The sequence below is a fragment of the Camelus bactrianus genome, chromosome 3 (assembly GCF_048773025.1).
Source record: "Camelus bactrianus isolate YW-2024 breed Bactrian camel chromosome 3, ASM4877302v1, whole genome shotgun sequence".
NCBI classification, from domain to species: domain Eukaryota; kingdom Metazoa; phylum Chordata; class Mammalia; order Artiodactyla; family Camelidae; genus Camelus; species Camelus bactrianus.
In genome coordinates, this window is record NC_133541.1 from 113261555 (window position 1) to 113838270 (window position 576716).

General features: G+C 43.0%; 9 protein-coding genes, 3 long non-coding RNA genes, 2 other non-coding genes and 1 pseudogene across 26 annotated transcripts in view; 6 read left to right on the plus strand and 9 right to left on the minus strand.

Annotated features, from left to right (window-relative positions):
• Window positions 1-209: 209 nt before the first annotated feature.
• Window positions 210-14505, minus strand: LOC141577114 (uncharacterized). The gene is made up of 2 exons (XR_012505711.1): window positions 14105-14505; window positions 210-2751 (listed from the first exon to the last, which is right to left on the minus strand). It is a non-coding gene; the product is annotated as an uncharacterized LOC141577114 (long non-coding RNA).
• On the plus strand, window positions 8346-66264 carry ITK (IL2 inducible T cell kinase). 2 transcript variants are annotated; one of them, XR_006720091.2, is made up of 18 exons: window positions 8346-8670; window positions 30374-30478; window positions 31961-32042; window positions 34244-34372; window positions 37929-37969; window positions 39724-39875; window positions 43514-43579; window positions 46558-46612; window positions 53639-53721; window positions 55470-55603; window positions 55998-56072; window positions 58029-58200; window positions 58591-58807; window positions 59852-59916; window positions 60007-60125; window positions 60890-61047; window positions 62789-64028; window positions 64125-66264. XR_006720091.2 is itself a non-coding variant. In XM_010970045.3 (17 exons), exons 1-17 carry the CDS (start codon window positions 8533-8535, stop codon window positions 62858-62860), a joined length of 1863 nt encoding a protein of 620 aa, XP_010968347.1. In that variant the 5' UTR covers window positions 8346-8532; the 3' UTR covers window positions 62861-66264. The 2 variants fall into 2 exon arrangements, 1 of the variants encoding a protein (XP_010968347.1); XM_010970045.3 differs by having other exon boundaries at window positions 62789-66264.
• On the minus strand, window positions 34381-73125 carry LOC141577113 (uncharacterized). Its single transcript, XR_012505710.1, has 4 exons — window positions 72304-73125; window positions 40513-40573; window positions 35569-35631; window positions 34381-34885 (listed from the first exon to the last, which is right to left on the minus strand). It is a non-coding gene; the product is annotated as an uncharacterized LOC141577113 (long non-coding RNA).
• Window positions 70397-70587, minus strand: LOC123612823 (U2 spliceosomal RNA). The gene has a single exon (XR_006720099.1). It is a non-coding gene; the product is annotated as a U2 spliceosomal RNA (small nuclear RNA).
• A 138-nt stretch (window positions 73126-73263) lies between the features above and the next one.
• CYFIP2 (cytoplasmic FMR1 interacting protein 2) lies at window positions 73264-181661 on the plus strand. Of its 2 annotated transcripts, none has more exons than XM_074360989.1 (31): window positions 73264-73399; window positions 85795-85934; window positions 87686-87775; window positions 92589-92666; window positions 94132-94233; window positions 96470-96651; window positions 98471-98567; window positions 100159-100287; window positions 102516-102620; window positions 104705-104796; window positions 106611-106728; window positions 109118-109237; window positions 110057-110182; window positions 114721-114887; window positions 115620-115767; window positions 118984-119137; window positions 120078-120234; window positions 120972-121068; window positions 121557-121633; window positions 124347-124455; window positions 126135-126254; window positions 131710-131909; window positions 132786-132873; window positions 147747-147890; window positions 149419-149509; window positions 150293-150423; window positions 169067-169139; window positions 169602-169696; window positions 174771-175009; window positions 176400-176547; window positions 178762-181661. In XM_074360989.1, the coding sequence occupies exons 2-31, from the start codon at window positions 85818-85820 to the stop codon at window positions 178927-178929; spliced, it is 3762 nt and encodes a 1253-aa protein (XP_074217090.1). In that variant the 5' UTR covers window positions 73264-73399; window positions 85795-85817; the 3' UTR covers window positions 178930-181661. The 2 variants fall into 2 exon arrangements, with proteins under 2 accessions (XP_074217090.1, XP_074217091.1); XM_074360990.1 differs by lacking the exon at window positions 73264-73399 and adding an exon at window positions 73552-73803.
• Window positions 125324-131696, minus strand: LOC123612817 (uncharacterized). Its single transcript, XR_006720092.2, has 3 exons — window positions 130125-131696; window positions 128020-128149; window positions 125324-125657 (listed from the first exon to the last, which is right to left on the minus strand). It is a non-coding gene; the product is annotated as an uncharacterized LOC123612817 (long non-coding RNA).
• Window positions 134550-135579, minus strand: FNDC9 (fibronectin type III domain containing 9). The gene has a single exon (XM_010970046.3). The coding sequence runs from the start codon at window positions 135577-135579 to the stop codon at window positions 134884-134886; it is 696 nt and encodes a 231-aa protein (XP_010968348.2). The 3' UTR covers window positions 134550-134883.
• Window positions 176411-217463, plus strand: NIPAL4 (NIPA like domain containing 4). Of its 3 annotated transcripts, none has more exons than XM_045506693.2 (6): window positions 176411-176547; window positions 205666-205905; window positions 209000-209056; window positions 210233-210323; window positions 212572-212732; window positions 215116-217463. In XM_045506693.2, exons 2-6 carry the CDS (start codon window positions 205737-205739, stop codon window positions 215742-215744), a joined length of 1107 nt encoding a protein of 368 aa, XP_045362649.1. In that variant the 5' UTR covers window positions 176411-176547; window positions 205666-205736; the 3' UTR covers window positions 215745-217463. The 3 variants fall into 3 exon arrangements, with proteins under 3 accessions (XP_045362649.1, XP_010968362.2, XP_074217092.1); XM_010970060.3 differs by lacking the exon at window positions 176411-176547 and adding an exon at window positions 191292-191482; XM_074360991.1 differs by lacking the exon at window positions 176411-176547 and adding an exon at window positions 202313-202498.
• A 528-nt stretch (window positions 217464-217991) lies between these two features.
• On the minus strand, window positions 217992-299512 carry ADAM19 (ADAM metallopeptidase domain 19). Of its 2 annotated transcripts, XM_010970049.3 has the most exons (23): window positions 299040-299512; window positions 296329-296414; window positions 291429-291499; window positions 268255-268333; window positions 263103-263179; window positions 254530-254722; window positions 253794-253859; window positions 249189-249260; window positions 246793-246959; window positions 244810-244894; window positions 243991-244130; window positions 242085-242262; window positions 239522-239611; window positions 236963-237158; window positions 235568-235676; window positions 234108-234312; window positions 233278-233355; window positions 233057-233165; window positions 231897-232041; window positions 230994-231078; window positions 230452-230676; window positions 222298-222450; window positions 217992-221540 (listed from the first exon to the last, which is right to left on the minus strand). In XM_010970049.3, exons 1-23 carry the CDS (start codon window positions 299104-299106, stop codon window positions 221487-221489), a joined length of 2730 nt encoding a protein of 909 aa, XP_010968351.1. In that variant the 5' UTR covers window positions 299107-299512; the 3' UTR covers window positions 217992-221486. The 2 variants fall into 2 exon arrangements, with proteins under 2 accessions (XP_010968351.1, XP_045362648.1); XM_045506692.2 differs by lacking the exons at window positions 254530-254722; window positions 268255-268333; window positions 291429-291499; window positions 296329-296414; window positions 299040-299512 and having other exon boundaries at window positions 263103-263162.
• Window positions 299513-305657: 6145 nt separating this feature from the next.
• On the minus strand, window positions 305658-305794 carry LOC123612825 (small nucleolar RNA SNORA70). Its single transcript, XR_006720100.1, has one exon. It is a non-coding gene; the product is annotated as a small nucleolar RNA SNORA70 (small nucleolar RNA).
• Window positions 305795-330914: 25120 nt separating this feature from the next.
• Window positions 330915-360116, minus strand: SOX30 (SRY-box transcription factor 30). 2 transcript variants are annotated; one of them, XM_074360993.1, is made up of 5 exons: window positions 358855-360116; window positions 356987-357226; window positions 355584-355763; window positions 349102-349588; window positions 330915-333080 (listed from the first exon to the last, which is right to left on the minus strand). In XM_074360993.1, the coding sequence occupies exons 1-5, from the start codon at window positions 359894-359896 to the stop codon at window positions 332699-332701; spliced, it is 2331 nt and encodes a 776-aa protein (XP_074217094.1). In that variant the 5' UTR covers window positions 359897-360116; the 3' UTR covers window positions 330915-332698. The 2 variants fall into 2 exon arrangements, with proteins under 2 accessions (XP_074217094.1, XP_074217095.1); XM_074360994.1 differs by lacking the exon at window positions 349102-349588 and having other exon boundaries at window positions 332823-333080.
• A 21597-nt stretch (window positions 360117-381713) lies between these two features.
• THG1L (tRNA-histidine guanylyltransferase 1 like) lies at window positions 381714-388721 on the plus strand. Its single transcript, XM_010970051.3, has 6 exons — window positions 381714-381941; window positions 382896-383072; window positions 383739-383908; window positions 384675-384763; window positions 385970-386077; window positions 387210-388721. Exons 1-6 carry the CDS (start codon window positions 381751-381753, stop codon window positions 387369-387371), a joined length of 897 nt encoding a protein of 298 aa, XP_010968353.2. The 5' UTR covers window positions 381714-381750; the 3' UTR covers window positions 387372-388721.
• Window positions 388722-390364: 1643 nt separating this feature from the next.
• Window positions 390365-576716, plus strand: part of LSM11 (LSM11, U7 small nuclear RNA associated) — a 770662-nt gene continuing 584310 nt past the window's right edge. The window contains exons 1-8 of one of the 6 annotated variants that reach the window (XR_012505714.1): window positions 390365-390860; window positions 396197-396336; window positions 398223-398306; window positions 398763-398971; window positions 420880-420992; window positions 426404-426594; window positions 426979-427054; window positions 465580-465738. Coding sequence is in view for 3 of the 6 variants with exons in the window: in XM_074361008.1 (XP_074217109.1) it covers window positions 390410-390860; window positions 396197-396336; window positions 398223-398306; window positions 398763-399173 (1086 nt within the window). In the remaining 3 variants the exon portion in view is untranslated. Of the gene's footprint in view, window positions 390861-396196; window positions 396337-398222; window positions 398307-398762; window positions 404018-404329; window positions 405822-416866; window positions 416943-420879; window positions 420993-426403; window positions 426595-426978; window positions 427055-465579 lie in introns of those variants that run through there. The other 5 variants (XR_012505713.1, XM_074361009.1, XM_074361010.1 and 2 more) reach the window with 5 other exon arrangements.
• Window positions 429172-483349, minus strand: CLINT1 (clathrin interactor 1). 2 transcript variants are annotated; one of them, XM_074360998.1, is made up of 12 exons: window positions 483121-483349; window positions 456335-456439; window positions 455681-455777; window positions 454139-454247; window positions 453021-453185; window positions 449998-450175; window positions 446267-446513; window positions 444094-444163; window positions 437231-437305; window positions 433634-433926; window positions 431825-431975; window positions 429172-430901 (listed from the first exon to the last, which is right to left on the minus strand). In XM_074360998.1, the coding sequence occupies exons 1-12, from the start codon at window positions 483159-483161 to the stop codon at window positions 430555-430557; spliced, it is 1878 nt and encodes a 625-aa protein (XP_074217099.1). In that variant the 5' UTR covers window positions 483162-483349; the 3' UTR covers window positions 429172-430554. The 2 variants fall into 2 exon arrangements, with proteins under 2 accessions (XP_074217099.1, XP_074217098.1); XM_074360997.1 differs by having other exon boundaries at window positions 431825-432029.
• LOC123612822 (large ribosomal subunit protein uL23 pseudogene) lies at window positions 546491-546951 on the plus strand (annotated as a pseudogene).

The following is a 576716-nucleotide window of genomic DNA, read 5'->3' on the forward strand; positions in this document are numbered from 1 at the left end:
CTAAGTTATTACGGAACTTCACAAAGCCTAGACTTTAATCAACAACAGATAGCCTTCCTGGGGTTCCAGAAGTGCTCCAAAATCACATTGTGATAGTCTCACAACTCTGTGAATATATGAAAAACCACTGAAGTGTACACTCGCGATGGGCGAATGTCTCGGTGTGGGAAGTGCATCTCAATAAAGCTGTTAAAAAAAACAGACAGCAATACTTCAGACTTGATTTATTAATCTAATCCCATTGTCTTCTTTCCTTCTCTTTGATAATCACATAATCCTCAGACAGGTACATGAACAATGCTTTAACACAACATTGAAAGTGTACGTTACATACTTTATAATTTTTTCTAGTTACAACTTTTTGGTAGTTGTTCTTAACAAGAACTATAGTGAAGCATGTATAAGTCACCACCAAAGAGATGGGGGACAATACAGGGGCACAACTAAATACATGAGAGCATAACAGTGAATGGGTTGAGTGTATGGACCTAAGAACACTCACCTCGATATTGAAAACCAACAATGTTTTGTAAGAAGAAACCTCCAAAACTACAATTCTAAGGATAGTTTTCCATATATTTGTATGTGACGTTCTGAGTATATATAGACGTGCAAGACTACAGACGGCTGAAGTCTGCACACTTACCATGGGAAGAGGTTTCAAGTCAATAACTTTTGCTCCCCATCTATCACTTGGAGAAGTGAGGCCAGCAGGCAGCTATATATAGCCTTTTCGATGAGTATGCCACCGGAGAGGGCACTGTCAGTGAGGCAGGATGTGAGGGTGGGGAGATTTCCATACTGTACGCAGCATGTATCTGCTGGGTAAATCCCCCGGCCCCAAATACAATCCACAGTGCTTTTATGTCAACACTGCTAAACCGAGCGGGCGTGGGATGAGCTGCGGTTAGCCTTAGGCACCTAGGACTTCAGGAAGCCAGCCTGATTTCTGCCTTACCTTCCGGCTGTCAAAAAGAGACCACAGTCACCTAGACTCTTTCCCTGAAGGCCAGTATGCAAATCAGTTTGCTTCCGCCTTAGGTTTACAAAGACGAGCTGGAGTACTTGAAAGAAGCCAGACGGGTGATCTAAATAATGTTATTTCTCAACACTACGATCCAACTACTGTCACCTCTCTTCCCCTCCTCCCCACTTTCTGCTCGCGACTTGCTTCTGTCCTCAGCCATCTTTAGCCCCACTCAGAGCTGACTTCCGCCCTATTCTTCAGTCTTAGAATGATTTCTGTCTCTTGGCTTCCAATTTGCCTATGTTTATAAGCCATGAGATGTTCCATCTCAATCTGTGTATTTATTTCTTTGATGTTATATTGAGGAAGCTTGCAATTAAATACACACACAAATATAAAACATTAAAGATAAAAGTAAAGATTAGGAACTGTATAGAGGTTGGGGGAGTAAATAATCCAGGAGCTTGGGTAAGATGGTTATTATGATTAAATATTAAATTTAACTCTGAAAAAAATACTAGAAGAAAGTAAGATAGATGGTAACGTTGATTTTCTCCATGGGGTGAGACTAGAAGTGATTATTATTTTTGTCTATTTGATAGCTGGCTTTTGCCAGCAAGAATTTATTTATATACAAATTTTATATATTTTACAAGAATTTATATATACATATACAAATGTACAAAAATATATATATGTAAGTACATATTTCAAAAAAAGAAAATGAGAAAGAAATATTTCAAAAAATTAGGTCTAAGCTTCCTGACCACCTTAGTTATCACTGTCTTCTACTAATCAAACCAACTATTTCTTGACAAAGGACATATTTTTTAAATTACAAACTGGAAAGTAAAAAGTTCTCCCATAATTTTATATTTTTTAATAAATTAAAAAGCAAAACGTCTCTCCACTTCTCCAGTTTCATTTGCTAGATGTCCGCTATGTACACTTTTTGACATTGCCTTATACAGTGTACACATATACATATATATTAATAAAAACACAAAATACCTTTATGTAAAAATGGGATTATGCCACACCTATTGGTCTGTACCTTTTCTATCTTAACAATATCTCTTGGACTGTTTTAGGGTGACACATCCTAGATATACTCGATTCATTTTCATCACCTTACAGTGTTCCACTGAATGGATACATCACAGATTATTTAACTAGTTCCTCACTGATGCACATATAAGCTGTTTCCATTACAAACAACACTGCAGTGAACACTCTACCCAAAAATGTCTATGTGCTCATGCCATGTTTTTCCTCGAGGACTAATAGTTCTACAAGGAATAAGGGTTTGTCATTGTTCATTTTTTTTTAAAATTTTCAGAAAGAAGAGGCTATGCAATTACCAAAATGTTCTGGGGATCACTCTGAAACAGATACAAACCAACCTGATCAAGTTTGGATGAGAACCACAAGAATCAACAAAGGCCTTGGAAGCCACATCCTAAGAGGACAGTTGAAGAATCTCTTTGTCCTGGACACCGAGGGGCTCTGAGGTAATGTAAGAAGCGTCTTCCTTTATCAAATGGCTGTTCTCTGGACCAGAGAAGAGGATTGGAAATGCAGGGCCTCAAACAATAGAGCAACAAAAATGAGCTTGAGGTTAGGCTAAGGGTGAGACCATTTATCGATGAGCCGGCATCCAGCCCACTTCCTCCAGAGACAACACGCTGGTGTTCCTCCGGAGGGTGCGCTCCTCCTCTTCTCAGTCCATGTGGCTGGGCAGGGCTGACTCCATCCCACCCCCAAATCCAGGAGAGGGTGCAGACCTAGAAACAGACAGCGGAATATTCTGCCTTGGTTGTAACAACCGACGTACATGTTATCATGTCACCCAAGCCAGGGCAATGATTCTCAGTTCAGGCACTTTGGCTGGAACTATTAGCAGAAAAAAATCCAGTTTCAGTGGTAAAAGATCAGCCTAGGACTCCTGGCAGCCATCCTGCCAGGAAAGCCTGCCTAAGGGTGAAGCCGACACAAAACTAAGAAACAGAAATCAAAATTTTGGATGTCACTATTTAAGTAGCTGGATTCAGGAGTGCCAGCCTGAATTGGTTGTTTCTTTGTTACGGGATGTTAAGCAAGCTTATGAAGCTCAGATTCAGTTAAGATCTTTTTGTTGTTGTTGGGGAAAGTGGTAACTAGGTTTATTTACTTATTTATTTTTAGAGGAGGTACTGGGGATTGAACCCAGGACCCTGTGCAGCCAAGCATGCACTCTACCACTTAAGCTGTATCCTCCCCCTTAAGGGTCTAAAGTAATGCCATTCAAGGAACCGGCGCCATCCTGTTCTAAAACGGAATACTCTATTATCCATGCTTGACAATAAGAAGCAAAACAAGTTTGCCAGTTAATAGTCTTCACCCACTTCCAGCCTTTAGAAAACAAAAGCTTGAAAAGTCAAAAGAGAGAGTTTTAGGGGCCCTATGTGTCACCCAGGGAGAAGGAGGGCAGGTGTTTGCATCCACCAGAAACCAAGTGACAGGCACTTTAAGGGAAATTTACCCAAGAGGATAACCAATAGGGCAAAGGGGTCCCAGCAGAGTTGGGGGGGGGGGACAGGAGAATGCTGGAGGTGGACCAGAAGAAGCCCAAGAGCTGAAGGTTGGGCTCACTGGGAGTCAGACTGGCATCTCCCGCATCAAGAGAACTACTGGCAGAGTTCTGAAAATAATGAAAACAATGACATGACAACACCTTCCCATGAAAGAAAAAGCAACTGGGTATTGACCACATTCAGAGGGCAGCAACCCCAGATGGCAGCTGTAACCTCACTGAATTCGGTGCTTCTTTCCCTTCTCCCCCACAAGCCTGCCCCTGAAGGGGTGAGTCTGGAGCAAGGCGAGTGTGCGGGGGAGGAGGAGGAGTTAGGACGTAGTAGAAAAGGCAATATGCTTCAAAGCCTGTAGCAGACTTCTGCTTAGGTTGAGGAAAAGCATTAAATTGAATACATGTTTGGAGTTTTGGTTATTAGACTGAAATGGACAGGCCTTTTTCTTTTCTTAACTGAAAAAATTATTAAAAATTTATTTTAAAACTTACTAAAATTTATAAAAACTTATTAAAATTTTGGAACATAGAGCAATGTAAGGAGACTAGAATAAAAAACCCCCAACCTACCCACCACCCAGCTTCGATTGTCAGCTCAACCGAACATTTGTGATCTCTTCCTCTACCTATTTCTGCCCCTCCCATGGATTATAACAAAGCAAATCTCACATTTCGTTATTTTATCAATAATTATTTCAGTCTGTTTTTGTGCAAAATGAGGACTCTTAAGATAAAGCACCATTTTCATGCCTTAAAATGTCAAAGTAATTAATCATCAAATATGCAGTCAGTATTCTGATTTCTCAGGTGTCTCATAATGTCTTTAAGCAATTGATCTGCTTGAATCTAAATCTGGATAAAATCAGCTCATGCTTGATATGTCTCTTAAAGTCTCTTTTAATCTATGGGTTCTCCCTATGATTTATTTGTTACAGACACAGGGTCATTTGTCTTTAGTGGTTTGAGTTCAATCATCCCACAGTAGATTTGTTCCCCCACCACCAATACCAAAACCTCAGGATGCTCAAGTCCCTTACAGAAAATGGTGTAGTATTTGCATATAACCTACACACATCCTCCTGTATACTTTAAATTATCTCTAGGTTACTTACAATACCTAATGCAATATAAGTGCTATAAAAATAGTTATAAATACATTGCAAATGCTATGTAAATAGTTGCTGATTCATGGTAAATTCAGGTTTTGCTTTTTGGAACTTCCCAGAAGTTTTTTTTTTTTTTTTTTTTGGATCCACAGTTGGTTGAATCCACAGATGCAGAACCCGCAAATTCGGAGGGTCAACTGCATTCTGGACTTATCCAACTGCATCTCTGTGCTGTCATTTGTCATGTTCCTTTATCTCTTGCATTTCCTGCAAACTCGAATTTAGATCTAGAGGTTTGATGAGATTAATGTTTGATTTTTTTTTCTTTTTTTGGCAAGACTTCTGCGTAGGTGGTTTTGTGTATTTCCTACTACATCACATCAGGAAATATATAATGTCTGGTTGTCTCTCTTTTTGTGCTGTGAAGATTGATCTGTGTGTTACAATGTTATCAGTCTAATAAATAAATTATAAATTTTCCTATTGGCTTTTCACATAATGATTTTTGCAGCAACTGAGGATCACTGCCTAAATCCATTACGTCATTAGGATTGCAAAAGGGTAATATTCTAGCACTCCTTAATTTATTCATTGGAATTCTTCTGTAAAGAAGGAGTTTTCCTCATTAAATATTTGATTATTGAACTGGGATACAGATCTTCAGGAATATAAGAAGTATGTTCCCTTCTTTCCCTTTGTTTTCTAGTTTTGAGAATAATAAATTGGTTCTCCAGCATCCTCTGAAAGTGATCGATAGGTTGGAATTTTTTTCAAGTATCTTATGAACTTGTGATTTTAACATTTTGACTGTTCTGCAATTCATTGCAAAGACTTATTTGATACCCGAGTTGTTCCATCTTTGACAAGTAGGAGCTTCTTGAATTTGGGTCCTGTGAATTGGACTTTTAAAACCAAAACAAAGGGATTATTCTTATGTATGTTTTCCTTAGAGTGGTGGGGAAATTATTCGGCTTCTTAAGTTTATGTTTAGGTAAGGACAAAGGCCAAACCTAGTGAGTGGGCTTGAGGGTGCTGAGAGAGAGAATAAAAGTACTTGTAATTACACTCTGTGGAGACTTGGCAAATGAAAGGCTCCTACTGATGACTTTTTGCTTTCCCACATGAGAATACTTTGTGAAGTCTGTAAATCTTTCAACATGAACAAACCAGGTATAAATCTGCCCTTCTCAAAGGACTTTACAGTCTAGTTTGGAATATACTCTGTATTAGTTAGACTTACGTTTGCTGTTTGTGGCAGAACCTCAAAATAGTAGGACCTTTGAAAATAAAATTTTCTTTTTATGTTAAAGAAAAAGTGCTCCCAGGCTGTGTGGAGGATCCAAGTTCATTACGATCTCAGGATCTTATGCTCCACTGTCCTCAACATGCAGTTTCTACCTCATGATATATTATGGCTGCTCCAGCTCCAACCATCACATCCACATTCTAGTCAGCAGGAATAAGGAAAAAGAGAATGAAAGGAGTATGATAATTGCCATTAAGGATATTTCCCAAAAGTAGTGCTCATAAATTCTGTTCTGTTCAATTAGCTAGAAAACAGTTAACATGATTGAAAAATGCAATCTTTATTCTGGCAGGCCAGATGCCCAGATAACCTTCAGAGAGTCAGTTACCTGGGAAGAAGGGGAGAATACATACTTGGAGAAAATGGCAATCCCTGTCTCAAGCCCATATTCACAAGAGTAAAAAAAAAAAAAAAAAAACTAACTCTTGGGCAGCGTATTTTCACACCTATGTCTTAAAACCTCAGAATGGAGGTGGAGAAATCATTTAAAGTATCCTTTCCCCCACAATCCTGAGTGTCTTGATTATGCTAGGGCACCCAATATATGAGACCAGATTAAGCTGTAGTCTGGTAATTTACATTAAAAAAATACATTTTAGATAACCACACTCCTACACAGTGATGATTGTTCTGTTTCATTACTTATCCCTGTCTGGTATGTGCCATCTCTGAAAGTTGGCCCTGAGATTTCTTGTTTTTTACTTCATGCTGGAAGTAGGACTCACATATGATATTTTATGTCCTAATGCTAAGGCAAGATACATGACTAACAGCCACCACTCAGAGTTTATGGGATTTAGTCCCCAAAAGAACTCTCTCTGGGGATCTAAGGATCATCAAGGGTAAGTAGCATCCTCAAAGAGAAACAGTTCAGTAAGAGACAGAGCTGGGACACCAACATAACTTAGGCATCTTCTGAGCCCACGTGTGCTTTGTTTATTATGCCATTCTGAAAGATTTACTTATTTTCTGCTCTTCTTTGGAACTCTGGGATGGAAAGGCAATCATTTTATCTGTCAGCCAGAGAAACTTCTATGGGCTTTCATTTATGTTTAAAAAAATAATAAGCTTTAATATATTCCCCTTCAGTATTTTATGCCCATTGTCTCTTATAACTGTCCAACCCAGTTTGGTGAGTATTCAACACATTTTTCTAAATATCCTTTTTATGTGTGAGGCACCATGATGGTTGCTGAGTATATAATGGTGAACAAAGCCACGTAAAGTCCTCACCATTAGGGAGCTTCTAGACTAGTAGGGGAGACAAACATTAATCCAAAAATCACCCTCCAAAAAGTGCAATTACAGCCGACACAGGGGTATATCATAAGGTGCCATCCACATATAATTGGTAGTTTTGACTTAGTAAATCCAGGAAGGCTTCCCTGGGGAGGTGACATGTAGGCTGAGACTAGCAGTGTAACTTAGAGTGAAAGCAGGCAAAGTAGGGGAGAGGAGAGGTTTTCAGGCAAAATGAGCCAATGTTCAAAGCCGCCTGTGGAGCATGCATGAGGGCTGGAGGGAGCATGTGTGAGCAAGGCATGAGGTGAGGAAGGAAGCCAGAGAGCGGCCCTGCAGTGCCTCATTAAGGCCACCATTTATCCCCTTCATGGGCAAAAATGCTGAGGCTCAAGAGCTCTTGAGTAATTTGCCTACAGTCTCACAGCTAGTTAGCTGATGAAGCCAAACTCTGGTAGATAAAGATATCCTTGTCCTAATGCCTAGAATCCGTGCATATGCTAGATTTCATGACAAAGAGGAATTAAGATAGAACATGGAATTCAGGTTGCTAATAAACAGACCTTGAAACAGGGGGCTTATTTTAGATGATCCAGGCAAACCAAGGTAATCTCAAGGATCCTTAAACATGGAAGAGGGAGAGAAGAGGATACAGGTGTATGAGATGAGAGGACTTGACCTGCTGTCGTGGGCTTTGGAGATGGAGGAGGAGCACTGCGAGTCAAGGGATGTAGGTGGTCCTAGAAGCTGGAAAGGGCAGAAAACAGATTCTACCTTACAGATCTTCCAGAAAGGACCATAACCCTGCTGACATCTTGATTTTAGCCTAGGGAGACCCATTTTGGACTTCTGACTACAGACTTACAACAAATTTGTGAAGCACCGAACTTGTGATAATTTGTTACAGCAGCCAACGGAAAACTAAGACACAAAGTACGTCCACTGGCTCCAAAGCCCGTGTCCCTACCCCTGCCACGACGTGCCTTCACTGCTGGAAGGGCTGAACCAGGAACGGTAAAGATTAAACCTGAATCTGTCATGTCATTTTGAGTCTAAGGTTCTTTCAACATCATTTCTAAACCGTACAGCAAAGGGTATGTATGATTTTTACATATGCCTCTTAGTTTTGTGAATTTCGAAAGGATGTGGTTATGGGCTTTGACATCAGAGGAGAAGCTCTACGATGTTGACTGAACATTGATAGAGCGATAACGTTGGAGGCAGGTTGTCTCTGAACAGCCCTCTGAAGATCAACTGCCTCTCCAGCACATTCCTGGCCCTGAAGCCGTCTTCTCTGGTTGTGCGGAGGGGTGATGCCCACGGTGCATCACTTTTCAAGAATTGGATCATGAACAACTCTATCCTCCTGGAAGAGCAGCTCATCAAGAAATCCCAGCAGAAGAGAAGAACGTCTCCTTCCAACTTTAAAGTTCGATTCTTTGTTTTAACCAAAACCAGCCTGGCATACTTTGAGGACCGTCATGGGGTATGTGAGCACTTTGTTTTGGTCTTTTTTAGGCAGTACTTTATATTTAGACTGGGCTGAATCATGAGGATACACATAGAACAAAATAAGAACACAGGGAACCCAGATGTGCTTGTTATAACAACCTAAAAAGTACAGGTGGAGTAAATGGAAGAGAATGTGGAGAAAAGTCAAGAGATGGGGTAATTGTATTAGGTGCTTTCAGCTCTAAAAACTGTAAAAGAGTAAGTTTATTATTCATTAGTTTATATTTCCCTTACAAGGTTAAGTTTAACTTTTAAATTGTAGTATTTTAAGTGGCAAAAGGAATGATTAAGTGACGCATCCAGTGTCAACATTTTTGCAAATTCAGTTTTAATTGTCTCAGTGGTCTTCACTCATCTGGCGTCTGGAATAATAGTCCCTGGGTATTTAATTGTCTAAGATTTGCAAGACCCAGCGGTAAACCTCTTCATTCCTTGGAGAACTTCCCAGGAGACTAAGGGTATCACGCACAAAATGCTTTGCAGGAAAGAGCAGCAGTTCTTACCCAGAAGTTTGCAGCTGCGTAGCTAGTCAGTCTTTATATATTTAAAGGTATTCTTATATTCCATAATACTAATAGTAACAAAAGCAACAGGAATATTCATAACAATGTAGTCCGGTACAAAAAGGAAGAGGGGTCAGGAGATCAAACTCTGCTTGTCTCTGGGTGACTTAGCTTAGGCAAATGTCTGTACCTTCCACGTCAGCTTTTTGAACAAAATGAAAGCGCTGGAAATACCACCTACAACATTCCTTTCTTCTTTAAAATCCTTTGTTTCTATGAAGTAGCATTTGTGTAGCCCTTCTTAGCAATTTTTCAAAGCAGGTTTGACTTCTTACTATATCGTAGTATTATTTTTCCATCGTCAGGGAGGTAGGGGAAGTAATGCTAGGTGCTTGATGGTCACTTAGAGACAAAGGCACTCTGATTCTGGGCTGGGATCAGACTCCATAGGTGGAGGCAAGGCTCTGGGGTCTTTTGAGAGCTGGGCTTTGGAGTGTTCAGTGAATGGAGCCCTGAAGGAGGCCGGGCTGGGTATGCAGCCTATGGGTGCCAGGACTTCTAAGTTGCAGGTGAAAGAATACTGCCTCTTCTTTAGAAGTAAAAAGACTTGCTCATCTTAAGTGGATTCTTACTGATAATAATCAACCGATCGGGAAGAATGTGGAATTACTTATGTGCAAGGCCCCTTTGGTGAGGACTGAATAACTGTTTGTTGACTAATTTAATAGATGGCCAATAGGCAAGTATTCAACTTGGAGATTTCATCATTTAGAGCTGATTAATCACATGGCGTCAGGCAATTTTTCTTTTTCTTATTGTGAATGGGACATTAGAAGTTCTCACTTCATATTTAAAGAGCAGTCATTTACCTTCAAATATTTTTTTTCAATGTCCATTGTACAGTTTTCACCAATTTCCCTCCCTCCCCGATTCAACACTCAACCTAGCATCATGTCAAGTATTTAGTACTAATTGTTTGTGAGCATAATTGTTATTTGTGAACTGTTTGCTTGTGATTCTGTACAATATTATGCCAATAGTCATACAACCAAATGGTCTTGGTTCAGAATTTTGCTGGTTATCATTTGCATGTAGACAATGTTGTAAAATAGCTCAGCTTCTTCATTCATGCATTATGAAAATTTTAGAACAATTCATTCATTCTGCGGAGTCCTGAGCTGTATGGTTCTAACATTTCTGGTGCCTATGCTTTATAGTCATAAATAACATTTTAAAAAGCATTTCTTTAAATATTATAGCAATGTGTTGCTTAGAAATTTTTCCAAGGTCACTGAGAAAGGCAAAAGATGAGTTATTATTGTTCATGCCCTAGGTATGTACCATTGCTTAGGGGCATCGATTTGACAAGAGTGCATTTGTTCATTGGCCATGAAGAAAACTAGCATTACACTGATGAGAAGAAAGTTTTTATTTTTAAATTAAAGCCTCTATCTTCCTGTCTATAAAATGGGTGTGATAATAGTATTCACTTCATGGAAAAAATTAAAAGAAAGAATGTGTTTAGACTGACCTATCTGAAATTACCATTTGGTAGATCAAAAAAGAACAAATATTGGTAATTTCATATAGTTAGTTCCACTTACCATACAAAGTACTTTGCATAAGCCCTGTCACCTAGTAAGCACCTAGTAAAGATTAACTATTATTTGTATCATCGTTGTATCTGTGAAGGAGATACAAAGTGGCATAACACACTCACTTGCAAATGAAGGGAAACATGAAAGGATACTTCAAAGGCAGGTAACCTCAGGGTCCTGGCTTCCCTCTATTCGTGTCCAAATACAAGTTTGTGGGAAGAGACATACATGCATCATGAGATGTGTGATGCTGGGCCAACATTTTCCCTCTCAGGGTCTCAGTTTCTTTTATCTTCTCATTTGTAAAATTATGCTCATAGTAGCTCTAAAATTCTGTAGATTTATGATTTCACACAAAAATAATCCTTCTTAATGTTTAGGAACAAATACTGTCGTTCTCCAAAATAAGTATCTTTTTAACTTCAACTATCCATGCCCATTGTCATTATAATGTGTACTGAGTGAGCCTTTGGTTTAACACAGATTTAGATCTGGTGTCAGACTTGCCATATTGAGAGGTGCAAGTGTTTTCAGTGGGGCTGGCAGGCTCCTTGTGGTGCTTGCAGCAGTGGGACAGAAAGAAGCAGGGTCGGCAGGTAGAGGCTCACCGGCAGGCATGACTTCACACACCAGCTTGTGCCTGCCAGTTCCTTAGCAAAGTGGTCCCTGATGTTGGACATTCTTTAACAGAGGACAAGAGAAGTTAGAGCCCAGAGTCCAGGGGTGTGCTGGTTTAACAATCACTGTAGTGGAGGTGGCACCAGAGAGTGCTGGAGAGCCTCTGTTTGCAGCGTTTGCCAACTTCTGTAGTGTAAATACTCCTATTATAACCAACGTGAAACTACTGATGTGAAGTCTACAGGATCACAGAATTCCTGAAAATTTAACCATCAGCTCTCATGGGCCAACACAAGCAGACTCCAGTACACCCTGGGCAGGCTTAAATAAAAATGATGTCTGCAGGGGTAGTTACCGACTGAACACTGTGCTTAGTTGCACATGACTGATATAAGACCCTTTTTAGGGGTAAAAGAAAGAAATGGGGGGTAGGGAGGCTCGGGCACTCTGAGTAAGCAAAGGATGGAAAAGGCAGCATAGGTGGGAGCAGGGCCACAGGTGGCTGAGGCCAGTATGGTCAGCTGGAGTCAGATTCCAACACTCCTTTCTATCACTTTCTGGATGTGGGATCTCAGGCAAGACACTCAATCTCTTTAAGCCTCTATTTCCTATTTGCAAAGTAAGGATCCAAATACTGCCTACCTCAAGCAATGCTGAGCATTTCATGAGAAAAGTATGTTATGAGCTTGGTACTGATAGGACCATCTTATCTTCTGAAAGGCCCCTGGGAGAAGTGGAAAGGTTTAATGACTCTTTGCACCTTAGGAATCAAGTTCACTCTGCTCACATGGTGTGGGTGCTATTACCATTTACATGGGGCAGGAGGAACAGTCAAGGTCACCCTTGTGGTCAGTGTTGGGATAAGGGCCACCACTCTGCTTCCCCTTAGCCCACAGTCTGAGCTAGCAGCTAAAACATCTCTTACAGCATGTACGCTTCCTAAATTAAAGATGGTGGGTGGGGAGATGGTCCCCTTTCCTTGTTTTTGGCAGCATTATTGCATAGTGGTCAAAAACATAGCTTTTGGTGTCAGAAAGATCTGGGTCAAAGACCAGCTCCACCACTTAAGAGCCTGTGGCTTTGCATAGGCTGCTTAACCCTGTAGGACCCTCTGTGAAGGTGTTTACGTGTTTTAAAATGATCAAACATTCCTTCTTGATCTTGTTTCCTTTACTGAGATGGAGGCCACCATGATTCTAATAATAATAGTAACTAATATTTACTGAGTACTTACTATGTGCTAGTCACTGTGCAAAATGAATTATTTCCTCTAATCCTTACAACCACCCTGTGAGTTAGGAAGTACTCTCACCCTAATTTACAGAGCATGTAACTGAGACAACGAGGACTTAGATAACTCCCATATGTCTCCGGAGCCCACACAGCCTCCCTGATGAATGGTTCTGATGACTATTAACAGTTGCTGCCCACAGGCAACTGGGGTTCCACTGGGTTATCACAAAGGGTGCAATGCCTTCTTGCTCTAGAGTCCTCCATGTAAAGGGCACTCCTGAAAATCAGCAACCCCTGTCACATGGGTCTTCTGCAAGGAAGTATGTTACGAGCCATATATTCCAGGACAAATCTTCGTCTTCATTCACTTCTGGGAGCCCCCATCTTGTGTCCAAAAAGAAATGGGGGCCTTGGCAAGCTTTGCCGCTCAAGTTCCTCTAGAATCTCCCCACTTCTCTCCATTTCCTAGAGTCCCCTTCCTCATGGAAGCTGCCAGCATCGCTACCACCTCCTGATGGTCCCCCTGCACCCACTCTACCCAGCACCCCTCAGAAGCCCATGTGAGCTTCTCACCCGGTGACTGTGATCACGGCCCAATGACCCTCATCAGAAGCGGGCATGTCCCTTCAGTGGTTCTCCCTTTACCCTGAGAGTGGACACCGGAATCCATCACATGGTCTCCCCATCTCAGTTCATGTTCCATTTTCTCCCATCTCACTGAGAAAGCTGAGACTTTCATCAACTTTAAGATCTCCATTTTAAATGTCACTTGCTTGGGGAAGCCTTCCTTGATCTCCCTACACTAGGTCACCACCTTTTCTTACACTCTGCCGCAACAGCACATACCCTTTCTTCAGAGTATAATTACCTATTTATTAATGTGATTAATATACTAACATTATTACCCCACTCCATCCTCCATTCAGTTATAGCCTTTACAAGGGCTGGTGCCCAGTTTGCTAAAGATGGCATCACCAGTGTCTACAACAGTGCCTGGTACATACTACTCATTCATTCTCTGTAGAAGAAAGAAAAGAAGGGAAAGTGGGAAGGAGGGAGGGAGGAAAGACATGAGGTACAGAAACAGATAGAGAGCTTAGAGTTACACAAATGGACCCTAACAGAACAAGGCTCAACGCCAAAAGAGCAGAGAACAAAGCAAGTGATGTAAGACTTCAAACAGGAGATTCCCGGGGGCAGGAGTAAGTAACTAAGACTCCGTGGAGGCAGCAGTTCATGGTGCAGCCTTGAAAGAGGAAGAGGAGGACCCAGGAGTTTGGAACGTTAAGATTTGGGTCAGAGAGGCACACGCAGAAACCAGCAGGTGCACTGCCCCCTCCCACCTGTTTTTAGGAGAAGCAAGCAACTCCGTTGTCTATTACCCTCCACCCTGTCTTACCCTCCCGTCCTTCCTTCACACAGATAAACCTTTTGTAGATAATATTCTCAAAGCTACCTGTGCATTTTTGCTTGAAACTTTCACCACAAGTTCTCTCCACTTCATTCCTATGGGACTGAGTTGCCTTCGAGCTGGGCTCCCGCCGACACTCAAGGCTCCATATGATCTACTGTCTATGAAACACCTAAAATAAAATTTTAAAATGAGAAATTAAACATTACACCCTACTATAAAGCCCTTCATAACTGTTTATAGAGTATTTAAATTAGTTCTCAACCATGGCATACTAGACTCTTCATCCGGGGTCCCTCTTTGACTTTCTGATTCGTTTATTCTGTTTCCTTTATCTGCCATGCTTCTATCACACCTGCCTTCTTTCTGAACCTCGAACACTCCAAGCCATGCTCCCTCTAGGGCTCTGGTACAGGGGCAGGTCTAGGGTGAGGCACACTCAGTGGGGCACTCACTTTTAGGTCCTGGAAGGGCAGGGTCTTTGATATCAGCTGCTCCCCTCGTCAAGAACACCCAAGGGTTTTGCAAGGTCAGTTCTTTATTGCTTCCCATCTCTGCAAATCTTTTCCCAGGACCCTTCCTTCCTTCCTTCTCTCTCTTTCTCCCTTTCTCTCTTTCTTTCTTTTTCTTCCTTCCTTCCTTCTTTTCCTTCCTTCCTTCCCTTTCTTTCTTTCCTTCCTCTCTTCCTTCCTTTCTTATACCATGGAGACTTCAGTACATCAGTATCTGCACTTACTTATTGGGCTTGCTGATGTGTTTCTCTGTTTATTTTCTCTCTCAATATGCACTGGAAGGTCACTTCCACGCGTGACTCCCTGGCTTATCCCTGTGTTACCAACATCTAGAACAGGGCTGGGCACATTGTAGGTGGTCAATACATAGCTAGTGAATGAACGAAGGTCACATAACTGAAACTGAATTCAGAAGAGCCTCTGGCAGCTAAAAATGTGGGCCTTGTCTAGCCAGGCAAAGAAAAGCAAGAATCCAAAGCAAAGTACTTCACAATTCAGGCCACTCAAAGCCCCAAAGTGTGCAGTTTTGATGTCTGCCTTAATGGGGTTTCTTTGTAAACCAAGTTTTGCTTGTCTGATGTGGTGGTGATGTTTTATGCAGATAGCCGTTACATAGGGAATTCTTGTTTTAGAGGCAAATGCTCCCAGGTTAAAATTAGATTCAATGCCTACTGTTCAGGGACCCGTATATCCATTAATCAGTCTCTGCAATAAAAATAGGACTCAGGGCAATTATGAATGTGAGGGCTTAGCTCCTGGCTCAGACTGGAAGAAAGGTTTAACTGGAACGCACAAGGGCTCAGTCTCTCGAACCACGAGGCTCATGTAATACACGACGTGTGTTTCAAACTCAGAAATGGACCCCAGAGAAAATCAGTTTAAAGTGCTCCTCAAATTTTCAAGGGCCAAGTAGTAATCCTCACGCCCTCATTTTCTTAACTACGTAGTCATAAATTCTTCCCCTCATCAGTTTAGTCCCACTGACAGAAGTAGATCTTTCGGGACCTAATTTTCATCGAGAGGTTAGTCCAGGTTTGCCATCACAACACTCGGGGACCTCCTTGGAGTGATCCAGAGGAGAAAACACAAGTTCTGACATGGTTTTCTATACGTATAAAACTCAGCTCCTTGAAATTCAGCAAAAATTGCATTTTAATAGAATAAGAACCTGATCCAAACCCTTATGTTGCTAACTCCCACTAACCTGAAGTTATTTATAAGTAGGCTTCTCTTTGTATTTTTCCTCTTGTTTTGATAGTTAAAGATCAAAGAAATCACACCTGTTTATCTTAAAACATTCCAATATAGGGCTTTTCTCTCCAAAATGACATATATTTGTGTCAAATCTTTATTATAATTATGACTTTTAACTTAACACTATATCAAGGAAATGTTTCTATTTTGGTATCTATAAATCTATTCATTTGTTTAGCAGACACCTCCTAAGCACCTACTATGTGCTGGGTGCTGTGCCAGGAGTACAGTAGTAAGTGATGGAGACAAGGTGTCTGCCCTCATGCTGACACACTAATCGGGGAAACAGACCACAAACAAGTATATACATGCACAGAGCAGATACAGACCAGGGCAGGTTCTATGGAGAGACTAAGCAGTTGCTGGGGCTGAGTGGGAAGAGTGCTCAGAGAAGAAATTTATATCTAGGCTGAAGTTTGAAGGACGAGAAAGAGCTAGTGAAGTGAAGAAATGGAGAAGAGCATTCCAGGCAGAGGGAACTGCCAGTGCGAAGACTCGAGGTAGGATAAGGCTTGGCAGGTGTGAGCGACAGAGACTTGAACATACTGTAGAGCTCAAGAAAGGGTGCTCAGTAATCTCTTATAGCATCCCTCTTCTGGGCACACTTTGTCTAGCGTCATCCTGCTCCATGCTGTGGTGGAAAAGTGCCTGGTGTATCAACACCGTGGACCTCAGATTCACACTGAGCTCAGGCACCCTGAGGCAGCAAAGACTGAAAACAAGGTACCAGGTTAAATCTGCTCCAGTTAATCTCAAGAGACACAGCAGCAAATATTCATATCCCCGTACTGTTAAAAAATTAATGAAACAATTACATAAATTGTTCTCCAAAACCCTTTTGTCTGAAGACATCCAATTACTGTCTCTGTGAGAATGATCTTTACTCTTATGCAGATACAAATTTCTTGTAGTTATAATCATAATACATGACAATTTTATATTTTTCCATTTATTCTTTTCCCATTATTCTTTTGTAGATACATTTCCATACGTGGACCCCAAAGTAATCATTTTCTCAAACACATGATTTTTAAAAAAAATGATCGAGTGGTTCATTTCAGAGACATACTTATCTATTTTCTGTACTGAGCAAATCGATGAACTTACCTATCATGTACTGTTTGACATTCAGGTTGCTTTCAGGTGTAGTAAAAACACTGAAAAATAATAGTATATCTAATGTAGAACTGCCTTCTTCTTAAAATCAGCTCCTTAGGACAGAGTTGCGTGGGGTAAGTGTGTCATGAGGTAACACTTTCTGGTCTCTCTCATTTGTTGCTACAACATCTTTCCAAGAGATTGAAGCAATGTCTAGGGCCACCCAAAGTTACCAGAACCATTAGAGAAGATTATGTTTCTAAGAAACTAATAAAAACAAAAGAATCCCATTATTGTGATAATCTTCAAATATACTATTTTTATAGGTTTGGAATGTTATGGTGAGAGAGGAAAATATATAATATTTTATACATGAGTAAGATGATTTGACTTAAAGTCAGTCTTATACATATGTATATGAACCTACCACCTACATAGCAGGATTTAAAGGGTACCAAAGAGCTTCTTACTCTGCAAAATATTAGTCTCCCTAGATGATCGTCTTAGGGGGTCTGAAAGGGCCACATGATTGAGCTCTTTGGGTTGAATCATCGAGCATCTTTATCAAGAAGGAAATGAAATACAGGAATGTATCACATAAGCCATTTTTGACACTCTGTAAAGGTCAGCTCTAATTTTAGGTAGGATCTAAGGGACTTTTAAAGTCTCAGACAGACTGTAATTCTGTAATTCGAGAAAAGCGGGATGAGGTGAGGAAGCAACAACACAGCAGCACAACAGAAGGGGGACCTGGCATTAACTAGCCTGGGTCACCTTGCCAGCTTAATTCCTTGTCCCATCTGGGAAACTCACCAATGAAGCCTGGCACGGGGACCAGCAGAGATGCTCCTGCTAGCCCAGCGGGCTTCCCTGAACGACAGCCCGACAACAGCATCAACAACTTAACTGGCAACCACCACCACCAGGAGGGGACCAAACATGTTCCTATGGACTTTCTCATCTACCCTCACAGTTCTCTGAAGGAGAGAGAAGTCAAATTCTGTTTTAGAGAGGAAGTGATCGAGACACACAAAAGCCAAGCAATTTGCTCAAAGTCACAATAAAGGCCATAAGTGTAAAAGGAACACCTTGCTTTAGGATTAACGCACAGGATTCCCTGCACTCTGATCCCACACTGCTTCCTTGCCTGAAAGCAGCCAACAGAATCAATTCCCTATCAGTTCTTCCAATGATACTTTGTGCATATATATGTAAATACAAAGCAACATTCTTATTCCCCTCCTTTTTGTACAATGGTAGCATATTCTGCACACGTTTCCTAGCCTTTCTTTTGGTTGGTTAACAACATTTCTTGAAGATCAATCCACACTGAAAAGCAAGGAGCTTCTCTAGTCTTTTTTTTTTTTTTGGTTGCATATTTTGTTGTATGGATAAAAAAACTATCTTGATGGACATTAGTCTTTTTCCAGTTTTTTCATTATTACAAACAGTGCGGAATGAATAACCTTGTAGGTATCACTGCCCATCACTGGCAATGTCTGGAGAAATTTTTGGTTGTCATTATTGGGGAACCGAGTGCTACTGGTTTTGGTGGGTGGAGCCAGGGGAGCTAAGTACCCTACAGTGCACAGGACAAACTCACAACAAAGAATTAGCCAGCCCCAAATGTTAATAGTGCCAAGATTCAGAAGCCCTGGTCTATAGAAAACGTTTCTAGAGGTGGCACTGCTCTGTCAAAGTTTATTTACATCTGTTGTTTTGCTGAACACGACCAAATTATTCCCCCCAGAGGTTGTACTCGTCCACATTCCCCAGGGCCACATGTGAAATGCTTGTTTTCTCAAAACCTCACCAACACTATTATTGTATGTTTTGATCTTTGCAAGCCTGATAAGACTTAAAAAACGATGTCTCAGTAAAATTTATTTGCTCTTCTGCTATAGTGAGTGAGCATCTTTTCCTATGTTTAAGAGCAATTTACATTCCTTTTGCACATTTTTCCATAATGTTGTTAGTATCTTCCATCTTCCTTAATCACTTGTAGGAGCTCTTTATCTATTAGCTAAACATTTTGTGAGACTAGTTTTTAAAATTATTTGGGGGGGGGGGTTGTATTTTATTTAATTATTTTTAATGGAGGTGCTGGGGATTGAACCCAGGACCTTGAGCATGCTACGCATACAATCTACTACTGAGCTATACCCTCCCCACTCAGACTAGATTTAACTTACCTTTTCATCGTCAAATTGTTACCCATTTGCCAATCAATCTGGAAATCTTACTCAAATCATTTCTATTAAGAGTTTTGTCCTAGAGTCCACAAATATTACTTTCTTTTGGACACTTGATCTTACTGCTGTTCCCCCAGTCAACTGAGAAATAAATATTAATTGAACATCACCTCTGTGCAAGGAGTTATTTCCTGAAATTCCATGAAGCTGCTATATACATTTACATACTTTGGCTACTGACTCTCCAGTGCTTGACAGAGAGATACAAAAAAATACACTCTTTCAGACTCATTAAAAATCTGATACGCCCTGTTCTGCAAAGGAGGGCTATGAAAGAGCATTCCCAGACCAGAGACACTGAGAGATAAAAAGTCCAGAACACTTTGAAGATCTACTCCATACCTTGCTCTTAATTTCCGCATTAAGTCCTTTTCTCTCTGCCCACTGTTGTAAGCAAATTTAAACAAACGTGTTTTTTTTTAAGGTTAGGGTCAGTAATATCTTTATCTCAGATGAATCAGGCTTGGAAATGATTCCTGAATTATTGCTTCACTTCTAAGATAAGTACACCCACATATAAAAACACACAGAGTAGCTTTATTCGACATCTATGAAGAAAATAGCTATCACTCAATAAGAGCATGACGGAACATGGCATGAACTGGAACCTCCAGGGATACAGAAATGCAGGTGCAGGTGCTGCCTGGCTGCCGCTGACTGCTAATGGGGGCAGGAGGTTACCAGGGCCAAGGGCTGCATCACTTTGAACAGCCAGCATTTGATGAGTACCAGCTGGTCTTCTCCCGTAGTCATTTGCCAAAACTATATTATGGTGCTGTGCTTTTCAAAGTTTATGACTGCTTTAAAACACTGTTTTTACTTTTCTGCTTAGTACATGCTCACTGCAAAAACATCAAATATTATAGGAAATACAACTTACACTGCAGAAGTCGGCCATGTTGTCCACAAGGTAGAACCAGTGTAGTAGTGGTCCTTCTTGTGTTATTTCTTTGAGTCTTGCACACACGAATATATATTTTATTATCTCTTTTCCCAAAAATGAGATGATACTCCATCTATTTAATATATATTTTGTTATATGTTAATGTATCCTATGTAATAAATATATAATAAATATTTTTATATATTAAGTATATAATAAATATATATTCTATACTTTTTGTCCCTTTACATAGACCAAGTTTACTCTTTGTTGGTGGCTACAGATGGCCACAGACTGGTCACAAGATGGATAAACTATAACTAATTTAACCATTTGTCTGTTGGTGGATATTTAGGCTTTTTAGTGTAATAAATAACGCCACACGAACATCCTTTTTCCTACATCCTCGTATGTTTCAAACATGTTTCCATAGGATAAATTTTATAAGGAAAATGTGTTTACTTATTTTAGTTAACGGCTTTTAAATACAATAAAGGAAATACATGTTCATGGTGAAAGAGCGAAACTATAGAAAGAGACGAGGTGAAGAGAAAAGCTCTCTTTCTGCTTCCTACCCTCAAACCCCAGAACCACTCCCACAACTATCTTCTCTTTAACAGCTTCTTGTGAGAGAAAAACATTCAAAATTTTAATAGAGGATCCCAGATTGCCTTCTGGAAACTGTATGAGCGTAAAGTCCTTTTCCTTTTCATGTCATGTCCTTCCTTTCTCTCCTCTTTTTTTTTTTTTGTGGGGGGGAGCAGTGAGGAGGTGGGCGGTGGGTAAAGTCCTTCCTTTTCCGCAGAGAGTCAGGGTGCTGCTACTGACAAGATGGCAGACTTCAAGGGAGGCTAGAGTGTTTTCCCTGCTCCACAACCAGCCTCATCGTAAACCACAGTGTGAAAAGCCGAGGTGAGGAAAGCCAGGCGGCTCTGGTTTAGCAATGACTAAAAGGTCTTGTGGAAAAAAGGAAAGGAAAGAAAAGAAGGCAGGTGTGGGATGGATCATAGTTTCCTGGCTTGAAGGTGGTCCAGGAGCCGCAAAATCTGCTACTTAGCTCCAGATCCTTCCTAACAAGTAGCTCAGGTCATTATAACCCTGAGTTGAAGCTGTCAGCATCCCCATTCCTCCCCAAGAACTAAACGATCAAGTTCAGTTAAGAAAACTGATCTCAGAGAACAGAGACAATTGGCCCAATACTACCCGTCCTCAGAGGGATTCAAACCACGACTTTTCCAAGTTCCCAATCTCTGCTTTTCTCCCCTGCAGCACGAGGGTTTCCTTCTCGTACAAGACAGAAAGCTGCATCAGGAGACTGTGGAGGGAACTCGCGGGTTACCTCCAGCACCTTTTACAGAAGGGATGCAACTAGAATCTGGGAAGCCCCTGGAAACCAATTTTAGAAGCGATACTCCACACTCTGTTAGCAGCGGGGAAAACAACCCCAAGTCAGTCATTGAAGTTTCATGTCACATGACATCAGTTTTAATTTCAATGGTATCACTGTGCCATGTCAGATGGGTGCAGCGGCTGTACCACACTCCAGAAGCGGCAATGAACAAAATATTCAAAATGCCTGGTTGAAGTCATCATCAGAAAGATTTCCTTATCTTAACGAAATTCTGATAAAGGCAGCATGTGTTTCCTTTTACAATGAGAGCCAGGGAAGTCTTAAACGCATTACTCCCCTTTGAAAAATACTGGTTCCCTTTGAAAAACACTCTTTCGGCTGATGCCTGAAATTCCATTATCAAAGCTCCCTCTTGGCTTAAGCCCCTAATATCCGTCCTAATCCAAACTCCTGTGAAACAAGCCGAGCCTTAAACTATCAGGGAGGTACATCTTGGGTGAATGACTATCTGCGGGAGGTTTTGCCAGGTGAGTGGGAGGGGGAGCAGAGAGCTAAGCCCTCCCATTTGCTAAAATGAGAGCAAATGGGACGCAGCTGGGAAGACCAAGAACTAGGTTTTGCCCTGATTTTACAAATAATTGTCAAAATAAACAAATGACTGCAGAAGGTCAAAATCACCAGTTAAATATTAATGTTGTCCTCCCAAATGGTGACTCCTGGTTACATATTTGCCCAGAAGAAAGCCCCCAAAGAAAACATGGACACATAAAGACAAGAGAGTGACGTCTTGTTTCATGGGCAGCATTTGGAGGAGGAAAGGAAGTAACACTTGGGTGGTAGGTTTATCATTTGAATGGTTTTCTTTTGCTAGTAGGTTGATGTCATTCTTTTAAATCTTCTAAATCACTCCAATGATTCAGGGACTGCTATTATTTCCACTTGAAAAAAAAAAAAGAGGCAACTGAGAAGTTGAGGCACTTGCCTGAGGTTGCACAGCTGGTCAGGCAGGCGTGGGTCTGCCTAATGTGCAAGTTCCGTTTCTGTCCCACGCAGCCTCCCTGGAGACGAAAGCTGAAGTGTTGCTGTTATTTGGAAGGGTGGAGATGCCCTCTTTCACAGGTAACAGACACAAAACTTCTCACTGATGTAGCTGCTGGACTCGCCAAGCCACCAGGGAGCCAACGTCGTAGGAGCAAAGAGGAGTTATTATTCTGTGCTCCCGCTTTGAAATCCAACATAAGCACTGCACGATCAGATAAGGCAGAAAATATCTCGAATCACAGCTTGGGGAAATCAGTCACACAACTGATGGTTCAGTGTTAGGCTCAGGGAATAAAAGTCTCCTGCATAAAGTCATGGCAGGTGCAAAGCCATGAAGCACAGTCGTTAAACACTCAGGCTCTTGAGTCTTAGAATTGAGCTTGTATGTGGCTCTTCCACTTATAAAGGGACTTGGCCCCTCTGAGCCACAATTTTCTCACCTGTAAAATGGGGGAAGAATACTTTGTAGGACCATGATTAAAGGAGATGTCCTGTTGAGTACCTGATGTGTAGGAAGTGCTCCAAGATGGTTATCATCTTTTGTTTTTTCCTGCCTCCTTCTTTGAAAGTCACGATCTAAAATTTTACTTCATACAATACATTAACATGAAAAGAAAGGTGGTATCAAAGCCACTGGCACGAGCCGGCCTCTGTACAAATACGTGGGCATCAGCATCTTGTCGTGTCGTGTTGGACACGCAGCCAGCGTCTGAAGTGAAGCTCTGGAATGTGAGGACAACTTTGAACATGGCCAAGGAAAGAGGCAAGGCCAAGTGAAGTTATGTGACTTTCACCCAGAGCGGTGCAGACGGAATAACCAAGAAGGATGAGGGCTTATTTCATTCGGTGTCATTCTCTGTTGTCTTTGGTGTGGTTTCCTGGGAAGGTTTTGCGCTGGCATTTTTCAGAAATAGCACAGTTGTTTGGGATGATTACAGGCAATTACCATTTCCCAGAGATGCAACTGTATTTAGCTCGCTGACCGGCTGTCCCGTGCCTGGCTCTGGTCCTACGTGGTAAATGTTGTTCACCACGTAGCAGATCTTCTGGGGGCTGAGGAGAACAGGGCTCAGGACTTTGAAAAGACTGAGACAGCAGGACGGAGTGTGAGGGGGGAGCTCGAGCACTCATTTTGGGAATGAATGAGCTTCCCTGGTGGGATATGAAGTCCATTCCAGCAAAAGATCAAACTGGAGAGCAGGCTTACCTGACGGACTGTTAAAGCGCAAATGTCTCTTATAATCCCTGTTTGAGCTCAGTGAATATTAAGAAGTCAAAAGAGATCATCTGTGTTTAGAGACATCTTTCTTGGAAATCCTGAACCACGTTGCCCAATAAGGTGGCCACCAGTCATGTGTGGTGACTGAGAACTTGCAGTGTGGAAAGTCCAAATTGAGATGGCCTGTAAACTACATGATGTCAAAGACTTATTACTTAAAAGTAATCTATCTCAATGTTTTATGTTGATTACATGTGGAAAGGATTGTATTTTAGATATATTGGGCTAAACAAAATGCTGTATTCTTTTTTTGTGTGTGTGATTTATCTCATGTTTACTTTAGAACCAAATAGGATATTGAGTTTATTATACCACCATATTACACTGCCATAGGGGACACATTAAGTCAAAGTTGATGGAACCCTAGAAATACACTTTTGAGATTTATAATACACCCTGATTTATCAATTTTTTACATGATCAGTTACTAAATAGCATTTTATGAATGATGTCACTCTCCCAATAGAGCTGTATCACTGTCTAGGACATAGATATAGTCACATACGTAGAAAATGATGTATAAAGTTACTCATTGCATAATGCTCTTAATAAGATCAGACAAAAACCTAAATGTCTAAAAAGAGAGGACTGATGAAATGATACATTATATGATGGAATATTATGCAGCCATGAAAAAAGTGTGAGGAAACATTATACATAATGACTACAGAACTTCTAAGATAAATGAAAAAAATAAGGTACATAAACTGTGCATAATATGTAACATTTATAAAAAAAAGAGAAATAAAATATATATACATACTTATTTGCTTGTATATACATACATTTTGGGGGTAAAATTTTACAGGAAACTGTTAGCACTGGTTGTTTCCTAGGCAAGGAACTGGGTGGCTGAGGGACAGGACTGGAAGGAAGGCTTTTCACTGTGTATTCTTTCTTTACCTTTTGAATTTTGAACCATGTGAACGTATTGCCTAACCCAAAAGAAAACACAGCATTAGGACTGGCAAGAAAGTAGTTTGCGATGAAACGGGATCACGTTCTTAATGGAAAACATTTATAAAAAGTAGGCGCCACTCTAAGGATAAATACCCACAGGTAGAATGCTGGAACTATAAGGGACCTTCCTTAAAAGCTCCATCTATCCCCAACTTCTCACTTTACCTGTGAGATCTGTAAACCGAGGCCTTCAAAATTTAGTGACTTTGTGTAAGCTCGCATGGCAGAAGAGTTAAGATTGGAAATCAGAAATTCCAACATCCATCCTAGGACTCTTCTTTATCATTTTGTCTTCTCATTTTGTGTGGGCAAAACAGAGCCAAGTGAGTTTAGGCTACACAGTCGGTTGTCATGTTCTGTCTAAATTTTGGAGTCTAAATTAACGAAATAACCTCAAACCCTTGGACTACTCACATCTTGCGTGGTCACTATATGGCTATACTTATAAATAGGCTGTGCACATCTCTATCACTGCACATATTGCAGTATGATAAATGTGCTTTTTTCCTACCCTTCGAACTCAACCAAATTCATTGAGGGCAAGAACTAAAATGTCTTTTAAGTTTTTTTTTAAAATATGTGAATGTTTAGCACAAGTGTACTGCAAAAAATATTAATAGAGGTCCACATTTCTGGGAATTTCTGGGAATTTAAAAGTGTTACAAGGTACACAGACCATTATGTAACACCTTACACATCAGTGGCCAAGGACGGCATTCCATAATCAAACATATTAATATTTTGTCAGCAAAACATATGGTATAAATAAATACGATACATGACTGCTCATTAGTTCAGGTCTGCAAAATGCATTTTGTCTCCAAGCTTAAAAAGCTTTTGGTTTTCAAAGTCTTCTGAATGTTGGAATTAGATAAGAAATTATAGACTGTACTCACAAAGGTGCTGTAGAAAATATGGTTAGTCACTTCTGCTCTCATCTTTTTGATGAAACCAATACAAGCAATCATAGCAAGCAGCTTTTATACCCCATGTTTGTGCAGACCTGTTCTGTCATTAAGGAATCCAATCTAGCATAGAGGGGCAAAAGCTGACGTGGGAAGAGGAGAAAAAAAATCCTAATTGAACAACACTGTACTCCCATTGTAGCTGCTCAGTAGTTATTACTTTAATTTTTTTAAAAAGGTTTCATTTGATTAGATCATGTTAGTTTTCAACTGAAAACAGGTAAATTAAACTCCTGTCCCACATTGCCAGCAAAGGTATGCAGGCAATAAGCTTGAATCCTACTAAAAGGTAATTGCACTTTTGGAGGGACCAGTGTTCACAGAAAGAGACATTCTAAATACATTGGTGAGGAATATGCAGAAATGTACACAATTTTCTCAACTTAGGACCATTACTCTAATATAAAAGAAAGGGGGACTTTTCTAGTCAACCTTTCCTGATTGATTGCTCTGTATTAGTACCCTTCTTATAAAGTTTTATACGCCTTTTTCTACTTTTTATAAGGGGAAAAGCTCTGGAATCAAAACACAGTACACACTAAAATCTACTTTTCTTTCCACATCCGAAGCCCCACCTCCATTTTGTTTGTTAACTTTCACATAGTATTTTCCTAGCAAAAAAATCAAATTTGCACTAAAAGACTATACATTAACTTTGCAGGCAACGATGTTTGATATGATTCAGTTTGGCGATATTGATTTTTCTATCTTAAAATTTTATTTACATTTTAACAGAATCAGTTATTCTGTTCAACGTATGAGGTTAACATTCAGCAAATGTTTATTACAAAAAAGTGTATTCCATTCCAAAAATGGAAAACAGCAATGGCGAAAAAGAAAAACCTTCTAAGTTTGGGCTACTATTTGGGGACAAAATACTGCCTTCTCATATTTTCATCATAATTCATTAAAATAAGAAAAAGAAAACCTAACTAGCTAGATCTCACAACAAATACACCAGCAAATTAGTAATCTAGCACAACAACAACAAAGGTAAACAAAAACTAACCAGCCTATCTTTCAGTTGGGCGAAAAAACAAAACAACAAACTCCTTGCTGGATTTCTTGGCCATTTGCATACAGAAGTACCGAAAACTAAAATCTTTTTCAGTGAAGAATTTCTCGGTACACGGGACTTACTTCCTCTCTACCACCTTAACAAAATTATCAGCATTATTCCAGAATATAATTATTTAGTTGGAAACCACCAAAAAAACAAAAAAAACCCTCAATCCAAAATGCCAGTGGTGGTTATTCTGTAAAGAAACAGAAACAACTGTTATTCTAAGACACAGAACCCATCGAGCGAAGGAAGGACTTCTGGAATACGCTGCCCCCAAGATTTAAAACGGAGACTCAGAAATAGCATCCGCGGCCACGAAGTCCCCTAAACCACGTGGCCTTCCTACGAAAGCAGAGCCTTAAACTTATAAACCACAGGAGAATTCCCCTCGGCTGCTGACTAGTAAGAATGGGTCCTGGAGAGCGAAGTCCCTGCGCTTTGGCTGCTGCCCTTACCGTTAGACGATGTGGGAGGGAGGGAAGACGGAGAAACACCCAGAATCCTGGTGGGAAGGCCCCTGGCCTCGCAGCTGCGGTGCAGGGAGACGGCGAGGAGCAGCTCCGCGTGCGGTGACCCTCTGTGAACACGCTCTGCGGCGGCGCGGCTCTCTCCGAGGCTTCGGGAGAGCGGGCTTTGCGGGCCTTGCGCGTCCGGCTGTCGCGGAGAGCGCGGCCCCACAGGGAGGCGCCGGCCAAGAGCTTCCCTTGCACCCCGGCCGGCTGGGGAGCCCGTCCCTCATCGCACGCACGCACACCCCCCGGGCCAAATCACTCGGGGGCGCGTCGCCTTCCGACCTGGGATCGCTCCACCAGGACGCAGCACGAAGCGCGCAGGACGGCGTGCGCGGCCACTCTCTTCCCACAGCGTAATCCCTCCGCGCACTAATTTTATTCACGCCCCACCCCCCTGGACGCTGGCGTCACTTCCGCCACTGGAGCGCTTTCCAGCAGCTTCCAGAAACGTCGCCTCCCCAAACCCAGCCACTCACAGATCCAAAATGCTGTATTTAACATTTCTTTTTGCTGTTTTTCGTGTGGCTACTAGAAATTTTTAAATTAGCGGACAGTTCACATTTGTTTCTTTTGGGCAAGGGCTGCTTTAGAACTTCACATAGGATTTGGACCCCTATTCACAACTCTGGATACTATTTACGTCCACTTTATGCCCTGATAATGTTGATCCTAGGCTACTAACAACTGATGCTCACCCAGAATGTTCCTACCCCAGGGCCTTTGCTCTTGCTGTCTATTCTACTAGGGGCTCCCTCTCCCTTCTCATCTCTGGTTCCTCTTTCAACTTTCGGATCTCTTCTCAGATGCCCTCTCTCCAGTGAGGTCTGCCCTGACCACCAGCTGATCACGTCAACCTGTTTTCATCTCCTTATAGCATCTGTTTATATTGTCTGCCTTCCCACGAGAAAGTCTACTGTGTTCGCCTCTCTATTTCCTGCACGCAGCACCTAGCTCACAGCTGGTCCTCAATAAATATTTCTGCAGGGCTAAATGCATTAGCCTTAAATCTGATGGAGATTACTTAAACCGTGTTCCAGCTTGGTGCCCTTCTTTCATAGCATCCTAACTGGGTGCCCTGTTGTGGACCAGCTACCGTGCTAGGCCTGGGGGAGATCGTAATAGATGTCCTGGTCTCAACTCTCAGGAATGCAGGACTTAGTGGGTCCCAGGGACAGAAATGTCTGCAAACGGAGTTGTCAGGTTACTGCCGTGAGCCTTCTGTTACATTTTACTATGTATATGACTAAGGAAATAACCCAACAGAGGTAAAAAAACAAAATCACCTCAAAGCTCAGACTCCCTGTTTATCACCAGTAGCTGCAGCTGGTTGTTGAAAAGGCAGTTCACTTGTCCTCTTCTGCTTTTGAAAAACATTTTTGAACCATTCCAAAGACTGTGATTATGGGCAGGATCAGGGCATGTATTTCTAGCTGTGGAAGACTCTAAATGAGAAGATAGTTTGAGTCCAAAGAGCACATGTTTTCAGAGGCTTTTAAGGGAAGACTGACCTCTTAATATATCCTTCGATTACAAAAGCACATTTTAAACCACTCTGTGGAGCAGACATTCATTTTTGTTTATATATACTCCATAAATATGTGTGGGAAAGATAAATACATTCCGAATGGTTAACCTTGGCTACCTCAGAGTTGTGGAGAAGGAGAGGATAATAAGACACTAGAAATATTTTCTTCACATATCTCCATATGGTTTTATTTGCTACAGTCATGGATAGATTTTGTACTTTCCCAAATGAATGAAAGCGTTTTCAGAAAGAAAATATTAAAAACAAAAAGAAATAGTATGAAATGTCCCTGTATTCACAGGGGGTACTTCTGACATCTTCCCTCTTTTCATCTCACTTCTGGGCCTCAGCTACTCAAACAAAAGCCAGCAACCAGGCTGGGTGTCCAAAACTAGTAAGTAAAGACTGAGCTCACTTCTGGAGAATTTGATGATGTCACAGCTCCCCAAATACCCAGCAAGTGCCCTCACATATCACAACTCTCTTGCCATAGTTGACTTCCCTAACCTCTTCCATTGGGAGGGTACCCTTTATTGAGGGCACCTATTATAAGCCAGGTAGCTTGTTTCCATATTTTATTCTCCAATCAACCCTTAAAGGGTAAGCATTATTATCCTCACTTATCAGATGTGGAAATTGAAGTTCGGGGAGGTTGGATGAATTCCCCAAGGTCACAAAGCTAGTTAGAGGCAGAGCCTAACTTTATATTTTCCAACTATGCCCAATTCACCACCATTTGCTACCTCTTTCTTAAGGATAAGCTATAATGAAGTGTTTTTCAACTGGTTCCACAGCCAAATTAAATTCTGTTCTCAATGGAAGCCTAATTCCAGGCACCCATGAAAGTCTCCTGCTCTCCAAAAGCTTTTCCCTAACTAGCCTTCCATGGAGCCTGATAGTCCACCAATAGAATGTGTCCCGTTGGGCAACATCCCCTGGGATCCACTCTCCAAGGACAAGGACCCTTAGAAATGGATAATGTGTAACATCATTATAAATCCTGAAGGCTATCATGTGAATGAGTTATCAAGGAATACATCTAGCAAGCGTCAAAGGAAATGAGACATGGGGCCAATAAAGCTTGACAGGGGCATGGAGAAGGGATGGTTAGAATCAGGAATGTCCTACAAGGGTGCCATTGGGGGACTGTGGACAACTGAGGGACACAGAGAAGGCAGATGTAGAAAAGAAAGTTTCCAAGCAAGGTATGTGTCACCAACCAGGTCAAGCCTGAGCCCACTTACTCTGCTAATAAGACCATGGATAGGTACAAAGTAGAGATACCTGGCCCAAGTGTGTGGTTGGTTTCTCATGGATTACACCACCCATCCCAGCTGTAAGTTCTGCAAATGCTGCTCTGTGTCACAAGGTCACTGGGATATGTCACGGAGGCTCTATGAATGGAGGTCAGTCACCCCATCAGGAAGACAGTTCAAGTGGCATGGTCTCTCAGGAGTCTGCTCAGAGTGTCCTTTTCAGGCACTGAGGGCCAAGCTTCTGGATATTTGAAGGATGGGTTTACAAAGACAACGGACGTCTTCTAGTAGCGGGTTTCTAGAAGCAACCTGGACAAAATATTGTCTCTTCCTTGAATGTAATGTGCTTTTTTCTTCCCACAGAAAAAGCGCACTTTGAAGGGCTCCATTGAACTGTCCCGAATCAAATGTGTCGAGATTGTGAAAAGTGACATTATCATCCCATGCCACTATAAGTATCCATTTCAGGTAAGTCCACCAGGGCAAGGGATGAGTTCCCCATTTCTTGGATGACGGGTGAAATGCTCAGTCATTGTATGGGAAGGTGGGACGCAGATGACTCTGGTCTAGGGTTAGGACTTAGACAAACCCCAGGAGAAATCTTGCTGTGTTCTTTCAATGACGCGTATTCACTCAACAGAGATTAATCACAAAATGTCGAAAACATTGTCATTTCTCATTGCCCTTTCCCTCGTGTCTTCCTACCTCAAGAAAAGTCCTAATTATTCTGTTCCTGAAGGGGGGGAGAAAACTATCAAGGGCCCCAAGCCTAACATTTCTTAAGGGCCATTTACTCATGATTTGGGACAACGGATTGCAATGCTTGGTTATAAATTGGTTGGAGGTTCTGGAGTAAAGGACTCAGATTTTATAATCTGAGAACTACCTGGAGTTGTGCTATCCAAAACAATAGCTACTAGCCACATATGGCTGTTTAAATTTAAATGTAATTTAACTTAAACAATATTAATTAACTCCTGAGTCTCACTAAACCACAATGAATGAATAAACATCCCATACCTTCAAGAGCCACCTGTGGCTAGTGGCTACCTTATTGGACAACATAAATTTTAGAACATTTCCATCCCTGCAGAAAGTTCTACTGGCGGAAAATATCTTTAGTCTTTAGGTCGTGGTGTCATCTATATCTTGTTACCACTCTTGACATTTATGGTTCTGAAGGAGAGGAAGGAGTGAATACTTTCTTGCACATCCTAGGATACCATTCTGGTTTGCCAATATAAGAGGAGTAAATATTCGATTTTTCAATGTGGCATAGAAAAGGACTTTTTTTCCTACCAGAAAGGTGACCTCCAAGAGATGGAATTTTTACTTCTGAACCTAAAAGGAGTAACATGTGTTTCCCATCGTTAAAATTCCAATTAAAAATGAGTGCAGGAAGGAGAAAAACTGGTGAAACCCAAAGATCTGTAGTTTAGTTAATCGCATTGGACAAATGTCAATTTCCTGCTTTTGGAAATGTACTGCGGTTATATGAGACATGATCACTGGGGAAATGTGGGAACTCTGTACTATCTTTGGAACATATTGGGTGTCTTACATTATTTCAACATAAGAAATTTTTAAAATCTCAATTATACATCATATCATACATACTCTTTCATATGCCAGAATTTTTTTAATCACTGAAAAATTAATGTGAGAAATAAATACTGTCTAGGTAGGTGGAGAGCCTGTTTCCCCAGCTATTTTAATTTAGTGATAGCCTAACGGTGACATAATCTAAGACGGGTAGCCTGGACTGTGGAGTTTCACCCTATATCTGTTCAGCATCCACACATCTGGATAACAAGGACACTAGTCCCCGAATCACCCAGATGTTTGCCTTTTTGTCAGCAACCTCACTCTCAGCCCAGTAAGCCAGGCGGGTCTGCTGTCAGTCATCCATCTCCGGGCGCACTGCTCACCTTGAACTCTATGTGTCTCCAGGTCGTGCACGACAACTACCTTCTGTATGTTTTTGCTCCAGACCGTGAGAGCCGGCAGCGCTGGGTGCTGGCCCTGAAAGAAGGTAATGCATCTCCTGGCCGATTGAGTCCCTGAGACGCCTTGGTCCCCTGGGAGGCTTGGGTCCCACAATAGGATAAAGAGCAGCTGATAGTCCAACATTTCTCCTCTTGGGTGTTGGTGGAGGGTCCCCCAAGTTTCCATGCTGGGCCCAAGACTCAACAACCAGTGCAGTACAGGGTCAGCCACATCCTGCCTGCCACTTGTTTTTGTAAGGCTCTGAGATGGGGATGTTTTTAAATTTTTTTTTTTAATGGTTCTATGTTAAAGGGTTATGTAACTACCTCCATAACATGCCAATTGTGCCTGCTGGTGATTAAAACCTAAAATATTTACTATCTGGCCCTTTAAGTAAAAGCCTGCTGACTCTTGATATCGTATGAAGAATAAGACCACGGGCCCATGCTTAGAGCACCTGGGATTGAATCCTGGCCCGGCCACTCACTAGCCACGTGTGCCTGGGCGACTTCCTTAACTGCTCTGTGCTTCGGTTTCCCCGTCTATTTCCAACAAAGGGCGGAGGAGGGAAGAGTAATTAATAATAATAGTACCTGCCTCCGGGTGTTACACTTAGTAAAACAAGTCAGACAGAGAAAAACAAATGCTGTGTGTTTTCACTTACATGTGGAATCTCAAAAATAAAGCCAATGAACAACTATAACAAAACAGAAACAGACTCACATACACAGAGAACAAGCTACATACAAGAGGAGAGAGGGGGAGGGAGGGGGAGGGGCAAAATAGATGAAGGGAATTAAGTACGAACTACCAGTTATAAAATAAATGAGTCACAGAGAGGCAGTGTACAGCCCAGGGGATATAGTCACTATTTTATAATAACTTCGTGGGGTATGTAATCTATAAAAGTACTGAATCACTAGGTTGTGCACCTGAAACTAATATAATATTGTAAGTCAACTATACTTTAATAAATATTTTTTTTAAAAAAGCACCTGTGTCCAGAGCTTCTAAGAGTAAGGCCTTGGAACTAGCCAGGTCTAAGGTCAATATCCAATAAATGTCAAGTAGCTTTAAATATTTTCAGATCATTGTGAGAGTACTCCTTAGGGCTCACCTTCCTGGCGGCATAATCAGAACCAGCACAGTGTTTACAGATGTAAAATGTAGAGCCAGGCTGCTAGGGAGAAAATTCCAACTCTCCCAATTATTAATGTATGACCTTGGGCAAATTCCTTGACTAATTTCAGTGTCCCCATTTCCTCAGCTATAAATTCTCCCTAGTAACAGGCAGTCATTGGATTACTGTGAGCAATGAAAGAGTTGGGATGCCTCCAACACTTGGTACCATACCCAAAGAAAGCAGTCAGTCCATATGACTATTATTGCCAGTTAGCCTGAAGCCCTGGATTTGTAGGAGAGCTGAGTTCAAACATTAATCTGTCTCTAAGCAGCTGTGGGGACTGAGGGTAAGCAAGCCATTTGAAACCTCAGGAACCACGATGCCTCTATCTGAAAAATGAGAATCAATATACAAGCCTTATCTTCTTCCAAGGTTGTTGTGAGTTTCAAATGTGATACGAACAGGCAAGTGCCAGGTCAACTCCAGTTTCCAGTATAACAGTCATGGGCACAAAACAAACACTCAGGTACAAAGTCATCAAAAGGACTCCAGCTATGCCCATTGGTGGTTTTACTCACGGGATGTTAAAGGAGGAAGGAGCATTAGAAATAATCCGTCTGGTTCTCCGTTTTTTATACTTTTTTTTTTTCAATCAGGAAAGCCTCTTCTTTTTTTTCCTGTACCAAAATCTGACTTTAAAGCCACAAATCTAGAAGGGATACAAGCCAAGTTGCTACTGTTTAATGTGGGAGAGATGGAGGAGTGGGAATCCTACCTACTCTGTCTTCCTGTTACCTCTGAGTCACTTTTGTGGGTCCCATGGATCCATGCTAACAACCTCATTACACAGTAGGAGCTGAGGCTCAGCTAAGGGTCTTGCCCAACCTAAGGACACACAGCTAACACAAGGCAGAGCCAGACAAGAACCCAGATCTGCTGATGTCTGAACACAGCATACACTCCTCCATAAACGTGTATGGGGGAAAAGCCATTTTTCTGACTCGTTCGGGTTCTATTTCACTCAAGTTCACACAGCAGGGTCCAATCTCAAGGAATTATAAAGCTGGTGGCCCTTGATAGACTGACCTGGAAATAACTCTTCTGCTGGTGCCAACCCCTTTCAGAAACGAGGAATAACAACAGTTTGGTGCCCAAGTATCATCCTAATTTCTGGTTGGACGGGAGATGGAGGTGCTGTGGTCAGGTGGAGAAGCTTGCAGTGGGCTGTGCCCAGTATGATCCAACCAAGAATGGTAAGAGACTATGAATTCCCTTTCTTTGTAAAATGACTGACCTCCCCACGAGTAAGAAGTAAAAGCTCTTTGCTTCCCACCATCGGGGGTGTCAGGGATTGAGGGCAGAATTGCACATTCTCAGAATTTTCAGAAAGGAATCAACCACCTGCACCACCAGTCTGTTGATGTTTTTTCATCTCAAAGCTGATGTGTTTATAACTCCTTGCTACTTAACATGTGGTTCTTGGACCAGCGGCACCAACATCACCTGTAAGCTAGTTAGAACTGCAAATTCTAGGCCGCCTCCTAGCTCTGCTGGAGCAGAATTTGTACTTTAACAAGATCCCCTGGAGATGTGTGTGCACAGTAAAGTTGGTGAAGCACCGCTATCCCTTCAAGTTAGGAAATTTGAATGGCACGGTCTACTTAGATCTGAAGTTGCAGAGACAGCCTTAGAGAGCTATAATACTGTTTATCACGGTGGCGTCACATCACGCATGTGTTTAATTGCGCGACTTCAACTCTAGACACCTAAAAGGGGAAGAAAGCAAAACCAAAATAAGCTGCTATTTTACCCTGTGGCTTCTCCCTGCCTCCACTTCAAGCTTGCCCTTCACCTCCACAGTCTTAGAGAAAAAGAGGGCACAGCTTCAATGCAAACTGAAAACAGAAGACATTGGTGTTTTTGGTCTTTAAGGTCAAAGACCCAGGTTCTAAGGAATGGACTGCGACTGGATTTTACCTTATGTGATGACTTTGGGACCCAAACCCCCAAAGAAGGGCAACTCCACTCTGATGCACTTTTTCGTGCGTCATGCCCCCATTCCTCACAACCGTCTGGGGTAGATGGTGTGATGTTAAAGAAAGAAGGCTGAGCAGTTCAGTAAGTTCAAGGTCACACAGCGAGGAAGAGCTCTCAAAGCCATGGCTGAGTAGGAATGAAGGATCATGTGAACTGTTTGCTCCCACCGCCCTCTCCTCTCAACCTCTCTTACCCTACTTAGCTTTTCTCTTCTGTCGGTTTCTTTTTGGCACTAGCCCCTCAGATTGACAGCCCAAGGTGGATGTGCTAAATGTAACACGTGGCTGGGTTTTCTGTGGCTTCCTGAGTTGCAGCCCCTACTACTGCCACTTTAACAACCACCACTTCTCGCCCTCCACCTTGGGAGAGAAAGCTCAAGGTTACCAGCCCCTTGGCCCAGAAGAATATTTACCTAGTTTAGAAGACAGTGATTCTCTGCATTAGCCCTGTGGTCCATACTCAGGAAGGCTGGTATCTAATGAAAAAAAAAAAAAAGGAAGGTTTTATGCGGGTGGGCTCCACCGCAAGTACAGGATGGCATGGGCTTGACTGAAAGCCCTTTCCAAAGCCAGAGATCTTGTCTCCAAATTCCTGCCAGCGCCTTGCTGTAGGCCCTTGGATGAGTTGTATGGCCGTCAAGGACCCCAATGTCGTCATCTCTGAAATGGAAAGGGAAATTTTAGGGGCCCTAAGATGAAATACTCTCTAAGTCCCCTTCCAATTCTGCAACTCTTTGAATCTATGTTTCCGTTTTGCAATTCTCACCAAGCATTTAGCAGCTATTGCTCTCCAGGGTGCACTGTATTTCCCTCCACTGAGTGTGGACACATGATTGAGGTGTGAGAACATCTGAATGACTCATGAGGGCAGGGCTGTGCAAGCTAAGCTCCCCGCCACGTGGAGCCAGGGTCTAGCCACTGCCTGGCCACTCTGCTGAAGGTCTTGCTTTTGTGTTGCAACCTACTGTCATCTCCTCATCTGAGCATGTCCTCATTGTACCTTCCTCTGAATTGGTTGAAATAACCTCATGCACCAAAGTTTCGACTGAATTAAGAGCAGAGTTTTCAAGAAGTGCACTGCACTGTGCACACCGCACATGACTGTCTGCTCTGGGCGAAGGCTCGTAGGATTCCCGGTGTTGGGCATGTGCTGGGCTGGGTCTAACAGCATGGGGCTTCGGGATGAAAAACACCTGCTGTGAGTCCCAGCCCCTTCACTTCCTTGGTCTGTGACTTCATTTATGTCACTTACGCTTTCTGAGTCCCTGTGCCACTGTCCTCATCTGTAAAATGAGGATGATGGTAATAATTAGCTACTTTGAGGGGCTGTCGGGAGACTCAGTGGGGTTGTGGAAAGCTCTCAGCACAGCTGCTGGCACTCAGTGAGCTCTCAATAAATGGTCATGGTGTCTACTAGTCTGTATTTGGGGACAGAAGAATCTGAAGCTGAGATAGCATGTGTGTATATGACCGGGAAGTGGCAGAGGTGGTTGAGTAAACATGGGCTCTGCTAAACTCTACTCACAGCAACACCCATTTCTGCAACCAGAACTGGCCCTGGTCTCACCACACACAGACTTCCCACGGAGGGAGGGGAAGAAAGGCAAGAGCAATGCCAGAGGAAGAAGAGAGACCAGGCCCAGCAGGTTCAGGGCTGGGAGGGGCCCACGGCCACAGAGCTTGTACGTGGTGGAGCTGGGGTTAGGACTCCAGTCTCCCAGCTCAAAGTTGAGCGCTTGAGGGGAACCATGTTTCCTATCATGTCTGTTTCCCTCTTCTCTGTTAATTGCATACCCAGTACCCCAGCCTGCCCTTGCCTAAGGAGTTAGCACAAGGCCTGGACTCCAGTGTCAATGTGTGAGTCTCCACTTACTACATCCCAACATGGGCTGCCCCGCTCCAAGCCAGCCTCCCGCAGAGGGGAGGGGCTCACTGCCTACTGACGCAGCCATTCCCTCCTTACCTCTAATTGTTAAAGAAGCCTGTGAGCCGAACGGGAGCCAAGGCACTGCCTCCCCTGCCACACATCCTCCCAGACACACAGACCCACAGCCTCTGTCCCTGGATTATGGACTTGAACTTTTTAATGCCTCAGAGGAGAAATACTAAGAGACACAAACAAAGAGATGAAAGGAAAGAGTGGGGGCAGGGGAAGGGAGAGAGAAAAGAGAAGAGAAAGGAGGAAAGGAAAAGAGACAGAGGCGAGAAAGGGAGGGAGACATGGAGACACAAAGAGAGAAACAGAGAGAAAGAGGAGTTGGGGTGTTGTCTGGGGGAGCCAGCAAGAACGGATACTCGGAGGCCTGAAGATGACTGAAAGTGGATTTCAGACCTCTCAAGGAGCAGCCCGGCAACCTCTCATCTTATCCCCCGCTCCTCAAGCCCACAAGGGCATCAGGAAGCCAGTGAGTCACGGTCCCCCTGAGTCACCAATTCCAAGTCCTGGCTTAGCAGGTGGAGGTGCCTTCGTGGGCGGCTCTGTGCCCACTGGGAAGGACACACCCCAAGACCCAGTGACAGCCCCTCTGGACTAGGCTTTCCCTGGGAATACAGGAGGAGGGGCCCGGGATATTGGCTTCTGGAAGTTTCTCGTGTCTCCTAGAAAACAAAATTGGGAACCCCAGGCTGAAAGAGATCAGACACAGGCACTGGGCCTCACCCTCTCCTGCTGCTGTTCTCTTTGAGGCCCCTTTTCTTTGAAAAGCCCCCGGCTGCTCACCTCCAGTCAGGCACATTTGGTTTCAGGCTTATTTCTCTGTTTTTCTCGTTTCAGCTTCAAAGAAGCCTCTTCCTCCTACCCCTGAAGACAACAGGGTGAGTGAGTGCTCAGGGGCCGGGCGCGGGTGGCCCACGGCGCCGCAGGCCAGCTGCTCTCCCAGGCGTGTTCCTGCCTGCGTTTCTCAAATATGGGGCAAATACAGCTGACTGCCATGGCGCATCTGAACGCCACACTGGGGGTTTCTTGGGCCTGAACTGTCTCACGGATCTGTCCACAGAAGAAGATGAGTCAGGTGCCAAATCCCACCTCTTGCCATCTTGTCTTCACTCAATAAACACTTATGGGTACCCAACTGTGTGTCCAGCCCCCTGACCAGATCGGGGCACATGACAGCTCACAGCTATATAACCCTTTGACATACCAGCATTTTGGAAGCATACATTTGAGAATACTTTATATTCTTCAAAGGATGTCTACACTTTTACTAGCTATATAGAAACTCACTGTCTGTTCTAGCTGCTTCCGAGGGTCATAGTTTTATTCTCATGTGAAAGCTTGGGAAAGGAAGTCCCATGAGAGGTTTGCAGGCCCAAGGCCATTCAGCAATTCAGTAGTCATGCTAGATGGCTGCAGAATTTCTTGGGTGGTAGTCTTTAACTTGAGGGATGGGTCTCAAAGTGTGGTCCAAGGACCAATGGCATCAGCGTCACCTGGGAGCTCATTAGACATGCAGAGTCCCAGGCCCAGTTACCTGGGCCTGTAACAAGATGAATACTGTGCCATTTCCCTCCTATCTTCCTTTGAACTCAGTCTTTGAACTCAGCTCTTTCCTCCATTAGCCCTTCAGGTGAAAACCTCAGGCTCATAGACTCCTATCTGTAGTACCCAATACACCACCACATAAGCGCCACAAATACCTAGACTTCAAATTCCAACCTGGGCTCAGCTGGGATGACATACTGTATCAGTATGACTACCCGTTTTTTTAATCTCCAGTATTTTTATGCCACCAAGTGCTTCAGTGTATTCAGAGAACTTTGGATTTCCCAGCACCAAGTCCCATTCTAGCCAGTAATGTCAATCTCTTCCCATATTTCCTCTCCCACAAAACCTCTAGCAGGTGTGCCCATCCTGAACCCTCGTGGTTGTTTGCTTTACTGTCTCTTTGTCACATCTTCAGTATCTCATCCTAAGGAAGGTACTCAAAACTAGAGACACAGGCAAAAGAGCCCACAAGAGGAACAGGGACCCCACACGACACAGGAGAGAAAGCCTGAGATTAATACAGTTGCTAAACTTGGCCACATCCATTTCCCCATCTGGTTCTCAGTTTCCCCATTCTAAACAAAAGAGTGGATTGATATCTCAGAGGCATCCCAGGTCTAATAGTCTATGATTCTATGGACCTGGGCAAACCCACAAATAAAATCGGACAAGCATGGACTGAATGATTTAGTGTTGACTATGTCACCTTAGCCAAGAACGTGGTGCTTCTGGCAGAGAGGCGATGAATTGTGGCATGGTTTGAGTAGAGAAGCCAGCAGACTTTTGTGAAAAGAATGGCTGCTTGGAATTCACCGTAGTCAGAATTGACCACATAGAACGGGCGAGGTGATGAATTCCAGGTACTGAATGTCTTTGTGTCATACAGAGCACCATAATCCTAGCTTCTAAAGAAAGCCAACTAGAGGAAGGCACGTGGTCTCAGCGAATTTCCCCAGTGGATTGTAGGAACTGGTGCCTGGTCTGGCATAGATCCAAGAGCAAATTACAGCTCAGGGACTCGCTGACCCTGTTCCACAGTTTACCTCCTTTCTATGTCTTTGATTTTGTTGTTTCCCGCCCCCAGCGATCACTTAGGGAACCTGAAGAAACTGTGGTCATCGCCTTGTACGACTATGAAACGAACGATCCCCAGGAACTCACGCTGCAGCGGGACGAGGAGTACTACCTGCTGGACAGCTCCGAGATTCACTGGTGGAGAGTTCAGGACAGGAACGGGTAAGGCAGCCTCTGCTTGCTGTCCCAACTTTTGAGTTGAGATGGGGACAAAGGAAACGCCGAGATGATTTCCCTACTTATCTCCGCATGATGACGGCACTGAGTTAGGAGAAGAGGGCAGAGGCAGAAGGAAGAGGAAGGAAGAAGTGGTGGAAATGGGTCTTTCCATTTCTCAGAAGTGGCTGGGAGGCAGTCACTTGCTCTGCTAGCTCACTGCACCCCATCAAGCTCTCCCAGCCCCCAAACTCATCTAAAAATCTCCTGGGGTTTTTCCACTGATGTCCACAGTTTGGGAGAATGGCAACCTGTTCCACAAAGCACTATTGTTCTCAAGTGCTTAAGTGAGGTTGGAGATACAACCCATTGTGGAGGGTTAGTTTAACCAACAATCTTTGAACTAGCCATCCAAATGATTCATGGAGAAAATAAAGTTGTGTAAATTCCGATTGCCCACTCTGGGACTTTTGAATGAAAAAAATCTTATGACCCAGTTTGAAATACAGCAAAGTTACTGTCATAGGCCTTCAGAATGTAGTGGGATATATGTGACTTAGATGCTAGTGCTTAATTTAAAAGTGTCAGATTCACATTGCTTTATAAGGCTTTATTTTTTCCTTTAAATATTGGAGGTCTTTACCTGTGCCCTGGAATAGTCTCCAGAATCATCTCCAGAAGGTGATTTCAGTGATTGCACAAATCTAAAATAAAAATATACCATAATTTAGCAAATTCCCTTCTTGGGCACTTAGGTTGTTTCCCATATTTTGCAAATATTCACAACACTGCATCCTTATAAATTAGTATTAAAGGTTTAAACACATTGAAAGTATGAGGTTATTATTAATTTAAAATATAAAAAAATACTCCATCATCACAACATGGATAGCCTATGTCAATGTTTTATTTAAAAAAAAACAAAAACCTAACAGTAGAGAGAAATATGCTTAAAAACAAACCACCCTCCACTTACCCACACATCAGTCCTAAAAGTATTCACTATTAACTTACTTGTGCGTCCTAGGCAAAAAAGCTATACATCTACAAATGCATCCTTTTTAATTTGCACTAAGGATTTCACCTTGCTTTTAACCTTTAATAATCTAAGAGATCTTTTCAGTTAACACATTACAAGTCTGTTATTTTAAAAAATGATTGTATAGTTTTGAAACGTATGCTTGTATTATAAATATTTAAATAAGATTTTATGATGGGACATTTAGTTTTCAGGTTGTTTTATCTGTTATTTCAAACAAGGCTGCAATGAAGATCTTTTGTTGCTTATGCTCATGTATCTTGGCAATCTTTTGAAATACATATATATTTTTTGAAAAATATATTTTTGAAAATAATTATTTTCTTCAGGAAAAAAATATGTATCTCATATTGCTCACTGTGGAACTGGTGAGTCAGACTATGTGACATCTTAATTTTGAAAGATAAATCCCTCAAAAAGTTTGCCAAATTTTACATTCCTACCAACAGGATATGGGAGTGCCAATACTGGGTATCATTTAAACTTAAAAAAAAAAAAAAAAAAAAAAGCCAATCTGATGGGTAAAAAAAGAGGTGCACAAATTTGTTGGGGTTAAGGCTTTACTTTTTGCATACACCAAAGCTTACATTTTCAAGGCACCTTCTCTTTAACCATCACCTCCACTGCAGGGGAAGTGAGGCAGGGGTGTAAAGTAAGATTAGATCAAGAACTGTGGTCTTGGGGGCGGTGCTGCTTGCTAGCTGAGGACAGACCCCAGGGCCCCTCACCTGGAACCTCTCTCTCTAGTCGGCTCGTGAGAGTGAACGAGGCCAGCCACGTCCCCTTCTCTCTGCCTGTTTTGAGGAGGCCCATATCCGAAACAGGTTCAAGACTCTACAACACCAGAGGAACGTACTCGGAAATTCATCCCTTCAATCAACTGACATTTACGGAGCACAACAAATGTGCCAGGAAATGTCTTCTCCTGGGTCTCAATTCCCCAAATGACAGTCTACCCTTTGTTCAATGGCCCGTGGAAAGGCTCAACTCTGCACTTCAAAGGGCATCGAAGAGGACACCCCAGAGGCCAATGGGTGTATGGGAATTTCCCCAGTTTGCTTTGTAATAGTGCGGTCTGGAGGAAAGTACACGAGAAGGGGAGACTTGGACTTGAGTGTCAGCTGCTCTTGTTGTGCAGGACTTAACCTCTGTGAATCCATTTCCTTCTCTGTAAAACACAGATGATAATATCCAATTGATATCTCAGAGTGTTGAGAAAATCAGTGAGATGAAGAAAGTGAAAGGGCTTTGTAAATTCTGTATCTGCACACAAGTGAAGAGAATGATCATCATTTTGTAGGTAACCCAGCTTTGGTTGGCATATTAAAACACAGTCATTCTATAGGAAAGCAAACATAGTATTTGACCTATTAATATAATTGTAAAACTATGATGTGGCAAAACCAGCCATAATTAAAAGTAATTCCAAAAGAAAGACATAAAAGAAATAGCAAATTTCAGAACAAGTTGATCCCCATCAGTTGGCACTGACTGCCTTGAGCACTGGGTTAAGAATGATTCTGAGGATGGGTATTCAGTTCTCCAAAGACAGCATGCCATGACTGACTAGCAGCTTCAGCCATGACAAGATATGAGATCTCCCATTTTGGTATCACCAAAAACCTCAAAACAATTCTGTGAAATAGATTACACACTCCCCATTAAACATAATCACTAGATTGAAAAATGACCTTATACAAAAAATTAAGACACTTGATAAAGAGCAAGAAATTATCAGACATTGTTTTGTAGATTGGCAGAGTCTGGAGGAGTCTGATGTGTGATCTAGTTGAGGTCCCCTCATTTTACAGGTACAGAGTCAGAGGCCTTGAGAGTGGAGGGAAAGCCATTCTCACCTTGTAGTGTTAAATAGGGTGATGAATGTGACAATGCTTTCAAAAGGACAAAGCTACACACAAGTGTAAATTATTTCGATTTTCTTATTGGTTTCTTGATCCATATGTTTTTGTTTATGCACAATTATTTATTCCTGCTCAAAAGAAAGTCCCAACCCCAATTCCAGCATAATTTTATCCTTTTTTCCTCATGTTTCACCGTTTATTTTAAGGAGCTCAATTAACAACAAATATTAGGGAGGCCTTAAATTAAAAGCTTACAAGGTCGACTGGCAGTATCTTTTGGGACCTGTGGTTGGAAAGTAATTTTTTATATTTTAATTGTTTTGGTTTCCTGACTATAAAATGCTAACACTAAAGTGGAAAAAAAATGCTGATTATCACACACACACACACACACACACACACACACACAAATGTTTCCTAATAGAAGACAGAGACTGAATATTAATCTTTTTTCCAGTAGGGGAAATTTCACAATGAGGAGATTAGCAAGCAGTTTTTAAAGTAAAGTAGCTACTTATTTATTATGGTTCATATTTTAGTGGTAAAATCTATAGCCTTTAACTTGAGGTTGTTATATTTTGCAATTCTCTTCTTCAAAAAATTTAAAATGTCTCCTGAATGCCAAATAACATGAGGCTTCCTCATCTTTAAAAGACTTTTAGTTGATTAAACCTATAAAATGGAGCTGTGAAAATTAGTTCTATAACACTAATTAGTCTAAACACGAATTTCTCTCTTAACAGGCATGAAGGATACGTGCCAAGCAGTTACCTGGTGGAAAAGTCTCCAAATAACCTGGAAACCTACGAGTAAGATGTTTTGTTTGCTTTCCAAACACATGGCGCTAAGGTCAGGAATGAATTATTGGTTGATTATTAAAGTACCAGGCATTTTCTCTTCTTGACCTGCATACTTTGATCTCTAAATAAACAATTGAAGGTCACTTTAAATGGGAGAAGAGGAAGGTATGCACACCCACCTCCCCTCTCATCTAAGGGATACTTCTCAGATGCCTGCACATATTGTAGTAAAAAGAAAACCTTCTTCCAGGAATCCTGGGAATATTGGTCTTAACTGAGAAGGAAAAAACACTATGAACATTGGATCAAATGAAAATTGATTTAAAACATGGTTTAATGCAATACATCCAATACCAAGATAGAGGACAAACAAATGAGTATTAAATATGTGCTTACCTTGTGTTATTTCAAGCTGTCATTTAAAAGAAGAGTTCCCATGGATATAATTTTAATGGAATGACTTAACGTTTAATAAAATCCAACTGTAGAGTGCAATGTACTCACCACGTACGTATATTTCCTAGTTCGGTTGCTGGAAAGCCCAGAAACAATCACACCACAGTAGCGATGTGCACACCCAGATCTTGGTTTCTAAATCATACTTCCCACTAAAGAGAACCAGGACTTCTTAGGGAAATGGCTTGGAGATTCAGAATCAGGGCAGGGAAAGAACAAAGATGAACTTGGAACACTTTATTGCACCAAAAAGTAAAGAGGTACACCTCAACATTTTTTTTGTGAAATAATGTAGACATATCAGATGAGTACAAAAGTCAGCTTTAAAATGCTCCTTCTGACCAAATCTGGGACAATTTGAGTGTCAAAATAAATAATGACAGTAATGGACTAAAATCCATTGAACAAAATAAGAACACATAATAATAGATGGCTTGATAAATAATTAAGTAAATAAGTATACAAGAGAAAAAAGCTCTTTCTTACAGTAAAATGCCAACTAATGAATGTAGAAGGAATGGTAAAGTTTAAAAATCACCATTTTATAAGTCAGTGTACCAGCTGATTCAGGTAAGAATCACCAGTGAATGTCACAAGTAGGGGGTGAAAGTTTGATATTTACATAGTGTCAAATCACTTATTAATAATAACAAAGAGGAAATACCTGGTGGACCCCATCTTAAGCAAGCGATCCCAGTTCACATTAGTAACGGGGCAAGCAGACACCGTGCACCTCCTGACGTGTCGTACTGAGAAGGACACAGCATCACTTCTGTGATGCTCCTGCCCAAACACACACAGCCTGAATCAGTCATGAGGAACTAGACAAATCCAAACCGATGTGATGGTGAGAGCATGGACTCTGGAGCCAGACTGCCTGGGTTCACATTCTGCCTACTTTTTACTAGTTCAGTGACCTTGGGCAAGTTTCATAACCTACTTATAACACTTTCTGACATGTGATAGGTGAGCCGCCCATTAACTTATTATTTTTGCAGTCTTGAAGTTCTCACCAGAGTATGGCTGGAGCTTTCCTCACAGCAAAGTCTGATGGAGTCCACTGGCCAGAGATGTGATTTCAGCCTAAGTACGGCCAATGCAAAAAAGAGACTAATCAGGATGTACTGAAGATGCCAAAGCTCATACCTGGGCAGTTCTAATGGAACCTTTATGAAAAGTCAGTTAGCGTCCTTGTATATATATAAACTTGTGTAATTCAAGTTCAGAGCCATCAGTCATTAAAATTCCAAGAGTGATACCACACTGCATCTATGTTACATGCCATCTGCTGTTGCTTGCTTGAGTATGATATTCCATACTTCCAAACTACTGGCCAGCCAGGCAAAGAGATGGACTTCTGGTTTCAAATGCCCTGACATGTATGAAGAAGAGCTTTTAGCAGTAAGCATGTTAATGAAAGCCAAACTATGAAAATGACATTGAACCAATGGTGTACTTAGATTCATTATTCCCCCTTAGCCAGATCATTCCTTCACACTGCATTGTTCCCAAGTGTCTGACTTATTATTCCAGGTTATTAAGATCTAGTCTTTGGTAGCTAAGTTCAGAGAGAAAGTTCAAAACCTAGTATCTTTTACTTTCTTTTTTATTTACATATTTAATCTATTATTGAAATTTCTTATAGAAAATCTGACTTTTAAAATTTCCCCAGAGAAGAAATGACACGCTTATCCTGAGAAAATTATCCTGAAATCTGGAGAAATACAAATAGTTGTACAATAAAATCAGAAACACAAAATGAAGCAATATGAAAATTAAATAATGAACCCCATGAGACAGTGTCCTTTTAAACTAACTTTGAAGTTTGCTTTGTAACACGTAGAACATATGTGAATATTTACCTTATTTTTAGCAGATTATATCCATTACATTTTTTTAGTTTATTCAGCAAATAAATTTAGCACTCCTTTGACAAGGAATGACAGCAATGTCTAAAGTTTTTCTACATTTGCATTTTTTACAAAGATAAACTTGTCTTATGAGACACTGTCAATGTCATTTGTGTAGGAGCCTTTGTGCAGCTGGGAAGAAAATACAATTACTTTGCAAAAGATCTTGAGAATCACTCTTACAGAGAAAAATACTGCAATTGTTTTAAAAGGATATATGCCACACTTTCAAAGTTATATTAAATTTTTATCGCTGTCCTAGCCTCAACCTACTTATAACCACCCACCGACCTGTGAAATAGAGCAGAAGAGAAATGCTTTCTAAAATTTTATCAAGGAAAATTTCCAACATGCACCAAAGTAGAAAGAAAAATATAATGAACCTCCATGTACCCAAAACCCAACTTCAACAATTATCAATAGTTTACCAATTCTGATTCATTTGTTCCCTTCCAGTTAAACATTTTATTACCTGGAAATGGTTCACATCTTTGCTTTTGAGTTTGAAAGCACTGGTAGGAAACAGGAAAAGAACAAAACGTTGTCTGGCATTGTCTCTTATAAGTAAATAATGAAATGTTTTAAAAATGTTATTGACCTATGGCTTTTTCCTGCTTTCAGGTGGTACAATAAGAGTATCAGCCGAGATAAAGCTGAAAAACTTCTTTTGGACACAGTAAGTCTCCCTAACCTGCCTTTTGACTTCCAATAAAATGAACTGTGGTTTGGTTTTGTTTTTTTCCCAGCCATGCTGTGGTTTGTGCTAATTCAATGAGTTGATGTATTAGATTAACAGTGGTGATCATGGCTGGGAAAAATATTCTGGGGGTTTATAGGGCTAGCATACAACAGAGTAAGAAAACTGGGGGAGTCAAAGGCCTCAGTCTGGACGTGCAGTATGTGAAATACACCACTTGTTTTAACTTGTTTTTCATGCACCTGTTCTCGAGAGCCACAGGGATGTCAGTATTCAGGGAGAGAGGGTTGAGAAGAGAGAAGGCATGGTGTGGTGGGGAAAGTACTGGGTCCTGGCCACTGCTCTGTCTCCAACTCAGTGTGTAACTTTGGGGACATCTCGTCTTCCTTCTGGGCCTCAGTTTCTCAGTGAGCACAGGGAAGCTTTGGATGAAGTCAGGGAGGACAATTTCCCAGGTTCATCCTGCCACTCTCTGCTCCTGGTCCTCTGGCCGAGGCAGGATCAGAGATTATGGCTGGGGACCCTTCAAAACAGTGCTCCAAGCACCTGCCATCAGTTGACTGGCATGCAAGGTAAACCCTCTCTTCCTGGATCAGAAAAGCATTTGTTATTTTAAGGCAGTGCCTCTCAAAGTATCTGTGGGGATGGATTCTTTTCTGTGGTTGGTTTTTAATTTCCAATTTGTCATAGACTTATGTTTGTAAAAGGCAATAAAAATGAATTCCTAGAAAAGATACTAAGAAAAATAAGAAGTGAAGACATAAAAAAATGCAAGTCCAATTTTTTCTTAGTATCAGATTCATTAGACATAAAATTACTCTGATTCCTATCAAAAGATTCTAAACGCTTACTCTCAATTTCTTTTTTTATCTGGTGGTGGACCAGTAACAACTTGCCAACTGGCACCCATCCACAGACCACTTAGAGTAGCACTGAAAATTGCACGTTTATGGCTCTTGAAGAGAAACCAAATGTGCGGAGGTATTGAGAGAAGGCTTTCCACAGAAAAATCAATCAATTTATCAGCTTATATGCTTACAGCAGTGCTTCTCAGGCCTGTCTGCACAGTAAAATCACCTGGGAAATATTTTAAAAATACCAATGCCCAGGTCCCACCCCAGATTCATTAAATCAGAATCTCTAGGTAGGATTCAAGCATTAGTAATTTAGAGAAAAATCTCTCCAGGGCTGTCTAATATTCAGGTAATGTTAATGACCCATAGCCAACACAAGCCTCACAAGTGAGACCAGTAAACAGTTAAGTAGGAGTTGATGGAGGCCTTAGTTTCCTTGTGCCAAAACGTCAACCCGATCCCTGCCATTTTACCATATACCATTTTCCAGTTATGGTTTGAAGGTATTTTCTGTCTTTAAGAATTTCGGAGGAGGGTGTAGCTCAGTGCTAGAGTGCATGCTTAGCATGCAGGAGGTCCTGGTTCAATCCTCAGTGCTTCCGATAAAGACAAAACAAAAACATGAATTCCCCCCCAATCAATCAATAAAAACCAATGCATTTAAATAGATTTGAAAAAAAGAATCTTTTCGTCCTTTTTCAGTTCTATTAGGTAGAATTATTAGTTTGACTGCACATATACATTATGTGCATGTAAATACGTATATACAGTATACTGCACTTTTTCTTTTTTAGTTTACATGTAGGTACTGATCATGGTTTCTAAGAACAGATTAGAGCTTTAGCTTTTTAAACTTACACAGTTATCAAAGGAATAAAGCCAACCACAAAATAAGAATCAACAGAATGCGGTGATCCAGTCATAAAGGACAGTCAAATCTCTCCTGGATAGAACGATGCTGGAGTGACCAAATCGTCCTGGTTTCCAGGGATTGTTCCAGTTTTAAAACTGAGTCCTGTGTCCCAGGAGCACCCCTACCTCAGTCCTGGACTAAATGAGGCAGTTGGTAACCCAAATCGGTAACCATTTTAAGTTTGGACACTGGGGAGGGGTGAGCTGAGAGACGGGGACCTGGGAAGGTATCAGGAAGGGAATGGGGAGGGATGACCAATGTTGTCAAAGAACAGTCTAAAGGCAGAGGGCTGGTTGCTAATGTACAGGGGAAACTGATGATAGATTGATTCATTCTATCAAAGGCCAAAGTATAATTTCTGAAAGAGGAAAGGGGAGAGGAGAAGGCGGGCTCACAGCCATATTTTGGGGCAGTGAACCTGGCTTTTCTCCTTTGGTTAAGTTGCCGGTGAGGAGGCAGCTAGCAAACAGGACAAGGTGAGATGGTCTGCCCTTGGGCTCCTTGTTCTCATCAAAGAGAGCAAGTTCAGGTGTTTGTGGATTCTCCAAAAGTCCTCGTGTGTTTACCAGTGACGGATAAGTAACAGGCAGTCTACACCATGTCAGCCGTCTCAGTTAGCGCCCGTCGTGATTATGACATGTCTGCACCATTTCCTTTATGAGGATTTCTCAGTAGAAACTCACGTACCTTGTCGTCTTGCTGAGCACAGAGCTAAGCGCTTAGAGATACTGGAGACAGGATCTTTGACCTCAGTAAGCTTTAGACTCCAGTGGGAAACAAGACAAACTGAAGAAAAGAGAGGGTAGTCTAAGATAAACTGAGAATATGCCGCAGGCTTTCAGTGGACTCAGGGTTTTGAGAAGATTCTAGAGGAATCAGAACTATTTCATGGAGGAAGAGAAATTGAACTAAGTCATTACTAGACTCTGGTTTCTACTTGGTTCCATACTGACTCATCACTTACTTCCTCTGGTTCCTAATAGGGAATATAAGAGTTAAGTTCTATTCTCCTATCCCTATATTTCCCATCCATGCATTTTACCTTCTTGGCATGATTTTTTTTCTATTGTTGCATCTTTATTTTTCTAGATAAAGTGATAAAAGGTAAACTGAGACCCTGACTACATCCCGTGGGAATGAGCCCCTTCCCCAGCCCACCCTGGCTGCGTTGCCCCGATCGGTGCCCCTTTGCATGGCGGTGATGGGAGCAAAGATCCTTTAGACTCCACCGTTCTTGGTGGCTGTAATTTCCGCTGAGGCCCTTGCAGGAAGTAGGTGGTGAGGCACATGACGGATGCTTCCTTTCCCTCAGAACTCTGGGCTGCCACAGCCCCAAACCAGAGTTTCCTGTCACCATCACTGAATGCCACCTAGAGCAGCCATTAATGGAGGAAGAGCCCTGACAGCCTCCCATGCTTGGCAGAGCTGGCTGCAAACCTTACCTCTCCTTCGTCTGATGCCTGTGGGTTACTTTGCTCTTGTTAACAGTTGGGCCCCTCTCTAATCCCAGACTTAACAAAATAATAATGGCTGCTTTGAAAGAATAACAACAACAGCAAAACATTCTTAAATAGAACAGACGTTCCCACTCCCTTCTTCACAGACACTTGAGAGACTTCTGGGTTTTTTTGGTCTATGCTGCTTCCCTTTAGAATAAGTTATACATGCAGATAACATCTGCCTTGGCTAAAGTTTTGTTTCTTCCTGCCTTGCATTTAACCCATCACATTTCAACGAGGCAAAAGCAAAAACTTCAATATTTGGCAAAAGGGGAGAAATCTTGAAGACAAGCAATGCTACATGTAGGACATGGATAAATATCACAAACATGATATTGAGTAAAAGAAGCCAGACACAGACTCACTATTCACAATGGCCAAAGGTTAAAAAACAACCCCAATGCCCAGCAGCTGATGAATAGATAAGCCAAATGTGGTGTAATCCATACAATGGAATATTATTCAGCCATGAAAAGGAATGGACTGATACATGTTACAACTTGATGAACCATGAAAACAATATGCTAAGTGTAAGAATCCAGTCACAAGAGACCACATATTATATGATTTCATTTATATGAAAATTTCTAGAATAGGCAAATCTATAGAAAGGCATATTAGTGTGGCAGGGGTACATATGATAGAGGTGTCCTTTGGGAATGATGGTAATGTTCTAAAATTAGATTGTGGTGATGGTTGCACAACTCTATAATTTTGCTAAAAATCACTGAATTGTACACTTGACACAGGAGAATTTCATGGTATCTAAATTATGCCTCAAAAGCTGTTTTAAAATCTAATGCACTAATCCGGGAGTTTTGGTGTCACATAAATCGCCTTCACTTCAGAAACTGAATAAACTACTGACCCCAAAGTGGGGAAAATCTAGTATTTGGAAAACCAAAGCTCTTTTTTAAAAGGATGATTTGTAAGGAAAATTAGAAGGGTCTTAACTAGATAAACAGTTTACATGTGTATTGGAGAAAAAGAAAGTAAGAATCTGGTTAGCTCTCCTCTGTCCTCACCTTGTTCCCGATTATGCACAGAGCACACAGTGGAGAAAGTGGGAAGCTAACTGTGGGCATATGATGGCACCATGGGTCCAGAAAGATTTACAACTCATTTTCTTGAATTTAAAAAAAAAAATTCATGAAAAGCAAAAAAGGAAAGAAGACAAAATAAATGAAAAAAGAAAAAGAAGGGGAAAAATTCACAAAATACAAAACCATTAAAGTAAATTCTGGGTGTACAAAGACAGTCCTACGACTGTCCTAGAATACTACGATATCTTAGGACAAGAAATCGTCTGTATTTCCCTCAATTCTTCCTTCGCTTTCCCGCAACAGCTAGGGCAGCCCTAGCGCATGACCTTGGGAAAGGATGGTCAAGGTCGAACAGCAGAGATCTGAAGATTCAGGTCTCAGCTTCAAATTTCTTTCTTTTTCCAGTTTTTGTGAGATATAATTGACTTATAACAACAAGTTCATACTGTACATAGCACAGGGGACTAGATTCAATATCTTGTAGTCACCTATGGTGAAAAAAAATATGAAAATAAATATCTGTCTGTTCATGTAAGACTGAAGCATTACGCTGCACACCAGAAATTGACACAACATTATAAACTGACTGTACTTCAAGAAAATTTTTTTTAAAAATGACTAAAATTTAAGGTGTGCAGCATAATGATTTGATTTATGAATATACTGCAAAATAATTAATACAATAAGTTGAGTTAACATCCATCTCTACACACAGTTCCAGTTTTTTCCTTGTGATGAGAACTTTCCAGAGCTCCTCTCTTAGCAACTTTCAAACATACAGTACAGTCTGGTTAACTGCAGTCACCAGGCTGTACGTTACATCCCCAGGGCTTATTTTATAACTGGAAGTCTGTACCTTTTGACCACCTTCATCTAATTCCCGCACCCTCCCCTTTTCTCAGATTTCAAAAGAGACTCTTGAGACTCTAAGCAGAGATAAGAATGAGTGTTGAGAGTCTCACGAAGTTTTTGTGGTTAAACGACAGGTTTGGCAAGGATGCACATTGATGTAAAGGCTGACTGTCCCCCACTCTGGCGCCCCTTTGCAAGTTTAGGGCCAAGTCAGAGGAAGCAGGTTATGTTTCTGTGCGGGGATGAGCTTTCTAACTATCAGTGTTCCTTCCAAAGACAGAGACTGCTCTCCAGGACTGTTATAAATAGGACCTGCACGTTTGGTTGGGTCAGTGGAGACCAACGCTGGACGGCCTTGAGAGTCACATGACAAGCCTTTTAAAAGTTCAGGTCCCAGGGTCCCAGTCCTGGAGATTCTAAGTGCGTTGGAGGGAGGAGGGGGCGAGGTCAACTGCTTGTGGTGGTTGTTTGGTTTTGTCTTCTGTTGTGCTTCAGCCTCTTCGTGTGGTTGTGATTATCAACAAAGGGTGGGACACGGGGGTGTAGGGAGTCAGGCCGGATCAGTGGTTCCCAACCAGGGGTGATTTTGTCCCCCGGGAACACGTGATGATGTCTGGCATCCAGTTGACAGGGGTCAGGGAGGCTGCTAAACATCCTATAATGTGCAGGACAGCCCCCCAGCAAAGAATTACTGGGCCCCCAGGTGTCCATAGTGCTGAGGTTGTGGTAACACTGGGCTAGAGAATCTTTCTAAAGTCTTTTCTAACCCCGAGCTTCTAGGATTCAAACAATTAGCATGGCCATCTGTCTGTATTATTTGCATGTGTAGATGACCTACCTTTGGGATTGGCAGGTGGAGGGGCTTATGTTGTTCTAACTGTGTATCCTTTGTTCCATACACTGCAAGTGTCTGCCCACCACATGAGGCTCCTGTCTCTCTCTGGCCTCCGCTTGTGGCCCTCACTATGTCTAAGTTAAATAAACCATAATAATAGGCTTTGCAAATTCCACCTGCACAGATTTACAGCTGGGGAGGAACAGACCATTAGACACAAAGTAGTTAAAACAGAGTTAAGGTTTTAAGGTTCCTACCAAGAGTGAGTAAACTGGCCTCTCTGCACATATTCATCAGCACTGGCAAAGTTATCAAAGGGGGCGAAGGGTCCATTCTGAGGGCTTTCCCTTCTCCCCACTTCCCTCACGAACCAACAGCAGCTGCCACCAGCAGCTTCGTGTTCTCTGCCCTGCAGCAAAGCCGGCACTCAGGAAAGGACCTGCAACATATATTCCCATTAAGGAACTGATGGAGCTTCCAGGGCAGAAAGCGTTGTGCCCTTGTGGGAGAACAGAGAAGCGGCTTCTAACATTGGTTGAATGGAGGTGCCATGGCCTGGTAGAAAGGGCATGGGTTTGGCTCACCTGCCACGTTCAAGGTTCAGATCCCAGGTCTGCCACTTGCATTTGCGGGGCATGAGAAGGTCACCTCAGCTCTGAGGCACTCGGCATCCTCACCAGGAAACTGAGGATAAAAATCCCTCGCGTGCAATGCTGTGGTGACGGTTGGACAACATCTGTAATGAGTCCCAAGAGGACAGAGATTCTCTCTGTTTGCCTTTGTTTACTGTCTAGGTCAGTCACCTCTAGAACAGTCTTGGCCCCTTGGTAGGAGCTCAAGAAATCTCTCTCGAACGAATCAATGACATGGCAGCCATTATTGCTGAAAATCTGCCCCGGGCCAAGCTGCCCTCCAGTATTGCCTCCTTGTACAGGCAAGGAGGTGCAGCTGCATGCACGAGCCTGGTTTCCGGGGATCACTAATTTTCCATTCTTTCTAATCATTCCAGGGAAAAGAAGGAGCCTTCATGGTACGAGACTCCAGGACTCCCGGAACATACACCGTGTCTGTTTTCACCAAGGCCATCGTAAGGTATGGTGCCAACTCAGCTCAGCAAAGTGGGGAGAGCCAGTCCTGGGGTGGGTGAGCCATGGACCACACAGTAGCATATCGGACAGTGCAAGAGGTGGGGGTGGGGGGTCACTAGAATTGGTGTGTTTCCCCTGGTCCCTCCGAGAAAACCAAGGTCAGGGAGATTAAAGCCATAACTAAAGTCACTCAGCTGGAAAGTGACAGAGCTGGGGCCGGGTGCCAGGTTCTCCTCCCAGCTAGCAGCCCTGAGTGCACACCTCTAAAGAAATAAAATACCTGGCCCTTGTTTGCTGAGTTTATAATTTAATACAAAGAAGAACAGAAAAGATACTTTTGACTGCAAGTGAGAAGACACGAAATCTGGGTCTAGCTCTGCTAATAAGGCTGCGTATACTTACTGAGTCGTGACTACGTGCCAGAATCTTGCAGAACATTGCCAACCCTCATAAGCCCGGAAGGCAGGGACTACCACGCTCCATTCGCACAGAGGGCTGCCGGCCCCTTCTGAGGCAACGGAACACGAGAAAGGGGAGAGGAGGGAGGAGAGAGGAGCTCCAGCCGGCTGACTGACCCTCACTGCTGCTCTGTCTTCTCCAGACCTCAGCTTCCTTCCCTGTAAAGCAATGTCTAAGAGCCTTTCCAGGTCTCAAATTCTCTTCTAACTAGAAAATCAGTAAGAGCTAAGCAGTTTGGCAATGACCAAAGTCCATTAAAATTAAGAGAAGAGAGAAAAATACTTTGTAAGGTGCCCTCAGGGAATACTTGTTAGAGGATTGAGGGCATCAGTAAGACTCGGAGCAAGAGCGGGACGTAGGCAGGTGGTGAAGAGCAGGGGCGCGGTCCAGGGCGGGGAAAGAAGACGGTGCCCATCACAGAGGCGCCGTGCCTCTGCCGGGCCTGGGACCGGCCGCTCCGTAAGATGGAGAAGAAACAAGAGATACAGGCTGTGTTGGCGGTCCCCAAGATCAGCCCATGGTCAACGACTCACTAGGAAGGCAGACGCCAACTCTCAAGAGCCCTCTCCTGGTGGATCAGGCCGGACGTGCTTCATTCCCCCGGCCCCGAGTGCAACAGCAGGGGTGAGATGGTGACCACTAGGGAAGCACAGGAGAGACTCAGCGCTCAAGGCTTTCGTGGGGGCTGGTCACGGAGCACCCTTTGCCTAGCACACAGCAGAACTCCAGACTCTCAGAAGAAAAGCAAGCGTTGAGCACAAGCCACATTGTTTATACAGTTTAGGCACAGGGTGCCATCCGCATCAGTTAGAGAATGGCGAGAGCCCTCCTGAAATCCAAGTTCTCAGATGCCAGCCAAGGGCCAACCTTGCAAGCACGCCTTTCTAAGAATAGCAGTCAGGGCGGCTATGTTAACTCTTCGCTACCCAAAGTCAAGTAAGTATGAAGGGGCCAGGATGCTTCCTTAACATTTGCTGATGATTAAGTCCAAACAGCAGGGAAGGCAAACATACAGCACTTACAAGACTACTCCCCCGTTCTGTGGTTGTGGAAGAAACATCACCAATCAATCTTGGTACCGATTCTAACTGGGTCCAGATACAACCTCAGCAGGTCCTTCTTAACCCAGCACCCGGGGCCAATCTGTCAAGACTGACACACAAGTTGAAATACATCTGCTGTCCTTGTGAGAGGGTGAAACACAGAGCGAATAGGAATCTGCTACCAGTAGACATTTTTGTGTCAAAACATTGTTTCTTAATAATCACCGCATTTATATTTCATTTGTTTAAGTGAGAACAACCCCTGCATAAAGCACTATCACATCAAAGAAACAAATGACAACCCCAAGCGATATTACGTGGCTGAAAAGTATGTGTTTGATTCCATTCCGCTCCTCGTCAATTATCACCAGCACAACGGAGGAGGTGAGTTCTAAGGGACGGGGCCAGAGGGGCACCCACACAGGCCACACTGGAGAAAACTGACAAACGCTCCACGGGGTTTCTTCATCTCAGACAAGCCGACCCTAAATAATAACTAAATATATAAATAGAAAAGGATGCCAAATATTTGACTACATTGTGTATTTTCCATTAGCAAATTCTCCTGCTAGAATCATGAGATTTCATTTCCTGCCCACCTGTGATATTACACCGCTTCTCCAGGAGGGTGTAACATCAGTGATGGGGCTTTGGAAATTTGTTTTCCAGAAATGAAAATAGCTTTTGCATTGGAGTATATTTTTTTTTTCTTGGTGATTTGACTTGAATGGTTGGTGCAGTAAAGCTCTGATGACGTTTCACTTTTTAATCAACCCAGGCCTGGTCACTAGACTCCGGTATCCAGTTTGTTCCTGGAGGCAGAGAGCCCCAGTCACCGCAGGGCTGAGATATGGTAAGCAATGCATTTGGGAATGTTATGCATTTGCACAAATTCACATCCCTAAAGTTCTGGGGCAAATTCTGAATGCACTTTCCATGAGCCCTCTTCACCAGACTTAAAATGATCATGAAAACAGGTACACTGTCTGGAGATGGTGTGCACAAATGAACATTTACAATGTGTGTGTGTTAAGATATACATAGATATATATATATAGGCACATTTATCTTGGTCAATATCCATTGGTTTCAGGTAACAGTTCATCAATGAAGTGTTTATTGAGGACCCACTTTGTACACAGCACTCTGCTAAATGCTATTAGAAAAAAAACATTGGAAATGAGTGCTGTAGCCCTGGGTTCCTGCCTATCTTCAGGAACGTCTGTAACATCTAGTTTTTTGGGGTATAAGTCCATGGCAAGGGCTATAAGCGAGCCGCATCCAGAAGTGTCTGCCTAGCACTGTATTAAAATATTTTTGAATGCTTTTAGGCAGGCATGCACCTCCAGTGCCATAGGGTCTGCTTGTCCTTCTTGTCCTGTGGAACGGTTTCATCCACTTGTGATGTTCTGCCTGGAATCTGAAGGCATTTGAGTTTGAATCCCCTGGTTCAAACTGTGCTGGCTGAGAAGGCTGGTGTAATTTTCATTTTATATCTTCTAGAATGGTGGTTCTCAAACTTCAGTGTACATCAAAGTGATCTATGATGCTTATTAAAAGTGTTGACTCCTGGCCGCAACCCAACACTTACCAAAACACAACCCCTGACAGTGGGGTCCTCGAGTTGCATTTTCAACAAGCACCCTAGGTGATTTTGACACGGGGGGGTAACACTTTGAGACACACTGCCACGGGTTCTCCGTCCTTGACCAGCAATGTATCTGTGCACAGGAAGTGCTCAGTACAGTTTTCTGTTGAGTCTCTGCCTCGAAGAGGCAGAAATTGAACTGTTTATGGTACTCGATCAAGAATCAGGAAAGAATAATGCCCCTTCGCCTCCTTTAATAAAATAATTCTAACACCTGAAGAATCCTAATGTGTCCAAGCTGGATGGAAGCCCAGAGAGTATCTTATGCACCCACTTACTTGGTTTGTGGGAAAGTTGAGATTTGGAGCCCTTTTATTCACTTATTGAACATTTATTGAGCACAGACCCTGTGCTGGCTTGTCCCTTTGTACTGGTCCTCTCGGAATCCACCACCTTACCACTACCCCTGCTAAGGCCTTGTGAGTGCGCTGTTCATCACGGATGCTCTTGATGGATAAATGAATGCAAGAATAATCAGTTCAAATTAAATTCACTCTATGTGAAAAATCACAATAAAAAATTTTCTATTCCTATTTTTTTAAGGCAGGGTCAGGCAATTAGGTTTATTTATTTATTTATTTTTGGAGAGGGTACTGGGGATTGAACCCAGGACCTTGTGCATGCTAAGCATGAGCTCTACCACTTGAGCTGTGCCCTTCCCCTGCCAAAATTTTTCGATCAGGTATAGGAAATGGTTGGGACCTTCCAAGGACCCTTTCCTTGACTTTTTTTTTAATTTAGAGGTGGGAGGGGGGTAATTAGGGTTTTTAAATTTTATTTATTTTTAATGGAGGTACTGGGGATTGAACCCAGGACCTTGTGCATGCTAAGCACGCACTCTACCACTGAGCTCTACCCTCCCCACTCCTTGACTTTCTTTCATATCTCAATTAGTGCTACCTTCCTTCCTCTTGCCATGTAATTGTCCCCACACACATTTTTCTTGGTTTTCAGTGCATAGTCTATGTTATTATCTGGGAAGAAAAGATAATAATTCTTATCTATCTATAGTTCTAAGTATAAGGGCTTATACCCTTTGCCATTTTGGAGTTGTATTAACAATAGGCTAACATTCTATATAGGGTTACATAATCTCCTGGTATTCCTATAGCTCATATCCACTGCTTACCAACTCTGGAAACCCCTCTCTTTCTCTTCCAGGGAAGTGGATGATTGATCCCTCGGAGCTCACTTTTGTGCAGGAGATTGGCAGCGGGCAGTTCGGGTTGGTGCATCTGGGCTACTGGCTCAACAAGGACAAGGTGGCCATCAAAACCATTCAGGAAGGGGCCATGTCGGAAGAGGACTTCATAGAGGAGGCTGAAGTTATGATGTGAGTAGGCAAATCAAGAGCACGCAGAGATGCCCTCGGGAGGATGTGCTGTGTCCTTTAAAGACCATTCTGAGGCCATCTTGTGCCCCTTCCCTGCTTGAGTCCAGCGATGGCTTCCTAAGGCAAGGAGAACGAAACCCAACTCCTCGCTGTGGCCTGCGAGGCCCTCCCTGGTCTGGCCTTGCCTGCTCCCCAGTCTCATTGCCTACGCATCACTCCTCTGGTTCACAGCATGCCAGCCACAATGGCCTGTGTTCGTCCTCACCCACACCAGCTGACCGCCTGCTGGCCTTTGGGTCTCAGCTCAATGACGTGTTTTTGTTTGAGGGGAGGGAGTGTATTCTTGGGAGACTGAATATAGACCATCTCCTCCCTTGCCATATTTTCCAGGAAACTCTCTCACCCCAAACTGGTCCAGCTCTATGGAGTGTGCCTGGAGCAATCCCCCCTCTGTCTGGTGTTTGAGTTCATGGAGCACGGCTGCCTGTCCGACTACCTACGCAGCCAGCGGGGGCTCTTTGCCGCAGAGACCCTGCTGGGCATGTGCCTGGACGTGTGTGAGGGCATGGCCTACCTGGAGAAGGAGTGTGTTATCCACAGAGACCTGGTAAGAGTGTGCCTGGCAAAGCCCCACAGGCCCAGGGTGAAGGGGTGTGTCCCACTGAAACAGAGAGCTACCAAGATGGGGGTGCTTGAATCAGTAACAAGGCACAGGCCATCCCTCCCCCTCTTAGCCTCCTCCTCCCTGCCCCAACTTTGGGATGTCCTCACGTTACCCCACTAAGTTGGAGTTTACACTCTTCCAAAAGGAAGCTAACAGCCTCTCCTTAACCTCTCTAGGTCTTGGTTTCCCCTTGGTAAAATGAGGGAAATTGACAAGCACCTGTTTTCTCCAAGTACCTTCCAGGAATCTATCAGAATCACATTGGGGTGATTGTAAATCCAGCCTCAGAATCTCTGGGGGTTGGGGCTCCAGACTATTCATTTTAACATGTCTTCCCCCTGACCCTGCATTGGGATTTGCAAGCAGATTAATATTTGAGACTCACTGGATCTTTTATCGCTAAGGGTTCTTCCCGTGCAACATTCTGTGATACGAATTAGGGACCAGATGCTCTTCCTACTGAAGAATAGTTTTAAGAGAATCAGCAACCTCAAAATATTCTTATTTTAGTCAAGTGGGTGACAGCTTCTCTGTACCGTCCCTAAGATTAACATCAGGTTACACTGGAGTTTATCGTTGGTTACACAACATCATGGATTTCTTTTCGGATTAGGATCCCAGGAATGAAGATAAAAGACCAGATTTACTCATCCTGATAAAGAATCTGTAGGGGGGAGGCTGTAGCTCAGTGGTAGAGCACATGCTTAGCATGCATGAGGTCCTAGGTTCAATGCCTAGTGCCTCCATTAAAAAATAAATAAATAAATAAACCTAATTACCACCCCCCCAAAAAAAAACTGATAAAGATCTTACACATACAACTTCCCATCAGGCACCAGTGAAGCTTAATTAACATTCATGAAGCTCCTCTTTGCCCCTATACAACAGTGCTTAGATAAGCAAAGGACTATGATTATAGGAGACTCCTTAATTACTGATTACCCACCAAGTTTTCCTTTCCCTTTTGTTTGCCTGTCTCCTCTCCAGGCTGCCCGGAATTGTTTAGTTGGAGAAAATCAAGTCATCAAGGTGTCCGACTTTGGAATGACAAGGTAATATGGGATGTGGTGCTGGCAGAGTCTCAGGAATAGGACACAAGGCCCCCAGGACACTGGGACATCCTGTCTCCACTCTCTTCCCAGGTTCGTCCTTGATGATCAGTACACCAGTTCCACAGGCACCAAATTCCCGGTGAAGTGGGCGTCCCCGGAAGTCTTCTCTTTCAGTCGCTACAGCAGCAAGTCGGATGTGTGGTCCTTCGGTGAGTGTCGTTCTGGCCCCACACCCACATGACCTGGGACTGTGGGCCAGCTGCTTTATTTGTCAAATTCAGGCAACCCTACTTTCCCTGAATGCTGGGTGGTGAGGGCATCCCACTGGGTATCTGTAAAAACAGCTCTGGAAAGAATGAAGGGGCCCTCACTGCCATATTTGTTCTTGGACATTTTTGAAGTGACGGGTAGTAATAAAAGAGAGAACAGGATTCTGGTGACAGCTATTTTTTAAAAATCAAATTGAGTTTATATTTTAAAACTCCCAATTTATGACTTCTCTTTAAAAATCAGAAAATGCTGCAATCCAGAGCTCTCATTCCCATGTGCCCTATGTTGGCTGGAGCTAAATCAGAGCTGTCCCCTTAAGACAGAAGTTTTGACCTCCAATTTTCCACAGTCCTCACTAGTCCCTATTCTAGCACACCTCATCCACTTCATTCATTTACATCACGTGTAGACATTTGAGTTTACACCCCCTGCAACTGTTAGTAGTAGCATTTGAGTTAGATATAACAAAGGGCTGAGCTTGAAAGTTCTTCACCACTAGGAAGGTTGGGAAATCTCTGTTCTTTGGAAATAGTGCCGGCTCAGTGGGCCTCAGGTGGCTTGATATTGTACTTTCTGGTGGTAGGGACTTGAATCCTAATGTCAAGGAGTCTGTGACTTCTAGATGTAAGTTTGTTTGTTTGTTTGTTTTCTGTGCTATTTATGAACTTTACCGTATCTGTGCTGCACTCACCATTTTTCATAGGTGTGCTGATGTGGGAAGTCTTCAGCGAGGGCAAAATCCCATATGAAAACCGAAGCAACTCAGAGGTGGTGGAAGACATCACCACTGGATTTCGGTTATACAAGCCCCGATTGGCCTCATCACATATCTACCAGATCATGAATCATTGCTGGAAAGAGGTCAGTAAAGGAAGTGGTTTCCCTCCGCATTGTAATCTGCAACTTCAAGCTCTGCTCCCATCCCTAAAGAAAGGAGCCCTCTTAGAGGATGAGGCAGTAGGGATGACAAAATAGATTAGCAGGAAAGCAACTCTGAGCATCAATTAACTAAAGAAGTTCTCCATCCCTAAACGAGCTGGCGGGGACCTTAAATATTATTTGATTTGCAATATAATGTTACAAGCCATCAACATACTGTCAGAAAGGACGAGAGGATAAGGCCTATGTCAATTTTCTGAGGAAAAAAAATCTGTAACATCATAAAACCATTAAGTCTACACGAAGTCAGTTCTATAAACTGGTGAACAGAGGTTCACTAGTGCTGTGAAAATATTAAAATGACTGAATTAAAACTAATTTTGTTCATATAACAATTCAGAATGGGAGCCAATTACTCTGCACCCTCCAGACAGCTCAGTTATCCTTGGCTGACAGGCTATGCCTCAAGTCACATCAGCATGAGTCTTAGATGTCCTTCGTTGAGTTAGGAAGTTTTAAATTTCAACCACAGTTGAAAGTTGCTAAACAGAGAGGTAGCACAAATTCAGATCATTGAAGGGTAACAAGGGAGGACTGGAAAAGTACAGGATACTTGGGTTTTATCTCAGCTTTATCATTTCTTAATCATTAATCTTGCACCATTCTCTGAACCTCCTTTTTCTTACTGGTAAGAGAATTAAATGAAGCCTGATCTGTTAAGTTCATAGAGCTTTTGTCATCAGAAACAATGAAATAAGCAATGAAGACATAAAAAAGGGCACAAAATAAATCTAGTCCACCTGACAAGAATTAAATATTATAACAATTATGATAGTCGACATTTACTTAGTACTTTTTTCTCTTTAACTTCTATTAATTTTTAAAAATTAATAGACCTTATTGTTTAGAAGTTTTAGGTGTATAGAAAATTGAGCAAATAGTGGAGAGAGTTCTCGTATGCCCTTCTCTACTATTAATAATATTAATTAGTATTAGTGTGGTACACTTGTTACAATTAATCAGCCACCACTGATACATTATTGTTAACTAAAGCCCATAATTTACATTAAGGTTCACTGTTTTTACTGCACAGTTCTATGAGTTTTGACAAATGTCCATTTGATAATATCTACAAAATAATTTGCTGGGATTCTTAATGTGATTGTGTCAAACCTATAGATCAAGTCGAAAAGAAATGTCATCTTAACAATACAAATTCTTCCTATCCATGAACATGGAATATTTCTCCATTTATTAAGATCTTCTTTGATTTCTTGTTTTAGAATTGTATTTTTCCTAATATAGATCCTATACAGGTTTTGTGAGATTTATATCTAAGTATTTTCTCTTTGGGGGTGTTATTTAGCCTTATTTTATGCTGTATTTTTATACATGATTTTACTTATTTCTGACAACAATCTTATGAGACAGATAATAGTATTATCCCCATTTTACAGATGACAAAGCTGAGGTTCAAAGAGGTTAAGTAACCTGCTCAAGGTCACACAGCTAATGAGTGGAAAAGCTGAGATTCAAAAGCAAGCTTTATGATTCTAAAATACCAGCTATTAACAACTAAGACATAATGGCCTCCAGTATAATATATATGGAAGCCTATTTAAAAATCAGCAGAGGGTACTGCTATTTAATTCTGGCTTGCTTTAGATTTAGCTATGCCACACAAGTACGAGGAACTCACAGAGTTCTTTTCTTCCCTTTCTAGAAACCAGAAAACCGGCCCCCTTTCTCCAGACTCTTGAGTCAACTGTCTGAAATCGCAGAATTGGGACTTTGAACAGAGACTCAGCGCTGGGCCCCAGGCTGCAGATCCTGAGTGGGGGAAGGGAGCCTTCCCTCCATAGAGCATTAAGAGCTGCCACCGGCACAGGACTCCCAGAGGCAGCTGGCCTGTGCGCCAGTCCCTAAGCTGCTGCAGAGGCAGCACCCTGACAGAGGCTGGCACTGGGTCACCGGGCGGGAGGCTCCGCCACTGAACTGGGGGCGGGGCCAGAGCAGCGGCGATGTCTCTCCCCTCCCCCCGGCCTCTGTCTCTGGCGGTGCGCAAACCTCAACTGACAGCTTTCAGGGCACATTTCTTGCACTTCTTAGAGAAAGGGAGAGATGGGGGAGGACCCCAGATTGTTACTTTCATTATTCTTTTAAATAGGGATCTAAAGTTTATGGGCAAGGGGCTTTTTATTTGACCCGACAACACAGAATCCGAGGATATGAGGCCAGAAGAAGGAGGAGCACGACTCTTTTTTTCCGAGAGAGCCAGTGAGTTAATTAAAGTCAGAAAGAGTAAGCTGTGCGCCAAGGTGCTGTCAGCCGCAGCTTCCTGCCTTAGAGGATGATGGAGCAGCTGCTTACATCAGAGGCCGGATGTTCTGAGAAGCAGATTTATTTTTCACCCATAGAGTACACTGCCACCTCTCTCCTTGGTGGGAGCATGATGCATTGGGGTGAACAACTCTGATCCCACTATTGGGTCGTTGGGTATCTGGTGTCTGGGCATCAGATGGTGGAACCGACTGGTACAGAGAAAGGCCTCGGATTGTTACCACTTGGACGCTTACCTTTACTGCCAAGCCAAGCGTGACTCTGCCTCCCCTTCTGCACAGGATGCTTGCGCAGGCATCCTAGGAGGAAGTAATGGCTTCTGAACACTGACTCTGACTGAGTCCTCCAAGAATCAGTCTCCTCTCTGAATTCTTCCACCCTCATCACCAGAGGGCAGCCCTGTGCTGGGTGGTGTGGCCTGGCAGAGAAATGGAAGCTTGTTTAAGCCCTAGAGATTTGCAACTTTAAGGTTGAGACTTCAAGTCTCCCCAAAATTCTAGGAGAGGAACAAAGGGTCTGTACTTGCTCGAACTATCTGGATGGAAACTGAGTCAGGAACTGAGTGGAGACCTTTGAAGATGCACAAGGATGCGTACTGTTGACTGAGCACTTGAATATGCAAGGTGAATGTGCACTGAGCTACAAGCCTTATCTGCAGAATCTCAGTTCACCGTGAGTTCACACTGACCCCATGAGATTTTATTATTCCCATTTTACAGAAAAGCCTGGACACCTGCCTGAAGTGACAGAGCTAGAAAGTATAGAGCTGGAACTCCGGCCCACGTCGGTCTGACTCAGGTGCAACTTCTCCGTTTTTATTCAGCACTGCCTCCTACTGAGGGTGAAAGGGATTACAGAGGAGATCAATACAGCTGAGGGGAAAGACAAAAAAAGCCCATGAAGAAGCCAACAACATAGCACCATCAGCGACTTAGGCTGCTCCTGCACAGCCCAGCGAGGTTGGCGGTGCAGCCCTTCAACTTGGAATAGGAGCTTTTTTCCCTCATCAGTATCCTCACCTCCATCAGAGTTAATAACTTCGGAGTTACTAAAGGAGTAATTAACCCTTTGATTCACCCAAGCCAGCAGAGTTACGTTGCATGAATCCATTTATAGCTGGGCTTCAAAGCAGCTTTAAGAGATTCTCCTACAGAAGCATAAATGCTTCCTTTAATTATCATTCCAACTTTGAGCCAGCTGTGGTTTTCCTGGACACTTTGTGGGGAAGGGTATTCCCCGATGTAAGAGAGATTTCATTTTCCTGAGGTGTTCAGATAAGACACTTAGATTATTGGGTGGTGTTGAAATCACCTCTTTCTAAATCATGTGATATTTTGACCGGCTGGAGATACAGATGCCCTGATTTCTGTGGTATGGTTTAGAAAATTCTCCCTTGCATGGTATTATCTCATCTAAGCTCAGGTTCATTGAGGCTTTAAGTGAACACAGGTCGAGAGTCCTATCCTGTAAAATGGGCTTCCTGCCTGTTTTTTTTTTTTTTTCTTTCCCTCTCACATTTTGAAAATGGTGCCATGTGTTCACAGGGAATTTCCCTATATAAAATTTTGGTTCTAGATGCATTTTATAGATTTTGCATTTTGTACCTTTTGAGACAATGTATTTATATTTTGATAGGTTGAATATTTATTAGTGTACAGTCATTGCTAATGTGCAGGATAAAAATGTTACAAATATCTCTTACCCTTTGTAAAGCTCACCAAGTTAAAAGCTACGTCTGTCAAATAAATTGTGTATTTTAGTAAATATGGTTTGAAAGACCTGTGTCCATATTTATCCAAATGTCAAACAACCAAAAGTTTTCCTTAGATAATAATGGTTATGTGGTTTTAAATTCCATAGGCAAGTAAAGACTATGTATCATTCAACATTTGCTCAACAAATAAACATCAAGTATTTCCTAGGTTCCTCTGATACACCGTGCTGAGTGCTACAGAAACAAAGATGAAAAAGAGACAGTCTTTACTTTAAAGAAACTCCAGGCATGGTTGGGAAGGCAGACATTTGAACAAGTAAAATTATAATACAGCAATTAGAGCACCAACAGAAATATGGTCAAAGAGCCCAGAAAAAGTGATGGAATCTATCCGGCATAAGGTGACATCAGCGGAAACTTCCTAGAACCTAAACCAGCAACAGCAATATGACCGGCTTGGGAGAAATGCAAATTCTCTGCCTCCACCCTGAGACCCACTGAATGAGAATCTGTATTTTAACAAGATCTGCAGGTGATCATACGCACATTAAAGTTTGGGAAGCACTGTCACAGGAGACAGCATGTCTGACTCAGGTTTGAAGATGAATTATGTTTTTATTAGGCAAGCCCCTGAGCAGAAATAAGAGAAATACTTTCCAGGTGGAGGGACAGAGGAAACAAAATGTCCTGGGAGGCTATTATCAGTTGACCATCGCTGGAGCATAAGGGGTGTGTGTGGTCTCAGCAAGGGTGAGGATAACAGAACGGAAAGACATTGAAACGGAGGCTATAAATCTAGGCAAGGACCTAGATTTTAAAACACAAAAAATGTTGCAACTCTAGTTGTAGAGAGAAAAGTGTCATTGAACATGGAGAGAAGGTCAAATCTGTGTTTAAAAATATACTCTGGCAGCAGTGTTGTGAGTGGATTTGGGAGAGGCAAAGCTGGTGGATGATAAACCGATTTGGAGATGATTTTTTGTCCTGCCCCTAGTACCAGTTATTGTTCATACTCATTCACTGTCATCTGTTATGTGGGTGACACGTGGAAATTGCAATTCGGAGTTCTTCAGTCACAGTTGGACAGCAATGCACAGCTATTCTCCCTCTTAAAATCCCAGTGAAATAAAAGCTGAGTTATTATAGTTTTGGTGTGTTGAGCTCTCCCTGTACCTTTCGGTTCACCAAATGCCCAGGTGCATGGCAGGAGTCAGCTCATGCATCAGAGGACCACTAGGTACAGGTTTAGAAAGCCTGTGGCTTCCACACGGTCCTTTGTGGGATTTACCTTTGGGCTTGACTCCCACTGGCAAATGATTCAGAGAGGAAACTTCTAAATCCGATTGGATGAACAGATCTGCTTCTCAGATCGTTTATCCTGCAGACCCTACTCAGCCTGGATTCTCCCCAAAAACGAGGCCTCCACTGAGGAATAGGCAGATCATACTCCATTCAGCAAAATGGGTAGTGTTTTCCGTGCACACGCGTGTGCATGTGCAGAAAAAAACTGCAGCTCCTCTTGTTAGAGGGGCTCTGGAAGGCAATCCAATCAGGAAGAGGAGGGTGGAGTTGAAGCTGCATTCACAAGGAGAGCCCGTGTTTTTACTTAGAGTAGATACTTATTTGCAGTGGCTTTGAGGGAGGTGCTGGAAATTTGGTGCAATAAAGCCCACTCCCCAGAGCCACCTCTTGGTGGCAGCAGTGTGTGTGTGTGTGTGTGTGTGTGTGTGTTTTATGACTCTGCGATTAAAGTTACCATTCACCTGCTGTGACTTGGCACTGTGTCAGATGCATAAGACAAATAAGCTATCTTATCAGTTTTGGACCAAACACATTACAGTTAAATTAAGATAATTCAAGGAGAGCTTATTTAAAAAGGACTATTTAACACAGTGCGTTTCAGGGTTAGAAAAGCCACAGGAAGTGGCACAGAGGGAAGTAACAGCCAAGAAGCAGTTACCACCCCGAGGGCCAAAGAAGTGAGGAATGGAAGTGGTCACTTGAATGTGGAGGCAGAGAGTCACCTGGAGAAGGTTCCCTCGAGAGGAGATGACCTTTAGTGAGGGACAGACGAAGCCCAAGGTGGCATCACAAGGAGGAAGCTGTGGAATAAACATGCTGACTCCACTCTCCTCCCTTCCCCAATCAACTACTGGGGCTTCTTGTTGGCCAGACCCATCTGGAGACCGGAGGACCAGGAAATCCTCGCAGAGGAGTTCACAGAGGTCAGTCTCCAGGGCAGAGGGCAGGGTGAGAAGAGTGGAGTGGGTCTGCAGGAACCAGAGAGGACACCTAGTATGGAAGCCAAGCTTCCTGCAAGAAGCCTCAGGCTAGCGGGAAAAAAAAAAGTCCAACACATAAATAAATACAGTTGATCCTCTCTATTTGCAGATTCTATACTTGCAAAGTCACCCGCTCACTAAAATGTATTTGTAACCCCAAATCAATTCTTGCAGCCCTTTCACAGTCACTCATGGCCTGCTTGTGCCCAGAGCAGCGAAAAATTTAAGTCACCCTACATGCACACTCCCTACCAAGGTCGAACAAGGCGAGATTTTACTTTTGCATTTCAGCTCATACTATCAACAAGTCTTTTCTGAGGTCTATCGAGTGCCATGTTTTTTGCACTTGTGTACTTTTTACTGGTCGTTTTGCTGTTTAAAATGGCCCTCAAGCATCCAGCTGAGGTGCTGTCTAGCGTTCCCAAGTGCAGGAAGGCTGAGACCCACCTTACAAGGAAAAGGTGTGTGTTAGGTGAGTCTTATTCAGCCTGAGTCATAGTGCTGTTGACTGTGAGTTTCATGTTAATGAAGCAACAATACGTATTAAATAAGCTGCTTTTGAATAGAAACGTGCCTAAAACAAGGTTGTGTGCAGATCAGGTGACTTTATAAAACCTAACTACCAAATGATGAGAGTCAACTGTGACTGTAAAGGGCTGTTGTAGGTGAGCTGATGGAGCAGCGGTCACAATCCAGGGAGACAGAATGAGTGAAAACACCCAAAGGATCCGGGAGGGCTTCCTAGAGGAAGTGATGTCTGAGCTGTGTCTTGGAGAGTAAATGGACGTTGCTGAGGAAGAGACGGTCTGCGAGGATGTTCCAGGCAGAGGAATCCAGCGTGCATAATAGGAACATATTTTGTTCCACCTTCCTCCCATGCATTATTTTTATGTTAGGAATGGAACTTTGGGGCCCAAAGCCAACACGTCCTGGAGAATCAGTTAAAGGAGCCTAGTGGATTCTGATTCCTCACCCTCCAGGTTCACATCTACCCACAACTCTCTCCACTCATCTAGGCTACTGAGGAGTTCCTGGTCCCTTTCCATCTTCTAATTTCGAGTACAGTGTCTATAAGCTGAGACAAGCCATACAAACATCTATTTATTTGCTTTTCTGTTGTGTATATCTCAAAGCATTTTCCTATCTAAGATGATATTCAATCTCCACAGTAGCTTTGAGATGAAGGGCAGGTGAGGGGACACTTGACAGAAAGGGAAAGAGATTCACAGAATGCCTGAGGTAGCAGAGCTACTTAACTCAAATGAGCCTAGAACTCAGAGCTTATTCCAAGTCCTGCACTCTTCCTAGAGATCACACTGAAATTTGAGCCATGGTAATAATAATAAAAACAATAAAGTCTCCCCTTTTGGAGCATTTATGAGGGCTTTGCTTAGTGGGTTACATTTATCCTTTCATTGAATCTTCCAAGAACCCAAGGGATAGGTACAATTACGATCTTCTCAATTTTACAGATGAGAACAGGGCTCAGTAATTTAGGAAAACCATTCATTGTCCCAGTTATTAAGGGGCAGAATGGGGGCTTGAAGCCAGACCTGTGTGTTCCCAAATTCCATGTTCCCAACCATTCTTTGGGACTGATTATAAGGTCACCTATGCCAGCCTTTGAGAAGCCAACCCCACTGTAGCTCAGCTATGCTGTTGCTTTCCAAGTCTGGTTTGGAATATGCTCAAACCCTCCTTATCAGTTCTTATCCAAAATTGTTGTAAATATATTTGTTTAAACAAGGATGAAAGGTTCTTTGCTGTCAAGTTATATGTGAAATATCTGACCTTCAAGGGAGGCCAGTTCTCTAGAAGTTGTGGGAAGGGAGCAAAGTGAAAGAAAGGCTGCAGAGAAGGGGGGGGGGGGGGGGAATGCATTTCCAAATAGCCCAGGACGGAGCTGCAGTGTTTCAATAGCAAAACAGCCCTCAATATTTCATCTGTAAAACAAGGCCACTTGTGAGGATTTTGTGAGGATAAAATTAGTCCATCTATACACAGTACTTGGCATAGAGACTGATTCCAAATAAACACCCAATAAATGTTAGTTTAAAATATACGTTTTACAGGGGAGGGTATAGCTCAAGTGGTAGAGTGCATGCTTAGCATGCATGAGGTCCTGGGTTCAATCCCCAGTACCTCCTTTAAGAATAAATAAGTAAATGCACTGAATTACCACTCCCCACCAAAAAATAAAATAAAATATATGCTTTAAGAAATTATTTCAGATTCAAAAAGGAAATAGGCAACCCAGTTTCCAATAGAAAGACCTAGGTCTGGGTCCAGTTGGTCTTGGTCAACTCTTCCCTTCCCTGGGCCCCAGTTCTTTCGTCTGTAAAATGAGGCAATTTTGAGCAAGTGGTCAGGTTTTATCTAATGGACAATGTAAATTGTGTAGCTGATCATCAAGTTGTTTCTTTTCCTGCTAACTACACGAATGCTTAACTTCACAAACCAAACGTGTGAGCCCACTGCAGCAAGCCCATAGCACGTGGAGATATTTTTTGTATTTTTCACATTTTCTCTCCATATCATACCCTTTTCCTCCTTTTTAAAAAATGTGTATTACTAATTTTAGAAAATTTTAATATAATACATCTCCATAACTTGCTTTAAAGGTGTTTTAGAATAAGGCAGCACGTGTATTGAAAACAAGGATTCAGGGAAAATGAAGCTGGATATAATTTTGGGTAAAAGTTAAGAGCGTGAGGTTTGGTTTCACTACCTCGGGCAAGTTATTTAGCCTGCCTTAGTTTCCTCAGTTATAAAAGGAGGCTCACAATTACAGTTTCCTCATAGGATAATTTTGAATACAAAATGAGATAATGCATTTGGTCAGTGTCAGCCATCACTGTTAATGGTAGTAGTTATATTTCTCTCCAATTCTCTCACCCATTCTAGATATTCCACTATCAGTTTCTATGAAGCAGGGTCTGTGATAGATTTCATTCAATTTATTAAAAAAATTTTTTGTAACAGCTTTATTTCCCCAAAGTGGTGCACCGTTCCTGGAAGTACTACAATACCAGGTCAATGTGTGGATTGGACAGAGCAAGATCCTATTCCAACTCCATGCTCCAAAAATCCATTTAACATACTGTTCTCAGATAGAGGATGTATCAGATATTAAACTGATGAAAACAGATACTACACTTGATCTTAGCCAAAAGGTCAAGAAGTGATGTGTGATGGATTTTAAATGGAGACCTAGATGTCCTAACTGACTTGGGGCTTTTCTAAAAACAAGATACTGTTGCCACACACAGAACCACAACGCATGGCCCACAGCTGTGCAAGTGGCAAAGCAATTCTTGCTTCATAGCTGTGGTCCTCACATTAGTGATGGTGCAGCCTGGGGTTGGACGGGAAGGATATCTGAAGGCAGTAGGCAGATGGCTACAAATTTCAACAGCAATGTGTAAGCTAAGATATCACTTGTAATTATTCATTTGACGTATTTTTACTATTGTTTCTATTATTTTACAGAATAGAATTCCCATTATGTACTAAGATCTGAGGATGCAATGGGGAGCAAGACATATCTCTGCTCTCTTAGATTTTATGCTCAAGTGATGGTATGCAGGTAAGTACGCGCACTGTTACAACACAGCGTAACAGGTGGTATGATGGAGGAAGCCCAGGGAGCTATGGGAGCCTGGACAGCTGACTCTAACCTAACCCAAACATGGAGGGGTCATGGAGAAAGTGACAGCTAAGTGGATACTAGAAGCATGAATGTAAGTTAGGCAGCATTGTGGGGGGAAAAGTTTAGAAGGGGCAGGGAAAGGAGAACAGATCATTCCAAGCCAAAAAGCTCAGCTTGTGCAAAGGCCACATTCAAGTGATAACACAGCACGTTTCGAGAACTAAAAGATTCCTTTTAGCTGAAGCACAGTGAGCTTGTTCACAGCAGAAGAGGCTGGAGAGGTAGACACCAGATCATGGAGACCCTGGGAGGTCATGGTAAGGAATTTTGGCTCCATCTTGAGGGCAGTGGGGAGCTAGTGAAGTGCTTTAAGCATGGCAGGGGCAGGTCCTTTGTTTTAACCCTTGCAATTTTCCACCTGCAGAAGGACCTGAAAGTATATCTAACCTACTTCATTGCATAGATGGAGAAACAGAGGTGAAGTGACTTATCTAAGATCCCTTGGTTGCAAAACCAGGACCAAAAGGCAAGCCTCTGGATTTCTGAAACAGTGGTTTCAACAAGACCATATTGCTTCCCCTTACAAGTAAATAGAATTAGGGGCCAGGGAATTATTTTTGCCTCAGATCTAATCAAATATACATGTAATCATCTTTGGTTTTTAAGCAATGTGCTCCTGCAAGGTGAAAAGGCAGGGAAGGAACCACAGGGAGAAATATGTCTTCCAGAAATCTGCAACATTCAAAATAATATGCCGTTTAGAATGAAAATCCAACCTCTTGTTACATATTTGTAATCACTGACACCCCGAATCCCAAGGATCACAGTGAAAAATGAAAAATTAAAACCAAGAAAGAAACCTCAGTTTCATTTTTAAAGCCGTCCTCCACAAACACCCCCACAGCTTTCTCATATGATATTAGGGACAGAAATGTGTGTGTATATATATATATATATAAATAAAAGTCATCCTTTCTGAAATAGCAATTTAAATTAGAATGAGTGATGTAACATCAAACCACAAAGGATCCTGAATGCTGAGGGAAATATGACATCACTGAAGGCAAAGACTTCCACGAGTTCTTTGCTGAGAGTTGAGTAATGTGGCTCCTCTATAAATAGTCCCTGATAGAAATAGCTAAGTGATTAACTATAAATTTGTGAGCCCGTTGGAAATATTTCAGAAAGTTTCCCCTGCAGCAAGACTTTCCCTCTTAACTTTAAAACATTTCAGATGCTTTTCAATTATTTACCTTGTGGAGTATGAAAGGCAACAATTATTCCACACATTAAGTATGTCGGCATCTTAGGAACAGAGCGGTGAAGGGTCCTGCTCAGGGATCCCAAAGCGAGAATTTGGTGCTTTCTGACTTCAGCCAGGTCTGAAGGCCCAACGTGGCTGCATCTCAAAGGGAAAACCATTTCTTCCGAGAGCCCTACCTAGCAGGTAAGTCTTGAAGAGAAAGATGCCTACTCTCTCAGTTCCTTCCCGGGCTTTGCCAGGAAACACTTCCTGTCACCATGTATTTGTCTTTTTGTCCACTAGGCAATTAATTTACCTTGAAAGAAACTGAGGCAGGTCCCTGCTTAAGAGATGGCAGCTTCAGGGGCTCGGCCCCAAGGAAGTGACAAGGAGGGCGAGAAGGTATTCTTGACCAGAGGAGCAGCATTTGGGCTCCAACTCCATTGCTGGAAGCCCCCTCTCCCCAGCCCTCAGGTTTATTTTCTATCACCTCACCCTGTCCGTCTCCTTCACAGAACGTCTCCCAGCTGGAACTGGACGTTTGCTAGGTAAATTTATGCCCATCTCTCCTGGTAGGTGATGAGCTCCGAAAGGGCAGGAACCCTGTCTTCTGTACACCAGTGAATACTCAGCTCCTGGCACCGGGCTTGGAACAAAATAGGTGCTCGACAAACATTAAGTAGATAAATGAGCACTTGGAGATAATGTGAGATCAATGAGATGCGAATGGAGCCCAAGGCTTCAATTCTCCCACGGCTGCAGGTGTAGTTCCCAGGCCTGGGGGGCCTTGGGGAGCCTGGGGACAAATGCTCCCTAAGCGGCGCGGCTGGTTCTCCTGGGGCGGGAGCCGGGGCTGCAGGTCCGGGACGCGTCGGCCGCGTAGAGGGGAGCACCCGGAGCCCCGGGCCGCAGCCATTTCCTGCTCTTTGTGCGACAGCCAGGGCGGCGAAGGGGCGGGGCCCCGGGGCGGAGGAGGAGCCGCGGCGGCTGGAGGGGCGGGGCCGAGCGCAGCAGCCGGGGAGCAGAGCCCCGCAGAGCATCCTGCGCCCCGGCGCGGGGCCCCGCCGAAGCTTCGGGCGGCTTCTCTAGACCTGCGGCACACTCAGGTAGGCGTCGCTCGCAGGCCTGGGGGCCGGCGTGGGGACCAGGATGCTGCTGGGGATGGCGACGCGGCCGTGAGGATGCGCTAGGCGCCGGCACCCCTCCTCCTAGCCCGCGGGGGGCGCTCGGCGTGGCGGCCGCGCTAGCGCGGCGTGGGGCCTCCGGAAGCCCCCGGAGGTTGGGCTCCAGGCCCGGCACGGCCCTCTACCCGCTCAAGCGCACCCTGGGCCCCGGGGCGCGGACCCCCGGTGGGGAGGCGCCGGCTCACGACGGAACTGGGGCGCCGCGGCGGTGGCTGCAGCAGCAGGTGCGCGGCCTGGACGCGAGCGATCCGCCCGGGAGAAAGCGGCGCTCCTCCCGAGCTCCGTAGCGGCCGCGAGCTCGGCCGCGGCGACCTCCTGGCGCCCAGGTACTGCAGAGCCTCTGTCGTTGCAGCCACCATCACCTCCCGTAGGGCCAGCGAGAGCCGCCTGGGCCCTCCTGGCAGCCTCCTCCGGTACACGGCTGCCTGCGGTGAACGTGAGATGGGTGGGGCGAGGGTCAAAGCAGCGATGTTTGCTGGTGGGGGCAAGCCTGAGAGAGGAGGCAAGCCTGACCCGCTTTGAAGCCTTCTGGCCTAGCATTGCTCTCTCTCCCGGCTGTCTGAGGGCGGGGAGGGAGGGGGGAAGGGGGTGGGAAGGGGATGAGTGGGCTGACTCCTGGAGAAAAGGTTGGGTTTTCATGGCTTCTGAAGAATCGGGAAGATGTCTACCTGTATGTAGTGGTTCTGCTCTGCAGGACATCGCCCTCCCCCGCCCCCGCCTTTTCACCATATGAAAAGGAAGAGAAGGGCGTGCTCTCTATGTGGCAGTGGGGCTAGGGGCGGGAAGCATGGTCCGACAGGAGTATGGTTCTCTGTGTGAGGAACCTCGCAGAAAAGTACACTGGGACTGCTCAGGTGCCCTCACCAGCCCAGGGAATCTGACTTAGACCTCTACTCGCCTAGTTTCCCCAGCACAGCAGAAAGACTCACCAAAGGCTGATGGACCATCAGCTCCCCTTACAGCCAGGCCAGGAAGGGGACAAGGATCTTTTCCTGCCAGCTTGTGCCTTCATGGCATGGTCAGGGAGTCCTGCGGGCATGAGGGGCAAATCAGGAGAGTGCTGATTTCCACACTCCCCTTTTCCGTCTCCTGCCTCTGTCTCCTTTAGGGCAGAGGGTGTTTTACCTTACTTTTAGGCACAGCCCTTGTTGCAAGCCATGCTGGCCACCATGGAGATCACAGATGTTGCCGGGCAAAAATCTGGGTCCATATCCCTGGGCAGGATTGTGAAGGCCTTGGAGGTTGTTTTCTCCACCATTAGACCTCTGTGGCCCTGAGACCTCCCACCTCCACTTCCATACAGTGCCCTGTGCTCCACCACCACCCACCATTCTCCTGTGTCAAAATAGTTTTCAAGAAAGGAACCAGTGAACACATTTATCCTCAAGAGCTAAATACAAAAGAATTTCCCATTAGATGCAGAGCAGGTGCCTGAGAAGTCATTTGACCAGAAAAGAAACAGAGGCATTTTGATGAACTTTTGGAAACAAAGCTTTAAATCAAAAAATATTTGGCATCTCTAATGATGTGATTTCAGGCATTGGGCTGAAAGTGGGAGTGGGCAGCTGGGTGGCAATTTTGGGGAACAGCTCGCTGAGATGACTATATCTAGCAGCTGTCAGCTCTGTTTGCTTACTGAGAGGGTAGCTTTAGCCCTAAGGGCAAAAATACCATAGGAGTGTGTGTGTGTGCACGTGCATATGTGTGTGTGTGTGTGTGTGTGTGTGTGTGTATGTGTAACTGGTCGGGGGTTACAGTCACTAGAAGGCATTGTTGAGCACCCAGTGTCCACTTGGAGGAGGTGAAACTTTCCTATAGAGAAGTGCTTGTTGGCTCTGGCTGCTGTCTACCAGGGCAGCTACTGGGCCATAAGAAGAGTGTGTTATTTCTCACAAAGCCAGTTCCTCTGGCGAGGCCTGCAGGCTGAGCCTCTGGCTGGGGGCATTAGCACTCTGCTCACTAAGCTTCTTTATTATATTTCCTGGCCGGTTCTAACTGGTTCTATAGGCACCCAAGCCTGCCTGGTTCAGTCCCTGCTGGAAATGGAAAAGGAAAAACTTGTTTTAGGCATAAGACCCAAGAGTGGGGTATAAAATCCAGCAGGACTGGAGAGGTTTAACTCAACTCAAATCAAATCAAAGGCTGGGCCGAAGAAGGAGGTAGACAAGAATTTAAAAACTGGAAAAGGGTCCTGGAGGAACAATTCCTTTCCCCCCTCATATATGGTGCCCTCTCTGGCATTCGGTGGGCCTCTGCTGCTGTCACTGACCAGCAAGCCGAATTAGGTGATGAATAGGCAACAAGCTAATTAACATTGGGAACAGCACTCCTGGAAAACAGTGCCAAGCTCCAGCCTCCACGTTTGAGGATCAGCCTACCCTGTCAAAGAGGTTTCTTTTGGCTGCTGTTGGCCCCAGGGTTCCACCAAGAGCTGCACAAAATCGCCTTTTGTAGCCTCCACGTGGCCACCATAACAATGAGTCCATTTCTTTCCTGGCAAGTATTAATTATTCACTTGTAGTTGACGAAACCAGACATCAGTCACCTCATAGGAGCCTTTGTAAAAGGCCTTTGGTCTTATTATTCTGAGGCACAAGCCCAAATCTAAGGATGGACTCTGTGTTAGTAGTGGAGGTGGGGCAAGGAGGTGGAGCATGCCTCTGGGCAGTGACGTGGCAGGCCCGCAGTGGCGGGGAAGGAGCTGGTCCTTCGTTGGAGGCTCTTATGAAACAAGGGATGCATCAAAGGGCTGCATAGAGTGTCTAGCACATAATACGTACTATTATATTTATATATATATGTTGTTACAGTTGTTATAGTGTAATTTAATTACATAATCATTAACAGTGTGGCTCATGCATGCAGTCGACCCAGAATTCTTACCAATCCTTCTACCTCCAGAGCCTTCCTGAATTTTGCTTTTCCTAGGTTGACCTGTAAAAGGTAACCAGAAGAAGGGATGCCCTTGATAAGACGTGGTGTCAGTGAGGACATGCTCTGGAGGAGCACAGGGAAGCCGGAGTATAACTTGAGTAGGCAGAGAAGGGGAGGGAGTGTGTATGCTGAGCAGAAGCCCAGAGGTAGTTCTCACATTTCAACACACACAGATCAGGAAGGACCTCTTCCTCTGTGTACATACATGGAGCATTTTGCAATCCAACTCAAAAATGTTGAGGGCATGCTTTGCTGCCCGGGCAGACAGAAGAGCACAGTGATCTTCGGACACAAGATTTATCCCTGACTTGCTGTGTGCCTTGCCATCAGCCACTACCTCCCTGGCTTTGAGAACGGGGAACTGAAAGCAGCCTGCCCCGCTTGTTACCTATAGGTAACACAGGAGCCCGCGGGTGAGATAATGTCTGTAAACCCTGTCTGAGAAGAAAAGGCCCTGGAAACAGACAAGAGAAGGAAGTTCCTGAACGTGTGGCTCCTTTGGATGGCTGCCCTCCATTCCTAAAGGAACAGTTTATTCATTATATATCATGTGTCAATTTAAGAAGACGAATCTGTGGCCTCTCTGTACCACGGAGCCAGCTGAAAGGAGACTGAAAGGCACTTTGTGATTCATAGATTCTGTCAAGGCCCGTGGCTGCCCTTGTCTGTACAAAGACCCTTCAGAATTCGGTCAGTGGGTGTGGAATGCCTCCCAGGATGCAAAGAGTTTTGGTCCTGGCTCCCTCACCACGGCCGCTCATGTGTGTGATGTGCCATTAAGGGCTACCACTCAGGCCATACTTCTTGGACCCTGGTAACAAAGGTGAAAAAAAATTGGGTGCAGGTTCTTGAAAGAAATTGTTTTGAGAAGGCGGAGCTTGGGTTCAACCAGAATTTCTTGCAGATGTCATTCTGGCTGAGTGGCATTTTGATAGACTTGGGGCAGCTCAGAAATGGTGCAAGGAGAGAGGAAAGTCAACATGCCCCTCGGGAGAGCTGCCCGAGAAAGACCCAGGGATGACTTCATCAATAGGCCTTCTGGGTTTGTGTCTGCATCATCCGTGGGCCGTCTGAGAGCAGCGATTCTCAGGCGGGCATCTCTTCGTGGAACGGAGGGATGTTTAGTCCGTCCGTGGTGTGTGGTCTCTGTCTCCTAAAAAAGGCAGGAGATGAGGTCCTCTGCAGAAACTAAAGGTGGTGGGCTGGTTCGGAAAGTGCAGGAGACGTCTGAAGGTTTGGAACAGCTGCCTCTGTGGGTGGAATAAGAAATCAGCTGGGCATGAATGAGAGGATTGTCTAACTTGACTAAAAGCCCAGCTAAGATCGGAGAGAATCTGCTGGCCTGACCCTCATGGGAGACACTCAGTAATTCAGTGTTAAGTGAAAGAATACCTGAGAATGACTTTCTGTTTGTGCTTTTGAAATGTGATGCCTTAAGACCGATTGTGGCAAGGGATGAGTGGAGAGACGAGATTCAAAACTAGGTGTCAGCCGTCAGCCTCCTAAGTGTGCTCTACCTTCATGCGGGAAAGAGAAGTGAGGTTCTGCTTTTTATGGTTTGAGGTGGAAACTGTATGGCAGAAGAATTTTCTAAAGATAATCTCTGATTTGTGTAGTAATAAGGATGACTTAGATATGGTGCCTTAAGGGACCATGATGTTTTAAATTTTGTGTTTTGTTTTTTTTTAACCAAAAGACTTGAATTTTGGCCACTAGCCTGTGCATTCAACAAACCACTCATGGAGTGTCAGTTAAGCAAGTAATGCCTAAGCTGTGGCCGGTTCTGTGCTAGTTGTTACAGGTCAAATCCCCTCCCCACTAAAGATGACTATCCTTGCCATTTTTGGTGATCCAAAGAATTAGTAAAATATAAAGCAGTTTATAATGAAGTGGGAAATTTTGGACTCCAGACTGTGAGTGCTATAGGAATCCAAGAAATGAAGGTGGTGGTGGAGTTCAGTTGGTCAGACCTTCGTGGAGGAGGCCTGTCTTGAATTGGGAGTTGACAGTGCTCAAGGGTAGGATATAAGAAGGCGAGAGAGAGGACTGTCCATGAGAGAGTGGAGAGAGTTTGAGCAAAGGCACAAGGTAAGAATGTCCATCAGCCGGTTTAAGGCCCCCTGAGCTCCCTGGCCACAGTGGAGAGTCCCACCTATGGTTACAGTCATTTGCTTTTTGAGTTGGAAGGACCCTGAGGGAGGCTCAAGTTCAGTGATTCCTAACTAGTTGCTTTTGGTTTTGTTTTTTGTTTTTTGTAAGTACATTTGATGGGAAATCTCAACACACTCAACACATCACCTCTGGCAGCCAATCCCCTCCCCGACTTTACCCCATCTTCTCCCACTCAAGGAAAGAGATGGACATTCTCTTGATACTCTGGGAGGACTCTGAACTCTCCCTCACGCATCGTAAACAGCACCTTGTTTGCAAACCTCACTAATCGGTTGTTAGGACAAGTTCCCACAATAACCTTCACAACAGAGGTGTTGCCGTCATGGTTGAAAACTACAGCCAGGTCAACCTTCATATTTTACAGACAGGGAAACTGCCCTTTTAGAGTGACTGAGAGCGTGGCTTGGGGGCCTCTGTCAGTCTTCGGACTGAGCCACATTCGAGTTGTACCTTCACATCCGTGAAGCTGAGTTTTGCGTGCTCCGAGCCGGGGGCCCAACTCCGGTCTTGCTCTTTGTTTCCACAGCAGATGTGCTGGCTTCCCTTTCTGAGTTTTAGCAGGTGCCTCCGAGAGGCAGCTTCTCTCCCCAGATGCAGGTCACGTTGGTGCCCGGCCTGGGGGGCCCCGTCACAGGCCCCAGCGGCAGCTAATCAGCAAGCTGCCTTCGGTGGCATGACCTCCCCTCCTGAGAGGATAGGATCCGCCTGGTTGGGTTGTCAACGGAAAGGTCCCCTCAACCCTGCAGCACAGGAAGCAGCTGAGTAAAAGGGCCGATGCGGCAGCAAGCCCTTTCGCCCCGCGGGATCTTCTTTGCATAAACGAGGAGGAGGGCAGGCCTTCTCCAGAGACCCAGGTGGAGGCTGGCTTGGACTTTTCTGCTGTGACCTCAGGTCCCCTGTGTGGAGAGAAGCGGCAGGTGCCCGGGCCTCTGGTCCCAGGAGGCCTGCAGGGAGGGACTTACATAGCCAGGCCGGTCTGAGACAGTTCTGTGGGCTGGCCAGATACCTGGCTGCCAGCAAGGAAGCCTTGGGTTGTTATCTTTTCAAGTAAATTTGAAATTTTGGTTCAAAGCCATACACGCACATGCTTAAAAGAAATCAAGTAATTCTGAAAGCCTCCTAGTGAAAAACAAGCACCCAGGGCCCACCTCCGCCAGGGGCTGCTGCTTTCAACTCGCAGTTTCCTCCAGTAGTTGTGTCCAAATCTCTGAACGATGTGCCTGTGCTGCTGTTTCCTAACTTATCTGTTCTACGAGTTGTCTCTTCACTTCCTGCTGTGATGGATGACGATTTCGCTTTCTGACACCAGCCCCTCCCCGCCCTCCCCTGCCCTCATCTCTCAATATAGTAAGAGCTCTGTTTTAACCTAAATCATGTTTAAAGTGTCTGCATCATTAAGATGTATAAATGATGACCACCAGAGAGCCAGCTAATGTCCTTGGATTGTATTTCCTTTTGTACATGGATTTTTGTCTTATTGCAGAATTGGAATCAATCCTTCCTTCCTTCCTTCCTTCCCTCCTTCCTTCCTCTCCCTCCCTCCCTGCTTCCTTCCTTCTGTCTAATATTCCTCATTTTCTTTTACAGCACTGTCATATCAGCTATTGTATCGGGTCCCCTTGCTGTCCCAGGAAGTTGCAGTGTTAGCCCAGCTCTGCCCCTAACTAGCCAAGTGACCTTACACAAGTCCTCTCATCTCTTGACCTCACTGTCCTTGTAGTAGAAAAAGCTCAGGTAGCGGGCAGGAGACCCATCTTGTCCTCATTCTAAACCTCAAAGCCCATCACCCCACCTAGGAGATTTCTGTGTCTGAGGAGTCTCCCTTCCTGGGTGGGGCAGCCCCAGGCCCTGACAGGTGGCAGTGCCACAGAAACGGGCAGGGGAGGGGCCTGGTTCGGGCGCTGCCTCGTGGTGGTCTGCTCACCCTGTGGTCTAGGGGCTGCTACCCGGGGTGGGGTGACTGTGTCCACTGCTCTATTTTTCCTACCGTGTGCATTTCCATTCAGCACAGTCTCTGAGCAAAGAGGCAGAGAGCTCCTCCCTGGGCTCTCTGGGCTCCTGCTCCAGCCCTCCAAACACCACTCCTGCTCCTGTTATAAACACCTCAATTTCTCCCAAAGTAGTCCTACAAATACTGACATTTTTTGGCAACAGCTTTATTGAGATAGAGTTCACATAGTCTGCAGTTCACCCACTTAAAGCCAGTAGTTCAATGATTTGCAGTATGTATTCACAGAGCTATACAGCCATCACCATGATTAATTTTATAACGTTTTTATCAACTCAGAAAGAGACCTTGTGCCATCTATTTCCCCCAATCTTTACCCCGAGTCTAGGCAATGACTAATCTCTTGTGTATCTGTATAGATCTGCCTATTCTGGACATTTCCTTAAAAAAAGCATATTATGCTTCTTTTACTTAGCATAGTATTTTCAAAGTTCATTTACATTGTAGCATGTATCCATAATCCATTCCTTTTTTTGTGGCTGAATAATATTCCATGGTATGGATATAACATATTTTAGCCATCCACTGATCAGTGGATGGACATTTGAGTTGTTTCCACTTTTTGCCTATTGTAAGTAATGCTGTGATGAACATTCATGTACAAGTTTTTGTGTGGATATGTATTTTCACTTCTCTTGGGAATATAATCATAATGCATTCCTTTTTTTGTAGGAGAATTGTTGCAATGTTTAATTCATCCATTTGCTCTGTTAAAAAGAGGCCATTCAACTAGCTAACATTTCCCAAGTGCTTGTTCTGTGCCTGCCATTGGGCTAAACGTGCCATGTGCCGTAACGTTATATAATCCTCAGAATAAATCACTGCGGGCAGGGACTATTAATATTTACCACCCTTCTACAGCTAAGGGAACAGAATCTTAGAAAGGTTAAGTAGCATGCCCATGGTTATATAGCCAGGAAATGGCAGATGACAGATTTGAACCCATAGCTCAAGCTTACACACCATACTCAGCCTGATTTTTCACTTCTGTAAAAATTCTTGCTTTTTTTCATTCTCCTTCTGAAAATGAGACAGAAAATGACAATACAAATCTTTTGCTCAGAGAGTAGCAGGGTTTAGGATGTGGGATTCAGAACCTGCATTCCCAGGCTCTCCTTGCACCCATCCTGCATTTGTGGGCCCCCACCCCTTTCTGCTCAGAGTCTAGCAAACATCTCAGAACCCCCCCCCCCCCCACCCCGGGAGTCCTACAGCCCTTCTCAGAAGCCAACTGCCTGGGAACCCAGCGTTATTACCTCTCGGTGAAACCAGGCCACTGAGTTTAAGTTTGTTATGAAGAAGAATTCTAATCTGCTGTGAATGCTCCATACTCAAATGCTTCCAGAACACAGTTAATTTTAAACTATTTTATTAATTTCTCTTCCAGAGTAACACAATTTAGCCACGTATTCACAGACTGAATATAAAGAATTCTCCTCTGGAAGATTACGTAACACTTGGGCTGGGAGAGAAATACTTGCTTTCATGTATACCTCTGTTAATTTCCGGAATATTTTTTCTTTCTGATTTGATGTGGTGTTGGCAGTGACTTCCAACACTTGGATTAAAAATGTCTGAGTTCCTTCTCCCGTGGGCAATGAATGATCTACAAACAAACAGAGAAATCCATTAGAGAAGCTGTATTTATGACGGAAATAAAGACTCCTAATTTACTGGCTCTGTAGGCTGTTTGTGTATTGATTCTCTTCAAGGGAAGTGCGGGGGGTGGGTATTATTATGTTAAAGGCGAAAATCTTAAGGGTTATCCTGGTAAATGAGTATTTTGGAGTCTGCGAAGCCCAGAGGAAACCCAGGTTACAGGAGAAAGGAGAGGGCAAAGATCATGGCAAGTAGGAGTCAGGAAAGATGAAGGAAGGGATGTTCGATTAGAGCCAGGAGTGTTTTACACTGAGCTGGGGGTTTTTACAGAAAATCTCCAACATATTTAAAACTGGATAGAAAAAAATATTATAAATCCCTGTGTGTAAGCATCACACAGCGTTAACAATCATTAATTCAGAGCTAATTTTGTTTCACCAATTTCTCACTCTTCCCTGCTCTGGTATTATTTGCAAGCAAACCCCTGTAGCCTTTGATCCATCTTTTAGTAGGTATTTCTAGAAGATAAGAACTCTTTTAAAACATAACCTCAATATTATTGTCACATCTAAAAATAATAACTGTTTCCTCAGTGTTATCAAATATCGAGTTGGTAACTAGCCAGAGAAATGTTCCTAGTTTCTCATAAATGTCGCAATTTAATTTTTGTGGTGATTTGTTTGACGTAAGAGTCAAACCAGGTAAACACACATGTGATGGTCTAAGTCTCTTATGTATAGCTCCCCCTCCGTCTCTTATGTATAGCTCCCCCTCCTTGCGCTTTCTTTGTTAAAGACACTGAGTCATTGGTCCAGCAGACTTTCGCATAGGTTGTAGTTTACTGATTACCTCGCTGTGGTGTATTTTACTGTGTTCTGTCTGTCCTCTGTATTTCCCCTCAGTTGGTATCAAAGGCTTGATTAGATTCAAGTGTTTTGTGTTGGGTCCAGCACTCTTCGTAAGTTGATGATGTGTTTTTCCACCAGGAGGCACGTGACGTCAGATTGTCCTCCTGTAGTGATGTTAGCAGCAGTCAGTGATCAGTGCCTACATCCATACGTTCATTAGAGGTTGGAAAATAGGGCTACATTAATTCTGGGGGCGAGAAAAATACTGTTATAAAGAAAAACATCCCTCTCTTCTACAGTTCACTTTTCCAGTGGTCCAGATTGTATAGGGAAGACAGGTTAAACATTTGCTTCTTTCCTTTTATTTATTATTTTCAGCATAAAAAGTTGGTTCACAGGCATCCTCCAGCAGTAACAGAGGCATAGAAACCAAGTTTTTATTAAGTGTCTTTATGGTCTCATGGATTTAAATATATGTGATCTTGTTTCAAGTCCTTTGAGTTGCACTAATTGTTGCTCAGATTGCCCCATCTTTGGCCAGTGGAAGCTGCCTCAAGTTGGCTCCTGGGTCCCTTGGACATAGATGGATAGATAGTTGCTTGTAGGCCTTTCTTTTAGGACAAACCTAGGTTCCAAGCCTAGCTTCACCACTTGCCAGCACTTGACCTTGTAAAATTACCTAAATCCTGAGCTTCTGTTTGCTCATCTGTAAAATGGGAATAATCATAGTACCTACCTTTATAGGGTTGATACAAGATTCAGATAGTGGAGTGAGGGCTAAAAAATGTTAGTTTTATTATTATTTGAGTTAATGAAGATAATCATTTGGGCTTTGGAGCTTGTAGATCAGTATGCCTTGTAAGATCACTAACCCCTCCTGCAAAATAAACTTAATATTAATGTGAGAAAGAAGACAGTCTTCTCTGTGGATTGGCAGATGGTTTTGCGGTAGAGCTGAATGCCACACTTAGCATTCAGGGCAGAGAAGAGAGCAGAGGAAGAAGCCTAGGTATGGAGAGGGCCTGAAACTATCTCGGTGAGGGCGTGCAGGGGCAGAGGAGGAAGTTACCTCTGAGATCCCCGTGCCCTCAATGGACGTGGCCTTCACTGTTGCCTGAGCGCGTGATGGGGAGGTGTGCTGAGAACTCAGTGAAGTGTGAAGCGGTCATCAGAAGCTCAGCCTCCTCTGCCCTCCCAGCAGGGCCTAAAAGAGTCACTGGGGCTGCCTGCGTGGGGTGCGCCCGGGAGCTGTGCCTGCCCTCCCCAGCCTGGGCCCAGTCTTCTGCCGCTGGTCCTTTTCTGCCCTGGTCTCTGACACATTCCCTAATGAGCCAGGCAGATTCTCTGGCACTCTGCAACTCCAGCCCTGAAGTGGGCCTCACATGTCCCTGGGGCTGGGGGTGTGGTGTGGGGGCGGGGGGGGGGCAGTGAGGGACGCTCTCAGGAGCACAGGCAACCATCTCTGTGTTCCCTTATTCAAAAGTGCTACAAGGTTAGCTTGTTATTACTATTATTTATCTTTTTATAAAACTCAGGTTTTTGACGTTTGTCTTGTTTTGCTTTATTTTTTTTGCATTTATTTCTGCTTTTGTAATTAGCCATCCCTGCACTCCCATTTCTTTGGGTTGATTTTTATCCTTTTTTAGATTTTTTGGGGGGGAAATTCAGTTTATTTAATTCTGCTTTCTTATTTTCTGCTAAATGCATTAAAATATTTATTCATGCTCTCTATGTTTCAGTTCTAAATATTTTATAATTTCTATTTGAATTTCTCTTTGTGAATAACATGGAAGCATGTTTTTACAAATTTTCATAGGTATGGGGTTTCTCCTTTGCTGTAATTTAGATGATTGATTTCTAATTTTAATGCACCGTAATTAGTGAATGTGATTTCTAGGAGGTCCTATTTGGGGGAACTTGTGAGAACCCTGAATCATGATCACTTTTAAAGTAATGTTTCACATATGCTTTAAAAAAAATGAGTATTCTGTTTGCTGGGTGCTGAGTTCTTAAAACAGTGATTAGCTCGAGTTAGGTAACTGCTGTTTAGAACCTCTTCATCCTCATTGCCTGGCAAAGTTCTCTTTGAAGCCTCTGCACTCTGCCAGCATCTGAAACACAGAACCGTCCAATTAGGGCTGATTTGTTTGTTGTGGCTCACAAAGCATACCATACTTCCAGATCAAGGAAGACAATGGCCCTGACGTTTTTGCAAGCAAGGTTAAGTTTGCTGGAGTCTGAATTCTCTTACTTCCAGCTTAATTTCAAGCTCTGGTTTCAGGTTAATAATCTTTGGCTCTCTCGATCACAGATATTTGTGCTGTGCAGTAATTTGAAAGTGGAACTGATAAGTGTCCTCGTGAATAGCAACTAAAGGCAGACTATGGCCCATGTCCTAGGATCCGGCATTATTTGAGGTTCTTTGCTCCTGGTCACTGTGGTTGCATGGACATCCTATAACTTCTCTGAGCCTTGTTTTTCCATCAGTTATGTGGATATGGTACCACCTGTCATCAGAGGGTTGTGATGAGGCTCGGTCGAGACAATAGACATAAAAAAGTACCTTGTAAACTGTGAAGAGATCGTCAGACATCACGTGTAGGTTGAGGGCACCGTGTGAAGGAGTAGCAAGTGGGGGTGGTCTCAATGCATGTTAATTCCCTGGGTTCTCTGGAAGAAGCCTGGACAGGGTGAGACTGGGAGAAATGTGTGGAGGCCCCTGAAACGCTCCGTTTCCTTCTCTTCCTTCCCCTCAGTGCGGACAACGGAAACTGCAGCCATGACCACCCACGTCACCCTGGAAGATGCCCTGTCCAACGTGGACCTGCTGGAAGAGCTGCCCCTCCCTGACCAGCAGCCATGCATCGAGCCGCCGCCTTCCTCCATCATGTACCAGGTAAGTCCTCCCACAGCACCAGGGCCGGCAAGCGGGTGGGGGTCAGGAACTCTGGGGATCCCTTGAGGGGGTTTGCCCTGAAGCAGAGGGAAAAGGGATATCTGCATCCTGAAGGCGAAAGGCCATGAGCTGATGGAGCCCCTTGCGCACTGGTGGAGCTGAGTGCAAGAAATAGATTAGCTGGTAAACGTTATACCAGGGCTGTTTCTCGTCCCTGGGGAAGGCTTGTTGATCTGTTCTGACCCCAGATACCTTCCCGGCTGTTCTCGCTGTGGCACCAGCCAAGGTTTTGGCAGCTCTGACCTCATGAATTAAATATCGCAATTTAGAAACCCCTAGAGCCTGCCTGGGTAATTACTTTTCCTTCATGTATGTGAGAAGAGATCTTCAGCTCCCCGCAGCTGATACTGGCTCAGGGAAGCCAGTCACAGTTGTTTGCTTTTGCTGTAGAGAGGCAAGCTTGTGATAAATCGTGATCAGATTGCTCAGAACCCTCATCTGACCCGGGTGTTGCGGGAAGGACGTCTGTGCAGCCGGAGGCGGCCTTGGAAATGCCCCTTGTCGGGGTGTGCTGAGCGAGTACACTCCGTTTAGAAAAATAAGTTAATTTGAAATTTTTAGCTGTATTTGACCTTTTGAACATTCTTGGACTGCTAAATGAGACTGCATATAAATGCATAATGTATTTTTAATTTCATTCAATGGCTAGATTTATTAAGCACATGCCTGAAGGTTCAATTCATAAACTTGGTTTATTCACATTTTCTAACCCAGATTAAATTTTTTTTCAGATTGAAATTTTAATTGTGTAAATATCTTTTTTATTACAAGCAAAGTATAGCAAATAAAAGTTTCCCTGTGACTGTGTCTATATTTATATATACAAATAAACACACACACCCTTTTCCCATATATACATATGTATATAATTTTTTTTACCAAAAGAGAATGACACTATATTATGTTGCTCTATGATTTGACTTTTTTAATTTAAAATTACGGGTATTTTCCTGACAGCACTTCAATGCAACCACATTATTTTTAACCACCACATTATACATATAAGTCCATTGAATGGATATACTATTATTGATTTAGCCTTTCGCTGTTAATGGATATTTGGATGGTTTCCAGTTTTTGTATTACCAAAAAAAAAATGCTGCAGTTATTATCCTTATACAGATGTATCTGCACCCTCAGGTGAGTATTTTTGCAACTGCTAGATGAAAGCAGTGCATCTCTTCAAAATTTTAATAACATTTTTATACAACTTTTAAAGGTAAGTTTCCATTAAGTTATTACAAAACATTGGCTGCATTCCCCGTGTTGTACAGTATGTCCTTGAGCCCAATTTACACCCAGTAGTTTGTACTTCCCACTCCTCTCCCCTAAATTGCTCCCCCACCCCGTAACCATTAGTTTGTTCTCTGCATCCATAAGTCTGCTTCTTTCTAAAAAACCCCATCTCCGCTTTTAACAGCTACTTAGGTTAGTACGGTTTAAGCCCTTGCTTCCGAGGCTCGCTGGGTGAACCTGACTGTGGCTGGGAAGCAGGTGCGGCCCTGTCTGCAGCTGGCTCCGGCCCAGTGGGACTCAGGGTGCTATTTCTTGGGGAGGATGCGAGGGTGATGTGGAGGTGGGCTTCCACTGGGGACTCGGGCATTTGTTGGCAGCAGTTGATTCCCTGGACAGCCAGCCACCATGGACCTGTTTTCCAACCGCCGAACATTCCTGTCCTCTGATTCCTGCAGGCTAACTTTGACACGAACTTTGAGGACAGGAATGCGTTTGTCACAGGCATCGCGAGATACATTGAGCAGGCCACGGTCCACTCCAGCATGGTAAGTCTCTGTGACCCTCGGGGACAGACATGCCCCCTGCCGGCGTGGGCGGGGCTGCGGGCAGCTTCTCTCACCAGGGGCATCAGCTCAGCTGTTCCGAGAACTCCCTGCCTCAGTCAGACCCCTCTCTGTGAGCCCATTCTCCTGCCCCGTCACCCCGCCCAGTGCCTAGGGGCACACTGTTCCCGTGTCTCCCAGCCTTGCACATCCTCCTCACCTTTGGGGCCAACTGTATCCCCAGTTCCCTTCCCTGAGTTTCTCTAGCTTTAGGGCTAACAGGTGATTGGATCCTGCCTTGTCTTATACTTCATAGATTACGGACTGCGTGGAGTTTTGGCTCTTGACCGAAACAAAATTTCTCAGAAAAGGTTTGGAGTAACACCTCACTGACTGGAGGAAGCTGGTGGCCTAAATCATTCACAAGTTGGGGCCAGTTGTCTGACGGGTCTGTGTCTGACCCATCTCTGAGGGTCCCCTTCCCTCTTGGGCTGTCATCGATTGCATCCTCACGCATCATTGAAATTCGAAGAGCCCCAGGTTTCTCGTTCACAGGCTCTGCCTGCGGCTCAGTGGACCTTTCTCACTATATCAGTGATATTCTTGAGCCTTGTCTCACCAGACCCTGCCCGTTCATTCAATAAGTATTATGTACCTGGTCCCTGCAGAGGCCATGCTGAACGCCAGAGAGGGAGGTGTGCAGGGACAAATAGGGCGCTTGATTCTCAGTGAGTCAAGTGGGAATGAGACAAGCCTGCTGTTTATGGACCACTTTCTGTGTGGATATTTTAAATGCATTGTCCTAGTTACTCCTCACCTCAGCCCTGTGAAGTTGGTTCTGTTGCAGTACCCATTTTATGGATGGGGAAAACAGAAGTCCAGAAAAGTTGAGTAACTTACTCAGGGTTCTGCCACTGACAAATGACAGAACTAAACCCAGGTCTGTTTGACTACAAAACCTGCACTCTGGATGACTCTGCAGTGAGATAAAAATGTACAAATTTAAAGGTAAAAGACATGGTGAAAGTTCAAAGGTTTTGAGGGGTCTTGAGAAGGTCAGAGAAAGCTTGATGAGAGAAGTGGCTTTGGGGTGCAGCCTTGTATATTACATACACACATCATAATCATATATATATATGGTGTTAAACAATACAAGGTATTCTCATACATCATAGCATTGGAACCTTATGACAGCCCTGTGACTTAGAAAGAGATCATTATACCTATTTTAGGGATGAGAAAACTGAGACCTGGAGAAGTTAATGAGCAGGTTGCTCATGAGCCCACAATTAGTAAAGCACAGGTTTGAACCCAGAATCCAGGACTTCCAGTTCCCAGCCCTGATCTCTTTTCTGTGACCCCTGCTTTCCCACACACTTAGAATTTCATCTGTCAAAGATGAGATGGGGAGGGCACACCAGCTGGTGGAAGCAGCATGAGCAAAGGCCCAGAGGCCAGCATTTTCAGAGACTCCCTGGGCTTGGGACGTAAAGTACATTAGGGAAATTCCCTGGGGTATTCATGAAAAACTAGGTAAGGGTCAGTGCATAGAGGGTGTATTGGTTTGATAGAGCTGCTGTAACGAATACCACAAACTGGGTGGCTTTTCCCATTCTGGAGATGAAAAATCCAAGATCCAGGTGTCAGCAAGATTGCTTTCCCCTGAGGCCTTTCCGCGGCTTGCAGACAGCCACCATCCGGCTGTATTCTCATGGGTCTCTTCTCTGTGCACACACGTGTGTGCTGTCTCCCTGTGTGTCCAAGTTCAGTTAGATTGGATTAGGATCCACCTTTATGGCCTGACTTTAACTTAATCACCTCTGTAAAGGCCTTGACTCCAAATATGATCACCTTGCGAGGTACTAGGGTTAGGATTTCAACATATGAATTTGGGGGGACACAAGTCAGCCCATAGCAGGCAGCTTTAATTCACTTAATCAAAATGGGAATTCTTCACTGATGGGAGAAATGTGAACAGAGCTCTGCTTGGAGAGTAAGTTCATTTGTCAATTATGTGCAGAAGGAGTTGTAAGGAGGAGTGAATGAGGTAAATAAATCATTTGAGATCATTCAAGTATCCACACTGGAAGCCTGGCTGAGGGGGTGTGGCTGTGAGAGACACTGGAGGTCAGCCCCGCCTGGCTGAACAGCCAGCTGGGTACCAGAGCAGGGGGGAGAGGGAACGACACGGATTCCCAGGGAGTCTGTTTTCCTTTTTTTCCAGCTTCCAGAGGCCCAGCCCTCTTCCAGCCAGCAGTCACACCACTCCAGTCTCTGGTTTATCCTCGCATCTCCTGCTCTGACTCTCTCACGTCCCTCTTTAATGTATTAAGACCCTTGCTATTACATTGGGTGCACGAGATAATCCACGATAACCTCCCCATCCCAAAGTCTCTAACTTAGTTACATCTGCAAAGTCCCTTGCGCCGTGTAAGGTATTGTTTTCACAGGTTCTAGGGAGTAGGATGCGGACATCTTTGTAGGGCCATTATTCTGCCAACAGAGGGATAGTGGTTTTGGGCAGGGTCAAAAATAGGGTGTATTGTTGACATTCATGGATAATGCCAAAACCTCACTTTTTCAACAATCTCCACCTCGTACCTTGCGAAATCTTTTTCTAGAGTAACTTACCGGCAGCAAGTGGCTTCATTAGATGTTCATCTTGTGTTTCTCCTACCCCAAACTTGGGCAAGGTGAATCTCTCAAAGGGCAGGAGAAAAGAGGAGGAGAAATTGTGCAAACCATGTAATTGACCAGCTACGTGGAACAGTCAAGGGTTCTTTGCTGGAGGTGAGATGGGGGCCGAGTGTCCAAAGTCAGTGCTGAGAGGTACAGCCTGTCACCATCCGAAATTTGAACTGAACTCACATTGAGTTTAAATCATGGACTTACAGAATCTTCAGTTGTAAAGGACCTGAGAGAGCCTTAGTCCTGCAGATGTCAACCTGGGCTGCACATTGGAATCACCTGGAAAGCATTAAAAAAAACCACCAATGCCTGGGTCCCTCCCCCAGGGATAATGATTTCATGTCCAGCCTGGGCATGAGGCATTTTCAAAGTTCCCCAGGTGTCTAATGGGCAGCCGGGGCTGAGAACCAGGGATTTAGGCCAAATCTTTGTCTCCAAATGAGAGAACCATGATATTTTCCAGGTAAAAGGTGGGTCCAAGCAGAGCCAGGGCCAGAACTCAAGTGTCCTGAGGCCCTGCCCAGGACTCATCCCGCCATCCTGATCTCTAGATTCCAGGCATAATTATACAGCACATCTGACTGATGGTCCCCTGAACTGTCCACGGGGCAGAGTCCATATCATTCTTGCTCACTGACCTGTTCGCAGCACATAGCAGCAGTCTGGGATCCGTGAGTGCTCGGTGAAATGCTCACTGGATGAATGATTTGGAATGTTCACACCTGCCCGTGGCTTGCTCTTAGTTCTTTCTGGTCTCGAGGACAACATGTTACTGATTTAAAAAGTACTCTAAATTGAGAACTGAATGTGTGACTCGTCAGTGACTTTGCTGTTGAAAACAAAGCTATAAAAAGTAATGAACTCCACATTAAACCTGATCTTATGCTAGGAAGATATTATGAAATAGAGATGTGGAATAAAAAGTAAGTTGGTAAAGGCCCACTTTTGTGCTGATACAGACATTTACAAAAGAGAAGATCTAGTAATACTCTTTATTTTTTGAGAGGTTCTTCTGTTGATGGAAATTTTGGTGAATTTCCACTTTTTGACTGTTAGAATAATTCTGCTATGAACAAGTGTGGAAGTTTCTGTATGGACATGTGTTTTCATTTCTCCTGGTTTTATACCACAGAGTGGCAATTGCTGGGTCATACGGTAACTCAGTGTTTAACTTTTTGAGGAACTACCAGACTTAGTAGCACTCTTAGCCCCCTTTACGGATTACCCAGTGTGTGTGTGTGTGTGTGTGTGTGTGTGTGTGTGTTCCATTTAATTTTCATAAAATTCTCTGAGGTTGTTATTGTCACCGTCGTTAGACAGATGACTAAATGGAGGATTTTCAGTTAAGTGATTTCCTGAAGGCCAAAGGGCTGAGAAGGGACGAGGCTGGGTTTCAGCCCAGGTAGCTGGACCCTGCCTTTCGGGCTCTTTCCACAGGAGTGCTGGCTATGTGAGGTGAGTCAGCAGCTTCGTGTTTCACGCTGTTGTTGGCTTTGCCATCTGCTCTGTATTATTTTTTAAAATTAAGCTGAATCATCTTCCCACTTAGGAAATAGTAGCATGGGCTCTTAGAAAAGTGCAAACATTACAGCATGATATGACATGAAAAGTGGAAGCCCCTGTTTATCCAGCACCACAGAGAACTTGCTCTTCATAGTTTCGGTGCAATCCCACCGATATATTTTTCAATGCACTTTCGCAATTACCACTCTTCGTTTTTGTAACCTATCTGCTGTTATAAACTGTTTTGCTATTTGCTTATCTTCTTGCTTAGTGTATATCTGGGACAACTTTTGCTGCTGGAACTAATAGGTCTGCCTCCTCCTTTCTAAGGGGGCCACCTGTCTTTGGAAAATGTGCCCTGCTCGGAGAGCCCTGGGGTGCCTGATGAGGATAATTTAGGCCAGAGCTTCTCACTGTGCACCTCGGAGTGTGAGTCACCTGGGAATTTTATTGAAATGCAGGTTCAGATTCCATGGGCCCCTTATTTCCAATAAGCCCCCCAAGGTGATGCCGTTGCTGGGAGTCTGCGGACCGCACTGTGAGGATTTAGGGGGTGGGGCACTGTTGAGAAATCTCGTGTGGCACCGGAGCAGTTTCTCCTTGCTGAGCACGTTTCTCTTTGCAGAACGAAATGCTGGAGGAAGGGCACGAGTACGCGGTCATGCTGTACACCTGGCGCAGCTGTTCCCGAGCCATCCCCCAGGTGAGACAGCCCTTGCCGGTGGCTCTCCTGCCCCCTCCACCCCTACCCGGATTGCTGAGCCTCTCCAGGTGGCCAGGAGTAAAGCAGGGCCTCTTATCCCCAGGGGTGCACAGAACACATTCTGAGAGCTTCCTGTAAAACGGATGCCAACTTAAAAAAAAAAACTCAGTATCATTTTGTTTTTGAAAGCAGCATATGCTAACCATATGACACACCCAAACCACTGCAGAAAGGTATAAAGTAAAATCCTCCCCCAGCCACCCAAACCAACCTCCCTCCAAAGTATGGTCACTGTAGACACTTGGCTGCGCCTTCATCTGGATCTCTGTCCTCAGACATCGTGAATATTCCTGTGGTTGTTGCTTTGTAAATTATTATCATTTAAAAAAGTGTGTTGTTTCTTATTTATATGGTTCTGCTACTTGCTTTTTTACACTTTATTACTGGCTTTTTTTCATGTCAACACACACAGATGTTATTTTTACCATTGTCATATTAGTCATGGGTCCCACTGGAACCAAATCAACAAGGCATGGGTGTAAAAACAGAAACCGTTCCTCTCCTGTCCTCCCACTCCTAGCCCCCGGGTAACTACTTATTAACAGCTTGGTTTGCACCTTTTCAGACTGTGCCTGTATATGTATGGTCACAACACACACTGGTTTGTGTTTCGTTGAACACACATGGGATTAGATTTCCCCTCCTGTCCCGCAGCCGTTTTCACCAGTCACTTTAGGGTAGCAACCTTTCCTTGTCAGGCCACACATCTGCCTCATCCCCACTAAAAGTTCTGTAACGATAGTATGTGAATGCAGCATGGTTGATCCATTTAATCACTGACTGGTGGTTATTTCGTGTGTTGCTACCATTTTAAGAATTTCTAAACCACAGTGTGAAGAATGTCCCTGTGCTTACCCTTTGCTCACTCTCCAGTTTTGGTGACATGTTAGCAGCCTTGGGTGTGCATGTTGTGCAAACACCTGCCACGCGATGCTGGTGTGCTGCAAACCCCTGGGCAGGGAAATGGGCTTCCTGATGGGGCCAAGTATGGCCAGGGGGTTCTGCCCCCCAGTGCATTCAGAACAGTGGACAGGACGTTTTTCTCTGCTCAGAATCCGGCAGGTTCCTCTGGGGTAAGGAGTCGGAGAAGGCGGAGGGAAGGAGATCAGCATGGCTGTGTGTGCGGCTTACAGTCCAGGCACAGAGCAGACTGAAGGGGAGGCAGGTTCTGTTCTTGGGACCAGCTGGTTTCTTTCCCGTAGCCAGTGTCTGGGGAGCAGCTCTGCCCCTGTCAGAGCCATCAAACAGGGCTACCATGGCCTCCCTCTCACTGGGTAACTGTGCCATTTATCATCCTCAATGAGGTAGATTTGACAGTGAAAAAGGGCCCTATTAATAAGACAGCAGGTGTGAACCAGGACTGCCTGAGCGAACCATGGTGTGTGAAACCCCCGTCTCCCCACAGGTGAAGTGCAACGAGCAGCCCAACCGAGTGGAGATCTATGAGAAGACGGTGGAGGTGCTGGAGCCAGAGGTCACCAAGCTCATGAAGTTCATGTACTTTCAGGTGAGGGGATCCAGGTGGCTCTGGACCAGGAGACTTGAGACGGCCCCCACGCTTCTAGACACTGGGGTCTGGATTTTTGTGCCATGTTATTTATTCGTTGGCCAATGCTTTCTAGTGCCCTAACCCCCCCTGGGTGAGCAAGACAGCCAAGCCCCCTCCCTGCATGTAATTTACATGCTAGTCAGCAGACCAGTGTGTCTGGGTAGGGCGAGAGGCTGACACCGAACATTGCGCCACATGATACGTGCTATGAATAAAATAAAAGCTGAAAAAACTCCGGGGTGGAGGGTGTTGGCGACATGACTCAGCTTTAGGGACGGGCTCTCAGAAAGCAGGTGGCATCTGAACTGAGACCTGTATGATTTGAGAGAGGTTGGCATGTGAGGACCCTGAGGCAGAGGGATGGAGGCAGAAGGAACTGCGAAGGCAAAAGTCCTGAAGCTTCAAAGAGCAGGACGTGTTTAAGAAATGGAACAAAGCCAGGGACGCTGCATGGCGAGGAGGAGGGGTGAGGAGAGGAGAGCTTGGAGATGTAGGCAGGGACTCGACCCTACGGGGCACCATGGGCCATGCAAAGAATACGTGGATTTTATTCAAGCCCCGTGGGAAGCCCCTAGAGGTTGCCAGTGATGGGATCTGATCCAGCTGTTGGACAACAAACATGCTGGCGGCTGTGTGGATCGTGGATAGGAGGTAGGGGCAGTACTGAGGTCGAGGGCGGGAGGGGAGAAGAGTGGCAGTGGGGCGACCAGCTGGGAGGCCAAGAAGAATGATCGTTTAAAGGAGGAAAAGGGAAAGGCGGGCCAGAAGCCCCTGGGAATGGAAGATAAGAGGGCAAGCTGGTTATTGTGGTTCTGTTGGAAGCCGTTCAGGAAGGCAGGCTGAGCACTTGAAGGCTACCCTGTACCCAGGTGGGAGTCATGCCACACACTGCCCTTCACGTGCTCCACGTGCACTTGTGAGCATCATAGGTAGACTGGCAGGCACCGGCCGGGTGTCTGCCCTGTGCCCAGCTCCTTGCTGGCCTCCTGGGGCAGGAGCTGGGAAGGAACACCTGGGGAAGGTGCAGGCGGAGCTGTGAGGCAGAGACACCCAGGCTCTGCCACAGCTTGCTGGGCCCTGGCAGCGATGTGACAGCTCTGATACCTTGGAAAGTGCCTATTTTGCAGGTTTTCAGTGAAGATAAATGAGGTCTACTTGTTTAAAATATTTATTTACTTACTCTGATGGAGGCACTGGGGACTGAACCCAGGACCTCGTGCCTACTAAGCACACGCTCTACCACTGAGCGACACCCTCCCCAACAAATGAGCTCTATTTGTCAAGAGCCCTGTTTGTAGATGCCTCGTTATACAGATGTAACAAATCACAGTTGCTGTTACTAGCATCCTAGACCTGCCTTCAAGGAGCCTAATATCTCTTCCGGAAGGCAGGTCCAAGAGAGAAAAACTAGCTGAGTAAGTGCTGAGCTGAGGGCCTGCTGACATAAATTGTGATTAAATAAAATGAACAGTGCAGCTCCTCCGTCGCATTAGCCATTTCAAGTGCTTAGTCTCCAGGTATGATGAGCGGCTACTGCCTGGACAGGGCAGATACGGAACATTTCTGTTATGGCAGAAAATTTCGTTGGACTTAGACTCTGGAAGGAGAAAGCGTGGCTGATCTCGTCTTTGAAGGCCTCCCTGTCTCCTTCCCTTGCTATATTTTCCTCCATAGCACATAGCACATTCTAATACAGAGAATTTATTTTGTTTTCTGTCATTTGTTACTTGAATACAAGCTCCTTAGGGTAGAGGTTTGTTTTGTTTTGTTTCTTGCCTTAACCCGGTGCCAAGAAGGGTGCCCGTCACACGGAAGATGCCCAGTAAACACCATTCATTGGATGCATGAACCTCTTCCCTTGAGTGTCTCTGTCTCTCTTCACCTCTACCCGCTGATCGCCTGGTGCCTGCTCTGCCCCAGGCGCAGGGATACAGAAATGAACAAGACATACAACCTTCAAAGCGAGGGCGCGGTGAATGATTGAATTCACTTGACTCACGTCGGGGTCGGCTTCTGGGCTCCCCTCCAGAAGTCAGCTTTGGATTTCAGGACTCCCCGGAGGAAGACCTGCAGGCAGACTGGCCTTCCTCTAGATGTCCAGGCTCTGAGCGGGGCCCGCGGGCGGCCTCGGCCCGCTCCCCACCGGGAAGCGCGGTGAGCCGCCCCGTCCTTACCGCCGCCCCTCTGCCCGCAGCGCAAGGCCATCGAGCGCTTCTGCAGCGAGGTGAAGCGGCTGTGCCATGCCGAGCGGAGGAAGGACTTCGTGTCCGAGGCCTACCTCCTGACCCTGGGCAAGTTCATCAACATGTTCGCTGTCCTGGACGAGCTGAAGAACATGAAATGCAGCGTCAAGAACGACCACTCTGCCTACAAGAGGTCAGCCCCGCCCCCGCCCCGCCCCCCACCTTCCTGGGCACCTGTCCTACAGGTGGGAGCGGAGGGGGTCCTTCTACCAGGTTCCTCCTTGAACCTAAACTTGCCATTCCCCGCCCCCAACACAGCGGTGGCGGGCTCTGTCTCTGTTTTTGCCCTTTAATAGTCCTTAAAGATGTAGAGCTGAGCTTTGGAGAACTGGATCTTTGCAGGGTTTTCTGTCTCAGGTTGGAATCAAATCCTCATTTGCCCCACCTGTGAGGCAGCAGCATTTCCTGTGCCCGGTGCAGTCCAAGACCAGTAAGATAATCATAAAAATGGTCACAGTCGTCATTCCTGGCAAGAATCAGAAAGCCAGGTCAAACTGCTTTTGTAAAAGAAGGAACTGGATTGGCTCCCAGGACGAAACAGTCCTGGTGTACGCGATCCAGGGACTCAGGTGATGTCGTTGGTCTGGTTCCCTCTGCCTCTCAGCTTAACTCCTCTCATTATGGGCCTCGTTGTCAGGCAGGCTTGTGCCCACTGTGGCCTCCAGAAGCTGTAAGCTTCCCTCCGGCCAGCGTAGCTACCCCAGCTTCCAAGGAAGGAAAGGTTGCTCCTCCTTGTAAATATTTTTGCAGAAGTCCCAAGGCCGGTTGTCATTGCCCCAGCTTAGGTCGTGTGCTAATCCCTCCACGGGTCACTGTGTGTGTGTGTTGGGCGGGGTGGGGGTGTGCTTGGCTGGGAGAGGTGCTTGCCCTTGGGGTCATTTGGGGGTCACTGTCAGCTCACAAGAAAGAAGGTCTGGAGCGGGGGAGGGATTACTCCCCTCTATAAATTTGGATACAGCCACCCAAAAGTGAGGGAGGCCAGTCAAAGACAACAGACAGTCCAAAGCTCAGATAAGCTCCAAGGTGTTGGGACCCATCTCTTGGGAAGGATTTTCTGGGTCACTAATGGAAAGGGCCACCTCCTTGAATCACATCCCCCTGGGGCTCCAGGGTAACTGGAGAAAGCAGACAGCAGACTGACCCTCACGGTTTTATCCCGAGTGAATTGAAACCAGGGAGCACCCAGAAGACAGAACCCCATTCAAGGCTGACTCAGAAATGGCAATTTCACAAAGATTTCTTTGACAGCTCATAGTACAGTATCTTCCTCTCAGAATCTCCCCAGATTTGGCCAACTCCTTCCATCCCAGCCGACATACTCTGAGGACCAGCTAGGGTTGTGAGCTAGGTGGGTGTCTTGTCCATGTTCCCAGGCCCTGGTGACACACGTGCACCGCCTCTAGGTCTGGCTGGAGAAGTCCGAGGGCTGTGGTTTTTCTCCCTTTAAATCCTGCTCTGTCCTCCACACCCATCTCCCTTCACCTGTAATCCTGTTGGGTTGCATAGACTTTTGTTTTGCATACAATGTTTTGCTTTATAAATTTGGGATTTTCCTGTGAGTAACATAATACACAGCAAAAACAAAGCGTCCTGCCCGTGACTCTTCTCCCTTCAGTGGAGGTCACTGCGAGGCACCGGATGCCTGCTTTGCTCTGTCCTCCAGCCTTGGGCTGGTTGATGTGATGCTAGCTGCCTTCAGTCTTTCCTAGTTTCAGCATCAGTACGTTCTTGCCTCCTAATTTCAGGTACCCTGATTACAAGGGTGCAGACAGCTCCAAATGAAACGACTCCAGAGCACACTCTCCTTTGATGTTAGAGTCCCTTGTGATGTTCAGAACTCCTCATCCTCGGGGACTGTGTAATACCAGTTAGGTGGGAGCTGGAGCCGGAGCTGGGGGGGCCTAGGTTAGGCTGGCTGGCTTGAGCCCTCTTCTCTGCAACACCGTGTCCAGGGCGGCGCAGTTCCTGAGGAAGATGGCAGACCCCCAGTCTATCCAGGAGTCCCAGAACCTTTCCATGTTCCTGGCCAACCACAACAGGATCACCCAGGTGATGGCAAACTCTGTGTCCCGGGACATACGTCGGGGCCAGGAAGTTGGGGGGGGCCATGAGCAGAGGAGCTGTGTCCAGATCCTCCGTCCCCACTGCCCTCCTCAAGCTTTAAGCTACAGACTTAAGTCTCAATGGTCCTTCACCCTCTCTGGAGTTTGTCCTCTGAAAATCTTCTAGCCAGTATTCGGCCCCTGCATTGGTATAGATTGAGAGCTTGGGTTCTGCAGTTAGACCGCCTTGTTTTCTCATCCTGGACCCTCCACTGACCCACAGTGAGGCCTTGGGCAAGATCCAAACCTCAGTTTACTCATCTGTAAAATGGGGCTGTTATTTTGCGACTCTGATGAGAATCCACTCCTAGGACTGTGGTGAGAAGTCCATGAGACAGTATATGAAAAGCCCTTAGCATGTGGAGCCTGGCAGACAGCAAGGACATGAGAAGATGTAGTTAGTTACTGCCACCGCTCTGCCGGGGCACCCCCACGCTCCACCTGACATAACGTAACCTGTCTTAGGCATCTGCCAGGTCAGCTTGAACTGACACCAGCAGGAATGTCAGCAGGACCCAGGCCAAAACCTGAGAGGGGCCCACTGTCTTTGAAGGGTTTCCGGGCTCAGATCTCTCTCAGGGTTGCTGGCTTCACGGGGTCTTCCCTGCTCTTTGTTGTCTGCAGAAGGCCACACTCAGTGTTGAGACCTCAGGTTTCTCTCCCGGGGACTCAGCTGCACGCCTGAGCCCCGTGCTGTCTGTAGAAAGCCAGCAGTGCCCTCCGCTGCACACCCGCAGGGCTGCCCCTTTGGAGAGAAGGGAAGGGGCTGAGAGGAGGCCTCAGGCCTTCTTGTAGGGGAAATGTGTTTGCACTGCTGTGTCCTGCCAGAAGGGAGACACCTGCTTGCCCAGCTCTTCTCCCCTGGGCTGGGTCTTCCTGCCACCCTCTGAGGAGACATCACGGCTCAGTCCACACCCTCAAAACTAAGCCAAGATGACCACAGACCTGTTACTGTGGAGTCAAACTCCTTTTCAGCTCACCCCAAGAAAGCACTTTTTTTTTATTGAAGTACCGTCAGTTACAGTGTGTCAATTTCTGGTGTACAGCACAATGTCCCAGGTATGCATATACATACATATATTTATTTTCCATTAAAGGTTTTTACGAGATATTGAACATAATTCCCTGTGCTGTACGGAAGAAATTTATTTTTGAATCTATTTTTATATATAGTGGTTAACCTTTGCAAATTTCAAAGTCCCAAATTTATCCCTTCCTGTCCCCTTTGCCCTGGTAACCATGAGATTGTTTCCTATGTCTGTTTCTGTTTCGTAGATGAGTTCATTAGAAAACACTTTCTAACCATCAGAACCACCAAGAAAGACAATGGAAAGCCCCAGGGGTCAGTGCCCGCCCTGAGAGATATACAGGCGCTCTAGCAACTGCTGTGGGGACGTTGAGGAGAGGCCACAGGCTCCCTTCCACCGGGGGCGGTCAGTGGGCGGGTCACTGTCCCAGGGCCCAGCTGGCGGCCTTCCAGGTGGTGTGTGAGGAGGGTGCAGGAGAGGGACTAACCAGGAGGGGGCGCTGCTGTTTAGTGTCTCCATCAGCAACTCGAAGTGATCCCAGGCTACGAGGAGCTCCTGGCGGACATCGTCAACATCTGTGTGGATTACTACGAGAATAAAATGTATCTGACCCCCAGCGAGAAGCATATGCTCCTCAAGGTACAGCGCCCTGCCACACACCCCGAGATCTGGGCTCGCCCTCTCACCGCCTTCTTATTTAAAAAATTGTTCTGTGTGCTTCAGCGTTGATACTGATCTTACTGCACATAATGTTTTGTAACCTTTTCTTCCCCCTTTAATATGTCACATACACCTTCCCAGACAGCATTAAGGCCATTTCTACAATGTGGTTTTTAATGGCTGATGAGCATTCCATTGCATGGGGTCGTTGTTTCTTAACAAATTCCCTGTTGTTGGATATTTGTTTGCTAAACTGCATTGAAACCCTTGGAGCACAGCCTTTGTGTACATACTCTTGTTAAGCCAAACACCCCGGAGGTAGAATTGCTGACTCAAAGGGAAGGTCAGACCATCCAACTTTTGCTATATTTTGCCAAAACGGTCACGTTTGTTTCATCAGTTTACAAGTTTCATTTTTAAATTATCAGGTAATATTTATTGTTATAGAAAATCTGGATTCTGTAGAAAAGCCCCCCCCTCCAAATAGAATCTCTTACAGTCTTTCCATCCAGAGATAACACTTTCAGCATTTTAGTGTATACCCACCTCAGTTTTTCTGTGCTGATATATGCAATATACATGAATTATATGTGTGTGTAATTTTTATCCTGTTTCATTAAATGCATATGGAATGTTGTGCAGCCCTTAAATAATGTCCTACAGATAGACTTTCATTTCTTTAGCTGTTACTCTGTTGCTAGGTGCTGAGATTGTTTCTAATTTCCCTCGGACAACAGTAGCACTGAAAGGAGTAACCTTCATAATCTTCAGACACACCACATAGTCCCTTTTGATTCTTTATTCCCCAGGACCTCACTTTTTAAAGTTCCCCTGCTGATCTGACTTTTTCCTCCACTCCTCCATGTCCCCTTTTGCTCTTTAAGAATCCCAGCCCTGCTGGCGTTCCCTTCTTTGCATTTCCATAGCACCTCGAAGAAGCTTGCAGGGCAGTGTGGCTTGGTGACTCATTCACTCTGGCTTCCGCTGCACAATCAAAAATCCAGAGAAGTCACCCAGAGTTCAGTGGCTTCTCTTACCCCGCAGTGCCATGCCCGGGCAGTCACCACAGCTCTGCCCAGAATTGCAGCTTCCACAGACTAGGTTACAAAATCCCAGTCTACCAGACATCCTCAGATGCTGCCATCACTTTCTGAGGCCCTTCTTTCATCTTGCCTGCTTTTCATCCACCCACGCACGACTCAGCTTCCCACTCTCATTCCCTCTCTGCCTCTTCAACCTGGTCTCCAGCCCTGTTGAGCTGTTTCCCGTCTCGGGTGCCACCAGGGGGCGCCTTTCACCTTAAATGGAAAGTCTGGTGCACACCCTGCAGAGCCACAAAATCCAAGTACCCCTCCTCTGGTCCACGCCCTTAGGTGCCAGATGCGACTTATCCCCGGTCACACAGCAACTGTGAGCCGAGGGAAGCTGCTTTCAGCTTAGTTGTTCAGGCGCCCTCAGGCTCGCTGTACATTTGACAAAAGGAGCAAAATAAGCCAGGAAATTATTATGTGGATGGGACGTCAGAAATCAGCCTGTCAGCCTCCTGATAGGGCACTGCCTGGCAAAAATGTGTTGTTTTTGTTAATGAAGTCACCAGTGGCTCCTCGGGAAACTGTTGTAGCTTCCTTGGGGAAAGGGGTGAATAGTTTCACATTCATTTAACGTCTAGTAAGTTTTCATCAAGTGCCGGGACGTGCTAGACCTCAGGGATGCAACATCAGTACCACCCCGTCCTTGCTCTCAGGAAGGATCCAAAGGTGCATACATGTTGTCAGATCCTGTCTCTGCAGCTTACTGGCTGTGTGACCTTGGCAAGCTGACTAACCTCTCTGTGTCTCCAGTTCCTCATCTGTAGAATAAGGTTATTGTGTAGACCTTGACGCATAAGGTTGTTGTGAGAATGAAGGGTAATGCCTGTTAAATCCCTAAGCACAGACTCTGGCCTTTGGGATAGACTCAAGAAGTGCCACCATAATGATACATTAAAGCGTCCCCTGCGTTTCTTCACAGAAATCAAATTTCTGGTTGAAATTAGACCTATGTGTCCTTTATTATTATTACTTTTTAAAGACACGTGGGTTTTTGTAATAGTGTCGCTACGGGGTTGGGGGAGGCTGTGTATACAGGCACAGATCTGCTTTTTCTTGACTTTTTGAACCTTTTCCGATGGCTGTGACTGACTTCCAGCTCTGCCTCTTCTTACTCAGGTAATGGGTTTTGGTCTCTACCTGATGGATGGAAATGTCAGTAACATTTACAAACTGGACACCAAGAAAAGAATCAACCTCAGCAAAATTGATAAGTTCTTCAAGGTCAGCACCTGGGGCAGGGACTGGGGCGGGGACTGGGGCAGGGGGCCAAGGCGCAGTCTCTCTCGGGAAAGGAATGAAATTAGCCAGCACGCAGTGGGGCTTGTTGGTTGAACTGTAGCTCTAAAGACCCCAAGAAGAGGAGGAGGCTAGAGCGACAGGGCCTCCAGCTGCCCAGGGTCAGGTGAGTCAGGCACGTGCTCGCGTCTTGGGGTTCAGCAGGGGTTCGGCTGGGAGGCCTCATGATCCTCTCCGTGTACTACTTTTTCCCTTTCCTGAACCCCCTGCTGTCTATAGAAAGACGGGCATCGGAGAAGATAGCACCTGCTGTAATTTTCAGTATAAATCAGAGCTCACAGAAGCAGGGGGATTAAAGACTGGATTTTAAATTGATTCACATTCGCAAACTCACAGCCCACCAGAGGCCCCCTCACTCTCCCCTGCCCTGGGCAGAATGCCTCGTCTGCGCTCAGTTCGTTCCAGGGCCTCGGAGATTTGATCTTTTGGCTCCAAATCTTCAACAATAAAACCTTGCGGTTTGCCTTTGAGGTTTTCTCAAAGGGGTTTCCTACTCTGGAATTGAATTCCATGTTGTCAGTTTATTCCGGCATCAGGCACTTCAGGTCTGGAGTGGAGCCTCTGAGGTCAGATGTGGGAAAACCAGCTTAAATTAAAAGCGGAACCCCTGCAAGGTGTGGCCGGGCCTCAGTCCCACCGACTCGTAGGAGCTGGGGGAGGAATACGCTGCCCAGTTTCACCCCGTGGCTCGGCTCAGCTTCTTTTCAAGGCTGGAACTCCCTTTTCTCTGGAGATGCCCCAGACGAGAACAGGGCTCCTCTCGGGAGAACTGGCAGAGTCTGCCCCTGCCTTAAGTCTGCGCAAATGAGGTGGGGGCGTAGGGAAGGCCGTAAGCTCGCCTCCCCGAGCCCTGGGTCCTAGTCTCACTCTCCACTTCATAGCTGCGTGACTTGGGGACAGTCACAGAACTTCTATGCATCTGAGCTACCCAGCCCGACAGATAGGGACGCTAAGGGGACCTACTTTATAGGGTTCCTTTGAGGATTCAGTGGGAGTGAATCAGAGCCCTGGGTTATAGTCCTGACTCCCTGGCTTCTAGCTGGTCTGACTTTGCGGGAAAAAAATCGCTTAAGCTGTTGAAGCTTCAGTTTCTCCATCTGTGAAATGGAAATGAGAATAGTGTTGCCCTCACAGGGTTCTTGTATGGACTGAGATACTGTTTTCTGTTTTGTTTAATGGACTATTCTTTAGAGTAGTTTTAGGTTCACAGCAGAAGTGAGCAGAATGAGCAGAGGTTTCCCAGATACCCCTGGTCCCCACTCACACACAACCTCCCGCATTATCAAAGCCTTCCAGTAAAAGGCTGCATTTGTTACAGTCCATGAACCTACATTGACACGTCGTTGCCACCCTAAGCCCATAGTTTGCAGTAGGGATAGCCCTGACCTTGTGTGTTCTATGACGTGTATCACGTCATTAGGGCAGCATAGGGAACAATTTCACTGCCCGAACACCCTCTGGTTTTGAAGTGCTTGGCACCGTGCCTAGCGTGTCAGAAGCAGGCAGTAAATACCTCCTCTGCATTTGTCCTGGTCTTCGCATGGCAGTCGCCTGCCCTCTGGTGTTAGGTTGTGTTTTTCAACACCTTCACTTGGTGGAGTTTCTTATGAGGGCCACCCCCCGCCAGTGACATGCAGATACCCACTTCTAGTCCACAGTTCTAAGCAGCAAGGATCCTCTAATCTCACAAAAATTAGAGCAGAAAAGATACTGCCCCGGGAGGCAGGCCGTCTGGTCCTTATCCTTCATCTGTTCTGTCTGCTGGGTGACCTTGGACAAGTCACTGCCTCTCTGGGCTCGGTTGCTGGAACATTGGGATGGTTGGAGTCAGGGGAGGACCTGTACGCTGGCTGGGGCTCTTTGTGGTTCCAGGGTCACACGGTAGCATCACTGGAAGCAGAAACTAGGGGTCGGCCCAGAGGCACACATGCAGGCCTGCCTCCCCCAGTGGAAGGCAGCCGCCTGGCCCTCCCTCCGTGTCTCACACGCTGTGTTTGCTTCCTTTGCAGCAGCTGCAGGTGGTGCCCCTTTTCGGCGACATGCAGATAGAGCTGGCCAGATACATTAAGACCAGTGCTCACTATGAAGAGAACAAGTCCAAGTGAGTGCCTGCCGTAATGTCTCTCGGCTCCCGCGAGGACGCCCGGCCCGGGCAGGGGGCCGAGGGGCCACTTCAGTCCCTCCCCCCTCCCCAGAGCCCTGGGCAGGTGGATTCCATCAGATCACTGGCGCCTGGCAGAGGGGAGCAGCGGAGGGTGCTCTGAGCCCTTTTGCACCTGCCCTTTGCTGCCGGGGTTCAACAGTGCTCAGAGCACAGCCACACCCCTTGCCTGTGTCCACGGTGGCCCAGGCCCCTGCAGTGGGCCAGCAGTGTCCTCCTCCCCGTGGGAACGGGGAGGAGCGGCCTGCCCTCAGCGGTCAGGTGGAGCCAGATGGCCCTGCCCTTCATCACTCTGGTTCTCTCCTCAGGTTCCGTGTCCACGCAGTAAGTGTGCCATGCAGGGCGTGGTTCCGACGGTCCCAACTGTGAAGTGGGTTGATGGCCTCAACTTAGCTTGTTTTATAAGCCACCATCCTAGGTGACCTGTGCTAAGATCCGGGGTGTCAGCACCTCATGGACCTTGGGGGGACATCCAGCTACAGCCTTGGCCGCCCCTGTGATCTCTGGCGTTGTTAAGGAGGCATCTTCTGCCTGCATTTCCATATACTGTGGGGTCAACCATCCTTTAGTCTCTGGAGTGAGGGGATTCAGGCCTTAAAAATATGTAAGTGGAGCATCCTTGAACTCCGCTAGCTTTGAGCCCCCGCAGCTGGTCTCACCAGGAAGAGCTTGTTTAGTCTCTTCATGATGCGCTGGCTGCGAGTGTGTGAGGTTTTCTCAGAAAAGCGTGGAGTCCAGGGTGCTGAGCTCATCTCCTCGCTTTCCCTGCATTGATTCTCGAGCCCCCAGAGTTGGCTGGGAGTGGTGATGTGAGCAGGGTCGGGGGCAGAAGTCTGAGTGATTGTGGCTCCATCCCCACACAGGGAGCTCCTCAGTGTAGGCGTGAGGAAGTCTGTCCCCAACCAGAGTGTTCTCTTGTGGGCCTTTTCAGAGCTCCTTCTGAAAAAATTGATTCTCTCTCCAATATTTATCTGCCTGTTTGGTGCCCATGCTTAGTCTGTCCACCGGGTCACCCAGCAGCGGACGGCAGAGGACAGTGAACGGGGTTGTCTTTTTTTCTGTCTGGCAGGAGAGGGGATTCTCATTCATTCATTTCCTCTCCAATTCGAGATGTGTTCCTCATGATCTCTTTCAAAACAGCTGAGGAAAGGGTTGAGGAGAAAGAAGGGAGGAAGAGGGAAGAAGAGGAGTGGGGGGAGAGAAAGAGGGAGAAAGAGAGAGGGAGAGCGGCGCCTCTCAGGGCGGTGCGGCTGCCCTCCCCGTGGAGAGCTCACTGTGGGAGACGGGGCACAGTCCCCTTCGGTTTCCCCAGTCCCGCCCAAGGACCCCTCCAAAGCCAGCTTCAACCACAGGACGGGGTGCTGTCAGGGTCAGGAGACAGGCTTGGAAGGTCACCCACTTTGCTGCTTCTGTGCTCAAATCCCTGCTCTTTGTAGCCCTAGACAGGCTCCAAGTCCCTTCTCGCTCTCATGACTGGTAAGTACTGTGGACTCTGGGTATCTGGAAAAGCCTGTGTTGGGGTCTTAGAGGAGGCCCGGCCTAGGAAGGAGAAGGAAAGGCTATTCCACTCAGCCTGCAATCCCCACGGCAGGATTTAGCGGGCTCTCTTGCTGGTGGCTGGGACACCTCTTGGTTCCACCCAGGGGAGCCGGCCACGTTGGCCGAGCACCGGGAGCATCTAGTGAATGGAAGGAGCCTACCCACCCAGGCACCTAAAGCCAGGACGCACTCCAACCCCTTGATTTTCTGCCCAGGTGGACGTGCACCCAGAGCAGCATCAGCCCCCAGTACAATATCTGCGAGCAGATGGTTCAGATCCGGGATGACCACATCCGCTTCATCTCCGAACTCGCTCGCTACAGCAACAGTGAGGTGAGCTCGCTCTGGCTGCTGGGATGGAGGCCCGAGTGGGTCCAGGGTGAGAAGGGCTAAGGACCAGCCCAGAAAGAAATGCTGATAGAGGTCATGGAGAACAGGAGTGAGGGACTGCACATTGGAGACTGGAGGGCAGAATGGCCAAGAGCTTGGATTTTAGAGCCAGGCAGAACTGGGTTTGATTGTGGTTCTGCTGCTGACCTTCACAAGTTATTCAACATCTCTGAGCCTCAGTTTCCTCCTCTGCGAAATGGGGTAATAGTATCCAGAAAGGTTCATTGAGAGGATTAAACAATATGATGCATGCGTAAATGCTTTGTGCCTAGGAGATAGTAAGAGCCCAGAAATTGTCAGTAGTCGGTACATGATCCAAACCATCTCCACCCTGGATGGCAAGAGAAACAAAATTCTGAACAATCGTGCTCATAACACCAACTAAGTATTTTGAAACTGTGCGATAATAAATCATCATTGTAACAAGCCAGAAAATGCAGTTAGGGCAGAAGAAGGTCAAAACAATCTCCTGTAATCCCACTAATTATATTTTTACTGGCACTGGATTTCTCTTTTCTTCTTGTTTTAAATAGGGAAACATGATGAGTGCATAAACCTCAGGAAAAAATACAGATAGGCAGAAGGAGGGAAAATCCATCATGAAAAATCTTACCACCCAGAACCAACTGTGATTAACATTTGGATGTATAGGTCCTTCTGGCTCTCTTTCTATATAAACCCTTGTAGTGAATATATATGTTGGTTTAGTAAATATGGATTTCTTTTTTTTCACCCCCGGCTCCTGGATGACTGCAGGACCCCACATTTGCTCTCTGGCTCCACCATGTGGCTGGAAGCCAGAGTTACACTTCCCAAACCCAAACCAGGGAAATGTCTTTGATCAAAGGGCAAACATATTTGAAATGAGGACGGTCAGACAAATAAATGCAGGCGGTGTGGTTATCACACGAGTGACCCACATTATCAGGAAGGTCCCTGGTGGGCATGGACCAGAGTCCAGCCCAGACTTTCGGCTTTCTTAACCATACGTGCCGATCAGTAGAACATCAGCTGTGGGAAGAGTTTAAGTACTGAGGACTCCTTCACTCAAGGAGTCAAGGGTGTGTGTGATCTAAGAATGAATCTGGCTCAGAGCTATTTTTTAAATTATGCACTTCACAGATGTGTATATACAGATAATTCTCGTTATTCACAGCAGTTGTATTAAAAGTGGCCGTGAACGCTGAATCAGCAAGTGCTAAACCCTTGCTCCTAGGGAAAGCACAGGGTAGGTTCCTGCGAGCCTCTGGTCACAACGTTTCCATCAGCTGATTTTTAGTATATAACCTTGTTTTACCTGCATTCCTGTTAAAGCTGCCTTGTGTAATATGTGTTGTTGGTTTGTTAACATTAGCTCACAGCCAAAGGCATTGTAACTCATGCCTGAACAAATCTTATCTAAAAGACGTATTTTCTCCATAAGGCTCATCACAGCCTTCTTTCTCACAGGCAGGGCTTCTGCGCTGTGCGTGGGGCCATTTTAAATAGTGAAATCACCAGTAAAAAGAATAAAACTGTGGGAAACATGGCAGTACGTAGACCAGGGAAGGGACAGCAGTATGGGCTGAAACAAGAGGGCAGAGCCTTGTTCAGTCCCAGCTGGCAACATGACTCAGATTTCTTTTTGCCACTCTGTGCATTTCTGCAAATGACGGAGCAAGCACAGCAAGGATTGATTCTGAGATTACAAGTAAGTTTGAGCGCGTGAGTAGGCAAATTCACAAATACAGAATTCACAGATGATGAGGACTGGCTCCATACGTCTGTATGTGCCTTGCCTGTTCCATACATAACACATGTACAGACACATATACCTCTGCACAGGCACGTGCTTACATATTTCACATCAAATTCATGTTTATCTTCACCAGTGCTTTTCGGTCAGTGAGTCATTTCTAATTAATGAGCTGTGAGATCAATTTAGTGGTTTCAGATTAGCATTTTGGTACGGGAACAGAAAGTCAGCATCTCGTGTATTAAGAAGAAAGTTGCTTCATGAAAAATGTCATTTCATGTCTATATTGAATACCTCTCAGTAGGTACGTTCCTGAGTTAGTACATACTTCCTACCATAAATTGCAGACAAAAAAGTTTAAAAGCCACTGCTCTGCAGTAAACCAGGGTGATCGTGAGTGGGGCTCTTGTGTCACGCCACCTGGATTTGAACCCTTCATCACTTACAAGCCAAGTGGCCTTCAGCAAGGCACTTGTCTGAGCCTCATTCTGTCGGTCAAGGGGTATAATAATAGCAGTGTTTTGGAGGCAATCCGTGAAATAAGGCTTGAAAGTGCCAAGTGCATGGAGGGTGAGGGTGACGGCTGATGTTCCCCAGGTGGTGACGGGCTCCGGGCTGGACAGCCAGAAGTCAGACGAGGAGTACCGCGAGCTCTTTGACCTGGCTCTGCGGGGCCTGCAGCTCCTGTCCAAGTGGAGTGCCCACGTCATGGAGGTGGTAGGTGTCCCAGAGCTGAGCCCCCCCAGTCCCCTCCGTCCTAACCTCTGCCCACTCAGCATCTATCTCTCCCCAGCACCCTTTTTTTAAACAGCTCTATTGAGATATAATTCACCACACCATTCATCAATTTAAAACGTAGATTAAGGGAATAGGGTATAGCTCAGTGGTAGAACAGGTGCTTAGCATGCACAAGGTCCTGGGATCAATCCTCAGTACCTCCATTAAAAATTAAAAAGAAAATTTTTAAAGAATATTTGCTATATATTATTTGCAATGCTGAAAAATGGCAAACCGTTTATGTGTCCTTCAGTAGGTAAAGAAACTGTAATACAGCTGTACAATCTGGAGTGAGTGTAGCCATTAAAGGAGGTGGGTGAAGCCTCTGCGTACTAACACAGAGAGAACTTCAGGGAACATTGTTAAGTAAAAAGAAAAAAAAAGTAAAATGTGGATTCATTGATTTTTAGTATATTCCCAGGGTTGTGCAGCCACAGTCAAACGTAGAACATTTTCATCACCTCAGAAGAAACCCTGTCCAGTCACCCCCCCGTTACCTATCCCCGCAGCCCTGGGCAGTGTCCTTTCTGGCTCTGTAGACTAGCCTGTTTTGGACATTTCCTATAAGTAGAATCGTATCGTATATAGTTATTTGTGTCTGGCTTCTTTTACTTCATGTTTTCAAGGTCTGTCCATTGTTGCTTAGCTCAGTACTTCCTTCCCTTTTATGACTGAGTGATATTCCACTGCGCGGACCCACCACGTTTGTTTGATGTGCTTACCTGCTGATGGCCATTTGGGTCTCTCCCCTCCCCGCAGTACTCCTGGAAGCTGGTTCACCCCACAGACAAGTTCTGCAACAAGGACTGCCCTGGCACGGCCGAGGAGTACGAGAGAGCCACGCGCTACAACTACACCAGCGAGGAGAAGTTCGCCTTCGTCGAGGTGGGTGCCCGCTCCCCGCACTGCTTCCCCGGCCCCGAGGCCGCCGCTCGGGCTCGGGCGTGGGGCTGCAGTTCCCTGCCCCCTCCTCCCACCTGCACTCGCCCCTGTCCATGGTTGTCATTCAGAGACAGTGAGAAACTCATTCTGTTCCTAAAAATCCGAAAGGAAGCATCAGTCCCCTAGAAATAGCAGAGGAAACAAAACAAATGGCCAAAAGAGATAAGAAAAATATACAAATGGATAAACAGCCGGAGAACTACAGACCGAAACCAAGATGAGATGTGGTGTTGACCAGTTAGGATGGAAAAGATGCAGAAGACAGGGGCCGTCTGTTGCTGGTTGAAGAGGGAAGCAGACCTTCTCAGATACTTTGCCTGTCCAGTCTACATTTTACAATCATTCTATGCGGACAGTCTGATCATACGCATTCAGATTTTTAATGTGCATACCCTTTGGCTCAAAAGTTCTTCTGGGGAGAATATCTCAGGGAAATAAGCCAACTATGCAGAGACATACAATATTTATTGCCTTATTGTTTACAATTCCAAAATATGTGAAGCAACAGAGATGTCCTTCAGTATGGACAAGGGAAAATAAATGAAGGTACAGTTCTATCGTTGAATACTATTCAGCCACTAAAATGATGTACTGACATGAAAAGGGATGCACAGTATATTGTTAGGATTAAAAAAGTTAAAAAACAGCATGTAAGATGATGCAATTTATACTAAAATTAATATACTTCTGCAAATTTTCTCAAACCTGAAGGACATAAGTATGTATATTTATGTATACCAAACCACTAACAGTCATTTCTGGAGGGAGGAGTCTTACTTCCTGCTTTAGAACCTTCTGATCTGCTTTTGTTGTTCACAAAAGGGTATTTCCATTGTGGGGATGCCGAGGGTGGTGGGGCTCATTCATACTAGGTTGTGAGTGGCTGCTCCCTCTCTCATGACCATCTGAAGCCTCGAAGTCAAAGACCCAGATGGCTAGCACAGGGCCCTTCTCTCAGAGCATCAGCTTCTTTGTAAAATGGAGTCAATAATCTCTTCCCCCTTCCCTCCCGGCATTGTTGAGAATCAAAGAGTAATTCCAGAGATAATGGCGTGGATGAGCTGTGAAGGCTATAAGCGTTAGACACGTGTTAGGGGCTGTGCTGCTCTTTAGCAGATCTCCAGGCTGCACATTAGAGGACTGAGGCTCAGGGGGGTGATGTCAGGCAGGAGGCAGGTTGTAATCATGCGTGACGTTGCGCTGAGTGGTCCTGACCCCCTGGCACTTCCATTGCCAATAGTCCGCCCAGGGGACAGTCTCCCAGGCACCGTCACTGGGGGAGAAAGTCCTCCTCAAGCCCACTTAAAGTGAGGCTTACAGTCAGAGAGGATGTGCAACTTTGTAAAACGGTTTACACCTTTCTTAGTAAAAGCAATCCGTAGGCACTGCAGGTAGTTTAAGAAAGACTCTTCCCAACCCCACACCGACCCTCACCTTCCCACAACCTCAGAAAGTTATCCACCAGTGACGTTTTTGCTTTATTTCCTTCTCGCCCTTACTTTACTATACATTGAGAGGTTTTATAATTTTTATTTTATTAGTAAAACGTGTGAAAATAAATTTAAGAAAAGTAATTCTATGTGGCACTTAACAACAGTAAAACAAAACCAAAATAGTAGTAACCTGCACCTCCCTCGTCCCTGAATCCCCAAACAGGAAACACCTCACCTCATTAAGCTGTTTCTTCCAGTATTTATTTATCTCTGTACTTCCCTTGACAGGTTCTTGGGTTTTTCAATTTGTGGCATTTTCTGTTGATTTCCTACTGTTGATTTCCTATTGATTTCCTATTTTGGGTAAAAAAGGATTTAGTTCTTTTGTCTCTACCTCCGACCCCAGCCTCAAGCACATCCCCTTCCCTTCTCCCATCTTCCCAAAGTGGTGATTTCACACTGTTTGATGAAGTTCGTATTTGCTCTGCATTATTATTGTAACTGAGTAACTGTTGTTCCAGGCTAAGTCATGTGGTCTCATGCGAACACATCTCTTGTCTGGTACAACTGTTGCTTTTCCTAGAGTTAACAATGACTTATTTTTTTTGTTAGGTTGTCTATGGTCCTATCGAAAAGGAACCCTCAAACATACATCGTGTAAAACTTCCTACAAAATAGCTGATCACAATAATTATTTTATGAATTTTATTACTCTTAAAAAATTTTTTTTGTTATTTATTTATTTAGATTTGGGGGGGAGGTAATTAGATTTACTTATTTTTTAATGGAGGTACTGGGGATTGAACCCAGGACCTTGTGCGTGCTAAGCACGTGCTCTACCACTGAGCTACACCCATCCGCCTTTACTCTTTTTCCCTTGGAGCCATTCCTGCCATTTTTTTAAAGCCAGCCTCTCGATCTGCTGTTCACCTCCTGATCTGAGACATCTCCTCATGCGTACGACGGGAATTCTGTCTGTCTCCCCCTGTGTTGGAGCCCAGGGCTGCCTCTCCCTTTACGTTCATGGAGAATATCCACCAACAGCTTTCTAAGAAAGGGGTCATGGGAGAAGATATTTTTGAGATCGTGAATGCCCGAAGTATTTTATTTCTGACTTCACTCATAGTGAGTGGCTAGATACAGAATTTTATGTACCTTATTTTATTAATTTTAGATAAAGAATTTTAGATTGTAAATAACTTTCCCCAGAATGTTGAAGGTATTCTCCCATTAGTGTTTAGCGTTGCTTCTAAAAAGCTGGTTCTAGTCTAATGCCCCGAAGAGGAACGATACTGCATGTCAGAGTGCTTACAGGCCATTCATATGTCCTCCTCTGTGAAGTGTGATTATCTGGTGAAATTTTTTGCCCGTTTTCAAAAATTCTGTCTTCTTACTATTGAATTGTGAGACTTCTTTATGTAGTCTAGATACAAGTCCATAGTCACATATAAGCTGCAAATCATTTTTCTGATCGGTGACTTTGCCCTTTTATTTTCTTAGGGGTGCTTTTTAAGAAGCAACTGTTTTTAATTTTGATTAAGCCAAACTTATCTATTACTCTATGGTTTATGATTTTTTTGTGTGTGTCCTAGCTAAGAAATCTCTGCCCAGCCCAAAGCGGAAAAGATTTTTCCCTCGAGTCTAACAGGTCTGCATGCTCTTCTGTGTTAGGGATTATTCTGAAACATCTCCATTATCTTGTCCTTTTGTCCCTTATTTCCTAGTTTCATTGCCAGCCAGGAGCCCAGATTCTTTTATGACCTAACGTTCCTTCAGAGCTTCTCTCTCGTTATTTTTGCACTAAAGGTTCTCTTCAGCAAAACCATTAGACTGTTGGTTCTACTGAAAATCCTCACCTTCTGAACTCTATTCTCACCATTTCCCCTGCCACAAATGTTCTATTTCTTCCTTTACATTTTAGAGGAAGATAAAGGCTTAGCATTGAAGCTCGTTGGTTCATTTGTTCATTGCTTTTCAACAAAAATCTCTTGTGGACCCACTAGGGACCCAAACCCCGGGGATGGGGGCATACACAGCCTGCCAGGCTTCGCCCCTGCAGTGCTTACAGTCTGGTGCAGAGGGAGGAAGTCGAACACGTCATGATGGGTGTGACAAGCGTGACGGTTGTCAGAAGGCTGGTCTGGCAAGGCTTTCCGCTCTGGATACTGAGCTAATCTAGAAGCTCACACTTGAGGCTGATGGTGGCCAAGGATCAAGTTTGTTGCTAGTAAAGCTGGACCAGAGAATAATATGGCTTCCATCCAAGGCCACACCAGGCTCCCTGTTCCTCTTTCATCCCATGAAACTTCCCACTGGGAAACAGGCAAAGCAGCTGCGTACATGTACGCCTCCCTTCCTCGGGATGAGGGGGTGGTAACTGCAAGGCACCCAGAGGAGAGGGCACACCCCACAGGCAGATAGATCTCAGACAGCACCAAGGTCCGTGTGATGCAACATGCATCGCAGACACCTGTCTCCCCACCTCTGCAGACAGATGAGGTCAGGGGCTAGGGAGGAGGCACCTAGAAGGACAGAGACCTACCCGGACAAGACTTCTATTCAATGCACTCAAGCAGCAATGGGCCAAATTATTTCAAAATCCAAGATTGTAAAAGTACTACAGGAAATTTTATGGTAAAAATAAAGTTCTATTCGATATAGTCATGGGTACATGGTACGTGGAGAGGCCTCTAAAAGTCAGAGTGCTGCCCAAAACCTGGTCCATGGACCAGCTGCCACTTGTCACCGGTCAGCGGCTAGATGGGGAGCGGGTACAAGAATGGAAGTCAGCTCGTGGTGAGGCGCACGCTTAGTGGGGCTGACACCTTTGCACTGCAGTAGGACTTCCTTGACAAAAGGAAGCGGACTGCTGATTTCTGCTCTGGCACCCGCTTCCACCCAGCGGTGAACTGGCGCTCTGAGTCGCACTGGCTGGCCTCATGCTCCTGTGTGTCCCCGCCAGCACCCCCTTCCCGAGGTGTGGTGAGGCTACCGGACAGACGGGTGTGCGGGGTTGGGTGAGCCTGACCATGATCTCTGCGCGGCCAGGTGATCGCCATGATCAAAGGCCTGCAGGTGCTCATGGGCAGGATGGAGAGTGTCTTCAACCAGGCCATCAGGAACACCATCTACGCGGCCCTGCAGGACTTCGCCCAGGTGACCCTGCGTGAACCCCTCAGGCAGGCAGTGCGGAAGAAGAAGAACGTCCTCATCAGGTGGGTGTTCAGACGGCCTTTCCGGGGGTGCTGGGTGCAGGCCGCCTGGGATGGTCCCAGCTCATTCAGCTTCCACACACAGGCCCTTCCAGCGAGTTCCAGCAAGGTCTAGGAGGCCCTTTTAGGAAATTGGACATTTGGAATGAATTAAGCCTTCATCTCTGCGTTTGAAGCCTGTATCCACCACTGTCTAGCTGTGTGAACTTAGTCGAGTCACTTACCTTCTCTGAACCGTAGTTTCCCTCATTTGTAAGATGTGGATGATAAATGGTACTTACTTCATAGGCTACTGGGATGATGAAATGAGATAACCCATGTGTAGACCTAAGCACACAGCATCATGGAGTGAGCATGCAACACCTGTAAGCTATTATTAAAGCTTTAAATATACAGAGACTTAAATGGACTAATGAGACTGTTCTATCACCAAAAAGAAGAATCTCCATCCTGCCTCACTCAGGTTCTCCCCCGCCTTATGGGCTCAGAGCTGAGTTCTCAGCCAGCCAGTGGGCTTCAGAATCAGAGGGGCATTGTAAAATGCAGACGTCTGGATTGTACCTCAGATCTGTTAAGCCAGCATCCCTGGGGGTGGGACCCTGGAATGAGCACGTTTTACAAGCACCCGGGAATTTTAAAGCACATGGTCTTGGACACTGTGGACTCAAGAAATAGGCTTGCAGTGCCTCCTTCCAATGGTAAAACCTTTTTGAGTCCTGGTTCTGTCTTTCCCAGTGTCCTACAGGCAATTCGGAAAACCATCTGTGACTGGGAAGGGGGCCGAGAGCCCCCCAATGACCCGTGCTTGAGAGGAGAGAAGGACCCCAAAGGTGGATTTGACATCAAGGTGCCCCGGCGTGCCGTGGGGCCCTCCAGCACACAGGTAAGCGGCTCCAGGCACAGGCCAGCTCTGCTGACTCAGAGGCCAGCCAGGCTATGGTAGGTCATCCTGGCTGGACCATGGGGCAGTGGGGCTGGGTGTCCTCAGGCAGGAGGGGGCAGGGTCAAGCAGCTTCTCTAGTCTTATTTTGCCATCTTATTTTGATATAAGAGGGAGGACCACTGGCTTAAGATTCAGGAGACCTGGATTCTAGTCCTAGATACCTGTGTGATCTCGGGCATGTTACACAATCTCTTTGTGCCTCAGTTGTCTGATCTGGCAAATGGGGGAAATAGCAGGACTGGTTATCCTAGCCCTGTGAAGTACAGGTTCCAATGTGTAGGAGTTGTTTAAAGTGGAAGCTGTATGCATTTATCCTGTCCCTCTTTAATGAAACCTGACTCCTTCCCCTCTAGTGACTTCCTAGCTTGGGAATTCCCAAGTTCTGCCTCTGACTTGCTGTGTGATCTTGGGCAAGTGTCTTGACCTCTCTGAGCTCTGATTATCTTCTCTGGTAAATGAAAACGTTGGATGAGATCATGTTACTGACAAAAGATCTCTTTTGTTATTCCCCACACCCTCCCCAAATCCCGAGTATCAAAGGCCGTTGCCCCCTTAGAGAAAGTCAGATAATCAGAAATACTCAGTTGCCAACCAGAGCTTTTTGAACAAGAGATTGCCCGTGGCTTACTCAAAGTGGTCGTAAAATTACAGGAAAACAAAAAACAAATAAAGGACCTAGGCATCTTAGTTAAATCCTTGCCACCTACTTAAGGATAAATGGTTTCTGGTAGGCTTTTTGAGGTATTGGGAAAAAGCATACAGACCCATTATAGCTTTTAAAGGTCTCACAGGCCACTGAAGCCCCAGGCTGGGAACTCTTACTTCATGTGACCTGTAAACCTCTCTCATCCCCAAAATCCCGAGTCCATGAACCATCTGAGATGAGCCATCTGAGGCTCACCCCTGACCCTCCTCACTGTGTGTATGTCTGTGTCTGGGCAGGGGGGCCGGGAGGCGGGACAGGGGCGAGCTGGGTTCTCGGCACTGTTGTCTTAGCTTCCCTTGGCCCGCCCCCTGCGGGCCGCTTGGCACTTATCTTGCCTGCTGGAGAGATACGGAACTTCTCAACGAAGCGTCTACAAAGAATTCTTTGCGATGTCAAAGGGCCAGGGAACTTTCCGGTCCAGAATGGCCTGGCAGGGCTAGGCAGGGCTGTTTCTTTCTGGACAAGGCGAAAGAGAAACTGGAAAGGAGAAGGTTGAGAGAGGGGCTAACAGAGAATGAGAGAGGAGTGAGGGGGCGGGGAGGGAGAAGTATTTATAAAGTTAATGTGAGAGGCAGTGTCACAAGTTAACACCCCCTCAGCCAACACCCCTAAGTCATGTTAGACGGCACAGACACACTTAACAGACTCATAGATAGTCGGCTTGGAATAGCCCTTGGAGACAAACTAGTCCCAGTCCCCTCCTCCTATTTTACAGATGGGGAAACTGAGGTCCAGAGAGGGGAAGTGACTTGTCCAAGTCACAGGGTGAGGCATAGGTGATGGTGGGACGAGAACCAGGTCTCCTGACTCCCACCCCGGGGCTCTGTTAGGGCCTTTGGAGCACGGTAGATGTGGTGCCTAGCAGAGCTGGGGTGTGACCGTTCCGGTGAATTAAATGCCTTGTTCAATAAAAGTAGGCGGGGAAACTCTTTCCCCTCTTAGGAATGGAATGGACTTTCAGACGGTTAGAATGTGATACAGGTCAGTTGATAGCTTCACAGATTGGATTGAAGAATCCTGTCTCGGAGGACTCCAAAGGCCAGCATTCGAGCAGTGCCTCTCGAGTCTCAGGGATGGTCAGCCGTGCCCGGCGACAGGGCTGCAGAGGGTGGACTGTCTGATAAACTGGCAGCCCCGGTGGTTCCTTTACCACGAAGGGACATGCTGTGGTGGGGACGGTGCATCACCCCTTCCCGTGGCTGCGCTGCCCAGCCCGGGCCGGGCGCACGGTGGGCGAGGTCCGAGAGGAGCCTGGAGGCGGCCAGGACGGACGTGGTGTCTGAGGGAGGTTGGAGCATCTCAGAGGTGGCCGGCAGGTGGCCCCTAGCAGTCGTGGCGGCTTTCCCACCGTATACAATACCTCTTGCTTTTCTCTCTCTCTCTCTTCTCTCTCTCCCTCTTCCCTGTCTCTCCTGCCCTCCCACTCCCTCCTCCTCTCTCCCATCTATGTCTTAGGCCTGCCAGTGGTCCCCGCGGGCTTTGTTTCACCCCACTGGTGGCACACAGGGCCGAAGAGGCTGCCGATCCCTGGTATCACACCGCCTGGCTGGGTTGGTTGGGTACACTTCTCCAGGAGGCAGCAGGAATGGACTAGCCTGGCTCCTCACGGCCCCTTCCAGCCCTAAGATTCAAAGACACATGGTGTGGAAAGATCTAGATTAGCACTTGCGCCCTTTGCATTAAGGCCCTCTGTAAGCAGGAGTTAATTGTCTAGTAGGCCTCCTGTGTAAGTACCGACCTTCACCTGCTCTCCGCCCAGCGATTCGGCAGGCTGTGCCATGCAGCTTGCGCCCCCAGAGGGCGCCATCCCTCAGCAATGAGGGTCAGAAACTTGAGGGGGGGTGGGGCTTGTTCTGATCCTACTGCCCCATTTCATGGTTCCTCAGAATGTTAGAGCTGAAAGGGATTGGTTGGAGAAAGCCTCTGGTGCAACCTCCTCATGTTAACAGATAAGAAAATTGAGGCCCAGAGTGGGACTTTGTTGCCCAAGGTCACACAGCAAATCAGTGGCCGTGCCTGGCCTTGAACCCCAGTCTTTTGACCCTGAGTCCAGTGCTCCACCCATGGTGCCAGCGCAACTGTCCAATCAAGCAGGGAGTGACTCCAGAGTGACATGGAATGAAATTGTCCTCTGATGCCCATGCCCTTGGCCGAGCAGAGCAGGCGGGAACCTGGGCCTTGAAAGACCTGGTATTAGCAGGTCCTCCTACCCAGGGATGCCAGGGGACCCAGGGATGCGGGCCCCAGGCAGAACTTCCTTCCCCGCTGGCCGGTCTCCCTCTTGAAGGTTACACATTCCAAATTTACACCCTAAATTGGTGCTTCCGTAAGACAGTGCTTTTTAAGGACAGATAATGCAGGAAAAAAGCATAGAAATACAGCACAAAGCAGCCTTTTCCCCTGGATGGAGGGCCAGCCCCTGACCTTCCCGTGTTACTCTCTTTTTCAAGCTGTACATGGTGCGGACCATGCTTGAATCGCTCATTGCAGACAAAAGCGGCTCCAAGAAGACCCTGCGGAGCAGCCTGGACGGACCCATCGTCCTTGCCATCGAGGACTTCCACAAACAGTCCTTCTTCTTCACGCACCTGCTCAACATCAGTGGTGAGCCACCGTGCTGGGGAGATGATGGGGGCTTCTGGGAACCAGAGCGGCTAAGGCTACCGAGCTGGAAGTTCCAAAGAGACGTGATGATTGACCCAGAGGAAGAAAGGCATACTTCCCTGTGGGCTCTGAGAAAGGCCAGGCTTGGTCCAGCTATTCTGACTTGGCTAAATTTAGTAGATATTTGTGGCTAATTTGTTACGAAGTCCTTAGTAAAGGGGGATCAAAAACAGGTGACCCCGCAGGGACTGAGTCAGCCTTTTGCTGTAAAGCAGCAGCTCTGAGCTGATTAATGTTCGTTGCTCCTAGCAAAGGAGGCTCCCAGGCTGCACCCCGATCCCGTGTCCCCCATTCCACCTGTCCTGTCGCGATGCCTGTGCAGGTGGGCCGGGGGAGTGGAGGGAGAGCGGCCTCCCAGGGTCCTGGGAGGGGTGATGTGTCTGTCAGTATTACAGTCCAAACTTGTCCCTGGAGAGCAGCCTAGGAGGGGCCTTCAAGGTCTCTGGGCAGTAAGGAATCAGAATCACCACGTGTGACGGATCAGGGAGCTGCAGACCCGGTAGAAGCAGGCACACGTGGATCTGTCTTGACCCTGACAGCAAACAGACTTTGACACTTAGATAGGCGTGTTTTCAGGATGGCTTTGTGAGAGCATGATGGAAGTTGTAGGGGCATCTAGAACTCTGAAACATCACTGCCGCTCCCTCCTCCGTGCACTACCGCTGTCTCTAAAGCTTAACAAACACTGTCCTTCACACAGACATTAGGCTGGCCTTCAGGTGTAGGACAGCAGGTCTCCTGATTAAGTCTTATTCACGAGGGCCTGCTCTGTGCCTCGCACAGCGGAAGAAGAATAATGAAAGTCAAAAAAAACAGGAAGAACTTAGGTCTTCTGGTGCTTCCGATGTGTAACCCAAGGCTCTTTCCCCCACGCCTCCAGAAGCCCTGCAGCAGTGTTGCGACCTCTCCCAGCTCTGGTTCCGAGAATTCTTCCTGGAGTTAACCATGGGCCGGCGCATCCAGTTCCCCATTGAGATGTCCATGCCCTGGATTCTAACAGACCACATCCTGGAAACCAAAGAACCTTCCATGATGGAGTAAGAGGCAGGACTGGGCCAGCAAGGAGGTTCCCGAGGTGCAGGTGGAGGGCAGTTTGCCGGCCAGCGAGCCTGGTTCTTTCCAGAACTTTCCAGATGGGGCTGTGAGCCCCATCCAGGATGGAGTCACACCAGCTGTGACTCAGCCTTGCAGCTAGGTTCAGAAGCCCACCAGCCCAACTGGCCTTCCTGTGTGTTGTCAGTCTCATAAGAGCCATACTGGGACGAGGATCCTCCCCCGGGGTCAGGGAACTAATGTCCTTAATGACCGCCCAATTGCTTTTCATCTCAGACTGATTTTTTCAGGCCTGGCATTGATTAACATTCGGGGACTTTGTGTGTGTGTGTGTGTGTGTGTGTGTGTGTGTGTGTGTGTGTGTGTGTGTGTGTGTGTGTGTGTGTGTAGGGTTTTTTTGGGGGGAGGGCAGTAATTAGGTTTATTTATTTATTTTTTAGAGGCAGTGCTGGGGATTGAACCCGGGACCCTACGCTTGCTAAGCATGCGCTCTACCACTTGAGCTATACCCTCCCCCCGGCATTCATGGACTTTGGCTTCTGTGGGCAGACTGTAAAGGGAATCATTCCTGAGTGGAGGCTGGAAACACCTTAGCGGAAAGGGTCTCTTTCCCTGACCCTGCGCTGGTTCACCCGGCTTTTCTGATTTCCCGAGCGAGTGCAAACCAGCCTGCCGTAAGAGCGATGGTTAGCGAGCTGCCGCGCATTGGTTTCCCCTGCAGGTACGTCCTCTATCCGTTGGATCTGTACAATGACAGCGCCTACTACGCTCTGACCAAGTTTAAAAAGCAGTTCCTGTACGATGAGATCGAAGCCGAGGCAAGTCACCCCTCCTCCTTTGGTTCTCGCCACCTTGTCCCAGAGTTGGGCTTCTCCGACCTCTGGCTGTGGGGACACGGTGGGCTGCCTTGGTCTGTTTGTGCCGCTATAACAAAATAAGACCGTGTGGCTTACCAACGGCAGAAGTGTGTTTCTCCCAGCTCAGGTGCCAGCGTGGTCAGGTGAGGGGCCCCCTCTGGGTCCCAGACAGGCACCTTGTAGCAGCGAGGAGGGGACCAGTGAGGAGGGCAGTTCCTTAACAGCTTTTTGAATTTTGCCTTCTTTGTGCCTACCTGCGGATCTTGAGAGTGGGGGATCACACTCCCGAAACTTACTTGGCCACAAGGTCTTCCTTTCTTTTTCCTTCAAAGCATCTTGGTCCACAATACGCTTCAGGCATTCCTACCCAACTGCCCTCTTGAATTGGCCCAGTTTCTGTAATAAGGCCAGACAGACCCCACTGACATTTCCTGCTTTCTGTCCACCAGGTGAACTTGTGTTTTGATCAATTTGTCTACAAGCTGGCGGACCAGATCTTTGCTTACTACAAGGCCATGGCTGGCAGGTAGGAGAGCCCCGGGCACTGCATCAAACTGTCCTAAGATTGCCACCTGGAAGACGAGGTTCTGTCTTGCAAAACCTCCCTTCTTCTTTAGCACCTACGGAAATCTGAGTGATTCCATGGGCCTGGACTGGCTGCTAGAATATAGGAGAAAGGAAAACAGGCAGAGATGGTGCTAGACATCCTGGTGCTTACAGCCTAGTGAGGAAAACAGGCAGTGGAAACTAGCAAATGCACGGTGACAGGGGAGGTTCCTATGAAGGAACAGTTAATGGGAATATGTGCCAGTTAAACCTGAATTATTCTTTGGAGTGAGTAACTGGAAAGGCTGTCCTGAGAAAGTAACATTTGAGCTCATTTCTGAAGTTGGTAGGAGTTGAATAAGTAAAACTAGGTAACGAGTAGGACAGGAAATGGCCGGCAAAAGAAACTACATGTGCAAAGTCCCTGGGGCAGAAGCAAAATCATTAATAATAGCACGCCTACCTCGTGGGCTGTTGAGGGGACTTCACGTGAGTCAGTACAGGTAACCATGTCATTCACAGACCGCAGAGGGGGCGGGCTGCATGATGAGGCTGGGCGGGTTGGCAGGGCCCAGGTCCCACGGCCTTGTAGACGTTTATCCCAGGAGGAATGGGACACCGTAGGATGTTTCCAAAGTACGATGGTGACCTGATTAGATTTTTATTTTTAAAAGTCTGGTCTCTTAAAACATAAAAATGTCGAGAATGGATTGGAGGTGAGCAAGAATGGGAGTGGGAAGGCCAGACAGGAGGCCAGGGAAGAAGTCTGGGTAAGAGGTGTGTCAGTTGTGCAGGCTTATTGGTGGTGTCAGTGTGTGTTGATTTAGACCCCTGGGAATTCCAACCAATAATAATACTGATCAAGAAAAACCTTAATCTGTATATATATTAGGCATTTCCCTTCTCATTGGAAATCCAAATATACAAACCAATCATTTCAAAGATAGTTACTAATTTTTTTCTTTCTACAGTAAGGTTTTGTTTCGCGTTGCTTTCAGCAACTGGAGTTGCTCTGATAACATTTCAGACAGGAGGTGGTGTATAAATGCACAAGTTTCCGTTAACACAGAATGTGCATTAAATGAAGTGAATGGCTCTTAATGATGGAAAGTGTAGAAAGCATCTAGTTAGGATTTCAGGGAAAGCACAGTGAACACAGCCTTTGACCAGGAGGTCACTTTGTAATTGTCCGGATTGAATTGCGTGTGGTTGTAACAGTGAGCTGGGCTTCCAGCTTCTCTGAGGCAATTCTCATTTCAAATACGCTGATTCATTGTCTGTATAACAAACTCTGACTTGTCAAACCCTGGGTCCTCGGTATATTAGTTTACAAAACACTTGTTCTGAAATAAGACTCTTAGTCTATGTCCCTCCCTGTAAGACCTGTGGTTTTCAAAAATATGGGAAGTTGAGGGAGACTGAGAGAGGCTGGGAGAGTCAGAGAAAGCCTGAGAGGGAAAGAATGGTCTAGATCAGCGCTGTCCATCAGAAACACAATGCAGCCACAAATGTGAGCTGCAGAGGTGACTGTAAATGTTTTAGTGGCATATTAAAAAAAAAAACCGAAAAATGAACAGGTGAAGTTAATTTTAATAATATATTTTATATAATCCAGTTACATCTAAAACCGAATTTCAGCATGTAATCACATGTGAACAGTTCTTAAACAGATGGTTTCCATTGTCTTTTTTCCTAAGTCTTTAAAAGCTAGTGTGCATTTTATACTAAAAGCACATCTCAGCCCGGGTCCGCCACATTCCCAGTGCCCAGTGGGCTCAGGTGGTGGGCGGCTGCTGTATTGGACAGTGTAGATGTAGGAGATGCCACCTTCCTGCTTAAAACCTTGCGGTGGCTTCAGTTACATCTAGCAAACACCTTACCTCTTTACTGTCGCTTCCACAGTCCCAAGTGATCTGGCCCCTAGACTGACTTCATAAAGTCGTTTTTGCACCATGCTCTCCGGCATGCCCTGCCCTTGACCTACACTGGCCAGCTTTCCTTTTCTCCACGGACCAGGCTAATTGTGCCTGAAAGATTCTTCACCCGAATCGTCCCTGTGTTAACATTTAGGTGTCTGTCCAACAAAACCTCTTTAGAGAGGCTTTCCCTGACCTCCTTGTACCAAATGATCCTGTTGGATTATTTTCAGAGCACTCATGACTCTGCAATCCGTGACTCAGATGGAAGATGGTAATAGCACATCTAGTCCATAGGGTTGTTTTCAGATTAAAAAGTGACTGTGTACACGTGTGTGTGTGTGTGTGTGTGTGCGCACGCCTCATGAAGGGTAGACACTATGCAGATATTGACTATTGTCTGAAATTATTTCATTCCTCTGCTTTATTTATCATCAGTCTGTCTTCACCAGAGTGTAAGCTCCATGAGGGTACAAACCCTGGTGCCTAGAGTGTTTCCTGGGATGTACCAGGAATGCTCTTGGTTGCTTTTCTGGTAAATGAATAAAAGGGGGAAAAAGAAGCTCAACTTTTGTGTAGCCTGTCTTAAACTTAAAAATTCTACTTCACCTACTGAGCTTTTTTGGCTGAAAAAAATTTGAAGACCTTTGCTCTAGAGCAGAAAAAAATAACATTTAAACTATAGAAGGGGGCGCTTCGTGAGTTGATGCTCTGATCTGAAGTAGATGTGAGTGGTGGTCATGTTCACTGGCCTTGTCTCACTCTCACCCCTTGCAGCGTCCTGCTGGACAAACGTTTTAGGGCCGAATGTAAGAATTACGGAGTCATCATTCCGTACCCGCCGTCCAACCGCTACGAAACGCTGCTGAAACAGAGGCATGTCCAGGTATGGTGACGAAAGCCACAGTGGAGGTGGGATGGGCAGGAGAGAAGAGCTGTGAAGTTCTGTCTGCCTCTCACCTCTGATGAGTGTGGCCCCCCCAAGCCTTTGTCCTCCCATCATAAGCTTCAGCCCACCTCCTTCAGGTGGGACCGACGTTCAGAAATGGGTAAATCTACCCCTAATGGGGCCCAGTGCTGGCCTGAGTGAGGAGGACCCTGGGTTCTCTGAAATGAAGCATGGCAGGCTAAACCCAGGGTTATCGTTTGTTTTCATGGAGTCTCTGTTAACATTTGACCCCAGATGTAGAGGAAATGCTGCCAGGAGCTCAGAAACATACCCCAGCTGTAAACCGTTGATGTGAGCCAGGCAGAGAAAATAGCAGATCCTCCAGCAGACCTCGCGCCCTCCTCCCAAGCCCTGCTGTCGGCCACGCGGCGGTGAAATGGCCCGTGTGCTGTGACCCCGTGTGCTTATTGTGTGTGTTTGTGGGGACAGCTCAGGTGACGGAGAGCAGGGCTGAGGCTGAGAAGATGCCCTGGGTAAAGAGGAGAGGGTTTACCCTGTAAACCCCGGGTTTTCCCGTCTCTATGAGAAATCCAAGAGAAGCGGAGAATCCTAAGAGGAAAAACATTTTCACCTCTGCCAACAGCAGGGGCTCATGAGAGAGCTCCCACGAGCCTCTCAGAAGATTACGGCAGTCAGTCACCAGTGCAGCTAGAATCAGCCACGTTAATCCTGAGGGCTTTGTGTGTGCGCGAGATGGCTCTAAGGGGCTTTAGTCAGTTGGTAGGAAATCTCTTCTAAAAGGGAAGCAGAAAAAAATAAAAGAATAACCCTTGGGCATATAGCAAGATGCAGTGCACACTGCAGGTGCTCAATAAATGTTTATTGCTCTATCTATATAGCATCTGCAAGAATGCCCACGTGTACCACAGTGGAAATGTTCCTAAGCTATATTTTCCATCCTGTAATAGGCCCTTCTCCTCATGCGTTTTAATTCACCCCCACAAAGGCACACAGTAGGGCCTTTGCTGAGAGGACTGCTGCTCCGCGGTGACTGTGCACTGGGGCACAGGCCTGATGCAGGAAGAGCCTCAGGGCTAAATTTAGGACGTCAGCATTGCACAGGGTGCCAGAGCTTGTCTTGAGCCAGTTCCTGCAGTCTGAGTGAATCGTATCTTTCCTCAACTTTTTATATTTCAAACCTGTAGGTTGGTTGAAAGAATAACACAATAAACACAGACATATACTTTATAGCCTGATTCGTGATTATTCATATTTTATACATTTGCTTCATTTTCTTTTTCTTATGCATGTGTTTTTTCTCTTTCACAAATACAGCAAATGTACTTTAAATATATATTTTGTATATATTTATAAATATATTTTTAATATGCATACCTTCTCCTTAGCCATTTGAGAGTAAGTTGCAGCCACCATGACACTTTACCCCTGGTACCTCAGCACATATCTCCTAAGAACAAGGACGTTCTCTCATCATCAAAATAGAATGATCACACTCAGGACGTTTAACAACACCGTTTTCTACATACAGTCCCTGTTTGTCCTGGTAACGTTTGTGATAGTTTGAGTCCAGTTTCCTGTCAGTGCAATGCATTTAGTCACCATGTGCCTGTGCGAACCTCAAGGAACTTCTCTCTCTCTCTCTCTCTTCCATGCAGCTATTGGGCAGATCAATTGACCTGAACAGACTCATCACCCAGCGCATCTCTGCTGCCATGTATAAATCCTTGGACCAGGCCATCAGCCGCTTTGAGAGTGAGGACCTGACCTCCATCGTGGTAAGAGTCGGGGGCCCTTGGAAGCTCCACTCTAGGGCTCCTCAGGCTAGAGACTCGGTGGGAGCTGTTTTTAGCCTAGTACTGAGCTACTTAAAGAGAAGCAATGAGTCTCTTTCCCGTCTGAATGGAACAGGGGGAAAAAAAGACTTCAAAGAATGAGAGTAAGCCCATCCTCCTGATTCCTGGGGGCGGGTCTTAAAATCTTGAGAGATGGCCAACCCTGAGGCCCAGCTCCTTGTTCCTTAGGATTCTGCAGATCCAGCCAGTATCTGGGTGGTCCTAAGAAGCTAGGGAAGGTTGCACGGCAGGCTTGACTTCATGGGAAGGCGGTGGTTTAGAGGCCAGAAAGGGTCTTGCTGGGTTTAATGCTCTACTATCACTGTCTTGAAATTCTTAATAATCCTTTAACAGGGGTCCCCACATTTTTATTTGGGGGCTGGGACGTGCAAGTTATGTAGCTGTTTCTGATGCCCAAATACAGAACAGGCCTGCGCCCTTCTTTTATTAATCAGCAATTTGAAGGACTTTCTGCTAATTCTCTCCAAGAATAAGAAGAATAAACTTGGTTGATAAATCTTTAGGGGAATCAAAGAAACATGTTAAATACTTCAAAAGCAGATGAGTAGAAGGAATGAGAGAAATAGAAAATCGCCATTAGGACACCACAGTAGTCATTGTTGCAAGCGAGATTTGGCAATAGATGCTAAAATTAGAGGGCAGAACTCTGAGAAGAGCATTTTATGATTTCTCTTAATATGAGGCTTCTAGAGTAGTCAAATCCATAGAGACAGAAAGTAGAAGGTGGTTGTCCGGGAATGGGGAGCTTGTGTTTAACGGGTACACAGGTTTAGTTGAGGAAGATTAGGACGTTCTGGAGGTGGGTAGTGGTGATGGTTGCACAATTACGTGAATGTACCTAATGCCGCAGAACTGTACGTTTAGAAATGGTTCAAATGGTAAATTTGATATTATGTATATTTTACCAAAATTTTAAAATTATTCACAAATTTGTTTTAAAAAAACTTTGAGAAGAAAGAGGATACTTGCATACTCTCAAGCTGTCTTTTTCCAGGTATTTATTAATTCCGAAGGGAAGAATAATAACTTTACAAGGGGGAAACCATCTTAACCAAGCAGACACCATCTTAACCAAGCACGGAGGGTTACTATCACCAGTAATAAGATCCATTCGTGCATCCCCTGATATATATTCTTCTCTGGTATTCTTGCCAAAATGCATAGTCTCAATCGAATCACGAGAAAATATCAGAGAAACTCAAATCAAATGGGATTCAAAAACGAGCAGTGCTGTTCAAAAGAATCCAGAACATAAAAGACAGATACTAAAAACTGTTAAGAGATTGGAAAGACTAAGGAGACGTGGTGACAGCTCAGTGCAATGTGGGATTGAATCTTAGAGAGAAAAAAAACAGACCTTCATGAAGAACTGATGAAATCTGCAAAGGGTCTGTCATTTTAGTTCGTAGACTTGTACCAATGTTAATTTCCTTCTTTAGATAATTGTACTATGAGTATGTAAGATGTTAACATTTAAAGAAACTGGGTCAGGAAGATGCAGGAACTCTGCAGTTTTCACAACTTTTCTGTTAAGTCTAAAATTATTTCAAAATAATAAGTTTTTTTTTTTAACCGACAAAGTGATTAAAAAAAAAAAGGTGTCTAAGAACTAGAGTCAGAAGGACCTTGGGATTGCAGTCCCGGCCCTGCTGTTTACTAGCTGGGTAATGTTGGGAGAGTTACTTACCTTGTACTACAGGTCTGCAGTACCATCGAGGAAATATTAGACTTCCCCTCGTAGCATTGTTGGAAGGATGAAATGAGGCACACTGTCTGGAAAGAGCTTTGCATAATTCCTTGCACTTAATGGAAAATAGCTGATGAAAAAAAGAGAGGGACATAGACGTTTTCACCTGCAAATGAAACCCTCTCAGGGTGGATTTTCAGCAGCATTTCCTAAGAGGACTTGACCCAGCTGCCCACCTCAGTCCTGGATCACTGACTTAAGAGACTATGGTACAGTGCAAGTGCCTCTGGGAGACCGACTTTAAGAAACGTTTGTCTTTGTTTATGCCAAGTGTTAGCAGTGATTATGTCCAGGAGGTGGGAGTTTTGGTTTTTTATCTTCTTTGTTTATCTGTTACCTTCTAGTTTTCTTCTAGTGATGAATGCAATGAGCATTCCTTGTGGAAAAACTGGCTTCGGAGCATGTGTGGGTGTTGGTGGCCTCTTCCCACTGTTTGAAAGGCACTGAATGTTCTTTTAGCTGGGAACAAACCCAAACAAGCAGTGAAAGCCTGGGTCTGTCAGGTGAGGGGAACGGTCGGTCCGCAGGAGAGTAGCCACTGCCCACAGAGCCCTCGGGGCTCACAAGGCTCTCTCCTGTGGGGTCAGGGGGCCCTGCCGCCTTGGCTGAGAAGTTCTGCCTCTCCTGAGAAACAAAGCGAGGAATGTGCTGCGCGCATTCCTCGGCCCTTCCCTCCACCTTAGAGGCTCCATTCCGAGATGGGGGGGTTGGGAGGGGCTTGACGCCCAGGAGGCAGGGTTGCAGAGATTTCTTCCATCAGTCATCCTACTCCTACACAGCTAAGCAAATGGATTTCTGGAGGGCTCTGACGCTGAAGCTGGGAGCTGGCAGCCTGTAGACTGTGTTTTGTTTAGGCTGCACGGCGTATTTGAAATTTTGAGCTAACATTTAACATGGGGGAGTATTCGAATAAAACTGCGGAAGCTCTGGCAACATCCAGCCAGCCTTCTGACATGGCAACAGTTGCCTAGAAATGGTTAGACAGTCCCACTGGCGGGGCTGTGCTCTCTTGGGTTTGCCGCAGGCCCCGTGGCGCACTTCATTCATGCGATGCCCTGCCAGGCCCCGCTGTGTCTGAGTTTGAGACCCCTATTCTTCTGGCCTGCCCGGGCCACAGAGCTGGGTAACTGCCGAGTGCAGCTGACTCTCAGATTTTCTGGCTCCCGTGAAAGAGCTCTTCCCACTGCTCACAGAAGTTGCCCGTTTGGGTGCTGTATTCACTCAGTTCTGCTTCTCTGGGTTGCCCATCAGTAAACTGGCTTCACTGTAGAGAGCTAGCATCCTCTCGGAAGTCACCTGAACCGCCTCTGTGGTCTTTTAAATCTCTGTGCCTTGATGCATTGAGCCCTGCGTCCCTCAGACAAGTGCCCTCTCCTGATTTAAAGGCAGGAAGAACACAGTTGATGCAAAAACACAATTTGCATTGCCTAATAAAAACCCCTGTACTGTTGCGCGGTGGAAAAAGTGGACCTGCATTTCCAGCAGCCTCCACATCGGCAGAGTTGAGACCCCCCCTCCCCAAGGCTCCCTCGTAAACACTGGTGCGCATTTGTGAGACTGTGAAAATCACAGAACGTGAGAACAGCAGCAGTGCCCCAGTTTCTCATCTGCAGCTGTCTTCATGGTCACCCGGCACCTCCGTGTGCCATGAGACTCAGTGAGTTTGGAAATAAACTCATGTGTATTTATTGCATTTATTTTTTATTTACTTTTTTACCCATCCTAAGTGAGTCCAAAGATGCAGTCCAACTAAAAAAGCCCCAAGAGACAGAAGCAGGCAGCTGATACTGTGTTTCCCTCCTTCATTTACTTCGTGGTGCACAATAACTGGAAACTTACTCTTCTAGCTACCATTCCAGAATTGAAATCCAGACTTTGGCCTTCTTTTAAAAGATTGCGGGATCTGCCATCTCTAAGCCCTGTTCTCACATGGTAGCGAACAGTGGCGTGGAGCAGCAGCTCCGCCTTTATCTGGCAGGGACTCTCCAGTCCGCCACGGACAGCCCAGCCTGGGACTCCCTCCCACCCTAGCATGTCTCACTTACCTGCAGCCAGTTAAGTCTGCAAACTTTGATTCAGTTCTGTGCCCCCGATTTAGAGCCGCAGGGTCTGAACTTCAGAGAGACGAAGCTCTGGGATGGGAAGTGTGGTCTGAATCTACCACACTCGGGACCCCGACCAGGGTTGGGGGGGCTTGTGGCCTATGAGAATAAATCTGAATCCCTGGTATAAGGCTGCCTCCTATGACTGCAGACGACTGAGCTCCAAGTCCCAGCTGTTAAAGCTAGCCCTCTGACCATCCCACCTCCTGACCACGCTCTAGGGAGCTGCCCTTGCCAAAGTTCTTTTCGCTTTCATGTTGTAACACTGTCTTACTTTTCAAAGGGCTTTCTCAGCAGTTGCTTCTTTATTCCAGGCAGCTGTGTCACAGGGGCCAAACACATGTGACTCGGAATCAGATGACCTGGGATCATTTCCTAAGCCCTGTTCTGTATCCCCTCTGTGCTCTTGGGCAAGTCACTTCACTTTCTGAGCCTCAGTTTTCCCCTCTGTGAAACAGGGACAGTCGTACCCATCTCAAAAGACCACAGCAATACAGGAGTGCGCAAGAGCATCATAAAGAGGGAGGCCTTTTCTCCCTGCACAGGACTGTGTTTTGATTCTCTTTGATAGGAATGCAGTAAGAAACGAAAGCCAGCCCAGAGGGTTTCACTCTCTTTGCACTTCTCAGCAAGTGCAGTGACCTGCTGTGCCTGGATATTATCCGCTCTGCTCCCGTTCTCTGCCTGAATGGCCAGGGTTCACAGCTCATGCACGTCCTTGCTCCATGGCTTTCAGCCAAACCTTTGCCAACACGTGTATCCAACCTCTGTGTGACTGAGGGACACGGGAGGAGTCCAAAGGAGGGAGCATTCTGCCCCCAGCTGGTTTTTGCATTCCTATAGTGTACAGCAGTTAAGACTATGAGCTTCGGAGCCCAACTTCCTGGATTTGAAGCCAGGTTACTTCACTTCTTAGAGCCTAGTTTCTGTACGTATATAGTAAGAACAGCTGTCATGCTGACCTTATAGAGGTTTTTGAGCATGAAGTGAATGAACACGTGTAAAGTAATTAAAATACTGCCAGGCACATATTAGTTTGAGCCGTAAGAAATTACTAGCATTGGATGGTGTTTGACCTAAAAACCAGTCGTTTCATATGGTCCAACCTAACTGTAAGTACCTGGTAGGTGGTAGCTCTAATGATTGCTTTCTGCAGGATGGAGACGGAGCCCCGGATCATGGATGGCCAGTCTCAGCTTCCATTTACTTTACTTGCAACTCTGAGGCATGAGAGTTAGCAATATGGAAACTGGAAACCAAGGAGGTGCAGATGGGATTTGCACGTGGTCTGGGGTCCCCTTTCTGGGGACGGGCATGCAGCCTCCCTCGACCTGGTCCAGCACTTCCCTCACTGCTCAGAAGAGGGAATGGGTTCCATACTGCTGCAAGGGTCCTAGGCTCTCCGTTGGCACCTAGGAGGTTGTCTGAGGGGCTCTCCCTTGTGTGAAAGGAACCTGTCAGATAGCAGTGCCCACGTGCAAGGTGTATGTGTAAATCCTCAGCCTCCACGGGCCCTCTCTCTCTACAGGAGCTGGAGTGGCTGCTGGAGATCAACCGGCTCACTCACCGGCTGCTATGTAAGCACATGACCCTGGACAGCTTCGACGCCATGTTCCGGGAGGCCAATCACAACGTGTCTGCCCCCTACGGCCGCATCACCCTGCACGTCTTCTGGGAGCTGAACTTCGACTTCCTCCCCAATTACTGCTACAATGGGTCCACCAACCGGTGAGGGAGTCTCTGTGCAAAGCCACTTTGGGCGGGAGGAGAGGGGGGCGGGAGCAGACAGCTGCCTGCTCCAGACTAGGCCCTCTCAGTATCTCCCGGGCCTGGCTCACGGCCAGCCAGCATTAATTAAGTATGTGCTGAATGCCTGGAAGGGCCTGGGAGGAATTCACACATTTAGCAAGACGGACTTCCATTTCTGTAACAATTTGGGACTTTTAATCCTCTTGGGCAGAGATCTGCAAACTTCGACCCACAAGCCACATCTAGTCGCCAACTGTTTTTGATCAGCTCATGAGCTGAGAATGGAATTGATATTTTTAAATAGTTGGGGGAAAAATGTGAAGAATTATAATTTGATGACAAGTGGAAATTATTTGAAATTCATAAAGCTTTATGGGAACGCTGCCCTCCGTGCATGCTTGTTTCCGGTTGTTTATGGGTGTTTTCATGCTGCGACAGAGTTGAGTACTTGTGACAGGGACCATCTGGCTTGCAAAGCTGCACATGTTTGCTATCTGGGTCTCTACAGAAAGAGTTTGCAGAACCTTGCTCTTGAGGAAACCAAAGTGAGGCTGGAGGGTCGGAGCCCCGGAGAAGGCTGTTTTCAGGCTCAGCCAGTTCTCAACTTTCTTGACCTCTGTCCTGAGTAACAAGCCCAGAGTCGAATCCGTGAGCCTGGGCTTCAGTGTTTCCATCCGTGGCAAAGAGACAGGCATCAAAGGGGAGTCTGTCTGAAGAGCTTAGTACGTGTATAGGCAACTGCCTAAGAAGCAGGGTGGCTGCACCTGGTCAGGAAGGCCTCCTGCTATATCGTGTGCCTTGAAGAATAATATTAGGACCCAGTTAACCCCCGCCCCATCTCTTTTCTTCTACTAGTTTTGTCCGAACTGCCATTCCTTTCACCCAAGAACCGCAAAGAGATAAACCGGCCAACGTCCAGCCTTATTACCTCTACGGGTCCAAGGTGAGTGGCCTCGCCTGTGTTTTACTTAGAAGAGGGTTAATGAGCTAAAGCAAATAGAAAAGTGTTCCCCAAATCAGGAAAGCAAGACGTGTGAGATAAAGAGGCAGCAGTGAGATCCAGGTGGAAACAACTGAGAATATATTCATCTTTATTTGTTCACAACCAGCAAGGGCGGGGGTGAGCGCAGACCTGGCGGGGCTGGATTCCGGGCAGGAGCGTTTGGGGAGGACTTCACGGAGGCGAGCGGGGAAGTAGGCGTGTGGGGCTTCTCGTCTTGGCGTCCCATCTCCTCCTGTTCTCAGTCAGTTCACTGTGGTATCGTCCTGTGGTTCTGGGATTTTGTGCTCTGTAACTATGGGGGATTTGCAGGCAGGAAGCAGTTGGGAAGGTGGGGCTTTGAAGGAAGTTGCCGATGGCCAGAGTGAGAGCTGAGAGACAGGTCTTCTCCTGTCTCTTTGCTGCCTCGTTCCCAGTGCAGGTCCTGACACTAATTAAGCCTCCACGTGGTACCTTTCTAGACCTTCTGTCCTTTGCCATTTGTTAAGCAGACATTCCTTAAGCCCCCAGTGCAGCCAGACGCTGGGCAGACTGTCCATGCTGGGGATATAGCAGAGGTTGAATCAGACTCATCTCCGCCCTCCTCGGGCTCCAGTTCCACACCCATGGTGGGCACAGGGGAGCACGGTTCACAGAGTCTCCCAACACTCTGACACATATAGATTTGTTTCCTACCTTGCGGGTTTGCGTGGGAGAAGGACGCTGAAAGGGTGCAGTATCTCAACCACAGCAGCAAAAAAGCCAAAATGGTTTTCTGTGTGTGATGGACGAAAGATGGCCACCTTGACCCCATTTTCACAAAGCACAGATGGACTTAGAAGAGAGAATGACTGGCTAAATAGCACATTGTCAGAAGAGGTGCTCCTCCAGGGCAGGGAGCCCTCGATGGGAAGTGTGAGGACCCAAGGTGAGTGCCCACCCCTCGGGCCTGAGGGTGGGCCTTAGGAAGTCTTCCAATGATGCTGCGAGAGTGCAGGTGTCTTCTTCAGAGCAGCCAGTCCAGTCAAAGCAACTCTCTCAAATCAGGGGACCCTTACAGACAGCATTTTAGATAGTTCACAGGCGTGGCGTTCATTAACAGGGGCTCACAGAGTGACTCCCTTTTCAATTCTCTTTCAAACCTTGCTGATTATATCAATGAGAAAGTCTTAATATCAGTGCACATATCTTTAATACCTCTCCAACGACTGCTCATCTCCCTTTTTTATCCAAGATAAGAGAGCAGTCTCTAAGCTCAGCGCCTTTAGTAGGTGATAGTATCTAAGTCAAATTTAATATTATTTTGTCTTTATTCTATTTATTATGTCTCTTCCCTTCTATTGATAGCAGGAGGATGTTGGTTTTTCGTTTGGGGAGTAACATATGGCTATTAATATAAGTTTAAAAAGTGAGTTAATTTAAAGCAAATGTGTTCTTAATGATGGTAAAGGTAGTCTATGAGATTAAAAAAAAAGTGGAGATGGGGTACAAGGTGATGTGGGATTGGCTAAAAGTTGGAAAACACTCTGGAGCAAGGCTTCTCACATCCTTCCAAAATAACCCCCCCCCCCCACCAACAACAGAGGAGACCAGGTATTTTTCTCAGCTAGGGCCCATCTTCAACTCAGAAATTCCCCTGAAGTGTTGGCTTTTCTTTCAGTCATGCAACTTCTACTTTCTGCGCCATAATGTGTTTATGGTTGTTTTAATGTTAAAATAATGCCTTTAATTCCTCACTGAGCCCCCTCCCCCGAAATGGGCACTCCTCAAAGATACCATGTTCCTCCCTTGGCACACCCGGGCGGTGTGTGCTTGAGAAGCTCTGTCAAAGGGCATTTGTCCAACCAGATGACCGCAAGGGCACTGACGTTTGAGGGGAGACACATGGGGAGTCTACGGGTGCTTTTTTTTACAGAAGATCTACTGCCTGGAGGGCTTTAAGCTACGTAACGCGGGCTGCCTCCTCCCGACCTCTCACTCCCCGAAATGAGGCACTACCACAGGATGGTCACCCTCCTCCCTTTGCAAGGCATCCAGGTCAGGGGCATCCTGGTCGGCTTCGGGGGCGGCGTCGGCGGCTGCGGCTTCGGGTTCTGCCTCGGCTCCGGAGTTCTTGCGCGGCAGTTCCACCAGGGGGAGCCCCTGCAGGTCTTCCTCCCCCTGACCCAGAGCGGGGGCCTCCTCTGGCCATCTCACCAGCCCGTTGGCTTCCTCCATGTGGCCGGCTCTGTAAGACCATCGAGGCTCATGGCAGCGGATGCACCAGAACTGGAGGCAGATGAAGGCTAAGACGGCCGTGAAGCAGGCCAGCAGGATGGCCATCAGCACCCAAAGGGAGATTTGGGGGTCCACCAGGGAGCTTCCAGCAGCCAGCGGACTCTTATCCAGGGTGTGGAACATGGTGCAGTAGTGCCTGTAAGGGAAGAGAATCTTCTTGCAGCTGATGCACAGGAAGTAGAGAGTGGAAGGGGTGAGGTGTTCCAGCACCACGGAGCTGATCGTTCGAGGCACCTTCTCCTCGTGGTGGAAGCTGTAGCGAAGATAGCCAGAGAAGATGCTGTTCCAATTGGGCCTGTACATAATATGGTAATAGTCCTCCAGGCAGGGCTCCGAGGACGACCAGGAAATGATGGCTCCCGTATAAGAAACGTTCCCAACCTCGATGTTCATCTCGATTCTGAAACCAGAATCAAAGGGAAGAGTGACACCCCCCAGCATAAGGATGTGTTTATGATACTCATAGCCACCATTCATTGAGCATTCGAGATGTGGACTAATATCACCCCCATTTTGCAGACGGAGAAATGGAGGCTGAGAGGTGGCGATACTCCACCGAGGAACAGCTCAGAAATGGCAGAACCATAGTTCAAGTCAGGGCTGTCTCATGCCAAAGCCGGGGGGCCTTCAGGCCTAAAAAAAAAAAAGATGCGCCTGCATCCCCCAGCCTTTAAAGAATCTTTAAATACAACATTGCCCCCAAACATTAAAAAAAAAAAAAAAAAAGAAGAAGGGGAAAAAAAGGCAATGAAAGGAGAAATCAGCAGAACCTCAGAGTCTCAACGATAGTCCCCAAGGGTATGTGACTTCCAAGTCAGCCAATTATTTCACCTCGAATTTCCCTCTGGACCCCGTTTCTGCCCCAGGTGCTGTGAGCTCATTTATCTAGAACATTCCGGCCACTGTTTTTAGCCTGCCTGTTCTGTCGCCCATGGTGAGAGGAGATTTGTGTCACTCAGTGTCAGCTGATTTCTCCCCAAAGCCTCTGCTCCTGTTTTGTACATCTGTTTGTTCTTTCAAAGCTGAAATTACCTAGGACGGTAATTTCATAGGTCCAGCTAATCAGCTCCGAACACCGGCATAACTGCTTCTGCCTGATACCGCTGGCACTGTGAACGTTCTCCACGGTAATAACCGCCAGCAGTTAGCGAGCTGTTGCTGTCACAGGTCGCGCTGGAAGCTCACGTACAATAATAAATAGGCTTCGTTCATCACAGCCTCAGAGCTAGATTCCCATTTTACAGAGGAGCAATCTGAGAGGAGCAGTCAGCTAACAAGTACAAGACCCAAAGCCACGGAACCACTGGATGGCCACATGCAAGGCTGCTGTGTTCAGTAACAGAGCGTTATTGCAAAACGAGGTGCCGGCACTCAGACCGGGTTGCTGTTTTTCCCGACAAATCACATGAGCCCTCTCCCTTTGATAGGAGGGCGCCATCTTCAAGCTTTATAGTTTCTCTCTAATTCTATCTGTTTGAGAGAGATGGTTCCTCTCCTCTGAATTTCCCCTGATCTGAAATTCAGGGCCAGACATACTCAACCTTTGTGTGTTCACATATAGCCCTCCCCCAGCTCTGTTCTCTGCCCCTCTTCTCTCGCGTGAAACACAGAAGGTTTCATTTTGGATTGCAGTGACATAGTAAAAGAACAGTTGATCTGATTTGAACCTGAATTGTATATTAAGCCAAACTGACTTCTGTTACGAGCTGCTTTCTCTCCCCTCTCCTCCCTCTGACCTTGGTACCCATGTTCCCCAAGGAGGTGAGCTTCAGGAAGGTGCACAGCACTGAGTGGTTTTTCAGTCCTTGTTTTTCTTCTCTTAGGATGACAGTGAACTAAAATGCTCAGGAAGGGGAAGCATTCCTTTCCGTTAGCCTGGAAATTTTTTTCCCAGAAAAATAGGGGACCAAAGGGATGAGGTTAAGTGTGTTCAGATCCCTCCAGGGAGGGTCACTGCAGAGGGGAGTGAATATTTGGGCTTTCTCCATCGGTCTCCTTCTTGTAGGCACCTGTCCATCCCACCCCAGCACCCTACACATCCCTGTAAATATGCATCCAACTGCAATGAAAAGCACTCAGTTCATTACTTAAGATACAGAGGCAACAGCCCTCGTAAACCCTTCCAACAGGAGTGATCAGGAATCCCGTTTCTTGTCATGAATCTCTTCTGTTTGCCTCACATCTTTGCCGGCTGTCTTTGCAGACTGAGTTTTCCACAGCAGACATTTTAAAGAGCTTTCTGTCAAGATGCAGCGTCTGCAGCTTTTAGGACCAAATGTTTCCCTTATTTATTTTTCTTCCTCTGCTTCCGTTCCTAAATCCACTTCTCCTCCCCCACCCAGCCCCCCATTTTTAGCTATCCATATTGCTTGGCCCTTCTCCAAGCAGAGTGTGAAAGGAAAAGCCATTTCCATTTCCAAGAAGAGCCATTTATGTCCCTTACCTGATGCTCGCAGTGGATCCGGTTAGAACGCAGCCCTCAGAGGCAGAGTGGACCACAGCTGAAGGAATGGTGCCTTCTGCCCTCCTCTGCTCTGGGCTCTCCTTGGTGTCTCTCTCACCACTGTCTGAGTAATCCCACTGTCGCCCCCAGCGCTCACGTTATTCATTTCTTCAGATCAGCATCATTCACCATGGCAACCAGCAGGCATCTGTACGCACGGTGTTTCAGGGACCAGCCTGGAAGAGCTTTTGCCCAGTGAGAGGAGCTCTCACTCCTTTGGCCAAAAAAAGGCAAACAATCCACTGCACGTTGATTCTCAGAACGGTACTAATTCTTCAAAGTCTCCTAACCTGCCTCACTAATAGACTAGTTATCATTTTTGCCCTATCTAGACCATCTTTGGACAGTGGTTTCAAATGCAAAGGTGCCCTTCTCTGTTCTCTCACAGGTAGAACAGTCATTGCATCCTCATCCCCTCCCACCCCACCGCCCCTCTTCCTACCCCACCTCTGTCTCCTCTTCTTTCTTCATTCTTTTCTCCTGAGGCTTTACCTGGTTGTATGACGCTGGTGAAGGCGCTTTTATTCTCTGGGCCTCAGTTCCATCCACTGTAAAGCTAATGGTTTTGGCTAGATCAGGATGGCAGATGGAAGACGTGAGTACTAGCCCTGCCCCGTCCAGAACCCACGTGAGGCTGGCTAAACAGTCGTGACAGTTGTACTCATTTGGTTTGAGTGTCCCTCCCTCAGCCCACCCAGAACCTCAGAATGCAACCATCATTCGAAGTCAGATCTTTGTGGATTTAATTAGTTCAGGATCTCGAAATGATGTCATCCTGGATTGAGGGGGAGCCCTGAATTCAGTGTCTTAATAAGAGGAAGCAGGAGGAGATTTATACACCAAGACGAGATACAGAGGGTAGAAGCCATGCAAGGACAGAGGCGGAGGTTGGAGTGGTGCTGCTGTAAGCCAAGGACTGCCAGGAGCCAGCAGGAGCTGGGACATGCAAGGATCCGCCCTTGTGGCCTTCGGAGGGAGCGTAGCCCTGCTGGCACCTCGGTTTCAGGCTTCTGGCTTCCAGAACTGTGAGAGATTGGATTTCTAGTGTTTGAAGCCAGCATGTTTGTGTAGTTTGTTCTGGCAACCCTAGGAAAATGATACAGCACTCCTTCCAGTTGGACTCAGAAACTCAGCCCCAGAAATCCTTCTTGACACAGCATCCCAAGACGCCGCCTCCCTGTCAGCCAACTGGAGTTGAAAGAAACGGAAGCTTTACTCTTCGGGGATTGGATGATCCCCAAAGTTCCTTTTCCTTCCTGAGTCCTGACTTTCTTCCTCGCCCTTTTGCACTTTCAACAAAGGGATGTCTGACTCTTGAGAATCCAGCCCTTCCTGTTCCCCTCAACCTTGAAAGAATGTGTTACCACCATTCTGTTGAGGGGACATCACAGAGCACGTCTGAAATAGGGAATGCAGTTCTGTCCTCTTACGCCACTAAGCTTGTGGTGATTTGTTACAGCAGCCCTCGCTCGGGTGGATTTAGACCCGGTTTCTATAACACAATAATAAAACACAAATTAGGTGTTTTAAAAAATCATCTTTTTTCTTCTTGGTTCTTGGCCAAAGTATCCAAGTGAACCCATGAAGGTTTCCTTTTGATTTACATCAGTGATAATCAAAAAGTTATAAAGAGCTGCTGGTGGGTCACAGAGCCTCCCCAGGCCAAGGGTCTCTGTGAGGCGTGGAGTCTCGGGGTGCCTGCTGTCCCCCAGTTAGACACTTGCTCTGTGCTTCTGGTGGCCTTCTGTCTTCCTAGGGGTCCGTCTAAAACCTGCTGTCTTGTGTGCTAATGGTAACTCCCTGCCGAGCATAAAAGTGTCCTCTCCACAGAGAGGCCAGTGTGGTCGTTTGCAGGTGCCTTTTGCAAAAGTTATTTTGAGGGGAATAAAAATATCAGCGTTAGGGGGCCTGTGGAGTGATGAGATGGAACTCAAGCCTTTGCCACCAAGAACAGAAATTTATTTTTAATGTTCCTGGATGCTGCTTTTAACATTGAACTTTTTACGTGAGAAGTTGAGACACTGGGAGAGTGTGAATTCCTCTTGCTTCACAGATCCCAAGAGAAGGGACAGCTTTCTTCAGGCCGGGTGACTGATGGGTGGCAGAGCCAGGAGAGGAATCCGGCTCCCTGACTCCAGTCCAGAGCCGTCACCATTCACCAGCAGCACCCAGAGGAGCCCGTGCAGCTCTGTGGCTGGGATGGAACCTCTGGGGACACTTGCCCAAGGACATCACATCCAAGCCAAGCTCACCCTCTCCACCTTCGGGGAGGACCCTGCAGGGCATCCAAATTGTGAGGACCTCAGGGCATCCAGAGGCGGCCTCTGGATGGTTTACACGGGAAGTAAATCCCTGCCACAGGAAACCAGCCAAGACTAGGGGTCCCCACACCCTCCCTCAAGGTGGCAGTGAAGGGACAGTGTGAGGGCATACCTCGGTCCCAAAGCTGATTGGCACCCAGGCCCCAAAGTCCCCAGTCTGGGTTCAAATCCCGCCTCCAGGGCCTTGGACAAATTTTCTCACCTTCCTAGGCCTTGGTTAACTTCTGGAAAAGGCAGCTGTGAGTAATACCCGCCCGCTGGCGTCCTTGTAGCAGTGAGATGAGCCCACCGCTGCAGAGCCGGGCTTAGAGACAGCAGCTGTCATTATTAAGAAGAAAAGGTCGGTGGGCCGTTTCCTCAGAGCCATTTTCTGAGTTGGTTGTAGCTTCATCCAGAGGCTGTGATGGACAAGGTCTGCACACTGCACAACGCTTCCTTTCCTTTTTCCCCCTTCAAATCACTTTATTTTTTAAAACATACATGCTCTTTGTACATAAAGAATATCAAAAAGTTCAAAGGCAGCATTCAAGCTCATACAACTCAGAAATACCAATGAGAGCATTTTGGTGCCTTTTACGTGTGTTTTCACGTTTCACCCACGGGGAACTCTGGCGTAGGCCCTCTTATCACCGTGTACCAAGGGAGACACAGAGGCCCCGAGGGATTAACTGGCTTGACCCAAATCACAAAGCGAGGCTGTGGCAGAGCGGCGCCTTGCGCTGAGGCCTGGGGGCCCGGAGTCCAGGCGCCCAGCTGGCTTCCTCGATGCACTCTGCTCTGCTGGTTCTTCACCAAACGGCGGTCACCAGTAGCTCTTTGCCTCCTGCTTAACTTCTCCTGAGGGGTAGAGACAGGAATATGCGGTTTGGTCGATTCCGAAGTGATGGGAACAGGCAAGAAACTGAAAGACCTCAGAGGGGACAGCCAGCCACCCGATGATCACCGACAGGACCGGAGGGAACGTCAAATACATTTGGAGGAAACCGGTCAGCGAATAAATGTTTCCTCTTCCGGAGTCTGGAGGCCAAGAACTCCTGCCCAGGAGCTCTGTCACTCGGGGTTAGGGGTGATACTAAATGCCAACTTTTGTAGCTGCTTCAGTAACCAAAATTAGTACATGAGTCAAAATTTTAAAAGTATGATTCTGTAGGTAAGTTACAGACAGTCTACCATAAAAGTGCCGTCTAAGTGATACAGATTGTGGCACAAATCATCCCTGAAGTTACACCAGTCACTTCCCAATGACGTTTTGGCCTTTAGAGATTGTTGGTGTGATCTTTGGTTTGGAGAGGTTGCCAGTAGCTAGATGATGCCCCGGCGTGAGCCTTGTTTGACCTCAGGGGAAATTCGTCATCTCTCTCGCGGTGCCTCTCCCATTAAGTCCCAGTCCTTGGGGCCCAGGACCCAGTGCTTTGCTGCAGCCAGATGGGCACCTCTCAGCCGGGCTCACAAGTGGCCTGATCAGGGGATCTGCCTTGGGCACCACCTGACTTCCTGCCACCACCACTCTCCCTCTTGTATCTGTGTGGCACACTCCAAGGCTCCACAATGTTATTTATCCCCCAGTCCAGAAGAATTTTGCTAATTTGGCATTTGGTAGCTATGGCAGAATGTCGGTATATTTCACTAAGGGCGAGTCCCTTCACCTCACCTCATCTGGGCTTTAGATTTCTCCCGTGGTAAATGGGAGTGATTGTACCTGCCTCACCTGCTGGAGGAGGCAGTTTCTGGCCCCTAGAGGTAGCAGGCCCTAATCCTGGAACCTGGAAATGTGACTTTGTTCGGAAAAAGGGCTTTGCAGATGCGAGTAAGTGAAGGATCCTGAGATGGGCAGATTGTCCTGGTTTATCAGGTTGGGTCCCCAACGCCATCACAGGTGTCCTTATAAGAGGGAGGCAGCGGAGGGCTACACGGACACAGGTGAGGCCAGATCTCAGCAGGAGGACGTGACGGTGCAGAGACGCAGCCACAGCCCAGGGAATGCTGGCAGCCACTCGAGCTGGAAGAGGCAAGGGACAGATTCTTGCCTGGAGCCTCTGGAGGGAGTGTGGCCACGCTGACCCTGATTTCAGCCCAGTGATACTGATTGTGGATGATGGTCTCCAGAACCAGGAGAGTAAATTTCTGTTGTTTTAAGCCACCAGGTTTGTGGTCATTTGTGACAGTGACAAGGAAACAAATACAGCTAAGCAATTACGAAGGAATTGTTATGGGAAACATTCATCAACAGAGAAGTGTGATACACTTGTGTCATCAGATGGGTGCAGATTATTTAAAAAGTGACAAAAATTCTAGCATCTCTAGGTACTGCAGTGTTGATAGGGTCTCTCTGAACAGGAGGGCTGGGTCCCTGCTCTCCCTCTTGCCTTCTCTGAAGGACTTTACTCATGAGACAACAAAGTGGGGCACGTCGTTTCTTGAGGTCTCTACTGCAGCTCCCCTGGATCTTTCAGCCTCTGAGCTGAGAAGCCCAAGAAGGAACCCTGAGGTTGGAGACCCCGCCCTAGAGCTCACCAGACATCAGGAGGGGACAGGTAGCGCGTCATCAGTTTTACCCGCAACGTAGCAGCGGGTTGAACCCGTAACCCAGGGTTTATCAGTTCTTTACACCACCTTGCTCTGTGGCCTTCCCGACAAGGACGATGTTGCTGTTTTATTCGTGTACCCGCGTCTTCGTTAACCGGCAGTGGTTTTAGAGTTGGAGCCCCAGTTCTCTCCCTCTCCGAATTAGAGAGCTGTGTTTGTGTTGGTGGGCCGATGGTATTCCAGTTGCTCGAGGAACGTTAGAGAAATTGTCAGTAAAACAGAAAATTAGAAACAGTTTTAATTCCTCTTGGGATCTCTGAAACCAGCAATGGTGATTCTAGAAAGGAGAGATGCAAATTGCTTGCAAATTCAGCCTGCCAAATAAACAGACCTCTGTGTTTGGAGTGGCTGGTCTTGTTTACCGTCTGGTGAGAGATGGAGGCCTTATGACTAAAAGTCCATTTACAACACTTTAAAATGGTTACAATGGTAGCATCTATGGGTGAATGTGTATTTTAACCACAATTTTTTAAAAAAGTCAATTTACAGTTAATATTATAGTGCCCAGGATCTGAAAGATCAAGTTCAACTTTCTTTTCTCCACTTAAAACACTGTTTTACCTTTTTCTAAAAAAAAAGGTGTATCTGTATCTATGTCACAAATTAATAATATGGCTCCAGATTTCTGAATGAGAATCATTTCTTGAGATCTCATAAAGGTATCTATTTTGTGCAGGATGGGTTTCACCAAGCTTGATTTTAAGTGAGGCGTCCCAAACAGGGTACATAATTAGTTCCTAAGGGCAGGCGTTGATCGTAACCAGAGTCAGTTAGCAGGACTGGTTCAGTGTGGGAGATCTGTAGCAAGCTTCCAGTGTCTCAAGTCATGTCGCATTCCTGTTTTTCTTTGCCAAACCTCAGAAAATACCCCGGCTCCCATATTCCCACATTTTCTCAATAGGGCCCAGCCTCCTACTGAGCCAGCAGGTCAGACGGGTGCCCTGCGGGGGTGTGCGTGTGCCCTGCGGGGGTGTGCGTGCATGTCCCTGCCAGCATGTGTGTGCCACTCCTCCTGCATGGCTGTGTTCTGGGGCGGGGTGGGGGGGGTAGCGAGGGGCGCTTGCGCACTTAGGAGGATTTGAATTCTGCTGTTTCCATGCTGGCCCTTCCTGAGCTTGGGCCATCAGCTGAGGCCTGAATGTCTGTCTGGTGTAAACCAGACTCCAAGACTGGTGTAGGAATGCTAACAAGAGGCCTCCAGTGTGCATTGAGTAGGGGGGGTATTTTAAAGCCCTTGTGTGTGGGAAACAATTCCAAAATTGCTCCTCACTGCCTAGAACTAGGGAGGCAGGGGAGGGGGGCTGCTAAACAGTTTCCATCTACCCAGATATATTTTTATTTGTGCTTGCCAGGAAATGCTAAGGGAAACTTGTATTAGAAGCTCCCTGGGCGGGAGTGAGGGTTAAGAAGGAAGACTGCTAGGAAGGGTGCCCGTCTGGAGGACTGTCCTGGAAATTGTATCTTGGAGGGGAGTTCATAACACATCTATCCCAGCCCTCTGCCCCAGATAGCGCAGCCTTCCAACAACTTGTGTCGTGTTTCTCAGTCTCTCCCCAGCGCAGTCCACTGTTGGACAGCTCCCATTTTTATAATCTTCTAAATATTGAGCACCATCTGCATTTTTTGATGTGTTCCATCAGCCGATCTCAGGTGTGCCCTCTGTCACATCCCCACGTAGGACATACACTGTGTTATATAACATAGCACCCCACAGGTGTTTGTCCCCCCCCCCCCATTCAAAGACTCATGACTACAGCCAAAGCTGCTGGAGGAAGTTTGACTGGGAAGCTGTAGTTACTTATTCTTTACCTTCCCAATTACCAAAACAAAGTTAATATGAGTTCTTTATTATTTATTATTTCAGTGAGTACGTCCAGTGTGCCAGGCACCATGCTAAGTGCTTTACGTATGTTATCTCATTTGAACCTCCAACAACCCTGCTGGAGCGGTATTATTACCTTGAATTAGGGAAAGCCAACGCTAACTGAGTTTAAGTAATTTGCTCAAGATTAGCTAGCTAATAAATTTATGGAACTGGAATTTGAACTTAGGTGTGCCCACCCCAGTAAAAAAGAAAGAAAAAAACCTCTGGGCGCAGACAAAGCCAGAAATGAAATCAGAGAATCACAGAGGGAAGAAAACCTCGCTGGTGGCTTTTTGTCCCCTCCAGGGATATCCATTTGAAACCTCCCTGTTGCTCGAAAATTCCTTTCATAGGATATTTGAAAAAAGACTGAAGATGCTCAGAGCTTTGCTGGGTTCAGAGGAGAGGCCCTGAGTGCCTGGGGTGGGTGAGGAGTGGGGAGGTTGCTTGCCTGGGGGATGAGTCCGTGAGGTGCCCCTCAGGGCCGGGGACAGAGCCCAGTCATCATGCCCTCCCGCCTGTGCGGCCTCGAGCGGCAGCCCTCTTTGGGAAGGAACTCAATTCTTGTTTTCGTTTTTGAATCTTTGAAAACAAATGTTGGGTCAAATTAGGCTATGACACAGCCCAGTGGGCTTTTTAATTTATTTTTGTGTTGAGGTATAATCGTAAGCGATAAAAGATACTGTCTTAGCTTCAGGCTGCTGTGAGAAGAATGCCGCAGACTGAGTGGCTTAAATAGCCTTGATTTCTCACAGTTCTAGGGGCTGGAAAGTCCAGGATCAAGGTGCCAGCAGATCCAGTGACTGATGAGAGCCCACTTCTTGGTTTGCAGACAGCCTTGTTCCCACTGCATCCCACGTGATGGGGAAGAGAGAGAGGGATCTTGTGTGTCTTCCTGCAAGGGCACTCATTCCACTGACGAGGACCCCACCCTCATGACTTAGTTACCTCCCGAGGGTCGCACCTCCTAATACCATCACAATGGGGCTTAGGATTTCAACATATGGATTTTGGAGGGACACAACCATTCAGTCCATAGCATGTACAGGCCGTAAGTGTACATATGCTTTCATGAGTTTTGACAAACGTACGCATGTGTAGAGAAGAATCCAGTCAACATATAGGGCATTTCCATCATCTCAAAGGTTTTCCCATGCCCCTTTCTAGTCACTCTCCTTCCCATACCAGAGGTAAGCCATGGTTTGTTGATATTTTATACCCCTCATCCCTGGAGAGGAAACAGACCCCAGAGCGGGACTTTGATTACAGGGCCAGAACTCGGGTGCACTTGGGAGAGGGAGCGCCCCCTGGCATCTGTGCCCTAGTGCCTCACTCACCTCTCCCTGCTCCCAGCCCTTCTCGACAGGGCGGCCTGTCACAGAAGCACTAAGAGGGTTTGCGCCACACGCAGGAAATCATATGGCCTGGCCCACGGCTGACTCAGTCAGACTCAGCAGTTCACATCCTCCGGGATTTGCTGACGGTCAACGCCAGCGAACAGCATGCGTCTCATCGGTTCTGTTTTCCGTCCCTGCATAAACCATTCCTCCCCCACACCATTTAGAAATCTTTAGTAACTACCTGAAAGATGCCCCCCCCCCCAGGCTCAGGCAGAGTTTTACGGTGACAGCACACCAGCGTTGAGTGCAGAGCGCTGCTCTATCCCACACCCCTAGCCTCCCCATAAATAGGCATTATCTTACCGGGAGAACCATTATTCACCTGCAGGGGGAGTGGGTGTCCTCATTCCTCACGCATCCTTGTTATTAGTGGGACCTCTAATTGTGTTCTTCACATATCCTCATTGTTAGAGGGCAGTGTAATTGTGATGCTGTTTTGGAAAGTTGTGAATAATCCATATATAGTAAAACATACTTAATGCAAAACCCAGACTGAAAATAATTAAATCTTCCCTCGGTGGCTCCAGAGAGTCGAGACTCTTGCAGAACTCCAAAAGCATCATTACAGTTCCGATTTAATATAGTAGGATTTCTCATTAGCCAACCAATAGAGAATGTCGGCTAATAGAATATGAGATGTGGTCCGTCCATATTTGCATGATCTGTGTACGGGACTGCTACAATTCTAGGTAGGAAAACTGTACTTAGGACTCAGGTTAGGAGTGAAGGTTTGTTGTTTTTTTTTTAATGGGTATGTTTATGTAAGAATTCACCCTCCAAAGTTCATCATTATAGGCAGAGGTTAAGAACACGGGCTTTGGAATCACACCTGCCTGGGTTCAGATCAGGGCTCAGTTACCTATGAATTGTGTGACCTTGAGCAAGCTACTTACCACCCTTAGCCTCAGTTTCCCCATCTGTGAAATAGGGCCAGGAATTGTATATATCACATACACTGGATTAAATGAAGGGCTTCATGAAGTCTGGCATGAGGTGCTCCGTAAGAGGCAGCATCTCAGAACGTCAGTCATCACTTTATAGTCTCACCAGCTAAGGGAGACCAAATCAGAGCCCTACATTTTGGTCATATATTTTCAGACAGAAAGATCTTAAAGAGACCTCACTAATTCAGCAAAGGTGTCTCATGGGGTCCAGAGGACAACGGAGGTGGCCCTTCAGTGACCAGGGCTCTGGGCTCCCAACCAGCTCCCAGTCAGAGCAGCTCTGCTTTTATCTGTCTCACGTACTTGTTCCCATGGCATCTTTTTTATTTTTTTTAATGGCTACTTGAAAAGCCACAAAACCACTGATTTAATCTAGCCACCTCATTTCATAGATGAAGACACTGAGGCTCAAAGAGGCTAGGTGACTTTCCCATGCCCTCAGCAGAGGTCTCCTGCCTCCCGGGCCTCTTGGTTCCCACGACCCCCTCCCCTACCCATGATGGATGGAGGCACCTGGATGTGGAAGAGAGAAGGCAACGCTGAACCAGCGATTGAGTTTTCACACAGTTCTTGCAGCCAGTTCCTAGTAGTACAGATGCCTCTGGAGAAAGAAAATCATCTGTTGTACCCCATCCCCATGGCTCAGTTTGTGCAAGTCCTGGTTTGTGAGTGGCATGAGTTCTATCAAGAAGGCATTTGCCTGGAAGCCCTTTCTTCTCCTGTGTTAGGGAGCCGCTGCCTCACCTCTGCTCCGTGCTGTGGTCACTGACCACCACTCTCTATTAGCATCTTGCAAGACGTACTCACAGGGGTCCTCAGTGAGAGCGCACGAGTGTCCTCAGGTTTCCATCCCTTGTATCAGTGAAACGCCGCCTTCCAGGAGTCACGACTGTGTCCACTCAGTATTCCACCACTGACTCCACCACATTCCGTGCTTTCCAGCCTCTGAACATTGCCTACAGCCACATCTACAGCTCCTACAGGAACTTCGTGGGCCCCCCTCACTTCAAGACCATCTGCAGGCTCCTGGGTTACCAGGGCATCGCTGTGGTCATGGAGGAATTGCTGAAGATCGTCAAGAGCTTGGTAAGGAAGGGCCGTGAGGAGGCCTGGGATGGGCGCAGTGGGGTTGAGACAAATGAGGCCTGCTGTCACTTTTTCCCTGGCCTGGAAAGTCAAGTCCCAGTCTCTTCATCTCTGTCCGTAGGAGTCACCCAGGGAATCGTCTGCCCTTGTCCCTTGATTCCTCTCACCCATCGCTCTGTAACATTTCAGTCCACCTCTGACCTGTGGCTTTGCCTCTCATTTTCTGACCCCGAGCTCACTCTTTTTACTTGCTGACTGCACTCAGCAATCTTGATCTTGACTTTAAGGCCTAGGCATGACTGCTCATACACCTCCCCCACCGCGTGCTGCATTATCTGATTTGAGCATGATAAATCCATGACACACGTGCTGCCGTCCCTCCCCTCAGGCCCCCGGGTGGAGATCTCTGATCACTGTGCTCCTTCCCCTTGGGGTTTCCTGCTGACTGCTGCTCCCAACACTCCACTGGCCCCGACGGAATTCTGTATCCCTTTGCCACCATTCTGTATCCACCCCAAGAAAGGTCACCTGAACCTTCATCTAATTCCCCAGGACACTGCTGCAGCAAGGCTGAAACAGGACTTTCTTGAAATTGGAGATGACAGAAGAGAAATAAAGTAATGCATAACCGTGTCAGGAACAGCAAACAGGATTCACCTGCTAACTCTAGCCTTCTCGTAGCAGCTGTGTAGAACCAGGGGTGGTTATAGGTTGTGAAGCTAAATCTAGAGTTACACAGGAAAATGTGGTAGTTGATTAAAGACGTCTGCTGGGGACACAGGAGGGTTGGGGGTGCCATGTATTTTTCATGCTTATATTAGATAATGTGTCTCAGACTCCACCACTCCGTGGCCTCATTTCATTTTAGCTCTTATTCTGGGTATCATGTAAGTACCCCAACCCCAGGAAGGACCCCATGCCTAGAAACTGCCTTCTTTCAAGTCTGTAAGCCCAAGGGAGTAATGAGACAGCTCCCTTTTCTGTCTTTCAGAGAGAGCCCGTGTTCCCTTATAAAGGGCAATGTGGCTGCCCCCGCCTTTAGGAGATAGCCTGCTTGTCCTCTCTGGGAGCAGTGCCTTACTGTCTTAGGCAGCTCGGGCTGCGGTAACAAATATACCATGGACTGGGCAGCTTAAACAACAGAGGTGTATTGCTCTCAGTTCTGGAGGCTGCAAGTCCAAGATCAGGGTGCCAGCAAGTGCGGCCCCTCCTCCTGCCTCATAGACAGCTGCCTTCTCACCGCACCCTCACGTGGCAGAGACGGAGGTCGTCTCTCTCATCTCTTCATATAAGGGCATTAATCCCATGGTGGCGGCGCCACCCTTGTGACCCAGTTACTTCCCAAAGTCCCCATCTCCAAATACCATCACCTTGGGGGTTAGGGTTTCACCACAGGAATTTGAGGGGAACACATTCGGTCCATAGCATTTACCCACAGGTCTCAACAGAAGCCCGCACACCCTAATAGCCCAGTGTTCAGCCCTGAGAGGTGATGGATTATTTCCCACTTCTTGTGCTCTTTTGTCAGCTCCAAGGCACCATCCTCCAGTACGTGAAAACACTGATCGAAGTCATGCCCAAGATATGCCGCCTGCCCCGACATGAGTACGGCTCCCCAGGTTGGTGATGATGTGGTGACAGGAGGATAATCGAGACCCATCTCACGGCGGAAGGGGGTTCTGGCCATCTCCCTCGGGGTGTCCGCTTCTCTCCCACGGCAGCGAACTGGCAGAGTGCTGGCTTTGCCTCCTTCCTCTGCCACTAGCCAGAGCACCTTGAACCATTTTTAAACCCTCTGAGCAGCAGTGTCGCCTCCCATCAGTGAGAGTAAATGATGCCCGCCGGGCCTGCCTCGCAGCACTGCTGGGAAGCTGCAAAAGGACGGCAGACGTGAGGACGTCTAAGTCCTGCACGGCGAGGTGTGCTCCTAAAGGTCTTCCTTAGCTCGGCCCCTCTGCCCTTCCTTCCTCCGTTTGCCTGTTTGGAGGAGGTAAAGGGGCATTTCGTAGGTGAGTCAGGGAACAGGAGTTTTTGCCGCTCAGCTCTAGGCGGAGAAATAGTACTTTCCTTCTGTAAAAGTGAAGGCACATGGGCTGAACTAGGGGCCTGGGGAGGAGGGAAAGGTGGAGATTAGGAGATTGACAGCAGCTGTTTTTCCTAAATACCAAGATGTCAGCGGCTGGGGCAGTGTGAGTTAGAGAAGGAAAGTCGAAAGCTCTGGTTTTCATTCTTGCCCCCCCCCCCAAGCTGGGTGACTGTGGGCATGCCACTTACCCTCTCTGAGCCTCATCTGAAAATGGGGGTAATAGTCGTTGGCGGTATTGTTAAGAGTGGTAAATGAGATACTGCAGACACAGTGCTTGGCAGGAGCTTCCCGCCGACCCTCCCCCTTCATCTCCCAGGGATCCTGGAGTTCTTCCACCACCAGCTGAAGGACATCATCGAGTATGCGGAGCTCAAAACCGACGTGTTCCAGAGCCTGCGGGAGGTGGGCAACGCCATCCTGTTCTGCCTGCTTATCGAGCAAGCTCTGGTGAGTCCAAGGGTTCGGCGCGTCCCCGGGCTGGAAGGGACCCCCACCCCCACCGATGCCCCGGGCAGCTCGAGCGCACCCTGCGCCGGGGCCCCGCAGCTTGGCTCCGTGCGCGTCCATGGCGGGCACGCGCTCCTCTGCCTTGCATTTCAGACAGCTCCGGTCGTCCCGCCACGGGAGGAAGCAGGCCCTGAGTCACACTGACCTGGTTCCACCCCAGCCCCACCTCCGCTGGGCTAGCCCGTTGGAGTCTGAGTTTTCCATTCGCCCATTAAACATGTAACAACTCCGGGCTGCCATAGGCCAGGCACTGCGCTGAGGCTGCAGCGGTAGCCGGCCCCCCTCGTGTGGTCTTGCGGGTGAGGGAGGACTTCCCTGAGGAGGTGACCTGGAGAATGGCCAGGAATTCGCCTGGTGGAGAACCCGGGAGAGCTGTGCTAGGCCAAGGGAAGGGCACGGAGAGTTATCTTCGTTTGTTGTGATGGGAGACGGCGGTTCTACCCCGCTGGGAAGTTAAAGCCTCAAAGGAGATAACGCATGTAAAGTGCATACAGTAAGAACTAAATAATTGGTCGGAGTTACCATAACGGGTTAAAGCAAGAGTCCGCGTACTCCCGCCTCTTGGGACCACACAGAACCAGCGTGCTCTCTCCCCTCGGCAGTTGGTCTGTTTGTCGGCCCCCGTGGCTTACTCACAGAGGCTGCGTTCCCCACGCCCTTTGGGCTTTGTGTCTGCTCTGGTCCCGTGCGGCATCCACAGGCGGGCCAGCGCTACAGGCGTGGGGTAACTGGTCCAGGGGGAGCAGTGGAAGGGAGGGAGAGGGGTGTTTCATTATCCTCTTCAGGACGCAGCAGGCATGTCCTTCCGCGTCCATCCCTGCCTTCGTCTGTCCACACACACTTTCGGCAAAAGCGTATTGAGAGCCTGCTGCTTGCAGGTGCGGTGCTAAGTGGTGGATAGGTGGCCATGAATAAGAGAGACGAATTATTACCATTTTTATTCTGGAGAGGGAGACGACTGACGAAGTAGACGACCGGAGATGTGAATGCAGATCGTGGCACTTGTGAAAAAATAAACAGGGAAACGGAATAGATGGAGAGTCGGGTGCGGGAAGGCTGTGCGGTTTTTTGGAAAGGATGGAGCTTGATGTCTTTAAGAGAGAGCCCTAGAGAGAGCTGGAGTGAAGAGGCAAAGTAGCCAAGGTGGGGGCTGAGCTGGGAGAGGCAGGTGGCTGCAAGTCCCGGGCCACATGGGACTCGGAGAAAGCCTTAGGGTGCTGGGAGATGGGGGCTGGAGGGGTTGATTTACTTTTTAGTGGCCTTTTGGCTGTTGGGAGAAGAACCAGCTTGAGGATGAGCAAAGGACAAGGTTGTTTGCAGTTGTCCAGTCCCGGGGTCATCTTCGAGGCAGGAGGCACAGGGAGTGGGGCAGGGAAGGGAAGGAACTTGGGAGGAGATAAGACAATGACAGAGAGAGATAAGAAGGAAGCAGTAAGAGCAAGAAATCATCATAAGTCCGAGAGGCTTCCTGCCTTGCTGTGACCTGGAGTGAGCTGGCTCAGTCCACACCTTGGGTTCCCCATCTCTACGACCAGAGATTTGGACCAGCTGCCCTCTCAGACCCTTCCCACCCGAGGATCTCTGACGCACAGTCTGTAGGGAGTAATAGCCTCTCTGTTTCCCCTTAAATGGACTCTGGAGACAGCTAAGTGTTCTTCTCTGTGGTAACAGGGTTTTAACATGGGTCAGCGGACCTGGTTGCTATGGCAACTTAGCCGTCAGAAGTCACAGGGATAGGATACGTAGCAGACACTGCACAGGAGATGTGGAAGTGGGGGAGGGCGGGTCCCTGAGGCCTCAGTTCCTAGTGTCTCTGGTCAGCACCTCCTTTCATGAGCAGCCTCAATTCAGCTTCCCCTGTACAGACCCCAAGAGGCAGACTATGGGTGGGGGTACAAATGGGGCTTCAAGGAAGGGAAAGTTTTGTCTCAGGCATCCCTGCCTGGGCGGTCAGTTGCATATATTACCGAGGACAACAGGACCCTTAGCATCATAGCCCTTCAGAACTGAGAGAGACCACAGCAGTATGTATATCCCAACCCTCTCTATGCATAAGTGAGGAAATGGAGAATCAGAGAGGGCACAACTCGCCTGAGGTCCCACAGCACATCAGCAGCAAGGTGGAAGAACAAAAGCGTAGGTTTCCAGGACTAACCTCAGTCTTTGGGGGAATAGGGGCGGGAAGGGGACATAGCAAGAATCAGGGCTCCCCAAAGCTGTGTGCTCTGCTTTCTACCTCGACAGCTGGGGAAATCCCCAAGCTGAGACAGTGCTTTCTGAGGTTAGAATGAGGCATGAGCTTTTTTGGAGCTTTTTAATTTATGGAGCTGGAAGTAAACAAATTTTTAAATAATACATCGATTGTTCTTATTAAATAGGAGCACTAATAACAAAAAATGAAAGGAAGAGGGAGGAAAGGAGGGAGGGAGGGGGGAAGGCGCTCACCTTAATGTTCATCCATAGAGGAGGAAGGGTGATTTAAACGGGAACGTCCATCCTGTAGAGGACCGTGAGACAGTTGAATAAAGTGTGAAGGTGGCTTTGTGCATACAACACAGGAAATGGTGAAAGACATAATATTGAGTGAAAAAAAAGTGAGTTTCAAGACAAGACACACCTTATGATGGCACACAAGTGAAATAAACAAGCAAAATAACTCTGTATTGAAGAAAAAGCTGGGAAAAAGCATACCAAGTAGCTTAGTGATTTTCTCTGGTTACCTCTAGTTCCAAGAGCCAGGATCAGAGGTCATCAGGGACTTTGCCTTCTCTGGAATGTCTAATTTTTTTTTACAAGGAAAATATATTCATGTATTATCATTGAACTAAAAGTTAATTTAAAGAACGCAAATAGTACATAATGGTTTCAGAAAACTGGAAGGATACTGAAAAGTAGGAAATGAGAGGTCTTGTCTCTTGTGTTGTCTTTTTCTAATAGATCTGCAGAGTTTTTCCAGTTGTTAGGTTCCTTATTGGTATACGTGCTACAGACACCTTCTCTTATTCTGTGGCTTATCTTTTTTTTTTTTTAACAGAGATTATTAATGTATCATTAAATTTGTAAGTGGAGGGAATACAAATTGAGTAGATTGATCACTTGGACAAAGATAGAGTTTCTTCTTTAAGCTGGGTGCTTATGAAAAATTAAGGCTGCAGTATCAGTACAGAAGGCCATACACCTGTGGGGTGGGCTATTTGCTCAGTGTTTTTAATGAAGGTCTAACAGACATACAGTAACACAGTTTATCCTTGAACAACATGGGGGTTAGAGGTGCCCACACTCTGTACAACTGAAAGTCTGTGTGTAACTTTACAGTGGGCCCTCCAAATCCATCCTCCCACACCCACAGTTCCAATCTGCAATTTCACCCAACTGCAGATCTTGTAGTACTGTAAGGTTTACTACTGGAAAATATCCGTGAGCAAGGGGACTTGCACAGTTCAAACCCCGTGTTGTTCAAAGGTCAACTGTGTATGGAATATGCAGGATTCTCACTGTACAGACTATGTGAATTGCCCATTTTGCTGTGGATTGGAGTTTGGATTGTTTACAGTTTGATACCGTTACGAGTAAAGATATAATGGTGGATGTATGCTCTCATTTTTGGTGGGTAAATACCTAGTAGTGGAAAGGCTGGATCGATGTGTAGACATGTTTAGCTTCAGTAGATCCTGCCAAGCATTTTTACAAGGTGGTTGTACCGACATACATACTCCTGTTCAGCAATGCATGAGAGTTTTAATTTGTTCACGTCCTCATGAACAGTTGGATTTGCCTGTCTTTTCAATCATAGCCATTCTGGTGGATGTGTTGTGATATCTCATTACGGTTTTGATTTCCCTGATGGCTAATGATGGTGGGCCTCCTTCCATATGGTAATGCCATTTGGGCAGCCTCTCCTGTGAAACGTTGTTCGATGTTTTTGCCTGTTTTATTAACTGAGTTATTTTTTCCTTATTGATTTCTAGTTATCTTTTCCTTATTAATGTATGTATTGTGGATACATATAGATACATTTCTGGGGTATGTTTTCTAATGAGCAGAAGTTCTTAAGGTTTTTTTTCTTTTCTTTTTCTGTATGGTTGATGCTCCTGTGACCTATGTAAGCAATTTTTATCCGACTCTTTAAGTCATGAAGATGTTATTTTCTAAAAGTTCTTAGGGTCTAGCCTTTCCAGGCGTTAACCAGACCTTGAAGTCTGTTATTATTTGCCTGGATTGATGTTTGTGGTGAGTGGGAGGTAGAAATCCAATTTTATTTCTATCCAAGTTGTTCCAGTGTCACTGATTGAAAAGCCCTCGTCCTCCCCGCTCTGCGGTGGTGGTGCTGTGTCTTTCATTTATCAAGTGTCCGCACAGTGCTGGCCGTGGTAGACTCTTATTAAAAATGCTTGTTGAATCAAATCTGAAATGGGCCACCATTTGTTAGGTATCTATTTATAAATCTTTGGTGTTTTCAAAAGAACTTCTGTCATTAACAACTATTATTCTGTCTAGTACTTTTTACCTTGAGAAATCATAAAGGAAAAATTCCACAATCACCAAGTTTTTGTTCAAATTTTGTGTAGTTTTCTCCCCTCCTCTCCTCTCTCCTCTCGTCTCCTGCACATTGTTTGTTATGCCCACACACACCAGGAGAGGGCCCTGTTCATTCAAGTGAGCGAGGGAGGGCCTTAGTGCTTGCCAAAGAGACAGCCCTTCTGTCTGCCTTTCACTGCAGGGCCTCCTGCCCAGCACTTGGGAGTGTTCCCTGCCTTTGGCCCTGCTGTTGATTTATTTCTTCCTCCTTATAGTTGAGTGAGCCATAGTCATACTGGCTGGTCATGAGAGCGTTACTTACCTTTGCAGGAGGTGAGGAGAGTTCAGGCCCAAACTCACAGAATCTAGGGCAGGTCAGATCCAGGAGAGCTGTTGGAGGCTGCCCAGGGCCAGTGCCTGGACCTCGGCACCATGGACACTTTGGGTCAGAGACTCCCGGTTGTTGAGGCCTGTCCATGCACTGCAGGATATTGTGCAGCATCTGTGTGTGGGCTCTCCCCCTCCAGGGCAGCAGCACCTTCCAATTGTTAACAGCCACAAATGTCTCCAGATGCTGCCTGATACTCCTTTGCAGGACAGAACTTCCACCTGTTGAGAACCACTGATCTGCTGCAATCCCACATCTTGCAGATGGGAAACTGAGGCTTGAAGGAAGAGATGATTTTCTCAGAGCTACAACTAGTGCAGGAATTGAGACGAGAACCCAAGATCCCAATGGTTCACGTACTCGGCGCCAGAGAGCTGGCTGCTTCGCTGAGCTGTACTGATTTCTCTGTTGGCTTTTTTTTTTTTTTTTAATTGAAGTATAGTCAGTTACAGTGTGTCAATTTCTGGTGTACAGCACAGTGTCCCAGTCATGCATATACATACATATATTCATTTTCATATACGTTTTCATTAAAGGTTAATACAAGATATTAAATATAGTTCCCTGTGCTATACAGAAGAAATTTGTTTTCTGCCTATTTTTATATACAGTGGTTAACATTTGCAAGTCTCAAACTCCCAAATTTATCCCTTCCCACCCCCTTCCCCTAGTAACCATAAATTGTTTACTATATCTGCGAGTCTGTTTTGTGGATGAGTTCATAGTGTCCTTTTTCTTTTCTTTTTTTTTTTTAGATTCCACATATGAGTGATATAGTATTTTTCTTTCTCTTTCTGGCTTACTTCACTTAGAATGACAATCTCTAGGTCTATCCATGTTGCTGCATGGCATTATTTTATTCTTTTCTATGGATGAGTAGTATTCCATTGTATAAATAGACCACGACTTCTTTATCTAGTCATCTGTCGATAGACATTTAAGTTGTTTCCATGTCTTGGCTATTGTATGTAGCACTGCTATGAACATTGGGGTGCATGAATGTTTTCAAATTGGAGTTCCCTTCAGATATATACCCAGGAGTGGAATGCTGGATCATATGGTAAGTCTATTTTTAGTTTTTTGAGGAATCTCCATGATGTTTTCCATAATGGCTGCACCAAACTACATTCCCACCAGCAGTGTGGGACGATTCCCTTTTCTCCACACCCTCTACAGCATTTATTGTTCATGGACTTTTTAATGATGGCCACTCTGAGTGGTGTGAGGTGATACCTCATTGCAGTTTTAATTTGCATTTCTCTGATAATTAGCAATTTGAGCATTTTTTCCTATGCCTATTGGCCATTTGTATGTTTTCATTGGAGAATTGCTTGTTTAGGTCTTCTGCCCATTTTTGGATTGGGTTGTTTGTCTGTTTTTTGTTATTAAGTTGTATGAGCTGTTTATATATTCTGGAAATTAAACCTTTGTCAGTCGCATCATTTGCAAATATTTTCTCCCATTCCATAGGTTGTCTTTTTGTTTTGCTTATGGTTTCCTTTGCTGTGCAAAAGCTTATAAGTTTAATTAGATCCCATTTGTTTATTTTTGCTTTTATTTCTATTGCCTGGATAGACTGCCCTAGGAGAACATTGCTAAGACTTATGTTAGAGAATGTTTTGCCTATGTTTTCTTCATGTCTTGTCTTATATTTAAGACTTTAAGCCATTTTGAGTTTATTTTTGTGTATGGAGTGAGGGAATGTTCTAACTTCACTGATTTACATGAGGCTGTCCAGTTTTTCCCAACATCACTTGCTGAAGAGACTGTCTATTCTCCATTGTATATTCTTGCCTCCTTTGTCAAAGATTAATTGACTGTAGGTCTGTGGGTTTATTTCTGGGCTCTCTATTCTATTCCATTGATCCATTTGTCTGTTTTTATGCCAATACCACACTGTTGTGATTACTGTAGCTCTGTAGTATTGTCTGAAGTCTGGAAGGGTTATTCCTCCAGCTTTGTTCTTTTTCTTCAGTATTGCTTTGGCAATTCTGGGGTTTTGTGATTCTATATAGATTTTAGGGTTATTTGTTCTAGTTCTATGAAAAGTGTCATGGGTAATTTGATGGGGATCACATTAAATCTGTAGATTGCCTTGCATAGTAAGGCCATTTTAACAATATTGATTCTTCCAATCCAAGAATATGGGATATCTTTCCATTTCTTTAAGTCTTCTTTAATTTCCTCAGTCAGTGTTTTGTAGTTCTGTGTGTGCAAGTCTTTCACCTCCTTGGTCAAATTTATTCCTAAGTGTTTTACTGTTTTGGATTCAATTTTAAAAGGGATTGTTTCTTTACTTTCTTTTCCTGATATTTCATTGTTAGTGTAAAGAAATAGAACTAATTTCTGTTAATCTTGTAACCTGCTACCTTGCCAAATTCTTTAATCAGCTCTAGTAGTTTTTGTGTGGAGCTTTTAGGGTTTTCTATATATAGTATCATATCATCTGCGTATAGTGACAATTTTACCTCTTCTTTTCCAATTTGGACCCATTTTATTTCTTTTTCTTGCCTGATGGCTGTGGACTTCTAAAACTATGTTGAATAGGAGTGGTGACAGTGGGCATCCTTGTCTTGTCCCAGATTTTAGTGGGAAGCTTTTGAGTTTTTCACCGTTGAGTACTACACTGGCTGTAGGTTTGTCATAAGTAGCTTTTATTATGTTGAGATATGTTCCCTTTATACCCACTTTGGTTAGAGTTTTTGTCATAAATGGATGTTGAATTTTATCAAATGCTTTTTCTGCATCTATTGAGGTGATCATGTGATTTTTGCCCTTTCTCTTGTAGATGTGGTGTATATCACGCTGATTTGCTATGCTGAACCATCCTTGTGTCCCTGGGATGAATCCATCTTGATCATGGTGTATGATCTTTTTTATGTGTTGTTAGATTCTGTTTGCTAATATTTTGTTGAGGATTTTTGCTTCTGTGTTCATCAGTGATATTGGTCTGTAATTTTCTTTTTTGGTAGTATCTTTGTCTGGTTTTGGTATCAGGGTGATGGTGGGTTCATAGAATGTGTTTGGGAGTATTCCCTCCTTTTCAGTCTTTTGGAAGAGTTTGAGAAGAATCAGTTCTTCACTACAGGATCCACTACAACTGAGTGAAAAGTGGCACTGAACAAGCCCTGATGTGTGGAACACAGTGGAAAGGGTGGGAAATGGGAAAGACTTCCCAGGAGAGGGTTGTTTTTGTAACCTCAGCACCCACTCTCTCTCTCTCTGTTAAAAACGGAGATTAGCAAAAGTTAGAGGAGTCCTAAGACTGCTGGCTCCACATGGAGACTTTCTGATTAAAGTTGTCAGAAAGATGAATAGGAAACTGAAAATGGAAATACGTACTCAAGGTGACTCACTATTACAAAATTCCATTGCCCTGTACCTCAAATTCCACTTTTTGGAAAACGCCGACCTTGGAAGACACTGACACGCACTTGGAGGGAAGGAAAATCTACTTTCTAGGTCAGTGTTTTGGCTGTAGATCTCTCCCAGTTGACCAGACTTGATCCTATCCAAATAATAATTCATTTTCCCCTTGACAGTTTAGGGGGTAGGGGAAGGGGTGGAGGTGAGACTTAGTCATATGTGGCATTATTCAAGGGAGGGAGAAGACCACACACACACAGAATCAGATTAAGATTGAATTACTGGTTTATTCAGCCGGGGCTACGGAGGTCCTCCTGGAAGTGAGGGGCCCACGGAGCAGGAGCAGATGGAATGTGCCTCATGTGAGCTTGCCCCTGCTCCTGGAGTCCCCACTGCAGGGCTGGAAGCTGCAGCTCTTACTTTCTGTGCCAAGGAGGGGTGTGGTGGACATGGGAAGCCTAGGTTGATGACTGCCCCACAGGCCGTGTATCCTTGGGGCTTAACATCAGTGTGCAGGAAACAGTTACCCTGACCATCTGTGTGCGTCCATGTAAGGAAATGTATAGACCGCTGGGCTCTCTGGTCAGGGGCTGTCCCCCTGCCTCCCCACCTCCCACCGGAAAGCGAGGGTGGGGATTCCTGGGGGTGCCCCACCTCTGGTTTTGCAGCTCATTTCTCCCCATGCACTCAACAAAGACAAAAACATAATTTATTCGTGTTAGTGTTCCTGTCTTTTTGTTGCCTCAAAACTTAGAATGTTATTTCAGAAAATACTGTGTTGAGAATGGTTTGATGATTCCTCTTAGGAAGTCAGCTAACACTGGCAGATGGTTTTTCACCCAGAAACAGAGCCTAGAGGTAGCGCCTAATGCTGTTCTACGTGAATCTGAAATGCGTAGGGGCACACGACCCTGTTTTTGTAATCAGGTGTTCTGAGTCTGTGTGGTACCCGTTAGCCGAGAGAAACCAAGTTCCCAGTTAGCCTCATGCAGTGTGTGAGTTGGGAACATGAGGTTCTGTGCTCTTCTATGGAGAACCCTCGTAGTTCATCAGGAAGTTTCAAGACTGAAAGCAATCCAAAAATAAAATACTCATCCCTTGAAGAGTTTTTATGTAGGTTCCTTATAGTAAAGTATTTTTGCATCCTCACTCCAAAAACTTCTTCTCTTTTATTCTATTGACAAAGGGCAGTTTTACACTAGCTTTTTTTTCCCTAAGTCTATTCTTTTAGAACAATTTCAGGTTCACAACAGAATTGAGCAGAAAATACAGAGTTGGCACATAGCCCTCCCCACCCACACGTGTATACTCCCCTACCCTCAGCCTCCCTCATCAGTGTGGCTTATTCAGTACAGTTGATGAACCAACATGGGCACATTATTATCAACCAAAGTCCATGGTTTACATCTTGGTGTTGTATATTCTATGGGTTTTGACAAATGCATAATGACATATAGCCATCACTATAGTATCATACAGAATAATTTTTATTGCTTTTGTCTATTTACTTATTTTTATTGAAGTTGAATCACTTTACAATGTTGTGGTAGTTTCTGGTGTACAGCATAGTGATTCAGATATATACATTTCATATCTATATATATAGATATATATATTCCTTTCCCTTTTCTTTTTCATTCTAGGTTATTACAAGTTATTGAATATAGTTCCCTGTGCTATACAGTAGGAACTTGTTGTTTATCTATTTTATATATAATAATTTGTATCTGCAAATCCCAAACTTCAAATTTATCCCTCTCCCGCCCTCACTCCTGTAACCATAAGTTTGTTTTTTACATCTTTGAGTCTTTCTGTTTTGTGAATAAGTTCATATTTGTCATTTTTTTAGATTCCACATATAAGTGACACCATATGGTATTTGTCTTTCTCTTTCTGACTTACTTCACTTAGTATGATAATCTGTTTTAAGTCCATCCATGCTCCTGCAGATGGCATTATTTCATTCTTTTTTAGGGTTTTGTAGTATTCTATTGTATGTGTATACCATGTCTTCTTTATCCAGTCATTACAGTAGCTCTTGGTTCCTACTGATTATAATGACTACTTCTCTCGGAACCGTAATATGTTAGTCCTAAGCAATAGGAGTGGTAAGCATTAGTGTGGCACTTGGTAAGTGTAGAAGTTCCCAAATAGCAGTTGTCTCCTCCCAGAGAGGATCCTGTGCAGAAGCAGGAGCACTCGGCTGCTCGCAAAGGAGAGAAGCATTGAAGCACTTCTGGGTGGGGCAATTGTTTCGTCCTCACACTTTAGAAAATACATCACGGTTGGATCCTGGTTCCCCTTGGGAAAAAAAAAAAAGGTTATAAAAGAAACATCTTAGGAACAACTGAGGACATTTTAGTACATTATATGATGACCAAGAATTTATTTAACGTAGACGGTCATACTACTGAGGTTACGTAGGAAGATGTCCTTGCTTTCAGGAGTTGTGTGCTGAAGCGTTTAAGGCTGAGTAATGCAATGGCTTCAACTTACCTTCAGGTGATTCAGTAAATCAGGGAGAGTTAAGCAGATACGGCAAAATGCTCATTGTGACTCTACATCAAGGGTATAAGTGTATTATTGGTTCTTTCAAATGTTATGTATGTTTCACATTTTTCATAACACAAACTTGAGGGGTGTAAAAGAAACTGCATCATGGAATCTAGGAAGTTGAGAAGGAAAAGGATCACTGAGCAGACAAGGTCATGATGTATAAGGAGGAGGAAAAGTTATTAGGGTTTATTTTTTTTCTGGCTACTTCTGCTGGTTGGTGAGATTTATTCTTAGTAACATATGCCCCAGAGGTACTTCTGACCTCATTTTTTAATTTATAGAGGCATCTGCTAGTGCCTGACTCAGCCACAACTCTCAAGCTGCCCAGCTGTTTGATCTGTGAGCAGGAAGTCTCCGTTCAGGATCACGGAAAGGCAGGTCGGGGCAAGCTGGCCAGTCCAAATTAGAAGGCGGCCACTCCAGAAGTCTGGATTGATTGTCCCGATACATATTCCCGTAGCCCCCATGCAATCCGTAGTTAAAGCCTTTACCAGAACCGCCCATTTTGCCTGTTTCCCTCCTCATCTTGGTGAGGACCGTGCAACCAGTCTGCCTGACTTACTGCTGTATCCCCAGCACCTTGCAGAGAGACAGGTGTGTGACAGATGACTGCTAGTCACTGAGCGCGCAAGTGAGTGAGTGAATGAATGAATGAATGAACCAACAAAGAATGAACAATTTAACGTCTGCTCAGGCTATATCCTAGTCAGAATGACAGTGCTGAGAATTTGGCACCTCCCTGTTTAGTCTCTAGATAATATGATACCCGTGTTGTCTGTGTTCCTCTCTGTGACCTTTCATGTCTGGTAAAAGGCAGGTCCTGAGTAAGGCTGGTCCCTCTGAGGGGACGGATCAGTGTTTGCATGCGCTGTGAAACGCTGCTCTGACTGTCCTTCAGGGGTGCCCTGGGCTGAGACTGGCTTAGACAGCTCAACCTGCTGACAGCTTGGTGGGGGATCTGAATGAATAGGACTCTGATCAGTTTTTTAAAAGTTTTTCACTGTAGACTGAAGGGGCTTGGAAAACTCGTAGAAGGTGCATCTGGCTGGGGCTTTGTGGGATAAGTAAGTATGAGTGGAGAACTGTGGTTTGGGAGGTTGCCAAAGAAGGAATTGATAGGGATCAATGAGTGGTCCAGTTATTTACCCTGGAATCAAACCAGCAGAGCTTCAAAAATTAGTTACCTGCAAAGAAATTATTTACACAAATTCAGGGTAGAGGTAACCTCTGGAGTTTGGGTACCAGGTTTCAGTAATTTCCATTTTTTCAGCTAGAAAATGGTGCAAGACTTGTCATTCTTCAAACAGCATAGATAAGTCACTTTTTTTTTTTTTAGGTTTAAAGAATGTTAGTTGCTATGACCAAAACCCAGTAAATAAAGCAACAAAGGATGCAATCCTCTCAGATAGGAGTGAGGCTAAAATATTTCTCAGGTAGTGAGATTTTTAAGTAATTTCCTCCTGTTTCTGTTTTTAATAATGCGTTTTTCATATAGTGTATGTATGATGGTGGGGGCGGGTGGCTATTTCAAGCTCCCCAAGGCTTTGGCCGCATGGGCTGCTATGGAAGAGCAATGGGTGTGAATGTGACATGGCCCTGGGTCTCAGTGTCAGCCCTGCTGCTTCCTTATCGCTGTTTGGACCTGGTGAAGACACTCCATCTGCCCAAGAGTCTCAGTGTCCTCACACACAGGGCATAAAGCAGACAGCGGGTACAAAGAACCTGGCACACAGTCTAAGGAAGGACCCTTAGAGACTGTTTCATCCAACCTGTTCATTTTGTTTCATTTAAATTATTTTTAATTGCACATGATAGATCAAGCAATGCACATGAGCTTGTGATGGAAAACATCATTCTGGGCTCTGCTGCACCTCTCCCCACCTGCACCCCGATCCCAAGGCAACCTGTCCTCATCATTTCTGTCACTAGTTCTGCTAGTTGTTCTCTCCGTATCGATTCATAATATGAAGTTAGCCTCAGTTTCCTAATTAGCAACTTTATACAGTAGTTATGGGCTCCCTGGTTGGAAAGAGGAGATTTTAGCTCGTTGACATCTCTCTTGTCTCTTCTTCTCAACATTTGACTCTATTTTGTGTTACTTCTACTGTTTCCTCTTGTCATCAGAGATGATATAGTTACGGATCTGTTGCTTCTTTTGGTAACATTTGGCTTCTTTTTGTTTAGTATCTTCACTCTTTTCCTTAAAAGCTGTGGAAACTTACATTCCTAACCTCTTCTCCTGACACTTTACGTCCTACCTCCTGTCAGCTGCACTTTTACTTTTATATCATCCCAGCTGTGTTTTTGGTAACGTACGTATTTTGTTCTGCGTTTGTAATTTGTCCTGAAGTGTAGCCTAAAACAAAAAACAAAAACAAGTATTATTTACTGATCAAACCTATGCAGATATTGTTCCTTGCTGGACCAAGTGTGATGCCAGGATTTTCTTTTCTTCTCTCTGATTCCAGCGCCGAAATCCCCAAGTCCCCTTAGTTTCAAGTTAAGAAGAATTAGTTACTTGCAGAGATTTTTTTCAGATTAATTTTTTGAAGTAATATATGTTTAATGTAAAAAAAAATTAGTATATACCTACAAGTAGGAGGAAAAAAAACAGGGAGGGGGAGAGAGAGAGAGAGACGATAAAAAACACCTGAAAATCCCACTTCATGGAGCATCGCTTAGGAACACATCCCGTAGCTCATAGAGTGATCAGTAATGTTGTAGAGAAAACACCTCCCTTAGTGATAAGGGGAAGCATCCCGGCCTACATAAGAAAACCCAAAACAGGAGAGATTCTGTCCTAGGTCTCAGTTCCCGTACCTGTCACAGACATTCAACTTCCATTCCACATACTTCGTGCCTGGCAGATACCAGATGCTCACCGTGCTTACTCCTGGGCATGAAATATGATCAAAAATAAACAATGTCGCTGGCTTCATGGTTACATTCCAGTAGGGGGAGACAGATATTAATCGAATAGGCACATGCAGGCATATGTAATAGAGAGTGAGTTCAAATGATGAAAAGGCAAAGAGGAAACAGCAAAGGAACCCTGCACGAGCAGGGAGGTGTTGAAGGGTCAAGGAAGTCTCCCTGGAAGAAATGATGCTTGAATGGAGATGGCGGAGATTCGAGGAAGAGTGGAAATTGACTAAGCAAAGGGGATGGGGGAATGACAGGTTAGGGAACATTACAGAGAGAAGGCAAAATTCAGTGGTAAATATGCAGATGGTGCATTCAAATAACAAAAAGCTGCTGTGTCTGGAGCAGAAAGAGCTGGGGGGTTGGGGGGAAGAGTGGGGAAGAGTGGGGAAGAAACCCACTCCTGGTGGCCTTCACAGGCCAGGGGCGGGAGGGGTTCCTAGCAGCGTGGAAGGCCAAGGGCGGTCCTTTAAGACAGAGATTAGACAAGAGGGGGTCAGGTGTTAGCATAAGTGCCCACAACGAAGCCTGGTCGCATCCCTGACAGAGGCCTTTGTGTGCTCCGAATGGGACATTGTTATCTGTCACAGTGGCCTCAGCTCATGAATGCCCAGCAAACACCTCCCACTCAAGGTGTGGCTGAGTATGTGGCCACCACATCATGCAAATGGCCATGGAGCTCATCCTCAGGGACCTTCCAGGCAAATGCCTTCCCACCTCTACAAGGAAACCACATCCTTGCCTCTTCATCTTCATTAACACATGGCATTAGAAGGTAGAGAACACACAGGCAGCGCTCCAACAGGCGCCCCCTCCCCCCCCCAAAGAACCTCTGGTCCTTTGCAAACTCGAGAGCAGGGAGAGTTCAGAGGAGGGTCAATGGAACACTCTGTCTCCCCCAAGGAGGTCTGAGGTGGAAGCTCATCATGTGAAGTGAATGAGGCAGCAGCACGGGTCTTGTTGTAGAGGGCCGAGAGCCTCCTTCCCCTTCCTCCATCCCCTAAGGTGGCTCCTAAGGTCGATTTTATGTACATTAACAAAGCAGAAAGTTGACAGTTCATGCAAGGGGCAACTTTCCTAGTAGGAAGACATGTCTAGGAGCAAGTGAAATTTTGGGAAGAAAAGAAAACAAGAAGATAAGAAAACTTGGCAGTAGGGCTGTGTGTACCAATCCTCTGCTTGGAATACTTCAGTAATTCCTCATTGCGTTTAAAATAAAATCCAGGCTTCATACCATGTCTGTGAGCCTCACATGATCCGATCCCTCCCAGCCATTAGGGCCTTGGACTGTACTATGATTCCCTGCATCACTGAACTGCAGTTTACTCTCTGCCCCAGGGCCTTTGCACTGGCGTTTTCTTACCTCATAGCTGCACGGCTGGCTCCTTCACTTTATTCCATTCTCTAGTTAAATATCTCCCCCTCAAAAAGATTTTCCCTAACTACCCTCCCTCAAGCAATCCCTTCCCTACTCCCAGTCACTCTCTAGCCTAGTACCCTATTGTGTCTTAATCACTATCTGAAATTTTCTGATTTGTTTATTTGTTTTTCTCTCTCCATACCAACTAGAATGTAAATTACATGAGTGCAAAAATCTAGTCTGACTTGTTCAACATCACATCTGCAAATCCAAAGCACGGTGCCTGGTACTTGATAAATATTTGTTGGATGAATGAATGGATGTAATAGTATTCTCACTGGGAAGATAGTCATGTGAATAAATGAATTCATTTATTCATCTAAGAAACATGGCGTAACAAGTATTCATGCATGGATAAATAATTATTGAGAGACTATTATGACCTAGGCCCTGGAGATGAGAGGCAGCCTCCCTACCCTGAAGGAGCTCATAGCGTTGTGGTTAATGTGGAGAAATGTGGCGAGAATCAGACATGATGACGTACTGGTCATGGGATGTGAGGAAGAGAGAGGAAATGAGTCCCAGGCTTTAGGCTTGGGCAGATGAGGAGATGATTATGCCATTCTGGGAGAAGGGATCCTCAGATGAGAAGGGGAGTGGAAGGTCAGCTTTAGAAATGCTGAGCTGTGGAATATCCAGGTGGGAATATCCAGCAAGGAGTTGGATATCCAGATCTAGAGCTTGAAAGAGAAGTTCTGTCTGGGAATGCAGAGTTGATGAATCAAAGGCAGTGCTTGTGGCCATGGGAGTAGGTGAGACAAACCAGGTAGAACACAGTGAGGAGAAAAAGGAAACAAGGTGGGACCTTGGAGAAAACCAACACTTAAAGGATGGTTAGAAGTCAGACCTGCAGGAGAGTCTAAAAAGGAGAAACCAAAGTGATGGAAACCAGCAGAACTCACTGTCATAGTAGCTGAGGGAGGACAGTACCTTATACATTAGTGATGCCGTGATATGCCTGAATGGTATCCATTGAACCTGGTAACAGGGCAACCCTCGGCAACCTTTGCCGGGGCCATTGCTGAGGTGTGATGTAGCTAGGCATGATATTTCTGTTTGCTGTGGAGGGAAGTAAAGACTGGGAAGTAGAGAGAGAGGGAATGGTAGAAAGCTCTTGTAAGGTGCTCAGACCTGAAACGAGGAGAGAAATGGGAATGATGGCTTGGAGATAGTGGCTAGAAAAACACATTCAGTGATGCCCCCAGAGAGCAGAACAAGGATCCTGAATGGAAACGACCGGGCAGCAGCCTTGGCTTAATACAAAATCAAACTTTCTAACCATTAGAGTTGTTCAGAAATGGGTTGGGCTGTCTCCAGGAGTACTGAGCTCTTGATTCCTGGAGATATCAAAGAATAGCCTGAATGTTATGTTCAAAAAGAGTAAGGTGTTCAGTCACTAATCTGGGCTTCCACCAAAAGAAACTGGAGAAAGAAAAGCAAATTAAACCCAAAGCAAGCAAAAGGATGGACATAATAAAGATAAGAACAGAAATCTGTAATCAAGAAAGCAGAAAACCTATAGGGAAATATCAGTGAAACTAAAGGCTGATTCTTCAAAGAAAAAAAATAATAATAAAATTGATAAACCTCAAGCCAGACTGACCAAGGAAAAAAAAAGAAGACACAAATGACCAATATCAGGAAAAAAATGGGGAAATTGCTATAGATCTCACAGACATCAAAAAGGTAATAAAGGCATACTACAAACAACTCTGTGCCCCCAAAATTAAACTTAGATGAAAGGAATCAGGTCCTTGAGACATGAAAACCCCCAAAACTCACTCAAGAAAATAAATCAATAACCTGAATAGTCCTCTATCTGCTAAAGAAATTGTGTACTTATTTAGGAAAAAAACCAAAAAAACTTCCAACAAAGAAAATTCAAGATGCAGATGGTTTCACTTATGAATTCTACCAAACATTTAAGGAAGAAATAACACGAATTCTGCACAATCTCTTCCAGAAAACAGAAATGAGGGAGAACTTTTCCCAATTTACCTTACAAAGTCATCATTACCCTAATGCCAACACCAAAGATATTTGAAAAGAAAACTGCAAATCAATGTCCCTAATGAATATAGAGTAAAAATCCTCACCAGAACATCAGCACATAAAACCCAACAATACATAAAACGGATAATGCATCACAGCCAAGTGACGCTTATCCCAGGAATGCAAGGCTGGTTCATCATTCAAAAACCACTCAGTATAATTCACTATATTAATGAACTTAAGTATAGCCTGAATAATCAATAGCCAATTTTTCAGATTATATGATGAATCGAAGGATCTAAGCTTAGACATAGCAATGACGACCAGGTTACTTGATTCACTGGTTTGGGGAGAAACCGATTAATTAAGAAAGTGGGGAAATTTTCCCTTCGGTTGAGAAACTGAGAATTACACTTATTTAGATCAGGCAGGTCCCTCTGCAGAGTTCACTTGTCCTCCCTCTGTTATCCTCACTTCAAGGACTGAAGGGACTTTGGAGGTTTCTTTCTTGAGCAGCTGGCCTGCCAGATTTCCACAGCCATGTTCCACCCCTGCCTGGTAAAGAAAGCCAGCGGCACGCACAGTCCTGATTTTCTTAGGTGCTTAGACTCCAAGAGTGTTGGAGTTGAATGAAGCCTGTATCTTATCTCATCTGAATCCCCATAGTTTAAAGAAGAAAAACCGAGCCCCGAGGAGAGTGGCTCATCTGGGTCCCCCTCCCCACCCTTTGCTCTGAAATCCAATGATCATAAGCTGGTCCTGGGACGGGAAGCCCATCAGACCGTATCTTCCAAGACTGTCCTCCCCCAGCCTTTCTCCTCCAGCCTTTGTAGTTAGTGTATGTTTGCTGCTAAGCTTACTTTTATGCGTGACAAGTCCCCATCAGAACCTATCTGTCTGGGATCTAGTTCCCCTTCTCCCACTAGTTGAAGTCTGGTGTGGAGAAAGCCAACCAGACACAGGTTTTGACACCAAATCATCCCACATCAGTGGATTGGGAGACTGGCCCAGCCACAGCTTTGAGCCCATAGGCCTCACAACCAACCAGACATGGTGTGGGTCCATCATCTCTATGTGATCCCACTGCCACTTTGAATTCTTCAACAAATTCCTTATAAAATGTTAATGAAATGTGTTGCACACTCATTATATGCAGGAACCATGCTATGAAGCCGTATATTCTCTCACTTAATGCTCAGAGCAACCCAGGAAAATAGGAACTGTTCTTATCCCCATTTTGCAGAAAAATAAATAGACTCAGAGGGGTTATGCAATTTGCTTAAGATCCCACAGCTAGTAAGTCAGAGAGCCAGGATTTGAACCTAGGTCTGGCTGACTGCAGTGCTCAAGTTTTTCGTAATGAAAATCCTTGTTGAAAATAAAATGATTTTTTCTTTCTTTCCCTCGCTCTCTGTTTGCAGTCTCAGGAGGAAGTCTGTGATTTGCTCCACGCTGCACCCTTCCAGAACATCTTGCCTAGAGTCTACATCAAAGGTAAGAAACCACTGGCAGCTGCTGAAGAGCCAGCTTGAATTTGAACCTCATGCTCACTTAACCCCAATAAACTCAGATCTGCAGTCAGAAAGAGAGCTGGTTACAGCTTTAGGCAGCTGTTCAATAGTCATCGAATGGTAGTGTTGGAAATGATGCTCCAGGCTTGTTTCCTTGGTCCTTCTAGATCATCCCTATTATGTTGCTGTGTAGTTTGGTCTAAATCCTTCAAGTGATGGGAAACTCACCACCCCATGAGGTAGGTGATTCCATTGTTGGACAAAGATAATAAAACATTTTTCCTTGTAGTGAGTCCTGATCACACTTGCCAGAAGGAGAACCGTTCTCCATGCTCCATCCAAGTGCTGGAATATAAGTAATCCAGCAGGTCCTCTGAGAGCTCTTCCTTCTCTGTTTCCCCCATGTGCCCTGAATCTCATTTTCTGCCTACTGCTCTTTGTGCAGAGGGGGAGCGGCTGGAGGTCCGAATGAAACGCCTGGAAGCCAAGTACGCCCCGCTTCACCTGGTCCCTCTGATAGAGCGGCTGGGGACCCCTCAGGTACAGTCCCACTCTCATGGACCCAGAGAACCAAAAGGAGCTTTAGAGGGAGAGCATTTGATCCAACCCCTTCATTTTACATATGGGGTAACTGAGGCTCAGAAGGGGAAATTCTAATACCGCGCAGCCTGTTAGTAGTAGAGGCGTGTCTGGAATGAGGTTTGCTGACTCTCAGGCCTGCACTCTGTATCATCTGTCCTGCCAAGGAAGAAGGAAGGCGGCAAGTCTCTATTATCTCCTGTTAGGTGTCAAGAATTCTGCTAAGTTATCTCTCTGAGTTAAAACCACACATCCTGTGAGCCAGCAGTTCACCTGTGGGTATCTTTGCTAAAAAAAATATTTACAGGAATACAAGATGTTTGCCATAGCCTTGTTTGTTAAAGCAAAAACTGGAAACAACCTAAATGTCGATCAGTAGAGGGCTGACTCAATAGAAAAAAAGCATGTGCTGTCTCCCTTCGAGTTGATTCAAGCAAACGGCACATTTGGGGGTGGTGTGGTCAGGGGAGTAATTCAGGAAGAAGAGAAACAGGGCACAGTAGTGAGACCAGCCGGGGTGGCTTGTTTTGTTCGCCAGAGCTGACTGTTTAAAAGGTTTAGGATTCCGAATCCTCTCTTGGGCTTGCCTCCCTAAGGCCCTCTCTCCTGTTAGCTCAGAAGCTTATGAGTCAAAGAGATTGTTGTCCTCTGCAGAGGGCAGAAGGCAGCCTCCTCTCTCAGAAACCACGGCCGGTGCTGGGGCGCGCTGCAGAGCCCCGGCTGCCCGGGCAGTCAGGCTGGTGAGCAGCCCCTGCCGGACCCCCTGTGGGCCACCCACCTCCTACTGAGACCAATGACTAAGCGTTTAGCGGTGTTTGGGTTCTTCAGTCACCGCAGAGAGAATTTGGGTGCTGCGGAATATGCACAGTTTCTGTTTTGGCCTTCGGGGGCTGAACACAGAAAGTCCTCTAAAGATTGCCTTTTTAGGGAGAAATCCCCCAAGCCAGCAACATATAAATGTGTCTGCTTCGCTGTTGGTGTCATCCTACAAGAATCTGGCCTCTCGCACCCAGGGTTTGGCATGTGTTTCCACTTAGAAGTCTGTGAATTCCTTCCCTGTTCTGGTGAACACCATCTTCTTGGGACTGACAGAAATCTCAATTTGTGAGATGTTGATATTTAACAAACGAAAGCCTAGGCGTTCTGCCGGAAAGGAAATGCCAGGTTTGTAAGTCTCCCAGCCCTCGAGGAATAGTCCGAAACTCAGTCCTCCTGTAGAACAAAGAAAAATTATCAAGTTGTTGACTTCCAAGCTAGCTGGGGTTTAGGGAACTCACGTAACATCTAGGTCAGTGACAGGGAAATTCTGCTGCATACTGAAAGTTGGGTGGGTTTAACTGTATTGCACTGCTGGCATTGTTTCTGGGACAAATTGGGGTGACCTGATTTGTTGCCCAGTGCTTTCATGGAGAGAACATTCTGTCGGGGATTCACAGGGCTCCTTTTCCCAGCTTTACCCTTAGTGATTACATAATCTAGTGCTAGGTATTAAATGCTCCGGCCTTTGTTTTCCCATCTATAAAATGGGCAAATAGCTGTTTTGCTTCCTTGGCTGAGCTGCCTTTCATGATTGTTAATGATACACAAATAAGTTTTAAAAATTCAAAAAAGCAAAGATTATATGAAGAACGAGTGTGGAGATACCATTCTTCTCCAAAGTATGCTAAATATAATCAAAGTACTCCCTGCAGAAATCTCTGTCCACATGGTTTCACAGATGCTTTTTCTATACCCTGGTTAACTCAGAAAAGAATGACAGAAAGAGACAGGAGAAAAAAAAAATCCCCCACTGAGTGGACTAGGAAAGGAATGGATTAAATGTATGTTAAACACACACCATGTGTATATAGCACCATGCCACAGAGTGGGGATATATGCAATGATCTTTGATGCACTTTTTCAGAGCAAAAAGAAAGTCGTATCGAAAGAAAAAGGGACACAGAAGAAAACTCACAATATAAAAAATATAAATGCCAACACACATAAACATAAAAAGTGTTCTGCCAGTGATTCATGAAATGAAAAAGAGCATAAAAGATGGGTATGCAGTGGCTGAAGCTTTCCTGGGACTTAGTCTGCCACTGTATGTAGCAAAAGCCTTTTAAAACTATTTATACCCTTTGAGTGAATAGTTCTATTTCTAGGATTTTATCCTAAGAAAATAACCAGAGATGAACTCAGAACGTGTAATATGTAAGATAATTGCTTAAGAATTGTCTATAATGATGAAAACTTGTGAACAATATAAAATAACCAACAAAATTAGAGGATTAAAAGAATAACATCATATCAACCGGCATTTTCATAGCCATTAAAATACCATGTTACTGAAGATACTGAAGGAAGTGGTTTTTTTAGTAGTATTAGTATCTTAAGAGAAAAAGACAATATAGATAGTATGATCTGAATTTTGTTAAAATAGTTACAAACACACACTCACATACATAAGCACAAACAAATCATGCACCAGTGTTTTAAGAAAGCTCACTTCTGGGTAATGGAATTTATAGGAGATTTTTATTTTCTTATAACATTTTTACAATTTTTTTTTCCAAATTTTACTTTTATAGTTTGTTGGAAAACTCATAAAGGTAAACACTTTTCCAGGAGAGGGTCAAAAACCCCTAACCATTTCAGTCGGGGGCCTTTCGTTGGCTGTAGTTTGGGGGTCACTGGAGTTCAGAGTCTGACTGCAGATTTTTAAACCCGCTTGCTAACTCTTTAGATCCTCCCACGATTGTCATGCTCTGTGGGCTGATTCAGACTAAATGCACAGGAGATTAACCAGTAAACCAGAACTCTCTATCTATATTGGTTTATGAAGGAGAATATTCATGGCCCAAGAAGAAACGTGGGTTCTTTATTTACTGAGCGTCTTTGCTGGACCAGGCACGCCTTCTGCAGTGGAGAGCCCTGTCGGGGTCCAGACACCACCACAGAACAGTGCCTGGTGAGAGCAGAATCAGGCACTGGGTCAGAGGTAATTTCTAGCTAACTGTGGCAGCTTCTCTGCTCTGGAGCCATCTTTCTCTGCCACCAGAATCAAGTTGAGTCTCCAGAATCAGGGTTCCCTGTCCAAAGCACACATCAAACTCTTCTTCCCCAATTCATATTTTTCGTCCTAGACTGCTGATCCATTTATGGTTGTCATGACACCACCCCTCTGGACCTATCAGGCTCCAGTATTGGTGTTTCCTGACTTAGTTCCCAGCGTGGATTAATTCAGTGGAGGCAGCCCTGTTTCTGGGGGCAGTAGGGTGGGTGCGTACATGGAGGAGTCAGGCAATGCGCCCCCCACTCCCAGCCACACTGTACAGTGAGCTCTCTGGGGAGCTGACCCCACGGGTGCCCTGTGGGCCTCTCGGTCTCAGAAGCCAGCACTCTTTAGCTCTGTCCCTAGATTTGGAGAACTTACTTTGACCTTGGATTTTGATATCTAACTTTGCACATGGCTTTTGAGACCTCTGCCCCTAGGTATTTTCACTCATAAAGCGGTCGGTATTGTGCAAGTCTAGCCAGCTGCTTATTAGAGATGCAGTAACCAGAAGCCAGATGAGAGGCCGGTTTAAATGATTAATAGAGATTGTTAACCATGGTGAGAGGACTTTTTTTTTTTTTTTGAGTTATAGTCAGTTTACAATGTTGTGTCAATTTCTGGTGTAGAGCACAATTTTTCAGTCATACATGAACATACATATATTCATTTTCACATTCTTTTTCACCATGAGCTACCACAAGATCTTGTATATATTTCCCTGTGCTATACAGTATAATCTTGTCTGTCTATTCCACATATACCTGTCAGCATCTACAGATTTCGAACTCCCAGTTTGTCCCTTTCCACCCCCTTCCCCCCTGGCAACCACAAGTTAGTATTCTATGTCTATGAGTCTGTTTCTGTTTTATATTCAAGTTCATTTGTCATCTTTTTTTTTTAGGTTCCACATATGAGTGATACCATATGGTATTTTTCTTTCTTTCTGGCTTATTTCACTTATAATAACATTCTCCAGGGACATCCATGTTGCTGCAAATGGCATTATGTTGTCATTTTTATGGCTGAATAGTATTCCATTGTATAAATATAACACATCTTCTTTATCCAGTCATCTGTTGATGGACATTTAGGCTGTTTCCATGTCTTGGCTATTGTAAATACTGCTGCTAAGAACATTGGGGTGCTGGTATCTTTTTGAGGACTTCTAATTGGAGGAAATAATTCTGTAAAATCACTGGCAAATTTTTAGGAGTAACATATGCTCATTGTAGCACATTCAACTGTACAGACGCATTTACAGTAAAAAGTGAAAATCCCAGCTGCTTCTTCAAGCCCATCTGTTCCCACAACTGACGTTAATCCTCCTAAATGTTTTACACTCTCACCCACCCCATGTATAGTTTTGTGTCTGTCTGTGGGATTGTATGCTGTTGATGTCTTTTAATAGGATTGTAGTATATGTCCTTTTCTGCAACGTGCTCTATTCACATACCAATTTAACCCACAGAACTAGACCACCAGCGTTCAAATCCTAGCTTTCCCCTTACTGGCTGCCTGTCTGAACCTCAGTTTCTTCATCTGTAAAATAGGGATAATGATGACGCCTACTTCATAGGGTTTGTGTGAGGAATAAATGAAGTCAGTACTTAATCAGATGCACAGAACAGGGCCTGGTGTGTTACACACACACTGCGTGTGCACTGGTAGTAGTAATAGTACAGTAGTAGTAGTAGTAATACTAGCTATAGAATCATCTCAGTCTTTTCAAAGGCTACCTAGCATGTCATTATATGGGTAGATTCAATTTTTTTTTTTTTTAACTATTCCTCTATCGACGGCGCCTAGATTTTACTTACCACAAGACTTCCCTGTGATGGCACTCAGGTTTATAAAATCAGTGCCCACCTCTGGACAAGATATCAGTTCCGGTGAATGAATTCCAGAGGTAGCTGGCGCCAGGGTTTGGAGATCTCCGGTGAGAGGTGGAGGATGGGATCTCAGGTGAGACTAGAGGTTTATGTACCTTCCCGTTCCCAGCAAATTGCCATCGCTCGGGAGGGCGACCTGCTGACCAAGGAGCGGCTGTGCTGCGGCCTGTCCATGTTCGAGGTCATCCTGACCCGCATCAGGAGCTACCTACAGGACCCCATCTGGCGGGGCCCACCGCCCACCAACGGCGTCATGCATGTGGACGAGTGCGTGGAGTTCCACCGGCTTTGGAGCGCCATGCAGTTCGTGTACTGCATCCCCGTGGGGACCAACGAGTTCACGGCTGAGTGCGTGCCCCCGGGAAGGCGGGGCCGCCCCCTAACCTGCTCATCCCCCCAGGAGCCACCAGGCCGCCAGAGCTCAGCCAAAAGGGAGGGCGGGGGTGGGGTTGTCCAGTGAAGATGTACTGAGCACATGCGTGTCTGTCTAGGTGCTGGGTGCTGGACGAACACCCATGCCCAGCAAAAGTAGACGATTCCTGGCTCCATAGGGCTTGTGGGCCGAGAGGAGACAAGAACACAGACAAAAGGTGCAATGCATGGGGCTGCTTGGCAGTGAGGGCAGGAAGGATGAGAGATGCCCCAGAAGGGAGATGAGTGGAGTGTAGGAATTCAACTCAGGCTAGAGCTGAGCTTGAACATTGCCTGGGATTCAGCTCTTAGAGCGGAGAAGGGGACCTCCCAGGAAAGGCTCCAGGTGGTGTGTGAGAGCGTGCACATCAGGACCTCAGACCTCTCCCAGGACCTATCTTCTCGAGACTGGACGCTGGGCTGATGGAGGGGGCAGGAGGGAGCCCTGGTGAGAGTTTGGCACTAAAGCCTCATTGCCCACTCACCCCGATAGAAGTCCGGGGGATCTAGATAAAAGAAAGGATTCCCTGGCAGAAGCCAGGCCCTACCTTGCTTGTGAGGCCTCTGGGGGCCCTTGAGAGGAACCCAGTCCTGTCCTCAGAGAACACAGAGGCGGGACCCCCTTCTCCCATCACTCACCCAGCTACACAGCAAAAACAGTAGTGCAGGGGGCAGACAAGACCTGCCCTCCAGGAGCCAAGAGCTCCAGAGGAAATGCACGTCGGGGCCAGAGAGGCATCCCTGAGGAAGTGGTGTGGGGAGTGGGATGGAAAGGCTGTTTCCAGAGCAGCTGTACTTTCAGCCTCAGAAATGGGGGAGCAGGGAAACGTTCCCAGTGGGCTGCAGCTCCCGGGGACAGGAAAGCCAGTGAGAGATGCCCCACGGCCTCCTAAATCACCCAGATTGCTGTTGAGATTAGGGGCGTGCAGGCTGAGCGTTACCCATTTACTGAAGTGCCCTTACCCTCTCAGGTGGCCCTCTGGTTCCTTTCCAGAGCCAAGGCAGATTCTCATCAGAATTCTCATGGCCAGATAAGTCTCCAAAGGCTGGTTGGATATTTTTTCTTGCAAAGTTGTCATCTTCAAAACTGATTTTTCATACCCTAGTGGGCTGACACACTGACAGCTCTTTGTGCTTAAAAGGGCTTAACCACAGTCCCTGGAAGAAACGAATCCACACTGACAGCTTCCCTTGTACCCATTCTACAGATTAACAGAGTTGGTCCAGGGACGGGCCGGCTCACTAGCTGTACTGCTGGCCCAAGATGAGGGCCCTCCCCTCTTCCTCCCCTGCCTCTCACTCCAGCTGCTTCCTCTCCCGCTCCCAGGCAGTGTTTTGGAGACGGCTTGAACTGGGCCGGCTGCTCCATCATCGTCCTGCTGGGTCAGCAGCGTCGCTTCGACCTATTCGACTTCTGTTATCACCTGCTGAAAGTGCAGAGGCAGGACGGGAAGGACGAAATCATTAAGAATGTGGTAAGCGGCTCGGGGCTGGGGCCTGGGAGACGGGGCAGGCCCGACAAGCAGGCTTTCGTCTGCAGCCGAGGGTGAGCTGTTTGTGGAGGCCAACTCCCCACACGGCAGGGAGGTTCAGACACTCAGCGGCTGCGACCTTGTCGTAGGAACCCATGAGTCACTTGCTCGTAACGCACTGGGATGACTCAGGTCACCCCGCTGGGCAGGGCCAGGCTCCCGACCTGAAACACACCTTCCTTCTGCCAGTCAGACTCTGCTGGTGCTGGTCTGTCATCTGCCCAGACTTTTACTGAACACGAAAGTTGCGCGGACGTGGGGATGGGGGCGCGCAGGGCTGCGATGGGAGCATCAGGAAGGGCCGTATAACCGGGCTGAGGGGCTGCCGAGGGGTCTTGGGGGCTTCCCATCGAGGCGATGCTTGGGTGAAGTCCAGAATGACCAGCAGCAGACAGCCAGGCAGAAAGCGGGGTGTAGGATGGGGAGGGTGCCCCAGACAGAGGGAACAGCTGGAGCGAAGGCACAGAGGCATGAAGATGTGTGGCTGGAACAAAGCGAGAGTCTCCGGGACCAGCCGAGAGGAAAAGGAGGCAGGAGCCTCCTCAAGAGATTTTTTTTTCCAGTGTGGTAAATATACATACATTGAAGTTCGCTATTTTAATGATTTTTAAATGTGCATTTCAATAGAGTTTAACTGTTTTTAAGTGTTTAATGCATTAAATATACTCACCACCACCATCTCTAGGACTTTTCATCCTCCCCAACTGAAACTCTGCGCCCAGTAAACAGTAACCCCCCCTTTTACCTTCCCCCTCCCCAGCCTTTGGTAACCACCCTTCCACTTTCTGTCTTGGTAAATTTGACTGCTCTGGGCACTTCATATAAGGGAATCTTCACTCAGCATAATGTGTTCAAGGCTCACCATGTGTGTGTGTCAGAATTGCTTTCCTTTAAAGGCTTAATAATATTTCATTGTATGTATACACCACGTTGTGTTTATCCATTCGTTTGTCAATGGACACTTGAGTTGCTCCCACACTTTGGCTGTTGTAAACAATACTGCTGTGATCGTGAGTGTACAAATAACTGTTCAAGACCCTGCTTTCTTTGCTTTTGGGTATCTACCTAAAATTGGCATTGCTGGATCGTACGGTAATTCTATTTTTAATTTTTGAGGACCGCCATACTGTTTTCCATAGTGGCTGCACCATTTTACATTCCAACCAGCAAGGCACAAGAGTTCAGTTTCTCTGTCTCCTCCGTTCTATGTTGCTTTCTGGATATTTTTGGAAATAGCCGTCTGAATGTATGTGAAGTGGTGTCTCATTGTGGCTTTGATTCACATTTCCTTAACGATTTAGTGATATTAGCATCTTCTCGTGTGCTTTTTGGCTGTTCGTTTGTCTTCTTTGGAGAAATGTCTGTTCAACTGTTTTGCTCACTTTTTAGTTGGGTTATTTGGTCTTTTCGCCGTTGTTGAGTTGCAGGAGTTGTTTCCCCATTCTGAATACTAATGCCTTATCAGATACCTGATTTGAAAATGTTTTCTTTTGTTCCAGGCGTTGCCTTTTCACTCTGTTGATAGTAATCTCTGATGCAAACAAGTTTTAAATTTTGATGTAGTCCAATTTATTCTTTATTACTTGTGCTTTTGGTGTCATATCCAAGAGGTCATTGCCAAACTCAACGGCATAAAGTTTTTCCTCTGTTTCTTCTAAAAGTTTTATAGTTTGTGCTCTTATGTTTAGATTTTTAATCCGTTTTGAGCTAATGTTTTGTGTGTGGTATAAGGTGAGAATCCAACTTCATTCTTTGCATGTGGATATCCAGTTTTCCCAGCATCATTTGTTGAAAAGACCATCCTTTCTCCATGGAATGTTGTGGGCACCCGTGTCAAACATCATTTGACCATAAAAGGAAAGGGTTTATATTTCTGGACCCAGTATTCCATTGGTCCATATGTCTTGTCTTCACGCTTAAACCACACTATTTTGATTACTGCAGCTTTGTGGTAAGTTCTGAAACTCAGAGTTTTATGATCAAGTTCACATTTCATTGCCAGTCTCTGGGCACCCATAGAAGGCCTTGACAAGAAAATGACACAATCATTGACGCATCAGGACCCTGGATCCCACCCTCAGCTGAATTCTTCCCTTACTGTTGATTTCTCTGTCCCCTCCTCCCACACCTAACCCACGTGCCCCTGTCCTTCTGCAGCCCCTGAAGAAGATGGCAGACAGGATCAGGAAGTACCAGATCCTGAACAATGAGGTTTTTGCCATCTTGAACAAGTACATGAAGTCCGTGGAGACGGACAGTTCCACCGTGGAGCATGTGCGCTGCTTCCAGCCGCCCATCCACCAGTCACTGGCCACCACCTGCTAGGCGGGAAGTCCTGCAAACCCCTCGTCCTGGAGGAGGAGGAGAAGCAGGAGAGAGAAAGCCATGGCCAGCCTGTGACAGGGTCTGGCTGGACAGCACGTGGGATGGACCCAGAAGCAAATGAGAGCCTCCCCAGACATATCTGCACCTCCCGAGGGCTGGGCCTGCATGCTCTCCCATCACATCTCCATGGTGGTTCCTCCATAGTGTACAAGAAAAAAAAAAAAAAAGAAAGAAACAGGGCAATATGTGCTTTTTTTTTCTTTTTTCCCCCCAACGGTGTTAAAAGCCCTAGTTTCACCCTTAATCTCGTGGTTCCCCACATCTGTGGCTGCTTCCCAAGACCTCCTTCCTAAATGGCGACCTCCTACCCAGTGCCCGGGCGCAACCCCAGGACTGAAGCCTTAGAGGTGGAGAGCAGAGTGTGGCCATGCCCCGGGACGTCAGCCTGGCCTGACGGGCATGCCCCCCTTACTAGCGTCTTCACCTCCTCTGGCTCCCTCCCCCAACTTCCCCAGATGGCATCTTCTCCTGCTCTGGACGCCAGGGAGTCCACCACCGAGAGTACTCCTGGACCAGGCACTGAGAGCCGTGGTGAACGGGAGGCGAGGACCCGGTATCAGCACCGTGGTAGATGGGGTCGTGGGGTTGCCTCTGGTCTTCCATGGGCTCCCCAAACCGTGTCCTAACTCCCCTCTCAGGATATTCCTAGAGAGCATTCAGAAATGCATTCACAGCTGGATCCCACTAATTAGTGTGGAATTGAATTAGGAGCATGGTTAGGCCCTCTGGGTGGAAGCAGTAGTTATGAACCCAGCCAGGAATTCCACAGGCCTAAACAGAAGGCTCTCAGGCCATCTCATCAGCTTGGTGGAGACTGGGTCCTCTATTCACTGAGCAAGTACTTAGCTCTGAGTCACTGGGGCTCCAGCTTTGAACAGGCCAGGCATGCACTGCCCGCAGCATTAGCCAGCAGCCAAATTAGGGGCTACTTCTCGGCACAGACTCTCTCATCAAGGAAGACCCTCACAAGAAAGACTACATTAAGGAGTTATTTTAACAGAAGCCAGAAACATCTTGGGGTCAGGGAGGTAAGGAGTATAAATAATACTTGTCAGTGTGCTTTTAATTCCAAAATACGCCTCTAAGAGGAGTCCTGGTTTAGTGAACAGGACTTCCAGTGTCCAAGAAGCTGAAAGATTCTGGAGACATTTTATCTTTTACTCTCAACTCAGTGTTCCTTAACTTAGATTTTGAGGGGTGGGACATATGTCACAGGGACGTGTCTACTTCCATTTCTCAGACTGAACCAAAATTCCTTGCAGAATCTCCCCCCAAGAAATGGGGAGACTGTGTAGAAGGATGGAAGCCTTTGGGAAGTGAGTGTCTCATTGCAGAGTCTCACCATCAAAGGGCATCTGTGACCCTGAGCTTGTAAGAACGTATAAAGTGAGACATTTGATTTCTCCCTCAGCCCAGGAAGGAAAAGAGAGAAAATAGAACGGTAACAATCCTCTCCCTCAGGGCAGAAGAATGGGAATGATTACCGTTAACCAGATGGCCCATTTCAACCGTATGGCAAGAGCAAAGACGTGTCTGTAGCAAGAGGTTTGTGTGATACACTCACGCTCTCCAGAGAGGGGAGAGGTGGGGCTCGCCAAGTGTGGTCCAAAGGCCACCTCCATCAGGGCCTCCTGAGGTTGTTACCTGTGATGCAGGTTCCTGGGCCCCACCTGAAACCCACTAATTCTGCAACTTTGGGAGCAGGATTGAGAAATCTGCACTTCCCACAAGCTGAATTGTTGTGCTGCCCGTGGAAGTCTGAGGACCATGCTGCAGAGTGCCCCCGGCACTGCTCACCTTGGGCTTTGAGCTCCCTCTGAGCCAGGAAGAGACACCTGTAGGGCAGGAAAGTGGGTCAGGGTGGAAGCTGTTGGGCCCTCCTGTCTGGAGCTGCCACGTCCTGTTCTGATTTCTCATTTTTCCCTCTTGATGATCATAGATGAGTCCCAGAGGCAAAAGCGAGGTGTTACACCACGCGGGAGAACTACACAATAAAACCCACGGTCAAAGCCCACAGGACATTTCTGAGCTCCGGAGCCTTCAGTCCTGTCTGGGGACGGTTGCTGGCTCATGCTTTCAGATAGATGACTGGCTGTTAGGTCCTGGAGATCGTTCCAAACCCTTGACCACTGCTTTATGGAGATTTGGATCATCCATTTGATGAGATTGCTATTTCAACCACCCGCCCCTCCCACCCTGAATTTGACCCTCTGGGTAGAATCCCATTATCCTCAAGAGATTTGATCCCAGTAAATTGAGGTCTTCGCCTTCAGGAGAGACATTTCATTTCCCTGGCTCACCAGCAGCATTTATGAACACCGAACAGGTTTAACGTTCTCTCCTTCCTGGTGTTACTGCCCCCTTTTGATTTTTTGTGTATCTAAGAACCAGGAAAAAAAAAATCTTAGGTTTTAAAAAATTAAAAGTAAATGTTTCAGAAACTGTCAAATGTACCATATTTGTATTAAGAGTTGTGGGAGATTTTTGTACAATGAATCTACATTTATTTATGGTGACTTATATTTACGCTTGTGATCAGATAATGTTGTTAAATTCTTAAATCATATTTGCTATGCAGCTGAAGATGATATTTTGCTTTGTATTTTTGGGGTACCTGTGTTAAGTTGATGAACATTTCCATCTCCATTAAAACTGCTTCCAAACCAGTGAAACCAGCATCTTGGGTCTTGATTCTGGGTCATATTCTGGTCCTAGTCGATCTGTGGAAGGCCATGTGAAAACAGGTAACTAAGGAAACAAGCTGAAAGAGAATGAGAAAAGATAAACATAAAGAAGATAAAGACATTGCACCCTAATGACATGTTTGCTTTCTCACTGAGGGAATTAAAGCTTTACAAATTGCCTTGCACTGGGCAGAATATACGAGAGAGTTCCTGCATTTAGGGATTTTATAGTCTAACACTATCTGTACACTCTACATCCGTAGTGGTTTTCACTTTTTAAATTTTTTTTAATTGAATAGTTGATTTACAATGTTGTATTAGTGTCTGGCGTACAGCAAAGTGATTCAGTTATACATATATATATGTGCAAGTGTGTGTATATATATGTATGTACATATATATATTATTTTTCAGATTCTTTACCATTATAGGTTATTACAAGGTCTTGATTGTTTATCTATTTTGTATATAGTAGTGTGTGTGTCTGTTAATCCCAAACTCCTAATTTATTCCTCCCTCTTCCCTCTGGGTAACCGTAAGTTTCTTTTCTGTGTCGTTGAGTTTATTTCTGTTCTGTAAATAAGTTCATTTGTATCTTTTTTTTTTGATTCCACATATAAGTGATGTATGATATTTGTCTTTGTCTGACTTCACTTAGTATGATAGTCTCTAGGTCCGTCCATATTGCTGAAAATGGCAGAATTTTGTTGTTTTTTTGCGGCTGAGTAATTGTCCGTTGTGTGTGTGTATATGTATATATATCACATCTTTATCCAGTCATCTGTTGATGGACACTTAGGTTACTTCCGTATCTTGGCTATTATAAATGATGCCGCTGTGAACATTGGGGTGCATGTATCTTTTTGAATTAGAATTTTTGTCTTTTCTGAGTATATGCCCAGGAGTGGGATTGCTGGATCATATGGTAAGTCTATTTTTAGTTTTTAAGAAACCTCCATACTGTTCTCCATAGTGGCTGCACCAATCTACACTCCCACCAACAGTGGAGGAGGGTTCCCTTTTCTCCACACCCTCTCCAGTATCTACTATTTGTGGACTTTTTGATGATGGCCAGTCTGACCAGTGTGAGGTGATACCTCATTGTAATTTTAATTTGCATTTTTCTGATAATTATTGATGTTGAGCATCTTCCATGTGCCTGTTGGCCACCTGGATGTCTTCTTCGGAGAGATGTCTGTTTAGGTCTTCTGCCCATTTTTGAATGGCTTATTTGTGTTTTTGATATTGAGCTGTATGAGCTGTTTGTGTATTTTGGATATTAACTCCTTGTCGGTCACATCATTTGCAAGTATTTTCTCTCATTTAGTAAGTTGTCTTTTCATTTTGTTGATGGTTTCCTTTGCTGTGCAAAAGCTATTACGTTTGATTAGGTCCCATTTGTTTACTTTTGCTTTTATTTCCATTACTCTAGGAGACGGATCCAATTAAAATATTGCTGAGGTTTATGTCAAAGAGTGTTCTGCCTGTGTTTTCCTTTAGTAGTTTTATAGTGTCCAGTCTTACATTTATGTCTTTCATCCATTTTGAGTTTATTTTTGTATATGGTGTTAGAGAATGTTCTAACTTCATTCCTTTACATGTAGCTGTCAGCTTTCCCAGCACCATTTATTGAAGGGACTGTCTTTTCTCCACTGTATATTCTTGCCTCCTATGTCATAGATTAACTGACCATTAGTGCATGGGTTTATTTCTGGACTTTCTGTCTTGTTCCTTATATATCATTTATCACTAGATCCCTAGGTTTAAGAAGCAGCATGGGAACTAATATTTAATGAGGCCTGATGTGTGCGGGTGCCATGTGTGCGGACAGATCCCTTTCCTCCATTCCTTTGAATCAACCACCGTCACTTTGTCTTATATCCCGCCTTTGACAGAAAGGCTATACGGTGTGTTTATTTTCACACAGTTACTAAGTGACAGCTGGGGTTTGAACCCAGTTCCAAGGCTGTTTTTTTGCTATTACACTACAATAGACTGATCAGCAAGACCAGGCCCCAAAACTAGACTTAGGAATCTCGTCACTGGGCCCTGGGGGGCTTTGAGTCGGTAAGATTGATCAGAGCCTGGTATCAGGAGAAGCCCAGCATAATGGCAGGGAAGTTCCCAGGCTGAAGTCACCTGGGGACCTGTCACACTCAGCAGAAAAGATGGCACTAGAAGATCACTAGAAGGATGTGTTCAAGACCAACACCGGTGTTCAGAGCCTCACGTGTTACCCAGCACCAGCCTTCCTAAAGATCGTCCACGGAGATGAGCCCCGGGGCGTTGGGGCTCCCCACTGCTGCAGCCTGGGAGGCCTGAGGGTCTTCACCTTCAAGGTGACAAAATAAACCACAGTCCCTTCCAGCTCTGATAGCCCGATTCTAGGTCACTTCCTGCTGGTGTACTTGGAGGGGCCTGACTACTTCAGAAGCTCATAATCTTTCTCAGCTGTGAGTCTGTCACCTCCTCCAAGGGTTCTCCGTAGGGCTGGTATCTTTGATCTACTGTCATTGAAGCACTCACTATTAGTCTGGATCAATGCGCAATGAAAGGAGGGTCCCACGGTCAAGTAAATTTGGGGGATGCATCACGTTCACTCCCCCCCCCAAGATTGGCAGTGCTCTGAGGGGTCCTGCAGAACTTGATCAGCCTGGATTAACGCCACCTCTCCCAGAAGGCGCTGACCTCGGACCCTCCTTTCGCTACATGAATGATCCTCTCATAGAAGATGCTTTGAAAACCATTGGGCTAAGGGCATGGAAATCCATTTAAGATACTTTCTTAAACTCCCACAGGAAAAGGACCATTTACACACAGTCCTGACACCTGGGCACAATTAAGGAAGCAGGGGTGCGGCAAAGTATTGAAGGCGTTCAGGTGGAAGGGGGAAGCATTTTCGTGATGGGAGCCCATAGGGTAGCTGAGTGTGTTCACTCGCTAGGGCTGCCATACGCGATAGCACGGACCAGGTGGCTGAAACCCACCGACGTTAATTTTCTTACAATTCTGGAGGCCGGAAGTCCAAGATCAAGGTGTCGTCAGGGTTCATGTCTTCTAAGATCTCTCTCCTTGGCTTCTAGATGGCTGTCTTCTCCCTGTGTCTCCACATGGTCTTTCCTCTCTGAGTCTGTGTCATAATCTCCTAAGGACACCAGTCACATTGGATTAGGGTCCATTCATAGGACCTCATTTTACCTTCGTTACCTCATTAAAGGCTCTATTTCCAAAGATAGTCCCATTCTGAGATACCAGGGCATTAGGACTTCAACATATGAATAGAGTAGAGGGAGAAATTCAGCTCATGACCCTGGAGAAGAGGAAGAATAGGTCTGGGAAGGGTGCTGTCTTGGGGTCCCTGGACCATTGATTTGAGAAACACTTCCTGAACGCTCATGATTTTCAAGGCTCTGTGTATGATTACAATTCTATCATGGCCGTGACCTAAAGGAATGTGTGGAGTTATAGGAAGGATAAAAGCATGCAGGCAGTGAACTCGGGTGTGAGGGAAGATACGGTGGGTCTGATCACCACCAGCATTGGCTGAGCTTTCCCCACACCAGGCATCAGGAACAGCACTTTAAACGCTTTGCTCACTTAAGCCTCATGACAAGTTGTAGGGGATGTGTGTTATTATTTACTTCCATTTGCAGGTGAAGGTACCGAAGCACAGGTCTCAAAAATGGTAAGGGAGAGAGCTAGGATTCAAAGTCCGGTAGGTCTGGATCCAGGTCCCAAGCTTTTAACCCCTAAGCATGTCACAGTGTACTCTGCAGTGCCTCTATCCTGTGGGATCCCAAGAGACAGTCACGCCAAGTGCTTTCAGCATCAGAGGAAGGAGGGTGCTCTAGCTAGGGTAAGAGGGAGAGGATGAGGGCACTATCAGGGAAGACTTCACGGAAGAGGCTCCATGTTTACCTAAACTTGAAAAACGAGAATTTGCCCGCATGGAGATGGAGGCACAGAGAGTTTGAAGCCAAGTCAGCTACCAACACCAAATGCTGACCTAGAGATGGCCCTAACCTTTACTGGCTTAAGTTAGGTTAAACATGCTCCTGTCCCCAGCCCCAGGCTTCACTGGGCTCTGAATGTCACAATTGTACGAAACAATAAATTTGTAAGACAACCTTATGCATCTCTGTCACTCAAACTCTGATGCTCAGTGCTGGCTCAGTGCCACCTGAAAGCCTCAACATCGCTCTGTGACTGACGCTGTTCAGGCCCCAGTGGCCAAGCCTGTGAGAACGGCACTTCTAGCTGAAAACCCAGGAGCATTTTTTGTGCCACGCACAGCACATAGTTTGAATTTGTTACTAGGAAACATGATTACAGCTGTGCCTCAAATGATGTCATTTTTTGGAACAAAAAAGATTCTGTACAGTATTTTATGGAGCTGTTCAAAGATAGAACATTTGATGAAACGTATCAGATTTTGCATTATAACCACTTTCACACGCTCAATGGACTTGCTGGCAAAATGCTGTTAAAGTAATTCGCTTTAGTTTGGGCAAGGTAAAAGGGACACTGATCGAGTTCACTGAAGAGCCCTAAAGAGTGAGCTGTGGTATTGAGGGGAAATAAAATTCACTTTGAATTGACAGTTACTATACACTCACTGTGAAGTATTGCTTACTCTTATTAACATTGCAGAAAATCAAAGGCAACTAAATTTGTCCAATTTAAGAGGATCAAAACATGTTTTTATAAATTTTAGAGAAACTGGCTTTCCTAAATGAAAATGCAAATAAGTGTGCAACAGAAATGGCATTCCAATGAAATAAAAAGAAGTGCAAAGAATGAGATACAAAGATTTGCATGACTGAGAAGATTCACATACAAATAATTCCAAACTAACTTGTTCACAAACTGTTTTTTGGCCCTTGTAGGTCAAAGTATAGTCTTGATTCGGGAGAGCAGAGAGCATGTACTGCTTTTAGGGAGGTTTCCTCATGATATTCCAGAATTGAAAGATTTGAAAGAACAATTCAATAAACAATGCATGCTCTGGGTATTGCTTTAAAAGACAAAGAAAACGGTAATGTAAGGGGTATTTATATAATAAATTCACTTAATAAAATGAAAATGTTTTGTAACATTTTCTATAATAATTCTACATGACTCCAGAAATAGTTAAGTGTAATACATAAAATGCATGGTTTATTTCTGAATCTAAGTATTGCTTTTAAAATCTTACTGATAATTTCAAGTGCTACCCCTTATGAGAATGTGAGTTCTTCAAACTGAAATTTATTAAAAAGCTGAGTTTCAGTGACTGAAGAGGGGTTGACATTACTGACAACAGAACACAAATTATATAAACATAGGGTAGATTTTAAGTGTTCTCACCACACCAAAAAAAAAAAAAAGCAACTATATGAGGTCATGGATGTATTAATTACCTTCATTGTGGTGATCATCTCACAGTGCATTTGTATATCAAAATATCATTTGTCCCCCTTAAACATGTAAAATTTTGATTTTCAATTATACCTTGATAAAGCCAGAGGCGGGAGGAATCTTTTTTTTTAATTGAAGTATAGTTGATTTACAATATTACATTAATTTCAGGTGTACAGCATAGTGATTCAGTATTTTTACAGTTTATACTCCATTAAAAGTTATTACAGGACAGTGACTATAGTTCCCTGTGCTATACAATAGACCCTTGTTTATTTTCTACCTAATAGTTTGTGTCTCTTAATCCCATACCCCGTTCTGCTCCTGCCCGCTTTCCTCTCCCCACTGGTAACCACTGGTTTGTTCTCTACATCTGTGGATCTGTTTCTGTTTTGTTATATTCATTCATTTCCCTTATTTTTAGATTCCACATATAAGTGACATTCAGCATTTGTCTTTCTCTGTCTGACTTATTTCACTTAGTGGAATATTCTGTAGGTCCATCCACGTTGCTTCAGATGGCACTATTTTAATCTTTTTTGTGGCTTAGTAATATTCTGTTGCGTGTATATATATCACATCTTCTTTATCCATTCATCTGTTGATGGACACTTAGGTTGCTTCCATATCTTGTCTATTGTAAATAGTGCTGCTCTGAACATTGGGGTGATTAGTGTTTCATTTTTGTCTGGATGTGTGCCCAGGAGTGGAATTGGAATTGCTACTCGTTCTAGTTTTAGTTATTTAAGGAATCTCCGTACTGTTTCCCATAATGCCTGCACCAAACTGCATTCCCACCAACAGTGTAAGAAGGTTCCCTTTTCTCCGCACCCTCTCCAGCATTTATTATTTGTAGACTTTTTGATGATAGCCGTTCTGACAGGTGTGAAGTAATATCTCATTGTAGTTTTGATTTGCATTGTCCAATAATTATTGATGTTGAGCATCTTTTCATATGCCTGTTAGTCCTTTGTATGTTTTTGGAGATATGTCTATTTAGGCCTATTGCCCATTTTTTGATTTTTTTTTTATATTATTATTGAGTTGTATGAGCTGTTTATATATTTTGGGTATTAACCCCTTGTCTGTCCAATCATTTACAAATATTTTCTTCCACTTCATTGGTTGTCTTTTTGTTTTGTCAATGGTTTCCTTTAACTGTGCAAAAGCTTTTAAGTCCAATTAGGTCCCATTTGTTTATTTTTGCTTTTGTTTCTTTTGCCTGAGGAGACAGATCCAAAAAAATCTTGCTACAATTTATGTCAGAGAGTGATCTGCCTATGTTCTCTTCTACAAGTTTTATGGTTTCAGAACTTACGTTTAGGTCTTTAATCCATTTCGAGTTTATTTTTGTATATGGTATAAGGAAATGCTCTAATCTCACTGTTTTACAGGCAGCTGTCCAGTTTTCCCAGCATCACTTATTGAAGAGACTGTCTTTTCTACATTATATATTCTTGCCTCCTTTGTTGATAACTGACCATAGGTGCAAGGGTCGGAGGAGAGGGGAGTCTTGATTATAAAAACATAATAATATTAAAATGAAGGCAAGAAAAAGAAAATGTATAGGATAAATACATATTTATGAATTATGTATGTGTTTATTTTAGCCATCCAAACATCACTGGCACAAGAACAGAACGCCCAGGAATATGCAAGGATAATTAAATTCTGTCATCTCTTTGGTATTTTTACCAACTTTCAGTCATATAAAACCCATGACTTTGTATATGCTTTATTTTGTGTTGTAAAAGTATATTTTGTCTTCAGGAAGACAGAGCGTATTTTATAACCGTTTAATAGCATGATTTAAAACTGGTACTTATTTAAAGGCATATGGTATGTGGTACTTTTGCCCCTGACCCTGCAGGCGTTGGGAGGGGCTGCTCAGATCCTGCTTTCAGTTCCCCTAGAAAGAATAAGCCAGAGGTGGGAAAGGGACAAAGACGGATTTCCCTCTGGGTGAGGAGGAGAGTCACCAGCCCCCAGAGCCAGTCCCCACTTCCCCATCTGGTTTGATTTACTCTGATTTCCTCAGTCTGTGCTCCCCTCTCAGCCCGTTCCCCGAGTTCCCAGATGCTGCGTGTCTGGCTAGCCCAGAGCTTCCGGCAGAGTGGGGAAGGCAGAGGGTTTCCCTGGGAAAATATGCTGTGAGATGCTATCAGAGCTAAAAATATGTGGCCCCTAAGCTCCACTCTCATTAGTTAGACTAAAACCCAGGGAGTTCTGCCTTCTGGAGTTTCAGAGCAACAGGAAAAGGGGAAATCAAAGAGCCCCTGGTTGGGGCTTTTCTTAAACACTTCTGGCAAGGAGCCCAGCCCTGAGCTGGAGAACCCTCACTGGGCTCACTGGGGCTGCCCTGGGAAGGGGCTGACCACCTGGGTTCAGCCCATCCACGGCTGTCACATTCTCCCATTAATTTAGCCCTCCTGTCATTCACACCCCCATCTTGTGCTTAAAGACCCAGACTCGGGAAGCAGTGCAGGTTAAACAACCACACCGCTGGCCCTTTTCAGTTCATCCTGGGCTCCCAGGCTCCCGCTTGCTCCCCTTGAGATGCTCACACCTGCCCCTGCCTGCCAGGAATGCTCCTCCACCCTCGGCCCACCTCCCTGTCTTCAGAGACTCAGGCCTTCCATCACCCTTCGAGTCTCACTTAAAACACCCTTCCTCCTGGAAACCTAGGTCCCGGTTGCTCTTTTAAATACGCTCCATGGTTCTGTACTTGACCTTGCCATTTATCAAAATCATAATGCATAATTGTGTGACCATGTGCTGAGTATAGGGCTTGGATCTGTCTTGCTCACATCATGGTGCCTGTGCCTTTAACAGCAGGCAACACATCGAAAGTGTTCCCTCTGTGTCTGCTGAATGAATCAATCCCCCATCCTCTCTAAAAAGCTTGCCGTGTAATTGATGTCAACAAGTTAGGCTGCCTTCGAACAGCAGCTGTCATAGAAGAGGAGAGAATAAAGGACTCGTCTGGCGTCGACTGTAGGCATTACGGTTGTGCTTTATAGGGTGATAGGGAGGGTTGGGGGTGGGACAGAGGCAGGAGGGACAGGGATAAACTCCAGAAAGGAACAGAATAAGGCATGGGGGTGAGGTCTGGGGACACGTGTGGACGCTCCCTACTGGGAGAAGTCCTTGGTGGTGTTCCTTTTCTCTCTCTTGCAACCTTCCTTACCCAAGAATGGGGACAAAGGGAGAACTGGTTAAAAGCCGGGTTCTTGAAAACCTACCTCTGTAAGAACGAGCAAATTCTTAATCTCTGAATATTAGGTTCGTTATGGCTGAGAATGGTAATAGTGATAGTACCTACTTCTGCTGTTGCTGCAATAATGAAATGATAGTCTGCACACATCACCTTAACAGTGTGTGCAAAGATGTGGGGGATCAAGCACCCTCCTACCCTCTTGGTGCAAATGAGAGAGGATGTAGCCCTGTGTTATTGCTGCTTTAACAAATTACCACCTACTGCTCCTTTCAAAAATGACCACCAATTTAGTGACTGACAGCAACACAAATTTATTATCTTACGATTGTGCACATCAGGAGACTGAAGTCTTCTGACTTAATCACTAGGCTAAAATCAAGGTGTCAGAATTTCCTTGGGTTGTTGTAAGGCCTGGAAATGTTTTCTGTTCTTATGAGGAGGGCAGTTACGTGAGTGTATCCATATGTAGAAGTTCGTTGATCTTCACACATCATTTTAACATTTGTGCACTATTCTTTATGAAGTGTTGCCTCAGTAAAAATGTACATTTAAAAATTTAGGATTTTTTTCCTATGATCAAAAGCCAAGAATTATTAACCTGAGTTCCTCTGAAATTCAGTGCAGAGTGGTGTTTATAAGTGTGTGCCTCTATCTGAGCCAAGTGTTCACAATTTTTGTCAGATTCTTAAAGGGTTGCGGGCCCCTAAGAAGTTAAAAATTACCAGTGGCGCCCTTCCCTAAAAGGAGAACCACTCACTCATGGTCCTCCTGGGGTTTGACCCAAGGTCAGACCTCTCTGTACAGACCAGGCATTCTGGAAATTCGGGATGGAAATGGGGAGGCACAAACATTTATTGGACTGGTCGCAAAACAAACAACATTTTTCTTTGCTCAGCAAAACTCAGATAATTATCTCTGGTCGATTTTTAGCTCAATTTTTAAAAAGTGTGGCTTTCTATTGGCCCAACGACTTGGCCCGCAGCCAATCCGGAGGCGAGCAGCTCTGTCCCCGCCCGCTTCCCCTCCGTCCTCATCCTCACCAGGGTGGAGGTCCTCTGCAGTGGAGGGGCAGCTTAGCCCCCTGCCCCACCTGACAAGCCGTAAAGAATCCTTAACCCACGCTCTGGATTCCTTGGAGGCCTCCTCATCCAGGCCCGACTTGCAAACCAGAATTTCCAGTGTGACTGTGTTCACAGTAAGTTAATGAGCAGCTGATGAGAACAGGGTGTTGGATATAGTGGATCTACCCAAGGGGGCGGTGCAAGGTGTCTGGTCCTCTGTCTCTCTTCCTGGTAAGAGGTGAATGGTGAGGGGGTCGGGGGGATGCAGCTCAGAGAGTGGAGGCCAGCAATGAGGGTAAAACCCCATAGAGCGGGAATCCGGAAACTAAAACCCCAGTCCCAAAATATACTTGTCTCTTGCTTATCGGATGAATGCCAAACTCTGTGCTGTATAAAGGCTTTACAGAAAAGAATGGGCTCTGGTCCAGAAGCCTGGATGTGAATCCCAGCTCAGTCACTTTTAGCTGTGAGGCCTCAAGGCCAGTTGCTTACCCTCTCTGTGTGTGCTTGGACCCTCCTTTGTAATATGGGCATAACAGGGGTACCTCCTCTAAACTCCCTGCATCACTTCTAAGCTGGCTCCTGTCCTCTGATCTTTTTAATTGAGATACAATCCAATTACCATAAAGTTTATCCTTTTCAAGTGTACAATTCAGTGGTTTGTCATATATTTGCAAAGTTATGCAATAATTGCCTCTAATTCCAGGACATTGACAGCACCCCAGAAAGAAACCATATACCCATTAGTAATTACTCCCTACTCTGCCTCCCCCACCAGCTATTAATCTACTTTTTGTCTCTATGGATTTACCTAATCTGGACCTTTCATATAAATGGAATCATATAATATGGGGCCTTTAACACCTGACCCCTTTTGCTGAGCATATGTTTTCAAGGTTCATGCATGTTGCATGAGGAAGTATCAGGCTCTCATTCATCTTCATGGCCAAATAATATTCCATTGAATGGATGTACCACACTTTGTTTATCAGTTGATGAACATTTAGGGCATTTCCGCTTGGGGGCTATAGTGAATAATGCTGCTGTGAACATTTGCATACAAGTTTTTGTGTTGCCCTATATTTTCACTTCTCTTGCATGTATACTAGGCATCGACAATTTTATCTTGTACTACTCTCCCTCTCCAAGTCAAAAGGGCCTTCCTTCTGTCTCTCAAACAAACCAGGATTGCTTGTACCTAAGGCCTTTGCACTAGCTATTTCTTCAGTCTGGAAGGCTCTTCCCCCAGATTTTCCCATGGTTCACTCTTTGTCAGTCAGATCTCAGTTTAAACAATACGACCTCAGCAAGCCCTTCCTGGAGTATTTTATCAGTCATTCTCCGCCTCTTACCTTGTTTCATTTTTTTATCTATTATTACACTCTGATTTAATAATTTTAATTTATTTGCATATTTGTAGCATATCTAACCGTTCTTGAATGTAAGGTCCAAGAGAGTAGGATCTTGTCTACTGTGACACTCACGATCCCCAGTTGCTAGAACAGTGCCTGACATGCAGTAAGCACCTATTAAACATTAGTTATTATTACGTGGCACCTCAGAGCAAACTTAAGAAGTAAGTACTATGTTATCCTCATGTTACAAATGAAGAAACTGAGACTCAGGGAAGTTAAGTGATTTGGCCAAAATCCCACTAGTAGGAAGTCCAGAGCCTGGGTTTGATGCCAGGACTCTCTGGCTCAAAAGCTGGTGCCTCTTGTATGTTGCTTACCACTTAATCTAGCTCCTGGACCTCACAAACTGACCATTCCAGCAAGGATTTATCTGAGCTTAGACAAGAGACACGTCAAGGAGGCAGACATATGGAGACTGTCTGGTCTGGCAGCACCAAGAGACCTGGCCCCAGGGGCAGGTAGATGGGAACGCCCCACCCCTGGGAGCTTTGGCTGGGGAAAGAGCTCCTCAGAGCCACCAGCCAACCCCTGGCCTCCCTCAAGCAGACCTTCTAAAGTAGCAGACCTCCCCTGCAGTGCCACGGTCACTTCGTTTTACACAAACTCCAGCAGGGACGGTGCTAATTAACTCACTCCTTCATGCCAGGTGCTGTTCCAAACACTTTTCATATATTAATTCACTGAATCCCTGATTAGCCTGTTGAGGTATATGTCACACTGTCCCCATATAATTGAGGCCCAGGGAGGGGGTGAAGTAACCTGCCTGAGGGCCCATGGCTAGAGAATGGTAGAGACAGCTTGTCCAACAGCTTTGAACCACTACTCTGCCCTGCATCTCAGCAGTGAGTTTGAGAATAAGGCTTCATTTACAAAAGAATCCACCACCGGGTGACTGTGTGACCTTAAGACAACCCCTGCAAGCTCTCTGGCCCTTAGTTGCATTATCTGCATAAATAGACAAGTGTGTTCTTTAGAACCAGATGTTAATAGTGTTATGTGTGTATGTGTGGTGGCGGGGGTGGGGGTGCGGAGATTCCATGATCAGTAGGGCTTGGAACACTGGGTTAAACTAAATTAAGCAGACTTCTTTACAGCAGGACTTCTCAGTGCCTTTAATATGCTAATGTGCAATTCATGGCTCTAAGAGGAGGGTTGAGGATGTAGCCATTCCCAAGCTTTTTTGAACACAGAACTAAGTGGAGTGGTGGTTCATAGAACACAATTTGGGAAACACTCATTAAAGAAGCTTGTTTACAGCAAAAAGTTACTTTTTCCTGAGATCAGACAGAACCCCCTTCCCTTTCCTTATTTTCACTTGCTGGGAAGAGAGGGACTTAACTTGTAGACATTCATCGATTCCTTTAGGTCTGTAGGGAACTTTGGGGCATTTAGCATGGAGACAGGAATAGGGACTTATTCACTAAGCCAGAGCTGTGATTATGGACCTAGATTGTCTTTCATGAGTCTCAAAACAGGCAGGTTTAATTTGAGGCAGGTGTAATTTAAGAAGTTGATAAAATGTTTCAGGTGAAAATTCTATCTTTGGAGTCAGTCAGAAATGGGTTTGCATCTTAGCTGTGCCATTTGACAGCAGGAGCTGTGTGAACTTGTGCAAGCTACCTAACATCTCTGTGCCTCAGTTTCCACATCTGTACAATGGATAATATAACACCTACTTCATAAGGGTCTTGTGGGGGTTTGTTGATAATAACGCATAAGACGCACTTGCAGATACCAAGTATTCAATAAGAGGTAACTACTATTATCAACATCGTCATCTTATCTCATTTTTACAGATAAGACAGCTGGGGCTCAGAGAGGTCATAGTTTGCCTAAGGCCACACAGCTATCCTGTGTGGCTGAGGTGAGACCCATACACCACCCCAAACCTGCTCTTCCTCCCCAAGATCCCCAAAGGAGGCTGAGCTAGTTCCTGGCTTGAAAATAAAATACCTCTCCCATCCCACGCCTCCCATTGCATGCCTGTGTTCCAGGGCTCTGGAGAACTGAGGAAGTCCTGAGCCCAAGAGCCTCCTTGTGCAGAGAAGTTCCTGGCCATTCTGATCCCTACAGCAGCTCCCTGGGGACATCCCATAGGATGACTAGCCGATGCAAACGTTGTGTGCCCAGCAGACCACACGGGCCCCCACTATCAACCTGGGACTTTCTGAGTCCTAGTGTGGATGGGGGATTTCTCAGCAGCTGCTGCAGGGTTAGGGACAGCAGGGAGACAGCATGGAGGCCAAGGGGACAAGGTTCCAGGCCCTTGTCTTGGATCCATGAAAGAAGGACGTCTTTAAAGAGGTTTGTATGGTGTCCTTCCAAGTAACTTTCCGTTTAGTAAAAAGGTTTTCTTTGTTTGTTTTTTTTTTTTTTCGTGTAGTATAGTCAGTTTACAATGTTGTGTCAATTTCTGGTGTACAGCATAATGTTTCAGTCACACATATACATACAGATATATATTCATTTTCATATTCTTTTTCATATAAGATATTGAATATAGTTCCCTGTGCTATACAGAAGAAACTTTTTGTTTATCTATTTTATGTATAGTAGTTAGTATCTGCAAATCTCAAACTCTCAATTTATCCCTTTCCACCTGCTTTCCCCTTCGTAACTATAAGTTTGTTTTCTGTCTGTGAGTCTGTTTCTGTTTTGTAAATAAGTTCATTTGTGTCTTTTTTAATTTAATTTAATTTTTTTTAGATTCCACATATGAGTGATATCATATGGTATTTTTCTTTCTGGCTTATTTCACTTAGAATGACAATCTCCAGGTCCATCCATGTTGCTGCAAATGGCATTATTTTATTTTTTATGGCTGAGTAGTATTCCATTGTATAAATGTATATACCACAACTTCTTTATCCAGTCATCTGTTGATGGACATTTAGGCTGCTTCCATGTCTTGGCTATTGCATATAGTGCTGCTATGAACACTGGGGTGCATGTATCTTTTCGAATTAGAGTTCTCTCTGGATATATGCCCAGGAGTGGGATTGCTGGATCATATGGTAAATCTATTTTTAGTTTTTTGAGGAATCTCCATACTGTTTTCCATAATGGCTGCACCAAACTATATTCCCACCAGCAGTGTAGGAGGGTTCCCTTTTCTCCACAGCCTCTCCAGCATTTATCATTTGTGGACTTTTGAATGATGGCCATTCTGACTAGTGTGAGGTGATACCTCATTGTAGCTTTGATTTGCATTTCTCGGATAATTAGTGATACTGAGCATTTTTTCATGTGCCTATTGGCCATCTGTATGTCTGAATTGGAGAATTGCTTGCTTAGGTCTTCTGCCAATTTTTGGATTGGGTTGTTTGTTTTTTTGTTATTAAGTTGTATGAGCTGTTTGTATTTTCTGGAAATTAAGCCCTTGTCAGTGCAAAAGGTTTTGATGCCTACACCCATCCCACCAAGAAAACAAAACAAAACACAAAAAAGGAAAACAAAAAAAGTTTTAAGAACCACTGATCTAGTGCTTTCTTTTCGTCGCACATATAGGGGAAACAGACCCAGATGGGAAGGACCTGCCTCAGGTCCCAGCGTGTTAGTGGCAGAATGGGGACGAGAATTCACATGGCCTGACTTTGTTAATATCAGCCTCTCAGACATCAGAGTCTAACTTGGGTTTATTTTTTTAAATCCAAAAGGGAAAACAGATCCTAAGTTTGTCCTTCATTTTTAAGTTGACACCTCCCACTTTTGGACCAGACTTCCCTCTGGCCACGACGCTCCCCGTGCCCCTACCCTCCTTGTGCCCACGTACCGGATGCTGCAGATCCAAACAGGCACAGGCCACGAGCATCACCGCAGTCCCCCGGCCCCCCGCCCTCAGGCTGCTGACCTGCCCAGTGACTTAGACAGCGAGAGGCGGGGAACGAGGATGAAACTACAGCCCATGCTTCGAGGACCTGCTCGAATCCCAGCTTAGCCGCTCCTTGTCTGCGTGACCTTGAGCAAGTCACCCAACCCCTCAGAGTCTCACTGTCATCAGCTGTAAAGCTGGGATAACTTCATGCACCTGGTGAGACTGCTGTAAGGATTGGAGGTAACTACAGGCAAAGAATCTGCTGCACGGAAGTCATGCAGCGGGAATAGTTTATATCAGTATTATTATTATAACTCCAGCTGGTTTTCCATCAGATCTGAAGTTCGTTTCCATACAGAAAGTGCATTACGCTCTCTGCACACCCGCAGCAAGGCCAGGCAATGCTGCCCTGCCACGTACATTCCTCGGACTGAGCCCTGCCCTTGGTTGTAACGTGAAACTCCTCCTACCTGTAGGCAGGTGTTCTGATGAGGGATGCTGTAAACGTGGTGTGATCAGCCTGAGAAAGGTGGTTGAGAAAAGACTCTAAAATCAGGCTGCTGGGTTTCACCATGGCCCCACTATTTACCTGCAGACTAGTTACTTAACCTTCCTGAGCCTCAGTTTCCTCATCTCTAATATAGGAATCATAGCAGGACCAAACTCATAGGCTTACTGTGAGGAGTAAATGGGATAATGTGTGTGAATTCTTGGTGCACTGGCTCAGCCTTAAAACATGGCAAAAAAGTAAGACCTCCTATTATTTGTACTAAGATCAGTCCTTTCTACCCAGAAAGAGCATAGTGGAACATAAAAGTACTGGATCGGGATTCAGGTGACTTTGAGTGAAGTACTGATTCTGCCACAAATTAGCAGGGTGATGTTGAGCGTGACTTTGCCCCTCTCTGTGCCTCAGTTTCCCCATCTGCCAACTCAAGGGGTGGATTAATTGAGTCCTTCCAGCTCTGACATTGAAGGAGAGCTGGTGAGAAGGTTATATGGCCACCCAGTGTAGTATCTGGATGGACCCAGTCTTCCCAGTTACCCCATTCAGAGGAGGACCAGGAAGCGGTCTGGGAGGAAGGCTTTGGCCTCTTCAAACCAGTGCCTGGCTTAAGAGAGGTGTTCTGGGGATACAGAAGCCCAGCTTGAAGTTGTCCCTATCACAGTGTGTGACCTTGGGAAAGGACTTCACCTCTCAGTTTCTTTATTTGTAAAATGGGACTTAAAATGGTACCCAGAGTAAGGGATTATAATGACCATCTGAGCCAATTCTGCGACTTCGCTTAGCACACAGAGGAAGGACTTGGTGTTAATCGTTATGCTGCCAGTTGCATGTGGACCCCATCTCTGGGCACGGTCTCTTCTTAAAGCCAGTCTGAGTGCACCTGTGTCCATTCACAGCATTATTTCTGATGACAATAAAGCTCTTTATGAGGACAGCAGCCATGGTGGGGACCCACCTGGAGAGGAAGAGTGGGCCAGTCTCTGCACGTTGACCATTGAGATTCCCATGATTCCAGGTCAGCCTGAAGGAGGTGACAGCCCTCTGTCCTTCCCCACCCTGCCCACAAGACCAGCTCGGCAGGACTAGAAACTCCACCTTTCCCAGCCCCTTTACCCGGTGTAGGATGCTGGCGGGAGAAGTGGCCACCCAAGTCCCATGGCCTGTCACTACGCCTGGGACCATAAGCAGTCTTTGTAGTATTGAAAAGAGTGTCCACTTTTGATTCTTGGCATCTCACATCACAGGCTGAGTGTCTTCACTGGACTTCAGTTTTTTCATCTGAAAAATGGAGATAGTAATAAAACCTGCTTCCCAGGGCCATTGCAAAGATTCAAAAAGGGAGCATGCGTATAACAAACAGCAAGCCCTCTATGAATAGCTTTCACGTCACTCATGTGACTCTCCATTTCTCCTCCAGTGCTTTTTGGCCATGCCATGCTGGGAACACCCAGCGCATTGAGTTTTGTATTTCCTTTCAGCCTGGAGCTGTGTCGGAGTAGTAGCGTTGGTCTGGGGTGGCAGTCTGGAAACCTGACTCGAGTTAGGACTCCGCCCCTCTGTTGCTCTGTGACCTGCCGCTGGTCATCCTCCCTCTCTGTCTATCAGTCTCTTCCTCTACAGCAGCACTGTCTAATAGAAATAGGATGTGATCCACATATGTAATTTTAAATTGTGTAGTAGCCAAACTTTATAAAAAGTAAAAAGAAATAGAGAAAATTAATTTTAATAATATATTTTACTTAACCCAATGTATCCAAGAAAGGATCATTTCAACATGTAATCAATACTAAAATGTTGCTAATGAGATATTTTACACTTTTTTTCTAAGTCTTTGAGACCTGGGAGGTTCTCAGCCTAGGGTGATTTTGGCAATTGTCTGGGATGTTTTGGGTTGTCACAACCTAGAGGGGTGGGGGATGGCGGGCAGAGACCAGAGATGTTGCTACACATCCTACGGTGCACAGCACAGCCCCTCACAGCCCAGATCTGGCCCAACATGTTAACAGTGCCTGTTTTACACGTATAGCACAGTTCAGATTAGCCACTTTCCAAATTCTCATGGAGCTGGTGGCTACCATATTGGACAGTGCAGCTCTGTAACATAAAACATTTGCACATGCACTTAAAAAGCCACGTTTTTAGGAATTTGGGTTCTGGTAAATTTATTTTCCTGCCCATCTCTAAATAAGTGGCTACATGAGATGTGGCTGGTTCACCCGTCCCTGGCTGGCTAAGGACAGAGCCCATCTGTCCCTGGCTGGTCAGACTCTTCCAAAGCCACCCGCCCTCCCCTGGGAGACAGCCTGGGACAGACAGTGAAGGCTGTTCTTTTCTGGGGAGACAATGCTGCAGGCCCTGCTACCTACCTGACAGGGCTATTGTGGCTCCGGGAGAAAAGGGCTTTGTCAGGACAGCAGCCCAGGAGTCAGCAGTTCAATGGGGCCCTTTATGTCTGCACTCCCGGGATGCTCCAGGCCAGCCCTGGGGAGGCTCCACCCCCTCCTAGGACAAATGGGGACCCTGAGGCCCAGAGAGGGCGTGGAAAGCCCTCCACTGGATCCCAGCGCCCTCCGCCTCAGCCCACTGCCCTAAAATATGAAATCCACCTAACTCTTTCTCAAAGCTCAGGGTGAACTCAGTACTGCATTTAACCTGGGCACGGGGACCCTTGCCCCATACCCTGAAATTTAGCAGTTCCACAAATGACAAACACTTACACAGTGACTGAACTAAAGAACACGTGTGCGTCTGTCTCCTAAGATCTGGGCTGACCTCTGGCACAAGGCAACTATAACCTTGTTTGCACCCTCTCTTGTGACTTAAAAAGCCCAGGCCAGAGGGAAACACTCCAGCTCTCTTGTCCTATGTCCTTGGAACAAAAAAGCGAAGGAGTTTGAATGCAGTGAGAGTTTGAGGGTTGTACCTGGCCAGCCCCAGAGATGGATACTGTTTTGCAGCACAATTAGGATCTGAGCAGCAGAGATGCTCCGCTAGAGAAAAGACAGACTCCCTTGTCAGGTCCTCCCTGTCAGGGGAATGGACATACACATTTTTCTATAATGAGGTGTCAGTCCCCAGGAAGGCCAGTCTCTGGTTTCTGGCTCTTCCGTGTTCCGATTCATGCTGGTCTTGGAAGTACTCACCTCCATGTGAACTCTGGCGCCACATCCCTCCAAAGTTAGGGGCAGGCCTAGATGTTAGGGGTAAAGTCCCGTGAACTTGAATCTGTAATGCGAGCTAGACCTGTAACTTGCCTTTTCTTTTTTGTTTACACTTTTGGGGGGGGGGGCATGTAATTAGGTTTATTTTTTTAAATGGAGGTAACTGGGGATTGAACCCAGGACCTCACATATGCTAAGTGTGGACTCTACTACTGAGCTCTACCCTCCCCTTGCCTTTCCTTTCTAACCTCTGCCCTATCCACACTCTTTAGACCCCATGGTGGTACACACACACACACACAGAAAGGGGCAGGAAGGGCTGTCTTATTTGACTGATCCTTCTGGAGAGTAAGTGACTTATTTAATGTTATCCAGCAAATTAAGGGAAGCCACATGCTGGGAGAACCCATCCTTTGAGGCCCAGCTAGAAGGCCACCAGTAAAGGGTGGAGGGTGGTGGCTGGGGAGACAGACTGGGGGCTGAGTAGCTTCTGGCACCCTCTCTTATTAGCTATGGAACCTTGGGGGCCAGTTTCTCAGAGTATTTAAAATGTGGCTTTTTGGGGGGGACGTTATTGCTTAAATGGTAGAGTGCATGCTTAGCATGCATGAAGTTCGGAGTTCAATCCTCAGTACCTCCATTAAAAAAAAGAAAACTAGTAATAAATAATTAAATAGACCTAAGGACCCCCTCCCCCCAAAAAAATTTTAAATGTGGCTTTTTCTATTCCTGTACGAAATATTATTAGGGGAAGCTGGTGACAGGTATAAGGGAACTCTCTGTACTATTTTTGTAACTCTCCTATAAATCCAAAATTATTTTATAATCAAAAAAATTTTTAATGTAATTTTTCCTTACCTGTACCATGGAGATTAGTACCTGCCTCACAGAAGGCTTCAATGAGATAATGCCTGTAAAGGGCTTAGTATAGTGTCTGTTCTGGAGTAAAGACTCAATAAGTAAGTACTTTGAAAGCTGCTTCCTCCAGGAAGCCAGGGACCTGTCAGAACCCACCACTGCTTTCTTGGCAGCCCCACATCCTCACTACTCGGGGGCAGGCGTTTACTTCAGCCTAAAATGATGCCGAGCTCAGTGTGGCTGCTGGGAGCATGCATTTCATCTTGGCTCTTCCAGTTCCTGGCTGGGGCTCTGGGGCAAGTTACTAGATCACTCTGTGGCTCAGTTTCCTTTCTGTAAATAATAAAACAACAAGCATGGTTGTCATGAGGATTAAATGAACTGGGATTTTTCAGCACTAACAGCTGTGCCTGGCTGATAGCAAGCACTGCACAAGAGTTTTTATGCTCCAGGTCAGTGTTTCTCTAACTTTTTCCCTAGTAGCACCCACAGTAACAAACATGCTTTCCATCACCACCATTTTTCTTTTTCATAGTGATTTGGAAAACACCAGTCTCCAGATAGGTGACCCCATTTTGTTTCCTATATTAGTATATGAGGTTCCTGGGGGACAGGGAATATGTCTGATTCATTTTGGTCTCCAATTACTTCGTTTGCTTCTTTCATTCAATTTACTAAGCTTCCATCACCCATTCATTCCACATATATGTATCGACCTTTTATTGAACACCTACTATGTGCCTATTGCGTATTAGTGCCCCAGTATAGATCGGACCTACCTTGAATGAATGAATCAAGCAGGGAGGTAGGAAGCCAGGAAGGCAGGGAGGAAGGGAAAAACCTGGGGTCCTGGATGTCCCTGGCCCGAAAGGCTTCCACATGACAGCAGTGCTCCCTTCCGCCCCCGCGTTCCACTTCCATCCCAGCCAGAAAATTGCCCTCTCTCTTGCCATCCTGGGGCCTATCAATTGTGTCACTGGGGACGGAACTGGGTGCAGGTCCCGGGGTTGCGGAGGGGTGGTGCCCGGGGACCCGCCCCCTTGACTCCAGCCAGGAACAAGGGGCGGTGACTCCCTCGCTGGGCGTCGGGCAGCCTCCTGCGCCCCGGGAGGGCGTGCGCCCCTCTGCGGGCAGCTTGAGCGCAGGGCCCCCCGGCCCTTGGAGTTACCCAAGAGGCCGGGTGACTCCTCCCCGGGGACCCTCCCCCTCTGCGGCGCGTCATTCTCTCCACCCTCGGGTCCCGACCCCGGCGGCTCCTCGTACGCCGGCCACACCAGGGACGAGTCTCAGCCACCTGCTCCGGAGCCAGGGAACCGGGGCGCCGTTCGCCCGCGCTTCGGTGCGAGCGCCGGGCCCCATGGAGCCGCCGGCCGGCAACGCCAGCTGCGAGAACGGTGCGTGGGGCCGGCGGGGACCCGGGTGCGCCCCGCGCTGAGCGCCTGCCCTTCCCCGCCGCTCCTTTCCTCCGCGTCCTCTCCTGCCAAGGGGCCCCAAGTGGGGGAGAGGGTCCGCACGCGTCGTCCCTCACCCGGTTCTCAGGCCCGCCTTGGGGAGGAGCCAGGTTCTGGCTGTGCCCCCCCACCTTTGGAGCTGGGTTGCTGAGAGGGGCAATGGGGGAAAGGGGACCGTACTGCGGGAGTAAGGGGTGGGAGGAGGTGGGCTTTACTGGTTACAGCTGGTCCACCAAGAGGTGGGGGACTGGGGGGTGTCTTTTATGTATAGTTGCTTCAGATTTTAGTACCTGCCCAGGTCTGCCTCCCTGGGGCCCAACAAAGACAGGGGAGTGAGGCGCAGAGACTCACCACCCTCAAACCCACATGCACCTTTTGGGAAAGGGAGGGAAAGAACACCCCAGGAAGGGGTAAGGAAGGATGCTTGGCTTTATGCTCGGGTTCTCATCATGAACCTGGGTGGTGGACTAGGCCGTTTACCTGCATCATCCCTGTCAATCCTTGACACAACTCTACCTTAGTGTCTCGGCTCTGGAGACAGAGAAACTGAGGCTCTGAAAAGTCTGATTAATTTGCTCAAGGTATTAATCACCGTGGGGCGATGGAATACAGAACCAGGGCTTGGATTCTAAAACCTGTCTTCATACCACTGCGTCACCTCCTTTCTTGGTATAGCATCATTTTCCTACCTTGTCTTGGCATCGCAGGCTGTGGGAGATCCCTGTTTTTCTAATTTCTCTTCTCCAGTGAAGCTTTCAGAGCTGGCCTGTTGGGTGTTGGCTGGCTTTGGTTTCCTGACCAACGAGACAGTCCATTTTCAGCCTCACCTTCCCCTGGGGAAGAATATGTTCCCCAGTCCCCGCGTATCCTGGAAGAGGAGCAGGAATCATCTGGCCCAACACCCACCTGTCAGATAAGCATCCTTCTCACAATTGGATTTCCTTTGGCCATCGGCCCTCTTCCTTGTTCTTTTCCCCGGGTGGGAGAACTTAACTCAGTGGAGGGTCCTGTGCCCCTTGGGTGCCTCAAGCCTCCCCCAAACAGCCAGACCCACCCTTTGGCTCCACCTGCTGGAAATGCACCTGGAGGAGGCCAGGGGAGGGGTGTGCGAAAGGGCTTGGCCTTCCTCTTGGGAGCCACCTTCTTTGCCCTACATCCTGCCAGGTTCTGGCTCTTTTCCTAAGCTCAGGGAACTCCCAGGATGTGACTCCTGTCCTAGCTGACAGAACAAGTTTGATTAGGGACCCAGATGGTTTCTTATCTCATCTTCTGTTGATTGTGACCCAGCTGTTAGAAAGAGAGGTCTCCCACTGCAGAAGACACATGGCCATCCCCCAGTGGGTTCCAGACCCAGTCCTGCTACCCGGGTTTTGGGAGACTCACACAAGTCCTTCCCTATCTCAGGGCCTCAGTTTCCCCAGCTGAAAAGCAAGAGGGTTAGATGGGCTGCCTTCTAAGGGCCCTTCCAGCTTTGCTGTTCCATGCTGTGCCGTAGAAGGAAAGTCAGCATTGCCCTTACTGTGTTCCACCAGAATGCCACTCTGTGCTCAACATAGGCCAAAGCTAGAGCTGCCTGACCTGTTGGACTTTGGGGCCCTTCTAGCTTGGTCCGAGGAAAAGGGCCTGCCAGGCTTACATTCTTGGCACAGGAGCCTGGGTCTTTATGACACACAGGCTGTAAGGACCTTCTACCACCAAAAGTCACAAACTTAAATGCCAGTAGGGGCCGAGCACATAACACAGTTGACTGAAAGGAGCCAGGTGTGGACTCTGGGGGAATCGCTAAGAGTACCTCCCGTCTAGCGGGGAGCCAGCTGTTTGCCTCTGGGACCATCTGCCCAGCAAGGTAAGCGAAGGCAGCCTTGAAGCTGAATTTTCATAGGGAATCTGGTTTTTAAATACTGGTGATGAATTCATACTTTAAGATAACCCTCAAGAAGCTAGATGAAACCCCATCCCCTTTGCTGCCTGCTTTGTGACGGGGTGTGTGTTGACCAAGAGCATGAGCTCTGACATCATATGGGCTTGGGGAACAGTTCTGGCTTGACCACTTAGCACCAGTGCAGCCATAGGTTACTGAGCTTATCAGGACCCCAGTTTCTCAGCTAAAACCCTGGACATGATCGCTGTGCCATTTCCATGATAGGGATGTTCACTGGAAGGCCCAGAGCTGTGAGCACCAGCACGGGAAGATTGTTGCCTCTGCCTTGTACTGTCTCCTTGAACTTGGGCAGCTTGGTGCTTCTGACTGAGGGTCTGCTCTTCATGCCCGAGTTTGTCCTGTTGTCTTTGGTGTTTGTGTCACAAGAGCCAGCAAGTGTGGGCTGGCTTTAGGGCATGAGGGCTGCTTCAGACTCTCACGGACTCTAGGACTCTAGACAGCAAAGTGAAGACAGATCCTGCCTGGGGTGGCAGGGACGCCCATCCCTCGGCGGCCTGAGGAGGCCCCAGCCACTGACCAGGAGCACTAGAGGTTTTCGAAGGATGGCCTGGGGATGGTTGGTCCTGACCAACAGGATGCTCAGAGTTCGTCATCTTCAGGCCTAGGAGGGGCTGTGGACTCTCCAGCTTCACTCCCTCCTGGTACCCGCCGGGATTCTGCATCATGGCTGGAGTTAGTGATACGTAAGTGAAGAGGCCTCTGGGAGGGGAGACTCCCTGTGTGATCCTGAGCTGTGGGAGGCCCGTGTGCCCAGAGGCTGGTGAGGTTGGATTCAGTGACACCTGAGATCTGGGGGGACCCAGCTTGATGTGTGGGGCGTCAGTATGGTGTCGTGGTTATGTTCTGGGGTTCTGGAGTCAGACAGCCTGTGTTCATAGGCCAGGATCCTGACCTCTTGTTGCCTCCCTTTCCATGTCGATGAAATGGGAATTAAAGACAGCCCTCATTTGATGGGCGGTTGGAAGAACTTGATGACTTCACGCCAATGAAGTCCCTAACCTGGCGTAAACACTCAGTAAATGTTAACCGCTGTTTTTAGTTTGGGGCTCAGGGTATGGCTGGAGTGCGGCAGTGGCTGAGGCCTGGGGTCTGAGGCAGTGGCCGGTGCCGGTATCTTTAGAGCATGCAAACGTCCCCCGCGTGACTCTCTCCCCGGTGTCTTCCCCAGGTTCCCTGATCCGCCTGTACTGCTCCTCTCAGCAAGTTCTGTGTCAGATCATCGCTGACCTTGGCCCTGAGATGCCCAGCAATGTCACCTCTCACAGCTGGCAGGAGAGGTTCAGGCAGAGCTACAGCTTCTACATCGGCCTGGGGCTGGCCTTCCTGTCCAGCTTCCTCATCGGCAGCAGCGTCATCCTCAAGAAGAAAGGCCTCCAGCGACTGGTGGCCTCGGGGGCCACGAGGGCAGGTAGGCTCCTGGCGGTGGGGTGTGGGTGTGGACGGGGTGCTGGGCAGCCGAGCCCGCAGCCAGCCCTGTGAGCCTCCTCCCGGGTCCGCTGTAGCAGTTGGAGAGCCTGTCCTAAGGGCACAAAAGGTGCACTGTCAACCCCATGGGGAATCAGTCCACCAACGGGACACCTTCCTTTATGATCCAGTATTTCCTGAGAACTTCGTGGTCAGTTAACTGGGGTGAAGAGAGGGAAAAGTCTCAGGGCCAAGAATCAGGAAGCCCAGGTCTATTCCTGGTTTTATTTCTTACCAGTTGTGCCGTGGCAGGCCGGTAACAACCTCCCTACAAGATGGGAACACGATGCCTCTGCCCAGAACAGTGGCAGACACTAGGGTGCCCTCACTTACTGTCAAACTGAGCTCCTGTATAGGATACAAAAGAATTGCTGAGTCTCTGTCCACAGGGGTTCGTTTGTTTGGAAAATAAGGTGTGTATCCTTGAAAACAATTCCTGAGAAAAGGAATCCTATATAAAAGAATTCACTCATTGAATCATCATTTATTGTGTACCTGCTGCATGCCAGGTGCCATGCGAGACATGCAGCCACTGTGCCCTTGAAGGGCTTTGAGTTGAGTGGGAGAGATAAGCAAGTCGATAAACACTTGTCCCATAGCCTGTTAAGTGCTGTCATGGGGAAAAGATGAAGGGGAGAAGAGGAAGATGACGTAGTGTTCCAGGCAGAAAGAACAGCATGTGCAAAGGCCCAGGGCTGAAAGCATGAATTATATTAGAAGCTGAAAGTAATTCAGGATGGCTGGAGCATGGAGGGGTGAGAAATGGGCTGAGGGCCAGCTCATGAAGGGTCTTGTAAACTGGGCTCCAGAGTTTGAGTGTAACTCTAAATGACAAAGGTTTTAGGCAGGCAAGTGACGTATTTTGATTTATGATTTGAAAAGATCCCTAGTTGCTGGGTGCAGAATGGGTTAGGGGACAAGACTGGAGGGCGGGAGGCCGGTTAAAGGAGGAAGACAACAGAGCTTGGGCCAGGGAATGGCCGTGGGCATGGAGACAGGTGGTGGAGTGCAGAGACGGTTTCTGCAGGTAGGACATACTGGGTTCGGTGTTGCCGGGCTCCAAGGGGAGTGTGAAAAAAATGAGTCAGGATGACTCAGCCCTCTGCTTTGAGCAACTGGGGAGATGAAGGTGCTCTTTTCTGCAATGAAGAATACAGGAGGAGCAGGTTTATGGAAAGACAACGTGTTCAGGTCTGGACATGTTCAACTTAATGTTCTGTGAGACACTGTGCTTTGGCAGCAGACCATTAGGGCTCCAATTCCAGCTCCTCAGTTCCTGGCGACGTGATCCTGGGCAAGAACATAGTTTTTCTGTGCCTCAGTTTCCTCATCTAAAAACAAAATGGGGATAAGACTAGTTCCAGCCTGCAGGACTGTCATGAAGATGGGTCGTGTGCTTAGAAGGACGCTTGGCACAGAGTGGGCACTAATGTTAGCCTCAGTTATCTAAGTGGGAGGGCCTGGCGGACAACCCGATACCCAGGTCTGGGCCAGGTGTGCGCGGATACGGAGAGCTATGAGGTGTGGGGATGAAGTCAGGATCAGTGGTCATCGCTGCTCTGTCTTCCACTTCTGGACACATGTTCGAATGGCCAGAGCCCTCCCAAAGTGCCAGAAAGACAGCTGCCTGTGCTCAGGAGAGCAGGGCAAGTACCCCTGACCATTCAGAGAGGCAGCGGCCCTGGCATCAGTTTTTCCCTCCAGTCTGATATTTCAGCATCTCCTGAGATTTCAGCTCTTAGGGTGAAATGCTCTCAGAGCTCTTAACGTGAACGAGGGAGACTCTGACTCCTTTAGGAGCCTGATGGAACTGAAAGGCCTTCTTAGGAAAATGGGCATTCACAAAAAGCAGAATGTGAATTTGGGATTTTTCACAGAACAGTCTAAAACCCATCCATCCCATCCTCAGCCTCACAGCTAATGTTCCTGAGCGCTGCCTGGGTGCTGGGCTCTGAGGCCATCATGCGAACACAGCAGACACACTTCCTGACTTCCATTTCAGTGGAGCAAATGCAAGAAAATAAATCAGTTCAATTATAAATGACAAGTGTCATGAAGGAGAAGAGCTGGGTGTGATGAGAGAGAGTCCCAGGGGGAATAATAAAGATAAGGGGTCAGGGAGGGCATTTTAGGGGAAGCAGCATTCAAGCAGAGACCTGTGAAGGGAATGTGGATCTAGGCAAATATTGTTAAGACTATTCTGAACATGGAAAAGCACATGCAGAGGCCTTAAAGGCCAGAAAGAGCTCATCATTTTTGAAGAACTCAAAGAAAGCCGGAGTGGCTAGACTGTAGTAAGGAGAGTGGCAGGAGATGCCTGTGGAGAGGTGAGCAGGGTCAGAACTGTGAACAGGGCTTGGTAGAGATTCTGGTCTTTATCCTAAGAGTATTTAGAAGCCACTGGCCAGCAGTAAGCTGAGAAGTGACAAATTCTGATTTACGTTCTTAAAGACTCCTGGCTGCTATGAAAGGAATGGATTATAGGAGGACAAAGGTAGAACCAGAGGAACCCTAGAAGGCTGCTGCCTCGACCCAGAGTTGGGTGGTGGCAGTGGAGTGGACACATGTGAGGTGCTTTTTGGAGACAGAGTCAGCAGGATGGACTGGATGCAGGAGGTGGAGTAGTGGGAGAGTCAAATGATTCCCTGGTTTCTGGCTTAAGCAACTAGGGACCCAGAGGTGCCATTTACTGAGTTTCATTTGGTGGGTGGGGAGCATTTAAAATCAAGAGATCCATTTAGGACAGAATTTGAGATGCCGGTGAGAGATCCAAGAGTTGTCAAGTCAGCAGTTGGATCCACACCAGGGCTCAGAAGAAAAGGTCAGGGTGCGTGTATGAAACAGGGACACCAGCAGCTAGATGGAAATTAAGGCTTTGGAATGGTTGCGCTCACCGGGGGAGGGCCCAGAAGCGAGCCTGGGGGACTCACCACAGCTGACTCGGACTGAATGCTTGGAGACTGGGGCGTGCAGGCAGAGAAGGGGCGGTCCTGGGAAGCGTGGCCGCGCACTCACTCGGTGCCTGTTGCTTTCTGCAGTGGACGGAGGCTACGGCTACCTGAAGGACGCGATGTGGTGGGCTGGATTTCTCACCAGTAAGTGAGCCCTTTGCTGCTAACGACTGTGCCCGATTGATGACAGAGGCAGAGAGGAAAGGAGGGTGGGTGGGGCATTTCTGTCCCTATTGTGCAAGGTATGAATCTGAGGCCAAGATTCCCAGGGGGAAACCCTTGACAGTCTTTGCTGGTAGAACATCTTACCTGTATCTCAGATCACTTTCTCCACCCAAAGTCTCTCTCATCCATGAAGCATCTACCCCCAGAGAGATTTGTCCAGAGCTGGTGATGATAAAGATGTCGTTTCTCAGCTTCCCTGGAAACACAGGGAGCTGTCGCTGCCCGTTGGAGTCTCCTGGACTTTTCTGCAGGGGATAGCCTGGGACTCCTAAGTCAGTTTCCCCATTCCTCAGGCAGTTGTTGGCTCACTTAGCACATGGTTGGCCTGCCATCTAAAGTTTGCCCAGATTTGTACATTCACACATTTCCCCCGCTTTCCACCCACCCTCTCTGGATTTCAAAGCCTAATTCTTTCAGATGGAAAATTAGCCAGCTTTCCATTTGTAATCCCCTAAATCAGGTTTTGATCCCAGTCTCAGCCAGAGCGATCACATTCATCATCTGCTTTCAAAGAGCGGAGCCAGTTCATTCTCTACGAGCAGAGACAGAAAGGACACTTAAAGGAGCCTGCACACTGGAAACTCACCTGGGGAGAAGTGGGCCCTTTGGGGATGTCAAACTTTCTAACCACCTGCCTGTCCGTCTAGACAGTCCACACCTCCTCTGGAAAAGATGGTCCTTGGACCATTTGGTACCCGGAGAATCAATAACTGTACCTGTTTCTTTATCTGATAATTAACACTTTCTAGAACTTACCTTAAAGATAGAGACCAATCATTGGCAGTCCCTGAGATACACTTAACCGTGCCTCGACCAGAAGCCAAGAGACTTCAAGATCAAGAAGGCATCCTGTGACCCGGGACTCTCGGCATGCTTTCTCATCTTTAAAATGGAAGGATTTGGTCAGGATAGTCTGAGCCCGACCTTCAGATCAGATTGTCCAGGGAGAGGGCGTAACAATCAGAATTTCAAGTAATGCTGGCCTGGGATTCTGTGAGGGGTTGAACGCTGAGTGAAGGCATCTCTACCCAGATTCATTTGGACTGGAGATGGTGCACTAGAGCCAATGACCCCTTTTTCCCCTTAATTTCCTAGTGGCTGCTGGAGAAGTCGCCAACTTCGGGGCCTATGCATTTGCTCCTGCGACAGTCGTCACACCTCTGGGAGCGCTGAGTATCCTCATAAGGTTATTGTCACCTCTCTTGCCGCCTCTGGCTTCTTCCTCTTTTCAGTTTGTTGGTGTCTGGAACAGTTGCTACTTGTAATCAGGGACTTGGGTCAGTCCCAGCTCCCCCCAAAAAGTTGTGTGCTGCTCAGAACTCCAGACCTTTGGATTATTTGCTGCCTGTTGCTCTAGCATCTCTTTGACTGGTCAGTGAAGGGGCAGGCCAAGCGCAAACCAGTTGGAAGCGCCTCCGCTGCCACCAGGCTGAATGTCTCACGTCAGCATTCGGCGCCTCAATAGGAGAAGCGTACCAGTTGAAGGTGTAAGGCCTAGATTAGCACTCCCTGAGCTCTAACCTTAGCTCCACCACTTAGTAAAGTTACCATGGCAGGCCACTTAACCACTCGAAGCCTCAACTTCCCACCTGCTAAGTGGGGATGTTCGTAATACCTTCCTGAAGGCATTGCTTCGAGGACTACGTGAGATAAGGCACAGAGTGCAGATACAGAACTGGGGCTGAAGAATAACCACGGCTAACGTATGTAAGTAACATCTATTGCTGTGTGCTAAATGTTCCAAGTGTGCTCCGTGTATTAACTCATTTAATCCTGGAAGCATCCCTACTAGTTAGAAAGTAGGAGAGACCTGCGGCCAAGAGAGGTTAAGCGTCTCGGCCAAGGTCACCCAGGCCCCAGGAGGCTAGGCCAGGATTCCCTCCCAGGCAGTCTAATTTCAGAGTCTGGGTGCTTAATCACTAGGTCATGTTGCCTCCAAAATGTTTGATAGCTTGAAAGATAACTGGTATTAAATGCATTGCCCCGTTCCTCCCGAGCTACAGACATAGTTCCTCTCTGGGGGTCCTGTGCCCCATCTGAAGCTGGCTCTGATGGTTGTTCTAACCTTGGAGCCCTGGTAAAGCCCAGCCAACCACATGCAATACCCATAATTCCCTCTGTTTTGTTTTACCGGCTTGATGACAATTTTGTAACGTTTATGCAATCAAAAACCAGATGGAGCCGTGATACCACTATTGCATATCTGATTAGTTTACAAAGCCCCACCCCCAGGAAGTTGGGAGAGGCAGGGATTCCTGCAGCACGTGACCTGTGCCTTTGCTAATGCCACCGGATGCTCGTGAGCAGGCATTATGGGTGGAACGGTTTTGGTGGTTTTAGAGGAGAGATGGTGGACTCTCAGAGGAGCCTGGACATCACTCCCCTCTCTCCTGATACCTTTCCCCAGGACTTTTGAGGCTCACTGGGTCAGCCTAGGCCGGCCCACAGATTTTTACCCTAAACGAATACCACCTTCATAAAGAAACAGAAGCATGCCCCAACGATCACACCTGTCTTGTCCACTTTCCCTCCCTGCCTCCCTTCCTCCCTCACCTCTGCTGGGTGAGAATGAAAGTCACATCACCAAGGAACAGCAAGGGGCTGGAGGTGTTTTGTCCAGAAAAGACTCAAGGAAGAATTCTCTTCAATAAGGTGTAGAGGAAAACCCACAGGCTTTATAATTTAGGCAGAACTTGAGCTCAAATCTCCACTCAGCTATTGACCAGTCGTATGATCTTGCCACCATTTAAGCTTCTATGGGACTCAGTTTTCTCATCTATAAAATGGGCATCAGCATATTTTACTCTTCTAAGAGTTACAAGATGTTAGTGAGATAGTAAGCGGGAAGTTGCTAGCATAATATCTAGTACGTAAGGTGTGTCCAAGACACGGCGCCTACAGTGGTCATTGTGCTTGTTTATACTGGCGCATACAAATGGGAGAAGGAATGGCTTTGTTCTGTACGGCTCAACGAATAGAAATGGGCAAGGATGAGAAGTTACCGTATTTTGGTGAATAACAGAATGACCTACAGTGGATTCATTTGCCTGGTGGCGGGCGAGCAGCTGGCCACCAGAGATATACAAGCCACAGCTGAGAGCTGTCTGTTGGCAATAATAAGAGAAGATGTGCTCTGTGGGTAGGAAGCTGGACAAGAGTGCTCTGAAAGGCTCCTGCAACTCTTCTGCGTGGGCTGCTTTGTCTCTAAAATGAAAGAAGCCCACATGTATGTTGCTGACTCTTCCAGCCCCCACGGTAACCCTCCCGAACCTAAGTTTCTATGTCAGACGTTTCCTAGGGGTCCAGAAAAGCTTCCTCGTGTGAGAGTTGTGAGTCCTGACCTGTTCTCCCTGAGGGCTTGCTCAGCCCCGCTTTTCTCCAGGACGCTGGGGCTGGCCCGGCTGCTCTAACCCCTTCTCCATGTCCACACGCAGTGCCATCCTTTCCTCCCATTTCCTGGGAGAGAGTCTGAACCTGCTGGGAAAGCTGGGCTGTGTGATCTGTGTGGCCGGCAGCACCGTGATGGTGATACACGCCCCCGAGGAAGGGAAGATCACCACCGTCATGGAGATGGCTGCCAAGATGAAAGACACAGGTGGGCTCCAAGCCCGGGGCGGGGTGGGAACCACGTGGAAGGTCTGACTGGGTCCTGGCCATCTCAGGTGCTGCCACCTGGAGGAGGCAGGTGGAAGTTGGTGGGCTGCTACTAAGGCTAGCGCGCAGGTTCCCAGCCTGATAGGGAGTTGATGCCATTTATTATGTGCTTATTATGTGCCAGGTACTGTTCTAAATGCTTTATGGGTCGTGATGGAATGTCATAGACTGAGTGGCTTATAAACAGCAGACATTTGTTTTTCCAAGGTCTGGAGGCCACGATCAAGTCCATGATCAAGGCCCACTGATCTGGCTCATAAACAAACATCTCGCTGTGTCCTCACCTGGTGGAAGGGGCCAGGGAGCTCTCTGGAGTTTCTTTCTTTAAGTTTTTTAACGTTAATTTTATTTATTTATTTTCTGGGGGGAAGTAATTAGGTTTACTTATTTATTTTTGATGGAGGTACTGGGGATTGAACCTAGGACCTCCTGCATGCTAGGCATGTGCTCTCTCTCTGAGCTAGACCCTCCCCCATCTCTGAAGTTTCTTTTATAAGGGCACCAATCCCTTCGTGAGGGCTCTACCCTCATGATGTAATCACCTCCCAAAGACCTCACCTCCGTACCATCACATTAGGGGTTAGGCTTCAACATGTGAATGCAAGAGGCCAGGAGGGAAGTGGGGTACAGTCAGTAATTGCATTCATTACCTTATTTAATCCCACAAAAGAAGCCTATGTGAGGAAGGTCCTATTACTAGCCCTGTTTTACAAATGAGGAAACTGAGGTCGTGGGGTTTTAATTAATAACTTGTACAAGTTATTAAATAGTCATGTCACTGGGATTGGAACCCATGTTTGTCTGACTCTAAAACCCAGGTTTTTTTTTTTTAATTGACGTATAGTTTATTTACAATGCTGTGTTAATTTCTGGTGTACAGCATGGTGATTCAGTTATACATATACACAGATATATATATTCTTTTTCATTACAGGTTATCATAAGATATTGAATGTAGCTCCCCTGTGCTATACATTAGGACCTTGCTGTTTATTTTATATATAGTAGTTTGTATCTGAAAATCTTGAACTCCCAATTTATCCCTCCCCTCCCCTTCCCCTTTGGTAATCATAAGTTTGTTCTCTATGTCTGCAAGTCTGTTTCTGTTTTGTAGGTAAGTTCATTTGTGTCCTTTTTTTAGATTCCACATATAAGTGATAGCATATGACATTTTTCTTTCTCTTTCTGGCTTACTTCACTTAGAATGACGATCTCCAGTCCATCCATGTTGCTGCAAATGGCATTATTTTATTCTTCCTTGATTTTTTTACAGCTGAGTAGTATTCCATTGTATATATACCACATTGTCTTTATCCAGTTATCTGTTGATGGACATTTAGGCTGCTTCCATGTCTTGGCTATTTGTAAATAGTGCTGCTGTGAACATTGAGGGTGTATGTATTTTTCTGAATTGACGTTTTCTCTGGATATATGCCCAGGAATGGGATTGCTGGATCATATGTTAAGTCTATTTTTAGTGTTTTAAGGACTCGCCATACTATTCCCCTCAGTGGCTGCAGCAAATTACATTCCCACCAACAAAGTAGGAGGGTTCCCTTTTCTCTACACCCTCTCTAGCATTTATTATTTGTGGACTTTCATGATGACCATTCTGACCAGTGTGAGGTGATACCTCTCTGCAGTTTTGCAATTTTCTGATTATTAGTGAGGTTGAGCATCTTTTTATGTGCCTATTGGCCATCTGCATGTCTTCATTGCAGAAATGTCTATTTAGGTCTTTTCCTATTTTTTATAGGGTTTTTTTGTTATTTAGTTATATGAGTTGTTTGTATAATTTGGAAATTAAGCCCTTGTCACTCAAATCATTTGCAAATATTTTCTCCCATTCTGTAGGTTGTCTTTTTGTTGTGCTTATGGTTTCATTTGCTGTACAAAAGCTTATAAGTTTGATTAGGTCTCATTTGCTTATTTTTGCTTTTATTTCTATTGCCTTAGGAGACTGACCCAGGACAACAGAGCTATGATCTGTTTTGCCTCTGTTCTTTTTTAGGAGTTTTACAGTGCCCTGTCTTATGTTTAAGTGTTTAAGCCATTTTGAGTGTATTTTTGTGTATGGTGTGAGGGAGTGTTCTACTTCACTGACTCACATGCGGCTGTCCAGCTTGCCCAGCACCGCTTGCCGAAAAGACTGTCTTTTCTCCATTGTATATTCTTGACTCCTTTGTTAAGATATAATTGACTGTAGGTGTGTGAGTTTATTTCTTAATGCCATGGCAATGGGATGTCACATTAAGAACCTGGTCTCTAGATGCTTATCATATCCTCTACAGCTCAGGTTATCTTTCTCCCTCTCCCCTACAAAGGGTACATTGTGTTTGCCGTGCTTCTGCTGGTGTTCTGCCTCATCCTCATCTTCGTCATCGCCCCACGCTACGGACAGAGGAACATCCTCATTTACATCATCATCTGCTCTGTGATCGGAGCCTTCTCTGTGTCCGCCGTCAAGGGCCTGGGCATCACCATTAAAAACTTCTTCCAGGGGATGCCCGTTGTGCAGCACCCTCTCCCCTACATCCTGTCCCTCATCCTGGCACTTTCGCTCAGCACTCAGGTTAATTTCCTCAACAGGGCGCTGGACATTTTTAACACCTCCCTGGTGTTCCCCATCTACTACGTGTTCTTCACCACAATGGTGGTTGCCTCCTCCGTTGTCCTCTTCAAGGAGTGGTACAGTATGTCTGCCGTGGACATTGTGGGCACCCTCTCTGGCTTTGTCACCATCATCCTGGGTGTGTTCATGCTTCATGCTTTCAAAGACCTGGACATCAGCCAGACCAGCCTGCCACACATGCACAAAAATCCCACCCCACCCCCAGCCCCAGAGCCCAGCGTCACTAGACGCGAAGACAAGAATGTCCTCGTGGACAGTATAGAACTCTGCAGCACCCCATCACCAGAAGAGAAGCCCAGAGTATTTACAATCCATTCGTAAAGCTTGGAATACATAAGTGAGCGGAGGAGCCCTATGGTACTGTCAATTCAGAGCTACCTGGTTATTCTCAGCACAGCTCTTACCAGTGGGCTCTCTTTTCTTGAGACATTCATTTATACCTCATCACTGTTTCCAGGAGAAAAATCCCTACCCAGTGAACGGTGGTGGCAAAACTTCCTGGAAACACAGCCTCAGTGACCAAATGCCCGACTTGACGTTGGTGCCAGCAGGTCCCCTGGGCCACCTTCACACTTGTTTCCTTGGTGCCATCTCTATGTCGTTGGGAAGAAGACAGAATTTGACCTGTTGAATGTAGCAGCACAAGCCAAGAACCTCCCTGAAATGTTGGTCATCAGGAAACCCTTAGCACTAGTTCTCCTCCTGAGACTGACTCACAGTTCCTGAGCCCAAGGATGGTGTGCAGCTGGCACCCAGAGACCATGCCTCCCGCCCAGAACTAAAAGACACCACTACTGTCAAACGTCTGGATGCTTTGGCCACCTCATCTTCAGAGACAGAGCAAGACCTCAGCTGACCTCCTCACTGTGAAAGCGACCTGACGTCTCAGGGAAACACTTCCACCAGCTCCGTCCCCGAGCGCGCCAGCCTGCAGGTCAGCATCTGTTTCCACCCGCTCCGCCCCATCCCCGCTCCTCCCCTCTCTACATACATCCTAAGGGGTCCGTCACTGAGATATCCAGGCAGTTATCTTAGAACTCAAAACAATAACCACATCAGGTGCTTCACAGCCCAGCTCTGCTGGCCATGCCCAGGATTTCGTGCTGCCTCACTCTCAAACAGGAACAGCAATTGCGTCGCTCTTCAAGGTAGCCTGGCTGTGGAGCACAGCGCACTTTCCTTTTCCTCGAGGAGTAAACCAAAACATGATTTGAGGAGATGGGGAGAAGAGGGAGGAGCAAAGTCAGGGTTGGGCAGAAAGCAGCTGCAGGCTCTCTGGAAACCAGGGGCTAACTTTTGTGTTTCTCTGGTGCCCAGCCGGGAACCCAGGCGGAAAGAGCTCTGGGTAACCCCTGGGCTGCAGCCCCAAAGCCTCGGCCAGGAGGATCAGCTTTGAACATCGGTGACCAGGTAGGGGTGTAAGCTGGACACGGGGTGCATTCTGGCTGTTGACCAGATTGCAACCAAGTCCCCGACTCCACTGATGAGCCGCCCGCACTGGGAAGCCGTGTGTCACGACTGCTCCAACACCACCTGCTTTGGGAACTGCATTTAGTCCCCTCACATTTGGCCAGGAACAGTCAAAAAAACAAGAGCAGCTGGAGAGAGAATTAGTATCCTGTCCCTTCCTGTCCTCTTTCCAGCGGTGAAGATGTGAGTTGGTGCAAGGACCAATGGCAGGGACGTAAGGGAACCAATCTATCTATAAAGACGACCTGACCCTCCGCCCCCGAGTTGGTGCAGAGCCTCCCGTGTGTAACTCCACACCTTCGCCCTGGGTTTACATCCCATGCCCGAAACTTAGCTAAGCCTGGGCCAAACTCTTGTTCGCCTTGGAGCTCCAATGTGCTGGTCCAGCTCACCAACAGACTGGCTTCCTGCACCTCCAGCCTCAAAGCCCCAGTTTTTAATGAATGTGGATTTCTCTCTGTAACCAAAATCAATACAACACATTGGATCTTGAGAATGGCCATAATCTGAGGGCCCTCAGCGTGTGGTCTGCAGGGTCAGGAATAAAGACCTCTGAGTGTGTTTCCCTGATACTTGCAACTTGACCTTCCTTGGACACAGAACAATTAAACTGGTTCCTCGGTGGGGGGCAGTCCTCGATCTCTGGAGACCTCTGGCTGCCAAGGAAGTCCCTCTAGTGCCTTCCACAGCCACGCCCCTGCTAGAGAGAGGAAGGCTGTTTCGCGAATAGAGTCAAAGACACCCAGCCCTTGTTCATGCCTGAGCCCTAGCGAGAAGCCAAGCACAGTGCTAAGAGCGTCATGTGACTCCTTAAAGCCCTCACAAATCCTCAAGGTAGATCTATATCATTCATGCCTTAAGTGACCCCTAGACCTAGTTACACTAGACCAACCTGTGTCCCGGTGCAAAGACAGACAACGCCCTCAACTGGTCATGGGAAACCCCGGGGCTGTCCTTTGGCTCCAGCTCTTCCATGGTGGCCTGACAGGCTGGCCTGATGGTCTTTGTGGGAACTCATCTCGGGAGTTCTCACTGATGGATCCTATCCAGGCCGACCAGCGCAACATTGAAAAAAAGGAAAAAAGAGTTACCGAACCAGACATTTCAAATGACAATTTATTTTAATTAAATACAAACAAGGAAAAAAGGCACCATGGCCCATTCAAGTATTTTGCATAGATATACAAACATTGTAAACAATTGATAGGTGGACGAGAGAAAAGAGGGTCTGTTTTCCGTGAACAATCTCCCAAATAAAAAGAAAATTCACATTGCCCTGGGTCCCAGACACACACGTACACACGGGATGGTGAGAGAGGGGGTGCGGGAGGGTGACTTTGGCGCTTGGCTTGGATTCTGGAGACCCTCTCCTCTGCCAGGTTCCCCGGGGGTGGGGCACCTTCCCCGTTGGCATACTCCTGCCTTTCCTGGGTGTCCAGTAGAGCTGTTATAGACACATTTTAACGTAATCACTGACTTGAACTGATCCCCGATTTGAAACATTCAGGTCTTCCACACCCTCTGGCAAATAAGAACAAATTCTGACATAGGCAAGGGGAGGCTTTATTCAAAAGGATTCCTGCAAGAGGTGGCAAGGGGCCCTGGCAGTAGGCGAAGAGGCTACTCTGTTACCGTGAGACCTGCAGGGAGACACCGTAAGATCTGCGAGCCTCTCAGAGCTGGGCAGAAGGAGCTTTTCTTTTTTAGGGAGAAGTAAACAAGGCTCAAAAGCACCTATGGTTGGTAGGTAATTAGCCCTGGAGCCCGGTCCTGGGCTAAAACCCTCACAGGGACAGGATGTGACCTCCCGTGAGGTCCACATTTCAGAGAGGACACCTGGGCTCTTAAGAAAAACAAATAGGGTTGAAAAACTGAGAGGAGGCTGTTACATTTTACCAAGATTAACGTAGTCTCCGTCTGAACAAAGGGCTGGTTAACTCCCTCCATCAGGCCTCAGTTAAGCGCCTCTCCTCCCACCCAGACTCAGAACATGGGCCGGCCTTCGGCTAGAGCCCTCACACAGCCACTCCCCGAAAGGGCTGAGCACAGAGATGGTCCCAGCATGCAGTTCTCTCCAGCCATGCTCTGCCCTTCCTATCAAAGGCCTCTTCCTTCTGAGCTGTGAGGTGCTTACACATCTTGCAGCAGCTCGGCATGCCTGAGCATTCTCCCCGGGCAGCACCCCCCTCCCCAGTCCTGCAATCATCCTTTTGAATAAAGCCCCTCCTTAAGCCCGCATTTGTTTTTGTCACCTCAAAGCAGCACATGGACACAGGAGGGAAAAGCGGGCCTGTAATGGCCGGTCTTGCTCCTGGGCAGCCTCCCTGGCCGGCCGGAATGGTGACTCCCAGCTCCCTGAACAGAGCCAGGAGTGAAACAGTAAATAGAACTGGCTGCCAAAAAGTCTCATCAAATTGTAAAAACTCGACCATCTTCCAGTTCACAGTACAATTTTACGGGATAGAGGTCGTATTAAAATAGTGGAAAACAGAAACGAAAAAACCCAAGCAAGCAACAACCCAGGTCTCTTTTTGGTATGGTTCCAGGGAGGGTGGGTTTCAGGTTCAGAAGGCTCATGCAGCCACAATGGCTGTGGCATTTTCACTTCAGAGCCTTCCACCTACTGATGCAGTGAAAATTTGGACATGCCACAGGAACAGCACTGAGGCATGGGGTTGAGTTGAAGGGTGATTTTTTTTGGGGGGGGGGTCTTTTCTCCTTTAATTTTCTGGGACCCAGCCTTGAGGCCTGGGGTGTTTAGAGGAGCACACTTAAGTGGAAGGCTGTCCCCGACCTAATCAGGCAGCAGAGGCAGTGGACATTGGCTTTGGGGAGCAACCAGGGCCCTTGTCGGCAAGACCGGGGTACAAATATCACTAATATCACAACAGCCTGACTACCTGAGGGAAGAGAACTTCATTTTCCTAAGCTCTTTCTAAATCTACTCCAAGTGTGTCCCCCAGTGCACAGCCTCAACCTCTCACTTGTCTACAAACCCAAGAACATCTATTGAGCACCTATTGCGTGCAGAGAACTATAAGGGAGCCCTGGGGTAGTGGTTGAGAGTGAAAACTCAAGCCTCTTCCTTACATGAGGTTTTTAAGAGCAAACATCTGCTCACTGCAGGAGGTGGGGAGACCCCACACTGCCTAGCACCTTTCTGGGGTGGGAGACAGTCCCGGAGAACATCTCCAGTGACTCTGAAAATATCCCATCTAGCAGAGCACCGCACAGCCCTCCTTCCCTGCTGCGGGGAGGACAGGACCAGAGGAAAGAACACTAGGAAGGGGCTGAGAAAGAAACCTGGTTGGTCCCGGCACAGACTCTGTTCCATGAAGGCTGCTGATTGCTGCTTCTCTAGAGATCTCAGCTCTGCTCGGAGGGCAGGGGTCCTGCCTCAAGCCAGTGACCAGGCCTGGGGACAGGCTGGAGCTCCCAGGATGTCCGTGCCCCTCACCGCACCCGCTGCCGTGCCCGAGTACCTTACTCAGATTTAGGTCAGGGAGTAAGAGGAAGAGCAGACTCTGCTGAGGTCACAACACACAATGGGAAGTAAAGCTGCGACCCCACGGCCGTGGCCCGAGTCTGCCCGGTCAGCACTCTTGAGAACCAGCGTAGAAAATCCCGTGGCCGGCCCTCAGGCAGGACCCTGACCTGCAGGTCACAGCACCAGGTCCCAGGAAGTGGGGCTGCTGGGGACCCGCTCTCTGCAGCACCACGCGTTGGCGAGTCTGAGTGGGAAGGAGAAAACCAAAGCGCGAGGCACTTGGAAAGTGCAGAAGAGAGGACAAAGAGCAACAAAGAAGGACGGCGGGCGGAGTCGCAACCTTTGGCTTGAGGGCTCAGAGGGGGCCCAGGCTGTGCTCCCCCTGCTGTCTACACTGCCTACAAATAGTACCTGTCTGAGTCAGAGTGACCCGTGTGAGTAAGAGGATGCGGGGGCTTTTGGAGGGGGGAGGTATGAGGAGGGGACTTGACTTGTTCACATGTGGCCACAGAACCAGGAGCTGTGACCTCAACCAAGCCCTGGTCAGGGTCACAGCTGCGGCTGGAGTGGCCCTTCTCCATCTCGGAGCTAAAAGGGATGGCACGTGCCTAGCCTCTGTCCAGCCTGGGGCCTTTGAGGAAGATGGAAGCAGTGGAAAGCTCTTAGGCGTACCCTCCAGCATAAGATGGGGATGGATGGCTTCTCCAAGTTGAGTCCTGGCCTGAAGGACTAAACAGACTTTTCCCAGCTGGGCTCGCCAGCTCAGACAGCCTGCACCAGCTCACCTGGCACCTCGGGAGGGAGGGGCCAGCTGAAGGGGGGATGGGAGAGAAGCAGCCATTCATCTCCTCCCCTCCCACCCCGGGGCTGAATATTGCACAAAACAACACTTGGATGCCTTTGGACAGTAGTCACTCTGGGCCTCGGAGGAGGCCGAGGAGGTGCCGAGTCAAGGAGATTTTCAGAGATGCGGTGGTTCCAGGAGGAGTGGGGCGGAGAAGAGGAGCTCGGAGGTGGCCAGACATGCTTCTTCCAGATTCTGTGGCCACGGATCCTCCGTGATGTTCAGAGTCTTCAAGGAAAGGGAGAAGCCCCTTTAGATGGGGCTAGATTTTTGAGCTAGTCATCCCCACAGCCCTCTGTGATCTGTATTCAGGAAACTGTGGGAAAAAAGAAACGGGAGGGAGAGAAACATCAGCTCCACACTCATCAGTGGGGATCAGTGGGGATCTGGCCTCTTGCTTGTGGCAGATGGGGAGGACGGTTTCTGCAGCAGTCTGTCACGTGTCTGCTTGCCCAGACTGTCATCTGTAAGGCGAGAGGCACGGTCGTGGCCCTAGCCCCAGCGGACCAGCCGCCCCCACCGCCTCTCTGCCGGCAGAGCTGCAGTCAGTCCGCAGCATTCCCGGGGCCTCGTGGGAACACAGGGCGGTCATCCAGCTTCCTCACCTCCTCCCCGCCGCCCCAGCTCCCAGGACTGGCTGCCTGAGAATCTGTCAGCCCCAGGGAAGGGGTAATGAGAGGGGCCGTTAGCGCACAGCCTACCACAGGCTGGCGGTTAATGTGAAATAACTGCCTTGACTTTCCCAGCAACCCAACACCGTTTTCCAGGTGAGGAAAATGGAGACTCAAGAGAGTGACTTGCTCAGGGCCGCTCAGCTGGTCAGTTGCAGACCAGGTTTGAAGCTACCACAGCTCAGCCTCCTAAATATCACGTCTCGCATGAAACCAAAAACCCCTATCACCAGTCCACGGGCTAGTCACGCAGCACCAAGAAATGCTAAGCTTCCGTCATCGGCTTTTCTGGAAGTTCAGGCCTACAACAATAAGCGTGAACTAGTCTGTTTTCTCAACACATCCTTGCCTTCTGGAGCCCTCTGCCCCGAGCATTTACTTCAAGGGCTTCTGAAGACTCACCTTTGGGGCAGGTGCTGCCAGGGGCCGGGGCTGCTGAGGGCCGGAGGCAGGAGGCTGCAGGATGGAGGCGCCACCGGCTCTGGGGAGGCTCTTGCGGCCTGGCACCGGGTTAGCTGGGAGCGCCTTCTGGGGCGGCCGAGGCCTGGAGAAATCCTGAGGAGAGAGCCACAATCCTCATGCAAAGGCCAGAAGGGCCTGCTTGAAAGAAAACGTTCCCAGTATTTTATGGGTCGAAGTCAGAAGAGAAAAGGGATATACTATTTTAAAAGAATGGTCTCATTTAAAAAGAACTTGTGTGCATGTGTGTTTACAAGCTCAGGTAAAAGCCTTTGTGGAGAGCAAGATGGCAGCAATCTGTGAAAATCAGAAATGATCATTCTCTGACCTAATACATGATTCCACTTCCTATCACCCATGTTAGAGGACTATTTGCACAGGTGCACAAAAGTGAAACTGCAGGGATGTTCCTTGCAGCACTGCTTGTGACAGCAAAAGAAACTATAAATAACCAAAATTTCTACCAATAGACCAACTGCTAAAATTATACAGTGATACACAATGCGGCGTTTAAAAAGAATGAAGTTGGTTGATACGTCCTGAGGTGGAAAGATGCTCAAGAGTCACTGCAAGCCAAAGTACAAGCTGTACAGGATACTTTATGGGAAACAAGCTACTCTCCCCCAACCCTCGTTGTAAATGCAAAGTTACAGAAGGAAGTCCAGAAGGACAGAGACCAAATCGATAACAGGTCAGAGGTTGGGAGTGGGGTGTATGTGGGGACAGGGGTCGCCCAAGTGAACATTCAATTTTTTTTTAAACAAGAGTATATATGTGTATTACCTGTGCAAATAAAAATAAAGTTTTAAAAATGAAGAACATTTTCCATGTCAGTTGCCTATGGGTGGCACGGTTCTTTCCTTTGTGCTTCTACGTTACCTTCATATTTTGCCACCTTCCCAATATGGCCTTCCCTGGTGACCTTATTTAAATTACAACACCCCCAAAACACAACCGTACAAAATCTATGGGATGCAGCAAAAGCAATCCTAAGAGGGAAGTTCACAATGATACAGGCCTTCCTAAAAAACAACAAAAATCTCAAATAAACAACCTAAACTACCACCTAAAAGAAGTAGAAAAAGAAGAACAAACAAAACCTAAAGTCAGCAGGAGGGAAATAATAAAGATCAGAGAGGAAATAAAATAGAGATTAAAAAAATAGAAGAAAATCAATAAATATAAAACCTAGTTTTTTAAAAGAATAAACAAAATCCACAAACCTCTGGCCAGGCTCACCAAGGAGAAAAGAGAGAGAGGATCCAAACAAACAAACAAACAAAAAAAGAAATGAAAAAGGAGAAATAACGGACACTGCAGAAATACACAAAATCACGAGAGAATACTATGAACAATTATATGCCAACAAACTAGAAGAAATGGACAAGTTTCTAGAAACATACAGCCTACCAAAAATGAATCAAGAAGAAAGAGATCATTTGAACAGAGCAATCACTAGAAGTGAAATAGAATCTGTACTTAAAAAAATTTCCTGCAAACAAAATTCCAGGACCAGATGGCTTCACTGCAGTATTCTAGCAAACATACCAAGACCTTATACCAGTCCTCCTCAAACTTTTCCAAAAGATTGAAAAGGAGGGAACACTCCCAAAGTTATCCTATGAAGCCACAATCACCCTGATACCAAAACCAAAAAAAGATACTACCAAAAAAGAAAATTATAGGCCAGTATCTTTGATAAAAATAGATGCAAAAATCCTTAACAAAATATTAGCAAACAGAATCCAACAACACATAAAAAGGATCACACACCACGACCAAGTTAGATTCATCCCAGGGTCACAAGAATGGCTCAACATACGCAAATCAATTAGTGTGATAACCACATCAATAAAAGAAAAGACAAAAACCATGTGATCATCTCAATAGATTCAGAAAAAGCATTTGACAAAATTCAACATCCATCCATGATAAAAACTCTCACCAAAGTGGATATAGAGGAAACATATCTCAGCATAATAAAAGCTATTTAGGACAAACCCACAGCCAACATAATACTCAATGGTGAAAAGCTAAAAACTTTCTCCCTAAAATTTGGAACAAGACAAGGATGCCCACTCTCACCGCTTCTATTCAACACAGTATTGGAAGTCCTAGCCACAGCAGTCAAACAAGAAAAAGAAAAGGGGATCCAAACTGGAAGCGAAGACATAAAACTGTCATTATATGCAGATGACATGATACTGTATACAGAAAACCCTAAAGCCTCCACACAAAAACTACTAGACCAGATAGACGAATTCAGCAAGGTAGCAGGGTACAAGATTAACATACAGAAATCTGTTGTATTTCTTTACACTAATAATGAAATATCAGGAATAGAAAGTAAAAAAAAAAAAAATCCCTTTTTAAAATCACATCAAAAAAAGATCAAATACTTAGGAATAAACCTAACCAAGGAGGTGAAAGACTTACATACACTGAGAACTATAAAACACTGATAAATGAAACTGAAGATGATTCAAAGAAATGGAAGATATCCCATGCTCTTAGACTGGAAGAATTAACATTAAAATGCCCATACCACCCAAAGCAATCTACAGATTTTATGTGATCCCTATCAAATTACCCATGATATTTTTTTCAGAGAACTAGAACAAATAATTCTAAAATTTATACAGAATCACAAAAGACCCAGAATTGCCAAAGGAATACTGAAGAAAAAGAACAAAGATGGAAGCATAACCCTCCCAGACTTCAGACAATACTGTAGAGCTACAGTAATCAAAACAGCGTGGTACTGGAACAAAAACAGACATTTGGATCAACGGAACAGGATAGAGAGCCCAGAAATAAACCCACAGACTTCCAGTCAATTAAGCTTTGACAAAGGAGGTAAGAATATACAATGGAGAAAAGACAGCCTCTGCAGCAAGTGGTATTAGGAGAGCCGGACAGCTGCATGTAAATCAATGAAATCGAAACACTCCCTCACACCACACACAAAAATAAACTCAAAGTGGCTTAAAGACAAACATAAGACATGACGCCATAAAACTCCTAGAAGACAACATAGGCAAAACATCCTCTAACATAAATCATAGAAATGTTATCTTAGGTCAGTCTCCTAAGGCAAAAGAAATAAAAGCAAAAATAAACAAATGGGACCTAATCAAACCTATAAGCATTTGTACAGCAAATGAAACCATAAACACAATGAAAAGACAACATATGGACTGGGAGACAATATTTGCAAACAATTTGACTGACAAGGGCTTAATTTCCAAAATATACAAACAGCTCATATAGCTCAGTAACAAAAACAAACAAAAACACAACCCAATCAAAAAATGGGAAATAGACCTAAATAGGCATTTCTCCAAAGAAGACATACAGATGGCCAATGGGCACGTGCAAAAATGCTCAACACTGTTAATTATCAGAGAAATGCAAATCAAAACTACAATGAGGTATCACCTCACATTGGTCAGAATGGCCATCAACAAAAAGTCTACAAATGATAAATGCTGGAGAAGGTGTGGAGAAAAGGGAACCCTTCCTTCTACACTGTTGATGGGAATGTAGTTTGGTGTAGCCACTATGGAAAACAGTATGGAGTTTCCTCAAAAAACTAAAAATAGAGTTACCATATGATCCAACAATCTGACTTCTGGGCATATATTCAGAGGAAACGCTAATTTGAAAAGCTATATGCACCCCAGTGTTCACAGCAGCACTGTATAATAGCCAAGACATGGAAGCAACCTAAAAGTCCACTGACAGATGAATGAATAAAGAAGATGTGGTATATATACAATGGAATACTACTCAGCCATAAAAAAGAATGAAATAATGCCATTTGCAGCAACATGGATGGACCTGGAGATTGTCATTCTAAGTGAAGTAAGCCAGAAAGAGAAAGAAAAATACCATATCATATCACTCATATGTGGAATCTAAAAAATGATACAAATGAACTTCCTTACAAAACAGCAACAGACTCAAAGACACAGAAAATAAATTTATGGTTATCAAAGGGGAAAGTGCAGTGGGGGGGAAGGATAAATTAGGAGTTTGAGATTAATACTATATATGAAATAAGTAAACAACGAGGACCTACTATATAGCATAGGGAACTATATTCAATATCTTGTAATAACCTATAATGGAAAAGAATCTGAAAAAGTAATAGACATGCAAACACACATATAGGTATAGCTGAATCACTTTACTGTACACCAGAATCTAACACAACACTGTAAACCAACTATACTTCAATTAAAAAAAAAATTACAACACGCTCCTAACACTCACCATTCCCAGGACCCTTATCCTTTTTTGGTGTGTATCATCCCCACTCTACCATGTTATACAACTTAAATTTTTTTTTTTTTAATTTTCTGCCTCTCCACCCTCCACTAGGCCAGAAACAGGGGCAGGGGTGCTTTTCTGTTTGTTTCACTCATACAGCTCAAGCTTCCAGAACAGTGTCTAGTATACAGTCAGCACTCAACACGTATCAGTTGAATAAATAATAAAATTTTGTACTTGTCAAAAAATTTTAAATAACTATATATTTCTTCTGTGATCAAAAACAATTTAAGGGGCAAAGAATGAACCGGGCCACCACCCACAGATCCCCAAGCTGGTGGTGTGCGAGGGAGAAGCCAGCTCCCCAGGTGGGGGTCCCAGTGCCTGCTGTCCTTGAGTGCTGCCCTTCTCGAGAAGGCCACTAGCACGCTTAAAAATGGCTAAAAACCAAGCACGGGGAGAGAGCGGGAGTAAATCAGATTTTCTGAAACAAGCTCCTCGGCCAGCAGAAAACTGAGAGCAGAAATTAAAATGAGCAGCAGATTCTTGTGACTAAAAAGCCACGTTCTCCAGCCCTGTCCCTTCCACGAAGGACAATGCGATCCCACACCTTTCCAGCCCAGACAGCTGCCAAATCACTATGGCTGCTGGAGGCCAGGACCGAGACCTTCTAGGGGAAGTGGCAGCTGGGTGCAGATGGCAGGTTGCAGTGGGGAAATGCCGTGCTCCCTCCCCTGCCCGCTGTGCAACATGAGCAGGGTGTGTGTGTGTGTGTGTGTGTGTGTGTGTGTGTGTGTGTGTGTGTGTGTGTGTGTGTGTGTGTGTGCGCGCGCGCGCGCGCGCGCGCGCGCGCACGCACGTGCACATGGAGTGAGTGGGATCTGGGCAGAAGCCTCATCGTCATGGCAGCACTGGGCCTCCCAGAGCAGGGTCCTGCCACAGGCCCCGTCTGCTATGACTCAGCTGGGCTCTGCCAGGGGCCTCCCCCAGCACCGTTTTCCAGAGGCAGATAGTCCCTGCACCGCTCAGGCCCACTGCTCCCATCCTTGGGGGGGTGGCACCTCCATCATCGGGCTGCACAAACCAGACCCCAAGCAGGTATGTGGGGGGGTGTCATTCCCTGCCAACCCTCATTGGTAGCTATTCCTAAGTCCTGTCTCTATTCTCCACATCCCTCATCGGCTTCACCCCATCACCATTGCCATCCCCTTCTCCAAGCTACCATCCCCTCTCCTCTGGACACCGTTTAAACCTGCAAACTAGTATTGTCTGTGCACCTAGTCTCCTCCCCCTCCCATCACATTGCTGCTGGAGTGAGCCTTTCATTTTTTGAAAGCTTCTTTTTTTTAAACTGACCTTTAAATACATACATACACACATACATACATACATATATATATATATATATGTGATAAATGTAAATACACAACCAGATGATTCATCAGAGTGAACAGACTTATGTGATCCCCACCGTGGTTTGAAAAATAGAAGGTTAACAGCTCCAGAAACACCTCTGGGCCCCTCTCAGGCACTGCACCTCCCTCCAGCCTAGGTAGCCCAAAGCGACACCCTTGTAGATGGCAAATTTGATCACGTCTCCCATGCCCCACCACTGCCCCGTTCCCATCGAATGCAGACCAAAGTCCTGATCAAGGCCTTCAGCACAGTCTGGCCCCTCCTGGCTCTCCAGCCTCATCTCATAGTTCTTTGGGCCCCAGAAAAATGGGCCTTGAAGTTCCTTCCACCTTTGGGCTCTCTCTGTCACAAAACCTCCCACCACCAGGTCCCAGGACCCAGAAAGCCCTTTCCTCTCCTGCTCATCCTTCATGTCTCAGCTCAAATGTCACCTCCTCAGGGAAGCCTTCTCAGACTTCCCAGACTGGGTCAAGTTCCCCTCAGAGCAGCTGCCTCCCACTGCCCACCCTTGAGAAACCCCTGTCTGGGCCTGAGGCCCAGGGCCTGATCCCCAGGCTGGGGATCTGTGTTTTGGTGTACCTGCCGCTGGCTGCGTGGCCTTCTGGGCTCTGGACTCCTGCCAGCAGCCACCAGGGAGAGTGGGGTCAGGGCAGGACATGGAGCCTCCAGGGTTTCTCCCCGAAACTGGATTCCACTGCCTTGGTGCTCCCTACTGCAACCTACTGCTCAGCCCCTTGGGGTGAGGCTGACACCACCCTCTTCGAACAAGCCTCCAGGGTGGGATTTTTAGGAACAATGGTCTCAGTGGACTGCTCCCTCCCCCTCCTCCTGGACCTCTGTTCTCCCTTCACACCCTCATCTTTGCGTGGCTGCGTCCTCCCCTCTTGATCTTTTTCTCTGCTCTCCCTCTGTTATGGCCTGAACTGTGCCCCCCCCCCCCCCGTCCATCTGTTGCAGCTCTAACCCCCAGGACCTCAGATGTGTGACTGTCTCAGGAGACAGGGCCTTTAACGAGGTGATTACATTGAAATGAGGCGTCAGAATGGGCCCTAATCCAATCTGATTGGCATCCTTTTAAGAAGAGGAAGTCTGGACACCAGAGAAACACGGGGGCGCACGCGCACAAAAGAAGGACCATTAAGAGGACGCGGGAGAACGCAGTCATCTGCAAGTCCAGGAGAGAGGCTTCAGAAGAAACCAAACCTACTGGACTTGCAGCCTCCAGAACTGTGAGAGAATGGGTTTCTGTTGCTGAAGCGCCGGGCCTGTGGTATCTGTTACAGCCCCAAGGAGACCAGCACGCTCTCCGACTCCTCTCCCTCCTCTGCTTTTCCTGCTCCTTTCCCTTCCTCACTCCCTCTTCTCTCTCTCTTTCTGCGTGGAATTTTCTATCCCATTCCTACCCCAGATAAGGAAAAAAGGGAGAGTAGCAGCTTCACATCATCAGAGAACCAAACACGATGCTCTCAGCTCTGCTAAAGCACGACCCTGCCCCACGTCCCAGGGACCCTCCTAGACCTGGAGCCAAGCGCAGTCCTTAGGGACAGGACAGGATGGACCCTCGTGCAGCCCGCTGGAACGTGCCCAACAACAGCAGTCCCCAGAGGAAAATGGGCAAGTCCCCTGCCCCACCTGAGGGGTCACACCCAAAACACACAGGTGGTTCCGGAAGGCACCACGCCTGGCCACCGCCCTGGAAACATCTGTGTCTGTGCTGCAGGAACTTCTGCCAGAAGGCAGAGTTGGAGTCATCAGAGCACAGACATGCTGGGTGAACAGACAGCTGGGCAGGGCGGCTCGACTTCCAAAGAACACCAGTGGTGGGGGGGACAGCCCAGACCCTTCTCACACCTCCCAGAGGCCCTGCCCCCTGACCTGCCCCTCGAAGGAGCAAGGCATCACCGTACACCCTCAGTAAGACTTCTCAAATAGTGGACGATACTGTGAGGTACAATTTGGTGGGATAAGTACTATGGTGAGAGAAGCGTGGGGGCACCAGATTCAGGTGTGGGGGTCAGAGAAGTCTTGGGGGATGTGATGTGTAAGAGGAGGTCTGAGGATGAACAGGAGCTGGCCGTGCAAAGGGAAGAAAGTGTATCTGGCAGCGAAACAGCATTTGCAAACGCCTAGAGGAGAGGAAAAGAGCATGGGGAACTGAAAGAAGTTAATTTGGGGTGGGAGGTGGGTAGTGGTTTGTCATAAAGGAGGCCGACTAGGGAGAAACTCCTCTGTTGTGCACCTCCCCACGCTCACCACCCTCACCCACTGTGTGCCCTGTACTTACCAGAGGGCAGAAAAGGCAGTCAGCCCACGACTCAGCAAGCTCCCTCTTCCCAGCCTCTGTCACTCCTCGTGGCTAACAGCCGAAAAGTAATGCTCCCAAAGCAGGGTTGCTGAGAAGCCGCTTACCTGGGAGAGGATGCACTTTGGTGCGGGGGGCACTGGCCGGCTTGGGGGAGGCCTCCTGGATGATTCCTTCCTCTCTACGGGGGGTCCAGCCCCCGGGGAGCTCCTAGCAGCCTTGCCGAGGTGCGCTGGCAACGGCGCAGGTGGGGACCCTCCATGCAGATAGTCCGGAGGGGGCCGGGGAGGAGGCTGGGAGGGCTTCCGTAGGGTTTCCGGGGTGTTGGTCACCTGTATGCATAAGACAAGGAATGCCTGAGACACAGGAAGCCTCAGTGAACTTAAAAACTCAGGGGTGGCCTCATGTGTCTCACTGGGATGAACAGAGGCCAAGAGGGGACATGCTGACTTGCTAAAAGCCTGGGATCCCACAGGTCAGATGCAACTGTTAGAGTCATTAAGGGATGTCAGAACCAACTGTCTGTCTCTCAAGTCAAGAAAGTGGCTTTTATTACCAATCCCACAGGCCCACAGAAGTGCTTAGGAAAATCCATCTGGGTCCTAAGGACACAGGAGAAGTAGCCAAGTTCATGGTGCAAAGCCCTTACCTTTCGCTTGCCCTGGGGCGTCTGCAGCTTGAACGTTGGGTTAGCATGGCCAGTTCCACTGTTCTGAGACACCCTGAAGGGACAACTAGTAGCAAAGAACAGGGGAGGAATGTTCACTGAGGGTCAGAGCCTGAGTTCCCTCTGACCCAGGCAGGGCCAGTGAGCAGCTAAATCTTCCCCAAGCCTGCTCTGAGGAAGCGGGATTTGTCCCCGAGCTCCAGCTCCCTAGGTGTGGGGATGATGGCCAGTGGAAAACTCCCAAGGAAAGAGAGTTGGCCTCATACAAATCAGCAGGTTCCTCTGCACCTTCTCTTCACCCTTTTGAGACCTTTCTCCCTCAAGGAGACAAGGCTACGACCAGCCATCAACCAATCCCCTTTGAGGCATCGTTCCAGGAGGACCTGAAATTTAAAATTCCCTGTGGAACAAGTGTAATTTAATAGAGGACTCAGAGACCTTACATCTTCAATATTCAAAGCAATGAATCACTAAGGGAAAAAATTACTCTCTGTCTTGAGCTGATGTCCAGCCACCCCTGTGACTCACTGGGGCTAGTCAGTTTCTCTCTGTTGTGCCAGTTTCCTGCCCTTAAAAATGAGGAGCAAATCAATCAAATCAGTTAGATATTTCATTTCATATTCCAGCTTGAGTTGGCTGGGGGCATTCTCCTGAGAGGGATGCTGAAGTGACGACCAGGCTCAGCAGAACATACTTGTCATAAAATTAACTAGTAATGTCTGCCACAGCCGTGGAGCGCGGCAGGAGGGGAGAGGGCAGTGTGCACTGGGCATTTGCCTTCCCTGAATTAGACCCATCACCAACAACTCATTCACCAGGTACTGCTTACAGAAAGCTGCATGATCTGCAGGTGGACCCCAAATCCTTCATGGCAACCGGTCGTACCTGAACTGTTGCCTCAGCTTGGAAGGGAGGGCTAAGGGCTTGAGCTGGCCCAGTCTGTTGTTCTGTTTACAGCAGTGGTACAGCAGCCACAGAACCGCCAGCACAAAGATGGCCGAAAACACTCCGGCTACCACGGGACCAGCACCTGCCAGAAACAGAACCCAAAGGAAAGACTTAGAAGCAGTTTGAGCTTCAGCAGTGGGTTTCAAATAACGCATTCCTGATACTCTTCAGATACGTGATTTGCATTACTTATTTTAACTTAAAAACTATAAAAAAACCCACACACACACATTATGTACCAGTGGAAAGGCCCTAATATTAACCTGAACAGCCAGGTCAACTTGCTTGGCACAGACCTCATAATAAAGCTTCTCTAGCCACTTGTGTGTAATTGAAGAGCATCCCTTTTGAGGCAGAGAGTTCTAGCTCTATTATTATTTACCACTTGTTTTCAGCTTGAATCATGATTTTCCTGAACACAAAGCAACCAACAAAAAAAACACTGAGAGATGCAGACTGACCGAAAACTAGAACCTTCACAGATAATCCACAATTTCACACACGGTTTCACCCATCTGCCTCATGTTCTCATGAATTATAAATCTAAATGCACAAAATATATATACACCCAGTGATACACAACTTTTACTTTTTATATATTGAGGTTTCTTCCTTGAAAGGTTTTGCTAAAAAAAAACCACCACCACCACCTCTGCTTTTATCTTTTAAAAGCTTGGAAACCAAAGAGCTAGAATCCCTGAGATTTCCACTAAAAACTGTAACATTTTCTGAGCGTCTGGTTCCCCATTTTAAGCTCTGTTCATCCAAGGGGATCTGAGCCACTACAATGTGCCCTAGGTTCATGATTATTTTTAAGTTGACAAGAAAGGGTAGTTGCCACCACCACTCCTCACAAAACGGAATTATGCAATAACGTATGGTCTGCCTTAATCTCTCTCTCTCTCCCCCCAGTGGAAGGGATAGAGGAAGGGCAACTGAGCTGAGCCCCACACCAGAGTGCTAGCCTTGGCCGCTCCTCCCACTCGCCCCCCTTCTTCTCTGCATCATGCCACCTGTCCCCGCGGTGCCCGCCCCTGGGGCGCCCACCCCTCCTCACAAAGGTGGGCAAGGCCTCACACAGGCACAGGGGCACTCACTCTCGGGGGGCATGGGCCCGCTGTCGACGCTGCCCCCTTGGCCCGGCGTGCTGCAGAAGGGTGGGGCCCAGCCCCGGAAGCAGTGGCAGTTCTGGTTGTTGTTGCACACCTGAAACAAGGGTGGGGCTGAGGCGTCAGCACCCTGGAGAGCGCTGGCCTCCCCCAGGGCCTGCCCCCACGGACACCACCACAGAGGAGCCCCAGAGCCCCGGCCAGCGTACCCCGTGGCCATTGCACTTCTTCCCACAGCCTTCCGTTTCGAAGAAGGAGGTGTTCCTGCACTGCCCCTCGAAGCAAATCTGTAATGAGGAGGAAATCAGTCAGCATGACAGAAGGGGCACTGGTTGGCAATTAGGAGACTGGGTTTTTACACTCAGAACATACGGGACTCAAAGAGGCAGCCCACTTCAGGTTATTACAGTGAAAAACTGAAAACAACCTAAAAAGCCAAGGACAGGATGGTCGTTAACTAAATTCTATTACTTTTGTGATTAGGGAAAAAACAACAAATATTGTATCATTAAACCCTATAATAATATAATGTGTATTATTACATTACATATAGTACATTACTATGTTACTGTATGGTGATTATATGCTAATTACTTCATTGTACATTATATATTAATATGCACGAATACAATACTTAAAAATAATGATTATGGTGACAGCTGTCTACTTAGCGCCAAGTGCTTCATATGTTTTTTACAATGTCATTCTCATAGTCAACTCTGAGACAGCTGCCAATATTTTCCTGAGGCTTCCCTGGCTCCTAGTCTAGTCCATTTCTTAATTCATATGAAAATTAATGAGGACGAAAGAGATAATAGGCCCTTCTAAATGGTTTGCAGGGATTATCTCATTTAATCCTGATAACAGTTCTGTGAGGTGGGCCTCGCTCTTCCTAACACACTTTGTAAAGGAAGCCACTGAGAGGCGGAGAGGTGGGGGAAGTTGGGCTTTGAGCCCAGGCATCCTCCGTCCACAGCTCACACTTCAGTCACTGCCCTCTGCAACCCAGCAGCTGAGTGAGGCCGGAGGAAGGACTCACATGGTTATAGCCGCACTTGGTGCCAGTCATCACCAGGCCTGGGTCCAGCATGTCACCCTCCTCCTCGGGACCTCTGTAGACATGGGTGCCCCGACATCGGATCTGCCTCCCGTTCATGATGATGGTGGTGTCGATGGACACTGCATTGGACTCCAGAGGCCGGGCCTCTGAACTCTGACACTGAATCTTCCCACACTTGGCATCTCTGGGCCCAAGAGAGAAGGAGGGAAGGAGATGGAATCAGAGGCAGGGGTAGAGCTGGGGCACCAAAGAGCTTCAATCTCTCTTGACCAGGACAGCAGGCTTGGATGGGGGAGAGGCAGAAGGGCAATGAGTGTGCTGTAAGGGACTCAGCAGGAAGGACCCCATGTGGACACAGACGAAGGACAGGAAATTAGATCCGTATCCCCAGGCAGATCTAGGCCTCCGAGAGCTGGCCTTGGGAAGTCCTCTTAACTGCAAGGACGACTGCCTGACCTGAGCGACCTGTCCCTATGCTCCTTGCACCCCCATGCACCCAGGTGCTACAGCCAGAAGTCTAGTGTCATCCTTGACTTCCCATAATCCCTCACTCCTAGGTTCAAGCCATTTTCAAGCCCTGTCAATCCTCCCTTCTATATATCTACCCTCATTCACACCACCATCCTCTCTCACCCGGATGAGAGGAAACTGATCTCCCTGCCTCAAGTCTTGCCCTGTTGGAGTCCTATTTCCAAAATGCTCTCAAGCCAAAGTCCAAACTCCCCTAGCCATTCACTCAAGGCTTCTCATGACCTGGTCCCTGCTTAACTAGCCAGGCTTATTTCTCAACAGCCCCCTCCCCACTGCACCCCAACAGTAGACTTTATCTATATCAAATTGTTATCAGTTCTTCCTACCACCAGTTTTTCTCTACTCCTCTCTCTGCTTGGGAAACATTCCCATGTATCAGCGCCTGCTCAGCTAGGGAATTTCTCCAGATCTCAGCTTATGCATAACTTCCTTGGGGAAACCACCTCAACCCACCAAGACCAGATTGGGTGGCTCTCACCACATTTTCATTATCACATTGTATTGTTGTATGTACTCAGCACGGTATCTGGCACATGGTAAGCCCACAGTAGACAGTGAATGGGTGGGTGGATGGATGGTAAAATGAATGAATGGATGGATGAATGATGGGCTATTCAGATGAGGGTATAATTAGTACCCTGCGGAAATGACACAAGAGGGCTGATCCCCTGCCGTACTGTAAGGAGGTCCCGAAAGGAAGTCTGACCAGCTTTCTAGGAAGCATTGCCATCCACACCCACCTTCTGAGTTCCTTAGGGCTGAATGGTGCATTGTCAAGGGGTCTGGAAGAGATTTATTTAAAGGCCCGGCTCTGGGGCCAGCCAAGCTGCTGAGCTGGGCGGGAGTGAGCACAGAGCGGGAATGGCTTTGCCTCCCTTATCTCTTGGGGTCTGCCCTGCGGTCATCACCTCATGTTGCACTTCTTGTGTTTGCCATTCATGTCCTTCCCACAGTTTCCAAAGGTGTCCCCTGCCACGTTCACCTTCTCGAAGCAGAGATCAGGAGCAGGTCGGGCTCCTGGGTGGGCAAGAAACAGTTATCAGTACACCAGCCAGCCTCAGCAGAAGTCAGAAGCCCCCAGAGGGCAGTGCGAGCCCTAGATAAAATCAGGAGGTTAAGAAAGTTTGGGGGGGCGGGATATTCAGCCTCTTCTTCCTTTACCCCTATCAGTTATTCCACCTCCACCTTCTCAAGACCTACTCACAGGAAAAGGTTTTACATCAGTTTTTTACACCTTATCAGGTTCTATCTGTGGGAGGTTTGTGTGCTAAGCCTTCTCTCTAATAAAGAAGCCCTGTCGCATTTCAGGTTTTCTGAAATAGGTAATGCCTGTGTGCAAAATTTTCAATAAAGCATGTCTTCAGATTTCCTCTAACTGCTCATTCCAGTTCCTACTTCCCTACAACCTGGAGAAGCAACCGTAATTGACAGTGTATGTTCTAAAGATAATTTCATTTCTTCCTTCTAGACACAATTCTTGGGTATCTTCCAGAGATAATCTATCCAATAAAAAGTGACAGCAGATTCTAGCCACTGGTCTGCATTTTGCATTTGCCAATTTATCACAGGAGATGATTTTATTTTTCATTCAGTACATACAGAGCTGCCTCCTTTTATTCAGCTGCATAGTGTCCCAATGTATGGATGTACCAGAATTACTTTAATCGGTCCCTACTGAAGGATTTATAGGCTATTACTGGTATCACTAACAATGCTGCGATAAATATCTTTGTAAATCTATCTTCACGTAAATGTCCAAGCACACGAGTAGGGTCCATCGCTACGTAGTAGAGCAGATGGGTCCAATGACAAGTGCACTTGCAGTTCTGATAGCTCCAAACTGCTTTCCACAGGGGTTGCACCCATCTGTTTCTCCACACTCCACACAACACTGCATTATTATTGTTCTTGTTGTTATAGTATTATTACCATTACATTATATTAATTCTCCAGTCTCTGCCAATATAATATACGAAGAAATCCCATCTCACAGTAGTTATAGTTTGCTCACAGCTTAAGGGCCATTTGCATTTCCTTTTCTGTCTCCATCCCCTGCCTATTTTTGTTGGATTATTCTTATCCATTCACCCACTCTGAGAATTTAAAGCATCAAGGAACTGGGAAGAACACTGTCTACTGCCTCCCCCTGAAAAATCTACCCTGAGTCAAGGAGATGAAGAAAGGTAGTATCTGGAGATGCTGTTTTGAAGCCAGGATCTAAGCTACCCTGAGTGCCTGAACAGGGAGGCAGGATGGGAGGCAGGGGGCAGGAGGAGGGTCATTCCCCACCAGGGGAGCCTTACCAGGACCCCATAGCTGCTGGCACTGCTCCTGGTAGGTGAGGCACATGCCATTGTAGCAGTAGGCCTGGCCGCCCTCGCAGGGTGTGCCGTCCATCTGGTAGAAGTTGGTGGGGCAATGGGGGGACTTGCCCGTACAGAACTCTGGGAGGTCGCACTGCCGTGCCTGCTCACGGCACAGCGTGCCGGGGGCTAGCAGCTAAGTCGAGGAACGAGAGGGAAAAAAAGTCAGTCTCCCATCTGCCTTCAACCCTCCCAGCAAGAGTCCACGAGCATCACTCTTGTGGAACTGAACTTCCTGTTACCATTATTTCAGAGTGCTTTTTACATAACCTCATTAGCTCAAACCACCATCAATCTTCTGATATGAATAGTGACTTGGAGTTTCAAGATGTTTTCACAAAGACGAACTCTTCACAGTCTTAAGAAGTAGGTAAGAAATAATATTTATGCAACAACTTAGTTTCCTACATGCTTTAGTAATATGGCCTGCCCACTCAAGTGCCCAGTACAAGTGTCACTTCTTTTAGTCTTCACGACAGTCCTATGTAATAGAATTATCCCTACTTTACAGGCGATGGAACCTGAGGCAGAAGAGGGTAAGAAATGTCTCCAAAGTCTCATGGTTTGAAAGTGGCTGAAGAGCCAGGCCCACTAATATACTCGTACAGATAGACATACACATGCAAACTAGTATTTATACATCTTCACATTTACAAAGCACTCTAGCAATAATACATCCCCATTATTGAGCCAAGCACCAGGCTAAGAGTGTTACACCTACTCCTCTCATGAGATCCTCGCAGTATCCATGAGACAGGTACTGCCACCTGCCTCAGTCTGCAGATGAAACTACCTGACCAATCGCACACCTTGGGCAACTGGTAAAGGCTGAGTTTCCACTTGAGTCCTCCAGCCTCCCTGGGTGCTCAGTGTTATTAGTGCTCCTCCCCTCTTACAGATAAAGAACCCAGGCTCAGATGGGTAACAGGCTGCCCCAAATCACACACCAGGGCTTGAACTGAAGGTCTCACACTCCAAGCCTATCCTTCCCCACACACTTCTCTCCAGGGACTCCTTTCCAAGACCCAAGCTGAAATCCTGGCACTGAGATGGGCGTTCTCCACACTCATTCTCAGGCCTTAGCCCAAGACTTGGAGGACCTGACCCAGCCCAGTCTCCCTGGGGACTGCTGGGTCCATCCCAGAGTCAAACCAGACTGCATGCAAGTTCCCCTGGTGGGAGAGCCAGGCAAGGAGAGCTACGTCTGAGAATGGTACCCCTCCCGGCTCCTGGGTGACTCCACACCAGGACTGTGACTATCTCTCCCAGGAGACAAGGCGAGAAGGGGCCGGCTCAGCAGCTTGCCGGAAGCACGGAGCCTCAGTGCAAGGGTGGCTGTGGGCCACATGTGGAGGAGGAAGCTGCAGGACGCAGCCCTCCACCCGAGAGCAGGATGCAGAAGAGGAGGACCCACCCTGGAGCTGGCCTGCCTGGGTTCAAATCCCAGCTCCCTAAGTAGCAGCGGGACCTGTGTTCATGCACCCGTAAGTCAGGATAATAGCCCTCTCATGGGGTTGCTAGAAGGCATGTTCTAATAAAGCACCGGAACAGTATCCAGAATGTAATAAGCACTCAGCAAGTGGTAGGTGGAAGCATAGTCCCCAGTCCCACCCGAAGCTTGGGGCCAGATGGGCCTCAGACTTCAGATTTAGAAAGCAGACATCACACAGATGTACACACATATGTGTATATATATATACATACATACACATTACATATGTATGTTACATAACCCCCCAGCAAGTCCTAGGATTATACTTTATAATCAAGCACATTAAAATGTCTGCAATGAAATATAACATTCACTATAGGTGTGATTTCCTTTAACAGACTATAATTAGTCTCAGATCAATTCAGGTCAAACTTTGCCAGCAAATGAGTTAAAAAAAATTTTTGCTTTTTGAACTTTCTGAAATTTCACAATCGTAGATAAGAGAGTGCAGGCCTACAGTAATATGAGTAGTGAAAGTAGTAATGTCTTTCCCATCAAATGTTAAGAGTGTGGGCTCCAGAGTCAGGGAAACCTGGGTTAGCCCCTTACTGGCTGTGAGATCCCGGAGAAGGCACTTATCCCCTCTGAGCCCGTCTCCTCATCTTAACTGAGGATATTAATGTACATTTCCGGGAGCTCTCATAAGGATTGAGTAAGATAACATATACAAAATTCTCTAACTAATGAGCAAGCAATCCATTAGTGTTAATCAAAATTGTAATGATGATTAGCATGAGCTCCAAATAAAATCAAGCCAACTCTCTCTGGGCACATTTTTTTTTAATCTCCCGTCTTCCAGGAGGCACACACAGCCCTCGGATTATTCGACCTCAGTGAGGCTGGTATAGAATATGTACACTTTGTTCAAGGGGCCTTTCCAGCCTCGTGGTTCTGAAACTTTGATGCCATCACTCCCCCAGGATAGAGGCTGAATCCTGGCCATCACCCCACAGCAGCGCCTTGGACTGTCAGGTCAGAACCCTGGGCAGGGGGAAAGGGCCACTTACCTTACAGTGATGACAGCAGGAGCCGTGGGCACACTCCGCCCCCTCTCTCAGGGTGCAGTTAGAGGCATTGCAGCAGGGGTTATCACATTCCTGCGGGGGCAGCGGGAGGGGGCGTGAGCCTCTGGGCAGCAGGGCAGGAGACAGGAGACTAGGCAGGGTGAGGGCCTTTCCCCTCTACCCTGCCCCACATGCCCCTGGAGCCCCAGCTCCCCGGGAAGTCTTTACCAAAACCCCCTTACAGCTTTATCAGTAAGGTAATGTGTACATACTGCAGAAAACACACACATGCACCATCATCGGTAACACACAGCTTAGGCACAACTGCATTTTGATTGTGGCTGTCCCTCTAGGCATTTTTCCTTTACACCTATACAGACACATACTTGTTTTACAGAATCATAGTGTCCATACTGCTTTTTGACTTAATACGATATGCTCATTTCTCTTTGTAATCATGAATTCCTCTGAAACATGATTCTCAGCATAGTATTACATTACAGGGAAATTCTGGGATCTGCTTTTCTCATTCCCAGCAGAACACCCAGAGACTGTCTTGTACTGCTGCCCTCCCTGCCCCCCACACTCCCAAGCCTTATTATCCCACAGAAAGAGGCTGTCGGGAGTAAGGGAACGCTAGAACAATCTGTGAACAGTCGGATTATGTCAGCTCCCAGGCCTGCTTCCCCAGGCTTCTCTCACCATCTCTAGCTCCTCCTCAACCCTCACCGGCCTGGACCTTTCTCTAGGGGCTCCATGCTCTCCTCTCTTCCTTCCTGCCTTGCTGACACATAGCATGAGATTTAAAAAGGTGATGAGATGCCCCGTGACTCAGAGCATCCTTATCACACTCCTACTCTAGTCACAGGCCCACCAATAAAGCACTTCTGGACAACGTGCTGGCTCCAAGCCTGGGCCCAGCCCAGCAGGCGTCCCAGGCAAGATGCTGCCCATTTCACACAAGGGGAAACCGCGGCTCAGACAAGCCCAGGGGCTGGTGGAGGCACACACCTGCCAAGGGTGGGAGCTGAACTCAAGCCATGTCTGCCTGGGGCCCACCCCATGGTCCTCATGCACATCTTAACCATCACTGTCCAGGTCTGGCATGTTGGAGAGACACATGCCACCGCCGGACCAGAGATACTCATCCACCTGTCTGCCCCCCCGAGCAGGAACAAGAGAACTTTCTCTCCATGAATCTCCCACCACCCTGGGCTCCAGGCAGACCCGTGTCCCTTCCCCTCTGACACACCACGTCTCCTCCCACCTCAAGGCGTGCCTTCCCTCCTGCGCTCCTGGCTAGCGCCTAGCTGAGCCTTCGGATGTGGGGTCTGAGCTCACACTCCCACTTGATGAGGGCAGCTCCCCTCACAGCACGTACACTCCTAGCGTCATGTCATTGGCCCTCCTAGCCCTTACCACAATTCTGTTTATACATTTTTGCAATTATTTGGTCAATGTATGTTTCCCCCACTGGACTCTACACTTCTTAAGGACAGGGATCACATCTATTTTTGCTAACTATCCATTTTCTTATCCCTGGCACACGACATAGAACTGCATACTCAATAAATACTTGTTGAATGAGAAGCTGTTCTGAATATATGTCGAGTGGCCAAGCCCACTCACAGGCTGCTCCTCAAGCCCACTGGGCCCTCCGTGATGACACAACTCTCTGCTTTCTCAAGGGCCTGGGATGATCTCTCTGAACTCATGGTGGTGGGGGTGGTGAGCATTTAACTAGTTCTTGTTTTATTATGAAAGTGATGTGCTGGTATTAAAAAGGAAAATCAAACCATACAGAAGGAGATAAAAGTCTTTTCTCACACATACAGATCCTCAGTCTCACCCTCATAGTTTACTACAAACACACACAGAATACTCATATATCTCCCACAAATTGCTTTACATATTTTAACAATCGTATTTTCATCCTTCAAAAATGGATATGAAACTAACCAGTTCTGCTTTCTGCAGAACAACAAGCATCCGTTAGAAATGACAACGCTGTGCTGTGTATGCCCACTATGCTCATTCTGAAGATCAGAAGGAAGGAAGGAGCTTGCACACCAACAGGCCTGCTCCTTCTTCCTCCTAGAAGCCGCTTCAGACTTGACAGGACTTCCTACAACCCCTTCCAATCATCTCTTCTCCAGGCCAAACAGCATGAGCTTGTTATTTTAAGCATCCTCATAAGGTCCAGGTTCAAGTTCATATATCCGGCCGCATGGCTTTCTGAATAAATCCAGTGCAGCTGGAGGGCTGGCGAGGCCATCTGTAGCTCCACTGGTGAAGACTGTGGTTTCTGGGTAGACCAGAAACTCACAAGAACTCCACCCTGATTTGGACACAAACAGTGTCAAACTCAAACTGGAAGAGTCTACAGAAAATGGTCAGTATTTAAGGCTTCCTCCCCGCCTCTTATTTGTGATGGGGTCTTTGGTAGCCATGTGTGTGCAGGAAACACCTATGACTAAGAAATTTTCAACTGCCTTCTCTTTGACCTTGAGATTTGAAACCAAATGCAAATTCTTCCCTTCCCACTAGCACCACCATGACACCTTACCTCTTCCTCCCCACAGTCACACTCTTCCCCATCTTCCAGGTACCCATTCCCACATCTCCGGCCTCCATACAGCGTCCTGGTGTCCGGCATGTTGGAGAGACACATCCCACCGCCTGACTGCAGATACCTGTCCAGCTCCTTCCTGTTGCACCCGTTGAACACTCTGGGAAAGGGGTGCCTGGTAGAACAAGGTTGGAATTAGCTGAGAGTCTGCACATCAAACAGCCAGAACAGCGTCAATCCTGCTGCCCATGAGGCTGATGCCAGCTGGGGACTCAGGCTCCCATAGTCCCATTCACGTACATTCTGCCTCCTTAGAACACCACCCGCAACCTTAACTTTCTAAGAATTAAGAAATATTAATCACCCCATAATGCTTTCCCCCCACCTCACTCTGAATGGAGGATTTATTTGCAAATCCAAAGCAACAACTTCAGCCCTTTTCATGAAGGGGTTGCAATAAATAAAGGATAATGAGTGTGTTATAATAGGTCACTCGAGTCTTGGAGCTGAATACAATTCCAGCCAACCCAAACTTTTCCTGAAGCTGATATTAGATGGACGATTTTCTTGGAACAGAAGACCAGGCCAAAAAAGGCCAAGTTCGTAGGTTTAATTTCTCTGTTGGGCCAGTGATCTGATCTCTGTTCTAAGGATGCAGGCAGCACTCCAAACTCAACCAGCTAACTCACAAACACATGGTCCTTATCACAAGAGTCTGAGAGGTCCTGGATTCCACTACTGGGAAAAGGAATCAAAAGTCACACACTCCCTGGTGGCCGGTCAATACCACCACCTGGGTCTACAGAGGAAGAGTTATCCTGATTCCAATTTTCTAAACCAACTAAAAGTTAAACACTGGAGGGTTTCCTTCAGTTGTCAGGTATTCACAAGGAATTTGCTAACTGATCATTGTTAAATTACTAAAAGTTGTGAATAGCTTAAACACAAATTGGAGTAGTAATTAATATACTTCTCTCAACCCTTAGTCTCGAAATATCCTCTCTAGATTGGGAGAGAAAGGGGTGGGCTTAACGGTGAGCTCATAAGGATTTGAACATGACTCATATCCTGCATGTCAACATCATCCTTTGTGGGTCACAGCCCAGAAGTGAGGAGAAAACACTGGACACTGGAGCTCCAAGAAAGCTGCACCTCCTCTTGGAGACACGGAAACACCATTCCCTAAGAAGCATGCAGGCCCTCAGGGTGTGGGGTCAGGGGAACACAAGCTCCCAGCGCGATGCCTTCCAAAGAGAGACTTGGGTACCACCAGAGAGCACCACAGTGCTCTCTGTCGTTTGAGTCTAGACACTCAATATTTAAGTCCTTTGAAGAAACTCCAGAATTCTCCTGGAAGGGCTCTTATGTAAAGACCCCTCACAACTCCAGGGAGATGCAGCTGTCTTGTCCTTGTTCCCTGTGGTCAACGCAGCCTGGAAATTCCCTGAGGAGTCACTGTGGGGTGAGTGGATGCTCCCTTCCTTTCCCTTGTTCAGGAGACTGAACCACTGCTTTCAGCCAAGCCTGGGACATAACAGCACCGATCATGCTCCCTTGGGACAGAGGGATTAAGGGTTGCAGCTGCTATCAAAATGGGTCCTCAGCAAAAATTCATGAAAAGACATATGTAAGCAGGCCAGTTTTATAGCTGTAGACCGCCTGCAAGGCAGAAATTAAGTCTACTTGAGGTTCCACCACACCAAGGTTTTCCTGCTAGAAACCACATGTGCTTTCTTGATCTTCTTCCAGTGTCTTTGTTGTCAAAAGCCCTTTCTCTTCGAGCCCCTCACCCCCACCCCAAAGTATAACAGAGGCTCCCTGGGCCGGCCGAGAACAACACTTGGGTGGCACTGGCCCCTGTGCTCTGCCCTCCTCCCCGCCCTCACCCTCCTGCTCGACTCACCCGGTGGCGGCTGCCATGATGCACCCACCGTCAGCCGCACTGGCTGAGCAGCAATCCGCAGAATCGTGGCTCATGCCGAAGTTGTGGCCCATCTCGTGGGCCATGGTGGCAGCCACGCCAATGGCATTCTCAGAGTGGTCCTGCTCAGGGAGAGAGCTCAGGTCAAGGACAGCTCCCTTCTTCTAGCCCTGCCTTTTCTTCAGCCAAGCCTCACAGGTCTCCACTGATTACACGATCGCTGTACAGACAGGCTCAGTCATAATAGCCCGTGCCCTTAACTAGCCTGCTGTGTCTGTCAGTGAATATGGGGCGGATAGAGGGGTGGACAGACAGACAGACAGCAGCCTCCTTGAGATCTGCTTCACAGGTTAGGAATGAATCGTCCAAATGTTCTCACAAAGTCAGAGAGAATTTCCGAAGAAGGCAGTCATGTTGTAACGATGACTTTGAAAAAGTCCCTCATTCCATAAAGATATGTGTAACAACACAAGATGTAGAGTACAAAAAGAAATTTTATCTCTGTATCTGACAGTTCTCCAGCCCCTGGTCTGGAACATGTGAGAGATCTAGTGATGCACTACTAATTGTAATTGCTTCGGGGATCTCCTGAGTTTGAAAACTGGGGATAGATTACAATAAATGAAAATCCACCTCTGGGTACCTCATCTCTTAGAACTTAATGCCTTCATTTTAAACAACTGCCCAAGTTTCTTTTTTCCTGCAATAATTATTATAAAATTATTTTTTTAGAAGATGACCTCCTGTCTTGTGAGGCAATTTTCCAGCTTCTGCAGCATCAATATATTGGCTGAGACTCACCATGTTGACTCCTCCAGACTGGTACACGGAGCACATGGCCATGAGGGGTGCCAGGCCGATGGTGGTGCCGTGGAAGGACATGCCCCTGCAGGAGAGAAGGACAGGGTGCCTGGGGTGGGGGCTGGGAGGGCTGTCCCAACATGCCCAGGAGGGGGTGGCCAAGACCCTGCCGACACTCCCGATTGCTCCCAAGGGGAGAGGTCCTGGTATTCTAGGCCAACGGGACACACTCCAGGTGACCACACCTCTCACTTCCTCTCACCTGCTCTCTCACCACTCCAGAGAAACAGAAGAGAGAGAGGAAGGTCACCTCTTCCCACAATATGCCCATAGCCCTGTTTCCTGGAAGGAAATGGGCAGGGCTTGCAAAGCTGCGTCCCATTCCTGCTGCAGAGGAAGAGGTCAGAGGGTGGGGAAGCGGGAAGCGTGGCACAAGTTCTGATGCTGAAGTGAATCATGCCCACTTCCGCCAGCTGCCAGGCTCCCACGCCACGTCCCTGGCTCGGTGGTATGTGCAGGGGCCAGGGAGACTGGGGCAGCAGCTGTGGGGGCTGATGCTTCATTCTTCCAACACTTCGGGGCCAAGGAAACAGATGTGTCCCATCAGGACCCTCACAAAGTGCAGCTGGGTGCAAGGATGACCGGTTTCAGCCTTTGTTCTGCAATTGTGATCCAAATCTGCCAACAGCCAGCTACCTTCCCTCAGTCTGTACGCCCCTTTCTCAGCTGTACACATCTGAGGAATGTATATAATACCAGTGTTGCCCTGCATGACGCAAACATGAGATTTATTTAAAGGAGCTACGCAGAAATTCATTACATCATGCTTTTATATCTCCGTATTGGTCCTATGATATCTTAGAGAGCTGAGACTAACTTATCTTGGCGTCATGAGAATTCAGCATAGAATCAGACACATAGTGGGTGCTTTGCTGTAGTCAAAGCAGACTTATCTTCAGAGAAACAATATGCAAGAAAATATACAAAATATATGCAAATCTCTGTGAAGCCCTACTGGTTATTTTACCAACTTAGACATGGCTCTGAGGAAGTCCTACTGGAAACTGGATTCAAGGTCTTGCCCAAAGCAGGACACCAGGCTTTCAAAGTTCAGGCCAAAAGTTTTGGCAACCAAATACTCTTCCTAGGTGAATGCTTTATCATCAGGTAAACACTCACAGCCCAGGTTTTTGGTATAGCTGTTTTCCCAGGACCTTTTAAATAGTAAACAAAGGTTTAACCGATTGTTGTTGCAGAGAGTATTTAGGGAACAGGAAAAAAAACTGGTTTTATTATGTACGTGCCTCTTGTTGTAACTTCCTCAGAATATCTTTGGAAGGTATTACAACACTAATAAACACCAGATAGATAACCACCTTGGGGGAACTGTCACAAGCCACCAGGACCCCCATCAGTTTCTGTTCTTTTTCCTCTGGGGTTGAAGAAGCTCCAGCACAGCCTCTCTCTCCCCCCACGTCTCCCTCCCCTCTAACACACGGTTCCTGGACCATCTGCCTCTGTTTCGCACTCAGCCCTGAGCCCGTGGGGATGAAATGAAGGACAAGCTGGGGAGGCCCCTCTGCTGTGCCTGCTTTGGGAGATTAACTCCTGTACTGGAAAGGGCACAGAGCCACGAAGATCCAGGTGAGCCCTTCAGAAAGCCTGTTTCAAAGCAGCCACGACCAACAGTCACTGCCGCAATACACACCCCCTAGTTCCAGATGCTCAACTAATTTTCTCATCTAGGTTGTAAACACTTCTTGGGGTCGTTATGAATCAGGCTTTTCAAATATTTTCCTGGATATACTGGGTACAGAGCACATGCCTGAGAAATACTTGGTTACCTGGACTGGAGAGTCCGGATGGCTTAGTTCAGCCAACGCTCAGCACTGGGCAGAAAGGGGCGGACAATACAACACACACGCTGCGGGGAGGGGCTCTGCAGCCAAGGCCAAGGTGACGCATAAGTAGAAGACTACTCACGTGATTAGCTGTGCATTGTCATGGTTCTTGTGGGTGAGCAGCTTGCGCCTCCAGCTAAGAAATGACCAGAGGGTGGAGTACGGGTTTTCCGAAACTTCACACAGATTCCCATGAGTCCACACTTCCAAGCCCACGAGAGCAATCCGGATATTCAAGGATCGGTAAAACTGAAAACACACACAGAAAAGCCACAGCATCATCTGTCAGCACTACCTGAGATTCACGAGCCCCTTCCGAGCCTAAGTGCTCCGAGCACAGACACCAGATTTCTCTTCTCTGCATGCCTCCAACGCGGGGAGGGAACGGGTGTTGCTAGTCACATTTCTCAGAAGATGGGGCATCCTGAGGGAGGTACTGGAAGGCCTAGGGACAAGGAATTCTTTGCCTACCCTGGAGAACACAGGGGCAGTAACTTAAAAAAAGAAGTTGCAGGTAAACCTCAGTCGTGTAAGCAAGAGATGCTGTCTTAATCCAAAAGTGGCAGGTACTGCCCCAGGTAAAAATAACAATCGTAGCACCAATGTTTGTCAAGCACTTCGTACGCATTAAGCATGAGGCTTAGAGAAGTTCAGTAACTTGCCCGAGTCTCAGCTGGAAGATGGTGGAGTCAGGATTAGGGCCCGGATCATCAGACCTTGGAGCCGGCTCACGACCCGACACTGCTCGAGGGCTGCCGTATTTACACATCCAGAGAATCAACTTGCCCCCAAGAATCTGGGGTGTAAGCGGGCTCTGGATTCAGCAGAGTATCGGTTGATTTCAATGGAAATTTTGATTTTCCTTTTTTGTGCCAGGTCAGTCATTCCAGAAAATAAAGGGTTTGGATCCCAATTTGAACTTGCTTCATTCACTAGGGAGATTTTGGAGGACTAAAACTTGACTTTTTCACAGTTAAGAAAAACACATTTTGGATTGGGTTCCTGATTCAGCAAATCAGTGCAGTTCGTTCAGTAATAGTTCAGTTCAAGGAGCTGGGTCAGCGTGCCTCAGAGAAGCGGGGTTGCCTTCCCTCACCCCAGCTGGGAGCGACTAAGCTCAGCTGGAGACGAGAGAACCAAGACTGCTTCACAGAAGAGACCAGCCTGCAAGGCTGGGGGCTACCAGTAAGGGCTGGGGTTTGCTAATGTTTCTCTCTTTCCACTTCTCACCAGCACCCCTGGTTCTATCATCCAGACCAGCTGCAGAGTGCACAGAGGGGAGACCCAGCCAAGTCTCCCACCTGCAGGGGCTCCAGAACAATAGACGACACGTGGGTGATAACAGGCTGCCTCCCGTGTACCCCCAGGGAAACGAGCTTTTCTTGTTTTCCCAGATGTTGCGTGTTTGGGTTGTGCGATCATTTAGGTGTTATTGCTGAGTGAGTCAAGGGCCAGAGAGAGGACTGGACTGTGTCCCTGGGGTCCTTCCTTCCAGGAAATGCCAGGGTTTGACTTTCGCCTGTCACTGGCCGGCGTTTCCAGAGTCATCTAGGGCAGAACGAAAACACAGGGCATAGACCGGTCCATCCAGTGACTTCAGAACACTACCAGATTTGCTTGTAAATCCCTAAAAAATATTTGAGATCTCTTCCTGATCCTCTAGTGTTTAGGAAAAAAATGATTTCCCCTTTAGACTGGGGATCCCTAACAGGCTTCAGAAGTTTTTTGAGTGCCCTGAAATTGTACAATAAATGTGATCAGCTTCTCAAAGAGATTTGAGATCCCCCATACATTATAATCTACTTTTTAAAAACTATTTACTACTAGTCTATCAAGAAGCTACTGTTACTCTCAGTTACCTGTTCTACTGCATTTTGTTCTCTAGCATAAAGACAAAGTATTTCCAAGTCCCAGACCAGCCTATTCCAGTAAAATTCAAGAATCTGGGGATTTCCTAAGAGCATGTTTAAAAGAGACTGACCTGGCAAAGTTAACCACCTGCACGGCTTTTCTAAAAGACAAAGCCAAATAATGTTAGAACGGTCTTAACAGATGGAGACTGTACAGACTGGCCCCAAACAACCCATTCCTCAACTTTTAAGGCAGGGGTGAGGGACAGGGGTCAGAGGACAGCACTCTGAGTCCTCACCCCTGCTTCAGCTTAGAGGAGTCTGTTTTTCACCAGGCTTTTATATTAGACATTGGAAAAAAGAGTCCACCAGAAAAACAAAAATAATCAGAAGCCATTGATTTAGGCCAACGCCTCTATTTCGTAAATTCAAAACAAAACAGCAACCCAAACAAGCCAAGTTACTTGGTTAAGTCCATGTCGCTGACAGCCTTGTCGTGACCACCGAGCCTCTTCAGCACTGCCTGCCTCCCAGAAGCAGTGAGGCGGCCAATCCAGCCAGAGGCAAGTCAGGTGTGAGCTCCTCTAAGGCGCCGGCACCTTTCCCACAAGTACACACCTGGTCTCACCTTATCAACGTAATTGGCGACCTCCATGAGCTTGTGTTTTGTGGCGTCCTGGTCCCGTCGATTCTTCTGAAACTAAACAGGGCAAGCAGAAGTAGGTGAGACCCCAGAACCCTTCCCAGGACCCCTCCCTTGTGTGCCCCACTACTTGTCTTTGAATTCGTTTTCATTTTCTTCCATAAGTAGTTATTTTTATATAACTTTCTCCCCAAAAAACACAGTGTCAGCTCGGGGAAGGCAGAACCTGGTATCAGCGACTGCTAGCTCAGTGGCAGGCACAGAGCAGCCATGCAATCGCTGCGTAGTGAACTGAACTGTCTTCTTCCAGCCCTTGACATCAACCTTGTTCTCCTATCCTCCTAATTACAAGGCCTCCCCCAAACTCCCCACTGGGGCTTAGAAGAGGGACTGGTCCAATCCTTACCTTGGTTATCACTCAGCACAGAGCCCCCATCACAGGGATCTCCCAACTGTGATCAGTCAACTGAATGCCTGCAATGTCACTAGGCGGGACCCAAAGTGTGAGGTCCTGGTCCTAGCCTGCAGGACCTTCAGTCAAAACAGAGAGCTAACCAGAAACGATGACAATGGCAGATTCTACATTTAATGAGTCTGCGATTGAAATCGGCTGAGAAAACCTGCACAGAAAGAACGGCAATGCGAGGCCGCGTGAATATCACAGAATGGGGGCTGGCGATGAGGACTATGTAAGACCTCAGCAAGCAGGCTTCACCTGGCCCGCCGCTCTCATCAACCAGCAGTGCCTTCTACAGGGAGAAGGATTCTGAGACTGCAAGGGGCTCGGCAGGAAAGAGTGCTGAGCTGGATTAGAAAGGTCTGCAGTGAGTGCCAGGAGGAGCACATCTAGGTAGGCAGCCTCACGTTGATCGTGCCTGCTTCAAAAGGGTAGATCTCTTTCAGCTGCAGCGATGAAGGAACGTTCCACAGCAGAAGGATAAAATGTAATCTAAATTTGAAAATGATGGGTGTGGCCCAAACGCTGCCGTAGTTACATAGAATCTGGGTACCTATAGGATTTACCTTGGGTACACGCTATATGTTACTTCAGTCTAAACCTCCACGCCCTTCCTCCATCGCATCCCACAAGAATATCCAGGAAAGAGACAAAAAGAACAGCCAAATGAAACACCGTGGGAATATGTGTCCGGATGGGGATGGGTCTCAGCCATGACCCAGGGGAGAAACCCACTGTTTCCTTTTCTCCCGCTGCTTGTGGACCTTCCTGGGCTTCCCAGGTGCTGCGACTCGTCAGAACCGTAATCATCTCACGTTCACCTTTGCTTTCTACAGCGTTCAGTTCAATGTAAGGCCCTGTGACTGAGAGCTTTCCAAGGTCTCCATCCTTGAGTTTCTCCTTACAGAGTCAACCCATTTCTAAATTCCCCTCACGGCACAGGAAGTGTCATAGCATTTAGTGAGTATTTATTAGAACAATCAGAGTCAGGTTTCATTGTCTTTCAAATCTTATCTTCAAACTACTGCCTGATAATACCACCATAGTTTAAGGAGTGCATCAAGTACTGTCCGGGAGCACCTCAGGCAGGAGTCAGCAACATTTTTCTGTAAATGGCCAGATTGTAAATATTTTACTTTGCAAAAATACTGTCTCTTCCACAACCACTCAAGAGAAGCCACGGACAACGCAAGCAGCAGTAGGCATGGATAAAACTTTATTCACAAAAGCACGGGGTGGGCTGGATTTGGCCATGGGCTAGTTGATACCACTCATTTACTCCTTTCTTCTTCTCTCCTCTCCTGGTGTAAAGAAAAGAGTGTCTCACCCTTTCACCTTCCAGGGTGACACAGTGCATTACCTGGTCTTTCCCAACTACCCCACCTTCTATCTGTACCACAAAAGCCCTTTGCATACCTGCTTTCACAGCCATCCTGTCTCCTCCTCCAACATTCCATCCTGCCATTCCCGTGACTGAATTTCCCGTTTCACCTGAGGAACTAATAAGCTAAGAACCACCCCAGGGGCTCCCACCCAGGCCTAGGGAGCTGCTTGGTCATTTTTCCTGCTGAAACCCCTTCTCTCCAGGCAGCAAGCACTCTCCATATCTCCGCTGCCTGCTGGGACTTCACAGCCCAGAGGCAGAGCCTGGCGGGTCTCAGCACTAGGCTGTAAATCACAGATAAGGCAGCCCTCCCCTTCCCTGTCTTCCCATCCTCCCAGATTAATTAATTGTCAGGAATACATTTCTGCCTGTGGAGGATGAGAGGCCATGTGAAGAGGGAGAGGGGGAAGAGGTGGTGAGAAGGTGGGGATTTGTGCACCTGTGAGCTCAGCCTGGCTGTTACATCCCCTACCCAACCCCTGTCGTGAATCATTCAAAGCCCAGGACCCCGAGAAGTGAGCAGGCTCCCTGTGCACCATCCACTGAGCTGCTTAAATCACGCCCTGCTGCAGGCTCTCTCCTCCGGAAGATGGCTCTAGGCGACACCACAGTCCTGGAGGCACCCTGGGCAGACACTTTTCCTCTTTGGGGTTTGCTGTGACTCTGGAGGTCAGGAGACTGAAGATGACCAAACCCTGCCCTGCCCCTACTTCTCCAGCTCCCAGACTCACACCCAGTGGGTTTTAAAACCCCGCACCAGGATTCCTCTGGGAAGCGTGCAGGGCCGAGGGGGAGGATCCTTCCACATTTACATTAGAGCAGACCTGTTTCCATATGCTTAACTCCCGAGGTCCAGGAGCTTTCATCTGAACAAAGAATTCTGTGGCTTTAAAAAAAATGGTTCAAGACCGTGTATTAAATGATCTTAGATGCAAAGCTTAAGGATGTAGTCAGAGGAGCTCAGCTTTCTCCCAGCAACCCTCCTATTATGGCAGTTCTGTCGGGCAGGGGCCAGCGCCATCAGCACCTCCCATGACCACAGAGCCTGGGCTTATAAATCAGCTTTTTGGGGAGGGTATAGCTCAGTGGTAGATTGCATGCCTAGCATGCATGGGGTCCTGGGTTCAATCCCCAGCACCTCCGCTAGACGTAAATAAACAAACCTAATTACCTCTCCACCAACAAAATTTTAAAAAATTAAAGATAAAATAAATAAATTTTTAAAAAATTCAGCTTTGTATTTTGCTCCTCATACTGCTCCCCCCATCCTACTCACAGATCAGTCTTTGGAAAAGAAAACAAGAGAGAAAAAAAGACTGCTGGAAAAACCAATACTGATGTCCATTAAAAAGCAAAACTCCTCTCAAAGCAGAACACAATGTTCCCTGGGCCTGGAGTGCCTGCACCTCCACTTCTCTGCCCAGTTAACAACTCCCTGCCCTCACAGACATGAAGTCTAGTGTCTCTTTTGCTACCCCGCACTGCCTCCGGGATCTGTGCTTTGGGATCGAGGACTAGGTAGAGCTGCCTGAGAATGAGGCCTCTGGGGGAGCTGGTGTGAGGCTGACAGGAGCTGTGATGAGTTCTGTCCTAATTAGGGAGCCCCAGCGAGGTGCAGTGTTAGAATGTGGGGAGCACTCAGCTCATCATGACCTTCCATGCCAGGAAGGTGCACTTAGATAGATGGCTGACTCACTAGGTAAGTGAGAACTGGAGGTAAACTACGGCTAGTTTAGGCAGATGTGGGCTCCGGGGCCTGAACCCATTCTTCACGAGTCAGCTTCATCACCACAATCTCAGAGAAGCTTTCTCCAATTCCCAAAACCACGCTGGATCCCTCATTACCTGCACCCTAATCCTCTACAACAAACCATCTTAGCTGTCATCACACTTGGAACTAGAGTGTTTGTGCTGCTGTTGTAAACTCTGTGATGCGGGGACAGGTCTGTCTCTGTCTCCTGGGGCCAAGCACTGTGCTGAGCACATGATAATCAAGAAATCCATGAAAAATGAAATGAAAGAGTGAGAGAGGTGAGTATTCATCAAATCTCAGAAGCCAAGGCTGACAAGAACCTAATTTGAAGAATATGGAATTAAAGGCCAAACAGCTATTCCTTTAGGTCAGTTGTTCTCAAGCCCACCTGTGCATCAGAATCTCACAGAGGGCTTGTTAAAATGAATTGCAGGACCCCAGGCCCACGGTTTGGGATTCAGCACATCTGGGGTGCAGCCAGAGCCCCCAGTTCCTGGGTGCTGCTCATGCTGCCGGTCTGGGGACCACATTTTGGGAACCATGGCTTAGGTTCTCATCTGGGATTAACATGATTATACAAATAGACCCATACATTGGCAAGAAAATTATCAATCAGGTGAATACACTTCTATCTTTGCCAAAAAAACCTTTTTTTAAATTTCTATAGTGAACTCACGGACTCCCTGAGAATAAGTACCAAAAGCTAAGGGTCTTCAGACCCAGCCTAAGAAATGTTAATCCAAATAACATTATTTGTCCTGACTTTCTATCTGATTAATGTATTGAGCTAGAAGAGACTTTTTCCTTTGTTTTTTTTCCCCCCAACTAAGTTTAAAATAGCAAAAAGAGCCTTTGGTCAGAAGTAAGGTCAAAATCACATGACAAACCGGAAAAAAGATGAAGGCTTCAGCATTTCCGCAAAGCTGTTTGAAGGCTGGAATGGGAGCTATCAAAAGTGTAGTTTTTCTGCTAAAACCCCCACTGCCTACCCCTTACCTCTGCATAATCAGCCACGAGATAAAGCTCCACATACTTCATGGAGTGTAAATCTTCCCTTTTCATCTAAGAAAGAGATAGAAACAGATCAGAGCCACAGAAATGGTGAACTTGGTCTCATTTCAAAAAAACTGCTAAGAGATGTTGCTGGTGAATAAGCCGTGGGCCTCCTTGCTGGACCGGGGCGTGGGCACTAGGGGTACTTCTGCCTGCAGCCGCAGTCGCCCTCACTATACCTGGTTCCCGCCATCCTGGTTACCGCTGGAGGCTGCTCTGGGACACTGGCTCCAGTCCTTTATTCTCAAAAAATAATGAACTAGCTGCCTGGTACAGCCAGAACAGAGGCAACACACTGTGAGGGAACATGCTGACAATCAAGTTCCCAAAAGGCATTTAAACCATGTACCTCTATTTTGGGTATAAAGAGATACAAGCATTTTGTGCATGTGGCTAAGTGGTTATGCCAAAAACGGAGGCATATTTTTCCTCACATTTCAAAGTTTCTGGAATCAGCATCTCAGATTATTTTAAATGCAGTGATGTTCCCCCCCAAAGCAGTTATTCTGTTGAATACAAGGGTATCTCACACTCAACAGCGACTTAGATTAAAAGAAAAAAGTGATTTCCTCTTTCTTAGCCCTCTCCCTTTCATTTAGAAATACTCCTGGATCCAAGCTAAGGGTCCTCAGAGGGGACAAGCCTATCCCCGGGCTGGCTCCTGCACTGAGAAACTCACCCTGCGAGGTTGTTTCTTGGTCTGGTTCGTAAACTGAAGGGCCCAGTCCCTGGCAGTGGGCTTGGAGTGCTTGAACCCACAGTTCCCAGGGGGCAGCTTGAGATGTTCAGATCTGTAAATAAGGTGGTGGCCCCCGCTGTCAGGGAGGGGCTCGATGACATAGCTGAGGTTACTGCTCACCATAATCAGTCCTCTGTCGATAAGAAATAGAACCTCTGGTCAAAGATTATGGTCCTGGAAGAGCCCTTTGCTCAGGCCTCAGTTTCCCCATATGCAAAATGGCTTTGATCATTGCTTCTTAATCTGATTATGAGGTCACGCACTCCTTGGTGAGAATCTGATGCAAATTCACACTTCCTCTCCAGAGAAACACTCGTGTATGATAGATGCAGTGCACAGTCTCAGGGCATAAAACCTTAAACTTACCACAGAGAAGCTCAAGGTTCTCAAAGGGCTGGACCGGGACAGTCAATACTTATAAAGGACAGTAGGACCAGGATTCCAAAAAGCTTCCCAAACCCCAACATGGCATACGACAAATCAGAGGTCAAAACTTTACAGATTGAGAAAAAGACAGTGTGGAGACTGGAGAAAGAACGCTGGCCTGGGAGTAAGGAGACCCAAGTTCTAGTCTTAGCTCCAAAAGTAAACTGTCAAACACTCTCCAAAAATCTCTTAAATCACCCCAAGCCTCAGTCTCCCCACGTGCAAAAGCAAATGATAATTTACTAATTCTGCAGGATTCTTGGGATGATTAAATGGAAAGACAAGTGTCTTAGTTCTCGGAAACCAAAGCTGGAGACGTCACCGACAGCATTCCCACCAGCCCCAGCTTCCCCATGTCAACCAGCGGTTTCCGGGTGAAATGACACCCACAGCCAAGGACGGGTGACTCTGTTCTCTGGTTACAGATACTGGCCTTGAACTCAGAATAGAGATGGGCAGCATCCATTATGTTCTTTCACTCGCTGAGCCCTTACTCTGTATTAGATGTAATCTAGACATCATTCCTGTCCTTGAGTCATTCACAGCCCATTGGGGGACAGACAGTCATTCATTCCACAAATATTTCCTGAGCACCTGCCACGTGTAAGGTGCTACGCTAGTTGCTGAGGGTGGAGTACTGAGTAAGACAGACAAGATGCCTGCCCTCATGGAACTCAGAGTCAGAACATCGGCATAAATCACTACAGTATGTAACAGAGAAAGCGAAAAGCTTTCACCACCCTTAACACTGATGGATTGGAAGCAGCTGCCTGGGGTGCTGCCTCAGTGAGGCTTCTGGGTGTTTCATCTGGACTTGGTGAGAGAGACGGCCAGGACGTACCATCAGTCACTATCACAAATAATCAATGGAAGGGTGAGCAGAGGCCCATGTAGTGGGGATTTGCCATCCTTGATACAGTGAGATGAAAACTAGAGCGAGGGAATGTACTCAGGGCCCTAGGGAAGGAAGATCCCTGCAGTGAGTCCCAGGGGCCCCACAGCATCTCACATGCTCCAAAACCTCCGGCCTCATCCATCCAGAGAATTCAAAAGGGGAAGTGTCTAAGGGTCCGTCTCTGCCACTCCAAACTGGCCGGACCTCATCTTTGGCTGTCTCGGCTTCCATCCCCACCGGTAGCCTCTCGGGATCCCCGCCCAGGTTTTGCCTTTTGGGAAGAGTCTGTGATGCTCTCAGGAGAGACAGCGCCAAGCTCTGATAAGCAGCAGCCCTTCCTGGAATCCATCCCTGGTTGACCTCATTCTGGTACCCGGGAGCCTGACGACTTCCCGGCTGCCTCGCCCAGGCTGACGCAGCAGTCCCAGACCAGCCCCTGCGGGGACACCCAAGGTGCTCCCTCAACAGCTGGGGGTGGGAGTGGAGCAAAGAGCAAGGGTCACATCCTCTCCTGAGTCCAGACAGGAAAGGGCAGTGGGCAGAGCTGCTGCGGGCATCCTGTTCCCAAGCTATCTTCTCATCTCGGCTGACCAAGGCCCCTCCCATCACCTCAGTTTCCCCTAATGGCCACAAACATTGGAAACAGAGGGCGTGACCACTAACCAGCTGATGGTTTTGCGTGTGTGTGCTGTGGCTATGGAGGTAACACCCAGTGGAAAGTTCCGCACAGGGATGGGTGAAAGTTCCAGCGTCGTTGACTGAGCATCACTTGAATAAGTCTGGAAGCCGAATAGGACAGAGACCACACAGAATTTTGGTGCACAGTGAACAGTAATCATGGTGGCTGTAAGTGACAAGCGCCAGCAACTCTCCTCTGAGGTGTGCCTGGGCGATACCCAGCTGGCCCGTCTGACGTTAGGACACCAGCTGGGAGATAAGAAGACAGAGGAGGCAGGCGGTTTACTTTTCATTTTCAGACACTATTTTTTGAGAGTTAACCATATGCCAGGCACTGTGCTTACAATCGTCGTCCCTATTTCAGTCTCACATCAGTGCTACCAAGCACCATCACGGGTCCCATTTTATAGAGGAGGAAACTGAGCCCCCGAGAGATTAAATAACAAGCTCTCATGGGTATTCTGGGGCCAAAGATTTGAGGTCTGGCAGACTCTGGACCCCATGCCCTTAACCTCTGCGTTATCTGCCTCTATCAGTGAGTTCCAAACCTGTGGGTCAGAGATCTTAGGATCTGAGTTCCCATTAGAAGAGTCCACGGGGTGTATTAAAAGTGCAGGTGTCCAGGCCCAGCAGAGGAGACTGAGGCTCTGTCGGCCTGAGCATCTGCATTGTGAACACGTCCCAGAGAAACCCCTGTACAGCTGCCGGCAGGAGCTTTGACTTGGAGTCCAGGCTCTGGCGGGGGCCTCTCTTTTCACAGAGCCCCAAACAGTTCTGCTTTCGGGAGTGAGCAGATTATAATTTGAGAAACACAGGCTCAGGACACTGAGGTCCTTCCAGCAACAGGACTCTGCACCGCTCCGCTCCCCTCCCTGTCCATGGCCCCTGGTCACCCGCCTGTGTCACAGCTGCAACCCTCCCGACTGCCCGGGGATGGGGGAGAGGCTGGCACAAGCCCCAGCACTCTGCAGGGGGCCCCAGCTTTGAGACTGGGGAGATTTGTGAGAATCTAGCTCCCAGGGCCCACCCCTGTCAGCACCGCCTAGTTCTGCTAGCTGCCCTCCACTGAGCATCCACCAGTCATTTCTCCTTCTGAGCATCTCAGTTGATCTAATTTGTTAAACGTAAGGACTGGCAGAGCTTAGCCAGGCGCCGGGGAGGGGGGCCCAGGAGGCCGGTGGCCAGGACCTCACACGCTATTCTCTGTTCCGCTCTCCGTCCTATTCCTCATTGTCGAGCACTTGACACAAATGAAATTGTACAGAGGAGCCCTGGCAGGGCAGGCCGGGCAGGCAGCAGGTTTAACCCCTGAATGACTGCAGGACTCAAATGCATCCTTCAAAGAACTAGGCAAGAACTGCTTCCTGGGAACAGCTAAAGCCCAGGCAACAGCTAAACCCCAGGGGACACAGCTTACATCACTACATCCAGAGCTGCCCTGAGAGGTAATCACTCTGTCACCCTTCTTCCCTTTCCCCTCAGTCCGCATCCAGGCGAGAAGGAGTTACAGGGAGCTTCAAAGGCAGCACAGGGAGGGGTGAAGAGCGGGCGATGTGGTCCCTCTGGGATGGGGTGGCAAGGCACAAGCGTGAGCATGGGCTGGGAGTGGGACACACCTGGATTCAAATTCTGGCTCTGCTATCTGTTAGCTCTGTGGTAAGTTGCTCAGCACAGCTGCGCCTCTCACAGGGCTGCTGTGATAGCTGACTGAAGTAATACGCACCATTTACTAACAATCAGGTATAATTCTAAAAGGATAACTCACAGTCCCTGAGCGTGTGTTATGCACCAGGCAGAGTACAAGTCATCTTATTCAGTAGCCATTCAACACATATGTATTGAGAACCCAGTGTATCCAGAATTGTTCTAGGCACTGAGGATGCAGCATGATCCAAAAAAAAAAAGTCCCCAATCTCAAGGAGGTTGCACTCAACACCTAATGTAAATCCACCAATGATGCAATGATGTTACGATTGTTATTCCCATTTTACAGGTGAGAAAACTGATGCTAGAGAATTGAAGCAACCTGTCAGGTTTTAAGTCAGGAATTGTCTGACTCCGGAATCTACACCTGGCACAACTTAACGGTGCTGCCCTGTGAGGGTTTACTCTGTGCTTGACACAGAGGTAGCATTTCTTATCTGTTCTGCAGAGGAAGGTCAAGTATTCAAAGGGGAAAGGACCACACCACCCCTGGCAAAGGAGCAGACAGGTATGGACTGGCCGCATGTATATGAGCCACCTCCTTCTGTCCCAGGCACCCACCTCCAGGAAGCTCTGCCCCCTCTGCTTATTATTCATGCGTGGGGCCCTACACCACCCTCAGCCCCCTACCCAGGACTCAGCAGCCTCCTGCACGGTGGGCATCATCTGCAGACCTAAGTGAGGCCCATGGGAGGTAGCAAACTAGCCACGGCAAAGACAAGGAGGAAATGAAATGAAACAGGGAGAGGAGAGCTCAGAGACCCCACAGCCAGGAGGTGTGGGGCTCCGTCCAAAACTCAGGTCCCTGGACTCTAAATTGTGAGCTCCTTCCAGGCCATCATGTACACGTTTGTACACGTCCTCCTGTGGTCCCCCTCAATCTCATATTCTCTCTCTCCCTCTCTCCTGCAGAGTCTGAGTCCAGAGACCAGGGTCAGATATAACCACAGTGAGTGGGAGCCCCAGAGTTTTGAGGACAGATCTGCTATAATGTAAGAGTGATGCATCACATAGATCACTACCAATGATCTATTGTCTGTCTTTGAAAGACTTTCTATGTAATCAAACTTGCCAGACATTAGTACATAAGATGTACTATGCAGCCATTAAAAGAACGAGATAGATCTATGTGTGCCAAGGAAGGCATAATGTTAAATTGGGAAAAACTTACAGAATGATACCATGTATAAAGTAATCTCATTTGGATTAAAAAATCGTAACACACACACAATTACGTAGTTCAATTATGCAGAGTGATTACAGATGGGGAATGAGATTGAAAGGGTGGGACGGGATAAAGAATTTTCACTTCTTTTAGCCTGATGCTCTTGTATCATTTGAATGTTTAGCATACTACGTTATGTGACAGTAATTTTTAGTAAGCATTTTCTTTACAAATAAACTGGCCAATCAGGTTGAAAAATGTTTTTACTGCAATCAATACCTCTCCAGTTAATAGCCAGTGAGCTGGGGAGACACACACACACACACGCACACGCACGCACACAATGTCTGCCAAATCCCACAGGTTCAGTCGAGGACACCTCAACCCAGTGTCCAGGTGTCCTCACAGACAACCGTTGCTCTTGACACTTACACTTCGCACTAATTTGCAAAGCACTTGTGCGTGCAAGACGTCGTGCAAGACATTTAGAAGATGAGCCCGTCAGAGACAGGCTTGGGGACTGTGGACACTGAACACGCCTGAGAACTGGTGCACCGCATCTTTTTATTGATGTAGTTCACAAGTATTCATAGCTGCTACTCAATGGCCCAAACAAGATTATAAGGTATTATATTACATATCCATGATCCTTTCTGGAAGGAATATTTCTAAAAGGATACACAGGAAACTGGTAACAATGGCTGCCTCTGGGGAGAGGGGATTCTGGAAATCCAGGGCAAGGAAGAGATCTCTTTCATTGTACACTCTTGTGTTATTTGAATTTATTTTTACTATGATCATGTTCTACTTCTTCAATTAAATTAGCCCTGAAGAACTGCTTTGAAGAAAAGAGGCGGCCAGCAACGATCTGGACACTGAATTCCTCTGCACTTGTATCATCAGTCTGAAGACCCGACTTGGTATAAATCCTACCTACTCTCTCCAGCCACGAAGCGCGTGTTTCCAGGAGAGAAGCATAATCGCTATGGAGATTTTCCATTGCAGCACCACGTTATGAGCCTCGGTGGGGGGCAGGCGGAGCGTTACAGGGGTTTGAAGGCTGCTGCAGCTGCGCCCTCTCCAGGGCCCGAGTCCAGCCATCTGGCATGCGTCTCCAGCTCTTAAATCAGTCAGGCCCACAGACACCCTTGGTTTCTTAAGGTATGTAGCGAGAAGCCTGGGAAATAACGCGGGTGGACCTCACCGGGGGAAGCATGCAAAACAGAAACACATGGATGGCTCACACGGTTTCCCCCTGTCGGCACGGCTGCGGGAATGATTTACAAGAGGCCAAGCCAAGCTCCCACCGCTCCACACAAGGGGACAGAGGAAGAGGCGGGGAGAAGCAAGGCACACCTGCATGTTCCCTTTCCTCCTCCTTGGGACAGACGTTGTTTACTTGCAGACTGCAGGTGGCAGTGGCTGGGCCTGTAAACACCACTGGGAGGCCATTTGGCTGGGCTTAATCAGGTCACTTGAGCGGGGATTTGGGGCCCCTGTTATGGCCTCCCAGCCAAAGCTTGTTTCCTGCCTAACTCCCTCCAGCTGACTCCCATGAAGTCTTACAGAGGAGACACGGCCTAATTTATAAACAGAATGCTGCTCAGCAGCATAATGCAAAATGCTGACTGGCAGCATAACGGGCCTTGCATTGGCAGGCGAGCCTGGGTGAGCCTTAGCATAGTGTCACTGTTATTAGATGGTAATAATCCCATCTGAGTGCTGTAGAGTTAACACAGCACTTGACCTCTGCCCTGTCCATCATTCATGCCCATTTTACAGATGAGAAACTAAGGGTTCAGGAAATGATTTTCATATGCCTGTCTTCCTTCCACCTGTGTAGGGCACCACATAGAGTAGACACTCAGTATCAATTTACCGAATGAAAGAAACGATCATTGAATAAATCAGTCAACAGAGAGGAAGGGTACACAGGGGAACCACCTCCTACTGGCTCAGGAGGGCCAATCGCGCGTGCATCGTCCCAGTGCTGCCTTCAGTGGCATCATGTTGATAGCTCTGAATTGGTCATGGTGGGAATATTCTTACCAGCATATTGGCAGATACTACAAATCACGGTTTTGTTTTTCTTTCTGTTTTCATAGAGCTAGTTTATCAACATGCCGGGTTTAGGTACAACATGGTATAGGCAATTAAGACCCAGGCAATTAGAATCCAGGTTTTTCAGATCACCATCTCTTTTCCAAAAGGAGAGGAGAGCAGGAAGAGTCTAAATAAATGATATTTATTATTTCAACATACATGTATTGATCCCTCTATATGCAAAGCACTGGAGGAGGCTGGAGGAGACAAACATATATTTGAGATGTAACGCTTATTCTTAGGGAACACATATTCTCGGGTGTAAACTAACGTGCACACAAATCTCCTGGGGATCTTGGTAGAATGCAGGTTATGATCCAGTAGGTCTGGGTGGACCTAAGATACTGCATTCTGAACAAGCTCCCAGGGGATGTTGACGGCACCCTTCTGCGAGCCCCACCCAGGAGGCAAGGCTCTGGGAGGTGACTGAGTGCTTGTATGTACTAGCCAGTTCTAAACATCAGACTTCTATCAGGACGTGCCATCCTCACGACACTACAGATAAATATTTCCCTTATCCACATTTTACGAATGAGACCGTCGAGGCCCTAGGTTACCAAGCTGGTCAGCTGCTACTAGCTCAAATCCAGCTCGTCTGGCTCAGAGAACAAAGCCACTCTTTTCCCAACAAGCCATCTGGTTGGAACTTTTTGGTTCATTTTCTGTCCTGAAGATTATCCTTGCTTCTCCTTTCTCTTCCTGCTCTCTTTTCACTAGCTGCCCACTTCCCTTTTTGCCACCTATAAGCACTTCTGCCAGAGAAGAGCAAAGAAGAAGTGGGAATAAATGTGCAAACTCATCAATTTCAAGTGTGCGAGCCATGTCTTTTAACCTAAATCCTGATGCCTTGATATCTGGGGCCCTGCCCCTGCCCCCAGGGTTAGCCAGTTCCTAGAGAGAGTAACTCACCAGTGAATGTAACATGTCTTTCCAGCGAGGCTCTCACTCTTGGGCCACCATCCCCTGCCTGTTCACCCCAGGGCCGAGCACCACACAGCTAGGGACAGACAGCCCCACGCCCTAGTTCCCACTGAAATTATTCGAACTAGCTAATACAAACTAAGCCTGTGTGCCCTGCCTTGCCAGTTCCTTCCCACAGAAACCACAATAAAGACTCTTGGCCACATTCCGCCTTCCCCTCTGCCTCCTGAATGACCCCGTGCTTCCCTGCACCCCATTCGCCCTGCATCCCACATGGCATGCCCCTTCCTCTTGGGATCTTAAGTAAAATAAACTCTCTTTTCAGTGGCAGCTGTCTCCCACTCTGTGGGCTTCACCATACCTAAATAACAGTAAAACCTCAAGTTTCTCAGGCAAGAGTACCTTCAGTCCCAGTGAACCTGTGGATGACGATGATGATGATGATGTTTATATTCTTATTTCCCTTGTAACTCCCAAGCTCAACCCTTCTCAGAGCTGGCTTGCATACATTCTCAATGGACGGCTTCTCAAGTTCCGTGCCCAAGGCCAGCCCTGCTCACCCTAAAATTTCCATTCCCGGGGAGAGTGCCAGGTGCCCCCTAGCCTGTGAGGGACTCTTACCTCATTCCCCGGCAGGTGCTGAGTGAGACGCTGGACTGTTCTGCCTTCCTCACTGTCCCGTGGTAAAAGCAGTCATCCTAGCAAGGAGAAGGTGGGTAGTCAGACCACAGGATACTGACAAGCATGTCAGTGTCACTGTCTCATAAAAATCAGGGATGATTATTCACCTACCCTAACCTTACAGTCTGCAAAGAGCTTTCCAAGCCACCATTTTCTTTGAGCCTCATAATAGTCCTGGGAGGTGGGACGGGGCGAATGCCGTCCTCCCCACTGAACTTCTGAGCTGAGGCTCAGAAGAGCAGAGACTTGCTGAAGGTCTCCCTGCTAGCTGGAGAGCCCAGGATTTCAGATCTCTTTCCATGACATGATGCTGGCCACGGAGACAATGCCTTCTGAAAAGCCCGTCTCTCCACTTGCGCCACCTCTCCGACCCCCTGTAAGGCTGAACAGCGTCCCCCCAAAATTCACGTCCACCCAGAACCTCAGAATGTGATCTTATTTGGATTAGGGTTTTTGCAGATGTAATTAAACTAAGATGAGGTGACACCGGACTAGCATCCTTATGAAGAGAGGGCACAGACACATACACAAAGAAGAAGGCCATTGGAAGATGGAGGCAGAGATCAGAGTGATGAACCTGGACGCCAAGGAGCACCAGGCTGGCTCGGAGCCGCTAGAAACTGGAAGAGGCAAGGAAGGATCCTCCCCTAGAGACTACCGAGGGAGCATGGCCCTGCCGACACCTTGACTTCAGACTTCCAGCCTCCAGAACTGTGAGAGAACACGGCTCTGTTGTTTTCAACCTCCAAGTTTGTGCTACTGTGTTGCAGCAGCCCCAGGAAACAGGTCCACCCCTCTCCCTTGCCTTCCCTGAATCCTGGGCACCTGCAGCAGACTTGATTCGGCACCTGGGCCCATGGACGCTTGCAGGCCTGACGCTGCTCCCTAGTCAGTGAGTCTCATGGCCATCTGGCCCCCCTACCTGGCTGGATTCCTCCGTGGTGCAAAGAGCTGTTGTGCACGACTAAGTGTCAGGCCGGGGCTGGGCCCCGGGACACAGCTGTGAGCAGTCACACAGCTCCGGCCTCTGTGGGACTCACGGTCTCGTGAGAGCCAGTCTTAATCAAAAAGCCATTCAAAGATACAAAGATAATTACGAAGTATGAAGAGTGGCTTGAAATAAATGCTCAAGACGCCAGTGGAGTGTCTTATAAGCAGGGCAGCCAGAGAATTTATGAGGCAAACCGGGACCCTGCTGAGAGTGATCAAGAGCTGAACCGGACAGACGGGCACAAACCGGGGCTGTCCCCAGCACACGACGGGTGACGACAAGGGACACATTCCTACAAGCTTCTTCCCAAATAGGTCAAAAAAGATAAACTGGTCAGGAGAGAAGGTGAACTCCCCAGGGCAGAACCAGATTCTTAAGACGGTCTTAAGAAGGATATAAACTGTGTAGTTTCAGAAGCTTTTTCTTTCCCCACCAACATCGTGGGCCTGAGCAGGGCCAATCAGGAATCCCTGGCATTTGCCTACGTAACAGCAGTCTGAGAGGTCCATCACCAGGACCACGATCGCATGCGGTTGTTCCTTGGTCCCAGCAGGCAGGCATGTGACCCAGGAGACAGCTAACCCATCATCTGTATTCCCCGGTTCCACCTCCTGCCCAGCTCTAGGCATGAATATAGTGTAGCATGCTTTAAATTTACAAAGGACTCTCACACACTTCCCTGCATGTGATAGTGATGCCTGCCACTTACTGCTACTAACAAGAAGGGTTGACCTCTATCCAGCTCTCGCCACTGGATAAAACAACTTACATGGATTTTCTTTCTCTTTAATTCTGATCACAGCCTTCTGAGGTAGATACTATTATCCCCATCTTTTAAAAGAGGACACTATAAGCTGGAGAAGTTTTAAGTCATTCACAGCGCCACACAGCAAAGTGGAGATTCAAACCCCAGCAGCCTGATTTCAGGCTCCAAGCTCTGCCTCTCTTAGCAAAAGCAGACCCAGCAAAGGGCATGGAACTTAATTTGTCAAAGCTCTAATATGGGTGATAACAAGGGACACATTCCTACAAACTGCTTCCCAAATAGGTCAGAAGAGACCAGCGGAGGCTGAAGAGCTAGTCTAAGCCTTGCCGCTCACTGGTTATCTCAACTTGAGCACGTTCCTTTTTCTCTTCTCCTCTCAATCTTCTCATCTGTAAAATGTGGTGTTGGAAGAGATGTTTATAAATTCCCATAAAAGCAGTGACTCATTTTACCCTTCCATAGCCCCGAGAGTCAGATCTTAGCAAATCCAATTTTCAGATGAGGAAACTCAACACTAGTGTGGTTGAAAGGGTTTTTCGGGTCACACAGCTAATTAAAGCCAAGATGAAAACCCTGGCTTTGGACCCCAAACTGCAACTCTTTCTACTGGAACACACCCACAGACCATTCCCCCAGTGACCTGACCTAGATCAGGGCTCGATGAATTTGATAAGGTTCCCAGAACTCCCACCACCCCAGGCCAAGTTTGGTAGCAGATTGTGGTCCTCAACGTTTTGGCCAAGCACAGCTAAATGGTTTATTCCATCCCATTTCTCTTTGGTTCTTCAGCTCCCAAATAAGAAAGCTGACTGGAAGCCTCACAGGCTGGGTGGAGGCTTTGCAAGGGCCCAGCAGCGTGGGATGGAAGATGACAGTGAGTCGTGCCATGCTAGGGTCAACAAGACCTCTGGGAGGGAGGGGAAGTTCTCTTCCTCTGCTGTTTCTCAAAGGCCCGTACAATGTCTGGGCCTAATCCTGAGAGCACAAAGAACAAGTAAACGAACAGAGCAGCCATGAAGTCATCACATTCCATTTCAGCTTCTCGGCCGGAGGGGGCCAGCCTAAGGGGGCTTTCGTAGCAGGAAGCGTGAGCTCATGGCAAACTTGTGCACCGAGACCCACTCTGCAGCTCTGGGTACAGACGTGCAAGAGCCAAACCCTGAGGAGGGTGCTTTATGAGGACATAGTGGCAAGGGGCTTTCGAGGCATGCCTGTCCCCATCCTACCTCCCTGGAGGCAGAGAAGTCTCCAGGAAGGAAGATGTTTTGACCAAGGAGCTTTGAAGAAGGTGTGGTACCTCTGCTGGACAGCCTCCCCAGAGATGAGAAGACACACAGCCTCCTTGCTCGTCACAGGCACTGGCCACACTGCCTGACTCCCTCCTCATCCAGGAAGGTCCTGGTGAAGAAGGCAGCACTGATTTTCACATCCAACAATCCAGTGCAGCCCCTCAGCTACCCAATTACTAAAGACTTCTTACATCTATTGAAATTTATCTGCCCTGTGTCCCTCTCCTCATCAAGGGCGATCTGGTAAACTCCCCTGTGCTCTTAAGGGCTGACAGTGGCTGTCACTATCTTCTAGACATTCACACTCTGGTGGGGATATTTTAAAGAGCGGGGGATCTCATGTGGGCATCTCAGTTTCTAGGGGAAGCTGCGGGAGGAGCACTGAGGCAGAGGAGCCTGTCCTGCGTCCCACACACCACACCTCCCAGACGTGCACGCCACAAAAGTCCATCGTGTCCTGCCCCAAAGGCAAAAGACACTGCTCCTCCTCTGGCCGGACTCCCTCTTCCCTTCTTCTTCACCCCAGCTCTTTGGCACAGAGTCTGAGAAGGATCACTCTAATCCAGAATTTCGCGCCTTGGGCACTACCGACATTTGAGGCCGAGTAACAATCTGTTGTGGAGGGCTGTCCTGCGCATTGTAGTACAGTTAGCAGTTTCCCTGTCCCCTACCCACCAGATGCCCCCACCCACCAGCAGCATCCACCTCTCCGTCATGACAATCCAAACTGCCTCCACACATTGGTCCCCTCCTTTGTTGGTTAAAATAGTCAAAGAAAGAAATAGAATATTTTAGGGTAACTGCATCTGATTTAAGTCGGTATAAATCAGTTCCACAGAAAGTAGATACGGAAGAAGAGACCTTTGCCCCCATTCCAAAGATCTGTCACTGCCACTCTGTCAGGAGGGAAAGCTGGGCCCACTGACGTCCTTCAAAGTCCAACGACCCCCGTTTCTGGGCTCTCAGATAAAGTACATTATTTATTGGGCGTGTTTCCCCTAACGAACTAATAGCCCCAGGTAATGCCCATCTTATCAGAATCAAACCCCACTGCCCTTTGCAGACCCTAAACCTCTTACCTCACCTACAACCAATCAGAGACTCGTGCACAAGCCAATCAGGCACCTTGTGACCCGACCTTATAAAACACCCAACAACCGGCCCTCGGTGCTCACACAGACACCTCTCGTCTGTGTGGCCTGCTGCTGTCTATGGCAGCAAGACCTAATAAAGTCCTTTCTATTCTTATACTTAGATAGATAGATGAATAGATAAATCAGTATAAATCATCGTGAAGCAAATTTTCTTTGCTCTATGTCAGTTACCAACAAAACTTTAAGGAAAAGAAATGATTTAAACCAAAGTCACCCCTGGTCAAGAACCACCTTGTTGATCCTACAAATTCTAACCGGTCCCCTGCAGGAAAAGCTAGCAAACCGTGAGATGCGTGTGCTTCGTGACCTTAGGTAAATGTCCACCAGTGACCAAATGTTCACCGCTGGTGTGAGGAAGCAAACTAAAAGACTAAAACTGAAAGGCTGTCTTTTAAATGACACATCTTTGTGCAAATATCCAAACTCAACTTTGAGGGGAAAAACATCCAATGTGAAAATAGCAGCAAAATAAGAAAACCTTCAGAGCCTGGAATCACAGTAAAAAGGCAGACTGCAAAGCCTGACACATCCATACGAAAAAGAAACAAACGCTTGACCTGGTAAATTATTTCTTTTCCTTAAACTCTCATTAATACGTAGGTAATTGACATAATGCAGAGAAAATGTATGTTTCACAATGATTTGTATCAATTTTAATCAGATGCAATTAATGAAAATATTCTGTTTGTTTCACCGTTGTAGCCAGAAAGGAGAGGGTGCACTTATGAAACAATAAACTCATACTTTGCTTTTCCTGCTCACTCCCTTGGCCTTCGGTCAGGGGAAACAGTTCCTTCAAGGGAGGGATGGTCTCCATCAGGCATCTCCTCACCGTATAGGGGTGAGTCTGGGTAGGGCAGCTACTTGCTAATATTTGCTGACCTGAACTTACCTCGGATTTCAGGGTGGTGGTTTGAGGGTTGCCACTTGGAGTATAGTGGGTTTCTGTGTAGGCTGGAGCAAAAAGGTGCCTGAAAAGTATAAAAACAGACATTTGTCTCTTTAGATGTTGGACTTCACCCTCCTGGGAACAGCAGTCAGTGATTCGAACTGAACCTGGTAGAATTACCCTAAGCATCTCCACACAGAAGGAATTGGGAAGTCTTATGGAAGGGCTTAAGGAACAAAAAGGAAAACAGGATGAAGTTTGTTATCAATTTTGCATTCATTGGGACCATCCGTTAACTCAGACACAACCAGATGGAGGTGACCACCAAAGCAGTGATCTGAACTTTTTCTGGGTCCTGGGAAAATACATGTGTAAACACATTCACAGAATTTCCCAGGGTCTATGGATCCTATGGTGTACCTTGATTGATTATTTTTCCCAGTGCCTCCACCAACTGTTGGTATCAGCACACCAGTTTCTCTTTAAGGGAATCCTTCTTCCCTATTTGCATGTTTTGGTGAGATTGTCAATCAAGGTGTCCTACCTGGCCCTGGCCAAGGGTGGCCCATGATGCAAGCAATGGAGTAATGTTGCAAGGACTTAACAGATGGGCGCTATTCATCTGTGCCTTTGTTCCTGCTGTGTGGATTCCGGGAGCCGCCTTTGTCCATCTTTTCTGAGACCTAGTGGTCCAGATTACCTGAGACCTGGTAGTTCTGTGTGTTACCCTATCAATATATTTTTTTTTCCTTTTCTAAAATTGGACATTTGTTTCTCTCTTGCCACAGACCTCTTGAAGTTGAGGTTAAAAATTCCTCACCAAAGGCAAGGTGATCCCAAATAAGGCTTTTAGAATTTCTCTAAAAGTTAAAACAGAAATAAAAGAGCCAAATGGATGCTTCAGCTAGCTCAGCCCCATTAAAAGCAGAATGAATCTGAAGAAGGTCGAGGTCAGAAGGCAAAAAAGTGTCTAATGGAAGGCACCATTAAAAATTGGAGTCTAACAAAAATACAAAGAATTAAGTGGATCTATATCTATCAATATGGAAAGATGTCTAAAAGGGAATTAGATAAAGACAGTACATTTCAGGAAAGTACGCATTTATTAAATCCCTTTTAATGAAGAAGTAACAGCAGCATGCACCCTAGTGCCTGCATTGACAAGCAGTGGGAGAAGGAAGCGCCCGTCGTTAACGGAGCTCATCTCAGGAGGTTACAGAGATGTTCACAGTGTAAGTTGCACATTTCTAAAAAATTAGTTGATTAAAAAAAATAATGATCGTATATTTATTTTGAAAACTGAAAACCTAATTTGAAACCACTTTTAAAAAAAGAAAGAAAATACAAGCTGAGGCCAGCACGGAAAACCAAAGGAATCTGCAGGGACCACCCTGGTTTTGGAAGAGGTGACATTTCCCACAAGAGAGGGTCTCCAGAGTCACTTCCAGCTCTACATGCCAGGACTCCTGACTCTCAGATTCTCTTCGACCCAGAGTGCAGAAGGCAAAAGCCTCTTGTGCTATGTGAAACCCTGCAACATCCAGCCTTAGACAAGAAGAAACACAACAGGGAGATGCAAAAATAAAGCAAAGCAGAAAACCCAGCTTGTGCAGAGAAACTCTAATCACATGGAACTCTGGGTCAGTAGCTAACTTGCCAGATTCTTCCTCCCTTTCTCTTTCTCCTCAGCTTCTAACCAGCCAAGGATCCAAGGGAGGCGTCACCCGTTTATCTGAGGGAGATAAACTGTAAGCCCCATGAGGACAGAGGCCAAGCTGTTTTGTTCACCAGTATGTATCAATGCTTAATGTTTACTCAATAAAAGAATGACTTCACTAATTATTGAATGAATGAGCGAGCGAATGAACAAGCGCATTCTTCAGCAGAGCACGGGCTGGAGTCCGAGAGACTAGCTTTCAGTTCCAGCTCTGACATCTGCTGTCTCTATGGCCAGGAGTGAGTTACTTTAACCTCTCTGAACCTTTGTTTCCTCTTCTGCAAAAACAAGGATAACATCCCTACTAGACAGGGCTGTCATCAGAGTAAGATGACATACTGCACAAAAAGAGCTTAAAACCAGGCCTGGCTCATAGTGGAGCCCACAAAAGGTTAGTGATTATCATGATTGCTTTCAACAGGGATTATGATAGAAGAACCCAGAGAAAGCAGCGGAATTTACCTATTTCCTTCTAACTTTCCCCAGCCATTAACTCCCCAGTGTATCACTTGAGAGAGGAGAAAAAGCAATGAGCTCATCCCTGCGGCCCATTTCCTGGGTCTGCTTGCACAGACCGCATAATGACGGCTGGTCGGGGGTTCAGAATTTAATGGTCCCTCCCGGGTGCTGCTGGGGAGATGTGAATCTTTCTGCAGGAAGTGCACTCCTGGAAAGTACATCCTCAGCCTCTTCTGAGTCTTGAGGGGGAAATATTCACCCAATGACGCCAAGATGCTCCAAAGAGGGCAATCCAGACTGAACCTCAGAGACCACGTTCTTGTTGGTTCTCGGCCACACGTCCTCAGGAGGGCAAGCATCTTTCTGCACCTTCTTATTCTGAGGCTCTGCCACCGTCATCATAGGACTCTCATAGCCTCAGTGTTGAAAGGGAATCATTAAGCCAAACTCATTAGACTGTGGGCTCCCTAGGAGCAGGGGGCACGGCTGCCTTGTTCAAGCCTTCTCCCAGCTCCCAGCACCTACCAGTCAGGTTTAGTCTGTGAAAAAGTGGATCAATGAGTAAACGAATTAATGAATGGACATTCTACTTTGTGTAGGAATGTGCCACATGGTCATTCAATACTGGACATCTCCAGTGACAGTGAGGTCCTAAGATCACTCACTCCATTTCTGACCACATATAGAGAGAGAGAAAGTTCTTACATTGAAACAAAACGACCTTTCTATAACCAGCACCCACTGGCCTCCTTCTGACTTCTGAATCTGGGTGAGACAATCTGCACCTTCCTCTACCTGACTGTCCTTTTCAGGACCAGCAGCATCAGCATCACCTAGGAAATAGTTAAAAACGCAGAGTGTTGGGCCCCACCCCGGACATTCTGCAGCACATAGTCTGTTGTAATAACTCTCCAAGAGTTATTACACGCTGGACCATAAGTTCTCAACATATGTTTTAGTAAACTTCAGAAATACCCAAGTGTTTGACTACGTGCCCCCATCACCTTTCTGCCTGCACCACACCCTGAATCATTCTGAGTTTAAGAAACTCGGAAAAGTTACAATCAAAACAGCTCACATGTATTTAAGTGTGAAATCATTTCACCTTCACAACACACTTATGAGGACACTGGGACCTCAGAACTGTAACTTGTCTAAGTTATCATAGCACAGCGTCAGAGCCGGGTTTAAAACCCAAGTCTGTTGGAACTGACCATACTTTTTTTTTCAGTGGAGGTACTGGGGATTGAAGCCAGGATCTTGTGCATGCTAAGTCTGCACTCTGCCACTGAGCTTCTCCCTCCCTGCCCCCAGCCCCACCATGGTTTTTAAGCAGTTTCCTGCTCTGTCTTTCTTAGAAGGTAGAAGCCTAAAACCAAAGCACTGCCAGCAACCGGTGGTCCGAAGCATAGTCTGATGGTGATGATAGTGGCCTTGAGAACCCGTGATGCCACAAAAAGGAGGCTCCTAGCTCTCAGATGTAAACATCTGCAGAGAAGAGCAACAGGGGTAAGCAAAGCACAGAGCAAGAGAAAGAGGACGAATGTAGAAAAACTTCAGGGCTAGTTTCTTTTTGTTTTTGTTTCTTTTAAAATAACAACCCTTTCCCTAAATGGGATTGTGGTTGTTGGCCAGGAAGGTCATCCTTCCTTTGAGAAGCAAAAGGAAGGGTCGTGTTTCATCACCATCATCTGTGTAATTTTACAGGACACAAAAAACTACTTTCAAACGCTTCCTACTGCCCCAAGCTAGGCCCATCTATGCCCACGTGCCCAGGCGGTGCCCTGGCGCTGTTCTTGGCACCGAAGACGGGGCCACGGAGCCACTGAGCAGCCCAGCTCAGCCCAGCTGCCCTTTCTCTGACCACATCTTGTTCTCATCTCCTCTCTGACATGGGGCTGGCTCAGCAGATCTGCAGGAAGCCGTCTCTCACCACTGGAGTGTATTAGGATTTTCAGGAAACGAGTTGTGAGTGATGTGTGTCCAGGAAGAGAGAAGGACTGTCCAAGACTTCCCACCCCGCCCCCTCCCTTTTCTGGCTTTGATGGAAAAGCAATTTCTGAAGAAGGGGCCTTGTGCCCGTGCCCTCCAGGCTCACAGGCCCACAGGCAGGCAGAAATCACACATCATCCCAAGGCTAACAGCCACCAGCACTGGTGTGCTCGCTCTGGGGGAAACCCAAGTTGCTCAGACCCCTAAGTCCTCCAGCAAAACTTGCATCTTCTGAATCTCAGCTGGGAAAGCAAGCTGTCTCCCAGATACTGGACATAAAACAGAAAGTCACTCTCCGGGGAAGGACCACGGAATTGCCCATAGTGGCCTGGAAAGCATTTGTACACACAGCCAGACCCCTCCCCACAAACACACTGCAGTCTGCCACAGTCCTGACCCACCTTTCCTAAGGCTCACAGCCTTCAGACCCAGAGCTGTCCCTTTAAGGACTATGTGCTATCAGACGAATTTCAAATGCCTCTCTAAGCATCTCTAAAACTCACTCTGGGGAGAAGTAGCCAGACTAGAATTTGCAGAACATCTTCTCAGAGCTCACACTCCCATCCTGCTGCTACAGGTGAGCAAAACCAGTGAAGATGAAGTGATAACAATTTCCAAGCCACCTCACCTTGAAAAACAGCCTACCAAGCCCATGCTCAACCCAGTGGCTATTTTTACTAACACCTCCTTCTCCCAGGTCTTGCTGCACATCTAGCTCTTTCAAGAGGATCCGGGCACTTCTACCCTGGGGATGCTTGGGAGGGACAGCCTGCTGGTCCCTCTTCTTTTCCCCGAAGGAGCCTCACCCTCACCCTGCCCACCCATGCTGGTGATAACACAAGGCTCTCTCATTTCTCAGTCATGCTTTTAGTGCCGTCATCGTGGGACTTAACCCAGTAACACAACACCCGGAAACGCTGTGAAAAAATATAAAATCCCAGGCCCCATCCCAGCCCCACTGAGAATTATATTCTCTAGAGAAGGACTCAGAAATCTGTATTTTTAATAGTTTTTCCAGGTGATACTTTTTCAGGCTCTGGGAATGCTCTTACTTACTCCATTGGGTCAATTTTAATATTTTTAATTCTTTTTCTCATTTCCAGCCTCCTAAGCACCCTCTCAAAATCTAAAGGTGATACCAGCATAGCCAAAAGGGAATGACCAGGGCTCAGAAAGCTTTCGCTTCAGTCCTTGTCACAGTACTCTCCAGATGACTGGCATTTCACACTCTGGAGATGAGGCAGAAGGTCACCACAGCACCCTTCAACGTGGTACAAGAGCCCTGTCAAATCGCAGACTCTAAGAGGCCTAAGGATCTTTGGACTCTGGTGGGGGGAAATGTAGCTTTGAAAGACTAGTTACAGTTAATGAGGGCAGCTCTTGTAAAACTCTGTAAAATTAGATGTTAACTAGTAAAAACCTAGTAAGACACACTAGAGATGAAAATGATTTCCACTGAGTAGAAAAGATAACTCTCCAGGTTATGATTGCATTGCCTCAGGATATTAACCAGCTTTGTATCTAATTTAGCGATGTTATCTCAGCATTCCTTTTTCACTCTTGAAGAAAAAAATATATATGCATATGTTTCCCTTATCTGTTCAATCTTGAAACCAGTTTTACCACTTTGTTGGTTTCCCCATTAGATAAATAAAACTTTGACAAGTGCTCACCATTTGTGTGTGTATGAGAACTGTTTGCACCTGAGCCACCTAAATTCTCTCCATTCCCTAGATTGCAAATGAACAGAGTAATAATTTCCATCTCTCAGCCTCACTGAGAGGATCAAATGAGAAAATACATTCAAAACTAGCTGAGATGCTAGTAAGTTCTGCGAACTTGGGCAAGTCGGTTACCCTCTCTGTGCCTCGGTTTTCTCACCTATAAAATGGGGGAGATGATAGAATCTACTTCGTAGGGTTGCTGTAAAATGTTAGGAGCGTGCCTGACTATAAATGTTTGCTAAATATAACAGACAAATGAGAAAGAACTCTTTGTAAAGTACAAAGTATTTGTGTTCTACAAATATCACTGCTATCATTTTCTAGCTATGTGTACATGTGGTAAAACTCAGTTAATGTTAAACCAAAACAAAGGGGTTTCTGAGGGTTCATGATACTAGTCTCTCTCCTTCTGGGTATGTTCAGAAATTCTTGTGTTCGTATTTTTTTAACTAGCAAGGAGATACTACGCACATCACAAGCTAGTCAGCTCAGAATTTCCCTTTCTATCAAATGGAAATGGAGATGCCCAGAACGGGCAGACATTAGGAAGAGGTTTTGAAGAGTAGACAGAGTTTTTCTAACGTAACGGCTAATGCGTGCCCCTATTTGGGACAAAATAACACATTAAGTAACTATTGTTTTGTTGTCTTTTGTTTTCGAAGGGCAAGAAAGAAAAGGGGGAAGAGACAGCTCGAGCTGTCTCAGGACTAAGATTTCCAAAGCTGTGCTCCTCCCACCTGTGACTGCAGAGGAGTGGGAACACGCCAACCTGCCGCAGGCATGGCTCTAGAGCCAAACGAGGGACCAAGGAGTCCGGGGCCCACAGGCAAAGGCAGTCCTTTCTGAGGGAGCAGAAAGGCCAAGGAAGGGGGAACTGCGGAGGCTGCTCCTGATGTGAAGAGTGGGAGAGCTCCTCCTACTCCAGGGACTCACCTGAGTAGACGTCATCCCTGCCCGAGGTCCAGCTCCAGACGCAAGGCGGCAAAGCAAGATGGCCCCACTCACAAGCCTGGCACAAAGCTGAAATATGCCGTCTTTAACCTTCTATGAAGGAAGTTTCCTAACAGTGCATTCAATCAACACTCCTTTTCACCAACCGAGTCCCACTACATCTTCTCCCAGTCCCCACAGGACCTGGCACCCTTCCGACCGGCTCCTGGTCCTGTGTTCTGCTTTCGTGTAGTAGACCAAAGGATGTTTGGATGAGCACTGTTTATTCCTCTGGCCAGCAGGGTCTTTATTTCATCCTCTTCGGGCCTTGCTCTTGGCTGCGTCCACCAAGATCGGTAACCTCTCTGGGCAAATAGGGCTGACTTCTTGGGATCAGGACGCTTAACTGTCAGGGACCTGAGAGACCCTCAAAATGGCTCACCCAAGAAAAGTTTACAGGTTTGTTTTCCAGTGTCCCAAATAGCCTATTATGGGTATTTACTAGAATTGGATAAGAATAGTTCGGGGAAATGGGGTAATATCTTTACAATTTCTGAGAAAAATTAAAGCAGCCTTTCTAGCAACCAGTTGCTGGTAAATAACTACAGTCCTTGTTTATCAGATCGACCTGAAGGAAAGGGTAAACGCACGAGGCAGCGGTTAACGTTGTACAGATAAACACTGTGGATAAGACACAGGGGAAGAGATGAAAAGGAACCTCTAAGATCAGTAGACCTATGAAAATATGCTTAGAAACAAGAGACTAGGTGGGGCTTCCCATGAATAAAAGCAAAAAAACAAAGAGCAGGTGGGTGAAGACCACAAACTAAGCTGCCCTAAATGTAGGTTCTTAGTCTGTTTTAGTCTCTGATTACATATCCCAGTAACTTTGATAACTTTGTCCAGTGTTTCTTAGCATCCTAAAGGACAAATCACAGTGAGAGCACAGGTCAAGAAGGTGGGAAATCGGAAAGCCCTCCAAAATCATAGGGTACACCTGTTGTCCTGGCCTGCCCAGCATCCCTGCCACTTCCTTGGGAAAACAGTGCCTGATCTGCATTTAGAGAAATGGTCCGCTCTAGCCGCATTTGGACTGGGGGCCCCTGGAGTCAGTCATAACAAGCCAGGACAACCAGATCTCGTTTCACTGAATTGCAAGATGAGTGACAGCTGGTGAAAACGGCTGGCGCTGTGTCACGCCTGTGATGGCACCTGAAGAGACTGTGAATTCCTGCACCCTGTCCTTTCCGAGCCCTAGTCCTTCAGCTTTCCCCTCACTCTATGTATTGCCTCATTCCCTTTCCATCAAGTTTTTTGTTGTTTTGTTTTTTAAGGAGGGGAAGAGGACTGGTGAATAAATTGCAGAGTCCACTGCAGCAAAAAGTCCTTGTATGCCACCCTCTCTGTCCACTGCTTCCCCCTACTCCACTCTTACAGATGAAGAATTTTAAAAAGGGCAAAGCAACTTGCCAACATCACACAGTTGTATTTTGCTTCTAAACCCATCAGTCTAAATAAACTAAAGTTAGCTAAACATCAGTGGTAGATAATCTAAGAGTTAGGCCCTCCAGACGCTCCTGAAGGCAGAGAGGAAGGATGCTCAGGCCATCTCAACGATAATTGCTTATTAAGCTGCATAATACGATACAAAATGCAGAGCACATGGCCTCAGGAAGACCAAGTTCCTCCTGGCTTGAATTCGTCACACAGCTGTTCTGGGTTCTTGGCCACGCTCTTCAGAACTTCAGGCTCTGCGCCTGCAAGCGGGCTCCCTCGTATTTACTGGGGCCAGTCATGTGCCAGGTACTGGGCTAAGGGATGTGAAGGAGGCGAGCACAGCTTTTCTGCCCTCCATCCGGCATCTCCCGTCATGGAGATTAGAGGAGGCTGAAGGGTGACAGATTAGGTCGCCCCCAAAACGCCAATTCAGTATGAGGATCATTTCAGCTGAAGGCAATCGAGAAGAAGCAGGTACAAGAAAAGCTCCCTGCCCTCCCCTTCGCTGCCTAAAAGCACATAAATTTCCAAGGGTGTCCCTCTTCCTCTCTCTACCAGGAAGGACAAAAGTTAACCATCAGAGACAACTTTAGACCCCATCAGCCTGGAGACGGCACCAGAGGAATCCACATGACAAACTTTGCTCATCAGCCTTGTATCTACCGTTTGTTTCCCAAATATTTACCTTCGCACAGTTTACTGCCTTTGAGAGACTAAAACCTCTTTCCTTTGTCCTACCATTTCTCTACAAATGTCTTCTTCTTTACTGAAGATGCTACAGAAGCCTGAATTCTAACTGTGTTGCTCATTTTCCCCTGGGTATCTTCCATGTGTACAGGTTAATAAACCTGTTTGTTTCTCTCTTGTTAATCTGTCTTTTGTCATAGGGTTCTTAACCGAGAACTTAGAAAGGTAGAGGGAAAATTAAGTTTTCCTCCTTTCCAAGGTCATCTGTGAAAGTACTTTGCAAACACAAAGAGGACACACAAGAGGTAGGTATTACTGTCTGGTTCCTGGAAACCAAGTCACCATTTCACAACCTCTCTTCCTTCCTTCTTAGAACTGCTGCAAACAAGGGTTGCAAGCAACGTCCAACTTCCGCTAGCAAGCTGCCTACACAGCTGTGGAGGGGGGGTACCTGTGCATGAGCGTGTGTGCATGAGCATGTGTGCGCGCGTGTGTATTGAGGGCAGAGAGGAAAAGGCCACCTAGGGGTCCGAAACGCAGCATCCTCAACACTGCTGATCTTCTCCGCAGCCATAATCCTATCATCACATAAGTGAAAGAACAGTTTACCCTTTGCATTCCTACTCAAGCCCCAAATCCAGCATCAGTAAGAGATAGAGCTTCCAGAACACAAGGAGCCTGACATCTTTCCCAACACAGTGGTCTCCTCTCTCTCTAGCACTCCAGTCTCCCTCCAAAGGAATCCCTTTCCATGATTTGTCCTTCCTTTCCCGCGGAGGGAGGAGGGGGGCTTGGAAAAAGAAACCACACCCAATATAATGCAGCCATTATAGCCCCTTGGCCCATCGAGACCTCTCTCCAGGGAGACTGATGCAAGAGGAGAAAATGTAGAGGCTGCCAGTTCTCTGCAAACCCGTAACCTCAGGGGTAAAAGGAGGGGGGTGCATTAGGGCACATGGGAGCTATGGAAGGGACTGGAAAAGAGCCATAAGTACAGAAGTCATAAAGACCCCATTTCTCCTTAAACTGGCTGAGGAAAGCCTGGCCAGCTCCACCCACTCAATGATATCATTGTTTTCAACAAAAGCTGGTTTGAGAACCCCCAGGGAGGCCCCCAGAGAGGCCTCAGCTGCCGGAATAGGCAGAGGTCTCACCAGTTCCTGGGAGATCGAGTGTTTAGAATTGTAGATAAGGAGCGAAGACTACGTAAGGGTCCACATTACAGAGATAACCAGGGTAAGGACAGACTTCGCTCCTGCAGGGCCTTTTAGGGTCATAGAAAGAGTGCTGGACACTACTTCTCACATAGACTTTATCAGTGGATCCCCACCACCAAGATCCCGCAAAGTTGGTGACTAGAAAGGGTTACGCTTCATCTGATGAGGACACTAAAGATCCGAGAAAAGAAGTGGCTTGTCCGAGGTCCCACCACAAGCTGAGGACATGCCCAGGGACTCACACCACTGTCCCAGTACTTACTCCAACTGGGAGCCTCAGATTGACGCTGGAGTCCATCCCCTCCCTCAGCCTATATTCAACCCATCTCCCAGTCTCCATGATTCCACCTTATAAATAAGTATCTCTGGAATCTGTCCTCTTCTCTCCATATCAGCTATCTGTGCCCTAAGTCAGATCACCGTAATTTCTCACTCAGATTATAATGGAGCTTGTGAATGGGTCTTACTACCATCGCTAATCTTGCCCCCTTCCAATCCACCCTCCACGCTTCAGTCTAAGCCGTCCTTCTCACATGTATTTTGGATGTGTCACTGTCTGGCTTTTAAAATAGCCTCCATCAGCTTCCCATTGCCCTCAAGATAAACACCCAGTCCCTTAAAGGAGACTACAAAGCCATTCAAAGACACTCCTGCCAACCTGGCCAACCTCTTCTCTCATCGCTTCCTTCCCCCTTCTCACTCTCCGCTCTAACCATAAAGAACTTCTTTGCATCTTCAAATGTTACTCTAGCCTTTGAACCTTTGTTCCTGCTACTTGTGCTGTTTGGAACCCACTCCCTTTGTATAAGCTAACTCTACCACCCCCTCCACCACCGCCCTACTTCTTTTCACTTCACTTCCTCCTGACAGCCTTCCCTGAACCCCATCCAGGGTAGGTTCTCCTTCCCCATGCTCCCACGGTACCCTCTGTTTCCTCCATCATAGCTGCCCCACACTGTTCAGTAATGGCTGGATTACCTCTCGTCTCTACTAAGCTCTAAGCCCCATGATGGTAGACACTGTGTTTTGCTCGCCGTTGCTCTTCCAGGAACACTCAGGACCTAGCCCAATGCCAGCCACACATTTGGCACTCACAGTATTTGTTGAATGAAGGAAGAGAAGGAAAGAGAGAAAGAAGGTGAGAATCCCCGGTGAGTAATCCAGAGCTCAAGCCCGAAACGCGGAGACGCCTGTCAGAAAAACCAAGGATTCTCTGACTCAATACCTGCCCCTGAATGAGTAAGAGTAAGACCCACAGCTTGTTCCAGGGTGCCCAAAAGTCTATTCATTTAGCGTTCAAGGTATCAGCCAAAAGTTGTGTGTATCACCGAGTTCTAAAAAGAGAAAGGGTAAAGCTTCCTTTCTTACAATCAGAGTATTTCCTGGGTAAAATGTAAATGAGGTTTCATGCTCAGGATAAAACTAGTCCAGAGACCTCAGAATTGGCCTCTTCCTCCTGTGGACTTTTCCAGGAGATGGTGATGCTCTACTTCCTAAGCACAAAGACTGGGGAGTAGAAACATCACCAGCTTCTAGGGAGTCTGGATGAAGAGCCAAGGCACATCCTTGAAGATGAAGACAGAGGTCTGGAAGGTGGGACCTCCAGTCCAAATGTACATCCACACATCCATCCATATCCCACCCACCATGTCTTGTTTTCAGGAGACTCCATCCTCTCCCCGAGTTGTGAAGAAGCCATCTTTGCTTTGGGCTCAGCCCCTTGCAGTCCATGGCTCCATCCACCAGGTACACCTCCATCCACTCAGCTCAGCCCAAATTTCCCTTTGACGGGGAGGGTGGGGGAAGAGCTTCTTCTCATCCAAGGTGCAGAAAATATAGCTCAGTTTTAAATTGCACCTCAAGCTTCTTTCCTAGAAATACTCCACTTATCTTTCTGATCACAAAGTTTTACCGGAGGCAAGAGAGAGCCCAACTCAAAGTCAAACATAAGAGAACAAAGGAAACGGAGCTCTAAGCCACTCAAATCTCAGGTAGCTCAGCTGTAGAAAGGACAGAAACTCCTTCCCCAAACCTACATACTGCTCTTCTGAACTACGATGATTTGGCCTAGTTGGAATACTGAATTCCTAAGAGCTTATTAGCACTACAATTTTGGTTCCTCTTGATCCAGACCAAATATTTATATATTAATTTCTCAGTCTGAATTCCTTTCTCATTCTTTCACTCATCTCTCCCCCTTTCCTCATGCAAAGCCTCCCCTCCTTGCTCCTGCAAGACAGAGTTCCAAGGAACCCTCCTTAGGGAAACTTTCTCTATACTCTAGTCAGAAATTCTCTCTTCCTTCTTGTCTCCTCAGCACTTTACTTTTAACTCTATTAAGCAAATTTGTAACCAGCCTGGGATTGTGCTGTTTGTGTGTTTTCTCTCCTACAGAGAGTAAACTGTGAGAGGGCCAGAATATTGGGTTTGCATCGACTCCCTACAGCACCCTGCACAGGACTTTCCACACAGGTGCTCAATTAATGTTCACTGAAATCAAACTTGTAGAGTGGAGTTGAGTTAGCTCTGGTTTAAAAGGTAGGAAAAATACATCAACTGATGAATGGATAAACACAATCTGGTATATTCATGCAGTGGAATACTATGCAGCAATAGAAAGGAACAAGGGACAGATACCTGCTATACAACATGGATAAAACTCAAAAACATTACACAGTAAAAGAAACCCCTCACAAAAGACCAATATTGTATAATCTCATTTATATGAACTATCCAGAGTAGGCAAATCTACAGTGACAGATAGCAAGTTAGAGATTGCCAAGAGCTAATGGGTTTCAGGGAGAAAGTGGGGGTGACTGCTTATAAGGTTTGCCTTAACAAAGTACCACAAACTGAGAGGTTTCAAAACAAAAATTTATTGCCTCACGGTTCTGAAAGTTAAGTCTAAGATCAAGGTGTTGGCAGTGCTCCCTTTGAAGGTGCTAGGAAAGGGTCTGTTTCAGGTCTCCCTCCTAGCTTCTGGCATTTTCTTGGCTTGCGGCTTCATAACTCTAATCTTTATATGGCACTCTCCCTGTGTGCTTGTCTGTGTCCAAATGTCTCCTATTTATAAGGACACCAATCATATTGGATTAGATGCCACCCTACCCCTGAATGATTCCATCTCAACTAATTACACCCACAATGACTCTATCTCCAAATAAGGTGACTCTGATGATTGTTGCGCAACTCTAAATGTACTAAAAAATATTGAATGGCATACTTATTTAAACAGATCAACAATACCGTATGTAAGTTATATCTCAATAAAGCTGTTTGTTGTTTTTTTTTTTTTTCAAAGGCAGGAGAGTTTGGGTTTAAAGAGGCTGCCCAAGCTCAACAATCAACCCATTGGTGAGAACGTGTGGAACAAATTCTCTCAACATGGGTGGTGGGATGCCACTGACAGAGAAGCCAAAGGCAATATGCCTTTATCTACCTGCATGTTCTGTGTAAATTCCCTGGGACCCAGTGAGTCGCATTTAGGAGGTAATCCTCTGAAAGCACCTTCCAAAGAACATGAACATATTCACTCTAGCACTGTTTGTAAAAATGGGGGGAAAAACCCCATCTTGAATGCCCATCAATATGGGGTGATTAAATTAATCATGGCATCTGAATCATTATTGAATCTGAATGAAGGGTATATGGGGATTCATTACATTATCCTCTCTCCTCCTGTGTGCATTTCATCATTTTTCATTTTAAGAACTTTTTAAAGTAAATGATGGCATACACATACAATATAATATCACATAGCCATTAAAAGCGACCAAGAAATTTACATGGAAACGTATCCATAATACTTTCCCATACAGTGCTGTACGAATGTAAAATGGTACTGTCTTTGGGGAGGAATCTGTGGAATGGGAGGGACAATTTGTCAGAATTTAAAACATTTTAAACACATAGGCTGTATGTCCTTGCAACTCTGCTTCTAGGTATCTCCTCCTCTGCCCAGTCCTACAGAAACACTTGCAAATATGCTTAAAGACTATGTATAAGCCTATTACTGCAGCATTATTTGTCCTAGCAAGAACTTGGAAAACTGTCCATTAATAGGGAAATTTTTAAATTTTGGTCCATCTATTCAGGAATTCTATGTCACCATTAAGAAAGTGAAATACATCTATACATGTGCTCATGTGGAAAGATACTGAAGACCAATAATAAAAAAGCCAATTACAGAACAGTACATAAAGTATGATCTCATTTATTTTAAAACTCTATTACTGACAATTTTTTCTAGGATATTATTATTGAAGTTTTCAGACATTCCAAAAAGTTCTTGTGTAAATTTTTAAAAATAATTTGATGCTTGCCCATGGAATATTTCCAAGTGAAAAAAAATTGACTATGAAACTTCGGATATAGTACGACCCCATCTGGGTAAATTTACATGGACATTTATACAGGGTTAAAAAAAAATCTATGTGAAACCGTACGTTCAGGGTAAATGCTCACTCCCTGGATGCGCGCTATCGTTGTTATCTTAAGGTAAACAGTCTGATGGTCAAGGGTTCCTCAAACTCAAGAATCAACTCCCGACTTCCTCCAAGTACACACTTCCCTTCACTCCGACAAGAGTCCACTAAGGCCAACAGGGCAGCTGACAGCTTCCTCCCATTCATTTTACCCTGTGCTCCTGCTGAAGGGCCGCCAGGAGAAATAAGCTTGAGACAAAAGAAAACCATGGACATCCTTCCTGGCTACACAGGCAGCCCTGGCTGTGGGTCCCTGGAAGGAGATAGAGCCGGAACCGGTATACAGATCCCAGCCTCTTTATCAGACAGCTCAGGGCCTTGCCAAGGGAGGGTCCGGGCGCTGATTCTGCAGGCGCAGACAGGAGGTACAGTTTGGCCAACCGGAGAACCTGCAAAGCTGGACTCTGGAGATACAGTTAGGTCAAACTGGGCACGGCTGGAGAGCAGAAGTGAGTTTCCTCCCAGGGGCAGTGAGTTTTAAGGTCGTCTTCCTAATTACATTTGGAAAGCAACTCAGGGGAATTCCCTCTTACTTCATTCTTAAATGTTTTTCCGATCCTGCAGAACACAAATAATAGCGACTATCTGTTGGACTCTCACTGTGCACCAGTTACCGTGTAAGCCATTTAAGAGCATTAAGTTACTGAATGTCACGTGACATCCGACAAGGTGGCCACTATTATTAGCCCCATCATGTGGATGAGGAAACTGAGACTCGCAAAGGTGAAGCAACTTGCCAAAGCTTACATCACCAGTGGGTACAAGGAGCTAGGTTCTGAATCCAACCTGCCAGGATTACACCATCACAGTCCACTGAAATCCAAATTCTAACCAGGGCCCCGGGAAAGCAGCAGGAAAGAGAAGAGGGAGGGCAGAATAACAAAGAAGTAACACCAGTGCTAACTGAAGGAGCGCATACTGAGCAAGGGCAGTGCATCCAAGAAGCAATATGAGGCCACAGCTAAGAGCCTGAGGCTAGAGTCAAACATATCTTCCTCCACATCCTGGCTCTGCCCTTCCCACCAGGTGACTTGAGCAAGCCACACAGCTACATGCCACAGGGTCCCCATTTGCCAAATAGGGTTAATACAGGTACCCACACCTCTAGGTTGTTGTGATGATTCAATTAGATGACTCACACAGAGACTGCTCTATAGGCATCCCCTACACTGTGGCCATTACCACAACTGATGGTATCATTACTCATATCTGACCATCATTCTTCAGCCAGAAGTTACCCAAAGGTAGACTGAGAATCAGACAACACGTCCCGGAACTTAAGAAATGCCGGTAAGTGGTAACCACACATGCTATTTCTCAATGTTTTTCTCTTGTCAGTTTCTTACTTGAAGACAGTCACAGGGGCCACATGCAATGCCTTGTATCATCAAGACACCTTGGAAAACATCTGATGTTGACTTTGCACTAACGAAAGTTAGCATGTACTGAAAACCTGCTCATGTTTGTGCCAGGAGTGATCCTAAGCCCATCACAGTACATTACTGCAAAGGCTCGTGAACCCTGCATATGTTTCCTGTGGCTGACACGTAACACATTACCACAAACTGGGTGGCTTAAGACAACGAAAAGTTATTCTCCCACAGTTCTGGAGGCCAGAAGACCAAAGTCAGGGCTGCACTCCCTCTGGGAGGTTCCATTCCAGGCCTCTGCCTACATTCCTTGGCTTGTGGCTGCATCACTCCCACCTCTGTGGTCACTCTGCCTTCCCCTCTTCTGTCTGTGAGCAAACCTCCCTCTTACAAAAATACTTGTGGTTGTATTTGCAGCCCACCCACAAAATCCAAAATAATCTCCCCTTCTCAAGATCTTCATTTAGTCACACTTACAAACATCCTTTTTTGTCACATAAGGCAGCACTGCCTCATGTCCCAGGGAGAGTGTGGTCTCTTGGAGGGTGGGGCACATTTTTCAGCCTACCCAACCCTGCAATGAAGGTGTTAATGTCTATTTTCTAAGCAGGAAGTAAAATATAGTAAGAGGCAGGTAGATCTGAGTTTGACTCCTGGTTGTGCCTGACACTGGGTAAATTACTCAAATTCCTCACCCTTGAGTTCCCCCACGTATAAAATGTGAATGATAATAATATCTCATTAAAAGGGGTGCCATGAGGATTAAATGAGATAGTACGTGAAGTGCCTCTGCACAGGGACTGGCTCTCAGTAAATGCTCCCTAAGGAGGGAATGTTATCATGGATACAGATGAAGAAACAACACTCAGAAGGCAAGTGACTTGACAAAGGCTCCCTAACCAGAAAGTGTCAGTGCCTGGAACCACATCTAGGGCTCTCTGGCACCAAAGCCCAAGCCTGTTCTACCCTATGGATTATGGCACTTCGGGCTTCTGTGCTCACAGCCTTAAGACCCAGCACATCTAGGTTATCGATACTGTCTTTCGGCAACTGTATAGCTGCCTCCCTTCAGATCACCACTTCTAGTTACTAGTTTACGCAGCGGATCTGAAGAAAGCAATGTCATGTTTCCAGTGATTTAGAAATAATGAAGACCCTGCTTATGCACGGGTGGGGTTGAAAACTTGGCTTGTATAAAGATCACATCAGATTGGTCTGCAACTCCAGGGGCTCTGGAGTTGAAATCAATCTCTGTCTACAAAGCTACAATTTTGGAAACTGCACTTCAAACAGGACAGTGAGGTCTCTCTGGGGCAAGGTGCCCAGCCCAGCGCTTAGAATTCAAATCTGCTGATGCAGTCGCTGTCTCAGAGTCAACGCAGCAGGGTTAATTCCAGTTCCTAATACTTCAAAAAAAAAAAAAAATTGGAAGAACATTTCAGACACAGGCAGCTTTCTTCAAATTCTGAGGTCCCCACCCAGCCAATCCAACCGTTTCCTCGGCACCGGTCTCCTTGGGTTATACAATGTCAGCTGTGGGGAACGGGGGAGCCCAGCTGTGTGCCGAGTTTGGAAAAACATTTCGAATACTTGAGATCTGCCAAATACTTGGTTAAAGAACGATATCCTCTAATTTCTTAAGCCATGTGTATTTTAAGTGAAATGTAACCCATATGTCTGTGACTCATTTAAATGCAACTCAGTGAAGCACGGTTCACCAAGAGCACTGGGATGTATCTAAGCCTTTCTTAAGCTTCTCTTTGATCCAGGAAATTGAATTTTGCCAACAGCAAATGAAGCTCCTGACAAGGGAGGGTCAGAGAGAGCTGTCCTTTATCCCAGATAAGATGCTAAAGTCTACTCTTCACTCCAGAGGAAGCTGGGGAGCTGGGAGCCAGGGGGAGCTCCGTGGCCTGGGCTGTATGTAGTTTTGCTCCAGATCAGCTATGTGTTTCTGCCAGGCCTCCTTGGAGGAGGAGTGCAGCAGTAAGCAGGGGTAACTAATCCATCCTGTCTACTGCAGGAAAAATTCCTCTTTTGCCTGCTCTGTCTCCTCTTCTTGGGCCCTCCAGTGTTATATAACTCGAGGGTTGAGGGGGAAAACCAAGGAGCTAGATCACTCCATTCTCAATGACTGTTAATTTTCCAGGTTGTAGCTTGATTTCCAGGATAGCAAAAGCAGTCTCCTTCCCTAAGATATCTCTGAGGGACTGATAAGAAGTTAGAGATAGGAAGAGAGGTGAAAGTCAGAAGCAGTGGCAGGTATAATCATCAGTAAACCTCCAAATGTCTAAATTCTGCCTTGACAATGACTGTTGCTCATGAGATCTGGAGGTAGATATACACACAAAAGAAAACAAACATCCATTCTTATCAGCTAGACTTGTACACATAGGGTTTCTCTTTGCTAACTGGGCTAGGGCATAATTAACGGGGTGAGACCCAAGGACGTGGCTCCCTTCCCCAAGCCAAAACCTAAATCTTAGCATCATTGGAATGGAAGGTAGGAAGTCTACTTTAGAGATGAGACCTCCAGCATGTGCTCAAGAGACTAGCAGAGAGAAGTATATGGCCAAAGGTCCCCTGGGCACAGTGCCCGCTGCTTGAGCTGCTGCTCATTTGCTTTCAAAGGTGACTTTGTAATGTAGTGATGCAGCCAAGGAGCATCCTGCAAGTAGGTTCAACAGTTCAGGGTGCCCTCCTGTTGGAAAACGCGGAGAAGGGAGACAGCCAGAGCCTGCTTCCCCCTGGAGGTGTTCATCTCCCCAGATGCCTATAGCTAAGGAAGATTCCATTTGATTTCAGCAAACAAGCTGTTGTCCAATATGGTATGTGGATTGATGAGGCAGTCCTCAGAGCCCGGGGAAAATTACATGGAGAAAAAATATTGTGGATTTTTTGCCTCAAAATTGTGGGTTGTGGAAATAGCAGCCTATAATTGCTTCTCTGTCATTTCCCTTTTTGGGTTGATGTTGCCTAAACGGTGAGCCCTGAGCAAGCAGCTCATCCTTAACTCCAGTGTCTGTGGTTTTGGGGGTATTCGCCTTTATCCCATGGCCCCCTATTTCCAGGGATGTCTCCACAACCAGAGAACAAACGCCAGAGGCAGGGACTTCTTTTCCAACTTCCGCTTATGCAGTATCCTCTAAACAGGTAGCACAGGAAAGGCTCTTGGAGCCCAATTGGGACAAAAAACTCCATTTGACAGATGAAAAAGTTGAGGCCCAGGAGGGCCAATTGGTTTGTGGACCAATTCCACACTGTCTGTCTCTTGAGCTGAGCACTCTTTCTACTGTCCTACACTTCTCCAATCACAGGTAAGGTTCTCCTAACGACAGCTATGCACCAACACTTGCAAAGGGTGTATATGTGTGTGAGTACATGTAAAACTATGCAACATGTACTTTTATCAGAGCAGATTACTACCTTCATCACATACAGTTAAGTCTGAAAAAACAAGTGTGGAACAATATGTATAGTATAATCTCATTTCTGTTCCTCCCTACCCAGCAAAAATAGCAGCCTGGGTGCGCTTCTGTGTGTCTGTGTCTATGAGTATCTATGTGCGTGTTCTCACGTGCACAGGAAGGGTCCAGGGTGGGCCCACCAAACTGTTAACAGTGGATTCTCCTCATGGGTGGGAAACTTTCATTCTTTTACTTGTTATATTTTGGTCTTGCTACATGTTTTACAATGAGCACATTTTGCAATTAAAAAACCACAAGGGACAAAAATAATAACTGCCATTTACTGGGTCTGGAGTACAAGCCAGGCACTGTGCTGGGCCCTTGACATGCACCATCTCTTTTCACCCTCCCCATGGCTCTACAGCATGAGACTATTATTATACCCAGACAGGGAAACTGAAGCTTAAAAAGGACATACAGCTAGTAAGCGGCAGAGTCAGGATCTGAACTAGGATGTTCCGACATGGAAGCCACATTCAGATTATCCCTACGATGTCACTCCTTCCCACCTGCACTCAACAGAGAAAAGGGTGTGTGTGCCCCCTGGGGATGTCACAGCAGAAAAAGGCTACCAGCTGCCATGCTATTGAACTAAGGCACCTCGGGGTGTCTGCTAGCTGAGCTGTCCCCTCTCTCCTGGCCCAACCCCCATGCGCCTCTGTCCTCACCATTCTTGGCAATCTCCCCCATGTGAATTCCATTAAAGGCCTGCTCACTGCTATTTTGGGCCGTGCATTAGCACATGGGCTTTGATTAGATGGGAGAAGGCCAGACACCTCATGAGGATGAGAAAGAAACTAGAAATGTTCTCTCCCTCCCTTCAGAGTCCCAGAAGCCCTTGTCCACAGCTCCTGGGAGGCCAGAGACTCCAATATATGGGGAAATGTATATGGGGGTAGGGAGCAGGAATGGAGACTTCCTAATCTCTTAGGGCTTTTGAACTTGGTTGTTCCTGCTCCTTAGAACTGTCATCTCTCCGCTGTCCACATGGCTCACTTCCTCACCTCCTTCAAGTCTGGACTGAAATATAGTTTCACCCCTAAGGCCTTCTCTGACCACCATTCCAAAACAGCATCTCCCTCCCGACCCCTGCTCTCCAGAGCACTTATATCCCTTTGTTGGCTCCACGGTGACTGTCAGCAGACACACTATATGTTTGCTTGTTTATTCACTGTTCCCTGCACTGGAACCCAAGCCCCAGGAAGGCAGGAAGTGTTATTCACAGCTATGTCTGCAGTACCTGCGCTGGTGCCTGGAATGTGACAGATGCATACGAGAGGGAAAGGATGAATGAATCAATCGAGACAGTTAAGAACCAGAGCCTGAGGATCACTTAGCACAGGGCCTCGTTTCCGCTCAAATATCACGGGATTACAAAAGCTTCATTAGTGCTTCATGAAATTTGAAAAATCAGAAAAGCAGCACCCTCCCACCAAAGCTGTTTGGAGTCCAGACTCGCACGCACCATGAATGAGAAGGCTTTGGGAAATAAACACACTAGGAAGTCGTGTGCAGTTGGAGTTCCGCTTGCTAACATGTGTTCAGAAACAAAAAGCCCAATTTAGACGAAAATAGCAGGAAGCTGTGCCCCAGGGATACCTGGTGAGGTCATTCTGCTCAGCTCCGCTGCTTCCACTTCTGCCAACTCACCGAGGCCGGGAACCACATCCAGCCTGTTGCTGAGCTCTGGGAAACAAGAGGGCTGCTCAGGGCAGCAGACAATAGGACCACATCCTCGGGTTTGCCCCGGGAACCTCAGCGTGGGATCACAGCCGTGCTGACTCTTCACCGCGTGCTCTATGAGCACTTTGTGCCCGTCCCCTCACTCGGCCGTCATACCACCCACGCTGCCGTTACGACTGTCATTTTGTAAGTGAGGATGCTGAGGTGCCAAAAGGTGCAGCAATTTGCCCCAGGTTACAGAGCTAGCGAGTCAGATCCGGGTTTCTCTGGCTCCAGACCCACAAACACAAATGACTCTTGTCTCATCTCTCTCATTTACTTGCTGTGTGGCCTCAGACAAGTGCCCATCTTTCTCTGAGTTGAAGTTGCTGCATCTGTGCATAAGCCTGCTGTACTCAGTGTCTTCTAAGGTGTGTCCCAGCTCTAACTTCCTATGACCTCTTGCAAAGATTCCAAAATATGAGGGAAGGATGAGTCCTGGGACCCCTGGTTGGCCAGTCCAACTCCAAAGGATTTGCCCATGACACCAACTGGGGCAAATGCTCCAACTGGAGGCAGAATTGAACAGACTAGACCGAGGTGGCAATAGGGAACATTTAGACTAGAGCTAGAGGGCTGGGACCATGCGAAACTGAAACAGCCCCTGAGAGAGCTGTTAAGAACAAACCCTCTAAGAGCCTTTCCTGCAGGACCAAAGAAAGACAATGAAAGAAGAAATCCAGAGCAGACGTGGCCTGCGCCCTCTGCAGACGCAGCCAGCCAGGTATGTTCCAGGGAAATGGGATGCAATCTTGGGCTGGTTTTACTCTCAGGAGGAAAGTAGCAAAAATGATCGAGATGCCCATCTTTCTGGTTTCCCGAAGTCCACTGTACACTGGAGGCAGAGGAAAGATGTGGATGAAGCACTACACAAGCTGCTTCAGTTGCACTTTTACTGCACTTCCAACACCACTCACCCTCCTCTGTGAGTGTCCTAAAAGCCCAAATTTGGAATAATTTATATTCTTGCTTTCCACCAAAGCTTATCAGCCATTCCCATCCTTCTGGATATGGGAAGGTCCCTAACCATCCCTTTCTTGGCAGTGATGCATCTGATTACTCATCTGCTTCCAGGGTACTCCAGGCTGCCAAAAGGAGACAGGCAGTTCTCTGAGCTGTGCAGCCTTATCTACAAGGTCTGCCTGGCAGAATGTAAGTGGGACTGTTGACGGGGAAATACCAGAAGCCTTCAGAAGGCTATGGCCAAGTAAGGAGAGCAAGGTTGGGAATGGCCAAGGAATGGGCAACAGACACAGCCATGCCTTATGTCTATTTACCTGCTCAATATAATGAATCAAGATACAACTGCACTTGACAGCAAATCAATGTGGTAATAGGCAGCCACCCAAGAGGAATGAGGTTAGGAAGATGGAAGAACCAGCCGGATGAAGGCGGGAGACTGCAGACCATGCCTTTATTGGCAGAAGCTCAGATGGAGCTGACCCAGAATAGATGGAGCAGCCAGGGTTTAAGCGTCAAATCCCGGAACACTCCACCTGGCCTCTCTCCTCTCTGCTGTTTTCCTCTAATCTCCTTCTCCTTCACTTCCTGCTGTGCGCTGTGCTGGAGCTGCCAGAGTCCTCCAGCCTATCCCTCCCTTTGTCTCTCTCTCTCACACACAAGCACACACACACACACGCACACACGCACCCATGTGCTTGTAGTGAACTCTAAGAGGTCCCGGACACAAGCCTGAGGAAATTCAAAGAAGACATTAAACAGTCCAGCAACTTCACAGCAAATAAAGAGATTGTGGAAACGCTGGCTTTGCAAGATGCTCCTCGCAAAGGAACCACAGACTGAGAGCTTGGTCACTCCACTAACTACTTCCTTCCAGAACAGCGGCACCTGCGTCCGGAATGGACATGAAAGTGGATCGTTTCATTTTAGACAAAGGGTAAGTCCACTTACTCATTCTTCTCCAGGTCCAGGATCAGTTCTCGCCCCTCAGCCGTCACCCTGAGCTCAGCTCTGAGTGGATGCTAAAAGCAACAACAAAAGAATGTCAGTTCCTAAAAGCAGGGAACCAGGCTCCCAGGAAGGGGCACAGGGTCTAGCACGGGGCTCTGACATTGATCCACAGGAAGTGAACGATTTCCATCCCCAACACGAAATCATGTCAATCCCAGAAGGACCCGTTCCCCTCCCTCATTTGCCTTCTCCTAAAAGACAAAAGAAAGAAACTCAGAGCTGAAATGTGATGTAACCTCCTGCATGCAGACCTGGTAAAGGCAAACGATAGAAAACACGACCTTCAACAGGAAACTGTGAGTGGAGCTAGATATGGATTCAAGTGCTGGCTCTGACACTGTAGTTGTGCAACTGGGCACGTTACTGAAGCTCCCTGCAGCTCAGCCTCCTTACTTATAAAACTGACATACTAATGGTCAGCCCTGTAGGGATCTTGTAAAGATTAAGTGACTTAGTAAATGTAAAGAATTTATCACAGTGCTTGGCACACAGGAAGCCCTAGATACATGTTGGCTGTTACTTAAAATACCAGGGGAAGCCTCTTCATCCTGGGCTCTTATTTTATTTTATTTTGGCTCTCCGTTTGAATACTCTCAAACCATCTCAGAGGAGACAACTAGGAGAACCTCCAACTAAGGTTTTACAGGTCCAAAAGACATATTTCACACACAGGAGAAAATCTGCTGAAGGCTAAAGGAGCTACACACCCAGAAGAGACCATGTAAGGTATCATACAAAGGAACAAAATGGATTAAAAAATATGTTCAACATCAGCGGTAGCTGCCCCCCACCCAAAAAGATTTTTTAAAGATATTTTCAAAAAAAATCAAAGTGACAAAGATTTTTTAAAACAATAAATCACAATGGAGCGTATACTATAAAATGGGCACTCTCATACCCTACCAGTGAGAATTTGACAGTACGGACAAGAGTTTTAAATGTTTAGACCCCCTGGCCGAGTCATGTAAGATTCTATCTGAAGGGTACAAATGGTTTATACACAAAGATGCTTGTTACCTACAATAATGACTAATGAAACAGAAGCTGAATGTCCAAAAATAGGAAAATGGTTAAATAACCGATGGCCCATTCATAAGACAAAACACTAGTGATGACTTTCAATGATTTTTAAATTATTAAGAAAGTACACATGATAATGATTAAGCAGAAAGTTCAAAGCATAACACTGTATGTTTTATTCATGCCTACTTTTGTAAAGGGAAAAAAGTAGGCAGAAATAAATCAAAAGGTTACCGTAGTTACCTCTTGGCAGTGAGATGAGTTAATTTTATTTTCTTTTGTGCATTTTTCCATGTTTCTCTAATTGCTTTTTATACTTTAAGAAATGGACTTTTTAATCTCCTTTTACCTAGTTATTGTGAAAAATTTCAAAGAAATTGGAAATCCAAGTCATCATAAATGCCAGCTAACAACTGGCACTTGCCATCTACCTTTACAAGGATTAAATCACGAGCCACTGCAGCTGTTGACCTTCCACATGCCCTGAAAGGAGTTCAGGGTGGAGATTAGGAATGAGGCGCTCTGTGCTCCAGGAAAAACTCGCAGAACAGGCCTTTAGACATATTTTCAGAAGAGGATTTTATGAGCCCCAATTCTTGTGCCTCCTCCTATCTAGAAAATCATCAATAGAGCCACATGCTCCTCGTGGCTGGCAATTACCTTCATGAGACTAGCAGCAACCTTCAGCGCACACACCAAAAAGTGTGCATGATTGCATGTACCCCCTTCACCAAAATCACATGTATCTGACCCTCCCTCCTTCCCCTCAGGAGCAGTCACTCAGCTATCTGAAATGCTGTCTCCCAAGCTACAGTTCTCATTTTGCCCCAAATAAAACTTAACTCACAACTCTCATGTTGTGTGATTTTATTTCTGTTGACATAAACTTCCATGCTTTAATAACAGTTCAATTCAGGGCAATTGAACTTTTCTTATGGGCAGGAAAAATTTAATAATTTAATTATTTAATTATTTCTTATGGGCAGAAAACAGGATATTTATACATTTAAACATATTAAAAACAGAATCGATTCCTTAGGGTGTTTTAAATACACACTCTCTAACTTGGGAGCAACGAACTGATAAACTCTTGAAAGTTTTTTCTACCCCTTTTAAGGGTGACCTCAAAGCTTAGTTTTGGTGTGTCTGAGAAAGTGGGTCACCTGCTTTGCCAACTCTGGTTTGGGGGCCTGCCTCTTCCAGGCACATTTCTCTTCTTATTAGCCTCAAATCTCACTTCCCATTAGGGTCCTGGGTATCCCTGAGACTTTCATGACACTGAGAGCTCTGATAAGATCTGAACATTCTGATCTAGGGTGCTTGTGCAAACTGGTCCTTTGCTATTTTTTGCTAATTTATCCTATTGAATTCTGTTAAGAAGGGGCATTTCAAAACCATGGGGAGAGGAAGCTGGGGGGATGTTTACCCAGTAACTTTCACTAAGAAATTCACTTCCCTATTTCTGATGCCCTGATTCAGCTTGGCCAGCACCTATTTCTGGTTGCTGGTTCTTTGCCACTTTACTCTAGGGAGTTCCAGAGCAAGGGCCCTGTCCAATCACGTTAAACATCAGAGAGTCCCAAGCAGGCATTTGAGGAAAAGCACACCGCAACTTAGCTGTATCAGCTCCCTTATCCAAGTGGTAGGTGGCCAAGAGCCCACACAAAAAAAAGGAAAGTTGACACAAATCAAAGCACTGTCATTCCTCCCCCAAAGGGACACAACTTGCAACATGAGTATGAGCACCTATTTTTGAGTGGATAATCCATAAATATTTCTCTCTGTGGTCTGGAAGATGCTCAGACACTGATATTTAAAATATGATGTTCCTTGTTTGCAGGGCTCATTTCGAGCAAAACAATGAAACAGCACTGCAAGGGTCTATGTTGAGTCCCTGTCCAGATTCACGTAGCTTTTCTCTTACAACTCCACTCTGTGCTGGGAAGAGGCAACTTCACCTCTCCTAGGAAGTGCAGGGAGCTGAGCACTGTTTATACTTCCTCAGGGCAGGGTTAAAATTCCTTTCTCTTTAGGGTTAGACTAAATAGATCTTTAGGACTGGAAATCTATCCTGTGCATTTGCATCTCTCTTCAGACATAGCACAATATTTAGCAAACAGTTAGTGTTCAATTAATGTTTGATGAATGAAGTAATTACATAAACTAGAGTAAAAGGCCTGAGTGAGACCTACCTCTCCTTTCCCTCTCTGACATTCATTCATTTGTTCATTCAACAAATATTTATGGTGCCAGGCACTGTGCTAATTGTTTCTACAAAATACAGTGACCCAGATTCTGGGCAGACAATGGCTGGGAACAAAGACAGGATCTGAGCTCCACTTTGTTTCTCAGGTCCTTCCTGAGGATGCCCAGCATCCCTCATGTGAAGGGAACAGAGAGGCCTCTACGAGAGTATCAGATTCAGACAATAATGGATAGGTTGGAATGGCCAAGATCTTAACTTTTAAAAATAACCTGCTCTAGGATGGCCATCCATTAATTTGTCTCGACTTTTCCTGAAGCTATTTTCAGCCACTCCAACTTTCTGAAGAAATGAATTCCATGTATTCATTGTCCTTAGAATAAAATGTTACTTGCTTTCATTTGTCATAATATTTTCACTGTGAGTTCCCTTGTTAAATCCAAATTGGAACTTTTTGGACATGTCTGTTTTACTCTGGCCATAACTTCAGGGATTCTGGGCATTTCTGCTCTCTATTTACCTTTCTGGACTCAAGAACCACCAAGTCTGAGATCTTTCCTGACATAGCTCTCTCCTCTGCCTCCTACTAATCTTGCTCTTCTATGTTGCCTAATAAATCATTGAGTGTTTGGACCCAAAGGGATCTTACTAACTACCCCTCTGCTCCAGCCCTCTTCCTTGTTACCCCCTCTAAGCTCTAGTCTACAAATGAGGAAACAGGAGTTCAGAAAATGAAGGGTCCGATAGCTGGTCACCATTACATAGCACTCACACCTTCTTTCTGGTTCTTTTTTGTCTCACTTGAGCTATAAGAACCAGAACCACAAAGAATATCCTAGATGCACAGGTCCTTCCTTCAAGAACAGGATAATGTTTTCTGTCTTACCCCCAGTCCCTGATAAAGCCTGTGCATTCTGCTGGTGTTGTGGCCCAAGGAGCCTAATGCATTTTAAGATTATTGGATTTCAAGATAGATTTCTCTTGACTAGATCCCTACCCAGCCTTTTATTAAAAAATAGTTTGGACTATCATTTTTCCCTCCAAGTATATCATTGCATCAATTAAGTGAAGCATGTAGTATGCAGGAAGAAAAAATAAGAATGACAATATTTAACCGATTTCAGTTGGGAGGGGGTGACTTTTGTGACATATATTTGCACTTAGCTTGTGTCAGCATTAACATGGATTTTCCTCCTACTGTATATCACAAGGAACTAGACTCAATATCCTGTAATAAACCATAACGGAAGAGAATATGAAAAAGAATTTATATATGTATAACTGAATCACTTTGCTGTATACCAGAAACTTAACACAATATTGTCAATCAACTACACTTGGATTTTTTAAATTAATTAATTAATTATTTTTGAAAAACATGGGTTTTCATTTCCTCAACTGCTGGCATTTGGAAATGTCCTAGAAGGTTATCAGACAATGAAAGAAAGCCCCATCTGGGGAGTTCCAAAACTGGAACACAGAGAGGATAGAGTGGGCCAGAGACAGAACTAATGGTGCTAACTAGGCCACCAGGAAAGTTGAGCAGGTGACCCCAAGCTGATAGCAGAATGGAGTTGTCAGCTCTTGCCTCTGAAAATGAGACTTTTTGAGTCTTACCTTTTCTTTCACGGGGCTTTCTGCAGGCTTCCACTGAGGTATTATTAGTTCATGCTGTAGCTGCGGGCTGCCTTCCCCACTTCCTCCTGCCAATACAGGGTGCACGTCATTGATACCCAGGACCTCCGCATCCTAGCTAAGCCAGGCATGCACTGCCAACTGGGAAGAGCCCCGTAGCGGGTCATTAGAAGATCTGCTGGATTCCCGGCTCTGGGCTCCCACTTTGGGTCAGGCACTCTGCTAGGTGTTGATAATACAGGGGTAAACAGAGCTAACAAGGTCTCCGTATACCTCGCAAAGCTCACCTTTTAGAGATGGGAGATGGACAACACAAATATTCTCAAATGGTACAACGGGGTCATGGAATAAAGAGACACTGAAGATGGGGTACCGATTTTAGACAGGATGATCAGCAAAGATGGCGTTTACTTGAGACCTGAGGGACTGGAAGAAAGCAGACATGCAAAGATCCAGGGGAAGAGTGCCCCAGGTAGAAGGACCAGCAAGAGCAGAAGCGGACTTGGCCTGTTAAGGAACAAGTAGAAGTTAGAGTCTAGCAAATGAGAGAGGAAATTGGTAGATTTGATCAGAAGACAGCCATGGGTCTGATATCACAGAGGGCAAGGAAAGTGTCTGGATTTTATTATAAATAGACTTGGAAGGCACTGGAGGGTTTAGACAGAGCAACATGATCTGTAGGCAGTTTTTAAAAAGAACTTTCTGCCTGCTGGGTGGACATGGAGATGGAGAGCGTGGGGTGGGGGAGGGGGGCAGGGGTGAGAGTAGAAGCAGAAAGGCAAGGGTAGAGGTTTGCTTGGTGGCTCAGACTAGAATGACATCAGTGAAGAGGAATGAAGTGTTTGGATTCTGGGTATAACTGGAGGGCAAGCCCCTGGGTATTATTCTCATTGAGCTTCAGTTTTCTCATCTGTAAAATGAAGACAGTGATCTCTACTTGCCCTTTTCACAGCATTACTGGGGAGAGTTACTGTGGGAGTGCTTCCCAATCCACAAAGCATCATCACATGAACCCGAGGTTCCTAAGGGTAAATTTGCATTTACATATCACTTCCTACTTTCCAAATTATTCTCACCACCCAGCTCTCCATACTCAAAACAATCCTGGGAGGTAGGTAGATAGCAGGATTCCTATTTTGTAAGAAAGGTGAACTGAAATCTGTTTGAGGAGAGACTTGTTCTAGGCAGGGCAGACCTCAAACACTGGTTGCAGACAATCTTAATAAAGCGGTCATTTCTAAAGACCTAGGCAAATTAATCTCTGTAAGAATAAGCCAAATCCACAGGACTGCTGGGTAAAGAAGTGAGGACTCCAAAATCTATTCTTTCTAAACCAACCACATCAATCACATAGAATATAATGAGTGATATAAAAGATGGCCATAATTGTTCTGTTACAGTGGCGCAATTAGAGTGATTCACTGTCCTTTCAGATTACTGATATAATGTATTCTCAATCAAAATATATCCCAGAAACAATCTCATTAGGCTAGCATTAGTTTCGTCATATTAGTAAAAGTCAGAAGCAATGCATTAATTTATTCATTACATGTTTTCTGAGTGCTTAACTATACGCCAAATGCTATGCTAGGTGCTTGATATTCAACGGGGAATCAGTGAGGCATAGTCCCTGCTCTAATGACTCTGATAAATCTAGATTCTTTGCAACAAAAAGGAATTATGATATTTAATGGAATATTTAAAGGAATGAAATGATCCTTAGGGTTGTAAAAAATATTGAAAGCAAGGCTCAGGAATAGAGGAACACAGTACATCTTGAGAAGAATTCTTCAAAACTTGGAAATAAGGCAAAAAAACAAGCAGGATGTCCTTTCAATGTCAGATTGGAGCATTGTTTAACAGGCCTTCCCACAGATTATTGAATTATCTAGGGAAATGTATCTTTGTTTAACTTTAAATTTACTATTAATTAAAGGCTATACTCGTGAAGTTATATGTTAACTGTAGATTTCAGTCTGGTAGAGATGTGAACGACTTCAGTGTAGTACAGATAACTAAGAATTATGGTTGTTTACCCCCATGGGGCATTGACCACTTTTGTATCTGTCCCAACACAGGATTTCAACATTCTTTCGTGGATGGCTGTATCACTTCTGTTCTAATGCTTTGAACCAGCTTTACCATTCTATTCACTGCCTCATTAATAAATCAGTCTTTGCAACCCATTCATCCTACATGTGTATGAGAGTCCTGTTAACTTTTTGAAAATTATGCTTCTGCGATTTCTTGATGGAATTTATAGTCATTAAAACCATGTTTCTGGAGAATGTAACGATGTGGGAAATGCTCATAATGTCAAGTGGAATATGCAAGACACAAAACTGTACATATGGTATGGTTCCAATTTTATCAAAATATATTTATAGGCACACACACAAAGACTGGAAAAAAGAGGAAAGACTAGGAGAGCAGTGGAAAGATAAGCCAAAAGCAGAAAAAAGAGAGAGGGAGGCAAGCCAGGGAGGGACCGACTGTTTTCTGCCTGCTCCGGTCTCCCGCATCTCCAACCACCTCCCGGAGCGCACAACGTGGGAACAAAGCCGGGGCTCCCGGTCCGGGAAACGGCAGGCGCGCAGCCCCGAGGAGTTTCGGGGGGCCGCTCCCAGGTCCCCAGGTCCCCCAGCGTGTCCACCTCCAAAGCCCCCCACACCCCCCCGTCCCCTGCTACTTACTTCTGGTCCATCCCGGCAGGGCGAGAGCCAGCAGGCAGAGCTGGGCGGTGCCCACTCCCCAGGGCATGGTGGCAGCTGGCCCCTCGCGCTCTCTGCGCTCACCAGCACGCGGCCATGCCAGCCCCCCGACCAGGCCGCGGCGCTTCTGGAAGCCAAGCAGCTCCCAGGCCGGCTCCCAGCCATCGGCCGGGATGCTCCGCCCTCAGCTCCGCGGGGCTCTACCGTGGGGACCCGCCCTCCAAGGGAGGTGGGGCTGGGAGGAACGGCCAGGAGGAGGAGCCGGAGGGACCCCTGGGGAGCCGGGAAAGGGGTGGCTCAGGTGCTGGCGACCAGGGAGCAGGGGAGGGGGACTCCGAGCCGGAGGCAGGATCGGGATTCACGGTGGGCGCGGCCTCGGGAGGGCAGGCGGCTCGGGTATATAGGAGTTAAACTGGACCCCTCTCTGCATAGCGGCCCATTTCCTCTGTCCCGCACTGTGCTAGACGCCTTGGGTGACCCTCAAGAGGCTACTCACCCAGCGCCGTCCAGTAGAGGCCGCCACTGTTGAAGGCAGGCTCCGAAAGAGTTAACCAGGCACGGAGAACTAAGTGCTACAAGGAGTTGTTTTTTTAGCAGGACACAAATCAAGGATCCATTCCTTCTGACTGGGAGGAGCCGCGTGGTGAAGAGAGGATTCCCAGAGCAGACATCTGAGCTCGGGAGGAAGAGAAATGCAGCGTGAAGCAGAGAACGCCTAGACAAACGTACTAGGGCTGGAAAGCCCATGCGCTGTACGGGGGAAACCTGGAATTTGGGATGGTGAGAATTAGGGCTTTGGAGGGAATGGAGGGAGATGAGTCTTGAAAATAATAATAATGACTATCACTTACTGAGAGTTGACCGTCTGTTAGAAGGAGAAAATGATAACTAAGACTGACAGAGCACTTCCTAAGTGCCAGACACTGTCTATGCACTTTACATACATTAACTTTTTAAGTTAATTAACCTAGGAAAAGAACTACCTTTTATTGTCCTTTAATATGTGCCAGGGACTCTGTATACATCATCTCTTTTCATTAGCGCAGTCATTCCCTGGGTCAGGTAGTAATATCCTGCTTTAGAGATGAGAAAACCAAACCTGAGAGGCTAAGTAATTTGCCCAAGGTCACACAGCTGTTAGAGTCTGGATTCAAGTCCACATCTGAATAACTCCAGAACCTGTTACAGTGCTTACCAGATGGATAAGCTGATAATCAGAAAGAAGTGGCTTGCCTAAGATCCCTTAGCAAATTTTGGCAAAGCCTTGTTCTAGAAACCGAACCTCAGACCTCTTGTCATCTATTCCTTTCACTGAGCCTCTTTCTTCAAATCCAAGTTTACACAACCAAACAAGATGCTGTGTTTGGGGGAGGATTAGGCACTCCTAAGGATTAGTAGGTAGGTCTGTTGAAACCATTGGGCGCTAGAGGGACAAATAAATGTATTGCTCTGCTACTGATGTATTTAGAGGCTGGTTTGTCCATTCAAGATGCCATAACAAAAAACCACAGACTGGACAGCTTAAACAACAGGTCTTCTTAAGGACATTAATCCCATCGGACAGAGCCCTGCTCATGATCTCATTTCATCTTTATTACCTCTTTATAGGCTCTGTCTCCAAATATAGTCACGCTAGGGCTTAGGGCTTCAACATACGGATTTGGGGTGGGACACAGCTCAGTCCATAACATTCCATTCTCTGGTCCCCAAAATTCATATCCTTTTCTCAAGCAAAATACATTTACCCCATCCCAACAGCCTCAAAAAGACTGTTATGGGTGAGACTTGAGGTGTGATTCATCCTGGACAAAATTCCTCTCCATCTGTGAACCTGTGAAACCAGACAAGTTACATGCTTCCAAAATACAGGTTCAGAAGGACATTCTCATTGCAAAAGAGAGATCAGAAAGAAGAAAGGGATGATGGGCCCCACACAAGTCCAAAACCTAGCAAGGCAAATTCCATTAGGTGTGAAAGCTCTAGAATAATCCTCTGGCGGGATGTTCTGCCTTTGGCCCACAGGGGCAGCAGTGTCATCCCCACAGCCCTCAGCAGCGGCCCTGTCCTGTCTTCCCTGAGCAGCACCCCAACCCTGCAGCTTCTTGCTGCAGTCCTCCTGCCCCTGAGGCACTGGGCAGGGGAAGCCTGGCTCCCTGAAACCAAGAGTGGGTCCCAACCTCTGAAACCAAGAAAGAAACAGCCTTGCCTTCTGGGTCTGTACGCTCTAGGTATATAGTGCGAATGGCAGCCCTGATGGTCTCTGAATCACCTTCAGGGTCATTCTTCCCTTTTCTTAAAGGATAAAGCATATTCACAGCCAAGTAGCTCTATTGTCCTGCCCTGTAGAATCCTAGCAATTCAAAGACCTCCCTTTATTTCATTTTATCTCTGTTCCTGTTGGTCCAAACTGGCAGTGTCTCTGCTAGCATAATCCCATCTCTATTCCTGATACCTGCTGAGATGGCAGATTAACTGCATAAGTCATCTCCTCATAGGGTGATCGTCCGGCCACAGCCTTGGTATCCTCTCTAGAACATGCATTCTCATTTTTTGCATTGTAGATGGACTGAGAATTTTCCAAATCTTCAAGTTGTGGTTCCTTTTCCTTAGCAATTCCTTCAATTTATCGCTCTCCTCTTGCATTTTACTATAAACAACAGGAAGAAACCAGGTCACACCTTTAACACTTTGCTCAGAAATCTCCTCGGCCAAATATCTAAATACACTTGGGATTCTACCTTCCACAAAACACTAGAATGCAATTCAACCAAGTTCTTAGTCACTTTAAAACAAGGATCGCCTTTCTTCTAGTTTCCAATAGCATGTTCTGCCTTTTCATCTGAGACGTCACCTGAATTACCTTTAACATTCACAGCCCTAGAAACATTCTATTCATGATGATATGTGTCTTCTCTAAAATGACACTTTCTTTACAGCTCCTCTCTTTTCTTCCTGAACCTTCACCAGACTGCCTTTAACATCAGTCCCTTCAAGGCAATCTAGTTTGTTTGTAGCATGGACCTCTAAGCTTACCCAGCCTCTATCTACTACCCAGTTCCAAGCCACCTCTCCATTTTTAGGCATTTGTTACAGTAGGACCCCACTTCTTGGTACTGACATCTGTATTAGTCTTCCAGGGCTTTGCATAACTGACACCCTTAAATGACTGAAATTTATTTTCTCACAGTTCTGGAGACCGGAAGTCCAAGATCAAGGTATTGACAGGGATGGTTTCTGATGAGGCCCCTTTTCCTGGCTTTTAGACAGCTGCTGTTTTGCTGTGTCCTCACTTGGCCTGTTCTCTGTGTGAGCATGCAGAGAGAGCGAGCTCTGGTCTCCCTCTTCACGTAAGGACCCTAATCCTATCAGCTCAGGGCCCCACCCTGATAACCTTGTTTAACATTTATTACCTCTTTATAGGCTCTACCTCCAAATACAGTCACATTGGGGGTTAGGGTTTCGATATATGAATTGGGGTGGGGTGGGGGAGGCACAATTTAGTCCATAACAGGGGCTCTAGCCCTAGAGCCATGAGGCTACGATTCTAGTCCCTGCTCTCTCCAACCAGCTCTGTGACTTCGGGTAAGTCATTCTGCTTTCTGGGCCTTAGTTTCTAACCAATGCCCTGGGAATGTTAATGGCTACTCCAATCCATTTCACTCAGGAGCTGTGAGAAGCTGTTGAGATAATGGTAGTGAAAGTACTGCGCCAGGTAAAAAATGCTGAAGTATCAAGTCTAACTTATTCTATGGACAATCTACTTGCAAAAGGCATCCAAACTCCATATCTGAAATTTACTTCCATTTGCTGGCACTCAGCTGATCAATATTTAATCAGCATGTGGCCCTGAAAATTGGGAAGTAGTTCACAAGAAGAAAAAGTCCCGTGGTTACTGCACTGACCAAGGAGAAAGTTCTCAGTTCTGTCTTGCAACTACCCTCCTCCACATTTATACACAGGAACAAACGTACACACAACTCCTGAGCCCCTGGAAGACTTTCCTTTTATTTGTAGAAAACGTATCTGTTATTTATAAAGAATACTACATCTCTACACAATCTTTAAAATATTCATGATACTTAACCTAGTAATTACATTTCTGGGAAACTAGCCTAAAAAAATAATCTGTAATGCATACAAAGATCTATGGACTAGAATGTTCGTATTGGTGTTACTTATAATTGTGAAAATATTGGAGATGACCTAAATATCCAATTGTGAAAGAACAGTTAATAAATTATAGAATATTCATATGATGGATTATTATGCAGCCACTTAAAACAATGTTTGCACAGAGTTTATGCTCTGATGTTAAGTGGAAAAAGCAGTGTCCAAAATTACAAATGTAAATACGATCTCAGCTATGTAAATAAAGGACTTTAAAAAAAGACTAGAAGGAAATGTGCCAAAATGTTAGCGGCAGTCACCTCTGGATGGTGAGACTATGGTTGGATGAAGGCTTTTTTTGTTTGGTTTGGTTTGTTTGGTTTTTGTTCATTATTTTCTGGGTTTTTTTTTTTTTTTTTTTTTTTGCCTCTTCTATGTTCTATAACATTTATGTACTTATGTGTTACTGTAGTAATGGGGGTGGGTGGATAAATAAATGGCGAACACAGGAAAAAACACAAAAGGAATAATGGTTTTTCCTAGTGTCTTATGCAGAGAGTTTTGCATACTTGACCTCTCTTTGCATGCTTGATTCTCTCCTCTGATATCAGGGAAACGAGGCAGAGTTAGAGCAACCAGTTCCAAATTTCAGGAGTCCGGGTGACCCAGATCCCTGTTCCTTCTAGCTACAGTGTAATATCATGGTTAGGAGGTGGCTACCCTGCCAGGTTTAAATCCCTTTTCTTTCCGTTACTGGCTGCGTGACCATGGGCAAATAGCCTTTTCTGTGACTTTGTTGCTTCATCTATAAAAGATGCTAACGATGATAGTTCCTGCATCACAGGGTTTTTGCGAGGCTTAGATGGATGCTTAGAATAGCACCTCTCACACAGTAAACAGTCAACAAATGCTAATTTTAATTATTCTCATTCTACTGCTAAAAAGTGTGGTAGTGGGGAGTATGTTCATGATGCTTGGCTTGTGCTTTTAGCTGTGCAACGTGTGAAGAGTCTAATTATATACTGATTCTTTAATTATTATCAAAGACAATGATCCTGTTATACTGTAATTATCTTTTTCTTACTCCACCTCCACTATATTGTGAGCCCCTTGTGAACAGGAGCCGCACCTTTTTCTTCTCTCACCACCACCCCCTGCCGCCACATTTGGAAGGTACAATACATGTTTAATTAAACTAATTATAAATTAAATAATTAATAATAATTATTATTTCATTCTGGCTCAGCACAAACTTCCAGGTTGCTCATGAGTGAACTGTCCTCATGCGCCCTTATTATGAAAATAGTGTTGGCCCTGTGATGACTTTGCTTTGTAAACTAGTTTCCTGGAAGCGTAACTTTAGCAAGTATAACTTTAGCAAGTTTCATTTAGTTCAAAGTACTTTTCAGTTTCTCTTGAGAGTTCTTCTTTCATCCATATGTTATTCAGAATTGTATTATTTAATCTCCATGTATTTTGAAAATTTCCAGTTATCTTTTAATTATAGATTTCTAGTTTAATTCCACTGTGGTCTGAGAGCTGACAGTGTATGATTTCTATTCTTTGAAATTTGTAAGGATGTGTTTTATGGCTCTGAATGGGGTCTATAGTGGTGAATGTTCCATGTCATCTTGAGAATGCGTACTCTGCTGTTGGTGGTGAAGTAGGCTATAGATGTCATTTATATCCAATTGATTCATGGTTTGAGTTCAACTATGTCCTTACTGATTTTCTGCCTGCTGGATCTGTCCATTTGTGATGGCAAGGTGTTGAAACCTCTTACTCTGATAGTGGATTCATCTATTTCTCTTTGCAGTTCTGTAAGTTTTCGCCTCACATAATTTGATGCTCTGTTGTTAGGCACAGACACATTAAGGATTCTTACGTCTTCTTGGAATATTGATCTCTTTATCATTATGAAATCGTCTTCATCCCTGAAAACTTTCCTTGCTTTGATGTCTGCTCTGTCTAAAATTAATATAGCTACTCCTGATTTCTTTTGGATAGTGTTAGCATGGTATATTTATCTCCATCCTTTTAATTTATGTATATGAGAATATTTATCTTTTTTTTTTTTTTACCAGAAAGTAGGATTTATCGGTGGGTGTGAATAAGGAGGGGACAGCACCAAAGCTCTCATGAGTGCAAGGCCTGCCATTTGTTGAGGGGGCCACAATTAGGGATGCACTTGACCCCATAGCCATCTGGAATGAGCTGTTTTTCTGCCACCATGTTTTCAAGTTCATCTGCATTAAACTTGGTAAATCCCCCCTTCTTGGAGATGGGGATCTTCTGGCAGCTGGGGAACTTGAACTTGGCTGCGTAGGACCTCAATCACATGCTCTTGTTCTGCAGCTTGGTATGGATGGATGTGATGATTTGGCCAACATGGACCCTGGCCACTATGTCCTGGGGCTTTCCAAAGGCACCCCGCATCCCTGTCTGGAACCTAGGTTGGGGACAGCATGACAGACATGAATGTCCACTGGAAAGAGCTGTCTCCAAGGTCTCTTAGGGGCAACCCATACAGGCAACAGGCTGCATACACTACCAAGGAAGCTGTACACACTGGACCATTACACACTGGGTCCCCACAAGTTAAAGAGCATAGTCGGCTTAATTGGCTGCAGATAAATACATTTATCTTTATATTTAAAGTGAGTTTCTTGCACATATATAATTGGGTCTTGTTTTTTGGTCTACTCTGATGATCTCGTTTTTTTAAATTAGAGCAGTTAGACCATTGACATTCAAAGTGATTACTGACGTGGTCAGATTGATATCAACCATATCTGTTACTGTTTTCTATTTGTTGCCTTTGTTCGTTGTTTCTATTTTTGTCTCTGTTTCTGCCTTTTGTGGTTTTATTTGAACATCACATACGATTCCATTTTTGCTCTTATCTTAGTATATCTTATACTTTTCTCCCACTTTTTTTAGTGCCTGCCTTAGAGTTTACAATACACACTTATATCTAATCCAAGCCAATTTTCAAATAACACTGTGTCACTTCCCAGGTAGTATGAGTACAGTATAACAACAAAATACTCCTAATTCTTCCCGTGTATTGCTGCCTTCATTCATTTCATTTATATGTAAGCATTTCTGTAAATACATATACACACTGATGTATTGTTCTCAGGCAGTGCTGATGCTGTTGACCAGCGAGCACATTTTGAGAGCTGCTGCTTCTGGATGCCATTGAAAAACACTGCAGTTGTCCTTTTGCCTTATCTCCAGTTTTTGGATAATTTTTCTCAACAATTATCAACACTAAAAAATCAGAACATTAAAAATAGGTAGAACATTCTTTGACATAAATTGCAACAATATATTTTTTTTGGATCTGTCTCCTAAGGCAAAAGAAATAAAAGCAAAAATAAACAAATGGGATCTAATGAAATTTTAAAACTTAAAAAAAAATTAAGGCTGCAGGGAACTTCCTTCGGCACTTCATGATTGCCCACCAGGGCCGTCAGTGAAAGCTGGCTGGAAGTGGTGGGAGGGGACATTTTATGGCTGACCTTGTGGGCTGCTTCTGCCCGCCACTTACTGCCATCCTGGGAAATCCCCTAAACTTAAAAACTTTTGCACAGCAAAGGAAACCATCAATAAAATGAAAAGACAACCTACTGAATGGGAGAAAATATTTACAAATGATATGACTGATAAGGGACTTCTATCCAAAACATATAAACAGCTCATACAATTCAACCATAAAAACAAACAAGTTTATTAAAAAACAGGCAGAAGAACTGAATAGAAATTTTTCCAGAGAAGACATACAAATGATCAAAAGGCAAATGAAAAGATGTTCAACATCATTAATCATCATCAGACAAATGCAAATCAAAACTACAATGAGCTGTCACCTCACACCAGTCAGAATGACTATCATCAAAAAGATCATAAATAACAAGTGTTGGTGAGGATGTAGAGAAAAAGAAACCCTTGTACACTGTAGGTAAGAATGTAAATTGGTGCAGCCACTGCAGAAAACAGTATGGAGTTTCCTCAAAAAACTAGAAATAGAACTACCATATGATCCAGTAATTCCATTCTTGGGTATACATCCAAAAAACCAAAAACACTAATTTGAAAAGATACATGCACCCCAATGTTCATAGCATCATAGCCAACATGTGGAAAAAATCTAAGTGTCCATCGACAGATGAATGAATAAAGAAGATGTGGTACATATATATCATGGAATAGTACTCAGCCACAAAAAATGAAAATTTGCTATTTGCAACAACATGGATGGACTTGGAGGGTATCATGCTTAGTGAAATAAGTCAGGCAGACAGAGAAAGACAAATACTGTATGATATCACTTATATTTGGAATCTAAAAAATAAACTAGTGAATATAACAAAAAAGAAGCAGACTCACAGATATAGAGAACAACCAGTCATTACTCGTGGGAAGAGGGAAGAGGGTTGATGATTAAGAGGTACAAACTACCTTGTACAAAATAAGTAAGCTACAAGGCTATATAGTACAGCACAGGGAATATAGCCAATGCTTTATAACAACCATAAATGGAGTATAATGTTTAAACATTGTGATTCACTGTGTTTTACACCCGAAATTTATATAATACTGTAAATCAACTATACCTCAATTTAAGAAAAACAGAAAGTCCATTTCAGAATAAATTTCTTTATGTTAAAAATCTTTGATCATAAATGGGTGTTGAATTTTATCAAATGCTTTTTCTGCATCGATTGAGATGATCATGTGGTTTTTGTCCTTTCTCTTGTTGATGTGATGCATAAAGAATTGTGCCATAAAAAAGATATTTTAAAATGTGGAGGAAATGATTAAGAAATGATTAAGACTGTCCACCGGATGTGGGAAGGTGACTGTTCTGTAAAGTCTTTACATACTGTATGTAATGACTAAGATAGATCTTAAAGAATCAGTAAGCATTCCCAGGTAGACACAGTAGTTGTGAGTGAAGAGTGTTTCAAGAAGAGAAAACAGTATGTATAAACGCATAGTGATGTAAGTCAGTCTTTAAAAAAGATTCATTCAACCAACCTTGACTGAGTTCCCACTAACTGCCAGGCTCTGGACCAATCAGGGAACTGCAAGAGTTCAGGGAACTGCCGGCATGCAGGCAGCAGAACCGGGTAGAAGTTCAGAGCATAGGCTTTGCTCAGTGCCTATATGTCATCAGATGTCACCCACTGGTACTTCTTCCATGTTGTTAATTTGGTATAAATGACGTTACCTGAATGGGTGTGCAAGATAATAAACTTTTTTAAAGTACATACACACACAAAATAAATCAGGAGATTAAAAATTTTTTGATCCTGGCTTCTCTTCAAATATTAGAAGGTTGGGCAATATTAAGCCTAAATTCCCCTATGGTCATTATCACCCCCACCCACATCACTCATTTATTTTACAGGCATTTGATTTTGCTATCCCCGTGAAAGGTGGTGGAGACATAATGCAGACTTCTAAGGAGGGGCATGAGCATAGCTGGTTAATCTTCTGATTAATTCAGACTTCCAGGCCTGGCTTCACAGAAGTACGACCCAGGCTGTTGCACAGGACTCCAGTCTCAAAAGGTCCTCATACTTGGCTTAATGTTCTGCTGTTGTGATCTTGAAATTCTTAATAATTTTTGGACAAGGGAAATTGCATTTTCATTCTGTAGAAGGACCCACAAATCATGTGGCTGATCGTGCAGCCACCCCACACTTAATGTTAACCTTCTCATCACCAGATTGCTGGGGAAAGGTAATTCCAGAATCAGCGATTTGGAGCAAGGGGGTATCCAGAAACTATCTTGTTCAGCAGACAAGGTAATTATTTGATTTTATAGCGAGAGCTGATATGGTCCAGAAAGAGGGAATTGACTTCCTCAAGGTCATGGAGAAACCTTGAAAAAGAAGCCAGATTGAAAGCCTAAAGTGATGAGTCTGCGAGCCAGTGAATACTAACACTGCCAGTGAGTTTATGTATCTGATGTACCTCTGCATACCAATGAGAAAATTCCTGTTTGTCACTTAGCTCAGTCAACTTCGGGTTGATCTGGCTGAAGCAGGAGAAGGAGGTGCATAAAATGAGAGGGTGGAAGTATGATCTTGAAACTGCTCAAGAAAACTGTATAAACAGGCCTAGTTTAGCATAAGGATTGGAAAGGAGGAAAACGTTCTGTATGAACTCCACCCCTAAGTTTGTTACAAAGAGCAGACATCCACTTAAATCCCAAATAAATTGCAAAGGGCAAAGGCATTCAGGGAATGCCAATATATTGCCTGATAAAATAAGGCAATCAAGGGTCAAGGAAGTACTTGATTTCAGCTGGTCCCACTTAGCTGGAAAATAGCTCAATTACTTGTAGGTCTCAGCTGCCTGGCTTAAGGTTAATGGCTGCATACACCCAGTGAGAAAGCTGAATCTCTGCAGCCGATCAAGTGGTAAGCTGGACTGGGAGTTAAGCAAATAAGTTAGCCCTTGCACCTGTTCACATCTTCTTGCGGTTTGGGTGGGGTGGAGCCTCCTCTCCCACCCATCCACCCCCTCAGAGATAGTCAAAGAACCAAGGCCTGGATATAGAACTCCAACCCCAGACCCACTGTGTTTGGCTCAGCTATGGGTATATGGCCCTAAGCTGGACCAATGAGCATCCTCCCCAGACTGCTGACAACCCTACCAAAAATCTGCTTCCTTTTCTTCTGAGATGGGTGGTCCTTTTGCTACCATGTCAGGAAAGAATGTGTCTGAAAATTAAGTCAACTAGTGGCAAGAGACAGAAAAAGAGACTGGGGCCTAATAATATTATCTGAACCTCTGGATCCAGCCATGTCTGAATTGAACCTATGCTCTGAACTTCTCAATTACATGAGCCGAAAATGTTCGTTTTTGCTTAAGCTCATCTGAGTTAGGATTCTGTCCCTGGTGGCCAAAAATGTCGCGCTAACATAGAGGTCTTCTCCACCCTAGGTTCTGTGAGAAGTGCTGGGATTACAATAGTGGACAAGACACGTGTCATTCCTATCTTCATGGTACTTAGAGTGTAGTGGGAGAATGGCAATAAGCAAGCAACCATACAATTAAATAAAATATAATAATTATACATTGGGACGTGTAAACAAGAGGCGCTAGGAAAGAGAATAAGAATGGAGGACAACTTAACACAGTTGGGAAAGGCTCCCAGCTGAGTGTCTTTAATGCTGAGAGCCAGCGTTATGAAGAACAAAGGCAAGAGAGTTCTGGGAATAGCAAACAGGAACTTCTTTTAGGCTTGCACGGGCCTGATTCATTCAAGAAACAGAAAGAGGGCCTTCCTTTATTCAACCATATTAGCCAGTGGCATGGGGCTAGGCACAGGGAGACAAAGATAAATAAAGGCAGTCCCCAACAAGTTGGCAAAATACACTGAAAGCCGTAAAAATGTTCAAAACATTTGATTTAGTAATTCCACTCCTAGGAATTTAGTCAAAAGAAACAAAATAGGGATGTCTCCAAAGATATAGCTACAAGGATGTTCACTGCAGAATTATTTATTTTTTCGACTTTTTGTTAAAGTACAACATACATATATGTGTTAACTGCACATAAGTATACAGCTCAGCCATTTTCACAACCTAGACACACCTTTATAATTGGTACTCAAATCAAGAAAGAGAATATGAGACTAGCACTCCAGAAGCCCCCTTTTGCCTTCTTCTAGTCACAAATTCCCTTCCCACCAAGGGTAAATATTAGTCTGACTTCTAAGAGTATGGATAATTTTGCCCCTTTTTAACCTTACATATATTGAATCACACAGTATGCGGTTTGCAGTTGGGTGCGGGGGGGGGGGGGTGGGTAGCTGGGATGCCCTGGCTTCTTTTGATTAACATTGTGTTAGATTCTACGATACTGTTCATGTAGCCATAGACTGCTCACTCTGTACAATATTACATTATTGGAATGTGCCACAAGTTATTTATCTATTCTGTTATTTATAAATGTTTGGATAGTTCCCAGACTGAGACTATTATAAACAATGCTGCTGTGAACATTTTTTTGGTCAATACACCTTTGCATATATTTGGGGTATATGCCTAGGAGTGACATTGCTGGACCATAGCATGCTGGGTCATAGTTCATGATCCAGTTTAACAAATGATTCCACCAATGTACGCCTCACCAACTTTGTAAGAGAGCTCAGGTTTCTTCAAATTCTGGTAACACCTGGTATTTCCCCTTTTTAAAAAACTGCAGCCATCTGGCAGTTGTGTTGGTATCGAATTGTGGTTTCAGTTTTCATCTCCCTAATGATTAATGAGTTTGAAACGTCTTCATATTATTATTGGCCATTGGACATCCTCTTTTCTGAAGAGTCTGTTGAATCTGTTCCCCATCTTTCTACTGAGTAGTCTGTCTTTATCTTACTGGTGCACAGGAGCTCTTTAAACATCCTGGATACAAACCCTTGGTTGGATATATGTATGCAAATATCTGCTTCCAATTCACGAGGTGCCTTATCATTCACTTTTGATGGAAAAAAATGTAATATAAAGTTAATACAGCCAAATTTATCAACATTTTTACAATTAGTACTTTTTGAGTCCTTTCCCAGGATCAGAAAAGTGTTCTCCAATGTTTTCCTCCAAAAGCCTTACAGTTTTCATTTTACATTTAGATTCATAATTTTTCTGAAACTGATTTTGTTTATGCTGTGAAGTAAAGGTAAGGAAATTTTTTCCATACGGCCATGGCTCTCAAACTGTGCACCAAGTCACCCTTGGGTGCCACAGTCGATTCACAGGGGTGTCATGGCATATTTCACATTTTTGAAGGAAGCATAGTGACATTTATTTGGTACCACATAAACTGTTAACTTGAAGTAGTTCGTGGCTTCAACATTAAATTATAATACATTCCCTTCAATGGCATCGTATTTTTGCAAAGCTGGGTTTTTCAAAGTTTTTGTGATATAAAGTAAATATCACTTTAAATCAGGAGATGAGTGTAATGGTGTTCAATCTGATTCCAAGGCCTGATAAGTTCTGCAGTGCCCAAGAGAAGCACAAATCCATTAGTAAATACTATGGTTGCTTAAAAGTAAAATAAAATATTATTTTTTCTTTTAATTTAATTTTCAAATGACTACTAAGTTGTTTGGATCTAACTGCTTAATACATAGTTCTTAATAAATAAGGTGCCATGAAAACAAAATGATTAACATTAAAAGTGCCATATATCAAGAAAGCTTGGGACCCTCACTGAGGCAAAATCTAGGGCAGTCCTATAATTCATGCCCTGTAAGTTCTTGTGTGATCCCTTCCTCATGAGTGTGTGTGGGACCTGTGACTTGCTTCTAACCAATAGACTATGGCAAAAGTGACAAGACGTATGTGATTATGGGTATGTGATTATGTTACTTAAAGTTGTAATGCTTGACTTCAGAGGAATGTCTCTCTCTCTCTCTCTCTCTCTCTCTCTCTCTCTGTCTCTCTGTCTCTCTCTCTCTCTGTCTCTCACGCTTCTTGGCGTTGAAGAAGCAAGCTGCCATTATGTGAGCTACTCCACGGAGAGAAGCATGCAGCAGGGAGGTAAGGGTGGCTGCAGGCCAACAGTCAGCCAAAAAACTGAGGCCCTCAGTTTGGCAGCCTGCATGAAATTGAATTCTGCCAATAACCACATGAGTTTTACTGCAGATGCTTCCCCAGTTGAACTTCTGATGAGACTGCAGCCCTAGCCAACATCCTGACTTCAACTTTGTGAGACCCTGAGGCAGAGGTACTACTTAAGCCATGCCAAACTGTGGTCTATGGAAACTTTAAGGTAATAAATGTGTGTTTTGTTAAAGTGCAAGTTTGTGGTACTATTGTTACATGACAATAGATAACTAATACACTTGCCATATGGATAGCTCACTAATCAGCTTCATTTAATAAAAGTACCATTCTTTGCAATGTCACCCTTGGTATAAATCAGATACAGCATTTTTTATAATAATGAGAAGTAGAAACCACTTAAATTTCTAATAGACTTTTGATGAATAGATCATGCTACATTTTATCCATTGACAGAATAATAGTCAATAAAACTCATGTGGAAAAACAGCTAATTACATGGGAAGTTTTCACGTATATCATTAAGTGATACTGAGTTTTAAAATCACATGTTCAATTATATCCTAATTGCATAACATGTGAGTTTTGTGTGTATCTGCATCATAAAAATGGTGTTAAAATGTCTTTGGGAGAGGAAGGATTACAACTGTTTAACAACCTTTTTGTGTGGTTTTAGAATTTTCTACAGATAAATTGCCTACAAATTTCCCACAAAGAGAACATATGACTTTTATACACACAAATTCATACACATATATTATTAAAATCAAAGAAAAGTCCCTGCCTTGAAGGAGCTGACAGTGTGGGGTGGAAGGAGACAGGCTGCAGACAAACAAGGGTACTACAAAGTCAGACTGCATGTTCATGGCCATTTAGAGATGCAACATGAACGATCAGAACAGAAAAGGCTCATGGGCTGTGATTGGCCTTGCTTGGGTTAAATATCATCCTTGGACCAACTGCAACAGCCAGAATATGGGGTTCTAGGCCAGGATCATGAGCCCACTCTATAAACCTTGCCTGTCATCAGCACTACATGGAGAATTGGAGAGATCTCCCAAGTATAGAGAGTGCCATGGACAGAAGAAGAAGAAAAGTGATGAGAATGGTGACAGTGAAACGCCAGACAAGAAGCAGTCAGTTTTGCCTGCAGGAGCAGGGCAAAGGCAGGAAGGAAGTGGTACTTAAGCTGAGTGTTCAGAAGTGAGGAGGTGTTTCCAGGTATCTGGGGTGGAGGGCATCTGAGGAGGAGGGAGTGAGTAATATGAAGAGTGGTGAAGGGAGCCAGAGACCAGATCATCCTGAGTGGCTTCCGTATCAGGCTGAGGTGTTGAGGATTCATTTTAAGGATGATGGGGAGTCACAAAAGGATTGAAGGAAAGGACTGATGTGTTTGATCACCTTTGCTTCCCCTACAAGGCAGAGTACCTGATGAATACTATTTTAAACAAGAATAGTGTTAATATTTGCTGTCTCCTGCACTGGCCTCCATGAACTCTCTGATGGCTGTCAGGAGGATAGTTTGAGGAATATTTTAGAATAGCCTCCACTAAATGAGTGTGTTTCCATGTTTTTGACCATAATCCTCAGTAAGAAATACCTTTTACATCACAATTCAACTGAGTTTCACTGAGTTGGGTTATAAAGAAGCAAAACACTCCCCTAGACTACCAACTCCACGATGGCAGTGACCATAATTGTAGGATTCTTTTGACTATTCCTCTAGCCCCTGCATCTGGCACAACACTTGTCCTATGGTGGGCCCATAATATTATCTTACTACCAAGTATGCATTTACTGAATGAATGAACAGGTGGATGGCTCAATAAATGATTCAAAATGCCTAGCAAACTACAAAGAGTTACACAGACACAAAAAACTGCTGTTATCATCCAACTCAGAGCTAAATTTATGACACTATGTTAGATTATCACAACAGGCGGGGGTGGGGGGTGCTGAGGGCAGAGTAGCGTTCGGATATAATGCCAACAGTGGGTGGTGCTCTATACCCCCCACTGCAATGATTCATACTGTTTCCTGGACCAGGGTGCCACCTCATAGCCCCATTTCTGCTTTTACAGACTGAATAATTTCAGTGGCATATGGAGACCATGATTCAGAGACTGGAGGTTAGAGGGTTTTCTTTGATGGCCCAAAGATTCCCTCCCTTTCAAAGAAAGTGCAACAAATGCATAGGGTAGTCTTTTTCACTGAATAGGAACCTGGGTTTTTAAAAGCCATTGCTTTAGATATCTTGAAAGTGCATTTGGCTCAGGGAGGCTCACCAGGGACCACTTAAGCCCATCATATCCTCCCTGCCTCTTTGAAGCTTATTGATCAGTATCATTTGCAAAGCCCTTCCCATGTGTTCTCTGTAACCAAAGTTCTCTAAGTAAAAAGCCAAGCCAAATAAACAACTTTAGAAGGAGCAGTTTGCCCAAATATCAGCCGTGCTAACTGGGCTGAGAAATCACTTCCTTCCAGTGTCAATATTCCTGCAAGGTTTAAGGATTAGGATCCCATTTGAAGAAGGGCTGGTCAGAAGAGATAATGATTCTCTGTCATTTTCAAAGAGCCAGAAACATTCATGATGAACGAAGTCATCATTAAAGATCTCTAGTTCAGGACTGCACTAACAATAGTTCAATAGTTGTAGATGACTGTGGGGGGATTTCTAATACCAATCACATGGAGCCTTTTTCACTGAAAAAGCAAGCCAAAAGTTAAGACAATGTCCAAAAGTTTAAGGTTTAAGATTAAGGGACTTTGGGAACAGGGCCTGGTTGGATTCCATTCTCTCCCCTGTGCCTCTTAAGAAATCACTTTGGTCAAGTTAAAGAACATACTTCTCTAAGCCTCAAATTTCTCAGCTATAAAATTTCAAAGGTGTTCTGGGGATTAGAATAAAAAAGGTTGAAAAGAATTCAGTGCTATACCCAGCACATCACATGTTGAATAGATAGTTGTGGTAGTGATGATGATGATGATGGTGGTGGTGGTGATAAGCCTTATTATTTTGCTCTAAAGCAACATGAGAAGATACAAGATCAGGTTCCTATTCAGAATCCATTTGGAAAGATGAGTTGGCTTCCCAAATAACCATAGCATCAAGCAGTATTTCAGAATGAGTAGCACATTCCTCCCTTCACTAAACAAAATCGCACCACTGCTGAGCCCCTAGTGTGTGTGGCTGGGCACTATCTAGGTAACAGGAGAGAATGCAAAGTAAACACAACCTCTGCCCTTCAGGAAATTAATTACATCTACAATTTCTACCGAGTACAGATGATATGCAAGGGCGATTGTCTTGAAATTCTTCCCCTTCGAGGGTCTTAAAGCATAAGAAAGAAGGATTGGACAAGATCATGCCAAATAATATATTCAAAAATGACTTGGAGATGGCAAACAGCTTTGTAAATATAACTGACGTTAGTATTCAGTCCACGGTCACGGAGGACCTATTGTGCCAAGCACAGTGGCATATTATATGCACACTCTTTGAAGGGAAACAAGTACCCTAGAAGTAAGTGCTATTATTCCGTTTTACAGATAGGGAAATGGAGCCTCAGAGAAGCTGTCTTTCTCTAACATCATGAGGCTGGTGAATAGCAGAACCAGAAGTAAACCCATATTTATGTTTAGCAGACTTTTGACAGAAGTACTAAAGTACTTCAATGGGAAAAGAAGGATCTTTTCAATGAATGGTACTGGAACAACTGGGTGTCTGTATGAAAGAAAGGAATCTTGACCTTTACCTCACATTGTATATAAAAATTACATTGAAATAAATCAGAGAACTAAAAGTAAAAGCTAAAACTTCAAATTTGTAGAAGAAATCACAGGAGAAAATGTTCACAGTCCTGAGGTAGGCAAAGATTTCACAGACAGGACACAAAAGTATAAACCATAAGAGAAAAAAACTGATAAATTAGACTTCCTTTTTAAAAAAAGCTTCTGCATTTTGAAAGACACTGTTAAGAAATGGAAACAGAATGGAATCTGGAGGAAAATATTTGCAATGTATATATCAGATAAAGAGCTTGTAACTAGAATATATAAAGAACTCTGGAAATTCAATAAAAAGAAGGTAACTCAATCTGTTAAAATGGACAGAAGATTTGAACAGACCCTTCAAAAAAATGACACACTGAATGGATAACAAGCACATGAAAAGATGTTCAACACTGTTAGTCACCAAAGAAATACAAATTAAGATACCAATTTACATCCATGAGAATGACTAAATTTTAAATTACTGACAATGCCAAGCGTTGGTGAGGATGTGAAGCACCTAGGACTTTCAGCTATTCCACTTTGGAAAACAGTTTGGCAGTTTCTTATTAAGTTAAACATTACTACAACCCAGCAATCCCACTTCTAGGTATATGCCCAAGAGAAGTGAGTGCATAGACTCACAAAAAGATTTTTACCTGAATTTGCACAGAAGTTTCATTCATAATAATCAAAAAATGGCTAACTCAAATGGCTAAACAGATCGCAATACATCCATAGAGCAGTATATTACTCAGCAGTAAAAAAGTATTCTTAATATAGACAACAACGTTGATAAATCTCAAAACCTTTACACCTAGTGAAGGATGTTGGGAACAAAATGCTACATACTTTGTGGTTCAATGCACATGAGATTCTGGAAAAGGTAAAAGTAAAAAAGGTAGCAGCAGAAGGTAGAACAGTGGTGGCCTGGGGTCGGTGGGTAGGGGTGAGGATTGCCGGGAAGGGGCAGGTAAGAACTTTTCCAGGCGATGGAAGTGTTGTAAATCCAGATTGTGGTGGTGGTTGTGTGAGTGCACATATTTGTCAAAATTTATTGAGCTATATGTACACTTAAAACGGGCACATATTACTATATGTAAATTACACCTCCAGAATTTCTTTCTTTCTTTTTTTTTTTAAGAAACTTGAAACATGGTGAATGGTTCCACAGGTGCTGCAGCAGGGAGAGGGCCTCCGGGGCAGGCGTGCTGTGGGAGACGTGGAGTTGGCAAGGGTGGGAAACCTTCAGGGAATCATTTAGTTTATAAAATCACTCTCTACTTTGCCAAGATCTTTCACACTCTGAGGCGTTGCAGCCCCTCCTCAGGTCAGACATGGAGCGCTGGCCAGGCAGGAGCAGGGTTTCCCAAAGGACAACAATACAGGGAAAGGGGCCTGTTTTGTCCACTCAGTCCCCTGGAACCCCGGACAGAAAACCCTCATGGCCTCTCTCCCCCTCCCGCCCGACATTACCACCTCACTTCCTTCGAAGGCTGTCTCTCTCTTTGCCTGGCTCTCCCTCCACAGCCAGGGTCCCCTCACGGGTCCCTGGGCCGCACAAAGACTGTACGAGCCATCAGCCCTGAGCCCTTCATCTTCCCCTTCAAGGGCGCCCCAGGAAACAGTGGATGGAGTAAATCCCGCCCATCACAAGGATTTAGGATTCAGTTCTCATAAGTACTGTTCTTTTAAAAAGCTGGAAAGTTGGGCTGAGGAGTTTGGAGGCTATTATTAGCACCAAACACTATAAAAAGGAAATGCCTCTGATGATCTTAGATGGCTGCATTTTTATATGGGATAATTCAAGCTTCCTTCTTAGAGTTTCCAGTCAGAAGAAATCCTTAATAAAAATACTACCTCAGGTCATATGCTCAAACAGCTTATGCTGAAATCCATTGGGGCTATTTCTGTCAGGACTGACTGGGAGAATTAAGATTGCATTTTTAACCCATTTTTATGGCTGCTCCCTTCTAAGCTGCTCAGGTCTGTCCTACCAGAAGAAAACAACCCATTAATCAACCTATGTACAAATATTTATTTGTAGTGCCCATGTGGAAGCAGCATGGCAAATGGGTTGGTGTGCTGGCTCTTGCCAGACTTCCCTGAGCTTGGTTGCTGTGTGGCATCAGGCAAGTTGCTCAACCCTTCTGAGCTTCCCCTACAAAATGGGTTGTAGTGAACCCTATGAGCTAATGCCTAATGTCTGGCACTTAGTAAATTTTCAGTAAATGTTATCATTTCAGTAATATCATCATTATGATGTGTTCAGTCATGCCTCTCACCATGGGGACCGCAAAAGGGTGGTTTTTGCCTTTGGAAATTCTATACTCCATCTTGATACTCAAAGCATACAGACAAGAGAATAAAAGAACAACAGAAATAATGAGATCCCACATTAGTGAAGCTGCTAAAAAAAAAAAAAAAACTTGCACTTTAGTGTTTCAGACACCGTTGGCCCTGTGCTTTGAGCTTTGTTGGAGAGCAATTGGTCAATGTGTGTCAAAGCCTTTAAAATATGTTTGTCCTTAAGAAAGCAATCTGTCTGTCATGAACATACAAATGAGGAGCGACACCGGAGGACCATGAAGTTCCTATATGTAGACTGGATAACTTTAAGCTCTCTCAAAACTTTAAGCGTCTGGGGCATCTTTAAGCAAAAATACTCATCTGAATTTGGAAAATCATAAGGGTTGGGGTACCTAGCTCCATGTATTCATTTTGGTTAGATTGTAGCAGATCACTGGTTTCCCATCTTGTTTCACAGAACCCAAGACATGACCTGGGCTTTACTGAAGTAGAAAACAGTCATGGCAGTTGCGTTGCCGTTGTATCTGCACCCATCACCTCCCATCCCAACAACAAGGACTAAATCTGCAGCTGTTGTTTGAACTTCTGCAATCTGAAACAATTTGAAAACCACAGCTGTTAGAGGCATAAACCTCGTTCTGGCTTTGTCCTTTGTCTACGTCTCATGTTTCATGGTATTCTCCAAGAGCCGCACTTTTAGAGGTTGAGTCAGAGAAGGCCACTTCTCCTACTCATCATCCTCCCAGGAAACAGAAGTGCTGAGTGCTTATTCCTGAGGGGACTTTCCAGAGTGAAGTAGAGCCTGTTCATTGGGACCATGCCCCTGAGAGGGGTACTGACTTTCCTAAAGTCCTACAAGAAGATCGGCTGCCACCCAGCACTGGCTCAAGCAGACATGGACGCGATGGCAGACACCAGCATCTGGCTCCCAGCAGTTTGGCTACCGGGAGGAAGGGGCAGTCTGGAGGGCATTAGTGCTTCTCAGGTTAACCACGCTAATCTACCCTCGCTGCCACAGAGAGCAACAGGCTGCATTCAGCGACCTCAGCAACAGCTGTGCCTTCCAAACCAAGACGCTGTTCAGAAAGATGATCCAAACGTGGGCTGTGTGTCTCAGCAGGATTTGGGAGGACTTTCCTACTCAAATGGCCCTTTGTGTGCTTCTCAAAGACAGGGTATTAACCTCACGCGTGGCTAAAGCATGATGGATGACTTGGAGTTCTCAATTTACATTTGGCTGGTGGTCAGAACTGAACCGTCAAAATGTCTGGGCATCTGATGGACAGTTCCCGGCTTGTTCAGACTTGTTTCTGATGGGGTGGGTAGATCCTGGGGTTTTGGCTCCAGCCAGGTTTGATAAGCTAAACAAGGTTGGACTGTTACAAAGGCTCACTTGAGTTCCTCTCAAGGCAGCAGAATTCAGTGCCCTGAACTGGTAGGATCTATCATCATCTTTGTTCACATTCAGCATCTTTACCTACTTCCAGATCTATTCCAACCTCCGCGCATTTGTGGCAAGGTGTGGTCCCACCCGAGAAGGCGCATCTGGAGCACAGGGCCTGCACTCAAGTCGCTTCTCCCAGCTCCTTAAAGTCACTGCTTGGTCCTGCTGCTTCCTCGGTAAGATCCCTTGCAAGTGCGAAGTGCTTCCGTATTCTTGAGTGGTCTGGACGGTCTTCTCAGCCCAAGGGGAATCAGAAGTTGACTGTTACACCTTGCCTGTAGCAGGCTTGCACCACGATATGACAGAGATCAAAACTCCCAGGTCAGAGTGGGTGGGGGTTGCTTCTCCATTCTCCTTCACACCAGGGCGGAAAGGGGCTGCTTCACCCTCCGGTGAAGAACTGAGATTTAGAGATTCCAGAATGATTCAGATGTTTTGGTTCCCAATGAAAGTTGTGGGGGAGACCCAGGCTGGCCTGCTGCACTGACCCCTTGACCAGGCCCACTGGCAAACAAGTTATCATGTGGGAGGAGCTAAGCTAAGTACCAATGGTATCACAGGAAGTTATGAACCCAGCATCCAGGCATTATAAACCTAACAAAGGAGGGAAGGAGTGCTCCTCTGGCCTGGCAGATCCTTCACTCCGCATGCCAAGTCTTTGCACCTAGTGCGAAGAATGTGCTGAGGCTGAGATGGTAGGCAGCTGCCCCAAGGAGAAGGGAGGCCTGGGGTCGGGGTGGAGAATGGCTGCATCTGCCACCACGGAGCCCTGACTGTGCAGCCTCTGTGCTGCTTACTGGCCGGGGCAACAGTAAACCAAAGTGAGAGCAGAGTCCGTAGAATGGGACATCCTGTCACTGATTCTCAGACCCAACCAGTCTTTGTGCTCTGGCCTAGCTCAGAGCAACCAGGAGAGCCTCTTAGAAAGTTTAGCTCCACAGAAACTTTTACAAGGTTGTACTTTTTAAGCTCTGGCACTGAACTTACGTATAGGAATCTATTCTGAAGAAAAGAAGCTATTGTTAGAAACTTTTACAAGGTTGTACTTTTTAAGCTCTGGCACTGAATTTACGTATAGGAATCTATTCTGAAGAAAAGAAGCTGTTGTCCTCTCAGTGTTGGTAATCACAATACATGTCAGAAATAATTTAAATTTTGAAAGAAAGGGATTGATTAAAGAGATGATGTTATATCTGCAAGAGGAGACCATTAAAAGTTGTATTCCAGATTAGTACTTCCTGGTAGAAGTACCACCCACCACCAAGGAGTGTTCTGCTCAAACTTCTAGGTCTAACTACCAATCTATTGAAAATTCAGGGGACAGGGAAACATGTCAAATGACAGCAGGGGATGCAATCAGGAAAACTCAGAATGTAAGTACTATGAAACAGACCTAGTTTCTTCTTCAACAATAAAAAAAATACAAGGGGAAAAAAAAGACTAAATGGGAACATATAGAGAAAATGACTTAGGACATATCTGAACCAAATGCAATGGGTAGATCTTCCTCAGATCCTGATTCAAACATACAATTGTTAAAAAGAAAAGTCATTGATGAGAAAATTGAGAAAGCTAAACACTGGACATTTGATATTACTGAATGATTACAATTTTTCTAAGAGTCCTAATCTTTTAGAAATATACACTGAAATGTTTATGGATTAAAAAGTAAAGGTATTTGAATTTGCTTTTTAAAATTTCATGGAGGGCGAGGAGTAGGAAGTATAGAATTGGTGATTGTTGAATGTGAATGATAAGTACAGAAAGTTTATGATAGTATAGAAAACTACTTTTATATAGTCTGAAATTTTTCATAATAAAAGGTTTTTAAGAATTATGTTGTAGAGGAAATCTAGTGTTATGGAAAAGTGTTTATGACGTATTACATAAAAGAAAGAGGGAGTAGGATCTTAAGTTCCACCAAGATTTCATTTTTTTCCTACAGTTGATCTACAATGTGTTAGCTTCAGGTGTACAGCAAAGAAATTCATATAGATAGATAGATAGATAGACAGATAGATATCTACATATAGTCTTTTCAGATTCGTTTACATTATAGGTTATTACAAGATACTGAATATAGTTCCCTGTGCCACACAGTAGGTCCTTGTTGGTTATCTATTTTATATACAGTAGTATGTATATACGTTCATCCTAAACTCCTAATTTATCTCCCCCACCCCCCACTTTCCCCTTTGGTAACCATAAGTTTGTTTTCTGTCTGTGAGTCTATTTCTGTTTTGTAAATAAGTTCATTTGTATATTATCTCATTTTTGTAACCATGTGTGAAAAATTCTGCAAAAATATATGAACCAAAATGATTGATGAACTGTGATTAATTCTGAATGAATAATTACGATTTATTCTTTTTTAGTGTATTCACTGCTGTAAGTGTTTACAATAATCATTATTACTCTTGTAAGTGTAAAATAACAATAAGTATATTTAGAATTAGAAAAACTATATGCATAACTATATTTGCATAGAAAACTTATGGAAGGACAGTGCTTCTAGGATTTGGGGCTTTCCTGTGTTTTCCTAATTCAGTGAAAAGAGCAAAACTTGTTATAAAAAGAAATTTAGAACAAAGAAATGTTGGGCATTGAAATGGTTCTGATCACCATTTCCAACCTGGGGTAGGGGATATTTCCCACACCACCAAAAGGCAATTCTCTGTGACACCAGCTGGGTGTCCTAAAATGCAACTCAATTCTGACACCATTTACCTGGAGATAATGTCAGACCCCACAGGTTAAGGACTCAGTCCCACAAGACTGTCTTCACCCTACTTCAGATGCCAGTCATAAGCTCAGGTTATCACTTGTGTTTCTGACTGACCAGCTATAGACCAAAGCTTCCCAATGACCCTTTCCTTAGATTCAACTAATTTGCTAGAGTGGCTCACAGAATTCAGAGAAGCATTTTACTTACTAGATTATCTGTTTATTATAAAAGGATATAACTCAGGACCATTCAGATGGAAGGGATGCATTGGGGCAAGGGACGGGGAAAAGGGCACAGAGCTTCCATGCCCTCTCCAGGCATGCTACTCTCCCAGCACCTCCATATATTCACCAACCCAGAAGCTCTCTGAACCTCATAGTTTGGGGATTTTTATGGATGCTCCATCACATAAGCATGATAGATCATTTACTCCATTTTCAGCCTTCTCCCTTCTCAAGAGAATGGGGGTTGGGGCTGGAAAATTCCAAGCTTCTAAACTAATCTAGTCTTTCTGGTGACCAACCCTCATCCATGAGATAACCAGGAGCCCACCCAGAGTCACCTTATCAGAACAAAGACACTCCTATCACCCAGGAAACTACAAGGATTTCAGGAGCCCTGTGTCAGGAACTAGAGTCAAAGGCTAACTATTGGAACACAAGGTGTTCCTGCCACCATGGAGCCCTGACTCTATGCAGAAAAAGAAATTAAGGAAACAAAACCATTTACCACTGCACCAAAAAGAATAAAATACCTAGGAATAAACTTACCCAAGGAGACAAAGGACCTGTACTCCAAAAACCGTAAGACGCTGATCAAAGAAACTGCAGACAATGTAAACAAATGGAAAGATATACCGTGTTCTTGGATTAGAAGAGTCAATATTGTTAAAATGGCCATACTACCCAAGGCAGTACACAGATTCAATGCAATCCCTATTAAATTACCAATGACATTTCTCACAGCTAGAACAAAAATTGTTAAAATTTGTATGGAAACACAAAAGATCCCATAAAGCCAAAACGATTTTGATAAAGAAGAATGGAGTTGGGGGAACTATGCTTCCTGACTTCAGACCATACTACAAAGCTACAGAAATCAAAATAGTACGGTACTGGCACAAAAATAGACACATAGGTCAATGGAATAAGATAGAAAGTCCAGAAATAAAACCTTGCACTTATGGTCAATTAATCTACAGCAAAGGAGGCAAGAATATACAATGCAGAAAAGACAGTCTCTTCAATAAGTGGTGCTGGGAAAACCGGACAGCTACCTCTAAAAGACTGAAACTAGAACATTCTCTAACATCATACACACAAAAGAACTCAAAATGGATTAAAGACTTAAATGTAAGACCAAACAGAGGGAAACACAGACAGAACACTCTTGGACATAATTCACAGCAATATATTTTTTGAACCAGCTCCTGGAGTAATGGAAATAAAAGCAAAAATAAACAAAAGGGATCTAATTGAACTTAAAAGCTTTTGCACAGCTAAGGATACCATCAACAAAAAGAAAAGACAACCTACAGAATGGGAGAAAATATTTGCAAATGATGCAACAGACAAGGGACTAATTTCCAAAATATACAAATAGCTCATACACATTAATATCAAAAAAACAAGCAACCCAATCAAAAAATGGACAGAATACCTAAATAGACATCTCTCCAGAGAAGACATACAGATTTCCAACACATGAAAAGATGCTCAACATCACTAATTGTTAGAGAAATGCAAATCAAAACTACAATGAGGTATCACCTCACACCACTCAGAATGGCCATTATTTAAAAGTCTACAAATGATAAATGCTAGAGAGGCTGTGGAGAAAACAGAACCATCCTACACTGCTGGTGGGAATGTAAATTGGTGCAGCCACCATGGAGGACAGTATGGAGGTTCCTTTAAAAACTAAAAATAGACTTACCATATGATTCAACAACCCCATTCCTGGGCATATGCTCAGAGAAAATTATAATTCAAAAAGACACATGCACCCCAATGTTCACAGCAGCACTATTTACAATAGCCAAGACATGGAAACAACCCAAATGTCCATCAACAGATGACTGGATAAAGAAGATGTAGTTATATATACATACACATATACATATACATACACACACAATGGAATACTACTCAGCCATAAAAAATGCCATTTGCAGCAACATGGATGGACCTGAAGATCATCATTCTAAGTGCAGTAAGCCAGAAAGAGAAAGAAAAATGCCATATGATATTGTTTGTATGTGGAATCTAAAAAAAAAAAGGACACAAAGGAACTTATCTACAAAACAGAAACAGACTCATAGACATAGAAAACAAACTTATGGTTACCAGTGGGTAAAGGGAGTGGGAAGGGATAAATTGGGAATTCGAAAATTGCAACTCTTGGTGACTGATGGAAATGTTAGCTATCTTGACTGTGGCGGTGGTTTCATTGGCGTACACATCTATCAAAATTCATCATATTGTACATTTGAAATATGTGTAGTTTACTGTACAGGAACCATACCACAATAAAGGTGTTAAAAAAAGAAATTTTAAAAAATTTAAGTAAATTTTTAAAATGTGTTGGAATGAGAAAAAAAATAATCCAACAATTATTTATTGAGCATGTAATACATTGCAGGCACAGTGCTAAGTGTTAGGAATAATGAATCAAGCAAGAAAGACAATGTCCCTGTTCTCTTGGAGCTTCTTGCCATGGTTGAAAGGGAGAAAATAAATAAGGAAACAAATAAATGAGATAATTACATTTGTTGATAAATGTTTTGAAAAATGAAATTATAATGATTATTAGTATAAAAACCTTGCTGGTTAATCTCTCTCCACCCCTTTGTGTTTTTGGAGCCATTCTCAAATTAAAGAAAGCTCAAGAATTACATTAAACTTGAGCTTGGAAAGACACTGAACTATTAGCTCTTAAAGTGACATGAAGAAGACAGAGAGAGGAAAAGAAAGTGGAACGTTGCTGGGAGGAGAATCTTGACACTATTTCATAGCTACCAAATGCCATTTTGTGAATCATTGCCTGGTGGGCTTCAGAATTAACTGAGGGAGTGTTTAAAGATGCAGACTGCCAGCTCCCATCCTAAAAATTCTGTAGATCCAGGGTTTGTTTTGTTTTGTTTTTTTTAAGTTCGCTGGTAATTCTAATGGGCGATCAATCATGGGAAGCAGTGCTTATCAGACAGCTTATGAATTCCATAGTCACTAGGCTGAGAACACAGGACTGTATTCTGTTAGCCACCCTATATTTATTTTTCTGGTTTCTAGGACATTTGCCCTAGATGGCCCTCAAGGGGCTTAGAATGCAGCAGGAGATAAAAATGAAGTTATTGTGGGGATGCAAAGCAGGAACAACTAACTTAGTCTCTGAGTGTTAGAGAAAACTTTCTGGAGAGGAAGAATTCTCAATGAGTTAGAATTTGGTTCAGATGCATGTGGCAGAAAACACAAAATTACAGTGGATTAAACTAGTTCAAAATTCACTTTTCTCTCATATAAAAGGGAAAGTAATTCAGTGCTGGTATGGTGCCTTAGACTCCTCTCTTGTTTTTCTGCCATCCTCAGCATGAGGCCTATCCGGTCCAAGATAGTTGCTCAGATTCCAGCCATCGCTTCCATATTCCTGCCAGCAGAAAGGACAACAGGGCAAAGAAAGGTATAACTTCTTCTGAGGGTATTTTATGGAAGTTGCACATGGAACTTCCATTGACATCTTATCGTTGAGAATTTAGGTACTTGACCACACCTTGCTTTAAGAGATGAAGCATAGCTAAAAATATAGGGCTCTGCTACTAAAAAAGAAAAGGAGAGCAGCCACTGGGAGAAAACTGGCAGATCTCTAAACTGAGAGATGAAGAGCCAGTAGCAATTAAGACAGGGAAAGCTGCAAAGCCAAGGCTGTCCAGAAAGAGGGGCTGGTATTTTCCTCCTTGGCAGGAAGGTCACCATGCAGCACTTTTCTTTCCACTTGCTATGTTCCTCATCCTTCACGTTGTGACCCAAAGACCACCTAGGATGAGCCTGTCCTAGCCATTCAGCGTTCAGATCTAAAATGACATCAAAACTCATCATGTCACTAAAGTCATGGCTGCTCAGAGATACCCCCTTCCTCTGGTTTCTAAGAGAGCTCACTTAGAAATTTACTAGGACAAATTACTGAAACCAATTTGGAAGAAACCGCAATCCTAACCCTTTCATATGATTAATTATGGCACATCTGCCTGAAGCAATATTATGCAAACATGAAAGGTCATCATTTATGAAGCTATAGAGTATGAAAAACAGCTCATGAAAAAATATTGAGGAAATGCAAATTTGTGGATATGCAAAACTGTGTGTTGTGATTACAACTGTGTGAAAATGTGTGTATATGGGCATATATAGGAAGATCATCATAAAATGAAAACAATTACTGTATGGATGAAAGGTTTTTTCTTCTCTGAAAATTCTGTTAGTGCAGTTATATTGTTGTCATAACAAATAAGATTTTAAACAAGTCTTGCAAACTTTACATGATGTCAAAGGTGGGAGTACTTAGGAATCACCTGAAGAGCTTGTTTAAAATGCATATTCCCAGGCTGTAGCCAGCGAGATGATGATTCTATAGATCTAGGGAACGGCTGCATTTTAAACAAGCATCTCAAGTCATTTTCTTGGAAGCAGTGCACTGACCACATTTGAAAACCACCACCATCACTAGTGTCTCAGAGACACCTAAAAAGGTATAAAGTTGGAACATTATCTGGGCCAAAGCAGTCCAGCTTTATATTGTGCTAAAGACTCTCGTCAATATTCCTCTATCATTGCTGGGGAAATGGTAAGAAAGTTTAAAACAAAGATTCCATATTAACAAAAATGCTTTCTCTTTCTGGTTTATAAAGTGAAATATCACTAAAAGGTACAGCTTTGGTCATTTCTCTTTTGGTCTTCCAAGTAAACTTGAAGATGTCTTGATAAAAGCACCCCAGGTACTAACAGTTATGTATCTTCAGTTCTTTTACAGTTTCCATGCATCCTGTAACTTATCCTGTGCCTTTCTAACAGGCCTGATAGAAGTTCAGCTACAACCTGCCTTTGTGAGTGAAGCACAGCAATTTCACACTCTGTCTGCACAGTGCAGTCTGCACAAGCATAGATCTGCACAGATCCAGAAGATGCTATAATCATTTTATTCATTAGGGTGACCAGCTTGTCTCAGGTTGCTCAGTTTTCTGGTTTTAGCACCAAAAGTCCTAGGCCCTGGGACCGCCCCACCTCACCCTGCCCCTCAGTACTGAGCAAACCAGGATGGTTAGTCACTCTATACTTTTCCATTGCCTATTACCCATATAATTATGCACAGCTTAAAAGAAAAGGAGGTTTATCAGCCTTTTCCAGGAGGGGTTATCAGCCTTTACAGTGTCCCAGGGAACACAAACAAAAATGTAGCTTTTAGAAGGTCGTCCTTTGAAAAATAGTATATGTAAGATGCTGTTCAAATCATTTTTAAGAAATAAAACATCTCCCTGAAGTTCAGGTTTCAGAGGAGCCAGAGGTATAAAGGTACATCAAACAGTCATTTTCCTATACCGCAATTTCCCCACTTTTTCTACAAGCATTCATCATTTAGTGAAAAGTTTAGTAAGATTTGTGCGTGTTACTCATCAGAAAGGAGGCATGTAAATTTGGGTCAGGCAGTTAGAATCCAGAACGTAGAGATAAAGAGTAGACCTGTCTAGAAGATGTGGAATTTTTCATCAAGGAGAGTTAGAGAGAAAGTAACTCCTTCTACATTTGTTTTCAGAAAAGTAGTTTTATTGTGAAGCCCGCAGAATTTCTCTAAAATCCTAAAAAGTTAAGATGATTCAAAAAGCTTAAAAAGGATGTTCCTCAGCAGAGTCTGTTCTAACGTGTAGGACTGACTTTTCAGAATTACGCTGTTCACATCAAAATTATACTACTTTAAAATATTGCAAGTAGTTAGTTCATAGAATCCCCAGGATTTCATTTTAAAATCAGTTCCGAATTAGAACTTTCAAAAGTAGCTTGTACTTTTGGCTCAGGAATAACCCCTCTAACAGCTGGTTTTCACTGTGAAAAATGCACTTGTGTGGGAATTTAGCACATTTGCCCACTTGAATTCTTGGGTGCAATATCAACTTTCATTAAAAAGCCAGATTCATAGACAATTGAAATTTAGAAAAACTCTAAACTTTAGCTCTTCAATCTCTTAAGACCATCAGATACTTGAGAAAACAGTTGATTTAGACACTACCTTCTTTCAGTAGAAGATTTAAGGTGATCAATGCAGAAAACCATATGTGAAGTCAACAACTGAAAACCGAAGCAACCAGCTGTAAGGAGGATTTTCCAAAGTGGATTCTGTTAGTAGAAATTATCTTAAAACAAAATAGGGGTACTCAAGCTAAGTTAGGGGAGTACTGAGATACATAGAGCTCAACAGGTTTCTTCATGGCAAGACTTTTGAGAACCTTTACAATGATAATGGACATTGACACTCTGCAAAGTGGGGACATGGTATAAGTTTCCCAAATTTATCTGACCAAACTTTGTCAGAATATCTAAAACGCTTGTGTTCCAACTAACAGCCTTAGAGAAAGATTGCTCTTGACTTTCTAAATTTGATAATTCAGCTACTTTAAAGTTGGGACTAAATCTATTTTCGATCTATTTGCAGTGAAAAGAGTTTTATTCACAACTAGGAAGAGCAGCTTTGTCTAAAGCACGGAAGAACAGTTTGAGTGACATTCTAAGTGTTCTGACATTTCAACACACTCTAAAAGGTTATTCTTGTTAAAAGTATGGTTACCTCCAATTTATAATAAGAACAAAGCATTGAGACCTGGTAGAAAGTGCTTGTGGCTTCAGGCTTAGAGAATTTCACTTTGATGACTTGGAGAGGCAAATGAATGGGTTCCAACGGGGCAGGGCTTTGTTTAGTCTATGAGAAGCTATAAATGAGAAGATTTGGGCATTTGTAGCTAGACATGTGTAACTGCAATCAGATTTTTTTTTCACATAAGAGCTCATTTCCCAGCCCAAATTATATTGTGGATCTGTAAACAATCTCAACTGACTTCTAAATGCAGCACTGAGGAAGAGGAGGAAGATTAAGAATTGCCTAGACTCAACAGCCATTACAAAGTAGACTGGGGAAGGAATCTGCAGTGCAGGACTAACCTGAAGACAGACAGCTAGAAAACACTGAACTATGCTATCATTCCACTGCCTTACACGGGGATTCCCCCAACAGATCTGTCTGTAAGAACAAGGTCTGTTGGAGATACTGCCTCACACCTCTCAGAATGGCTATCATCAAAAAGTCTACAAATAGTAACTGTTGGCACAGATGTGGAGAAAAGGGAACCCTCGTACACTGTTAGTAGCAATGTAAACTGGTGAAGCCACTGTGGAAAACAATATGAAAGTTCCTCAGAAAACTAAAAATAGAGCACCATATGATCTAGCAGTTCCATTCCTGGGTATACATCAAAGAAAATGAAAAAATTAGTCTGAAAATATATATGCACCCCAATGTTCATAGCAGCATTATTTACAAAAGCCAAGATACGGAAGCAACCTAAGCGACCATCAACAGATAAGTGGATAAAGAAGACATATATACACAAAGGAACATTACGCAGCCATAAAAAAGGAATGAATTTCTGCCATTTGCAACAACATGGATGGACCTGAAAGGTATTATGCTTAACGAAATAAGTCAGAAAGAGAAAAACAAACACAGTATGTTATCTCTTATATGTGGAATCTTAAAAATAAGATGAATAAATACAGCAAAACAGAAAAAGACTCACAGATATAGAGAATAAACTAGTGGTTACCAGTGGGGAGAGGGAAGTGGGGAGGGTCAAGATAGGGGTAAGGGATTAGGAAGTACAAAATACTATGCATAAAATAAGCTACAAATGTATATTGTATGGCACAGGGAATATAGCCAATATTTTTAATAACTTTAACTGGAGTATAATCTATAAAAATATTGAGTCACTGTGTTGTGCACCTGAAACTAACATAATATTGTAAATCAGCTATACTTCAATTAAAAAAAGACTAAGGTCTGTGATCAAAACCCAGTTTAATCACTAAAGTGTTATTAAAATAAGATGGGGTAAAATGGCTCAGACTGTCACATACTATAGTGTAGACCTCCTTCATGGTGTATGTGTCAAATGTGCTTTAGTTCTGACTTGAAGTTACATGTTTTCTCTCTACCAAGAAATTCAAATTTTGGTCTTTAACCACATTCAAATGATATTGCACAAAGTAATAATAAATATAAAATATGAAAAAAATTTTATTGGGAAGAGGAAATGTTACATACAATTAAGTATATGGTTGATGAAATGTATTACATTAACAGCCTCTGCTTAAGGAACAAATACAGGTCTGATAAAGGAAGAAGCTAGAAGCTTAGAACAGCTTTCCACACACAATTTCCAAGCAGTTTTAAGTAACAAGATCTCAATTTGCTTAAATTATACAGATCACTGAGGGAATTTATTAGATTGTGGCTATTTCTGATCATCAATTCACTTTGTGCCTTGTAGATCTATTTCACCCTGATCCCAACTCTGGTGGTCTTGATCCTTCTCTAAAATGGTTCTCTCGATCCATAAGCAGGCACTTACCAAGAGGTCATCTTGCAAAAAGGAGTTTTTTGCTTACAGTGAATTGAACAAATTCCACGTGTGCTTAAATGAACTCCATGGTTTTGAAGACAGCTGTTTGAACCAAATGTGGAGGAACTCTTCCATTTAGGGGAGTGTTTAAGTCATAGGCACACATGTGTGGAGAGTTTGGAAATGGCATCAGAATACGCGCACACCACCTTTGTTGATACAGTTTTAAGTTTCAGGTACGCTAATAGGATCTGTACAATTTTAGAGACTATTATGTAAAAATAAATATCTGCATGTGGTGTGGAAACCATCCTCACAAATACTCATTTTGCTTATTTCTATCCCCCAAACAAAACATCCAACAAGAACAATTTTCTCTATGTTTATTTAAATTATAACAAAAGTAAAACAACAAGTACCAAATGGAAAAAGATATCCAAAAATGGTGATGAAAATGTTTAGGAACAGAAATTATTAATTTAGCTAGAGGAGTTACTCAGGTGCCATTAAACACATTTGCAACTTGTAATTGGTTATTAGTGTAAATTAAATTTAGTAACTTGAGTCCCAATTCACTACTAAAAGTTATCAAAATATTTTCAAAATGTTACATAAAAACTGAAACATCCATAAATATTACATAAACACCAAACACAAAATTATATAAGAAAAATAAATAAATGTATCATGAGAAAAATACAAATCACACTTACACCAGCTTATATACTCCCGTTCCCCTCACGTATAATTGTGAGGATTTGATATTTTCATATTCCAAGATAAGGTAATGATAATATATGTTGATGCAAATTTCAGCCAGAAAAATAAACCACTTCGTATCTTAAATATTCCTACGAAGACACATCAGGACTGCAGTTTCACTAATCAAAGCCTGATGAAGGTATAAACTGCATTTGGTTTTGACTCCTCAGACCATGGCTGAAAACTCTCAGCAAAGCATTCTAGGCTTTTTCTCTCACACCAACCGACCCAGAATATATTTTAAGAAGTGTTTATTTTCTGTGCGTATTTGTTTTAGGATTATAAATTCCTGAGTACTTTTTCTTCTTCCTCCTCATCACTGTCAGTGACATTGACTTGCTGGATGCTAGAGGGGGTGGATGCTAGGGCTGTGAAGACGTTTTCCAAGGCGCCAATGTCCAGCTGAGGCACGGGATTTAAGTGTTCTCCCCCACTGTGGCTGTGACTGTTATAGTAAGAGGTCCCGTCCATGCTCTCACAACTCCGAGAACCTTCGCTGTGCGCGCGGTCTTCTGGGTAGTCTCTAAATGGGTAGTCTCTATTTAAAGCTGAAAACATAGCCTCGTGTTTTTGGTACCTGTCTTCATAATAACCAAGACATTCTGGCACTGCACTTGGAAAATTTCCATAGTCAAAGGGAGGCCGACTATAAGGGCATGTGCTGTAGCAGAGAGACAAAAGAGGGATTAGACACCTCGCCTGCACGCTGCCTTGCATATAGACTAACTGAGCAAGTTTAAGTGCATCCTCTTTGGGGCCTAGACAGTTCCCAAGATAACTTGCTGCCACCACTTCATGTATCCATCTGGACTTTTACTACTGCCTAGTCCCAAGATAGAATAAATGGCCAAGTGAGCTTGTAACTACTATCTATGACCAGCCTCAGGCTTCTGTTTTTGGCAGCCTTGATAAAAATTATTTATCTGGGCCTTTCTCTCAGGATGCCTTACGCCATGTAAGGTTTTAGAATGCAGGCAAGTGTTATGCCATGCTGAAAATTGACACTTAGGAAGCAGTGCAACAATTGTTCTCACTGGTCCTTGAAATGAAACTCATGGGGGAAACTTTTAACTGGGTTGAAATCAAGAGCTCTTGGAGCTGGAGAGGGCACTCAAACAGAGGATAACAACTTAGTTTTTAAATTCACATTGAATAATAAATTAAATTAAAAACATTCTTACTACTAGAAAGATTTAGAACTGATATTAAAATGCCGTTTTAGAGATATTTTCCAAAAAAAAAAATTTGGACGGTGGGAATGTGAAGAATGGAAACTATTATTTTGCTATTTTACAAACTAATGGTTTTTCTTTTAAGGGAAATCTAAAAATTCTGCCATTCAAATCCATTTGCCAATTTTTAAAAAAACAGTACTACTCTCTTTCAAAGGCACAGAACAGGAATAACAGGAAGAGGTATATAGAAAACTCCAACTAAAAGTTCCCTAGACTCATGGACTCCACCTAGTGACAGATAACAACCATAAACATAACAACCACTCATTAGCAAAACCCAAGACAAGTTGGGTGTTTCTTTCTTTCTTTTTTTTTTTTTTTTAACATTTTTTATTGATTTATAATCATTTTACAATGTTGTGTCAAATTCCAGTGTAGAGCACAATTTTTCAGTTATACGTGAACATACATATATTCATTGTCACATTTTTTTCTCTGTGAGTTACCACAGGATCTTGTGTATATTTCCCTGTGCTATACAGTATAATCTTGTGTATCTATTCTGCAACTTTGAAATCCTGTCTACTCCTTCCCACCCCCCTGCCCCCTTGGCAACCACAAGTTTGTATTCTATGTCTATGAGTCTATTTCTGTTTTGTATTTATGCTTTGGTTTTTGGTTTTGGTTTTTTAGATTCCACATGTGAGCGATCTCATACGGTATTTTTCCTTCTCTTTCTGGCTTACTTCACTTAGAATGACATTCTCCAGGAGCATCCATGTTGCTGCAAATGGCATTATGTTGTCAGTTTTTATGGCTGAATAGTATTCCATTGTCAAGTTGGGTGTTTCATTTCATGCTCTCACTTTTTTTTTTAAAGGTCAACTTTGTTTTCTTCTCTTAAAAAATACAGGTATGATTGACATAACAGACTATCATCTCAAACTGTTTAGAAATACAGAGTTTCGTCAGTGGTTGGTGTTCCACTTCCAAACCTCCAGGAGCTGGGGACCTTGCTCATGTTCAATATCACAAACATAAGGCATAGTTTCTGAAATGTTGCAGCTTTCCATTCCTACCACCACATCCTCATTCAGGCATTTTAAATTTAATGCATACATCCTGAATCCATTGTACTTGTAGCTACTATGGCTTTGCTCCGTAGCTCTTCCACTTTCAGTTTTCTCCATCCAATGAATTCCACAGATACTTCAAGGGGGTGCTCAAATCTACCTCCTCCATAAAGCCTTCTCTTCAGCTAGAAACAATTCACCTACTGACTTTCTTCAGGACTCAATGTAGGCAAGATATTATACAAGGCTTGGTGGAGAATTTAATTAAAACAAATCTAAAACCCAGGTAGTATATACTTGATATGTGCTAAAGTGTGCTATAATGCAAACATCACATGGCTACATGGGTGTGGTAAAAACAAGTTAGTGTGATATCCAGAGAACAAAAAGATCAGTAACAACAAGAATAATCTTAAAAGGTTATATGGATGAAAATGACTAACTACAGAAGCATCATGGTGTACTGAGAAAAGCAATTCTGACAGGTGTGTCCTGGTATCCATTGTTGTTTAAATTTGCAATTCCCCAATAAGATGTGGAGCATCTTTTCATATGCTTAATTGTCATCTGTCTATATTCTCTGGTGAGGCGTCTGTTCAGGTCTTTTGTCCATTTTTAATCAGGTTGTTCGTTTTCTTATTTTTGAGTTCTAAGAGTTCTTTATATATTTGGATAACAGTCTTTCATCAGATACATCTCTTGAAAATATTTTCTTCCAGTCTGCGGCTTGTCTCTTCATTCTTTTGATACCACATTGTTTTATACAAGTTTGCTTTTTAGTTAAGTTTGAAATCAAGAATTTTGAGTCCTCAAACTTTGTTTTCCTTTTTCAAGATTGTTTTAACTATTCCAGGTCACTTACAATTTCATGTAAATTTTAGAATCAACTTTTCCATTTCTGCAAAAAAGCCATTGAGATTTTGAAAGGGATTATTATTGATTCTGTAAATCGCTTAGGGAAGTGTTGCCATCTTGATGATATTAAGTCTTCCAATGCATGAACACGAATACCTTTCCATTTATTTAGGTCTTCTTTATTTCAGCTATGTTTTATAGTTTTCGGTTTACAAGTCTTGCACCTCCTTGGTTAGATTTATTCCTAAGCATTTTACTCTTTTTGGTGCTATTGTAAAAAGAATTGTCTTCTCAATTTCCTTTTTGGATTGCTTATTGCTATTGTATAGAAATACAAGTGAATTCTGTATATTGATCTTATACCCGCATCTTTGCTGAATTTACTCATTAGCTCTAATAAATTTTCTTTTTTGTGGATTCTTCAGGAGCTTCTATATATAGGATCATGTGTGAAAAGAAGTAATTGGATGTCTTTTATTTTCTTGCCTAACTGCTCTGGCCAGAGCTTCTAGTACAATGTTGAACAGCAGTGATGAAAGCAGACATCCTTATCTTATTCCCAATCTTAGCGGGAAAGCTTTTGGTTCGGTCCTTCATCATTGAGTGTGAAGTTAACTTTGGGTTTTTGATAAATGCCTTTCATCATATTGAGGAAGTTCTCTCCTATTCTTAGTTTGCTGAGTAAGTTTTGAAATCAGAAATTGATTTTTATCATGAAAACGTGTTAGATTTTATCAAATGCATTTTTGGCATCAATTGAGATGATCTAGTGGTTTTGTTCCTTCATCCTTTTAATGAAGTATATTACACGGATTGATTTTCAGATGTTGAACCACACTTACATTCTTGGGGTAAATCCCACTTGGTCTTGGTGTGTAATCCTTTTAATATGCTGCTGGATTCAGTTTACTAGCATTTTGTTCAGTAAAATTTACATCGATAGTTGTTAAGATATGTGGGTCTGTAATCTTCTTTCTTGTGATATCTTTTTTTCTAGCTTTGGTAACAGAGTAATGCTGGCCTTAGAAGTATTCTCTCATATATTTTGGAAGAGTTTGAGAAGGATTGGTGTTAATTCTTTAAATATTGGGTAACATTCACCAATGAAGTCCATGGTTTTTCTTTCTTGGGAGGTTTTTAATTATTGATTCAATCTTTTGATATATATCTGTTCAAATTTCTTACTTATTCTTGAGGCAGTTTTGGTAATTCATGTATTTGTCCATTTCATTTAGGTTACCTAACTTGTCGGTATACAATTATTCATTGATATTATTCTTTAATTATTTTTCTTTACATAAGATCAGAGGAATGTACCCAATTTCATGTCTGATTTTAGTAATTTATATCTTCTCTTTTTCTGCTTAGTCAGCTTAGCAATAAAGGTTCATCAGTGATGTGGATCTTTTCAAAAAGACAACTTTTGTTGATTTTGTTTTCTCAATTTCATTAAACTCTATATTGTTTTTCTACTCTTTAATTTATCTCTACTCTAATCTTCATTATTATCTTCCTTCTTTTAGATTTGGGTTTATTTTCTCTTCTTTTTCTAGCTCCTTAAGGTATAAAGTTAGGTTGTTGACCTGAGACCTTTCTTTTTAAATGTAGCGCAGCTTTGTATTTCTCTATCAGCACTGCTTTTGCTATATAATTCTTTTAAGTTTCAGTATGTTGTATTTTCATTTTCAATCACCTCAAAGTATTTTCTAATTTTCCTTGCAGTGTCTTATTTGACCCATTGATTGTTTAAGAGTGTGTTGTTTAATTTCCAATATTTGTGAATTTTCCAGTTTTTCTTTGTTATTGATTACTATACTTTCTTTTTCTGTTGATTCATCGTTAGTGTAGAGAAATGCAACTGATTTTTGAACGTTAATCTTGTAACCTGCTACCTTGCTGAATTCGATTATTTCAAGTAGTTTTTGTGTGGACCTATATATAGGCTTTCTATATATAGTATCATGTCATCTGCATATAGTGACACTTTTACCTCTTCTTTTCCAATTTGGATCCCTTTGATTTCTCTCTCTTGCCTGATTGCTGTGGCTAGGACTTCCAAGACTGTGTTGAACAGGAGTGGTGATAGTGGGCAACCTTGTCTTGTCCCAGATTTTAGTGGGAAGCTTTTGAGTTCTTCACTGTTGAGTACTATGCTGGCCATAGGTTTGTCATATATAGCTTTTATGATGTTGAGATATGTTCTGTCTATGCCCACCTTGGTGAGAGTTTTTGTCATAAATGGATGTTGAATTTTATCAAATGCTTCTGCATATATTGAGGTGATCATGTGATTTTTGCCCTTTCTCTTGTATATGTGGTATATATCACGCTGATTTGCATATGTTGAACCATCCTTGTGTCCCTGGGATGAATCCAACTTGATCATGGTGTATGATCTTTTTTATGTGTTGTTAGATTCTGTTTGCTACTATTTTGTTGAGGATTTTTGCTTCTGTGTTCATCAGTGATATTGGTCTGTAATTCTCTTTTTTGGTGGTGTCTTTGCCTGGTTTTGGTATCAGGGTGATGGTGGCTTCATAGAATGAGTTTGGGAGTATGCCCTCCTTTTCTATCTTCTGGAAGAGTTTGAGAAGGACTGGTATGAGTTCTTCTTTGTATGTTTGGTAGAATTCCCAGTGAAGCCATCCAGTCCTGGACTTTTATTTGTAGGGAGTTTTTTTAATTGCTAATTCAATTTCATTTCTAGTGATCGGTTTGTTCAAGTGGTCAGTTTCTTCTTGGTTCAGTCTTGGTGGACTGTATGTTTCCAGAAACTTGTCCATCTCCTCTAGGTTACCCATTTTGGTTCCATATAGTTTTTCATAATATTCTTGTATGATATTCTATTTTTCTATGTTATTTGTTGTAATTTCTCCATTTTCCTTTCTTATTTTGCTTATTTGTGCTCTTTTTTCTTCTTTGTGAGTTTGGCCAGAGGTTTGTTGATGTTATTTACTCTTTCAAAAAAACAGCTTTTGGTTTGATTGATTTTTTCTATTTTTTTTAAATCTCTATTTTATTTATTTCTCCTCTGATCTTTATTATTTCCTTCCTTCTGTTGACTTTTGATTACTACTTTCATTCCATCATGGTTGGAGAAGAAAATTTGTATGATTTCAATCTTTAAAAAAAATTGTGGGACTCGTTTTGTGACCTAACATATGGTCTATCTTACAGAATATACCATTTTCACTTGAGAAGAATCTATATTCTATTGTTGGGTGGAGACTGTATACGTCTGTTAGATCTAGTTGGTGTGTATTGTTGTACAGTCTTCTACTTCTCTTTTGTTCTTCATCCATTTTTGGATGGATGATCTTTTGCTCATTACTTAAAATATTCAAAGCTAACATCATACTCAATAGTTAAAAATTTAAAGCTTTCCTTCTAAGATCAAGAACAAGACAAGAGTGCCCACTCTTGCCACTTTTATTCAACATAGTGTTGGAAGTCTTAGTCAGAGCAATCAGGCAAGTAAAAGAAATACAAGGCATCCAAATTGTAAAGAAAGAAGGAAAACTGTCTCCATTTTCAGATGATATGATATATACCTAGAAAAACCTAAAAAATCAACAACAACAAAAAGTTAGACTTAACCAATGAACTCAGTAAAGTTTTAGGACACAAAATCAATGTGCAAAAATCAGCTGGATCTTTATACACTAACAACAAATTGTCAGAAAAAGAAATTAAGAAAAACAATTCAATTTACAACTGCATCAATAAGAATAAAATACCTAGCAATAAATTTAACCAAAGAGGTGAAAGATTTGTACACTGAAAACTGTAAGACATCGATGAAAGAAATTGAAGAAAACAAACATAAATGAAAAGATATTCTGTACTCACGGAAGAAATAATAATTGTTAAAATGTTCATATTACCCAAAGCATTCTGCAAGTTCAATGAAATATGTATCAAAATCCAATGGCACTTTTCACAGAAATAGAATAAACAATCCTCAATTTTAAGTGGAACCACAAAAGACACAAATAGCAATCTTGAGGAAGAAGGACAAGGCTGGAGGCATAACATGATCTGATTTCAAAATATATTGCAAAACTATAGTAATCAAAACAGTATGGTATTGGCATTAAAAACAGATAGATCAATGGAACAGAAAATAAAACTAGAAATAAACCCATGCATATATGGCTAATTAGTTTTTGAAAAAGGAGCCAAAAATAGACAATGGGGAAAGGACAGTATCTTCAATTAATGACGCTGGAAAAACTGAACAGCCACAGACAAAAGAATGAAATTAGATCCCAATCTTATACCGTACACAAAAAAAAACTCAAAATGGATTAAAGGCTTAAGCATAAGACATAAAACCATAAAACTCCTAGAAGAAAACATAGGCAGGAAGCTCCTTAATATCCATCTTTGCAATCATTTTTGGGATTTGACACCAAAAGCAAAAATAAACAAGTGGGACTACATCAAACTAAAAAGCTTCTGTACTGCAAAGGAAACCATCAACAAAATGAAAAAGCAACTTACCAAATGGGAGAAAATATTTGCAAATCATACATCTGATAAGAGGTCAGTATCCAAAACATATGAAGAATTCACATAACTCAATAGCAAAAGAAAAAATCTAATTTTAAAATAGGTAGAAGACATTTTTTCCAAAGAAGACATGCAGATGGCCAACAGGTATATGAAAAGGTACTCAACATCACTAATTATCAGGAAAATGCAATTCAAAACCACAATGATATCAGGAAATGCTGCCTGTGCAACAACATGGATGGACCTTGGGGACATTATGCTAAATGAAATATGCCAAAGAAAGACAAATACTGTATCATCTCACTTATATGTGAAATCTAAAAACAAAACAAAAAACAAAAAACCAACTCATAGATATAAAGAACAGTTTGGTGGTTGTCAGAGATAGGGAGTAAGAAGTGAGCAAAATGAATAAAGGCAGTCAAAAGATACAAACTTCTTATTTATAAAATAAATAAGTCTTCAGGGTGTAACATACAGCATAGTGATTATAGTTAATAATACTGTGCGGTATTTTTGAAAGTTTCTAGGAGAGTAAATCTTAAAACTTATTACAAGAAAAAATTTGTTGTACACCTGAAACTAATACAATGTTACATGTCAGTTATACTCAGTAAAATATAAAGTAGTGAAGTCTTCAACTATTATTGTATAACTGTGTATTTCTCCCTTCAATTCTGTCAGTTTTTACTTCATATATTTTGGGGTCCTGTTGTTGTACATGTATTACAACTGCTATATCTTCTTAATGTATTGACTTTTTAAATAAATATGTAATGTCTTTGTCTCTTGTAACAATTTTTGACATACAGTCTATTTTGTTTAATATATTATAGCCACCTCAGTTCTTTTTTGGTTACTATTTGCATGGAATATCTGTGTCATTGGATCTAATGTGACTCTCTTGCAGACAAGATTTATTTTGATCACCTTTTTAATCCATTCTGTCAATCTATGCTATTTAGAGAGTTTAAAAAGGGAATACTGATAAGGAAATATTTACTCTGCCATTTTGCTATTTGCTCTCTATACGTCATATTTTTTTCTCAATCCCTTCATTACTGTCTTGTTTCACATTTAATGGATTTTTCTAGTGTACTAATTTGATTCCCTCATTCCCTTCTTATATATTTTAAAGTTATTTTCTTTAGTGATTATCATGGAGATTACAATTAACATCCTAAGTTTATAATAATCTAGTTTGAATTGATACTAAGTTACCTTAATTGGCATATCAAAATTCTGTATACACTGCCACCCCCCCATTTATATTGCTATTGTCCTAAATTATATATTTATACATTTTGCATCCATTAACAGATTTGTAATAACTGTTTTATACATTTGCCTTTTAAGTCATATAGAAAAAAGTTACTAACCAAATATACAATAATACTGGCTTTTGTATCTGCCTATTGTAGTAACTTTTACCACTGTTCTTTATTTCCTTGTTTGGCTTTGAGTTATTCTCTAGTGACTTTTTATTTCAGTCTGAAGTACTCCCTTTAGCACTTCCTGTAGGGCAGGTTTACTAGTAATGAACTCCCTCTACTTTTGTTCATCTGGGAATGTCTTAATTTCTCCTTCATTTTTGAAGGATAGTTTTGTTGATTATAGAATTCTTGGTTGATGGTTTCTTTTCTTTCAGTACTATGTGATCCCACTGCCTTCTGGCCTCCATAGTTTCTGATGAGAAACTGGCTGTTAACCTTATTGAGAATATCCTGTACAAGATTAGTCAATTCCTTCTTGCTACTTTCAATATTACCTCCTCTTCTTTGGCTTTTGACAGCTTGATTGTAATGTATCTCTTTGAATTTACTCTACTTAGTGTTCATTGACAATCTTGGATTCATATCTTTCTTTAAATTTGGGGCCATTAGTTCTTTAAATATTCTTTCTACCCCTTCCTCTCTCTACTCTTCTAGGACTCTCATGATGCTTGTGTTGGTACAGGTAATGGTGTTCTACAGGTACCTTAGGCTCTGTTAACTTTTCTTCATTCTTTTTTCTTTCTGCTCCTCAGACTAGATAATTTCAGTTGATTATCTTCAGATTTACCAATTCCTCTGCCTGCTCAAATTCTTCTGCTGCTGAATTCCTCTACTGAATTTTTCACTTCAGCTATTTTAATTTTCAGCTCCAGGATTTCTATTTGGTTCTTTTCTATAATCTTTGTATCTTTACTGATTTTTGGATAAATCATTCTCCTGGTTTTAATTAGTTCTTTGTCCATGGATTCCTTTAGCTCCCTGAGCATATTCAAGACAGTTGATTTAAAGTCTTTGTCTGGTAAGTCCAATGTCTGGGCTTCCTCAGGATTGGTTTCTGTTAATTTTTCTCTTGTGAATGCCATACCTTCTTATTTATTTGCATGCTTAGTAATTTTTGGTTGAAAACTGGATATTTTGAGAATTATAATGTAGTTATCTCTGGAAATCAGATTCCTCCCCTGCCCAGGGTATGTTATTGGTACTTCTTTTGGGTTGTAGTTGTGTGTCTGGTTAGTGACTTTCCACTAAACTATTTTCGTAAAGATTGTATTCTTTGTCATATGTGGTTACTGAAGCCTCTCTTCCATTAGGTTAGTGATTGGCTAGTGACTTATAAAGATTTCCTTAAATAGGCAGAGCCAAAACAAAACAAAACAAAATTCTCCCAGTCTTTACAGATTGGTTCTGAGTTAAGTCACTCTTTCAGTGCTTAGCAAGGATATTTACAAGTCTTCTTTAGCCTTGACCTCCTATTTAAGCAGAGCCTAAGATCAGTCAGAGGTGAAAGCTTAGGGTTTTCTCAGGTGTTTTGCTGAACATGCATCTAGCCCAGGATATGAGTGTGCTCTTCTGGTTCCTCAGTATACATGGGAGCTTTTCACAGCCCTTATCCCCCCATGTAATTCCTTTCCCAGTCTCTTCTAGGCTTTTCATCTTTCTACTGCTTGTCCTGTTTGCTGCCCTTAACCCAGGCAGCTGTAGATAGTATTTACCTTTAAATATTTTCCACAAACACTCCCTGAGAGACCATTCTAGACCTAAGGGAATTTGTAGGTGAGTCAAAATAAGACAAGCCCCTGAGCCATTTCCCAAGGAAGTCGCCAGACATGTCAAAATGCACAGCCATAATGTTTTAAGAACAAGGTCTGCATTCCTCCTCTAATATCAAAAAGTCACATCAAGAACATGGGCCACTAACCCCTTAGCCATCACTGAGCTAGAAAATGAGGGATGGTTGTTGCAAAAATGTCACAATGGTCTCTTATCAGAATTTAGCAGCTTCTATCTTCATTAAGTACCCCATCAAGTTGTTTTAAGTTTTGTATTAAATTCCAGAGTTCAAAAAAAAGTTGATTCTGATAGTTTCGCCAGCTTAATTATTGCTTCAGTGGAGGGATAGATTCTTGGATCTCCCTATTCTGCAATTCTAGGTGACATTCTACCTGAACAGTGTTTTGTAGTTCAGAGTATAAATTTTGCAACTTATTTTGTTAAATTTATTCAAAGGTTTTTAAAATTTTTATTTTAATTTTATTATAAATGGAATTGTTTTTTCAATTTCATTTTCTGTTTATTCATTGCTACTGTATAGAAATGCAATTTTTTTGTATATTGGTCTTATATCCTGCAAACTTACTGAATTCATTTGTTATTTATAATAGTTTTTTTGTGGATTCCTTAGGATTTTCCACATACAAGATTGGTAACATGCAAACAGATAGTTTTATTTCTTCCCTTATAGTGTGGATACTTTTTTTCTTTTTCATGTCAAACTGTCCTGGATTAAACCTCCAATAAAATGTTGAATAAAAGTGGCAGATAAAGTCAAGTTTCTTTGAGGGAGAGCTTCTGAGCATTCTGTTCTTATGCACTGACTCTCCTCCTTGTCAAACTCTCTAGTCTTCTTGGCTTGCCTCTCCCAGTATAGAACAATTCTTCTACAAGTAACTTGGGGCAAGGATGCGCAGGGTTATAATATTCTCTGCCTGTCATCCTTAGGGTTGAATGGCTATCCTGTTAGTAGGGGCTTGATGAAGAAAAGGAGCCCCCAACCTCCTGGTCACAGTCACCATCAATTTAGCCTCTTTAACTCAGAGCTGGAGAGGGGTGAGAAATGCTACTCTTCCCTCTAAAATACTGTATCCCTTGATTAGGAGCTGAGGGGAGAGAAAGCCGTCTTCTTGGCCATACCCACCCAGAGCGGGGCTTCTATCAAGCTGAATTAAGGGTGGGAGCGAGGGATGGCATTTGTCATGGCTCAAGTGCCATAGATTCTTGCTGTGTTTACCAAGTTTTAGGATATTTTCTTGAATAAATGTTTCTTCATTTGCTGTATGCCCTTTGGACACTTTCCAGAGAATTTAAGTGGTTGGTTCTTAAAAACAGTTTTCACCAGTTATGCTTATTTGCTCAGGAGCAAGTCCACAGAGCTCCTCATGCTGCCATCCCAGAAATGGAACTCCCTCTCATTTATCTTTTTAATCACATTATTTGTATTAATATTCTTAAGCTTTGTTCTGGATGCAGTTAAGTTACTTTAAAACAGTTTGGCCATTTCACATCTTGATCTTAAGAGTTTTTAGATGAAACCATAGCAACATTTTAGTCTGGGCCTAGGTAAAATAAGACTTCCAAAGAATTCAGTACTCCATCAAGGTTTTCCAATCTGGTTGGTGGGAACAGGAATGATTCCCAGCCTGCTATGAGTGCTGGGCACTGTTGTCTCTGATCTTTCAGGTAGTTTTTCCACCAGCCTTGGGCAGTTTTCCTCACAACCATACAGTGATTAGTATTCTGCTGAATACTCAAGAGGGGACCTGTGCAAAGATCCAGAGTGGTTGTTCTGTGCAGCTTTCTTGTCTATGGGACTCCCTCCTAAGAATTCTAGCTGACTTGGTTTCACTGCACTCTCAGCCCCATTTTCTCAACTCAGGGAGTCTCTGCCAGGATCTGCTTGTGTTTCTCCTCCCTGTGCCATGGTTTCCAGGCCAGTAAGCTGAGTAGATTGCAAGGCTTATCTCATTTGTTTTTTGTCTCTCAGGGATCTTCATATTCATTGACTGTTAAACAGTGTCTTGAAATATATATTTTGTCTGGATTTTTATCATTTCAGATGAGGGTATATTCAGTCCCTAATATTGCATCTTGGCTGGTACAGAAGTCCACTTTAATCATTTCAAATGTTGATTTTTAGTCTTTTCTTGATTTTTAATTAATTCTTGGGGTGTTAATCTTCCAATCTGTAGCATCTACTGATTCTGATCTTAATGAATCCTTTCCTCATGTTCTATAATTTTTTTAAAGCTCATCTTTAATAACATTTTTCTCTCTTTGGAAATTCCTAAGTGGCCTGGATGATGGAGGCGTTCCTCTAGGACAGTTGCCCCAGGTAAGCCAGCCCAGAATTAATTTGTGTGTTAATTTCTCAGTTTACCAAGTGAATAGGGGGATTTCAGATTGTGAACCAGTGTGTAGTGCAATTTGGGGTTTTGATTTCTAACAGAAGACTTTTTTCCACATATAGCCCTGGATAAAAACAAGTTTCCATTATGCTTTCTGTGGGTTAGTGATAAAAATCTTCTATTCCTTTTCTCAAGGTTGAGAAGCCTTTCTAGGGTCTTAGTTTCATGGAGAGGTTTTAGTTTTAGCTCCTCACCTTGAGCAGGGCCAACCTCATTTCCTCTCCTTATATAGAAATTAAAATCCAAGTTTATAAATACTGACACTATTTATGAATTTGAAAACCACCTCCAGGACCACTGAACCAGTTTTCAGCTTGTTGGTCAAACTGTTTGACAAAGGGGGATTTATTTTCCTTGTAATTTCACCTAGGTATTAAATTGTTCATATTTAAATTCAACATTTCTAAATAGTTACAGCAGAAAGTACTCTGTGATAGCTAAATCCACCATGTTTTGGTACTATAAGTTCTGTCCTCCAAAAGGATTAGGCAAAATACTGTATATGTATGTAGATGTATATTATTATAGGAAGTATGTCCAAAACTTCAATCAAATTATTAAACAAGTCTATATAAACCAAACAAGGGTTAAGGATAATTTCTTTTAATTTTTGATCTATTTGTCTAAAAATTTTAAATTAAGATGCTATATATCCCCACAAATTTAGAATTCTTTGTTTTTACCTTTCCTAACAGATATATAGATACAGATACAACTGATTATATCTTTATATATTTCAAGCTAATAAATCCCTACTTATCATTCATATCTTTTATATATCCCTAATTGCAATACATGTTTTGAACACATTTATTTACTCAACCGCCAACAGAATGAAGACATATCCTTTGCACATGAAAATACAAATACTGCAAGAAAGAAGAGGAAGAGGAAAAAAGAAGGGGGCAGAAAAGAATAACTGAGAGAATAATGTAGTACAGAAAGAGAGTCTCAATACACACAGTATGAAGATGGTTAAGAAGGCAGAGCTAGGGATCAGCACTTCTCAGAGCTAGGGATCAGCACTTCTCAGAGCTAGGGATCAGCACTTCTAAGTGTCCATCTATTTTATAAAATGACGTCTTGATTAAATTGCCTAACTGCCTTGATTTTTACTTTAGATACACAGGGCAAAACATCAAATATGTATATTTGATATATATTTAATATCATTAAAATTATGGTATTGAGATGCATGAATAATACCACCTATAAATGGGTTAGATTAGAGAAGAAATATTCTTTATAGAAGACTCTTATTAGTTGGGAGAAGAGACAACAGAAAAATTGAAAGGGAATCAATTAATTTTGACATTTAGTCAGGCTGGATTTTACTGAAATATACTATCTAAACAAGCATAAAGAAGATTTTCCATATCCTTGGGGAAATGATCATCACACACAGAAAGGTAAGAGTTAGAAAAGGAGTTAGACAATATTATAATGCATATGACCAGTCTTCTATTTTGGAAAACTGTATGCAACTTAATGTTTATAGTTGACATACTGCTTTGACATTCTTAAATAAAATAAAATTCAGCATAATACTATTAATTCACTTCATTTGGTTCCTCTAATAGCATTATGATTAATTAGCAATAATGATTTTAAAGACAGAGGAATAGTTTCTGTCTTCTAAGGACATACTTTCCAGAGCTTCTTTTTAAAATGTTCTTGAAATTATCAGATGATTTGTACTTTAACAGCCAAATCCTATAAGCCTTGTCATGAGTAAGAAAGATAAACTTCCTGTGATTTTATCTATTTATTATATAAGGAAATATTTCTTGCCCCCCAAATCTACCTGACTACATGATTTTTCCATTCAAAAATACAATATGAATTTTCCATATGATCCTCTGCTAGCAACTAACAGCTACAAGTCAAGAAGAATCACTGTATTCAGAAGCCTTACTGATATAGTGAAAAAAAAAAAACCAACACAGAAGTCAAAATCAGACAGTTAACCTTAGTTTAATGACCAGCTCTGCCATTTACCAGTTGTATGAGCTGAACAAAGCTATTTAACAGCTGATCAATTTGTTTATCGGAAAAAGTAAAGGGACCGTTATGCCCAAGACACAGCTTATTGTAAGAATTATAGATAAAAATGTCAAGCTCTCAAAATGCTAAGAAGAAAAGAATAACAACTAGAGTGAAATTGTGGGTCACAACCTCTTCTAGATGTCTCTTTTTCTTCTTTACTGTGAATAAATACTATCCAAATCTTTCTTGTATTACAAAATGAATTGTGTAGCACAGATAAAATTTCCTCAGTTTTAGTTTGTGGACCTTAAGGGTCTAACTAAGGCTGATCATCTCAAACTCATTCATTTATTAAACTCCAGTTATGTCCTTAGCCCTTTCCTTATATCTAAAAAACACATGAAGTTCTATAAAATTCCTATAAAATCTCAAATCCTAGCAGATAGCAATGAGAAGAGATTATAAACCCCCGGTCTTAGGCATGTCTTGAGGTTTGATTCCTTGAACAAAAAGATTTCTGAAAGCTGCTAAAGAGAAGAAAAGCCTGTAGGGGAAAACAAAACAACCCACAGATAGCAACATCTCACTTTCTCCTTATCTGATCCCCTAGCTCCACTGTCTTCCAGCTCTGGGCTAGAGACCTGAAAGCAAGTAATCCCATTATGAATTGAAGCAACATAACATATACGTCAAAAGTTCTGTGAAGTGGCGGTATACCCAAGTGGGGAGTAGTTTTCTTTCTAACTAAGTAACAACAGAAGGTTAGTGTTAAACACTTCACACTCCGTTCTCAACAGAAATCACCTCTGTCTAAACTCTTAATAGCAACTGAAAAGTAGAGGTTAATACCGCTCTATTAGAATGCTTGCAAGAGAGTTAAAGTCTACCACTCCAAAATGAAAAATTACAAATTTGTTTTCCCTAGATACTTCTTTGTGAAAATAAATTCCTTTACTGGTAATTTACATAGGAAACTTTTCGGTTTACTCAAAAAGGGCCCCGAGAGGGTGTGTAACTTTGGACAAGTCACTTAACCTCTTAGACAAAGTGCTCTCTTTTATATCCTTGCTATTCAAAGGGTGGTCCACAAACCAGCAGAATTAACGTCACTTGAAAACTTGTAGAAATGCAGAATATCAGGCTTACTATAACTCAGTACAGAAAGCTACTAAACCCCAGACCTACTGACGCAGAATCTGCATTTTAGCAAGATCACATGTGATTTATACACATATAAAAGTTTTAGAAGCACAGCTCTATACAGTAAGTTTTGAATAAATGATCTTAAGGCCTCTTATAATTGATTTTTCTCATGAAAAACCAGGTCTAACAACACTGGAGCCTGTATTCACGTGGCAACAGTAGGCTGTAGCTGAGTACCAGCTGCCCCATAAGATGCGGCATGCACTCTCCTTGGGTCCCCCAGTCCTCATTTGGCCCCTTCATGTAGTTATGTTAACTGCTTGGCCCCATTCAGACACTAATCTAAATTAGATCCCAAGCAGAACTGAAGGAGCTCCTTTTCAGTTGTTCTTTTTTTTTTTTTTTTAAAGAGGCCTTCAGAAGTAAAAATTCATTAGCTTTAAGTATTTTCAGGTGAAAGGTAATAAACCATTCATTTACCTTGATGGGAAGTAGTGAGGTCCAGGTAGGAAGTAAGGGTGATAAAAAGAGAATCGCGGTGGTGTCCCAAACAATGTGGCTGGATGGCCCAGGGGAGGGGGCTGGTAGACATGTGAGTGTGGAATAGGAGGAGCCTGGGGAATTGGAGCACTTCTGGGACAAGTGGAAATGCTGGGATACTCCTTGGGAGGCTGGATGGTCGAGGCTGCAAATCTGGCATGGGCAGTACTTGCACTAGTCGGAATCCTGTTACTGCTCTCCAGAGAGACAGGAGTGGGTCTCTTCACAGAGCAATTGGCTCCAGAATGCAGATGATGAGTGTCCGTTTGGGAGGACCCAGCAAAGCGCTGCGATGGGAGTGCTGGACGGAGGGGCAGACTTGGAGCCTGGACAGCCACCTGGGCAGTACTGGGGACGCTGGGCTGGAAAAGTGTGATGGGGCTTGGGCAATGGACTGCTGGTGTGGGCAGCTGGATGGCAGGTTCACCTTCAGAAATAAAAATAGCATAGGTCAAGCATGAATTGAGTCACTCCATATTTTTCCTTTTTCAGTAGAATTTAACAAACTGTACAACCAGAAGTCTTCACTAACCACCTTACCTAAGAGCATCACCATGCTATTTATTTCCTTTATAGCATTTTGAACAAACTGAAGCCATCTTGTTCATTTATTTTACATTTCTGTCTCTCTTTCCCACCTAGATTGTAAGTGCCATGAGAAGAGAAACCTTTTCTGTTTTCTTCACTACTGTATCCCTGGGGCTCAAAATTCTACCTGGCACAGAATAGGTCCTTAACAAATTTTTTTGGATAAATAAATAAATGAATGAGTGAGTGACTGAGTAAAAGACAAATACACACAAATGCTGGTATATAAATATAAATGTTTCTAAAAGAAATAATATGAAACTACTGATAGTGGTTACTTTTAAGGAGCGGTCATCTGGAAAAGGGTACATGGCCACAGGAAGCCAGACTTTCATTTTATACCTATCATTTTATTTTGAATTTGAATTTTCTATTATTTAAATATAATAATTTTATTTTAAGTATTAATAGAGGTTTCAGTGTAGTGGTATGGGTCATTTTTCTTTTATTTTGTATACTTCTCTATATTAAATTAAATTATGAAGAACATTAATTTTTTGATTGAAAAAACTAAAGAAACAATCAGTAAGACTATTTTGCTTTATTGCATTCAATGTGAACACAGAAGGAAATTCCCCGGTGAGAACAGGACTTGCCACAGGTCAACAATTTGTGACAGATAAAGAAGTAATATTATTGCAGCAGAGTATTCCAGAATTTTTAGAGGGAGATGAAATAATCATGAAAGATCTTTCTGACCTTGAAGAGAGGACTGCTGGCTAAGTTGCTGAGTTATTCAAATGACACCTCCTAAATTTAACTAAATTTTTCCAAAGAAATACTGAGAGAAGCCAGAGTAACAGATTCATGATCTAGTTTATACCAATGCAGTTAGGTCTCTGTTAGTATAGAAGATGCAGTCCAGGAACAGACTCTACGGTTAGGGGCCGAAAGGACTGTGGATCTTCTCTCAGCTTTGCCCAAGCAACACTTTCGTCTCCTTCCTTTTCTCCAGATAAGGTAAATAATACCTTCCCTTACAGCTGGAGGAAGGGAATTAAGGGATATACCCATCTGTTTCAAGATGGCCTCTGAGCCAGTGAAGCAGAGGCAACACAGGAGCAAGGTGTAGATGAAGCTGTCATGACTCTCAGTTAATGGGGTTACAGGGCGTAGGCCTCCTGTCTGTGAGGCACAGGCCGTGGGCCCTTCCTGATTAATCAAGCATAAAGTCATTTCCCTTTTCCATGTACCCTCAGGACCTAAGAATTTATCACATATCATGAAATAGTATAAATACGCATGTCTGCCACCCTTACCACAGTCACAAACCTGGGAGCTTAACAGCAGGAACAGTTTAACTCAAGTTTGTATCCCCCATTATCTGGCACAGAATCTGGTTAGTAATAGTTAAGAAATGTATGCCTAGATGAAAGGAAAAACTAACACATAAGCCTACAGCTGATAGCACCTCTACCACTGATCTGGTATAAGGAGAATCTCCTCCAAACAACTACATAGCTGGGCTGACTGGTAAAATCTCTCAAAGTTTTATCACTGAATTATTGCACTCAAGCCATCTGCTCCTAAAAGAATCTACCCCCGACACAGATTTCTCTTCCTTGTAAAGTACAAGAAGCTCTTAGTCCTCAGAAAAGAAGTATGGCTTTTTTTAGGCAAAGGAAACACAAATTACAGGAGCCATAGAAACTGCTGACACTATTTCAGTTACTGAAAAGGGAAGGACTCATCTTTTAGCTGATACCAAATGTTCTTTTCTACCAAAGACCTTTTTATACAAGACCAGGTACCAGTGGAGTATGAGGTGATAAAATCATGCATTCACTTAATTAAACAAATATCCACCAAGCAAATAGCATGCATCAGGCACCGTTTTGGTCTGAGGTGGAAAATTAGATGCATAGAGAGTTATACAGAAGTATAATGAAGACGTCCTAAATGTCAAAATTCAGGTTGCTAAACATGAGGTTAAAGTCTGCAACATCTGGTCATCTCAGATAAAGTGCTGGTGAATAGGAAAGTCTTGTGGAAAGGACAGAGCTCTAATATATCAAACTGTAGATAAAGTATGGAAAAGACCAGCCAGTCACCTGCACTCTCTCCTTCTAGCCACAGCTAGATTACGCTCCTACAAATCTCCCACCACCCACTCCTAAAGACGAAGAATCCACTGCCTGAATGGATGAAGGACGCAACTAGGCTTTTGTGTGTGACTGGGATGAACAGTGAAGGAGTGAAGAATGTCAGAAACTGAAGACAGACCAGACCAAATCCTCTACAAGAAAAAGGTGTATAGACATAGTAAGACGGAGGACCAGCATATGGCTGAGGGGAGAGAAACAAAGGTAGAGAGAGAAAGAGAGGAGAGACAGAAGTAGAATAGGAGGCAGAGACACAGAGACAGAGATGGGAAATAGAGAATTGAGGAGAACAGTTAGGCAACTGCTTAGAAAACTGGAACTTTGGGGAGAGATGATGGTAATGAGGACCCCTAAGAAGACTTACTATAGAAGGAACCATATGATTCCTCCTTTCTTGCCCCCTCAAGAAAACCTACAATAATGAGCTACATCATTTTTAAAGGAATTTTCAAGCCATATTTCTGCTTCTTATTGACATAACACTTTGCTAGAACTGATTTTAAGGCAGGGACCAGACCAGAGGTTTTGGGATTATAAGAGTATCAGAATGGTGGAGGGTTTTTTGTTTTCCCTCTGTTAACAAGAAGAGATGGGTAAACCAAAATGGTATCATATGTGTACTACCAAAAAATTAAAATAGTAGTAAACATTTTTAAAGTAAAAATTTAGAGAAAATGTATGAATTCAAAAGAGTGAAAGATATCAACAGAGTTAAGATTTAACAAGGAAAACCCATTTGAGGGTTGACAAAGCATAGAAAATGAAATAATCTCACTTGAAAAGTCATAAATATATATAATTGACATTTAAAAGCCAGGCTAAAATAAATACAGCTTCTAGCAAAATTCCAGAAGCCTTTAAAATAAATTTGAATACTTAACATAAAATGAAAATACTAATATAATTGGTATCAAAGATATCTGATAAAAGAAAGTATCTAAGAAGTATTCTGGACTATCATACTGTAAGTACTTTCAGAAACTAGAAACAGGAGAAGAGCTCAAGATATGGGATTAAATGTGAGAGACAAAGTTATTAGATTTTTGGAAAAAATATTGGCTAGGAATAAAGGCTGACAGGGATAACTAAAATAAAAAGTTAATAGAAAAACGAAGGTTATTTATATGACAATGTTAAAAACCCAGAAGGAAAAAAAAAGTCTCAAAAATCCACAGTTATGGCTGACCAAATCAAAGAGAACCCATAAAAGGGAAAGAAATCTTTTTAAAATGAAAAGCTTGTCCAAATGTATAAAACAGAGAAGCCAAAGTGTGTTAAGTGAAAATTAAGCAGTCCAAGGGAAAATTGAAGGAGCCATATCTCAAGGACCTTAAAGTCAATACTAAATGACTTTTTAAATATTTCTCAGAAAGAAAAGACTCGGTAGAATCAATGAAATAGTCATTACAGTATAAAAGGTAACTGCAGGAAGAACAGAGAGACACCAAAACCCCTTTCTACTAAAGACCTGAAGAAGATATGTGAACTCTAATTCATTTTCAGAGCAGATAGGTGAAGAATATTAGATCAACAGCATATAATGCCAAGTTCACAGAATGTTCTAATCCAAATTGACAAAATGAATATAACCAGATCTTAGGTGACATTCACTTAAGAACTTTAGGGAAACTCAAAGTTAGAAATGAGAAAATATTAGATGAAGTAGATACAAATGGTCTGCCAAAAATGGTATGCCAGACCATTTTTGGAAAGTCAGCATAACTTCAAGTTATTGGGAGTGGTAAACTTGAGAACTACACCTTGGCAAGTCTGTTTTCTACACCTGAAAAGCTGGTGAAATCTATACAATATATTAGTGTAAAAAGCTTGCTAGAAAAAAAGGGAGCAAATTGTTTCTTTAAAGAGATAAATCACACCTCAATAACTCAGTATCTTTCTTCTATAGGAATAAACAAAACAAGTTTGAAAAACAAAATTACCAGAACTTTATATTTAGAATATAAGATAAGTTGAAAGAAACAAACAAAAGGGATGGTATGAAAATTTTTATCTGTAGATGATAAATGATTAAAAGTATAATTCCCCTAGGGATTTATGCTATAATTTGTTCTTATTAAACAATCCTATAAATGGTTTAGAATATGAAATATATAGTGAAGTTTTCAAATTTGCAAATGATACCAACTCTTCCAAGTAACACAATGCCAAGCTAATGAGAACAAACTAACAGAACATATTTCAAAAGTTGTATGATTGGGTATCACAGTAGCCAATAAATCTCATCACCGTTAATATATACATGACTATATATATAGCTATATATAAATGAAAATAATTCCAAAATATTATATTTAAAAGATAATGATCTCTTTTTATCATTTGAGATCCAAGAAATGAATCTTTACTGATACTACGTATCACCGAAAATAAGAGAAATTGTAAAAAAAACAAAACAAAACAAAACAAAAGATCATTATCTTGCCTTAGATTGGATTACTCTGTATAAGGCTCTGAAATGCATCCTATAATTCTGCCTGTCATATTTAAATAAAATATCATGGATGCAAGAGCTCTATCAACATTAAAAGAAAATCTTCCATTTTCAATCTGCAAATCTTTGCTCAGAATTACATAAAATCAATATACTATATAAAATTGTCTGCTGCCTCATATAAGAATATTGATAAATATGTTTCTGGGAAGAGAAAACATACAGCATTTAACTGTTGGTAGAATGACATGGAAGAGAGGTCTTAGAGGAAGGGGTAAAGAGAAGAAATGTATCTTTTAAAAGCACAAATCATAAATAACATAACAGATAAAACAAGGTAAGTTAACAAAAGCATACTTAAGCCTAGACTGAAATATAGGATTGAAAGAGATACTACCAGATAGCGAAGGGTGGAAGAGCCTGACTGTGCTGGGAGAGAAGAGGGTGGCAGGCTCAGCCTTCCGCATCTTTCTCTTGAGCCTAGATACCCTGAATGTGGCTTTGCTGCTATCCATCGCTATTATGATACACAGGAAAAAACTGAAAATGCAAAAGATCTGAGTAAGTCAGTTTTCAAGATATCTTAACCTGTCAGCAGATAGATCCAAACAGGTGGGGAACCGGAAAGGGCGGTAGTTTTAGGACAAGTGATAGCAAGTAGTGAATGTACAAAGCTCTGCCTAAGAGATGGCTAAAATAGACTGCAAGAACAAACTAATGACAGATAGCCTTATAACAAGTTCTTAAGATACTAGATTCTCAGTTTTGGGTTCTTAAAAGCAACAAAGAACATTGTCAAGAACTGATAACAGAGGAGAAATTTAGGGAAAGACAATATAATGAACCAAATACTTGGTAGAAGATCGATTACTTCCATTGCTTTTCTAGAACAGCAAGAAAATGGTCTGAATAGATTAGTCATCATTACTAAATGCCAGGACAGGATGCCTCAGACCCTATTAGCAAGGCATCCTTCTATGCTGATAGGAAAAGACTTTCACATTTCCTACTGAATTACCTCAGTCATTTCCTGTATTATCTGCATCACTTATGGGCTCATCCTGATTTGCTTAAAAGATCTGACATGGAATATCTGCTACTCTGGCAAATCAAGTGCTTTAATGTCTACTCAAATTTTTCCTTCTCTGATTCAATGTTTCCACTTCCTCTCCTTTTGATATTTTTTCTTAATGCTGTTGCTCTAAATTCTTAAGCTAACAGAAACAAAATTTCAAGTTACCAGGTAAAACTATCACACAGCCATTAAAAAACCAACTCACCAACTGGATGAGTGATGGTGTTCTGTAGGCTGGGAATTACCACAGAGTAGGTAGGTGAGCGATAAGGATAAATTGTCGTAGGATTGGTAGAGATGATATTCTGTGTGGTACCAGAAAATACACCGGAAACGCCTAGAGGGAAGCGTTTTCGCTTCCCTGGACGAGGCTGATAAACCCAACCTATAGAAGAAGATAAACCATTTTTAATTTGAACATATAGACCCTATTTAGCCTTTAAATAGTTCTTTTCATATTAAAAGTCCAAAACACTTCTAAGTTTTAATTGCCTAAATTATCTTTTCCAGTTCTATGATACTATTTCTGTGCATTTTAGCATATATATTCATATGGCTCCTAACAGTGGCCGATGTTGCAACCCATAATTCAAAGGAAGAGCAAGGGCAAATGTCTCATATCCAAAGTCACATAATGAATTTGTACTAAAATTAACATTAAAGGGGCTGAGTTTGAATCCCAAAGCTTTTCCTCTACCTATAAAACAATGCCCCAGGAAGATACTATTCGTCTCCTGTTTCCTCACTTTCTGTAAGATACAATTGTCTGTATCTTACAATGAAGTGGTTACTAATGACCAGTCACTATTGTTAGGCCTTATTCAGAAAGAGCCATTCTCTTAGACTTGGCCATCTCCAAGTCCACATACCACCCAATTGCCTTCCCAAGTCAGATGAGTAGAGTGGTGGCAGTTGCAGCCACTGTATAACCAAGAGAATCACTGGTTTCCTGTAACTGCTGCCCCCAAACATTCCCCTTAGAACCTCTCTGCTACTACTTTAGAAAAGAAATAATGATCTTCCCACCATGCACAATATATTGGCCATATGCTGTGCTTTTACCCAAGCTTAATATCAATGTCTTCAACCCTGTGAAGGAAATTACAATTTATTTCAAATTACATCATGATAAGGATAAATCTATTAATCGTAAGGCAGGTCTATGTTCTGATAACCATGTAATATTAAAATGGAGCATGGTGTTAAAATCTGCAATATGTACTGCATTTTTTTTCTGTTGCTATGATTGAAACACCTCATTTTCTAGTATATCTGAAAAATTATAGCCCAGAAATCTGGATCTTTACCTTCATTAAGTTTATATCTATATATTTAATAAAAAACCAGAGTAAAACTGTTTGTCCCCGAATTTGCACTAGTTGGAAAATATGAGACCAGATCTCTCTCTACTTTGTTTTGTTAAGGAAACTTATGCCCAGTATCAGTTCAATCATTACTATAATATTAGCCATTATTCTGTTTATTGTACATATCAGATTAGAAAAAAATTACATTTTTGTTTTTCAATCTCAACCTAACCTAATCTTTACCTAAATAAATTAATTTACAATAAATTAGAAAGAGGCTTTGTTCATTTCATTTGATTACCAGGAAATTCCTCTCTGTGCTTTTCTTTAATCTTTTGTGCTTCATCATAATAGGGTTTCTTTTGTTCTTCACTAAGTTTGTTCCACTCTAACCCGAGCTGGACACTGATTTCTGCATTGTTGGCTGCTGGGTTAGCTTTGGCTAGTGCTGGCCGGTGGATCCTTGCCCACACCATAAATGCATTCATGGGTCGCTTCACATGACCATTTCTGTCCTTACTGAAGGGAGTATCTGGTATTCCTACATGACAAAAATTAAGAGACTAAATTAATGTGCCACACACACACAATTTTAAAGTGAAGTGCATCTCCATATGTATTTACTTTTTAAATATCTGGAGAAAATATACACTTCAATATAGCCAAAGAACTGCCAGTATTCCAGAATTCCTCATAACCCCTGAACTCGGCATTCTAAACTGTGGCTTAGAATGACTCCTCTTTCTCTCAAAAAGAGTAATATTGTTGAAGATTTTGTAGAAGTAATAATGTTGAAGACACAGTAAACTACTGGCTTGTTACTTCTTTGAGCTATATTAATACCTCTAACAGTAATTAACATTTAGCTTATTTCCAATTAAAAATATTCTATTACTGAGGGACCAGAATTATGACTTATTCATGACTATAATTCTAGCACTAGATGGATGCATCCTCAATGTTTAATGGAACTCATTTACATGCCACTGGAGTGCCCATTCAAGCAAAAATATTTATAGCATACATTATAATACTATTTGTTGTATTTCATTATGAAGGTGAAGCACCTGCCAAGGTGGGTCGTTAACATTAGTCCCATGTCCTGGGAGAAAAATAAGAGGAAAATAGTAAGAGTGCCTTTCTGAGAGTCACAGAGACAGCTGAAATTACAATAAAGGAAGTTGGTTAAACTCACATCTCTTACATAATTCATCAAAAACAACTGTAAACTTTGTATGTTGTTTCTTTTTAAAATTAGGATTACTTGATACATAAAATTTTAAAATGCACAAAGGATGAAATAAGTGTTACAAAGAAACATTTCCCTTTCTCTCCTCTAGAAAATGAAAACAAAATTTAAAAACTACTGAAGATAAAAAGCAAGAGGGTGGGGTGGGGAGGAAGAATAGTAAAGAAAATAAGAACAAAAACAATAAACATAAAAGTTAATGAAAATATGAACTTAAGATTAATATGACTTTCCATGACATTCATTGGCATAGATTTCTATATTAAATCTTAACGTTTTCTAGCTATGTATTTGGAAAGAATGGATAGAAATAAAATAGGTACTTGTAATTGTTACTGATGTCACTATGGTCATTTCTTTGAAAACAATTTTTCTATCTTACTGTACAATATTTTCATTTTCCATGTTTCTATAAGTCCATAGGATTTCGAATACTGTTACAACTAAACACGTACTGTTTTCTCCTAGAAAAATGTTTACTCAATTTTTAAAGATGATAAATCACCTCTAAATCCAATATTACCATTTTTCATTAAACATTATTTTTTTCGTCTGTTTCTTGATACATGTAAAAGTGCTGAGCTACTACAATATTTTCAAATGTTTATTATCTGTAGCACATAAACTGAGTGTCTTGTGTTATCTAGCTGAAATATTCTATTTTTGTGTGTCAACATTAGCCACATCTAAATTTCATCCTTCAGTGGGCCTTAAAATAGATTATTTTCAAAGTCTGGGAATCTTCAACGTGTTACTGTATTTTACTGGTATATGTACAAGTCAGAAGTGATACCTGTGCAGACTTTGCCCTGAGTCCATGATTTTATTTTTCTAGGTTAGGCTTCTGAACGGCTGACATGGCAGCTATGGGGCAACAGATGAAGTCTGAAAACCAGACTGATTCCCCTGAAGTCTAGTACCTGCATCTGAGGGAAGCACGGTGAGCGGGACATCTTTGGTTTCAATTTTTACAGAAGGCTCCAATAAAGACTGCATTTTAATAGGCACTGGTGTCAAAGGGACCTTGGTCAATCGTATCAGCTCTGAAGGTGGAGGTCCCTGAAACTGGATCCGGGCCCCAGGGGGTACGGTGTGAAGAGTCAAAGGGATCCTGAGGTCTTGGTGTGGCCCAAAGGCGCTGGACGGCTGGGTCAGGATGACATCCTTGCTGCCATGGACCAGGCCATTGGACGTGGGCTCTGTGCCGAGCCTGCAGGCCTCGCGGAGTCTCTCGGGCTCCTCCGTTTTGATGACTCCTCTGAGGGCCACCAGGCTTTTGCCCTCCCCGCCTTTCACCGTGTAGCTCATGACCTCCTCTAACTCCACCTTGCCCTTCTTCTCGTCCACTCCGTGGCTGTCGAGAAACGGCCCGGGGCTTTCCAACTTGGCCGCCCTGGAGGACCTAGGACCCGCCTCCATGGCCTTCCGAGGCCCCACCGAGGGATCCAAGCCGGGTCCAGGCTCCTGCTTCTCGGCCTTAACGTGCAGCGCCCGGGGCTGCACCGGGTGCAACTCAGGTCTGCAGGGGGGGGCCTCGGACGCGGGGACCAGCGGTGGCGGTGGCGGTGGCGGCGGCGGCGGCGGCGGCGGCGGCGGCAGCAGCAGCTCGGGCCTCAGCTGCAGCAGCCGCGTCTGTACAGGCGAGGCAGCTGCCCCTTCCTCCCGGGCTTGAGGCAGTGGTGGCCCTGGCGGCAGCAGCAACACCTGCTCCGGCTTCACCTGCATCAGCCGCCGTGCCGCGCTCTGTACGCCCGACGTCGGGGCCTCCCCGCCCGACGAGGCCACGGTTGCAATGGCGGCCGCGCAAGGGGCGGGCGGCGACGCAGAGAGCTCCGCGGCCGCTGCCCGAAAGGAGGCGCCCTCGACGGGCAGCGGAGGCGGAGCGGGACGCAGCGGACGCGGCAGCGTCGCCCGCGGCAATTGGCGCGGCTGAGGCGGGGGCTCCGGCCTGGCTCTCTCCATGGGGGGAAGGGGACGCCCCGGCCTGGTCCCGATCCGGATTGTGAGCTCAGCCGTTTGTTGGCGACCTCCCCCTCCCACTTTCAGTTAAGACCCTTCCAAGGCCTTTGCTACCCAGAACCCTACGCGGTTCAAAAAGCAGCCCTCGTTCTTGGCCTCGCCCAATCACAAGCGTCCCGGTACCCGCGGCCCGCCAATCACAGGCGCGTTCTCTGGCCTCTCCCGCCCTCCGCTCTCCCCTCGTGCCCGGCCGTCGAATCAGCTGCGATGGCCGAGGCCTCGGCATGTGCGGCCCATTTTCCCGCTCTGACTCCCCTTCTCTGCCGGAGTTCTCTTCCGGTCGTTGTCCTTAGTTACCCCCTCCCTCGCCCGGAGCACCCGACAATGGCGTTGCCCAGGGAACGGTGCGGTTCCACGCTGCTGACCTCCAGGGGATAAAGTCCAGTGAGTCCTTCACAAGGGCTGGGGAACTGGGCTTTGTACGGGCGATTTGTGCTGCCAAAATAGACCATCGACCCCGGCCCTCGCCAGGGACTTTGGATCTGTGCCAAGGGGGAAAGGGGGGAAATTTTGCAACAGCTCAGTAACCGCATTAGCCGATCTTGCTGTGCGATTACTGTGGAGTTAAACTTTCAAATAATCACCACGCCTGTGGGCCCTACTTGTACATCCCAGATTCATCCACTTAATTCAGTTTCCCCTGCCATTACTCAATTCTGAGTGTATATCATCTTTCACCTGGGTATTGTTGTAGTTCTGTACATAGTCTCCTTGCTTTTCGTTCTTGTCCCACTAAGCGCCAGCTGCCAGGCATCTTTCAAAAATACAAATCTAGTCCTGTCACACCCCGCTTGCCTAAATCTTCTCACGGCTCTCCAAGGGCCGCACAGTAAAGGTCTAACACTTGGCAAAGCCCATAAATCCCCAAATGGCTTGGGCTCTCATTCTGCTACTTCTCTCTCAATCCTGGCTCTGCAGGCTTTAGCCACACTGGCCACTCATCATTCTTTCTCTTACTTCAAAGAATTTTGACTATGCCCTCCATGCTGTTCCTCCCTTGTGCCTCCTTAATGCCTCCTGCTCATATTTCAAATTGCAGCTCAGCTGGTACTTTCTCAAAGATATATTTTCTGACTCTGAAAAATCAAGTCAAATCTCCCTTAGGAACTTATACTTCTATCACTTCTTTTAAACCTCAATTTGTAATTACATATTTCTTCATGTCATTATTCTGCTGCCTCCCACAGTTGATTGTAAAATCCTTGAGGGCAGACTGTGTTTTACTCAGTACTAAATCTCCAATACCTATCATAGAGCCTGGCATACAGTAGACATTCAGGAAATACTTGTTGAATGAGTAAGGATTGCCATAGTCTAAAAATAAAATAGTAATCACTATATTAAGGGCATACTCTTATGCTAGGTGTTTTTTGTTTGTGCCTTTGTGTGTTTATGCCTCTCCTTTTACTACTCTTGTGCTTGTTTCCATTAAATGTCACCAAGAAAAATAAAAAAGAAATCTTGTATTATCATTTGTTACGTTTCTAAATGATGTCCTAGCAGCTATAGATTTATCTTGAAACAGATGATCTTTGCAAACAAGACAAGTTAGCTCTCGAAGACCTGTCCCGAATTCTCTCGCTAATCTTCTGTTGTCAGATGCGGCAAACAGGAGTTCTTAAACTTGGCAGGTAGACCAGGACAGTGGTTTTCAAACTTTTGTCTCAGGAACTCTCTATACCTGCAAAAATGATTGAACAGTCCAAAGAGCTTTTATTTATGTGGTTTTATGTATTAATATTTGACGTATTACAAATAAAACCTGAGGACTTAAAAATAGTTATCAATTCATGTTAAATACAAGTAATAAACCCATTACATAGCACGTTTTCATGATAAAAATATGTTTTCCCCCAATTAGGAGAGTGGCATTGTGAATCTAATGTCTGACTCAGTAAAAAAAAAAAAAAAGTTGAATTCTATCTGCTTCTGCATTCAGTTTGTTGTGATTCACATGTTATATAGGCTCTGGAAAACTTCACTGTACACTCATGACAGAATGAATTTAAAAAAGGCAAATATTGTCTTATAATTATTATGAAAGTAATATTAACCTAGCAGACACTCTGAGTCAATCCCTAAACCACTCTTTGAGAACCACTGACAAAACAGCCGATGTGCACAAAGCCTGATAAAAGAGGCAGAGAAGTAAATCAAGTTAGTGTTGATTTTGTGCGAAACTAGTTCATATTCCAATCTGAATTAGTAATTCAGAACAAGTGATATGACAATCATCTGTGACAGCAAAGCATATAGTATACGAGGAGTCTATTCTAAGGAGAAAGCAATCTTTTTTAAAAGAACAAAAATCTGCTTTATTGAGGTTTGATTTCTATACCATGTTTACAGTTAAATGTACAATTTGATGAGTTTTAATTAAATTTATAAAATTGTGTAACCATCGCTACAATCCAGCTTCAGAACATTTTCATCAACTCAAGAAAGTTGGGGTAAGGAAACTCAGAAAGTTCCCTTGTTCTCATTTTCATTCAATATCTGCCCCTCATTTTCAACCCTAGACAGCTGCTTATATGCTTTCTGTCTCTAATTTTGACTTCTCTAAAAATTTCATGTAAACAGAATCAGATAATATGTAGGCTTAAATGTTTGGCTTCTTTAACTTAGCATGTTTTTGAGGTTTATCCAAGTTTAATGTATCAGTAATTTGTTCTTTATTACAGAGTTGTATTCCATAATATGGAAATATGAAATTATACATGGATATTTTATTGTAAGATGTCTCTCACTCAGTTTATTTATCCATTCACTAGTTTATTAGCATTTGGATTATTTCTAGGTTTTGGCTGCTGTGAATATGATGTTCATTCATATAAAAAATATTTGTAGGGACATGAGCTTGCATCTCTCTTGGGTAGGCACTGAGGAGCAGAAGTTTATGTACAACATTTTACAAAATTGCCAAACTGCTTTGCAAAATTTACCATTTTACGTTGCCGCCCACAATGTATGAAGGTCCCAGTAGCTCTGCCTCTTCTTCAACACTTGGTTATCAAAAGCCTTTAAAATTTTATCCATTCAATATAGTATATGTAGAATATATATAGTAGTAGTATATAATAGTAAGTTGTTATTTTAAACTACACTTCCACAGTGAATAATGATGTTGAACATCTCTTCATGTGCTTAGTTGCTATTATGTATCTTCATTGCCTTGTTCTATTAAAGTTTTTTCCCATTATTTATATTGAGTTGTTGGTTTTCTTACTATTGACTTTAAGGATTCTAAATACATTCTGGATAAGAGTTCCTTATTAGATGTATGTTTTGCAAATATTTTCTTCCAGTCTGTGGTTGTCTTTTCATTCTTTTTTTAATTCTTAATAGTGTCTTTTGAAGAATAATATTTTTAGCTTTGATGAAGTCTAAATTATCAATATGCCGTTGGTCATATTTAATAAATCTTTACCTAACCTAAGGTTACAAAAGTTTTTCTCTCATGTTTTACTCTAGAAGAGTTATAGTTTTAGCTCTTACCTTTAGGACTATGATCCATTTCAAGTTAATTTTTATGTGGAGGAGGAATATAGATCCTTATCTCCCACCATACAGTTGTTTAAGTAATGTTGAGAAGACTATTCTTTTCCCATTGAATTACCTTAGTATTTTTGTTGAAAATTAATTGACAATATATGCATGGCTCTTTTTCTGAATTCTGTTCTGTTCCTTTGATCAATGTCTATCTTTATGCCAATGCCACGTTGTCTTAATTATGATAGCATTGTGGTAAATTTGAGGATTAGGTCATTTAAGTCTTTAAACTTAGTTCTTTTTCAAAATCATGTTGGCAAGTGTTGGTCCTTTGGATTTTTATACAGATTTTAGTATCAGCTTATCAGATTTCACCAAAAAAGGTATTTGGATAAGAATTGCTTTGAATCTGTAGATCAATTTTAGAAAAATAGACATCTAAGCAATAGTGTCTTCAATTTACAGATATGGGATATATCTCCATTTATTTTGGTCTTCAGTTTTTCTTGACAGTGTTGTATAATTTTCAGCATAGAGTTCTGCACTTGTTACACTTACTGTAAATACTTTATTTTGATGCTGTTATAAATGTAATTGTTTTCATAATTTCATAATTCATTTCTAGTTGGTTATATATTGATTTTATATGCATTGCCTTATTTCACTGGCTAGAAGCTCAAGTCTAATGTGGAATAGAAGTCGTGAGCATGGACATCCTTGCTTTGTATCCATTGTTAGAGGGAAAATGATGTCTTTTATCTTTTATCTTAAGCAGGATGTTAGTTGTAGGTTTTATGTAGCTGCTTTTAATCAAATTTAAAAAGTTTCTTCCTATTCTTGATTTCCTTGAGAGCTTTAACATGAATGTTTGTTGAATTTTATCAGATGCTTTTTCTTTTTTTTTAAATTCACATCTAAATTTTTTCATTTTAAATCTATGTGGTTGCAAATGATTTGATTTCTGATATACTATAAATATTGACATTTTATCAGATCTTTTTCTACATCAGTTGAGATTATCATGTTCTTTATTCCAAGGGTCAACAACATTTTCCAGAAAGGGCCATATAGTAAATATTTTTGGTCTTGTGAGCTATATGATCTCTGTTGCAACCAATCAGTTGTACTATTATAGCATGCAAACAATTATAGAAAATGTGTAAATGAGTGGGCATGATTGTGTTCCAATGAAATTTAATTTACAAAAATTAAAGGGATGCTAAATTTTGTCTGTGGGCTGTGGTTTGCTGACCCCTGCTTTACTCTAGTGATACTATGTATGTTACATTAATTGATATTCAGATGTTAGACATACACCCACTTGGTCATAATGTATTATCTTTTTTATACATTACTGGATCCAATTGCTTTTCTTTTAAGAATGTTAGCATTTATAGTCATGATGGGTATTGGTCTGCAGTTTCTTTGTGACATCTTTGAAGTTTTTGGTATCAGGGCAAAATAAGCTGGAAAGTGTTCCATTTGATTCTAGTTTTTGGAAGGATTTGTATTAGATTGGTGTTATCAATTTCTTAAATGTTGATAGATTTCATCGTCTGGGCCTGGACTTTCCTTTGCAGGAAGATTTTTAAGTAACTCAAATAATTTGATGTCTTTACTTGACATAGGTCTATTCAGGTTTTATATGTCTTCTTGAGTTAGTTTGATAATTTCTGTCTATGAATTTGCCCATTTCAACTAAGTTGTCAAATTGTTGGTATAAGGTTGTTCATAATATTCCTTTATGATCTTTTAAATTTCTGTAGGGTTCAGAAGTGTTCCTTTTTCATTCCTAATTCTGGTAATCTCTATCTTTTCTTTCTTTCTTTTTTTTTTTTTTTTTGGTCATTTCACTAAAATTTTATTGATTTTATAAATCTTTTCAACACTAAATAATCAGTTTCACTTAGTTTTTCTTTTGTTTTGCTGGTTTTTTTTAATTTTTAAATTTCTGCTATAGTTTTTGTTATTTTCTTTGTCCTACTTAGTTTAGGTTTGATTTGTTCTTCTTTTTCTACTTTCTTAAGGTGAAAGCTTATTTATTTGATTTTTTAGGTTATTGATTTTTAAATCTTCTTTCCTTTCTAATATAAGCATTTAAAGCTATAAATTTCCCTTTATGCACTGCTTTCCTGCTTTTTATTAATATTGCTGTGTCATGATTTTATGTTCATTCAGTAGAAGATATTTTCTAATTTCTTTTTTGACTTAAGAGTTATTTAGAAGCATGTTGTTAATTTCCAACTATGTGGCGATGTTCCAGATTTCCTTCTATTATTGATTGCTAACTTAATGCTACTGTGGTCAAAGAACATTCTTTGTATGATTTCAGTCCTTATAAATGTATTGTGACTTATTCTGTCACCTTGCACATGGTCTATTCTAGAGAATGTTTTGTGTGTACTTGAGAAGAATATGTATTCTGCTATTGTTGGATAGAGTGTTCTAGCTGTTTAATAGTATTCAAGTATTCTATATCCTTTCTGATTTGCTTTTTGTCATATTATCTATTAGTATTATCAGTTATTGAGAGAGACATTGAAATATTCAGCTGTAATTACTGAATGGTCTATTTCTCTTTTGATTTTGTCAATTTTTGCCTCATATGTTTTGGGATCCCTTATTAGGTACACGTATGTTTGTAATTGTTGTATTTTTGATTAATTTACCCTTTTGTCATTGTGAAATCTCTCTCTCTATCTCAGTGGTATTTCTTGTATTAAAACCTATTTTAGTATAGCCCTTCCAGCTTTCTTATTGTTAGATTGCTTAGCATACCCTTTCCCATCCGGTTACTTTTGATGTATTGTATTTTAAATATAAAGTATTTCTCCCATAAATAGAATATGCTTTTTAAACCCATTTGATTGTTCTAGTTATTGGAGTTTTTAGTCCATTACAATTTAATGTAATTATTGATATGCTTAGAATTGTGCCTGTCATTTTGGAATTTGTTTTCAATGTGCTTTTTGTTTTTTGTTTCTCCTGTACTGCTTCTATAGGTTAATGCTGACTGAATTCTTTTTTTTTTTTTTTGGTGCCTTTTTTTATTTTTATTTTTTGAACATTTTTTATTGAGTTATAGTCATTTTACAATGTTGTGCCAAATTCCAGTGTAGAGCACAATTTTTCAGTTATACATGAACATACGTATTCATTGTCACATTTTTTTTTCTCTGAGCTACCACAAAATCTTGTGTTTATTTCCCTGTGCTATACTGTATAATCTTGTTTATCTATTCTACATATACCTGTCAGTATCTACAAATTTTGAACTCCCAGTCTATCCCTTTCCACCACCACCCCACCTTGGCAACCACATGTTTGATTCTATGTCTATAAGTCTGTTTCTGTTTTGTATTTATGTTCTTTTTTTTTTTAGATTCCGCATATGAGCGATCTCATATGATATTTTTCTTTCTCTTTCTGCTTACTTCACTTAGAATGACATTCTCCAGGAACATCCATGTTGCTGCAAATGGCATTATGTTGTCGGTTTTTATGGCTGAATAGTATTCCATTGTATAAATATACCACTTCTTCTTTATCCAGTCATCTGTTGATGGACATTTAGGCTGTTTCCATGTCTTGGCTATTGTAAATAGTGCTGCTATGAACGTTGGGGTGCAGGTATCATTTTGAAGTAGGGTTCCTTTTGGATATATGCCCAGGAGCGGGATTACTGGGTCACATGGTAAGTCTATTCCTAGTCTTTTGAGGAATCTCCATATTGTTTTCCACAGTGGCTGTACCAAACTGCATTCCCACCAGCAGTGTAGGAGGGTTCCCTTTTCTCCACAGCCTCTCCAGCATTTGTCATGTGTGGACTTTTGAATGATGGCCATTCTGACTGGTGTGAGGTGATACCTCATTGTAGTTTTGATTTGCATTTCTCTGATAATTAGTGATATTGAGGATTTTTTCATGTGCCTATTGATCATTTGTATTTCTTCCTTGGAGAATTGCTTGTTTAGGTCTTCTGCCCATTTTTGGATTGGGTTGTTTGGTTTTTTTTTTTTTATTATGTCGTATGAGCTGTATATATATTCTGGAGATCAAGCCTTTGTCGGTTTTATTTGCAAAAATCTTCTCCCATTCCGTAGGTTGTCATTTTGTTTTACTTATGGTTTCCTTTGCTGTGCAGAAGCTTGTAAGTTCAATTAGGTCCTGTTTGCTTATTCATGCTTTTATTTCTATTGCTTGGGTAGACTGCCCTAGGAGAACATTTTTGAGATGTATGTCAGAGAATGTTTTGCCTTTATTTTCTTCTAGGAGGTTTATTGTATCTTGTCTTATGTTTAAGTCTTTGATCCATTTTGAGTTTATTTTGGGGAGTGTTCTAGCTTCATTGATTTACATGCTGATGTCCAGTTTTCCCAACACCACTTGCTGAAGAGACTGTCTTTATTCCATTGTATGTTCTTGCCTCCTTTGTCGAAGATTAGTTGACCAAAATGCTGACTAAATTCTGATAAAATATAGCAACATTTCACCAGTAGAACTCCATCTCCTCCTCCTTCCTTTATGCTATTATTATCATATATTTTGAGGCTATTTATGTCATAAATGAAAAAATTGAGTAATATATTTATTTTTTAAAAAAAACTTGTGTTTTTCAAAGCAATTAAAAGACTATGTAATTTTTCTCTCTTATATTTACCCACACATTTACTATTCCCCATGTTTTTCTTTCTTTCCTACAGTTCCAAGTTATTGTCAAGTGTCATTTCCTTTAGGATTTCTTGGAAGGCAAGTCTGCTCACAACTTCTCTCAGTTGTTTATCTGCAAATATCTTTATTTCATCTTCATCTTTAAAGGCTAGTTTAATTGGATATAGAATTCATGGTTGACCTGGTTTTCTTTTTCTTTTGGTACCTTGAATATGTCATTCTACCACCCTCTTGTTTCTGAGGAGAAGTCAGCCAGTAGTTATACTTTTGTTTCCTCTCTGAATAGTGAGTCATTTTTCTTTTGCAGCTTTCACAGTCTTCTCTTTGTTTTTGAATTTCAGGAGTTTGACTATAATGAGTATAGGTGTAGTTCTCTTTATATTTATCTCACATGGGGTTTGCTGAGATACTTGGATTGATATACTTTGTTTTGTCTTAAATCATATTTGGAAAGGTTTCAGCTATTATTTCTTCATGTATTTTTTCTACCCATTCACTTTCTCCTCTCCTATAGGGACACCCATTAATACGTGTGAGGACCCTTACCATTATCCTGCAAGTCTCTAATGCTTTGTTCATTTTTATTCAGTCCTTTTCATCTCTGTTCTTTGGATTGGATGATTTCTATTGATCCATATTCAAGCTTGCTTATTCTTTCTTCTACCATCTCAATTCTACTTTTGAGCCAGATAGTGAAATTTTCATTTCAATTGTAACACTTTTTAAATCTAGAATTTCATATTCTAATTACTTCTATTAATATTTCCTATTTGTTTGTTATTATCATACTTTTCCTTAATTCATTGAACATATTCATAATATCTTCTTTGAAGTTTTTACTAATATGTGAACCCCACTCATAGTAAGTTTCTATTCCCAGAAAGCTACCTTTTGATTTGCTGATAGGTCTGACAGACTCTTGCTCTCTTCACTCATCTCTCATGGAAGGGCATCAATAATGATTTTCAAGTAACATAAGATATTAATTTTAGTAGCTGGTTTCTTGACAATTTATCTAAGGCATGAGGAGATGTTATTTATTTACTTACTTAATGTTGGAAATCTATCTGCCAATGATCTTTTCCATCAGATTCCCTGTAGTGTAGTATGTTGAGCAGTATTCCAAAAATTCATTTTTAGAACTTTACAATGTAACTTTATTTGGAAATAGGGTCTTTGGAAATATAATTACTTAAGGATTGAGATTTGGGTGAACCTTAAATCCAGTCACTAGTATTAGATGAGGAGAGAACACAGAGATACACAGAGAAGATGATGTAAAGATGGAGGCAGAGATTGGAGGGATGCATTTATAAGCCAAGAAATGCCAAGGATTACTGAGAGCCATCAATAGCTGGAAGAGGCATTGAACAAATTTTCCCTCAGAGCCTCCATAAGGAATCAATCTGCCTATTCCTTGATTTTAAAGTGCTAGTGTCCAGAATTTTGAGAGAATAAATGTCTGTTGTTTTAAGCAACCCAGTTTGTGATACTTTGTTACAGCAGCCCTTAGAAACTAATACATTCCCTTTTATTTTCTCAATAGAGAATGTATAACAGAAAATTCTGGGATTGTTTCTTTTCTATGACTGCTTCCATCTATTGACTAAGGCCTAGAGGAGTTTCCATTCACTGACTGATCGATTGATTGATTCGTTCAACAAATATTTACTGAGCCTCTAGAATGTGCCAGCATGTAAGGTATCATACTCGTTCCTAGGATTAGTACGTGGACATTCTTGGAGGGGCTATTATTCTGCCTATATCAGTCCCCATTCTAGTTTTGTTTTCTGTTATGTTGTGTCCTGTCATTTAATTTTTTTATGACACTTCTTCATTTACCATTTCCATTCCCATTCCAGTTCTACTCTCCCTCACCTCCATAGCCCAGGGACCCACTTTAATGTATTTTGAGTCCTTGATTATCATTTAGTGATATACAATGTTTAGTGTATACATGTATTTGTTTTTTAATTTATATGTATCATCTGAGATATACTCATTTTTGGGTTTTTTTTTTTACTTCACATACTTTTACAAAATTTCTTTTTGCTTATCTGTATTTTCTACAGTTGATGTGTTCACTGATTTTTTTTTAGTGTTTTTTTTAAGTTTGCAATTTACTGGGTTTTAGTATGCTTACAATATTGTGCAATAATTAGCACTGTCTCATTCCAGAATATTTTTCCAAGTCCTGGAAACCTCTGATCTACTTTCTGCCCTTTTAAAACACAATTTAAAAAAAAAGATCTACCCATGTCGAATAGGTATGTCTTGTTCTGAGCTCCTGAGTTCTGCATTCATATTATCAAGCACTTTTCGTTTCTTGATTCCTCTAATGATGGACTCCTAGGGTGCCTCCAGTGAGCTCCTATTGTAAGCAGTGTTGTTGTGGGCATGCTCCCATAAACCTGTACTGCAGTTTCTCTGCAGATATACACAGGAGTGGGGTTGCTGGGTCCTAGGTATGCACATACAGTGCTTCACTTCCTAACAGGTTGTTTTTCACTTCAAACTCCTAACAGTAGTACATAAGGATTTCCTTTTTCCCACTTCCTTACCAACACTTGGTTTTATTCAATAAATTTTGCAATCTTATCGGGGTATAGAAGTACCCAATTGTTTTGATTTGCATTTCTCTGATCTTTAGATAGGTGAGCATCTTTTCATAAACGTATTAGTCTTTCAGCTTTCCCCATCAGTGATACGCATATTCAAGTCACCTACCATTTTATTATTGTGTTTCCCCACTTTTCCCTTGCTGATGTGCAAGAGTCTCTTGTTTATTACAGATATTCAAACATTGCAAATATCCTCTTTTTGTCTGTAATTCATCTGTTCATTTGTCTCTTGATATCCTCTGTTGAACAGAAATCCTTAATTTAATACAGTTGCATTTGTCCTTTTTTCACCTCATATTTTGCGCTTTTAGGGTCTTGTTTAAGAAATATTTTTTCCATCCACGGTTCCTCAGTAAAGTTCTCTTATATTTTCTTCTGTTAGTTCTATAATTTTACCTTTCATATTTAGGCCATTAATCTATGAGATTCTCCTTTATATGTGATGTAAAATAGGGCTCCAAGTTTACATAATATAGTAATCTACTTATCCTAACACCATTTAATGATCCATGTTTTCTCTACTATTTTATCCTGCTTCTGTGTACCACGTAGCCCTATGAAGAGGTCACATGGAGAGCACTAAAGCTTGCTGCCAATGTCATGTAAGTGAATCATATTTGAAACAGATCCTCTAGCCCCATTCAAGTCTTCAGATGACTACACACCCAGCTGACATCTTAATTACAACCTCATGAAAGGCCCTGAGCCAAAAGCACCCAGCTAATCTACTCCTGAATTCCTGACGTAGAGAAACTATGTGAGATAATAAATGTTTATTGTTGTTGTATTGTTGTATAGCGAAGTATAACTGATACAGTTTTAATACTGAATAAGAGCAAGTGGAGCTCTTTGGTCTCTATCACATGGTGCCCTGTAGTTTCTATTTCATTGCTATCAAAAGAACCAAAGTAAGTTCTAGCTTTTCAATCTTGGTGTTCCCTAAAATAAGAGTGTAAGATAGTCAATAAATGGGAAAGATGTGAAATAAGAGAAGAGGAGCTGGGAAAGAAACAAATATTTAAGGTCCCTTACAGTGTACTTACTATGTCCTATATTATCCTATTTTGATCAAAAAGCATTTGGTCTGCTGGCAAAAATGTGGCATTTTTGTTATCTTGGACCTCCTACTATATATAATCTCTGTTGACTTTGACTTGGCTGAAGGCATAGGTCACAGACAGGAATGAGGCAGACTTGGAAAATACTGTGAAGGAGATGCACATATTGAATGGAGTTTGTACTAAATATTCTTTAAGGTCCATTATCTCTACTGTTCTGAAATATTTGTCCTTTACCTTATAAACTCCTATCTGCCCTTCAAGACTCAGATTAAATGTACCATTTCTTAAAAAGCTATCTCTAGTTCTAGCCAGAGTGAAACATTTCTTTACCTAATAAATGCTTTCACAGCTCCTTCTATATACTTCTATTTTGTCAGTCATATTGGAAGAGGGGTATGGCAAATACTATTCCTTGCCTACCCTCCACCTTTTTCCTTGCAACTGTATCCTGCTTTTGTTTAGAAGGCACTGTGCCAAGTACTGTTTTCCTTAGTCAGAGATTGATGTAGAGTAGGCATGTGACCTAAGTTCTTCCCACTGAGGCATAAGGAGCCGTCTGTTGGATGCTTCTTGGGGGCGGGAATTTCTTTCCCTAATAAAAGAGCAGATATCCAAAGAAAGCTCTTTTCTACTCATTTCCTTCCTTTCTACTTTAGATGTTATAGAGTGAGGACATTATGTCTGGGACCATAGCCGCCATTTTGTGAACACGAGGAGAGATCTCTCTGATATGGTATGAGTAGTGAAGCAGGAGAATTAAAAGTGTTCCATTCCTTGATGACATCATTGAGACACTGCATGGGCTCTGAAACTGCCAAACCACAGACTTTTCTATGTGATTTAAGTAAATTTCCCATATTAAGCTTTTGTTAGTTAATTTCCCAGTTATTTTCAACCAAAAGCATCCAGATTGATAGAAAGGGGAATGAAAATAACATTTATTAAACACTTGTAATATGTTTTAATTTTTTGTTAACATATTTTCCTCCCTAAATTGTTAGAATAGAGACTTTGTCTTCATCAATTCCTAGCACCTTCTATCGTCTTTGATTTAGAATGGTTGCTTAAGAATTGTTTTGGTAATTAATAAATTAATGAACAGGTAAATCTATAAAGCAAGGAGGCAGTGTAGAAAACGTGAATAAGAGCATAAGTTCTGGCATTGCATTTCTGGCTTCCTATCCTGGCTATACCATATACTAGCTATGTGACCTTGGGCAAGTCACTTAGTCTATATAAGGCTGTTTCCTCAGCTATGAAATAGAAATAATAATAGTATATTCCTAAAAGAACTATTGTGAGGATATTAAATATTCTATATAAAGGGCTCAATACAGAATTTCATACCAAATTAACACTAAACCTGTTAGCCATTGTTATTAGAGAAGAATAGGGAAGAACCAACAATGATTCTAAAATTTCAAACTGGTTAGCTGGGAAAACGAAGATAAGTTGGGCCAAAATTCAGTGTGGAATGGAAAAGATGATGTTCATCTTCAGACATGTAAAACAAAGCCTAAATATAGTTAGAGAGTGAAGATATTTTGGTTATATTTATATAGAGAGAGTTACTTGGCTTAGATTCTGATTTAGATTGCAGTTACTTGTCTTGAAATTCTATAATCACAGGACTGTACTTTTAAATATAGTAATTTAAAGAAGAGGGTAACTTCCAGATTGTATCTACGATGAGTCAAATCCAAGGAGGTAGTAGTTTCTGAGAGTCTGACAAAGAATTTGTTCTCAAGCAGTGATCTTCAAAAGCCAAATATCACAGAGAGAAAAGATTTCCTTAAATGGTGTAAATTCATGCCGAGTCAGTGATGTGATGTGATTCAGTCTCTTAAATCCCTTGAATTCTCTTCCCAATTAGATGTTTCTTCATGGAAACAGAGGAAAATTATGCCGGAAATATTTAGAGAAGGAATTCTGTGTATTAGTGTTCAAGGAACCACTTATGTTCCCCATCTAGTCAGAACCAGTAATAAAAGTCAAGCACGGGGAGATGTGGCTAAGATGGCCAGAGTAGGAAGAACCTGTGCTCATCCCCTCCCATGGGTGCACAAAACTACAACTGTTTACAGAGAAAATGTCTATGAGAATGACCTTAGGACCAGCAGAAAAGATTTCCCTCAACTAAAGATATAAAGAAGGACCTACAATGAGACAGATAGGAGGAATGGAGACATTGTATAGTGAGGATCCACACCCCCAGGCAGGTAACCAACAAATGAGGGAAAATCAAAATTATAGAGGTTCTTCCCCCAGGAGCAAGAGTTCTGAGCCCCACATCAGTCTCCCCAGCCCAGAGGTTTTATACCAGGAAGATAACCCCCAGAATGTCTGGCTTTGAAGACAGCAGGGCTTGTATACAGAAACACCCCTCTTAGTGCATGCAAAATCTCACATGCTCTGAGTCCCAGTGCAGAGGCAGTGATTTGAAAGGAACCTGGGTCAGACGCACTTGCTGAACTTGGAGAGCCTCCCAAAGGGGCAGGAGGCAACTGAGACTCTCCCTGGGAACACAGCCACTGGTAGCTGTGGGGAGCTCATTCTGCTACACGGTCACTGGTGCTAGAAAGCAACATTCTAGTTTATTAGCACCAGAGGTTTACCTGCCCACCAGCAGGCCAGCACCAGCTCTGGGCCCTCAGTGCCCCACAGCTGGCCACCCCAGGATCTGGCCCTGCTCACCAGTAAATCAGCAGGCACTTCATGAGGCAGGGCCTGTAAGCCAGCCAGGCCAGGGGCCAGCTCCACCACGAGAAGAGCCTGTGCAGCCCACATAGGGGGCGTACCCCTAGAGCATATAGTTCTAGTGACCAGAGAGGAGTGTGCTGCTGGGCCCCATCGGATGTCTCCTACATAGGGTTACTTCTGTAAGATCAGAATACATAACCAACTTACCTAAAACATAGAAATAAACACAGAGAATTAGGCAAATGAGGAGACAGAGGAATATGTTCCAATCAAAGAAACAAGATAAAAGCCCAGTAAAAGAACTAAGCAAAGTCGAGAAAAGCAATCTACCCAATAAGGAGTTCAAGTTAATGATCATACAGATGCTCAGTGAACTCAGGAGAAGAATAGATGAAAACAATGAGACACTTAACAAAGAGTTAGGAAATAATAAAGAAGAACCAAACAAAGCTGAGGAATAGAATAACTGAAGCAAAAAATACACTAGAAGGAATCAACAGTAGTTTAGATGGTACAGAGAAATGAGTCTGCAAGCTGGAAGACAGTAGTGAAACTCACCCAAGCTGAACAGAGAAAAGAATTTTTTAAAATGAGGGTAGTTTAAGAGGCCTTCGAGAGAACATCAGATGTACTAACATTTGCATTGTATGGGTCCCAGAAGGAGAAGAGAGTGAGAAATGGGCAGAGAACTTATTTAAAGAAAAAAATAGCTGAAAGCTATCCTAACCTGGGAAAGGAACAGACATCGAAGTCCAGAAAACAGAGAGTACCAAACAGAATGAACCCAGAGAGGTTCACACGAAGACACATTATAATTAAAATGACAAAAATTAAAGATAAAGAGAGAATCTTAAAAGCAGAAGAGAAAAGCAAATAGTTATGTACAAAGGAACTCCCGTAAGACACTCAGATGACTTTTCATCAGAAACTCTGCAAGCCAGAAGAGAATGGCACTATACATTCGATGTGCTGAAAGGAAAAAACCTACAACTATGAATAGTCTACCCAGCAAGGCAAATCTTCTTCAGATTTGAAGGAGAGGTGAAGAGTTTTACTGACAAGTAAAAGCTAAAAGTGTCAGCTTTCAGCACCACAAAACTGGCTTTACAAGAAATGTTAGGGGGGACTTCTCTAAGTGGAAAAGAAAAGACCACAACCAGACATAGGAAAATTGTGGAAAAAATCTCATTGGTAAAGGCAGATGTATAGTAAACTAAAACAGACTCACAGACATAGTAAACAAACTTGCTTACCAGGAGGAAAGCGGGTAGAAAGGGATAAGTTAGGAGCTGGAAATTTGCAAATACTAACTACTATATATAAAATAGATAAACAACAAGTTTCTTCTGTATAGCACAGAGAACTATATTCAGTATCTTATAGTAACCTATAATGAAAAGAATATGCCAATGAATATATGTATGTGTATGTTATGACTGAAACGTTATGCTGTACACCAGAAATTGACACATTTTAAATGGACTATATTTCAATTAAAAAAAGAGAAATGCTTCCAAACTCATTCTAGGAGGCCAGCATCACCCTGATACCAAAACTAGACAAATATACCACGAAAAAAGAAACAGGCCAATATCACTGATGAACATAGATGCAAAAATCCTCAACAAAAGATTAGCAAACTGAATTCAACAGTGTATTAAAATGATCATGATCAGATGGGATTTACCCCAGGGATACAATGATGGTTTAATATCTGCAGATTAATTCACGTGATCCAGATCTACTGTATCACCACATCCCCATCCTGAGTTGATAGGGGAGTAGGACAAAGCAGGAGAGTTGCCTGCACTGGGGGAGCACCATGCTTTTGAACAACATTTGAATACTAACACTTACCCATTTTAGTAACTGAGAAAATATGAGATCTAGCTAAGGTTCTTTAAGGGAATTGCTAACCAGAAAGAAAGGACAACATGACAGAGTAGCTATTGGGAAAAAAATGTTATTATTTATTTATACCCCAATGAATTGAGACTTCTAAAGTCCTGATTTCTTTTTTTTTCTCTCGGTTTTTATTTATTTATGTATTTATGTACTTATTTATTTATTTTCCTTTTTCAGTTTTATTAGGTAGAATTATTACAGTTTGACTGCACATACACATTATATTGCATATAAATACATATATACAGTATACTGCACTTTTTTTAGTGTACATATATGTACTAATTATTGTTTCTAAGAACAGATTAGAGCTTTAGCTTTTTAATCTTACATAATTATCAAAGGAATAAAGCCAACCACAAAATAAGAATCAACAGAATGTGGTAATCCAATCATAAAGGACAGTCAAATGTCCTTACACATATTCAAGAAATCAATCATCTAAGTTATAAATAAAAGTAGTTCATTTGTGTCCTCATTATTGTTATTATTTTTTAGATTCCTCATACAAATGATGTCATATGGCATCTAAGAACCTGATTTCATATACAAAAAAGGAACTTAATGGCTTACTCTCTCAATAAGCATTTATTGATTGCTTCCCATGTGTTCTATGCCACAGGGAAACAGCTCTGAAAAATATTAAGCAAGGTCCCTGCTCTCCTGAAACTTTTAAGAGTATAGGTGTAGCACTAGCTCCAGGCATGATGTTCAGTATCATCAGAAATTTTTTTCTCATCTCTCAGATTTTTTTTTTTCTTTGCTTTGTGTTGACCTAATTCACGGGAGGTGAGGTGGCTCTTCCCTCTTGAGGCTATGTGGCCACCTGTATAGTAGGTCTAATAGGAACAGAGTTCCCCAGTCATTGTAGCACCGTACCAGACTGTCCCATTGGCTTGGCTTGGACCCTGACTAGCCAGGGCTCAGTTACTGGTGAGGCCACCACAAGTATTTGTGCAGTTTATTCATTGCCAAGGGGACAAGCAGGGGCTGATATCCAGTGTGAGGTATCCTTGCCAAGCCTTTGCCTGGTGCACAACATTATCTGCTGGAGAGGGGTGCATTTTTCTAGTCCACACCGAGACACCACAGTGGCTTTGGTCAGGTGCTCACCCTGGAGCAGAGGTAAGATGGGTTATCCCCACATGAATTAAATGGTCTGAGAGTAGGAAAAGGACAGCTGGGGTATATTTGCCAAAAGAGAGTAAGAGGGATGCTGGGCAGGCAAAACAACAGCTTTGTACTTAATTTCTTTAAAACCCATAGAAAGGCAAAGTGGCAGAGTGGACTTGGCATCAGAAGAACTGAGTTCTAACTCTAGCTGTGGAAGACATGGGATTTTGGGCAGTCCCTTAACCAGCTCCCACAGAGTTTGTTTCCTTTCTTATAAAATGGAAAGGGTTATTGTTCGGCCTCCCCGCACTCATTGAAAGGGGAAAATGAGCTAATAAAAAAAGAATATAGTTTGGAAATTCTGAGTTTCTTACGTCTGGAAGGTATAATTATTATTTATTATATTTTCTCAAGTCAGTGCATTGCCCAGTGCCCTTACACACCGAAGGTTCCCAGTAGGTGTTTATTAATTGGCTGATCCATGATGTGGACTCACATTACTCTGGGTACTCTTCCAAAACTTTATAGAGACAAAATGTTTTGGCAAAATGGTCATTCAACATAAAAATTCAACAGTTTCAAGAACATATGGCACAAGCTGTCTTTTGACCTCATCATTCAGGTCTCAATTTAAATACTACTTTCTCAGAGGAAACTTTATGGACTATCCCCAGCCCCCAATCAGGGCAGGGCCTCCAACCTGTTTCATAATACTTAACACAGTTCTACTTCAGCAGTTACTTGTGAAACTCTTGTTTAGTGTCTGTCTTCCTCAACTGGCCATGAACCCCACTGTGCAGGCACCACGGCTGTACGGTTTGCTGTTGCACTGCAGTGTGCGTGGCGCATAGTAGGAAATTAAGAAATACTTGTTCAGTGAAAGAGTAAATTCATGCAATTAAGTGGAACAAGATCAGGTGGACTAGGAAACATACATCTAATTTACCCTTTCTTTTCCCCTAGTATTTTTTTCCAAGCCCTCCAGTGACCACATCCCCATGACTTCTGGAATATACAATCAGTGAGTATTTAGAAACTAAATCTATTCACTCTGACTTATGCAAGCCATGTCTCAAAAATGCAGAACACATGTAGCAACTGCAAGGCCTGTAATCATTCATTTATTCTAGAGCAATAGTTCTAAATTTTAAACTCATGTATATCCTGGTATGTGCTAATGCTTCTGTCTGCCTCAAAACCATAACAGAACTAGGCAGTTCATTCCTGGAATCATATACATGACTCCTAGCCAGAAATTTGATTACAGTGGTTCAGAATGGGGAAGAAGACTTTAGAGACAAATTATTCCTTCTTTTTACCCGCCTCCATCCTGAGTTTCATTTACATAATGCAGCGCTTAGTACAAATGAAATGAGTCAGCATCAGGGAAGACAAAGTGAAATATGACTTCCATACCAAAGGCGACTTTTCTTTCTGCCAACCCCAGTGACTAAATGATCTTCTCAGTAATAGAATTAAAAGAAAAATAAAGGTCAGTGTCCAGTTAGATCATACATGTCTGTTGTGTGAAGAATTTTTCTTGTACTTTAATTTTGGTAAAAAACACGTAACATGAAATTTACCATTTTAACCATTTGTGTGGGGGGGAGTAATCAAGTTTATTTATTTTACTTAATTATTTAATGGAAGTACTAGGGATTGAACCCAGGATCTTGTCCATGCTAGGCAGGCATTCTACCACTGAGCTATACCTTCACCCCCATTTTAACCATTATTAAGTGTACAGTTCAGTAGTGTTAAGTACATTCATGTTGTTGTGCAACCAACCTCCAGAACTGTTTTCATCTTAGAAAATCGAAATTCTATACCCATTAACAACAACTCCCCTTTTCCCACTGTCCCCGTCCCCTTTCAGCCATCATTCTACTTTCTGTCTCTTGAATTTGACTACTCTACGCACCTCACTGAATTGCCAGAATTATACAGTCTTTGTCGTTTTGTGAAAAGTGTCCCCTCCCCACCAAGGCCCAGTACGGGGCAGGCCTATTGCTTGAAGGGGCTTGGAGTGGGAGGCCCAGGGTCTGCTCTTGCACTCTGCTCCCACTCCAACAAGCAGGAATGGAGGTGAGAGGCAAAGTCTCGTTGTAAGATTCTCTTCATCACTCCCCTCTTTTCAAGGCTTACTTTCCACTGAGGGCTAGGCTGAAGTGTAGGCAAGTCAGAGGCCTTCTGTGTAATTGGCCTGGTGGTGGGAAGTCCTCTCTTCCTGGGTTGGCATGGTGCCTAGGGCCATTTTTAGCACCATCCCAATCCTCCAAGAATCTCCTGAAGAGGAGCAGCCATAGCTCCCTTTGGCCCTTCTGGCTCTGTCTCCAAATCCTGTCTAGGAGGGGTGAATTACTTGCCCAGTGGCCTCAGAGGCAATTCCCAGTTCCTACCAATCCCCAACCTCTGAGCTCCTTCTTATGGGACTGATAATGATGATGACCTTTTCTAGGCCCCAAAGGCTGCGGGGGACTGCAGTGAGGTATCCCCGTCCTGTCCTCAGGTACATCACATAATTGCTGCCTCTCTTCTACTGGGTTAGACTGCTCCAGAAACCTCCAGGTGGTTTGGTACGATTTCACATCCACTTGTTTATGACTTAAATATAAGTTTTCATCAACTTGTTAATGGCAAAGACAAAAAAAAGTTGTTTTTAGAAGTAAAGTTTTGCTTTAAGAATGAAGTACGTTGTATCAGGATGTCATCACCTCATCTGTTGTCATTGATAAGCAGTCAGTAGGTCAGCTGCTGAGGGGCCCCACTGGGGGCTTATCAATTAAATACGAACTAAGAAGCAGCCATGGCGAGGACACGTTTAGACGAAAGACCCAGAGTTTGTGAGGACAATCTGAGAGTTTCCATCTGGGCAAGGTGACCCTTTGCTGACCAAACAGTTCTCTAAAGACCCTTGGGGCATTAGCTCCTGCTGGGGAAAGGCAACTCTTTTACCGGCAGTGGGGAAAGCTGTGCAGGTACCCTGCAAAGGTCATCTGGCTGGTCAACACCAGGTCTTGTGCTCTAGCAACAGGGGACTTTTCACTTCGTTTACTGGCAGCTGGACATCAGCTCATGGTTGGCTAAGATGACTCTCCCCAGAACCAACCTCATAGGAAAGACACACCTCAACTGAAGAAGGTCTTTATCTGTTATTGTTGCTCCCTTTGCCTGCAACAATAGTGTAATTAATCTATCATTTGTTTAGAGTATGTTATTTCTTTATTGGCTTATTAGGAGATATATCCTGTATGCTACTGGCTTGTGAAATTATTATAATTCCCACAGTGACCTGTAGTAAGTAAAATATTGGCAAACACAATCTCAGTCTCAGAGCATAATTTGCCCAGAAACAAAACATATGTATCTCTCTCTGGATGGATATACAAGAAACTGGTAACAGTGATCACCTAAAATAGGGAGTTAAGAGTCAGTGAGAGATTTATTTTTCATCATATATCCTTCTATATTGTTTGAATAATATTTTCTCCAGGGTTAAAAAAGATAATGTAAATAGGTAATGAATTCAAAAGAGCTTTATAAATCATACATCACACAAATATTAGGGTTTTGTTGTTACTATTATCTACCAAGCAACAAGAAAGCAAACACTGGGTCTTTGTTTAATTGTGAAAAAGTTGAATAAGTTCATTTAGTACTCTGTATGCTGGAATAAGAGGTTTTTTTTTTTTTTTTTAATTTTTTTAAAGTCATGCTTTGGAATATTTAATGACATTGGAAAATAAACAAGGTAAATGGAAAAAATATAAAAACTGCATAGGTGTCTGATTCCAATCTTGTGTGTTCCCTGTGTAAACATATATATACAAAAGGACACTGGAGGGAACAATGCTTCCACGGGGATAGGGGAGACTCAAAAGTGTTAATTTTCTTAATTACATTTTTTCGGTATATTCCACATTTTCTACAACAAATTAACACATGTAATTTAGAAAGGAAAAAAAAAACACACACACACAATTAAACCTTCAAACTTGGCCAGAAAGGATTTTTTTAGGCTTCGTGAAAGTGATTTGTTGCAGAACGTTAGGAGAAAGGCGAGCAGCCACGGGTAGTGCAAAGAATGGAACTCTCCTTCCAACCCGGAAAGTCGATTAGGAACTACAAGGAGAGGCGAGAGAAATACTGGCCTCCACTACGGCTAGAGCGGTCTTGAAAAAAGACACAGGAACTTCCGAGGGCGGGGCTTCTTCGTCCTTTCCTTTCCGTGGGGGAAATGAGGGCCGCTTGCAAACTGAAGGTTCGCGATAGCTTGGCCACCACTTCCGTCATTCTGAGACGGTTTCTGAAATTGGGAGCGACCATGGCAAAGAGCAAGTTCGAATACGTGCGGAACTTCGAGGCTGACGATACCTGCCTGGCCCACTGTTGGGTGGTGGTGCGGCTGGATGGCAGGAATTTCCATCGGTGAGCGACCTCGGGTCGGGGCTTCGTGGCGCACCAGCACTTTGCAGAAATCCAACAGCTCCGGTCACAGTTCATGGTTACCGGGGTAACGCGGCAGCCAATGAGCGCGCGGCATTGAGCATCACCCTTTGTGCTGGCTGCACTGTGTTCGAACCTGAGCTGGTCAGGGTAGTTAAATGAAACGGGGTGCTCACCTGGTGAGGAGCAGACCTGAGGTGCCCGTTAACAAGGCTCTGGTAGAAGATGTCACTTTTGGGCGCATTATTTCAGCTCTTCAGCCAATTGCCAAACTATTTTGTTGGGTTTTTGAGGAATGGCTGTTCAGCGGCCTGTTTAGGCCTTGCTGTGAGCAGCACTGTATAGTATGTTTTTGTTTCGTTATCACTATCAGGCTGCGTGGACTAGATTCAGGAGGGGGAAAGAGCCAGGGGAAAAAAGGTGTTAACAAAAAGATGGGCATTTAATTCTTAAAAAGTGCTACTTTAGAGGGGGAGGGTATAGCTCAGTGGTAGAGCGCATGCCTAGCAAGCACGAGGTCCTGGGTTCAATCCCCAGTACCTCCATGAAAAAAAAAAGTAAATAAATTTTAAAAAGTGCTACTTTAATAATGATTATTGTAATTAACATGTATTGAACACTTCCAAGGAGCTGGGCATAGTTGTATTTGTTGTCTCCCTGATTATCTTCAGGACCATCCTATGAAGTAAAGACACTTTGTCCCCACTTCACAGCATGGAGAATGAAAACAGCATTTATCTCCCTTTTTCTCAGTTGGTCAGAGCAAGAAAAAAACTTGAGTACTTAACAAAAGGGATCAGGTTGTGGCTAGTGGAATTTCTGAACTCAGCACTTTTGCAGTATCTTCCTCTTTTAACACTCCCTTTGATCTGTGGTGTTAATGACCAACTCTCTTCCATCCATGTCCTTTTTCCCTCTTCTCTTTCCCCTACGAAGGTTTGCTGAGAAGCACAACTTCGCAAAACCTAATGACAGCCGTGCTCTGCACCTAATGACCAAGTGTGCCCAAACTGTAATGGAAGAACTGGAGGATATTGTGATTGCATATGGACAGAGTGATGAGTACAGCTTTGTGTTCAAGCGGAAAAGTAACTGGTTTAAAAGAAGAGCCAGGTAAAATTCTGTGGTGTACCTCCTTCAGAATATTTCCTACCAGCATTTGGTTTCTGCTTATCTTAATCACAGACTAAAAGACTGCAGTATTTGCAACTGCAGGATGTATGTGTATAATATGGTAGACTGTTGTACTTCCATCTGGTATCTGGGCCTTCTGTATGCCTCTTTATCTGATTCTTTCCCTCCATTCCTCATCACCTTAGCTTCTAGATTGATCTGGCATTGAACATTAAGACTAGATACAGAGACTAAACTTTTAATTTAAGGAGAACCGCAGTACAAAATAGATCTGATATTTGCCTTGGCAGTATAATGAAACTCCCAGGAAACAAATCATATAGTGAATTGGTAAGTTTTTAAAACAATGGCTTCCCTCCCAAGACTGAGGGGAAAAAAACCTTCTTTAACCATAAGTTCACATCACACCCTACAGAGAAAAGTTTGGTATTAGCAGATTACTTACAGGACTAAAAGGAGAGACAAGCTGCATTTCAGATGTGTAACTGAACTATTAAGAGTTTTTCTTGGCCCAATGCATCTTATCTCTTGGTTTGCTGGACACTTTGTGTAATCTCTCCGTTACACTCACAGACCCTGTCATGGTGTTGAGTTAATGTCATGTATTTTCTCTTTTCTTGCTCCACCCAACGTGCCTTTTGCAAGTAAGTTCATGACTCTCGTGGTCTCACAGTTCGCCTCCAGCTATGTCTTTTATTGGCGGAATTACTTTGGGGACCAGCCCCTTCTGTATCCCCCCGGCTTTGATGGAAGAGTCGTGGTGTATCCTAGCAACCAGACATTAAAGGACTACCTCAGCTGGCGGCAAGCAGATTGTAAGTGAAACCAAATTAACAGATGTAATTAAACCGCTAATTCCATGTATTAGAGGTGGTGGTCTTACACTGTTTTGGCTCATGTGTATTTTGTTTGGAATGCAGTACTTCAAGTTTTTTTAATTAGTTGAAAATACTTGAAAAATTGGGAGATTTTAAGTAAATACTCCCTATATCTAGCTTTTTTTGGAAAAATCAGAAGACCTGTCAATCCTAGGTCTATTCCCACTGAGTAATGGACAGAACCTGTGCAGTGACTGTGGCCTTTATAGACACATAATACATGAACCCAGGAGCCAGTGTGTCAGGGTCTGTACCATTCCCTCCTGTTCCTCTGGGGTCACCTGCTTTGCTTTACACATGTGTGTTTGTGCTGGCCTCAGTGCGTGTCGTGGCCCTTGTGTACATGACTATATTGAAATGTTTGTGAGACCCCTTTGGTGTGTCTTGATTTTGCCAAAAGAACTGGGAAAGAGATGGGAATAATATAAATCAAGTAACTTTGAAAGTATTCCTTGGCTTAATGCACAATATAACAGATTTGTGTAAAGCACAACTGAAATGACAGGATAAAACTGTTAAGAAATCAGGTTTTTTTCTGCTTGACCACTTCCCCTCATGTTCAGTGTATATGGCTTTGGGCAAGTAACTAAATGTCTCTAAAGTCTCTTTAAAGAGGAGACAGGCAGGGCTCCAGGACTCTTCGAAGGGTGAATACTGAACAGATTCTGTATACGTACCCAGTGCTATTCTGTTTTCCTTACAGGTCACATCAATAACCTTTATAATACAGTTTTCTGGGCACTTGTACAGCAGTCTGGACTAACACCAGTACAAGCCCAAAGGAGATTACAGGTATAAAGGTCTTACTGCATTAATACTTAACTGGGGACAGTTTATTGTACACTCCCCCATGATATCTTGCCTTCCTTTTAAGCTCCAAATTTTTATAGCTTTGTTTCAAAAGGATTTAAGATCACACCTGAAGCAGCTCTGCTGCTTGCTTGCTTTGTGACTGTGGATAAGCTACTACTTCTCCCTGAGTTTCAGTGTCCTCAGCTGGAAAGTGGAATCGGTGACACTGGCTGTGCACTCCCACGTGGTAATGCTTGCCTGGACCTGGGTATCGGCTGCCCTCTTTATCTAGGGCATGAACTCTTCTGTTTTGTCAGTCCCACCTGGCCTCTTCAGTCCCATTCCCTGCTGTAAGCCTGGCATTTCTTAGGTTTTTGACCCCTATGTATAACTAGGTGTTCAGGCTCTGGGGGTCAAATAATTGTTCTCAGATACTTCCATTTAATTTTATCCTCTTTGCCTCAGTTCTTTATAGGTAAAATGTGGAAAATAATAGTTCCTACCTCACAGGTTTATGGTGAGAATTAAATGGCATGATGAATGTAAAACACATAGGCGAGTACAAAGCACACTGCAGGGACTTAATAAACACTGGCTTTTGTTATTAGATGACCATGGTACTTGTAGGATAACGGATCTGAAATGAGATGATGTGTTGTAACAGCTCCTAATACAGTGCCTGGTACATTATAATGACTCAGTAAATGGTCGTCATTGTTAACAATAATGGTGAAGACGTATATATAGCAATAACAGGAAGGCTGATGGACCTGGCCAGTTTGGGAACGCCGAGTTTAGATTTTGATTCTTGTAAGAATAAGAGCACATTCAGTCTTGGGCAATTTATATTCTCTTTCTGAGCTTCATAACTCTCATCTCCAAAATGGAGATGGTTGTGAGGGTCAAAGAAGAAGATATGCATGAAGTATCTCATACAGAATCGATACTCTTCCTGTTCGTTCCTCTCACCCCATCACAGTGGTGACTTTTAAAGCCAGTGATTTTAGGAGAATTTTAGGAATTTTGACATTTAAGTAAGATTTGAACTGCTCTTAAAATGAAAATTAATATCTATGCAGCGTTCGATAAAACGCTTCCACCTCTTGATCTGTTTGTGGAACTTTCGATAGAGACTGGGATGGATAGATGGGGTCAAGGGGGAGGGAAGACCTACAAAGCTCTTTCTGTCTGTTTTCTTTTCTTCAGGGAACTGTCACAGCAGACAAGAATGAGATTTTATTTTCTGAATTCAACATCAACTACAATAACGAGCCCGTGATGTATAGAAAGGGGACTGTGTTGCTGTGGCAGAAGGTAATGCTGCTATGTACGAAGGCGATGGGGGTCAGAAGCAGCCTGTGCCCGTCCCAGGCTCTGTCTTGCCTGCTGCCTGTTTGCTGATGTGACTCCAGTTGCTAGCACGAATTAGACCCTTTCTAAAACGAGACGCTCTAGATTATTATTTTGGATGCTTGCTTTGTCTGTTTGTCAGTGAACTTTGTGACCTCAACTCTCCCCTTCTGTAAGTAGAATCACAGAATTTTAGAAATTAGGACACTTATTTTTCTGTGTCATAAGCTCTCCCCACATCTAATCAAACCCCTTGAAACAGGTACAGTGCAGCTGTGAGGATTTTTGCATTCAGAGAACATTTAAAAAATACTTTCTCCCACACTGGATAATTCCATTAAATGGTCCATCCATCCTGTGAGAATTGTAATCTGAGGCACTGATGTCGTTTATGAGGGTTCTGTCCCTTGCAGAATGTTCAAGAGATTCCCCAGACATTCATACGTAATATTCTGTAATAAGCCTATGCGTTGACCTAAATTTTTAATTCTACCAGTATTTTCTCTCTGCCAGCTCCTGGGCATAATAATGTCTGTAAATTTATTTCCTTCTGTCTAAAGTAGTTTCTTCTGAGATGAATGTTTTCAAGTATTAAGGGGTACCCTGAGAGCTAGGTATCCCACTGGCAACTTCAGCTCTTTTATTAGTAATTTTTAAACATATTTGTTCTTTGGCACAGTCTTGGATACTTCTTAATGCAGATGGGAGAGCAGAAATATCTTTTTTTTCTCCCCTTAACAGAGGCCCTGGGGATTGAACTGAGGACCTTGTGCACACCAAGCACACATTCTACCACTGAGCTATACTTCCCTCCCCCAGAAATGTCTTTAATTCTATGATTATTGCCAACAAGGAGCATGAAATCCCTCCTTTGTTCTTAAGATCTCCTTTCAGGATATAGCAACATGACTTTTAAAGTATTTTTAGTTGTAAAGAAATTCATGTATGGTGAGATACGTGTGTGTGTATCTGTATGCGTGAAAAATAGTATGTCAGAAGTATATAAAGTAAAAAAGCCAGCTACACCCACATCTCCCTTTTCTCTCCCAAACCCACTCTCTACTTAACAGTGTCAACATTTTAATTACACATGTAGGTGGATGAAGTCACGACAAAAGAAGTTAAGCTGCCAGCAGAAGTGGAAGGAGAACAGAAGTTGGTGACCCGGACCAGGACAAAGCCGGCGCCCTTACACTGCGACGTCATCGGGGACGCTTTCTGGAAGGAGCATCCAGAGATCCTGGATGAAGACAGCTGACCCTTTACTTTTCAGTCCTGGTTTTGCTCGACCATGCAGGGCCCCCCCAAATCTCCTGGCCGTAGGCGGCCCTGGCATCTGTGCCACCCAGAACAGTGTCCTGGGAGTGGCGTGACTCTGGTTGGGAGGGGAATGGGGAAAGAAGGGATGGGTGTGGGTGGTGTATCATGTTCTGTCTTAAGTAGAACACCTTTTTTGCGGTGTCGAAACGTGGTTCCTTTGATAGAAGTGCATTTTTTTAAAAATCGTGGTACTATTTTTATAAAGCAAGAACTATTTTATCCCTTGCAGAATGAATCATTTTTAGATTGTGGCATAAGTCTTATAAAAACCCGTGAAGCTCTTTTCACCTGTGATAGAAGATGAGCCCAAGCTTTACTTTCGCCCACCTGTTCTTAACTGGAGAACCCCGTGCCCTTGATAACCTCACCTTTCCCACCCATCCGCTTGCATTTATCTTTGGCAGACATGGGGTTAATATGGGTTGTTGCCTGCCTAATGGCCATGAATCCAGGAATTCCAGGGCAAACTCGGGGTTTTGTGCCAGTCTCCAGGTTGGCTACTTGGGCTGAACAAATGAGTCGTAGTTTGGATGTCCTTGTGTAAACATCCCGTAGATTGATTTTGTGGTGCTGTCAGCATCCTCAGCCTCTTGCCAGGGGCAGTGATTCCAAGGCCACTTACCTCTTTCTAAGAAGAAATAGAATTATGTGTCTATATGAGAGAGAAACGTGACAATGAATGTGGAGGAAGAAACATTTACTCTGTGTCCTCAGGATACTTCAGTTTTAAAAAGTCACCTTCCTGTTGGACTTCCTGAAAAAGATTCTCAGGTGGCCTATATCATCAGAACAGTGGCATTTGAACTGGAGAGTAGAGGGGCCAACATTCCCCTCGGGGGCACAATGGCAGCTGTCAAAGGAGTCCTAATAGTTCACCTGCCAGCGGAGCTGGGTGGGGAGCAGCAGGAATTGCGTGTTGCCAAGCTTTTGGCCTCTGAAGAGGGGAGGCGGTGGAGATGGGAGGTGAGAGAACCCACATTTCCTCTTGCCCACATTCCATATTTTAGAGGGAAAAGATTAATTTGGCTCTGTAAAGAATTAATTAAGAGACAGCCCACATCCCAGTGCCTGGTCTTGCATTGTAGAATTTACAGCCAAGGAGAAAATGTATTTTTGACGGGGCAACGGCTGGTCTCATCCCTCACTAATTGACACCCCATCTGTCCATGCCTTTTTTTCCCTTCCCCTTCTCTTCGCTCCACAGGAATAGGAGGCATGGCTCATGTTTGGTCATTGATAAAATTTCTTTGAGAGAAAAAAAATAAAGGTTTCAACTCCCTTGGCCTAATTTTTCTCTTTTTTCATACAAATGCAGTATGAGTCCAACTTCCGTGTGTGTTTTTACATAAGCCAGGATCACATCTGTCATCACAGCGGTGGTTCACAGACTTCTGGATGCAAAAAATTTACTTGAAATCCTTGTTTAAAACGCTAGTTCCAACCTCTCCCCATGATTTGGGGGTTCAAAGGCTTTTGACGTATATGGTCTTCAGTATATCACACTTCAGGTAACAAGGCCCAAATAGTCTAATACCTAGACTGTGATACACCTAGACCAGTATACCTAGATACACAGGGATAGGCCAAGTAAGGCAGTGAGAATGTAGCACTTGATTGGCAAATGTAAGTAAATGGCAAGTAAATTTACAGAATTTTAAAGCAAAACAAATACAAATAAGTATTAATGCACATTTTCAAGACAACCACCCAAGGAAGGTTTGTGCTTTCTGTGGGTGCTGTGTGATATTACAGGGGCTATCACTCGATTTTGCTGTACGGTGGAGGGGCATGCACGTATTCCTTGAATCCCCAGCAGTTAGCAGGCTTGAGGTTTGTGTTGGGGCAGGGGGTTTTGAGCAAAGGAATAAGCCTAGGTTTAATATTTATGCCATAATTAAACCTATTATGTAGTGCTATTAGAAGCATTATTGGATGGTTTTTATCTTTATTTTGCAGCATGTATTCATCCTAAAGTATACTTCACAGTTGCATATTAATTTTCATCCTGCTGTCTAAGGTAGAGAATAGAATTCTTTCAGGTTTCCTTTCCAAATCTTAAAAAGCAACTTGTATAGAATTAATACCAGTTGATAGCAATTTGGGGGAGTGGTGGCGGTTAGGAAGGTGATTTGTGTGGCCTGCAGGTAAATGGAAACATCTTGGCTCTGCTGGGTGAGGGGATAATGTCTGGGCCTTTGGTACAGACTATCATTTCAATATCAAAACACAAAAAATGTTTTGCTGAACAGAGGCCCTGAAGTACAACCAGGTTTTGTAAAACCTCCATCAACCTGTCCTCCAACTGCAGGATCCTGGTTTCCTCCAGGTGTACGGCAATGCTTAGAAAACCAGTGATAGTGGATTTTCCTTAATACTAGCGTCTTTCTGGTGTAGGTGTAGATTTCTTTTTGCATACGGTGTAGGAAATTGAGGACTATGATCCACCCGTCCTTCAGTTTCATTGTACACTTTAGTATAAGCTAACATTCATAGAGCATTTATTATGCTCTTTACATGCAGTTATATTTTCATTCTTCGGACAATTCTACCATATTTCAGATGAGAATGTAAAGACCCAGAGGGGCTAACTAAGCATGATTATCTTGCTTTCATGCAAATTGGAATAGTATTTGCCAGAGTTCTTCCCACAGCTTCCCGCCAGCTCGAGCAGACTGCCGTTCCAGAGAGCAGAGAAACGCCTGGGGAGCTTGTTAGAATGACAGTCGGGGAATCATGACTATTAACGAACACCCCAAATAATAATGACATAGATGGGGAAATATCCCGTTAAGGCAGGTGCACCGGCCCCCGGGCCGCTGAGGCGGTGCGCCACGCCCACGGCGGCACAGAGCGCGGGCGCATGCTGCCCTCAGGCGGCCACGCCGGCGCAGTGCGACCCCACGCCGCGGCTGCGCAGTGCCGCCCTCTGGCGGCCCCGCTCCTTCCCATCGGCCTCGGCTTGCGGGCCTTTCAAACATGGAGGAGCGGGATCGGGGGGCGAGGTCGGCTCGCGCCGGGAGCCCCGCGCGGCCGCCCAGCCCGCGTCTGGATGTCAGCTCTGACAGCTTCGACCCGCTGCTGGCCCTGTACGCGCCCCGCCTGCCTCCCATCCCCTACCCCAATGCGCCCTGTTTCAACAACCTGGCCCAGTACGAGAGCTTCCTCAGGACCGGAGTCCGGGGCGGCGGGCGCGGGCGGGCGCGGGGCGCGGCCGCGGGCTCGGGGGCTCCAGCCACCGCCGCCGCCGCCGGGCCCTCGGGCAGGACCCGCCGCCGCCAGGACGCCCCCGTCCCGGACCCCGAGCGCATCCAGCGCCTCCGCCGCCTCATGGTGGTCAAGGAGGACGGGGACGGGGCCTCCGGGGCGCGGCGGCGGGGTCCGGGTCGGAGCAGGAAGAAGCCGCGCAACGTGCTCACGAGAATGCCCTGTGAGTCCCGCGGGCGGGCGGGGGTGGGGGGCTGTCCCGGGCGGCAGTCCGGAAGGTGGTGGCCGGGGCGGGGGTGTAGGGGGCGGGCGCGCGCCGGGGGATAGCGGCTTGGCGCGGGTCTGCGTGTGGCAGGGGGAGGGTCTAGTGAGGGCTGAACAGATAGTCAGCGACGGTGGGGAGGTTCTGCTGGAGTAATGTGCGTGATGGGGGCGTGGGGAGGGTCGTCTGAGTAATGAAGGGTCTGCACGAGCCGTGGAGGGAAGTGGTAAGGCTGTAGAGGTAATAAATAGCCTTGGCGAGAGTCTGCGTGGATAACATGTGCAGGTTCGTGAAGGTGTTGGGGTCCACTGAAGTGGCTACAGAGGTGATGAATAGCCTGTGGAAAGGATCTGCCGGAGTGTTGGAGGGTCTGGAGAGGTGTTGGGCCTGGAAACCAGACATCACAGAGAGGGTTTGCAGAGGCAGGCGATAAAGAGGTCTTGGGACCACACACGGTAGGGGAGGGGGAGGCACAACCGGTTTTAGGAGAGGGAGAGTGATCAGTGAGGTTTGGGGATGATGGGATGGTGTGTAAGATCTATTCATATAGCACAGGGAACATAATCTCTTTGACCCCTGCACTTTAAGTGACAGCTCGTTCTTGGTGCTGTAAGCAGGAGGAGGGCTGCAGGATCTTGATATACATATATTTACATTAGCAAGTCACAAGTGCTGGAGTGCAGCAGGCACAAAATGCCGCTGAAACAGACACTGTTTTATAGCCGCTCTGCCAGGCTAGGTACAGGACTTGTCTGTCTGTCAGGCTCATATTACCATATGCACAGGTTAATTTCAGTTCTGAAGGTGTAAATGGCACAAGGGAATTTCTTGCAGCCTCCTAATAGATCCTTAGAGTAAAGCTGTAAACAGCAGAGGCTGCTAATGTGCGAGTTAGGTCTTGTGTAAATGGAATAAAAACAGCCCAGGGTTATATCTTTTGTCATCTGGCAAGCAGTTCTGACATCTCCCCCGTGAACACAATGACCTACTTAGCCATTCAAAGCATCTGTATCCTGATGGCTGAACTGTGGCATTATTAAATCACTCCTTTGGAATGGAGAGTTGTGCTAAGCAAAGGAGTATTTTCTTTCGTTCCTAGAAATGTGTTTATTAAGAGAAACATCCTGAAAAGCTGAATGCTGTTAGGGTGACTTACTGTGCCGGAGCATCCCTAAGCTACCCCAGGTTGCTTGCTCAGCAGTGGCACAAAGATAAATTATGCATGTTCCTAAATTAAGAGCATTTGGGGCGACCTTATTTTGCCCATATTTTTTGCCACTATCAGATCTTTGAAATGCACCCTAGGTCTCAGATTGTAACATCTTATTTTCATTTTGACAATTATTGCTTTGCTTCCAAGATTTTTAAGAGAAAAATATTTCTATGTGGTGGATGATTTTGGCTTTACCTGTGGAACACTTGGCTCTATTGCTAGTATGACGAAATGTGAAGGCCACAGTGAAATATATGCCAGGAACCTAAGTTGCAGAATGTGCCCTAGGCACTGAAAATTTTAATCACACTCCTGGAAACAGTTGGGTGTACATGGTAGAGACGAGTAGGTACCACAAAGAGTTGGTGACCTTCAGAAAGCAAAAACAGAAGCATGGGTGAGGATTAGATTTATTCAAGAAGAGTTCATATAAGAGGTCAGCTTTAGATCTTGAAGTTAAGGTTGACGACAACAGTAATTATATAAAAATCAGGCTATTGAGGTATAATTTACTATAACCAGATTCATTCTTTTAAAGTGATTTTTGACAAGTGTAGAGTTGCAATATCACCACCACAAGCAACACACAGAACACATCCATGATCGCAGAGTTTCCTCATGTCCCTTTGTAGTCAGTTCACGGTAATTTTATTGGTAATTATAGCTACTGTTATTGAGCCAATATGTGCTATACACAGTGTTAAGCTCTTTAAATGCATTATATCTCATTGTACCCTCGGATACTACTTGATAAACAAGGAAACTGAGGCTCACTGAGCTCAGTTACTTGCCTCGCATCACATAACTAGTTAGCCTGCAGTGAGTCCTGGATTGTCCAATGTGCTTAACGATTATGCTAGTCTCAGGAGAGGAAGAGTACTGATGTTTCCTTGCTGCTTTTTGGTGGGTGGAGGTTGCTACATATGTGGTTTGTGTCCAGAGCAATGAGGAGTGAATCTGGGTCCAGAGAGGGATTTGTTGCCAGAATGCTTTGAAGACCAGAGAGTTTCTCCTTGACTTTGTTATGATAGAGTGGAACCATGGTGTATATTTGTAAGCAGAAGCCTTTGTACGGCAAATGTTTCTAATAGCCGAGTTTCTAGGGGTAACGTGTATTTGGGGAGGCAGAGTAGATCACAGACTCGGGGTTGATTGCCTTGGTTTGAAGACTGGCTCCTCCACTTCCCAGCTGTTTTGCTTTAGGCAAGTTACCTCAACTCCCTGGGGCCTCAGTTTCCTCATAGGTGAAGTGAGGGCAATAAGAGAACCTAGCTGTAGCTGTGACATTTAAATTAGTTAACATTTAAAGGCTAACAATTACGATGTCCCCTAGCATGTAGGGCAATTCTCATCAAGAGTATTAAATGCAACCGTGATTGCTGTGGGTGGTGGCTGTGGTTATTACTAGTTTTAGACTGTCATAATTAAAAGCCCCAGGTCACAATGCAGTATAACCTGCTGGAATAGACTGTTGGCTCAGCAGTTTACTAGGTAACTAAGTACCCTGGAGCGAACTATTTAAACCTTTCTGAGCCTCATTTTCCTCATCTGTTAAATGAGGTGAAACAGTAGTACCTGTGTGTTCGAGTTGTGAGGATTAAGTAAAATGATGCGTTTATAAGTTAACTTACACAGCGCCTGGCCGCGTACTGAGGGCTTGGTAACTGGTGGTAATGTTGGTGACAGTGATGATGATGACATTGATGTGGGAGGGGTGGGGAGCTAGGAGACCCTGGAAGTGAACCCATCATCTGATGAGGCTCTGAACTGTACTGTTGGTTGTGGGAAGAGAAAAGAAAAGGCAGGTCTTGATTATTGAGAACCTACTGTCTGAACTTTGTGATGGCTACTAACAGGGGGAAACAAGAGGGGTTTAAAATGGCCTGGATTTGGAAAGGTGTGGCCCAAGAGTAATGACAGTGGAGATGGAATTTGGAAGAATAACTTCTTCAAAAATAACTTCTTCAAAAATAAGGCATATATACACACACATATGCAAAATGAGGGCAAAAAATGTATATTTTTGTCATACTAAGCTTTGGAAGCCTGGCTCATATCTATTTGGGGTTTGTCACGGAGACTGCTGGGAAGAGCTTCAGAATGTGCCTCCTGATTCAGAGTGTGGGGCTCATTTTTCTCTTGGCGTTTTGCTCTGGTAGGTGGTACTAGCATTGTAGTTTTGATCATATAAGGAGAGAAATACTCCCTGGAATAACACCTTATCAAATCTTTGAAAATGAAAAGTCAAAGGTATAGACGTGAAGGTTGAAAATCTGAGTTTGCCGTTTGTTTAATTAGAATAAGAGACTGTTGTTAAGATTCTTGTCCTTTCTCTCTGATTTGGGGCTGCGTGGGGAGAAGTAGTGCCCCTGTTTCTTCCAAGTTAGGAACAAAGTAGTCTTTCTACTCTGTGGAAATATATATGTGTATGGTGGCGGGGTGGGGGAGCAGTGCATGTGTATGTGGAGAGGGGGTAATCTAGGCATTGTGATTAGTTTCTAAGAAATAGAATTAAAGAGACTTAGTCCTTACGTGAATCTAGAAGTTAACTAGTCTAACCTCATTTTATGAATGAGGAAACTTGGACTTGCAGAAAAAAAGTTGCTCACCAAGGTCACACAACTAGTTATAATGACCTAAAAATTGTTTACAATGCTTGATTGAACACTGTCTACAGCACGTGTCTGGATATATGTACATACACACACCTTTCTATATCAGAGGTTCAAAGAATTTTAAAATATGGCTGGAGGAGAGAGAGATGATGGAGGTCAGACTAGATTCTCATTTCTTTTTCCAAGGCCACTGTTTCTGTCACTCTGCCTCCAACTGTGTCTTCCTGCTGAATCTTCAGTCTGACAAGCTCCTACTTCTCATCTGCTAACTTAATCCAAGAATATTTTCTTTTATTAATTTATCACTGCCATCATTTATAAACCAACTCATGAGTGAGGCATAAGGAGGTTAAGAGTAACCAACCTTAGTTACGCAGATTGAAAATTAAATCTTTTATGTATCTAAAGGCCCTTATTCAGGAAAACCTCCAGAATAACTTCCCAGAAGTTGTTCTCTGTTATGTTACTAGAAACGAAACAGAAAACTTTTGTTTGTTTACTATCAGTGGCAATAATCTCCAAAGAATTTTGCCTTGCAAACTTGCAAAAAGACTGCGACTGTGTATTTGTGAGTGTGTTGTCTGTATGTGGTTTTCTTTAGGGAGGTTTTCTGTAGTATAGCTAGCATATTGTGAAGGTTAAGTTAACATGAAATAATAAAAATAAAATTCATCCTTGCTCCCAAGCTTTGAAAACAAGTATCCATCATAGAAAAAGCTGCAGTTTATAATCCCAGCCTTTGTCCCATGAATCGTCATACTGTTCTTTTTACGTGATGCTTATCAGCAATCTCCTAAGAGTAAGATGCTCAGCAGGTGCCTTTCACCAGCGAGGCTTGGAATACAGTCAGGCCTGCTCCTCCTAGTGCAGCGATGATGGACACTGAAACACTGGTGGCCCCAGAGAGCTCATGCATGGAGTAGCTCAGACTGGGGCGCCAAAGGGCCATTCTCTCTTAGATGACTGCATGTGTTGAAGGGCAGATGAGGCACACGGTTCATTTCCTTTAAACATATGACCACGGTTTTTAGTTCTTTGGAAAGCTCAAGCTTGCTTGCCGTTCATGGGATTTATCTGAGAAAAATTGTCTCAACAAAGCATAAAACTGAGAAGAACCTAACTGCTGAAGTGTGCGTTTAATATAGTATTTCCTTTTTGCCCCCCCCAAATTTTTAAACAATGGTGTCTCTTAGAATCAGTGACGTTATAGAATCTAGAACATAGAGTTTGTGAAATATCTGGGTGATGGCCGTACAGCTGAGTTCCCCACGTTCCGGGGAATCTTGTCTCGTTTCAGGGTGCGTGGCCTGTACTAACCACGTTGCCCATCGGGCCTTCTTGCTCCCACGGTGAGGTTGCCACTGCGACGTGTCGCCTTGCGTTGCTGGAGATGGCTGGGTGGTCTTGGTTGTTAATTCTGGGCGTGAGAGCAGATGTTCATGCTGTGCTGACCCTCCTTCTTGTTTCAGTGCATGAAGGCAGCCCTCTGGGTGAACTCCATCGTTGTATCCGGGAGGGGGTGAAGGTGAATGTTCACATCCGCACTTTCAAGGGACTTCGGGGCGTCTGTACAGGCTTCCTCGTTGCGTTTGACAAGTTCTGGAATATGGTAATTAAGCCTTCCTCAAGGGGCTGCAGAACCTCCTAGGGATTAAATCTTTTATGTATCTAAAGGCCCTTATTCAGGAAAACCTCCAGAATAACTTCCCAGAAGAACTAGAATCTTTGCACTCTCATGGGCAACAACAAAAAAGTGTTTTTATTGCCTTTCCTAAAGTCACGGGCTTTTAACTAGGGTGTTTTTGCCCATTCCTCCTTCCCAGGCATGTTTGGGAATGTCTAGGGACATTTTTTTGATTGTCACGACTATGGGATGGGGTGCTGCTGGCATCTAGAGGATAGAGGCCAGGGCTGTTGCTGCACATCCTGCAATACACAAGACAGCCCCCCAACAGCAAAGAATTATCTGGTCCAAAATATTATTAGTATCAGAGTTGAGAAATCTAGCCTTAAGGGATTTTAAACTTATTTTGTCGTTTAGTAATTTGGTATTGATTTCCTACCAACTATCCTTCATTTGAATTAAATATTTATTGACTTCCTACTTCGGCTGGGCACGGTGCTAAGTACAGTAATTTCAGAAAGGAACTTTCACTCTACAGATTTTGGAAAGACAGATGAGGATAGAGGTGAAGCAGGCATATTAATAAGCAGGACACTTGGCATAGTGTTTCCTTATGAAGGAGTGTACCACGTGCCCCGGCGTCCTAGAGGCTTACTGTCTGTTTACTAGACATTTGTAGGAGAGAAGGGGTATATCGTACCACAACTGTAATATGAGACAGTTAAAATGGGAGCCACCAGGGCTGTCTAGTGTTTCTTTCCATATGATCTTCCATTGCTAATTTTTCTTTTCCTTGTGCTCTGTCCCCGTCTGTGCATTCCTCTTGATGATAACAACAGTAGTTGCTAATGCTCACTGAGCCTGTGCTGTGTGCTGTGTGCTGTGTGCTGAAGGCTTCATATATATTATCTCAGTGGGTGAGCGTAGGTCTGTCACTCTTCCATTTCACAAGTGAAGAAATTGAGGCTAGCGATTTTGGAAGATTGATCCCAGAGCACACTTTTAGTAAGTGGGAGGACCATGACTTTATCCCAGGTTCTTTCTGGCCTTTGAGACCATGTTTTCAACCGTTATGGTGTTAGAAATCCTGGATTTGAATCCTAGCTTTACAACGTGGTGGCTGTGTGACTCTAGGCACACTTCTCTAAGCCTCAGTTTTCTCATTTCTAAAATGAAGGAGAAAAATACTTTATTATTATAATTTTACCTTTGAAGGGAAAGGCTTAAGAGAATCTATTTGATGACAGTGGTGGTAGTGTTAATACTATGAGCTTGTATTTGTAGGGTGATTCATACTTCTCAAAGTAATTTCTCATACATGATCTCATTTGTTGGTCTCTCAACAGCAAGAATTCACCAGCAACTCTGTGTGTAACCTTCATCAATGTGTATCAATTGCTGTCATAAGACATAGAAACTGAAAAGGAAAAAGAAGGAATAGACTAGTGTTTCTTAAAGTGTGGTCTGAGGTTGTCCTGCATCAGAACCATGGGGTTTCTGGTTATAACAGACAGTTCCTAGGATTCACCCCAGACCAATTGAATCAGAATGTGTAGGAGAGTAACCTTGGATCTGAATTTTAATAAGCTTCCTAGATATTCATGCTCCCAGAAATTTAAGAACCTCTACCTTGCATTTGTGAAGGCCCCTCAATATAAGAGAAACCCATCTTATGTGGTTAAAGCAGCTTGGAATTCCCACTCAGGGTGCCCGATATTACCATTTTTTTCTGCCCAAGAGCTGAGTCACCTGTTAAGTTTAGTTCTGCTACAATTAGATGTTATTCTGCCTTTTAAACTTTTTCCTGAAAGCTGTAAAAATAATATTTTTAACTTGGCCTGATTTTTCCCCTTTGGGCTGTTTTCCTCTAGGCACTTACTGATGTGGATGAGACCTACCGAAAGCCTGTTCTAGGCAAAGCATATGAACGGGACTCCTCACTGACCCTTACCAGGGTAAGCCGTTCCCTCGACTTCCTGAGTACCCAGCATGCCTTCACGCTTAGGAATTAAGGTCCCTGAGCCAGGGACCGGGGTTCCCTAGTGGGAAAGTCCTGTTGCTGTCAACCGGCTATGCCTGGACCAGCGTCTTCATTAGTCTCCCTTCTCATGCCCCCAGCGAACCTAAAATGCATCCATGTTTCTTACCTGCATATTGTCTGAGCAATAAGTTACCTCTTCTGAGGCTTAAAAGTCTTTCAGTTTTATATCATAAAAAAGTGAGTATCTTTTCTCTTGACATACTTATGATTTACCTGAGTCATGGCTAGGAATAGAAGACTCATGACTAGCTTTTAAAAAATTGCAGAGCAGAGAGCCCACAGAGCGTGATTAAGGGACCTGGTCTTTTCTATGTGCTGAAAGAGGGATGTTGAAACAGAAGTCTGATATTTATCATTGCTTTCCTTGTAGCTGTTTGATCGACTGAAACTGCAGGATTCCTCCAAGAAGGAAGCTGATTCTAAGTCTGCAGTTGAAGACTCCACTCTGTCCAGATACTCCCAGACGTCCACTTGGAAGGTGGCTTCGGTGTGGGGAAGAGGAGACACTGACCGGGGTTCACGCAGGCGTTCCCGCTCCGTCCCTTCTTCCCTGCAGGCATCTGCAAGGGAGGAGTCCAGGTCAGAGCTGTCAGGGAGGACTACACGGACAGAAGGGTCGAGTGTGGGAGGTACCTTTTCCAGGGCCACCACCCTCTCCCGGGGCCAGCCCCGTAAGAAAAAGCGAAAGCCCAAAGTGGATTACCAGCAGGTATTCACTCGACACATAAATCAGATTTTCATTCGAGGAGAGAATGTCCTGCTGGTTCATCTTGCACAGTAACCAGCTGGGCTTCACCTGAGCTTTGGTTTTTAGACATAAGGTGCATGAACCGCTGCTATGCTGTATCCTAGTATCCCAATGAAACTCTGAGTTGGAATGATTCCCTCTGGTCCTGCATGTGCAGAGCGTAGAGCCAGGCTGGGGCCCTCTGGGAGACGAGCTCCATGAAGGGGAGGTAGGCCTTGGAAGAGTGGCTGGGTGTTTGCATTAATGCCAAGGCCAAAGCTGTGCAGAGGTGCTTGTGTCTGATTTGGTGTCATGGCCTTCAGACACTCAAACCAAATATAGTAAGATCTTTAATTAGGGGACATGGTATGCATTGAATTCACTCCACAGACACTACAGCATGGTGTCACCTCAAAAATGATCTCATTTCTAAAAGCTAGTGCCCTGAGCACTCATGAGTTTGTTTCTAGGAATAAATAGCAGTATAAACTGCCCTGAGCCCTGCAGCACATCTTGTAACTGACCTTTGAATTTTGCTTTGCGCCATTCTACCATTCTCTCTTGATCAAGAAATGTAATTTGTTATCTTTTAGTATCTGTAAGATCTAAGAATGCTACCAGTTTCTGTAAGAGCAGAATTGGGATAGGTGGTATGCACAAAGCAGCCAGCAATGAATGCTCTGTCTTTATCCCTCTCCTCATTACGGGAAGGAATACAGGACCCACTGGTCTTCCCCTGGCCAGAGGGAGCTTCTGCAGATGGGGTACCAGATGGGACTCTAAGCTGCTCTTGTCCTCTTTGACTCCTGTGGCATGGTGCTAGTGCATGTACCCTGTGTATTGCCCCCTCTGTACATAGTGTGACCTGTCCTGTGAGCTTTATGGCAGGACACCGTGACCTTCATGTCTGGCTTCAAAGAGTTCTGTAGGAACTCAGTAATACACACATCGTGTGGCTGAGAGTCCCCTTTCCAGGCAGGGCTGGCCCTGCCTGGAGTATCTTTCAGGATAGTTTTCCATGAAACAGGGGTGGAATTTTATTCCTTTATGTCAGGCCAAAGAGTTTCTCACCAAGTACAACAGTGGTGTCTGCGAGGGACACTTTACTCAGCCTGGCTTGAGTAATCGGAACACCAGACCACCTGCTACGACTTCTACTTGAATCATATGTTTATTCAGCCATCCGTGTAAAATAGGCTACATTTTGACACAGACTGTTAGGCAGTATTGACCTTTTGTTAGTTTATATTTGGTTTCATTTTAGATAACTTACGTTCAAAGTGAGAATAAGAAATAGCTAACCTGTTAAAACGTTTGAAAAGAAAACTTCCTCTGCTGTATTTGTTGTGTCACTTAGGTAAGCCTTCTGAGAAGTGGCTGAATAAAGTTCAGGGAGCCGGGACGCCTGGTCCTTCTGCGGGCCGGGCCCCGGCTCACCACACAGTGAAAGGAGAGCAGACTAGCCCCTCTGTGCCTCTGTTTTTCCCCATCAGACACCTACCTCACAGGGGCACTGGGAAAGGGAGTTTGGGGGAAGGCATGTTAACGTCTCTAAACATCTTTCAGTGCCATGAGTGATTTTTACTCTGTTTCATAGCATGGCAGAAGTGCTGTGTCTCATGAGCAAGGCAGGTGCTGTATGATACAAGAGTGTAACCTCTGTCGGGGTCAAAGTTACGATCTCGGTGTCATCAGAAGGCAGTGATACTTCAGGAACTCTTTTCCGTACTCCCTTCCTTTCCCCTAAGGAACAGTGGAAGTTCTCCGAAGAACGTCTGCAGTAAAAGGAAAGTAACGTTTCTTTGCTGTTCCCGCATCCCAGGCCCCGCCCCTTTCTGGTCACTGTGAGAGGGGAACCCCCCCCCCACCCCCGCACTCTGGGAGAGGTTTACCTGGCAGTGCCAAAGGAAGGATGCGCATCTGAAAATGACACATCCCCAAAGGGGGCTCCGTGGGAGCTGTTTTTTTGTTTTTATTTCAGAATTTATTTAAGATACATTCTTCAGAACCAGATTAGAGGCACTGAACATTTAGACAGGTTCTAGGTTACAAACAGCAAGCGAACAGTCGCTTTTGGAATCTGCCAGTCTAGGTCTCTTCTGAATGGCGTATCTAGAACCTCCGTTTCCCAATTAGTAGCTGTTTGTTTAATCACCCTTGCCTCTACCTCCTTACCAGCCTTCCCTGTTTGGCTGTCCCAACTGTCTGCCCTCTTGTCCGTCACCTAGAAGCTGTAATGGTTACTATATTTTTCCCAATAAAGTAGAAATTTGGATTCAAAAGGAATATAATCAATTTCCACTTATCCTAGCAGTGCCTGAGTAAATCTAATCTGATTTATTTTAAACACATGCTGGTTTTCTCGTTTGCATATAATTTTCACATATCTACGTAAGGATCGATTTACTGCTTTTCTGCCCAACTTAACAATTCCGGCTCTGAAAATTATTTTAAAAGTCTATGTGATCTAGTGTATGTGCCCGTGTGCCCCTACTTATTTCTTTGGTTTGGACGGTGATTCTGGAATGAGTACTGTGTAGTAAATGTGCTGTTTTGTATGAAGCATGATGATCAATTTTTTTTCCCCAGGGAAGTTGTGTTTTGTTTTTTTTTTTAATTATTGCCTTTTCTTGATTATTGGAGAAATTTTCCAAAAGGAAAGAAAAATAAGTCCTAGTAGTGTGTATGCTGCTCAAAAATGTGATCATCTAGGACATGCTAATAAGTTGCTTTGGAAATAACTGAAGTTTTCCTCAGGAGAAGGCAGAAAAGAGGGAAGTAACAGCAGAACGGTAGGTCCCGGGAGGCCTGCCACCGACTCACCGAGGGGCCCCCACGCTGCCGAAATACAGCAAAACCGGAGCCTCGTACTCTCCAGGGATTTGGGTTTGGCACACTGAGTAGGTGTAGCACTTATTTGTGAACATTCACCCTTGGTCCTTCACAGCCACCTCTGGCGGTGGGAGCGCGTTGTCAGGACAGTTCACAGGGCAGCCCTGTGCGCATGTTGAGGTCTTCTCTGGGGTGTCTGGCTTTGTTAGGTGGTAACGTGGGATCGACAAAGGGAAGGTGTGGCCTCACCGCCAGCGCGATTTCCTGGGCCATTCTTTGTGCACAGCGATGGTTCTGCTGTTCGGCAGGAGAGCCTGCACTTGAGTTTGCGCCAGTGTTGAGAGGCATTGCTGCTTCCTTTCGGAGACCATTTATGACAGAGGTGGGCCACTTGTGAGATGGTTAGGCAGAGTAGCAGCGTCTAAGGCAGGTGGCCTTGGACCAGTTGGTTCCTTGCTCTCTGTGCATGGTGCGTGTCAAGTCAGCAAGCTCAGAAACCGTTAGCGTTAAAGTCTAGGTGCGTAGTAGTCCTTGCTCGAGGCGTTGGTGGATCAAATGGGGAAATAGCCCAGGACAACCTTTAGAGATTGTCAGGCCGTGAGCTGAGCTGCCCTTAATCTCGGAAGCCTTACAGAAACCTAGGCATACTGCTCCTGCCCCTGGAGAAAAAATAGAAACCTAGCTTGATGCAGAGTGGATTTTCGTATTTCTGTTTGTATTGCTGACATGGCAGCTGGCGTGGGCAAAATCATGAGATGGAATCTGTTCTGTAAGTTACTTCTTTAAATTTCCTCATAATTTTGCCTGTAGGAAAAAATTAAAATTATTCAAAGACAGCTTGCTGTCACTGGTGCTGCCCCAAAGCTTTCCAATCCTTTGTGTATTTTTTATGAATGAAATGGTTGCTGTGGGGAGGTCAGGATTCATCTAAGAGTATCTTGGTATGAATATAATGGTTTTGCAACTGTTTGAATTTTTCTTTTCTTGTGCCAGATAAAGAATGCAGCTGTCCCGTTTTTCAGTAGCTTCTGTTCATCAGCCTGTGTTTTCCTGGGCAGTTACTCCCAGAAGGCTTTTCTTAGTGATTGTAAAGCAAGAAAATGTTATCTGGGCCTGTGTTGCAAAGGTGGGTAACCTGTCATTACTTTCTGGCAAATTGAATTGATGGATTTTTAAGATAAGCCTTTGGGGTTCCTGTCACAGTTTCTGGGGCTCTGAGGAAGGGTTGAGCCTCCTCTGTTCTCAGTGTTTTGAGTGTTTTTCAGATGTTTGTAAGTTCTCTTGCACTCTTCTAATAAAAATGAAGACTTTGTCAAGAAGTGGCTTTGGATGATTTGGAGAGCTAGGAAGGGAAATAAGTACACCTGAGACCTTCAGTTGGCCTTTTACTTATTTAGGATAAAAAGTAGTTTGATAAGCTACCAGAGTTAGTGCTTCTTTAAAGACATTCTCTGAAAAGATAGGAACCGTCCCTCAGGAAAGCTATAAAAGCTATTCCCAGTGCATTGCAATTGCTTTTGATTTTTAGTCTTTTGGAGCAAATGTCTGATGTTATGTCTCGTGTTATGTTTTTAGAGCTGTGGGGGAAAATGTTTAAAAAAAAATCAAGGGGTATTATTAAACAACGATTATCTGGCTGACTTATGGGTGAGCTAAGTTGTAGGGCAGCTGTCCAGTTCTTTCTCTGTTGTCCTGACAGTAAAGCAGACAGTAAGTGATGTCTTAAAAAGTGATTTGCTTATTTCACACTGACATCTAAAGACATTAGCTTTGTGTTTGGAAACCCTGGGGACACCCCTCTGTGCCGTGACTTATTAATGTTTTTTAGACAAGGCTAAACCTGAATGACTCTATGTATTTATAATTTCACTATTCATATACCAGCTGCTAAAAGAAAAACCATGACTTTTAATCTTGTCTTGAAATTACTCCTAATTGTTAAATTCACCTAAACCCTTCCTGTTTAGGGAGGGTTGCTGCTAGTAACATCAGTTTGCAACGTTCTGCTTTAGGTATGTGTCTTATGGGAGTCTGGAAACTGTAATAAATATGATTGTATTAATGTACTGCCTGCTTTGTCTCTGCTGATTGGGGGTGGCAGGTGGGGGTGGGGGGAGGAGGCAGGGGAGTCTGTTACCAAGTGAAGATGCTGACCTGGAGAGTTAAACTGTCTCAAGCTTCCTGCAGTCTCATCTTGTAACCTCGAGTCTTTCCTTTACCAAAGCACACACATCTAGATCACTATCCTTGAGACTGCTTTGTTCTTCTAAGTTTATTTGAAGTCCACGCTTAGAAAAGGAATTCGGGCCACATTGTGAATTCTCTCTTCTAAGCGCGCAGCAATGGTAACTGCCCTGTGACTTTATTCTGCCTAATAGCTCACTGGCAGTGATCCACTCTGCTCACCGCTGAGACTGACTCTGCTCCCCTGGGAGGATTTCACCACAACTGACTGATTGATCCTCACATGCTTCCCGGAGTACCTGGACTTGCCACCAGCTTCCCTCTGTGCACGTAACAGGAAGTTGAACTGCCCAAAGATTTGCGACATTGATCACATGATTTCCTCTGTGTGCTTCCAGCCCGGAGTCACCTGGGTAAGGTGGACAAGTAACAATGACATTGATCCTCAGAGAGGGAAACCTCGAGTTAACTGTCAAGACCCAATTCCCCACTTTCAAAGAATACATTAAGTTGGGCTTAGCCAACACACAGGAAATTTCTAACCACCGCAGTGGAGGAAAGGGAGGCAAGACCCACGTGTTCCAGTTCTGGCCCTGGTTGTCCTGTATCACAAAGACTTGTGATTAAATGAAAAATCCTCATTAATCAAAAAAAGCAGAAGAGTCAGCTAGCTTGACATTTAAAATGTACAGTGATGTTTAAATATTGGCAGGGAGTGGAGGCCAGTGCAATGAGATATATCTTATGTCACTCTCCCTACACTTCCTGGGTAGGAGTGGCAAGGAAAAAAAAAATGTACTTTGCCCAACCCGGTTCTCTCCTTGGATGTGAATGAAGCGTACTTCAGTCTGCTCAGTGACCACTAGGTGGCAGTGTCTTAAAGAGAACTGCCTAACTGGAGTCCCGGAAGGACCCGAGTCTCCAGATCTCCAGTCCCTGCTACAATTTATTATAAAATGCTCACCGGTCTGGACTGAGATAATCAAGGGAAAACAAACTATTATCTACTCAAGTGGCAATATAAACGTTTCTTACCAATAATGAATTTACCTAATGTGAATCTTAGGAAGCCTGACTGAGGGCAATCAGCTGGTGACTGTGCTGGGGGAAGGGTGAGGAAGAGAGACTGCTCCGTGTCCACCGTTTTAGGGAACTGGCTTGCTGTTCTCGTATGTGGGGTTCTTCATTTCTCCTCAGAACACTGTCAGCGCCCCTCGGCCTCTTCCCACCTGCTGGCAGGGGATTACTCCAGGAGAACTGTCTTGGTGCCCTTACTTCTCAGCCGCTGCCTCACTTTTGGAAACAATTCAATTTCCCCCAGTGTCGAGGGCGGAGAGCCCATCTGTGAAAGGCTGCAGTTCTCTTACGATTCCATGATCAGAATTAAGCCTCCACTCCAAGACTGCAAGCAAATACGCTCTTGAATCCGAGGAAAATTTCTAATAGACACAGAAGACTGTGTTGTTTGAGGCTGGGCACCGGGGGCAGGAGTGGGTGGGCAGTGCTAGTAAGTCTCCTGGCGGCGCTTCAGGTCAAGCCCTCCCAGAGCCCTTCCCCTCTCTGTGTCAAACAATGATTTCCCAGCCGCCTACGGTGAAGCGGGATACAGCATGTGAAATAATTAGGCGCTGGTCTTCAAGTGAGTAACTGAAAGTAAGATTATAATAAAGAGCTTTATTTCATGCCTTTTTGGACCGTGACAGCTTGCACCACGTTTTGCTCAATTGCGCTGTGTGAAGCGGTAGAGGGCAGAGCATGCAGTAAGAAATCCTGTCGCTCTCAAGCATTACAGCCGTGCCAAGCGTGTTACACACATTACTTTGTTCAGACACAGCCACGGTGAGGGGAAGATTTTATCCCCAATGTGTACGTGACAGAACTGAAACAGAGGTTAAATAACGGGCCAGCATCTCTCTGCTAATAAATGGCAAATTTGGGATTCTGTCTCTGACGCGTACGTTGGTTAACCAGTTGCACCTTAAAAATACTAAATTTCTCAGGCGTTGAGAAGGAAGCTTTGAGGGCAAGCTGAGTCATTCCTGGACTAATCAGAAACCAGAGGGCTCAGTTAAATTCGGGCTTTTGGTTTGTGTCAAGCGTCTCTAGTCCCTTCTCATTTGACTGTTCTTTGGCTGGAAGTGAACACACACACGGGGCTTTCTGGCTCTCAGAAAGGACCAGGGTGGTGGGCGCCCCCAAGGCGGTGGGCCAGCTGTGGCTCTGGGGAGGGTGGCTGCCAGGTGAGGCCCACTTGGTGTTTCACCCAGCGGTTAGTTTGGCCCTGGAAGGGGGATCAGTCCAATAGTCTTGCTAAAAAGCAGGTGGAGTGACTATGGTCTTTTTCCAGGTCTTCAGAATGCATTTAGAACGTCTGCCGTCCTTACCTTTGCAGTGTTCTCCAACGCCTGGGAAGAAGGCTTTCCCTAGGCCTTGACTGTAAATTCATCTTATTCAAAACAAAACAACACAAAAAACTCTTCTCAAGGCTTTCAACTATGGCTGTGCCAAAGCAGCAGGAAAATAAAGATTCCCTGAAGGCCTGCAGTCTTTCTCCTGAGATCTAAAAGGGGGCCCAAGTGGAAACGTTTGACAGGCTGTCTGTCTTGTAAAATTTCCTTTCAACATGATGATGTATTAATTTCCAGAATCTGGCAATCCTAGGAGGGGCCCACTATCTTAGATGCTTTTACTGGTTACTTCTGAGCCTCAGTTTTCTGGTCTCTAAAATAGAATAATACCAACTACCTCCTAGGGTTAGCGACAGAGAGCGCCCGCCCAGACGGCCGGCACTTAATGTCATTTATGCTATGCTAAGCTTGCTCTGTGATTCTCAGCATCTTTCCTCACTTCCCTGTGCTTGCATCTCACGTCCTGAGACCGGGCCTGGCAAACAGATGCACGCAGCAGAACGTTGTTGCCATCCTTTTTTTCTTGCACACACACGTTTGAAAGGTTGTTCCCAGGCTTCCTGAGTTCTCTGTGCCTCCTCCGTTGGTTCTCTCTGAGTTAAAACTTCAGCCTATTGTCAAGTTCTTTACTGCTGGGAGACCCGTGTGCTCCCCCAGGAATGACATTAGGCTCCGTGGGACATTCATTAGTTGGGGTTACAAGAGGACCACAGGGCACTGGAATGGTAATTTCCTACATGGGACCCCAGTGACCCAGAGCGAGCTAGCTCAGCTGGTCTGAGCATGTGGCTAATGAGGGGAGGGTCGTGGCTTCACTCCTGTGTGGGCCAATTAGTGTCACGTGCAAAAGCATGCTCCTGGGGCATCAGGCCGCAGCCTTGCATGCGTGTGGCACTGGTCACCAGGATGGCTGTGCAGCCGTCCTCACTATCAGAAACCCAACGCAGAGTCAACATCTTCTTCCTTCCTATTACATGGCCCATTGTTCCCAAAACCTGGGTCACTTGTAGAGCATCTCCATATTTTTTGCCTTAAACCAAGCCGACCACTGCATTTTTATTTATTTGATATTTTTCTGTACATTTACTCCCTTTTTAGCTAACACTTAAAAGGAAGCTGTACATCACTACCATCAATGCAAAACAGGGAAATTTGCCCTAAATTGAAAATACACATAAAAAAAAATGCAACTATTGAAATTTCAGCGTTTATCTTCAGACAATATTCAGACACCTCCTGAGCCACAACTGATCGTTACCCTTCTGTGTATTAATAAATATGTGGCTATAAGTCGTGTACATTATGTAACACACATTGTTCTGTAATAAAATGGTCACATCAACAAAAACAATATTATAAAGCAATTGCTTCAGTGGGAAATGTTGGAATCAGTGACTAGGGAGTTTCACACTTGAAGTGATGAAATTATTCTTGCAGAAATTTCAACACCAAAGGTCTTTCTAATAGCCATAAATGTGTAGCTATAAAACCTAAAGTCTGAACAAATCTGAGGTTTAATTTATATCGAGCTCTTGCTCAGAAGTCAAGGCTTTTGTTCACACTCTCCACTGGCACTATCATTAACACTGTGCTTCCTACACATCCTTATCATTATCGCCCATTTTATGATAAACAAAGTGCAAACACGCAAAGCAGATGTGTTGACTGCACAACATCTTCTGTTCCCCTCCAGTTATGAGCCAGTTCACACTGGTCTCCCCAGTTGGCCAGATCCTTATGGAGATCAAGATATAACCAGTAGTGTTGTTGGTAATAAAAATGTATTCCTTAATTAACTGAGCATGTTACATCCAATCCAGTTATGAAAATGCACTGGAGGACAAACACAAAAAAACACACACACACAGACACACACACAGGCCTCTTCAGGGTTGAGAGAGAGCCTGGCCACTTCCATTATTTAAGGCTCCCAATACATTTAAAAAAAAAATGAAGAAATGTCAAAGCAAGGTTGTAAATGTGGTATGATTTTAAAATTCACATTGAATGATGGACGGCTTCCAATCCTCTCTGTGTACCTGTGAGTGGGTGTGTAGCCTCATTTGGAGATAGAGCCACCGTCTGTATGTGACGTCTTTGTGAATGTGAAGTCCAAAGGGTCCTCTCTCCCTGCCCCTGGGTCCAGAGATGAGCCCTGCCAGGAAAATTGTCTTCTGTAGGAATCTGGGTTCAAATACACCGTGAGGCAGAGCATAACATGTTAGCGGTGTGGAAACACGAAGTGGTCAGGGATGCAGAAGTCTCGGAAGAATAGCTTTCACTTTCCTTCTCGTGCCTCCTTTACCCTTGCTGCGACAACTCCGGTATTTCAGTGCTGCTTGGGTTAGCTCGCTTTTGCAGCTTTCTCATTATTCTTGCAAAGCCATTAACTGGTAGCAAAAGGGGCAGACCGTTTTATAAGTGCCAGAAGACTTACTTAGATCAGAAAATCAAAAAATTAAGAAGTGGGGAATGCAGTTATGCAGCTTTCTTCCACTGCGTGAGGACCTAATGACGACTGTAACCACAAGAACTACTTTGAATGACTGCTCACCCACACACGCACACGGGAAAGAGCAGGGAAAGGACTCCACGCCGTCCACATCTAAAAAGTTTTCATTGCATGATTTTTGCTGGATCATAAGATTGTGTAATCGGAGAGTATTATATGTTTATTTATATAAAATAGTGTAAAAATAGTTATTTACTTGAAAATGATCTCTTCGGATTCCATTTGTGTGGCCTTATTCTAAAACTGATGTCTTCCTTGTGGTCCTTGTTTCTGAGGACACAAAGCGGTTAGTTCATTTGGTATTCTGTGTGATGAACCTGATGGCCCCGGGGCGGCCTCTTCCCTACCCTGCACCGTCCAGTCGTGCCTCCGCGAGGCCCTTCACTCCGCCTCCTTGTTCCCAAGTTCATCTGAGCCCATCCGTTGCTCCGTGAAGAGTATTCTGGCCAAAGCTGCTCTCCCCTGGGCTCGGAGTCATCTCTCTTGACTGATTCGGAATGGTTTTACTTAATTTATTTAAATATATACATACATAGAGAGAGAACTATATGTCCATACATAGTCACTTTTATATACCCTTATATGTTAATAAATATGTGTAATTTTAATAGATCAGCATCATGGCATCAAACCAAGAGTCATATGGAGATTCCAACTAGAAAGTGATTGAGAGAAACTGTTTTAACCCCTCCCATGCCAGAGGAAGCTCCCAGAATGATTCTGAATATTTCCTTCCAGTTCTGTCTTTCATTACAGTCCTTCCAGGATAGGACCCTCAGTGATTATACTTCAAATCTAGACGCTCTGGCACTGAGTGGGTGTTCAAAATTTAATACTCAATCCTCACTTTGAAAAATATTAGCGAGGGCCTAGTAGATCTATCTCAGGTCACAGAGAGCTCACCAAGAAGAACACACCCAGGGACACAGCCTGCACAAGACTGCCCAAGTGGTGAGCCGCGGCGTCCTGAGTTAGAGAGCTGATGCCGCCTCAGTTTCGGGGGCAGCTGTAACCTCTGGGCCCGTCACTTCCAGCCACAGGCGTCGACGGCCTCCTCAGCTGAATGGAACAGGGTGTCAAGGCGTGGCCCATGCTGATGTGAACACCCAACCTGACAAAACCTGATGACCTCCTGATTGTTACGCCCCACGCCAAGGAGCTGAGTGCAGCCGCTGAGAAGTTGCTCCACAGCTCAAAAGCCAGTGGTCGCGTTTGCCGCTGCGCATCATGGACAAAGGCACGGGGCAGCTGCGGAAGGAGAGCGTGTTACAGGCGCCCCAGGTGCCAGCACCGCTACCTCTTTTGCAGAGCCCCGTGAAAAATGAGCATGTGGCGCCACTTACTCGAAATTCATTTCAGGGTAGTGACAACGGAGCATTCAGCCAAGCGCGGGGTCCTGCTGAGCGTGGGGCCCTGTGCGACTGCAGAGGTCGCTGGTGGAGCCGGCCCTGGGGGGAGAGCAGCACGAGGCCAAGTGGAGCCCGTGGGAAGTTCAGTGGGAGCGCCGGGAGGGGTGGGGGGTGCTTGGCAGGCGCGGCGCTGAATCTGTCTTCACACGTGTTGGATTCTTTCTTCTGTTGGTGAGTGACTTCTGTTCAGTGGTGTCCCAGCTAGCTGTGCTTAGTAACTGTTCTAACTATGCATGACTGGTCTACCAGTGGAAGCATTATCATTATTTTGAAATGCTTTGAGAACTTTCCTGAAGATTTTAAATCCATTCACACAATCTCAAGGAGTTTTCAACAGTGCAATTGTCAATGTAAGAAAACAAAGAACTGTTAGATTCTTTAAATATGACTCAAACGTTGTAAAATTTGGAATGGATTCAAAAATTTTAAACTTTTATTCATATCACTCGTGTGCACAAAGTTTATCATTAGTGATGACTACCAAGAATTTGAAGAGACCATGATTTAAGTCTTTTTTTAAAATATTTTTTATTGACTTATAATCACTTTACAATTTTGTGTCAAATTCCAGTGTAGAGCACAATTTTTCAGTTATACATGAACATATATATATATATTCATTGTCACATTTTTTTCTCTGTGAGCTACCATAATATCTTGTATATATTTGTATATATTTCCCTGTGCTATACAGTATAATCTTGTTTATCTATTCTACAATTTTGAAATCCCAGTATATCTCTTCCCACTTCCCACCCCCTTGGCAACCACAAGTTTGTATTCTATGTCTATGAGTCTATTTCTGTTTTGTATTTATGCTTTGCTTGTTTTTTGTTGTTGTTGTTTGTTTTTTTTTTTAGATTCCACATTTGAGCGATCTCATATGGTATTTTTTCTTTCTCTTTCTGGCTGACTTCTCTTAGAATGACATTCTCCAGGAGCATCTATGTTGCTGCAAATGGCATTATGTTGTCGGTTTTTATGGCTGAGTAGTATTCCATTGTATAAATATACCACATCTTCTTTATCCAGTCATCTGTTGATGGACATTTAGGCTGTTTCCATGTCTTGGCTATTGTAAATAGTGCTGCTATGAACATTGGGGTACAGGTGTCTTTTTGAAGTAGGGTTCCTTCTGGATATATGCCCAGGAGCGGGATTCCTGGGTCATATGGTAAGTCTATTCCTAGTCTTTTGAGGAATCTCCATACTGTTTTCCACAGTGGCTGCACCAAACTGCATTCCCACCAGCAGTGAAGGAGGGTTCCCCTTTCTCCACAGCCTCTCCAGCATTTGTCATTTGTGGTAAAAGTCTTGATTGGATTAAGTCTTCATCAAGAATTGCTGTTTCAAGCATAAAATCTGATATTAAAAAGCTATATTCATAAAAAGCAAATGCAAATTTCTCATAAAAAATTAAAGAGAGTATTTTTTGGAAATTTTATACAAATTCAGTGTTTAATATCTTCCCTAAATTTTGAGTTTTATTTTCTTATAATTATATAATAAAGAGAGTAATGAAGACTTTTGCCAACCCTCATATAGATGCCCAAGTCCCCTCCCATTTACCCCAGAGTGTACCTTATAATGTCATCATTTTCTGTGTGTGCTGCGAAGTGAAAAATGTTGGAAGCAGCAATGTAGCCAGCAGCTCTCTCAAGGAGTCTGAAGCAAGTCATCTGCTTTCGTCCACTGGTGGTGGCAGAGGCTCTTGGGATTTGACTTAAGGAATCAAGGCAGGACTGAAACAGGAGTCAACTATGGTGACATTTAATAGTACTTCATAAAGCTGTTGAAATGATGACATGAGATAGTGCATGTAAAGTGCTCAGAACAATGCCTAGAACACAGCAAATACTCAATGAATGGCAGTTACTATTACCTGGCTCCTTGGATAACTAATAAGTTGGCAAATTCTATTGTTTCTATGTCCACAATGCCCCAGCACTGTTCTTGCCTTTTTTTTTTTCAGTTGGGGGAGAAAATTAGGTTTATTTATTTATCCTTTGGGGAGGTACTGGGGATTGAACCCAGGACCTTCTGCATGCTAAGCATGTGCTCTACCACCTGAGCTGTGCCCTCCCCTCCACCTTGCTTTACTTTTGCTTCTTCTTGTTACACCTGCCACACTTAGCATTTTATCACTGCTCATCTGACAGTTATATTAGCCTCTTAATTTACCTTTCAGCTTCCAGTGCCTTCATGTTTGACCCATCTGGTTCAGTTAAGACTCTTTAGGCAGCAACTAACAGAATATCTATCTATCTTCTTTCATATATTAAGACATCCAGAGTTTCCAGATTTGGTTCAGGAACTTAACAATATTAGGCCTCAGGTTTAGGGAGTGTGTGTGTTGTTCTGTTTGTTTGCTTGTTTGGCTATCCCCCTCATGGTCTCAATGTGGCTGCTATAGCTCCAGCTATCACCACCACTCATGGTGACATCCAGAAGCCTGGAGGAAAGGAGTGGTCTCCTTGAGTATCTCCTTTTCCAAGTGGAAAAGTCTTCCACAAAGCCTCTTAAGAGTTCCTCAGAACGCATCTACCTTAAGCCAATCATAGGCAAAGGACAGTGGGACTACAGTAAGTGGTTTAGACTTCTCATCACTTCCCCCGAGGCTGGGCCTACATTCCCTGAGCCCGTAGTTCTAGTCCTACACCCCAAACAGAACTGGGAGCCTGACAGTCAGGGAAGAATGATAGTGGTGGGTCAACAACCAGCAATTTCAGCTAGTTTTCCTACACATCCCTGGCAGGTTCATCAGGGATTTCCTGCTCGAACAAGAGCTCACAGCCTGCTGGGTAAAGTCCCAGCCCCTCTGCCTGGAATTAAGTGTTTGGCCCCTATTCTAGGTGGGGAGGTCGGATTTTACCAGCATGCCCTTGGAGCATCTTGTATTTTTCCTTCATAGCCCCTTACCACCTTTTGTAATTCTACATGAATTTGGGGAAGTGCATGACTAGTATCTCTGTCCAACTCACTCCGGAATATAAACACCCCTACGACGGTGTCTGTTTTGCCCACCACTATACTCAACACCTAACAATTCTTGGACACCATCTATTCATAAATATTTGTTGAGTGAATGAACATCTATACCTGTCAAAGGGAGGAAGCAGCAGTTTCAACAGTTAGATATTTAATCCGGCAAAACCAGCTTTCTATGTAGTTATCAAAAGAGGTTGAAAGAATTGGGTACCTCGACATCACCAACATTTTGTTAAAGGACTAATTGCCAAGCCCTGTGTGCACGTGGGACCATTAGTAATTCTGTAGCTATGCAAATTAAAACAGTGATGTATGATTTATAGCTTTAATAACATTCTGAAGGCTCTTAAATTTTAATCACTTGCAACATCCTTTTTAATATTCAATTACTTTATTAACTAATTAGGTCACTTGCTGAAAAAGCACATAAGGCCGGTGCTATTTTAATATCAGCTGAGCCTCACAAAATACCTTTGAAATGGTGCAAATGGTTTATTTATTTTAAACAGATCATTAAGATGCTATAATTAATAAACCAATTACGGAAAAAAGGCCCGATAGTGATAGATGCCCGAGTACAACAGCAGTGTCCAACGGATTAGTCATTTTTATACACATACATCAAGGGGCAAAACTTAAAGCCCACGGTGAAAAGTGCTTTCCTAAATAATTAATCTGTGCAGTGACTGATAACCCTATCACAGCAAAGCTGACTGGGGGCTCGTTCATTACGCACACCTGGAATGTGTGCTTTCGTCTCGTCGAATGACACTCATGATGGAAGGTCCGCAGCACACTGAGTTTGGTGTTCCTTGATTACTTACAAGGGCCTTCATCTGCAGACGGAGCAGGGAGCTTCACGACTTAGCGGTGCCTCGGAGGGAGCCGAGCCTCCCAGAGGAGGATCACAAGGAGGCACACGCAGGGTCGGCGGCATCCCTGCTTACTGATTTCTCAGCACCGTGTTAAGGTCTTCAAAGCAAACAGTGTGAACAAAGAAAGCGGAGGCCAAGTCTGTGGGGATTTTTCACCCAATAGTCTCAGAGGGGGCTGTGGTTCGGAGCACTCAGCCTGCATTTCCAGGGCACAGCGATGTTTGGACTCTGGCCGAGGGTGGGTAGGATGCAGCTCTCAGTCTCTGGGAAGAATTTTATTTCTAGAATTACAGTGAGACAAGAGCAACCAGATCCTTCTGCTGGCCTGGGAAAAGCACTGATTCTAGAGGCCAGGTAATTTTTCTGGCTAACAACTGTACACTAATAAAATCATAATAACCACCAAGTATTGAGTCCTGACCATCTACTTCCCAGACACTGATTGCCTGTATCCTCAGTTGGATAATTCAGGGTATCTGTTGAGTTATCATTTATTTTCTGAGCCCTCCCAGGACCAGGCACTGTTCTAGGCACTGGAGCTTCTGGGATGAACAGGACAGACAAGTCTCCTCCTCTCATGGTGTTTATATTCTATTAGGAAAGAGAGACAAAAATCCTATACCACAAGGAGACACAATATAAACAGCCACTTCAGACAATGCAAAGTGCTAGGGGCAAACATCAAGCAGGAGAATGGGACAATGTGATGGAGAGGGACTGGGGCAGCTCCTTACGACTGAGTGGTCAGGGAACGCCCCTCAGAGGAAGGTGACATAGCAGATGAGCAGGAGGGTCTTGAACAACTCAGTTTTGTTCCTCGCCCCCCACCCCCCCACCCTTGTTTCACCAGCTGTTTTCTGCTTTGTGTCCTTTTCGGGTTTGTGCTGGTGAACGAATGGGGAAGGCAACCAAGGAGAAAGACAGGGAGGTGGGGTAGGGGTGAGAACGGCAGGTAGGAAATGGGAGATGCAGCATTAGCATTACCAGTCTTTTGCAACCGTGGGTACCTTTTTACCATTGGACCCCAATATGAACTTGTGTGCGTTTTGCTGTTAGTGTGTGTTGGTAGGTGAGAAACTGCCGAGAGAGCAGTTTCCCTTCCCTTCTGTCTTCCTGCCACGTCACGCTCTGCAAGTGGGTGCAGCTATGTTTTATGTATTTCCAGTCTGTTTTAGCACTTTCATGATGTGTTGATGAAACTTTAAAATATTCATAAATTTCCACATTGTCCCATGGATGCTAAGTTCTTTGGGAAGAGCAACTTAGCCCCAAAACAATAAATCTGGATGTGGGTGCTGCTCAAATACGTGGGGAAAAATGTCACCCTGCCTGGGTCCCTAAGGGAAAAACCTCAGAAAGGGCCCCCGGAATCTCTGTCAGCTGTGAGCTAAGTAGTGTTCCAGCAAGGTGGAACCTGAGCTCGTGAACCACTGGGACTTGTTTGCACCCGTGAGGACCAACATATTCCTGACTCCCAGCACAAGCTGAATTATCCCTGAGAAGTGTGTTTAAAACATTCCTTTTGAACAAGACAAGAAAAGGTTAAATATAAGCAGCCCCCTGTATTAATGAATAATTGCTTTGGTTGGTAAAGTTCTATAGGACTCAAATGAATTGTTGTTCTTTTCCTCTTTCCCGACCCAAAAGGGATGCTAACCATGAATGTGAGTGAAGGAAGCATACTAGTGACACCCTAGTATTAAGGAAGAGAAGAGCTGTGAGTCTTGCAGTGAGCTTGGGCAAGAAAAAGCCAGTTCTGTGTATCTTTGATGTCCTCGAAGGAGACCCATTGCGCCTTTTCAAAGTCTTCACAGACGTCTCTGTTTTTCATTCTCGTGGCTTTCTCTACCTACCACTTGGTTCAAAATAAATGATTCTTATTCAGTTTTTGCTCCATGTAATCACTGGCATTATGTTACAGTCGTTGCATACGTCTGTTTCTTCCACACTGAGTAGTAGATAGCTCTTTTCTAAGAAGATGAATTACTATAAATCATTCTATAGAAAAGTGAATTCTCAGTTATACGTGAAAACCAAGAAGATTTGCGAACACGGTCCATGTGTGGTCTGGGTCTTCTTTCCTCTTTGAAATTTGGAACTGGAGCAAGATGGTTGGGTTTTGAGAACACCAATGACTGTAAGAAAGAACCCATGATCCTTCACATGTGAGAAGGACCTCTGGGACACATATCTTTTACTCAAGAGTGGATCCTCCTGCCCTCCCTCACTTCACCCTTCCTCGGGGATAGATACGGGGAGAGAGAGTGAGTGTGCCCAGAGCAAACAGGTCACAAACACAGCAATAGTACAAGTCCTGGGTCCTACCTGCCCCTTTCTCACATGTGATAGTGACCACACCTTTTTGGTTGAACATCCGGTCTGTAAAATGGCATTTAGTGTCCCACCCTCAAATGTGTACATTTACAGAGTAGACATCTGTTCTCTGGTCAGTCTGTATATTAATTATTAGTAAAATTATTTTCTGTATTTTAGATAACATAAATACAAATAGATATTCCGTCCTTGTCATGCCTTACAGATCCTCTGGCATTCACCCAGGGCCTGTGTGGACCTGCCTTTGAAGATCACTGCTCTGAACAATTGAGGAACCTGAGGTAAATAAACAAGGTTTCTTGCAGAAACGTGCCTTATGTTGAGGGGGGCCAGATCTACGGCTAGGGCCACCTTAAGAGCATTTTGGGCATGACTTACATAAGAATCTGGATGGAAAACACATTAAGCAGAACATTCTGGCCTTCGACCCTCCCTAGAGTTTCCCTTGCAATTCCCTGCTCAAAGCTTTCAAAGAGATGTGCAGTCGTTTCACACGCCAGTCTTTCCTCAAGTTCTGCCCTGCTTGTATTACCATCACAATTTCTACCTTGCCAAAGTACCATGGTATTGTTATTTCAGAAATACTTGTCTGCCAGTTTTCTCATTTTCACTTAAATTAATATATTCAAATGATTTTTTTATGTCACTACTGTAAATGGAATGCCAACCTCACTTGCCATAAATAGAAATAAAAAGGCATGTAATTATTAGAAACCACAGTGAGATATCACCTCACACTTGTTAGAATGGCTATTACCCAGAAGACAAGAGTTAACAAGTGTTGATGAGGCTGTGGAGGAAAGGGAACCCTCTTGCACTGTTGGTGGGAACGTAAGTTGATGCAGCCATCACGGAAAGCAGTATGGAGGTTCCTCAGAAAACTAAAAACCTACCTACCACAGGACCCAGCAGTCCCGCTTCTGATACATATCTGGAGGAAATGAAAACAAGACACTGAAGAGATACCTGCCCTCCCATGGTCCCTGCAGCATTACTGACAGTAGCCAAGATATGAAAACAACCAAAATGTGTGTCGGTGGATGAATGGGTAAAGATGTGATATGTAAACACAATGGAATATTATTCAGTCATGAGAAAGAGGGAAATCCTGCTACTTGTGAAAACATGGCTGGAACTTGAGGGCTTTATGCTAAGTGAAGTAAGTCAGGCAGAGGAAGACAAATACTGCATGGCATCACTTACATGTGGAATCTAAAAAAAAAAAAAGTCAAACTGATAGAAACAAAGAGTAGAAAAGTGGTTGTCAGAGGCTAGGGGTGGGGGAGAGAGAGGGAGGCCGGTAAAAGAGTACAAACTTTCACCAGGAAGATGAATAAGGTCTCCATGTAAAACATGCAGACTGTCATGGATAACACTGTTGTATAAATGAACGTTGCTAAGAGAATAGAACCTGGTCTCACCCACAAAAAAGACAAATATGTGAAGTGATGCATGTGTTAATTAGCTACATGGGGCAAATCCTTTCACAGTGTATACATACATAAATCACCACAGTATACATTTTAAATATCTTTATAATTTTGTCAGTTATACCTTAATAGAGGTGGGAGGGAAAATACCCCCCCCCAAAAAATCTTCCATGTACTACCAAAAGTCACCAAACCAACCCAAACCACCAAAACACCCAAAGCACCACATGTTGGGAAGTATTGCCTTAAGATACTTAAAAACTAACGCAGTATTTACTAGACCCTCCTTTCTTGGAGTTTGCTGGCTGTCTTGACATGTGTAGTCGAGCGGCAGACTATATCCTCAGCTCCAGTACATGCTTTCCTCTTCCATTTGGAGGCCGTGAAGTTTGCAGGGCGTAGGGCTCTGTGCCAGGGCCCTCAGGCTCCTCCTCGCTCCGCCACTGACTGACAGACAGGTGGATGCAGGGCCTCAGCTCTCCCACCCATCCACTGATCCGAATCACTGCAAAGCCGATATTCCCAGCAAGGGCAGCGCTGGTGGTTCTCCTCCCATATCATAGGTGTCTGTTTTGTGTTAAGAAAGATGATCTCATTCAGTGTTAGCAGTGCTAAATATTTGAGAATCCGCTTTTGTATTCTCTGGAAATATGTAGTTCCAGATTTTCTCCTAGCTCTGTCAACAGTATACGACCTCACTTTCTCCTTCTGGAAGAGGAAGCTAACACACTTACTATTCAGCCTAGTGTAACTGAAGTAACTGAAGTTACTGAAGCAAGATGCGCAGAAAAGCCCCTTAAAAAAAAAAAAAAAAAAAAAAAGAACAAAGAACAGCGTGTGCTGCGCGGTGAAGGAAGCGCTCATCTGTACAGCGCGCAGACACCGAGCCAGGCGTGAGTTCCGCAGCCCAGACATCGCAGGTCCCCAGCTGCTGTGCGCTGGGGGCTGGGCATGGCCGCGTCACCAGGCCCGCACGCTCCCCCCGTTTAGGGTCACGGAGGGAAGGCAGAGGATCGACCACAGGTCAGGCCTGCGTGGTCAGCACGCCGGCGCGGCTGGAGGGGCCACACTCCACACTCCGGCAGGCTGATTAACGGCGTGGGCTCGGAATTAGATCTGGTGCAACTGCTGCGGCTGCCAGGACCGTGAGCCATTTCCTTCAACTCTGCTGAGCCCCAGTTTGCTCCTTGTCTGGAGAATGAGGCACACGCTGTGGATTTGCACGTGATTTCAGTGGCACTTGGAAGAGTCTAGGCTCTTCTCTGGCCCTTTCTTCTTCACGCACGTTTGGCCTGGAAGAGATGACGGAAGACCCGAGTCCACTGTTTCCTCGGGAGGGTTCAGCTTCCACCTGGCTCTCACGTGAACTCATCTGGGACTGGGGAGCCGCTGATCGTTTACGAGCTGGGGAGAGACGCACAAGACGTGAAAAGTGAAGGGAAGGTTAGAAACGTGGACCCAGTTGGGAAGTGGTTACAAGGTGTTTGTGAGAAGTCATTCTGAGCTCAAATGAGAATGGTGGCCGAGGGAGTGGAAAAGATACTAGTTGCTTCGGAGCAGTGAAAATCCTGTATACTTACTGAGCAGATCTTGGATATTTCATTATTCTTTATTTTGCTGCAAAGAGTTATGTATTCCCATCTTTCCAAAAGTTTCTTCCCATTCAGTAACAAATTCTTAAAAATCCTTTTAAATTATTAAATATGGAATTATGAAAGCTACAAGCAACAGGAATTTAATCGTCTTCACATTACTGAAGAATTTTGTGAACCACAGCACTAATGGCTAAATCCTAAGAATGCACCTGTTATGAGAAGCCCATGGAAAAATCCCTAGTGTGGATTCCACACTTGCCACATAACAATAAAAATATAACATATAACCCTGACAGAGAGAAATATTATCTCAGATTGCACTCCCAACGGAAACCAAGTGAACCTACTATCTGCCCCAGATAGTTTAGGAATGTGATGAGGAGAAAGGAAAGAGAAAAAAAAAAATAGATCATCAAAGAAAGTTGCCTTGCAAGCATGTTATGAGGGGTAAATGAATTATTTACAATTGCCTGAGTTTCAGTCATTTATTTGCTAGTGTTTAAGATATGCAGGTGTGCATACAAGATGTATCACAATTTTTAAGTACTTTTTTCTTTAAAAAACAAAAATTATTTGACATCCTTGTATTGAAAATGATACAAGAATGATTGTATCTGCCTGATAGTGTCTGCCTGAGTATGGCATTGGAATTCCTTCAAATAAATGTCTCCCCTCCCATTCAGGGTTAGAGAATATTGTTGCATATCCAAATATATGATTTCTTACTGGATTGTGGTGTAGAATGTTGTCATAGTTACATAAACAGTACAACCTGCCCTTCCGTACAAAACCACTTCCCTCTCTCACTGAGCCAGTCCGTCATCTGAAGTCTTTGGTGTTTGGTTTTCTGTTTCTAATATGAGCATGTTAAATGGGCTGATAGTCATGGTGGCAATTTTTATATAGTTTTGGGGGGGATAGGATCTCACAGTCCTAAAATACGGTAATACTCTCTGAGTAGGAATTCAAGGTGGTGTTTTATTTGGCCGAGGATTCACTCGCACAGCAGAGACGTCAGGCTTTTTACATGTGTGTTTGATGCTGTGGGTTCTTTCACAGACAACCAACATTCTCCACTTGGGACAGAATACGATCTTCGTCATAAATCACTTTCCTGTTGTGGGGAGTGGGTGTGTCTTAATCCCCATTTCTTAAACTTATTCCCATGGTGTGCATTTTTATTTCTTTTCCAGCCATGAGATGAGAAAAAAAAATCAAAAAGAATAAAGTCCAAGGTTCTACTGGGCTTTCTCCTTGAAAAGGGCGAGGGGAGAAAATGGGAGCTGATCAAGGGCCTCACGTCAAGGTAAGGTGAACAGAGATACAAAATGAGCCAATGGCGCTTCCTCAGAAACCACACACAGAATTCTTACCTGCCAGGGCAGTGGCACTTCTGAGCAGATACCTAAGAGAACTGAAAGCAGGGACGGGAGCAGGTGCCTGTGCACTCGTGTTCACAGCAGCATTCTTCCCAATAGCAAACAAATCCGTGGGAACAAGTAGGCTTAACAGATGAATGGGTAAACCGAATGTGTTATGCATACACAATGGAATATTATTCAGCCTTAAAAGGAGTGAAATTCTGACACATTCTACAACTTGGATGAACTCTGAGGCATGCTAAGTGAAAATAAGACTGTCACAAAAGGCCAGAAGCTGTATGAATCCACTTACATGGGATCTCTGGAGTGGTCAAGTTCAGACAGAAAGTCGAGGTGTGGTTTCCCGGGGCTGGGGGCTTGGGGGTGAGGGGCTAGTGTTCAGCAGGTATGGAGCTTTTTAGTTTTGGAAGATGAAAAAGTTCTAGAGATGGGTGGTGGTAATGGTTGCACAACAATGTGAATGCACCTGATATCACTGAACTGCACACTTTAAAGCGGTTACAGTGGTAAATTTTATGTTATTTTACCACATTTGTACATGTAAATTCACCACATTGTACACATAAAATATATTATGTATTTTTACCACAATTTAAAAAGATAAGCCAATAGAGAAGAAATAGAGAAGGTAGTTGAACTGAATTTACAGGAGTTAATTTCCAACCTTCCTCTTTGCCTTTAACATTCCCCCCAAACACGTACGTGAGCAAGCACGTCAGTGAGAGCGGAGCGATGGGCGCACCTGTGCTTGCGAGCCTGCAAGCGCTTTGAGGCCCAGTCTCCCCTCATCTAGGATGCAACCTCAGACAAAGCCGCCGTGAATACGTCCCTCAAGAAATCTCAGCAGTAACCCGGGGGCGTGTGGTCCTAGTCACACGGCTGTTAGGTGGGTGCACCACTTACTTGAGGGTCTCAGACCGGTTATCAGTGCCTGAATGGCTGCCTTGCAAAGGGAGTGAGGGGCTGGCTCCCTCAGCCGTTCCCGTGTTACCTGCAGACACACACAAGTCTCTTTCTGTTTAATAGTCTCCAATTCACTGAAAGTCCATCTTGCACCAGTTTGATCCTGGTGTTTCCTGCCTTTCCCCACCTGGAAAAGACGCCTTTGTTTTAAAAGCATCTCGGCAAATGTGTGGTTTACTGGAACATTTTTGAAACACGGTCATTGTAAGCCTCAAATCAGGCACTCGGGAGAAAGAAGTGGTACGTCGGGAACGTGGCCGCCAGTCTGGGGAGAGCGTTAGAGCCCAAGTGGAGAGCCACAGAGACGTGAGCAGCTAACAGTGGACTGTTCACCTCCCAAACGCGATTCAGTGTGACAGTGACACTTCACAGCACATTGCATCCAATCTCATTTGAAGCTGACAAAGATTGTTTCTGCTTTACATCTATTGGTTTATTAATGGTCTACAGCCTCTTAAGCAGATGCATATTCATTAGGTAGCCAGCTGCTAGGAGGTTCCCAGATGTCGAATGTAACTCTGTCTTGGAACATTTTTTTTTTTCCTTATCATGAAACAAAGTAATTGAAGCCTTATTAAAGAACCAGTTAATTACTAAAGCGGTACCTTATGGCACCCTTTTTATCATTCAAATTTGAGAACTCTTGGGACATCTAAAAAATTTGGTGAAGAGACAGTATTTAAGAGCCAACCTTTATTATATAAGGATATAGACAGATACTGTGTGTGTTGAGATGTGCATACACACCCTTCCATGCTGGAGAAATTAAAAGTAAGTGAAACGTTCCTAACAGCTGAAAAAATTTCAACTACAGTATCCTTTCCTTGGTTCATTATAGGAATTAAGTCCAAAGGACAACACTGATAAACCTAGTAAGTTAATTAAAATAAGGTTACTTTAAGATTTCTTTTATCTAATCTTATCACTTTCCTGTAAACGATGACCTGAAAAATGGATCTTTTATAACTTATGCCACAAACTTAATTTTTTCATTAAAGCTATTGTTTTTTTTTTTCCTCTGTCAAAAATAAGATAGTTCAACTACTGGCAATCAAACTAAGGTTTTCAAATTGCCAAGTATTCCTAAATGCCCTTTAAAAATCCTAAAGATGTCAATTCAGATTTTCCCTTAAGAACACCTTAAATCTGAAAATTACATTTCTACTTTTATTTGGTGACTGGGCGTCTCAATTCTATTTCTCAAATGCAAGAATCACAGGAGCAAATAAAAAATTGCCAAGAGCACACACTGTTTAGAAATGGGATCCCCTAACTTCAAGGCCATCCAGCGTTTCTGCAGCTCGCCCTTAACATGTCTTTCAATCCCTCGAGGAGCCTTTGTGTTACACTACTCCAAATCTGCCGGAATTTTCTGCCTTTGAGATTTGGCTAATGTCTTAATGCAAGTTATATCACTATTTCTACAAAACAAACAAAAGGTTTACTCTTCAGAAGAGATCAGTTTTTCTTTGATCTGTGGTTCATCTCCTGCTGGTGACCTTTAGAAAATGCAAATAGATTTCATAAGCATTCAGTGCTTACTTGAAAGACATATTAGTTAACGACCGTTCACTAGCTGCTCTAGCTGTCTGCTGTGTGTGGAGCATTGCGTGGCAGCTGGGACAACATGGTCGGAGACAGGGGTATGCAAGGAAAAGCTAACGGTGTACAGTCCTTAAATTAAAAGGTCTGAAATATTAACAGAGGAGTACTGAGGGATAGTGGAATGAAACTGGATTTGGATTCCAGAGGCCTGTCCTGGGAGATGTGGTTTCACTAACTCCTTCGCTCTCCTGGAGCCCGTTTCCTCCGTCTCTAACACGGCGATGGCTGTTTTACCTGCTCAGTTTACGGCTATTGTGAAGATCAGGGAGGAAGTGAGTGTGAATCCACTCTTTAAACTAAAATGCACATGCCAAGTCGTGACTATTTGAAATGCTCGCCCTATCTTTATAAATGCCCCTTAGATACAAAGCATTCATATCTTTCACATGTAGATTAACTATTAATATATTTCAGGTTCAACAGTAAATAGCAAACTATTGCCATACAATTTTCCACTCACATTTTTTCACAGCCCCAGTCAGGTGAGCCCTGTGACAACCATGGCAGTGAAAGCAAGCGAGGCCTTTAGAATATACCGCCTCTGGTGGGCCGGGTCCCCCCTGAGGGACTTCCGACGGGAGGGAAGTGCTTCCTCAGCCCCCACACGCCACGGCCCGCCACGCCCTTGCTCGCCTCCCCTACTCCGCTCCCTTGACACTGAGCTCTGGGCACACCCTGCTGAACTTCTGGGGTCTGTTCTGCACTTGGACGCATGGAGGTCGCACAGCTGGCTCCTTCTCGTCATTCTTCAGGTCTCTGCCAGAGTAAACACGTGGAGGAGAACGTGGGTACCGAGTCCTCTGGTCTGGTGGCCCGTTGTCGTATTGCAGCCGTGTTTCCCAGCTGAGAGGGTTTGGACTTTCTATGTTTTTATCACGACTGTTTTGGAATTGTTTTTCTTAAGTTTTGATGACTGAGAAGTGAAATATCGTGGGGAAAAAAATCCTGGAATACTGGAGCCCAGCCTACTACCTAATATTTTAGCTGCATTTTAGAAAATACAGTTCAATAAAACTGGTTTATAAATTACCAGACACAAAAGATCAAATTTTCAATGCTTCATTCATTGACTGCTACGTACACATTTCCAAAATGAAGCTCTTCTGAGACGAGAGGGAATTCTGCCTAGGATTTCCTCCCTCTTTCCTTGATACAAACTCTGCCAAACGGACTTATTGAAGGCTGGCCCTGGAAATCAGTTGCTGGAAAGCAACAGAACCTCTGTTCTGGGGACTCTGCACAGCAGCCTTTGCAGAGCTGCTCCTGGCTATTTTGTTTCTGATGTGCCTGCTCTGGGTTTCTCAGAGGAAGGGCCTTGCTCCGTAGGGTATGAGGATGAAGGGAGCTGAGGTATAGGACAGAGCTTGCTGCTGCCATTTCATGGGAATCTTGCTGGAGTGCTGCAATATTGGGGACCAGATTTATCTAGGATTCATAAGGGACACTATGAATGTGGGTGCACTGATCCTATAGCCATATCCTTTTGTGTTTGCCAGAGAACACAGGGCACCAAGTTGCCAGGCCCCCTTGCAAACAAGTCAGAGGCCTTCAGGTCTGACCCATTTTACTCTTCTCAAAGGATGGAAAAGAATGTTCCAAAGGTTTATAATTCGCTAAGCACTCAACACCCAGCCTCTCAATCTAAGCTTTCCTAAAAAATATGAAGTGGGTAAGATACTTCTTCATAATTATAAAAGCTAGTAAATATGCATTATGTATCGGAAGAAATAATCTCAAAAACTGAGCAAAAGCTATGGTGAACACCAACTTTGTGAAACATTTAAATGGTTTTTCTTTTTCTTCATATTTACCTGTATTTTCTAGCTTATTTTTTTTAACTTTTTTATACAATTTTTAAAGGTTACACTCCATTTATAGATATTACAAAATATTGGCTCTGTTTCCTGTGTTGCATAATACATCCCTGTAGCCCATCTTACACCCGACAGTTTGTGCCTCCCACTTCCCCATTCCTGTGGGCCCCTCCCATCCACTGGTAACCACTAGTTTGTTCACTGTGAGTCTGCTTTTTTGTTATACTCACTAGTTTGTTGATTTTTCAGATTTCACATAAAAATGATAACATACGGCATTTGTCTTTCTGACTTATTTCACTTAGCATAATGCCCTCCAAATCCATCCATGTTGCTGCAAATGGCAAAATCTCATTCTTTTTTATGGCTTAGTAGTATTCCACTGTGTGTGTGTGTGTGTGTGTGTGTGTGTGTGTGTGTGTACACAACATTTTCCAGTCATCTGTCAGTGGACACTTAGGTTGCTTCCATGTCTTGGCTATTGTAAAGTAGTGCTGCTGTGAACATTTGGGTGCACATTCTTTTTGAATTAGTGTTTCGAAGATTGGACAAAAGGGAAACTTCATGCATTGTTGGTGGGAATGTAAATTGGTGCAGCCACCGTGGAAAACAGTATGGCGTTTCCTCAAGAAACGAATAATAGAACTACCATATGACCCAGTAATTCTACTCCTGGGTATATATAGCCTCCTCTCAAAAAAAAAAAAAAAAAAAGAAAAGAAAAAAAAAAGAAAAGAAAAAGAAAAAGAAAAAGAAGAAACACTAATGGTGTCACCAGTTTTTAATATTTAATATCCAGAAAGCAATTTCATATGACAGGCATTTTGCTTGTGACTAAAGTGAAAGACGAAACGAAATTCTTTGTACCTCAAGCAGGTCAGCTTATAAACAGGATAAATCAAGTAAATGGATTCATAGTTTCTAGGAAATATTTATCTGTTAATTCTCAACAGACAGCAGCAGCTCCGCAGGTGTGGCCTGAGGACCACTGGGGAGCCCTGTGACCCTTCCAAGGGAACTGCAAGTTCCCGCCTTTTCCAACCACATATTCCTGACGCCAGACCTGTTTCATGTACTTCCACCGAAACGACATGGCACAGCAGACTGAATGCAGAGATAATCCAGCTGTGCTCTCTTATGCCAGGTAATGAGATTTTCAGAAATGTAAAACAGTGTCACTCTTCTCACAAAAATTTATTTTGAAAAACATTTTAAATAAAACTAATTTGGCAGGCAATGGGCTTGTTATTGTAAAAACCAATGGATGTTTTAAAAGTTTCTCAGTTTTTATTTCAAATACAGTAAATATCAATAGATATGACTCACTAAACAAACGCTCCCTGGGGTCGTCAGTAATTTTAATGGCATTAAGGGGGTCTTGGGATCAAACTGCTTCAAATACCAACTCTAGGCGCCCTTATCTCATTATGAAATGGAAAGGAAATACTGGGTTTCATAGTTCAGGACTCAGTTATTTAAAGTAATGACATTTAAAGAGTAACAAATGAAAATTGTGTTTGCCCATCAGGACTTTCAAATCCCTCCAAACTCTCTGGGAAGCTAAGCATTTGAACCGGCTGCATGCTGACTGCTCACCCACTGAGGTAAGCCGAGGCGTGAGCTGCGTCTGTGAGAACAGCGCGTTATTAGCCAGGCTGCCACTATCAGAGACGGAAGATACTCCAGAATTAAGGTCATAATGAGTTAAAAGTGAAAAAAAAAAAAAATCCTCTTTCATGGATTTTTCAAGTCTTTATATCAGATTTCTTCTCTGGGTATTAGAGGAACAAGAACATAGCCAACAGAACTGCATGAGGTCAATAGAAAAATTAAGATCTCTACTGCTTCTAAAAGCTAAGAACATTCTGATGAGGGTTATCTGTGTGGCAGGTCAAGAGCACACCTTCATCATTCTCTCCCTCACACCTGCACTGATGTGGCAAGTAGAAGTGAGTCAGTACAGTCGCAGAACAGCTCATTTACAATTTCCCTGTCTGTTGAAAAAAGGAAGCAGAACTAAACGCAGATGGGAAAATCCTCCATTAGAAATCAGCTTGGTAGTAAGAGTCTGTCTGGCTTTAACTGTCCGCTGCTTTCAGGACGTGAGATGTGAAATGGTCAGCATAGGAGCACGTACAAAGTTCTTGACATGTCAGCACATCTTCATGAGTAAAAACGAGAGGCAGAGAAACGTTTATAGAATATACATGTCAGTCAGTGCCACTGGATCTCACGCATCATTTTATTACCCAACACTTCCAGATTTTTAAGTTCATTTCAGAAAAAGAAGTATTAGGGCCCAGAGAAGTCAGATAAATCGATGAAGGTGTCACACAGATAGTGGGGGGTTGAAGCGGGATGAAATCTGTCTGCTTCCAAGTCCATGATCTTTCCTCAGCGCAGGGCTCTGTCTCCAGAGAGCTGAAAACACACAGCCAGTTTACTTCAGAAATCTGTTTACCGTAAGGTGTGTTCTGTGCTTAGGGCAGTTAGTTTTGTTTACTGTTTCATAAATATTGGAGAAGAAAAGAAGTATTAACCCTTCTCTCCAGATGTAAGTAACTACCGGCCTCAACTTGTTAATGACTAGCCCCGAACCAGGAGCAGGATGTGCATCATCCTAAGTACTGTGCAGGGACACTATGTACATTTATGGCTCCTGAAGATTGTGTCAGAGAAGTAAAGAAATTTCAAGAGGGGAAAAAATGCATCTGGAGTGGCAGCGGAGGTTCACACATCATCATAGGTAAATTGCTAGAACAGTAGCTCCCCCCCTCCTCTCCCAAGTATTAGGCAAGATGAAAAATAGATACAGCGGAGAAGCCGTTGAAAGAGCAAGGGGAGAGTATAGGACAGGCAAAAGGGAGCCCAGCAGGTTAGTACGGAGTATTTTCTTGCCACCTCCACATTATTTGGGGGTGGTCACACCTTTTAAGTGCCACTTGTACCCCTTCAGAGACAAATCATTACACTGAACGGACCCCCAGCGAGGTGGTTCTTCTGTTCTTTCATAGGCTCTGAAACAAAAAATGATACCCAACTGTGTGTTGAGGTGCAGTCGTAACTGAGGTGGGGGCTCCCTTCTGTCCTCAGAGACACAACGTTGGAAGAAGGCATAATACAGAAAATGCTTTAGAGATAAATCTTAATTTTATTAGAAAAAAAATTTTAAACACAAAAATTTAGAACAAAATATTTATTTAAGAACATCTATATTTGAAAAGGTGATGCTATACCCCTCAATTTAAAGAAGAAATTCATTTAAGATTACGAGTTTTAAGTATCACCGAAGATATTCTTCATGCTGCCACCAGAGCCTGGCTTGACTGCTCTGAAGTAACAACACTTGAAAGCTCCTATTCTTTGAAACTAATTTAAACACATTGAATTGTTGAAAGATTAAAAACCACAGTCAGCTAATTACACTCTCTCTCATCTCTTATTCAGCAAATGAATCACTTTTCATTACTGCTTAGCTGAAGTACATGAGTTTCTGCCTAATTAGAAATGTTGTAGATGGAACATTAGCAAGAATGGAGCAGGTCAGGATATCTTAACTGCTTCATTTTTAATCCCTAACAGTAGAATCTGATAGGAAAGAATAGAGAAGTCATTAAATAATTTTAAATTATTTATAAAAATTACTTTGCCCAAATTATAATTATTTTTTCCCCAAACGGTCTCAAATGTCTAACATAATGAAAGAAAAAGCAGTTCAACATTGATTTTAATGAACAGTTTAATGTTATGTATAACAGAACTTTATGAATACAATGGAAACAAAATTTCATCAATTTAATAAAAAAATTTCAACACAAAAGTGGGAAGGTAATAATTTGATACCTATATTATAGTATTTATTTTAAAAAATATTCCCAGCTTGAGGGTGAAACAATTAATTTTGCATTCCAAACTCTAGAATCAAGATTTTCATGTGAGCTTAATGCAGAATTACAGCAGGAAAACAGAAACACTTTAATTAATTTCCTTTATTTTCCATTAAATCAATAAAATCTTTGACTGCTACAGGTCTCCTTTAATAATATATATTTAACTCCTCTCTATTGGAACCATATTGCTAATGCCACATTATATACACTCAAAACCAAAACAAATACTGTATAAAATCTAAAAGCCAACATTGTTGAGTTCTAACATTTATATTTAACTTAAGGTTTCAATGGATTTTTACCTTTTCAATTTTTTGAAAAGGTACCAAAAAAATAAAAATAAATATTTTTCTCTTTTGACTTTTCCTGACTGTTACATGGTGCCTACCAGGATAAACACTGAAGGAGCCTTGCCAAGTTAATCACTGCAAAATGTAAATAATGACTGCTAAAAACAAAAAAACTGGAGGTTTTTTTTTTTTTTCTTTTAAAGGAAACCATAGAGCAGTCCTGAAAAAAAAATGTTCTTCCTAGTTCTGCACAAGATAATTATAGCAGAAGATATGGGAAAAGTCCCAAAGCTATCACCAATTGCTTAAAGAAGTTTTGTTACAATAAAAATTTGGATAGTATAATAGCAGTGTTGCTGGAACATTAGCAAAAGTATATACATTCCAGTTACCTTTGATTTAGCCATAATCACATATGTATGCCTTTTTTGGACAAAAATATATATTTTTATAAAAAACTGATCATCCAACTTTAATGATTTCATATATGGACTCAAGAGTGGTAGTAAAGGAACAGACCCAATTGTGACAAGGCGATTCAGGGACAGAAAAATCAAGTTCCTCAGGAAAGAAAAGTATAAAATTAGAGATTCAAACACATTTATTCAGCCCTATTCTAGTCTTCCCACAAATTACGTTAAAATGGGCTCTTCAATGTATAGAGGCTTTCAACGGGCTCACTACCCCATCTGTGGTCTGTTCTCACTGGGAAAAATGATTCTGCCTGCCTCATCTGAAGTGCCCTTGCCTGGCCATCTGAAGTACTAGATATTTCACTTTTATAAAAGAGCCTTTTTGGTTCTTAATGTAGATTTATTTTAATTAACTGATAAAAGAAAGAGGAGTTCATTAGCATTTTCCATCCCAACATCACCTATCTGCACCACTAGAAATCCTTCATTCAATCTGCTCCTTTATAATCTCTTATTTGCTAAAGTTGGCGAAATTTGCAAAGGCATCTTGCTTGGGTTGCACAGTTCCAGAAGCCATGGCTAGGCTGGGCATGCCCACTCCCACTGTGCCTGTCAGGCCCATCCCAGCAGCTGACATCCCTATGTTCATGTTCATGCCCATCATGCTCTGGTTCATTAGCGGACTATTTCCAAGAGGGGCCATTCCCATGGAGCCAGTCATCACACTGGGCATGCTCATAGGCATGGGTCCTCCCAGCAAAGCGTTAGTTTGGGGCCGGACAGGAAGCATGTTTGATGGAGAACTGAGGTTCACAGCTCCAAAACTTTGGGTCATCACATTCATAGGCTGTTGCATATCTACCAGAAGAAAAAAGATAGAAGAATTTTACTACACTGAATTCTTAGGTTCTTAGAGCAAAAATAATACAATCTTCCTGACTATCAATACTTGGAACCCCCAATAAAATTACTTTATAGTGACTTTATAAGAGAAGTCAATTAACTTGGGTTGTTTACTCTTGAGAAATATTCAGTAGCTGTTATGTTAGCTCTGGTTTCCAAAGATGTAGAAATAGTGAGAGTGGGCTGGAGAAAACACGAGGCATGTTAAAATTATTTCTATAAAATCTATTATTCAATCCGACCTAACAAGTTGTCAAGAGCTATTTGTATCAAAAACCTTAAAAAGTTTATATCCTTTGACTCATTCTATTTTTAGGACATTATATTAAGGAAAAAAAAATCACAACTAGAAAGACTTATACAAAACCATGGAGTTATTTATAATAGGAAAAAGCTGGAAATAACCAATAACAAGGAATTGTACACTGATGATGGATAACTAGAAAGATCCAAAAATCGTATTTTCTTAAGAATATTCAACACAGGAAAAATAATGTTGAATGAGAATAACAAGAAACAAAATATAGACAGAATGATCTCAAATATTAAAAATGTGGTTAAAAAAGATGGAAAGAAATATGAATTAATGGTGATTATACCTGGATTATGGAGTTTAGACAGTTTTTGATTCCTTGACATATTTGCCTCTATTAAAAAGCTGTTCTACAAAAATTGTTTAATTTTAGTGATCAGGCTCCCCAAACTCATCACAATATAGTAAATGTTATCATGCCAAGAATAGAATACAAAGTAATTCACACACAGTTGCTTTCAGTACAATCTGCCCTAAGGATTTTTATTTTATGGCTTGAAGCAGTCCTGGCATAGGGCAAGACAGTACAAGTACACAAGGGAGTGGGGCTCCTGTGGTAACTTACTCTGTTGTTGAATCATTGTATTCAGCGATGGCTGCTGGGGTTTGGAAGGCTGCATACCAGGTAGTAAGTTGTCTAGGCTGATGTTTACACTGGGGTCAGACCAAGTAGAGGGCAGGGTTTTGCTGACTGACTTCTGGACCATATCTGTATTCTGATTATAGAGAGGATTAGGCTTCTGCAGCCCTGTGTTAACATTTTGCAAAGGCTGGAAAATAGAAAAATGTTCTAAAAATTAAGCATCTGCTCTATAAAGATTATCACATGTCAGTTTAATCACAGTAACTCCAAATACATATTAGATTTCATAATAAACTCTTGAAGCCAAAAAGAACCACAAATGTTTGATGCTAAGGTCTTCAGTATCCTGAATCACTAGCCTCCGGAAAATGTTCCTCTGAAGTTCAAATCATGTTGGGGGTGAGGAAAAAAACTAACCTATCACACTAACAATTATCCTCCCATCACTCCAAGTCTAGAAGCCACCATCCCAGGGCAACTACCAACTTGAGGTGAGTACAGCTTTAAGGAAATATACAAGTGGAAATTTATTCTCACAAGATGGAATACAGGGTAAGATTTCTCATGTTATAAAAAGCAAAACCATCAAAATAGCAAATTGTATTTCACATATCCTGACTGACATATCCCTAATCCGTCTGAAGTGAGCAACACTAGTGAGAACTTGACATAATGTGGACCAATTCAGGAGAAAGGAGAAATTCAGGAGAAAGCAGCAGAGGTGCCTGGCAGTTACTACCAGGATAACTGTGACAGGATAGAAAAAGGGGAAAGAAGAGGAATAGGAGGAATAATTAAAAATGTACCAATGCAAAGAATCACAACATAGTTGCAATTAAGATTACAAATAAGTAGAATGGCTTTCTGCTTAGATCACAGGAAAGAAATTCAAAGAATAAACTGGCTCGGGCTTGTTCAGTGATGCATGATTTAATTTAATGGTACTGGTGTGGCCTTTTCCTTTGTTTTAATTTGTGTGTGTGTGTGTGTGTGTGTGAGGGGGGAGGTAATTAGGTTTATTTATTTTATTATTTCTTAGTGGAGGTACTGGGGATTGAACCCAGGACCTCGTGCATGCTAAGCAGGCACTCTACCACTGAGCTATACCCACCCCACCTTTCATGGCCTTTTTCTTAATGTTAGGTCTAATATCTGTTATACAGATCACCTTTCTGCTTCTTTCTTCTCTTCCTTCATCCTAACACACAAAAGAGGAGAATCTACACATTAAAATGAGTAACTAGCATCATAAACGAATATTCTGAACAGCATCAGTCAAAAATAGCAAGTTCCTGGTACAGCCCAGACACAGAATCTGACACCCTGCATTTGCTCGAATTCTCAGCTAGCATTAGGTAATTCAATAAAAAGTTCCCATATAGTTTTCTTTTTGAAAATGAGTTGAAAGGAGAGCCTGTATAAACATCACATAATGTAAAGCAGGCCTATAATAGAAAAGAACATTCATTATTTTAGAGAATAATTTTCTATATTAGCAATGTATCTCTATTCCTTCCTCTTAAAAACAATTTTTCAAACTATTAATTTGTTTATTTATTCAATAAATTTTCAGCAAATGCCTCCTCCGTGCAAGGCATCATGCTTGGCTTTGCATGGACTGCAGGATGGGGGAGAAGGCTTTGCCCTGGAGAACCCAAATGACCATACCAGGGGAAAGGGCATAATAAGTTAAATGCAATGTGCTTATTTTTCTGTATTATGCTAATCTGCCTTAATTAGAGCACATCAAAGATTATGAATTACAATTTCCAAGGGAAGCAGACAACTTACCTGTGATCTTGACATGGGCAAACCCAGCCCTACAGCATTAGTGCTCATCATAGAGAAATTCATACTCTGGGAGGATGTCATGGCTGCCTGGGAAGAGCCCATAAGATCAAATAGGTCTGAAGAATTTGAGGCAGCTGGAGGCGGGCCTAATGCTGGCTGTGAGCCGCTGACAAGTTCTACGGCCGGCTGTGAGGCACTGCCAAAGAGCGCGCCACTGGCAGCGACAGGGCCTGATGGGGCTTGGCTGAAGGCACTCCAGTCTCCAAAGTCTCCATTCCCACTTGCTGCTGTTACTGAGAAGCAAGAACGTTACGTGCACAAAAGCTTCTGAAATGCACAGAGCAAATACAACAATCTACCAACTGAAACAAATTAGAGCTGATCTGTGTCCATCCAGATTAACATCTGCACGTACCATCTCCATCTGGACAATATTCTTTCTCATGGGTATTCCGTGAGTGTTAACAAGGTGGCAAAGAAAAAAAATAAAACTTCCACATATAAAGTGAAATTCATCTCTTGGCATTGAAAGTGACACATGCTAAGATTACAATCAAAACTTCCCTTCAACATAAGTTTGCACATCAAATATGTTTCTAGCTTAACAAATGTGAACTAGCCTGAGACTCCAAAAAACAAGAAGAAAACTAAACTGGATAAACTTTTTGCTGGGAGATCCAGAATCCTCATGAAGGAGTAACTCAGTAAAATCAGAGAATTCAACTCATTCTGTTCACTCATTATTTGGAAAGGTTCAAAGAGAAATCAAACTATGATTTATACCATCTCATGTAAATAAAATCCCAAATTCATTTTAAAAAATGGAGGGAAAAACTCAATAAAATTAAGAGTAGGATTAGTAAATTTCTGTAAGAAGTTCTCACCCATTTGGCCATGTTCCACTGGTAACACAAGGGCTACAGACAGCAATGATATATAATCTTAGTACATTGCTCGCTTCAAATGGGACTGTTCAATCCATTTAAGTGAAGAGCAGGGTATAGTTTAAGAGAGGAACTCAAGCTATTATGTAAAAAAAGAAAATTATCACTATGCTTCAAAGTATAACTAGTTTAAGATTTAATGCATTCAATAATATAAAAATTGATGATAGGTTAATTAATAGACTGAAGTATTTTAAGAGCATGGATTTTGTCCCTACTGATTTTGTGTCCCTACTTAAACCTCTCTGTGCCTTACTTTTTAAAAAACCTAAGTTGTGAAGATTAAATAATATATAATAAGTGCCATTTAAGGTTTCTTATTGTTACTTGGAATTAATTGTGAAAAGACAGGGGAGAGCCAAAGCATCACACTTTCTCTCCTTTAGGTATGTCATATAAAAGCGTAAGTCAAGCTTCTAGAAATTCTGCATACATAATATTAACTAATTTGGAACACAATAAATATAAAGGCAAGTGATACTTAAAATTTTTTTTAAAAAACTAAGCTATATTAAGTAAATAAACTTTTCTTTAAGAACAGGATAAGCAGATAAATATGAATTAATGGAGTTGAAAAAAACAAAGGTGAAAGCTACATATAAACTGTCATCTGAAAGCGAACATTACATATTTTCAGGTTAATTAACACTATTTCTTTGCACTCCATGTTCACTCACAACTTGGAAATACATTTTTGTCTAGCCTAAAAGGTAACCAACCACTGTAATCCTGTGTCTCATTATGCTAAATATCAAAAGAGAACAGTAATATTTGTCTTTAAGATTATATGCTTCTATTATCATATTACAATGTAAGTACCCTCAAAAAAGAAAATAATTCACGTAGAAACCCCAAGCTCTACCAACAATTTAATGCAAGAACTGGGCTAATATTCACTCCTCACCGTTTTACTAAAACATGTCTCTGATCTTTACAAAAGAGACTGAATTAAGAATTTACAGTTAGTTTTATATATTAAATAATTTAAAGACTGCTTGATAAAGGTAAACTTTCTGCTGATTTTCTATTTGCTTGAGCTATAAAACAGAGTAAGAATGGAAACTGGGGCAAAATGTGTTGCCCCATCTGAAAACTTTATCTGAGATGATTAATCATGGGTGGAAGGGATTTCTAGTCGGGCATATATTGTTCAGAAATGATTAATCATTGTTGCAACAGTTTCAGTCCCTTGCGTAATGGAGATCAAGTTATATTAATCACGTGCATACAGATGAAGAGATCCAGTATCACTTAGCCATATTAACATATTTGAATTATTTGCAAAGCAGGCAATTTTATACACATAAAAACTTTGAGAATTACACAGGCAGTCTGTAAAATAAGGGCAATGTTTATCCTCTACTTTGATTTGCCCAAAGTAAGGTTATTAACCCTTAGAAGGCATAACCACACTTCTAAAATGAAGCAGTTCTCTACTTCACAATTCTGGTTTCTGGGAAATACTTGGAATTTATACAAGCTGTCAAAATAACCCCAAATTACATTAAAATCTATGCACCCTTCTTCCTAAATCCTCACAAACTTAAATGTGATGTTACTAAATATAAATTTCAATCTAATTAATACATAACAGGGATAGATAACTCTACTTAAAATTAATAAGACTAACTCAGTTAGACTACATCTTTCCTCCTTGCTTCACCTCATCTATGATTTTTCTAGCTGAAAATTTTGTATTATCTCTCAAAGTTCAGAATGACTAGCTTTTATAGAAAAAACACGACAATCAACCCCTTTACAACCTAAAAGACAATAATGAACTTAGTCGACATTCTGCACACTTCTATAAACATTACTCTATTCTTAAAAAGAATGATGACAAATAGCATTATTCTCAACTTTAGAAAGCTGGAGGCTCAGAGGCTTTTATAAAGTTAGACAGTAAAGGGCAAAGGTAGTAAGATAAAAATATTAACAAAAAAGGGGAAAAATATAAGCCCTTCACCTCAGTCCTTGTTGGTTTTTTTTTTTTTAATTCAGAGTATAATGGACATATAACATTAGTTTCAGGTGGATAACATAATGATTTGACATTTATAAATATTGTGAAGTGATCACAACAGATATAGGTTATTTTTAAATTTCTAATGTGACACAGAGTGAGGAAGGTTTTTTTTTTTTGCCCAAGGTTCAACTGTTCACTATTAAGGATGTATCAAATTGAGTTTCAGGAATTTTTCATAGAAATTCTCTTAAAACATCTGAATCACAAAGAAATGAATTTAGTAAGATGGTCTGCCCAATCCCAATATCCCTGAATTTCATTCATGAAAATCATATACACTAGACATAAACCATAATATTCTTTCTACTAACATGAGATTTATACTTCTCATAATCCCTACCCATCTACTCCCCTAAAAATCTAAACAAGAGTCACTTATGAATGAGAGCAATTTTATTTAGGTGTACCTGAATAGTTTGCAACCGAATTAATTCATTTTGAACATACAGGATATTGGCCCAATAAAGTACCCTTGTGAATAAATTCTTGGGGAATTAGGAATTATAAATACTACAAGTAGAAAAATGGCCAAAAGAAACTGATTGGGGGGGGGAGGCAGGAGAGTTATTTTGTTTTGGTAACGTTTTCACTGTCCTTAGATTTTTGGTGAATCAAATCGTATCATACCTTGGGAAGGGAAATTGCCTGATGCAGCCACTGAGCCAAAGTCAGCAAATCCTCCAAATAAATCAGTTGATCCTCCTAGAAATTAAGTAATGAGGAAAACGTTAAAGTGTTAAAACCACAGAACAACTGATAGTAATTTCAGGAAGCCATTTTTTGCACCACACTTAAAAAAATACCCAATATTATTAATGAGCCCCTGAGACCCATCTGAAACCTACTTTGTTGATCTAGCTTTCCATGTCACCATGTTCCCTTCAAGCTACCACAGACTCTCTTACATCCCTCAATTCTATGTCTGGTAAGAATACTGACATACGACTGTGGTCAAAGTTATATCCCTCACTTACACTTCACAAACATAATGTGGGCATGCAGTTTATCTGGCTAATTATGCTCTTTACAAGAATCTTCAATGGATACTAAAATCTGGGTGAAATGTTGCTGGGGAATAAGACAGTCACACAATCTCAAATCATCACTCCACACATTACTTATAAAGGGGGATAAAGTGATTTTACACTGCAAAAATTAGATGGATACCACCTTAAACAAGCGCTCAAACTTAATGTCACTAATAATCAGACAAAATAGTACTTATAGGCCTTCTAATGTAAGGGACTGAAAAGGAGGTCATCACCCATGTAAAAATTCCTGCCAAAAATATTTAAACTGAATCTAATCATGAGGAATGAATCATTCAAATACAAATTGAGCGACATTCTGCAAAACAACTCTCAAGACTCTTCAGAAACTGTCATCATAAAAGACAGAAAAGACTGGGACGACTCCAGACCAAAGAAGCCTGAAGAAACACGACAAGTAAATGAAATATGCGATCCCTGGATGGAATGTGGACGCTGGGTATTTAAAAAAGTGCTATCCTGAAATCACATAATTGAGACATCAGGGAAATTTGAATATGGTCTGTGTATTATGCAGTAATACTGTTTTAATGTTAAAATTCCCAAGAATGATAATTATATTGTAATTATGAAATGTCCCTGTTGTAAGGAGATATACACTGAAGTATTTTAGGGGGAAAATGTTACAATGTTTTGCAGTTTTCTCTCAAATGGGACACAATAAACAAGCAAAACCAAAAAACTAGAGAGAAAAAGAAAAGGTGGCAAATTTTCAGCAGGGTGGAAATTTAAATTAAAACAAACAAACAAACAAAAAACCCCTTGAAGTTGATCTACATAAAAATCAGATGCCACAGCAACTGATTAATAGCTATAGGAAGAAAAATGAATGCAATGATTTTTGGTGGACTTTTTTTTTTCTATTGTCTACTTGCAAATACTTGCAAAAGATGTGCTAAAATTAATACATGAAAAGAGAGTAGCTTTTGCTACTTCCAGACTGCTGTTTTTAAAACAGTTGAGATTCAAATCATAAGGCTGCAGATCAATCCCTGTGCACATAACATCACATTCTCATACAAATTTTCATTTGTAAACACTACATGGGTAAGAATATTTACTTTCATCTACAATTTGAACAGTAACATTATATTAAATTTTATGTTCCATTTCACATTTCTCCCAATTCAATTATCACTGACATTGCAATAGTCAAAGAATCTAAACCTTAAATAGTTGTCCTTATTTTTGTTTGTCCTTAAAGATTTCACCTCTTAAGAGTCACAACCTTAGAAATTTAGAGCGGCAGTTCAATTATGGCGCTTTTAGTGTTATATGAACATTATATAGGTTACATCACAGCTGCTTACCCTGCAGTGCTTAGAAACTAGCCAGGTGGGACTGGAACATCTGGGCTGCACTCAGACACCACCAGGGACAGCTTTCAACATCTGGTGCCATTTCTGAATTGTCTTATCGCTGCAAGACATTCTGCCCCATCTGCTACACTCAACTGGGTTAATTAAACTAGAACCATCTCCCCTTCTTAATAAATGGCCAGCAGAATAGAAGGAACAAATCAGCTTCTGATACATGTGTACCTGGTATTTCTTTCTAATGCAAGTTAGCATAGTCAGCTATCATCAGGCATAGCTAACTCCTCATTCCCTCACCTCACTGCAGGTGCACATATTCACATAAACCCTCGCTCACCAGGAACTTCCACCAAGGCCAAAGTTCTCCACTTCTACCAGCACTACAGCTCATACGTCTACTCTTTCGCTTTATCCAAGGAAAATATCACAGTCATTTGTTTTCCTCTTCTTTAAAGGTACATACATGCGTCAGGATAAAATGTGACGAGGGGTACAAAAATCAGCGAGCTGTATTTTTAAACTATACTAACAAGCACGTATATTAATAAGGTCTAGCAGGAAAATGAATCTTACAAACAGTTGTTACTTAATCTTCGTAAGTTTGTCTTCTGTAATATTCCTTCATGTTAGAAATATTGATCAAAGATTCCTATTAGGTAACAGAATGATAGTTAATCTTTTATTATAACGTTAAGGGATTTGAAAATTGGGGATTATTTTCATTTTCTTCATCCAAGTGGTGAATAAACATCAATATGTAATTTATTATGCCACACAAGTTAGGGATTTTCTAATCTTATCCATGCTGGGCTACAAAGAAAACTCAAGCTGTGGATAAAAGCACTGAATACTTGTGAATTACATCTTCAAGCTGGGTGAGATATTTTATTTCTGGCATATCCTTAATTTAATATTTCAAATAATGATCTTTTTAGTTATTTTATTGCTCTGCCTTCTAACACCTGAACTGAAATTATACTGTGTTCTTAAGTTGTCTATAGCAAATACTACTCATCTCTCCATCTGTATTACAGGGAGTTTGATTTCAAACATAACTACTTTAAGAACAAAGGAAGTAAAAGTGTGGAAACACACTTAAGTATGTTACAGATAGAAGCCACCTTTCCTTAAAAAGAATTTAACTCTTCTCTGTCTTTTGAAGTGCCACAGATTATGCTTCTACTTGTATTTTACACAATGTGATCTTCAACTTTGAAAACCACCTCAGAAATTAAAAATCACTTTATTTCATTTAGGAAGTTTCTCTCCTAGAAGGGACTATCCATACCTATATGCATGCTATTCATACCAACGCCTTAAATTCAACAGAAATTTTCTATACTTAGGCATTTTCCAGATAACTTCTATCTAAGGGAATTTAAATAAAAGAATCTACCAAAAATTGCTGCATGTGGAAGACTGCTAAATTTCACAACAAGAGCTATCCTTCAAGATTCCCACATGAGAGCTGTCATTATAAATGAACCATTTCCATCTGCCTTTTTAGGGGAGCAAGGAGGTTATTTACAATCACCAACTGGGAACATGTACTTTCCAAAGCAATACAGTGAACAGGAAAAATATAGCTGTACAAGGCAGTGCTTTAACTCCAAAAGGAAGTTTTCTTCAACAAAAGAATTTAATCTATATTATATTACGAAAAACTTTTGCATGAAGAATTCTAATAAATACAAATTAAAAGAAATGACAAAAATGCAAAAAAATTGTAAATATATGACAAAGAACTAATATAAGTTAAAAAAAAACTCAATAAGGATAAACAGCTCCAATTTTAAAAAAAAAGGACAAAGGGCATGAATAGACAAGTTACAACTGGCATATAAAAGCATGAAAAGTAGTCAAACTCAGTAATCAAATAAATGCAAAATAAAATGAAATCCACTTTCTCCTTACCAGACTGGAAGAATTTGAAAGATGTTATTTTGCTACTTTATAATAAAAGTTTGGAAACAAAACAAAACTTGATGTCCAAAAAATAAGAGACTGATCAAATAAATTACAGCATATTTACACAATGTTAAGATTATAAAGCAATTAAAAGGTCTGTAAAATACCAACTGTTATAAGGAAATGGTCATGAGATTTTAGGTGAAAAGCAGTTTACCCCCCATCCTGACAAAAATCCTTACTTAGAAGCCTGAAAAAGATCTGCAACATAAATGCTTAAATATACTGACTGAATATATAGACAATGTTAAAAAAAAAAAAAGTATTCACCAAAATTATTAATAGTTAACTTTATGCATCTAAGTTATGGTGAATCATTTGTTTTCCATAAAATTTCTAAAATGAGAATGCATTACTTTTAATTAGTGAAAAGAGAATATGGTACAACATTTTATTTTTAGTAAAATTGGCTTAAACTAGAGACAACTTCCATGAAAATTCTAATACGTAAGTTGGTTTATTGAAGATGTAACAAGGTGGTTCCTATCCTTGTAAATATCCTCAACTAACCTTAGTGATTACTGGGTACAGGGCAACAGGTTCAAATGTAAATGTGATGCACATTTTTTATTTAATCTACTTTAAACTTTAAAAAGAAATTTTTAATTAAAAACTCAAAACATACTGCCAGTCAAGTAACATCTATTTGTATTTTCTCTTCAATCTCATTCACTGTACTAGAAAGAACTCATGTAGGGACAAAGGAGACAATGTAAACTTTTAGGATGAGGTATAGTAAAAAGTGAAATGGAATGGTTTATGGCATTCTATTTATAATAGGCTTATTTTCCAGATACTTTATTATTAAAAAATGTTTACTTAGGTAGATATGTACCATATGTAAAAGCCAGCAAAATATCATTTGAGTACAGATTTTAAAAGAACATCACCCGAGTAGGGCATTCAAGACAGTCTCAGTAGGTCTTGATGAATGGTATGTGTATTTTTAAACTTGGTTGATATTCTACAATGATTTTATTACATATACTTCTGAAGATGCTAACAACGAGGACATAGTAACACATAAAAAAAGGAAAACCTGAGTACTTTCTCCAAGGAGACATTTATCTGGCGAGTGGTACAGAAGCCATAGCTGCTTAGGTTTATAGTTCATGCCCGTATTCCTTGCATGATGGCACTACTATGAATACAGGCACATCTGGTAAACGACACCCACCCGGCACCAAACTGCAATGCTAATAGGGTAGGTTCTTAGGCTTTCTCACATGTAAGTGCTAGAGATTTAATATCCAATTTTTTTCCAGTGCTCAGTTCAATTTAAAATACATTACTAAAATATTTAAATAGAGATTCAGGGTAATGAAATTTATGTTACTGGATTGGAGGGGGTTCTGCATATACTGGTTAAACATACTGTTTCAAATAGGAAAGAACTTTGAAAAATAATGATGTCAACTCACATTCAGTTTTGTTTTTTTTTTTTTAAGAAAATATTAAGATTTTAAAAAGGGCAAGAAACCTTCCAGATTTCATTCAGATTTTGTCTCAATTACTGTATTAATATTAATTCCTACTTCTATTTAGTTAGTTAATCTACTGTTTGTAATGAAGAAAAACCACTGAAATGTTTCCTACCAAGCAAAGGAAGAATGTTGGTATTTAATAATTCTCTCTGTTCAAAGCAATCTTGGTAACACCAAGAAAAAAGTTATATTCACTCATCTGATCTTCCTAGTTAATTCTTCTCTGATTGCTCCATTAAAACTTTCTGCAGATGCATGAAAAGAGCTCTTTAATATTTCATGCCAGGGAGTCCAAAATAGTTGACATTCTGTGACACTAAGTCTGTATTATATGACTATATGCTAACTAGCAGTTAATACCACAGTTAAATTGTTCAACCTACAAAAAGACAACACACAAATTGTTAAAAAAACAAAAACAAAAAAAACTAATGTAGTTGTTTGTAACCTTGAGCATAAGAGTTCGAATTTAAAGAATAATTTTAGGAACAGTTATAGTTACAGAAAAGAGAGAACAAGAATTGAAGAGTCTCAGAAACTAGGCTGAGCCAGATGTCCTAAGTTCACATCTAGTCCAAGAATTAATTTCATGGTAGTAGACAAGGAGAAGGAGAAAACAGGAGACTTATTAGTTACATGTACTAAATTAGTTACATGTACTAAACTATCAATGAAAAGTAATTCCCATCATAAATGTCCACTTAAACACTAATTTAAATTTTAAAACAATTGTTTTGAAAATCATTACACACAACTAGAAACAAGAGATTTACTTTTGACATTACCTATATGCCAATCTCACCATTTACATTTTAATGTGAAATGAACTTTTTAAAACAGATTATGAAAGGCTGTCTTTAAATGGAAGTTGTATTTCTTAAGCTGTTTTGACTCAGCACGGTTTATTAGAACTCCGTGATCATCAAATGCAACCTAAAATATAACCTTCCTTGAAAACAATTTACAGGGAATTACTCAGATAAAATCTAGCACATATTGGAAATCAAACTGAAGAAATCATTAATCTTCTCTGTGAGAAGATCTTGAGAAAATCTTGAATGGACCATTCTTTTGCTGCAGCCCTCTTTATCAGGGAAATAGTTATACACTTTCATAGAATGCCCCTTTCCTCCAAAGCACTCTGCATGTTTGTAACTAGGTAACTATTTGTGACTCTGATTAATGATTATTTTTTTCCACTTGACCTTCCCATAAGGGCAAGGACTGTGTTTTACTAAGCATTATATTTCCAGCACCCAGGCAGGGTCTGGTTCAATAAATGATTACTGAATGAATGAAAACTTTAAATGAACCCTAGGCATGGCTGATTCAAGAGCCAGATTTAGGGAAATTAAGATTTAGGGAAAGACAGTGAATGGGCAGAGGAGTAGAGTCTGCTAACAGAGAAAGCAAAGGACCCCAAATACTCAGTGCTACAGAAATTAAGGAGAGAGAAAGAGATTAGTGAGTTATCAAATATTTAAGTGCTTGTCTTCTTTATTTTAGGCAATTAAACAATTCCTTCCCAATAGTGCTCAAGGCTCATTAATTTCACATTAAAAATAACTCTAATGCAAAACAAAAAAAATTTTATTCCATCTTTTATTTGGCTTTTAAAAAATTACTCTTTAACCAAGGTTACTGAAAAGAAAAAAGCCAGTGTGGAAGCTTACCTGTTGATTGGCTGGTGCCATCGAACAGATCAACAAGGTCACTGGATGTCTTGCTGCTAGGCACTGAAGTCTGAAAACACACAGAACTAACAAGCTTAGAAAACAAAGTTCTACTATCTTATCTAAAACTGCTCTACTCATCTCTAATTTCCAACTTAGATTACAGATACCTGTAATTATCTTAATAAAGGTAGATTTCATTTTCTGAAAAAAAGAGAAGTGCTCTTGAAATCTTGCCTCTTTATGGAGAAGATAGTATTTTTAAGTAATTCTATTCCTACCCCTGTGAAAGTCCCTCACATCCATGCTTCTCTCTTCCCTAACTCATTTCTTTTCTGAGATCAGAGATTAGGCACGGCCACTTCTTCTGGGTCACCTTCTCATTTCTTACTGCATTTCACTCTGAAAAACATACTTCACTCAAATCTTAACGCCATGTATCAGAATCATTTGAGAAGCATTAAAAAATATGTATGCCCAGCTGCATCACAACATATTGAATCATAATTGTTCAGGGTGGGATCCTGGCCTATACAGTCTTACAAAGTTCCCTCGATAATTCCAATGCCTAAGGAGGTCTGAGATCTACGGGATTAGAGGCCAAGATCCTATCCAGCTCTAGAATTCTACAATTCTCTGAATTTCAACACCACTTACTGTTTGTATACGTGTTAGTATAATTCTATGCTGTTTGATATACCCTGACATCAGTTTCATATTTAGTTCCCAAACAAACTTGTGGGGCTAGAATTGTAATATGATTTTTCTCTTCTCCATAGTCCTAAGCACCCTAATGCGTAAGTCCTGTATATTCAAAATATACACACTAAATTAGGACAGAACTAGGCAATAGGGGAACACTGTAAGTTCCCAGGCATGTTAATTTGAGCTTTGAAGATTAAAACACTACATATACTGTGGTTTAAAAAGGCCTTGAAATTTAAACAAATCTGAAGCAGTTGAGTAACTTTTTAAGAACTTCACTGTCCTAGACATATTTTGGTAGAGAAAACAAAATCAAAAAGTTTACACTACAAATACAAAATATTTATGGCAGTGACATGCATTCAGGCTGTACTACAAACTGACATTTAAAATCCTTTAGGATACAAAAGTCTCAGTTTGTTGTTAAAAAAAAATATAGTTTGGATGCTTTTCCTCATGAAACCTGAAATGAATTCTCCATGTAACAGTCATTATGTATTTGGGTTTAACTATGACTATAGATCTTAGACAGTCATCAGTAAGCTAACTGTATGCACAGCTGGGGAAAGCTAAGACCACAAAGAAATAACAGAGCCATTTCTCCTCTTTAACTACAACTAAAGCTGAGTTATAATTTTGAGGTTTTCATCAAAACTAAAAAGAGCACAATATGGGTAAAATCATATACCAGAAGGTACCTGGCAAAAGTTCACACAGTTCTTGCCACTAAGTAAAACTAGCTTTATTTTTAGAGTCAACTACAATTTGCAAGATATATTAGAAAAATACTCTCCCTAGCTTTCAGCTACATTTGATGCAACGACACAAGCTGGGTGAACACTGGTGGGGAGAGAGTGACAAAATTAGCCTTTTGGGGTAAATCTCCCTCTTTGGCAGATTTCTGTTCAAAAGACTAGCTTGCAGCCAGGTATCCAGCAGCATTAGTGAATTCCATCTCTGTGGTGAATAGAAAACAAATGAAGAAGGGGTACAAGAGGCAGTGCTGCTCCCTATCAGTGGTGACCACGAGGCAAAGACGCCTCCCTTCACAGGCACCATCTCTATTAAACAAGACTGTTGCCCCTGTGTATCTACTCGGTCCTCTTTTGTCATTTCTTACAACTTCCAAGCGCTCCCATGTCTTCCTTAGTGAATCTCACTGTGCTTGGTACCAGCAGTGCTGTCTAGAAGGAGAAGATGCACTACACTCTGATTCACAACCTTTCCCAAATGAACCAAGGGCGTAATTCCTACTTTCACAGAAAGTGCATAGACAATCATTCAGCAATCGGATAGGCTTCTTCCTCCGAAGAGATTTCTTATTATGAATGACTAAGTCATACATGCCAGATGATCTATAATTAATATGACTACCCAGAAATGCCCAAGCCTACTAAATGCAGTAATTCTCAAAAGTAACTTATAAGAATAAAACCGTGTACAATGGGTAAACTCATGCCACTCCCACCTTGACTGAAGACTGAGGTGTATGGGTTGAAGCATTCTGATCTGGACTGGCTTTCTCCCCCGTGTAATGTGCTGCTGCTCCAAGATCAATGGTTTTGGAGGGATTTGCTGTGCGTTTGTGTCTTGTGGTGGTGGTCTCTGTGGCCTGTGTGATGTGGATATGCTTTGTCGTCACAGTCTCCTCTTCATCTTTGAATTCACCTTTGGGAGATCTGCCTCTTCTCGCTTTCTTTTCCTCATCACTGTCGCTAAAAGATATTAAAAATGAAGCAAAATAATAAGACTAGGGATTATTTTAAAACGGAGTCTTCAGTGATTTGAGCTAAAGAATTTCAAATGCAGTAACTCCAAAATTTCATACTTTGACTATTTGACAGGGATCAGCAGAATGTTATCTAAGCTGTCTGAATAATGATATGTATGTGTTGGGGAGGGAAAGTGGGAACCCATCAAATTCCCCAAGTAAGTCTAAAACACTGCTACAAAAAAAGTATTTACATAAATGTGTACAAATAAAAAAAGTCTGAAATAATTCAAGTGCTTATGTATTATAGATTTGAGGCTTAATTAAAAAATAAAATAGCAGGATTATCATCCTATCAGGATCAACTGATGAAACCCTAGGAGCTCAAACATCTGCGTTTGATAACCATTTTCTTGAAATGAATTGTGTGCAATGACTACAGTTCCATTTATATAACAGTTCTGTCACTGACTCTTACATAATAGTGCAAATACATAATATAATATTATTATTTCAATAGATACCATTTAAGTATTATCCTGTCTTAATTCAAATGATTAAACTCTCATCTGTAAATGCAGAAAAATATGAGGTAATGCACTTTACAACTGTACTCTATTTTACTATAAAATCAGATCAAACTTTTACATAACTATGAAAATTATTTTACAGAAAATTTAAATACATTTAAAATATTTTGAAATAATTCCCTTTCAGGCACATTCAAAATTTTTCTCCTTTTCTTTTCTTAATAGTGCAAAAGGAAAAAATACAGAATGAGTAAAAAACTGGGTTTTTCATAAGCCACAAATTAAAGATGTCAGCACTCGTGTGTTCTACAGTAATGAGGCAGTGGTTCTTTTTCTGATGTAAGACAGGGAGAGAGACTGCCTGAAATATGTTCCATTACCTGTATTAGTTAATTTTAAAGTAGTGGTTTAATGTATAAATACTCTGAAATAAAACACTTAAAATCTCCCTTAAAATTATGACTATTATTACTAATGCAATTTAACTCAGACTAACCTAAAGCAATTTCTACTTGAATATAAACTAATTTGGAACCTGTATAAATCAAGAATCAAGAAGAATGGCCTCCCATACTGAGCAAAGGGGTTACATTTATTTTTAATCTATAAGCATTTTAGGGAATCAACAAGTTCTGTTTAAGTGATCAAAAGCCCTTGTCACTAATTCCTGAGCCACAAATGACCTAAAGGTTCCCACCATCAGTAAAACTGAAATTTCTTACCTTACTGATGTATGATTCCACTGAAATACAGTTTCTTTATAATAGGTGAGAATATAAATCTGACTAGCACATAATAAAATGGGAGCTTTGTATCTGACCGCTGTTTAAGAATTCCGAATCTAATAATGAACTAAGTCTGAAATTCTGGTAACATGCAAGAGAGGTCCCATGCAACCCTGTCTGATAATTTACTATTCTCTCACAAATACTCTGACTTTATAAAGTCCCTGGTGTGCTCTTCAGTTAACTACAACAAATAATACGCACTACATTTTCACTGTTTTAAACTAGAATACTATGTATAAAAGATTTAGCAACTCTAGTAGATACTGTTTTAGAGGCAATGTAGAAAAAAAAATCAGGTGAGAAACAGGAGGGAAAAAAAAAGAATGACAAAGCAAGGGAAGAAAAACTGAGGGTGGAGGGCAAAGAAGAAAAGCAACAGTACAAGAATGTACCTATTTTAGATTTCTAACCATCCTACCTACCTGGTTCCCAGACTTCTTCAGGACATAGCAACACAATATAGAACCACTGTTTTCTAAACCAAACCAAAAACATAAACATATAGGCCACACACAATATTATTAATGAGGGAAAAGCAGCACAGAATATTTGAGATAGGCATCATTTTCTAGTTTAGTTGTTTATTATTACCATATTGCATTCACTTTCCATATAAAAGAGCTAGAAAAATAGTTGCAGAATAGATATATCAAAGTACTAAAAATAAATTCTGGCTCTTCAAAGATCATATTCCAGAAATAGACAGGAATTCCAGATTTAGTAAATACGGAAACATACTGAAAAGACATTAAATAAATATTTCAGAACTTGAATAGTTTCAAGATTATATTTTTCGTTCTTTTTCATAACCCCTAAATCTGAACTATTAAGATTTTTTTTATGGGAGAAAATGAGATGGTACTTAGTTACAAGAACTCACTTGAAGGCTTGGTTTCATCTCTGTGTTACTTTAGGCAAGTTCCACACAGCCTGATTGGGCCTCAGGTTTTACTTCCAAAAAATAAGGGTAAAATCCTTGCTCTAGCCGATCTCATAGAGATACGGTGAGGCACAAAGACCTTGAACTTGCTCTGCAGATTCAGTACTATGTACACTGCCCTTTTAACTGGCAGAAAAACTAGTTAACAGCTGTACTGCTAGTGTATTTGTAGGCAAGAACAATAAGCAAATGCTGAGAAGTTCCAAGTACTGTTCTATATAAAACTAAATACAAATGGCCCACCATCAGAAAATGCAGTTTACGAAAGTATAGGTATATACTAGAGAACATTTTAGTCTAATAATCCATCTGGATTTTTTTCTGGTTGATACACTGGCACAGAATCTAAAATATCACAGAAAGAGGTACATTTCAAACTCTTTAACTTTTGTTTAGATTTAGTATAATAATAAACGTCATTATCCCTCAGCAGTAACTTAGATCCCTGGATCATCTGATGCCCAAATGTAAAATACGCTGTCAAAGTTCTTAATGGGATAAAAATTCCAATAAATAGCCTGAATAAAATAATACTGGAAATATGATTCAGTTTTAGAAACAAATGGATATAAACAAGGAAAGTGTCAATACTAAATGCAAATGTCTGACCTAGCATCTTATAAACAGTTGCATAGCATATATGATATTTTTGTATATGACATATACATACACACACACACACTATATGTGCATATATCAGCAGCAAATATACTAAAAACTGGAACAATACAGAAAATTTGCATGCTCCTGGGCAAGAATAACATGCAAGTTCATGAACTGTTCCATATTTCTGCATAGGGCATTTTTAGGGGAGTGACACTACTCTGTATAATTCTGTAATGGTGGATATTATGCACATGTCAACATACAACACAGTGAAGCCTAATGCAAACAAAAGAATTTAGTTAATAGTATTGGTTATCAATTGTTAATAAATGAACCACACTAATGCAAAATGTCAGTAACAGGAGAAACTGTGTGTGTATGTGTACACCCATGCTTGCACACACAGGGGTGAGGTTATGTGGCAACACTTGTACCTTATGCACAATTTTTATGTGAACCAAAAACAGCTCTAAAAATTAAAAGCTATTAAAGGAAAAAAACAAAACAAAACAAAACTGAACTTCAGATAATGACAATACCCTCACCCCAAAACAAAAAACCCTACACCTAGCTGCATAAATTCAGCACTCTTTCCAAGAGATCCAGGAGACAAAGTGTTAATACCTGCATCTTTCTGGAGAGTCTTCTCTACCTTTCCTCCGGAACTTGCTGATGGTGTCATCAATTGTGCTTCCAATTTTATCACTCAGTTCACCTAATTTATCACTGAACGGAAAAGCACTCTTGTTTTTATCCCACTCCTCATCCCATTTTGATTTGGGCTCAGGATCGTATCTTTCACCTGTATAAAGCATTAAAAAGAGAAGCAACTTTAAGGACATTAAATTCAAAAGGTGTCTATAGTCCTTATTTCTAAAGCTTTTCCTCATAATAAAATAGTTTTCAAAAGAAAACAGAAAGCTCCCACAGTGCTGAATCAACACAATTACAGCAAGGCACAGCATGCCATGCCAGTCATTAAGTGGCAGGAATGCAGATTCAAAAGCTTTTGTTTATGAAAACTTACACAACCTTAGCGCATAGCACAGCATATCAGGAAGTTCTTAAGGGCTGTTGAGAGGAGAAGAGGAAAATACAAAAACCAACAGAGGCTATATAAACAAAAGGGAAATGGAAATCTTTTTGCTTTTACAAAAGTCACTTAATGCATTATATTTCACTCCTATCTCAATGGTTTTTCAATTATCAGAAACGTATTGGACAGTAAGTCTCTAAAAAAAACACAAACTATAGGAAACACAACTCTGAATGTGCTGAAAAGACTCCATGTGCTGAAAACACTCATAAATATCATTCTTTACTGTCAAACTAAAAAAATAACAATGGATTTCATGTCATGGGAAAGCATCTTTTAAACACTGAAAAAAGAATATTCTAACTACCAAAAACTACGCAGACTAGAATCATGAAAAATGCTCAAGCAGTTCAGAAAAGTGATGATCTATTCAAACACCAAGTCCAAACACACGCTGGGACTCACAAAACTAAGGGAATCTCTGTAAGGATTTGAGAATGGAGACAATAGATCATTGGCAGTGAACAAAAGCCCCAAATGTCAGATTTGTTTTAGTCCTTGACCTTGGCAGCCTAAAGGACAGAGAGTATTTATAAGCACTAAATGCAACCTTTTACATTTCCATGTTGAAACTCAGAAGCAAGAGTTGAAGGTATGGAGAAATCATGTGAGGTTAAAAAGAAGGTAAGGTTAAAAATTAAGGCAGGTTGCAGAGAAAAAGGAAGGAGCAAGGGGAAATAGCAAAATAATCAAAAGGTGGCTGAGTGTTTGTTTTACACCCTGGTTAACAAGTTCTGATGGCATACATGCCCTTTGGAAATTGAACAAAACCATTCTGTTGAATTGTTTGTTAAAACTGCAAAGTCAAAATATTCTGTAAGAGTTTGAGGATTTAAAAACATCTACAAATCTGAAACTGACCATCAACTTAAAGAGAACATGACAAAATGTTTCCTAGACAAAATTTAAGCCAGGATGGCTTTATACAAATGAGTATACAGTAATGTGTATGTACACTTCAATGACAATGTGATGAACTAGACTTTGCAAAGAAACAAACTTAGAGGAAAAATGAAAACTAAACTGATTAATATGGTGGACATCATGTAAATGAGTGCCAAAGATACTGGAAAATGGCAAGACATTACTGTCAAAATGAAAAGCATGTAAAATAGTTAAAGTTGATTATTTAAGTCTCTGAATAATATATGTTAACATTAAAAATAACTTACAAAAGAAGGCAAGGCAGATACACATGATGTTCAACTCTTATCTCTAATGCAGATGCTGTATTTAGTTCACTGTGACTGAGTCTGAAAACTTACTCAATTGTCTAAATTTACCTAATTATATACTGTGCTGATAAAAAAAAGAAGGGTTACTAGTAACTAGAACGAGAAATGAGTTGAATAGCAATTTCTACTCAAAAACACATTAAATTGCTAAAGCTACTTTGAAAAAGCTAAAGAATAAAATGCCTACTTGGGCAAATAATCTAAAAGCTTCTTACTCCCCTAAACAAATAAAAACTCCAAAACCTATTTATGTGATCTAAGAGAAATAATTTTGTCCAATTCAAGAATTGACTTTTATATGATCTCAGACTTAAAAGAAAGGAATTTTTCTGCTGTTAGAAACATTAACCAATTAAGTATTTTTTCTTTGAGGGCAAGAAAGTGGAGAAGCAAAGCAGTGAAAATATTTTATAGATAATTGCAAAATAAGAAATAGGAGATTGTTACACAGTTGCAATGAAGGAGTTATGACATCTCAGTATAATCCAAATATAAACAGACTCAGATATGGGTAGGGCTGTGCATCTAAGTATGCACAGCACTGGCCTGTCTGACCAGGGACTGTCAGCGTTCTCTGAAGACAGAATGAATCCAAAGGAACAAGCTGTGAAACGGAGTTCTTATTTTCTGTATCTGTTTCAAGCACCTAGTCATATATTGTAGAGAAACTATATTATTACAATAAAAATAAACATGAGAGATGAATGTTTGAGCTGTTTTTAAATATGTTAGGAACAATAAAGCAATAGGCCTAGGTGAAAAACTGATGGTATTGTCAGTCACCTTTTTCTACGTCAAATTAACACACTGCTCAACAAAGGAAAAGACTGAGGATGGACCAACTTGTATGAAGCTCATCCATTTCTGGCCAAAAATAGAGCTAAACTGGTTTCTAATTAGAAAGATCAATCTTTTGATCAAGCTTCTTATTTTTTACACTCTAAGCAGTGAGAGAAACCTTTTCTTTTTTAGAATGGGAACCCCAAGAGAAAAGGGTATATAATATATATATACACACACACACACACACACATATATATATATCTGCTTTATTCTCTGTACATCAACTCAAAGTTTGCAGTTATTCAATGATTAATGCTAAGAATAAAATCGTATTTTTGAGCCCACAAAAGTAAAAAAAAAAAATAGAAAGATTCCTAAGATCCACAGGAGCCAAAATGAGTATTATATATATCTTAGAATTCTACATAACCTTTTGAAAAACAGCATTTTTGTCTTCCATATTTCAATGACTCTTAAAATGCACCCAAGAAGCTAAACTGATGCTTAAGTGCTAGTTTGTCCTTGATACTCACTGTATCTGAATCCTCCAACACTGTCTGAGGAAACCCCAACATATTTGTCTTTGTTCTTCTTTGCTTTCTTTCGCTCTTCACGAAGCCTGTCGTCATCCTGGGCAAATTCAACCAATTCTTTCACCTTCTGGCGAATATTTATACCTTGATCCTTGCCATGCTCATCTGTGAGGATGGTAAGGGAGAAACAAAACCTTAAAATAATTCAGCTAATATGTATCAAACCCTCTAACACAAACAAAAAAACAGACATGAAAATTTCAACACAAGAAACCAACTTCAATATTTTAAAATTAATAAAAAGAGGCAAATTGTTACTGAATTTTGTCATTTGCTCATCAGCAAATCTTAAGTCTTGAGGTGCAATTCTGGCTTACCAGAGTGTGTAAAAATGAGCTAAAAAGGACCACAGATATCAGTGCTATGCAAAATCAAAGATTCACCAAAAAGGATTACTAATGATGACCACACAAAATGGACTAATACCCACAAATGTTTTCTTTTTTATGTAGCATTTTCACAAAACAAAACCTACTTTAACATTCTAATAACTGAAAACCACCCAAACCCCTTGGTTTCCCCAATACAAGTTTGGAAACACTAATTACCCAGGATTTAGTGTAGCTGAATAACTTAATTTTTATAAAGTGCTTTTAACTGGGGTATGCTACAAAATGAAATGTGGTTCATTCTGTATCCTCTTTCACATTCAAAACACACTCTGGCCTTGCTGCCTTTGCACAGTAAATATTATTTGGTGGGAGGAAAAAAACCCAGCTTCAAACAGATGTGTGTGTTTTGGAGCTCTAACCTTTTCTTCCCATATGATTAAAGCTACTCCTTTATGGACACCACAGGGGACCAGTCTCCAGTGCATATTTTAATATAAACCCGAACACTCATGTTGTGTTGGTTCTGTTGTTATTAGCCAGTCTTTTCTGCAAGTTCTTGTCTTCACTAATTAATACTCTAGGGCCCCACGTCTTGGATTCTGCACTCGTCACACAACCAGCAACAGTCACATTCTAATTAGAGCGGAGAAGCTTCTAAGCTGGTTCAGGTGACTGACAACCCCAACTACTGTTTTAATTTGCTTATAAGGTTTTTCTATTGCTCACCTACAAAGTGGTAATTTTCCAGGGATCGCAAATCATAAATGTGTTCTCTGGCACTTGTAACAACACGCTCTGATCCATTCCTTATGAGGTAAGCTAGGAGCAGCAATGACTGTAAAAATACAAAGCACCAAATGACTTAACGAAATAAATTCTGGAAGAGCTCTGGTAAATGGCTAAAAAAATAATTCTAACATTAGCAAATAAATCATCTTTCTGTGTGTGTGTGAGGGGGAGTTCTTTACATTAGAAAGTTTAAATTACATAGTCTAAAACTCATATTATCAATTTAAAGTCCCTCTTATAACAAATAAGTAATACACACTTATAACAAATAGTAAATACACTGTCCACTGGATACTGCATGTCGAAAGATTAAAAAAAATTCAGATGTTTAAACAATCTGAATATATGATATAAATGAATACTAAGCTTTCAGAAAGTTGGTTCAGTTTTATTGTTAGAAACATCAGTTTAAAGAGAACAATTTGGTAATTATATGCTCCCATAGCATTTTCCCCAGATAAAATTTAATTTTGGGGGTTAATCATACAGCTTTTGTTTAAAAAACATTTGTAGGGTTTCTTTTTGAGGCAATGAAAATGTTCTGGTTTACAGTAACTACTACACAAATTTGTGAGTACACTAAAAACCACTGAATTATGTATTCTGACCTTAACTTTGGAACAAACATCAACTAAAAATGATTAGATCTATGGAAATCTAGTTAGGTTGGTGAAATTGAGGGGCAAAAAAAAGCCTTGTCCTACCAGGAATTGATTCTTTAAAAAAGTAGTTTACCCAAAAATTATTAAAACAAACAAAAACCTCAAATTAATAAAAATGAACTTACAGAAATTCCAACTGTTTCATTACTACTACTGTACAAGCTAAAGGAATGACAGTGTTTCCAGAAACATCAAAAACATGGAAGTAAATAAAGCACTGATATGCAACACTGAAAGCCAGAGATGAGGCTTTCAAAGTTTCATATATGAATATTATAATGCCATTTTAGAAAACAGAAAAAGTTTTCAAGCAGCAAGAAAATATGGTGGGGATGGAAGAACAGATGACTATCTTGTTTTAGAATTATACATTATATGATGAGATCAGAACTAAATGAAAGGAACTTAATAAAGAGTACATATTTGCAAATTCTAAAATGTCAGAATTTTAATATTAACTAGAATATCTTACTGTATTTTAAAGAGTATCTTTGGTGCACAATACTGTGATAATACTGGCAAGTTTTTATGCAGAGATGACAAATCATATTAGACTGTGCTTTTCATCTTAATTGCTCATGCACCAAACATACATACCACTATAGATTCATTACTTTTGATATACACAAATATATGAATAGCTGTTTATGGAAACTAGAAAACAGGACACAAACAGCAAATCTACTTCTTTTATCTGTTTTAGAATGTTGTATTCTAGGATTTCACGCCATCCATAATCATTTATGCATGTACACCTTAAAATTCCAAGCATTTGTCTTCAACATGTCAAATAAGAAATACAGACTAATACCCATACCTTATAAACTCTTCTCCAATTTTTTTTGTTGTCTTTTAACATTCGTGACCAAAGCATGTTCATAAGTTCTGGAAATTGTTCATACATAAATGTAGCCCTGAAAAAAGAATTAATTTTCCTCAAGAGTTTGCAATATGTTAATTTTGACAGCAGATGGCAGGCTTGTTCTAAGTTACTATGTTTCCCTGAAGAGCTTTAAAAAAAATTAATAAACTTAATTCAAAAAAAAATTTAAATAATATGCTTCCTTAAAAGTGTCTTTATCCTTTATTTTGTATAAAATCTAGCACATTTGTAAGTCCCAGTAACTAATATATTTTACAAGCCTTTCATTCACTGACATAGTCATCCAGATGTTTATCAGTAAAAAGTTTTCCTAAGCTTTATTTCAAGTTATTTAATACACATTTGTCAAAATTTTATGTAGTAAGCTACAGTAAATCTCTAAACTTCATTGACAACAAAAAATTTGTTTTACTTTTTTGAGCTAGTATTTAAGGGGAATGGATCCTGGGTAAAACTTCTTCCATTAATATCTGAATGAGTCTGCAAAATTTATATGTGGCAGCTAAGCAGTTTAAAACTGAAAGCAAATTTCACTTTTCTGTGTAAAGATAGATTCTTTCTGCACTGCTGAGTCAAATTATCACTTACTTGGCAATCTCTCCCATGAGTTGCCCAGAAGGTCCCCAAGGATCGTCATTCGTTGCTTCTCGAACCTTAGACTCGATTTCTGAATAATTCATTACCACATTGGTGCTGCAGAGAAAAAAAATGCACGCACATACGCACAAAGATTAGCATCAAAACTGAGAAACACATGAAAACTTAATAATGACACTACTGGGTGTCCTAATGAGATACCTCTACAGGGTGGGAAAGAAAACATCTTTTGTGCACAAGCTACCCCGAGGACACTATATAACACATTTAAGTTATCTCTTAAGAAGATTTTACTATTCCATTAGCCTTCAAGAATACAGATGAGAGATTAGAGCTGGCATAAGTCCAGTAAAAAATGGCTTTGGGTCAAATTAAAAAGGAAATTGAACATGCTAAGAGTCTATTATAAAACTGAGTTGTCAGCTTGCTGATCAGACCTGGTTTACACACAGTCTTATGTTTTCTGTTTATAGAAATTCTATAAGTTAATAAGCAAACTTATGTAACAGCTGACTTATTATACTGTATATAAAAAAAGCAATGAAAAATCAAAGATAATACTCTGAAGATGTTTAGAACCACTATGCACATTCAATTGTAATCCTTATTTTTTTCACTTAACTATATCACATACATTTTCTGTCACTCTACAGTCACTGTAATCCTCACTTTTAATGGCTACATAACATTCTATCAGGAGATCATACGATGATGTATTTAACTTCCACTTAAGACTTCAGCTGTGGCTAAGAACAGGGGTTCTATGAGTCAGAAAGATCTAACTCCAATTACTTACTTTGTGACCTTTGGCAATACTATTTTAATTCTCTTAATCTCAGTTTCCTCCAATGTAAAATGGAAATAAGAAATACTACTACTGCCTCAAAGGGCAACGTTATCAAATGGCACACAATGAATAGTGCAGTGTCTGATACTTAGAAGTGCTAAATAAATGTTAGCTATTATTATCAGAGATAATAACCACCTATTAGAATTTTAAAATATTAAGTGGTATTTTTATAAGAAAGAACTAACTTTGAAAAGATTCCCTTACTATTAAGACATGAGGTGGCAAAATGTTTGGTTGTTAAAACAGAATTTCTCATGTTTATATGGATTTAAGAATTCAAAGACATTCTGAGGAATAAAGAAATGTTGTGAAAATGTGACAACTATAGTAGTACTCATTTGACATCTAAAGCTCCAATTATTACTGAACAACTGTTATAACAGATGCCTGTGAATATAGTAATTCCAACCTTCCATTTAAAATTTAAGTTTTAGAAATAGTGAAAAATAAGAATTTGGTAACTATGAGTTACATATACCCTACTTTCGCTGTATGGTTTTTCAGTCATCAAAAAGTTCTGTTTTAAATAAGGAAGGTCTGGTTCTAACTGGTACTCGAATCTCTCAAATATAATTTCAAATTTATTTTTATTTCAATTAATAAATGATGTTAGTTCAAATTTAAATGTATATAAATATGATGTGCCAAATCACAGACTAAATCTGGCTTCTAGATTTACATTCAGAATACTGTTCTACCGAGGTAGAAAACCGAAATCTGATAACTTTGTCAAATCTTGGAGAAAGCTGCCTTCTAAAATATCAAGTGGTTTGATAGTGTAAAATTATTTATAAATTATTTCCCTGGCACTAAAAAAAATGCATGGTCTCCAATGCCTTCTTAAAAATTTAAGAGTATTAATGGATAGATTTTTATAAAAATCCAGTAACGATTCTATTGGCAATAATTGTGCATGTAAAGAAATAATAACAGTTTTTTCTTATTTTGCCAACAATGGAACCAAAATAAAATCAAGGCAGCCAATGACACATTTGCATTTTAAGATGCCACAAAATAATGGATTTCAGAATGCTTTTGTTTATTCTAGTAACTGAAGAATATGTGGCTAAGACAGTTAAAAGTATCAAAATGCAGCTGGAGGAATAAACAATAGCAATTAAGATTATAATCCACCCGAGTATTTCATAACCAAGAGCGCACTTGAAATTTGTTTGCATTGTTTAATTGTTGGAGGACAAGATGAAAAGAGTTAATCTCTAGTCCATGTACATGAAATATTTTTACTAGAGCCTTCATAAATGCTGTAGCTTTCAGAACACTACTTTCCTTGTTCAAGCTACAAAAGCCCATGGGTCAAATGAGAAAGGTCCTGTTTCCCTAACCCTTCACAAGATTCTTAACTGAAAGCCTGTGTGTTTGAGTGCTGTGTGTTTAAGAGGAAGAGCTGGCAGAGAGCCAGTAATTTAAGAATCTCCTTATTTCCTTGGTTGAAAAACAAAGGGAATTATGTAAAATCACAACCTGCCATCAGAATACATTCACAATATAAAGTATATCCATGGAAAAATATGGCAACAATAGTAACAAAGTTAGAACCCTTCCACAGAGTATCAGGCTCTATTTTAAAGCCATTTTCCAATGAAACCGTTGCTTTCCAGAAACTGGAACACTCTTAAGATGAGATCTGATGGCATAAAGGATTCCAAAACAAAGTATTTTTAAGCTGTACTTAATTCAGCAACAAATGTAAACTAAAACAAAACAACACTGTATAGTTTGGCCTCATTCCAGGTCATTTAAAAATAACTATTTCTAAAAAGGTAGAAATGGTATTTTGATCCTTCCTTTCCCATGTTTTCTACTGCTCTCAATCCACACCCTATGCATAATTCCAGTGACCTTTTTAAGAAAGGAAAATAACTCACGCCCTGTCTCCCAAAGAAAGAAAAGTTAAAAAAAAAAATGTCCAGATAAGCAGGGAAAAAACAGCCAGTTTAATTCCCAAAACTTCCTATGATTGACACAAATGTTTTTTAAAGAATGGATAATTCAGACACTAGAGGGGGATCACCCATCAGTTTTTTAAAACCCACACACAATTCAGACAAAGGTCGAGGATCTGTTATGCAAACAAAATTATACGAAATTATCAGGGAATGACCAGAGTGAACAATGTAAGAAGCTGCTCGTGTTCTGAAGATTTTTTACCTTAAAGCAATACTGAACCACTGCTTTTTATAGGGCTAAAATCTATAATTAAAATCAATTCACAGTGCTCTTACACACTTTCACGTTTGCTCCTCACAACACCCCAGCAATAGGTAGGACAGGACTAAAAGTCCCTAAAGAGAGTGCTTAACTCTGAACAACCCAGCACCACTCATTCACTGGATTTTATTTTGCTAATTGAAGTATAGTCGATTTACAACATTGTGTTAATTTCTGGTGTACAGCAGAGTGATCAGTCATACAATATATATACATATTCTTTTTCATACTCACTGGACTTTTGATGCCAACTACTAAGTTACCATCCTCGAGTTCTGTATACATGCTTCTATGGCTATATGAACACTGCCAATATTCAATTAAGTCAAGGGCTGGGTATTCAATCTGTAAATAATTAGTACTCATTTTGGTCCTCCTCTTTAATTCCCACTTTCTGCTTATTGCACCACTCACTACTGATAAAATATCAAGTTAATTTACTTGGTAATGGTTTCGGTCCAGGTTTGGGAGGCAAAACTGGTTGAAAGTAAAGGCTAAAATGGGGCTTTCACTCACAGATGGCCAATGTTTCTTCTAATCTACATTAAGAATAATCAGTAAAATGACTGACAAGAAATAACTTCAGCAGTCCTTATGATATTTTTTCCTGCCAAAGTTCAAGAATATGCTTTGCTAAAACAAAACTACGCAGCCAGAGAAAAGGTAAAGCATAGGTATTCTGTAGTCCTAACTGCTAACAAAGGAAGAACATTGAAACAGATTTACTAAGAACTCTTTTTCCTAGCCAGCCTTTTTAATTTTACTTTTTTTAAAAAAAAGGAGTCAACTGGGCCTGTATTTCTAATATGTTTTTTTCTTTTTGTTTTAAAGTTATTACAAAGACTTCATTCACTCTGAGATTAGGAAAAAATATTTAGCAGTATTTTGACCTTTAAACTTGTGCTTTGTCGAACGTATATCCACGCTTACGGACACAAGAGAGTTAGAAGAAAAAAAGAAAAGGGCAGCAAGAGACAGAGACAAATACAGCGTTCAAAGTAATGGCTTTAAATATGGTACTTTTTTCTTCATACTGTACTTTCCTTTTCCTGCATTTTCCAAAATTTCCCCCATGAACATTATACTGTGACTAAGAGAAAAGTATTAAATGCCATTAAGAATACAAATGGAGTACTTAGCAACATTTTAACTATTTATAGGCAAATAAGCATCACGTTAGACCATGTATTATTTGTACTTCCAATGTCTTGTTATCAGGCTAATAAATGCAGCAAACTAGTAACTAAAATACATGTATACATACTAAAATATGTATACCAAATGCTATGTGTGTAAAACCACAGGGGACAATTTAGTTACCTAATACTGAAATTAACATGATTTAAAAAAATTGTATTTGGGAAGAACAATTTCCAACATTAAAACCTATATTTAAAACTGACCTCTTAATCTTAATACAACAAAGATTTCAGAAGATACATTTATGATATAGGTAAAACTGTTCACTCCCTATAAAATAGCAATCTTTAAAAAACTTTTTAAAAACAATAAAACACACATAAAATGAACACTGAAAAAGATAGTTTTCTCAAGTAACAAGTTACTCATGTCAGGAAAATTTGTTCCTTTTAAAAGATGTTTCTAAACAAAATAGTAGGCAAATAGTTTTAAGAACACTTGCTCTAAAAGCTTAATAATAGACCACATGACACTCATTTTTCATCAGGGGAAGATGGCCTGCACCACATTATCCTTATCTGCAAGCTGAACATTGATAGGCTCAACACTCATTTCAAAACCAAGTTACATTTTATTACAGTCCTAGGGACAGTATCAAATTTATGGTCGATAACCAAAAAGTCTAGTTCTCCTAAACTCAACAAATACATAAATTTCACTGTTGCACCCTTCAAAAAAAAAAAAGCCTTTTACTGATCTGAAAATGAAATACAAAACAATGAATAAGGTCTTAACACAAGTGACAGTTCAGTAGAAGAATTAATGTTGCTAAAGCAGATATAATGATCATATATGACTACAGAGTATCTCAGTTATAAAATAGCTATAGTGCTAAAACAAAGGGAAACCCACAGCACTCCCTCAGTATCACAAGAAAATGAACGAAATAAATACTGAAAAGTACAGAGGAAGCAAACCCAAGGCTCTAGTGCTGCCACTACTAGAAGCCCCTCTACCAAAACAATAAATAAGTAAAAATTTAAAACTTCAAGTGAGGAGAGAGGGAAACAAATGTAACAGCACAGCCTTAGTAGAGAAGTTTAAATAAATGTACACTCACGATCACATGACTAGTAAATAGCAATACATGTCCAAATTTGGTTAGGCTTTCTACTTCTTGTTAAATGTAGCCTGTTTTCTACTGTGCCATAATGCCCTAAAAGAAGAGAATTAGTAATAGCACCTGAGTTAAATGAAAAAGCCTACGATATATAAGATGACATCACGAATCGTGCTACTAAGAAGAACTAAATGCTGAATTAATGTTTTAAAAGATATATTCTCAGTCATGCAAATTCCATTTTCTTTGGTTTTAGTAAAATTAAATACCAACTATCCAGCTGAAAAGGAGGAAACCATTGTACCTACACCCCCCCCCCACCCAGCTTTAAACACATATTAAAAGCAAGGTAAAAATATCAGTATGAATAGGGAAAAACTGAAACTGAAGACATTTAAAATCTTACCCATTCTTCTACAGTAACAAGATTTCAGAAGAGTAATCTGGTTACTTACTAAAACATATACCCTATTTCAATCCACTTATATCATAAGTATGTAGTACCGTATCATAATTTTTTGAGAGAGAGGTGAACAGGGAGCAAATTAAACACAAAACACCACTCTGCAGATAGAAAAAAACTACAAGAGTAAACCCTTAACATTTTTGAAAGATGCACTGAATACCTCTGTGTATCTTTAAAATTATGAAAATAAAAATGTATGTACAGACTCCTGACAATCTCACAGATTCAATCAAGAATTAAAGTATCCTGTGCATATTATACTTCCTCAACAATATTTGGATTCACCAAATTTCTTTAGGTAAAAACTTTTGCAAACATTTTTCTTTTATTTATTTTTTTCACTGATTTCATATAGGTTTGATTGTTTCATCAATCGAAGGTACCATCAAATCTGATACATTCCTCTCTAAATATGTGTAAAACTTCTCTTTTCTGTCTGTGAATCATCATTTTCTTAGGATCTGCCACATTCACTACCAGTACTGGAGGTTAGCTTTCTTTGAGTTGTTTTTCACGAAGAAGTTATTAAAAGTTGTTACCACAGCCCAGAGCTGGAGCACAACAGAGCTGAGCTGCAAGATGGATGCCAGTGACTGGCTTACTAGCTAAGTGACTAGTTCCCACAGATGCAAGTTAGATTTGGATCTTAACAAAATTATACATATTTCCTGTAATAAATCTAGATCTGCTTAAAACAGTCAAAACTCTGAACAGAAAAATCTATCAAGAATCTACTGCATTTTAAAAAGGAGAATGGTTCATAATAGGAAATGTAAGGCAAAAAATTTTTAATCTAAGAACTTTAATCAGTAACTGACAGAAACCAATTTATAACGTACTTTCTCTTCTAATCTCTAAAAATACTCATTACAGATTATCAGTAGTCCAAATGATATCTTTATCTAAAGATTTCAAGCTTAAAAACCAGCATTCCAAATACACACAATTTCAAAGTGTGCGTTAAAAAAATACGGTTCCTTGCTTATGTAAGAGTTTACCTACCATTCCAGGAAAATGTCCGGTATTGATTCAGTATCAGTTTACATAAGCCAACAGTACCCAGACTCACATCTAAAATTTCTGAGATTCCTGACAGCTGATTTGTTCATCATTTAAGTATCAAGTTGTCCTAACATGTAACTAGCAGAAGTAATATATCTTACAAAATTTCTTCCCCCAAAACCACAAAAAATTACTATTTTATGGTTTATGTAGAATTCAAGGTCAGAAAACAGCATACAAAATGAATAATCATTAAAGAAGTCAACATTCCAAATTTAGTTTCAAATGGCAAACTATGTACCAGACTAGAATGTACATATAAATTGATCACTGGAAAGATAAAAACTTTTAGAAATAGTGATTAAAATACCTCATTTTATATGAAAGACCATTAAATGTTTAGTGTCCAACATAAAGTCTTTTGGGAAACACTAGAAACCACATATAATTATTTCAACTCTTCAGAGAAATATAGGAATTGACCCAAAACAAACAAACAAACAAAAATACTTAAACCAGGATGGTAGCTGGATTTCTGCCCCTCAAAGGCTGTCATTTTATTCTTTTTTTCCAAAAGGTACCAACTCCTTGATCACTACTAAGTGTGATGAACTGACAACTTCTCAAGGAAATAGTTTAGTAATTTATGTAACAGATATGCAAAGGAAAACCTCCATGGATGAGATAAGCCAAGAAAAACATCCTGATGTCCACAACTGAATAATGACCCATGGGAGGAAGAAACCATACAACTATTTCCCCTTCCTTACAACTTCAGTGGTTAGCAATACCAAATTAAATAACCCATTTGATAGCAGCGGATTCTCAGACACTCCAAGAACTGTTCCAAAACACAAGGCCACACTAAAAGAAAATACTACACATCTATGTATTTTCATACTCCGCTTCATCTTTTATGGCTATTTTGTAGAAAAGAAAAATAATACACGTATTAATTGATTGATAATTTGTTACAAATGAATAGGGACCATATCTTGTCTCTGATCCCTGGACAAATCAACCACATGTGTCTCAGTTTCCCTATCTGAGAGGTAGTTCCTGTGTACTACAGAGACTAAATGAAATGACGTGTAAAGCATTTAGCACACATGGTTATTTTTCTGCCGGTATTTATTATTTTTAGTTTGAAGATATTCTTTATATGGCCCTTAAAGGAGACTGGCATTAACATTTACTACTTACCCACATCTCATTCATTATTGCAGACCTTTATAGTCATAGTAACTAGCAACCTATCTGACCCATAGTGTGGACACTGAAATGAAGATTTCTAGAACATAACTATGTAACAAGGCAGAAATGATCGTTATTAACAAATGGCCAAAAATCTGGAAATGAGTATTAGCAACAGAACAACTATCAATACAAGCCTTAGCACAGAACTGCTATTTTATGCTTAATACAGTTTGTATTTTGAAGTTCACTCTCCTTAATAATCTTGGTACACCACCAATCGTGAGTGAGGGTTTTATTTTATATTAGGCAGCAATTTCTCCTGTAGTGGTAATCTGACATCATCTGATAAAAGTCTCTAACTTTTTGGATTCACTTAATTACCTCATTCATATCAACTATTGGAGTAATATAACTTGAAGCAAATTATGCAAAAGTCAAAGACTTTTAAGCTATTTTAAAAAGGGAACTTATCTAGCATGAAGTTTATATTTACAATTTAGAAATATTAAAAGTTGCAGAATTCTGAGCTCTCAAAATGCCAAAAATAAGGTCCATGTAATTCACTCTACGAAGTGTTTGGCTGAACAAAGGATGTTAGAAAAGCCCCAGTACTTCAGTTCCTCTATCCTGTTTCCTATGTAAGAGCACAAATCATTATACTAGGAAATGTCTGGACGTTCAAGGGTCTTGATCGTTTACATGGAAGCCCTTCTATTTTGTCTCTAGCACAGGTGCTGTTATTATGACCTGGGCTGCAAATGACAGGCTTAAAAAAAAGCTGTCCCAACAAAGGCTAGTCCCATGATGCTAAGGAGTTATTATTTTCCAGAGAAGCACTCTGGCAGAGCAGTACGATTTGGGGAGGCTCACAAAAGGGAAGAACTGTCCGTGTGTTTCAGGGAAGCACGATGAAAACTTGCTTCCAAAATTTAACAGCAATGGTGCTTAGAACAACACAGCAATAGAACAGGCAGAGGCAGCCACCACTAGGAAATTCTTCCTTTCCTGGCCACAGAAAACAAAGCTCTTACAACACAAAATTGTAAGAATACCAACCAATATCAATTACATAAAACCATGTGCATGAGGACAAAACCTAGAAGGAAAAAAGCCAATAAAAAGTGTTGGGGTGGGCCCCATGCTTTAAAATTTTATTTATACAATGAAAAAACCGATTTTTTCAAGAAAAGTAAAATAGCTTGTATAATATAAAACTTTCCTTCATTTGCTAGGGAAGTGTTCTACGGCAGGGGGGAATTGAATTCTGCCGAGGATCAGCTTCCACCGCCCTGCCTCAGCAGCCGGTGTGCTGCATCAGGGCCCCCGCGTGCACGGGTGAAAGCTTTCTGAAAAGCCAGCTATGGATGCAGGGCCAGAAGGTAAGGGTGTCAGGTTGCTCTCTGCCCCTGGCTCCCTAGGAGTGAATGCCAGCCCCAAACCAAAACCATTTTCTATTTCCAGCAGACTGTTTCTTTTTTATCACGTAACTCTGTAACTTTTAAGATTTTCATTTTTTAATTTTCTTCTTAAACGGCACTCTAGTGTTCTGTGAAAAATATTTTGGGGGACATTAATTGGGGTTATATATGAAGTGTGCTCCACGGTGAGCTTTGGGAAATGTTATGTAAAACAAAGGTAATTTTATTACTGCAACACTTCTTGGAGGCTTTAGCATTCTCATGCGTATTTTGAGTCTCCAAAAGGGGGACTATGTTAAAAATTTCTAAAACTTTGGGGACAACATACCTTTTCTCTGGAGCATTCTGTTAAGTGTCCCAAGAAACCCACTTCTGTATATATTATTTTTTTTTTAATGGTCCTCTTTTCCAAACTTCCAAAAATGTTGTCAGTTTATACTTTTTATCTTACCACTGCTTTTAATATTTGTTATTTCTTATTTTTTACCTAATTAATAGCTTTTCCTTTAACCTTTTATTTTTATGTGTTTAAACTCTTACCTGTTGGCTGTTTTACAGCCTTTTTCCTACAACTCATTTATTTTTGTCATATTTAAAAAAAAACTCTTGACTGAAACTTTACTGTTGATCTTAATTTTCAATCTTGTTTAAGTTTCATCTGTTTTTACTCTTTTTGTACCCTTTTCTCCCCTTGGTTTTTAAACACTTTTAAACTTTATTCCAATCCCTTCAAAGTTCTCACTTTATTTTTTTTTTTGCTTTACGTTTTAATTTCTTAATTCTCATTTAATAACCCTATGTTCAACATCTTTTTTTCCTGCACAATTTACTTATTTTACATATTATAATGCATAGCTAAACAAAAAGAAACTCAGCCAAGAGCAGGGGAAAAGACGCGGATACCTCTCCCCACTAGCAGCTGCTTTTCTGGGCTCCCTCTTGCAGAGGTAACATTTTTCTTAAGGATCAATTAAATATGTACATGAGATACTCAAAAAGAAAGTAACTTTATCAAGTCCTAAGGGTGGAAAAATTGATTACTCTCATAATTAGAGCTGCTTTTTAACAATAATGTGCTAGTTTCTATGTATCTGACAGGGAGCAACATGAAGGTAGCTTAACTGTTTTCCATCTTGATACACGACCTCAGGGCACATCACAAAGCCGGGCAGGGTGGTACAGCTGCTGGGGTGTTCGGAGTCATCTCTGGGAGTCCTTTCCTCACTGCCTACTTCCCATTAATTTCCAAGACCTGTTCATTCTGCGTTAAAAATACCGGCACTCACCTCGAGCCTAAGCTCCTGTAAACGGATTTAACAATCTCTCCATTCTGGGTGTATTCTCCTTTTATTCATCTTCTAAACCGCAATCAGATTCATCTTCCTAATATTTAGTGTTGGCCATGTTTGTCTACCACAAATTCATCACAACCTTCCCCCCAAACATTTCCCTCCTCCTGTATCAGTGGACAATACCATTCAGGCTTATGGCTTAAGTATCGCTATTCGTTACTTTTCTCCCCTCTTCCTAACCAGCCTCCAATCCATTCCTTTCCAATTCTGTTTTCTAAATATCTCTCAAATATGTCCCTGTACTTTTCCCTATCCACACTCCCACCACCATGGTCCAGGGGGACTACCATTTCTCATGCCAACAACCTTGTAACTAGTGTCTCTGCTTCTCCTCTATCTCCCAACACACTAGAGCCAAAGTAAACTCCTGCTGAAACACAAATCCTACCTATTTGAGCCCTGATTTTAAATGTAGCAAAGGCTTCCTTATTACCTTCAAGATGAAAGCCACATTCCCTAACATGGCAAAAAAAGGCCCTTCATGTGAGATACCAATTTATTTCTTCAGTCCCATCACTGTCATTCTCACCTCCAGCTCTGTGCAACTGCTGTTCTCTCTAAGTCCTCTGGACACCCATCCCTGCCCCCTCAACTAACTCCACTTCATCATCAGATTTTAGCTTAGCTACACAGCAAAGCATATAATGTGCTTTCCACTGTCTTGAACTAAAACTAAACCCAGTGTACTATATATATAACAGCATGTTTGTTTACTTGCCTGCTTCCCTCTCTGGACTGAAAGCATCCAGAAGACACAAACTGTTTTACTCACTTAAAGATCATCAGTACCTGGAACAGGTTGATGACAGCAGACATGTAGTAAGTATTTATTGAGTAACTGAACGAAAGGACTAAAATTATTAAATAGCTTCCTTCCTCTGACTAAACAAAGTCCTAACTAAACTAGTGATCAGGACCTGCACGATCTGGCCTCAACCTATCTATCTAGCCTTTTCTCCCATTACTTCTGTTTCATTTCTTTTATGAGGTAATTATATTACTAGCTGAAATTTAAACATGCCCTTTACTTTCTTACTTCAGTTAACTATTCACCCTTGGAATCCCCACCTCTTCTATCATTTAAAATCAAAACTAGTTTTTAACAAAGATGCAAAATGAAGCCTTCCTCTTTCCAACCCATATTCTCCCTTTCCTGTGATGGAATAAACATTACATTTTAACTCTGATGAATTATACTCTGCCTTGTACAATAGCTATGCATGAATTTATCTTAACCCCCTTAATATATTGTAAGTTTTAAAAAAACAAGCAGAGTTGATTATTTGAGGACTCGGTATTTGTTAGTTTATTTGCTCACTAAAATTGTATTTGTAACACCAAAATCAATATTCACGACATTTTCATGGCCATTTGTGAAAAGCAAAGAATGAGTCATCTGTCACACATTCCCAGCTGAGGTCAAAAAGGTGATGCTCTGTCTTCTTGTTTCAGTTCTCATACTGTAAACAAATGTCCTTTCCCCTGGTCTATTCAGTGTTAGGTTTTTTCAGATCTTTATGCTTTTTCTTGATTCCTTTGTTTAGTATGGCCCCCAAGCCTAGTGCTAAAGTGCTATCTAGTGCTTCTAAGAGTAAGAATGTTATAATGTACCTTACAGAGAAAATATCTATGTTAGATAAGCTCTGTTTGGCATAAGGTATAGTGTAGTTGACTCTGAGTTCAATATTAATGAATCTATATCTATATCTATATATATAAAGAAGGTGTCTTTAAAATAGAAACTTATATAAACAAAGGTTACACACTAACTGGTTGATAAAAATGTTGTGACCAGAGCCCCAAAGGAATCTAACCCTGTATTTCCTCTAGGAATAGAGGTTCAGTATTTGCAGTGACTTTGTAAAACAAAACTACCTCAAAGAACCAGGACTGACTGTACTACCCATTATGCATTTCTGGTTCCCTCTCAGTGACTAACAATGAACGCCTCACATAAAATGGGTATTTAACAACTGACCAGTAAACACATAAATGAAATCTATGATATTTTGGTAACAGAGGAGGGCAACGGAAGAGAATACAGATTAAGATATGAATGGAGAGGACTAAAATAAACAGCCTCTGACCAACAAAAACACAAAGAGAGTGACAAGAGAAATACAAACCTCACAAAATTTTCTTTAAAAACTGTCATGGAACATTTCAATCCCAGGTCTTTTGGGGTCACAGCCAGAAAGACTTGTTAGTTTACTATAGCCCCTAAAATTAACTTTTTGATCCCTACATGAAAGGTTGAAAACGTTAATATATTTTGGCACAAGACTTCTGTCTCCCACAGAAATAGCTGAAGAGCTAAACATAAAATTTAAGGCTGAAAAAAATACTTCCAAACCTTTAAACCTCCTACTTATGCTCAGTGTCAACTGTGGATCAGGGAGCATCATGGATTTCACTTCTATAGTTGTAATTCTAATACACAAGCAGCCCTTGCTTTACATGCACCCTGTTAACTGAAACTCGTACGTACTGGACCAGGCCCTCACTTTGCAAAATCTATTACTACAGGAGAACCGAGCAAAACAAAGACTGTATAGCAGTAATTCTTGTGTGTTCCTTCTGAAGTAACACAAGTGGCAGAGGCAAATGAACACATTTTATCAACTGCTTCACATTCTAGTCCATAAGACGGCATATTTATAATTGGTTTTTTAAAGACTTATATAACTCTATGGGCCAGGCAATGTCCTAAGCCCTTTATAAAGAATTTATCCAATCCTAACAACTCTATGAGACAATCTTATTATACCCATTTTTACAGATGAGGAAACTGAGGCACAAAGAGGTTAAGTATCTCACTCAAGGCCACACAACCATTAAGTAGTGTGCTGAAGATTTGAACCCAGGTGGTATGACTCCAGAGATAAAGGTCCAGACTTTATGCTCCTAATTGCTATGTTATAATTATGATTTTAACCAAGCCCCCTCTTCCTCTTACCCCATTCCCAGCTCCTGATCCATTATTTAACTCAGTACTGAAAGCAATGTACATAAGTGGGATCATTTCATTACTCCGCCTATCAAAATTCCTCACTGGCTTAACACACTTACAATAAATCTAAACTCTATGCAATGGCCTACAAATCCCTGAGCCCACCTGGCTCCTTCCATGCTCTTGCCACACTCTTCTCCAGCTTTCTCACCAGCTCCTTCCCCACTCTGGGTCTTTGCTCACTTTGTGTCCTCTCTCTGGAACACACTCTTTCCTTTACTCTGTGTGTTCTACTTTAAATTCTTTAAGTCTTAATGCAGATACCATATCCTCAGAAAGGCCTCTTCCAACCACCCTGATTAAAACAGCCCCATTCATCATTCTCTACTTCAGCACCTTTTCCTCATAATATTTTAAAAAGTTTACTTGTTCTTTTTTATTTACCTCTCTCCCCATCGAAACTTATTTACAACTGTACTTCAAGAATCTGAAAGAGTTCCAGATGATCAATAAATATTCATTAAATGAATAAGCCAGGTTATCTTCTGGCTTCCTGTGGTCCCTAGTACAATACCTCATTCTATTTATCATCTGGGTTTCAGACATAAGAAGCATACCTATAATTTGAATTTTGTTTATCAGAGGGTATACAAACATCAGGAATATACTTTAACTCATTCAATAAAAGATGAGTATCACTATATATTCAAAAAACTCGTATCTAAAAAATGTTATCAGTCTAAAAGGATTGTTAATTATGTATTGTTATAATTTTAAAATTATTCCTTATAAATCTCAACATGGCCAAAGGGATATTCAAACACCAGTGCTGTACCTCCAGCAAATTTCTCAAGCTCCTCTACTCTTAATTTCAAATTACTTGTATTTAATTACTTTGAATTGTGTAGTTTTGCTGCTTTTAAACATTTTTACATATACAGTTATTCTTTTTAATTATTGGGAAAATGTGACTCTCAACATTTGGTTAGTTTTTTTCCAACTTAAGTCAAAAGGATTTCATATTCCAAACAAATTATCTATTTGGTTTGGGGGTAAATAGGCCCAAGCATACACTTAAGATATACATCCCACGATTATCTACAGAAAATTAATCCTCAATACTTATCTCTACAAACGTCACAAACGTAGGTATTTTATATTTGTTTGCTAAATAAAGTGTCAACATCCAGCATTCTAATTAGAATAGTGCTGCCATTACTGAGGCTTAAATTACTCAGCAATCAGATCCCAGTTTAAACTGTAAACAATTTAAGAGCCAAACAGGAGTTATAAGGCATTAGTATGTGAGTTACAGGTAGATGGTTGTACCATGAAATATCTTAGAAAAAGTACATTCTATGAGAGCATTTTATTGACATAATCAGCTTATGCACAATATATACACTTGTATACATATGCTTTAATTTTTGTCTTTTCATACTTCACTGATTTATGGAGATGGGAAAAACTGCTGGAGGTGGGAAAAACAGGAGAGAACACCAATGTAGCATCCTTCATAAATCTTTTTCTGTTACTGTTTAAAAATACAAAAACAAAACATTAATTATCCAAAAGAAAAATACCAGCACCAGCACACTTTCAAAAGTCTTTGTCCCATGTACCAATTCTCAGTACTGGAGGTGCTCCTACACATAAGTTCTAGTAACATCTTAATTATGACAAAAATCTCTCTATGTAATCCACCATGTAACCTCTTTTTAAAATCTGCCTCACTGCTAAAAGGAAGCAAAACCAGGAGTCCTTACAGAAATGGCTGACTCCAGGGATGAAGTAGTGAAAATATAGGATAATCAATGAAACCTCTTGTGCCAGAAAGTGAGAAAGTGTTCTAAATAGATATAGACAGACAGGCAGGCAGGCATGTCAAAAGGACACAGGCCAGCTTTACAGGGCTCTTGCTGGCTAAATTGGTGACAATTTAAGTACTGAAATAAGTAAGGACTATAATTGATTACAGCTCACTGAATAAAATGAAAAACCATGAAGGAGGAATGGAGGAAAGAAAAAAATGAGAGCTCATGCTTAAAGTAAACTGATAACTATGGAGAGAAGGGGAGGGATGAGCACACCATTTGTAACCATTATAGTAAAGACTGGCTCAAGTTAGAATCAGCAGATGCTAAGTCTAGGGAGGAGTGTGATGAGGAGGGGAAGGGGTCTCAGAGTCTCTCCCTACAGACTAGTTATTAGTTGCAATGAGACAACACCTTGACTGAGTGGTCAAAATTAACATCACTAATGAGGAACATACAAAAAATGTTTTCCTCCTGAAAAGGACACATCACTTAATATAATTTTCCAGCTCAGAATACGTAAACTGAGGAACTATCAGCTAAACTTAAATTGTGGAATATCATATAAAATAACTGGCCTGTAATCTTCAAAAGCGCCGTCATTTTTGTTAGGAAAGAAAGGTTAAGGAACTCTTCATTAAAGGAAAGAGCCATGACAATTATTTCACATGATCCTGGGCTGAATTTTGTACTAGAGTGGAGTAACTGACAAAATTGGAGTATCGACTTCAGAAAGATAAAATTATTGTTTCAATGTTCAATCTTCTGAATCGGGTTATTATATCATAGCCATATAGGAGAATAATCCTTGTTCTTAGAAAATGTACACTTAAGTCCTGAGGCATGTAACCTACTTTCAGATGGATCAGAAGAGTGTGTGTGTGTGTGGGCGTGTGCGCACCTACAGACAAGACAGTAAAGGAGTAGGAAAATGACAAGCAAATAGGGCAAAATCTTAAAAATTGGTGAATCTGGATAAAGGGTATACAGGTGTTCTCTTTACTAGCCTTGAAACTTTTAATTTCAAAATAAAAAGTTCTTTAAAAATCTGTCTTACTGCACAACCCTGTGAATGTGCTAAATGCCACTGGATTCTACTGGATTAAAATGGTTAATTTTATGCTATGTGAATCTTACCTCAATAAAAAAATTTTTTTTGCCTAGAACTGCCCCTCTAAGTAACACACATAAGTTGGAACATAGTCAAACTTCATGAAAGGACTGGCTGGTTTATTTCTTTTTCATTTCAAAATGTCATTTGCTGGATTCTATAATTTAAAGAACATTTATTTTAGTGTCATATTAGGCAATAACTAGCTTTCTCAAGTGCTACCATTCCTTCATTGAGAAAGTGAAAATTATACAATATGCTTTTAGAAACAGAACATATACATTTTAACGTAAAGGAAGTTTATCAGAGTTAGCACACATTATGAAATTTAGGGTCACCTGATCTTTATAATACCATTTTATTTTATACTTAAGTTATAGTAAAAGGAACAATTAGTAATTGAGTTATACAAATCTTATTCTCTTGGTACACCAACCACCACACCCTCTTCCCCCAAACCATGTTAACATGTCAAGCAATCTTAAGTACTTACATGAGTAAAAAATCTAAAGGTTAGACATTTCACACAACTAATAAATAGGCCCATCACACCTCAGTGATGCTCACAGGATTGTTCTGGTTACAAAGTTTTCATGTAACACAGTATTTTATGTAATCTATTACCATATATGACAAAAGTTAAAAGCTAGCAAAATGTTATATTTAGATATAACAGTAATAGAATATTTATAACTCTAAATCATAAACTAGGACAGCTATTCCCACTTACTAGAAAAACTTTTAGTCAAATATTTAGCATAAAATATTTATTTGAAAATAACAGTCATTACAAATTCAGCTGTACAACTTGTGATACACATTATCAATTCAAGTACAAGTTCCTCAAATCCAGTTTCTAATAAATTTTGAAAGCCTCAGCTCCCAAGGTCCGTATTTTTTAAAAAATACGGGGCTACTACTCCTATTCAACAACCAGACGGTGCTACTTTGTCCTTAGAGCAGACTTGCATTGTTTTTGTGGATACGTTTTAAGTGTGAAACATCCTTTCCTATTGCTGACAGTTGCCTGGGGCCACTTGCATAGGTTACTTAGTAAATAAACTATTTTTTTAAACAAACAAACAAATAAAAAGGACAGCATGACATATTTCTAATCAAGAAATATCATATTTTAGACTGGTTTCACAAGCAAATCAAATATCCAAGGTGTTAAAAAATGTATAGACTAAGAATTACTTGCATTATAGATCCCAATTCTAGTTTTTACAGGTATAATAAAACAGTAGCCACTAAAATAATTTTAATAGTAAAAGTTTTGCCAACTTTTAAATTCCTACTAATTAGAACTAATCTAAGGAATGAGTCTTTGTTCACCTATATCATTTAATTTTGGGTCACAGCTTTTTAAAGCTCTCTCACAATGACAAAATTAAAACAAAACAAAAGCAAAGAGCAAGAATTTCTTGAGAACACAAGGGTAGACATTTTCACAATATATTAACTCATTTAATTCTCTTAACAGTCATGGGAGGTATACCTTATCCATATAGTTTTACAAACTTACAGAAATGGACAAAGTCTCCTGACTTATGATGTCTCCCGTTCAAGTATTCCTCACACCCCTCACTTAAAAATAAAACGGAAACCCAAGGAAATTTGCTCAGCTTGGGCATACTCATGACAAATGATCTTTTTAAATATGTGGCACCCTACTGAAAATACCCTGTTAAGGTAATTTTGTTAAATGTATTATTTGACTCTATGAGAACAATCTAGCAGTACTAAAATTAGGTAAACTTTTTAAAAAGCATAAAATCTTCTAAAGAGAATGATAAAATGAAGAGACAGCCTGCACTGGGGCAATATGTGAAAATTACATCTTTGTAGACACAATGCTTGATACTGCACAGGTTGATTACCTCACTTGTAAATATTTTCACTTCCATTTCATTAAGTTCAGATGCACTGCCAAATATCAAACACTAACTGAAAGTATGTAAGTAAAAACATCCTATCAATAGAATGATTAAATGAGAAATCTTGCACCTCAGTGATAAGTTTGTAGAACTACCTCAAAGCACTCAAATACTTGATATATTTATAAAATTTAAAAGTTAAGTCACCAATAATTTCCCCTATTTTCCACCGACTGAGTAAACTTAGATTTACTCAAATGCATTTCCAAATCCCAAAAACTAGACTCAATTTTTCTGACAAAAAGGAAACTGTTTCCAGAACCTCATCCACAAAAATTCTGAAACCTATATAATTTTTCCTCTTAAGTTCTCAAAAAACCAACCAAACAAATACAAAAGAACAACAATAACAAAAACACCAAGCATCTATACATGTGCTTTTCATATGCATCCACTTTACAGAATCATAAGCTGCCACTGGAACCATAAGATCGGTCTCTCAGCTTAAACTATGCTACAGTGCTTTTGGCAGATATTTAATAAGCACTCACTGAAGGACCCTTATAAGATATGGCCAAGGTTAGTAAGGATATCAGTAATGTAATTTCAGTTACTGTACAACATTTAGACATTTACAACCTATGCCAAAATCCTACTACTTGGATAGGTACATAACAGACAAAGGAAAACTGTTCTTAAATTATCCAATTTGAACATAAGAAAAATTGGGAAAACTTGTGACTAAATCACAGGTTAATGTGACATAGCGCTATAGGCAAAGCTAACTGACCACAGTATAAAGATCAAACAATTGTGTAAAACTTATTATAGCTGTGGAAGCTGGTTACAGAGGACTAATTCTGAAGTACATAATATAGCCCCTGACTGTCACCACATCTTTTTTAGGATTAATTACAGCAAGCATGTTCAGAACACTAGCATAAGATTTCTTTTTTCACCTACGGAACAACTGTTTGTGTCTCTTTCACTGAGGAGCATCTCTCTTACAAGCATTATTCAAGGGACTGCAAGCGGCTAGAACACTTTTCTTTTATGAGAGGTACATAAAAGGGAAAAAGGAATAAACACTAAATTTGGTTCAGAAACTTAAGTATCACAAATTTTTCCAAGTAATTTTTAACTTGTGTAAGGCATACAATAGTAATTCACCTTTCTTACAGTGAATAATGTCTTGTAAAAGTTAGCAAAAACTGTTAAATATATGTTCTGAAAGCAGACTAATCCAGACTCTACTTTCTAGATGTTACTTCAGGCAAGTTTCTGGACGTCTCTGTGGCCAGTTTCCTCATCCATAAATTAAGAAGAATAATTTTGTCACTACTGTTCTTGGCACATGGCAAATGCTGAATAACCATTAGCTTTTATTAGAAATATCTGGGCTTAGATGATTTCCTCGGTAATATAAATCAACTTACCAAATTTCAAAAATATATCCTGAACACCTATTCTATGTCATACACTGTTTGAGGAGTTAGTAATACAGTAAACATCACAAAGTCCCTACCCTCAAGGAGCTTACATCCCAGAGGCACTAGATGGGTACATGCAAATAAAGGAAGCAGAGGGGAAAGACTGACGTGTTGAACACAGGCATTTTATACAGAAACATTGAAAGAAAAAGGGAGTGGTGGTAGATGAGGTCAGAGGGAGCAGTAGAGCCAGATCAACTAGAGGCTGGGCAGAAGCAAAATGAGAAGCGGCTGCAGAGTTCTAAGAAGATGAGACTTAATAGTTTTAAAGAATCACTCTTGTTGCTGTGTGCAGAACAGACTACAGGGTTAAAATTTTTATTTGGCTTCATGACAAATGAGCCACACTTCAGAAGCCCATTCAGTATCAAACTTATAACTATAAGCCAAACATATCAAACTAAGGGTATTATTTAACCATGGTGGTTTAACTGCAAATAAAAAGTTTTAATCATACAATCTTAAGCCATTTAAAAAAATTTACAAGTGATCAATGAATACATATTTTTCTTTAATGATTTACTAAAATGCATGAAAGCAAATGGCAAGAAAAACAAGAAACTGAATTTTCACTGCATGTCTTTTTTTCTATTATATAATTTGGGAGACTGTGCTGAAAACCTTGAAGGCCCTTTCTGCAATGTGCTTACCTTGTACATACTGTTCAGCTATTGTCAGACATGACGGAAGTGGACAGCATATTTTAGAAGGTTCTTTTCTTGATTTTGTTCAATCTCTTTAAGGATAAATTGTCAACTTCAACTTGCCTCCATAAAATAAATCTTTTTACACTTTAGAAGAAATATTTTACATTAGCAGTATCTTTAAAACCCTTAGAAAATACAAAACAAACTGAATAAAAATTAGCAGATAGAAAATGCAATGTCTTTCCAAAGACTATTCCTTAATATGTCTTTCGAAAGATGTATTTCTGTAATATGCTTGACAACATTAAAGTAAAAGCATTTATGCTCTGGTAAATTCAAAGTACACATAAAAGATATTTTTATTATTTTCCTATACACAGGATAAGATGTCTATTCACGTGAACAGTTTTAGGAGAGTAAGTACCCACTGAAAATAATGATTCATAGATTAAGACACAGTTCTTACATACTTGTAAGTAATCTAGTCTGACATTTTCTTTATTCTTTCAAACACTATATTCTTTTGACTTTTTTCTAGATGCTATAAATTATTTTGTGCATTTCACAATAATAAGTGTTTCAAGAGTTTATTTTATGTCAAATGCTATGAATTTAATCCTCACAAGAACCCTGTAAAATAAATATCTCCATTTTATAGATGACAAAGTTTAGAGATACTGTTCACATGCCCAAGATTACCATTTCTTAGAGGGGGATCTAGGATTTCAGTCCCGTTCTGATCTCTGAGCCACAAACTTCTTCCCAGGTCCCTTAAATACCACATGGAGGTGCCTATGTATAGAAGGGTGTATATAGCTAGCAACTTAATATAGAAAAGTATAAATGGATAAACGCTCATAGACTAAACAATGGAAGCTCATATGAAGTGAGACCTTAAAAAAAAAATAAACAGTTAAATATATTGTCCTAGAATGTTAAGTAATGTCAGCTGAGACTGAAAAGAATTAAATCTTTATACATAAGAAATTACAGGTACTAAAAAATGTACTTTGAATCTATGAAGTAGTCCTGCTGTCCCCAAAACTGAAACATGAATTTATCAAGTTACTAGATACAGTAACCAAATTGGAAGAAACAGAGGTTAGAGAAAAATTTTAAAAACCCCATGCAGATTCAATTACCAAACTCTAGACTGAGAGAAATGCAAAGAACTCAGTTTCTTCAACAAATAAATTGCAAGAGGAAAAAAAAGATAGAGGTTGAACCTATAGTTTAAGAGAATAAAGAGATATATCCACCAATCAGAAACATCAAAAAGGAATTATGAGGTAACTGAGAAATGAATACTGACTAGACATTTGATATTAAGTTATCGCCTTTTTTAAAAGGTGTGATAACGGTATTGTGGTTATGGTTAAAATAAAGATGACTCTTTTAACTTTCGGAGATTAATATACTGAAATTATACAGTGTCTGGAATTTGCTTCCAAATAATATGGAGTAGGGGGTTGCAGGTAGAGTCACAGATGAAGCAAGATTGGCCAAACTGTTGAAGCCAGATCATAAGTAAACAGAAGTTCATTATAACAGTCCCTCCATTTTTTTTGATATACTTGAAATTTTCCGTAATAAAAGCCAAAAAACAAATTCCAGCTAGACAGATCTAACGATGAAAGACAAAACAATAAAACTTCTTCATTATAAGTTGCCTATACTCTTCCTTAGAAGAAACATTAAACAAACATTGGAAATAAGAAATAATATAAGAGCACAGAAAACTGTGGAGTCATACTGTAAAACCTGGGAGTACTAGCGAGCGGTACTTGAAATAAAAAAGACCAAATATTTTTAGCAGATGTATCAGTAAACGGATGAAAAACTACTTGTAAACTAGCACTAAAGGGCACAGGAAAACATAAGAGGTGGCTAAATGCTTTTTAAAAGCACCTTGACAGTAGTGCTGAATAGACTAAACTACAGATAATCACTCTTAAATGCTGGCAAAGATAAACTCACCTTTCTTTGGAACAAAATTCTTAATATCTACCAGTGAACCATTACCAGAAGAGATAAAAGATAATGAATTTATTGTTTGAGCAATAATTATCTATAATTGGTTCAAAGAAAAGCTGATATGGGGAGACTAGAAAGCTGTCAATTATCTTTGTTTTCAAGTTCTAAGAAGCAAACTGAACAGAGATTTACTGGTAAGATAGGAGAAATAAGGAGGGAAATACCTGAGGATTCAAAGAGAAGGAAAACCAATGATAAGTTCAAGTTGTAGCATTCTGTAACGGCAAGTTTCTTGCAGGCAGATATTGCATTTTTCCAAGTTCAGAAAATATAGCACTATTTCAATAAATAATAAATGTATTATCTGTTGAAATAACCGAATGAAATATTTTCTATAAATAACACAAGGTTTTCCCTCTGGGGTTAGCTAGACTAGAACAGTAGTTTCCACAGTTATATTATGTGAACAGTTAGGAACTAAAAACATGCAAATAACACCAAAAAAATCAACTTGGGGGGAGGATGCACATTATGCTTAAGAAGAATGTCTTAAAATGGAGTATCTATAGCAGCTGCCTTAGGACCTTGGCCAGCGCTGCTTGAATCACTATCATAAAAAGAATTAAGGGCCACTGATGAAACAGATTTACCATTAATGTTACTCCCTTCATGAAAGAGAAGGATTGGTTAGGCTTGAACAGTAAGCAGCAGTTTGATCTACCACTACCATGTTACCTTCACGACATTCCAAAAATTTGGAGAAAAAAATATAAGAAAACTGCAGCAACTTTCAATTTATACCACATACGGGATAACAAAACATAAAAGTATCCAATTTTATTATAGCCTTAAATAAAGGGAGGCAGGTCACAGGATGACAATGCTCAAGCTAGTCCCAGCTGGTGGGAGTGGTATCATTTATTCTTTCCTGCCATTGCTGCCTTTTATGCAACTTGAGACCAGTGGGAGGAAATTGGCACTCCAACCTCTGGCTGGCCTATGGCTTTATCTTCTTTTCCTCAGTTCCACAATGTTCTGCAAAACAGGGCCATTTAATACCACCAGGAGGTGCAACAACTGTAGAAAATATCTCCCCAATCTTCCATAAAAGTCTTCAAAATCTCAAAAGCCAATATTTGAAATCTACCATTATACTTAAGAAATGCCACCAAACTGAATCTAACAGTAGCTCCAGAGAACACACTTTGCAAGAACACATTTTTCTTTCTGAAGTAAACCTCATTGGGTAAGGATACATGCTAAATAAAAGTCCTAGTTTTCCTGAGTCATGGGTTGCACTTATTTACTGCACAAAGCATTTAAATATAACATTTATTGATTGCCACTCAAAAAAATTCCTTTTTCAGCTGAAAGTGTCTCTAGAGGATGATTTTATAAAATTCACCTGCTATTATGAAATACCTGTTCCATTTTTTTCCCCTGATGAAAATTCATGTCTCTAAAATGCCAGCAAAGTTGTAAAAAGTCTTACTATAGTCCATTCCTATCATTTTAAAGATAAGGAATCCAAGATCTGGAGAGTCATGTGATTCTGTCTCAAATTATACATAAGGTTAATTTAAAGGCAGTGTCAGAATCGGAACCTAACTCACCCAAACCCCTCACCAGTGCTCTTTCTACCTTATAAACACTCATTTCTTTTAAACCAAGCTCTCAGAGTTGTCCTTAATCTCTTCATTGTTTCCTCATCACCCATCCCCTTGATAATCCAAAAAGGATCTGCTTCACCTCCATTATGGCAATTTAAGGTGAATAGTACAGTTGAACATAATACCACTGGCACTGGTTCTGTTAAATGCTTACATTTGGGAGGAAGAATTTCTCTCCTACCAGTGAAAGATGAAAAGTAAAGCCTGAGTATTATCAGTAAAATAACCTCATGTTCTAATCTTAATATCATGTGTCAAACACCCACGAAAGCTTTAAAAGTCCTTGGTGGCAACATTCTTACAAGTTCTTGAATAACTTCCTTCAAGTCTCCATTCTAAATTGGGTAATGAAAAGGAAGACAGAAGTTACTTTTCAAAACAGCTCCTCCATTAGATGACTTGATAACTAGTTACATGGCAAATTTAACCTGAAGCACTTGAAGATTAGTAACAAAGTTGATAAAGACAAAACAAAATGAATAAGAGCAGGAACACTGCCTTGATTTGTCTCCTGAAAAATGTAGTCTCTTCTAATTTTTGAGTACCACAAATTTAGTTCCCTAAGATAACAAGGTGTTTTTTAAAGGTTTTCTTCTGCTGTTCTCTGGCTTAAAAACAAAAAGGTACTTTTGTAGGGGCTTTTGGACTATTTAAGCTGGTATCCTAGTCTTTATACCATATATTAAAAAACAACCAATGAACCTAGATCTGGAAAAGAACCATGATTTTATTAATCTTTGAAAGGCAAGGGTATGTAAATAGCAAAACAAACCCAAAATAAAAGACTGAGGGTTTAATAGTCATATGAATAGCTGATAAAGGAAAATCACTTTTCAAACAGTTTCAAACTCTTAATGAAGTTTAATCTCATTCTTGATGCAGAATATTCACTATATTTATCAAAAGAATACTGATCTAAATATATTGTATTAAGGGCTTTATCTGCTATCTAAGTAAGCCCTTAGCCCTTAACTCTCCCAACAACATTCTAAGGTAAGTATCTAGCACTATTTTCATACTGCATCTGAGAAAACTGGTGCACTTCAAGGTTGAGTTACTTGCCAAGGTTAGAGAGCTTGATCCAGTTCTGCAGACTCAAGAAACTTGTGCTCCTTAGCTCTACAGCCTTTTGGTAGCATAGAAAATTAGAAAATATGGCCAAACTCTAAATTCTATCTGATGCATTTTCTAAGCCACTGTGAATCATTACTTAATTGAAGTATAGTTGATCTATAATATTACATTAGTTTCAGGTGTACAACATAGTGATTCAATATTTGTATACATTATACTCCATTTAAAGTTATTATAAAATATTGGCTATGTCCCCTGTGCTGTACATTACATCCTTGGATCTAATTAATATACCTAGCAGTTTGTACTTCTTAATGAATTATTTTTCCTGGTGTCAAGAAAACCAAGAGTTTGCCACCTACACTTCCTGATTTTAGTTGGGTTAGTGGCACAAATGAACTGTTTGTGTCACCACACATACTGCATCATCACTAAAACCCAAAAGGCAGGATTGATTAAATTTCTTAAAATTTATTTCCTGCTGGCCTAGAAGACCTTGTTTAACCACTGTTGTATCTGATATACTCAATTTAAGTGTTAAAGTTTCGCTAGTGTAGTAACACACTAAAGTTATCACTTAAGTCTTAAAGAAAATCAACTATGTATTAGTCATTTTACCTGTCAAGGAAGTTAAAACTAGATCAACAGGATATAAAACTGGGTTGTTTTCTTCTTTAGGGGAAATTTCTTGTTAATTATATGATTTGTTAATCAAAGCAAATGGAACAAAAGGCCTTCCAAAAATGAAGTGTAGTGGAAAAGGAAACAGAAGAAAAGAACCACAGTAAGTTATACGGTGATCTACCTTCCCTGGTGTTCGAAAAGCAAAGGATGAGTCTCCTCTTGATAACTTCAGTCTGACCACAGTGGCCACTTGTTACACCTAACACCCACTCCAACACTTCAGGCTCATTACGAATTGAAAGGTAAAGGACACATCCCGACCAGGTCGAAGGTCTCCGCACCACACCCTGAGGGGCACAGAGACCCAATGAACTGCGTCTCCCACCCCCAAGCTTTCGCTGCTTCCCAGGAGGCAAAGCCCAAAGCCTGGGGCCAAGACAGTTCTCCGGCCAGGGCAGTGACCCAGCTCTAGACAACCCCGCCCCCTCCCCTGGCCGAAGGGTCAGTGCCTAAAGGGGTGGGGGCAGGGGCAAGGTGAGGAAGGCCTGGACAGGAGAGAAGGAGGCTAAGAGGGTACTTTGAAAGAGGAAGGGTCCCTTCCCAGCCTCACGAGTCGGGACGCGGCCCGGGGCCGGGGAGCTAGCCGGCCGCCGCCATGATGGGGCTGGCCGAGCCGGGGGGCGTGACGCTGGCGCCCCGAGCGCAGGGCCGGCTCCCTTTCCCCCGCCCCTCCCCCGCGTGGGCCTTGGCCACAACTGCCCCCGATACTCACGCTTTGTCCACCAGCTCCCGCACCTTCCACATGTTCAACATCGTGCCCCGAGCGGCCGGGCCGCCACCTCCCTCTCCTGCTCCCCACGGACCCCTGAGCACTTCCGCGCCGGGGCAGATCCAGGCCGGGGTCACAGCCGCAGCCAACCGCCGCCTGAAACTCCCCGAGTCGGAGCTCCTCTAGCCACGGCCGCGGCGCCGCCAGTGACACGTCGAGACGCGGGGGCAGAGGCGCTGCGTGGAGCGGAAGTGCCCGGCTTTCCGCCCGCTGCGCGCGGGGCACGCTGGGACTTGTGGTTCTCTCTGGGCGCCAAGAGGGCGAGTTAAGCTGAGGGAGTTGTGAGGTAAGGTTGGTACGATTCCTTTGGGACTCTCCCGGTTCTCCACACCCTCCCCAGCCCCCTGACCCACAGAACCAGAAACTGTGGGGCTGGGGTCCTGTCATCCGTGCTTTAACGAATCCTCCGTGCTCCCGTTCAGAACGACGGGTATGGGACTAGTCACGGTCAAACATGCGTTTCAAATATAAAGTATTGCTTTATTATTAATAACGGTTACATGGAAGTGTGGCTGGCATATGTATTCCTCACTGACAGAAGAACGCTGTATTTGGTTAGAAATGTCCAAATATACTTCCTTAAGCAAGGCCGTATTTGGTTCCAAATGTCCAAATGTTCTTCCTTCTCTGGGCCTTAATTTCCATCCCTGTAAATTGAAATAGTTGTGTCCTAAAAACCTATTCCACTCTAATTTTATGATACATGCTTTTATATTTAGACAGCTACCTGATATCCTTGTTAGATACTTTATAATAAAGCTCAGAAACTCAGTTCACCCTCTGTGGGAAACTAGAAAGACAACACTCCCGACACTATGACAGACCCAAGAACTTGGCAGGTGTATATTCTTAAAACCTAGGTGTATACACACGCAGCGTTCAGTGTTTTATTGCAATGGTTGTTGTCACTTCTTGTTCACTTACTCATTTTTGACAATGTTCATGTTAAATCTGCAAGCAACCTTAAAGTTCATTTGGTCCAACTGCTCAAATTTTACAGTGCTTTTCATTCTACAAATTTTTCTATGTGCCAGGAGTGGGGAATACAGGAAGGAGACAGACAAGGCCTTAGCCCTCTTTGATATTAAAGGTCTTTGGAGGAAACATAGTAATCAAGGAAACCTTTAAGATAATTGCAGGTAGAAAATGCTTGAAGAAAACAGAAGCTAATGTTACAGAGAATGATGTTAGAGGAAAATAATATTAGGGAATATTTAGGGCCTGTCTGATGACATTATATTTAAGCTGAAACTTGAATAATAAAAAGCTGGACAAAAAAAAAAATCTGCAAGAAAAGAATTCCTGATGAAGGGAACCAGGAATCATCTGAATCAGATGAAGACTGTTTCAGAAAGGAGGTGTGAAATTGATTGCTGCCTGTCATGAAGCTAGGTAACAAGTCCCAAATCAAGAATCTGGTGGGGGAGTGTGTAACTCAGTGGTGGAGCATGTGCTTAGCACTGGGGTTCAATCCCCAGTACATCCATTAAAATAAATAAATAAACCTAATTACCTCCCTTCCCCGATACAAAAAAAATACCCCCCCCAAAAAATCTAGAACCTCTGAGCCCTAGTTAATTCCTCAAGTTAAATTACCTCTTCATATTGCAGCGTCTTAATAAAAGCAGCTTTGAAAAGTGTTTCAGTAGGCCTTTGGGATTAAGGCCCAAGACAAGCAAGTTGAAAGACTATAAGAAGCAAAAGTCACAACAAAGCTATCTGAGAGCTTTGCCAGGTTAGAAGTGCTCTAGGCAGATAGGCATAAAGTGAGTTGAAGAAGTGGGTTGAGGAGAGAATTGGGGCTTTCAAATGAGAAATTTCTGTTTCATGTTGAAAGGACTGTCCAGCCCAAGGTTCAAAGGATGGAATGTGGCCAGGGAAGATAAGAAAGAGAAACTGCTTTGCATAAATAAGGGCTCAACAAGTTAACTTTCAAACAAGCAGGTCCAGGGTACACCAGCAGTGGGCCTGGCATAAAAATAACCACCTTCCCACCCTAGGCTGGTTTGTACAGTCAGAGCAATTCACAGTCAGCTTCACCAGAGTTACCCAAAGAGGACAATGTTATCTACTTTACCTGTTCCAACACCAAGTTTGACAGAGTCTAGACTTATTCCAGAATTGTCACCTGTGACATTTCCCCAGTTACCAGTATCATCCAGAATGTAACACCAAAAAACCTGTCTGTCTACCTTTGATTCAAGAGAGCCCTTAATGTATTCAGAAGAACCAGACAAGGAAAGTTCGTTAAAAAGTAGTCTGGTGAAAGACTAATCATTTGCTTGTTAAAAAATTGTTCCATTTTTACCCCTTTATCTTGCAGGGTTGGGAGCAGTTTCCATAGTAATTTCTTTGTGGCAATTTAAATGTGTCCACGGTAGAAAAATAAACAAGAGAATCCCCTACCCAGTCCTCTTCAGGAAAACATATTTTTCACTAAATGGGCTGACATTTTTAGTTAAGGCCAAACCAACACAAGGTTTGAATACAAATGTACTCAGCTGTGTTATTTATGTGGGAGGAGCGGTTGTGGACACTGACTGCTTATCTCCTGTGGCTGGCTCCTTGGTGTTTCCTTTGGAGGAGTTTAAGTCAAGGCACAGAGGTGTGGCAGCCCTGGGAAGGCACCACCCAGATCTCTCTTCTGGAGAACGAGTTGCAAGGAGTGTGGACGGCCAGTAGCTCCAACAACTGTTCTTTGGGGATCAGCCACAGCATTTATGCCAGGGCTGTGCTGTCACTGGGCTACTCCCAGGCAATGACTGAGCAAGATGTGCCAGAGTCTGACCGTTTGTGCTCAAGGCAGGACTCCTCTACTGGGCAAGCACTGCCTTCAGCTCCCCATCCACCTGGCCCAGATTTCCTCAGAGCTTTGCTGCAATTGGTTGTAACCTCTTCTACCCAAACTTCCTTCCTTCCCTCTCTCCCTTGACAGAACTTCCTTGTGGTCTTAGACTTTCCACACCTACTCTTGTTCCTTTTTGTCTTTATCCTTCATAGGTGTTTCCCCCTAATAAATCTCTCACATTTCTAATTACACCTTGGCTTCTGCTTCCTGCAGTTCCCAAACTAACACTGCAGACAAATTGCTGTACCTTGGTTTCAGCACTTGGCCCAGTGAGTGTTGTTTTTGATCACACCTAACTGCTGCTCTCCAGCAGTCAGGATACTTGGTTTCTAATCATGTTATCAGGGTTGCCACAAGAGCTATGCAGATTATATATCGCACAACCCCAGGGGCACCATTTATGTGGCCTACCGTAAACTGTCAGACAATTAACCCCAGAAAGGAAGTATACAGTAGTGGTTAAAGAATACAGATTCTGGACTCAGACAAACCTAGGCCCAAATTCTGTATCTGCTATTCCGTAATTTGGTCATTTTGGGTAAGTTCATTGAACCAGCATAGCATGAAGTTTGTGAACCGAGACTCTGGAGCCAGATGGCCTGGGTTTGAATCTCAGCTTTGTGTTACTTACTAGCTGTGTGAACTTGGGGAAATTATTTGACATCTCTGTGACTCAGTTTTCTTATCCTAGTGGGAGAGGACAGAAGCCTACGTTAAAGGCTTTTTCAGACAACTGAATAAGGTAATGTTTAAAAAGAACTTAGAATGGTATCTAACAAAATAAACAGTAAACGTTAGTGATGCTGCTACCACTACTACTGCTAGTAATTGTATTAATCTGTAAAATTTATTCACTATTACAAGTGTTTAGTAAGCTCATACTATGTTCCAGGCGCTGTGCTACGTGGTTAAGTGGTGGATATATAATTGTAGGTAAAACAGACATAGTAAACAAGCAAATAAATGTGGTAAACATAGTAAACTCAAAGTGATGTGCTGAGGCTCAAATGACGTAATACATATAACTTATTTCACATTGGGTCTGGTCTGTAGTAAGTGCTCACTAAATTCTGTCTCATTATTACTATCAAGTCCCTTATGTGGATACCAGCTTTTTTCCTTATAAACTGGGGGCTGGTCTGTCAGCATACCCTAAACCAAGCCATACATCAGAAATCCCAGGGCGTCTTTAAAAATTCCAGGTTCTCTTTCCTATCTCTTGAGCTCCTGATTCAGTAGGTGTATTCTTCTCTATAATTTGGGTAACAGATGATAGAAACTCTCAAAACTACCTTAAACAGAGCAAGGAAATTTATTGACATGAGAGACTGAGGAGTTCAGAGATAGAATTTGCCTCGGAACTTGGCAAATATTGTCAGCACTTTCTCTGATTTTCATTTTTCTTTATTGCAGATAAATTTATTCTAGTTGGCAGGGAATAGGGCTACTACCTTGTGGAGAATGGGTTCCATTTTTTTCAGTTAGGCAACGAACGGGGGGAAAGGGACACTTTAGTCTTTCACTCACAGAGCCTGATACCACAGGGAATGACTCTGATTGGCCCGCTTTGGATCATGTGCCTATCTTGGGGCCAGTTACCTCTAGGAAGTCATGCATTGTGGACTCTGTAACCCTAGGAGAACCAGGTAGAGAAAGGAAAGAAAAGTTCTCTGAAGAAAGCCATGCCTTGACAGACAAAAGCAACAGTTGTTTACTACTCTAGGTCTAAGGTGGGCCTAGGAATCTATGTTTTAAAAGCGTCTTAGGTGATTTTGCCAGGGTTTGGGATGCCCTGGCTGAGATGATGCAAGGTCCTTTCTAGCTCTGACATCATCATCATCATCATCAATATTGTTATTATTATTGTTGTTGTTGTTGTTGTTGTTATCCACATTACACAAAAGTTGGGTTGTGGAGAGCAAAAGAGAGAATGCCATGGGGGATAATAGAAAAGAAAAAGAAGCCATGAAGAGGGAAGGAGTTAAGTGGAGTTGCAGCATCATGGGACAGGTAAGCTGGTAGCAGGACATGCCCTCGCTACCATCAGAACTCTGTTCTGATGACAACTGGGCTCTTCTTGGCTGAAATTCAGTCCTGTTTCAGGGCTGGCAGCAGGGCTCAGGTGGGCCTATTCAGAAAGCGTAGTGGGTGCTCTAAAGAGCTAACACATTCAAAGTCCTTCTGCAAGAATGTGCAGGCGCTGGCAGTAGGCAAGATAGAGGCAGATGTGCTCTTGGAACCATTTTCCTGCCTCTGGGATGCTCTGTCTCCTTCTGTCCCCTGACCACAGGCAAACCCAGAGCAGATGTTCTGCTCCAAGTGTCTAGGCCTCTGAAAACTCTTCACAGGGAGCTAAGGTGCCATCAAATGAAGCGATTAGGCAGCTTGTGACTTGGGAACTGACCCTGCATTGTCAAGTCAGATTCAGGAGTGAATAGGGTGGATGTCAGAAAGGATGGGCTGTCTGGTTTCTGAGGCAAGGCCTTTTAGGATAAGGTCAAGTGTCCTGGGAAAGCCCACAGGTGCCCAGAGTTCACATGAAGGCTCTGCTGGTCCTTGAGCTGTAGCAGTTCATTAAAAAATTGTGCTCTAGAGGAAGAGCTCATTGCAGTGGCCATCAAAAGGGTCTGATTGACAGACCGCTGCTGTTTAATAAACAGAATGAATGTGGCTAAAGACTTGAGGGTCAGTCAGCACAAAGCTTTTCCAATAGGAGACTCAACATTCAGTATTTGTTGGGCATCTTAAGTGTGCAGTGGGGTTAAATAGATGACTAAAACCTGCTGTTACCCAAGTTGCTTATAGTCTAATATGGAAGACATACTTAGAAACAAACAAAAACCACAGGGAGATATTTAATTAGGCATTGTAACGTAGGGGAGAGGTCAGAGCACTGGCTGTGGTATCAGTAGGATTTGATTCATACCACGTAGCTGTGTGACCTTGGCTAAATCCCTGACCTCTCATGCCCTGGTGCCCTTGTTGGAAAAATGGGGCTGAAAAGAGTCCCTGACTCACAGGATTGTTGTGAGGAGTGAATAAGATGACATACATTAAATTTCTAGCACACCGATTGACATGTAACAAGGATGGATTAAATAAGGCCCATTATTGCTGAAGTGTTTGTATCCAGAAGTCACAAATGATGCGGAGAGGGTTTTAGAACAGGCTGATTAAATCTTTCAGTAAACACGTATTTTGGCTTTTACCCCATTGCCAAGAACTGTACTGTGAAAACAGGCACAATTCCTGTTCTCATGAAGTCTAGTCTGAGGGAAGGGATGGATGTTAAACAAACAATGTCTCGATAAATTTATCATTGCACACACAATGAAGAATGCTGTGGAAGAAAAGAACGGGGTGCAGTGAGAGAGTATAAGGGCAGTGTTTCCTACGGATGGGGTAGGGACAAGGGCCAGGAAAGACCTCTATGGGAAAGTGACATTTTAGGTGAAGGTGGAAAGATAAATTTGAGTGGATGAAGTGGAGAGAGGAAGGGTGTTCCGGATAGAAAGAACAGCCTGTGCCCAGGCCTGAGGTAGGATGCAGCTTGGCATGGTGAAAAAGTCCCAGTGAGGCTGGAGGAGTGGGGAGAATGGTCAGAGATGAGCCCAAGAGCTGAGCAAGGACGTGATTTGCCTGCTCGATCATTTTCTATGAATTTCTCTGCCTTGCTCTGTGCCCTCCTGACCTCTGTGGACTCCATTGCTTGCATCCTCTTAGTCTGTGGCCTCCAGCGGGTTTCAGCCAATGTCGTGAGGGTGGATCAGAAAGTAGGGGAGATGGGTGCCGGTATTTCTTTCCCCTTCCTTCCTGCTGTAACCACGGGCTTCTGGCAGTAACGAAGTCCCTTTGTGGCTCCTGCTGGTGTCAGGTGGCTCCCCTTCCATAACTTCAGCTCTAAGTTTCCTTTCCTTTTCTCTTCAGGCTTTGGGTGGCATTGTTTTCATCCTGAAGCTACCTCCTGGGAGTGTCCCCAAATGGTGTGAGTTTCCTCACCCTGCCTGCACTGCCATACACGGTCCCTTTGTTATGTTCACTTCAGCTAAACTCTGTGCCAGTGTCTGCTGCTGGGACCCAGACCGATACAACGAGTCCCACTATGAAGGATCTTGTATGTCAAGTTAAGAACGTGGCCTTTTGGATTTTTATCTGAAGTACAGCAAGAAGCTACGAACATGCTAGAGTCACCTCCTTGTCACTTTATCTTCTTCCTGCTGCAACCCTGTCTCTCTGCTCCCCTTAACAGAAGGCTGTCTCCGTCACAAACAGACCCTTCTTGGTTACTCCTCAAGCCACAGCTGATCACTTCTTCCTTCTTAAAACCCCCTCTCTCTTAGCTTTCATGGCCCCACTGTCTCCTAGGTCTACGTTCCAGATTCCTTCAGAACCCTCTGTTCCTCTCCTTGGCTTGTGGATGTTGAGGGGCTCTCTAGGGCTCCTCTCCTTCTCTACTGCCAGTGTCAATCATCTGAATCTCTCATCTGAACCACTGCAAGTGCCTCCTAATTTATTCCTCCAAGGTCTTTTCGAATCATAAATAAGACCATGTTACTATTTGCACAAAATCCTTCATTGGCTTCCCATGTCACTTAGAATCCAAACTTGAACTATCAGAGGTCCATCCCTGGTCCAAACATCTGAATCCTGGAGGAAATACTGATACTGTGACCCTCCTGTGTGGTAAGACTCAAGGCCAGTTCTGAGAAAAAAGAGTGGTGGTGGACCAGGGGTCTAGCTGGCACTTCTAAAACCTGTCATTCACAGTGTAACAGTACTTTTTTTTTTTTTAAGACACTCAAAAAATATGTGTTTATTCCAGTCTTTCCTTCCTAGAATAAGTCTTTATGGCATTGATTGGATTTTTGTAGCATCTTAAACTTTCACTTTAGGTTTGGAAAGTTACCAAAGTTTCACAATTTGTTGATAAATTTGCCCTTGGGTAGGGTTACTTCTGCTACTGTTTTTCTTGATGTGTCGATTTGACTAGTTTCTTCTCCTTTTTAGTGCTAAGTATCTATTCCGGTGACACCTTGTTATTATAGAAAAGGAGTGTCATGAGTTTTGTTTTGTCTTGTCTGCAAGAAGTTTCCGACTATGGAAGCTGCTTTTCCTGTGTGTTAGCAGTTCTCTTGAATTGTCATTTGAATCTTAAGGCTTCTGGTGGGTGTTATCTAAATCTAGTTCCTGTTGGGCAGGTAACATTAGAATTTTCCCAGCTTTGATGATGCACCATGAAAAGTGGTGGGTCACTGATCTGACCTGGAAAGCTTAAGATCTGACAGACCCGAACACTTACTGGGAGGAGAGGGAGTGGAGAAAAAGGTTACAAAGATTATTGTCTTTTTAAAATACAGATTCATTCTCTTTCTTCAAAATTTTTCCTTTGAAATGTTTTTATTAGTTTTTTTACTACAAGTAAATTATGTTCATACATCTTCATTTTGCTACCCTTTGACCCAGCAATTCAATTCCTAGGTATTTATCCAAGAGAAATAAAACTCTGTGTCAAAATCCTTGTGCAAGAATGTTCGTAACAGCTTTATTCAGGGTAGCCAAAATCTAGAAATAACTCAAATGTCCATCAGCAGTATATGGACAAATTGTGATAAGCCATTTGAATGGAACACAACTTAGTGATGAAAAAGGAATGAACTACCAATGTAGGCAACAACCTGGATGAATCTCACAGACACAACAGTGACCAAAAGAAGCCAGACACAAAAAATTATTACTCCATTTAGGTAAAATTCTAGCACAGGTAAAATTAATCTGAAGTGAAATAAATTAGAATCATGGTTGCCTGAGGTAGAAAGAAGGGTGGGGACAGGAGAATTAAAAATGAAAGTGATATATTCATTTCAACAAGTGAAACAATCCAAAAATGCATACAGAAAAGTTAATCATTTTCCGTTTATTTTCACTCTACTGTAGTAATCCTGTTGAAAGCATGATATGTATTTTTCTACACTGTCTCCATGTTCATACAAATATAAAGAAATACACATGCAACATATGTAAGTTTTGCTTTAGTATCATACTGTATATGATGTTTGCTCTTTAAAATATCTGTTTAATGATATATTATGGGTGGCCCTCCAGTTCAATGAATATAGGTTGAACTCATTTTGTTTTTAAATACTGGTGTGATTCCTTGATATGAATGTACCATAATTTATTGAACCGCTTTCTCATTGATGGATAATTAGGTTGTTTCTACTTTTTATTTTGGCTCCTGTAAACGATGTTGCAATAGAATAGAACTTTGTACATCTGTCTTTACATATGGTGTTTAGAATAGATTCTCAAAAGTGGGACCAGGGAAAGATCTATGTGTTTATTTAAGGATGCTGGCAAATTGTATACCAAAGAGATTATAGCAGTTCTCACTCTCACCGAGCAACACGTCGAAAGGCACATTCTGTCATATCCTCACCAACACAAGATGTTACTGCTTTTTGGAATTTTTGCTAATTGTATTGATAAAAATATATTGCCTTAATTTCAAGGTACTGCTAACTGAGATAAACATATGCTTTCATGCTTTATATAAAAGTCCCTTTTAACATCTCTCCCATTTTCCAGTCCTGTTTCTCCTTGGGCAGTAGGGCTCACACCCCTCAAAACTGTACTTTCAGTTATATTGGGATATGGAAGGCAGCCGTGGCAGGGAGGGGGCTTTTCCCATTCTTGCTTGATTGTTTGTTTTTCCTCTACTTTAAATACTCAGCCTAATGGAAAGAGTGAAATGAGGGATATACTCGGATGTGAAAGCAGTTGCAAGCCCTGGCTCTATGGCCCAGAGCGGGGTTGCCAGCAAAAGTGTGACTTGAACCTGAAGCCGATTCCTCAGCTGTTTGCTTCCATTAGCATTGCATTTCCTGCAGCCTTTTTGCTGCAGATGCTGACTGGCTTAAGCAGAGTTATTCAGAAAAGGCCTTCCCTAACCACCCTGCCCAAAGTTGGTTCTGGTATTCCCTACCATGGCAACCTGCTTATTTTCATCCTGGTACCAACAAGAATCTGTGATTGTCTTATTTATCTAATTACTTGTTGTGTTGGGCAGGGTCTCAGAATTCAAAACAGAACATAGCGTAGAACTCAGAAAGGTTTAATTGAAGAGAATGAAGCCATTTATGGAGCCAAAGTCAGGGTTAAGGGTATTATAAGGATGTTGGAGCATCTGGGATTAGCAGCAGTGAGATCCCATTACCGTCAGTTTTAGTTGTCTTCTGCTGTGTAACAAACTGCCCACAACCTAGTGACTTTATAAACCAACCACCACGTATTTGCCCACAATTATTCAATTTGAGCAGGGCTTGGTGGAAATGGCTCATCTCCACTCTGCACTTGGTGGAGTTGGCTTGGGGGTTCAGTTGGAGCTGCATGAGGGTCCAAGATGGATTTATTCCACACCTGATGCCTCTGTGCTGAGGTGGTTGGACTGGCGAGGGGTGGGCTAGGTTTGTCTCCCTTTCTCTCTTTGTGATCTTTCATTATTCAGTAATTTAACCTGAGCACTGACTAGGTAGCTGGGTGCCAAGAAAGTCAAAGTGGGAGCTGCCTGGCCTCTTAAGGACTTGCCCCAGAACTGACAGAGCATCACATTTGCCACATTCTACTGGTCAAAGCAAGTCACAAGGCAAGTCCAGATTCAACGGGAGGTGAAATAGATACTACCTTTTAAGGAGGATCAGCATGAACATATAGGGTTGAAATGAATCATTAGTAGCCGTCTTTTCAGATGATCTACCATACATGCTTCAGTATGAAAAGGCAGAGGGAGAAAGTAGAATTTCCAATGAAATCTGGTGATCTGGAGGAAGGTCTATCCTACAGGAGATGTAGTCGTTGAAATATACTGCCAGAACTGTGGTGCTAAGGCAGGAAGAGGACACCCTGTTGTCTCCCTTTCTGCTGCCTGATTTCCTTCTAGTAAAAGGGAGCCTGGTCTATACAAATCAGAGCGAACCCCACGTCTCCAGAAGCAGGTCAGAAAAAATGCCATCGAGTAGATTAGGGATGGTAGGGCCTTAGAAGAGAACCAGCGTACTTTTCATTATCCATTTTTCATATTAGAACACAAGTTTCATCAAGGGAGGGCAGCATCCATCCTGATCACAGCTGATTCTCTGGATCTAGGCAAGTGCCTGGCACTTCCCAGGTACCCCCAGTAAAATGTATGGAATTGAATTGAGTTCAACGATCTGAGAAAGAGTCATGAACTTGGCCCTCTTTCTATCTGATACTGCAGAGGGAACCCTGGAAAGATGGCAAGATGAAAGGTAATGAGAAATGAGACCAGCTTGGTCCCAGGGCCACAGTTTCATTCTGGGCTAGTCATGGCATAAAGCATGAATGCAGATTCTCTAGAGACTGACATGGAGTGCTCCTAGCGTACTTTTAGAGTCAACAACCAGTCTGACCTCCTCAGTGATTTTCTGAGCATTATTCTTTCCTCATTTGACTCCCTGTTGGTGGGCTTAGATGCCCTGAATTAAGTGATTTGTTTTCCTTAATGTAACAGCTGTAAGAAGCTGGAAGTTATTTTTTTAGTTGAGATCTAATTCACGTATCATAATATTCAGTCTCTTAAAGTGTCAATTCAGTGACTTTTAGCATATTCACATCCCATTATCTAATTCTTGAACATTATCATTATCCCCCTCTACCTCCTCAAACCCATATTCATTAGCAGTCACTTACTTTTTCTCTCTCCTCCCAGCCGCTGGCAACCACTAATGTACTTTCTGTCTCTATGAATTTGCCTGTCGTGGACATTGTATATGAATGGAATCATGTACTATGTGGCTTTTTGTGTCTGGCTTGTTACACTAAGCGTGATGTTTCCAAGTTTCATTCATTTGTGGCATATATTAGTGCCTCATTTCTCTTTTGTGGCTGAATATTATTCTATTGCATGTATATATCATGTTTTGTTTATCCATGCATCAGTTGATATACAGTCTTTCTACTTTTTGACTACTTTCAATAAAGCTAGTATGAACATTTGTGTGCAAACTTTTGTGTGGACATATGTTAATTCTCTTGAGTATAAACCTAAGAGTGGAATTGCTGGGTCTAACGATAGTTCTATGTTTACCTTTTTGAGGAACTGTTAGAATGTTTTCCAAAGTGGCTGCACCGTTTTACATTCCTACCTGCAATGTATGAGGGTTCCAGTTCCTTCACATCTTCTTTAGCATTTGATTATACCATCCTAGTAGATATGAAGTGGCACTTCATTGTGGTTTTGATTTACATTTCCCTGGTGGCTAATGATGTTGAATATCTTTTTTGTACTTATCTGCCATTTGTGTATCTCCTTTGGAGAATTATGTATTCAACCCTTTCTCCATATTTTAATGGAATTTTTTTGTCTTTTTCTTGCTAAGTTGTAAGAGTTCTTTATATAGTCTAGATGTAAGTCCCTTATTAGATATATGATTTGCAAGTATTTTCTCCCATTCTGTGGGTTGTCTTTTCACTTTCTTGATAGTGTCCTTTGAAGCACAAATTTTTAAAATTTTGATCATGTCTAATTTATCTATTGTTTCTTTGGTTACTTGTTGTTTTGGTGTTACTTCTAAGAAAGTATTGCTTAACCCAAGGTCACAAAGATCTACCTCTATATTTTCTTCCAAGAGTTTTATAGTTTCAGCTCTTAAATTCAGGTCTTTGGTCCATTTTGAGTTAATTTTTGTATCTGGTGTGAAGTACAGCCTACCTTCATTCTTTGCATGTGAATATCCAGTTGTCCCAGCACCCTTTGTTGAAAAGATTATTCTTTCCCCAGTGAATTATTGATGTTAACTCTCAGAAGTTATTCCTAATGTCCATAATAATGACCAGAATTATGCTAGCTCCTAGTTTCCATGGGGAACTTTTGTCTCCCCCAGTTTGAGTACTTTTGTTTCAGAGGTCTTTCCAAGATCTCAAACTTGTGTACTGATTAACACAATGCTGAACCCACTGAGGGAAGTGGCTGAGGGAGGGCAATGGTGTAAGTCTCAGTCCAAGTTTGAAGGCCCAAGAGCCGGGAATACTGATGTCAAGGGCAGGAGAAGATGGATGTTCCAGCTCACAGGGAGAGAGACTGACTTCACCTTTCCTCCACCTTTTTGTTTTATTTGGGTAGGGCCATCTGCTTTACTGGGTTCACCAATTCAAATGCTAGCCTCTTCTGGAAACACCCTCAGAGACAGACCCAGAAGCAATGTTTTACCAGCTATCTGGGCATTCCTTAGCCCAGTCAAGGTGATGCGTTAAACTAACCATCATGGGGATTAAATGAGTTTTAAAAGATGTCGATAGAACTATATACATTAGGGGGAAATAACTGAAATGCTTTACAGATGTAAAGAAGGCAAAGGTCATTGCTTTGGCAAAGAGTTGAACTAAGTTGTTCAAAAGCAAGCTTTGCATCATGATTAATTAGCTGAGTGATCTTGCCCAATCATTCAAGCTCTCAGTCTCAATTTCCTGTTCTATTGAATGCAAGTAATAATACAAAGTCAAATGACCTTTCTGCATTATTGTGAGACTGAAACAATGTAGTACGTGTAAAAGTGCTCTGGCAAACTTGTTATTCTAGGCATTGCTTTCATTCTAAAAATTGCCTTTGAATTTATTAATAGTACCGGTTTATCCCTCCGCGCAGGGCCAACCTCAAGTAATGTTTACCATAGTAAAACATTAACCTGAGATTTCTCACCACTTAGTTGGGTAAGGCCCTTGGTACTTGGCTCAAAGAAAGTTGTTATACAGCTTTTATTAACAACCAGTCCCTCAGAGATCTCTCAATAAATACTTTTGGTGCTGTGGTAAAATGTGGCTGAATGATGTCAACGACAGTCTTTTACTGATGCCTTAGGGTACAGAGGGAGTGTGGCAGATGACCGTATTTACACTGCGGTGGAGCTGGAAGACCTAAGCCTTCCTACCCTCACCCGTGCACCTGCCATCCAACTCAGGCACTTAGCGGGTAGAAGGTGGTTTACCCAAGGGAACCTTATTTGAGAGGAGGGAGATAGGGGACCAAATAAAGGGACCGTAGTAATTTAAAGTACTAACTCCAGTGTTGAGAAAGATAAACTTGCAAATGATGACACATTAGGGATGATCCTCTATATCCCTAGGGGTTGGTTTAGATGTGACAGCCTCTGATTATTAATGTGCTGTAAGATGCAGGTAGATCCAACAGTTACTGACAGACCAAGATAGAATAACGATCTTTAATTGTCACCTAGCATGTCAGAGAGGCCTCCGAGAGGACTGGACACCTGGAGTACCAACAACCCCTTCCCCTACTACCTACCTCCTCATCAAATTTCTGAGTGTCATGCCAGGCTGAGTAACTTAGAATTTGAGGTATTTCCCCCAAGGGGAAACACATCCCCTGATTGGAGAAGAGCTGAATCCCTGGGGCAAGAAGAGCCCTTGCGAGGAAGGGGGGGATTTTCCAGAGAGTGTTAGAGAGGAAGGTGGCGCTCTCACATGAGAACGTGAGGACCCAGACACAAGGTTAGGATCTGGGGGCTTCAAGGAAGGAAATTCCCTTTACGAAGGGTTTCACCTCTTAGATGTGTTTCCCTTTAACCATGAAACGTTATACTTAGCATACAGTTTTACAGTATTTCCCTCATTCTTTGTAACTCCCTCTTGCTTCCATTAATGCTTCAGTAAAGTCTGATACACAGCTTATCAGCTGTGGCTCAGTTTCCTTACCTGCAAAATGGAGATAACACCTACCTCTTAGGTTAGGATTAAGTTAATTAATGTATATTACTTAATGTGCTAATTAATGTAAGTTAAATTAGGATACCCAGCAACACCTGGCACATAAAAACGCTCAGTATGTGTTCACTGTTATGACAGTTATTACCACACCTTCTCCTCTTCCTCTTCTCAAGGCCTTTCAGGCATTGAGAGAGGCCAGAGCCACTTCCATTTTTTTTTGAGGCTTCTAGTATATTAAAAAATAAGGAAATTACAAAATACGATTACAGAATTTTGATATGCTTTAAACGTTTCCGTATCACAGATTAATGCTTTGCAAAGCACACACACCATACAAGCAATAAAACTGTGCTTTTCACGGGGTAATTGCACAGTATACAGATTGCATGCTGTGGACACTGTAGCTCAGGGATAGGATAAAAGCCTAAAGCTACAAGGCAAACATCAGTCTCTTCCAGTCCTGTCAGCCTGTCTTTCAATCTTTCTGTATAACCTTGGTTAGAAATACCCTTAAAGGAAAACTTAGTCCTTTGATGAATGGGAGGCTAGACCACAAGGCCCCTCTGCACCCCTCTACTACCAAGCCTTTGAGCCCAAGGGAGATTCATAAAGGGAAGAAAGGGCCCCCTCTCCCCAAGCCTCTCCCATTGCCTTTGCAGAGAGAAAGGAGGCCAGAGAACAAACAGCTTGACGGAGCAGTGTCAAGAGGTTGGTTCTGAAGGGACAAATCATTCATGCCCACCTCCACCTCCGTTCTTTCCCAGACATTCATGAGGGAGGTAAAAGTCTAGGGGGAGAGAGAAGGTGACATTCTGGTAGGTTGCGTAATGCCTGGTTGTACGGAATCCCAGGTGACCCAGGCTTCAGCTCCATGGGCTGAACTTTTCATTTTTATCTGTCTTGATGGAAGTCTTTCTAAAATGGAGTTTACTTCCCCATGTTATTAAAAAAGATGTAGTGACAATAAAAAAACAAAACCAAAACATACTCTGCAAATGAAAAAGACGATGCCGTTTTATCTGAGATACCGTGTGCATGTGAGTCATGTCTGAAGAGATTCATTTTGCCTGAGAGGAATCCCTAGAAACTCACAGCAGAAGATAAAAGATGCACGCGTATTTCCCACACTGTCTCTGTTTTCAGGGCCATGTCATAGCTCAACATATGTCTTTGGGGAAATAAAGAAAAGGTTTGGTATTCATTACCGTGAAAGTGAACCTGCAGGAGACATGTGACCGCAAGCATTTCTGTTGGACAAGGACCATTTTTAAGTGCTTCAAAAAATTAAGTAAATAGTAGTCATTGAGGAGAAGGCAGGGAGAGCTCTTAAGACAAATCTCCTTAAGAACAAAGAAAGGAAACAAAGGTTTATTTCCAGGTTGAAGCCACTCTCTATCAACTCAAGTTTTTGCCTTATTTCACTCCCTTTTGGCCCCCGGAGTCAGAGTCGGGTGAGGGAAAGGGCACACACGCTGTAGACCAAAGTCCTGGGTGCTGGTTTGTCTCAGGTCCGAGCCAGCTTGAGGTTTCAGCTATTTCTGAGTGTTGGGTTCCCTGTCTGTGAGATGACCTGACTCCCCCCCTGCTCCAGGAGTGTTATAAAGATGAAAAGCGGTAGAGATTTGTGATTGTACATACAGATGGATGCTGCTGCCTGGTGTTTGTCCTGGAATCTAGCCGGTGATCTACAAAGGGTAGCTGCTTGTATGTGTTATTAGTCACATTTTATTTCCAGTTGCTTCCTTCAGTAAGTGAATCTTCCCTCTTTTCATTTTAGTTGTTTTGCTCTTGCCCTTGTGTGGGATGCATGGCATGACCACCCATCCGTTCGTTCATTTATTAATTTATAAGCTTTTTGTCGTGGAAAACTTCAAACATATCCACAGATAGAGAGCATGCTATAATCAAGCCTGGTGTACCCCTCACCCAGTTATGAGCATTAACTCATTGCCACTCTCTTTTCACCTATGCTCTCTGCTTCCTTCCTCACTGGATTATTTTCAAACGGATCCCTGATGTCGTGTCACCCATACGGAAATATTGCAGTATCTATCTCTAAAAGAGAAAGACTGCTTAAAAAACATAACCACGATATCACCTAAAAATAATAGTAATTCCTTAATGATAAAAAAAAAATCTCAGTGTCAGTTCAGATTTCCCAATCACCTCATAAATGTATCTTTTAAAATTGCTTCGTTTAATTGGGATCCATAGGAGGCACATAGGTAACATTTGATTCATTTATTTCTTAAGTCTCTGATAATCTATGGATACCCCTCTCCCTGTTTCTTTTGTCCTTGCAATTTACTTATTGCAGAAGCAGTTCCCTTGGAAGAGTTTGGAGCGTTCTGAATTCTGAATTGTGCTGATTGCGCTCCCATCGTATTAACATGTTTCTCTTCCCGCTGTATTCCCTGTGAACTGGTATTCACTTCTAGAGACTTGATCTGATTCAGATTCTAGTTTTTGGCAAGAGTATTTCATAGATGATGTTGTGGGCTGAACTGAATCTCCCCAAAATTCATATGTTGACGTCATAATCCCCCGTACCTCAGAATGGGAACTGTACTTGGAGATAGGAACTTTAAAGAGGTAATTTACTTAAAATGGGTGAGCCCTAATCCAGTGTGGCTGGTGTCCTCATAAGAGGAGGAAATTTGGACACAGTTACAGAGGGAAGACCACGTGAAGACCTAAGAAGAAGGCTGTCTATAAGCCAAGGTAAGAGGCCTTAGAAGAAATCAGCCCTGCTAGGGGAAGGATATAGCTCAGTGGTAGAGTGCATGCACAAGGTCCTGGGTTCAATCCCCAGTACCTCCATCAAGTAAATAAATAAATAAATCTAATTACTTTCCCCCATTAAAAAAAAAAACAGAAAAAAAAAAATCAGCTCTGCTGACACTTTTATTGCACCCTTCTCACCTCTAGAACTGCGAGAACATAATTTTCTGTTGTTTTATCCACCCAGTCTAATATCCACGTGGTGTTTGTTTGGGCATTCCCAGAAAATTAGCGCGGGTGTTGTTGGGAATTCCCATCAGGAGGCACGTAGTGAGGAGCTGTCTTTTTCTATGGTACTGTAAGTTGCCACTGATGATCATTGCCTAGATCCGTTATTCCATTTGGGGCTTGCAAAAAGGTCATGTTCTAGTCCTATCATTACTTCTTCATTCAGCTGGAATTTTTTTCTAATGAGAAATGTTTCCTTCACCAATTGTTGGGAAACCCTGAGAGCAAAGATAAATGTTTGATCCTCTCACTATTCACCAGTATTTAGAATAATAAGTTCGTTCCCTAGCATCTTTCAAATCTGAGCATTTTTTTTTTTAACATGAACTCATGGAGTTTAATACGTTTGACTTGTTTGAATCAGTGATAGTTGTTATTCTTTTTAATGATCAAATTATTCCAACTTTGGCCAAGGGGAGCTTTTTCACTGCGGCTCCTCATGAGTCTTTTTGATACTACACCAGACTTCTTAAATTGCTTCCTTGCTTTTTATTATGACAAGGTATCTAGGCTTGTCTTTCACATTTCTAGCTCCAGCCTCAAGTCAGCCATTTCTCCAAGGAAATGGTATTTAGAGGCCACAGTCTGAAGATTAGCAGTGCTCATTTCTATTGGATTTACTATTGTTTTTTATTTTATTTTATTTTATGGATTTATTATTGTTTTAATGACTTTTTAGTGGAGAGACCTTGGAAACACTTTTTTTTTTATTTTGAAAGAAAAGACATTCTGAGTTATAACAATTCAAAATTTATTATTACATTAATTTATTATTATTATTAATAATTTATTGTTATTACAAAGAACCTAAGTTCTGTGATTTTTATAGTATATGCATTTATTTTCTCCTATTTTGAAAATCTTGGTCATAATAACATAAACAGTTACTTATTTGCTTTATTCTACCATGAGTATAATTGTTTTAGAGTACTAATAATGTTATTATTACTAATAATATGACCACTGAAAATAGTTTAAGATAGTTTTGCAGTTCTTCTTTTCCATCAGGGATATACAGTGAAATTACTATATTTTAAAATCATGTGAAATAATTCCTTTCAACATACTGTTAGTTTTTATTTTGTTTCTGTTTCTTAGGAAGTGCTTTTATTTTTATTTTTGTTAGTTAATCATCTAAACATTTAGTTGATTAAACGTCAAATCCATAAAACAAATTCCATTCAGAGTCTAGTTTCTCATCTTATTCCCTCTACCTGTACCCTCTTGCCCCAATAGGTAATATTCTGTTTTAAAATATCTGTATATATTTTGAACTATATATATATTTCTATTTTTTATATATTTGCATGTATATATACATATTTATCATGTATATGTATTAAAATAGGAACTTACTGAAATAACTTTTCTCTGTCTTGTTTTCTCACTCATTGTTATACCTTGGAAATCAGTCTGTAGCATTTTTACAGCTTAGAGAACTCCATTGTGAGCATGTGTTAATATTTATGCAGCCAGCTTCCTACTGATGAACATTTTCGTATCCAGTCTTTTGCTATTCTAAATAATGTAGTTTGTACTTGGTACTGTATACACGCACTTTTCTTATTTCTGTAAGTGTATTTTTGGGATCAATACTTAGAAGTGGAATTTCTGTGTCAAAGACAAAATGAAAAGAAAAATTTTGTAAATATTGCCAATTAACCTCTATAGAGGTTGTACCATTTTGCCTTCCCACCGTAAAGTAATGAAAGGATCTATTTCCACAAAGTAATATCATAGAATATGTTGTCAATCTTTTGGATTTCTTGCCATCTGAGAGGTGAGAAGTGGTATCTCAGCATGGTTTTAATTTACATTTCTCTCTCTATGAGCAAGATGGAACATCTTTTCATATGTTTGAGAGTCATTTGCTTTCTTTTTTTTTTTTTTTAAAAGAAGAATTCTTTCTGGCTCCTCCCTTTCCATGATCTCCCTGTGCTTTCCAGGTCCCTGGTGCTCCCCATTCTGTCTTCAGGCCTGAGGGTCCAACACTCAGCCTGGGACTTCCTGTAACTGTGTCTGCTGTGGGAGGACAATCAGAGAGGAGAAAGCAACTGGTGTTCTCCCCACCTTCTTAGGACCACAGCCCCTCTGATCAGAGAGAAAGGCTCTCTTCCTCAGAATGTAGGCGTCTGTAGGCCCTGGGTGCTGTTCTCATTGCTGAAGTTCCGACCATTGCCTCAGTGGGATTGCCGAGGGACTGTTGCATGAGAGAACAGAGAAAAGAACAACCTCCCAAGAAATTTTCCATCCTCCCTCAGCATTAGGTTGTCATCTTCCCTCTCTTGAGGCCAGAGCTAGAGGCTTCTCCTGGACCTCCCTTTCTGTGCCCTACTGCCCAGGTCTGGATATTGTGATGTCTAGAAACCAGGTTGGAGATACCAGGGGGGAAAAAAAGAGAAATTCACAGCTGACTCGGTGGTACTTCAAATTCTGGTCTTCTCCAATTTGCCTTCTATTATTTAAGTTAAGAAAACTCTGTGCTTTCTAGTTGGATCTGTTGGGAGAGACTGGATGGAATGTGCTTACGTCATATTGCCTGGAACTGGAGCTTCTGCCTCAGGGATTTTGCACTTATTTTCTTCCTGGCTTAAAATGGCTTTTCACCTCACTCTTTGATTGACCAACTCCTACTCATATTTCAGGTTTTAGCTCAAACATCAGATAAGCCTTCTCTGACTAATCTCTATAAAGTAGCCTCTTTCAATCCCAGACAACCTTTGCCACTTTGTTATTGTCTTCATGGCATTTATCATGACTTAAACTTATCTTCTTTACTTGCTCCTTGTCTGTCCCCCTGCCCCCCCCCACCCCATCTATGAAGACAAGGCCATATCTTGCTAATTACTTTCTTACCTGCATTTAGAACACTGGCATGTAGAAAGTGCTCAGTAAATAGGTGTTGAATAAAAGAATGTAAAGGAATTAAGCAGTATTTGGGTAAAATGAAATGCTTTGGCTGATGGTCTGAAGGAGGTCATATCATTACACTGAAGTTAGAAGCATGGGGCAGTGGCCTTTTGGTGTAGAAGTAGGAATCAAAATTGTGGCCCTCCTCCTGGCTCTGACACTTATTTCCTCTGTGATTCTGGAACTATCATGTCATCTCTTTAGGCTTCATTTTCTCACCTGAGAAATGCAAGATTGAGATTTGTTGAACACGAAAGTCCTTCCAACTTCTACATCTTAAGATATGAAAGCATTTAAGTCAACAGCCTGCCTGTAAAATTTGGTCAGATGATCCAGAAGGATCAGTTATACCAGAAGAACCTGTCTCTCTGCAGTACAACAGTTTCCTTTGGCAAGAAGGCGAATGAGATTATTATAGGCAGAGGCCTCCATGGGTCCTGACACTGAAATGTCCTGCTCACTCCTGGCAGCATACATCTATTCCAGTAATTATTTCTTCTTCTCCAATTTCAGGTATAACATACTCCAAATAGAAGGCTCAGCTCCTGTACTACAGTGACATTTTAACTTTGGGAACAGTTGAGTGTTTAATTATTCAGATTTCCCACACACATGACACACAGAGGAAGAGGGCGTTTCCTCAGACGCTTGGGGTTACCACCCTGCCTCCTCCTCACGTGGCTTTCCCAGCACATATCTTCCTCTAGTTAAGTCTGGATTGGTAGAGTTGCACCTCCTCTTCCCACTGCAATACATGTGGACACAGAGAGCCTGTTATTTTTAGCTTGCAAGCAGACTTGCTGGGCCCCTCCAGTTTGGCTTGAGTACTTTGGTTTCCCTCAAGCTCCTTGGGAGTTTGGATTTGGGAGACCGCAGGTCAAACCCAGATGTGCCAAGGCCCTAGAGGTCTGTACTGGGAATGTGGTTGTGTGTAAATAAATTCCTTTACTATTTATATTTCTCTCTAGTGTTGGTGTATGAACATATTCAAATTATTTGCCACAATGGAATGAATAGCCTTTTTCAGAGAAGTCTGAAAAAAGGGCCTATTTTCTCCCTTTCTCTAGTTTCTCTCATATTTTCATCTATTGACTGGGTCTTGATATTCATTCATTCATAAAACGTTTGCTATGTTCTACACACTGTCTAGCCTTTGGGATGAATCCATATGCAAGGAGAACTTTTATTTTCCTTCGTAAATATTTTAACCTTTTATTACTGTTCAGTTCTTCCTTTACTGCATCTGTGAATCTCTGAAGATACAGTGCCTGTGGTTTCTGTAATATAAAGCTAATAAAATTGTCACTCAGAGTATTTTTAAATAACCTGTATAATTATTAGATAGTCTTGCTGCTGGGCAGTAGGGCGTAATTAGATTTTGCTGTCATAAACTATTGAAGTGAGAAAGTTTATGGACTGCACGTACTGTTTGGAGAGAGTTGTTTTTCTTTATTTACATGGGCCCATGTTAGAGTGATTCAGAGAATCAAAACTGAAGTGATCATCGCAGTTTTAAGTTCAGGGATGTTCATTTACCATGTTATCATACAAAATATTGGATAAGCTCTGATTGTTCAGTACTCGAGAATTGATTAAATAAATTAGGAGATAATTCAGTACAGCCATTACAATTATTTTAGAATTGTAGAATGCTGGAATCTGTTTACAATGTATTATTAAATAAAATAGTTTATAGCAGCATAATACCCAATTTTATTTTTTTAAATTGTAAGTAAATGTATTTGCAAAAAATATAAAGTATGTTAAAAAGGTAACAACTGTTACAATTATTTACATGTAAATAAATTACAGGTAAATAAATATATTTACCAATATATTATATGCACATAGGTAAATGCACAGATATGTGTGTATATTTATTTATGTATTTTACCTACCTGAAGGAGAATTCTAAATTCCTCATACATATTGTTAGTGGTTATCTCTAAATTATGGTTGATTCATAGTATAATATAGTAATTAATCTCATGGATTTTGTAGCTAGACTGCATGGATACAAATCCTGGCTCTACCAGCAATGTGACCTTTGTTTGGCAAGTTACATAACCTCTACATGCCCCAGTTTTCTCTCTGTAAGATGAGGATGATAAAAACTGTGCCTGCCTCATGGGATTGTTTTGAGTAATAAGTTATTTAAGATAGGAAAAGTTCTTAGAATAGTGCCTGGTATATAGTAAAACACTACAGAAGTGTCATTACAACTTTCAACATTACCCATATTATTAGCAATAATCATGTAGTTTTCTATACTTAGAAAACAATTCAGTAAACATTATTTTTAACCAAAAACATATTACATTATTGATGCAATGTTTTGAGCAATGTTTCCTCCTTGTATCATAAATATGTGTCGAGTTAGTAGGAAATGACAAGGAAAATATTATGCATTAGGTTTCTCAAATAAATTACTTACAAGCCATTCATAAATTTACCTTTTTCTGTCCATTTGGTCTCGAATATAAGCAGACGATGAAGTTTCTCCTCCAGCAGTGGTGTCAAACTTTGGCACGCATCAGAATCACCTAGAGGTCTTGTTAAAACTCAGATTGTTGGGACCCACCAGGTCTGGGGTGAAGCCTGAGGATTTGCATTTCTAACAAGTTTCCAACTGATGCTGATGCTGCTGGTTCCCAGGACCACACTTTGAGAACCACTGACCTAGAGTACCTAATGCCATGGTCAAGTGGAAAGACCTATGACCAGGGATTCAGCACCTGGGGCTTTCAGTCACCCGCAGCTGTGTGGTCTCCCTCCTTTCCTCCATCCCCTTCTTCCTTCCACACACTCATGGAGCACGTACCATAGGCCAGGCACTGTGTTAGGTGCTGGGAATGAAAATCTCTTGCTCTCAATGAGCTTACAGTTTAGGGGGAACCTTGAGTAACTTCCTTAAGCAAGTTACTATGATATCTCAACCAGCAAATGAAGAGTTTAATCACTAATTCACTTTAATGGAAATTTACTCTGCCCCAGGCTCTGTGAAAAGCAAAAACAAAACAAAATCACTTAATTATGTAATATTTTCAGCATTCATAAATATTCTCTTAGTTGATCCTTACGCCAGCCAATCGTGATAGATAAGATACGATTCACCATGTCCCACGGATGAGCCAACCAAAGCACAGGGAGGTCACAAAGGCCTGAACTGGAAAGTAGCTAAGAGAGGCTTGAGTTCAGTTTCTTGCTTCCCATTCCACACACACAATAGGGAATGCACTAAGTGTTGGTGATCAAAAATAAATAAATAAATAAATAAACATATATTAAAGTATAAATTTAATGTATATAATAGACATGTATATATGTATATATTTTTATATATATTACACAAAATACATATTGTATAGCTCCTGTTTTGAAGGAGCTCAAAGTCCAGCACGACAGATATACAGCAACTACAATACTACAATACAATGTGGTAAGGACAATGACAGAAGAATGCTTTGCGTACTGGAGGACGATAGAGTGAAGACACAAACCCAGCTTAGGGAAAGGATTGGGGAAAGTTTCCTGGGGACCCTATGTCTCAGCTGATTTGCATGAGATAAATGAGCAAAAATCATGGGAGCAGGTGATCCTAGCAGAGAGACCCATAGGAACTAAGGCTCTGAGGTGTAAAACAGCAGGTTTGTTCAGGGAGTAGTGTGTTCTTTGATGGACGTGAAATGTGATACATGGCTGTATGTAAGTCTGGACAGGTGGACAGAGGCTTAGTAAGCCATGCGAGGACATATCCTGTATGTGGTAGGAAGACTACAAATTATGGAGGTTCAAAGCTTGTGCTTTCAATTCAGACAGTGTATTCTTGACCTCAGTTCTTTAGCTGGTGATCATGGACCATTTAATCTTTCTGAGCTTTGATTTTCATGGCTGGAAAATGTGAATAATAATATCTACTCCTATGGGTTATTCTGAGGATAAAATGAAGTAATGCATGTATAACTCTTGACGTAGTGCTTATCACAAAACAATCTCCCAGTAAATGGTAATATATGATGATGATGGCGATGATAATTATTATTAGAAAGGATCACCCTAAATAACCGCCTAGCTGTGCATCATATTGTAATTATATTGAAAAATAAACATTTGGTGATGACTCCCAGGAAACTGACTGTCTGAGAGACCACACTGGCTTGGACAAAGAAAGCATGGACAAATTGTGTAAAAGTGACCTTGCATTTCTGTGCCTATCAAGAAAGGTTTACTGTTATTTACCAAAAGTGGGAAGACAGAGAATGGCCAGGGTTCAGCATCAGGCAGACTGTCATGTCTTGCTTTATTCATAGTGGTAGACTCAGAGCCAAAGAATGAGGAGGTAGATGTTTCATTTACACCCGAGGAAGGGCAGGCAGCCTTGAGTTTCGGCTTCCTTCCTCCACAGGTGCATCAACAACCTTCTTTATTTTCCAGATGAGAGGGCTGTGCTGAAGTTCCGTCCTGGAGATGGGGGCGGAATAGGGATTGTGCACTTCTGTGTAGCGTGTCTGAAATCTGGGCTGCCTCTTGTACAAAGCCCTTCAGGGATCACAGGCTCTTGGCCAGCAGGTGGTTGTGTGGATGCTGTGGTCTTGGGAAGAGCAGTGTCTCAGCCCCTGTGGCCTGGGGACTTAGGGAGAGGAGGGCTGAAGGGGTGATCACAGAGCAGCCAGCACCAACAAATGGAGGGAGCAGCTCTCAACCATGGCACACATATTAGACGGCACAGTGGTGATGATAGAGACCGGCAGGGACTGACGACCATAGCTCTTTCCTCCATTTTTCCCCAGAATGCACCGCACCCATGTTCTGATACAAACTGTCGACTGAAGTAAACGCGCAGCCTAAAAGTTAAGAGTTAAGTTTTATTTGGCGGGAGAACTCGAGCTGGGATGACAGCCTCTCAGATGGCTCTGAGGCACTGCTCCCAAGAGGTAGGGGAGGAGCCAGGATATATAGGAGCTTTACAGCAAAGACCAGGTAGTTGGGACAATAAAAGATTGCTTGTTATCTGAAGAAAGCCAGGCATCTCAAGTTAAAGAATTTAGCACTTTTCTATGTATGGGAGGAAGCAAACTTTAGGGCTCATTGAATTCATTCCTTTGACAAGCACCTAGCTACATAGGGCCAGTGTCCTGTCCTTTCTTGTTCTGAGTCCGCTCAGAGGGCACCATTGTGAGTGGCTGCAGAGGCTGGGCTGCAGGCTTGTCTTCACTGGGGGGGAGGGGGGGCAGCGGCAGCCACTGATGACTTGATAGCTTCAGCATTCTTTGTTTACTGATATGGCTTGCAGTATTTTTAGATCACAATACCGACTTCAGTTCATTGCAAGTATTGGCAAGCATCAACTCATATGCCAAAGAAAACTGGCATAGGAACAGCCTTCCCCAGCCTACCGCCCCAGCGAAACCACCTGACTGTGTGCGTTACGGACTTCCTCACTTCCTTCCTACTCTGCTCTCAGTCCCTAGTCCCCACAGTACCCTGTATACAAGCAGTCTCCATGAATAGAAGATCATGCATCAGAGTCTTGGATGGGTGCTTTTGAGAGACTGCAGACCATGGTTGATTGTACTTCCTGATGATTGTCAGGATGTTTTAGCAGGCACTGCATCTTTTTCTGTGAATGACTATCCAGATTTTGGACTGTTATGCTGCTGTCACACACACAGTCTTGGCAAGAGAATGTCACAATGCCCTCACCCACTGCCCTCACCCACTGCCCCCACCCAGCTCCCACAACCCTTTCTCCTTGTTAACCTCAAAGGACTCCAAGGAAGGAGCACGTTGCCACCCGCTGTCCTGCCCTCCACCAGTCTGACTGGTTTTTCCTGCTTCTGAGACCTTGGTGACCCATGGTTACCCACGTGGTGAGCAGCCATAGGACAAAAATACTCAGGTTTGGCAGGCAAACAGTGAAATTGGTCTTTTCAAGTGATTCTGAGAACCTGAAGAATGACTTTGTTGTAAAACCTGTGATTTTCCTTTCTGCTTTCCAATGAGTTGGATTTTTGAACTATACTTAGTATTCAGAACTCAAAGTCCTCTCTGTGCTCATTGCTTGAGAACATAGTACAAAGTGAACCCTTTCTCTCAGTAAGGGGCTGAGGGTTTTTGAAGAACCCTGCTGCTGTCCTTCAGACGGTAATCATATTTGACACACTTCAACTGGCCATCATCACACCAGGTTCTTAGTACATTTCTGAGCAAGGAAGAGGGAAAAACCATTCTCCTATTTTTAAGAAGAAATGTGCAAAAATTACTAATTTAATCCAAGCCTTACCTAATGGGAAGTGATTACTACAGAAGTAAGGCAAGAAACTCATATCTACTGTAACACCTACTATGTGCTGGGGACTAAGTACACATACTCTTGTTTAATCCTCCAGCTGGCTAGTCTGGCACGCTATCTGGGAGGCTCTCATTAATTAACGTGGCGTCAGCTCCAGGAGAGCCGCACCAGAAGCTGCAAGGCCAGTTGAGTGGCCCAGTGTCACTTATGCCATATTCTCTTGGTTCAAGCAAGTGATGAAGCCAGACCAGATTTAAGAGGCAGGGAGACAGACTCCACTTCTTGGTGGGAATTGCTGTAAAAGGGCATGCAGTATAAGAGATGGGCAGAGTTACTGAGACCATCTTTGCAGATCAGCTATCACACTGGACCTGAAAAAAAAAGGGGGAATAATGACAGCTGACTTGTACTTTGTCAAGGTGTGATATTAAATGAAACAACCGTCACCAAATGTTTTGAGCCCCTTGCCAGAAAAATACAGTGTATGGTCAATTATCCACTATCAATCAATAAATATAGTTTCTGTCTGTCACCATGACCTGCAAAATCAACTAGGTAGATTTCATCAGATTTGGAGGGTATGCTTGCGAAGATCAGACAAGTATGGGCAATACTGATTTGGCATGCATGAGATTCACTTGTGAGGAGCTGGAGAAGTCATTGGCTAGAGCAGTTGAAACTGAACTGAGACCCGCATCCTGCTGGTTGGGAGAGACATGTCAAAAGGATTGAGATGCTGTGTGGGCAGAGAAAAATTAACTGGTTTCAAATATGAGTCCTAAGTTGAATATCAAAAGGGTGAATGTTCCTAACGGTACGTGTTGATCTGCAACTGAGCTGCTTCTCACACAAAAAACGTTGAGACGCCTGCTCCTTGGTAAGCGACTGCTATGATTTCTTTACCTAACAATGGTTAATGATTCTCCAAGCCACACTATGTGGTTCTTAGAGTCTATTGTTATTTCTCTATCACTGTAGGCTTTCTGCCATTGACAGTTAGCTGTGATAAGCGGGGCTTCATATCTCAATGAGGTTTACTTCTTAGAATGGCCTTGGTGTCCCTGCTTCCTGGTGGTGGATTCAGAAAGCAGCCAAGGAAACCCTGCAACTTGCAGGGGAGGGATGGAGAAATCTCTGAACTGAAAACACTGTACCCAGGGAAAGAATGGTAATAACATTAGATTGGGGTACAGAAGGCCTGGCTTTACTCTTAGCTCTTCTCACCAGCTATGTAACCTTAGGTGCTTACCTCTTTTTCATCCCCCCCTACAGGTACCATCTGTAGTTCTCTCTTGAATCTAACCATTCATTCCTCAATCCATCTCTCCTGCCATGATCCAGGCCTTCATCAACTATCTTCCGGGTTAAAGTGACACTTTTCTCGAGTTCATATCTGAACATGCCACTCTTCCATGGCTCTCTATTGCCTCTCTAAACAACTGAGTTTGGAAAGCAAGGCTTTTTAGCTCTTGGACCTGTCTATCTTTACAGGTTGACTTCTTGCCACTGCTCTCCCTCTGTGGTAGATGGATTTCTAAAAAATAGACTAAATTCTTCCTCCCTGTATCCACAGGCTTTGCAAAAAGATTGTGTGGCTTCTTTCTTCAAGAGGTGGAGTCTGTTTTCTTACCTCTGAATTGTCCCTGTCACTTGCTTTGGTTTACTGAATATCCTGGAAGTGGCACTATGTCATTTCTGAGCCTAGGCATCAGAGGCTTGGAGTGCTTTTGCTCTCTGTTTTGGAACCCTGCCACTGCCATGTGGACAAGGCCAGGCTAGCCTGCCAGGGGATGAGAGACTATTTGGAAGAGAGCCCAGCTGTCACAGCCAGAGCTGTCCTAAACCAGTCTACAGATAACTAATGCCTGGACATGCAAGAGAGAGCTACTGCCCAGCTCTTGAGCAATAATAATGCAGTTGTTATTTTAAGTCACTGAGTTTTGGGGGTGGTTTGTTACACAGCAATAGCTAATTGATACACCCTTAATTTTATCTCTCTGTGTTGTGGGCTCCAGTCAGGCTAAATTTCTTCCAATTTTGTATATATTACCATCCTGAGTTTTATCTTTTGGTCTTTGCACAGGCTGGTGCCTCTGCCTAAAATGTTCTTGTTCTTCAGCTTCGCCCTTTGCTTGGCTAAAGTCCATTCATTTTTCATGATTAGCATAGATAGCTCTTCCTCCAGCAAGATTTGCCTAACTCACTACGAGTGGGTTAGCTGTCACTGCCATGTTTTCCCATAGCATCCTGTCCTTACCTCTCTCTTAGCACTTGTCACACTGCATTGTAATTACTCTCTTCTCATCTAACTTCCCACTCTCCTTTAAGTTCCTGAAGGCAGGCCTATATTTTGTTTGAAGGAATATTGTCAGAGCTTAGCATGTCTAGTTGTAGTAGGGACAAAAGAGAACTTTGCCAATGAATGAGTGAATTTATTTAACTTCCCTGAGTTTTGGTTCCTTCATCTATAAAATGTAAGGGGTGGAAGGAATTAAACAATTCTTGATGAAAATAGGTTTTGTTTTGCCTGCTGACTCTGATCCACTGTTCCTGAATATCTGTAGCTCTATACTGAGAAGAACTGGGAGCCTGTGACTGCAGTTATAGGGAAGAATGTCGTGATTAATTAGCTATGTCTATCATGGTCAGGAAATAGGAAGTGACAGCAAACCTGCCAAAGACGTGCCAGTTTAGAGAAAGATGATTCCTCTGACTACTTTGAATTTGAATCCTGCTTAACTCAACCATAATGTGCATTATATATCATGCTAATGAAGGGAAAACCAAATGTGAAACTGACTAGATGCTGAAATGAGTGTCACTTGCTATCGTATAGACCGGCTGCTTGTCAGTCCATTTTCTCTTCTGCCTGAGCACATATACTGGACTATGTTTCTGGAGCCCCTTGTATTAAGTCTGGGTCATATGACTAGTTCCCACCAATGTAAAGTAAGATGAAGTGATAAAAGTCAGATCTGGGCTGAGCTATTTAAGTACAGGAAAGCCTTCTTTAGGCTCTTTCCCTTTCCCTTCTTGACCAACTCCAGAGAATTCACTGGAATTATCTGGGTACCTGAGGGACTGCATTCCACACTGGACTGTGATGGGAATGGGAAATAAACCTTTATCTCTCAAATCATTGAGCTTTGGGATGGAGGAGAGAGTTGTTATCCCAATATATCTACCTACCTTTTTTACCTCTTTCTTTTTATTCTTAGGTGTGTAGGCATAGGGGAGTTAGATGCCAAATGTTGATAGCATTATGGAAGTAAAAAAAAAAATTACATTCAATACTTCAATTGCTTCGGATAACCTAAAGTAATGACTTTATAAATTGAGCTACTTTAGAAGTCTGTGCTATTCTGATCTGCATTTATGATTGCTTTTTCTACCATTGGATTCTTTTCCCATATAAAGTGCCCCACCATGGGGACATGATAGAAGACCCACATGGAGTATCCTCCCCTACGCCTCTCTTTTGATATCAGTTACCCAACATACCCTGCAGATGAAAAAGTTCATTGTTCTTTAAGCCCAAGGAGGTAATGACTTCTCCCCTCAAACTTCCTGCCTCCTACAATTTGATTGCAAAAGTTTCCAAGCTTCTGACAGAAACAGAAAATGCAGATTTAAAATATTCATGCCTTTCTGTCTGCAGCAACATGGGTTCATGAATATGCATGTCCAGCCAGCCAGCTGTTGCCTTCTGGTTCAGGGAGGCAGGACTCAGGCTACAAGACGGAAAGTGGGAGAAACTGAAGTTGACCTTTCCTATATCTCTGCCCTACAGACTTGGGCATCTTACCTTCTAAGTTCCTGGATATCAAGCCCTCAATTCCCCCCCAATAATTATGGTCCCCAGAGCTATCTGCCTGTTCTTCATGCAGTAGAATGTTTTCTCCCTGTGATCCCAGCAAAACTTCCCCACCTATGGCCAGCTCTCTCAGTCTGCTCTCTTTTCAATTCACTAATCTGATCAATCTTTGTGAACTAATGACATACTGGGTACCCAGTATGAGAAGTGGCTTTCCTTCACCTCTCATGTAATAAATGAGCAGCTCTATAATAGCTCATGGGTTACTTGACGTCGTCTAAACTGGATGTTTCACACTGGCCCTTTTAGGCCAGTAAAGACAAAAGGAAGGCTCTGAGGCTGACCAGTGGGGAGAGGTCCCAGGACAAGCATGGCCTCCTGGCATTCCTCAGGTCACCCTTTGCAGATAATGGTGTGATCTGCCAGTGCCCAGGTTTGGTCCAGTATGTATGCTGTGATAATGGAGGACATTCGAGCAATGGAGACAGCAGGAGCTTTGATGTAACACGCAGCAGGCTTTTAATGTGCACCAGGGTGTGTGTGAAAGGGCTATCTGAATGAAGGCAAAGGGTGGTACAGATTTCTGGTAAAAACAGGGCAGGAGCAAGGCATTGGGGCTGGATGGGAATAGAGAGAGCTTTTAGACTGCAACAGGCAAACAAGAAAATGAGGCAACTTGGAGTTTGGTTTTGTTTTTTTGTTCATGATTGATTGATTGATTTTTGTGGGTTTGATACAGTGGGCCTGAAGGCTTAAATTTGCCTATGACTTTGATTGACACGGGAAGCCCATACCACCACCACCACCATCACTGCTATACAAGGTCATATTTCTTGAACCCTTACCATGTGCCAGTGGTTCATTTATTGCTCCCTACAACTCTTTGTGGTCTCAGTATCAGTATCCCCCATTTATAGATGAGGAAATTGCTGTTAAAAAGTAACTTGTATGAGGTTACAAAGCTAGTAAAGTGGCAGAGATGAGCCCTGTTCTTCACCACCACACCTTACTGTTACAAGCACCCCGGAGAGGTAAGAGGGGCAGAAACCTTTGTAGGTCCTGGACCTCCTGTTATCAGTCCCGCCTTTTTCTTGAGAGTTGGTGGAAAGCCAAAGATGTGAGGAAGCCAGTGCTGAGCTGTTCAGTCGGAATCGATCCTGCCAGCAAAGATTCCACCGGCATCTTTGGCTGGCCACATTCTCTCTGGGCAAGTCTTTGCGGCCAGTGTCCTTTGGCTTATTTGAGAAAGCAGGCTGCCAGCTTGCATAAAAAAGCCTCCTCAGTGCCAGAGGAAGGGAAACATACAGGCGAAAGCCCTGGAGAGTCTGAGATTGTCATAAACCTCGCTGGTCAGGCATGGTCTCCCAATGGAAGATTCCCCAGCCATTAAATGGTCCTGGAGGAAGCTGACATGCTGCCCTTCAGAGAGCTAAGGTGATGACAAAAGACATTTAGACACAATTGTACCTTTGTGAGCAGAAAATCCATCGTGACAACAGGCTGCATTTGAGTCACCAAGTGGACTCGGCCACCTGGCTGGATCTTGATTGCCGCAGCACGTCCGGAGAAGTCAGCCGTGGCTCCAGTCCTGGCACCAGCGCGAGGGAAGCAGACCAGCAATCAGATCTTTCAAAATCAATTTAGCTCATGCTCTGAAGTCCCGGCTGTAATTGACAGCAACTTCCTCCCTGGTTTCCTGAACTGTTAGATGAGAGTATTGCACTGTTTTAAAAAACTTTCTGAGCCCAGGACTCACCTTCAAGTGGAATATTAAGAGGCACCTGCAAAGAGATTTGACATAATTCTAGACCTTTCCTTCCTGCTACATGAATAATTAGCAGAGCTAGCCCCACTTTTGGTACCTGGATTTTATGTATAGTAATCCAAAGTGGGAAATATTAAAGAAGCCCATGGCCAGTGGTGGTGGAGTGAAAAGATTTCTACCCACCTTCTGTGTTTTATGAAACGGGGATAACAATAATGAACTCTGCTGGGTGGGTGCAGACCAATTAGTTCAAGTTTGTAAAGCTCAGAGTCTTATTACAGCTTTCCTGCTCGAGGAGAGTAGGGAAGACCTTCCTGTGACTTTGCATGTGAAACTAATTGCCCTGGAAATGTCGGGAATTTGATCTTCCATCAAATCCTCCAGCCCTTCAGATCCCTTGACAATCTTGGGCTATTTGCATCTCAAGGTTAAAGGAGGCTGTTGCTTTCTGGATACTAATCAGTTGTGAAAACTTTTGATCTCTTGGAAACTAAAACCCATTGCAATTGCCCTGTTCTGAGCATGGTGAGAGGTGCAGTCAGGCTGGCTTTATTGGAATGAGTAATGTGTTCAGCAGTTGTGAGTTTTAACTTTATTTTCTTTAGGTTCTGAGGGATTCTGGAGAATCACTTACTATTTCTGAATTTTTTTTTCCCCGAAATGTGATCTGAATTTTGTCATATCTCCCCCAGGAGAAATTGGAGAAATTACCATGATAAAACTCTAGATCATCATATCTTGTAGATTTAAATGAAAGAAATCTAGCAAACGTTTTATGGGGAAAGATATATGTACTTACACATACACATGCATACTGTTTTCCGACAGTGCTATTTTAGCTGTATGAGGTGTATTTTGGAGATAAAAATTATCCTTCTACAGCAGGGCTTCTCAACAGTGCAGTGCTAACATCTTAGACCAGATCATTCTTTGCTATGGAGGGACTATTCTGGGCCTTGCAGTACGCTTAGCAGTATCCCTGGTCTCTACCTGCTAGATGCCAGTAGCACCCTGTGAAATTAATTAAACAAAAAGGCCATTAAGCTGAGGTGGTTCTAATGCCTTAGCGGTCTATGTAAGCAACCAAACTATGCCTGTCAATGCCCCAAGGTTAAGGAATCAAAACCTGAGGATAACCAGTCACAACCAGCTAACTTAGACTTTCCTGAATAAGGCAATTGCTTAAGCTGTAGCCTGTGAAATACTTTTCCTTGCATTGCTTCTGTGTCTTCTCTATAAAAGTCTTCCCCTAGCTCTTGTTGGAGGTTTCTAACCATTTCCCAGGTGGCACTGCCCAATATGAATCAAGTTTTGCTCAAATAAACTCTTAAAAAAATTTAATATGCCTCAGTTTATCTTTTAACAACCCCCAAGTCATGACAATCAAAAATGCCTCCAGACATTGCCACAGGTCCTCTGTAGGGTAGGACTGGCAGATTTAGCAAATAAAAATACAGGGTGTCTAGTTAAGTTTGAATTTCAGAGGAAAAAAATGAATAAATTTTAGAATGTGTAGATTTAGCTGGATGTACTATATTTAAGGTGGTAACCTACCTAGGGGGACAGACTCTCCCCTACTTTAGTCCCACTCTTCTCGATAAAGATTTGCATTCATCAGTGAACTCACATCATCAGCCACCTTATCATCCTCCTCTTACTCCTGCCCCACTTTTCTTTCCTTCTCATCTCTCTCCCTAATTCCAGCCTTTATAGTAGGGGATAAAATAAATTACATTGTGGGCCTCCCCACGAATTGTTGCTAGCCTTAGGCATGAGAGCAAATAGAAACAAGTTGCTACTATGTATGATAAAATGAGAGTCACAAAACAAAAACAGTTTAGGCAATTCAAAATCTTGCCTCTCCAAGCAGAATCCTTCCACGAATGGTACAAGACCCAATCAGATAGGCCTTTGAGGAAAAGCAGCTCTGTGTCTTCCAAGATCTCCACAGATCCTTTGAAAGCCAAGCCCAGAAGTCTCTGTGGGCACCGTGGGTTATTCTTTTTGCCATTTAATCAACAGAATTTCTTTCTTTCTTTCTTCCTTCCTTCCTTCCTCCCTCCCTTTCTTTCTCTCTCTCTTCTTTCTTTCTTTCTTTCTTTCTTTCTTTCTTTCTTTCTTTCTTTCTTTCTTTCTTTCTTTCTTTCTTTCTTTCTTTCTTTCTCCTTCCTTCCTTCCTTTCCTTTCCTTTCCTTTTCCTCCCTTCCTTCCTTCCTTCCTTGCAATGGTTGTGTCAACCAGGTGCTGCAGAGCATACACATAAGGAAAACGCATAGCTTGTGCCTAGTGGAGAAGAAGCAGGTTGTCTTTGCATGGAAAGGTACTTTCTGATAACAGGTGGCACATTCCCAGGGCCTCATCAGGATGCAGATGATAAGCAAGAGGAAAACATAACTGTGGGCAGAGTGGGAATCAGGAAAGCTTTTGCAGAATAGGTAAGATGCAAAGATGCATAGAGTTGGGGCGGGAGTAAACAAAGCTAGCTGGAGGCATGGGCCTGCCTCCCAAGGATCCATGATATAATGCACAGAGCAGGCCAATAATATGGTGATCCTTTAAATTGACAAGTCCTTAGCTATTCGTTCAGTATCAGTTTAGAGGCGAAGTGGAACATGCATGGGGGAAGGACAGAGAGGAGGCTAGCTTTTGTTAGCCTGTAGTCTCTCCTTTATTGTCCTCAACAATTTATTATTTTTCCACTTTACAAAACAGAAGTTAATCAGACCACTCGCCTTGAGACCATCTCTTGGTACTGAGCCTGCTCCTTCATGGACTCCTTGCTCCCCACTCCCTCTGCAAGCAACTTGTTGAACGCTTCATCCAATTCCATGTGGAGCCTTTGCTGAGACAGTTCTCCACTTTCTTAAGTTTGTCATTGTGTTTCAGTGCCTCTTGCAGATGATTAATTGCCCCACTAGTCCTGTTAACCAGTTCTAAAGCTATCAAGATACTTATTGACATGTATGTTGTGATTAAACCACCTATGTATTATTCACTCTTTGAAAGGTTCTTCACCAAATGCTCCATGAAGGGCTTTCTCTAGTGGTGGCAGAAGAGGCAAGAAACAGTGGTCCCACTGAAGGAGCATTGGACTGGGAGGCAGAAAGCTAGTGTGGAGCTCTGGCTTTGCAACTAAATTGCTGCATGATTTTATGTAACTCATATCCCTGCCCTGGACCTTAATGTCTTCCTCTAAAAATGGGAAGTTGGATTAAAAACAGAGTGGCAAAACAGGTTTTATTTTACATGCCAACTCCGACTGATGGGTAGCAGCTCCCTTGAATGCTTCCTAGAGAAGGCTTTTAAAATCACATCTGGACTCTGGAAGAAAGAATAATTAGCAATGTCTGCCATGGGTGGAAAAAGGGGATGGTGGTGGTGGTGATAGCACGGGTACCTCGTTTTTTAGTATCCCTTGGTTGAACAGGCTCTAAGAAATTCCAGTCAGAGTTCTGAGACTTAAGCTATTATTCGTTAAACATTCAGAGAGATTCTCTGTATTAAGAATTAGGATTCTGTGGATTTTCTCAAAATTATAGTTGGGTTGTTTAGAGCAGAGTAACAGCTATGGTTCTTTGCTTCATTTGGAACAGCTTTGCTTCTGACCTGCCCTATTAACGGTCTGCACATCTCATCTGTGGTTCTTCTTGAAGTCGGAGTGTTTACATTGGTAGAGTCATAGTATCACTAAGGGCACAACCACACACTGAGGTTTTTTATTATTATTATTATTATTAAGTGATATGACCCTAATCCAAACAAAACAAAACAAAAAGTCAAACAGTATAAACCAAATTAAAAAGTAAACTACAGGCTGAGTGAAAATATTTGCAAATATTTACCTAAAATATACAAGATAAAGAACTCCTAAAATGAACAAGAAAAAGACAATTCTTTAGGAAAAAAGTGAAGAGGTGGGGTATAGTTCAGTGGTAGCGTGTGCACGCTTAGCGTGCACAAGGTCCTGGGTTCAATACCCAGTACCTCCATATAAATAAATAAACAAATCTACCCCCCCCAAAAAAAAACTGTTGCAAAAAAAAAAGTGAAGAATATGAACAGATAACTCAAAGAAGAAATATAAGCCCACTGACGTATGAAAGATACAAAAGACTCATTCATTTTTCATCAAAGAAATGCAACATTAAGCAAGATACCATCTCTCTCTATCATACTGGCAAATAATATTCAGTGTGGGCAAGGAAACAAGGCAGAAAAGGGTGTAAATTGTCACTACCATTTTGGAGGACAATTTGGACTCATCTACGAACACTTAAAATGCATACATCCTTCGACCCAGTAATTTTACTTCCAAGAATTTATCTTAAAAATACTGATGCAAAAAAAAATATATGTATACATACATATACATATATATATGTATATATATATATATTCAAGGATATGTATTGTAGCAATTTTAAACAACAGCTACATAGAGTTAAATACATATAATCAATAAAAGAATAAAGAAAGAAAGCATGCTGTGCCAAATTATAGTGTACTATATGTGCTAGATTATGCTGGTCAAATTGGTTTAACTTGGGATTATTTTCCAGAGTTCCCGTCCCTGTATGGTTCTGTGTTAGAGCTGGCCAAAAAAGGAACTTTTGTGAGATTGGGAAGGCAGAAGTGAAGAAGTGGCCATTACTGTCAGAGGGTTGTGGTTGGTTATGGTGATAGATACTGAGAGGGTTCCAGTTTGCCCTTGGTGCTCTCAGATCTTCCTAACTATGGGTTCCAGACCCAGCACTGGATGCCTGGCTGTGGACCCACAGAGGCAGCAGTAACACAAAAGTAACAGCTTTCCATACACCTTTCCACTAATTCCTTATTTATTATACTTCAGAGGCTGATTGTTCTTGGCTTCTCAGATTGACAAATTAAGTGGCTCTTCTGATCTTCTGACTTTCCCTACTCGATCTTTATTTCCCAGCTCCTTTCACAATTGTGAAATTAGGAGAGATCCAATTTCTATATTAAAATATTTATATATTCATGGTGATTCTGCCTCCCTGACTGAACCCTCTCTGATACTGTTATTCGTGCTGGAAATGGTTCCAGGAAATAGAACCATAAAGATGGGAATCTGGAATTAGTTCTTTGATCTGATGTGATTCTAAAGCATAAATGAGCCGATTGCCAGTAGTAAATAGATTTCATTTTAGGGTTGTTGAGTTGAGATGAGGTGGTATTGGGGTGTCCAGGTAGAAAAGAGATGAAGATTTGGAGTCTAGGAAAAAGGTCCATGTTAGAGATCATAGACCTTGGAGGCATTTGCACATGGGTGACTGTTTAAGAGGCTGTGGTGGATTGAAATCACCGTTGCAGGTGGAAACGTACACAGAGAGAGAACTATAGCTGGACCTCGGGGGCACTCACATTTGAGGGATTGAAGAAAATGGAGGAGGTTGAGAAGAAATGATGGGGAGAAAAGCAGCATCACCCCATAGGGATCCTCCCCAATTCCTGCTCGGCCATCAAAACTTTGCACACTCAGCCCTTAGAACAGTGACTGGCACATAGTAGGTGCTTAACAAAGTTTTGTTGCTGACCAAATGAGTCCAAAAGAGGTTTTCTAGCAAAAACCCAGGGTCAGCGGTCTCCAATGTTGAAGCAAGGCTGAAATGAATGAGGAAAGGTTTCTTGAGAAAAGGATTTTAGATTTGGCAATTAGACAATTTCTAGTGACTTTACAGTACACAGATTACAAAGTCTTATCAAAGTATGTAAAGTGTGTGTAACCACCTGTAAAGTGCAGATGATAAGACAATTCCTTGGATTAATGTGACCATTCAGTGATGTAATCTGTAAACGGTATTAAGTACGCTCAGCCCCTCATTCACTCGTTAAACTAATATTTAACAAGTGTTTACTATGGACTAGGTGTAGTTGTATTACCTGCAGATAGAACAGTGAATAACACAGATAGAGTTTGTGCTTTCACGGACCTTACAATCAACCTGGAGTGGGACAGGTAATAAACAAAAGCATTGAGAGTGACAGATGCTATGCAGAAATTAGAGGATCTTATAGAGAGGGATGGGGTGGCTGGTTTAGGTGTGTTGGACCCTGAGCAAATGATACAAGCGAAGAGCTGAAAGACGAGGAGAGCTGACACTGACGGAGATGATGATTCTCTTCCTTCTCTTCTCATTTCTGTTTCTCTCTTCCCACTTCCACCGTTCACCTGCCTCACGCACCGTCCTGTCTCATCACATCACTTTCCTGCCCCAAACCCTTCCATGCCTCCTGAGTGACTTTGCAAGTTGTTATCTGGACTCAGCCAGCAGAGGAAAGCGCTGCTCCCATGTTACAGGCTGACTGGCGGCTCCACATGGTGCTGTAGAAAAGGTATCCTTGCCCGAGGCAAAGGCATTTACACCTTCCAGGGACACATATGATTAGAGGCAATGCCGACACGGTCACAGAGGAGGGGGTAGGTAAGAGGCTAACAGGAACTTAATCTATTAGAAGAGGAAAGGCTTTGAAAAGTGAATTAACGATATTTATAGCTGCATCAGGTACGTAGCTGGCAAGAGCTTGCTGATAATGAGGCCAAGGTTGAATTCCCATATGGACCAGAGAGCTTCATGTGGAGAAACTATACTGTTCACTCCCTGGCTGTGAGACTTATGGAAACGCTCAGTACCTGTGTTCCCTAAAGGGGGCAGGCATCCCACCGGGTCCCGTCGGTCATGAGGAACAAAAGAGAATGGGTAGTGAAGTGCTTTTTAAAATCATACATTTTCAGTATGATCTATGAGTGTTACTGGTTGCATTATTATTTTCATGGCCATAGGTACCCTCCACCCCCACTTCTGCAGTGTATTAGCTGGCTGTTTCTCATGGTGGAGATTCAACTACACTGTGAATGCTCCCTTAAATCAATCAATTATAGCCCTTCAGTAGGCCCATTATGTTGGCCCTGACATTCAGGAAGGTTATTTTCATAGAATGAATACAAGAGATATTCTCAAGTTCTGGTGCTTGGGTCTCTTCTACCACTTGTTTTGGCTAAATTTTTTCTTAGTTATTTTAATGTTATACTCAATTATAATGCTCCCAGTCACTAATCACTAGTGTGGATTTCCTGTCTCCTCCCCATGATTGAATCCTAGGCCGAGGGACCTCTGATTTTTCTTTTTTTTTTTTTTTTTTGCCTCGTCTTCAGAGAACTAGAAATTAGGCCATTTGGTATCCACTACCCAGTGAAGACAACTATATGGCAAAAGGGCCTCCCCTCCAATTCCCTGCTCATTGTGGACACTTCTAATTAATTATTGCATTATCTCCTATTGACATGGCTTAATTGCTCTGTCTAATTTGGTCACACTAATTTGGTCTAATTTGGTCTAAGCACTGGTCACATGCAGCCATCGGACATTTGAAATTTGGCTAGTCCAAACTGAAATATGCTATATAGATAAATTTCACAGCGGATCATGAAGACCTGGCACAAAAGAAAAAAAAGTAAAATGTCTCAGTAATTTTTATAATGATTACAAGTTGAAGTTAGAATATTTTGCATGTATTGAGTTAAGTAAAATATTATTAAAATTAATTTTACCTATTTCTTTTAACTTTTTTTAAGTGGCTACTAGAATATGTAAAATTATATGTGTGACTCACATTTGTGGCTCACATCTTATTTCTTACTCTATAGTCCTGCCTTCAAATCATTCTTAGGACAGTTCTTTGTGACAGTTACCAATAAGCCAGAAATAAAAGCAGCATATTTTATAGTAGTGGGAAAGAGATCAACACATTTTGAGTTTTCAATCATGGAATGAAAAAAAGAACCTTCAACTATATCTAGTTTTGTAGTTCCCAAATATATCTGTGCTTTATAAAACCCTGGGATGTTAAAATAGTTTAATGATAGATTTCTAGGTTCTGCCCCTCAAAATTCTGGTTTAATAGGTCTGGCTTGGGGCCCCAGATTGTGTATTTTCAATAAGCAGCCCTGGAGACCCTGATGTGCAGCTGGGTTTGAGAACCCCTGAGCTGAGACTTTTTAACATATGGATGAAGGGACTTTCTCGGGGTGACAAATGGTGATTGGCAGAGCTAGGACTAAAGCACATATTCCTCGGGGATTATATTTTGTACTACGGATCCCTAGAGTATTTTGTACTACTGAGACTTAAGAGCCTTCTCAGAACTCAGGTTAGAATGAGGAACTCAAGCTGCATCTCAGCGGGTAAGCATTCTTCTTTCTCTTCCTTATTTGGAGAAATCCCGGTTTGGCTCAGCAGCCCCCTCTGCTGTCAAATATCCCTGGCGCAGCTTGGCATGGCTGGCTTTGCGGTGAGGGGCCCGGAGGAGAGCTAACACCGAAGGATGTAGCAGAAAGAACCGTACAGTGGAGAGCCTATTTGCAGCCAGGCAATGGGCAGGAGGAAGCGTTGCTGTCTAAGACCTGTGGAGCCAAAAAAGCCTGTAGAGGTTGTTGACCTGAGTGCCTCCTAGTCTGGAGGAGGGAATTTGGAAACATCATTGCACTTTTTTGGGCCTCAGTTTCCTCCTCCGAACAAGGGGTAGAAATGACATGCTCTGCCTCCCTTCCCTCACTGGAGACTATTTTAAGAGATTAAATGGGAATGTTGTTACCAGCGTTTTGGTCCAAAGACACACTAGACCCAGACTTTGAACTCTCCAGTTAATTGAAGTGTATTACACCATTTCAGCTAACAAAGAGAGATGTGTTCAGTCACTTCCAGAAGGATAGGGGCAGGAAAAACTTAAAAGGGAAGTTGAGGTGGGCCTCACGCCTAGATGAATTAAAGCCAGGCAGCTACCTTCTTATCTATACAGTCATTCGTTACTTATTTATTCAGCTTTTATTTATTGAGCACCTCTTATGTGCAGGACATGGTGATACTAAGTCAAATTAGACATGGTCTTTGATGTGTCCATGGTTCTTGCTATGTACCCCTGAGTATTTCCTCTGTCAGAAATATTCCCCACTAGCTGTCATGGTACACAAGAAATAATAATAGCTGCCATTTACTGGGAGTTATGTGCCGGGCACAGTGCTGGGCACTTCCCAGCAACTGCCTCAGAGCACAGAGGAAGAAATAGATCTAGAGACTGTTAGTAAGTTTCCCAAGGTCACAGTGGAGTCAGGGGTGGAGCTGCACTTACCCGCAATCTTTAAACGACAATGCTGCACTGCCTTAAAAGAACACTTCCTTTTGGTAAAACCATTTGGTAGCTATCAGGCCCCAGGCAAAATACATATTTACTTGTGCTTGTTTGTCCAAGTGTTATTTACAGCAGTGAAAACTTAAAACATTTGAAATATGTCTAAATATTTTACAGTACAATATTTTTTGAAGAATATTTAATGATCTGGAAAAGGGCCACTGATGAAAAGCTACTTCATAATAGGAAGATATAAATCTGTTTGATTCTAATTTTGTTAAACACCCACCCACATCCATAAATCTAGAAAAAAAGGATGGAAAGCAGTTCACTATTGTTTGAATATTGTTGTTGGGCAGTAGTATTTTCTTTGAACTCTTTGAGTTTTCCGTACTTTTTACAATTTTTTGTTTTTACTTTTCCCCCCTAACATTTTATTATGACAATTTCCAAATCTACAGAAAATTTGGAAGAATTTTGGAAGAGCAATGAATATTCATATACTCGCCACCTGGATTCTACAGTTATTTTACTACATGTGGTTTATCATATATCTACCCAGTCCTTTATTTAATCAGTCTTATCTTTTGATTTCAAAGTAAGTTGTTAGCATCAGTACACTTTCTGTCCAAGTACTTCATCATTCATATTGTTAAAATTCAGTACTTGTTTGCGTACTTTTTTTTTCTTATGGAATGAGATTCACTTACAATGAAATACACACATCCTGTGTATCCTTCCATGGGTTCTGAAGAATTGCACCCACCTGACAAATCTTTATCAAGATACAGAACGCTGTCATTACCCCGGAAAATTCCCTTGTTGCCATCAGTCCCTGTCCCCAGAGCAACTTCTGTTCTGATTCTTTCCAGCATAGTTTGCTTATTGTCGAATTTCCTGTAAACAGAATCATATGGTATGTAGTCTTATGCGTGGGGCTTCTTTTATTCAATAATGTTTTTGAGATTGGCCCATTCTGCAGCCTGGATCAGTAGTTTGTTTCTGTTGCTGAGGATGGCATGACTACACCACTGACTGTATTTCCAGGCTCCTATTGATGGACACCTGGGTTATTTCCAGTGTGGGGCTATTATAAATAAAGATGTTATGGATTTTTTTATACAAGTCTTTTTGTGGACATATGTTTTCTCTTGGGCAAATACCTGGGTATAGGATTTCTGGGTCATAGGGTAGGTGTATGTTTAATTTTGTAAGAAACTGACAGGCATTTTCCTAAAGTGGTTGTACTTTTATACTCTTGCCAACAATGTAAGCAAGTTCTGGTTGCTGCATTCCCTTGCCAGTATTTGATGGCATCAGTCTTTTAAAAAATTTTAGCCATTCTGATGGATATGTAGTGGTATCTCATTATGGACCACATATTACTTTTATAATCATAAAATAATAGGTTTTATTAAAAATAAAGAAAACTGAAATGATGCCAAAGAATAGAAAAAGAAAAAGCACTGGAAGTAAATTCGATAACATTAAGAGTTCTCGTCTCTGGATGAGTTATGAATGGATTTCTTTCTTTTCCCTATTTTGCTTTAGTTTCCAGATTGTCCAAAATAAACTTGTATTCTTTTTTATTAAGAAGAAAACATATCTTTTTGTTTAAAAAAAGTGCCCATGAGAGTTAACACATTAAGAGAATTCAGTGGTATTTTAGTGGTCAGTGTGATAGCTTAAAAATAGGTGGGTTTTGATGAGCTATTTTGGGGCCTTCCCTGTACACACTATGTGAGATTGAACAGGCTGTCCCCTCTGTCTTTGATTTCTTCCTCTTTTTTGTAAGGGGATTGGAATAGGTGCTAAATCCTCTGTCACTTAAAAAGAAAATGCAAAGTGGGGACTGTGTAGCTCAGGTGGTAGACTGCATGCTTAGCATGTGTAAGGTCCTGGATTCAATCCCCAGTACCTCCTCTAAAAATACATACACCTAATTGTACCACCTCCCAAAACAAAACAACAACAAAACCAAGCAACCAAAAAGAAAATGCAACAGTGATAGGCCTTGGAGGAAATAAGAACTAGGACAAGTAAACTTTGATGGGGAGCAAAAAGAGCCATTTGGCATGGGATTCATAGAAGAGGTCCAGGCTCACAGGGAGACCGTGAGGTAAGCAAGGAGAATGTGAGCTTAAGAGCCACATTAAGCCATATTAAGAGCCTGGATTCAAATCCAGACACAAAGCTCTTCTCAATCTTTGATCCTAGGCAAGTACTTTAATCTGTCTGAATCTCAGTTTCTGCATCCACTAAGTGAAGATACTAATATTTTTATCCTCTTAACTGTGTATTTGTGTGTGTGCATTTTAAGTTGGATAATATTTACAGACATTGTCATTTACAGAATTACCTGTGACTGTCTTTTGCCTTGGAATATGTAGGCAAGTGACAAAACTGGGGGGAGAGGGACTTGAAGTCAAGGGCAATAAAAGGGGACCAGAGACAAATTTAGGAACCTAGACTGTGAAAGCTTAAAGGAAGGCTAGAGATGATCTAAGCAAAAGTTCATTTTTGCCGAGGAGAAAATTAAGGTCTAGGATTGATTTCCCTGTGGGGACGGTGGCAGGGCTAGCGTGGAAACCCGGGTGGTTTATTTTCCAGTCTTACTGCAAGGCTTTGGCTAACCTCACAACTTGACCCTGGCCTGGTGTCAGTTAGATTAAGTGGAATTTTCCTTGCACATCCCACCAAGACCACTCAGCTTGGCGGACTTCACATGCTGTAACCAGCAGGGGAACAGAGACAAGCTCTTCAGGAGACTTGCCAGTGGAAGACTGAACTCTTCTCTTCAACCCTTTAAATTTTACAAGCTCAAGCAGTGGGCACAAAAGCCATGTTGTTGATCATGTTAGCTTGGACCTGGAGCTGTTTTGTTGCTTTTGACTGTGATTCTTCCTACGTGCAGGCACCGATTACCCTGGAAAGTACAAACTGCCCACCAAGGGATTTTCTGTGTGTTAATTTCACCCATGAGAAGTTTCTTACATGGTCCTGTGTTGTAGGCTAGGGACTTACTGCCTGACTTTCTGTCACTTTTGAGGGGAACAAACATCCTTGCCCCCCTGATTTGCCCCAGTCAGTTTCTTTCAAGGTTGTTTACCGCTGGTTATGTGGCATTAGCTTGCTTCTCTGCTGAATTTCACAGAAAAAAAACTTCTTTTCGCAATGCTAAAAATTAAGAGCTTAGAATCCTTCCTTTCAAGCCTTCAGTATTTTGGTCTGTAGAAGGATTTCAGCAATCTCTTGGGTGGTTTTACTGGCTGAGAAGAAGAAAAGAAAAGAAGAAAAATCAAGATCTGCTTGAATTTTCTCTTGCTCCTTGACCTGAATCTCTATAAAAAGCCTCTCTGCCTGCATACCACATCCCTCCCTGACTTTGTAAAGGGGCACTCATGAGTCAGCACTCTCTGCCCTGGAGATCCTGAGACAGGAAGTAACATTAAGTTATCCAAGGGAAGGCTGTTTGCCCAGGAGGATTTTCAGCCTCATTCGAAAAATAATGAACCTCTTGTGAGCACATCTCTTAGGAACCATGTAGCCTAGTTTTCTCAGCTGTCGAATGGTGGTTAGAGGAGTGAGAGGACTTCGGGACACTGTGAAGACCGACTTTGGATTCATCTTTCCTTACATATCTCTTAGGCTTAAGGTTAGCTTTACCCTGGAAGGAGCAATTTCTCCCAAGCTCCTTCAACCCAAGGCATGGGAAACACAGAAGAAATATTGATGCATTCTTGTGCTTTCCAAAACAAATGTATTTCATAGAGTCCTGGCTGCTATAAAGAAATTATTTGAAAGCAAAGTGTAAGAGAGCATTGTTTATAGAAAAGTCCTTTCTTCCCTTGGCTAAAGGCTCCTTGTTCTTTTGCTGTCTTCACTCCCTCACTGGCCTGTTTTGTTTACAGGACAAAGTCAATATTGTTCTCCACTTACCGACATCCCCTAAGGTAGGGAAGATGGGGTCACAGCCCCAAAGGCAATGTGGTGAGATAGAAGAAAGGCCTGGAACTCAGCCTGGTGTCATCAAGTCAGGCTTTGGTTTGGCTAACGACTTCTCAGACTTCAGCCTCATCCAATCATATCCGAGGAAAATATCTGAGTTGTCATAATGCATGTGAGACATTTGACACAGGTGCAGGCAGCAGGGTAAGCACCCAGGGAATTCAAGCTGTTGTTGGCATGAAAATTTGTTTCACTTAATGCTTTCTTCCTTAATAGGGTTGTGTGACAGGGGGACTGGACTCCCCTAAGAGTGTGAGAAACATGGCTACTGAAAGGGGGTCAGGGTGCAGGAGGAGCTGCACAGTGTTTGTTGAAGACAAACATCGGCTACTTCTTTTCCTCAGGGCTGACTCCATAGCTGTGGGTCAGTGTGCAGTGTAATAGGAATGTGGTAGACTTTGAGTAAGACAAATTTGGACCCCCGGTTCTATTCTATGGATTGTAGTTATGTAATATCATGTAAGTTACTTAGAAATACTCTTACAGGTTTAATAGAGTGACCAAAGTTTCCTGTGTTCTTCCTCATCTTCCTCATTTAATGCTGAGAGAACCAGACTAGAGCCCAGGAAATGACTCCATTCTCTGTGTGAAGCCAGCCCTGAAGAGGCAATTAAGGCAGCCCAGAGGCGTTGGCAGAAGCCTAATAAACCTTACGGGTGTGTTACTTGGGGTTGCTAACCTTCCTCACTATTGGACTCTTCTATTCACAGATGAGCACCGATAATAAGCCTCATTGAAGAGAATGGCTCTAATTGGTTCCTCGTTGTTGCTTCGGGATAAAAGTTGACCATTTATTCTGAGAATGGTCTGTTTGGGTCTGTGTCTACAGTTTGCCCAAGTGAACTGATAAGTAAATGAAAGATTCACTTCACCTCCTGGTTGCTGAGTCTGTGAAAAGCCCACCCAAGTGGCCTGGCTGGCTTTCGTCTGTGAACCCACAGAGTGTTGTGGCACCGTGTAGATGCTGACTTCATGGGCTGGTGCATGCATACATGCATGTATGTGTGTATGTGTGTTAAAAAGAAAGAGCTTAAAACCATGATGCAGACAAATGAGGACCCTTAGGAAAATAAACCAACCAAAGGCCTAAGGAGAAATCTACTTGCTTGACTGATACCGCCTGCATTAGTATAATTTAAACGTAATGGAAACATTTCGATTTTGTGAACATGACCTGTGATAAATTCGAATGCTCTAGGAGGAAAGTGAAATAATGAGAAGAAGATTCAGCCCCAGGACTGAGGATATTTCACAACTCTCCCTTCAAGGAATCATTACAAGGAAGATATTTATTTACGTCAGATATTAATTGTTTTGGTTAAGGACCATTGTATAACTTTTTTCTTACTTGTAGACTCTTTGAATTAGTCCTTTGTATTCTTTTATTGTGGTAAAATAGATATAATGTAACATTTACAGTTTTTAAGTGCACACTTCGTTAGCTTTAAATACATTCACCTTGTTGTGCAGCCATCACCACCATCCATCTCCAAAACGTTTTCATCTTCCCAAACAGAAACTTGCTACCCATTCAATCCTTTATTTTTAAGAGACAGAAAATTACAGATCTTGGAGCTGTCCATACCTTATTCACATAAGGAGTTATCGCAGGACGTAGCACATCATTTATATTTTCTTACTCATTTACTCAGTTATTCCGCAGGTGTTGACTGAGTAATGATGATGAGCCAGGCACTCTGCTGGGGACGATGTTGAATGTACCAGCTGAAATCTTGCCCTCAGAGCTTACGGACTGTCCTCTTCTCATTGTGGTAGGCAGAATAATGGCCCCCAAAGATGTCCACGTCCTAATCCCTGAAATCTTTGACTATGTTACCTTGCATGGCAGAAGGGGACTTTGAGAAGCCATTGAATTAAGGATCTTGAAATGGGGAGATGACCTCGGATTATCAGGGTGGGCCCACAATAATTGTGAGGGTTCTTAAAAGGGAAAGAGGGAGGCAGGAGAGTCAGAAAAGCAGGAGATACAATGGAACAGAGTGATGGGAAGTGTGGTGTGTGCCAGGAAATGTGGGCAGCCTCTAGAAGCTGGAAAAGACAAGGAGTGTATTCTCTGGAGTCTCCAGAAGGAATGTAGCCTTCTTGACACGTTGACTTCAGCCTGTAAGACTCATTTTGGACTTCTGATCTCTAGAACTGTAAGATAATTTATTTGTGTAGTTTTAAGCCATTAAGCTTGTGGTAATTTGTTGTAGTAGCAATCAAAACTAATACACTTATCTTTTCTCTTAGTTTCCAGTTAAGGGGTTCCTTTATTGTGAGTTTTGCCTGGTTGGTTCAGGAAAGTGAAGTTCTTCCAGAACACAGAATTGTGTTTACTCTGGAAGCCCTGCCTGTCCCACATCATCAGGCCTGTGCCTGAACTTTGAATGGACTATAATTTATATTTAACTCGTCATTAACAACCCATCATGTTTCATTCATTAATTCATCATTATTAAATCTATCTTAATTCATTTATTAATTCTTACTCCCTGGCACCATGTTGGGTAAACCAAATATCTAGCACTCAATCTAGGACATAGCCGATACTCGGCTTGGGTCCTTTCTGAAACAGGGCAGCCTTCAGGAGAGGTGGTCATTCTGTTGCTTAGTAAATTTGCATATGTGTAACCACTCTGTATACAGGGACAATGCTTGCTACCAAATACAAATACTACATCCACATGTGCTGTGTACTACACTATAAGACATAAGATTTGTCTGAGACCCAGATAAAAGGCATCAGTGTTCGACACAGGAGTCTTCCTTGCATTAAAAAGAGAATCTTTGACCATTCTAAACTCTCAAAATTTACCTCCTCTTGTGCCTGTCAGATATAGTAATCCTTATCCTTTTTGCTGGATAATTCTCTCTTGAGACTGAACAATGATATTTTTCATTCTGCGGCCTCCCTCTCCAATCTGCTGGGCAGAGAGAGGTCAGGGCTGAATGGGAAAAGGATTAAATAGCTACCAGTCTGTGGAAGAAAAACGCTTGAGCATGAGAATGGACCTCCACGTTCTCTGTCTTCTTGACCTAAGACCAGGGAGGAACTGACTCTTCCATTTATCTAATTTTTAGAGATCTTCATAAAAGTGACTCTCTTCAAAAAAAAATTCTGAGGTGCTAGCTGAACATGTCTGTTTTGTGTTAGAAATAAAAACCTAAGGAATAGAAAGTTGAACCTCTTTAAAATGGCTTATAAGTCTCTCCGTGCCCTGGCTGTCCCTTTCCCCTACCTGTCCAGCCTCATCTCTCATCGTTCTACCTCCTAATCTACTCATTCTGAATATTTCCAGTTCCTCTGACGTTCTGTCTCTCTAGCGTCTTAGCTGCGCCTGACTCAGCCTGAACCTTGCTTTCTTCTCCCCTCTGTCCCCTGACCTTATGGCCTCCCATACAACCTTTAGCTTAGACACTGCTTCCTCAGGTTAGCTTTCCCTGATCTCACCCCATTCTGAAACACAGCTCTTAGGCGTTGCGTTATTGATGCCCATTTATTTGTTTTTGTCCTCTTCTAGATTATAAGCTCCAGGAAGATATGTTGCATGGAGGCCTGTGTCTTTTTTGTTCGTTGCTCTCCCCACTATGCCTGGCACTTCCTTCTAACAGGCTGGCCCTCTGCCCACAGGCCAGATCTACCTCAGTCAGTCTTTTATGTGCCACCATTCGTTTTAATTGCACGGTTGTACATGACCGAGCAAACGACGGACGGGTACCTGTAATCAACCAGTCCGGAGATTTTAAGCACTTTCGTTCATTCCTGGAGCAGTCACTGAGCCTTGGCAATAAGCAATTTAAATTCTGGACAACGAATTTTCAAGCCGCTCCAATGGTTACATTCTGAGAATAGCGGAAAAATGCCGACCGTTTGATAATTAGACTGAATCAGTTTTCATAATTCTACTTTTGCACCAGAATGGTCAGCAAACTTCATTATCAGCAGCCTGATAAAAAAGCTTTTGGCTTCTAATACAGATCTTGTGAGTAATTTTGATTTGCAACCAGACTACGGTCACTCTGCACAGCAATGCTTCTTAGACAAGATGATCTTATGGTTTCATTACAAATAATTTCAAAGTAGATATAGGACAAAGCATACAATTAGCATCTTGCCTGTGTATGTTTGATCCAGAGAAAAAGGACAGCTGACTGCCACAGTTGAAAACAGCCACCAGAAACCCGTGTAACCCAGGAAGCCTATATTTGCTGAACTTGTAAGTTGATATCTTTTCTTTTGCTCTGTATACCTGGAACAGTGCCAGAATCTAAAAGACTCTTACTAATTAACAGGAATATCTCTTTAAGAAATTTCCAGAAGAGACATGTGACTTACCCGACAAAGCGTCCTGGGTGTTCCCTTTTGTAGCACTCATGAATTACTCCTTCACTGCCTTTCTAACCCACAGTAGCCTGAAGGCTCCATCAGGGCAGAGATCATTTCTGTCTTGACTACTGAATCCCCAGCACACAAAGTAGATGCTTCATACATATTCGTTGGATGGACAGATGAATGACATGGATGAATAAACTTCCATGGTGACATATTGGTATATGCGCACTTTTATCTTTGGCAGCTCAACCCAACTCTGTTCTGAGTTGGAACGCCATAGCTTATTTGGAAAATTGCTTTGCATCCTATCTCAGTTACTATGGCTACATAATAAACCACCCCCAAACTTTTGACTTTACCCTTCAACAACATCCAGTTTGCTCACAAATCTGCAGTCTGAATAGGGCTTGAGAAAAACAGAGAAAGCTCATTTCTGCTCTGCTTGGTGTGGGCCAGGGCCGCTTGGAGGCCAGACAGGGACTCGTCTGAAAGCTGCTCTTAGCATAGGCTGTGAGTCTTAAACAGCTCGGGGCTGCTCAGTCAGGGGTCCTCAGACATCTCTCACTAGCTCTCTGTGGTCTCTTTATGTAATCTCTCCAGCATGGTGCCCTCAGGGTAATTGGACTTTGTATATGACAGCTCAGGGCTTCAGAGGTGAATGTTCTAAGTACAGAAAAAAAGCCAAGTAGAAACTGTATTGCTTTTTATGACCTGGCCACATAAGTCTCATGGTGTCATGTCCTCTGTATTGCATCCCTTTGAAGAAGTCACTAAGGCCAGCGCATAATCAAGGGGCAGTTGAATTAGACTCCATATTTTGTGGGAGAAGTGTCAGTGAACTTGCAAACATGTTTTAAAACCATCACTCACCAGATCACTTTTCTGGAAGTTTTGCAAAATTAATAAACTTAAGACCTGAACATTTGTTCTGAATGAAACAAGAGCTCCTGCAGAGAAGTAAAACTAGAATATCATTATCACTTCTTACATAAAGGGATGAAGATGAGGAGTTTGAACGTGGGCCCTTCCGACTCTAATGTAAGGCAGTGTTGTAACTCCTCCAAAGGGTAGAATTTGCGGGTGCATTTCTGTTCTTTAAGTGGTTGCAAGTGGGACTCTTACAAAGGGAGAGAAGGTCTAACAGTCAATGTGGATGTGGACTTGAGCAGACACATGCTTTTCCACACCCTCGTTGCTTCCCCACTCTTTTCTAGCTTGTCCCACCAAGGCTAGGCTTCCGGGAGGCTGGTTGGTGACTTCCCCCTGATCCTCCAGTTTCCCTTTCCAGACCTTTTCTTCTCCACCACCCCCACAATTGTGCAAAGTATCATTTCTATAGTAAACTGGATAACTTTTATTTTCCACAATCCTGATTGTGGTTCTGTTCTCTAATTGAATTCTGACTGATAGAGAAGAATCCAATATCATTGGATTTTCATTATTTTATAAAAATTCTTAATTTTGACTAAATATAGCTTGAATAGTTTATTTGCAATCCGTAGCCTCAACTTTGTACAGATGGCAACTATAAACCACGTGTATGGATCCTTTAAAAATCTAACGGTGCTCCCCAGAACACTTTGCATTGACCTCTATTAAAACATTATCCAAAGATGGATAAAGTACAGGTTAACAACATGCAGTACAACATATATTTTTCCTTGGCTAGACCAGGGCTTGGCAAACTTTTTCTGAAAGAGACCAGGTAGTAAACATTCTAGGCTTTGAAGGTCCCTATCGCAGAGACTCAGATGTGCTGTTATGATGCGAAAACAGCCATAGATGATACGTGACTGAGTGGGAGAGGCTGTATTCCAATGAAACTTTCTTTACAAACACAGATTGTGGGCAGGAGTTGGCCTGCGGGTCTTAGTTTGCCCATCAGTGCTCAGAAGCTAGTCTACATTCTGTAAATGTTGATTTGATAAAGGAAAAATGCTGCATAATGGAAACGATGTTCTGGAAGACCAGGGAGGATGAAATAAGCAAATGTGTAGACAAACAAACAAACAAACAAACAAATCAAGAAATGACTTATCTCAAGTATTATTAGTGCCGCAGGAAAGATGTCAGATAACCAAGAGGGGGAAAGAGAGGGAAAGGTTAATATCAAAGAAATTGAGATTAAAGTAAAATTGTTTTTATTTTGTGTGTATGTGTGGTGGTAGGAAATATGAGTAGCAGAAAGTATACTTGTTTCATGAAGTGGGGTACAAGCAATGCCATGTTTTTACATACTCTGAAAATATTAAGCCTAGCTCAGGTCCCCGCTTGTCAAGGCTGACGAGGCAGACAGTACCAGTCATTTGTGTGTATATGTGGGTGTGAGGCAGCAAGGGCCCCCCTTTCCTAGTCTGGTTGGGTATTCATGGCTTATGCAGCCCAGGAAAATGGCAAAGTTTTCTGGCACTCAGTTCAAGGTGGTCACCATGGTGCCAAGCCCTACTGTGAGATTACTGCTGATGTTCCCAGCGTCACAGCACTGGGGACTCAGGCCAGTGCCTCAGAGACCATGAGTGTGAGGAGGGCCAACTCTTCACCCCTCACCCACAGGCCTGAGAAGTCTTGCCTCAGATTACCCTCAACACGCCAAAACAGGTGACCACTCCTCTCCACTCTGGAACAAGCTCATTAGTTGCAAACTAGTTGCCCCCAGAACGTTTTGCCCAAATCCCCTCTGAGCAACTGGCTGAATATTCACAGCCCTACTAGAAAGAGTTTGTCTCTCCTGAAGGCCTGACCCTGGGCGAGGCCTTCAGAACTGACAAGTCTGTTGTGGGATATAATTAGGGTCCTCTCTTCCCCCTCGCTTCCAGACAGCTTTCCTTTTTGGCCCTGGAGGAAAGGCCCACATGAAAGGGGTAAATTCCATTCCTTCTTTCCTGATAGAGAAAAGAAATAGACACAGAGAAATATCTCAGTAGATTATCATTCTACAGTAAATTCTCAATAAATCATTATGCTACATGTGTGCAACACCTTTTGCTGTTAAAAGAAACTCATGAGAATCAAATGAAATAGAATATGGGAAATTTTGCTTTCTTTTATTTCCTCACCGTTTGTAGGGCATGGAGGTGAAAAATACATTTCCTGGATGAGGTGAGGTTCACAGTTCAAACAAGGAGAGAGCCAAAAGGTTTCCAGGGTCAGGGGAGTTACAGAGGAAATACCCCTCTCTTGCAGATCTGTGAGTTTGCTGACTCTTTTCCACCCCACCCCGCTCTGGACCTCTAAATATGGTGAATATATTCTGAGTTCTTGAAAATGGGCCAGCTGTTTGCAGAGTATTTAAAGAACTCAAGGGAAGATTTCTAAGTTATGATGATCTCCTCCAAAAGGGAGATAGGGAAGATTAAGGAGCCGCTGAGTTTACGTCACGGGCACATGATTCACTGACTCTTGCTCTTAAAATACCTGGTAAGGCAGAGCCTAGAAGGATTGAGAACACACGACTGGATCAGACCCCGCTACAATCTGTACATTCACTTTCTCCAAATATGGGGGTGCAGAATAGGATTGTGTTTAAGAATGTAGGTGTTAGTACAGCTGAATCACTATGCTGTACACCAGAAATTAACACAACATTGCAAATTGACTATATTTCAATTAAAAAAAAGAAATGAAAGGAAAAAAAAAAGAACGTAGACATTAGAGGAAGTTTTCCTTCTAGCCTTCTCTTTATTGACTATGTGAACTTTGTGCCAGGGACTCACTGTCCTTAAGCCTCAGGTTCCTTGTTTTTAAAACGGGGGTACTAGCAGCATCCACGTCCCAGGACCAAGGCTAGCGTGGAGTAGCGGTTAAGAACATGGATGTGGAGTTGGTCTGTCCAGGTCCCTCTGCTGGCTTCACCACCCGTGAGCTCTGTATGAGCGTGGGCAAGCTCTTCACCGCTCCAGGCGCACTTTCCCCATGTGGGTAATGGAGCTAATGGCAGGATCCAGCCCTCAGAGTTGCTGTAATAACTTAATATGCTAAGAGGAGTAAAATACTTAGGATGTGTGTGCCTCTCTCCTGGTAGAGCTCAGGAAGTGTTAGTTCTTCATGTTGTTGTTAGAAGCAGGAGGGAAATTGGGGGAGTCATTATAAAAAGACCTCCGTGAGCCTCTGGTAGATACTCAGCATCATAGTGGATCCAAAGGAGGTGCAAGATACAGGGCTATCTTACGTGCATAAGTTCTTTGCCCAGAAAGATTCTTTGGACAGATATCTATGCCTCACTTAAAGACTGATGCTCAGAATCTAATCATTAATGAATAAATTCATTAGCCTAAGACAGTATGTTTTGGTTATCTATTGCTACATTAAAAACTGTCCTTAAAATTAGTGACTTAAAATAACAACCACCATTTATGATTTCCCCCCACTTTTTGGACTGACTGGGCAGTTTTGCTTCACATGGTGTTGGGAGAAGCTGCAGTCATCTGGAAGGCTCATCTGGGTGGGATGTCCAAGATGACTCACTCATCTGGCACACAGTCGGTATTGGCTGTTGGCTGGGAGCTCAGCTGGGGATGCTTAACAGAGCACCTCGGTTCTCCTCCATGTATCCCTTACCATGTGGCTTTGGCTGCTCATAGCACGTGTCTGGGTTCCAAGTGGTAGAAACTGGAAGCTGCTAGTCTCTTAAGAAGTGGGCTCAAAAGTTGCAGAATGTCACTTCTGTAGCCTTCTCTTACTCAAGCCAATTACAGGGTCAACCCAGATTTAAATGAAGGAGAAATAAGCTCCATCTCTTGATATAAGAAGCAGTAATCAGGGACAGGAAGGGGCAATCTTTGGCGACTGTCTGTAACTTATTGCTATGTAACAAATCATCCCCAAACATAGCAGCTTAAAACAATGTACGTTTATTATCTCACACAGTTTCTGAGGTCAGGGATCTGGGAGTGGCAGAGCTGAGTGGTTCTGATTTCAGAGTCTCCTGTGATGTTGCCGTCAAGCTACCCGCCTGTGCTGCAGTTTCTGAAGGAGCTGTGGTATCCACACCTAAGCTCACTCACGTGACTCTTGGCAGGAGGTTTCAGTTTCTCGCCACATGGTCCTCTCTGTAGGGCTGCTCATCATATTGTTTCCCCCAGTACGAGTGAGTGATCTAAGAAAAGACAGAGAGCAGGAGACGGAAGGGGAGGAAGAGAGAGAAAAGCAGAGTGGAAAGAGGAAGAGGGGGGTTGTGCGGGGGAACAGAATCTCAAGACAACTGCCGTCTTTTCATAACCTAAGTTTGGAAGTGACGTACTGCCACTTTTGCTATACGCTATTGGTCACACAGACCAAACCTGGCACAGTGTGGGAGGGGACTACAGAAAAGTGTAGCTTGGGGATTTCCAGGGGTCAGTTTAGAGGCTACCTGCCAAACTGGTTCACAGTGGTGCTGTGCATGTGAAGCTTCTCAGGAGCTTCTTAAATATGCAGATTTCTTGGCTGAGATTCCGACGTGAACCACCCTTTGGGAAACCTTGACCGTATCAAGGCTTTAATGTTACTGACTGTCTGATGTCCAATGCAGCTAATTATCTGCTGCAAGCACGCATTTACTCTTTGGCCTGAGTAGATACAAGTTTCTCTTCTGCCTCCCAGTGCGGTTTAATGCATCCTAAACATGCAGACCACAGACCAGACCCTTAGGTTGTTTGGAGCCGATGCTACTGACAGATGCACAGTATTTTGGTTTGGGGTTCTTCAGCAAACTCTGCCTATTTTTGACTTTTCCTAAGCTGCAGAGCCCTGCTATTTGTTGGCATACATGTTCTTAAAGGTAAGAGACTACAGCAGTGGCCACCCTACCTACAGATAATCACATGCGTATACATTCTGATGATATCACTACCCCTGGATTTCATGATTGTCCTCAGTAAGACACAAGTTTCTAATCTTCTGGTTTGACTCTTATCACCATGAGGAAGCCCTCCCAGTGCATTTGGATTTGTCCCCCCTCCTTTTCTTCCCTTCTACCTTCTTTCCTTCCATCCCTCTAGTCAACAGATTGTCTGTGCAGGAATCACCTTTTGGGCTGTCAGCTTAGCTGACAATGATTCTCCCTTCTCTTTTGCTTCCTCTCCAGTGTCGCCACTAACTTCGTTTGAACCGCATAGCCCTGACCGTTCTAAACGTAGCAAGTTGGATCATTGTGGACACCTGATTCAGGTTGGGCAATCCAGTTCCTTCCCTGGAATTTGGAATTGGGACCAAAGGGGAGATAACAAGGGATTCTTTTTGCATGGCTGAACTGCCCTGTAGATACAAAAACTATGATGGAACTGAGACCCTCCACCACCACCTTGCCCTTTTATTATGTAGGCCGATAACAGAAAAGTCTTAGTGACTAAAGAGCAAAGGAGATGTAGGGGTAAATGGGTGATGGAACGTGGGAGAGAGTGACCTTTGGATTCCAGATGGTTTTCGTTTTCTCTTATCAGCCTCTTTCTTGGTCTTGGCTTGACTGAGCTTCCCATGTATGCATCTAATATGCACCTCCCCTCCCAATCCATTCAAATTTAAGCTAGCTCCTATAGATTTCTGTTACTTGATTGTAATACAGTCCATCTCTACAGGCACTGTGGCTATATACCCATACCTGGTGAGTGCAGACGTTGAGAGAGAAGATTCTTTTTCTTCTTCTTTTTTTTCTTTTTTTACTTTTTAAAAAAAATTTAAGTGTAGCCACTTTAAAATGTATCAATTTCTGATGTACAGCATAAAGTTTCAGTTATACATTTATATACATACATTCGTTTTCATATTCTTTTTCATTATAGGTTACTACAAGATTTTGAATGTGGGTTCCCTGTGCTCTGCAGTAGGACCTTGTTGTTATCTATTTTATATATAGTCGTTAGTATCTGCAAATATCGAACTCCCAATTTATCCCTTCCCACCCTTTTACCCCTCTGGGAACCGCAAGTTTGTTATCTATGTCTGTGGGTCTGTTTCTATTTTGTAAATAAGTTCATTTGTGTCTGAAGGAGGAGATTTGTTCTGAAGGCCACCCGTAGAACAAAATTCCATGGGAGCACCAGTGAGAGGTTTCTCACTCTACTTGGGAATACTGGCAAAGATTTCACAGAGCAGGTGGAATATGAGCTGGGCTTTGAAGGGTGGTAGGAGTTTACTAGGAATGACAAGGGTCTAAGTCTGGAGTGACCAGGCTGATGTGTAAAGGAATAAGGGCGAGCAACCACAGAAACTGGAGATGTCATTTGATGCCAGAAAAGTCAAAGTTTTCTTATGCCATGCTAAAAATAGCGAGGCATAGTTTCTAAAGAGAAATGAAGATAATCTAAAGCATAATTTGGAAACAGTTGGTCTGGAATATCTCCTCATTATGGATTCATTTGCTATGCACTGTAATAGAGCTAGTCCTTACAAACGCATTTGGAATTCAAGTGACTCTCACATATACCTTCTATAAGGTTTAGCCCATATTTTAGAGGACACTATTGGAAAACATCCATAATCTTTCATTCTGGTTGTAATATTTCTGTGGCATGGCAGAGACATTAAAAAAAGACTTTCACTCATCATGTTTGGCTCAGGCAGACATTAATTAGAAAGAAAGGCAATTTGGGTTTAATTTAATGGTAGTGGGAGATTCATTATACTTTTCTTTGGTCAGACAGTGCAACGAAGGTAGATTTCTATGTTATTTTTCTCTCTTTCTGTTCCCTTTGTCTTTCAAAGCCACAGTTTCATGTATTTCCTGGGAATTCTGACACTATTCTTTTCATTTTCTCTCCCATTTGGTTTTTTTCCATATTGTCACCATTACGTTTGAAATTTAATTCTTTTCTTACTTCTAAGTGTTCCTTTGTTTGTTTTTTACAACCTACAGCTACACATTTCTAATCTTCTTTATGGTGAGCAAAGTCAGTTGCAGATTATTCAGGGTTTGATAGCCTGATTACTAGGTCATGTGGACTCCTAATATTTCATCTTTTTCTTCCTGTTGCTGGTTTTATAAACTTTCCCTGCTCACTAAAGTATTCATTGATAATTAATCAGGGATGAAGGAGGAAAAAGAGCTCAAACAATTAAAATTCAGTTGTTTCTGAGCAAATTTGATGAAAGATTGGCTGGGGGAGGATTTGAAACTCCTGGCTAAAAGGAGGAACTTTGATTGTTGGTAGAGCTGATTTTCCTGGGAATACTGACTTGCCTGAATTAGAATAATAGGTTGTGGAGGAAAAGAGCTAGCCGTATTCTGAGAACTAACCTAGTTTTTCATAATACCTCTTTTTTTGTTTTTTGTTTTGGAAATAACTTCAAGCGTTCAGGGTCCTCAGGCTGTTTTCTGAAGTTGTAACAAGCTGTAAGAAGAGGTTTTCTTTTAAGGAGGTGGGTCTAATGGAGACCTCTAGACTATTCCTTCATGGGATGGCTTGCTCTCCATTTGGGAGAGCAGAACAACCAGAACATCCACTCTCTTTACTGAAAGGTGGAGGTAGATAGCATGGCTTTCAAGCCCATGGACATGGTTCTAGTCCTCACTCTGCCACTAACTAGCTATGTGACAACAGAAGCAATGAAAACAACCTGATGGTTTATTGCGCTATGTGCCAAACAGGTTACTTACCATATTATACTCTGGTCTTGCAAAAACCTCATGAAATAGGAAAAAATTAATACCTCTATTTTACATATAGGGAAACAGAGAGAAATTATGTGGTTACGTGGTTGATAAGCGGGAGGAAGCGAACTCCGGAGCCTTTGTTCTTAACTGCTAAGTTATTCATTCTCCCGACACTCAATTCTCTAGTCTCTCTGTGGGTTCTTACAAGGGGAAACTCACGATTGCTCTGACACCCTCCTCCTGTTGGAGAGGATCGAATGAGACTGCAAAAGGGAAAATGTTTTGAAGACTATAAAGTCAGAGAAAAATACCAACAATTATTAAGATGCACAAGCTGAAAGAGAGAAAGAGAGAAGGCAGGCTCCCTGGAGCGAGAACTAGAGTTTGACCTTCAGCAAAAGGGCTGCCGTCACTGCTCTGACAGCCCAAGCTGGGAGCCTGGGTCCCTTCTTCCACGGCTGTCAGAATGGCAGGGACACAGGACAGACGCCAGGCTTGGGCATCCAGGCGTGAGTGGCAAGGGCCCCTTCACCAGAGGCTCTGGGCAGATTCACTCAGAGCTTGACCTTTTGAATGTAAAACACTTGTCAGGTTGCCAAGTGCCAACCAGCCAGGGGGTGGACTCAGCCAGGAGAATACTCCTGTGGCTGCTCCAGGGAAGCTCTCTCTCTGACTGGACCCCGTGACCACGGGGCCTCTTTTGAAGAGAAATGACCTCTACAGAGCTCAGGGTATACCTGGAAATTGGAATCTCTCCAGTATCAGGTTGGTATTTCTCAAGTTTTAAAAACTATGCATCCATTTTATAAATGTGATGCATTCTCTAGTTTATACTGTACAAAGTACTTATTTATTTTTCATTTTCTAACTATAGAATTGTGTGGTTTATCTGAACATTGTCAAATTATCCACAGCCGCCCCAAATCTGGTAAGTCTCTCTAGACAGGGTTCAGGGGACGGAATGCTTGTTCTCTTGGTAATCATTGATATACATAGTATGTTTATAGGAATGTCTCAGTTGACCCATTTGGACAAGAGATTGGCACAAGAGAGCTCTGTGAAAAGCAAAATCATGCGTTGTCTTTATAAACTATTATTGGTGGAAAAGCTTTCCTTTAGGAATCAAAACCCACAGAGGTCTAACATGAGATGTTCGTATAACTGTCCAGAATATGCATCCACATGAAGTTGTTTAATGTTCATAGCGAGGCAGTTTATAAAATGGCTGCAAATCCCTCCCATTCCAGATTGCGTTCCCCTTGGCCACGTGACTTTGCCTATCCTTTCATCAAGAGATGGAGCTGATTTCTCTGCCTCTTGAACCTGGGCTTGTCCGTATGCCCTGTTGTGGTCAAAGGAACGTTAGGAAATGTGATGCATGCAGAGGCCTAAAAACTGCTTATTTTGGGCTTGTCCTTTTTTGCTGCAAGGGCCTCTTTTGCCACCACTGACAAAGCCCAGATCAACCCTTCTAGAAGATGAAAAAACATGGGAGAAAAGACAAGGGGTCCAGAAGAGACCCCTACACCCACTGTCCTACCCACTACTAGGCATATGAGTCAATCACCCTGACTTAGTGTGTTTGGGCTGCTATAATGAGATGCCAGAGACTGAGTGGCTTATAAACAGCAGACATTCATTCTCACAGTCCTGAAGGCTGAGAAGTCTAAGATCAAGGTACCGGTAGATTGATTGTCTGGTGAGAGCCTGGTTCATAGATGGTCATCTTCTGGCTGTGTCCTCATATGGAGAAAGGGACAAGGAAGCTCTCTCGTGATCTTGTGAGGTTATGATATGTAATAAATACATGTTTGATCTTCATCCTTTTTCTGGCACCGAGCTCCTAAGATCCTTGGAATTTCCTAAGTAATGTGAGCGTGCCTTCCAATTACACATGAGTTTATGTTAATGAGGTCACTTCTGGACAGCCTTTAAAGGATGGGGACTGGTTGCCAAGGGAACCAGTTAAGCATCAGAGGATTGGAACTTTCAGCCTCTCCCTTCTCCTCTACCTCTAGGGAAGGGAGAGAGGCTGGTGAGTTTGATCACCAATCATCAGTGATTTGATCAATCATGTCCGTGTAATGAAGCCTCCATAAAAACCTAAAAGGAGATTCTCCAGGTTGCTGAACAAGAATGCCCCCACATGCCTAGAGCATGGCGCGCCCCACACTCTATGGGGATGGAGACTCCTGTGCTTGGGACTTCTGGACTTCACCATACGTCTGTTTATCTGGCTGTTCTTTCCCATCCTTAATATTCTTTGTAATAAACCAGTAATCTAGTAAGTAAGCTTCTCCTGAGTTCTGTGAGCCACTCTAGCAAATTAATTAAACTTGAAGAGGGGGTCATGGGAACCTCTGATTTATAGCCAGTTTGTTAGAAGTACAGGTAAGCCTGGATTTGAGATTAGCATCTGAAGGTGAGGCAGGTTGGGGGGGGGGTGCAGTCTTGTGGGACTGAGCCCTCAACCTGTAGGATCTGATGGTAACTCCAGGTAGATGTTATCAGAATTGAGTTAAATTGTAGGGCACCCAGCTGGTGTGGCAGAATGGCTTGGTGTGGGAAAAATCCCCACACAGCTGGTGTTAGAAGTGAAGTCAAATGAAGTGTAGGTGTGAGAGAAGAGGAGATACTCAGGAGAGCTTTTTCCCTAAAGAGGATTATTTTTAAAGGGCATTAATCCTATTCATGAGGGTCTGCTGTCATGACCTAGTCACTTCTCAGAGGCCCCACCTCCAAATACTATCACACTGGGGATTATGTTTCAACATATGAATTTTGAGGGGACACAAACATTCAGTCTGTAGTGCAGCCTAAAACCCTGGGTCCCAGCCAAGCTGCGAGTTGACAAAAGAGATTTGCCAAGCTGCCCTAGACCAGAACAACTGCCCAGTAGATCCACAGAATCATGAGAAGCAATACATATTTACTGCTTTCAGCCTTCAAGTTTTGGAGTATTTCATTATGTAGGAAAGATGATATAAACTCTATTTTAAAAAATTTCAACCCAAATTCTTAGTCTATTAGAAGGATTGGCAAACTAAGGCTGGCCCTCCATTTTGTAAGTAAAGCTTTTTTGGAACACTGTTAATTTGCAATATATATTTTTTTCCGCTTTATTGAGAGACAGTTGATATATGACATTATGTAAATTTAAGGGGTACAATGTGATTATTTGATACTTGCATATTTTGCAAAATTACAATAGGATTACTTAACATCACCTCTGTCATCTCATCTAATGTACAGAATGGTGACTATTAGTTAACAAAACTGCATTATCAACCTGAGAGTTGCTGAGAGAGTGAATCCTAAATGTTCTCACTGCACGCACACAAAATTGTTATGCATTTTCTACGGCTGCTTTTGAGCAATAATGACTGAGCAGTTGTGACAGAGTCTGGGTTGTCCTCAAAGACTAAGTATTGACTATCTGATTCTTAAAGAAAAAGTGTGCCAACCCCTGCAATTAATTGTTTGTGCTTTTTAAAATTGCTGTGTGGGAGCTTTTCTTGATGCTAATTCTTTGTTAGTTGCATGTATTGAGAATATTTGCTCCAAGTTTGTAACTTATTTCACATATTTATAAGATGTCTTTTGATAGCTAGTAATTTTCTTAATTTTAAATAGTCAAATAGATACATCTTTTTTTCATAGTTAATGCTTTTTTGGTCCTGATTAGAAATCATTCCCTACATGAAGTTAAAAAAATCTAATTAATGTTCTCTATTTAAAAATGAAAGTTTTGGGGGGAGGGTGTAGCTCAGTTGGTAGAGTGCTTGCTTAGCATGCATGAGGCCCTGGGTTCAATCCCCAGTACCTCCATTAAAATAATAAGTAAATAAATAAGAACCTAATTACTTCCCCCCAAAATAAAAAATAAAAATTGATAAATAGAATTAAAAAAATAAAATAAAAATAAAAGTTTTGTTAGTTCCATACTCCTAATTTGTCCCTCCCCTCACCCCTGGAACTAACAGATCATATTTGGGATTAATAGATACAAACTACTATACATAAAATAGATAAGCAATAAGGATTTATTTTATAGCACAGGGAATAATATTACCTTATAACAACCTATAATAGAATATAATCTGCCAGAAAACCTGAATCACTATGCTGTGCACCTAAAACTAACACAATATTTTATATCAAGTATACTTCAATAAAAAATAAAAATAAAAGTTTTGTTTTCACATTTATGTCCTTGAGACATTAGAGTTGACTTAGATATAGGGTGAGGCAGGGTTCCAGTTTCTTCCTTTTCTGTAAGGATTGCAGTTTGTTTTTACAGCTCGATTGACAGTTACTCCTTTCCCTACTGATGTGTCATTTCTGTCATCTATCAGTATTACATAAGTGTGTGCGTTTGTTTCTGAGCATTCTATTCTGTTCTATCCCATCCCGTCCCATTCCACTCTACTTGTTAATTTATCTGACCTTGCACCAAATTACTGTCTGAATTCCTATAGCTTCATAAAACGACTGTTGGTCTGTAGGGCAGGTCCCCTGCCTTGCTCTAGTTTGGATGATCCCAGCCATTCTGGCTCCTTTTCTCTTTCATCTACATTTTAGAATCAACTTTCATGTAAAGTCCCGTTGAGATTTTGCATTGACTCTGTAGATAAATTTGGAGAAAATGAGAATAGATATCTCTACAATATTGTCTTTCTGTCTGTGGACATGGTATTTCTGCTTTTACTTAGGTTTTCTTAATAGCTTAACAAAGTTTTTAATTTCTTCTACAGTTCTGACACACCTTTAGTTTTGCTATCTTGGTATTCTCTGAACTACTGTAAATAGATGTTAAAATTATATTTTAAAAATTATTTATTGAGGATATATAGAAGTGCAACTTAAATAATATTAACCCGTTTCGCAAAGATGGCACCGAAAGCAAGGCAAGCCCCTTCTTTTTCCAAAGCCAAAGCCAAAGTGAAGGTTTCGAAGACCAATAGGCAGTGCTTCCCAGGTATCCACAGCACAACAAAAAAGATCTGCATGTCACCGACCTTCCAGCAGTTCAAGACACTGCAGCTCAGAAGTCAGCCCAAATATCCTGGGAAGAGTGCCCCCAGGAGAAGCGGCTTGACCACTGTGCCATCATCAAGTTCCCCTCGACCATGAAGAAGATAGAAATCAGCAACCCACTTGTGTCTGAGCACAGATCAGACCGGGTGTGAAGCAGCTCTGTGACACTGATGTGGTCAAGGTCAGCACCGCCATCAGGCCTGATGGAGAAAGAGGATGTATGTTCTGCTTGCTCCTGACTATGGTTCTTTGAATGCTACCAACAAGTTGGGATCATCTAAACTGAGTCCAGCTAGCTAATTCTAAATATGAATTTTTTTCACCATAAAAAAACCCTATCACCAAACTACTTGCTATACTCTATTATTTCTAATAATTTATCTATTATTTTGAGTTAAAAATAATTATATAGTATGCAATTAACTATAGATTTATTTTTTCTTCCAACTCTTGGAACTCCAAATTCTCTTCTCTTTATGGTACTGGCTCCGACCTTCACAATGTCAATAGAAGAGGTTATTAGTGGGATCCTATCCCATTCATAATTTTGAACAGAGTGACGCTAGCATTTTCCCATTTAGAATGATTGCTCTAGATTATTTATAGATATTTCTGTGTCTTTTTTGGTATGTCTTCATTATTTTTTGAGCCCTTCCTTACTTTCTGGAGCAAAAATATATTGTAGGTTTATCTTATATTTTTTCTACCTTGGAGTCAGCCATTCCTCCAAGGAGCATTGGTTTCTTTGCATGGAGGATGATATATAGAAACCAAGATGTGGGCACCTGAGGTACTGTTACTTGTATGTGATAACCCTGGTTTCTCTTAGTGGACAGAATGGACACATACACACCCACATCTCTCTATACATTAAAACCATGAATTCACACCAATACCTCCAATTTCAATCCAACACCACAGGGTTTATTCTTGCCTTCACTTTTTCCATATTTGTAATTCTCTTTTTTCCAGTGAGAAACCTGATTTTCATTATACTTGATGTATTTAATTATTTGCTCAATTCCCTCTGTATGTTACCAAGTTCTTGCTGTTAGGCCCAACACACAAGAGTGGGAGGAGGAGGAACAGGAAGAGGGAGGAAGGAGGAAGGAGGAAGAGTTTGGTTTTTGTCTTTATTTTACAGAACCATCTGCTCTCTCCCACAAATAAGGGAGAAAAGACACAAAAGGGCAGGGGAGAGGATAAGTGCCCCAGGGGAAACAGACCAGTCCAGTCACTGCCTTTGGGGTGGGGCTAGTTGGTGGCCGGCAGATGGGACCAGCTGGTCTGTCCTCAAGCCTTTTAAAACAAGAGTTTTTTAAAGAGCAGTTTTATGTTCACAGTAAAATTGAGAGTAAGATACAGAGATTTAATATTCTCCTTGCCTCTGCACATGCAAAGCCTCTCCCACTGTCAACACCCTCCATCAGAGGACACGTGTACAGCTAATGACTTCCAGTGACATGCCATCATTACCCAAGGTCCATAGCTACGTTAGGATTTACTTTCAGTGTTGTGCATTCTGTTTCTGGACAAATGCGTGTATAAGAACATGAATCCACCAGTAAGAGTATTATATAGAGTAGTTTCCCTGCTCTAAAACTCTGGCAGCCTTTTAAAGCTTAAGTTCCTTGGTTGTTTTAGAGTCCATGCTTTTGAGGGCTGCCGAGGTGCTGGGTTATGTGTTTAAATGAACCTTAAGAGACGACTCTGGGAGTTTGCACACCTCTGCCTCCCAACGCAGGAAGACTTCTTGGCCCTGGGGTGCCATGCATGCACAGTAGCACCGTTTCTTGTTCAGCTCATACTGGCAGCTTTTTGTGTCAGGCACCTTACTGAATTTTCACGTCAGGTCAGTGGGCTCCGTGGATTGTGATCATCATTCTCCATGTAAAGTGTAGTATGTGGCGGGGCCTCTCCTGCTTTGAGCATCTCCAAATGGTGTTCGCTTGCAAGATCATGCAGGTTCCTTCTGGCAAACCTGAAACAAAGGTGCCTCCATCTAAACTTGAGGGAGAGCTTGCTGAAGAAGCCCCTAGTGGCCCAGTGCATTTTGAACGTTTTTAGTTTTTAGCTTACATGCTTGAATCAGGATCCAAAATGGTTGTGATTAGTTGATACGAATTTTAAGCCTCTTTCAATCTAACAGTTTCTATTCCATCGCCTGCCCCCATAGCCCTGGTTATTTATTTTTTGAGGAATACAAGTGGTTAATTTCCTACTGTTTAGATTTTGCTGATTGTATTCCTGTGGTGTGTATTAATGAATGCCTCTGTACTTCCTGTAAATTGATAATTAAATCTCAAGGTCGATCACATTTAGATGTGATCTTTTTGGTGCAACTCCTTCATGGTTCGGTGGTGTGTTCTTTTATTGGGGGCACATAATTTCTGATGGTCTCTCTCTTTTTGATGTTAGCAGGCTTCCAGTGCTCATTGCTGAGGTCCATTAAGTCATAACAAGTAGCAAAATCTATCATCCCTTCACTTATTAGCTGGAATACTTCCACAAAAGACATGTCTCCTCACCAACTTCTAACTCAGTTGCCTGTGGTCATTGATGATGGTATTTATGATTACTGTTCTTGAAATTTGTTGGAGGCTTTTTTAATAGGATAATGCATATACTCTTTTTTCAATTGTTTTTCACATAGGGCTTCCAGGTGTAATTTCACTTGAACTAATGCTTCTGCAGCTGAAAGGTATTTTGCAAGGTTCTGAACTAAGCCAAAGGAATAAATAGCTAAGTGAGAAATTAAACGTCTTTTGGTATATTTGCGGTCCTGAGAATATTTGAGATCTTGTTAGGGCTGAAAAAAATGTAGAGTCAGCCATCTACAGCGGTACTCACAACCCTTACCAACGTGCCCAACATGCAATACACATTCAATGTATGGTAGCCATTGTTACTGTCATATAATCATTTTATATGTGGGAAACTGGGGCTCAGTTCATTTGTTCATTTGTTCATTCATCAAATGTTTTCTGAGCCCTTATGTTCTCAGGAGGCACTATTCTAGGTACTGAGGAAACTGCAGAACAAAGTTCCTGAGTTTGCTAGGCTTTGTTGTGGGATGAGTCGAGGGAAACAAGTTAACAAATTGGCAGATAAGTTGAGAGGTTGGTGAATGACATGAAGGAAATAAACACGGTAATGGGTTAGTGCTACTGGGCGGGACACTACTTGAGATGGGATGCTAACATTTTATATGAGAATTCCTTGACAGGAAGGAGCCCAATATGCAAAGATCTAGGAAAATGAGTTCCGTGTATCACAAGTGTCAAGGCTCCAAGGTGGAAACAAACTCGGTCTGATCGAATTGCAGAGAGGCAATCAGTGTGGCTGACTCACAGCAGGCAGAAGTGTGGTGGAAAGTGAGTTAAGAGAGGCAGGTAGAGGCAGAGACCAGAACCCAGTGGTTCTGGTGGATTCCACACTGGTACATTTTGTGTCTCACTTTGCATGATTCTGGGGCTCTGGTAACTGTGTTTCTAAGCAGGACATGTGCAGCTGCAGAATGGAACAGTTTTAGAAATCACTTCCCTGTCCCTTCTACCCCTGCTCTGAAGTCTAGACCTGTCCGTTTGGAAGCCAGTTCTGAAGGAAACCTGGTCCCTCGCTGCTGTGTGGGTTTTGCTCTTGGCGGCTGCTGTCTCTGTGTTCCCAGGGACCCGGGGCGTGAGATGCTGATATGAGCAGGGTTGAAGAGCTAGCTTCTGGACCATTCCTGCTTTGCGCTCTGCCCTGACCTCTGGTGGACTCAGCCTGTTAGGACATAGACCAAGCTAGAAGCTGGAAACCTTTGCCTCTCAGCTCCACTTGTCCACATTTGGCTCGGAATGTGCACTGTATCATAAAGGCCTTCCAGACCTGTGGAGGGGCAGAATTTCGCACGCTGCCATGGGGTGACTAGATGGCTTTTTAAACATCCAACACCTCTTACACTGGTACAAGAACCATTCTTTAGAGTTTGGATGGCACCAGTCCTGCTGATCCCCCAGGCATGGCGGGTGGACATAGGATCCAGCCTGACCAATGGGAGCACTCCATTCCTTTGGCCTGAAGGATTGGTTCAGAAAGAGCACATGACCCAAACTGGACCAGTCAGGTCTTCTTTAAGGTTTGGTTCAGAGACCTTGGGAGAGAGGGCATCTTTCCTTCTCTGGATCTAGAATCTTATAGGTTCTTGCATCCTTGGATGCCAGTAACCATCTCTTTAGCCCCATGGAGAGAGGCTGCCTGAGAATTAAAGTCAACACTGAGGAGGAAGGTGGGGTTTGGAAATTCAAAGGGAGCCAAAATTTAAGCTCCTGCTTCTGAGTGTGCCTAGGGTGAACCAACAAGTTCCCTTTTTTCTCTTAAGCTAGTTTCAGTTGGGTTTCTGTCACTTACAACTGGAAATCTCCTAATTGGTACAACAACCAGTGTTAGTCATAGTTATTATTAGTCATAGATAATCAAATGTAAATTTGAAGTAAATACGGTGTGGCACTTTCCTTTATGGTACCACATTTGTAATTATATAGTGATCTGGGTGACTATTTTTAAATATCCATCTCTCACTCCATGAGCAGAGGTCATATTTATTTTGTTCATCACTACAGCTCACTGACTGGTTGATAACAAGTCTTCGAAAAATATTTGTGGAATGAATAAATAGTTGCATGGCAATATTTACTGATGTGAGAATATAATCTCTATTATCTCATAATACTATTGTGGTTATCCAGGAGAATGTCCTCATTCTTAACTGAGTCATACCGAACTGTTTAGGGGCAAAGTGGGATGATGCCTGCAACTTAATTGGTTCAGGGAAGAAAAAAAATCTACCTATCTTTACTATATCTACATATCTGTGTGTAAATATGTGTGTTGAGGGAGAGAGAGAAAGTAAACGTGAAAAAATGTTAATCATTGTTGAAATTAAGTGGCAGCTACAGAGGTATTTATTGTACTGTTCTTTCAACCTTTGTGTGTTTAAAAACGATCAAAATTAAAATTAGGAAAAGATTACCCTTATACCCTTATCTTGATGGGCACTCATGTTTGATTTGCCTTTAAGAAACTTCCAATTCCCCAATTATAGGACAGATACACCAGAGAAAGGCCATCTGCATTACAAAATACTTTTTAATTTTCCAGGGAAAAATATCCCCTCAAGTCTCCTCCAAATAATAGCAATTAAAATGATCCAGTGAAGATTTCAGCTCTAGGGGAAACTGGAATTAGCCCTAGAGGCCATGTCTTCTCTCCCTCCCTCCCTCTCCCCCTCCTTTCTTTCCTCCTCCCTTCATCCCTCCCTTCTTTCCTTCCTTCCATTATTTTGCTTAAATTAAAAAACATTCTTTTTTTCATATTATGAAGTCACTGTTAAAAAAAAGTTCAGACAATAAGGAAAGGTGTAAAGGAGGCAACAAAAATTATCTGTGATGTTACTACCTCAAAAAATAATAGTAAAGACGGTGCAAGGCGTTGTTCTAAGCACTTTACATATATTAACATGTTTAAACTTCACTAATAACCTGAGGGGGTATTTCCTACTGTCCTTCACATTTTGCAGAAGGGGAAATTGAGGAATAAGGGGGTAAGTTTCCCAAGATCAGTTCCTACGTGGCCTTGCTGACAAAGAGGCACTCTGGACTCTTTGGTAAATATTCTCTTGTACACCTCTGTGCACACGTGCTCACACTCATGTGCATACACATGCGCACACACTGTAATCACCCCAGTGCACACACGTGTGCCACAATCACGTGTATGAGCACACACACGTTTTACAAAACAGTCATTTTATTCATGGTACTTTATGATGATTTAAAAATATATCGCTCCCCCCCCCAAAATACAAACAAATAAATACATACAAAAGTAGGCAGAAGAGTGTAGTAAACCAACCCCATGTTTTCATCACCAGATTCAACAATGATTAATTTATGGCGAATCTTGCTTTATCTCTGCTCCCAGTACTTTCCCTTACCTTAGGTTAAACAGACACACACACACACACACACACAAAACTATTTACTTTGAAATAATTTTGAACTTAAGGAAAATTGCTAGTTATAGTAATAGTGAGTAACACCCCTTACCCAAATTCACTATTTTTAAACATTTTGCCACATTTGCTTTATCATTCTTTCTTTCTCTCATTTTCTCTCTGTGTGTATGTATGTGTACACAGATATGTAAAATTACTAATTTTTTGGCCCACATGACATTCGGCTGCATGGCTCGAGGCCCCTTCACTTCTTCCTACCTCAGTGCCCGTTTCCTAAGAACAAAGATACTTTCTTACATAGCCACAGTGCAGTTACTAAATTTAGAAAAGTTGATTGATACAATATTTTTACCTATAAGTCATATTCCAGTTTTGTCAATTGTCCCGATAATGTCCTTTGTAACAATTTTTTTTTTTTTTTGCCTCTAACCCCAAAGGTAGTCCAGGATCGCATATAACGTTTAGCGATCATGTCTGTTTGGTCTCCTTTAATCTGGAACAGTTTTTTTAGCCTTTCTTTGCCTTTCAGGACTGACATTTTGAAAGAATAAAGGCCATGTATTTTCTAGAATGTTCCTGAAGTTTGGGTTTATCTGATGTTTTCTCTTGACTATGTTCAGATTATGTATTCCTGGCCAGAATTCTACTTGGGTGATGTATCTGTCTCAGTGTGTCACATCTGGAGGTACACCATGACCACTGGTAACGCTAGTTTTCATCGCTGGGTGAAAGTATTGTCATTTCTCTATTGTCTGACCTAGTTAAAAAAAAAGTTAGCCGCATGCACTAGTTCTGTGTATGAAGCAAGAAAAAATGGACCCACAGCATTATTTTTCATGATATTCCAGTGCCACCACCGTCATCACCACCATCATCACCATCACCATCATTGAAAGCTTGTTGTTATGTCAGGCGCTATGCTGAGTACTTTTGCCTGCTTTAATTCTCGCAACCACCTGCCGAAAAAGAGCAAAGTGTGGCTGAGAGAGTAACTTGCCAAAGGCTGAGTGGAGCTTCAAACCTGGCTGACTGGCTCCAAAGCCCGTGTTCTTAGTCATGTACCATTTTTTAAAAAAATTTTTATATAGCTCTCTAATTTTATGTGTTTTAGTTTCCCAGCCTTAACTTTTTATAAACAATGCTGTCATGAATATGTCAGAACAGTTTCATGAGCCCTCAAAATCTCAGCTCTTAGATCCCTAGGCTTTATTTATTTATTAATGAGGCAGATATTCTTATTAGGTAAACTGGAAAATATACTCAGCAATAGGTCTTCCTGAGAAGGCCATGTTGGCTGAGGGTTGGAAGGGAGTCTTCTGGTCAGTCTCTCTATTCTGGGTAACAGTCTTCTCTAATGGGGACCCAGTAGCAAACGTGATTGCGACATTAATAACATTCCCTGAGCATCTCTCTATTTCAAGCACTAAGCATGACCTTCTCCTTTGTGATTTGTTTGTTTGTTTGTTTGTTTGTTTGTTTTGTGGGGGAGGTAATTAGGTTTATATATTTAGTTAGTTATTTTAATGGAGGTAGTGGGGATTGAACCCAGGGCCTCGTGGATCCTAGGCAAGTGCTCCACCCTCCCTGCTCCTTTGTGAATTTTTAAATCTTTGTAATAACCCTGTGAGGTAGGTGTTATCCTGCTCTGTTCAGATGAGAGCAAACATCCTGTGGCAGATGGACGCAGCCTCTGTTTCCACACATCTATGAACGGGGAACTCCGTTTTGCAAAACTGACTGGACCACTTACGAGTCCTCCTAATTGCTTACTTACTACTGTACTTAAGAGTTCACTTAAAATCACTATAGAATGTGTTAAATCTCTTTTCACACAATAGAGCTTATTTAAATAATAGCAATGAACTTAGCTGCCATTTGTCGGGCCCTTGCAGTTTGTTCAGTGTAGTTCTCTCAAGTATTACCTCATTTATGCACAATGACCTTGTAAGAGGGGAGGTGTATGATTTTCTTCATTTTATGTATGAGGTGACTGAGGCCAAGACTGTCTCATTGCACCTGAATGTACTTACCTGGTGGCTTTAGAACCTGTCCTCCCTAGAAAGATGCCTGAGGGCATGAGAGTGAAGCTGGTTAGTGGGGTCAGCATAGAAAATGTCAATTTAGAAAGACAGGAAGTAGCTGGCCAAGTACCTCCTCAAGACTTTCGAAAGGTTTCAGAGTTTCATATAGCATGTATGTGAGCTGAAACAAGGAAAACTTAGGTGAAAGTATAGCAAACACTAATTATCACATCAACAAACATACCTGTTAACATCTATTGATGTTACAGGGGCTTACTAGTAAAGCCTAGTGGTGGGCACCTAGTTGTGTGCAGATTTACTTTAGAATCTATTTTGCATATTCCTCCATTTTGGGTTAAATTGTGTGTAACCCAAAAGATATGCTGGAGTTTTAACTCCAGGTACCTGTGAATGTGACCTTACTTAGAAATAGAACCTTGGCAGATATAATCAAATTACGATGAAATTATTAGGGTAGGTCTTAGTCCAAGATGACTGGTATCCTTATGAGAAAAGCAAAGTGCCATACGAAGACGGAGACACACAGGGAGAATGTCACATGACAACAGAGGCAAGAGATTTGAACGATGTAGTTGTAAGCTGTTGGCTTCAAATGGACTGCCAGTTATTTTCTCCAGAAAAGATCAGGAAAGAATTGCAGTTTGGGGTCGGCAACCATGAAGAGCCATGTGCAAGTTCCTGCACAGCAGGGGAAGGAGACCTCTTTTATAGAGGGGAAAAGGAAGTTGGGAGGGCTATGGCAAACAGAGTCCATGGCTTTTCATTGGCTGAGTCGTTGCCAGGAAAGAAGAGTCTTTCTTCTTCCTGTTGGGCTCTGCTATTGTCTCAGGGCGTGAGAGCCCCCTCTTCTGGTCTCCTGACTCTATTTAATTGAAGTTTCTGTGTATTAATTTTCTGCAAAGCCAAGGAACACCAAGGATTAATGCTGCTGTAAGACACTAGCAAAATGCAAGGGAAGAGTCTACCCAAAGTCTTAGAAAGAGCATGGCCCTTCTGACACCTTGATTTCAGACGTCTACCATCCAGAATTCTGGGGAAATAAATTTCTGTCGTTTTAAGCCCCCTAGTCTGTGGTACTTTGTTATAATGGACCTAGAAAACTAATACAACCTCCCATTCACTTCTAAGGGTTGAGAAATGATCCTAAAGATTGGAAGGCCATTCAGTTGCATAGATAATTTCCTTTTCTTTGTTCCCTCTGAGAATTTCAAACTTCAGTGTGTATAAACAGAAGCATGTATATGTGTGTGTGTGTGTGTGTAAATATATATATACACATATATATATATATATATATACATATATACACACATACACTATAGTTGGTTTAGAGGATTTTTTAAAAGAAAATTTCCACTGTCTGCAATTTCCTCATTTGGTCATTTAGAATGTATCCCCTAAGCTTCTTTGTATTGTGTTTCTCTTTGTTTTCTCTCCCCTGGGCAAAATCCCTCCTGTTTTTGTTGAAATATTTTCCTAGACCACTTGCCAACCAAATGTGTTCTCCTTTGAATATATCATAGTGGATCAGTGTCTCTCTTAAAATGTAGCATTCAGTATAGTGATTTTAGTGAGACTGTTATTTTCCTTTCTCTGGACATGGGTACTGTACGTCTATCAGTGAAATCTCATTTTGCTTTTTTTTTTTTTTTTTTAAAGCAACCACACAGCAGTTATTTAATTGAAACCCTACATCTTTTTTTTAAAATGTATAGCTCCTAAACCAAATTTGCCTCATTCATAGAATAAGTATAGGTGTTTTAAGGCATCTAAATATATGATGTCATATTGCTCCTATTAGTTTTTTATTTTGTGCAACTAATAGAGAAGACCTAGAGCCCGAATACACAGTACAGTGATTATAGACACAAAACTCTATTCTAAAATTAAATGTAAAAAATTGAACTCTAGCTGAGAGACTAGATGTTAGTTGCTTTTCACACTAAAAGAGATGATAATTATGTGCCTGGGTAGAGGTGTTTGCTAACGCTACAATTATAATGCAATATAAATGCATCAAATCAATATGTCATATGCCTTAAACTTACAAAATGTGGTATGTCACATATATCTCAATAAGAAAAAAATATCTTTAAAAATTTATTTTGTTTTCTCTCAATCTCTCTCTTTTTCTCCTTCAGCTTATTGAAATAGTCTTGGTCCCGTGAGAGCAATCTCCCCATTATGATTATCATCTCCAGATTCAATGAGTAAGTCTGCCTTTTAAAAATATTCATGAACCCAGACTTTCTTCCTTTAGGTTTGTGCCATGTTTTTGCATTCAAGTTGGGCTGGGTGCTCCGTCTTTCACTTATTTGTGTGTGGCTCATGCAGGAGTTTTGCGAGCTGTTAAGTACATTGCTTTCTTTAGATGCTGCCTTCTCTTTCTGTCTCTTGAGGAGAATTTGTGAATTTTTTTTCATCAGAATGTTATTGAGACAAACTCAATGCCTTTGGACTGTACCAATCTTCTAAGAATAACAATGTAATGATACTATATTTAAACGGAGGGAGCTGATAATAAAATTTAATAATAATTATTATTTTCCTATGTACTAGGCATTCTCATTTAAGAAAAATAATTTATTGAGGTGGAAGCCACATATCATAAAATCAAGCATTTTAAAGCAAACGTTTCAGTGGCATTAAGTGCCTTCAAAATGTTGTGCCACAGCCACCTCCATCTAGTTCCAAAGCAATTCTCATCACTCTGAAGTAAAACCCCTTACCCACTGAGCATTTTACCTCTCTGCTCCCTCCTCTCAGCCCCTGGCAACCATCAGCCTGCGTTTTGTCTCTATGGCTTTATCTATTCTGGATATTTCATATAAATGAGATCATACAATACGTGACTTTTTTGGCTTCTTTCTCTCAGCATAGATTGGAGGTCATCCGTATTGTAGTATGTTTCAGTACTTTCTTCCTTTTTTATGACTGAATAATGTTCCACTGTGTATTTGTCCATTCATCCATTGATGGTCATACAAATACTAGTCTCACCTCTTGGCTATTGTGAAGTGCTGTTGTGAACATACCTTGCATGTGTACTTGTCTTAGCACTATCTTATATAAACTATGCCATTTAGGATTTGGAAAACACGATCGCTCATTTTCTAGAAAACCTGTTCTTGGGTGACTGTGTAATTCGTAAATGGAATGATACCTGCACTGAAGGTTCTTGCACTTTGTAGGGCTTGCTCTCCCCTGGGTTGTTGAAAAATATCTGCGACATTTTTCAAGCTGAGTGAGTACATCACTGTCATCATCATCCTTCTTTTTAAAAAAAAAATTAATTAACTTGCTTATGTTTTATTTTTGGTTTTTGTGGGTTTTTTTTTTTAAGGTGGTGGCAATTAGGTTATTTATCTTTAATGGGGGTACTAGGGATGGAACCCAGGACCTTGTGCATGCTAAGCATGCACTCTACCACTGAGCTATGCCCTCCCTGCCATCATCATCCTTCTAATGTTGGTGATGGTAGCTATGGCCGAGAGCCTATTGTATAAAAGAGACTATTATTATCCCCATTTGACAGATGAAGAAGCTGTGGTTTATAAAACTTAAGCACCTTTCCCAAGTTATGGACTAGTGATAGAGCTGGGACTAAAACCCAGGTCTTTGTGAGCCTAAAACTTGAGGTTGGTGATGATTATGTGCCTGAGTTTCCCATCTTTCATGAAGTTTATTTTTTTCCCCATAATTTTAGTGGATAGCTACTGAACATCAGTAATAATGAACCATCAATCAGTGAGTCCTGAAATCAATTTAGTGGGTCAAAAACCTCATTAAAATAAGATGGAAAATATCATGTTGTAAGGGTATTATTTTGTGAAACTTTGCAGGCACATATATGTGTGTCTGCACGGGGTCATGATGTCAAATGTATTTCTTATTGTGGGTTGCAGTCAAAAAAGTTTGAGAAACACTGCTCTAAGCCACTCACAGACTCACCGCCACACCCCACTTTGAACTTCTATACACCTAATTGGTTCTTGCTAGTTTCTGTGTTCTCAAATATGGAGAATTTTCTCTCATCCTCCAAATTCACAAATCACAAATTTCCTGAAGTACAACCTTTTTTGCCCCCTCACAGACGTCACTACTGATCCTACATGCTTTTTACAAAATTTGGGTCTGCTTGCCTTTGAAGTTCTCTTCCCCTTTGTGCAATGACACATGCAAAAAAGTGCACATTTCATAAACATGTTAATAAGTGATAGCCTACGTCGATCCCATTCAACACAAGCAGACCAACTGTGCTCGTGTGTCACTTACTGGCACCCACATCAGAAGAGCAAGACACGGAAGAAGACGTCTTTCCTGCTGTGCCTCACACAGCGCGAATGCAATTCGGGCACCCGTCCCCCGGCAGCCTCCTGGAAGGGCCCCTGTGGATATGCAGATGATAATTCCACACGGTATAAATGTTCGGTTTTCTTCATGTCAGTAGCTATCCGCAGCAGCTCTCTGGGGACCCTTTCAAAAGACAGTTTGAAACTTTGTTCCTTAAAACACAATTTTTTGTTTTTTCATTAATAATGAGAACATATTAAAAATGCCAAGTTGTCTGTGGGAAAGCCTGAAAACAGCCTTTTAATAAACTGGAGCGAATTATAACTTAAATCCTAGAAAATAGAATTAAGGTTTTATATTTTTATTTACTTAAATGCATGAATTCAGTCTGTCATTGAAACGTAAAAAAAAAAAATAAAAAGTCATTCAGAATGTTCAAGGGGTTCTTGATCAAGTAAGGATGATTTGTGGAGAATGCTCATCGAGTAAATGTTGAAACACCCATTGTGTGTAAAATGCTGTGCCAGGTGTTGAGGAGAAAAGGGAAAAATTATGATATAGCACACTGCTTCAGGAAGCTAGCCAACAGAAAACCCCATGTGTGTTCACAGGATACATTTAGAGGAGGTTCATCAAGATCTTGTATGTAATTAATGGTAGAAAATTAGAACCATAATGCCTGTTAAAAAGGGACTAGAGAAATACATTTTGGTAAGATCATGCAATAGGACAGCAGAAAGCTATTAATGAGAAAGGAGTGAATCTTCAAGAAGATGAGAAGGCTTTATTGTGAACAAACCATACTTCTGAAGAGTCTGTCTCATTCACTTAAAAAATTTTTTTTGGCAGGGGTGAGGCAATTAGGTTAATTTTTAATTATTTTAACAGAGGTACTAGGGATTGAACCCAGGACCTTGTGCTTGCCAGGCGTGCACTCTACTGCTGAGCTATATCCTACCCACCCATCTCATTCACTTTTATTTCCAGCTCCTAGAACAGTCCCTGGCATATAGTAAGTGGTAAATGTTTATTGAGCGAGTTAATGAATTAATGATAATATGATAGCATTTTAATAAAAATACATGAGGGGGTATCCACATACATGACTAGACATCAAACTGTGAAGAATGGTTAACTCTGAGGAGTGGGCTTGAGGGCAGGGAATGGGGAGCTTTGGAAGAGCAGAGATTGTTTCTCATTTGGGTCCCAGCATCTTTTAAGAGCACTAGCAAGTTGCTTGCGCTTAATGCGCAGGCTTACCATGCAGGACAGACCAATAGCAGTAGTAGCTAAACTGACTGTTTACTGAGCACTGTCCTCCACACTTACAGCAGTCCTTTAAGGCAAGTATTATTATCACCCCTATCTTACAGTTGAGAAGCTGAACCTGCAAGGTTTGTAGGTGATTTCTCTACTGTCATACAGCTAGCAAGTGAGGGAACCAGGCTGAACCCTGACGGTCTGGCTCCAGTGCCTGTGTTCCTAACCACCGGGCATGTGGATCGTAGCTGCGTAACTCATTTCTGTATTCTAAACGGGGATTAGCAGGATTCCTAGAATGTAGTGCTTGTATCAGACACTGTTGGCTGCTTGCATAGAAGCTGATCCTTATTCTTTACCAAGTTTGTAGACCTCCCCTCACCCCCAATTTTGTTCAGGCTGCAACATACTCTGGGATGTGAACCACCCCCGAGTCCAGGGCCTAAACCTACTTTGGTAACCCCATTCCCCATTTGCTAGGGAGGTTTAGGTGTGGCCATGTGACCACGTTATGGCCAGTGTGATGTAAAGGGAAGTCTTCTGGGAGGGATTTTGCTTCTGAATAAAGAGATGGTGAGGAGGTCAGCTCCTTTCTTCTGGTCTTAAATGTGGTTGTTTGAAGATGTGATGTTTGGAGCTAAATCAGCCATATTGCTTGAAGTAAGAAGGCCAAATATAAAAAGATAACATGGTAAGGACTGCAGAGTTGAAAGATAGAGTCTGGGTACCTGTTGATATTGCTAAACCTCTGCACTAGCCCTGAAATTGCCAGAAACAGAATTAAATGATGAAGTTGTGCAAGCCATATCCATTGTCACTTGTAGCTGGAAGCAATTCTAACCTTTCTGGTGCTCTAAAAAAAGCCTTGTTGAATTGAAAGTATCAGTGACTTCAAGGAGGTGACAATCTAGTTGGGGCTATATTCATAGAAGGTAATTAACAATGCAAGGCTATGTGTACTGAGTATCAAGTGACTATCACAGCCTGGTCGGCCCATCAGGAAAGTCTATATGGAAGAGATAAAATGTGAACTGACCTATGAAGATTGCTAATAGTAAAGGTGTAGATTTAATAATTAGCTGTGCAAAAAAGTGCCACATTAGGTTTTGATCGTTCAACTTGGTCTCATTTTTGAGACTTTCTGTGTTTAATCAGTTGCATTTAAAATTTTTTTTAGGGGGTGAGGTAATTAGGTCTATGTATTTATTTATTTCTTAATGGCAGTACTGGGGCTGGAACCCAGGACCTCATGCATGCTAGGCATGTGCTCTACCCCTGGGCTATACCCTCCCCCTACCTGGTTAGACTATTCTTGATAGCAGAAAACAGTCTTAGTTCATTCTAGCCACACTAAGTCAAGTCAGTATTTTCTACTCTGCTTCCTTATCTCTAGATGACATCCAGGTTCTGAAGGCCTCATGCGGGATCATGGAGTTGTGGTGGGGGGGCACTTGATCCTACGTTGGTGACTATTGAAAACTGGTTTCTGCTAAGATAGTCAGCCGTCTGATTTGTCATCCCCTCTGTGATGGCTTCCGCTGAGTTGTTTGCATTTGGTCCTTAGTCAGATGGTTTGTGGCAGTCAGTTGTGCTGTTTGCCAAATATGTCCAGGTCTTACCTCTTCTGGGAACAGGTAGGATTACATTTTTCACTCCCTTAAGACTGGGTGGGGTCATATGTCTATTTCTCTATGGATGTCACATGTGTAACTTCTAGACAAAGCATTTTGTTATGGGTGTCACACCCTTTAGAGTTGCTTCTCTCTGCATAGCACGTGGCAATGTTCAAGATGGCTGCTTGAGTTCTTGAGGGACTACAGTGAGTACAGCTCTCCCATCCTGCTGTTATATACATGTGTCATGAGCGTGAAATACAATTTTGTTGTTGTAAGCCACTGAGATTTTGGAGTTGTTTGTTGTTGCAGCACAACTTAGCCTGTCCTGACTGGCATGGTGTCTATACGACATTCCATTGTGATGTCCACTCATTACTGTTGCAGAGGCTTTTCAGATTTCCTGGCTCCCTTTATTTCTCTCCTAATTTCTATGTCCCACTAGAAATCATGAGAAAATTGACCTGTCTTCCCACACATCCTTATAGCCATCTATAGTCTGCTGCTCTTATGCCATGGTGGAATGCAGACCACTGCAAAACTGCAGCCTTCCAGGATCCCAGGCACAAGATGAGGCATAGATATTTTCTACTCCCAAATCCTTAGACTTATGTGGTGTTTGTGCATGTGTGTGTTCATGTGTGTGCCTATCTGTCTGTCTGTCATTCCCTCACTTTTGGACTGTACTGGGGGAGGGGGTGGCAAATGCAGAGCTCCTTCCCAGAAATGGGGAAACTGAGACCTATAAAGCTTAATGTCTCTGTTAAGTTGTCCACCAATAACTGCTAGAACTTGGAAGCTCTTCAGAAATGTCCACATCTTTGGCATCCCTTCTAACTCTTCTTGCCCAGTTCCCAGAGAAGTTCTTTACTTCTCATTGTGTCAGTAAAAAAAAAAAAAAGTAGCTGAACAGTTTTTTTTTTTTCCCTGCAAAACATTCATTTTTGTTAGGACTTTTGCTTTTGGAAACTTAAGGTTGACCTTTATCTCTCTTTGTGTTTCTTCTGTGTCTACCTTTCCCGGAGAGAATGAAGACCACGATCTTGTTTAAACAGAAGAGTGATGAAGGGGAAAACAGCACTCTCTGACAAAGAGAAACAAAAATAAAACAAAACATTCTACTGATTAAATCTCCAAAATTTAATTTTGCCATAGAAGAATAAATAGAATGATTCGTCTTGCGTGGTCAGATCGTGGCTCTCCTCTACTTCACTGGTTGTTCCTCCTCACTCTCTTTTGGTGGTTCCCCCTCTTCTCCCTGCCCTCTTCTTGGAGTGCTTCTGGCTCAGTCTTATCAACCTCTACTCTTCTTCTAGGGGGCCTCTTCCAATCTCATAGCATTAAACACCTCCATGTGCTGTCAACTCTTATTTTTATCTCTTACTCAGAACCCCATCTTTGAACTCCTGTGTCTGGGATCCTCACCTGGATGTCCCGTAGACACCTCAAACTCAACGTGTCCAAAATGAACTCTTGCTCTTCCTCCCACAAGCTTGCCCCACTCACGAAAATGTTCTAGTTACCTAGGCATAAACTTTTATCATCCTTGATTTCCTTCATTATCTCATACCCCATGTGCAGAGCATTGGCAAATCCTGTGGGCATTACCTTCCAAACATATTAAGAATCTGATCATTTCTCATCATCTCCTCTGCTACCACCTTAGTCCAAGTTTCTTTCATTTCTGACCTGCATTATTGTGGAAACCTACTGCCTGGTCTCTTCCATTCTTGCTTACCTCAGTAGTCTATTTTCAAACGGCAGCCACAGTCATTCTGTCGAAACACGTAAGTTAGATCATGCCACTGTTCTGCTCAAAAACCTCCATTGACTCCCCATCTGACTCAGAGTAAAAGCTGAAGTTTTTGTAAAAGTCCTAACTTATAAAAGGCCTTACTTAATTCACGCCCCTATTACCTGGCTGACTTTATTTCCTTTTACTCTTCTACTTGATCATCCTGCTCCGTAAATTTCCTCTCCTTTCCTTAAAATGCCAGTCATACCTGGAATGCTCCTCTCTCAGAAATCTGCATCTCTCACTCCCCTTTCCTACAAGTCTTTGCTCAAATGAGACTTACTTTGACCTTCCCACTTTAAAGTGTAAACCTTCCCCTATCGCCCCCAATGCTCCTACTGTCTGTTCTGTTATTTTCTATAGAACTTACCAGCATCTAACATAGTATGTGACTTCTTATTATGTTTCTTGGTTATTGTCTGTCTCCCCTGAGTAGACTTCATGGAAGCAGGTAGTTTTGTCTGTTTTGTTCACTGATGTATCCTGTAGCACTTAGAACTCTGCTTAGCACATAGCAAATGCTCAATAACTATTGTAGAATAAATATATGAATTAAATGTATCTGCGTTTCTCATTGTTCTTCTCTGATGCTGCCATTGTCATTATTATTATTATTATTATTATTATTATTATTATTATTATTAATTATTATTATTAATTATTATTATTATCCCCTTTTGTTTGGTAGGGGGAAAGGTGGGTTCAAAATGGGCATTTTCCTGGGGGCTCAAATCAAACAGTGGGTAAAAGGGAGCTATGCCTAAACTCTTCCAGGTGTCCTCACATCAGACCAGGTTCACACACGCCTCCCATGCTTACTTCATGTATCTACGTGAAAGGAAAGTGGTCCTGCTCGTGCATGTTGGAGAGGAAGGGAACTGTCTTAACCATGCTTTGTTTAATGACTGTGTTTCTCCACTCTCCAGACACTCCTTGGTCTGTGACACTAACTAGAATATAGGAATGAGTGATGTTGAAAATATTGAACAGCTGGTACCATAGGCACCGATCAATCAGATTGGCCACCAGCTGTAAACAAGTGGTGTGGTTCTGTGCTTATCACTGAGCATCAGCCCTGAACTTAAGTACTCAATAGTAACTTCTTTGTTCATTATATTATCTTTTTTTTTTGAAAGGAAGTAGGGAGAGGGTTTGCTGACAAAGGCAGCATCTCTGAACATCAACATTGGTCCTTAAAGGAGCAAGAAGATCCACCAATTCTACATGAGCTTTTGAGGTATTTTTGAAGTATTTCCCCATGGTGACCCTATACTTTCATGATTTCAGCTTTGAAAAATTTATTCTAAGTTTCAATCTTAATATCCAATTATTGAGATTACAATAGATATGGACATGATAGGCTGGATTTAAAAAATAGAACTTAAAATATCATGCAAAAGGACAAAGTCACTAATAAAAAACAATCTTTATGTCAAGTTGCAACTTGCAAGTACTTACACTATGAGACATGGCATGTTCAGAGTACAGGCAGAAATGGACATTAAAAATAATTTGTCATATCAACACATTGTCCAGTTGACTCTGTCTCAGAATTTATGGGCAAGAGTCCCGGTAACACACTGAAAAAAAAATTAAAACATTACTCCCGTTCTTAACCTCTGTTAGGTTCAGTTTAGCCAAACTCTAAGCACTGGCCCTCCATCATTAGGAGGCTTCTGTTTTCTCATACCCCAAAGAGCTAGAGCAGAGCTTCTCAGCTTTAGTGTACATGCACATCACCTACATGTTTGTGAAAATGCGGAATCTGATTCATCAAATCTAGGCAAGGCTTGAGAATCTGCATTTCTGTCAGCCTCTCAGGCAATGCCATTCCTGCTACTCTGTGGATCACACTGACCAGCAAGGTGAGGACTGTTTAAAATCTCTGTCTTGGGCTTTTTCTTCTCAGTTTTCTAGAAGCCAGGCTCGAATGGGAGGGGCTCCCATCGCCAGTCATATCCATTACATCAAATCTTGGGGTAATTCTCTATTGTCTTTTCTCTCCTATTTTATATATGGCTTATGTTTTTGGGTCTTCCTTCTCGTCTTTTGTTCCTCTGGCTGTTAGGAGCTGGGAATGTGCTTCTGAGAAAACGTGGCACATGTAATTCATTGTGATAGTGGAATCTTTCATTGTAATGCAATTAGCAGCAGACATGTCTGGTTTTACTCTGGAATAGCAGCATGGAAGGAGATATTTAAACCAGTGAAAAAATAGTAACAGTGAAAAATATAATTAATACAGTGTTGCTCTGTTGAATAAAATTCCATTGTGTGTGACACATGTGTGCTTGTGTGTGCTGTGCCAGACAATGGCAACTGTAACAGTTGTTCCCAGTGTTGATTTGCTCTCTGTCACTGTGCCTATTTCTACCTGCTGTGGGGGTGGGTGTGAGAGGAAGCGTAATGAGAGTCACTGTACTCCTCAAAGATCCATTTTTCTATAGCTCGGAGAAAGGTCTTGGAAGTCCAAGCAGGGACAGTAGCTAAACATAGTAGCTAGGGACCTTGAGTTGATCATCAAGGCTCCCATTAGTGTAAGAGGTGGAACTTTTCTTAATAGAAATTACTGTAAATGGATATAGGAGTCATGGGGGTAATCGACTAACCAAGGCTTAAGCATGTTTGCGGCAAGGAAAAGCCACCAAACAGTATGCCTTCCCCATTATCCCCTAAGCAGAAGTGAGTGGCAATTGCTGGCAATCCATCTCTGATGAAGGAAAGAGCTCTTTAGGACATCACATTGCATGGAAATGGTAATGACGATGCTGATGCTCACTGAATCTGGTAGACTGTCTTTTATATGAGTTGGGTCATTTCCCAAGAAATCATATTTGACTAATTTTGAACCTTCTGTAATTGGACCGTATGGGCGGTGCACGCTGGTAGGATGCTGTCTTTTAGAGCTTCTTGAAGAAAGCTCTGCTATTCTTTCTGCTGCTGGGTTTGAAATGTGATTTTGCTTGATTATCTGGAATTTTAAAATGTAAGCAATAGTGCCACCCAATGGTGTCTCAGCAACCTTTTGATGGAGAAGAAAATGGAACTTACTTTTAGGAGATCAGCTTCATGAAGTTCTGTGCTTGAATCTGGCTCCTAGACTCCATGGATCGTGTCTGTGTCTCAGTGGAGAGCCAGGTTCTCTGGTTCTTGTCATCACTGGGAAAAGTGACCTTGGTGCAGTTCCCTAGTCTTGCCGATCCAGAGTCCCATCTCTTCTGAAAATGGGGAAATTATACCAGCTATGTTCCCTTAGCTTTGAGGATTAGACAGCTTCATTTCTGAAAAGTGGGAACCTGGTTTTGATTGTAAAACACTGCCTTGATACTGCCCCTTCAAAATACTGTATTTCAAATATATTCGACACCATTAAAAATCCTATCTCCAGACCTGTAACCCTGCACTAAGCAGCAGGCTCCATGCATTGGACCTTGTGTAGCTCTAGTTCTTTAAATATTTCTAATTGGAACCCAGATGTGGTAGACTGCTATGCATAGCTGGTACTCATGCTCTTCCCTAAGGTCTTTGGTGAACCCCCAGCAACAGGGCATGTCAACAAGAATGGACTTTTACTGAAGATTTCATGAGAAATGAGGCAGATGATTTGCATCAGAGACCACACATTAGAGAACTAATAAAGCCCTCATCCTTGTTCTTTCCTCTGCCGGCGACCTTGTCATTTCCTGTCTCTTACTCCAAACAATCTCTAAAGACTGCTTTATTACCCAGCCTATTCAATTTGTGTCCCCAATTTATAGACCCTCGTCAGCCAAACCAAACCCTAGAATTAGCCCCAGGGTGCTCATCAAGCACCTCTTGGAGGCCTCCTCCGTCATCAAAGCTTCTAATTTAATTATTCATCCAATTAAGAAAATTTGGGGTGGGTGGATTCTCCTGGTAAGTAAGGATTTTTCTCCATATTGTTACATAAGGTATAACCTTGCCTCTTTCCGAAATGGCAATGAGCTGTTTAGAGGTTCAGATACATGTGAAGATACATATGAGTAGTTAATTACAGTGTCCAATACCAGACATCATTCAGTGTTGGTAATTATCCTGTTGCCTTCTGGTCCTTCTTCAAGAAAGTCCTTCAGTCTCTCCAAGTGGAAGTTGTGCTCAATGCATCTTTCTTCAGTCTCTTGGCAGCTCCCTTCCCATACCCCTGCTGAGGCCACTGGCTCCTCTTGTTCTTCCTGGAAGCACTCTTAGTTCTCTCCCTCTCCAGGATTTCTTAGGCCTCCCAGTTGCTGTGACACTAGAAAGGGGTTGATGAATGACAGTCATGGCTGTAGGGCTCTTTGCATTTATTTGACTCTCCCATTTACACAAGTCTGAACCCAATGGAAAGCTGAGTGAGGGCTAAATGCACTGCTTAAAATGGGTGGGCGAGTGAGAACACAGGTGTAAACTGAAAAGACACATGTGACATTACAAAATAATTCTACATTTGATGCTTGTATGAACCACCACACAGGTTACAAACGTAGTTACATCTCTTTGACTACCTTGTTCACTGTTGTATCCCTAGTGGATTTTTTTTTGAATCACTTTATTGAGGCATGATTGATACACAAAAAGCTGTACATGTTTAATGTACACAACTTGATGAGTTTGGAGATAAATATACACCTGTGAAACCACCACCACAATCAATGCTGTAAACATATCCATCACCTCCAAGAGTTTTCTCCCACCCTCTTTATTTACTTATTTATTTTTATGATAAGAACACTTAACATAAGAGCTACCCTTTGGCAAATTTTAAAATATACAATACATTGTCCTTAACTATAGACACTATGGTTTATAGCAGATCTCTAGGACTTACTCATGTTGCATAACTGAAACTTGGTACCCTCAGCCAGTGCTCCCCTGATTCTCCCTCTTCCCCCAGAGTTTTGAACAGTGCTTGGCATATAGTAGGTCCTCAATAGTTATTTGTAAAGTGAGTGGATGGATGCATAGGTGGATGAATTCTGTTCCCAGTATTACTTAAACTCTTCCTCATATGCAGGAACTCCAAATGTCTTTTTCTCAAGACTTCCATAACTTGAAAATGTCTACAAATTCCTAAACTTTTTCTTAGTCTCAAAGGGCAGGTGGGGCAGCCAGCCCTCTTTTGACACTGGTGGGACAACCCCTATGTTGTCTCAGCTTTTTCTTTCTTGCTGCCTGAGTGTGTCACTGGAGAAGCTGAGTTCTGCGTAGTCCCGGGAGGCTGGTTCACCTGAGAGAGCCGCAGAGATTCTCTAGGGAGGACTTCCCGCTCCTTCAGGGCCAGGGTGAGTGCATGAGTTCTGGCTCCCAAGACTGCAGAAATGAGCCCCTCCGTGTGTTCTTGGGCACAGCTACAAAAGCAAAGGCAAACCCCAAAAATCCGTTTAACCGTACTGAAGTGCAATATTAGCATGTATCTGTTCTTAAATCCCCTTAGAGAAAAGGCTGTGAAAATATCCCCGGCCCAGACGTGCTTCAAGTCAAAACCGAGTTCTTCCTCCTACACTGATAGTTTGAGGTTGGTTTAAAATGGACTCAACTGTCTGGGGGCAAAGTGAGATGCTTTCTTTCTCCTGAAAGGAATGGGCCTATATGAGAAAAGTCTTGGAAGAGCACCTTCAAAGCTTTGCCTTCTGAAGGACCAGTGAGATAGTCCTAAACAGCAAAAGCGTGTGGTGCTTCTCAGCCTATAAAAATGATGTCCCTTTTTGGAAAGCATTAAAGAGAAAAATCCCACCACCATTCCTTACCCAGTGATACTGATCTGTTCTGGGGGAAATCATATCACTTTTAAGAGGAGCCTCATTTTCTCTGTATCTTGCCCAACCAAGGATATTGTGTTAAGCTTTACTGTCAGGAGTTTGTCTTAGAAAAGCAGTAAGTTTCCTTTCATTTTTGAAATATAGTCAGTTAACTTATGGCAGAGATTAATTTAACACTAGTGATAAAACTAGTGATAAAGTTTTTTCTAAGATGAATTCCCGTTAAGTTTGTAAAGAATAATGTATAAAGTGTTTGGCTCTTAGTAAGTATTCAGTAAGTATTAACTAGTAGTATTATTATGGTTATTATTGCTGCTGAAACTACTATTATTATTAGTGGTGGTGGTCCTGGCCTGGCATCCAGTCGTAGGTGCAGACGTTTACAGTGGAAAAGAAAGAGTTCAGCGACATATAATGCATGTAAAGTGCTTAATATGGGCTCCCGCACAAAGTAAGCACTTAGTAAATTTAAGCAAATTTATAAAGTGTGAATGTATCAGGGTAGATTAAGCTGCTGAAATAGAGACCAAAATTTAATGGCTCAAAGAGAAATAAATTTACTTTTCACTCATGTTCCAGTACCAGGTGAATGTTCCAAGTGTTAAAGAAAGCCTTTTTTTTCAGACAGTTTAGCTGTCTGAGCATGTATCAAAGTTTTATTATGATCAGGCACAGAAGGGAAATGGACCATAGAAGGCTACTTCCCAAATTTACTTTTGGCAGGGACATTCAATAGGAAAAGAGTTCAGTTAGATAATCGTTGTTAGACTAGACACAGAGAGAAAAGAAAGTCTGGTTAAAGGTCAGTAGACCCTTGATTGACAGTTGGCAACTGAGTGTGTGGGTAATTGGGCATGTGGGTAATTGGTTTCCTAGAGCAAACCTTAATCCCATTAAAGTTCACAGAAAATTGCTTAAGCATTTTATCAGGAATGCTAACTTCTCAGAAAGTGGTTGTGAGGCAAAAAAGGTTCTGCCTCTCAGACCAGACTTGGAACAATTTCTGTTCTGGGTGGGACTGTGGGCTGCTCTGCCCCTCTGGTCATTCAGGCACTCTGGTTGATGGCAGCTCTGCCGTTCTCAGAACATGGCTTTATGCAATTATTTAATGCTATTCTGCATCATTGTCAGCAGTCAGTGAGAAGGGGGAAAAGAGCAGAGATTTCTTCCTAAGAAATCTTGCTTAAGCAAATGAGCCAAAGGTGGAAACAGAACTTTTGCTCCCACATCACTGAGAGCTTAGTTACGTGGCCACCAAGCTCTCAGGAGGGCTGAGAAATGCAGTCCCTATCTGGACATCCAAGTCCTGGCCTGGCTGCTGATCTACCATGGGAAAGAAATGGAGTTTGGGGACAGCAGTGGTCTCTGCCACAGTGAGGGAGTGCCCAGCCTTTCTGTGGCTACTGCCTTCTGGAGGAGGAGATGGTAAACAATGGTCGGCAGACTCAACCCCACTCACAGCTCTTTCTGTTTATTGGGACACAGCCATGCCTGTTCATGTGTATAGTGTCTATGGCCAACTTCACACTGCACTTCACCATGAGGCAGAGACCACATGGCCCAAAGCTTAAAATGTTTACTATTTGGTCCTTTTTAGAAAAAAGTTTGCTGACCCCTGTTCTCGAGAGGGTTCTGAACTGCCCACAAGAGTAGACTTGCTGGATCGAAGGTTATGTGCATTTAAAATTTCAGTAGATTCTGCCCTTCGTATTTGTACTAGCAGTGTATGAGATTTCCTGTTCCCCAGTATCCTCGTCAACACAGTGATATCAAACTTCTCCATGTAGCCAATTTGATAGGCCAATTTGACTTGAAAATGGTATTTCACTGTAGTTTTAATTGTACTTAGCTTATTATTAGTAAGATTTAGTTTTAGGAGGTAGGTATAATAAAATATATATTTGGTCTTTGCCTGTCCTTCCTGGCACAAAACTCCTAAAACCTGTGAAATTTCCTGAGTGATAGGAGTATCTTTTGATATTCACAACAAAACCCTTTCAACCACACTTGAGTTGGTGTCAATGAGGTGACTTTTGGAAGGCCCTTAAGGATGGGGCTGGTTACCAGGGGAGCCAACCAGAATTAGAGGATTGGAACTTTCAATCTCATCCCTCTTTCCCCAACCTCCTTGGAGCTGAGAGAGCCTTGAGGTTGAATCAGTCAATCATGCCTACATAACAAAGCTTCGATAAAATTAAAAGAGTGAGGTTTGGAGAGCTTCGGGATTGGTGAGCACAGGGAGATGCTGGGTGAGACAGCATGGAAACTCAGCAGCCCTTTCTCCATACCTTGCCCTACACACCTCTTCCAGCTGGCTGTTCCTGCGTTATATCCTTTTATAACAAACTGGTAATCTAGTAAGTGAAGAGTGCTGCTGAATTTTTTGAGCCACTCCAGTAAATTAAATCAAAGCCAAGGAGGGGCTCCTGGGAACCTCCTGAGTTAAGTCAGTGGGTCAGAAGCACAGGCGACACTGGCATCCAAAATGATGAAGTGGCATCTGAAGTCGTGTAGGACTGAGCACTCAACCTGTGGGATCTGATGCTATCTCTAGGAACATAGCGTCGGAATTGAGTTTATATTGTAAGACACTCAGCTGGGGTGGAAGAATTGCTTGATGTTTGAAAAACCTGCACATCTGGTGTCAGAAGTGAGGTATAGTAAAGTAATGTGAGAGTAAAGGAGACTCATACAGGAATGTGTTTTTCCTTTAGACTAATTGTGATGGAAACGAGTCATATTTTAATATTTGAATTTCCTTTTCTGTGGACTATCTACTTGTCTCCTTTGCACATCTATTGGCAAATATTGAGTTGTTGATTCTCCATAATAATTTCTAGGAGCTTTTTATATGCTAGGGAATAGAGCCATTTATGGTAGGAATTGTACAAATCAGCCCCATTTTTCTAATGTTTTCCTTTTACTTTGCTTATGGAGGTTTTTACTGGGCAAATTTTTAATAATTTTTTTGTAGTCAAATTGAGCAGTCTTCTCGTCCGTGACTTCTGATTTATGTATCATGCTTCCCCACTCTTAAGACTGTACAAAAATTTCTTCTATTTTTTCCTAATAATTTTGTGATTTTTAGTTTTTACATTTAAATGTTTGCTCCATCTGTTATTTAGTTTGTTCTAAGACTAGAGGAAAGGATTCAATTCTTTTTTTTCTCAATGGCTATCCATTGTGTGAACACCACTTCTACAGTAATGCATCTTTATCATATATTAATTTCCTGTATGTTTTTCGGTCTGTAACTGGAATATTCCATTGACATGTCTATTTATGGGCTAGTATTATGTTTCTTTAATTAATGTGCCTTTACATCATATTTTAATATCTGGCAGGGCTAATTTGGCCTCATTCCTTTTTTTTAAATAGGATTTTTCTGGCTAGTTTTACTTGTTTATTTTTCCATATAAAAATAGTTCAAAAATAACGCTGATACTTTCTCCTTGGGTTGCATTAAATTTATATATTAACTTGGCAGAATTGATATCTTTATGATGTCAGTGTCGAGTTCTTACGCATGGACGTAGTGTACCTTTCCATTTGAAGAACTTGTGTTGTTTTAAAATGACCTTTTTGGTTTTGACTGAGCTTTTCTGACTGTGACAGATTTCTGAAACTGACCACCTGGTTCATTTCTTAAGCTGGCTTAAATGACTGTTGTCATTGTTGGGACACAACCTGTTCTGTAAGTACAGAAGATCTAGGTGCTAAGCATTTACTTGTGCAATGATAATTGCAGAGCAGACAAACCTTAGTGTAGGAAATGATGAGTTTGTGGATTTTGTTCATTGTTTTGCCATCCTTAAGTGTTTGTGGTGATTGTTTCATAGCATAGGACAGGAGATCATGACAGAGGGAGCACAGATCTGGAGAAAGCATTGGTTCCAACTCTTAAATCTGGAAAATTGTTTTCTTAGGTTGAGTTTTTAAGAAGCACACCCTGAACCAGGATTTATAAATGTCAGAGGCACAGGCAGTGGGGTGGAGACTTGAGACAAGGAAGGGAGGAAGCCAGGACAGGCTGTTGTCATTGCGCAGCTTGTCTCTGTGGGTGACTGTGGCTCAGTCATACTCTGGACCTCGGGGGGAGAGTGCAGAATGTGCCTCAGGGTTGTCCCGTCTAAGGACCAGACCATCTCGGGTATTTACCAACTCCCATTCATCTGGTGCCATCAACTCACAGGCACCCCTGGCTTACCTTGAACATGCACCTATGACTGCAAAAGCCCTGGGTAGAGGGTCACAGATGCTGGTGATGGAACTGGTCTGTCTTCACAGGACCGGTGAGGCAGAGACTCTGATAAAACTGTCCTAAAAAGAGGTAAATTTCTGCATCCTTAGCTACCAGCTACCTGCCCCTGTTGGGAGAGGATTAGGGCAGTTAATATTTTGCGTTGTTTGTATCATCTACACTGCTTTCTTAGGAAATTCTGCCTTCACCCTCTCCCAAGTGGGCATGTCTGTGTTTTAGGCCTTGGAACTCATTCCTTCCATTCTCATTCCTACCACACTGATTGGACCAGAATTAATCAAAGTTAGCATTGTTACCAGTACCAGTTACAGGCTTGCCAGTAACCTATGACTTATTATTAGAGTTTATCCCAATTCAAACAAGCAAGGCAGGTCAGATTCCTCTTCTGGGGATATGGAATTGAGAAACAAAGAGCTAGCTGCCAGTTAGCAGTAGGAGCTAGAATTAAAATGTTACTGTATGAAGAGAAGAACACGTGATAGCTGCTTTCAAGCAGAAATCATGCACAGGCTGGTGGTTAGAGAGAAGAATGTGAAGAATGAAGGGCAGAGAGAGAAGAGGGAGTGTGTGCTACGAGGTCAAACCCCAAAGGTATCCGGTTTCCTGCCTTCCCTGAGTCCTGGTTGTTCAGATTCTCAGTGCCTTCCCATGACACATTTCTTTATCCTCACAGTGACTACCTCTACTCTTTACTAGAGTTTTATGAGTCAGTTACTGTTAATTGTCTTGACCAAAAACACATTGGCAGAACATTAGAGGATGATCCCCTAAAAGTGACCCGTGCTCTCCATTTCTGATGTTCCTTCTCCCTCCACTGTGTCTTGGGGCAGCTAACCTGCCAGTCCTCTCCCTAAGGCTGTTGTCAGCTGCTGTGAAAAGCTCCAAGAAAATAAAACCTGGAGAAAATGCCAGTCACTAAGAGGAACAGGCTTGTCCTCCCCAGAATGGGCAGTGATAACATCGTACAGCTCAGTCAACACAGAAGCTAAATTTTTATCCTCTCAAGAAAAGAGGAAACCTGATTAACTCCTTATAGTCGTAACCCTGTGCTTTATAAATGGGTCCTGACAGTAATGAGGTTAGAGGGAGGAAGTGTTAGCAAATTTCCTTTAATGAAACTGGATGAGATCCTCTCACCTGCGTTTTTACTGACTTAAACTTCTCTGAGGAACAGCTTCACCAACCACCCAGGCAAGAAGCTTCTTTGACCAAGTAAAAGCAGGCAAAAATAAGCCAGGAGGTCTAATTCAATCCAGTCATGCTAAACAAAGATGAACCACAATCAAGTTGCATTAAATATAAACCTAAGAGACGCAAGTAACAGGTATTCACTGGACACCTTCTATGTCAGGCTTTGCGCCGGGGGCAGGCAGCGTGGATGTGAGCAGGACCAACGTGTTCCCGCACTTACAGTGTGGAGTCTGTGGGGAAGATGGACATGAAATACGTGTTTATAAGCAAGGGTGTTACCCACGGTGGGAGGCACGAGGGCAGGTCAGGGAAGGCCTCCCAGAACACTTCTTTTTTTTTTTTTTTTTTTTTAAGCTGAGACCTGAAGAATGAGTAGGAGAAAGTCCTTCTAGGGCTAAGGTTACTACTTGAGGAAGGGGGCAGCCTCCCAGTGTGTTTCACATGATTTCTTTGTGCCTCTAAAACTCCACCTCCAACTCTGCACAGAGCTTTTGCAAGAGTAAGTCACTCATTTTTTGGAGAAGTGGTGGTTCTCGATCACCTGTTTGTTCCCTGCAGTAGATGCTTTTGGTATTGTTGATCAGCCTGCTGTGGGGCATCTGCAGACAGCTGCCTTCCAGGCTGTGTGACCTTGGGCAGGAAACTTCCATCCTCTAGGCCTCAGTTTACTCATCTGTGAAGTGGTGAGGTGTGGCTAAGTGGTCTTCAGGGTCAACATTCCTGGTGCTTTCTGAATGTATTTTATTAACCTCTCTGGTGGGAAAGCCCTGCCCCAGAGGCCTCCCTCTGGGTCTGCCAGGGGCAGGGGAAGGAAGGAAAAGTAGGCTGGGCCTTCATGTATTCATCAAATAGTCCTTGAAGTGTGTTGGGTGCCAGGTAAATGTTCCAGGCTTTGGGGATAGAAGTGAACAAGGCAGGAGTGATTCAAAGAAGGCCTTGAGTGAAGAGAGGGTTTGGAGGTTAAAAAAAGTAGGAAACAAATCTCCTCCTCACTTCATTATCCAGTTGGCAACTATTGATATATATAAAGGCAGGATTTTGTTTGTTTGTTTGAAAATTAGATTACCCATTTGCTCTCTAGCAAGAAATAGAAGCCTAGAGGAAAATGCTATTCAGGGCAGGGCTATTTTAATGGGGAAACACTTGGGATTCCAGGCGCCGCCCTGGAGAGTGAGATGGGATGGGTAAGTACAGCAGGGGCCTTAGGGCAGCCCAAGGATGTGAATGCCTGGCTGTGGGCAGGAAGAAGGGGCAGTTCAGACGTGGAGGAAGGCCCCCCCACCCCAGCTTGGGCCTCCCACTTTTGCCAATGGCTCATCCTGAAGTTATCAGTTAGGTCACAGTGCTTTTTCTACAAATGGGAGATGGAGGTGGGGAGGGGATGAAAATAGAAATAATTCATCATCCTAAAGCAACAGATCTGGGCACAGGCCAAGTGCTACTGAAAGGGTCCTTTTCAGGATGCGTGGGGAACTCTCTCTGCTTCCTAAGTCATCAGAGAGGCGATCGGAATGACTTTTAAACATGGACTCTGTCAAGTGATGCAAAAGTCCCATGATTTACAACCCAAAGAAGTTTATCTTGCTCTGGGAAAAAAGAAGACCTTGGAACTAAAGCTTCACATTTAGAAGCCAATACAAACATCTTAAAATAACGCCCCCTCCTCCCTCCTGCTCCATAATGAGGAATGGAGAGATTAAGCAAGAGGTGGAGGGCTGTGGGTAGGACCATCGCAATCACCAGTGATTGAGCTTCAAGGTCCAAGGCCTTTGTTGTGGGCGCTGGAACCCTAATGATTTATAATTAACTCCAACAAGAAAAACCAAATGCCATGCACTTTCCTAACGGAGCTA

Excerpts from the sequence above, each read along its gene's own strand:
- ITK (XM_010970045.3), top strand. The coding sequence starts at position 8,533 with ATGAACAACTCTATCCTCCTGGAAGAGCAGCTCATCAAGAAATCCCAG. Across the intron at positions 46,613-53,638 it reads AAAAACTTCTTTTGGACACA|GGAAAAGAAGGAGCCTTCAT; the intron begins GTAAGTCTCCCT and ends TAATCATTCCAG. Across the intron at positions 58,201-58,590 it reads GAGGAGGCTGAAGTTATGAT|GAAACTCTCTCACCCCAAAC; the intron begins GTGAGTAGGCAA and ends CATATTTTCCAG.
- CYFIP2 (XM_074360989.1), top strand. The coding sequence starts at position 85,818 with ATGACCACCCACGTCACCCTGGAAGATGCCCTGTCCAACGTGGACCTG. Across the intron at positions 121,634-124,346 it reads TACAAGGCCATGGCTGGCAG|CGTCCTGCTGGACAAACGTT; the intron begins GTAGGAGAGCCC and ends CACCCCTTGCAG. Across the intron at positions 147,891-149,418 it reads TGAAGATCGTCAAGAGCTTG|CTCCAAGGCACCATCCTCCA; the intron begins GTAAGGAAGGGC and ends CTCTTTTGTCAG.
- FNDC9 (XM_010970046.3), bottom strand. The coding sequence starts at position 135,579 with ATGAACATCGAGGTTGGGAACGTTTCTTATACGGGAGCCATCATTTCC.
- NIPAL4 (XM_074360991.1), top strand. The coding sequence starts at position 202,462 with ATGGAGCCGCCGGCCGGCAACGCCAGCTGCGAGAACG. Across the intron at positions 202,499-205,665 it reads CAACGCCAGCTGCGAGAACG|GTTCCCTGATCCGCCTGTAC; the intron begins GTGCGTGGGGCC and ends TGTCTTCCCCAG. Across the intron at positions 209,057-210,232 it reads GTGGGCTGGATTTCTCACCA|TGGCTGCTGGAGAAGTCGCC; the intron begins GTAAGTGAGCCC and ends TTAATTTCCTAG.
- ADAM19 (XM_010970049.3), bottom strand. The coding sequence starts at position 299,106 with ATGCCCTGGGGAGTGGGCACCGCCCAGCTCTGCCTGCTGGCTCTCGCC. Across the intron at positions 249,261-253,793 it reads TCGTGGCTGATTATGCAGAG|TTTCAGAAGAATCGACGGGA; the intron begins GTAAGGGGTAGG and ends TGCCCTGTTTAG. Across the intron at positions 221,541-222,297 it reads TGGCAGCACCTGCCCCAAAG|TTTCCTGAATACAGATCACA; the intron begins GTGAGTCTTCAG and ends TTTTTCCCACAG.
- SOX30 (XM_074360993.1), bottom strand. The coding sequence starts at position 359,896 with ATGGAGAGAGCCAGGCCGGAGCCCCCGCCTCAGCCGCGCCAATTGCCG. Across the intron at positions 357,227-358,854 it reads CGTGCTTCCCTCAGATGCAG|GAATACCAGATACTCCCTTC; the intron begins GTACTAGACTTC and ends TTTGTCATGTAG. Across the intron at positions 333,081-349,101 it reads CCTCACTACTTCCCATCAAG|CACATGCCCTTATAGTCGGC; the intron begins GTAAATGAATGG and ends TCTCTGCTACAG.
- THG1L (XM_010970051.3), top strand. The coding sequence starts at position 381,751 with ATGAGGGCCGCTTGCAAACTGAAGGTTCGCGATAGCTTGGCCACCACT. Across the intron at positions 383,073-383,738 it reads TGGTTTAAAAGAAGAGCCAG|TAAGTTCATGACTCTCGTGG; the intron begins GTAAAATTCTGT and ends GCCTTTTGCAAG. Across the intron at positions 383,909-384,674 it reads CAGCTGGCGGCAAGCAGATT|GTCACATCAATAACCTTTAT; the intron begins GTAAGTGAAACC and ends TTTTCCTTACAG.
- CLINT1 (XM_074360997.1), bottom strand. The coding sequence starts at position 483,161 with ATGTTGAACATGTGGAAGGTGCGGGAGCTGGTGGACAAAGC. Across the intron at positions 455,778-456,334 it reads CTCATGGGAGAGATTGCCAA|GGCTACATTTATGTATGAAC; the intron begins GTAAGTGATAAT and ends TTCTTTTTTCAG. Across the intron at positions 450,176-453,020 it reads TGTTGGAGGATTCAGATACA|GTGAAAGATACGATCCTGAG; the intron begins GTGAGTATCAAG and ends TGCTTTATACAG.